General features: G+C 40.2%; 2 protein-coding genes and 3 pseudogenes across 6 annotated transcripts in view; 2 read left to right on the top strand and 3 right to left on the bottom strand.

Moving 5' to 3' along the window:
* Positions 1 to 48,839: 48,839 nt before the first annotated feature.
* Positions 48,840 to 49,607, bottom strand: LOC307048816 (small ribosomal subunit protein eS4-like; annotated as a pseudogene). The gene has a single exon. The product of its transcript is annotated as a small ribosomal subunit protein eS4-like (transcript).
* Positions 49,608 to 114,425: 64,818 nt separating this feature from the next.
* On the bottom strand, positions 114,426 to 115,313 carry LOC307049234 (small ribosomal subunit protein uS2-like; annotated as a pseudogene). Its single transcript has one exon. The product of its transcript is annotated as a small ribosomal subunit protein uS2-like (transcript).
* Positions 115,314 to 202,096: 86,783 nt separating this feature from the next.
* Positions 202,097 to 202,458, top strand: LOC307048181 (small ribosomal subunit protein eS21-like; annotated as a pseudogene). The gene has a single exon. The product of its transcript is annotated as a small ribosomal subunit protein eS21-like (transcript).
* A 43,521-nt stretch (positions 202,459 to 245,979) lies between these two features.
* Positions 245,980 to 539,156, top strand: PAPPA2 (pappalysin 2; the record flags this gene model as incomplete). The annotated part of the gene is made up of 22 exons (XM_079728440.1): positions 245,980 to 246,895; positions 286,642 to 287,713; positions 346,394 to 346,539; positions 369,447 to 369,740; positions 371,399 to 371,591; positions 375,221 to 375,342; positions 378,344 to 378,833; positions 381,877 to 382,005; positions 384,451 to 384,542; positions 392,412 to 392,605; positions 394,518 to 394,664; positions 438,161 to 438,296; positions 438,498 to 438,714; positions 460,319 to 460,490; positions 464,011 to 464,188; positions 465,373 to 465,586; positions 485,571 to 485,739; positions 487,143 to 487,278; positions 489,384 to 489,493; positions 501,236 to 501,307; positions 536,815 to 536,913; positions 539,082 to 539,156. The coding sequence occupies 22 exons, from the start codon at positions 245,980 to 245,982 to the stop codon at positions 539,154 to 539,156; spliced, it is 5,373 nt and encodes a 1,790-aa protein (XP_079584566.1).
* Positions 539,157 to 561,635: 22,479 nt separating this feature from the next.
* The window catches only part of ASTN1 (astrotactin 1), a gene marked incomplete at both ends in the record, with an annotated part of 333,141 nt that continues 325,188 nt past the window's right edge, over positions 561,636 to 569,588 (bottom strand). For both annotated transcript variants that reach the window (XM_079698361.1, XM_079698362.1), the window contains 2 exons: positions 561,636 to 561,873; positions 566,184 to 566,367. In XM_079698361.1, coding sequence (XP_079554487.1) covers positions 561,636 to 561,873; positions 566,184 to 566,367 — 422 coding nt within the window. The remainder of the gene's footprint in view (positions 561,874 to 566,183; positions 566,368 to 569,588) is intronic.

Raw genomic sequence — 569,588 nt, 5'->3', positions numbered from 1 at the left:
AATAAAATAAAATAAAGTAAGGTAAAATAAATTAAAGTTATTAAAATAAAAAAATTATTATTAAGAAGATAATTTTTTTTACAGTAAAAAAAAAAAAAAGGACGGATAGAACCCTAGGACAAATGGTGAAAGCAAAGCTATACAGACAAAATCTCACACAGAAGCATACACATACACACTCACAAAAAGTGGAAAAGGGGAAAAAATCATAAATCTGCTCTCAAAGTCCACCTCCTCAACTTGGGATGATTCATTGTCTATTCAGGTATTCCACAGATGCAGGGTACATCAAGTTGATTGTGGAGATTTAATCTGCTGCTCCTGAGGCTGCGTGGGAGAGATTTCCCGTTCTCTTCTTTGTTCACACAGCTGCGGGGGTTCAGCTTTGGATTTGGCCCCGCCTGTGCGTGTAGGTCGATGGAGGGCGAATGTTCTTCGCTCAGGCAGCACGGGGGTTAAAGGAGCCGCTGCTTCGGTGGCTCTGGCTCACTCAGGCCGTGGGGAGGGGAGGGAGGGGTCAGAGGCGGGGCGGGCCTGCGGCGTCAGAGGCCGGCGTGACGTCGCACCAGCCCGAGGCACGCAGTGCGCTCTCCCGGGGAAGCCGTCCCTATATCCCGGGGCCCCGGCAGTGGCAGGCTGCACAGGCTCCCCGGAAGCGGGGCGTGGACAGTGACCTGCGCTCTCACACAGGCCTCTTGGCGGCGGCAGCAGCGGCCCCAGCGTCCCACGCCCGTCTCTGGGGTCCGCGCTTTCACCCACGGCTCTCGCCCGTCTCTGGAGCTCCTTTAAGCAGCCCTCTTAATCCCCTCTCCTCGCGCACCAGGAAACAAAGAGGTAAGAAAAAGTCTCTTGCCTCTTCGGCAGGTCCAGACTTTTCCCCGGACTCCCTCCCGGCTAGCCGTGGCGCACTAATCCCTTCAGGCTGTGTTCACGCCGCCATTCCTCTCCCTGCGCTCCAACCGAAGCCCGAGCCTCAGCTCCCAGCCCCGCCAGCCCCGGCGGGTGAGCAGACAAGCCTCTCGGGCTGGTGAGTGCTGGTCGGCACCGAGCCTCTGTGCGGAAATCTCTCCGCTTTGCCCTCCACACCCCTGTTGCTCTGCTCTCCTCCGCGGCCTCGAAGCTCCCCCCCTCCGCCACCTGCAGTCTCCGCTCGCGAAGGGGCTTCCTACTGTGTGGAAACCTTTCCTCCTTCACGGCTCCCTCCTACTGGTGCAGGTCCCGTCCCTATTCTTTTGTCCCTGTTTCTTCTTTTTTCTTTTGCCCTACCCAGGTACGTGGGGAGTTTCTTGCCTTTTGGGAGGTCTGAGGTCTTCTGTCAGCGTTCAGTAGGTGTTCTGTAGGAGTTGTTCCACGTGTAGATGTATTTCTGATGTATCTGTGGGGAGGAAGGTGATCGCGTCTTACTTTTCCACCATCTTCCCCCCTCGCTTGTGAACTTTTTAATCATGGCCATTCTGACTGGTGTGAGATAGTACCTCATTGTAGTTTTGATTTGCGTTTCTCTGATAATTAGTGATGTTGAGCATCTTTTCATGTGCCTGTTGGCCATCTGTATGTCTTCTATGGAGAAATGTCTATTTAGGTCTTCTGCCCACTTTTTGATTCGGTTGTTTGATTTTTTTGTTATAGAGTTGTATGAGCTGTTTGTATATTTTGGAAATTAAGCCCTTGTCAGTTGCACCATTTGCAAATATTTTATCCCAGTGTGTAGGTTGTCTTTGCATTTTGTTTATGGTTTCCTTTGCTGTGCAAAAGCTTGTAAGTTTGATTAGGTCTCATTTGTATATTTTTGCTTTTATTTCTTTTGCCTTGGGAGACTGATCTAAAAAAATATTGCTACGATTTATGTCAGAATGTTTTGCCTATGATCTCTTCAGGGGGTTTTATGATGTCATGTCTTATATTAGGTCTTTAAACCATTTTGAGTTTATTTTTGTATATGGTGTGAGGAAGTGCTCTAATTCATTGATTTATATGTAGCTGTCCAGCTTTCCCAAAACCACTTGATGAAGAGATAACATACTCTCTTGACCGTTGTAGCTGTATACTAAGTTTTGAAACCAAGTCCTCCAACTTTGTTCCTCAGTATTATGTTGGCTATTCTAGGTATTTTGTCTTTCTTTGTATATTTTAAAATCATTTTGTCAGTAGCTACAAAATAGCTTACAGGGATTTTGATTGGGATTGTATTGAATCTATAAATCATGTTGGGGAGAACTGACATCTTAACAATATTGAGCCTTGTAATATATAAACATGGAATATCTCTTTTTATTTAGAGCCTCTTTGATTTTTTCATCAGAATTTTGCTGTTTCTACATATAGATTTTGAACATATTTTGTTAGATGTATAGCCAAGGATTTTATTTCAGGGTGGCTGTTATATGTGGTTTAAAAATTTTTTTTAATTCCAGTTGTTCATTGCTGGTGTGTAAGAAAGCGATTGACTTTTAGATATTAACCTGTATCGCGCAAGCTTGCTATGATTTCTTCTTAATTCCAGAAATTTTTTGTCATTTTTTTTTGGATTTTCTATGTAGGCAATCATGTCATTTGCAAGCAAAAACCATTTTATTTCTTCCTTTCCAATTTATGCCTTTTGTTCCTTTTCTGGTCTTATTGTAGTAGCTAGAACCTCCAGTATAATATTGCGATGGACTGAATATTTGTGCTTCTCCCAAATTTATATATTGAGACCCTAATCCTCAATGTGACGGTGTTTGGAGGTAAGGGCTTTGGGAAATAATAAGGGTTATATTAGGTTATGAGGGTGGGACCCACGTGATAGGATTAATGCTCTTATGCAGAGGAAAAGACACAAGATCTCTCTTTCTACTTGCATGCACCAGGAAATTCAAATAAATCAAATTAATATTGAACTCAGGTGTTGGGAAAATAATTAACTAAACCTAACAAAAACAGAAAGAACAAGTAAGAATAAAAGTACTAATTAATGAATTAGAAACAATAGAGTAAATATATAATCTAAGAGCTATTTTCTTGAAAACAAACTTTATTAGATAGAAAACTCACTAGTTTAACCTATCAAGATATGAGGGTGAAAATGCAAACACATAAAACTCAGGATGAAAATGGAGAAATGATAGCTATGGAAAAAAAAGAAAGAAATGATAGGCAAATTTTTTATAACTCAATAAATTTGAAAAATGTGGAATGGTATTGAAATTTATATACTGTGCTTCAAGTTTTATAAACCTTGAAAACTGTAGTTTCTTTATTTTCTACAAGTGATCTGAGTATTTTCATAAATTCATATACCAGTGAATCATGGAAAAGTAAATGTATATTTGTATTTAGAAATATCTTATTATCTTCAAGATAAGAGTCTCTTTTCTTTAAAACTGGCCCTTTTGGATAAATGCTCAGTCTTTCTGAGTTTCTTACCTCTCTTCTTCCCAAAGGTAGCAGCTGCATATAGTTGACTGGAAAACTGTGCTTTTTGGTGATGGGGAAGGGGAAGACTTTGTCCTGGCTCTTCAGGGGACTCTGCTGTTGAGCTCTGCTGGTGAAACTCCTGGTCTCCTCTCTCAGTGTGGGGATTATCTGTGGGGAGTTTGGCCAACTTCCACGTGAGGAGGCCTTTCTTCAGCCTTTACTGGTGCCTCTGGCCCTCTGAGAATCTGGCTAAGACTTTCATGTGATTCCTCTTGGAACCTGCCCACAGGTTCTCAATCACATTTCTTGCTTGTCTCTTCTGTAGCAATCCCTCGGCAACTTCACTATCATCTACATTTTACAACTTTCCACAGGGCACATAGGAATCTCTGGATTCTTTAGGATATTAGCACTATTTCTGGCTTTCTATCCATTTGGCAAATTCATTCTGCAGATTTCACTCTGGAGTGACTGTCCCATTTTGATGTGGAAACATCTGGAACCATTCCCTATTCCCTACTCCACTGCTTGAGGGCATTTAAGCTTTCCACTAAATACAGAGCTTATGTTTTGGGAGAAGGAGCAGGAAAAGGTAAATGACGTATTTAAGCTGAAAGAAAAAATTTTAAGGGAGTTCCCTGGTGGCCTAGTGGTTAGGACTCCAGGCTTTCACTGTCGTGGCCCGGATTCAATCCCTGTTAGGGGAACTGAGATCCCACAAGCTGCGCCATGCAGCCAAAAAAAAAAAAAAAAAGATTAAAAGAGAATGAGCTACTTTAAACTGGCTAGTTTATCTTCTCTCTGCCTTCCTACACCACTCACCAGGATGGGTATACAAGAGGAACACTGGATTAGTTATGGAAAATAAAAGAAACCTGCATGTTTTGCACATCTCAGTGCTAATTATTCCATTTTTGAGCTTACTACATTTGAGGTATTTTTAGGTATAATCTCATTGATTGTAAACCTTGTTGCCCAGAAACTGTTCCTATTCAGAAACAGGGCGGATTCCATCTAAAACAGAGTCAGTCAGCTTGAAGGTTCATAGCTGATTTTTTTGGAGTCTCTGGCAAAACACTAATCTGATGGTGAGAGTTAAGTGTCTAAAGAGATTTCTAAACAAACAAGAAAACACTTCTCTTTATCAAAAGCAAGACTTGGAGCACTGGATAGGAAGTCTATCATAAGTGTAAGATGGAAAAAAACAGGATTAAGGCTAGAAACATCCAATAGTCAGGAAAAGGAAGAACGTTTCCACCTAAGAGATCTGGAGAGAAAAAAAGGCTAAGTGAAGTGAGAAGTTAGCATCATCATATACCCTTTCGGGTCAAATCTTGGGAATCAGAAGACATGGCGGTACACCTGGATGGGCATAGGGAAATCAGAAGACATCAGAGCTAGTGACTAGCTTTTCTAGGCATACGCAGTAGATGAGGGAAAACTTTCCAATCTGACCCACATTCAGACAGGGCCACACCTAAAACGATTCAGGAGCAAGAGAGCAGCATTGGAAAAGATAGGGGCTTCATGACTTGTGTGTAGTACAGAAGATTTAGAAATCCCAGTGTGCTTCATGTAGAAAACATAAAAGATAGACAAGTAGAGAACAGGTACCCTTGCAATGGGACCACCTTGGCAAGGAATAGGGTGATTCTACAGTGGACACTCCTGGTTTCATGGTCTTATCTGAGGGCAAGATGGAGGATGTGGCTGAGGCTCAGAGGATCTGCAGCCCCAGAAAGAGCTAAGGTGGGACCATCAGACCCTGATTGTGTCTAGAAAACACACCAACTGATTCATTACCCAGGAACTTAAGTAAGTTTCAGAGTCTAACCTAAAGTCATACATGTGGACTCAAGGCACCTCCCTCATTTCTTTAAGGATTTATAATTTTCCAAATACACCTGATTACATCTTGGGTAGAGGGGGTGAGGAGAAATCCTAAAGCACTCAATATTTACCCTCAAAGACAAATTTTTCTAAAAGAGAGTGAATTTACTGTTTTAAAGCCAAAGAGGGCTTCCCTGGTGGCGCAGTGGTTGAGAGTCCGCCTGCCGATGCAGGGCACACGGGTTCGTGCCCCGGTCCGGGAAGATCCCACATGCTGTGGAGCGGCTAGGCCCGTGAGCCATGGCTGCTGAGCCTGCGCGTCTGGAGCCTGTGCTCCGCAACGGGAGAGGCCACAACAGTGAGAGGCCCGCGTACCACCAAAAAAAAAAAAAAAAGCCAAAGAGACTAAGATGCCTTTAGCTAGAAAGTTTAAATTACTTCCCCTCACTACCTAGAGGATGGAGGCTCAAAATCAAGATGAGTTTAATTACAGACAAGAAAGGCCAGTAATACCAGACTAGAGAATTTGGACAAACCCTCCCACTGAAGACAACTAAAAATAAATAGAATATACACATACATAAATAAAAGCATCATCTAAAAATATAAAACTAACAACTATGAAGAGTGACATTTTGCAACTTCTCCATGAAATATCTAGATGTGTATTTCTTTATTATCTAGCATGGGTTCATTGAACTTCTGTGTATTGATGTACTTCATAAGTTCTAGAAAATCTCAGCCATTATCTTTTCAAATATTTGCATCAAACAAATCAAATAGAAAATCTTTTAAGGCAGCTAGAGAAAGGAGATATTACCTAAAGGCATAACAGAGTTATAGCTAACTTCTCAAAAGCAAAAATAGAGACCAGAAAACAATGCAGTGATATCTTCAAGGTGATGAAAAATATGGCACCCTACCTAGAAGACTCTATAGAGTGAAAGAATCCTTTGGATATGAGGAAAAAATGTAGAAAATTTTGAATAAACAGAAACTGAGATAATCATACAAAAAGGAGAGCCTAATGGGTATTCTTCAGATTTAAGGAAAATAACCATGGACGGAAGGTCAGAGGTTTAGAAAGAAATGAAGAGCAATGAAGTATTCATTAAATGAACATTGCATAAAATAATAATGAAACTGTCTTGTGTTTAGGATTTAGCTAGCTAGCTAGAGAAATAGATACATGCAGAAATAAACTTATAAATTGGAATGAAGATAAATGTAAAGTGTTGTCAGGCCTTTGCTTTGTACTGGAAGAGGTTAAAATGATTGACTATAGTGAATTAAGGAGGGATGTGGTAATCTCTAGCGTAACTATTAAATATTAAAAAGTACAAAAGCAATATATACTTTCCAAATTAATTGGGAGTATGGAATGATAAAAAATAGTGAATACATTCAAAAGGCTACACCCTTCTGAAGTTTGCATTATCCTTATATACTACCTTTTATCATTAACACATACCAACACATACCAACATTCCTTGATTACACCAAGAGAAAGATGTATTACTTGAGGGCAAAGGAAAAGGTCTTCAAATGACATTGAGGAGTAAGGAGAACACAATTTCTACACATGATTTAGGGGTTAGTGGGGTATAAGAAGCGCCCATTTAAGAAGGATTCAAGAGAAGAAATGTTCATGAGGAACATTCACTGTTGATAATGTAAAAAAGATTGTCTTCCATGGTCTGGAGATTTCAGAGGGCACCGTCGAAAGGTTTGGGAGAAAGGGTAGCAATAGGCATTGGATCAGTGGGGAGGAGGCTAACAGCAGTGTAGTAGGAAGGCATAGATGACCAGAGCAGCTTCATGAAAGAACAAGCATAACGGTAGAAAGCACGCTGAATTTAGCTGACTGAAAGATTTTCTAGTTAACTAGTCTCATGAATCCCCTGGCAAGTCTATGGCCTAGTGAGGTGGATGGACCTAGAGTCTGTCATACAGAGTGAAGTAAGTCAGAAAGAGAAAAACAAATGCCGTATGCTAACACATATATATGGAATCTAAAAAACAAAATAACAACAAAAAAACAATGGTTCTGATGAACCTAGGGACAGGGCAGGAATAAAGACACAGACGTAGAGAATGGACTTGAGGACACGGGGAGGGGGAAGGGTAAGCTGGGATGAAGTGAGAGAGTAGCATTGACATATATACACTACCAAATGTAAGATAGATAGCTAGTGGGAAGCAGCATTGCACGGGGAGATCAGCTCAGTGCTTTGTGACCACCTAAAGGGGTGAGATAGGGAGGGTGGGAGGGAGATGCAAGAGGGAGGGGATATGGGGATATATGTATACGTATAGCTGATTCACTTTGTTATACAACAGAAACTAACACAACACTGTAAAGCAATTATACTCCAATAAAGATGTTAAAAAAAAAATGTATGGCCTGCCAGAAGCATCAGCCAAGGGTAGGGTGATTGAGTTTCTGAAAGATCTCTGGTCTTGAAAAAATGACCTTCAAACAGTCTAGTTGGTTCCCATGACTCAGCTGAGGAAATGACATTAACTGTTTGGCTTTCAGGTGACTTCGATAATATCTGCCTTGAAAGTTTGCAAAATTGTCATTATTTTCTAAAAATATGTCTGTTAACAAATTGAATATACCCTTCCTCAAAAGCTAGGTATTTTTTGGTCATGTAAATTCAAGAACTCGAGGTCATCTTTTCAAAAAGAACAGAAGAGTTCAATAAACAGCCATCTGAATTTTGTGGCTCTGGACATCTATATACATCAATAAATCTGTGTCTTCTAGGTATGCATAGTAGTAAGTATCTCATCATTTCTTCCTTCCTCTTTAAATTCTGGTTTCTGCTCTGTGTTCAGTAATGCTGGACTTACCCTGATTTCCCACAAGTCATCTAATAACTCAATGTTTTAATAAATTCATCAATAAGGCTCATTTTAGAACTTACATATTCAGTTCAATATATGTTCTATATTCTACCAACGGCAAAAAGCAGACCATGAACTTCATTCCTTTTAAGTTCGACTCTCTATTGGAATAAATGGTAAGACTCTTAAGTAGTAAGGGAAACAAAATCTTACTCCTGTGGTCATTGAATGAACTGGATATGGCAGGAGTGTTGCCTTGGGAGGAGTGGTTCTTACTTCAGTGATCAGTCATTATCACCAGCTCTGCAGTGGAAACTCCTGACAAATTTTAATGGTTTTAAATCCTTATTCTATAATAAAAAATCAATTTGAATTCTAGAATCATAAACTGCTTGAGAAATACCTGATAAAATATTAAGGGTCTGGTTTATCCTTCCATATTACATATTCTAAGTGGAACTGGAGCCAAGAGGTGGTGCATGGAAAGATCATTGATCACACCATTCCTTGAAGAGCTATTTTTTTTCCCAATGCATTTTTAATTTTCTACCTTTTTTGAATCTTAAAATAGGGGCTTCCTAAAGGCAAAAACATGGGTTAGTGTAAGGATTTATCTCAAATTAGGGAAAAAGTTATGCATGCATAAAAGAAACTTATTCTGTGTGTGTGTATCTGTATATCTGTATCTATGTTATCTATCTACCTTTCGATCTGTAATTTTTGGAATGGCTCAGTAAATTAATTCAGTTCCATTGTCTGAACCAATGGAAGAGCAAGTAAACAGGCAGGCAGCTGTCAGTCCGTAAACTGGAGCCTGGTGAGGAGATGCTACCATTTGAAGGCAGGTATTTAATACCTCTCAGGTAACTTGTTTCACTCCTTGAGCTGCTTCTATGGCTCTGTTGGTCTAACTTGAGCTTGAATTATTTCCTCTTCCTCTTTTAATATTAAAAAATTATTTTGGGGGGTATTAAAAATAATGATACTTATGGGGTAGAAAATTATAAAAGTACACAAAAATATAAAATGCATTGGAATGGGGAAATTATACCCAGTTATAGCTTTCTTAACATTTTAGTGTTCTTACATGTTAAACACACACACACACACACACACACACACACACACATCCATACACAGAGTATACTGATAATTCTCAATCCTGGATGTGCATTAAAAATCATTATTAATGTCACTATATATGTAACAATAATGAAAGTTAAAAAAAAATCAGTATCAGTTTGCTCTATGTAAGAAAGAAGAATTGAAACTGCAGTCATTTGAACAATGCTTAAAGAATGATCCTCACTCCTACCTCAAAAGATTGATTAATAATATACATTTATTTTTAAGTTTTAAAGGTATATATATGTGAATATATATGTATAAAATTGTTTATCAAATATGTATATAGTCTCTAATTTTGATTTTTTTCACCTAGTATTTTAAGTATTTCCATGTCATCAAAATTCTTAGTAGTCATCATCCTTAATGGCCACAAAAATTCCATCTTGAGAAAACACCAGAAATTATTTAATATTTTTTATTTATTCTACAATAATTAAACATCAAGTTTATTTACATAAAATACACAATGATGAACAACATGAACTAAACCTTTATATATGTATCTGATTATTTCCTTAGGATAGACCCCCCTACATGTGGATTCACTAGATTGAAAAAAGGAAAGTGGCAACATTTGGATTAAGAAAACAAGCTTTCCTAGGAATCCCCCAACAGATTTCCTCTTACATCTCATTGGCTAGAACAGTGTCAAGTGGCCACTCCCAACTAGAAGGTAGGAAGGGAGAAAAAGTTGGCCAAGCCAACAAATGGAGTCCATCCCTATGGCTATACAATTTTTCTACACATGTTTTATCCTTTTTCATGGAACATAGTTATCTCTTCTCCAAGTTCAACAACCCGAAAATCTCATGCAATTACTGCTTCCAGCCTGAAAACCTTAATCTCCAGGTGATAAACAATTCTTTCTATCTGAAATATGGTTTCCAGGGGTTCAGCAACTTATAAACTAAAGCAATGATTATTAATCTTTCACATTCATCTGAATCAGCTAAGAGCTTGTTAAAACAGATTGCTGGGCTCCACCCCAGTGTTTCTGATTCAGTAGGTCTAGAGTTGAGACCAAAAGTTTGTGTTTCTAACAAGTTCCTGGTAATGCTGCTAGTCCAGGGGTCACATGTATTACATATGTATTACACAGGTACAATATGATATCATAATCAGGAAACTACATTAATCTATTGATCATACTATTTATTTATTATTTATTTATTAATAAATTTATTTATTTATTTGTTTTTATTTTTGGCTGTGTTGGGTCGTCGTTGCTGGGCGCGGGCTTTCTCTAGTTGCGGTGAGCGGGGGCTACTCTTCCTTGTGTGCGGGCTTCTCATTGCGGTGGCTTCTCGTTGAAGAGCACAGGCTCTAGGCACGCAGGCTTCAGTAGTTGTGGCACATGGACTCAGTAGTTGTGGCTTGCGGGCTCTAGAGTGCAGGCTCAGTAGTTGTGGCATATGGGCTTAGCTGCTCCGTGGCATATGGGCTCTTCCTGGGCCAGGGCTCGAACCCGTGTCCCTTGCATTGGCAGGCAGATTCTTAACTACTGCGCCACCAGGGAAGCCTGATCATATTTAGTTTTCACCAATTCAGCATGCACTGATTTGTGTGTGTGTGTGTGTGTGTAATTAGTTATGCAGTTTTATTACATGTGTAGATTTGTGTGATTACTACCTGTAGTCAAGATACAAAATAGTTCCATCCATGAATCCCTTATGTTATCCTTTTATAGTCACCAACACCTCTCTCCTTCACCTGATCATTCAAAATCTGCCAACTACTAATCTGTTCTCCATCTCTATAATTTTGTCATTTCAAAATGCTTTGTAAATAGAATCGTAACCTTTTGAGATTGGCTTCTTTCACTCAGCAAAATTCCCTTGAGATCCATCCAAATCATTGTGTATATATCAATAGCTTGCTTCTGTTTATTACTCAGTAATATTCCTTGGTATAGATATACCACAATTTGTCTAAAAATTTAGCTGTTGTAGAACATTTGCGTTTTTTCCAGCTTTGGGCTATTACACATAAAAGTGTTATAAACATCCATGTACACTTTGTGCATGTGCGTGTGTGTGTGTGAATATAATTTTACATTTCCTTAGGATACATGCCTAAGAGTGAAATTGCTGGGTTGTATGATAATCACATATTTAGTTTTATAAGAAATTGACAAACTTTTCTAGAGTGGCTTTACCATTTTACAGCCTCACCAGCAATGTATGAGTGACCCAGGTTTTTCATATCCTTACCATCATTTGGTGTTGTCACTCTTTAATATTTTAACTTTTTTGATAGACAATGTAGGATATCTTATTGTGCCTTTAATTTTCATTTCCTTAACGGCTAAGGTCTTGAACATCTTTTCATGTGCTTATTTGACATTTATACATCTTCATTGGAGAAATATCTATTCAAGTCCTTTGCCATTTTAAAAATTGAATTGTTTGTCTTTTTGTTGTTGAGTTGTAAGAGTTCTTTATATATTTTGAATACTAGACCTTTATCAGATACATGATTTACAAATATTTTCTCCCATTCTGTGGATTCTTTTCACTCTCTTGATAGTGTCCTTTAATGCACATAAGTTTTAAATTCTGACAAAGTTAATTTATCTATTTTTTCTTTTGTTGCTTATACTTCTTATGTCATATCTAAGAAGCCATTGCCCATTGCCCATTTCAAGGTCATGAAGATTTATCCCCATGGTTTCTTCTAAGAGTTTTATAGTTTTAGCTTTTATGTCTAAGTTTTTAATCTATCATTTGGTATCTTTGCTATATTGAACCATGTGTTTGTATGTTTTACAATTTTTTCATTGTTGTAAAATACAGATAACATAAAATTTCCCATCTTAATCTTTTTAAAGTATACAGTTCAATAATGTTAAGTATATTTGCATTGATGTGAAACCAATTCCTGGAATTCTTTTCATCTTGTAAAATCAACATTTATATGCTTATTAAACAACTCTCTATCTCCCCTTTCTTCCAGCCCCTGGCACCTACCATTCTAATTCCTGTTTCTATGAATTCAACTACTCTAGATACTTCATATAAATGGCATCATATAGTATTTGCCTTTTTGTGACTGGTTTAGTTCTCTTAGCATAATGTCCTCCAGGTTCATCCACATTATATGTCAGAATTTCTTTCTTTTTTAAAGTGGAATAATATTCCATTGTATTATATACCACATTTTATTTGTCCATCCATACGTCAATGGACAGTTCGGTTGCTTCCACCTCTTGGCTATTGTGAATAATGCTGCTGTGAACATTGGTGTACAAATATCTCTTTGACACCCTGTTTTCAATGCTTTTGGGCATATATGCAGAAGTGGAATTGCTGGACCATATGATAATTCTACTTTTAATTTTTTGAGGATACATAATAGTGGCTATACCATTACATTCCCACTAACTGTGAACAGGGTTCTAGTTTCTCCACATCCTCACTGACACTTGATAGTTTCTGTTTTTTGTTGTTGTTGTTTTGTTTTTTGATAGTAGCCATCCTAGTGGGTGTGAGGTGGCATCTCACTGTAGTTTTGATTTACATTTTCCTAATGATTAGTGATGTTGAACGTACTTGTTGTTCATAGGCTTGTTAGCTATTCGTATACCTTCTTTGGAAAAGTGTTTATTCAAGTCCTTTGGCAATTTTAAAATCAGATTGTTTGGGGGGTTTTTGTTGTTGTTGAGTTGTAAGAGTTCTTTATATATTCTGGATCTGAATCCTTTATTAGATGTATGATTTGCAAATATTTTCTCCCATTTTGTAGGTTGCCTTTTTACTCTATTGATTTTATCTTCTGCTGCACAGAAATTTTTAATTTTGATGTGATCCAATTTATTTTTATTTATTTATTTATTTAATAAATTAATTTTACTTACTTATTTTTGGCTGCATTGGGTCTTCGTTGCTGCACGTGGGCTTTCTGTAGTTGCAGCAAGCAGGGGCTACTCTTCATTGACATGCGCGGGCTTCTCATTGCGGTGGCTTCTCGTTGCGGAGCACGGGCTCTAGGCACAATGGCTCGGTAGTTGTGGCACGCGGGCTCAGTAGTTGTGGCTCGCGGGCTCTAGAGCACAGGCTCAGTAGCTGTGGCGCACGGGCTTAGTTGCTCCGCAGCATGTGGGATCTTCCCGGACCAGGGCTCGAATCTGTGTCCCCTGCATTGGCAGGCAGACTCTTAACCACTGCACCACCAGGGAAGCTCTATTTTTATTTTTGTTGCCTGTGTTTTTGGTATCCTATCCAAGAAATCATTGCCAAATTCAACGTCATGAAGCTTTTCCCCCTATGATTTATTCTAGGAGTTTTATTGTTTTTGCTCTTGTATTTAGGTTCTTTGATCCATCATATGGTATCTTTGATATGTTGAACCCTGTGAATTATCACCTCTAAAAAATTCAAACAAGAAAACTAATAAATAAACAACATTGAGGCTTTTATTGGGTTGTAATTAAACTCATACAGTTATTTGGGAAGAATTGACAACTTAGTAATATTCAAACTTCACATATAGGAAATTATGCAAAGTCATTTATTTGAAGGATTTTTAATGTCTGACTTAATATTTGAAAATTTCCTTAATAGGCTTTGTATATTTCATCTATTATTCCTAGGTACATTATATTTTAATGCTACTCTAAATACCATATGTTCCTATTATATTTTTTTACTGTTTACTACTGCCTGCGAAGAAAACTAGTTTAAAAAATAATTGTATTGTATATTTCACTTTTTTTTAATGGCATGCGGCCTTTCAGTAAGAAAGGGGGAAAATAAGAGTACATATTTTTATTTGCTTAAGAAAATAATGGAAGATATGTGTATTTCATTTTAATAAATTATCTTTTAGTTATAATACTTCTAACACATTTTCCAGTTGTTTCTCTAGAATTGTCTGTGTGGGAGAAAATGAATGCACTCATCTCTACTTCTAGATGATATGTTTGTCTACCAGTATAATCCTAGAACATGAGCTTAATTTATTTTTTTAATTTTTAAAATATTTTGGCTGTGTTGGGTCTTCACTGCTGCACGTAGGCTTTCTCTAGTTGCGGCGAGCGGGGGTTGCTCTTTGTTGCAGTGCATGGGCTTCTCATTGCAGTGGCTTCTCTTGTTGTGGAGCACAGGCTCTAGGCAGGTGGGCTTCAGTAGTTGCAGCACATGGGCTCAGCAGTTGTGGCTCATGGGCTCTAGAGCTCAGGCTCTGTAGTTGTGGTGCATGGGCTTATTTGCTCCAAAGCATGTGGGAATCTTCCCAGACCAGGGATCAAATCCATGTACCCTGCATTAGCAGGTGGATTCTAAACTACTACACCACCAGGGAAGTCCCAGAACATCAGCTTAAAATTATTGGAGAGACAAGTAAAGTGGTTATCTCTAAAATAAATTTAATATACATAGTTTTCCTTTATATCTAGAAAATATATTAGAAAAATCCCCTTCAAGTTACAGAAAAAATGTGTAATAACCAAAAATAAAATATTCTCCTTTTAATGGAGGAATATAATGCAGGAAAGATTAATGATTTTATATCACTTATCTTACCTGCATTACAAAGTATAGTTATTAAGAAAACAGATTTTAACACAGACCTTACATTTACTAACTATGCAACTTTGGGTAATTAACAACCACTGTAAGCTTCAGTTCCTATATCTGAAGAGTGGTATTAAAGTCCCTACTGCATGAGCTTGTTGTAATAATAATCCAGGTGAAATGCTTGAAACAATTCAGGTGAAATGCTTAGTGTACTACGTGATACATAATAAGTGTCAAATATACTGTCATTGTTACTTTATGGGCAAGACATCTAGAACAGAGTTATATAGTAAGGTTGTAGCAGGCATTCCTTTATTCTCTATGGCACTAAAGAGGATGTTATTAGTGCTTCAGAATTAAACATGATGCTTACCAGAGGTACATTTACCTTGAATGAAGCCTCAAATTCAGAGATTCCCACTTACACATGTCCCTTTCAAGACCCTGGACAGTGTGTTCACATGATCACGTATTTTTGTAAAATGTGCAAAAGTAAGATATTTAAACACAGTTTGCTAAGATCACTATCATTTCTTTCCAGGCTGGCTTCCCCTTCATCATAGTTCTATTACTGTCAGTTGGTGTTGGAGTTACTGTGGTATATCAGTTATTTATTGCTATTAAAAAAAAAACAAAAAACAAAAAAACCTCCTCCCAAATTAAAAAAAAATCATTTATTAGTTTAAAATTCTTTGGGTGAGTAATTTTGGCTGGCCTCTGCTGGATGGTTCTGCTGGTCTTTCCTGGACTCACTCATGTGACTGCAGTCAGATGGTGGGATCGCTGGGGTGTATAAAGAGTTTCAGATAATTTCTGTCATATGTCTGGGATGGTGAGAGAACTGAACTTCATGTCTCTAGCATCTATTGGGTTATCATGGCCACTATATTCTTTTTGTCAATTCCACATTGTCATGATTTGCTATAACTTTGAGTCCTCCAAATTTGCTCTTCTTTTCAGAATTGTCTTGGAAATTCTAGTTGTTTTGCTTTTCTACATAAATTTTAGAATAAGCTTATTAATATCTCAAAAAAAAAGAACCTTGCTGGGATATCTGCTAGGATTGCATTATACCTATAGATCAAATTGGGCAGAATTAATATCTTAATAATATTGAGTCTTCCGGTTCATCAGTGTGATCCCTCTCTCTATTGATTTAGATCTTCTTTTATTGATGATTTGTAGTTTTAAACATACAGAACTTATTCATATTTTGTTAGATTTATTCCTAAGTATTTATTTTTTTGTGATATGGTCATTAGTATTTTTATTAATTTGAAATTCCAACTGTTTATTGCTGATATATAGAAATATGATTGACTTTTGTATATTCACTTTGAACTCTACAACCTTGCTAAATTTACTTTTTAGCTCTAAGAGATATTTTGTAGATTCTTTGGGATTTTCTACATAATCTTGTCATGTGCGAAAAGAGAAAGTTTATTTCTTTTTTTTCTATCTGTATTATTTTTCTTGTCTTATTGCACTGGCCCGGATTTCCAGTATGATGTTACATAGGAATGGTGAGAGAACACATCTTACCTTTTGCCTGATCTTCAGAGAAAACATTCAGTCTTTAACCATTCACATGTTGTTGAATAGGAGTGATGACAGAGTGGCAGGCGTTTTGGTAGATGCCTTTATTAAGTTAAGGAGGTTTTCCTCTATTCTTAATTTGCTGAGAGTCTATATCATGAATGGATATTGAGTTTTGTTCAGTGCTTTTTCTATATCTAATGAGGTAATCATATGATTTTTTAATTTAGTCTGTTAATATAACTATATTGATTGTTATTTGAATACTGGAATAACCTTGGATTCCTAGTATGAACCCCAATTGTTTGGGAAGTGTTATCATTTTTGTTATTGATGGATTAAATTTGCTGATTCAAGTTCCTGTAATACTTATTCTCAGCTTCCCTGGTGGCGCAGTCGTTAAGAATCCGCCTGCCAATGCAGGGGACACGGGTTTGAGCCCTGGTCTGGGAAGATCCCACATGCCACGGAGCAACTAAGCCCGTGTGCCACAACTACTGAGCCTGGGCTCTAGAGCCCACGAGCCACAACTACTAAGCCACGTGCCACAACTACTGAAGCCCGCGTGCCTAGAGCCCGTGCTCTGCAACAAGAGAAGCCACTGTAATGAGAAGCCTGGGCACTGCAATGAAGAGTAGCCCCTGCTCGCCACAACTAGAGAAAGCCCGTGCACAGCAACAAAGACCCAATGCAGCCAAAAATAAATAAATAGATTTATATAAAAAAAAACTTATTCTTTTCTTTGCCATCTTAAATGTGGATCTTAATTTGGCATTGTATTTCGCATTTCCTTCTGTAATTCTTATTTCACTTATCTTCTTTTTACCTCCTCTTTTATTTCAATTTATTTTCCCTTTCTGGCTTCATCTCCAAAATTTCTGGCAAATCTTGTTTTATCAAGATTTGGTGCTTTTTCAAAAATAAACTCAAAATGGATTAGAGACCTAAATGTAAGGCCAGACACTGTAAAACTCTTAGAGGAAAACATAGGCAGAACACTCAGTGACATAAATCACAGCAAGATCCTTTTTGACCCACCTCCTAGAGAAATGGAATTAAAAACAAAAATAAACAAATGGGACCTAATGAAACTTAAAAGCTTTTGCACAGCAAAGGAAACCATAAACAAGACGAAAAGACAGCCCTCAGAATGGGAGAAAATATTTGCAAATGAAGCAACTGACAAAGGATTAATCTCCAAAATTCACAAGCAGCTCATGCAGCTCAATATCAAAAAAAACAAAAACCCAATCCAAAAATGGGTGGAAGACCTAAACAGACATTTCTCCAAAGAAGATATACAGATTGCCAACAAACACATGAAAGAATGCTCAGCATCATTAATCATTAGAGAAATGCAAATCAAAACTACAATGAGATACCATCTCACACCAGTCAGAGTGGCCATCATCAAAAAATCTACAAACAATAACTGCTGGAGAGGGTGTGGAGAAAAGGGAACCCTCCTGCACTGTTGGTGGGAATGTAAATTGATAGAGCCACTATGGAGAACAGTATGGAGATTCCTTAAGAAACTAAAAATAGAGCTACCATATGACCCAGCAATCCCACTACTGGGCATATACCCTGAGCAAACCATAATTCCCAAAGAATCATGTACCACAGTGTTCATTACAGCTCTATTTACAATAGTCAGGACATGGAAGCAACCTAAGTGTTCATCGACAGATGAATGGATAAAGAAGATGTGGCACATAGATACAATGGAATATTACTCAGCCATAAAAAGAAACAAAATTGAGTTGTTGGTAGTGAGGTGGATGGACCTAGAGTCTGTCCTACAGAGTGAAGTAAGTCAGAAAAAGAAAAACAAATACCGTATGCTAACACATATATATGGAATCTAAAAAAAAAAATGTCATGAAAAACCTAGAGGCAGGACGGGAATAAAGACTCAGACCTGCTAGAGAACGGACTTGAGGACACGGGGAGGGGGAAGGGTAAGCTGTGACAAAGTGAGAGAGTGGCATGGGCATATATACACCACCAAATGTAAAATCGATAGCTAGTGGGAAACAGCAGTGTAGCACAGGCAGATCAGCTCGGTGCTTTGTGCCCACCTAGAGGATTGGGATAGGGAGGGAGATACAAGAGGGAAGAGATATAGGGATATATGTATATGTATAGCTGATTCACTTTGTTATAAAGCAGAAACTAACACACCATTGTAAAGCAATTATACTCCAATAAAGATGTTAAAAAAAAAGATTTGGTTTTTTTAAACATTAAATAGGTTGGTGTGTACAATGACTAGCAGACATTTACCTTATGGGGGCCTACTGAACTGTCATTAGATCTTTGCTTGGTTTAACAATTGGGTTCTCTGATTTACTAAAGCATAAGATACGTTTTTTTTCTCTGGAATAGTGTGATATGAAAAGTTATATTATCAGTAATGTTTTCACCTAAATATACTTAGACAACTAAGAATGATTAGATGACTGTATCTCCAAATATCCTGTCTGCTTTTACCTAATTAAGCACTAAAGATTGTAGTTTTTGAATAGATATACAAAGAGAGGAAATAATAAAGTAGAAAAATCAAATCAAAGAACATGGCTATTTGTGATTCTGGCTTTGGCTGATATCATTGATGGACAGTCATTTGTTTTGCTGCTTATTATATTCACTGTGTCTTAGAGTTGGAGACATGTAGTGAGGGAGAGGTGAAGACCTTTCCTCTCTTTTTGGGGGGGATTTTCTATGGTATTTTATTTTGGTTATAGAAATGTGATTTATAGTCCAAAAATGTTTCTTAATCCATTTTGATTGACAATGCAGGTAATGGAAATTCCCCTTGGAGTTGTCCTTTGTCCTTCTTATATGACAAAGTTGTAGCTAGTTTTTATCATTTTGTGTATTTTAGATTTTTTTTAAAGGTGATTTGTGGGACTTCCCTGGTGGTGCAGTGGTTAAGACTCCGAGCTCCCAATGCAGGGGGCCCGGGTTCGATCCCTGGTCAGGGAACTAGATGCCACATGCATGCCGGAAATAAGAGTTCTCATGCCACAACTAAGAAGTCCTGCGCCGCAACTAAGGAGCCCACGAGATGCAGGTAAAGGAGCCCACGTGCTGCAACTAAGACCCGGTGCAACCAAACAAATAAATATTAAAAAAAAAATAGAGAAGATGATTGGCTCTTTTTTAAAAAATCTATTTTTATTTATTTTTGGCTGTGTTGGGTCTTCATTGCTATGCATGGGCTTTCTCTAGTTGCGGAAAGTGAGGGCTACTTTTCATTGCAGTTCGTGGGCTTCTCATTGCGGTGTCTTCTCTTGTCGTGGAGCAGGGGCTCTAGGTGAGTAGGCTTTAGTAGTTGTGGCACGCGGGCTCAATAGCTGTGGCACATGGGCTTAGTTGTTCCGTGGCATATGGGGTCTTCCCGGACCAGGGATCAAAACTGTGTTCCCTGCATCGGCAGGCGGATTCTTGCTGCACCACGAGGGAAGTCCCTGTCGTAGATTTTTAATGGTGAGCTGGGTGTGAGTTGAATTGTATCAGGCAATGCTGTTACATTGCTATACAGCGAAGCATACCGAGAATTGTGGAGTAACTCGTATAAAGTCATAGGGCCTGTAAATATGAACATTTGTATTTAAATTTAGTTTTGTTTACTTTAATGTCCAAGGTTCAAGAGTCACAATGAAGTTTAAGAAAGGGTTCAGTACAAGTGAGGCAATGAAAGTCATATAGAGGAAACCAGGTTTTATGAATTTGGAGGTGGAGCAACATTGTATAATAAAATCCAAAGTGTGCCTGTGTCATCTTGTAACTGAAGTGAAGTGTTAGTTAATGTCATTGGAACTGAAGAATTCTGTGGCCAGGGCAGTAGGTGTTAAGTCAATAAGAATGGGAATGGGATTGGGTAGGGGATTGGATGAATAGAAAGATTAGCTCATTGATCAAAGTCATCAGGAATGGGGGTATGACCTGTAAGTGATGGTAATAAGAGTGGTGAAAAGCTGTCATAAGTTGATAGAGTGGGTTGGAGCAAGAAACATTCAGAACTGAATCTCCTCTCGCCCAGTTAACGAGAGGGAGTTCCATTGGTCAAAAGAATTCATGAGGTAGCTGTATTATCACAGCAAAGCTATGTTTCAGTTGAGGCAACAACTGTGGAAAATTCTGAGACTATATAAACTAGTCTTTCTCACAATTTGAGTAATTCCCTTGAGGTGTCTTGGATCCATGTAGGAATGTACCCCTTTGGCTTCAGATTAAAAGTGTCTCAGAGTCAGTGGAATCTAGCACTCATTTCCTGTTCTCACATGGTTCTATCAACACAGATTAAATTTCTTTCCATTTCCTTGCTATGAAAAAGCTTACTCAGATCCCAAGAATTCCTCTATTTTTGTTCAGTCTGTTTTGGTTTTCCCCAGTTAGCTTTCTTTTTCTGAATTACCTTGACACACTCTCATTTTCTCTTGGGAGCAACATTCCCTAGCCTTTGATTCTTTTTAGATTAATGTTTCATAAAATAAATCCATCTGCAAAGCCATTTACAGATGGATATTACAGACTTTGAATACTGTGAAGTCAAATACATTTTTTCCCCTTGCAGCATGAATGACACCCTCCCAATTTACAAAAATTTGGTGTTTTTTTTTTTTATTCTTGTATATTTAATTAAGACTTAACCATACCTCTTGTCCTCTCTCCAGGAAAGAAAAGGGGAGAGTAAAACTCCATCTGTTCTGCCTTCTAATAAATTGAGAATTCATATAGTGATATACTTTGAAAATAGTTTCCCAGCTTTATTTATGAGTATGTCCTTTAACAACAGGATTAAAGACTTTTTTTATCCCCTTTCTGTCAAAATGCCTGGCAGTCTGTCATGGAATGATATTACAAAGGTCTGCCTGATTTTTCCTTCCCAAAGTCCTGCTTATTCTTCACTGGCATCTTGTGATCTTTTAGCATTTTATAAATGAAATGATTGATGAGTTTGGTCTATTCAGGTATCAAAGTTAAGGTGACCAGGCTTTAATTTTTAGGGTTATTACTTTATTTTCTTCTTTAGAAGTAGGCCCTACCCATGTTCTTTACTGTTTTTAGGCTTCATAGCTGTCTACCATGTGTTCAGAAAGATTGTTTCTATGATAAATTCAGGACATGTCTTAAATATTCCTGGATCTACCTACCAGGGCATGCTGATCTGAAAACATACAGTGTATTTAATCTCTGACTCATTTATCTCCTATTGTGGATGAACTTTGTATCCTATTGCAAATGTGGTAGAAACTTTGTTTATTTGACCACAGTTGAACCTTTTTACAGTCTTCCTACTCAAATTCAGCTTTAGAAAAAAAGAAAAACAATTACCCACACAGGAGCTCTGTAGTTCAGAGGTCACAATCTCCCTATCCTGAGATAAGATGATAGAAAAAATTAGTGGTATTTGGAAAAACTCAGGAAGATGCCCAACAGTGGAGTACATGCTATTATTTTCCTATGAATCTCTAATCTTCTATTGCCATAGGGTGTTTGGAAATTGGTCAAGGAGGCTTTGTTTAGCTTCACTTTTCATATCAAAAGACTTCACAGTTATGTCACCCTGTTCTCCCAGTAAATCTAGCTCAGAAATTTTCCTAACTGGGATTTCTTCCTACTATGACAAGCTAAACTTATTTAATTGGTTTATTAAACGAGCTGCATTCAGTAGAATGAAGCAGAAAGCACCATTATTTTTTTCCCCTGTTCTTTGGATTAGTTACATATTTCCAGTCCCTGGAATAAAATCTCAGCCAGGTCCCAAGTTTCTTCTGTCTCACTAAATAATTAACAGCACCTATAGTCAACTATCAGAAGTCCAAAATCTCATTCAGTTTAAGATCTCTTCTTTGCCAGTTTAGGTGTACCTCAGCCTTAGAGGATTGAAGGGTTTGGAAAGGGAGGGGCTTTGATCTTTTTCCTTTTCTTGCTTCACTGCATTCTACACTTAATAGTTGCTGTTTTGGGGCCTTTTAATGTTAGAATAGGGGAAAGAGTAGTAAGGGGCAGAAAAGTCCTTCTGGACTGGTGAAGTTATAATGTGGTAATGATGCCATGTGAGCATGATGGAATCCAAGGCTTACCCTTTTTTTTTTTTTTTTTCCTGAGGTGCTTCTTTTAGTTTAGCAATGCTCTCCTTGGAGACCTTCATCTGCAATTCCTGGCAGGAGTGGTGCTGCTTCCTTGTGGCCAGTTTCATCCCTCCACTCCACTTCGGCATGGCATCCATGGGACATCTTTATCCTCTCATTGTTGTGGCTGCCTCACTCTTGGCAGGGGATTTTGGTGGGATTCCTGGCCAGCTAATCAACTTGACTATCAGTCACTCCACTCTGCAGGGTTTGTATCTGATCAGAGGAAGACAGACCCCCTGCCCTGCTGTCAGTAGATGTGTAGCTTAATATTGATACTAACTTTTTCTTCTTTAGGCAGCTCTAGGTATACTTACCTTTGCTTTTTGGGTCAGTCATGGATCAGGTAATTTGTTCCTGTGTCCCTTTAAATTCCAGAGAATGCATATTAGCTTTTCAAATGGTTCTTTTGATATTTCAGTGGGCTTAAAGTGAGGAGGGAGCATCCCTTTGTGAGGAGGGAGGAAACTTACAACACTCTTCATCTGTGTTGTAACATCTAACAACAGTCTTCCAAAAAGAAAAAACAAAAAAAAACAACTCCTCGTTAGCAGCCTCTTCACCCTCCCAATGGATTCTTAGTCATCTCTCAATCAAGAGGTGAGTGACTGAAGAGCTAGTTTCACAGTGTCTTCGATGTCCACTGGAATCTAAGCAGTAATAAAGCAGGCTCTTTTGTCTGTTCTGTTTATTGCAGTATCACTGGGTTTTAGAAGAATACCTGATACATAGTAGGCACTCCATAGATGTATGCTGAACACATGAGTGAATGAAGAAACAGCCAAGCACCTTGTTTGTGCAATATATATATATATATATATATATGGCATCTGTTATATTCTCAGCCTTTGGAACTTCTGTTGAAGCAAGATAGAGAGAGAAAGAGAGAGAGAGAGAGAGGGAATGAATTTAAAAATTATCTTTACAAATAGAATAAATACAAAGTTTGTGGATCATCTTTCAATGGTGATGTTAAAAAATACATGTATTTTTCAGGGACCAAAGGCTATAAATCCAAAACTAGAAGTTTGCTAATCTTAGGCATTACAGAACAAATGGGAAATTTGGTTTATTTTAGTAATTTGTCCCATCCATTTGCAGATCATACATTCCAGCTAAAACTTTTTGAGTCTGTGAAGACTGTGCAAAAGTAGAACTTAACTAGACTCTGACTCACAGAGGAAGACACTTCAGGGTCACATCTGGGAATACTCCTCTCTCAAATTTCTCTGATATGTGTCTGTGCCATTAAGTCAGAAGTTTTAAAACCTGTTCTGACTGTGGGTCATGTTGGCAATCTAAACTATGAATCAAGTGGGACTTTTATGAGTCCAAACATCGGCCAAGATTATCCCCCAGTAACGTCACTGGAAAAAGCTCCCTATGGTTAACTGGACAAACGGCACTGTTTGAAGTTAAAAAGGAGGAATTTCACAATTAAATGTTTTATTTATGCAAATATCACAAATGTAGACACAGAAAGGCAAATGATTTTCTTGTCATGTGCCAACTTTGATCAATTGGTAGTGGTGCTTGGAAAGCTAGGCTGAGAAGGGTTTTAAGACTAAATCCAATCCCAGTGCTATATGACTGATCAGAGGGAACACACTGCATCAGGGAGATAGCATGCTTGCATTTCTGTTGTGCTTAAATATGGTTTGAATGTCTGAAGTGTGGGCGATGGTTCAAATTGCTAATCATGCAAGAATTGTGGTTAAAAGATGGTAAAGGTAATTCTACCTCATTTTCATCTCTGAAATAATTAAAAGCAACACAAAGGTTAAAGAGTAGGAAACATCTTCACTGATGGAAATAACAGTCACTTGACACTAATGGTAAAGGATAATTGACAAATTAGTAAAATCAGATGAAAGGAAAAATGTGAAAGAGATACTTTAGCTCTGTATTTTTGAACAGTGTTCAGGATTCCCCAAAATAGATGGCTCAGACTTGAAGAGGGCAAACAACAATCTTTCAATTGGTATAAAAATCACCTTACTTATGTGGCCTGAGGCACAGTGAGAGCACAGAGGTAGAGTACTGAGTACTGGGGAGCACTCAGCGTGGTGGGAAGATACCTGAGCAAAACATGTCGTTATTGAACGTGCCTGTTGTGCCAACTCAACACAACTCCCTGGCTTTTTCTTCTGCAAAGAATAGGCCTGGAGAGAATGGATTAGAAAGCACAGGGCTTAAACCGAAGCACAGTGAGTATAAAGGACAAGAACCAAATGCACAAAGGTAGCAGATAAATGTGTAGCAGCAGAATATGTGTTAAGCGGTAGTCAAACATTTCAAGTAAACACTTTTCAGTGGTGTCAAGGAAATTTTTTAAATGATGTTTTTGAAACAAGAACATAGGAAGAATTACCAGCATTAAAGAAATAATTCCTAAGACAACATAAAGAGACGAAACATGATCTGAAAGCATGCAGGAAAGAAATGGAAGGGTGAAAAAAAACCATATTCCAGGAATAAAAGTAGTTTTAAAAACAAATAAACAATTTGTAGGGAAATCAGATCTGAGAAATCTGTATGGAAGACAGATTCAAGAAAATTTTGCAAAAAACATATACAAAAAGTAATTAAAAGAATAAAGAATTAAAAATGTTCAAGAGGGACTTCCCTGGTGGTGCAGTGGTTGAGAATCCACGTGCCAGTGCAGGGGACACGGGTTCGAGCCCTGCTCCAGGAAGATCCCACGTGCCCCAGAGCAACTAAGCCCATGTGCCACAACTACTGAGCCTGCACTCTAGAGCCCATGCGCCACAACTACTGAGCCTGCGCTCTAGAGCCCGCGAGCCACAACTACTGAGCCCGTGAGCCACAACTACTGAGCCCGCATGCTGCAACTACTAAAGCCTGCACGCCTAGAGCTGGTGCTCCACAACAAGAGAAGCCATTGCTGTGAGAAGCCTGAGCACCGCAACGAAGAATAAGCCCTGCTTGCCGCAACTAGAGAAAGCCTGTGCGCAGCAATGAAGACCCAACACAGCCAGAAATAAATAAATAAATAAATAAATAAATAAATAAATAAATAAATAAATAAATAAAATGTTCAAGAAAACAATATGTATGAGAGACAGGGTCCAATCATGCAGCAGAAACTAGACAGTAATTGGAGCTAGGAAAGCATAATATAACAAATCATTAAGTATGACAAGAGGTTGGAGTAATGAGGGATTGGCTAGTATATTCATTCACTAGGGCTGCCACATAACAAATACTGTAGACTGGATGGCTTACACAACAGAAATTAATTTTCTTACAATTCTGGAGGCTAGAAGTCAGGGATCAAGGTGTCACCAGGGTTTATTTTTTTCAGAGACCATTCACCTTGGCTTATAGATGGCTATCTTCTCCCTTTGTCTTTTGTGTCTGTGTCCACATTTCCTCTTATTACAAGGATACTGATCATATTTTATTTGGGCCCACTTTAATGACCTGATTTTAACTTAATTACCTTTCTAAGGATCCTGTCTTCAAATATAGTCACAATCTGAGGTACTGGCAGTTAAAGACTTCAAAGTATGAATTTTGTGAGAACACAATTCAGCCCATAATAGCTAAGAAGGAGTAAAAAGAACTCTAAATACATAAATAGAAGATACAGGTGGCAGTTACTACCCTTTGGAATGAGGTATATTAGTGGAGGAAGATAGGTTACCCAAGCTCTAGAAGACCTCTTTTCCCTCCCTTCAGGTCTGAGATCCAGATCTTGTGGAGAGGGTGTGCTGTGTCTCACTGCAAGGCAAATTCACGGAGGCTGTGAAGTTGTCCACCACGAGGTGCTGGACAGGCAGAGTGTTCTAGGGGAACTTTCCCTTGGGGAGGAGCCGTGTGCTTCTTGTTGCTGAGAGCTGTTGGAACCTGCTCCTGGAGGAACCATGTGTGCTGCTGGATCAGGGCACTGCAGAAGCTGCATGTGCTGCAGGGGCCTGCCTGGAAAAGCACAGTGGAACCAGGAAGAGAAACCTCTTTCTCCTCTAGTGTCCCCCCAGTGCCCTCTACTAACGTTGTGCCCACTGACAAAGGAGAAATATTTATACGTCCATCTTAATTATCGTAGAACAGGCAGTGAAGGAGAGGAAACGCAATGAATTAATAACTGGCACGACAGGCACAGGAGTTTCAATGTCTTTACCATCGGTGTCACTGAAGAAGAAATGGGACAGAAAATATAGTAAGAGGGGATGTCCAGACTGTGAATCCTACAAGGACAGGCACACAAGGTCATCAACAAGTTGTATGAGTATAATATTTATATAAGTATTCTGTTGAGTTGAATTTTTCATGTAAAAAAGAATTCTATGAAATTGAGCATGGTATTTAAGAAAAGTGCTAGTTAGGGACTTCCCTGGCAGTCCAGTGGTTGAGGCATTGCGCTTCCACTGCGGGGGCATTGGTTCCATCTCTGGTTGGGGAACTAGAATCCCACATGCCGTGAGGTACGGCAAAAAAAAAAAAAAAAAAAAAAAAAGAAAGAAAGAAAAATGCTATTTGTACTTTACATGCCAGGAAGGTATTTGAGGAAGTCAGTAGGTAGATACTTAGATTTTACAAGTCTTGTCTTGGGCAAGTTGCTGTCATTGGGGACTGCCAGATAGTGTGTCTTTGTGGTATGAAGGGCCATGAGGGTGTTAGCACCAAACTAAATCCAGTCAGCAGACATCTTTTTTTTGCCCTATTTTAAAATGGTTTGAATTTGAATATCTCTCAGTAAACTGATATATATGAATCTGATTATTGGAATGCTATGGGCAAAGTTCCCATTACATTTGGATATTTAAACCGTATTCTCCACTTTATTACTATTGCCTACAACACTATTGGGCAGATACTCATTAAAAATTTTGTTGACTAATATAATTATTAAATCTTGAAAGATAAAAGGAAAATGCTAGAGTTTCACTAGGTTTACTCCATTCAGTTATAATGTTAAGGTTTGTAACCTCAATAGATTTGTTGGAGGGGTTAGATTCTAAAGTTAGCTTATAAATTATATGAATGGGTGTGCAACTTCACTGTATACCAAGGTGAAAAATATCACCATGGACACAGAAGAAATTAAAAGAACTATCATAGATTTCATTGATCAACTATTTGAAAAGCTGGTCAAAATAGATGGCTTTCTAGGAAAATTTAAATCACCAAAATTGATGAGAGAGAAGATACAAAATGTAAACAGACTGATTTTCTTAGAAGAATAGAGGAAGTTGTCAGAATTACCTACTGAGAAATACTAAGCACCGAGTTCTTCACATATGGTATGTCTCAAACCTCCTAAGAATAAATAATCTTAATGCTGTTTTAACTGTTCCAATGCATAGAGACAGCTTTCAAATATTCTCTATGGTGCCAGAAAGCAATTATTCCAAAACTTGATAAAGGTGGTACAGGAGAAAAAGAAAATCATTGACAAATGTAACTTCTGAATATCAAAACTCTAAAAAAAAATTAGCTAATAGCATCTATTAGTAATTTAAAAGAATAATACATACTAAGCAAAGTTCCTGCCAGGAATGACCATTTGGTTCAATGTTAAGAAACCGGTTGATTTAATTCATATGTTGATAGGTTAAAGGGTTAAAACACATAGGCCTATCTTTTTTTTTTTCTTTTGGCCGTACGCGGGCCTCTCACTGTTGTGGCCTCTCCCGTTGCAGAGCACAGGCTCCGGATGCACAGGCTCAGCGGCCATGGCTCATGGGCCCAGCCGCTCCGCGGCATGTGGGATCTTCCCAGACCAGGGCACGAACCCGTGTCCCCTGCATCGGCAGGCGGACTCCCAACCACTGCACCACCAGGGAAGCCCAGGCCTATCTTCATGGATGCTGAATGGGCATTTGATAAAATTTAACATCCATTCCTAAGAAAACAAAAACAAATAAGCAATAATAATAGCAAATTGCTTTAATTACCTTTCAAACAAGGTAAATTAATAATTCACACAACCAGTAAGGATGGAGCCTGGATTTGAACCTAGATAGCCTGGATTTGAACCTAGGATAGCCTTTAAATATGTTTTAATATATAATATATATTATTATAAATAATAAAAATAAATTATTTATTAACTTGGTATTGAAACAACTGACTTTCCATTTGGGGAAAAATATAGCTGAATCTCTATCAACTCCTAAGTTGTCAAAAATAAGTAAAACAAACAAAGTATTTAAGAAAAATATGTACATTTAAAAAATTAATAATTTGGGGTAAGGAAGAATTTTCTAATGAAGATACAAAAACAAAGATAGAAAGAAAAATACTGATAAATGCCTATATATCAAAGAAAAAGAAGCTTTCTGTATAGCAACAAATATTCAAAACAAATTCAAAAGACAGTTGGAAAATTGCAAATTTCCAATATACCTAACATTTCAGGCAAAATACTAATTTTCTTAGTACACAAGTATTCTTTTTTTTACGTTATTGAAATATGTTCTGTTTTAATTTTATTTATTTATTTTTTGGCTGCATTGGGTCTTTGTTGCTATGTGTGGGCTTTCTCTAGTTGCGGCGAGTGGGGGCTACTCTTTTTGTGGTGCATGGGCTTCTCATTGTGGTGGCTTCTCTTGTTGCAGAGCTTGGGCCCTAGAGCACGTGGGCTTCAGTAGTTGCGGCACGTGGGCTCGGTAGTTGTGGCTCGAGGGCTCTAGATCGCAGGCTCAGTAGTTGTGGCACACAGGCTTAGTTGCTCTGCGGCATGTGGGATCTTCCCAGAGCAGGGCTCGAACCTGTGTCCCCTGCATTAGCAAGCAGATTCTTAACCACTGCACCACCAGGGACATCCCCACAAGTATTCTTATAACAAGAATTAACAAGAAAAATACAAGCTTATAAAAAAGAAAAATAATTATCAAATAATATAGGTATTTTACAGAAAAATAAATGCAGGTAGATTATAAACACATCAATAAAGGTCCACCTCGTTCATAAATTTAAAAATGCATATTGAGGGAATTCCCTGGCAGTCCAGTGGTTAGGACTCAGCACTTTCACTGCTGTGGCCTGGGTTCAATCCCTAGTCAGGGAACTAAGATCCTGCAAGTCGTGCGGAGTGGCCAAAAAAAACCCAAAGCATGTTGGAACAAACAAAGGAAAGAACACAAAGGAGATATCATTTTCTACCTATCAGATTATTGAAAAGGATTTAAATTGGATAATAAGATACATACAAATTGGTACAAATTACTCTGGAGGACAATTTAGCAATATCCATTAAAATTCAATATGCACAAAGTTTCTCATCCAGGTATTCCACTTTTAGGAATTTATCCAATTTCATACAGGTCTGAAAAGATGCATATGCAAGTTGTTGCAGCATAATTGGTAATGAGAAAAAAATTGGGGGACAACCTAAATATACAGCAATAGGGAAATATTACACAGTTCTTAAAAAGGGATAGCTGTATTAAAAAATACAAATAAATCATATTCCTCTATTTGTATAAAACAATAAAATTAGATAGGTTGTTGTTAAAGCACATATACATATATATGCATGGAAACTCTGGAAAGATAAGAAACTTCAGTTGGAGGGAATTTTGAGATGCAGAACTGGCCAAGGGCCTGGAGTAGGAAGGAACTCCCTAAGTTATTTCCCCCTGCATGTGTGCTATTTTATTTTTTTAAAAAAAGGAATAAACAAATTCTCTTAACAGTACTGTTCATCTTAGGAAATCTGGTGTCCTGTGGAGAAAAGCCATCTCGCTGAGATTTTCCAGAATGGCCTCTCTCCAAATAAAGCATATCATAAAATATCTCAGTGACTCACTTACACCTTTGTAGTTGTAACCAAGTTTTTATGATTCACATTCTATTTGACCTAAGATGCATTTGGGATGGCCAGAAATCGACTTCGGAGTGTAAGATCAGACTTTTCACTCCAATCCTATTTCCCCTTAGACTTGTAGAATAAGCCACTTTTGGTGTGGCTCTTCAGAGGAGAAAATTCTCCAGATAAGATGATTGGAAAGTGGGGTGAGAGTGGTAGTAAGGATAGAAGGAAAGAGGTAAAGGAAGTCTACATTTTCAGTGTCTTTATCTGATCCTTTGCTCTCAGCCTATTGGAGGTCATTTCCAGGACTGAAGTAGGGATTAGCCATTGGACTGTGAACATTGGTCCATTGTTAGATAGACCTGAAATTAAATTTGAAATAGTGATGATGGAGGGGAGAAATGTTTATACTTTTAAGGGTATGTGTAGTACATGGCAACATAGCCATCTATTTCAGTGTGAGAAATATGGACTCAGAAGGGAGGGGAAAAATTGGCATTTGACTGAATTCAGTTTCTCAAAGATGGAATATATTTTTAAGCCAGTTTTTTGTAGGTAAGGCCTTTTGCCATTGATACCTATTTTACGCAGGCATGTGAAACAAAGAGCCAGTCATTCAGTCAGAATAGTTAGCTATTTAGTTAATGTCTTCTTGCTTTTTTCTGCTCCTTCCTCTCCCTCAAAGTGCAAGCAGTGCAGGTATACCCTAATGAATGTCTTTCTGGTTAAATTTTCTTCTGGTAGAACTCTTTCTTTTTTATAGCAAAGGATTAGTTTATTCATTATCCCATTTCCTAAGCAGAACCATCTGTTTATTGTTTATTTATCCTTCTCTAGAACCACTTACACAGAGGAGGTTATTTGAAGTGGGGTTATAGCCTAGAATTTGGAGTCGAAAATCCGAGGCACCCTCTCCATTCTTTTTGTGGGTTAGGTGGTGCAGGAACCAGCTAGAACTGGTATCTCCTTGAGGCCTAAAGGTGGCCACACTTAGGAGGGTATGGTTGATCCACAAACGGGAAGCCAAATTATCTCTATCAAGGCACTTTTATCTCAGTAGGGGGCTGGAAGTGCGCAGGGAGCGTTGCTGGAGCTGGGCGGAGTTTACTTTTTTATTTATTTTTTAACTTTTTATTTTATATTGGAGTACAGTTGATTAACAATGTTGTGTTAGTTTCAGGTGTACAGCAAGGTGATTCAGTTATACATATACATGTATCTCTTCTTTTTCAAATTCTCTGGGCGGAGTTATTGCCAACGGAGGAGTTATTTGCAGGTTTCAGAGAAATGAGGGGCATTAGCCTACTCACCACCTGCAGAGGCAGTAGAGGCTACTGTATGTCTTTGCTGTCCCAAAGGAAAGATGGAGTAGCCATTCGCAGCCAAAGAGGCTTTGGTGATTAGGCATCCAGGTGACGATTTTGGACAGGTTTCCTTTTTTAACCAGGGCAATAATGGAAATGATCAGGTAGAGGTTCACGGCTATGAGGATTCAAAAGGCGGCACTCCAGGGCTGGTTGATGAGCTGCATCTTAGAAAGCAGCAAGAACCTCCTCAACCACGGACAGGGAGAAGTATCCTGGGTACTGTGCAAGGCACTGAAGCAGATGGGAACTGAAAGGCGCAATATAATCTCAGCAAAATGGAGAGTTCCTTTTCAGGTGTGCAAGACCTTGGTGCAGAGAGGCTCTCTGCATTCACCTTAGGGCTGGGAGTGCTGAGCATCTGCTGGCTTGTTCAAGGTTCTAAGACTTGCCAGTCCAACAGCATTGCCCACCATCTGGCCAGGATGTCTCTGTCTCTATCTCTGTCTGTCTCTGTGTCTCTATGTCTCTCATCATCTATCTATCTATCCATCTATCCATCCTACCTATCTATCTATGTATCTATCAATCATCTATCAATGTATCATAATTTGGTCCATTGTTCATGCACACATAACAAACTATCATATTAGGATGTAAAATGCTGAAAACATCTTCCCAATTACCAAATAACTAATGTTGTTGTTGAAAAACAATTGCTTTGAATGCAGTAACATTTAAAGTTTACATGCTGTACCATAAACTACAGTCACAACAAATACCACACAGCAGTAAATTGGTTATAAAATGTAGATATAGTAAAAATAAAAAACAAGGCAGTTTTTGATAATGAACTGTTACTTTTCAAGTAGATATTTGAAACTTGTAAAAAAGTGAGAAGGTGAAATGGAAGAAGAGTTGAAATATTCATTGTTTGTCCCTGGTCACAGAAGGTGATGACGTGAATGTGCTTGATTACAAAGGGGCAATTATAGGTAAATTACACTGATGCAGTAAAGTCAGTCTATTCTTGGAGGAGTTATTTTTATTTCCTCCTGCTAGATAAACATAAAGGATCATATGTGCTTCCAAAATGATCCAATCCCATCTCACCTCATTGAAAATTGTTTTAGTGGAATAGCTTCCTTAATCTATAATTTTGTGGATAAGATGGATGAGTTGACAGATTCAAGATCGTATAACATTAAAATAACAGGGGAAAGAGCACATTAATGCAAAACCCACAACTCCTTTTTTAAAATGTAACGAAGACATTTCATTGCTCTGTCTAGGACTTCTAATACAGTGTTGAATAGAAGTAATGAGAGCAGATGTCTTTGCCTTATTCCTGATCTTATGAGGAAAGCATTTAATATACCCCTATTGGATTTTAGCTATTGTCCTTTTTCAGACTGAGACAATTATTTTTGATTCCTAGTTTCTGTGCTTTTTATCAGGAATGAGTACTGAATTTTGTCAAATGCTCTTCTGCTTTTTATTGAGATGATTATGCTTTTTTCCTTTCTTATTCTGTAAATGTGGTAAATTACATTGATTGATTTTCTCATGTTGACCCAATTTTGCATTCCTAAGACAAAAACCCCACTTCGTCATGGTTATATTATCCTTGTTCTATGTTGTTGTATTCCACTGGCCAATACTTTGTGAGGATTTTTGAATCTGTATTCATGAAAAATATTGGCCTGTAATTTTCTTTTTTTTTTAAAGTGTGCTTTCAGGTTTTGGTATCAGAGTTATGCTAGCTCATAAAAAAAAACTGGTAAGTTTTTCTCCCTCCCATAAAAAGTTTATGTAAGATTGTTATTCCTTCCTCCTTGAATATTTGGTAGAATTCAGGACGGTGAAGCCATCTGAATCTGGAGGGTTTTTTGTTTTTTGGCTTTTGTTTGTGGGACAGTTTTAAATTACATATTTAATCTCTTTAAGAGAGTTCTGCCTCCACTTCTTACTCTCTGTTCTACATACATCTTATTTGTTTACCCAGCATTTATCTTTTTTTGGGGGAAACATCCTTTCTTATTCTATGGGATCATATAAGAACTGTTAATCAGTGTATTTTATACCCCAGCTTCCTTGGAGGGTGTCAGTATGTTAGTCAAACTGACATAGAAAATTGGGACTTTTCTAGAAAAAGTGGGAGAGACTGTCTCTTTCCGGGGACTTCCCTGGTGGTCCAGTGGGTAAGAATCCGCACTCCCAATGCAGGGGGCCCGGGTTTGATCCCTGGTTGGGGAACTAGCACGCATGCCACAACTAAGAGTCTGGATGCCACAACTAAGAGTCTGGATGCCGCAACTAAGAAGACTGTATGCTTCAACGAAGACCCAGAGCAGCCTAAAAAAAAAAAAAAAAAAGATACAAGAAGTGAGCTGGAAAGTTAGGTTATTAAAAAAAAAAAAGACTGTCTCTTTCCTTTATTGTAATGGTGCTAGGATACTGTGAGTTTAGGGTTGCCAGTGGCCATTTTCTCCAGTCACAGGGAGGAAGAGTGTCTGTGGTTAGAAGAGAAGACCAATTCGTGGAAGGAAGCAGAGTAAAAGATGGAAAGGAAAGAAGCCCGATGACATCATTCGGATCCCTAGGTCAAATCATGCCTAAATCTCGTTCTATTTTTCGACTTTTCAGATACATATGCCAATAGAGTCTTAAAAATTTTTATTTAAATGTAAGTTAATTTGAGTTGGGTGTCTGACATTTGTAATGAAAAGAAACTTGACTAGTACAGTCTCAAGACTCAGCACTCTTGGGCCTTCAACCATAACCTGTGGTTTGGTGTTAAGGGACTTCTTTCTCTCTTTGCTCATTTGGTAGGAGGTGAAGAAAGGAGGGGTAGGTGTACAGATGACTGAGAAATATTCCTTAAAATGAAATGCATTGAAAGTGTGACTCTGATCTTATTTTGGAGGTACAGTGGGGAAACATGTGACCTCAAAAGACTAAGTGATCACTAAGAATGTATTTTACCTTTAAAACATTATAGTATAGCAAATAGATTTACTAGAAACTTGGCTTGGTCTTGGCTTCAGGAATGTTATATATTTCCCAGATAGCAATTGTGGGCTGACCTGGCTTGTCCTAATATGGATCACATTCTCATGTAAAAGAGCATCTCAAGTTCTAAAATACTGACCTAGCTGTGCCTTTTTTTAAAAAAAGGCTACTGGAACGTCTGGGGATTTGTTTTACTTTTCTATCTTAGAGATTGTTTCCTACAATATAACGAAATGTGACATAATACGAGATGTCAAAGGTAGGCTTTGTTCTAAGAATAAATGAGCTGTTCACTTGTCTATCTTGGTAAATAAAGAAGTCAATAGCATCATACTTTATGAGTTTATGGAATATATTTCATACCTAAATCTCTAGCCATTGAATAATTGAAAAAAATCTACCAAGGCATTCTATTAACTTTCAAAAACTTCTGCTTGAAATCCCTTTATAACTTAAAGGTTATGGAAATAACCTTTAATACACATTCAGTGAACTTACGTTTTGAAATAGAGTAGGTTTTAAAAAAAATAATCAGGGAAATTGTTATACAGTTATTCTGAGTGGATAATTTTTATTTTACATTGTGTTGTAAATACATTGGTATTTCATTTTTAGGGAAGAAGATTTTATGTGAATCTGCTTTGGACCTTTGTGTTTGAAGTAACAAAAAGAAGTTCATGTGTAATAGACTCAGCATTAAGATGGCTCCATGACATGGATCCTGAAACAAATTGTAGCATTACTCATCCTTTTACATCAATAAAGATTCTACTTTCAGACATAATGACATTTACTGGTTTGGAAACTATTTTCACCTTAATATTAAATAATACTACTTTTATTAAAAATCTCTTGGAGATCTGATGACATTTGCTGATTGAATTTGAAAGTTAAGTACAATGAGATGTTCCCTCTCTGGCACTATAATATGGATTTTAAAGTTTGACAGACCTGGCTTCAAATCTAAGCTCTGCAATTAGCTAGTTGTTTGAGTTTGGGAAAGTTACTCAGCTACTTAGGGTCTAGCACACTAATCTTAAAGGGTAATGTGAGCAATAGTGATAATGTATCCTAAGCATTTATCATAGTGTCTGGCACATGGTATTTTCTCATTAAAAGGTAAACTTCCAAATAAGATGGTGGAAACTGTCAGGTCCACACGAACATCTGAAATAGAATGGTTTCTGAGAGAAACCTGTGTAACTGATAATAGCCCATAATCCCACCACATTTTGCTTTTTCTATAGAGTTAGAACTATGTTAACATGGCTAAAATATAGGAATGTACCTGTGAGAAAACCACATATAAGTAGGTGAAGAGAGCAGCCCTAAGAGAGACTGAAGGTGACTCTCTGAAGAGAAAAGTAAAAGGGTTTTTTTGTGGGTCGGTATGTGTGGGGGGGAGAGGCTGGAGGGTATGAAGCAAACAGATTATGGGAAGAAAAATCAAGTTTTCTTCCTCCTTAGAAAATCAGAGCATTTCGTATTTGGTCAGGATATTTGTTTTGTTTTGTTTTGTTTTTTTCTTCTTTAGTCAACAGACACTCAAACTGGGGATTTCCAGAGACTAGAAAGTAAAGCATCTAGAAAGCAGTCTCAGTGGCAAGAAAGCCATCCCAGTGGTCAGGAGAGGGATGAGGAAAGGTGAAAGGAGGGGAGATTTGCTTACGTCCTATACCAGCCAGGGCATTAACGTAGGTTTTACATTTTAAAAAATTAAGATTGTTAATGTAATTCTGTATTAGTAGGGTTTTCAGGGTATATGCCTGGAGAGAGATGTTGTGGCAGACACTGTTATTTCTCTGCCCAATATCCCTTCTTTCCATCTTCATTGCCTACAGAACTCTTACTTTGAATGGAGCTGTTCTGTGAAAATCACGTACTTTAAGCCTCCTGTGAAGCTAGGGGTGGCCATGTGACATAGTTCTGACCAATGAGATATAAGTGGGAGTCAGCCAGTGTGTCTTTGAAAGCTTTGCTTTCTTGGTAACAGGGGACAGAAGTGACTGTTACTGCCCTTTTGCTGTTGTTCCTGCTTTGATTGGATGTTTGGAGCTGCAACATTCATCTTGTAATTATCAGGTGTCAAACAGCAGGATCCATGGATCCAAGAGCCTGGATCCATGAAGGTGTTATAGCGCCAAGAGTCATTGCATACTTTTGGACTTCTTGCTCTGTGAGAAAATCAACTCCTTTTGGCTTCATTTGCTATCAGTTGAATGTTGACATTTGTAGTTGAACACATTTCTAACCAACACTATTGACAAACAGGTTTTGTGTACTGATTCTTTCTTTTCTTTTTTTTTAAAGCAATTGAGATTTAGTGAGATATGATTAACATACTATACAATTCATCCATTTAGAGGGTACAGTTCAATGTGTTTTAAAATGTATTCACAGGGCTGTGCAATCATCACCACAATCTAATTTTAGATGCTTTTTGTTTCCTCCCCACTAAACCCCTCATCCATCCACAGTCATTCCCTATCTCCTCCCTCACCCAATCACTCTGGAGCCCTAGGCAACCACTAATCTACCTGCTATTTCTATATATTTGCATATTCTGTACATTTCACATGAATGGAATCATATAATATGTGGCCTTTTGTGTCTGACTTCTTTTACTTAGCAAAGAAAAGTAATTAGAAATGAAAAAAATTTTCATGTTTTCAAGGTTCATACGTGTTGTAGCATATAAACCATTCTGTTTTTTGCCTGAATAATATTCTGCTACATGGATTTACCACATTTTATTTCCCTATTTATCAGTTGATAGACATTTGGGTTGCTTCCACTTTTTGACTATTATGAATAATGCTGCTGTGAACATTTGTGTACAAGTTTTTTTTTTTTTTTTTTTGCAGTATGCGGGCCTCTCACTGTTGTGGCCTCTCCCGTTATGGAGCACAGGCTCCGGGACACGCAGGCTCAGCGGCCATGGCTCACGGGCCTAGCCACTCCGCGGCATGTGGGATCTTCCCGGACCGGGGCACGAACCCGTGTCCCCTGCATTGGCAGGCGGACTCTCAACCACTGTGCCACCAGGGAAGCCCCGTGTGTACAAGTTTTTTGTGTAGACGTGTTTTCATCTCTCTTGTGTATATACCTAGAAGTGAAGTTGCTGGGTCATATGATGATATTTTGAGGAACTGCCAAACTGTTTTCCAAAGAAGTTGCACTGTTTAACATGTCCACCAGCAATATATGAGGGTTCCAATTTCTCCATATCCTCACCAACACTTGTTAGTGTTCTTTTTTTTTTTTTTTTTTTTTGATGATAGCCACCTTAGTGGGTATGAGGTAGGTATCTCTTTGTGGTTTTGATTTGCATTTCTCTAATAACTAATTATGTTGAACATATTTTTATGGACTTTTTAGCTATTGGTATATCTTCTTTGGGGAAATGTCTATTCAGATCTTATGCCTATTTTTAAAAAATATACATTGTCATTTATTTATTTATTTTTAAATATTTATTTGGCTGCATTGGGTCTTAGTTGCGGTATGCAGGATCTTCATTGTGACATGTGGAAGCTTCATTGCAGTGCATGGGCTCTTCGTTGCAGCACACAGGCTTCTCTCTAGCTGTGTCGCTCAGGCTCTAGACCGTATGGGCTCAGTAGTTGTGGCACACAGGCTCAGTAGTTGTGGTGTGCAGGCTTAGTTGCCCTGCAGCATGTGGGATCTTAGTTCCGCAACCAGGGATCGAACCCTCATCCCCTGCATTGGGAGGCAGATTCTTAACCACTGGACCACCAGGAAAGTCCCTTATGCCTATTTTTTAATTGGGTTGTCTTTTTATTATTATGTTGTAAGAGTGGTAACTATTTAAGTAGTTACTTAAATAGCAACTATTTCTAAAACATAATATACTTTAAACAAAATAGGTACAATTGTCATTTTGATGCTTTCGAGTCAGTCACAAGAAGCATAGACATTGCATTTTAATTAATATGAAGGCACAGTCATTAATGGTATTAGCATTTTATTATAAATATGTTTAGCCCTAAATCTCTTACTAAATCTTAACTGCTAATATACTCAGTTTAACCAACTGGACCTAGTAGAGTCAGGTTGGTTAGATTTTTTCTGGACTTGTATAGTGTCATTTGGCTATCAAGTCAGTGTCCCTGAATGGTAAATGCTTTTATTTTCTGCTTTAGCATTCATTGATAAAGCAATCTTGTCAAGCCTCCTGGTCTCTGACTCCCAAGAAAGGCCTTTTGGGGTACCTTCACCTTCCCTGAGCGTCAGAAAGCACTAGAGTAAAACATTAATTTACTCTAAATACCTGAAGTTTCTCATTAACTATTTCTTATAGCAGTGCTACAGGTTTAAGCATCTATTCTCTAGAGGTGATCCAGGACAGAGATGATTATTTTCCCCTGAACAAGGACAATGACAGTGGGAGTGAAGGGACATGGACAGATTTGAGAGACACATAGGAGGTAGCAGTGACAAGATTTGGTGACTGATCAGAGAACAGAAGGGCGAAGGTGAGAGTGGAGTAGAGGATGATCCAGGTTTATGAAGCAGGTGACAGAATGGGAACAAGAGAATATCACAGGGAACAAGAGAATTACCAGGTCGGTGTGAAGGAAGTGCCAAGTTCCGGCTTGAACACAATCCATCTGAAGTACCTCTGGGAAATTTACAAGATAGTATTGAGTAGATAACTGTATACCTGGATCTGGCCCTTTAGAGAGAGCTGTAAGTTAATGCATTGGAAGTCTGAGAATGAGAGAGGATGATAGCACTGAGAAAGAATGGAGAGTAAGGAGAAAAGAGGGCCTTATTCAGATCAGGGAGAAACATCAGTGTTTGAAAGACAAAGAAAGGAGGAGTCTGCAAAGGTGACTGATAAGGAGCAGCTAAAATGTATACAGAAAACAAAATTTCTGGAAAAAAAAAGGGTTGTCATCTTTATCAAATGATTCAGAGTGGTCCAATAACATAAGAACTGGAATGTGTCTATTAGATTAAATCAAAAAAAGGTTTTTGGTGCTTTTAATGAGAGTAGTTTAAGGGTACGCTCACATAGCTAGTTTGCTGCAGACCTGAGACTTGAAGGCAAGTCTGTCTAACTTTAAAACTGACATTCATAGTGCCTGAGAGGGAACATCTTGTTGTACTTGACTTTCTTTTTTAAAAAAATTTTTTAATTAAATTAAATTAATTTATTTATTATACAGCAGGTTCTTACTAGTTATCTGTTTTATACATATTAGTGTATATATACCAATCCCAATCTCCCAATTTGTACTTGACTTTCAAATTCAATCAGCAAATGTCATTGGACCTCCAAGAGATTTTTAATAAAAGTAATATTCTTTATTTTTTCATTTTTATTTTTATTTTTAAAGACAGCTAGTTGTCTAGTCATTTGGTTGTGCCAGGTCTCTTAGTTGCAACCAGCAGTCTCCTTAGTTGTGGCTCGCTGGCTGCTTAGTTGTGGTACGTGGGCTCCTTAGTTGTGGCATGTGAACTTTTAGTTGTGGCATGCATGTGGGATCTAGTTCCCTGAGCAGGAATCAAACCTGGGGCCCCCTGCATTGGGAGCATGGAGTCTTAACCAGTGCGCCACCAGGGAAGTCCCAATAAAAGTAATATTCTTTAATATTAAGGTGAAAATAGTTTTCAAAACAATAAATGTCATTGTCTGGAAATAGAATCTTTATTGATGTATAAGGTTGAGTAATGCTACAGTTTGTTTCAGGATCCATGTGATGGAGCCATCTTAATGCTGAATCTATTACACATGAATTTCTTTTTGTTATTTCAAGCACACTGGTCCAAGGCAGATTCAGATAATAGTCTATTGCAGCAGGGAAAAGGATGGAGAGTGATGGAGGAGGGTACTGCCAGAGGAGGTGATATTTGATCAAGGACCTGAGTGCAGTGAGTAACAAAGCCATGGACATAATCAGGGGAAGGAATATCTGGCAGAGGGAATGCAAGTGCAAAGGTCCCAAAGTGGAAAAGGATTTATCAAGTGGAAGGCAGAGCCTCAAGGCTTAATTCTACAGTGGAACTACTCAAAAGTCTCAAAGGATGCAATGTCTAGCCTGTCTTTTTATCCTTTTTCAATATGTAAAAAATCTATTTTGAAAAAGAAATCTCACAGAACAAATGTTCAAGTATAGCACAGTAATGTTTTTCTTTGAAATATTTGGGAGTAAGGAAGTTGTTGATGTAGCCCATTGCCCCAAATCTTTTACTGTGTGTTTTTTACAGAAAAAAAATTGGTCCCAGAGACAACATTTTTGGGAGAACTATATGGAATTTTTTCAAGGTTTCATCATTGAATTTATTAAATATATCTAAGAAGAACAATGTTTATCATACTTAGATTATGTGCATAAAAATATAATAAATTAATATATTAGTGTTCATCAAAAGTTGTAGTACAGCATGTTTTACTGTTTTATAGGTACTCAATAAATATTTGTTGAATGAATGAATGAATGAAATACATTATTTCCTCAGAAAGATTTTATAACATAACATTTTTAGTTCAGGCAGCTTAATCTGGCTGCACTGTCCCTCCCTCCTGTCCTAGCTGTAATATCATATAATTCAGCATTATTATTACTTTTAAATTATTTTTATAAAGAAATATATGTCAGAATAATGGTGTATTATCTTAATGGATTTTAATACTAATAAAATATTTGTTGTTTTTATAATTTTATTAGTTTATATAATCACTGGCATGAGCAAGTTAGTAAATGCTAAAACATTATGTTGCTGAACTTTTAAGTTTATGAATTTATTAAAAATAAGGAAAACATGTAATTAAAAGAATTTATTGAAGTATAGTTGATTTACAATGTTGTATTAATTTCTGATATGTAGCAAAGTGACTTAGTTATACATATATATATATATATATTCTTTTTCATATTCTTTTCCATTATGGTTTATCACAGGCTATTGAATATAGTTCCCTGTGCTACACAGTAGGACATGTTGCTTATCCATTATATATATAATAGTTTGCATCTGCTAATCCCAAACTCCCAGTCTTTCCCTCCCCCATCTCTCCTCCCCCTTGGCAACCACAAATCTGTTCTCTGTATCTGTGAGTCCGTTTCTGTTTTGTAGATAAGTTCATTTGTGTTGTATTTTAGATTCCACATATAAGTGATAGTATACGGTATTTGTTTTTCTCTTTCTGACTTAACTTCACTTAGTATGATAATCTCTAGGTCCACCCATGCTGCTGCAGATGGTATTATTTCATTCTTTTTTATGGCTGAGTAATATTCCATTGTATATATATACCACATCTTCTTTATCCATTCATCTGTCGATAGGCATTAAATGTAATATTTATTAGCAACTCATGGGCCATGGACAAAGGAGTTATTTGAAATTATGGTTAAATGTTCTGCATATCTCCAAGTATCTTAATATTGCTTCTAGATGATTAAATATGTTTATATCATTTATTTTTTCATTTGCAGGTTTACTTCAATTTTTACTTTTGTATTTTCCTTTTAAAAAATTAATCAATATTAATGATAAATTTGTAGTTCTTATGTGCCAAACAGGATTTTTAGTTAAGGCTATATACTTGTCCATGTGATCTGCTAAGAAATTGAATAGATTAGAAATGGTGCCTTTCCTGTGATCATTTCATTGAGCATAACATCAAACCTGTATCTCATAAGGCAAATGTTTCCTTTCACTCATTTTACTTGACTCGCGTACAAAAACGAAGAAAGCAATTAACCAGTAACGGAACTCTGACCTACATTATAGCTAAGTAGCTGATATAGCTATAGCTACGTAACTATAGCCATTACAGCTAAGTAGCTGATATAGCTATCGCTATGTAGCTATAGCCTCTCACATTTTCTGAAGGAGGTTTTGTGCTGGACTTGGAGGTAGTCCATTATTCTTCAGAGATGAATGACTTGAAGGAGTAATGAAGATTCTTCAGAACACCTCTAGTACCTTCATGATCATTGTGACATTTGTTCAATGATGCCTGATGGTGTTACTTGATATTTGTTCATTTTCTTTCTTGCATACCTGTTTGCAGGTATGACATGCTAAGAAGGGTATATCTAATTACCCCTTAAATATAGTTGGGGAAAATCCGTCATTATAGTATTTACCAAGTTTCTTGGTAATTTGATTTGTCCATAACAAATGCATGATTTTTTTCTGCATGGTTTTACATGGCTTCTTATTTTGGTAACTGTGGAATGTCTTCCTCTAGTGATGATGAAGGTATTGTACCCTTTTTGGTAACAGTCTATACTGATCTAAATTAGTCTGCTGCCTCTTTGAGGTTGTCTGCAGCAATGCAACCCCTGTGCATTGGGGCAAGTTGCTTATTCTCTTTGTGTCTGTCTCTTCATTTGTAAAACGTTGAAAACAATAAAAGTAGCTACCTTCTACTATCTCCTGGGAGGTTTAAAGGATTAATATGTTAAATGACTTTGAACAATTCCTGGCACATACTAAGTACTAAATAAATACTACGTAATAAGTTCTAAATATCATGAATAAGTACTAAATGTTATTTGTGTTGAGTGCACTGGTACTAAGCAAAATACTTTCCAGCTCTGTGTACGTGCAGTTGGGCCTGAGGCTGTGCAAATAACCTTTCCCTATCTCTTCTTGCTTCTAATTCATGTTCCAATTTGTATATGATGTTTTAAACCAGCGGTCCCCACCGTTTTTGGCACCAGGGCCAGTTTCGGGGAAGACAATTTTTCCACGAACAGTGGGATGTGAGGGGTAAGGTGAGCAATGGGGAGCGATGAGGAGCCACAGAAGAAACTTGTCGGCCGCTTGCCTCCTGCTGTGCGCCTGGTTCCTAACAGGCCGCGGAACCCCTGTTTTAAACCATTTAAAAAAAAATTTTTTTTAGAAGATGTTGGGGGTAGGAGTTTATTAATTTATTTTATTTATTTTGCTGTGTTGGGTCTTCGTTTCCGTGCGAGGGCTTTCTCTAGTTGTGGCGAGCGGGGGGCCACTCTTCATCGCGGTGCGCGGGCCTCTCACTATTGTGGCCTCTCTTGTTGCAGAGCACAGGCTCCAGACGCGCAGGCTCAGTAGTTGTGGCTCATGGGCCTAGTTGCTCCGCGGCATGTGGGATCCTTCCAGACCAGGGCTCGAACCCGTGTCCCCTGCATTAGCAGGCAGATTCTCAACCACTGCGCCACCAGGGAAGCCCATAAACCATTTTTACAGGCAGTCTTGTGAGTAGGCCATAGTCATGTCTCACTCTTAACCATCATCAGTAGAATGGATTAGTGTCACTGGATATGGATCTTTCTTCCTTGACTACAAGGTAACTCTTGGACTGTTCAATGTTTGCAAGGCAGCCTGAAGCCTGGAGGTAACGACGCAGATCCTAACAGTTGCCTCTGTAACCTTTCCACACATCAGCTTCTAATTCCAAGGGCTTAAAGAAGAGTGAATATTTTAAAATACAATGACTTTGAATGCAGCAAACACAAATTCATTTATTATCATCAGAAAACATCTAAACTCGGTGCTAAGTAACCGAACAATATTCATGAAATGGACTGGGTCTGTCTCTGGGAACAATAAACAGTTCCTAATCTGTTGGAAGATACAACAACTTTTGTTATGTTTTGTGTCAAGGAATGCTATTGTTCCATATTTATTTCAGAAATTTAAAGGTAAATCCAAATTAATTTAGTTTTAAGAGTTTTATGTTACCTTTTGTGGTATTACAACATAGGTATCACAAAATGAACCTTGGGAATCATTGGCCAGTTTGTAACTCGCCATTCACACTTGTCAAAAAAACAAAATAAATGCAGCAACCATGCTATCATCCGCAGATTACATTCACCTCTAGACCCAGCTGCAGATCTTACATAGCAACTTGAAATAAAAAGGACATGCTTTTGTGTTATAAGGCAAAGAATGAGCATAGAAGTAACACAGAGAAAAAGACAAGATTAAACATTGACCTTTTTATAGTCAGAGGACTCACTATCATTACAAGTCATGAGAATTCTTAGAGTGTAGTTGAAAGAACTTATTACTCAATAGGCTGTTAGACACTGAGTGCGTGGAGGGAGAGGGATGAGAAAAGAGAATTTGGTGGTTGGAAAAATAAGTGGGACTAGAATGACTGACCTGGTACTGAGATCCTTCAGTCCAAGAGATGAACAAATGCATTTCTCTTTCTGCCTTCATAAACCACGACTGACCCGTTCAAGGTGGATTCTCCAAGCAGGGCAAAACAGAGGTCACCCTGACATAAACCCATGGACAGGAGGCCCCTGAAGATTTATGTAGATTTGGGGAGATTCTATTTTTTCTTCTTTCCTTCTCTTTTTCCAAACACCCATGGAATGTCGTAGGGAGTCCTGGATATGTCCCAGGAACCTGGCAGGGGACAACTGAGCAAAAGTTTATTAACTAATGATCTGAATTTACATCAGAATTTTGCCACCCTTGCTGTTTCTGTGTGAACTGAACACACGTAATTGATACATTTCTCCTGCCATGCCACAGCACTAACCAAATGATGGGTCCACTATTCTTGTTATATTTCTAGCTTATATGAAATCACACTTAGAACTTGAATGGTACACTAGTCTCATTAATTAATGTAATAAATGCTTACTGAGTGATACCGTGCTAGTTTGTGTGTATGTATGTGTGTGCATGTGCACTTGTGTGTCTGTGTGTTTGAAAAGAACACATCACAGGCTGATCCCTTAAATATCCTCCACTCTTTGAAGGGAGCTGAAGCTTGCACATTGTTAATTCCCACACAGGCCTAGATGCTATAAAATTTTAATTGGACTGTGAAGATGTAGAGTGGAAGGAGAGTACAGGCATTCTAGATGGAGGAAAATTTATATGCCAAGACACAGAAGCAGTGAAGTTCAGATGTTTATGGGAAATAAAAATTTCATCCATTCATTCATTCATTCCATAAATATTTATAGAGTACCTACTATGTGACAAACACTGTCCTAGACCCTGGATATTAAGCACTAAACAAGGAAAAATCTTTGTTCTCATGAGACTTTCATTCTGAGAGACAAGGGACAGATGGTAAACAAATAAATCAGATACCTTCAGACAGTGATAAGTATTATGAAGAAAAGAGCAAGATAATATAGGGCATAAATTGGATAGAAGACATTAGATAGTGCTGTCAAGGAGGGGTTCAGTTTCTCTGGAGATTAGGTTCTGTGATAGGACTGTCGGGTAGAAAACTAAAAAGATCTGTATGGGAGAGTCAGTGGAACACTGTGAATGTCAGGCCTGGTAAGCTCTTCTGGGACATTTCTAGAAAACACTAAGTACTTTAATTCTTAAAGAAGTGATATCTGGTGCTCACTTTCCTGACCCAATGGTCTTTTCTAGTACCCTGTATAGAGGAACACTTGTATCCATGCTTGACAGCTAAGTGGAAATAATCATTCTCTATTTGGCACTATTACATCTTGAGTCATTTAACTTTATTCAGCTTCTAAATGCCAAGAGGCTAATCTTGACAAGCTTATCCAAGAGAGCTTTAAGAATTTTTTTTTTAGTTGCTCATAAAGTATTTTCAAATCACATTCAACTTCAGTTTATTACTTTTCCTGTGTTTCACGAAAATTACCTCACACTGAAGTCTATCCACACGGGAGTCAACGAAGTTCAACCACTTTTCAGTTGTTTTTGTAAAAATAACTGAATTTTGAAAAATTTAATATTATTTCTTTGCTTCTGCACCTAAGGAAAAAAATGTCTCAATGGATTTTTCTCAAATATTCCAGTAATACAATTTTTCATTCAATGCAAATACAGAACATTTTAACTTACAAGGAGAATTTTTTTAAAATTAATAATGCTAAATTGTTCTCAAGAAATGCTATGCTATGAGTGGTGTAGGAGAGTGGCCATCTTTTCTTTTTTTTTTTTTAAGGGAACTTTATTTTTATTTATTTATTTTTGGCGGCATTGGGTCTTCGTTGCTGCGCGGGCTTTTCTCTGGTTGTGGTGAGTGGGGGCTACTCTTTGTTGCGGTGTGTAGGCTTCTCATTGCGATGGCTTCTCGTTGTGGAGGATGGGCTCTAGGCGCATGGGCTTCAGTAGTTGTGGCACGTGGGCTCAGTAGTTGTGGCTCGCGGGCTCTAGAGCTCAGGCTCAGTAGTTGTGGTTCACGGGCTTAGTTGCTCCGCAGCATGTGGGATCTTCCCGGACCAGGGCTCGAACCTGTGTCCCCTGCATTGTTAGGTGGATTCTTAACTACTGCGCCACCAGGGAAGCCCCTACAAGGAGAATTTTTAAAGAAAGTTTTAAGCATTTGAGCTATAGTGGAAACTTATTATCTTAATGATTTTTGTTTTTCTTGACACAAAAACTATTAATCAAACACTGCTAGCCTTGTTGTAGCTCTAAACCTCTGTACTTCCTTTAGTTGAGCTTGTAGTTTATAATGCTTACAGTCTGGCTATCTGGAGTATGTCTTATGAGAAGAAAACAGTTTTCACAAGTTAAGCTGAATGATATCAAAGAAACAGGCAATACTGAGATCATTTGCTGACAGTGTGTTAGGAAGGAAAAGCCTGAGAATGGAGGGGTGGGGCTGGGTTGTGGATCACATTAAACATTAGAAAAAATGGAAAAACATGAAAAGAAAATGGGATAGGAGTAAGGTGGTTTCTGTGTTCAATAAGGACACACCATCCCATGAAATTAAGCCACAGTATCATGCTTGTTAATTTTGCCAGTTTTACAGAAACATCACTTATAAAACTGGACACTAAAGTATAATAAGAAAAAAGTCATCATTGCTTTTTATAAAATTATAGAGGTCACTCTTGGGAAAGCAGTAGACAAGGTTAATTTTAAGGTTGCAAGTATAGTTTGAGGGTAGACTCCAAATTATTGTGCTGAGTTACTATCTTTCTTAATTTCATTCAGTTAATGAAATATTTTTTCAAAGTTTTCATAACTGGTAGGTGGGTGACAGGAGATGCAGCCTAGCAGAGTTTATGGTGACCAGGGATGAGAGACTGGGTGCCAGGTAAGCAATAAAGAGTCAGATAAAAAGAAAAGACATGTATCGTATATGTAATAGTCAGCTTGGGCATAACTGTAGACTGGGTGGCTTAACCAACAGAAAATTTTCTCATAGTTCTGGAGGCTAGAAGTCCAAGATCAAGGTCCTAGCTCATTTGGTTTCTGGTGAGAGCTCTCTTCCTGGCTGCCTTCTTGCAGTGTCCTCGCATGTCCTTGGTGTGTATGCAGGGAGGGAGAGAGATGGAGAGTAGCCAGCTCTCTAGTGTCTCTTCTTGTAAAGATACTAATCCTGTAGGATCAGGGCCCCACCCTTATGATCTCATTTAACCTTAATTACTTCCTTAAAAGCCCTTATTTCCAAATTTAGCCACACTGGGGGATTAGGGCTTCAACATATGATTTTTTGAGGGTACATTAATCCACAAAGTATAGAAAAGGTGATGGGGCTTCTAACAGAAGCAGGAAATAGAAAAGTTTTACTACAACTGAATAATAAATTTGGCTCTGAGCCTCCTGGCAAATAAGGCAAAAAGGGAAACATAATAGGCAGTGTGAATTTAAATCAGTGAATAATCTCTTTGACATTTTAAGACTATTCCCTCATACCGTGTGTTTCTGTTTGTTAAAGTAGTTTCAGATATTGACTGGTAAGGGCAGGAGGTGGAGAGGGATGTATTTTGGGGGCTAGAAATTCTGTTGCATTTCATATCACACTGTAGATTTTTTTTTTTTACATAGAAAGCTGATTTCAAACACTGCTTTTATCCCTTGGAGACTGGGTGGAAGATGTCAGGTAGTACAAGTTCTGGACTGGAGTTGAGTTTATTGCCACTAGAATTAAAGACTGGGCTTTTGAACTGTCAATGCATATGCAGGAATGAAACAAAACAAATGGAAAAGTCACAAATCCTGCAAGCAGATTGTTTCAATTCTGAGGGGGATTTGTAAACCCTATTGCTGGTTCAAGTTAATAAAATATTTTTTACCAAAAATGCTAAAGAAGATCACTTATGTTAATTCTTTTATATTCAAGTGAACTTAAAATGATTTTATCCTGATAGTTGCCACTATCTATGGAATAACTAAAGGCAATTTGTTCATCACAAACTGAAGTTGACATTTTTATTTTAGATGCTCGGGGTCGGTCAATATAATGTACACAGTGCAAAGGGTCACAAAATCATTTGAATGATGATTGTATTAATAATTAATATTAAGTTCTTAAATGGTTTGTGCCATTCTTATTTTTGTTTTTTAATCATGTCATATAATTTTCAGTTAAGTACAAAGACCTTTTTCAATCACATAATCTAGAGATGATTTCACCCTATTTGGCTGCCAGTCTCTTATTTCTGTCTTCAGCAATGGTGAGGTGGATCCCTTTTCCTTGGGGAAGAGATAATCTGTGGTTTGTTACCTTTACCAATAACAAAAATGTTGGCGAGCCAGGAGGCAAAGCCTTTGGCATCTTTCACACGAACCATATCAAAAGAACCAGGAGGTCTCTTTCTGTTGGTGATCACACCAGTTCTTCCCAGGTTAGCACCTCTGGTCACCATATACAGGTTACCAGTGTTAAACTTGATGAAATGGGTAATCTTGTTAGTCTCCAAATCAATCTGAATGGTGTCATTCACCTTGATGAGGGGATCAGGGTAGCAGGTGGTATGAGCATCATGAGTTACCAGATGAGGGATTCCTTTTGTGCCCACAAAGATCTTTCTCACTTTGTACTTAGCTTCCTTAGGTGTACTACAACGAACAGCAAAGTGACCCTTGGTGTCATAGAGAGATGGAAATTCTCTCTGGTCTTGTTAAGGCTGATGAAATCTATTCAACCAGCAGGGTAGGTTATATCAGCTTGGACCTTGCCCTCAGTCTTAATGAACTGTTGCATGCAGATCTTCTTTGCTTCATTTCCTGTCAGAGCATACTTAGGTCTGTTCCTTAGAAAATGATGAGGGGGAGACATGTCTTCTCTCAGGCTTGTGGGGACTGGTAGATGGACGAGGAACGAACACATTGGTCAGTTTATCAGCATCCAATGCTTTGGAGTTGTTACGTGCTTCAGATGTTTCTTGGGATCATGAGTCATGGCTGTGCTAGCCATGAAAAGAGCATTCTTCAATCCTTTTTAGCTTGCCTGAACTTTCTTTGAAGTCAACTTGGTTCTTAAATTTACATTGTTTTCTCAAAGTGGTAAAAAGAGAAAAAATAATTTCTGATCATTGAGAGCCTTTCAAAATGGCAAATTCAAGACTATCGGTGTCCCAAAGTATAACCAGAAAAACAAGTATAATGTAAACCTCAACATTTTTTTCCTTCATTCATCCTTTTGTTCATTCACAATTTGATCAGTTTATATTGAGTACCATCTACATGCCAGGATATTTGTTAGGCTCTGGATAAAATGTGGTCTCTTGGAATTTCCATGCTATTAAAATGCAATGTGGTGTGATAGCTGCCATTCTGGAGATAAGCACAAGTGTTACAGGAACACTCGTGGGCGTTACCCTGGCTAAATGAGAAAATTTGGGTTGGTTTCTGGAGGAAGTAGCACGTGAGCTGTAAGATGAATAGGAGCAAGCCATGGATAGAGCAGGGAGTTCCAGAGGTGACATTATATGCTTGGGAGCAGCTGGTTCAAAGGCAGAGAGGCACAACTGAGTGAAAACTTAGAGACATGTGTACAGTGGACTATCGAGTGAGAGTAGTGTGAGGCAAGGGGGAAGGCTAGGATAGAGCTTTGCATGCCATGCTAATTTGGCACTCTCTCCTAAAAGCACTCCTGAAACCTCTGAAGGGTTTTAACCGTTGGATTGGGGGTGATCAGATCTGATTTTTGAATGACAGTGCCAATAGGAGTGTGGCAAATAGATTGAGGGTGGAGTGCGAGAACCGTGGTCTAGGATCAAGTTAGAAACTATGGCAGTAATCCTGGAAAGAAGTGACGAGGTCCTGAGTGAGACTGTTAACTATTTCCCAAAGACATAAAAACAAATTTCTTACACAATTCTGGGCCAGATGCTTTAAAGTTATTTAGAGGAAAGCAGATCATTTCTGTTTACAGACAAGACTAGTTCATTTTTTTCTTTCTCATTAAAAACAATATAACCCATCAATGCAATTTTGAAGCCATATGATATTTTAGAACTTCCTAAGAAAAAAACAATAGATAAGCCAATATTAAATCATCCATGCTTACAAATAGTCTACTCCCTTGTCAGGCAACTCTCTGTAGATTAATTAGAACCAATCCCATAAATTTTAATAGTAACATATGTTCTGCCAATCTATTCTCAAGTCTATACAGGTATGACTGTATGCCACGGTGAACAAATGAACTGGAAAGATCAAAGTTATTTGATCTGATTCTATGACTTATAATTTTCAAATCAATATGAAGAGAAAATAGCAGGCATCAGACATCCATCTATGTTTGTACCAGGTCATACACTGTAATTCTATCCAAGTACAAATTTCCATGGTAAACAGGGCAAGACTTGCCAACATTTCACAGGTTTCCAAAAAGAAGCTATGTCCCTCTTGGGAGAACTTTGTAACTGGAAAAGAAAATCCTCACAGATGAAATCTCCAGCAAAATAAAGTCACAGACTGTATTTCTGCAGCAGGCCTTTTGCCAAATGTCTCATCAACAAGTATGGTGCTGGCAGTGACCCGTCTATGGTAGATGGGTAAAATGCTACCACCAAACCTTGTTTTTATTTGCTCACAGCTTCCTAGAAAAAAAAAAATCTGACTTTGAGTTGAAATTTTCCACGTTTCATCCCAGTCCAAAGGTGACTTAAAAAAAAATTTTTTTTTTGGAAAGTTGAATTAAAGTCAAGTGAAATTTGTAAAGTTTAGTCATTTGGGGAGGTATGTGTACACAAAGATCTCAGTGGGTAACACACAAAAAAATATATTTTCCTTTTACTTGTGACTTTTGAGAGACTAAATCCTTTTGGCTCTTTCTTTTAAAAGGATTTAACCCTGTCTCAGTTACAGGGGCAGGAAACCAACCATTTTTTCCAAGTTATTCAAACAGTTTTTTGCCTAGGAAGAACTAATAAAATAAGACTTTACATATTAAATCCACTAGTAGTTTAAAAAATTTAGAATGTTCTCACATACATTTGACAGAAAAAAATACTCACAAATAATGAGTGTAATTCAATTAAATTCAACAAATCTACTAAGTACCAGGCACTAAGTCAGTGTTTAGTGTTCAAGGTATATAAAGCTGAATAAGGCAGGTCCTGTCCTCCAGAAATGTATTATTTGGTAGTGGAGATAAGAGTAATAAAAATGGCAATAATATAAGGCAGAATACAATAAATGTAGAGGTATAAGCAAAGTGATGTGGGACCACAGAAATGGAGAAATTAATGTTGATTGTAGGATGGGAATAGTTTATTCTGGGTTTTGAAAGATTGAGAATGGCAAAGATCATTGAGTTGGGAAGGACATTTCAGACTAGAGACCACTGTGGGTACACCAATTGAGGTTAGAGATGGGACTAGTCAAGGTGGCTGCAGAGTTGGATATGACAAAGGAAGGAGTAGAAAATAAAGTTGGGAAATTTGAAAAGTTAGTCTCAGAGTTTCTCAGTGGGCATGCTACTGGATTTTTGGGGTGGATGGGTCTTTGTCATCTTAGGGAGTGTGCATCTCTGGTCCCAGCCTTCTAAAGCCATCAGTGCTGCATGGCATTTTGACCACTGAAAAGAATCCCCAAAGATTTTCAAACACATCCTGGGGCAGGCAGTATCACCTCTGAAGAAAATGACTGAAGGTGGCTTGGATTCCAAATTTGGGAGCAGTCCTTAGTTCTGTAGGTGGTGAGCATCTACAAAAATGATTCTGACCAGAACAAGGGCACGAGCAGACTTGGGATTCAGGGCAATGATTTCTGGAGATTGAATCAGAGGAGGGAAAGAATGGGATAATCAATTCAGTCTATTACAATAGTCTGGAGAAGAGTCAATGTGGACTTAAACTAAATTTCATCACTTTCATGCCTAAAAACATTAATAGACATTATAATTATTATTTTAGCTATTCCTTTTACCTCTGATACTCCATAGAACTGCATTGTAGACCTCTTTGTGCTGTAGCAGCTTTCCTGTTTTTTTCTTTCCCCAAATTAATATCATATGGTAAAGTCAGTATTACAAAACAAGATTTTTAGAGGGTGATCATAACACCCTTTCTACAACACACTTTCTAATTATAGCATATACACGTGGGGCATGGAAAGCTCTATTTAAAAACAGGACAGAAAGAATGCCGTTTCTCTGTTTCATTTTAGATAGTGTTTGGATTCTTTCACTTCTTGAGTGGTTGTTTTTCTTTTTCTTTCTCTCTCTCTCTCTTTTTAAAGAAAGACTCTGTTGACAGTAGATTGAATAGTTTTGAATCCCAGATGCCAGTGCAGTGGAAACTCAAAGTGGATAGGCAGATGGAGTCTTTCAGAAGCACCACTAGTTTCCAAAACAGAAGACGGTGCCCAAGGAAGTAGGTAGAGTCACTACTTGGATGTGTGCAGGAAATCCTCCAGACTAGTGGTAAGCGTGCAGAGCACGGCTGCCCTCACAGAAGCACCAGTCTGCACATCTCAAAAGGGCGTCCTGACTCAACACAGCAGCTGTGATCACATCTTGTAATGTGTCCTTCTCTCCCAGCTGCTGGAGTATTGCTGCCTTCTGGTTTCCCCAGGGAACTTTGGAAGGGACTATACTGACAGAAGATCAACCACAGATATGTTATGCTTAAGTTTTTTTTTTTTTCTAAAAAACCCTCTTCAGGAAACATTCAGGTGGTTTTCCATTTGAAACAAAATGGGATTTCAAGCGCATTAAGCAACTGAAAACTCGTACCACGTCTATGCAGAAGCTCAAGGACTTGAGATTACAAATTTGAATCTGATCCTAGTCATTAGTGAGGCTCTCATTCTCCAAACCTCACCCGAACTTTCAGCGAGGCTCCTGTTAAGGGTCTCTCAAACTGGCTTGGGACCCCACTCAGTTTTTCTAGGGCTCTATTCCCTTCAGTTTCTCTTGTGAAAAATTGTTAACTTTGCTCTTCATTTAAGAACGTACTGAAAAAATAATGATTACAATGTTTTAAATTTTCTTGGTACTTTATATGTTATAAAGCATTTTCATATATATATTAATCTATTAAATACTCTGAAACACAGAGGATTAAGGGACTTAAGCAAGGTCACAGAATGAAAAAATCCAGAACTCAGGTCCAGATCTTTTGACTCCGAGCCCATGCTGTTCCCTCTACAGTTTGCTATTTAATTACCAGCACTTCGATCCCCTGAACTGATGGTGAGGAGGGCAAGCATTTCTGAGCGATAAGATCTCCAGTTCCGACCTAGGGTCTGCTGCTTTGAATAATAAGAATCAGTTCCATTGGCAGTTTCCAGAACTGTCTTTTAGAAATTTGTGGTTTATGGCCCTCAGTGATAGGAGAGGCCAGTAGCCCCAGCTCCTGGTGACCATTCCTCCCTATATTGTTGCACGCAGTAACCCCAGGCAGCATTTTCTGCTGGCTGTGGTAACTCCCAGTTGTTCCTGTCAGCAGCTTTTGAAAGGTCCTCTGGGCCATTCCAGAATTTCTAGCTTCCTGGAATAGCTCATTGGCCAGTAGACAGCACAGAGTCACAACCTCAGCACCACCGCTAAGGGCAGATCACAGTTTTAGTGCTCCACAGCTCTTCGTGGAACTTCAAATAAGCCCCCAAAGTGACTTAGGGGAAGCAAGACTCTGTAAGGGCCTGTAATTTCACACTGGGTTTTGCTGGACTCTAAGACAAATTTGGGTCTCCTGAGTTTCCACTGATTCAGAGTGAGTGCCTTGATATTCTTCTTTCAGAAGTCACACGTTTGCCCATAAAATTTCTCTCTGTGTGGCCAGTCCTTCCTTATCGTGTGTTTATGTGAAACGAGCCCCAGAAACTGCCCTACGTACCTCCAAACTCTCAAGCCCTCAGGATTTTCTAACACTGACCCTGGGTTATGTAGATACTCACAGTTAGTCTCAATAATCACTTAGCAATAACAGTAAGGTGAGGTTTATCTAGAGCTTGCCACATGCCAAGACCTTTTCTAAGTGCTTTCTATTAACTTTTAAAATCCTCATAACACATCCCTGAGGAAAGTCCTGTATAAGCCCCTTTTAAAAACAAGGAAAAGGAGACTTATGAAGTTAAAAAAAAATCTGCTCGGGAGGTAATGGATGGGAGATCTGCCTTCTGGTTGTTTCTGAATTCCAGAAGTTTCTAGTGGATAAGAAGGTATATCACGTTAAAAAATTTGATCACCTACTTTATCCTTGCAGAAAGCCACGTTTCCCCTGAGGGCAGACTTCTTTAAGCCTCCTGTGGTCTGGACACAGCTAAGATTTCTGGGGCAGACACTTCTTTTCTCACCTAACAGCCATTCCTGTTTCTTCCTTGCCAAAGTCCCTGGCTTTGTTCATATGGCAATGTGCTGTGGAGCCTCAAGGGACGGGATCCTTGTTGGCCTCATTCAACCAGAGATCCCATTCTTCTTTGCATGTTGCATATAGGGGCAGTTCTGGATGAGTTGGGGGATCTTTGGAGTGCTTCTAGACCTTCTAGACAAGATATTCCTCTTTGAGTGAATACAGAACCACATGAGGTGAAAGCCCCTTTGCTCTCATTCTTTTCTTCCTGCTTTGGATGATGTTGAGTGAGGAGGTGCTATCTGGGCCTCAGAGAGCTTTTGGCCATTAGATTACAAGCCTGAGGATAGAAACCAGTATCCTGTGGCTGGCAAAATGGGATAATAAAAAAAAGCCTGGGTCTTTTTTAATGACATGGAGCCTCCAAATTAACCCTGGGATCACTTCTGAATTTCTCATGAACTTGATAATAACTGTCCTTTTATTTATGCCAGTGCTTATCAAAATGTTATAAGTATGTGTCAGTACACAAACTGTTTCTTACTGCTCTGTAAAGAGATAAGAACAGAAATTGAGAATAAGGGTTTAGATACTTCCATAGTACATTGTCTGACATTGTTGTTAAACCAGCAACAGTAGACTTGTTGAACAAAGTATTGACCAGTCCAAGATGGATTGAAAATTAAAAGGACAACAACAATGCCATAGGTAATTTAGTTGATAATTCAGTGGACTTTTTTCTTACTGTCAGCTAAGAGTATTCCTAACCCTTAAGAAAAGAAGTTTGCGCCCACGTGACTGGTGTGCTCTCAAATTTAAACAGATTTATGTCACACGGTAGAGGCTTAGACACAGCTGGCCTTTCGCCTAGAGGCTATCTTAATAAATGTGTCATTCTGTTTGATCTGATTCTTCTGTGGTTGTCATGCTTTGAGGGAAAACCAAGCCATTTCAGGTAAAGCAGGGCGGCACAGACTGGTCACTTATTAAATATAGCAAAAGTATGAAGTTGGCAACATTCAGCTCAGAGCTCTGTCATGTGGTCGTTCAGGGGTCCCTGCCACCCAGCCAGTCTGTCATTCCTCTTCTTCTCTCCCCCATTCTTGTTTTTGCTCTCAGCCTGATGTGAATTCATCTTTAATAAGTTTATTTTTATTTTTATTTTTTATTGAAGTATAGTTGATTTACAATATTAGGTTCAGGTAATCACTGCAGCATAATGATTCAGTATTTTTACAGATTATACTCCATTAAAAGTTATTACAAGGTAATGGCTATAAGTCCCTGTGCTGTACAATATATCCTTATTGCTTATGTATTTTATACATAACAGTGTGTGTCTCTTAATCCCATACCCATAATTTGCTCCTCCCCCATCCTTCTCACCTTTGGTCACCACTAGTTTGTTTTCTTTGGGTGTGAGTGTCTCTGTTCAGCATATATGTTCATTTGTATTATTCTTATTTTTTAATTCTTATTTAAAATTTTTTATTTGTATAATTTAAACAAATTTTTATACAATTTTTAAAGGTTACTTTCCATTTAGTTGTTACAAAATATTGACTATATTCCCCGCATCGTACTATACATCCTTGAATCTATCTTACACCCAGTAGCTTATACCTCCCACTCCCTCACCCCGAGATTGCCCCTCCCCCCACAGCTGGTAACCACTAGTTCGTTCTCTGTATCTGTGAGTCTGCTTCTTTTTTGTTTTATTCACTAGTTTGTTGTATTTTTTAGATTCCACATATGTGATATCATCCAGCACTTGTCTTTCTCTGTCTGACTTATTTCACTAAGCATGATATTTTCTAGGTCCATCCACGTAGCTAAGAATGGCAGAAGTTCATTTTTTTATGGCTCAGTTATATTCCACTGTACATATACATCACATTCTTAATCCATTTGTCTGTTGATGGGCACTTCCATGTCTTGGCTATTACAAATAGTGCTGCTATGAACCTTGGGGTGCATGTATCTTTTCGAATTAGAGTTTAATAAGGCTTTAGCAAATAAATTCCCATAAAGCCACTTACAACTTTACAACTTTGTGACTTTAGGAAAATCACTAACCTCTCTGAATCTCAGTTTGTAAAACGAGGATAATATGACACCCCACTATATAAATAATAATAATAATACCTAGCATTTATTGTGTGCTTACTGTGTGCTTGGTACAATGTTAAGCCCTTTATAGGTATTACAACATTTAATTCTCTTAATGACTTTATGATGTATGTGCTACAGTTTTATCTCCATTATATGAACAAAAACTGATGAGGTTACAGAGCCATGGTTTGAACCCTGATGTGACCACTAGAGCTCTCCTGCTTAACCACGATGCTGTAGCTCCTTATTGTAAGTATAAGGAATTGTTAATATTATCTGATGAAAAAATTTGGATCAAAAATAGCTTATCTAGTGATTTTGCATGTGTGAACCACACATTCATGTAATTGCATATTAATATGACTAAATGTTTAGAAATGAGCCATTTCAGAGAATCAAAAAAGGAAAAAAGAAAAGAAAAGAATCAGCTGGAATATCTGGCTTCTGATTGGTTTCCTGTTCAGAAGTTTCCTAAAAGTAAACTTAATTATAGTGTTGATCTTGGTAGATTAGAACATGTGAATAGCTTGGAGTATTTTGCCAACTGGACCAACCCTTTTCAGGTTGATCCCTCAGCAGCCAGAGGCAGTGGAAAGATCTACTTCATTCCTTGGTAATCAGCCTGTTTGATGGAAGGCAGGGCTAAGTCCAGGAAACATACAAGACCAGGATCAGAGGAGTTGGCCTCTAAGTCTGGCTCTTTTACCACCTGGCTAAGTGACTTTACGCAAGTTACTTAACCCTTTCAAGTGTCAGCTTTCTGCAATTTGCAGTGAGGCTCAATTGAAATAATAGAGGTGTAAGTTGCTTGTCCACCATAAAGCCTTGTGAACATATTTTTATATTTTCTATTTATATCAGTGCCTAATCCCTGATATTGACACTGTGGTATATTTGGAAGCAGTAGCATGCTTCAGTGAAAATTCCACTCTCTCCAAGACAAGTGATTTGGATTCCAGTCTTACTCCATATCTAACCTGCTGCAGCAATGTTTTCTTACATGAAAAATGAGGGATGTTTATGGAGGGAGGGTTTCTAAGTGATCTCTGGGACCCTGGGCCATTTCATCATCAAAATTGCTGAGATACTTTCTTTAGGTATTTGTTAACAGAGGTTGCTAATGTTGCATTTCCAAGTAGCTGAAGCACATCTACAAAAGACACCAGAAACTACTCTTTTGACTCACAAAAGCAGACAGCACAGCTATGGATCAAAAGGGTATCACACAGACACAGCTCAGGTGCAGTCTGCCAAGGGAAGGAGCTTGCATGCGTGCTTGGAGAGCACCCCAAGTACCTCACTGGAGCGGACACTGCATGAGCACAGGGCTGTGAAGAGATTTTTTTTCTTTGTTTTGTGTGGTACGCGGGCCTCTCACTGCTGTGGCCTCCCCCGTTGTGAAGCACAGGCTCCGGACGCGCAGGCCCAGCGGCCATGGCTCACGGGCCCAGCTGCTCCGTGGCATGTGGGATCTTCCCGGACCGGGGCACGAACCCGCATCCCCTGCATCGGCAGGCGGACTCTCAACCACTGCGCCACCAGGGAAGCCCTGTGAAGAGATTTTTAAATCCCAGGATGCAACTAAGTTTGGCCAAATTAGAACATCAGAGCTACAAAGTTCAGTATGGACCAGGAGGAAACTGAGGTTCAAAAAGAACACATCAATTGCCTGAGGCTGCACAGAAGATGAGCAGTTAGCAGGCTGTAATCCATCTCACCTAATTCCCAGGCCAGGGATCTTTCTATTGTCCCATGCAGCCTTATTTACAAAGATGACATTATTAAAATTATCTTGAGGAATTGCTCAAAGAAGTCATCGCAAAACACCCAAAGAACACAAAACTTTTGAAACACTAGGATGATTTATATATTTTTCACTCATCTAAGATGTGGATATTTTAGCAACATCTTTTTTTAATCGACATATAACACGCATACATAATTCAGTAACATTCCCTGCATCATTGCTGAGAGTTATATGTAATTGCATAGAAAATACTGTGATATCAAGCTGATGAAACTTTATATTTGAAAGATTTCTTTTTTTTATTAATTATCATTGGAGTATGGTTGCTTTACAATGTTGTGTTAGTTTCTGCTGTACAGCAAGATTTCTCTTTTTGATGTTCTTATTCATAGGCATCTGAAGCAGTTCTCTGAAAGAAGTCTTTTATTTTGTGTGGAACATAATGTAAACACTTACCGCAGATCAACCAGAAGGAAATACATAGTGGTGAAAAAACGACTGAAGGGGAATGGCATGTTTAGACCCAGTAAGATGCGAGGGTCATGGTGGACTATTAGCCAAATATGAGTTGACAATAGTTTATTATAAAAGCAAGTATTATACTTGGACATTTCAAATGGAGTAAGCTGTGATATATCCAGAATTATAGTAATTTTCCTGTTATACTCAGTGTCTGTCAGTCCTTTAGCATTGAGTCTATTTTTGTACTTCTCTTAAAGTAAATTCAGTAAATGGCAAAGGAACAGTAGAAGAGAAGAAGCTCAGTGATTAGAGCATAAAGAATAAAACCTTTCAATCATGTGATAGATTACTATGGAAGATGTTATTATCTGCTAGAAGAGGAAGGACAGTCAGATGAGGTATCAGAAAGAATACTAATTACAAGATTTGTTGAGAATTAGATGGTAAATTAATAGCTAACATTTATTGGGTACTTATGTGTCGGGTACTGTGCTAAGTACTGTTCATGGACAATCCCATTTAATCCTCATAAAAACTTAGATGGTAGTATTGCCCAGAGGTACAATGGATTTAAATTATATAACTTATCTTTATGACCAGTCATAGAGGTAGGAGGATTAGAAACTTCAGGCCCTAATTTTGGCTATTCGGATAAAGTAAAAATCTGGTTTTATTTCAATTTACTAGAAGCTTGCCAATGGCATTGTATGCTTTAGGTATAATTTCTTCCTATACGAAGTGCCCAAACTGGGCTTCTTTACAGAGAACCTTTCAGCTGAAGGACTTTTATTCTTTATTGAAATGTTTTCAAAGCAAGGATAGCTACTCCTTACTTTTGAACACCAGGCACACAAAAACCTTATGAAAATGAATGGTTGGCTAGGAACTCCTAAACTGAGAGAAGAGTATATAAATGATTTAGGGCCTCACAGCTGGCAGAAGAAAATGCAAAACCTCTCTGGAGGAACACTTCTTCAACCTAGGGTATGCAAGATTTCCATAGATAAAGCCACAATGAAGATAAGCTCATACTCTGAAATTATCAAATACTAGAGAAACAATTCCTTATGAATGACAGTGCATCAATTAATAGAACTGTCAGGTGGAGACTATCAAATATATATGCTTAAAGTGACATAAAAGAAGTAATAATATCATAAAGCATAAGATTCTGAAAAAGAATAGGCATATTTAAAAATAAATAGAACTGTTAGAAGGTTTCCCTGGTGACACAGTGGTTAAGAATCTGCCTGCCAATGCAGGGGACACAGGTTCAAGCCCTGTGCCACATGCCACAGAGCCACTAAGCCTGTGCGCCACAACTACTGAGCCTGTGCTCTAGAGCCTGTGAGCCACAACTACTGAGCCTGCGTGCCTAGAGCCCATGCTCCACAACAAGGATAGCCACTGCAATGAGAAGTCCGTGCACTGCAAAGAAGAGTAGCCCCTGCTCACTGCAACTAGAGAAAGCCCGCATGCAGCAACGAAGACCCAACGCAGCCAAAAATAAAATAAATTAATAAAAAAAAATTCTTAGAGATGAAAATGTGTAGACACTGAAATTAGTAGACAGGTTAAAAATGCTGGCTAAAAAGATAATTAGTACACTAGAAGATAAATCTGATGAAATTATCAGGAAAGCACTGAAAAAAAAAAGAAAATGTTGGAAAAATGAGACATCAAGAGACCTTGAAGATACAAGATGAAACATACATCTACTAGGGGTTTCAATAAGAAAGAATAAAGAGAACGGTGGAGAGGTAATATTCAAAGATAGAGAAACTAAGAATTTTTTCATTGATTTTTTGTTGATTAAAAACATTAGCCCTGGGCTTCCCTGGTGGCGCAGTGGTTGAGGGTCCGCCTGCCGATGCAGGGGACGCGGGTTCGTGCCCCAGTCCGGGAGGATCCCGCATGCTGCGGAGCGGCTGGGCCCGTGAGCCATGGCTGCTGAGCCTGCGCGTCTGGAGCCTGTGCTCCGCAACGGGAGAGGCCACAACAGTGAGAGGCCCACGTACCACCAAAAAAAAAAACATTAGTCCTAAGCCTCAAGAAGCACAACAAGTTTCTTGGCAAAATAAGTAAAACAAATACACATCTAGATCCATCTTAATGAAACTACAGAATATCAAAGACAAAAAATATATAATAAAGGCAACTTTAGAAAAAAGACAAGTTAACAAAGGAATGATAGTTCAAGTAGCTGGAGATTTTTCAACAGACAATGATGGAGTCAAAGGACAGTGGAAAAATATCCTCAAATTGTTAAGAGAAAATAAATATTAACCTAAATTCTATAGCAAATTAAGCTTTAAGAATAAAATCTCCTCTCCCTCCAAAACAACATTTTCAGACAAAATAAAACTGAAAGAATTTAGCACAAAAGAACCTTTCTGAAGGAACTGTTGAAAGATGTAATTCAGAAGAAAATTGAACTAAGAAGAAAAGTGTAAGGAGTGGTGAGCAAATGAATCTGTGTTTCCTCTTACTGCTGCTGGATGTCCAGTGCCTTGCATAGGGTTAAGGGCAGGGCCTGAGTGTGGAGATAGGTAAGGAGACAGGTTGCTATTGCTGCATGTTTATTTTTGTGTATGTGTAGCACATTTTCCCATAGGTGTAGTACTGCAGATAATGGTGAGATTCCCATGCTGGCCCTTCAAAGCCTACTGAACTCAAGTGCTACTAACACATAAAACTATCTGATGAAAGAAATACTTGAGTCCATAAAGAATTAAGCAAAGAGATCAAGATTCCTAAATTTCCAAGTCTAAAGTCCTAGAGTGGTGGCAGTGTCAGTCATGGGGATAGAGGCAGTGAGTGCATGAACGTCAGGTTCCTAAAGGAAATTCTAGATTCTTCCTCTGAAGAAACATGCATTCTTCCCCTGGACTCTAATTACACCTTGTTTTTCTTTAGTGGTTACTGACAATAAAAATGGAGGAACAAGAACTTTGGGAAAAAATATTACCAAAGGGGATATGATTGCCAGCAAGCCTCTGGATTTCATATAAAGTGTCCTTTGAGGCAAATACTTCTTTAGCCTAAAGGCATAGCTGAGTTGCCTGAAACACACTTTAGTGTCCAATCATTTTTCTGGAAGTAAGCTCACCAGCAGACTGATGATTAGATGATTATGCAGATATGCAAACCTCAGAAACCTTCTGGATGGAAGGATTGCCTGAGCCCAGCAGAGGGTGGGCACTGAAGGTCTGGAGAAGGGCAAGGAAACAACAGGTGTTCTTGGTTGGCTCCAAGGGTCTGCTGCAGACAGTCTCATAACACATTCACAAGTTGGCCAGTGCTGGGGTAGAGCCCAGAGTCAGGGCAGGTGCAATGTAAAGGGAAATCCCAGGGCAGCTGAAAATACAGAGATTCTAGGAAACAGACAGCCAAGTAGGGAAAAATTAAAGTTATCCTGCACCCGCCTCCACACCTAGATAGAGATGAAACACGTGGGCTCAGATTTCTACAGGGTAAAATGGAAGTTTGAGAGCAAGTTGTTTTGTGTGAAAAAAACAGAAATTACCAAAAGGAACACAGAACCAAGAGCTATTATGTTGGTGTAGTTCTAACAGAAGCTTTTAACTGAAGGGCAGTTACTTGACTGCAGAAAAATTAAACTTGATCAGATTAAAGCTATTGTTTAACATGGTGTCATCGAATGGGATGAGAGATCAAGAAGTCATTAGAATATGCTTTTCCATAAAGGATTCTGATTTAATAACGCCTAGATTTCTAAAGAATAAAATAGTTAATATTCTAAAAAGGTGTTGACAAGCTTAATGAGCCTTTAACTGGGGAATAAGGATATTATAATTAAGGAACCTGGTAGAATGAAAGCTGAAACGCTGGCTTGAAGGGTTATGTTAACTTGAAAAGTAATGTATGTCACATGGTAATTTTACCTACTGAGTTCCTTATTTTATTTTATTTTTTATTTTTTTCTCGTTACGCGGACCTCTCACTGTTGTGGCCTCTCCCGTTGCGGAGCACAGGCTCCAGACGCGCAGGTTCAGCGGCCATGGCTCACGGGCCCAGCCGCTCCGCGGCACGTGGGATCTTCCCGGACCGGGGCACGAACCCATGTCCCCTGCATCGGCAGGCGGACTCTCAACCACTGCGCCACCAGGGAAGCCCCTGAGTTCCTTATTTTTTTGTTTCTTTTTGACTGAGAAAATATGGACAACAGACTACTTTCCCCTTTCCTTTTTCCTCCTTCCTATTATTATCGCTATTATGACATGAAGATAGTTTTACTGTTTTTCCCCTCTGAACCCTTCATTCCAGCATGAGTGTTTGCATGAACATCCAGGGAGCTTCATCAATTCAGTTTAACAAATATTTATTGAATGCCTGCTATGTCAGGTGAGGTACCAGGGACCGCAGCTGTAAAGATGGGATGATAGAAAGGTGAGTGAGGGAGACAGGCAGGTGAAGCATCAGGTCATTCTTACGAGCTGGTTGATAAAGGTGGCTGCAGGGAGTACTGTGTGTATTCTGGGATTTGTTATTAACAGGAGCCTAGAGCTTAGGACAGAGGTTTTCAATACTGGCTGCTTTCTCATAGTTCTAATGTTAGAACCACCTGAGGAGATTAAAAACATGCTCTTACCTCTTACCACCTAGATTCTGGGTTAATTATCTGGGTGAGGCTCAGGCCCAGTCCTTTTCAAAGGTTTCTCAGCTTAACAGCCATTGGTTTAGCAATGGGCAGTCTTATTCCCAAAGCCTGGTTTCAAACTCAACCAGCCAAGGCCTCAATTTTCTCATTGCCAAATAGGGATAATGTTGGTATTTACCTGTAGTGGACATTTGCCGGGCAGCTTGCTTTCCACTAGGAACGGCTCTCCCTGACTCATATGGTGCCAGGGGGTCTGTCAATCCCATTACCTGCCCATCTCTGGTGGAAAGGGACTCAAGGCCCTTGGAGCCTTTGGTCTGAGTGTTATGCACATGACTCAGCAGGGCCATCCAAAGCCTTCCATGATGGAGAGAAGGAGAGGCCAAGGACAGGAAGAGCAAGAGGGAGGGAGTGAACAAGAGACGAAGGTCTGCTTCTTTTGACCTCTAAGAATAAGCATGGAGGCAGTCAGTCTCCCCAGGTATACCAAGAGTGACTAGCTGCAAATGAAGCCACAGTCAGAGTAAAATAGATCTGAGAAACGAAAACAGTGACAGAATCCTGATAACATTATCTGGTCCCCTGGATTCAGCTATTTCTGAAGCCAAGAATATCTACCCCTGGGCTTTCCAGTTATGCCAGACAATTAATTCCCTTAAATGCTAAGCTATTTTGAGTCAGTTTTACATTACTTGTTACCAAAAAAAGCCCTGAAGCTTCTGTGAGGATAAAGTGAACTAATGTAGGGAAAACACAAATCCTGAGATATTATAAACACTCAGTAAATTCTAAGTGTCATCATCATCATCATCATCATCCTCATCCTCATCACCATCACAACATTGTCCTCGTTGCTACCATCACCCATTTTTCTTCTTAAGTGGACTGTAGAATGGGATGCAGTTACAATATTTTCTCCCTTCTGTACTGTTTATTAGAAAGAACTCAGAAATTATTGACATGCTGTGTAGCTTGTTTGTTGTTTATATTGTCCCAGCCATTGCTCACAGTTCCATGAGGGAATGAGGATGCTTCAAGCTTTGGGGACTTTGAATATACCCAGCCTTCAGAGTTTCATGCTGTAGCTGGTAGAGGAATAGGAACTACTTAGAAGACATCTGTTCTTTATATTTTCACCATTAGTTGAAAAATAAGCCTCAGTGTCCACTCCGTGGTTTACTTAATGTTCCCCACGTGCCCACTGCATGTTCCACCTCTGCACATTTGCTCCGATTTGATTCAAAGTCCTTCCTCGCCTTTTGTTTGTCCATCTCAGTCCAGATGCCCTACAAGACCCAGATCAAGTCCCTTGGAGCTTTTCTGAACACTCTCTGAATTCACTCCCCTTTCCTTAAACTTTTAATGTTGTGTTTTGTTTCGTTTTATTTATTTATTTTTATTTTTCTTAATTTATTTTAATTTTTTTTGGCTGTGTTGGGTCTTCGCTTCTGTGTGAGGGCTTTCTCCAGTTGTGGCGAGCGGGGGCCACTCTTCATCGCGGTGCGCGGGCCTCTCACTGTCGCGGCCTCGGGAGCACAGGCTCCAGACGCGCAGGCTCAGTAGCTGTGGCTCACGGGCCCAGTTGCTCTGTGGCATGTGGGATCCTCCAGACGAGGGCTTGAACCCGTGTCCCCTGCATTGGCAGGCAGATTCTCAACCACTGTGCCACCAGGGAAGCCCTTTTGTTTAGTTTTAAATGTGTGATTGCTTTATCTCCTCAACATGATGGTATTTTCATTGAAGGCAAGGGAAATCTCTGTATTTTGCTGAATCCCCCTGCACATACCAGATTCCCTTTGTGAATCCCCCTGCACATACCAGATTCCCTATGACCACTGGTTCAAAGAGTATCATTCAAATTAGGCAGTTCTCTCAGAGGCAGATGAGGAATTGCATTGGTTGGTTGTAATGCTGCATAGTAGACCTAGCTCCAGAAAAAATCACAGCAGTCTTTGTAAGCCATAGCTCCAACTGCAGGGAATTCTAGGTACCAGTTCTTAACTGCCTTTAAAGTTTGAGGTCAAGTCACAGAATTATTTTTTCTATTGTCTTATCTTCTACTTCTGTCACAACTATGCCCTTGGAGGTTGCATGGAAATTTAAGCTCCATTGAGTTAAACATGAAATCTCATTATTTATATCATAATCTGGTCATATTCTAGGAGTCTATGTCAATTTCCAAAAATCGTTTTCTCCTGGCCTTTTTCTTTGTTGTTATGCTGATCAACTACATGCACTATCCAGTGAGGTCTCCCTTCTTATGTGTGATGAGATGAAGATTCCTGCTGCTTTAGACTAATTTAGATGATGATTATTTAATAAATAAATGAACATATTTGGCTGCTCTCCCCATATATAATTGTACCTGCTTTGTTAAAGCCAAGGCTGAAATGAATAACCTGTTTCATTCTTTCTTGCAATTTTGAATTCTTACTATTTGTTTTTGTGTTCTTTTGGCAGCTTTTCTGCTAACATGCTGGAACATGCAAGACAAGGATGCTGCACCTTAGATTCAAGATTATACATTGGTAAGGGTCCACCAGAAGACGCCGTGCATTTAAAAGCCCTTTGAAAACTGTAAAACCCTGTTAAAGTGAGGGCTAATGTTATAATTAGAAGGTTCACGATTCTGGTAGCTGCAGAAGAGGTGTGTTTTACTTTAGTTCATAGGCTTAGCTTCTTCAGGAATTTAGTAACAACATCCCAGCATGCCAATGTGAAAATGGTTTCCTGCACATTCATATCTGGCTTCTTTGCTGATTACATAAAAGAACAAGAGAAAACCCAACACAAGCACACACACACGCACACACACACCCCTATGTGTACAATTCAAGGAGAATACTGAATATATGAAGAAAAATTTCTAAAAAGGAAATTTACCAGGAAACTAACTACATATTACCACATTACAGCAAAAACCACTAAATAAGCCATTATTATTCAATAATCTTAGTAAACTTCATGACTTACAAAGGAAGGGCTATTTACTTAAAGGCCATTAAAATGAGCACAAATGGGTATGTTTTTAGTTATATACATTGAATCAAACTTTGGGAACTAGGGATCAGAGTACTTGGTCATTAACATATTATAGCATTAACATATTATAAAATACGTGGTATTTGAGGAGTGGACCCACCAGCCTTTCAAGAGCAGTTTTATCAACTAGACAGTAAAGCCCACTCTGTCTATCATTTCATACATGGGTACCAATTATGAAATCAGAAAAGGAGCTGTATCTTTAAAATTTTCTGTTTAAAAACAAACAGAAAGCAAGCTTAAACATCACTCCTGTTATACACTAATAATTTTGAAGTACACCATTTGTACCAAAGGATCAAGAACAAAAATATGTTTATACACAAGAGTAGGCTGGTGGTGAATGGAGTTGGCTTGTACCTGCTCCAGAGAGCCCACTCCTCCTTCAGTGAAATTTATCATGGTGGGAGTATTTATGCCTTGGAAATTGGCAAATGCTACAAATCAACACCCCCCCCCCACCCCGCCAACAAAGAGCAGGTTGTTAAACATTTTCCTGCGTACCACTGAGATCCAAACATAAATGAGTGTGGACAGATCACAACTTGCTGATGATACCTCATACTTGCTGGCACTATTCAGAGTTGTAGAAATCGCTGCCAGGTATTTGAAAATTGTGCAGATAGTTTAATATTAAATCAAAGCTCTTCTCATCCAGAGATTACATCCAGAGAGACACAGGCCAGTGTTGCTTGGATGAACACAAATAATCTCAGTAGATGTGGTGTTCCATAAACCTAGACCATATCAGAATAATCTTCAAGGATTCCAGAATACTATGGTCTCAAAGTTGTAGAGTGCTGAGTGTCCAATATTATACTGCATGTGCATTTATGTATGTCATAATTTCATTAACAACATATTCCTTATTGTATATATTTCCTTGAGAGTTCTTATAATCTGCATAATCCTCAACATGATTCCACATTCCTTCTGGTAAACTGAGGAAAGCAGCTTTGTCTGGTAACCAAGTTACTGTCATCAGTAAGTCGTGGGTTTGGTTATTCAGGAAATTTTAACTTTACCTCTGTTTATGTTTTTTTTTTTTTTTTTTTTTTGCGGTACGCGGGCCTCTCACTGTTGTGGCCTCTCCCGTTGCGGAGCACAGGCTCCGGACGCGCAGGCTCAGCGGCCACAGCTCACGGGCCCAGCCGCTCTGCGGCATGTGGGATCTTCCCGGACCAGGGCACGAACCCGTGTCCCCTGCATTGGCAGGGGGACTCTCAACCACTGCGCCACCAGGGAAACCCTGTTTATGTTCTTTTGGTTTCAGTGATGGTGCCCATTTGGGCCCTTGTCTTCCCAGGTGGCTGTGAGGTCTCACTGGCTTGGCCATCAGCTCCATCTTCAGGAGCTTTCTGTTTGTTTTTTTTTTAATTTTTACTCTAACTTTTTTTCAGAGGGGAAGTCCCCTCTCATCATCCTCTCTGCATATTGTTCTTGACTGGCTTTAGAAGTTCTCTCGCTTTCTGAAGATTGCTGGCCATGTTCTGGAACACACATTTCATCCTTTTTATTTTAACTATACTAATGTATAAAGATTTTCACTTGCTTTCATACATGATTGTCTTTCCGTAAAGAAGAGCCCACGAGAGCATAGCACCTGCTCACTTTCCTGGAATTTAGACTTCAGGACCTGCTTTAGGACTACTTATCAACAATTTGCCACCTCCTCCTTCTTCTACCACCCATGATCCCCCAAGTTACTTTTTATTTCAGGATCCTGCATATACAGCATGCATGCAGGAGTTCATTCATTCACTCAATAAATATTTACAGGGGACACACCATACACCAAGCATTGTGTGAGTATACCTTTATGCTCTAGTAAGGGTAGACTGAAAATAAGCACTTTTCAGAGAATTAAAATATGGTGATGTATGTGAGGATAGCACAAAATGGGGCTGGCAGGTAGGCACAAGTGGGGGTCAGGGTCCTGGCTAGAGGGGAGCAGCAGCTTGGCAGGATCAGGAGATTAGCTACAAAATGAGAGTTTGAGAAAATGCATTTCTCATTGTCAGAGAAGGAAGAAGTAAATATGGAAAGGGCACAGCTAGAATGAAATGGACCATGCGGTATTGGGTTAGAATTGAAGGTACTGGTGTGAACTTATGGCTGTATGTAAAATAAGTGTAAAGTGAGTGTGTTTATATATGTGTGTGCATATATGCATGTACATATACATACAGGTATATGTTTGCATAGGTATATATATGTATATATTCATGTGCATAATTTTCTAGTTCTGTTCACTGAAAGGGACCAGGAACAGAAATTCCTCAGAACCAGTAAGCACATCTAGAGTCCAGGTCTTGGTTTCCAAACACCACTCTCTTCTTGAAGAAATGGTGGCTTCTAGGGCTGGGGAAAAGTGTAAGATGAACCTAGAATATCTTCTTGTGTTAGAAAAAAATGCTCAAAGAATGATGAGGCCATGGCAGGGATGCAGAAACTAGCCTCAGGAGCGCCCAGGGGCCAAATCTAGAACAAGTTAAACATCAAAATGACAATGAGAGTTATGGATTATGACCTACTGAATGAAACAGTAACTCATGAGTCTGCATTGATATACACAAATGAATTAATAAAGGAGAGAAGAGAAAGCTCTTCCTTATAGTAGAAAGTCAACTAATGTAGAAGGCATGATGGTATTAGATAATCACCACTGGCAACCATCAGAGGAATAATTAATTTAAATAAGAAACATCAGTGAATGCTAAAACTAGTGGGGTGAGAAGTGAGATTTTACAATGTCTCAACTTATTTTCTTACATGTCAAAGCTAAGAAGTACAATAAGTTTAAACTTGGAAGGCACCGTCTTTAACAGGTGATCAAAATAAGCACCACCATGTGTCTGAGTTTTGACTTGAACATCTGGGTGGATGCTGGGGCCATGTACTGAAATTGGAAAGTTCGAGACAAGAGTAAGCTGGGAATGGGAGATTGGAAATTGAGAGTTCTGTTTAGACCAGCGGTCCCCAGCCTTTTTGGCACCAGGGACCGGTTTCATGGAAGACAGTTTTTCCAAGGACGGGGGTGGGGGTGGGGGCATGGTGCAGGGGGTAATGCGAGTGATGGGAAGCGGCGGATGAAGCTTCGCTCGCTCGCGTGCTGCCCACCTCCTACTGTGCGGCCCGGTTCCTAACAGACCAGGGGTTGGGCACCCCTGGTTTAGACAACATTGTCTTTAAGATCTATATGTAATAAGAATTTCTCAAAGCTATCTAATAGGCATTTGGATATATGAGCATAGAGTTGCTGGGAAAGGTAAGAGCTGGAGACACACAGGCTAGTGGTCATCAACATATTGGTGGCATTAAAATTTGTGAGATAAAAGAGGTCGCCTAGGGAGAGCATGAATCCAGAGAAGAATGGGAGCTCAAGGCAAAGCCCTGGACACTCCAACATATGGGATTCCAGTGGAGGAGCCTGAGCTGGGAGAAAACCAGGAGGATTTGGTGTCATGAGGTCAAGGGAAGAAAGTGGAGTAGTCAGCAAATGCTGTTGAGAGATCGAATAAGATTGGAACAAAAAAGCAGGCTTTGAGTTCAGTAACACAGAAGGCATCATCTATCCACCAAATTATACTGAGTGCCTATTGAATACCAAGCATTATGCTTGACCATAGGGGAAGAGAGACAAGTAAAAGACAATTAGTATATGGTATGATGAGTACTGTGATAGTAGCAACCTCAGGGACCCATAGGGGAGATATACCTAATCCAGCCTTGGACGTAAGGAGTGAATGGAGGCCTCCAGGAGGAATACGTTGAAAGGTGGGCAAGGATTAACTAGAAGTGTTATGAATTTGCTTTAGGCAAAGGAAACCCACATACAAAGTTATGGAGGCAATCTACTTGTTTGGAGAACTACAAGTAGGTTGATTTGGGTGGACTGCAATATATATACATATACATATGTATGTATATGTATATATATATGAAGGAACGAAGTCAGATGAGGTAGCCAGGGACCAGATGATGAAAGCCCTGTATCCATTACCAGGAACTACCTGGTAGTCTGAAGGAAAAAAGGATAGGATGCATCCTGTCACATCAGGGATGCCAGGGAGGAACATCAGGCTGACTCTGGTCATGTTGTGGAAGGTCTGTTTGTTTGTGCCACTTCTGGCTCCTGCAGATCTCTGCTCAAGGCCATGGGAGGTTATCCTTGGTCGCAAAATTGGGAAGTGACTCAATGAACATAGCTGTTAGGATTAACAGGGGAGCAGTTGGCAAGGATAAGAATGTAATATGAAGAACTTTCTATTGTAATCTGTGTATATCTGGTCAACCATAATGGCATCTCTCTCTCTTTTTTTTTTAATGTACATTGTACTTTACTGAGTAGTAAGCATTTTCATTTGATCCTCATGTTGTCATTGTTTTCCTGCTTTTAATAGTGGAAGTGAGGCTGAGAAAGGTGACTAAGCCAAAGTCACACGCTAGGATTAATAGAGCAAGGCCATAGACCAAGACCTTATAACTTCAATTTCAGTGGATTGTTATGCTACCAAGAGAGATCTTGGAATACATTCCGTCTCGAGGGATTTATGGTTGAGCCCAGCATATGTCCGGATGGAGATGCTAGGCCACAATACAGATATTTACCACCAGAGGGTGCTCTTACCCAAGAGAAAATTGGCAGTTCTTCCCACAGTTTAAGAACTTTTGCTAATGTGTTTCTTTTCTGAGGTTCTTTCTTTAGAAACTGCAGTGTGAAGAACCTGAGGGCAGTAGCCCAAGAACTGCAAAGTGTAGAGCAATGACTTGTAGCCTTCCACACCTTGTGTCAGAGAGATGCGATTGGTAGGGAGATGCTTAATTCTCTCTGAAAGAAATCCAGATTATGCCTGTGTGGACGGGAGGAGCAAGACAGTTCAGAAATAAAGCTGTTACGGTGATTAAAGATGGAAGGAGTATTTTCTGCTATTCTAATGCAGGATTTATTTCCACGAACTCTAGGGTTCTTTCCAGGGATGATTCTTAGTTGATTTGTAGGTCCTCATTGTAAGTACTTTCAAGGGATCATGTTTAAGAATTTTGATTTCGCCTCACTAGAACAACTTCTTTGCAAAGTTATGAAGGCAGTAGTCTTAGCCTTCCCTTTCTCTTCTGTGAACAGCTTCCTTCATGATCACGCTCTTTCTCTCTCACTCCTTTCCTGCCTTTCTCTACTTCCTTTCTGGCTTCCCTCGCTCATCAAAGTTACTCCAGTAAAGAATAGGAACTCATTCACCTTAAGGTTAAGGTAGCTGATAGTGACTTAAAATGTTACCTTCCTAGGAGATCATGTACTGTAACAGAAATTAAGGTCTTAAATCAAGGAATTGAAGTTTTAAAGATACTTGGAGCCAGTGGGGAAAATTTTGTTTTGTTTTGTCTTTTTGTACAGAGAGGTGGGCTATGGGTGGGCAGTAGTTTCTCCCTGGAGTTTTAAAAAGTCATTTTCTTTCGTACCTTGTAATTATCTCTGGGAATCTCCTAGTTGTGTCATTTGTTGTCTATTCAGGAGGAAAGTAAAAACTGTGTAATAATCTGGCCTGGATAATTTGAAAACATATTCTTTCCTCTCTATTTTGGCCCACCCCGCCACCCTTTACAATAGCTATCCTCTCTCAACCCCGAGGAGGGTATCAGGAGTAATCCAAGGCCTGAATAATTGAGATGATCCTCTTTTCCTCCACTTGCTTCTACTAGGCATGGCCTTGGAGCTTGGGTGAAACAAAAGTGGACTCCATACAGTCAAAGCTCACTTTCTTGATGCTCTGTTAAGACTCAGTCTGGGTGGGCAGGTGCAGGTGGGGAACACCAGATTCATTACGTGTGTCCTTTTCAATGGTTCTCTCGAAATTCTTCTAGCTTTACCCTTGAGGGGAATTTGGCCTAAAATAAAGACATTTAAGTTCATACCTGCAGGAGAAAAAGACATTGCTGTCCATAAGAACCTAGAGGCCTATGACAATCTCCCAAGTGGACAATAGGTCTTATTCCTGTTTGGTAAGTGTTGAAAGACATAGTTTAGCCTGTTTTCTTCACTGGGTCCTTCTGCCTTTTTCTTGTAACAGCTGTTTTCCTTTTGAGCTTGGGAACATAGTGTCAATGTCCTGGAATGAGCCACTTACCCAATCTGTGGGTTTTGGGCAAGTTCTGGCTTATGATTTTATTCTGATGATTTGAGTTGGGAGTAGGGTAGTGCACATATTGGAGAGACTTGACCAGATTCCATCTTTTGCAGTTAATCCTGTCCTGTATCTTTCTAATAGTGGTTTCAATGGCAAAACCCAAGGAAGAGGTGATGTATGGGACCACTCAGCTGGGCACACCTACCAGATAGTTTTATCTATAGCTTATCATTCCACCTTTGTAGTTTCATCTCTTTAATCCTCTAAAGTTTCTCAGTCTTCAGGAATCATCTATTAAAATGCAGCAATTCCAGGGAAAACTCATAGCTTAGTCCTTAGTAAGGTATTATCTTACTTCTTAACTAGTAGTTTAGCAGGTATTAGTCATGCAATATCTGAAGATCCCTTAGAGGATCTTCAGATATTGCTCACTTTACTGAGGCTAGACAGAGAGAAGAGAATCAGCTAAGGTTACATATCTTGAAAAAAGCAGAACAAGGGCTACAATTCATTTTTTTCAATTTCTAGAGTGGTACCTTTGTTCCCTCTCTTATTCTGTGAATGAGACTATGCTGGGGGTGAAGATGAGAGGGAGAAAGGGATGCCACGAGAGAGGAAATGAGCACTTGTGAAAGAGGTGGTTAGTTACCCAACATTCATGCAAAAAATATGTTTTGGACACTACCATTCTGGGCATTGAGGTAGGTATTGCAGACTGTAAAGACAAATAAGACATAATCATTCTTCTCTTGAGCTAGGCAAACAAATCGACAATTATAATGAGTGTGATGATAGAAATGAGAGGCATGGGTGGGCTTTGGAAGGACAGTCTATTGTCAAGATTCTTTTGGTTGCAAATGACAGAAAACCTAGCTGGAAACAACTTGAATAAAAAAGAGAATTTACTGATTAACATAATTAGGAGGTTCAGGAGGTATTTCTGGTTTCAAACACAGCTATATTCAGGGTCTCAAAAACTGTATTAGGACAATTGTCTCTTAGCTTTTCTTTTTTGTGTGTGTTGACATCATTCTCAGGCAAATTCTCTGCAAATAGTGCCAAGGATGGATTAGGCAGCTGTGGTCTTGCTTATCTGCTTAACAACCCTAATGGAAAGAGGGTGTTTTTCTGTCAAACTGATCTCCTTGAGCTGACTTGGATCACATGCCTATTCTGAAGCAACCAGGGAAAATGGAATACTCTTATTGGCCAGGTCTGGGTCAAATGCTTATTCTGGAGCTGAAGAAATGGGATTAGTCCCACTCAGACAACATGGATTGATTGCGGAGGTGATTTCTTGTGGACATGTAAAAGCAACACAGATTCTAACACCAGCTGGAGAAGAGGTGGAGAGGAGGACTAGAAGGTTATCCTGTTTCAAAACCCAACTGGGTGTACTACAATACAATTCTGACACTAACCACTTGGGGTTAGACTCAGACTCTACAAATTAAATGGTCAGTCCTCTATAAGACTGCCTTTACTTCACGTGCAAGCTGCATTTTGAGGGGTCCCAGGTCACCTGCTCTTCTGGCTGACTGTAAATTCAAGGGTCTCCATAATCTCCTCAGGTGTGAAAATTTGCAAGAACAACTCACAGAACTCATGAAAGTACTATAATTATTATAGTTTTATTATAAAGAATACACATAGGATAGGTTCTGGTAGGGAGTACAGAGCTTCTACACCCTGTCCTGGTGGAGTCAGAGTATATCACCTTCTCAGCACATTAGTGTGTTCACCAACCAGGGAGCTCCATGAGCTTGATATCCAGAGTTGTTATTGGGGTTTCATTATGTAGGCATGATTAATCAAGTCATTGGCCACATGACTGAACTCAATCTCCAGTCCTACTTCACTCCCTGAAGGTCTGGGGACTGAAAGTCACAACCTTCTTCTGGTGACCTGCTTCCATCCTGGAGCTATCTAGGGACCTACCAAGAGTCACACATTAGCATAACAAAGACACTTCTGTCACTCAGGAAATTCCAAGAGTTTTTGACGCCCTATGCCAGAGAACAGAGATCAAATTCTTCACCTACAGAGGTGAAGAAAGGCTTCCAAGGGAGGTGATATTTGAGTTGAATTTTTACATTGGCAAAGAACACATCTGCGTGAAATCACCAAGGAGTAAAAAAGAAGTGTAGTTTTAAGGGACTATATACAATGAGTGAGGCAAGAGAGGGCTATAAAGATGGATGGTGTCCATGTTTGGCAGTGCTTTGTAGGTCTGTTTCTATCATGTGCAAACTGTGGAGAGCCACGGAAGGATTTGGATTTTAGTATTATGTCTGTAGCATAGATATGGAGGGTGGAGGGAAGGTGAGCAAGGTGGAATGAGGTGAGTACAATAAATCAGGCAAGAATTTCAGTTCCCAGAGATACCTGCTTCACTATTTTGCCAAGGACAGACCCTTGACTTCTGTATTAGTGTCTTAGGTTTGCCATAAAAAACTGCCACAAACTGTGTGGCTTAATACAACAGAAATTTATTCTCTCACAGTTTGGAGGTCAAAATTCCAAAATCAAGGTGTTGGAAAGGTTCTGTCTCAGGGAGAGTCTGTTCCATGCCTTTCTCTTAGCTTCTGGAGGTTGCCAGTAATTCTTGGCATTCCTTGGCTTGCAGATGCCTCACTCTAATCTCTGTTTTTGTCATCACATGTTGTTCTTCTGTGTCTCTGTGTCCAAATTTCCTCTTCTTATAAGGACACCAGCCGTTAGGTTAGGGCCCGTTCTAATTCAGTAAGACCTCATCTTTACTTGATTACATCTGAAGAGAACTTATTTCCAAATAAGGTCACATTCACAGGTACCAGGAGTTTGGACATCAACATATCTTTTTTTTTTGTTTTGTTTTGTTTTTGTTTTTTTTTTTGCGGTACGCGGGCTTCTCACTGCTGCGGCCTCTCCCGTTGCGGAGCACAGGCTCCGGACGCGCAGGCTCAGCGGCCATGGCTCACGGGCCCAGCCGCTCCGCGGCACGTGGGATCCTCCCAGACCGGGGCACGAACCCGCGCCCCCTGCATCAGCAGGCGGACCCGCAACCACTGCGCCACCAGGGAAGCCCTCAACATATCTTTTTGCGGGGCACAATTCAACCCATAACATGCACCAAGCCTTCCTGGGCACAGAAAGGGAAGTGATGGATCATCTGTGTAGCCTCATAGTGTCATAGCTGTCTCCTCAGCCTCATTCACACAGAGCCCATAAGCTCTGACAATGCTTTGGGTAGAGTATCTTTTTATTTATTGGCTGAGCTGAGCCAAGGTGGATGGATAGTGTTGCCTTTGCTACTATCCTGGAGGAGAAGACACTGTTCCTACCTTCTCCCAACTATGTTCTAAATTGGAAGAGGGAGAGGCTTTTAGTGCACTCCTCCCCTGCACCAACATTTAATTCTCATAGCACTCCTATCTCTTTGGAGAAAATGAATAATAGATGATTCTAAGCTCAGTGACTGCTCTGCTCTCACTAGAAGAGGGATGGTGATGTGAAATCAACACAGGATGACTTGTCTCTTTCCCTTACCCTCTCTCACCCACTTAACCAATACACTTAACCAATGTATCTTAACCAATACATTAAATGGAACACCTCAATCTGGTATCCTCTTTGCTGTATTTAAAGATGTAACCCCTCAAAAATCAAAATACTTTACTGGTCATATCTCATTCATCCTAAACATGCAGCTGTGTGTTGGGAGTTTTAAGATTGGTTGTTCAATATTGGTTGAACCAGGTTCTTCCAGTGTATAAGCTACATCCTGGGAATCACTAGATACCTTCAGGGAGTCAATCTGTTAAATGGTACTCCATTGCTTCAAAGAGACCAGGGGTACCACAGGGAGAAACTAAGCTTTTGAGATCATGGACGTTGTGATGTCCCAATTTCCTGTCTCTCTGGAGCCAATGCTCTAGGATCAGACATGGCTGGCATCTCTGTACTCTTTCTTTTAAAGATTTCATGCATTTTTTTTCTCCTGTTGGATATGGGTTACTGTGAATTAAAGCAAAGAAGTTAAAATTTTAAATTCATTTTTAGAGTTGGGAGGTATGAGTTCTATGTAGATGAAGTGAATTTCCCAGACTAACTTCATAGAGTGGCTAACTCATCCTGGTTTGCCCTGGATTCTCCTGGTTATAAAAACCAAAGTCCTAAACTAAAAGTCCTAAACTAAACCTAAACCCTTTCAGTCATCCTACCCCTTAAACAAGACCACAAACTCCTCAACGGCAGAGATTGGTTTACCTGTCTTAGATATCCACCATCTTTTCCCTTCTTTTCCCTCATCACAATATCCAGTATAAACTTTAGCATGTATCTGCAGTCCAAAGGAATGTCACCTAAGATGCCAGAGCTAAAAGCAGGAAAGAAGATCACCCAGTTTCCAGTATTTGACTTTATTCCATTAATGTCCTGAATAGTGAAGGGACTGAGAGGGCCAGGAGAGGAAAAGTAATGAAGATGGAGGATGCAAACTCAGAATGCTATTTATGGTCTAGGAAGAATCTTTGGTTGAGTTACTGGCTTTTCTCCAACAGTCAAACAGCTCCAAATTTCCAGAGGAAACCCCTGGAAAGGAACTTTTCTAGGAGAAATCATTATGTAAGTTTCCTCAATGAGATCAAAGCAAGTGTCCATCCGGTGATGTCCTGTTCCATCTCCTTTCACCCTTGGAGATCATCCCTATGATGAAATTTATGGACTGTGATCAACCAAATACTTGTCACAATTTCATAGCTAAAGTACATTCACAGGCTAGTTGTTATAGTAACCATCAATAATATTAATAAAACCATGTCTGGTTGAACCAGATGAATGGGACATGTAAACACAGACAAGAATAGCCTTATCAGATGTCAACACAGAACAACATAAGCATAACAATCTGCATGCTGCTAATCATCTTCTATCCCACCCCAGCAGCTACATCTGTCTTGCTTGTGCTTGAAACACCCATTGACTTCTGTGTAAGGGCTATATATAAATGGATACACAGAAGAAAGGAGTCTTCTTTGACTTCTAAAATAAGACAAAGAGAAATAGTTTACTATGAGTTAGTATTCCATGAAACTAGGGGTTCCCTGTATGATATTTGTACATTGTTCACCAATTATTGTCATCATAAAACACATTGTCTACAAAGCTTGTTCTTATTTTTTTTAAGTATCATTATAACTTTATTTTTGGCTGTGTTGGGTCTTTATGGCTGCGCTTGGGCTTTCTCTAGTTGTGGCAAGCGGTGCCACTCTTTGTTGTGGTGCACAGGCTTCTCATTGCGGTGGTATCTCTTGTTGCGGAGGCTTCAGTAGTTGTGGTGTGTGGGCTCTAGAGCACAGGCTCAGTAGTTGTGGTGCGTGGGCTCTAGAGCACAGGCTCAGTAGTTGTGGTGCATGGGCTTAGTTGCTCCATGGCATGTGGGATCTTCCCAGACCAGGGATCGAACCTGTGTCCCCTGCATTGACAGGCAAATTCTTTTTTTTTTTAATTTAATTTATTTTTTTTATACAGCAGGTTCTTATTAGTCATCAATTTTATACACACCAGTGTATACATGTCAATCCCAATTGCCCAATTCATCACACACTCACACACCCTCCACCACAGCTTTCCCCCCTTGGTGTCCATACGTTTGTTCTCTACATCTGAGTCTCAACTTCTGCCCTGCAAACTGGTTCACCTGTACCATTTTTCTAGGTTCCACATATATGCCTTAATATAGGATATTTGTTTTTCTCTTTCTGACTTACTTCACTCTGTGTGACAGTCTCTAGATCCATCCACGTCTCAACAGATGACCCAATTTGGTTCCTTTTGATGGCTGAGTAATATTCCATTGTATATACGTACCACATCTTCTTTATCCATTCATCTGTCGATGGGCATTTAGGTTGCCTCCATGACCTGGCTATTGTAAATAGTGCTGCAATGAACATTGGGGTACATGTGTCTTTTTGAATTATGGTTTTCTCTGGGTATATGCCCAGTAGTGGGATTGCTGGATCATATGGTAATTCTATTTTTAGATTTTTTAAGTAACCTCCATACTGTTCTCCATAGTGTCTGTATCAATTTACATTCCCGCCAACAGTGCAAGAGGGTTCCCTTTTCTCCACACTCTGTCCAGCATTTGTTGTTTGTAGATTTTCTGATGATGCCCATTCTAACTGGTGTGAGGGGATACCTCACTGTAGTTTTGATTTCCATTTTTCTAATAATTAGTGATGTTGAGCAGCTTTTCATATGCTTCTTGGCCATCTGTATGTCTTCTTTGGCGAAATGTCTATTTAGGTCTTCTGCTCATTTTTGGATTGGGTTATTTGTTTTTTTAATATTGAGCTGCAAGAGCTGTTTATATATTTTGGAGATTAATCCTTTGTCGATTCATTTGCATATATTTTCTCCCATTCTGAGGGTTGTCATTTCGTCTTTTTTATGGGTTCCTTTGCTGTGCAAAAGCTTTGAAGTTTCATTAGGTCCCATTTGTTTATTTTTGGTTTTATTTCCATTACTCTAGGAGGTGTATCAAAAAATATCTTGCTGTGATTTATGTCGAAGAGTGTTCTTCCTATGTTTTCCTCTAGGAGCTTTATAGTGTCTGGTCTTACATTTAGGTCTCTAATCCATTTTGAGTTTATTTTTGTGTATGGTGTTAGGGAGTGTTCTAATTTCATTCTTTTACATGTAGCTGTCCAGTTTTCCCAGCGCCACTTATTGAGGAGACTGTCTTTTCTCTATTGTATATCCTTGCCTCCTTTGTCATAGATTAGTTGACCATAGGTGCATGGGTTTACCTCTGGGCTTTCTATCTTGTTCCATTGATCTTTGTTTCTGTTTTTGTGCCAGTACCATATTGTCTTGATTACTGTAGCTTTGTAGTATAGTCTGAAGTCAGGGAGTCTGATTCCTCCCACTCCATTATTTTCCCTCAAGACTGCTTTGGATATTCGGGGTCTTTTGTGTCTCCACACAAATTTTAAGATTTTTTGTTCTAGTTCCATAAAAATTGCCATTGGTAATTTGATAGGGATTGCAATGAATCTGTAGAATGCTTTGGGTAGTATAGTCATTTTCACAGTATTGATTCTTCCAATCCAAGAACATGGTATATCTCTCCATCTGTTGGTATCATCTTTAATTTCTTTCATCAGTGTCATATAGTTTTCTGCATACAAGTCTTTTGTCTCCCTAGGTAGGTTTATTCCTAGGTATTTTATTCTTTTTTTTGCAAGGGTAAATGGGAGTGTTTCCTTAATTTCTCTTTCAGATTTTTCATCATTAATATATAGGAATGCATGAGATTTCTGTGCATTAATTTTGTAGCCTGCAACTTTACCAAATTCATTGATTAGCTCTAGTAGTTTTCTGGTGGCATCTTTAGGATTCTCTATGTATAGTATCATATCATGTGCAAACAGTGCCAGTTTTACTTCTTCTTTTCCAATTTGTATTCATTTTATTTCTTTTTCTTCTCTGATTTCCGTAGCTAGGACTTCCAAAGCTATGTTGAATAATAGTGGTGGGAGTGGACATCCTTGTCTTGTTCCTGATCTTAGAGGAAATGATTTCAGTTTTTCACCATTGAGAATGATGTTTGTTGTGGGTTTGTCATGTATGGCCTATATTATGTTGAGGTAGCTTCCCTCTATGCCCTCTTACTGGAGAGTTTTTATCATTAATGGGTGTTGGATTTTGTCAAAACCTTTTTCTGCATCTATTGAGATGATAATATGGTTTTTCTTCTGCAATTTTTTAATATGGTATATCACATTGATTGATTTGCGTATATTGAAGAATCCATGCATCCCTGGGATAAATCCCACTTGATCATGGTGTATGATCCTTTTAATGTGTTGTTGGATTCTGTTTGCTAGTATTTTGTTGAGGATTTTTACATCTATATTTATCAGTAATATTGGTCTGTAATTTTCATTTTTTGTAGTATCTTTATCTGGTTTTGGTATCAGGGTGATGGTGGCCTCATAGAATGAGTTTGGGAGTGTTCCTTACTCTGCAATTTTTTGGAAGAGTTTGAGAAGGATGGGTGTTAGCTCTTCTCTAAATGTTTGATAGAATTCACCTCTGAAGCCATCTGGTCCTGGACTTTTGTTTGTTGGAAGATTTTTAATCACAGTTTCAATTTAATTACTTGTGATTTGTCTGTTCATATTTTCTGTTTCTTCCTGGTTCAGTCTTGGAAAGTTATACGTCTCTAAGAATTTGTCCATTTCTTCCAGGTTGTCCATTTTATTGGCATAGAGTTGCTTGTAGTAGTCTCTTAGGATGCTTTATATTTGTGCCGTGTCTGTTGTAACTTCTCCTTTTTCATATCTTATTTTATGGATTTGAGTCCTCTCCGTCTTTTTCTTGATGAGTCTGGCTAATGGTTTATCAATTTTGTTTATCTTCTCAAAGAACCAGCTGTTAGTTTTATTGATCTTTGCTATCGTTTCCTTCATTTCTTTTTCATTTATTTCGGATCTGATCTTTATGATTTCTTTCCTTCTGCTAACTTTGGGGTTTTTTTGTTCTTCTTTTTCTAATTGCTTTAGGTGTAAGGTTAGGTTGTTTATTTGAGATTTTTCTTGTTTCTTGAGGTAGGCTTCTATAGCTGTAAACTTCCATCTTAGAACTGCTTTTGCTGCATCCCATAGGTTTTGCATTGTCGTGTTTTCATTGTCATTTGTCTCTAGGTATTTTTTGATTTCCTCTTTGATTTTTTCAGTGATCTCTTGGTTATTTAGTAACGTATTGTTTAGCCTCCGTGTGTTTGTGTTTTTAATGTTTTTTTCCCTGTAATTCATTTCTAATCCCGTAGCGTTGTGGTCAGAAAACATTTTTGCTATGATTTCAATTTTCTTAAATTTACTGAGCCTTCATTTGTGACCCAAATGTGGTCTCTCCTGGAGAATGTTCCATGTGCACTTGAGAAGAAAGTGTAATCTGCTGTTTTTGGATGGAATGTCCTATAAATATCAATTAAATCTATGTGGTCTATTGTGTCATTTAAAACTTGTTTCCTTTTTTATTTTTATTTTGGCTGATCTGTCCATTGGTGTAAGTGAAGTGTTAAAGTCCCCCACAATTAATGTGTTACTGTCGATTTCCTCTTTTATAGCTCTTAGCAGTTGCCTTATGTATTGAGGTGCTCCTATGTTGGGTGCATATATATATATATATATAATTGTTATATCTTCTTCTTGGATTGATCCCTTGATCATTATGTAGTGTCCTTCCTTGTCTCTTGTAACATTCTTTATTTTAAAGTCTATTTTTTCTGATATGTGTATTGCTACTCCAGCTTTCTTTTGATTTCCATTTGCATGGAATATCTTTTTGTATCCCCTCACTTTCAGTCTGTATGTGTCCCTAGGTCTGAAGTGGGTCTCTTGTACACAGCATTTATATGGGTCTTGTTTTTGTATCCATTCAACAAGCCTGTGTCTTTTCGTTGGAGCATTTAATCCATTCATGTTTAAGGTAATTATTGATATGTATGTTCCTATGACCATTTTCTTAATTGTTTTGGGTTTGTTTTTGTAGGTCCTTTTCTTCTCTTGTGTTTCCCACTTAGAGAAGTTCCTTTAGCATGTGTTGTAGAGCTGGTTTGGTGGTGCTGAATTCTCTTAGCTTTTGCTTGTCTGTAAAGCTTTTGATTTCTCCATCGAATCTGAATGATATTCTTGCCGGGTAGAGTAATATTGGTTGTAGTTTCTTCCCTTTCATCACTTTAAGTATATCATGCCACTCCCTTCTGGCTTGTAGAGTTTCTGCTGAGAAATCAGCTGTTAACCTTATGGGAGTTCTCTTATATGCTATTTGTCATTTTTCCCTTGCTGCTTTCAATAATTGTTCTTTGTCTTTAATTTTTTCCAATTTGATTACTTTGTGTCTCAGTGTGTTTTTCCTTGGGTTCATCTTGTATGGGACTCGCTGCGCTTCCTGGACTTGGGTGGCTATTTCTTTTCCTATGTTAGGGAAGTTTTCAACTATATTCTCTTCAAATATATTCTCAGGTCCTTTCTCTGTCTCTTCTCCTTCTGGGACCCCTATAATGCGAATGTTGTTGCGTTTAATGTTGTCCCAGAGGTCTCTTATGCTATCTTCATTTCTTTTCATTCTTTTTTCTTTATTCTGTTCTGCGGCAGTGAATTCCACCATTCTCTCTTTGAGGACAGTTATCCGTTCTTCTGCCTCAGTTATTCTGCTATTGATTCCTTGTAGCATAGTTTTCATTTCAGTTATTGTATTGTTTCTCTCTGTTTTTTTGTTCTTTAATTCTTCTAGGTCTTTGTTAAACATTTCTTGTATCTTCTTGATCGGTGCCTCCATTCTTTTTCCAAGGTCCTGGATCACCTTCACTATCATTATTCTGAATTCTTTTTCAGGAAGGTTGCCTATCTCCACTTCATTTAGCTGTTTTTCTGGGGTTTTATCTTGTTCTTTCATCTGGTACATAGCCCTCTGCCTTTTCATCTTTTCTACCTGTCTGTGAATGTGGTTTTTGTTCCACAGGCTGCAGGATTGTAGTTCTTCTTGCTTCTGCTCGACAGGCAGATTCTTAACCACTGCGCCACCAGGGAAGTCCCAAAGCTGGTTCTTACTAAGTCGTCACTTTGCACATGTAAGTTACTTAAGTAGTGGTTCATTTTAGCTGGAGGGTCAATAGACAATAGTCTGGTGACCAGTGCATTTACTTAGATTTTTGTTTTGTAAAATGGTATAATCAAACCTTATAGGCAGTTGTGATAACCTAATGAGATAATGTAAGCTAAGCTTTTAGCACAGTGATAGCATATAAGTGCTTAGCAAATGAAATATCATGGGAGGCTGTCTAACATAGCGGTCATGGACTTTGAAGTTAGTTCAAATTCCAGCTTTTTTACTTTCCAGCTGTGCATCTTTGCACAAGTTTTGTAAATCTCCCTCAACCTTAGATGAGTTTCTTCATCTACTGAATGGAGAACGTAATAGTACCCACATTATAGGTTGTTATGAGAATTAAGTGATGTTATGTACCAAAGGTGTTTACTTCATTGCTTAAGACTTGACCAGGACACAATAAATAGTAACTGTTGCTGATATTACTAGTAATAGTGGTATTAGAACTGTGAGTTGCTCAGTGATGTGACAGAACAGGGTTGTAACAAAGACTTGGAGAAAACAACTTTTGGTAGTGGTGGGGGTGATGGGGTGTGATTGTGCAACTAATGATTGTAGCTTTTCTCTGTCCCAGTTTACCTTAGTGACAGATTGGAAGCACTACTCTTTGAACGTCTATCTCTAACTTTTAAATTTCACTTTTAAAATTCTAGGTATAAATTAGTGCTATAAATAATCAGATTATATTCTCTATTGCTTCTAGACTTAAAGCCCATTTCTGGCCTATTTCTGGTTTTTTTTTTCTCCCACCTCTTTGTACTGTCAGTCCTCACCTTTGCTAGTTCACTTCTTGTTTTTGTAATCTATGAGACCAGCATTTTGGTAATATATAGTCTTTATCAGTCGGAAAACTTTAATATCAGGCATAGGAATAAGAAGCTTGTTTCCTGACATCATCCAACCATGATGTTTCTGATCTCAGAGAGATGTTTAGCCCTTAATAATCCTCTTTCCAACATATTTTTTGTTCAATCATAACAGGATACCAATTTTTAAGAGGATTTATTGGAGCAGTCATGCCATGTAGAGCACTAACATTTTAGAGATTTTCCTTCAATCAAAAGGAGCCTTTGTTTGCTAGTATGACACCTGCTTTCCTCCTTTTCTTTTTATGTCAACAAATGGATTCAGTCAATTGATTGTTTTCTCAGCACTCTGTTCAACATCTAGCTTAATGGATTAAAAAAAAACCCTAGGAAACAAAGTAATTCTAGTAACAGAACTTCCTGGTTGTTTCAGAGTCACAGTAGGTACAGCCCTAGACTGTGTTTGAGGTGATAGGGACATGGGGCCTGTAGTTAATCTTTTATTGCCCTCAGAAGTCTTTGTTTACTTCAAGTGTTTCATCTTCCCAACTAGAGGTAGATTTCCTTTTCAAAGAAACTTTTTACTGGCTTACTTCCTTTTCTCTAAGAACTGATCTCTACTCACAGGACCGAAGCCCTGTGGCTATAACTGTACCAAACAAGTTTGTTGTCTCCACAGCCATAGCTGTTTGTACCAATGGTAGGCACCCAAGGCAGTTTGGGCCAATCAGAATCTTTCTCTTGGGAATTTGGGAATCAGATACTGGGACCTATTAGTTGGTGGTGCCAGAGCAATAGGTACAGGGCTGCAGGGCTGGGCCATTGTAATAGTTATTTATTGCTGTATAACAAATCACCCAAAAGTTAACATTTTTAAACAAGAAATGTTGATTATCTAGGTGTATATCTGAGGAATGGCTTAGATATGCACCTCTACCTTATTACCTCTCACAAGGCTGCAAGCCAAGTTCTATATACTTTGATTGGACAGGACTGTGGTATTATCTGAAGGGTTGGCTGAGGTAGGATCTGTTTCTCTTCTCACTCCCATGGTTTTTGGTAGGAGTCAGTTCCTCATGGGCTGTTGGACAGGCGGTCTCAGTTCCTTGCCGGTTGTTGGTTAGGAGCGTCCCTAAGTTCCTTGCTTTATGGGGCTCTCCACAGGGAAGCTGGCTTTGATCAGAGAACAAGAGCATGAAAGAGGGAGAATGCCCAAAATAGAAGCTACAGTCTCTTTGTAACCTAATCTTGGAAGTGGTATTTCATAACTTTTGCCATATTCTGTCCATTAAAAGGAAGTGACTAGGTCCGTTCCACACCAAAGGGTAGATGATTACACGAGGATGTAATATCAGGAAGCAGGTATTGCAGGTCATCTTAGAGGATGCCTACCACAGTCTACCCTCTGACCCCCAATGATTCTTGTCTCTCCTACCTGCAAAATACAGTCACCCATTCCCAGAAGTATGGCATTACGGCATCAGTTCAAAGTCTAGAACCTCATTATCTAAATCAGTTCCAGGTTTGGATGAGGCACCTTAGTTTCTTAAGTACAGCTCCTTGAGTATGGTTCCTCTCAATCTGTAGACATGTAAGACTAAAGAGATAAATTATCTGCCCTTGTTACACATAATACACAATTATGGGACAGGCATAGATTAACCAGTCCATTCCTGTTCAAAAAGACATGGGGAAATAGAAGCCACAAAGGAGTCACTAGTTTATAACAATTCTGAAATCTGGACAAGCAAATGTTGGAATTCCTTGACTATGTCTCAAGGCCTGAGTATAGTACTCCATGGTTCTGTTTTCTGGGTATCTTGGATGCAACCTGTGGATCATCCTTCTTTTTATATAAAAGGTAACATTTTTCAGCTGAGTAGCTTTCTCAGCCTGCTTCCTACTAGTTAAATTTGGGGGGGTTGTACTCCCTCTTTTCTTTTTGTACTGCCTCTGTCCCTTTTAGTCTAAGATGGCAGTCTGCTGATACAATTCTCTCAGAAATATTGTGGGCTTCCTATGAATGTCATTGGAGTTAGAACTGCCATTAGTTAAAGTCCATACTCATAAATATCTTTGGGAAAAGCCTTTCTTCACATTGAGCCTCTGCTGAAATGAATGAGGGACAATATATGTAAACTCCTTAGAAGAACTTTTGTTTGAGAAACTCTTTACAAAAGTCTTTGTAAAGGCACTTTTGTGTGATTGAATAATACTATTAGGCATCGCCTATTTTCTTCTGAGGTCTGAACAAAAAGTTTTACAGTCATACTCTGAACTTCATCTTTCAACCATGTTCTCCTAGCAGTGCTCTTTATTTGCTCCTTACTTGGAAACCATTTTTTAAAATTTTAGAATTGTTTGCCATTTGAAGTGGCTTCAAATTTAAAAAATTATTAATTCCTGGTCTCTTTTTGTTTAATAGTCCTTCTATTTATTTCTTTTCTCTCACATCTGTAAGAGGAAACCAGGTGGTGCTTTCAGCATTCTACTTAGAAATCTACTTAACCAGATCATACAATTTATTAGGAACATTTTCTGCTTTCCACATAACTACAGATGACAGTGTTGCTAAGCTTTTGGCCCTTACGTAATAAAGAGATCCTTCTTTCAGTTTTCAATAACATGCCCCTAAATTTTTTTGAGCCCTCACTGGCAGCATCCCCAAAGTCTAGATTTTGACTAAAAATGTGCTCAAGGCAATTTAGGCTTTCTCTAAACATGCTCCTTATAACCCTTTTGGCCTCCATCCACCTCCTGGTCCTAAAGCCACTCCCATATTTTTTGGCATTTGTTATGGTACCAAAATCTGTATTATGTATCTATACATAAACATTTTCCCCCCAATTTAATGGCTTTTAACAATAAACATTTATTAACTCAGTTTTTTGGGGTCAGGAATCTCCATGCAAGTTGTTTAGATGCCTCTGCCTCAAAATCTCTCACAGGGTTTCCATCAGGGTTTTGGCTGGGGCTGCAGTCTCATCTGAAAGCTTACCTGAGTTTGAATCCATTTCCAACCACTGTCACTCATGTGGTTGTTGACAGGATTCCATTCCTCATGAGCTGTTGGACAGAGGGTCTCATTTTCTTATTGGCTGTTATTTGGAGGACTCCCTCAGTTCCTTTCTGTGTGGGACTCTTCATGGATCAGATTATAAAATAGCAGCTGGTTTCACTCAGAATGAATGAAGAGTGAAAGTGTGCAGGATATCTCTTTAACCTAATCTTGGAAGTGACATATCATTATTTCTTTTGTATTCTATACTAGGAGTTACAGGGTCCAGTCCACACTCAGGTCTAAGGGATTACATGAGGGTGTCAGTATGAAGATGTGGAGATCACTGAGGTCATTTTGGAGGCCACCTTTCACAGGCAGCCATATGCTATAAGCAGGGAGAGAGAAGAAACAAAATGTACAAGAAATGTAGAGATAAGGACCACATTCTGCCTTGACTCTAATACCTTTCCAGTTCCTAACTATAGTCTTCAAAATGAGGACCAACTGCATTACTTGCTCTTGGCTTCCATAATATACCCCTATGATCTATGCAATAAATTCTCATTTTTTTCCTTAAGATAGCTTGAGTGACTTCTGTTACTTGCCACTGAAAAAGCCTTGACTAAGGCAGGATTGTACTTCATCAGCACAGTTCTAGACCCATATTAGATTTTCAAACCACACTTGCACTAATTAAACAAAATGTCGATCTTTTCTAGAATGTTCCCTGTGGGACTCTGGGGTCATCTTAAACACAAACCATCACCAGCAAGAATATCTCCTATTTCAGTGTTTGGTGTCAACCATAATTTCTAAGGGATAGGATTTCACACAGACTGAGGGGTTAGACCAGGGCTTGGTGGTGTGAGTTGTTTATCATATCTGTTTTTATTCAGTTTTACAATATTTGTGTGAGGAGCAGATTCACTGCCATAGGCCCTTGAATTCCATGCGTAGATAATAGTGCTGAGGGGAGATGCTAAGACTGTAATAACTGGGAACGGGGAATTGAAAGTTGCCCACAATACATTCCTTGCTCCAAATAGTCTGAGGCAGGGGCCTTTATCATTAGTCTTAGCATGGTCCAATGTGTTTTAGAGTTTCATTCTTTCAGCTTTTCACCACTAACCCCTTGCAAAGGGCTTGGCTCTGTGGTAATGTGGACTGACTGTGAAGTGTTCAAAATGTCATGTTTTGGCAAAATATGGAAATTCCTTTGAGGACGACTGTGGCTCATTGTCAGAGATAATCCTTTTAGGAATTCCATGTCTGGCAAATGTGGCCTTCAATTTGTGGACTCTTGTGGTAAATTGGTATTGTTCAGGCTTTCCAATCCTGAGATTTTTATTGTAGTTATCCTCTCTAATGATATATTCTCTATTACTTTTTCTTCCAGATAAACATGTTGGTGCCAATGTTCTGTTGTGGTCTGGTTGTTGAAGCTTGGGATATCATTAATGTTTTAAAAATATATCTACGTGTATACTATACACCTTTCAAGTGAGATTGGACATTTGCTGATGAGTCAGCTTATTTACTAATGAAACTACAGGACTGAAAGAGTAGGCTGCTGATGGCATTTCATATGCTTACTGGGACCATAACAGATTTTGAAAACGTCAAGAGACCATAGAGATTGTCCAGTTCACAACCCTCAGTTCAGAGTCAGCCTTAACTGATCCAGGGCTTGAAACCAGGATTCTTGACTCTTTCCTTTTACCATGCTATTTTTAACTCAATCAAGTCTCATTATTAAACAGCTTTATACAGCCAAGAGAAATGGAGCTTAACATGCCAATGAACATCTTGTGTCATTATCTCTTTATTTCTACTATTAGTCTACTTTAGAAAACTTCCAAAGATAGTAAACTCACATTTACCTAGAAGCCAAATGTAACTTAACATTCCTAAATTTTCTAGACTCTGTAATCTTTGGATTTCTTTGACATTGAATGGCAATAATTGGAGACCCTGAGTTATGTGGCTGTAGGAAGTCCAATTCTCTCTCTAAGTATTCTGAGAATGCTTGGTTTGCAACAGGAATGATAGAATATCATATAGTTACCCATTTGCTTTATCCCACAATACACACACACAACAGTCTCAGAATAATAATACCAGCCCTTTCACCAACAATATGATTTGGAGTCTATTTTTAAAGTTCCTTTGGTCTTTCTCTCTATGCAGTTATGTGACCAGCTGGATACACATTTAGGTTCTTTAGTTTCATTTTATTTTAACTTTCTTTGGAATGAATTTTTAAATTTAATGTTTTACAGTCATGTAAAATTTGTATATGTGTCCAAAGTTAAATTTATAAAACACCAGGGAAGTCCTGAATTTCTCTGTCCACTCCACAATATTCTTTACTTATAGGTAATTATTTTTTTTAATTATGACTTATCTTTTCATTTTATGTTTGCTATACAAATCTTTTATATAAATAATATATCACTATGTGCTCTTTTATTTTTAATCTCTTTCTTATAGTATACATATATATTTGGTATTTAGAAATGTTTGCACTTTATTGTAATTGGGAACAAGTGCATTTCATATTTTCCTTTCCAATATAGATATTTTTTTTCTTGTCTAATTGTAGTGGCCAGAACTTTCAGTACAATGTTGAATACAAGTGAGAATGTACATTATTTTCTTGTTCCAAATCTTTTTTAAAATTTTTATTTATTTATTTTTGGCTGTGTTGGATCTTTGTTGCTGTGTGCAGCAACAAAGGTTGTGACAAGGGGGGTCTACTCTTCATTGCAGGGCACGGGCTTCTCATGGCAGTGGCTTCTCTTGTTGCAGATCACGGGCTCTAGGAGCTCGAGCTTCAGTAGTTGTGGCTCACGGGCTCAGTAGTTGTGGCTCGTGGGCTCTAGAGAGCAGGCTAGGTAGTTGTGGTACATGGGCTTAGGTTGCTCTGAGGCATGTGGGATCTTCCCACACCAGGGATAGAATGCGTGTCCCCTGCATTGGCAGGCAGATTCTAAACCACTGTGCCACCAGGGAAGCCCTGTCTACATCTTCTTTAGTGAACTTTGAGTTTGTGTCTTTCACAAAATTAGCCCATTTCATCTAACTTGTCAAACTTATTTGCATAAAGTTGTTTGTAATATTTCCTTATTATTCTTTTAATGTCTGTCGATTTTGGAGTGATGTTACTGCTCTCATTCCTGATATTAACAATTTTCTCCTTCTCTCTCTTTCTCTTTTAAATCAGTTTGGCTAGAAGGTTGTCAATTTTATTTGTTTTCTCTAAGAAACTACTTTTCATTTAATTGATCTTCTGTGTTGTTTTTCTACTATCTATTTCACTGGTTTTCACTCTAATCTCTATTATTTATCTTCCTTTTTGTACAGTGGGTTTAATTTATTCCTCTTTTTTTTCAGTTCCTTAAGGTGGGAGCTGTAATTTTATTGAAACCTTTATTACTTTCTAGTAAAGGCATTTATTACTATACATTTCCCTCTAATCCCTGTTTGGCTGCAACTCACAAATTTTGAGGTATTTTTTCATTGTCATACAATTAAAATACTTCTTAACTTCTCTTTTGATTTCTTCTTTTACCCGTAGGTTATTTAGATAGTTTCTGTTATATAGTTTCTGTGTTTTATTTTTAATATAGCTCCACTGTTGTTTGAGAAAATACTTTGAGTACTTTTAAATTTATTGAGACTAGTTTAATAGCTCAGAATATGATTTATACAATCTGGTTTTTGTTCCCTTTTCCTGCCATCTTTTGGACTGATTATTTTTTATAATTCTATTTAATCTTTTTGTTGATTTCTCACCCATAATTCTTTGTTTTCTTTTCTTTCTTTTTATTTTGGAGATTGATTTAGAGTTTGTAGTATGCATCTTTAAATTACAACTGTTTACCTTAAAGTGACTTTAAACATTTAAAGTATACTATAAGAAACTTACATAGATCTCTATTTCTTTAGAGTCAGTCATTGGAGTTTCATTAGTTTCCTTTGGTGGTGTCATGTTTCCTGGATTTTTCTTGATCCTTATCATCTTGCATTTGTGTCTGTGCATTTGAAGAAGCAGGTACCTCCTACAGGCTTTACAGACTAGCTTTGGCAGGCAATGTCCTTCACCAGTCAGCCCCTCCAGAGATTCTGGGTAGGCTGTCTGGTGGTGTCTGTGGGTGGCTGGAGTCCATGGGTGGGCAGGTCTAGTGCTTGGGTCAGCAGGTGAGCCGGCCTGGTGCTTGGGTCCATGGGGACCAGCCTGGTACCTAGTTCCTCAGGGGCAGGCCTGAAACCTGGGTTCCCTAAAATGGGCCTGGTGCTTGAGTCTGAGGGAATGGGTCTGGGACCTGGGTCTTTGTGAGTGCAGCTGGATCCTGGGTTCACAGGGGTCAGTCAGGTACTCGGGACCACTTGGTTGGGCCCCAGGGTCTTGGTCTGTGACAGTTGGTCTGGTACTAGCACAGGCTAGGAACCTGGTTTCACTGGAGTTGACCTGAAAGCTGGTGCCATGGGGGCTGGCCAGGCACTAGGACAAGCCTGGAGCTTAGGGTTGTTGGAGTCAGCCTGTAACCTGGGGTTTGGCCTGGAGGCTGAGGCTGCGGGGCTGGCCTGCTATTGTGGGTTGGGGATCAGGGTCTGTGGGACCCTGTCTGGAGTCAGGGTCTAGCCTGGCACTGGAGTGGGCTGGGGACTGGTGTTCATGGGAGCCATCTAGGGCTGCAGGAGTGGGCCTGGTGCTGGGACAGGCTGGCTCTGGCATCCATCGTGAAGTTGGGTGTTTACTTCACTCTCTTTCTCCCATGGGGATGGTGCCTCTCTGCTGCACTGGGCTGCCTGGGAAAGGGATGATGGGGGTAATGTGAATCCATCTTTCCTACTCTCCTCAATGCATCTTTTCTTATTTCTGTGCTTCATCCAGGTGCTGTAATCCTGGAATCCTTAGCTCTTGTGAAGGTATTTTCACATGTGGATAGTTGTTCAAACTGGTATTTTCTTTTGGGAAGGAGAGCTAGAAATTCCTATGCCACCATTTTACTGATGTCACTCCCAAAGTCTCTCAACTCTTCTTTCAAAAGATATTTTTACTCATTATAGAATTCTAGGTTGAAAGGTTTCTTCTCTCAGTTATATTGCTCCATTGTTATGATGTGCATTGTTTCTGACAAGACTCTCTTCCTCTGTATATAATGTGCCAATTTTCTTTGACCACTTTTAATATTTCATCTTTATCACTAGTTTAAGCAGTTGATCATGGTGTCCCTTGCTGTAGTTTTCTTAATGTTTTATGTTCTTGGGGGTTCTTTGAGGTTCTCTGACCTGTGAGTTTCAGTTTATATCAAATGTGGACAATCTTTTGGCCACAATTTCTTAAAAAAAATATTTCTTCCCTTTATGCCACTTTGGGACTTGAATTACACATATATTCCATACACATATAGGTCACTTGAAATTGTCCTAGAGCTCACTGATGATGTATTTATTTGTTTATTAATAAAAAAATATTTTTCTCTATGCATTCTATTTTGGATTGTTTCTATTGCTTTGTTTTCCAGATCACTAATCTTTTCTTCTTCAAAGTCTAAACTACTCTTATATTTATCCAGTATTCTATCTATCTATCTATCTATCTATCTATCTATCATCTATCTATCTTTATATCTTCTGTGTCTTCTGTGTCTCTACTTAATATGTTCCATATTTCTTCTAGCTTCTTGAACATAGGGAATACAGTTATAATTTATGTTGTGCTGGAAAATATTTGGCTTTTTGGCCAAAAAAAATAACACAGCCTTGATTTGTCACATCTGAAAATTTCTATGCTTTATATTATCCCACTCTGGCTAATTTCAAGCTACCAACATGTCATCACTGAATGTAGAGTTGAGAACAGATGCACAATAGGAGCACACTATTTCGTAGTATCTGTTCATAACATACAAATACAATAACCTTAACCTCAGAAGCATAGATCATACTAAAATGTAGTAAAATAATTAGCAAGTGATGAGTTTTTGTATTTGTTACCTTTGCTTTAAATATAAATTATTTAATTGTTATGTCTATATAATTTTAAATGATGGTAGTTCCCAATAATTGAGAATAATTGAAAAATTGGCTCTCCTGAGCCACTATGACCTGACTTCAGTACACCACTGGATAATAATGCTCTTAATATCTTTATTTACTAATTCTATTTGTGTCATTGCTGGGTCAATTTGCTTGAATTTTTCTCTCACTGTGGGTCAGACCTTCTTCTTTCTTTTGATGGCTGGTAATTTTGATTGGATGGCACGCATTGTAAATTTTACCTTGTTGGGTACTGGATATTTTTGAACTATTATAAATACTATTGCCTCTTATTCAGTGACACCATTTAACTTCTTGGAAACAGTTTCATCCTTTATGCCTGATTTTAAGTTTTTTTGTTTATTTGCTTTTGTTTTTGGTGGGACAGAGCAGCATTTAGCATAGGGTTAGTTTTTCCCTGATACTGTGGCAAAACTCTTTTGAGTACTCCACACAATGCCCTGTGTTAAATTCTGCACTCTGACTGGTGGGAAGAGAAACTCCAAGAGCCCCAAGAACTGTTTCGTCTAGTGCTTTTAGGTGTCTCTTTCCCTGCCTGCGTAGTTTTCTTATATGAATGGATTGATTAATATTCATATGAAAACTCAAGGAGTACCCTTTACAGATCTCTCTCTCTCTATCTCTCTCTCTCTCCCCCCTCTCCTGTCTAGTATTCCACCCTGTGAACTCCGGCTGCCTTGACCTCCCTAGATTTCCACCTCTATCCAACTCCATGAGGACTCTGAGATCTTCCTGAGTATTCCCCACATGCCCTGTGGCCTGGATACTGTCTTTGGGCAGTACACTGGGACAATAGTAGGGCTACTATTTGTTCCCTCTTTTTCAGAGATTGGTGCCCTTCACTGCCAGATGTCTGATGTCTTGATAACCATTGTTTTATATATTTTGCCTTTTTTTTTTTACTTGTTCATATGAGATGGTAAATTTGGCCTCTTATTCCATCTAGGCTGGTATTGAAGATTCTAAACTCTTCATATTTTAGTTTAAAAATTTCATTCTTTTAATTTTCTGTTTATCTTAATGCATTATCTATTTATCTATTCATTTGTCCCTTCTAATTTAGTCATAATTACTGAGATTATATATTATTTTATTTATATTCTTTTCAGAGTTCTGTATTCTCTTTTCTAAGGATTCTCGTTATGATGTATGTGTTCTTTCAACACTTCCTTCATTTTCTTAATTGATTTTTAGCTCATTTTGAAATATTAGGTTATAGTTTTTATCTGTTTTGTACACATAACGTTTTGGAGTGCTTTTGTTGTCTAAAAGGATGTTATTCTCCTCTTTATTTCTTTTTAAAAATGGGTTTTGATCATGATCCTTGTTTGGGTCTCATTTTAAGCAAAATGAATTTTTCTGTGTTTCCTGAAGATGGTGGAATGGGCCAAGATAACTTTTCAAATTTCACGATTCAAGAGCTTCATCTTCTGTTGTTTTCACAAAGTGATTGATAAATAGACTTATACTTTCTGAGATTGTTTTCCCCTACCCCCGTTCCCCTTTTGCTACTGTTTCTCTGTCATGCTGTATTTGAATAGACTTAGGAATTTCTCCTTGCCATTGGGATTTGTCCTGGATAAGTATTTAGTCTGTTAATTTCAAGATTTCACATAGCTTAGACTGATCTACGTTCTTCATACTTTACCGTGTACTCCTTTACTCACCCTGAACATTGAACCTCTCCCAGTTCAGCTACTGACCTTGGGGATTTTGGAGTTCTCATATTCTCAGGAGCTCAAGACACCCTGCTATTTTCCTCTGTGTAGATACTGATGCCATGCAGGCTTTGTAGTTGTTGCCGATTCTCTCTCTTTCTCTTATTTTTTATTTTGTGGTAATTCCTGTCATCTAGTTTTGTGGTGAATTTATCCATGGGCACATTTTTAGCTACGTGCATTAGGCAGAATAATATTCACCTCCCCTCAAGGTATCTCCATCCTAATCCCTGGAACCTGTGAATCTGTTACCTTACTTGGTAAAAGGTGCTTTACAGATGTAATGAAGTTAAGGATCCTGAGATAGGGAGGTTGGTTATACTTTATTATCTGGGTGGGCCCAGTGTAATCATAAAGGTAGTTATAAGTGAAAGAAGGAGGTAGAAGAGCCAAAGAAGAAAATGTTGCTGGAAGCAAAGTTTTAGAGCTATGTGACATAAGAAAGACTTGACTGCTGGCTTTGAAGATGGAGAGAGGGGATTGTCCCGGGTAGAAAGGAAAGGAAGACTTGAGTCCTTGAAACTTGCCTAATCCAAATTATTCTACTAAACTGGTATATTATCATCATGTGGCTACTGCAAAAAATTATCACAAACTTAGTGGTTTAAAAAAATAGAAATTTATTCTCTTACATTTATGCAGGCTAGATGTCTGAAATCCAGATGTTGAGAGGGTTGTGCCCCTTCTGAAGCTCTAGGGAAGAATCATTCCTTGCCTCTTCCAGTTTCTGATGACTCCAGACGTTCCTTGGCTTGTGGCTGCATAACTCCAATTTCTGCCTCTCTCTTGGCCTTTTCCTCTGTGTCTGTGTCTTCTCCTCTTCTGTCTCTTATAAGGACACCTGTCATTGGATTTAGGGCCCATCTGGATAATCTAGGATGATCTCTGCTTGAGATCATTAACTTAATTATATTTGCAAAGATCCTTTTCCCAAATAAATTTACATTCACAAGTTCCATAGTTTAGAATGTGGAAATTAAAAAACATATATATATATATAATTTTATTTATTTACTTATTTTTAAAATAGACTTTATTTTTTAGGGTAGTTTTGAGTTCACAGCAAAATTGAACAGATACAGACATTTCCCACATACGCCCTGTCCCCACATACACATAGCCTCCCCTTTTATCAACATCCCCCACCAGAGTGACACATTTGTTACAACTGATGAACCTATGTGGACACATCTTTATCACCTAAAGTCCATGGTTTACATTAGAGTTCATCCTTGGTGTTATACATTATATGAATTTGGACTAATTTATAATGATGCAGCCACCATTACAGTGATAGAGAATAGTTTCATTGCCTTAAAAATCCTTTGTGCTCCACCTATTCATCCCTTTCTTCCCCCTAATGCCTGGCAACCACTGATCTTTTTATGGTCTCCATAGTTGCACCTTTTCCAGAATGTCATAAAGTTAGAGTCCTATAGTATGTAGCCCTTTCAGGTTGACTTCTCTCAGTAATATACATTTCTATTTCTTTCATGTCTTTTCATGGCTTGATAGTCCATTTCTTTTTCAGTACTAAATAACATCTCATTGTGTGGATGTACCACAGTTTATTTATCCATTCACCTACCAAAGGACATCTTGATTGCTTCCAAGTTTTGGCAGTTATGAATAAAGTGCTATAAACATCTGTGTACAGGTTTTTTTTTGTGGACATGAGTTTTCAATTCTTTTGGATAAATATCAAGGAGTGTGATTGCTGGATTGTATGATAAGAGATTTTTAGTTTTATAAAAAAACAACCAGATGACCAAGCTGTCTTCCACAGTGGCTGTACCATTTAGCATTCCTCCCAGCAATGAATGAGAGTTCTTGTTGCTCTACATTCTCCTCGTCATTTAGTGCAATCTGGTTATGATAATTTATTAGTTCCAGGAGGGTTTTTTTTTTTTTTTTGCTGATTCTTTTGGATTTTTTACATAGATGTTTATATCATCTGTGAACAAAGATAGTTTTCTTTCTTCTTCCCTTATGTGTTCCTTTTATTTTTTTTCTTCATCTTATTGCATTAGCCAGGGCTCCAGTATGATGTTGAAAGGCACTGGTGAAAGGGGACATCCTTGCTTTGTTCCTGATCTTAGTGGGAAAACTTCAAGTTTCTCACCATTAAGTATGATGTTAGCTGTAAGTTTTTTGCAGGTATTCTTTATCAAGTTGAGGAAGTTCCCTTCTATTCCTAGGTTAGTGACACATCTTTTGGGGGGTCACAAAAACTGAACACAATTGTCTAAAATAGTTGTCTGGAAGAAGGAAATCCCTCTTGTCAGACAGTAATTCTTCTACTCTGTAAGAACATCAGTTATTTGAAGTCCAGGTTTTTTATGGTTATTACTAAAGATGATGAACTTGGGCCTTTATTTGTATAATTGCTTTTATAGGTTACTTGTATAACACATGTGTTTTGATTAATTAATTAACAAAGTCCTTCATCCCACCTTGGTATCAGTGTAAGAAAAATCAGTATAAACTAACTATACTGTTCCTCTTGAGTTGAGGGGAAAGATTTGAAATCTAGAGGTCTTTGAATAAAATATTATAACTCTCTACTTTCTGTACAACTATGTGGTCCCTAAAAATAATTTGGAGTCACTTTAAAAGTAAAAAAATCTGGTATCAGGCTGAAACTCTCTAATCTCTGGCATCCGGGATCAGAATAGGAAAATATACCACCTAGAATTTCCCTTAGATGACTGCAATTATGCTGCTTCAAGAGGAAGAAGAGAGTAAGAAAAAACAATGAAAATCTTTCTAAGTTTTGGTGTCTTCTTATAGTTTCATTGCTAGCTAATCTTTTGGTTACCAAATCCAAATTTTATGCTATACATAGTTAACATCTTTGTGACAGTTCATTACTAAAATAACTTTAAAAGGGGTTAGACTAACTCTTTAGAAAATGAACTTCTCTTGGAAATTATGCTGTTTTGTGCACAGTTACAATAGATTATTAATGGAGCTTGTTGAAAGTAGACTAGACTCTGTGTAGACCTTCTTTAGATATGAGTAATACAGAGTCAGGGATATAACACTAGATTGTACCATCCTGTGGTTTTTATTTTATGTTGATAACTTTGTTAAATAAACAACACATAATTTGATTTTATTTGTCCTTATAAATTAAAAAAAAATCTCAGAGCAAAGATTAAATGAAACATGAATCTGGCTGTTTTTCAGAAGAAAGGACTAAATTGCTTTTAAAATGCCTATTATTCTGTGAGAACAAATGGATTTAATTTCTGATAGCCACATTTCTTTATTGGTCTGCCATCTGAGGCTCAGAGCCTCTGTGTGGTTTAGTCTCCTGGGTGCTTCTCTGAGCACTCGGAAATGTCCTTCTCAAACAGCTGCTTGGTCTTAATGCTCTAACGTAGAGTCCTCCTTTCTGCCTAATGGCTCCTCTGCTTTTCGGCTTGGAGTCTACAAAGGTCCAGTCTTTTTCTCATGCACATTTTCAAGTCACCAAACGAAAGATCATCATATCCCAAAGGACTAAAAAAAAAAAAAAAAAAAGGGTAAAATGAAGATTGAAAAAAATGGAATTTGGGAGCAAGAAATATATTAAAAGATTGTTCCATTATTTAAAAGTAGGCGAGGCAGTGTTAACATTTGTTGAGGATAATACAGACCTGCCTAACTCTTACTTTCCTCATTCTTCTCTTTTAAAGAAAACAATTAACAAATTGAAAGATAGAATAAACAAAGACTGAGTTGAATGAGTGAAAGCAAAAGGGCATCTGACTGCTTTAAATATATTCAAATCTTTAGACCAAGAGGAAGTAAATCATGAACCTGGAAAAGTATGCATATAATAACTGCTACTAATGATCTTTGAGAAAAAAAAAGGCAAAGCAGAGCATTGCCAATCACTTCAAGGAGGCAAACATTTTAACTTCTATAATGGAAAAGGTAAACATCAGAAAGTACAAATGGGAGACTTTGAAGTTGACTCACACAGTTTTCTATGCTGGTTATGTCCATGCCCATGTTCAAGACTTGGCAGGTAAGTGGTGCCCTAACCTCATGCCAGCTCCCAGAATTCTTGAACCTCAGTCCAATATCAGAGTCTCTTGGCTTCCATTTGCCATTGAGAGGAGATAGGACTGCAAACCAATAGCTTTAGGAACTTAGAAAAGTATGCTATTTTCACTGGGAACCAGTAGAAATGCACTAGCAGCAAGTCATACCAAAGCAACTTCTTTTACTTTCTGAGGGTTTACTTGTGTTGAAAGAATCGTATTTCACCAAGATACCAGGAATTGTGGAATTGGAGAGCTGGTAGGGATCTCAGAGATCACTTAGTGTAAATTACTCATTTGTAAGTGAAAAAGGAAGACCAGAAAGAATGACTGTATTGCCTAATGTCACACAGTAAGTTTATGGCAGCTAGAGCTTGGAATAAACTCAAGTTTCCTAGTCTGAGTTCTTTGTAGAACATCAGGTTCTTCTCATGATATCTTTGTTGACAAGAAGTAAGGACTGAATGAAGCATAGTTAGGTGGATTTATAGTTGGTACAGTAGCCACACTCCAAAAATGTTTCATAGATTTGTGTCATTTGAAGAGAAATCTATAATGGTATACTTCAGGTTTCTGGCTCTGTCACTGTCACTTTTAATATTTTAATAATTGAATTGGAGATGAAGGCACAGAAAACCTCTTACTAAATTTTCAGATGACAAAGCTGGGAGGAATAGCTAATACACTGGATGATAGAATCAAGATTCAAAAGGCTTTTGACAGGCTGGAACAATGAGCTGAAAGTAATAAGATGAACTTTAGTAGGAGAAAAGTACTACAATTAATTTTAAAAAATCAACTGCTTCTATTCAAGATGGGGTGGTTTGTAGTTTTAGCTGAATGTAACTGCAGTGTAGGCCAACAGTGTCATTTGGCTGCCAAAAGAATGTACTGCAATCTCACGCACTCTTAGAAGCATTCTTGTGTTCTGATCAAGGGAGGTGGTTGTTCCCTGCACGGACCACATGTGGAAGACGAACTGAACTTCAGCACCACATTTTATTTTATTTTATTTTATTTTATTTTATTTTATTTTATTTTATTTTATTTTATTTAACATCTTTATTGGAGTATAATTGCTTTACAATGGTGTGGTAGTTTCTGCTGTATCATAAAGTGAATCAGCTATACATATACATATATCTCCATATCCCCTCCCTTTTAAACCTCCCTCCCAAACTCCCTATCCCACCCCTCTAGGTGGACAAAAAGCACTTAGCTGATCTCCCTGTGCTATGCAGCTGCTTCCCACTAGCTATGTTTTACGTTTGGTAGTGTATATATGTCCATACCACTCTCTCACTTCGTCCCAGCTTACCCTTCCCCCTCCCTGTGTCCTCAAGTCCATTCTCTGCATCTGCATCTGCATCTTTATTCCTGTCCTGCTCCTAGGTTCTTCAGAACCATTTTTTTTCTTTTTTTTTTTTAAGATTCTGTATATATGGGCTTCCCTGGTGGTGCAGTGGTTGAGAGTCCGCCTACCGATGCAGGGGACATGGGTTCGTGCCCCGTTCCAGGAAGATCCCACATGCCGCGGAGCAGCTGGGCCCATGAGCCATGGCCGCTGAGCCTGCGCGTCCAGAGCCTGTGCTCCACAACGGGAGAGGCCACAACAGTGAGAGGCCCGTGTACCACACACACACACAAAATATATATCTATATATATAAATTCTATATATATGTTTTAGCATACGGTACTTGTTTTTCTCTTTCTGACTTACTTCACTCTGTATGACACACTCTAGGTCCATCCACCTCACTACAGGTAACTCAATTTCCTTTCTTTTTATGGCTGAGTAATACTCCATTGTATACATGTGCCACATCTTCTTTATCCATTCATCTGTCGATGGACACTTAGGTTGCTTCCATGCCCTGGCTATTGTAAATAGTGCTGCAATGAACATTGGGATACATGACTCTTTTTGAATTATGGTTTTCTCAGGGTATATATCCAGTAGTGGATTGCTGGGTCATATGGTAGTTCTATTTTTAGTTTTTTAAGAAACCTCCATACTATTCTGTATAGTGGCTATATCAATTTACATTCCCACCAACAGTAGCACCACATTTTAACAAAAATATTGACAACTGTAGTGCTTTAGAGGAGAGTGACAGGTTTATGAAGAGTCTGTTGTGAAGAAAACTAGATATATTTATTCTGAAAAGGAAAAGACTTACAGATAATTTGTTAATGATAGCTATCTTTAAAATTGTTCATTTTTTTAATGTTCAATTTATCATTCATTCAATAAAGTTTTATTCAGAACCCTCTACTAAGTGCCAGGGATACAGAGGTAAACATGATAAGATCTCTGCTCTTAAGAACCGAATAGTCTAACGCTGTGTTTCTAAAAGCAGGATCGTTGGACAACCTGGGTATCTGTCAAACAGTGTAGCATACTAGGCTTCACATCAGATCTACTGAATCAGCCTATGGGGTGAGGTCTGGAAAGCTACATTTTTTAGGATCACACATATTAGCAACATAATTGGATAAACATTGTTGTGGAGTTTTGTCTAATGTGCTTAGGAAGCATATGGGAAGGAGAATCAGAGTCTGTTTGATAGTCTGCCATGTATCAATAGTATAGGGAACACAGATAGTTCTGGATGTTGTAGAGGGCAGAATTAGCACAAGTGAGGAGTAGAAATTAAATGGGATCAGTTTTCAACTCAGAACAGTGAAGAACTTTCTAACAATAAGGGGTTTCAGTAACAGAATAGGTTTCCTGTTGAACAGCGCACCTCTTATCTTGGAGATGATCAAAAAGAGTCTTGACAAGCAACTGTCCTGGGATTTGGGGAAGATTGTTCAGGCCTCCCATTCTACGACCCATGTTAGCACAAAGAGGGACATTTCTGCCAATGCTTCTATCCCCTTTCTCTCAACTTGCTCACTTCACCTCATGGGAGAGACTAGTCTGTTTTGTTAGAGTCTGGGGTATTTTTGAGGCCATGCTTTGCTAGGGGCAGGTCATCATATAAAGCTTTTTTAAAGAGGCTGGTGATTACTGTATGAGTCAGACATGCAGGCTTTTTATCCAGATGGGTGTGGGTCTCCAGCGTCTGCTCTGTGGGACCCCATGGCACAGATGGGTAGGCACCAAGGTATATACTGAAGACGGAAAATAGGGGCCCCATTTAGCATCTGGTATAAACTGTGTTCTCCAGCACAGTTTTTAGGACACCTGCTTTGAGGATCACTGAATGCTTTCCAGGCCACTAAGAAGCTGATATTTGGATCTGTGTTTGGTTAAAAGTTCCATTATCAGACAGAGTTCTGAGGTGGAGAGCAGGCCCATGTTCTGAGTGGTAGCCCATGAATCCATACATATTTGTTTTTCATTGAGTGATGTAAGGAAACTAGCAGTTGGACTCTCTTGGTACTCAGACATCTAGACTCTAGAGGTGGAAGGTTGGACTAAATGACTCCGTTAACCTTTCAGAGTCTTAATGGAGCCTGGATGCTTTAAGTCCCCATTCGTTTACAGAATCTGGCTGATATTATTTGAACAATTTGTCCTTAAATCTGGTGACCAATATTACCCATCTGTCACATGGTTGGATCTCCTATTTCCTATGGCTTTAGGAATCCTCAGAAGGATGGTGTGGTCTCTCATATAATTTAGGCTGTGCCCTTCATTTATGTAAACAAATTGTGGTGCATGTGTGGTGTGCAGCCCAGCTCCTTCCTGAGGACTGAAACACTCATTCCTCAAGTTGCTGAGAGTTGGAAACTTATGGCTTGTAGTGGAGTCCCTCACCAGAGACTGTCCTCTGATGAATGTCTCCTCACCCAAGGTGATGCTTCCTTCCTGGAGGCAACCCACATGGTCGATACAGAGGTATAAAGGCCCACCCTTTGCCCCAATTTGAGATCACTCTGTAGAGCCATCCCAGTTCCAAATCTCCCCATGGGATCAGCTGAGGATTTTTTTAAAGCCTATTTATGTATGTATGTATGTATGTCACGCTATGCTGGCATGTGGGATCTTAGTTCCCCGACCAGGGTTTGCAGCTGTGCCCCCTACATTGGGAGCACGGAGTCTTAACCACTGGACCACCAGGGAAGTCCCAGGATCAGCTGAGGATTTTGTTACGACTTACCACAAACCAATTTTTCTATCTGTTCAATGTTGCTTTCATCTGTTTCCATAGGTACAGTCCCAAGAGGACTCCACAGCAAAGGTCCTGCATATGACTTGCTGTCTCAGAAGTCTTCTTCATCCTAGAGAACCCAAACTGCAACATGAATACTTGCTGTCTTAATTTAGGTATCAAGCAAGTGCTAAGTGTACAGAATATGGCAGTGAGAAAAGAGCCTACAGTTCAGTAGTTTATCTATTCCAGTTACTGTGCTTCCCTGATCTAGGCTATGACTTGGTTAAAATATATTGCTGCTTGGGGCTTCCCTGGTGGTGCAGTGGTTGGAAGTCCGCCTGCCGATGCAGGGGACGCGGGTTCGTGCCCCGGTCCGGGAAGATCCCACATGCCGCGGAGCGGCTGGGCCCGTGAGCCATGGCTGCTTAGCCTGTGCGTCCGGAGCCTGTGCTCCGCAATGGGAGAGGCCACAACAGTGAGAGGCCCACATATCGCCAAAAACAAAAACAAAAACAAAACAAACAAACAAACAAAAATATATTGCTGCCTTCACAGGTCAACCTTGCTGCTGATATTCACAGGGTCCTGCTGCTGTACCTCTCTTAACCCCTGTACTTTTGGGCATGTCTCATCACTGCCTATGGCTGTGCCACTAGTCACCTTGATGCTACTGGTTTGTCTCTGCCATGCTAGCTATGCTAGACCCTGTTGATAACCTGTTCTCAACCTCCACTTCTCTCGATATGTCTGTTCTTTTCACTGCTGTCTGATTGAAGCTTATCTCCATCTTTGCCCATATTTGTTATCTGAATCTTTTGCTTGTGAGGAAACCTGTTCCCCTTCTTGTGTCTTTCTCCTTTATGGGGGTCTTTCACTAGTGGTAAAAGCTTTTATTTTCATCATCCAGCCCTCTGTGGAGGTCATTTTCTTGTCAGAAATGCAGACGCCTTTGAGTGATTGATTTCTTTTGTATATTTGTTTTCATGTACTTCTCTTCTGCCTTGGATATATAGACACCCCAGGGGGCTGGTTAGGGTTAGAAGGAGAGTGTTTTAAGGATAACCTCATATTGTACCCAGAATAACAGTTCCCTTTTCTACACTCAGGCCCTGATACTAAGTCTCTCCCTCCCGAGACTCCTCCCTACTTATGGTAACTTTTCCTTCAGTGGCCTGCTTGTTGCCGTTTGGAGCATAGCTTCCCTTGGGACCTCCCCAATCTATCAGAAATGTCTGTATTTGTCTAGACCTCAATTATGAACACAGTTCAAGTTCTTTCCCATGGGGGTCCTAGGCCCATACCAGTAAAAGGATGCAGCTAGATTCTTATCTAAGTGTCCACAAACATTCCGTGACAGTTACCCTTAATAGCCTGGTGCACATAGATGACCTCTGGACAGGAGGGCGCCTAGTTCCACATGCTAGCATATCTGAATCTCAGCCAGAATGCATTGCTATATACAACTTTGGGATCCCATGAAGTGATAATGTGTGATAGGAAGAGAACTGAACCTGGAGTCAGGAGATCTGGAATCTTGTTAGTGCCACAAACTCATTGCTTTTTAGCTCTTTGAGTCTCAGTTTCCACAATCAAAAATGAAGGAGTTAGACTAGATCATGTCTAATAACTCTTTCAGTTCTATCACTTTATGATTTTTTTCTGGCCACTTGTGTCATCTTTCCACTCTTTATTACCATGACTTTAATTGGCTCTGGCATGAACTCTCTGAGGGATGACATTTTCAAAACAGTTTGCTGCTGGAATGCAGATGATACTTTTCCAGGGTTGACACATATGCATTTCTTTGTGTGACCTCTGAAACCCAGCACAGAATTTTCCATCACAGTCTGCCTGGGATTGATCACATGCTTCAGGAGAGGCCCATCCAGGATAGCTCCTTTGTAACAGATTTTTGGATAGAAATCATTAGGTTCACCTTGTGCCCAGATAATATTGAAGGCTGGAAGGAAATCAGCTGGTGGGAGATTTTTTTAAATGTATTTACTCCCCTAATATGAAATCCTTGAATTCACCATACAACAAAAAGCAAAGAGTAATAATGAGTGCATTATACACGCATATAACAAGAAATTCAACAATTAGAATGTCTGTAAACCAGTTCTACAGGATCAAATGCTGTCAGTACATAATGTGAATGTTTTAACATAGGGTGTAAAGCCCAAAGACAGAATCACAAGGCTAAAAAGAACTGTATGAAGATATCTACATTTCCTTTTCTGAAGTGTAGATGAGCCTCAATTAAGCCATCTTCAGTGAAAAGTTATCAGTGTTACACCTAATCAAAAACCAACTGAGAATCTACAACCCTCAGGAAGAAGCACTTTCTCTTTCTCTTCATAGTAATTCAGTGTCTAGAAAGCCTTCCTGTCACCACTGTCTCCATTCAGGGGAGGTATTAGGCAGGTAACTAGTACAGAGACACTTACAAAGTCAGCCTTCTTCTCCAGTCTCTGTCATCCATGGTCTTATCAATTCTTTCTTTAAAATGCCACCCTAATGTTCTCTATCTTTGTCACACCTAACCTGCTTTGGTTTAGGCCCTCGTCATTTCTAATCGGGATTACTGTAATTGTCTCTTCATTCAGTAAACTCCAGTTCCATGACAAAAGTAGAAACATGGGACCCAATGCAAGATTGATATTCCCAGCCACTATAAAATTTCACATTCTCTTGTAAGCATGGGAGGTAAGATTGACCAGCAATGGTCTGGCAGGCATGTATAAGGGAATTGGAGAGGGATGGAAATATTTATACAATGTTGGGCACATCTGTACCAAAGACTTGAAGAAAGATACCTTGGTACCATGAATGATATAGTTTCTGTATTCCTGGGCACTTGTATGGACTTAAGGGAAGGTGTGAAGTTAACTGGGTTCTGATCAGAGGTTATGACTCATCCTGTTTTTTCCTACACTAGCCACGTGGTACTGCTTCCTTTTCCTGTCTATATTTCAGGATTTTGTTTTGGCCCTGGGAATGAGCTCACACAGTCCTGCCATACTTTTCTACATTAGATGCATTAGCTTAGTTTTTCTACCACTTCAGTCTCATACTCCTTTAGTCCATCCTTTACATTACTGCTAAAGTCATTTTTTTCTAAAATGCAAATATTTTCACGTATTCTCCCACTCAGCATCCTTCATTGGTTCCCCACTGTCTTCAAGGTCCCATCCAATCTTCTTGTTGGAACAAACATGGCCTTTTATTATCTAGCTCTTGCTGACCACTCCTGCTTTTCCTTCATTATGCCTTCCTGCCCTTGTGCATGCTCTCATCTCAGTCTTGTATACCTGTTCACCTCCTGGGACTTGGCTGATTCCAGCTCATCCCAAGAGTCTCCGGTACTGGAAAGTCATTTCTAATTTCCCTTCATACTCTTAATTATGCTGATCTCAGTGAGGTTCCATTCTTTACTCCTGTGAGTTCCCACAGAATCCTGAACTTGTTTCTATCATAATATTCATCACACAGTATTACAATTATTTGTTTCTTGTTTATCCCTGGCCTGGTTGGAAGCTTCTTGAAGCCTAGACCTTTGTTTCATTTTTATATCTCCTGCTGTAGCAGGAGATTGGCCCACAGTGGATGATCAGTAAGTGTGGGTTGGATAAATGAGGTTGAAGACCTTCCTAAGAGGGTTATCTACAGGAGGTTTTTTTTTTTTTTTTTTTTTTTTTTTTAACAAGTACAAGGTTTAACTAGACAACCTCTAAAGTTCTTTCTAGCTCTTAGATACATGATTTTATGCTATATAGGGAACCTTGAGATAAAATTCTCAGGAAGTAGCTGCTGCTACATAACACACGTTTTTCTTGTTAGGGTATTTAATTAGGTGATTTTGATCTTTTACGTGGTTCAGTTCACAGCATGAATCCTCTTTTCAAAAGGTTCTTCTAATTCAGTCATTCAACTGACAGAAATAATTTTCATTATCTTTGTTCAAACAATTTGATTAGATGTATTACTCAGTGATTTTATTCTGTATCTCTAAGATCCTATCAATGTACCTGCAGTGTCAAAGAGTTTGATAGGGAACAGGAATTAGGTGTGGGTTGAAAAGACATAGGCAGACATAGTCCTAAGAGTAAACCAGATCTAAGGATCAAGGTTCAAGAGCCAGAATTCAGATGAGCAGTCTGACAGTGTCACAGACATGTTGTCACAACCTGGCAGTGGAATAAACCTGGGCAGAGGAACAGAAATCAAGAGAGCACAGAACCCTCAATATAGAGCAAGACAGGACCAATAGCCTAAAGTCTTAGCAGGTAGAGATAGAGGAAGAGAGATAGAGGAAGAGCTGGGAAAGGGTCAGGGACAAGAAGGAAGACCAAAGCAAGAGTGAAAACAGATTCAAAGAACAAAACCTTGACTCTGAGGTAGAATCTGACCCTGTCAGAAGATTCTTGATGCTCTTAGTATAGCAGAAATTAACATCAGCTTTGCTGGAAGTAATCTGAGGTTAGCAAACAGGAGCAGAAATTGACTATTAGAGTCCTGTGGCATTTCTTATGGTACTTTTACTTGTTTTGTAGTCTCTTATAAGCATATCTACTGTCTCTTGTTACACAGTGAACTCCTTGAGAACGAGGACCATGGTTTTCTCTCTATTACACTGAGTGTAGTTCTTTGCATATACCTGGTGCTCAGTAGTATGTAATGAATTAAGTTACAGGAGTTAGGAATTACATTATTAATGCTCCCTGGAGAATAGTGAGTGGCTCTAGTGATTCCCAGAATGTTCATTTAAGCCATCTGTAGATTCAGTTGTTTTTAATGCCAGTCACTGCTTTTTTTTTTTTCTGGGTAATTGAATATTTAAGATCTGTGTGACCCTGGAAAATAAGTAATGCTCTTAGGAGATGTATTGAGATCTCTAATGAGTCAAAAAAAAAAAAGAGTACGTTTTCTTGGGACAAGATCCCTGTCAGAGTGCCTCCCTATTGAGTGAGAATATCAGATTGTTTGCTCATAAAAGGATCAACAGCTGACACCAGTGGAATAAGTTTAAGATTCAAATTTATCTCAGTGTCTCATAATTAAAAAAGAATCGTGTTGAAAACTCTGTAAAATTTAGAAATTCAATATGGTGAATTGGTTTCTGCTTTCTTGATGAAGTATCCTTTTGCTTTTAGGACTGTACACCTCTGCAGCCAGAACGATATTCTAGAAGGATCAGCCATTTAGAAACACTGAGCTTTCAGAATCTTATGTAATACACACTTATGATACAATATCAAATTTAACCCTGACAAATGAGTACTGGAGCCTCATAAGGAATGGCTCACATCTTCTGATTTTTTTCTGAATCTATTTCTATACCAACTAGAGTCAAAACATCCTTCTACTTGCTTGGCCTTCCTAATTGTTTTCAGCTTTTTTTTCCTCCTTGCTAAATGATGAAAATAATCCTACTTTATAGTTTTACAAGGTCAATATGGTGGCCCTATATAGAGAGTGAATTGAGATTAAGAATTCAGTTTTAATTCTGGGAGCTTGACACAAAATTGGTTTAATTTAATCTATTTGATTTTAGTTCTTTAATTTCCTCATAAAGGAAATTTAATTTTCACCTGCTGGATTTTGCTGATTACCCTTTGCCCTGTCTTGTGCTAGGCAAAATTCCAAGTAGATTTGGAGTCCAAAGTGTTAGATTGGAGTCTCAGTTTCACCATTCATTAGCTATGTGAGTGTGGGTAATCACCAGAGGCTTAGTATTCTCACTTGTAAAATAAGAATAAAAACCTCTTGCCCTGGGTGGATTAGATGAAAGACTGTATGTCAAGATATTTTGACAGCACCATGATCATTACCTAAATTTTTGCTTTATTTATTTATGAATGGAAACTCTCAGAAAGTTAGTTCCTCTACTGTCTTAACTTTTAACCTGGAATCCTTAAGGCAAAACTCAATCAATGTTAACCAAAGACAAATAGAAAATAAAAATCATCATCACCATCACCACCCTTAACATCACAGTACAAGATATACAGGGATAAACAACCATATCAGGCTAAGAGAAAGGCCCTCTACTGCTTGGAAGAACAAATAAGCCAGCAGTGCTTTTTGCTATGCAGAATCAATTCAGTAGAAAACTACCTACTTTGGTATGATTTGAGGGGTAGTAAAAGCATTTCTGTCCTAAAATAGAATCCTGCTAATGACCTACAGTAGAAAGTGAAAAAAACATGGGAAACTGGGCTAGTTTCACAGACTCTGTGAGACTTCCAATTGTCTTAGGGATCTGTGGGGTCTGGGGACAATGTCAGAGGTGAGACATAGGGTTTCAATGATCAGCAGCATTTTAAAAATGGGGTTTCAAATTTATATTCTCTGGGTTTTGTTTTTGTCTTTTTGTTTTTTTTTGCATCTACATGGAGGAGGTGAAAGATGTAGGGGAACGCTACAAGAAGATAACAGAACTTTAGGAACTATGACCCCAAAACTTTCTTCTCTACATGTTCCATTGATTAGTGATTGATTGTGGGTGGGTAATATGATATGATGGACAGTAACCTGGCCTGGGGTCAAGAGATCTGGGTTCCAGGCTTGTCTTTACTATTAAAAAATTTTGTTTTGCCTTTTAGTCCTTCATAACTCTGAGGCTCAGTTTCCATTCTTTTGAAGTAAAAGCGTTGAATAAATATCCTCTTAGTTTCTTCCTTTGGAAAACATTATTGAGCTCTTTAAAAAAATTAATTTATTTATTTTTGGCTGAGTTGGGTCTTCATTGCTGCACGCGAACTTTCTCTAGTTGCTGCGAGCAGGGGCTACTCTTCACTGCGGTGCGCGGGCTTCTCATTGCAGTGGCTTCTCTTGTTGCAGAGCACGGGCTCTAGGCACGTGGGCTTCAGTAGTTGTGGCATGCAGGCCCAGTAGTTGTGGCACTCGGGCTCTAGAGTGAAGGCTCAGTAGTTGTGGCACATGGGCTTAGTTGCTTCATGGCATGTGGAATCTCTCGGGACCAGGGATTGAACCCGTGTCCCCTGCATTGGCAGGCGGATTCTCAACCACTGTGCCACCAGGGAAGCCCCCGTTATTGAGCTCTTGTTTCTTGTTTAGTACTATGACACAAAATAAATAAAAGACACAGGCCCTACCCTCAAAGAGCTTACAGACTAATAGGGCAGATAGAAGGGTAGACAAATATGTGTAGTAAAGGAATACTAATATTAAGCTAGATGTCTGTCTAGGTCTCTTCTAATTCTAATGTTTTATTATTTTTAAACTGTCTTATAAAATACCAAGGGTTAATTATTAGCAATTACCAGCACAACTTTACTTTCGTGTAATTTTGTCAGGGATTCTGTTGTCCAGTGACCTTCCTGTTCACTGAAAATCATTTTTGACAATACGTCACTGCCTGTTTCAGATATTTTTATGTAATGCAATGAACTTCCTAACTTAAAAAGGGATGGGGCTTCCCTGGTGGCGCAGTGGTTGAGAGTCCGCTTGCCGATGCAGGGGACACGGGTTCGTGCCCCGGTCCGGGAAGATCCCACATGCCGTGGAGCGGCTAGGCCCATGAGCCATGGCTGCTGAGTCTACGCGTCCTGAGCCTGTGCTCCGCAATGGGAGAGGCCACAACAGTGAGAGGCCCGCATACCGCAAAAAAAAAAAAAAAAGGGATTATTTTAATGTACTTGACCCATATTATTCATACCATTATATGTCACCCCAGATTCACCAGGATACAACAATAAAAATAACAATAACAATTACTGCTAATGCCACTATTAATTATTCATGTTAGTGTCATCCACTAAAGTCATTCCAGAATTTCCCGGGTAGATTTAGGCAGTTTCTCTTCCATACTACCATCTCCTTACCTATCTTCCTCTTCCTTCTTTCCTTCCTTCCTTCTATGCTCACAGTGTTACTACAATTCTTTATTATCTTATCTCCTCCACTAAAATATAAACTCCTCCAGGGTTTAGGCCTCTTACCTATGTGAATACCCTGGCACATAGCACAGTCTCTGGGCACAGTGTAGATATTCAATGCATGTTAGTTAAATGAAAGAATGAATTTGATTATCTTAACTATCGCTCTTTAGACAATGCAGTGTTTTAAATCATAATTTCTTATTGGATATCCAGCCACATTCTGCCTTTAGGTACTTAGGCATTATTCCATTTGAGGACATATGGACATTATACATCTGTTTATGTTTAAAGAAAGGGACTTCAGTTGAATGTCATTTTGCAGACTTTCAGACTGGCTTCTTCTTTCTTTGTTTAAAGCGTTTCTTTCTCTTTTTCAAAGAACACGCTGTCTCCATAACCTGGACCATCCACCCCCAATTCTCCTCTCCCCCACCCTCATGCCTACTTTTGCTGGCACACGTATGATGCAGCACCATTTTGGGGCAGAATTTTATAAAGAGGAGGGACACTGGATCCATTCAGGTGGTGGAGAGGTGAAAGAACAGCTCATGTGTTTCTTTGTTTTCTGTCATTTGTTCCTCTCCTCATTAAGGCCTGTAAAGACAGCCTGTGTGAAAGAATCTGAAGGCTCAATATGACACCATGGGATACCCAAGTGGTAGTGGAGTGGGGGGAGGGGTTGGATGTGAAGATGTGAGGAAAGAATTTGGATCCTGAACCAGCTTCAGCTCAGTTGCCAACTGATCAAATGTCCCTTTGGTTCCCTGAACTTATCCATGAAATTTGTATCTTGGAAAAACTGCATTTGAACTTGGCAGGACACAAGTTTTATGTTTATCAGAGTCGAGCTTTAAGTGTTTTGTGTTCTCTTTCCCCAAGTGCTCCATGTGTTCTGAATAATCCTACCTTCTCCCCAATCCACAGTAGCGAAGAAATGCTGCTCAGGGTATGGAAAGATCAAAAATGTTAGCTTCAGAACTTGTCTAAGTTTCTTTCCATTGGCCAGGAGCAATGCCAGATTCCCCATCCATTTTGGCCATGGACAAGCCAGTAACATCCACATTAATCTAGATTATGTTGACTTCATCCTGTTCTGACAACATATAATATTATGTGTCTTGTTTAATCACACAACAGAAGGACACTTCTCACTGAGTCATTCACTCAACATATTCCAACTGTGGAACATTTGATCATGCTTTTAATATTTATGTGGTGCCATGAATGTACATGACAGGGAAATCACACTTGGAGGAAAAAAAAAAGGTTGTGCTCTCAGGAGAGTAGCATGGAGGAATGTACTCTTTCAAGCAAGCAGAAAAGTTTGAGATCAACTCAGAAGAGTGAGCAGGCATATTTAAAATTCACCTTAGTGCAAGGTGTCATTGAGATTCATTTAATCATGCAAAAAATATTTATTAACTATCTACCTTTCTGGGCACTGTGCTAGGAGTTGGGGCATAAACTCTATGCCCTTACAGAGCTTAAGAAAAATATTGAACAAGTGACTATGAGTGTGAAGAGGGTCATAAAATAGATTATATAGAGACAGCATATGCGATATACAGAAGTATAAAACAAGAAGAGCTAACCTTCATCATGAGGTTGACACCTTTTCGGAAGTGATATTTATTTAAAAAATTCTAAGTGTTTATTGCCATGAATTTTCTCAAAGTGAACAGATGGGTGTAACTACCCAGATGAAGAAGTAAAGCATCACTAGAACTCAAGAATCCCCCGTAATGTCCTCTCCCAGCCACAACCTCCAGTACCCAAAGGGAACCGGAATCCTATCACCAAATATTATTTTTCCTAATTTTTGGAGTTTTTATAAATGAATTTCTACAACATGTACTCTTTTGTGGTAGCTTCTTTCACTCAATGACAGTCATTCATAGCTGTTGCATGTGGCTGTAGTTCCCTGATTATCACTGTCATATGGTATTACATTGTATAAATACATAAGAATTTATCCATTCTACTTTTTTTTTTAATTTTAATTTTTTTGGCCATGCCATACAGCATGTGGGATCTTAGTTGCCCAACCAGGGATCGAACCCGTGCCCCTTGCATTGGAAATGCAGAGTCTTAACCACTGGACTGCCAGGGAAGTCCCTATCCATTCTACTTTTGATGGACATTTGGATCTTTCCCAGTTTTTGGTCACCATTGCTGCTGAGAACATTCTTTTATGTTTGGTGTGCATCTAGTTGCATTTCTTTTTTCTTTTCTTTTTTACTGAAGTACAGTTGTTTATAATGTTGTGTTAATTACTACTGTACAGAAAAGTGGTTCAGTTATATATATATATACATTCTTTTCTTAAAATACTCTTTTCCATTATGGTTTATCATAGGATATTGAATATAGTTCCCTGTGCTATACAGTAGGTCCTTGTTGTTTATCCATTCTATATATAAAAGCTTAATCTGCTAACCCCAACCTCCCACTTCATCCCTATCCCAACCCCCTCCCCCTTGGCAACCACCAGTCTGTTCTCTATGTCCGTGAGTCTGTTTCTGTTTTGTAGATAGGTTCACTTGTTTGTTCATATTTCAGATTCCACTTATAAATGATATCATATGGTATTTATCTTTCCCTTTCTGACTTATTTCACTTTGTATGATAATCTCTAGTTGCATGCATGTTGCTGCGAATGGCATTTTTTCGTTCATTTTTATGGTTGAGTAGTATTCCATTGTATATATGTACCACATCTTCTTTATCCATTCATCTGTTGATGGACATTTAGGTTGTTTCCATGTCTTGTCTATTGTGAATAGTGCTGCTATGAAATAGTGGTGCATGTATCTTTTTGAATTATAGTTTTGTCTGGATATTTGCCCAGGAGTGGGATTGCTTGATCATATTGGTAATTCTATTTTTAGTTTTCTGAGGAACCTCCATACTGTTTTCCACAGTGGCTGCACCAACTTACATTCCTACCAACAGTGTAGGAGGGTTCCCTTTTCTCTGCATCCTCTCCAGCATTTGTTATTTGTAGACTTTTTTTTTTTTTAAGAAACTGTTTATTTTCCGTCAACCTATTTCCATTTTAAGAGTGTGGAAGAATAGCTTAAGATGACTCACTGGTTGCTCCTACCCGTTCAGTGGCCTGAGCAGTGGGAGCTGCAGACCAGTCTTCAGTGGCAGGCTGAGCACTCCAGTCTTCAGTGGGGAACGGCTGAATAGGCACAGAGGGCACCTGCACGCATTCAGACCAGTCTGCCACCTCAGGTTGAGAAGCAGTGAACTCAGGATCTGGAAGAGACCATTCACTCTGAAATTCCTCCTTGGTCACAGCTTCCTTGGCTGTCACCTGCTCTTCCTTTTCAATCTCTTCAGGATCTCTGTAGAAGTAGAGATCAGCCATGACCTCCCATGGTTGTTCACGGGAGATGGTGCCACACATGCACAGAACATCCTTGGTGAGCATTCACCAAATCAGACCCACTGACTGGGCTCCCTTCTTGTTGCACGGGATGGCAATGTCTACATAATACAGAGGAGAGTCTGTGTTACACAAAGCAGTAGTAGGCAGGTTAACGTAAGAGGCCTCTGTGAGAGGCTGGTGGTCAGCTCTGGGATCAGTAACCACCAGAAGTCTTGGCTCCCTGAAGGCTGCCTGGATCTGCTCAGTGAAGGTTCCAGGAGTGAAGTGGCTCGGAATAGAAGTGGCTCCGGTGGCAGCAGCAAACTTCAGCACAGCTTGCTGGCCAGTATTCCTGGAGGATATGACACTGACATCAGCTGAGTTTTCAATGGCAATAATGGGACAAGCTGCCAACAGAAGCTTCTCCCAGGTTCTCTTCAGGTTTAGGATGTAGATGCCCTCACTTTTCCTTTTGTAGATGTACTATTCCATTTGGAAGTCAAGGTTGCTGCCACCTAAGTGGGTTCCTGCTGCAAGGAATCTGAAGACATCATCCTCCTTCATTTGCAGGACATCAAGGGCTCCAGACATTGTGGCAGTTTCCCTTTAAATTACGATGGGAGGGCTAGAGCTTCAAGATGGCAGAAGAGTAAGATGTGGAGATCAACTTCCTTTGCAGAAATACATCAGAAATACATCTCTATGTGGAACAACCCCTACAGAACATCTACTGAACGCTGGCAGAAGACCTCAGACCTCCCAAAAGGCAAGAAACTCCCCCACGTACCTGGGTAGGGCAAAAGAAAAAAGAAAAAACAGAGACAAAAGAATGGGGACGGGACCTGCACCAGTGGGAGGGAGCTGTGAAGGAAGAAGTTTCCACACACTAGGAAGCCCCTTCTCAGGCGGAGACTGTGGGTGGCAGAGGGGGGAAGCTTCAGAGCCACGGAGGGAAGCACAGCAACAGGGGTGCAGAGGGCAAAGCAGAGAGAGTCCAGGGAGGATTGGTGCCTGCAAGCTCTCACCAGCCTGAGAGGCTTGTCTGCTCAAATGCCGGGACGGGTGGGAGATGGGAGCTGAGGCTCCGGCTTTGGAGGTCAGATCCCAGGGAGAGGACTGGGGTTGGCTGCGTGAACACAGCCTGATGGGGGAGTGTGTCCAGGAAAAGGTCTGGAGCTGCCGAAGAGGCGAGAGACTTTTTCTTGCCTCTTTGTTTTGGGGTGTGCGAGGAGAGGGAATTAAGAGCACCGCTTAAAGGAGCTCCAGAGACGGATGCGAGCTGCGGCTATCAGCGTGGACACTAGAGACGGGCATGAGATGCTAAGGCTGCTGCTGCCGCCACCAAGAAGCCTGTGTGCGAGCACAGGTCACTATCCACACCTCCCCTCCCGGAACCTGTGCAGCCGCCACTGCCAGGGTCCCGTGATCCAGGGACAACTTCCCTGGAAGAGCACACGGCGAGCCTCAGGCTGGTGCAACGTCACGCCGGCCTCTGCTGCCACAGGCTTGCCCCGCATTCCGAACCCCTCCCTCCCCCACAGTCTGAGTGAACCAGAGCCCCGAATCAGCTGCTCCTTTAACCGCATGCTGTCTGAGTGGTAACAGATGCCCTCAGGTGACCTACACACAGAGGCGGGGCCAAATCCAAAGCTGAACCGTGGGAGCTGTGCGAACAAAGAAGAGAAAGGGAAATCTCTCTGTGCAGCCGCAGGAGCAACGGATTAAATCTCCACAATCAACTTGATGTACCCTGCATCTGTGGATTACCTGAATAGACAACGAATCATCCCAAATTGAGGCAGTGGACTTTGGGAACAACCATATATATTTTTCTGTTTTTCCGTGTGGATGATAGGGTCTTGGCGCTCTGGCTGGGCATCAGGCCTGTGCCTCTGAGGTAGGAGAGCCGAGTTCAAAACACTGGTCCACCAGAGACCTCCCAGCTCCACGTAATATCAAATGGCGAAAATCTTCCAAAGATCTCCGTATCAACGCCAAGACCCAACTCCACTCAGTGACCAGCAAGATCCAGTGCTGGACACTCCAAGACAAATAAATAGCAAGACAGGAATACAACCCCACCCATTAGCAGAGAGGCTGCCTAAAATCATAATAAGTTCACAGACATCCCAAAACACACCACCAGACGTGGTCCTGCCCACCAGAAAGACAAGATCCAGCCTCATCCACCAGAACACAGGCACCAGTTCCCTCTACAAGGAAGCCTGCACAACCCACTGAACCAACCTTAGCCATTGGGGGCAGACACCAAAAACAACAGGAATTATGAACCTGCAGCCTGTGGAAAGGAGACCCCAAACACAGTAAGTTAAGCAAAATGAGAAGACAGAAATACACAGCAGATAAAGGAGCAAGGTAAAAACTTACCAAACCAAACAACTGAAGAGGAAATAGGCAGTCTACCTGAAAAAGAGTTCAGAGTAATGATAGTAAAGATGATCCAAAATCTGGGAAATAGAATGGAGAAAATACAAGAAATGTTTAACAAGGACCCAGAAGAACTAAAGAGCAAACAAACAATGAAGAACAACACAATAAATGAAATTAAAAATTCTCTAGAAGGAATCATTGGCAGAATAACTGAGGAAGAAGAATGGATAAGTGACCTTGAAGATAAAATAGTGGAAATGACTACTGCAGAGCAGAATAAAGAAAAAAGAATGAAAAGAAGTGAGGACAGTCTCAGAGACCTCTGGGACAACATTAAACGCACCAACATTTGAATTATAGGGGTCCCAGAAGAAGAAGAGAAAAAGAAAGGGACTGAAACAATATTTGAAGAGATTATAGTTGAAAACTTCCCTAATATGGGAAAGGAAATAGTTAATCAAGTCCAGAAGCACAGAGAGTCCCATACAGGATAAATCCAAGGAGAAATATGCCAAGACACATATTAACCAATCCATAAAAGTTAAATACAAAGAAAAATATTAAAAGCAGCAAGGGAAAAACAACAAATAGCATACAAGGGAATCCTCATAAGGTTAACAGCTGATCTTTCAGTAGAAACACTGCAAGCCAGAAGGGAATGGCAGGACATTTTAAAGTGCTGAAAGGGAAAAACCTACAACCAAGATTACTCTACCCAGCAAGGACCTCATTCAGATTTGACGGAGAAATTAAAACCTTTAGAGACAAGCAAAACCTAGGAGAATTCAGCACCACCAAACCAGCTTTACAACATATGCTAAAGGAACTTCTCTAGTCAGGAAACACAAGAGAAGGAAAAGACCTACAATAACAAACTGAAAACAATTAAGAAAATGGTAATAGAAAGATACATATTGATAATTACCTTAAATGTAAATAGATTAAATGTTTCAACCAAAAGACGTAGACTGGCTGAATGGATACAAAAACAATACCCGTATATATGCTGTCTACAAGAGACCCACTTCAGACCTAGGGACACATACAGGCTGAAAGTGAGGGGATGGAAAAAGATATTCCATGCAAATGGAAATCAAAAGAAAGCTGGAGTAGCAATTCTCATATTAGACAAAATAGACTTTAAAACAGAGACTATTACAAGAGCCAAAGAAGGACACTACATAATGATCAAGGGATCAGTCCAAGAAGAAGATATAACAATTGTAAATATTTATGCACCCAACATAGGAGCACCTCAATACATAAGGCAAATACTAGCAGCCATAAAAGGGGAAACCGACAGTAACACAATCATAGTAGGGGACTTTAACACCCCACTTTCACCAATGGAGAGATCATCCAAAATGAAAATAAACAAGGAAACACAAGCTTTAAATGCTACATTAAACAAGATGGACTTTATTGACATTTATAGGACATTCCATCTAAAAACAACAGAATACACTTTCTTCTCAAGTGCTCATGGAACATTCTCCAGGATAGATCATATCTTAGGTCACATATCTAGCCTTGGTAAATTTACGATAATTGAAGTCATATCCAGTATCTTTTCCAACCACAATGCTATGAGAATAGATATCAATTACAGGAAAAAATCTGTAAAAAATACAAGCACGTGGAGGCTAAACAATACACTACTTAATAACCAAGAGATCACTGAAGAAATCAAAGAGGGAATAAAAAAATACCTGTAAAGAAATGACAATGAAAACACGATGACCCCAAAGCTATGGGATGCAGCAAAAGCAGTTCTAAGAGGGAAGTTTATAGCAATACAATCCTTCCTTAAGAAACAAGAAACATCTCAAATAAACAACCTAACCTTACACCTAAAGCAATTAGAGAAAGAAGAACCAAAAAACCTCAAAGTTAGCAGAAGGAAAGAAATCATAAAGATCAGATCAGAAATAAATGAAAAAGAAATGAAGGAAACAATAGCAAAGATCAGTAATACTAAAAGCTGTTTTTTTGGGAAGATAAACAAACTTGATAAACCATTAGGCAGACTCGTCAAGAAAAAGAGGGAGAGGAACCAAATCAATAAAATTAGAAATGAAAAAGGAGAAGTTACAACAGACACCGCAGAAATACAAAGCATCCTAAGAGACTACTACAAGCAACTCTATGCCTATAAAATGGACCACCTGGAAGAAATGGAAAAATTCTTAGAAAAACACAATCTTCTGAGACTGAACCAGGAAGAAATAGAAAATATAAACAGACCAACGACAAGCACTGAAATTGAAACTGTGATTAAAAGTCTTCCAACAAACAAAAGCCCAGGACCAGATGGCTTCACGGGTGAACTCTATCAAACATTTAGAGAAGAGCTAACACCTATCCTTCTCAAACTCTTCCAAAATATGGCAGAGGGAGGAACACTCCCAAACTCATTCTACGAGGCTACCATCACCCTGACACCAAAACCAGACAAAGATGTCACAAAGAAAGAAAACTACAGGCCAATATCACTGGTGATCGTAGATGCAAAAATCCTCAACAAAATACTTGCAGACAGAATCCAACAGCACATTAAAAGGATCATACACCATGATGGGCTTTATCCCAGGAATGCAAGGATTCTTCAGTATACACAAATCAATCAATGTGATAAACCATATTAACAAATTGAAGAATAAAAACCATATGATCATCTCAATAGATGCAGTAAAAGCTTTCGACAGAATTCAACATCGATTTATGATAATAACCCTCCAGAAAGTAGGCATAGATGGAACTTACCTCAACATAATAAAGGCCATATATGACAAACCCACAGCCAACATCGTCCTCAGTGGTGAAAAACTGAAATCATTTCATCTAAGATCAGGAAAAGACAAGGTTGCCCACTCTCACCACTATTATTTAACATTGTTTTTGGAAGTTTTAGCCACAGCAATCACAGAAGAAAAAGAAATAATAGGAATCCAAATTGGAAAAGAAGAAGTGAAGCTGTCACTGTTTGCAGATGACATGATACTTTACATAGAGAATCCTATAAGATGCTACCAGAAAACTACTAGAGCTCATCAATGAATTTGGTAAAGTAGCAGGATACAAAATTAATGCACAGAAATCTCTTGCATACACTAATGATGAAAAATCTGAAAGTGAAATTAAGGAAACACTCCCATTTACCATTGCAACAAAAAGAGTAAAATACCTCAGAATAAACCTACCTAAGGAGACAAAAGACCTCTATGCAGAAAACTATAAGACACTGATGAAAGAAATTAAACATGGTACAAACAGATGGAAAGATATACCATGTTCTTGGATTGGAAGAATAAACATTGTGAAAATGACTATACTACCCAAAGAAATCTACAGATTCAATGCAACCCCTATCAAACTACCACTGGCATTTTTCACAGAACTAGAACAAAAAATTTCAAAATATATATGGAAACACAAAAGACCCTGAATAGCCAAAGCAATCTTGAGAGAGAAAAATGGAGCTGGAGGAATCAGGCTCCCTGACTTCAGACTACACTACAAAGCTACAGTAATCAAGACAGTATGGTATTGGCAGAAAAACAGAAATATAGATCATTGGAACAGGATAGAAAACCCAGAGATAAACCCATGCACCTATGGTCACCTTATTTTTGATAAAGGAGGCAAGAATATACAATCTAGGAAAGACAGCCTCTTCAATAAGTGGTGCTAGGAAAACTGGACAGCTATATGTAAAAGAATGAAATTAGAACACTCCCTAACACCATACACAAAAATAAACTCAAAATGGATTAAAGACCTAAATGTAAGGCCAGACACTATCAAACTCTTAGGGGAAAATATAGGCAGAACACTCTATGACATAAATCACAGCAAGATCCTTTTTGACCCACCTCCTAGAGAAATGGAAATAAAAACAAAAACAAATGGGACCTAATGAAACTTAAATGTTTTTGCTCAGCAATGGAAACCATAAACAAAACAAAAATTCAACACTAAGAATGGGAGAAAACATTTGCAAATGAAGCAACTGACAAAGGATTAATCTCCAAAATTTACAAGCAGCTCATGTAGCTCAATATCAAAAAAACAAACAACCCAATCCAAAAATGGGCAGAAGACCTAAATAGACATTTCTACAGAGAAGATATACAGATTGCTAACAAACACATGAAAGAATGCTCAACATCATTAATCATTAGAGAAATGCAAATCAAAACTACAGTGAGATATCATCTCACACCAGTCAGAATGGCCATCATCAAAAAATTTACAAACAATAAATGCTGGAGAGGGTGTGGAGAAAAGGGAATCCTCTTGCACTGTTGGTGGGAATATAAATTGATACAGCCACTATGGAGAACACTATGGAGTTTCTTTAAAAAACTAAAAGTAGGACTACCGTAGGACCCAGCAATCCCACTACTGGGCATATACCCTGAGAAAACCATATTTCAAAAAGAGTCATGTACCACGATGTTCATTGCAGCTCTATTTACAGTGGCCAGGACATGGAAACAACCTAAGTGTCCACTGACAGTAGAATGGATAAAGAAGTTGTGGCACATATATACAATGGAATATTACTCAGCCATAAAAAGAAATGAAATAGAGTTATTTGTAGTGAGGTGGATGGACCTAGAGTCTGTCATACGGAGTGAAGTAAGTCAGAAAGAGAAAAACAAATACCGTATGCTAACACATATATATGGAATCTAAAAAAAAAAATGTTCATGAAGAACCTAGGGGTAGGATGGGAATAAAGACACAGACCTACTAGAGAATGGACTTGAGGACACGGGGAGGGGTAGGGTAAGCTGGGACAATGTGTGAGAGTGGCATGGACCTATATACACTACCAAATGTAAAATAGATAGCTAGTGGGAAGCAGCTGCATAGCACAGGGAGATCAGCTCAGTGCTTTGTGACCACGTAGAGGGGTGGGATATGGAGGGTGGGAGGGAGGGAGATGCAAGAGGGAAGAGATATGGGGATATATGTATAACTGATTCACTTTGTTATAAAGCAGAAACTAACACGCCATTGTAAAGCAATTATACTCCAATAAAGATGTTAAAAAAAATTTTACAATGGGAATCAAGAACAACTCCGGATGGACCCCTGTCTGTGTAGCACGGAAAGCTACTTGTAGACTTTTAATGATGGCCATTCTGACAGGTGTGAGGTGATACCTCATTGTAGTTTTGATTTGCATTTCTCTAATAATTATCGATGCTGAACATCTTTTCATGTACCTTTTGGCCATCTGTATTTCTTATCATGATAGTTAAACTGACACCTGAAGGACGAATAGGGCTTTGCCAAGGTTGCAGGGCATTGTGCATGCGTGTGTATGTGTGCTTGCACACATGCCTGTGTGTTAATACAGGGGAGTGGTTCTGTCTTATACCTGAGAGCAAGGTCAAGGGAGTAATGAATTGGGTGGGCAGGAGAAGGGCTGTTGGCCCTGGAAATGGAAGCATATGGCTGGAAGATTTCAGTGAGCATTTTCATTGTTTTAAGGGGTCAGGACAAGGTTTTGAGAAGCCTTGAAGAAGTACTCTAGGAAGTATGTGATTGGAGTATTTCCCACATTCATGAAACTAGAAAATAAAGCTCCCTGAGGGAAGAACGAGGTCCTTCCATTCACTCGTGAAGTCCCTAAGGTTACTGAATACCCAGCTCATAGTTGACGTTTTTTAAAAAATATTTATTTATTTATTTTGGTTGTGCCAGGTCTTAGTTGCGGCATGCATATGGAATCTAGTTCCATGACCAGGGATCGAACCCGGGTCCCCTGCCTTAGGAGCGTGGAGTCTTATCCATTTCACCACTAGGGAAGTCCCTCATAGTTGACTTTTAATAAATATTTGTTAAAGGTACAAATGAATAAATGAATAAGTAAGAGGATGAATGATTATCTCGAAAATTATCTTGGTTGTGCCTTCAGCCAGATTTGCTTTGCCATTTTCCCAGAGTTACTTGGAGACCCTTGGAAGCTCTGTAAGTAGCCCTGCTCTGCTCAGCTTGGTTCTAGAACTTATCTCATAAAGCAGCTTTGAACTTCCCAGGTCTGTTTCCATTCTGACCTAAGTCTTTGGAACACACTGTGAGTGCAGATATCTAATCATGGAATAGTGAAATGCTCTGTGGTTTAGGGACTTAACATGATAGCAAAAAAGAGGTTTGCCATCATGATTGGTCCCTTATAAATTCTCTAAATATTATTTCCAAGGTTGGTCTTTTAAAATCCCATAGATCATCTTAGATTATAAATACTCAGTCTTTCAAGGAGATCATGACAGTTTAACTTACTATGGTGGTGGGAACCAACATTTTTGTAGTAACTTTCAGTTTGCAGAGTGTACTAGGGTACAGTCTCAGTACTTTATTTCATTTTGGTGTTGTTACTATCTCTCTTTAACTCATGGGAAAACTGTTGTTCAAAGGTAATTTGTCCAAGATCACAAAATAGCAAGTCATGAAGACAGGACACACACCGTATTTTTCAAGGACTTTTTCTTTTTTTTTTTTCACTATTGTTTCAACAAACTTCTAGTTTTGGGACTTATATCTCAATCTTTAGTTTCCTTGTTTGCAGCTATCAAAGATAACAGCTATGCTAGAACTATTTCTCATGATTACGGCTTTATGTTTTATATCTGGGGACATAATACTTAAATTTAAAGAAATGAATGATTCCACAATAGCATAATTTTAGGTGTCATGGTAGGCTTATTAAAGAAATGTCCTTGAGTAAAAGGGCCTTTTCATGATCCTCAAATTTTATGAGAGCACAATATAGTGGAAAAAGCACTAAGTAGGAGCTAGAAACCCAGGACAACCCACTGAACTTTCTGTCTGAGTCTCTTCCTTCATAAAATAAACCTACTATTGTTCCATTTCATCGCAGGGTGGTTGTGAGGATCAAGTGCTGAAGTTTTTCTGAAAGAACTTTGTACACTGTATATTACAACGCATGCTATCATACCTTATGGTTGTCTAAGTATAGAAATGCATTAAAATGTGTCAACTTACCTTAGTAAATATTTGTTTGAGAATAAAAAGTTCAATTCAGAAGTATTGACATGATTTCTAATTTCCCTGTTGGCTAACCGGTCATGTTATTTAAACTGTTCATCTGTCTGCCCACATACATGGTGAACAATAAATGATCCCTATAACTTTCATGTACAATGTGCTGACAGATGGGGAAACAAGCTGGAAAAGGCTTTGAGGAAGGCTGTGCTATGGGATTACAACTGGTCTTTCCAGGTTCCTTTTGGTGAGCACAACATATGTTTCTGCAACACTTAAGGAAACCTTTCCATCTTCTCTCCATGATGAGGGGCAATGAATCTAGTCCCTTTTCTTCTAGGGATCAGAAAGGCAGATAGGATATTCTGGAAGATGAAATTCATGAGGAGGGACAGAAAATACATGGATATAGGGAGGTGGCATTTAGGGAACAGACAATTGGATCTTCCTACAGACCAGGATGGTAGAAGAAAAACAATAAAGCAGAAGGGAGAATTACATAGGAGAGGAAGTTGGGTCAAGAAAGGAAACGCAGCCAGAACCTGAGTGTTGCAGTGCCTTAACAGGGAAGGCAAGTAGTTTAAATTGTTTCTGGAAAACACAGAGGAGCCAGGGAAGGGGCTTATTCAATTAGCATAATCTAATAAGAGTATAATACGCATAATAGAATGTCCCCGTGGTAAAGGGTGGGGAGCAGCAAGTGTTAAGTGCAACATAGTCTTATAAAGCTTCCCTTTGGTGTCATCAGTTCATAAAGAACTTATTTCTCTTCTTTTCTCTTTCTTTGAATAAACCTCCTTGAAGAACAAAACTCACAAATACACCAACAGGATGGAATTTAGAAAAACTGGAAATACGGGACCAGATTTGAAGAACCGTAGTAGGTAAGTTTTTTTTTTTTTAATCAGATTAATGTCAAAGGAAATGATATCTTTATAACTGCAACTTGGATTAGTCAAAGAGTGTTTTCTCAATGCCATTCTCCCAACGTACATAGGAAAACCAACCAAAGCTAAAGCAGAGGATGGGAGGGGCTTGATGTAAAGGTCCGGTTCCTGTGGCACCGGAACTCCACGTGTTGAGGAACTCTTTTTTCTTTTTAATTAATTAAAAATATTTTATTATAAAAGCATTTCACGCATATAGGAAAAATAAAGAGAATAATGTGTATCCACCATCTCAACCACATGTTGAGGAACTCTTGTCTAGATTCCTGCAGAAGCCTTCCCTGTTAAGTCCTGTGTGTGAATGCTGGCCTCCACCTTAGCGCCCTGCTTTTCCTTCCTGGGAAGGAGATCCGGGCAGGCGGCACCTTTCTGAGTGCGTGAGCGAGCCGCTCCCCACCACCCCACCCCTCCCTCCTGCAGTGTTAAGCCCTTTAGAAGAATGCTGAGGTTTGGGGCCTCCACCCCAAGGTACCCAACAGTAACTTCAAGGACTAATGAGTAAAGTACAGTAACAAGAGCAAATCCCAATGAGCTTATTAAAAAACTGAACTGCATCTTTGGCAAGGGCAGAAACTATTGTCTGGGACTTGTTTGTCGATTTTGCCTTCATATATTCCCTACCCACCCTTTCAGAACAGAGAGATTAGCAACAAAAGTTAGATCTTCAAAGCTCCACATATCTGTGATTTATGCTCCACCTTGGAGACCTTAGGAAGGCTTCTCATTGGGACTGTACAGGGTTCCAACCAATCTCTGTTCCAGCGGACCTCCTGGGACTTTTGCTGTGGTGTATGTGGAAGGCGGAAGCAGTCTGATCCAACTCCCATTTCTTTTGCAAAAGCTCCTCTGTAGTCGCTTTGGACTTTATGAAACTCTCCCCGCACCAAAAGTAAAGAAACGGTTTCAAGTGCAGTAACTCTTCTCTCATGGGAATATGTATCACGAACAGCATGGGATTACCTCCAAATTGCCTTTTTCCCTCCCTGGGGGAAGATCGTGTTTTCAGAGCTCTTACAGAGGTTAAAGTAACTTTTGAGAATGCCAGGGAATTCCTGCTCTTCAGGGACTTGCATCCTCCGGAGGGGTAGTTGCACAGTTCCTAATAGGTGAGTTCTAGTCAAGTTCTGTGTTAATGAGGCCAGTGTTGGAGGGTGAAAATCACAGGTGAAAAATACATAGGAGAAAATCACGGGTGAAATACCCTCTTGGAGAAATGTTTGGTGGTATCTCCTGAAGCTGAATTCATGCCCAGAAGCTGCACTTTCAGGTGTGTACCCAACAGAAAAGCACCGAAATTGAGAATGTTCATAGCAGCATTATTCATAATACCTACATCCTGGAAACTACACAAATGCCCACTGACAGTTGAAAGGATAAATAAATTATGGCATTTTTACACAATGGAATAATATACAGCAATTAGAATAAATGATCTACAACTAAATGCAATGACATGGATGAATCTCAACAAATAATGTTGAGTACAAGAAGCCGAGCACAAAAGAATACGCACTGTAGGATTCCAGTTATATAAAGTACAAAACAAGCTAAACTAATCAAGGGTGTTAGAAGTCAGGAGAGTTTATATACTCTTGGAGGGGTGTACAGCGACCAGAAGAAAACATAAGGGGGGCTTCTGGGGTGGTGATTAAACATGTTCAGTTTGTGAAAGTTCATTGTGCTATACACTTAATGATACATACTTTTTTCTGCATATTTATTATAATTTGATAGAAGGTAAAAGAAATCATGGGGGTGGTTAGTTTCATTCTATTATGTGATCAATTGGTTAAACTCCAACCTTAAAAGTCGCCTAGGAAAGATAGTGATGTTGACTGCAAGAGAGAATGGAATTGGGCACTAGCTCACTACCACCCTATCAGCACAGTTCAAGATGAGCAAACAAATAAACCAAAAACTAAAACTGAAGGTTTTAAAGTCCCTATTGATTGGTATCCACCTCACCTTACCCATCTGGTCTCTAGACTTTTTGCCTGTGTGTAATCAGAGGGCTCCAGGTGTGCTCCAGTGACCTGGTGACCCATAAGAAAGATCAGTTGTGTTTGCTCAACATGGCATCACAGGTGCATCAGTGAAACCAGATGAGGGCATCTGTGCTTTGCAGCCAGAGGCTTTTTTGGCTGAATTTGGCGATCTCCATATATCACCTCCGTCATCACCTCTGGTAAAACCAATTCTCATCTTCTCTTGAAACCCAAAATATATACTTTCCCTGGCACTGTCTGCAAACTCACTGAGTTCTCCTGAAAGGAGAAGTAAGACAAAAAGCTTTTGGTTTGGGTTTCTCCACACCTATATTGAACAATAAGTAGATCTTCCAACATGGCAAGCATCTTATTGGACTACTCCAGAGTAGACATAAAGTCTATTTTATTGCTATCTTCTCAACATCTTGGGATGGGACTTAGATTGTTTGCACCCAATCTATAAATATCTGAGGACTGCTGTATGGAAAAGTCCTCTGTATTATAGTTACTTCTTCACTTATTAAATGGATATTTACTGAGTATCTACAGTGCTAGAGGCACTAAGGGGGTGAGTACACTTGGGCAACCAGTCCCCTTTCTATCAATGGATATCTATTTAGCCTTTGGGCAACCAATCTTCTATCAATGGATATCTATTTAGCCTTGTCTCTTCTCCATCATGCTCGTGAAATTAAAAGAATAAATACATTTTTAATTATAGAATAACAATCAGAAGCATGGACTCTGAGAAAGATAAATCGGAGTTTGAATCCTGGTTCAGATAGGAATAATAATTGCAACCATCTCATAGGTTTTGTGGCAAGGATTAAATGTGATCAGATGACAATTTCATCTTGTCCTAAGTTAGAGGCATGTCTGGATTTGAAGGAGCCAGAGGCTTGTTTCTTAACTGTACCTACAGTGAATATAGACAGCATTCCTTCCAGATCTCAGGTCCTTCCTACTGGTTCTTTGTGGCCTGTGTGCTTTGCATCTAATGACTCACACCTCCACCTACTCCAGAGGACTGTCCTTAGCTTTCTAGAGCTTCTTGGTTTATATACCAGTTAGCCAATGGCTGATTTTGTGGAGTATGAAAGGCCAGATTTCTGGTCTTGAGAAGGGACAAACTCTGAGGCTGTAATTTATACTGCTGATCTCCCTGTGGGTTTAGATTGAGGCTGGGACTTTTCCTGGTCACACTCTTGCTTAACTACTACTGATTCTCTGTTCTTACAAGTTATTTATTCTACTTCCTTATCAGTTTCTCCTGGAAACACTTCCCTAATAAATTAGTTGCATATGAATCTTCATTTTAGGGTCTGTGAGCCTGACCTAAGATGGTCCTTATTGTCATACACAAACTAAAGTAAGTTTCCCTGGGCAGTAGTTGGATTTGGGATGAGAACAGATATAGCCATTAAGTGGAGCAGTATATATATTTGGGAGTGGCTGCCTGTTTTTCTATAAAGCCATTCCCAAATGAGCTCAAGATTTACCAAAAAAATATTCTGATAGTGCCACAAATTGTTCCATTCAACAAATGATTGTTAAGCTCCTATCATATGCCAGACACTATACAAACTAAGCTGTGCCTGGGTACCTGACCCACAGAAACTGTGAAATAATAAATGTACATATATACATACTACATTTGGGGATAATTTATTACACAGCAACAGGTACCTAATACAAAAAGCAAGGAGGTCCATTTGTTTGAAGTGAAGTGATCCAGGGGAAGAGCAGTAGGAAAGGAAGTCAGAGAAGTAACAGTGTTGGGTGGGGGGAATCAGACCTCATCTGTCAAGACTCTGATTTGGTAGGTTTGATTCAGTAGGGTTGGAGTTTGGGCATCTCAGTGACTTTAAAACCTCTGCAGGTGATGGTGCAGTCATGGTTGAAGAGCAGTGAGAAGAGGAATGGTACTCGTGTTGTGATGACAACACCAGGATTGAGGTTCACTATATAGCAGTCCAGGACTGTTGGTGATCGGAGTCATCCATATCATATTTATCAGCAAAAAGGACTCAAAATTGAAATGATTTTAGATGATGAGTTTGTGAAAACATCACTGAATGCAAAAAGCCCATTTATTTAATTTTTTATGCTTCAGTTGTTCCTCCAGGTGAACAAACAAAATGAAAAGAGATACTCCTTTTATTCCTATTTCTTTCTCCTACCTTGCCACCTTCCTCTTTATAGGAATGTCCTCCTTTGGTTGAAAGGTCCCCTGAAGTTGACTGTGCCAGTTTCCTCATCACATTCTGCAAGGTCATACCCTATTCCTAGATCTCTTCATTATTTTTCCAATTTCCTTTGATCCACATCAGTTATTTCTTCCAAATGCTCTCCAGATCTAGAATGCAGCCTTCTTTGACTATGTCAGGTCCTTGATGAATCCTCTAAGAGCAAATAAAGCACACTGAAGGTTTGGAAATCAAGAAATATATGTCTATGTGAATACCAAGAAAGATTTTCTTGAGAGGAAAGAGGGTTACCCTATAGGGCATAATAGGAGTTAATAGATACTAATACTATGTCATTATAATTGTGATAGTTACACAAATATTAACTAATCCTTTTTGAGAACCATTAAGAATTTCTTTTCTTTAAGAATTTGCCATGGCCTCTCTTAATTATCTTCCTGGAATAGTCTCCTCTCTAAATATTCTCACCCTTAATTTTGTTAATTCTTACCCATCTTTCCAGTTTCATCAAAAATATCACAACCTCTGGGAAGCCTTCCCTAGCTATCATGATTGGATTAAGTATTCCAGTTTGTACCTCCCCAGCACCCTGTAATTCCCCAGCATGACCCTTACCATACTTTAGCTTTTCAATTTCTCTCTCCTCCCTCCAAGACTCTGAGCAATTTGAGAAGACAGACCATGCTTAGTTTGCTTAGTTTGATTCCTTAGAGTCAAGGACCTTGCCTGACACCTAGTAGATACTTGAAAAATCTGTTGCAGCTGTGTTGGAGGAGGTCATTGAGAGGAGGTAAACTCTGCTTGGCCTGTGAGCTGGACCTGAACAATCAGAGGCTCCTCACCCCCTCCCCTGTCCTTGGAATGCATGTCCCACCTGCTGTTCCCACACTAGCAGTCATTTCAGGGACAGCCTTGAGAGGGTAAGATGTTGTTGAGACCATCTGAACAGAATATATAACTGACCTTAGTTAAGATTCTGGCAAGTGGGGACCAAGATCTCATTTTGCAGCCACCCAAGATAAGCCTCATATGTATGTTCTCTTGCTTATTAAAACTGCCACATACCAATCTGGAGTGTTGTTATACCTCTTTGGTCTCTCCTTGCCCTCAGAGTATGGAGACCAGTTTTGAATCTTTCCCAGGGAACTCCCGTAGTTGCACACCAAAAGGCAAAGACTTTCTTATAGCTCAGTGCCAGACTCTTTACATAACTCTTTACATAGTTATCTTTTAAAGTATTATAACAACTCTCCTACATATTACATGTTAGTCCCCACTGTGCAGAAAAAGAAATGGTGACCCCAAATGGTTAAATGAGTCAATTTTTTTTATAAAACTTGGCAGAGTTAGGTTGGGAGTCAGGACTGTCAGACTCTAAAACTTTGAACCACTACCTTCGACTTCCTCTTACAGGAGACTTCCTGTAAGTCATTGGGAAAGTCAGTGGAATTAACTGTTAGGTTTTATATCTGTGTGACAGCGGAGCCATGACCCCACTTCTGAGGTTGAGATCTTGGCTCGCTAAATGCCAGTTTAAAGGGTGGTCTGATGCAGTTACTGTTGTTGCCCCTTCTCTCTGCTTAAGATGCAACCTAGCCCTGACTGCTACTCCTGGCATTCATTCATTCACTTACTTTCTTAAATTCAATAGATGCTTGTTGAATGCCCACTATATAAAGGCATTTGACTAGGTACTGGGGCCCCTAAGATGAAGAGCCACAAGGCCTGCCCTCAAGGAGCTTATATTTTGGTAGGAGGAGTCAGGTAGAAATACATAAGTGCAATGGATTGCCACAGTGGATGGTTAACCTTTGTAGGTTTTGCCTGCCCTGGAAGTAGCATTTCAGTTTTTCTTTATGGAAATACTCCTTCTCTATTAGTCCATGTGTGTGGACTGAACCAGTGGTTTGCAGGCAAAAGACACAGGCCTGGCCAAGGAGAGCCTTTGAAAGTCTGGTCACATCAGTTGTTTGAGGATGGGGCATGAGAGCCCCATTCAGAACTCTGATGAAACTCTCAGGGAGGAAGCATCTTCTTTCTGCTTGGGTTGCTAGAAAAGTAAGATGCAGCTGGGGACCTACTCCTAGAGAAATTTTGTCTGTGACAGAAGCCAACTCAGAGGAAAGTAGAGTCAAGAGGTAGAAGAAAAGACAGAGTCCTGATGATGTTGTTTGAGCACTTGCTGCATTATTATTATTGACTTAAATTGCTTTTAGTTGGGTTTTTATTAACTGCAATATAAAGAGGCATGACATAAAGGGCTAGGGTGGAGAAGAATAAAAGATCATGTGGTCTTTCAAGATAACAGAAATTACCTTGAGCTTATTCTACAATTTGTATAGGTTAACAAATGTCCATGGATGCTAAGTCAAATTTGAAAAGAAGAGCAAAGAAGAAGATTCATTCTATCAGATATGAAACACAGTAAGCCATAGTAATAAAAAAAATAAGTAGTGAGAGCAAGTTAAAGCAAAAAGTAGTGTGAGGAAAAGAATAGGAAAATAAATCCATGTAATGGAACAAAGAATTAAAAGTAGACCCATGTTTATTTGGAAACCTGGCATATGATAGATGTGGCACCACAAATGTATATGTCATTGGATTGTTTAATATATGGTATTAAGGAAATAAGACCACTATATGGAAGAAATTAAGACAGATTCCTGGGACTTTCCTGGTGGCACAGTGGATAAGACTCCACGCTCCCAATACAGGGGGCCCGGGTTCGATCCCTGGTCAGGGAACTAGATCCCACATGCATGCTGCAACTAAGGAGCCAGCGAGCTGTAACTAAGGAGCCCATCTGCCTCAACTGAGACCCAGCACAACCAAATAAATGAATAAATAGATATATTTTTAAAAAAGACAGATTCCTATATGACACTAAAAGTTAATCTTCTAGAAGGATCAAATACCTAAATGTGAATGGCATTGTAAAGCTAGTGGAAAAGAATGTCTTGAGTTTGGAGTGAGGGAGGTCTTTTAAAATAAGACCACCAAAGCACAATTCAAAAGGCAAATAGTTGATGTATTTGACTACAACAAATTAGAAGAGTTATCTTCAATGAATGCACCATAGATCAAGTTAATAGACTGGTAATGACTGGGAGAAGATATTTTCATTAACCAATATAGCAATAAGGGATAGATATCTAGATTAGAACAGGAATTCTTATAATGCATTAAGACAGATCGGGGAACTCAATGGAAAATGTTCAAAAACAGGAATAGGTAATTCACACAAGGGGGGATCTGAATAGTTAACAAGTGTATGAAAATTTGCTCAAATTCAAAAATCAGAGATATGCAAATTACAATAACAATAAAATACTATTTTATACTCAATGGAATAGCAAAAATTAGAAATATTGGTGAGGACTTGGAGACACTAGAACTCATGCTCTGCTGGTGAAATATACATTGGTACAGTCATTCTGGAGAATAACCTGGAAGCCCCTAGCTAAAGTGATGTTTGTGGGTATACCTTATGACCCAGGAACCCTAAGCCTGAGCATATACCCCAGAGAAATGTTCACGCATTACCGGAAGGGGGAATGTACAAGGATAGTCATAAGAGCTTTGTTTACGGAGGCAGAGAGCTACAGGCCTGAAAGAGGAGAATGAAAGAAAGTAAGAAACACAATGAAATTTCCAGCATAATACCACCTAAGTCTATTTAAAACACATACACACACCTCACACTGTATATTTTTCAAAGATAACCCTCCTCATATGCATACATACAGAACATAGATATACACATAAATCCATGTACATATATACATGTATCTCTATCTATCTGCCTATCCATATCAAACACATTAATGTGGATGCCTTTAGGGTGGAAGAGGGGCTAAAAAGAAAGAGAAAGAGAGGGAAATGTGACTAGAATCAGGTATAAAAGGAGAATAATAAAATAAAATGTGAGAGAAGCCCTGCACATACTGATAGTGCTAGTGTGCTGTGAACTGGAGGGTATAATCAACTCAACTCTCTAAGTACATCAGGTTCAAAATAAAATTACAATTAAAATTTAAAATTAGAAATGCCTTACGTGAGGAGAGGGTCAAGAATATTTCACATGAGCTCTAGTCTCATCCTACCTGGGAGTAGCATGTGACCTTAACTTAAAGCGACATGGAGTAGATATTGTATTCTTCCAATTACCTCTCTGTGCAGCAAGAGTGAAATTAGATCTAAGCTGTAAACCATTTTCCATGCTTTATAAAGTAACACAATACGAACTTGGGGTTTTTGCTACTAGGATTAGATAGAAAGCAATTTCTGTTTTTTTAAAAAGCAAACAATGTGTTGAAAATCAGTATGTTTACTGTCTAAAATCTTTGGCCTTAAATCAATGCTTCTGATTTCGTAGGAACCTGCAGTTTGGGGTTTCCTAAAATATTCAGTGGTATGCAAGTTTTGGCTGTCCTCATTTGCATATGTAAATTGTACTGTTTTCCTCCAGGTTCGAGATAAAACAGTCACACATCATGAAGAAAACTCTTGGGTTCGAAATTATATCTAACATTCCTTTCTGGTTTTTGTACCCTGAGCCTAAATCAGACATATTCTCATAGGATACATATACCTTTTCTTTACATGAGACAAATCCAAACACACCATCCCTTTTCAGCCATGAAATAAACTTTACAAACACACAAGCAACATGAGGCTCAAGGACCTAGCAAACTGTATCGAAGTGTTGTTCTGGGAACTCAAGGAGTTTATTTTTCTTGTCCTTTGCTGTATCCCTATGCTCATCATAACACCTGGAACATAGTAGGTACTCAACAAATATTTGTGGGATGAGTGAATATGCAAATGAACTCACACACAGACACCCCCCCCCTGCACACACACACATCCCCAAGCACACACCTATTTGTCTTTGGTCTGCAACCGTTACGATTCATTTTTTCTTTTGTTTCTCCCTTTGGAAAAATTAGCCAGTCAACAAGCTCTTTACTAAAACATCTTAATGTACTGACATCTGTGAGAGTTGAGCGGGAGAATAAAAAGGAATTACAGAATATAGTTCTCATGGCTGAGAAACTTATGATCTAATAGGGCAAATACATATGAGAAACACATGAGAATAAGAACAGGAAGTGTTTTAGCACTACAGAACACTGCTTGGAAATTTATGAGAAGGAGACAGAGCGGGTGGAGGTCTAGGAAACGGGGGGACAGCCTCCCAGCTGGCCTGTACAAAGCATGGGCCTCCCAGCACAGTCTGAGGCTTTGGGAGGGTGGAGGAGTTTTTTGGGAGAGCTGGCCTGGGGCAGGATCTTCACAAAGGTTTTCTTGGGGAACCAGAGTTTGAGCAAGTCACTGGTGGAGGCCTCACTGTTCTAACCAGATACTAATGAGAAACTGGCTCTTTGATGCCAGAAGAGGCTGCTGAGGAAGCACAAGTACTTAATGGGTTTCAACTGAGCTTCTGCAGACACATCCTCTAAGGAGTGGAAAACTCCGTTCCAGACCCAAGAAGGCCAAAAGGGTGCCCATATACGTGAACAGGCAAATTGTGGCCAAAAAAGCCAAAAACACAAGGATGGAAACCCTCAGCTTTGCGTCCAGGGAAAGCTTGGTTTAGCAATCACTGCGAGTGAGTGGAACCGGCTCAATCAACGTCAGCAATCTGAAGACATCTGGTCTTTATTTTTGGACTTTTGTACACTGAGGAGGATTATGGTTATACGATGTAGAGGCCATTTAGCTTTGTCAATCTACAGAATTTCTTATAATAGGAATCGCTCACACTTAGAATAGAAACTTGTTCTCCAAAATCACCTTGAGAGTTTCAAATATTAACTCTTTATCCTCCAGAGTGACAGTCTGAGGGACATTACTTTCAAGAGACGTTTTTAATAGGGAAATTGAGTCTGGAGTAGATATGTATTTTGCCAAAGGGTAACCTATTAGTTGGTGGAGCCCCAGGAACTTCAGCATCCCATGACTGCCAAAAGTAATGCTTCTGTTCCATTGGCCTTCATTTCTTCTCTCTCTGCTTTGCCTTCTCTTCTGACTTTTGTTTATCTTCAGTCATCCCCTAGCTGTGTCTAATCTAGAAAAAGTTATTAGTCTGGAAGTCATTGGTAGCCCAGTATTCACTTTCCACCCATTGCCCTTCATATCTTTTGGCCAAGGACCTGATGCCTCCCCCAAGCCCACTTAGGTCTCTCATCTTCCTCTACTTCTTCCACCCTCCTGCCCCCATGATTCCTGACCTTCCTTACTTCTGCTGTTAATACCTGTGTTGAGTTCCATTGCCCAGGGCTCTAATAGGTGACTGGCTATTTTAGATAATTTATTTGTAGCAAAGCTGTTAATGGCCTAAAAATGGCTCAGAGGCTTCCTCCACCAGATAACATTTACATTTTCATTGGGAATTTCAATGCCAGAGAAGTCAATGCAGCATTCCTGCACCTTGGCAGTCTTCACTCTTGATTTTCTTCCGTCTGGCTGCCCACCGAACTCACCTGCAGCGCTGGCACCTGTTCTCAGACCGTGGCTCCTGCAAGCTGGTTGGGCTTCTCTTTTTCTCATTCCACTGTTTTCAGTTTATGTGGTGTTTTTCAATATTCTAGGAGCAAAGGACACAAGAAAAGCCAGGTAGCAGGAAGAGGGAGAAGGCACATCGCACATTGAATAAAGGGCCAGGGCCCCAGGCTGAGGTATTCACGCTGTGGAGAGGCCCACTGGGTACCAATGATATTGTCGTCCATTCAAAAAAATCCATAGGCTTTTTAAAAATGCATCTTCAACTTAATACAGCAGGAGCAGCCACTCTGCCGTGCAATTCCTGAGCATTTATCGCTGGTTGGGGTTAATGGTTTGAGGTGTTATTTCTTTCTGTGCTTCATTAATCCCCAGGAAGTGCCTGTGCTGAGGTGGCTGTTTGGCTTGGGCTGGCCACAGAGACACCCCCGCGCCTACTCCAGCTCCACGGTGGTGGCCAGCTCTCAGCCCCTGCTCAGCTTTTTGTCTGTACCACTGTGTCCCTTCCAGCCTGGGCTAGTGACCCTCACAATGGCTTGGGTTCTAGGTAGGTAAGTTTCAGGACAGATGGCAGACATCCTTCTTAGATACTGGCTTCCATGGTATGACTCAGTCCTGGCCTCACCACCCTCCTACATCTCAGAAAGTTTGAAAAAGACAAAATTGTCCCTGGTCTGAAAAAAAGGAGGGTGAGTGCAACTCTCCTCATGTCGTGGGTGACAGAGGAGACTGGTTGATGGAGGGGGCAGGACTGGAAATGGGGGGCAGAGACTCTCAGCAGCACACCACGCTTTCTGATGATCAGAACTTACTACACTTGGGGGGAAATACCATAGCTTTTGAGAGGCCACAGTGTTTATGAAGTATTCTGTATCCTGTCCCAGCTCTTTCTCTTCCACCAACATTAATTGAGCACTTCCTTCTGAGGTGCTAATGTAAATTTTGGGGACACACCAGGAACAAGAATGACAGGGTTCCTGTCTTCAGGTTTTCTACACTTTAGTGTGTCTTTGGAACAGGTGTGAGAGGGCCTGACAGTACGCAAACATTTGGTCTTTTTACAGCCCTGTGACTCAGGCAGGACAGGTGTGCCTATACCCATTTCATAAATGGGAGAGCTGAACCTTCGAAGAGGTCGTGTGACCTGTTTCAGGTGAACTGGCTTATGCATTCATTTGCTCATCTCTCAGATTTATTGAGGGCCTGCTGTGTTCCAGATCATCTCCTGGGCTTTTGAGACGTAAAGATGTCTAGGGAATGAGCCTTGCCTTCCAGGGCTCACAGTGTAATAGGGAAAGAGCCACAGAAACACCTTTGGATCTAGTAACTGCTCTGATGAAGCCTGCACTTGCAAAGTGGGGCCTTGCATGAAGAAGCCCCAGGTCTGCCTGAGGAAGTTAGTGGAGCAGGAGACAGAGCTGGGCTCAGACACAAGGCGAGGGCCCCCTCCTGGTGGCAGAGTGAAGAGAACGTGCTCGACAACATTTGTTGCATTGAATTGAGGCAGTCCTTCAAGGTCTGGCTTCACTCTTTTTTTTTAAGAAACTATTTTATTATTTATTTATTTATTTTTATTTTTAAAATTTTATTTATCTTTGACTGTGTTGGATCTTCATTGCTGTGTGCAGGCTTTCTCTAGTTGCGGCGAGCGGGGGCTGCTCTTCATTGCGGTGCACGGGCTTCTCCTTGCGGTGGCTTCTCTTGCTGCGGAACACAGGCTCTAGGCGTGCGGGCTTCAGTAGTTGTGGCACGCGGGCTCAGTAGTTGCGGCTCACAGGCTTAGTTGCTCCATGGCATGTGGGATCTCCCCAGGCCGGGGATCGAACCCGTGTCCCCTGCATCGGCAGGCGGATTCTTAACCACTGCGCCACCAGGGAAGTCCCACTCTCTTGTTTAAAAAGGGTCCCAGGCCATCGGAAATCCTATATTTTCATTCAGCAAAAAACCCTCTTCTCATTCTAAACTGAAATAAAAATTGCTCATTCTAGTTTTGGTCAGGCTTCCTGCTTATGTGATTAATTAGCAGCTGAGTAGCTGCTAAACAGCAAGAGAAATGGCAAATTATTTGTATCTTATTTATTAAGGCAAAATGTCCAGAAATTCCTGCAAGGGTCTGCTGCCTCCCCGCTCATCTTTCTTGCATCCGTCCCCTGCCTCTGTTAGACTGCTACCCAACCCCCACCATAGCAGTGTCGAAGGAGCCAGAGAGCAAACCCAGGAAACCTGGGTTTGTGTCCTGGGCCCACCACTAGCTAAAGTTCTGACCTTGGGTAGATCCCTTCATCTCTTGGTGTCTCGGTTTCCTAAGCTATAAACGGGAATATAATACCTGTCCTACTGTATACAATGAGTCCTTCTGAGGATTAAATGGGCTCCAATACATGGCACAGGTTAAGAAGGAGCAAAACTTTTAGGACATGTTAGGGGACATCAGTACTATTACTACAGCACGTCTGCTGACTGAGGAGGATTCTAGACATTTGCTAACTTGGCTTGGTTTCTGATGTGAGCAAGGGAGTGTTAGACATCTCATATTTCTTTAGTATTCGAGGGCTGGGATGTGGCCCTGGCAACTGAGAGCAAGCATCCTTTTTAGCATTCTCCCTGTCCAAGGGTCAGGTTCCCACTTAGAGGCTCAGTTTCCCCAGTCTAATAAATTGTAACAAATTGTCTCATTTTTCCCTGATAAGTGATGACCCCTGGCTGCCTTGTCTCCTTTTGGGCTGCAACGGCTTCCACGAGCTGGCAACTCCAGTTCTCCTGGGCTTGGGCCAGGCCTGGGTGGGAAGACCGTGAAGGAGATTAGGATGAGGGTTATCCACATCCTCTGCAGACACCCTCTCATGTTCAGTGTCTGCTTGGCGGCATTAAAGGCAGAGGGAGCGCTGAGGATGGGTCTGTAGGGGGTGCAGGAAGGAAAAGATGGGTAGGGAGAGTTCTGTTGCCAAGCTTCCAGTGTTATAAGAGGAAAAGCAGAGAGGGAGGATATAATAGTCAGAGCCAAATATCTTATTTGAACAGATGAAAGAGAGAATATTCATTACTTTTGTAGATAGAGTGATCATGTTATCCAGATCAAAAACCATGACTGTGGACTATGATCAAAAAGGTATATTTAGGGCTTCCCTGGTGGCGCAGTGGTTGAGAGTCCGCCTGCCGATGCAGGGGACACGGGTTCGTGCCCCGGTCTGGGAAGATCCCACATGCCGCGGAGCGGCTGGGCCCGTGAGCCATGGCCACTGAGCCTGTGCTCCGGAGCCTGTGCTCCGCAAGGGGAGAGGCCACAACAGTGAGAGGCCCGCCTACCGCAAAAAAAAAAAAAAAAAAAAAAAAAAAAAAAAAAAAAGGTATATTTACGACAGCAAGAGGAAGTATAGTTCAAATATAGGCTGTCTGGGAAAATTCTGGAAGAGTGCTTCCTTCTGTCTGTGACCTCATATCCTCTTATAACTTCAAAACCTTGCTGAGTGCAGTTTTGCTGTGAGGCGCAATTGGGAGGTTTGTGTTTGGGATCCTCCTATCTCTCCCTCCTTTCTTTACTTTCAACAAATATTTATTGAGCACCTATAGTGTGAGGGGTAGGGCCAGCTTCATGGGTTTGAGATCTATTTAGCTGCCTAGGGCCTCCACTTAGGAAGGCTCTGTGCTTGGTTTAGCGTACTACTGCTGTTGTCTTGAAATTTGTAATATTTCTTGAACAAGTGGTCCCGAATTTTCATTTTGCACTGTCCCCATAGTGTACCATATTAGGTACTGGAGATATAAAGATGAAAAGATACAGGCTTTTCCCAAAATTTCTCCCTGGCTGTCACCAGCCTGCTGCCTAGGCAACACCCCAGGTGCTGGACACAGCTTTCCACACGGTCATCTGCGAAACACTATCCTAGCTAACTGGGCCTTTGAAAAGTTCCTTCTTAATTAATTCACTATAAAATATTACAAATTACATAAACATGTTTCTTGTTATAACAGTGGTTGAAATCACTGTACAATATTGAACTATGCAGAAAAATATAAGGAAGAAAACATAATCTATGAGCCTATCACTCATATGCAATGATCATCTCTGGGTGTTGGGATATTAGATATTTTCAATTTTAATTATTCCTATTTATATTTTTAACTAAAATTAGGATCCTACTGTGCTTGCAATTTTGTAATCCTGCATTTTCACTTAAAATTCCATTTCTTGCCATTTCCCATGTCATTAAATAATTTCCAAAGATATGGTGTTTTATGTTGGTAGCCTTCTATCACATGGACATGTCATGATATATTTTCTTCCTTTTTGGGGACACCTAGGTTGTTTCCAGTTTTTTGCCGAGGTGAATGTCACTTGGATGAACATCCTTGTGTATAAATCTTTGTCTGCTTCTTTGGTTATTTTCACTGGATAAATTTCAAAAAATAGAATTACTGGTTAAAGGGTATGCAGAGTCACATATGCAAATTACTGGCAATTTTTACTCTCACCAGTAAGTGACTGAGAGGACTTATTTCACAAATCTTCCAATACTGCCTAATTTTATTTTCTAAAATTGTTGTCCAGGTTTACAGGTAACAGCATTTCTTTGATTACTTATTAGATTGAATATATTTTTCATATAATTTTTGGACACATATATGCCTCTTTTATAAATTATCTAATCACATCTTTACTCATTATCTTATCAGAGTGCTCCTTTTTTTTTTTTTTTTTTGTATCTGTAAGTTAGTTACCTATTAACTACCTTAGTTTTTTTTTTTAATGTATTAGGGAACATGCAGAATTAGATATGAGTGGCTGATAACAAATGCATATTTAACATGTTATTCCTGCTAAAGATTACTTTTAATAATTCTTTGAACTTAAACAATTATTTTCTCTCTAAAACTTTAGCGATGTTCATTATGAAAATGAGTTACTGTGAAGGAAGTGAAATTCTTATAATTGTAAGAATTTCTGCAAAGGCTGAATGAACATCCACCAAGAGTGATGTGGAGGGGATTCTTGCACTAGGTGAGAGGTTGGACTGAATGGGTGATGTCCAATCATTTTTGATTCTTTTTCTCCAATTTTAAGGGTAAAATTTCAAGTATCAATGCCTGTCTGGCTAGGGCCCTTCCAGTTCTAATCTATGAGTAGTTACCTCCAGGTACGTTCAGGCCGTCCTGGGTCAAACAGGTTATCCCATTAAATAACAGTATACTATCTAAGATATAATGAGATTAAGTTCCCAGTGGTATGATCAAGGGGACCACACTTCAGTATTATGGGGTGTCAAAAAGAAGGACTCTTAGGAGGGCTGTAGAAATCAGGGAAGTCCTCATGGAGTGGGGGAGCCTTGAATGAATCGATCTGTGCAGTAGAGAGGGGTGTGAAGGCTTTCCAGGTGCAGAAGACAACAATGTGACTTGAGGGCTATGAACCTGGCCTAGATGGGGCCCTGTATGTTTGTCACCAGTCAAGTCAGGGCAAAAGGGGATTGGTCGACCACCTTGGGAAGTCAAAAATTCCTTGCTACATGAAGTACGAAGATTGTTTCCAGAACTAAGGGCAACTCCAGTTGGGGATTCCACAGTACAATCCTGGTTGTTAGGCTTATCTGTTTTGCTTAGAAATTCTAGATTAAGTCTTGTAGTTCTGAGACCTTGGAAGTCTAGTCATTTTTGAATCAATCTAAGAGAGCTGAGGGGTTTTCTCTTCCTTTCCTTTCCCAGTTGTTTCCTCCTGATCTTCTATCCACATTGTTAAATGCGTTGGCGGGTCCGGTTAGTTGCAAACAGAGAGAGCAGTTGCTTTTCAGGAAGTGAACTTCAACTTATCCATCTGAACTTTGAGAATCTGCTTTCACAGTTGGAAAACTATCTTTGTTACAAAGGTGGGTCCTATTGCAAAGGAGGGGGCCTTGGCACCTGGGCTGCCTGGTGAATCAGTGGCAGCTTGTACCTTGTTCACTCAGTTAACAGAGTGAGGTGCTGGGTTCAGTTCTTACTCAAGCCAGTTGACTTCAGTTCTCACTCAAGCCAGTTGACTTACACTCCCTAATCTGATCTGTCAGTTTACAAAGTCATTAGTTTGGGGGGAGAGGTGTAGGTGCTTCAGCACACACTACTTTCTCAATTGTGCTTTGGGTGGTTGGTGTGCCATGAATCCATCCAATAAGTTTTTATAGAGTCACTACAATGTGTTCCAGGAACTGTGCAAGGTGCTGAAAATGCAAATTTGATTAAGGCGCTCTCTGTCCAGTGGATCTGACAAATATGTGAAAGATAGCATTATACAAGAGGGGCTGGCTGGGGAGGCTAAGTGGCAGCAAGGGGCGTGAGATCAGCGCTAGTCATTACAAAGTGGACAAAAGGCAATAGACAGGGATAATATAAAAGGTCGCACTACCCCCAAACTCCGTTTATCTCAAGATTTGTGGATTCAGGTAGCTTCCAAATTAGTTTTGATTACTTCACTTTTGGAATCTCTGAATAAGCACCAGAAAGGAAGGTGATGTTTAACACAAGCTTCTGAGATTCTCTCACCCCGAATGTCACTAAGCCATCACATTCCTCCCTTAAAATACCCTTTCTGGAGAGCTTCAGGCTGAGTTTTTCCATTGTGCTCAGGGGTTTGTTTTTTTTTCCTGTATTAAATGCCTTTTATTTTTATTTTTTTTTAATTTAAGTATACGTGATGTATAATGTTGTGTTAGTTTCTGGTGTACAACAAAGTGATTCAGTTATATATGTATATATATTCTTTTTCATATTCTTTTCCATTATAGTTTATTACAAGATATTGAATATAGTTCCCTATGCTATACAGTAGGTCCTTGTTGTTTATTTTATGTATAGTAGTTTGTACCTGCTAATCCCAAACTTCTAATTTATCCCTCCCCCCTTCCTCTTTGGTAACTATAAGTTTGTTTTCTATGTCTGTGAGTCTGTTTCTGTTTTGTAAATAAGTTCATTTGTATTATGTTTTAGATTCCACATGTAAGTGTATATGTATACTTTAAATTTAAAACATTTTTATTTATTAAACTATAGTTGATTTACAATATTATGGTAGTTTCAGGTGTACAGCTTCAGACTTTTTTCCATTATATGTTATTACGGGGTATTGAATATAGTCCCATGTGCTAAACAGTAAATCCTTGTTGTTTATCTACTTTATATATACTGGTGTGTTTCTATCAATCCCATACTCCTAATTTATCCCTCCCCTCCCCTTTGCCCTTTAGTAACCATAAGTTTATTTTCTATATCTGTCAGTCTGTTTCTGTTTTGTAAATAAGTTGATTTGGATTACTTCTTTAGATTCCGCATATAAGTGATATCATATGATATTTGTCTTTCTCTGTCTTACTTACTTCACTTAGTATGATAATCTCCAGGTCCATCCATGTTGCTGCAAATGGAATTATTTCATTCTTTTATATGGCTGAGTAGTATTCCATTGTGTGTGTGTGTGTGTGTGTGTGTGTGTGTATTACATCTTCTTTATCCACCCATCTGTCGGTGGACATTTAGCTTGTTTCCATGTCTTGGCTATTGTAAATTGCTGTGAACATAGGGGTGCATGTGTCTTTTCAAATTAGAGCTTTCTCCAGATATATGGCCAGGAGTGGGATTGCTGGATCATATGGTGACTCTATTTTAAGTTTTTTGAGGAACCTCCATCCTGTTTTCCATAGTGGCTGCTCCAATTTACATTCCTCAGGGGCTTTGTTGATGCACGAAGAACGTTTGGGTATTTCACCAGCACCAGAAAAAGCAAATCTGCTTATTAGTCCCTGTGGCTTTTAGGTCTGTCCACAGCTAGTGAGGGGTCAGTTTGGAAGGCAGACAGTTTAACCAGCTCAGCAAATTCTCACTGCATCTTGTTGTGGACACCCTTCCAGGTGTATGAGCCCATCTCTTCTTTCTTCGTACTGGCTAAGCACTGGGGGGTGTAGTCATGGAGTTTCACTCACTTAGTCCAGCTCCAGCCCTCTTGCAGGTAAAGTGGGCTTAGAAAGAATTAGGAGTTCCAGCAGCAATATCTTCTGCATGGGGTCCTTTCTGTGTTCTCTTATTCCTTCCCATCCTTCATCTCTCACATAAAAAGGCAAACTGATCTCCTGCTTCCAGCTATGACCCGGAAGGAAACATTTCCCTGATGGTGGGATATATGAAGAATGTGGATCCCCAGCTAATGCTTCTCCTATCCCTCATGGGGACACATATCCTTTAAAAACTTTACCTTAATAAATAATAATAATAATGCTATATTTATAGAACATAAGCCACCCGTTAGGTACTCTGCTTGGTAATTTAAGCACATCATCTCATTAAACATACCAGTCCCACAAGGTAGGAACAATTATTATCCCCTATTAGGGGTAAGTAAAGTGAAGTCTAGAGAAATTAATAACTTACAGTAGCTGGTAGGTGGAACAATCCAGATTCGAGTCCAAGTTTTTGACTCCAAACTCTGTTTCTAACCACTATACGATCCCACCTCCAAATACTTCCAAAGATTATATATACTCAGCAGCTTGCTGGGCAGCGCACCCTGGAAGGAACAGTGTTGGTCTCAAAGGCAAATGTTTCCTTCTGTTTTAATTTCCTTGATAAGTCCAGATCTTTCTGACCAAAAAACACGTCTCTTTCCTCAACTCATTGTGGCTTTTTAAAAGCCTAACTATTGAAAAAGTTCTTTTCTATCACAAGAGAAGCAGTTTGTGACTTCCCTCTGGCATCCATTGAATGCACTAGTCCCTCCTCTTCTCCCTCTCTCTTCTTTTCTCTTTTATTTCTCTGGGTGTGAGTGTTAAGTCCCTGTGGCATGCAAGCACACGCTATAATCCCTCTAGCACCCCTATGAACACATCTGTGATGATAAGTGGAAGATGGATGGTCCAACATTAATTGCCTAGTGGGGAGAAGTGGGTACAGCAGCTTTTCCGCTGGGCTCTTACTGTGGGTGGCACCTTGGGGAGGGCTGTCTTTAAGGATTACGTTAGCAGTTGCATACTTCCCGCCCAGGCCAGGAGAACAGCTCCCACTAGAAAAGGAAAAGAAAAGCTGACTATGGTATTTCTTGGGAACTGGCCCGAGTGTGACTGCTTGTGAGAACATCCATTGGGCCAAAGGTCCTGGACTGTTTTACCCCTCACCTCCCAAGCGCGAGAGGGCCCCCGAGACACTTCACGCATCCTCCAGATGTCCCCCAGCACCTGTAATCCCGGGATGCATCAGAGGCCTCGTCGAAGCCCGCAGTATACATTCCACCGCTGCAAATACGCGCTCCTGGCGCGCTCCCCGCTGTTCTCTGAAGTTAGTCCTGGTTCCTGTCAATACTCTTTACACACCTTTACAGGGGCAGCTGCCAACTACTTGATAGATTTTTATGTGCTGGACGAAGGGACTTTGCCCTCCAAAATGCCTTCCAGATAACATGATGCAATTTCTCTAACGAGAAGCACAACTTTCAGTTTAGTTAAATTCCCAAATGCAAATGCTAACTGAAATTCACACTAACATGTCATTGAGAACCACCCCACTCCAGCACCACGCAGGAAGGTCCCGGACTTCAGAGGTGGAGGTGAGGAAGGATGCTGGGTGGGGCTCACTCACCCACCACAGCATTCAGGGAGAGACCCAGGACACCGAGAATTAACTTGAGCTAACTTCTCATCTTGCCCCATGTGGACATCTGTTTCCATCTATTTCCTCTGCTTACCAGTGGCCCCAATGAATAAGGGGTAAGAATTCTCACTCCTGTCCTCCCTTCAGTGGACAGCTGTATAGAACAGTCCCCTTTCTTTAGTTTCCTAATGAAGATGTCTCAACATCCATGCTTTTCACCTGCCCCTTCTAGACCTGAAAGCAGGAGAGACAAACCAGAGCAACATGTTCTAGATCCAGGGGAGAGGAGAATGATCAGCATGGAGAGAGTCAAGAGAAATGAGGCTGGCTCTAGGCTACATGGAACACTCGGAGAGAAGGAAAATAGAACTGAATTGAGGAAAGAATGCTTTCATGAAGGAAGACTTAATGTTCCTGATGGCAACAAAACAGAAAATCCAGAGAAATATTCAACCCCTAATGAAAATGGCTCAGAAGCAACAAAAAATGTGAAATGAAAACACAACCATTTTTAAAACAGCACAACAATTCCAAGAATACTTTGTGCTTATCAGCTTTGCGCCAGCCTTCCTCATGTGGTGTCTCCTCTAATCTTGGCTGGATCTGATTTCTAATCTGGAGACCACTGTTTTGGGTCAGTGAATTAAAAAAAAATTAAAATTCTTTTTTTTTTTTTTAGTTTTGGGCTGAAAGCGAGGAAGAGCTGGTCCCTTGGTTTTGCTCCAAGTCCCCAGTGGCTTTTTCGGTCAAAAAGCACACCCTCAGAATGTGAGGGAGCTATTGATTATGGATCCTGACTTTGTCTTCTCTAACTTTTACAGATAGTTGGTGATACCTGGTGACTGTGCCTCTTTGGATGGGGTTTATGCCTAAGCCAAGAAGGACATAGGAAGGGAGGTGTTTGTTACTTGGCACAAGAAGAAGCTGTGTGGGGCAGTGAAGAATGGGCAAAGCTTAGGAGAGGAGGATTATGCATGGTTCTGACCTTGCTTTGTTTGGGTTTGAGGGATTTGAGGTGCTTCCCCCAAAGGGATGAGGAGCTCAAGCAAGGTTCTGGGAGACTTATTTCCCTCTAAGCCAATTAGATTTTCATTCCTAACTTTCATTTGCCCTGTCTTTTAAGACCCAGTTCAAGATAGCCTACCTCTGGAAAGCCTTCTCCAGAAACCTCAGCTCATGTGTGTATGTGTGTGTGTGTGTGTGTTTTAATTTAAAGCCTTTTAAAAATTATAACATAAAACACAAATACAGAAAACCAAAAAATCAAACTCAGGGCTTAGTGGATTGTTAAGGCAAGCACCTACTTTAATTGTTAAGGCAAGCACCCAGATAAAGAGAGCACCTTGTCAGCCATGTCAGAAGCCCTCCAAGGGCCCTGTACCGGACCTCCCTGCCCTGAAAGTAACCATTATGCCGACTTCTATAGAAATCACTTTCTTCTATTTTTTTTAAGGTGGGGTGCTGGTTACTACCAAAGTGGCATCTCTAAACACTATAGTTGAGTTTTGTCCATTTTTAAAACTTTCATATGTCTTTTAAATCTCTTTAAACCTACAGTTCTCCCTTCCAAACTTTTCTCTTCCCTACAAGTGATCTGTTGAAGAACCCAGGTCATTTGACCTGTAGAGTTTCCTGCGGTCTGTTTGTTTTAATTGCATGCTCCTGATGCAGTTCAGCAGGTTCTTCTGTCCTCTGTATTTCCTGCAAAATGGCAGCTGGATTTAGAGGCTTGAAACTCAAGGTCAATCAGTTAGGCAAGATGATGGGTGAGCCATTAGGAAGCACATAATGACTAGTTGTCTCTCTGTGTTACTTAAGCGTATATGGATGTTCAGTGTCTAGATCTATCAATTTATTGTGAACTGCAGAATATTATAATTTCATTATTTTATTTATTAGAATATTTCTATAAAAATACACTTTTCCTCATCTATTATTTGTTTAATCAGTGGTATAGTTTAGATAGGAAAGGCAAAGTAAATGCTCCGTTCTTTTCTTTACCAGTTGTCAAAATAATGAATGTTTCCTATCATCCTACAAAGATGTCTTTTTATTTTAATTATCATGGACTTGTGTATCCATGTATTCATACGTGTATTCAACATATTGGATAGGTTTCAAGCAATTATAATAATTATCTTTATTTTCAATTCATCCCATCTTTGGCCAGTGAGAGCCTCTTTCATTGGCACTAGAATCCTTTGATATGACCCTAGTAGTCTTTGATGGCTTCCTTACTATTTGATATAACAAGATATTCTAGACTCATCTCGTGCATTTTCTGCCCCAGACCTGGAATCTGCCATTTCTTCAAGAATCCCTTGTTTCTTTCAGTAGGCAATGGTATTTCAAAGCCACAACCCAGGTACAAAGTATGTTCATTACTACTGTGTTGATTATTGTTTCTAGGCCTTTTCAGTGGATGGAATGAGGAAATATCCATATATTTTTAAAGATAAAACACCTCATGAGTTCATTTTGATACTTTCAGTTCAAATTTGGTACTATAGGTTGTTTTACAAGCACAACAGTCTCAGAACAACAATACTAGTACTAATGCCACCAATATGATTACTGAGTTACATGTTTTAATTTGTTCTCTGCATGTGCTTCCATTTTTATATGTGAGTGTTTTATTTTTTAATTTTTTAAATAGATTTTATTTTCTAGAGCAGTTTTAAGTTCACAGCAAAATTGAGCAGAAGGTACAGGGATTTCCCATTAACCTCCTGCCCCCACGTACACACAGACTTTCCCACTACTTATATTCTCTACCAGAGTGGTACAGTTGTTACAATTGGTGAATGTACATTGACATATCATTATCACTCAAAATTCATAGTCTACATTAGAGTGTATTCTTGGTTATGTATATTGTATGGATGTGGACAAATGCATAATGACATGGATTCCCCATTATAATATCATACTGAGTAGTTTCATTGTGCTAAAAATCCTCTGTGGTCTGCCTATTCATCCCTCTTCCCCCTCCCCCTGATCTTTTTTTTTTTTTTTTTTTTTGTGGTACGTGGGCCTCTCGCTGTTGTGGCCTCTCCAGTTGGGGAGCACAGGCTCTGGATGCACAGGCTCAGCGGCCATGGCTCACGGGCCCAGCTGCTCCATGGCATGTGGGATTTTCCCGGACCGGGGCACGAACCCGTGTCCCCTGCATCGGCAGGCAGACTCTCAACCACTGCGCCACCAGGGAAGCCCCTCCCCCTGATCTTTTTACTGCCTTCAAAGTTTTGTCTTTTCCAGAATTTATATGGTTGCAATCATATATTATGTAGCCTTTTTGGATTGGCTTCTTTAACTTAGCAATGTGCATTTGTTTCCTCCATGTCTTTTCATGGCTTGGTGGCTCATTTCTTTTTAGCTCTGAATAATATTCCATTGTCTAGATGTACCACAGTTTATTTATCCATTCTCTTACTGAAGGACATCTTAACTACTTCCAAGTTTTGTCAGTTATGAATAAAGCTGCTATAAACATCTGTATGTAGGTTGTTTTATGTGGACATAAGTTTTCACCTCCTTTTGGTAAATACCAAGAATCATGATTGCTGGATCATATGGTAAGAGTATGGTTAGTTTTGTAAGGAACTGCTAACCTGTCTTCCAAAATGGCTATATCATTTTACATTCCTATCAGCAGTGAATGAGAGTTCCTGTTGCTCCACATCCTTATCAGCATTTGATGTTGTAAGTGTTTTGGATTTTGGCCATTCTAGTAGGTGTATAGTGGTATCTTATTGTTGTTTTAATTTCCAGTTTCCTAATGACATACCATGTTGAGCAAATTTTCATATGCTTATTTGCCATTTGTATATCTTCCTTCGGTTAGATGTCTGTTCAGGTCTTTCGCCCATTTTGTAACCTCATTGTATTTTACCTACTTTTGAGTGTGCCATACTTAGAATTAGGGTGACAGGCAGGTGGGTCATTCAGCATGAGCCTCAGATGTGTCCACTATGGATTTCTGATGTTTGATGAATTGGTAGAACAGATACATAGAAGGCTATTTGCATGAAATGTTTCCTGGAGGTGAATCCATCAGGGGCAGTTACGAAGACAGTCAAATGTATATTACTCCTATGTCTGATTACTAGATGTGGTTGGCTATAGATAAAAACTAAAAGAATGATTTCACTGAAAACTATGTCCAGTAGTAAGAATAGGCTAGGTAATGATGCATGTTGCAGAAACAATCAAGTGTGGAATCCCAGTGGCTTGATAGCACAATAGTTTACTTATTTCTCATTCCACCTGTTCAGTGCAAGTTGGTGGGGGCTTCATTACTTCAGTCATTGGGAACCCAGATCGATAGAGGCTCTATCATTTTAAGTTTGTACTGTCAAGACACATGACCTTCTTTGTTAGAGGGACAGACTCATGGAGGGTTCCACGTTGGCTTTGCTACATTCAGGCCTGGAAATGACACACATCCTTTCTATTCATAGTCCATTGACTAGCACTAGTCACATGGCTGCCTAACTGCAAGAGGGCTGGAAAATATGGGAAATCAGCTGGAATGCTTGGTGAATTCCACTATTTCTGCCATACTCTGTTAGCCATTGTGGACTCAATGGGGGTGATGGAAACGCCCACTTGAGACTTGGAGACAGAGTCCAGCAGGAAATGGTAGTACCCAGTGGGATTAGAAGGGATGCTCAGCAGGAGACTTCAGGGAATAGAGGGAAACGAGGACATCTAGTTCCTATCCAAGGCTCACACACGTATTACAAGCTCCATAATTGTTTTATTGCTTCACATAAAAGCTGCAATTACCAATTCTTTTAATTTGCATAGTGCAAAAATGAGAGGAAGCTGCTACCAGAAAATGTGATAGTTTTCAAACCTGAGCTGTGAAATAAGCCATAGGAATAGGAACAACTTGGTAACTCACCATGATCCTTAAAGTACTTGCACTTTCAAACCCCAGGAATTTATTTTTTCCATTTTTAAAATTGTGCTAAAATACACATAATATAAAATTTATTATCATAACTATTTTTAGGTATATAGTTAAGTGGTATTAAATACTTTCATAATGTTGTGCAACCATAACCACCATGTAACTCCATAAGTCTTTCATCTTGTAAAACTGAAACTCCATACCCATTAAACAATACCTCCCCATACCTCTCTCACCCCAAGTCCCTGGCAACCACCATTCTACTTCCTGATCTCTCTGATTTTGACTACACTATGCTAAGTACCTCATATAAATGGAATCATAAAGTATTTGTCTTTTTTTGTTACTGGCTTATTTCACTTAGCATAATGTCCTCAAGCTTCATCCATGTAGGATATGTAGATTTTTCTTTCCTTTAAAGGTTGAACAATATTCCATTGTACATTTATACCACATTTTGCTTTGCTTACCCATTCATCTGTTAATGGATACTTGGGTTGCTTCCATGTTTTAGCTATTGTGAATAATGCTGCTATGAACATGAGTATACATATATCACTTTGAGACCCTGCTTTCAATACTTTGGGGCATATACTCCAAAGAGGAATTGCTGGATCATATGGAAATTCCATTTTTAAATTTTTGAGGAAATGCCATACTGTTTTCCACAGAGACTGCGTCATTTTATATTACCAATAGTGTGCAAGAGTTCTAATTTCCCCACATTCTCACCAACACCTATTTTCTGTTTTTATTTTATTTTTTAATAGTAGCCATCCTAATGGGTGTGAGGTGGCATCTCATTTTAGTTTTGATTTGAACTTCCCTAAATATTAGTGACGTTGAACATCTTTTTGTGTGCTTATTGTCCATTTATTTATTTTCTCTAGAGAAATATCTACTTAAGTCTTTGCTCATTTTTAAATCAGGTTGTTTATTTTCATGTTGCTGAATTTAGGAGCTTTCTATATATTCTGAATATTAATCCCTTATCAGATAAGTGATTTATAAATATTTTCTTCCATTCTGTGGGTTACCTTTTTACTCTTGATATCATCTAGTGATGCACAAAGAGTTAAAAACTTTACAAAGTCTGATTTGTCTATTTTTTCCTTGGCTGCTTGTGCCTTTCAAGTCATATTCAAGAAATCATTGTCAAATCCAATGTCATGAAGTTTTTGTCCTATTTTTTTCCTAAGGATTTTATAGTTTTAGCACTTATAATATGTCTTTGATCCACTTTGGGTTAATTTTTGTATATGGTCTTAGCTAAGGATCTAATTTCATTTTTTTGCATGTAGATATCTAATTTTCCCAAGATCATTTGTTGAAAAGACTGTCCTTTCCTCATTGAATGTTGTTGGTTACCCTGTCAAAAATCATTTGGCCATATATGCAAGGTTTTATTTCTGGGCTCCCTTCTATCCATTGTTGTATATGTCTGTTTTTATGCCAGTACCACATCGTTTTGATTACTGTAGCTTGGTAGTAAGTTTTAAAATTAGGAAGTGTGGGTCCTTCAGTTTCGTTATTCCTTTTCAAGATTGTTCTTGTATTCTTGGTCCCCTAAGATTCCAAATGAATTTTAGGATGAGTTTTTCTCTTTTTGCAAAAGAATATCTTTGGGATTTTGATAGGGATTACATTGAATCTGTATCTTGCTTCGGGTCATATTGACATTTGAACAATATAAAGTCTTTCAAAGTATGAACATGGGATATGTTTCCATTTATTTATGTCTTTTAAAATTTCTTTCAGCAATGTTTTGTCATTGTACAACCCTTTTACCTCCTTGGTTTAGGCAATTCCTAAGTATTTTGTCCTTTTTGATGCTACTGTGAATAGAATTGTTTTTGTAATTTCTTTTTCAGATTGTTTATCCTTCATGTATAGAAATGCAACTGATTTTTATGAGTTGACTTTGCTCCTGCTACTTTATTGAATTAAGTTATTAGTTCTAACAGGGTTTTTTTTTTGTGGTGTGTGAAAGCTTTAGAGCTTTCTACATGTAAGATCACGTTATCTGCAAATGGAGATAATTTTACTTCTTCCTTTCTGGTTTGGATGCCTTTTATTTCTTTTTCTTCCTAATTGTTCTGGCTAGAACTTTCAGTACTATGTTGAATAAAAGTGGTGAAAGCAGGCATCTTTGCCTTGTTCTTGATTTTAGAGGAAATGCTTTCAGTGTTTTACCATTGAGTATGATGTTTACTGTGGATTTTTCATATGTGGCTTTTATTGTGATGAGGTAGTTTTCATGTATTCCTATGTTTTGAGTGTTTTTTATCATGAAAGGGGGCTGAATTTTGTCAGATGCTTTGGCTGCATCAGTTGAGATGCTCATGTGATTTCCCCCCCCCTGCATTCTGTTGATGTGGTGTATTACATTAATCAGTTTATGTATGTTGAATCATCCTTGTATTCCAGGAACAAATCCCATTTGGTCATGGTGTATAATCCTTTAACATGCTGATGAATTCGGTTGCTGGTATTTTGTGGAGGATTTTTGCATCATTGTTGGTAAGAGATATTGGTGTGTAGTTTTCTTTTCTTGTAGTGTCTTTGTCTGGCTTTGGTATCAGGGTAATGCTGGCTTCATAGAATGAGTTAAAAAGTGTCCACTTGTCTTAAAGTTTTTGGAAAAGTTTGAGAGAGATTGATGTTAGTTCTTTAAACATTTGGCAGAATTCATCAGTGAAGACATCAGGTCCAGGGCTTTTCTTTTCTGGGAGAATTTTGATTACTAATTTAAAATCCTTATTAGGAATAGGTCTATTAAGGTTTTCTGTTTCTTCATGATTTAGTCTTCATAGGTTTTATGTTTCTAGGAGTTCATCCATTTCATCTAGGTTATCCCATTTGTTGGTGTATAATTGATCATAGTATTCTTGTACAATCTTTTTTATTTCTGTAGAGTTGGTAGTAATCTTCCCACTTTCATTTCTGATTTTAGCAGTTTGAATATCTCCTCTTTTTTTTCCTTAGTCCATTTGGTAAAGTTTTGTCAATTGTGTTGATCTTTTCAAAGAACCAGTTTTGGTTTCATTGTTTTTCTCTATTATTTTTCTGTTCTCTGTTTTGTTGATCTCTGCTCTAGTCTCTATTATTTCCTTCCTTCTGCTAGCTTTGGGTTTAGTTTGTTCTTTTATTAGTTCTTTAAGTTGTAAATTGCAGTTGTTGATTTGAGATCTCTTTTGTTTTTTAATGTAAGCATTTATAACTATAAATTTCCCCTTAGTATTGCTTTTGCTGTGTCACATAAATTTTGGTATGTTGTGTTTTCATTTTCATTCATCTCTAAGATTTTCTAAGTTCCTTGTGATTTTTTCTTTGATTCACTTGTTATTTAAGAGTGTGCTATTTGGTTTCCAAAGATTTACAAATTTTCTAGTTTTACTTCTGTTATTGATTTCAAACTTCATCTTGTTGTGGTCAGAGAAGATACTTTGTTTGACATCTATCTTTTAAAATCTATTAAGGCTTAATTTGTGGCCTAATATATGGTCTATCCTGGCAAATGCCCCATGTACACTTGAGAAGAATGTGTATGCTATTGTTTTGAGTAGAATGTTCTGTATATATCTATTACATTTAGTTGGTTAACTGTGTTGTTTAAGTCCTCTGTTTCCTTACTTACCTTCTGTCTGGTTGTTCTTTTCATCATTGAGAATGGGATATTGAAATATACAACTGTTATTATAAAACTATGTATTTCTCCCTTCAGTTCTGTCAGTTTTGCTTCCTATATTTTTATGGTCATTAGGTGCATACCTGTTTACAATTATTATATCTTCTTGCTTTGTTGAACCTTTTATTAATATATAATGCACTATTTTGTCTCTTGTAACTTTAAAAACAATTTAAAGTCTATTTTGTCTGATATTAGTATAGCCACCTCTGTTCTCTTTTGGTTACTATTTGCATGAAGCATCTTTTTCCATCTGTTCACTTTCAATCTCTTTGTGGCTTTGGATCTAACATGAGTCTCTTGTAGGCAGCATATAGTTGGATCGTATTTTTAAATCCATTCTGCCAACCTCTGTCTTTTTGTTAGAGAGTTTGATCTATCTACATTTAAGTAATTACTGATAAGGATGTACTTACTTCTGTCATTTTAGTATTTATTCTAAATATGCCTTATAGCTTTTTTGTCCCTCATTTCCTGCATTACTGTCTTTTGTGTTTAGTTGACTTTTTATAGTGAGACTATTTTATTTAATACAAATGAATTTATTTACAAAATAGAAACAGACTCACAGACATAGAAAACAAACTTATGGTTACCAAAGGGGAAGGAGGAAGGGGAGGATAAATTAGTAGTATGGGATTAACACATACACACTACTATATATAAAACAGATAAACAACAAGGATTTACTGTATAACACAGGGAACCATATTCAATATCTTGAAATAACCTATAATGGAAAAGACTGAAAAAAATATAACTGAATCACTGGGCTGTACACCTGAAACCAACACAATATTGTAAATCAACTACACCTCAAAAAATAGTTTGGGTTCCAATTCTTGTTTCATTCTTTGCTAAATGTATGTGATTATCATTTAAACTTTCTAAGCTGCAGTTTTAAAAAAAATCTGTGAAGTGAGGATGAAACACCACTAATTTCAAAAAATAGTTTTGATGGGGACTTCTCTGGTGGTCCAGTGGTTAAGACTCCACACTTCCAATGCAGGGGGTGTGGGTTTGATCCCTGGTTGGGGAACTAAGATCCCATATACCATGCAGTATGGCCAAAGAATTTTTAAAAATACATAAAAAATAGCTTTGATGATTTAAGAAAATTATATAGGTAAGGTGATAACTTCTGACACAATATAATTAATAACCTTAGTAAAGGTATAATCATTATTATTTGATCAATACTATTATGATAGAAGTATAATCCCAGTGAAGAACAAATGGCTTAAAAAATATCCCTAGATAGATTTTTACATTCTTATATGGATCCACAGTATATAGTGAGATATTTAAGTGTCTTCCTCATTTGCTTTTGTGTATATTCTATAGGTATTTTCTTTGTGATTATCCTGGGAATAACATTTAACATCCTAAAATTATAACAATATAATTTGAATTTATACTGGCTTAACTTCAGTAACATGCAAAATCTCGACTCCTTTAACATCTCTGTCTCCATCCCTTTCAGTTGTTGATATCACAAAATCACATTGTTATACATTGCCCCAAAATATAAACCAATAATTATTTTAAGTGTATTAGTTTCTTAAATTATCTAAAAAACAAAGTGTGTAGTTACAAACTAATATTTACAATTATACTAGCTTTTGGACTAATTGTTTTTTAAAAAATGTAATACTCTTGTAAGTCATATTTAGAAAAGTGGGGCTATAAATGATTGTTACAATAATATTAACTTTTATAATTGTCCATCTGTTTACCTTTATTAACATATTTATTTCTTTATATGGCTAGTGTCCTTTCATTTAACCTTGCAATATTCCCTTGAGCATTTCTTTCAGGGCAAGTCTAGTAGTCACAACGTCCCTCAGCTTTGTTTATCTGGTGATGTCTTAGTTTCTCCTTTACTTTTAAACGACGGTTTTCTGGATATAGGATTTTTTTTTTCGTTATGCGGGCCTCTCACTGTTGTGGCCTCTCCCATTGCGGAGCACAGGCTCCAGACGCGCAGGCTCTGGACGCACAGGCTCAGTGGCCATGGCTCACGGGCCCAGCCGCTCCGCGGCATGTGGGATCTTCCCGAACCGAGGCATGAACCCGTGTCCCCTGCACCGGCAGGCGGACTCCCAACCACTGCGCCACCAGGGAAGCCCTGGATATAGGATTTTTAATTGACAGGTTTTTGTTTTTTTTTTTCTTTTTTGGAGCTCTCTGGCCTTCAAACTTTCTGAGAGAAATCTGGTGATAATCTTATTGAGGCTGTCTTGCATAGGAAGTGTCACTTCTCTCGCTGATTTCAAGAGTCTTTCTTTGTCTTTGTCTTTTAAAAGTTTTATTCTAAAGTGTCTCTGTGTGGGTCTCTTAGAGTTCACCTTCCTTGTAGTTTGTTGAGTTTTTTTGATGTTTATATTAATGTCTCTCATCAAATTTAGGAAGTTTTCAGCCATTATTTCTTCAAATATTCTCTCTGACCCCTGCTGTCTCTCTTCACCTTCTGGGCTTCTCACAATGCATATGTTTGTTCACTTGATGGTGTCCCACAAGCTTCTTAGGCTCTGTTAATTTTTAAAAATCTTTTTTCTTTCTGTTCCTCAGACTTAATCATTTCCATTGTCCAGTCTTTAAGTTCATTGATTCTTTCTCCCACATGCTCAAATATGTTTTTGAGTCCCTCTAGTGAATTTTTAATTTCAGTTACTGTACTTTTTAGGTCCAGAATTACTTTTTGGTTTCTTTTTTATGTTTTCTATATCTTTATTGATATTTCTATTTTGTTGATACACCACTTCTTGACTTCCTCTACATATTCTTTTAGGTCTCTGATTTTTCTTTAAGCAGTTGTTTTAAAGTCTTTGTTAGTAGATCAGGTCTTTTTCAGGGACTGTTTCTGTTGATTTATTAAATTTCCCTTTGAATGGACCATACTTTCCCATTTTTTGTATACCTTGTGATTTTTTTTTGTGTGTGTTGAAAACTAAACATTTAAATCTAATAATGTGGTTACTCTGGAGATCAGATTCTCCTTCCCTAGAGTTTGCTTTTCTGCTGTAGTTTTTGTTTATTGTTTTTGATTTTTAAATTGTTGTACACTGTCTTTGTGCCAAGGATAATCCTGAGGTGTAAACTTAGGGTCTTCTCAGGTTTTTTCTGAGCCTGCACATTTCCCTGGGTGTGCATGGTCCTTTTCTAATTTTTCTATATATGCAGTTGCTTTTGAATATCCTAGTCTTTAATGTCTGGCTCCCAAAAGGGAAAAAAGAAAAAAATGAAGAGAAGAAATAAAAGAGCACTAGCCCTTTAAATCTGCTGGAAGTCACTTCAGCCAGTGGGGAGGGACTAGTCACAAAGAGGGGAAGTACAAAAATTGCTGCCCATTTCTTTGTCTACATCTCAATGATTATAAACAGCTATCAGAGATCAGAGCACAGATCCCTGATATTTCAAGGAGAGGGTTCTTATTGCCCACCCTGACTTGTGCAAACTGTGTGCAGAGAAACACATGCACAGTTGCCTGACACGGGGCTAAGGGTGCAGGATGGATAGTTGCGACTGTTTGAAAAGCTGAAATTGACCAAAATTAACCACAATTTACCATCCAAACCTTCCCCTGGAAGTTGCAATCCTCAATAGACTCCAAAGTTCAAAAATGGTTATATCAGACAGATTCTGTCAGTGCAATTATTGTCTAGGTCAGGAGACAGGTTCCTGGTGCTTCCTACTCCACCACCTTCTTAGAATCCTTTTCCAAGCCTCAAGATTTTGCACTTGGAAAAAATCATGTTTTATCAATAAGAGGGTAAAACAAGCAAGATAGAAAATTACATTTGCAGTACAAACACATGTATGTTAAACAACTGCAATAGAAGCTCAATACAGAAAAAAAATGGAAAGAAAATAAACCAAATGTAAGTGCAGTAGTCATCTTTGGTTGGTGGTCTTAAGAGAAATTTCTTTTTATTCTACTTTTCTGTATTTCCATATTTTCTATGTTGAAAATGAAGATAGAATGAATTTACTTGGTAAATAAAGTACATAAATTCTATGCTGTAAAACTGTTCCTGGGGTATGTGGCTCATTTAAAGCATGTGCAATAGGCTTCCTGTGCTGAGAAAGTCACACTGTCATTAACTCTGGGCTGGCACAGAGTAGGTGCTCAATAAATATTTGTTGACTGAATGATTTGTGTGTGTGTGTGTGTATGTGTGTGTGTGTGTGTGTGTGTGTGTATGACTTGGCTCACAAATAATGAAACGCCTAGTACAGGTGAAGAGTTTTTAATGGAGTGTTACCGAAAATGAAAAGCCCGGATTCTCCACTCTTGGCCCAGCATCAGTTGTTACTGGCCTCAGTGCATCCTTACAGAAGGAAAGTATACACTGGGGAGAGATGGTTGCCTCTTTTAGTAAGCAGCAAGAACCCTGTGTGCTGCCACTTTGTCCTCCTGATACCCAGGAATAGCCCTGGCTAGAGAAGTTCCTGTCATTATGGACTTTCCAGGATGGGAACTGGGAAAAAAATTGCCAGACAAATTTACCATCTAAAAATCTCACCAGACAAGTTAAATGATTGAAAAAGGTAATCTGGCAATGTCTTGGCTGGGCCAAGAAAATAACTCAACATCTTATATTCCTTTTAATAGAGATTAGCAATTTTGGTGTGTTCTTTTACTTTGTTTTTTGGAGGATGGGAGTGGGAAGTGTTTTTAGGAGGAAGGAAAGAGTCATGGCCATTTGTTCACTTAATTTGGAAAGTCTGAAAAATTGCGATGGTAAAATGTTAAAAGAGAAATAGCTGAATTATCTATCTTGAGACAGCTAACTGGTACCTATAATGGAAATGGGAAACAGAAACCAAGCGTAATTGCTGGGCTTGCAGAGGGTGCAATTTTCCAATATTAGTAAGGTATTGGATTTTTTGAGTTACTGTACTTATTTGGTGCTGTGACTTTAAAAGGCTTTAGTAAGTTTCAGAGCAAAGACTGTTTCATAAAGTTTTAATCATTTCTCATCTACCCTAACATCTTTTCTGATGACCAGGCCAGTATCCTTTTAAAAGAGTTAGAGAAGGGAAAATACTGAAAACACATTCTCAAGAAGGCCTCATCTCAGTGTTGCCAACATCTGAGTCCCTTCATGATGTGAAATGTGGTTCAAAAAATATCAGCAAACACGTGTGTCTCATGTCTATAACGTATGTTCCTTGAGAGCAAGCAACTTGCCCGTCTTATTCCCTGCGTCCCAACACCTAGAACGGTGCCAGCACACAGGGGATTCCCAGTGCTTGTTTATTGACTGAATATCATTTGTTCTCTGCCATACTCATGGTTCTGAGAATCTAAGAGCTGAAGCCCAAGTCCCCACCATAATAAGGAAAGCAGATGGTGACTGTCATTGTTTCCTAAAACCAGCAATCTGGCCTCCAGGTGACATGCTTTATTGTGATGGGATGTGACAAAGATGGAGTCTGAGTGGGCCAGGTCAGTAGCAAGAGAGTATGGAGGCCATTGGCTTTGTCTGAGGAGATCCCCAAAGTGGCATTTGGGATGGGTATCAGGGTGTTAATGAAGTAGTCTCTTACAGCTGTGGCAGGGAAGTATCAGAGATTCTCATTCCACTGGCAACAACAAGTTAGAAACCAGAGCAGCCAGTTAGATATGGAAGACAAGAACTGGAAATCAGAAATTTGGTGGTTCAGATGAATTTCAGTGACTGTTTTTAATGGAATAGTCCTGTGCATTCTGGATGCCAGTGTGGGGAAAATTTACTGGCACCACGTGGCTTCTGTGCCCATGCTAGCCAGAATGAGCATCTGTGTTACTCTTCAGGATGGAATAGTCCTCCTGTCCTTTCCATTTGCAGACTTTCCAGGCATATAGAACTTAATGCATGGGGAAAAGAAATACTTCTCTACCTTGGGGAGAATAGACTTCCAGTAGGAAATTCTATTCCTCATCCACACCTGAGATTCAGACCTTTCAGAATTATCTGAACACTAGCCTTTGGAAGGAGTTCACTCTACTCTTGCCTTTGGTAACAAGGACCTTTAGAGATCTTGTTTACAGGAAAGATAAGGAAGTGTTCCCCTGCCCTAAAGCCTTAATCCTTGTCCAAGTCCTTGTGCTGACTTCTTCCAGTAACTCTTGTTGGACAAAATATGGTGCCTGGCAAAGAACTCCTGGAAACCAAAGCATCCTTAAAGTTTGCCAAAACTAATGTGTGAGATTCAGGGACCCTGGAGTGGTTCAAAACAGATAGATGGGGCCTCCCTGGTGGCGCAGTGGTTGAGAGTCCGCCTGCCGATGCAGGGGATACGGGTTCGTGCCCCGGTCTGGGAGGATCCCATATGCCGCGGAGCGGCTGGGCCCGTGAGCCATGGCTGCTGAGCCTGCGCATCCGGAGCCTGTGCTCCGCAACGGGAGAGGCCACAACAGTGAGAGGCCCGCATACCACAAAAAAAAAAAAAAAAAAAAAAAAAAAAACAGATAGATGCCTGGTACCTTGGGTCCCTTCAGACCACATGGAAGCAGAGCCATAAGCAGAGTGCTGTCTTAGGCACCCAGAGCCAGTGAGCTAGTGCTCCTACATGCATGGCCGTAAGTGGGGCTCTAGGCATGTGTCCTCCCATATGAAGATTTACCTGTCCCACTCTTGTGCTTAGACTCAAGAGCTCCCTCCTACCACTATGGTTGCTCAAGATTTGTTCTTGTGGGTATACTGCAAAGCCAGCAAGGCCCTTAACTCTCACTTCAAGGGCACTTTTTATTTCAGTTGATCTGTTGGCCCAATTGTCAGTTTGGGAACCATGGCTGGGCTGACTGTACCAGCATCATCTGGGAAGATTTTAACAATTACATATTCCTGGATTCTTCCTCAGAGGTTATAATTCTGTATGTATAAGGCGGAAGCCCTGGAATGAGTATTTTTAGAAAAGACTGATGTGAAACCAGTTTGGAACCAAGTGGTCTATTGCCCCTCCTTTGGCTCATGGGTATTTGCCTGGGGAAAGTTAGAGTCAGGTGCTTTCAGCTCTGTTACCTTGTTAGTGAGGCACTGGGAACCTCAAAATGCTACTATCAAAATTTGATAAGAACTTTAAGTGGGCCAAAGTCATCCTTAGGCAATCTCAATTTATCCTACCCGCCAACTCTGCCCCGACACTATCTCCTCTTCCTGTTCAGCTTTTCAAGAGAAGCTCCAAGGAGATGCCCTCTCAATCCCATCTAACTGTTCTCAAGAAGAGAGATCAGTTTTGTTGAGAAAGACAGTTTTTGATTCCTTTATTCCTCCCATCAAAATCTCCCCTTCCTGCCCTATCCTTCTTCTCAGGATCTTGGCCCCGTTTTACTTCCTTCTTGTGACTTTGGTCCATGCCAGTATTCCCTTTGACAGGCAAAGTGTTGGGGAATGTGAGTCTAAAATTTTAAAACCATGGCTTTCACAATAAGAAATGGATTTTATATTGTGATTCATTACAAACATACATACCTAAAAAAAAAGTCACACGCAGCATTGTGAACTCTTACTACATGTGATACACTCCATTCTCTAATCTATACTATTCTGTTTAATTTTAAAAAGTAGACTGCTTAGATCTACAGAATTATTTTTATGGTCCACTAAGGGGGCTCAACCCATTTTTGAAAAACACTGCTATAAGGATTCTCAGACTGACCTATATCTTAAATGTGGGTGTGGAGAGAATGAACAACAGAGAATTCAAGCTATTAACAGATTGTCAGCCTAGTTATTTGCTCTTAAAGACATGGGTCAATTGTGTGGATTCCATATGTAGTAGTTATAGCTTATAAGTAATACCTGATGCAACATATCTGGCATGCTAGCCTTGGCTAGGATCTATGGCTGAATATTCTGAGTGGGATCTGTTATTGAAAAGACTGTAAAGGAAAAAGCATATGCCAGCCTGTGGGGCACGAGCCATCAAAGCACTTAATTTTCAACAACAAGAGACTGAAGAATCTTTGTTAAGAATCTATATTGATTTCAAAAGGCATTCCAGTGGACTATATTCTTATATGGCAGATTCCTTTTAAAAACAGTTTGAATGTAACTAACAATAAAGGCTAATGTTTAAGATCACAGACTCAGGAGTCAGATAAACCCTGATTCGGTTCCCAGCTCTGCAACTTAGTAGCTGTGTGCCCTTGGATAAGTTACTTAACCTCTCTGAGTTGCAGTAAAATGGGGAGAAAAGTAGAATTTACCTACCAATAGGGATATTATGAGGATCAAATGAAGAAGCATAAAGTGTTAGGGAGGGTGTATTACACAGCAACAATCATAGCCTGACAGTAATTACTTGCATCATGTCAAATGCCAGATGTAGGTTCAGACAGTGGATTTGTTTTTACCTCAGTTAGAATGTGTGGACCTCAGCTTGAGAATGTGCAGACAGGGATTTTATCTAAGCTGTCAGTATTGTGCCACAGTATTCACGGGCTACTGGTTAGACAGAACAAAGAATGGCCAGCAAGACGGGTCAGGTTTCTCCGTGCTCAGTCTGTCAATCCTGGGCTCAAAGACATGGTGCAGTCTTGCTAAGTTTCTGGTGAAGCCACTCCAGCCAGGTCCTCAACTAAGACCTATTTATATTACAGCCACCTATTTATATCATAGGAGTTAAACTCTGCTCTCCCTTTGGTGGAGCTGAATCAAGCTGTATTGAGGTGAGATCTAAGTTATACAAAGTCTTGAGGGCAGACTGGCTGCTTCAGTGTCTCCACATTAATTAATGAATGAGGACATTTCCTCCATGGGAACTTGAGCAGAATTCTACTCAACAAACATTTTGAGGGCACCAATAATAATTATTATAGTAATCATATTAGCTAACACATCTACAGCGTTTAGTATGTGTTCTAGAAATCTTTACATATATTATTTATTTATCATAGCAACCCACAGGGTAGGTACTATTATTATCTCCATTTTGAAGATGAGGAAACCAAGACACAGAGAAGTAAAGTAATTTTCCCAAGGTCACACAGCAAGTAAACTAAAGCACAGAGCCAGATTCTGTGAGAGCATAAAGCAGTGGCATGTGGACCCATGCTTTTCACTTTTTCTTGTGAAGCTTGTGGTGGGTGGGTGGTGGGGAGTAGCATCTCTGAAATACTCATCAGAGTCATAAAAAATAGGAAGTGGTGATTCTTTGGCCTTTGCAATTGCAGGATAATCGTACAACAGACTCTGAGCACACCACACTAGCAAGCAAGTGTCCCGAAGAAATAGCACCCCTTGACTTAGATATGTCCGGAGAAGGAGAAGTGTTAGACAGGAGGTGATGTGGTTCAAGGTTAGTGGGCTATGAGGACCCTTGGGGATTCTTGTAGGTGTTTGCTGAGTAATTGTAGAGTGGGCTGACTCAGAGAAACATCATGAACATGGGAGTGCCTCTTACGGCCTCTTCATTCCTTGCACTTTTCTCTTTATTGTTGGTCAACCTGTTATTTAGTACCTAGTAGGGTTCAAGCTTCTCTAGAGAAAATCCAAATACCTTGCTTTGACTCTAGGAGTTTTCCTTTTCCAAGCTCTGCGTCAAGAAGCCTCAGCATGTGAGATGAAATACAGTGAGTTGATCTGTAAAATTGACTTCATCGCTTAATTCCCCAAATTTATAGCACATCAGCCTTAAAGCACAGAAAGTTTAAAAAAAATTTTTTTTCTGAAGCCTGGATTTGAAGATTTAGCCTTTGGAAGAGAAATACACAGGGAAGTGCCCATGGCCAGGGGCCCCTCTCCACCTCCTCCTGGCCACAGGGTAGGGTTTCCAGCTGACTGACAACCTTTGAGGCCTCGCACTGAACACTGCTGCTCACTAACTCTTGTTGGAGAGAAGCCAGCTAGGGGAAGAGGGGGTGTGTGTGGAGAGAAGCCTTCTCCCCGCCCAGTCCTGCTGTCTACACCTCCCTCCCTCGACCATGCCTGTAACTGGGCTTCCTCAGTTCCCAGCTTGGCTTGGCAGTACTGCTCTGAGCACCAGTCTCCAAGAAGTCTCACTGCTCCCCCCCAGCTCCTGGGGCACCCGAGAGGGCAGTGCTGGGTAACTCTCAGGTACACAGACCAGCCCTGGGGAGAAGGCCGCTCCATGGTTTCTGGGCGGGCAGACCTGAAATGAGTTGGCAGGCCTTAATCCAGTCCTGAGGGACAGGTACCCACATCAGGAAACCACCATCCGAACTGGCCCCTTTTTTGGCAGCCTGAACTGAGAGGCTGAGAAGGGAAAAGGAGAATGTAGAATTCCACCCTACCTTAAGGCAGGCATGTGGTTGGTGGGGAGTGGAGGTCGGCAGGCCTGAAGGACCAGGTGGGGACGGGGACAGGCAGGGGTCACTGTGTAGCACACGAGCTGTCTGCTGGGCAAGCTCTGTCTTTGTAGACGCTCATGCTGTACCTCTTTCTACCCTCATGAGGGGCGCCCAAATGTGACAGAGAATGGATGAAGGAAAATATTTTCTTTCTCCAGCAGTAATTGCCTTCCATGACACTGGTTAGGACCTCCTTCTCTCCCTCTCTCCACCTCTCCCTCTGGCTCTTGCCAGGAAGGAAAATCCTGCGTGCACACCTGGAACCATAGACCAGACGAAAACACTGAAGTCAGTCACCCGACTGTGCACACGTTCTCCAGCTTCCCGGGGTGTCCACACTAAACATCTCTCCTGGACGTACCTACGACTGCGTGTGGGAGAGCGGCCCTTCCTCATCCCCAGCCCCCTCCACACCCCGCAGGGCCTTCTTCTCATCTTCTTGCTTTGCCCTTGGTTCCCCCACCCCGTCACCACCCATCCTATTAATGCAGCAGGATTGTGAAAGGGTGGAGGGTTTCTGAAAATAAGTCTGAATCCAAAATGACGAAGGGGGAAGAGAAGCTTTCTGAATATTGGATTAAGACTGGCTCCAAGAATATTGATATTCCCATAAGAAGGCCGTTAGCTTGCCCACTACTTTAGATCCCCATGAATATTTCATTGGTTGATTTAAGCTCTGAGATTTTTAAAACACACAGACACAGACACAGACAAAGCACCTTTTCAGCACCAGGGCCATCATACCCTCCTCCTGTGCCTGGGGCTCAGACACAGCGCTGGGGTGATGCCATGCGGCAGCTTTGAGACAGAGTTGTCCATCCACCTCACAGGGATCTAAATTTGTATCTAACTAGGGACATCTCTTAGTGTGGCCAGGGAAAGGTGTCCAGAAGACAAACAGTGGTTTAACACACATTTGTGACTCACTGAGGAAGCCGATTTCCCTAGCTACCCATTGCTGAGGGGGACCAGTTGTCAGATTAGTTTATTGTCTGCAACTGAGTTAATAAAGGGGGCAAATCAGTTTTAATTATAACATTTGGGTTTAAAGGAAAAATTGAGGCTATGCTTTATATTGCTCTGACCCTGAACAAGAATGGATATTCTTAAAAGGATAGATCTCTACATATTTCCAATTAGTTTCAAAATAAAGAGTTTTTACTAGTTCCCTTGGTCACATTGCCTCACCACATTGATGCTCTGACATTCTCTTTTCTTCACTATAACACATTACCATGCCATAGGGGGAAAAGAGAACAGCCATTCAACACAATCTAGGAAAATCTTTCAGTCATACTGAAACCTATTAGTCTGAATCCTTTTCTCCACTAAACTGATTAATGGCAGTCGTAACAAATGCTGCTGCTTTCCTTAGCAGAGTCTGGTATAGGGGAAAGAACTGTTAGAGTTAGAATACCTGGTGTATATAGAGTCATCTTGGCCACAGAGACTTTGGGCAAGTCACTTTTCTCATCAACTGTTTTCGATTCTACAGTCACTAATTAAACATCAATATTGTGCTCATGACTTTTTCGGCTGTAAGTGAAGAAAACTAAAATCCAATGGTCATGAACAAAAAAAAAGGAGTTTATCATCTCATGTAACTGAAAAGGCCAGGGGTGGCTTCAGGCTAACTAGATCCAAGGGCTCCCACGAATGTCATTGGAATTTGGTTTTTCTTGGCTCTGCTTTCTCTGTGTTGGCTTCATTTTTCAGTCAGGCTCTACACTTTGGGTGGCAAGATGACTACCAGCATCTTTGATCTTACATCCTGTCTTCTCAGCTTCATGTCCAGTGGGAAAAGGATTCCTATTTCTTGGATACTCTAGTCTTGGTATGTCTTGGGTGTCAATCTCATTGAAGCAGTTTGGGTTATGTGCTCATCTCTGAACCAATCATAGTAACGAATAGATGCAGCACTCTGGCCAGGCTTAGATCACATGCCCAGCTCTGGGGTCAAGCCTACTCAAACCATATGTAATGAGAGAAGACGATGAATGGCTTCCCAACAAAAATCAGGGCACTGATACCATGAATTGGGGAGTGGGGGAGGGGTGCTGGGCAGGTAACACTGGTCTATGCTGTTTTCAAGGTTACCAAATGTCCTCCACATTCCTGAATCCCGAAGTTAATTCTCCATCCTTCTCTTACATGAAATCAGAACTATTTGACACACTGGATTACTCCTGCCTTCTTGAAATGTTTTCTTACCTTGGATTCCAGGCCGCACCCACCTCCACCTGTCTGTGTTCTCCACTGACTGCTCCTTTGCTGGGTCTTTTCCTCTCCCTGACTGTATCAGTCAGGACCCAATCAGAAATTACACCAGTGATTTGAACAGAAAAAATATAATACAAAGAATTGTTTTATACTAGTGTATTGTTTGATACACTGGAAAAATTGGCTAAGAGAGGGGTAAAAGAGGACTCTTGAGGGATAGAGAAAGAGCAGATTCAGAAATCCACCGCCAACTGAGATTCAGAGCTCTTTCAGCCTGGTGTGGCCACTCCAGAGAACACAAAGCCTGGCAGTGGTAAAGAAATGGGCCAGACACCATGGGCAGAAGCTGTAGGGTGTGAGCTGCAGCTGGTCCATGAGGACTGCTGAGGGGAGGGCTTCCAGACCTCCGAACCCAGTCTTCATTCAGTAAATGGCACAAAATCCAAACCTACCTCTCAGCAAATGGCAACTCTGCCTTGTAGTTGCTCAGACTAAGACACTGGAGTCAACTTCTCTTTCTCTCACACTCCGTATTTAATTTCTCAGCAAATCCTGTTGGGCCTACATACAGAATGTATCCAGAATTAGACCACCTCCACTGCTACCTGTTCCACATCAAGGTTATCTCTCACCTGGATAATTACAGTACCTCCTAATTGGATCCCTTGCTTTAGCCCTCTCTCTGCCACCACAGTTTCAGTCCAACAGAGCAGCTAGAGTAACTGTCAAAAATTAAGATATATTACACCAGTCTTCTGTTCAAAACCCTTCAATGGTTTCCATCACACTCAGAATAAAAGCCCAAAGTCCTTGTAAGGGCTTACAAGGCTCTAAATGATGTGTCTCCCCATTACCTCTCGGATCTCATATCTTTCCTTCTGTCTCACTGCACTCCAGCCATGCTGACCTCCTTGCTATTCCTCAGACTCTCCAGACATATATTTTTCAGACCTTTGCACTTGCTTGTCCTTGTGTCTAGAAGCCACATGCTTCACTCTCCTACCTCCTTCAGTTCTTTGCCTATATGTCACCTTCTCAGGGAAGTATTTTCTTATAATTCTATTTGGACTATTTTTAAACAATTTTTAACAACCATAGCACTTACTATGCTGACATCTAAATATGTATATTGTCTATTGTCTATCTCTCCCCACTGTAATACATAAATACAGGCTCCATGAGAGCAGAGATTTTTGTCTCATTTGCTCATTGATATAATCGCAATGCCTAGCATACAGTAGGTGTTCAAGAAATGCTTTTTTAAAATGAGAGAATGCATGTGTACTCTGGTAATATGTGTGAGAGTCTGTGCTGGGGCCTGGTATGTCACAGAGATATAATTAACATATAGTCCTTGCCCTCAAGGAACATACAATCTAGTAGGAATACTCTGACAGGTACAGACATATCTACAGTGCAAGGTAGAATATCAATATATACTACAAGAGAAGTTCTTATATCAAGTGCTATTGGGATTTAGAACTTAGAGAGATCATACTGAATTTAGGGAATCAGGAAAGACTTCATGAAGAAGGTGGCGTTTGAGCAGTGTCATAATTCTCCTAGATGGAGACTTTCAAATGGAGGGATGATCACAAGCAAAACCCTGGGAGTGAGAAAGCACAGAGTATGTTTTGAAACCAGTGAACAATCCATTGGGGGTATTTCTATAGGTAGGGACGGCAGCAGTGGGAGATCAGAGTGGAAAGACACATTGGGACTAGATTATAGTTGGCCTTGCATGTCAGATAAGGAAAATGCACTCAGAGTTTAGGAGGCCTTTGAGAGCCTTTGAGGGTTTTTGAAGAAAGAGGCTCTGGACAGCTTGATCATGATTATGGGTAGAAAGAAAGGGACTTATATGCCATATAGAGGGGGAGGGTAGATTGAAGAAAGAAGAAATACTTGAAGTGGAACCAAGTCCACAGAAGGTGAAAGGAGGTGAGATCAAAGAACAGGAGGAAATGGCCTAAAGGGCTTACCCAGATCCTAGGGGGGGAGCGATCTGACAAATACCACCCTCCCCTGCTTCCCCCAAGGTAATCTGGTGTCAACTATTTAAAAACATGCCTGGGAAAATATGGATGTAGGTTATCACTAAGAATCAGCAAAATGAGCAGTTCTGAAAACACTCAGTGTTAACAGAGGCTGCGTTTCTGGTCAAGGCCATCTTGACCAAAGTTCCCCCTGTAGCCATTATCTAACCTGCATCCCTTTGAAGACATGCTCCAATGCCAGCAGTATTCAGAAAGCCTGCAACTGCCAAATCTCCATATCTGCCCCTGGGGCTACCGCATTAATGTGGAGTCTTCACTCCTGGAGTTGTTGATGACCAGCTACCATTCTCTGCTGCTGTTTATATCCACCTTGGCTACCGTGGCCAGGTAGTCACAATCTAACTGGGAAGCAAGTTGGTGAAGTTCCAAAGAAAAAGTTCTAAAGCATGACTGTAGTTTAGTTATGAGAAACTAAATACCCTGGAAGCTTTTATTGTTATTTTAAATTTTCAGTACTTTTCCAGTTCCTGTGACTTCAGTTTCTGGCAAAAACAGACTAGACATAAGGGAATGGGCAAGCCAAGTGGGTGGCCAGGGCTGGAGTGAGTATTCCCAGAAGAAACATGACCAGTTCCACACACTGACCGTCAGGCTGGTTAGGCTGGGGTGGTTCCTGGTAGTGACTCTAGCAAGAACTTACTGAGTGTGAGTATGTGCCAAGGCCTGTGCTGGGACCTGGTGTAGTTCCTGCTCCCAGAGGGGTTCTGAGTCAAGTAGGGGTCAGTTATATGTGTACATAATACCAGAGAGACAATAAAGGGGACAGGAAGGGGTTAAAAAAAAGGTAGTGGGGTCAAGAATGGTAATATCCAGACTCCAGATTCCAAACCAAAATTCTGTTATTGAGGCCTCTTCTTACAGTCAATTCAAACAATGAGGTTGATGCGGGAATCCTATGTGGAATTTTAGGCAGGTGAACAGGAAAAATGGAGAGGGCTGCTTTTAAATCCTGTTTTAAGCGTAAGCAGCAAAAGTATATTTGGAGATATTAAAACCTCATGCTACTATTCTTTCCTTTCTGTGTGGTACTGTTCTTTCTCCAGATGTCCTATGTGGATAGAAAATAGGCCCAGGTCATCCTCATTTCCTAGAGTAACTAAACTTTTATAGGCATCTTATTTGTTATTTAAAATAAGAGAATGAATGGAAGAGTGGGTTGGGTCATAGGTTACTACTTCTTAAGGATGCTTTAGCTTTATCTTCTAATATATGAATCAAAATGTGGAGTATAATGAGGGTTGGAGATTTTATATCTATATATATGTGGATAAGATATAGAGATACATGTGTGGGTATAGATACATAGATATAAATATACATGCAGAAATATATATTTGTTTATATAATATATAAAATTGGAAATAAATGTAGAGGAAAAAAGTGGTTAAGACATGGGAAATAGGGTTAAAATATTTGGAAACAGGGTTATGGTGTAGAGGGTTTAAAGGAATGACTTTGAAATTAGATTTGAGTTATCAGTCTTGGCTCTGCACTAAGTAGCTGTGTGGCCTTGGGCCAGTACCTAATTCTCTGATGTTCAGTTTTCTCACCTGAATAATTGGGATGATAATACTATATACTTGATACATGATTGAGATGTAAAGTACTTAGCATGGTGCAAGGCCCATAGTAACTTGGTAAATATTACCAATTCTTTCTACTCTTTTGAGGATGGAACATGGTTGCTCAAACAGGGTGTGACAGAAGCCCAGTGCAGCTTGTGTCTAGTTGGTAAATGGAGATAAAAAGTTCAGCTCTTCCATCCTCATCCTCCCTCCCTGTCCTTCCCTCACCTTCTACCACATCTGCTCTCCCTATCAAGATCCTGTGTACAGGGAGACCTCCAAGATGGTGGAGGGGTAAGGCGTGGAGATCACCTTCCTCCCCACAAATACATCAAAAATACATCTACATGTGGAAAAACTCCTACAGAACACCTACGGAACACTGGCAGAAGACCTCAGACTTCCCAAAAGGCAAGAAACCCCCCACGTACCAGGGTAGGGCAGAAGAAAAAAGAAAAAACACAGACAAAAGAATAGGGACGAGACCTGCACCAGTGGGAGGGAGCCGTGAAGGAGGAAAAGTTTCGACACACTAGGAAGCCTCTTCACTGGCATGAAACGCTAAGGCTGCTGCTGCAGCCACCAAGAAGCCTGTGTGCAAGCACAGGTCATTATCCACACCTCCCTTCCCGGGAGCCTGTGTAACCCGCCACTGCCAGGGTCCCGTGATCCAGGTACAACTTCCCCAAGAGAACACACGGCATGTCTCAGGCTGATGCAATGTCACGCCGGTCTCTGCCGCTACAGGCTCACCCCACATTCCGTACCCCTTCCTCAACCTTGCCTGAGTGAGCCAGAGCCCCCTAATCAGCTGCTCCTTTAACCCCCTCCTGTCTGGGCAAAGAACAGATGCCAGAAGGCGACCTACTCGCAGGGGCAGGGCCAAATCCAAAGCTGAACCCCAGGAGCTGTGCGAACAAAGAGAAATGGAAATTTCTCTGGGAAGCCTCAGGAGCAGCGGATTAAATCTCCACAATCATCTTGATGTACGCTGCGTCTGTGGAATACCTGAATAGAAAATGAATCATCCTAAAATTGAGGTGGTGGACTTTGGGAGCAACTGTAGACTTGGGGTTTGGTTTCTACATCTAATTTGTTTCTGGTTTTATGTTTATCTTTGTTTAGTATTTAGAGCTTTTATTAATGGTAGATTTGTTTATTGATTTGGATGCTCTCTTCCTTTTTATATATATATATATATTTTTTTTCCTTTTTCTCTTTTTGTGAGTGTGTAGGTGTATGCTTCTTTGTGTGATTTTGTCTGTATAGGTTGCTTTTATCATTTGTCCTAGGGTTCTGTCTGTCTGTTCTATTTTTAAATTTTTTTTTAGTATAGTTTTTAGCACGTGTTATCATTGGTGGATTTGCTTTTTTTTTTTTTTTTTTTTTTTTTGTGGTACACGGGCCTCTCACCGTTGTGGCCTCTCCCGTTGTGGAGCACAGGCTCCAGACACGCAGGCTCAGCGGCCATGGCTCACGGGCCCAGCCGCTCCGTGACATGTGGGATCTTCCCGGACCGGGGCACAAACCCGTGTCCCCTGCATCGGCAAGCGGACTCTCAACCACTGCGCCACCAGGGAAGCCCGGATTTGCTTATTGGTTTGGTTGCTCTCTTATTCTTTTTTCTTTTTACTTAAAATTTTTTTTATTATAATAATATTTTTTTATTTTAATAATTTTATTTTATTTATTTATTTATTTTTCTTTCTTTCTTTTTTCTTCTCACTTTTCTTCTGAGCCATGTAGCTGAAAGGGTCTTGGTTCTCAGGCCGGGTGTCAGGCCTGAACCTCTGAGGTGGGAGAGTTGAGTTCAGGACAGTGGTCCACGGGAGACCTCCTGGCCCCACATAATATCAATCAGCGAGAGCTCTCCCAGAGATCTTTCACTCAACGCTAAGATCCAGCTCCACTCAACGACCAGCAAGATGACACCCCAAGCCAAATAAATAGCAAGACAGGAACACAACCCCACCCATTAGCAGAGAGGCTGCCTAAAATCATAATAAGTTCACAGAAATCCCAAAACACACCACCGGACGTGGTCCTGCCCACCAAAAAGAAAAGATCCAGCCTCATTCACCAGAACACAGGCACCAGTTCCCTCTACCAGAAAGCCTACACAACCCACTGAACCAACCTTAGCCATTGGGGGCAGACACCAAAACCAACAGGAATTACGAACCTGCAGCCTGTGGAAAGGAGACCCCGAACACAGTAAGTTAAGCAAAATGAGAAGACAAAGAAATACACAGCAGATGAAAGAGCAAGGTAAAAACCCACTAAACCAAACAAATGAAGAGGAAATAGGCAGTCTACCTGAAAAAGAGTTCAGAGTAATGATAGTAGAGATGATCCAAAATCTGCGAAAAAGAATGGAGAAAATACAAGAAACATTTAACAAGGACCCAGAAGAACTAAAGAGCAAACAAACAATGATGAACAACACAATAAATGAAATTAAAAATTCTCTAGAAGGAATCAATAGCAGAATAACTGAGGCAGAAGAATGGATAAGTGACCTGGAAGATAAAATAATGGAAATAACTACCACAGAGGAGAATAAAGAGAAAAGAATGAAAAGAATTGAGGACAGTCTCAGAGACCTCTGGGACAACATTAAATGCACCACCATTCGAATTATAGGGGTCCCAAAAGAAGAAGAGAAAAAGAAAGGGACTGAGAAAATATTTGAAGAGATTATAGTTGAAAACTTCCTTAATATGGGAAAGGAAATAGTGAAGTCCAGGAAGCACAGAGAGTCCCATACAGGATAAATTCAAGGATAAACATGCCAAGACAAATATTAATCAAATGATGAAAAATTAAATGCAAAGAAAAAATATTAAAAGCAGCAAGGGAAAAAAAATAACATACAAGGAAATCCCCATAAGGTTAACAGCTTATCTTTCAGCAGAAACTGTGCAAGCCAGAAGGGAGTTGCAGGACATATGTAAAGTGATGAAGGGGAAAATCCTACAACCAAAATTAGTCTACCAAGCAAGGATCTCATTCTGATTTGGTGGAGAAATTAAAACATTTACAGACAAGCAAAAGCTAAGAGAATTCAGCACCACCAAACCAGCTTTACAACAAATGCTAAAGGATCTACTCTAGGCAAGAAACACAAGAGAAGGAAAAGACCTACAATAACAAACCCAAAACAATTAAGAAAATGGTAATAGGAACATACATATCAATAATTACCTTAAATGTAAATGGACTAAATGCTCCCACCAAAAGAATAGACTGACTGAATGGATACAAAAAAAGACCTGTAGAAATGCTGTCTACAAGAGACTCACTTCAGACCTAGGGACACATACAGGCTGAAAGTGAGGGGATGGAAAAAGATATTCCATGCAAATGGAAATAAAAGAAAGCTGGAGTAGCAGTTCTCATATCAGACAAAATAGACTTTAAAATAAAGACTATTACAAGAGACAAAGAAGGACACTACATAATAATCAAGGGATCAATCAAAGAAGAAAATATAACAATTGTAAATATTTATGCACCCAACATAGGAACACCTCAATACATAAGGCAAATACTAACAGCCATTAAAGGGGAAATCGACATGAACACAATCATAGTAGGTGACTTTAACACCCCACTATCACAAATGGACAGATCATCCAAAATGAAAATAAACAAAGAAACACTACCTTTAAATGATATATTAAACAAGATGGACTTAATTGATATTTATAGGACATTCCATCCAAAAACAGAAGATTACAGTTTCTTCTCAAGTGCTTATGGAACATTCTCCAGGATAGATCATATCTTGGGTCACAAATCAAACCTTGGTAAATTTAGGAAAATTGGAATCATATCAAGTATCTTTTCCGACCACAACGCTATGAGGCTAGATATCAATTACAGCAAAAAATGTGTAAAAAATACAAACACTTGGAGGCTAAACAATACACTACTTAATAACCAAGAGATCACTGAAGAAATCAAAGAGGAAATCAAAAAATACCTAGAAGAAAATGACAATGAAACCACAACGACCGAAAACCTACGGGATGCAGCAAAAGCAGTTCTAAGAGGTAAGTTGATAGCAATTACAATCCTACCTTTAGAAATAAGAAACATCTCAAATAAACAACCTAACCTTACACCTAAAGCAATTAGAGAAAGAAGAACAAAAAAAACCCCGCCAAAATTAGCAGAAGGAAAGAAATCATAAAGATCAGATCAGAAATAAATGAAGGCAACTATAGCAAAGATCAATAAAACTAAAATCTGGTTCTTTGAGAAGTTAAACAAAATTGATAAACCATTAGCCAGACTCATCAAGAAAAAAAGGGAGAAGACTCAAATCAATCGGATCGGAAATGAAAAAGCAGAAGTAACAACTGACACTGCAGAAATACAAAAGATCATGAGAGATTACTACAAGCAACTATATTCCAATAAAATGGACAACCTGGAAGAAACGGAGAAATTCTTAGAAAGGTATAAGCTTCTGAGACTGAAAGAGGAAGAAATAGAAAATATGTACAGACCAATCACAAGCACTGAAATTGAAACTATGATTAAAAATCTTCCAACAAACAAAAGCCCAAGACAAGATGGCATCACAGGCAAATTCTATCAAACATTTAAAGAAGAGCTAATACTTATCCTTCTCAAACTCTTCCAAAATATAGCAGAGAGAGGAACACTCCCAAATTCATTCTACGAGGCCACCATCAACCTGATACCAAAACCAGACAAAGATGTCACAAACAAAGAAAACTACAGGCCAATATCACTGATGTATATAGATGCAGAAGTCCTCAACAAAATACTAGCAAACAGAATCCAACAGCACATTAAAAGGATCATACACCATGATCAAGTGGGGTTTATCCCAGGGATGCAAGGATTCTTCAATACATGCAAATCAATCAATGTGATACACCATATCAACAAGTTGAAGGAGAAAAAACATATTCTCATGTCAATAGATGCAGAGAAAGCTTTTGAGAAACTCAACACCCATATATGATAAAAACCCTCCATAAAGTAGGCATAGAGGGAACTTACCTCAACATAATAAAGGCCATATATGACAAACCCACAGCAAACATTGTCCTCAATGGTGAAAAACTGAACCCATTTCCACTAAGATCAGGAACACGGCACGGTTGCCCACTCTCACCACTATTATTCAACATAGTTTTGGAAGTTTTAGCCAGAGCAATCAGAGAAGAAGAAATAAAAGGAATATAAATCGGAAAAGGGGAAGTAAAGCTGTCAGTGTTTGCAGATAACATGATACTATACATAGAGAATCCTAAAGATGCTACCAGAAAACTACTTGAGCTAATCAATGAATTTGGTAAAGTAGCAGGATACAAAATTAATGCACAGAAATCTCTAGCATTCCTATACAGTGATGATGAAAAATCTGAAAGTGAAATTAAGAAAACGCTCCCATGAGCCAGGGCCGCTGAGCCTTCACATCTGGAGCCTGTGCTCCGCCACAGGAGGGACCACAGCAGTGAGGGGCCTGTGTACCACAAAAAAAAAAAGCTCCCCCACAACGGGAGGGACAACAGCAGTGAGGGGCCTGCGTACTACAAAAAAAAAAAAAAAAAAAAAAGCTCCCATTTACCACTGCAACAAAAAGAATAAAATATCTAGGAATAAACCTACCTAAGGAGAGAAAAGACCTGTATGCAGAAAATTATAAGACACTGATGAAAGAAATTAAACATGATACAGACAGATGGAGAGATATACCATGTTCTTGGATTGGAAGAATCAACATTGTGAAAATGACTATACTACCAAAAGCAATCTACAGATTCAATGCAATCCCTATCAAATTACCACTGGCATTTTTCACAGAACTAGAACAAAAAATTTCACAATTTGTATGGGAACAAAAAGACCCCTAAGAGCCTAGCAATCTTGAAAAAGAAATACGGAGCTGGAGGAATCAGGTTCCCTGACTTCAGACTATACTACAAAGCTACAGTAATCAAGACAGTATGGTACTGGCACAAAAACAGAAATATAGATCAATGGAACAGGATAGAAATCCCAGAGATAAACTGTCGCACATATGGTCACCTTATGTTTGATAAAGGAGGCCAGAATATACAGTGGAGAAAAGGCAGTCTCTTCAATAAGTGGTGCTGGGAAAACTGGACAGCTACATGTAAAGGAATGAAATTAGAACACTCCCTAACACCATACACAAAAATAAACTCATAATGGATTAAAGACCTAAATGTTAAGGCCAGACACTATCAAACTCTTAGAGGAAAACATAGGCAGAACACTGTATGACATAAATCACAGCAAGATCCTTTTTGAACCACCTCCTAGAGAAATGAAAATAAAAACAAAAATTAAAAAATGGGACCTAATGAAACTTAAAAGCTTTTGCATAGCAAAGGAAAACATAAAGAAGATGAAAAGACAACCTTCAGAATGGGAGAAAATATTTGCAAACGAAGCAACTGACAAAGATTAATCTCCAAATATACAAGCAGCTCATGCAGCTCAATTATCAAAAAATAGCAATCCAATCCAAAAATGGGTAGCAGACCTAGACATTTCTGCAGAGAAGATATACAGATTGCCAACAAACACATGAAAGGAGGCTCAACATTACTAAGCATTAGAGAAATGCAGATGAAAACTACCAAGAGCTATCACCTCACACCAGTCAGAATGGCCATCATCAAAAACTCTACAAGCAATAAATGCTGGAGAGAGTGTGGAGAAAAGGGAACCCTCTCACACTGTTTCTGGGAATGTAAATTGATGCAGCCACTATGGAGAACAGTATGGATGTTCCTTAAAAAACTGAAAAATAGAACTACCATAGGACCCAACAATCCCACTACTGGGCATATACCTTGAGGAAACCATAATTCAAAAAGAGTCATGTACCACAATGTTCATTGTAGCTCTGTTTACAATGGCCAGGACATGGAAGCAACCTAAGTGTCCACTGACAGATGAATGGATAAAGAAGGTGTGGCACATATATAGAATGGAATATTACTCAGCTATAAAAAGAAATGAAACGGAGTTATTTGTAGTGAGGTGGATGGACCTAGAGACTGTCATACAGAGTGAAGTAAGTCAGAAAGAGAAAAACAAATTCCGTATGCTAACAGGTATGGAATATAACATATGCTAACATATGGAATAAAAAAAACCCAGAATGGTTCTGATGAACCTAGGGTCAGGACAGGAATAAAGACACATGTAGAGAATGGACTTGAGGACCCAGGGAGGGGGAAGGGTAATCTGAGACGAAGTGAGCGAGTGGCATTGACATATACACTACCAAATTTAGAATAGATAGCTACTGGGAAACAGCCACATAGCACACGGAGGTCAGCTTGGTGCTTTGTGACCAACTAGAGGGGTGGAATAGGGAGTGTTGGAGGGAGACGCAAGAGGGAGGGGATATGGGGATATACGTATGCATATAGCTGATTTACTTTGTTATACAGAAGAAACTAACACAATATTGTAAAGCAGTTATACTCCAATAAAGATGTTAAACAAAGAAAAAATATCCTGTGTACATTGTAATAGGGTGTGGGGAAGCACTGACGTGTTAGTCAGGACTCTGGGCAAGCATTTTATTTATTTATTTATTTTTAAGATTGTTTTTTTGAGGTAGACCATTTTTTTTAAAGTCTTTATTGAATTTGTTACAATGTTGCCTCTGTTTCTTATATTTTGGGGTTTTGGGGGGTTTTTTTGCTGTGAGTCATGTGGGATCTTAGCTCGCTGACCAGGGATTGAACCTGCACCCCTTGCATTGGGAGTTGAAGTCTTAACTACTGGATTGCTAGGGAAGTCCTCTGGGCAAGTATTTTAACTTCTCTGGATCTCAGCACCCTCATCTTTACATTGAGGTTGGGCTACAGTTGTCTAAGGCAGGGTTTCTCAAAGTATGAATCACCACTCACATTTTACATAGTGACCTAGTATGTATCCATGTGTGCACACACACAAACACAAACTTCCACAATCATGGATGTAACCGAAACATAACTTTTATAAAACAAAAATTCTGTTCTGTTCTATATCATTACAAAAACTGCATGTCATGGCCAACTGCATGTCATGGAATGACATGCTTGGTGACACATCATTACTGGCAGGTAAATGCCTGTAACCCATGGTGGTTGTACATCTTTTGGGAGCCCTTGGCAGCCACTGCAGATTTGGAGTAATCTCTCTGAATTCATAATCCTTTGTGTTGACTCTCCCTACCGAAGGCCAGGATCATGCCAGGCTTATTTGCTTTGTAGTGTTGGTAGGGTCTCCTTGCAATGATTTTTTTTTTAGTGCCAAGAAATGAAAAGTTTGAAAAATTGGCCAAGCCTCAGGTTCAATGGTGCCTCCCCCACCCTGTAATTTGAACTTTATACTGATCATATCCTCTATGGCACTAAATGATATTTATTAGTTAATATATTTGTCTTCCCACTAAACTATGAATTCCTTAAAAGTGGGGACTGATTTTTATTCAGTTATTTTTCTCCATATCTTATCAAAGTGCTTAGCATATAGTAGATCTTCAATAAGTATTTGACCAATTGGCTTAATTGAATTTGTTAAACAATTTCAGACAGGAGTGCCTTCTTCTTGACCTTGTTCTATGTCAGACTGCAGGAAAAGAGGGTCCCCGTTATCTGAACAAGTACAGCTTGGACTGTATTACATTAGAGTAAGTCCCGTGGCAGTTGGGCAAATCTTCTTTAGGTATCCTGTCTTTTCTCTCTGGTTATCTTCTACTAATGATACGCTTTTCTTCTACTGAGGTACCAGGATCCCTCTGGTCCATTTTCTCTATCTCAAAGGATTTAACAAACTGTTATGGTGAAGGTATTATCCCTTGCAGGGGCATTTAATAAAAGTAAGAAGTGTCCACTCAAAGGAATTTAGACTTTTAATGACCTTCAGTTAACAGATAGCCTGATAAAGGAGGTATTTGGAGATAGGGCTGGGGGGAGTGGGAAGGGTCTACCCATTGTGCTGAAACTCCATTACAAAAGTGGTTATCTTCTCTACTAGCCTGTAAAACCTTCCCAGATTGTATTTGTGTATTTCAGATGTAGAATCATAAACCAGGAGACTTATAGTCTGTTTGGCATACTTTGGTCTCTGGTTATATATTGCTACATATTTTCTTCCAAATACTTCATATGTGTTCATCTTCTCCACCCAGGGATGCAGAAAGACTCCATCAATCCATATAGATTGCTCTGGGTTCACGTCTGTCTGAAGTGACCAGAGCTCAAAGTAGCCAGTACAGGCATCAGGAATCAGCCGCTCCGTCGTGGTTCAGTACTCCTTAGCGATGGCCATGCACTATGATGGAGGGTGGGAAGGTTTAAAGGACCCAGGCCACTTGACTGTCCCTCTTTATAGTCATTCTATGGCTGTGGTAGGAGCCCTGTAGCCTACCTGGACCCCAAGATTCTCAACATCCTCTAAATAGGGATTTTTTCTGATAACCATACATGTTAGTCCAAACTACAGACTATCCTACTTACTGCAAAATGTCTGGTGACTATATGCTGGTCTACCCATCCTGAAAATTGATTTACACAATGATCACAAGTACTGGCTCTGCCAGTGGCTCGCAAAGAGGGCTGGGCCCCTAACTGGCTTTGCTGCCTGAAGGAGAAGAATGAGAATCTCTTTCATAACCTTGTCCCTGCCCTCAAGGCACTGATGGTCTAGCAGGGAAAAATACAACTGTGATGATATGCTGTGGTATGTCCTACATTATCTATGTGGGTTACGTACTATGGGAATCCAGAAGTAGGAAAAATTAGTCTTGCTTGGGAGCTGCCTTTGCAGATAAGGTGACATTTGGGCTGGGCTTGAATTCAAGTGTGGAATTAGGGGAGGGAGGAAGACTATCGCATGAACAAAAACATGGGGCTATGAACATGGCAGACATGTTTGGGAAATGCCAAGGCTGAGTGTGGGCGCAGCATGGGGTGAGCGGAGTCAGGGGAGCAATGGAAAATGCAGTAAAAACTGTAAGTAGAACCAGATTGTAACAGGTAATGAATGTCAAAGGAAGATATTTGAATTAATAAGAAGTATACTTGAGAAAAATCAAGGTTGTTGCTTTTTGTATAAATAGTAAAGATCTACTTAAAAAAAGAACAGTATTTATTACTATTTTTATTTACTTAAAAGCATTTCTGAAATATATGAATGGTGTTTGTTTTGCTCCCATTAACATCGTTCTGTTTGGGGAAATGCAAATATTCCCAAATTTTTACTCATTGCATTTTTTTTTATATCTTTACTGGAGTGTAATTGCTTTACAATGGTGTGTTAGTTTCTGCTGTATAACAAAGTGAATCAGCTCTACATATACATATATCCCCTCCCTTTTGTGTCTCCCTCGCACCCTCCCTATCCCACTCCTCTAGGTGGACACAAAGCACAGAGCTGATCTCCCTGTGCTATGCAGCTGCTTCCCACTAGCTATCTGTTTTACATTTGGTAGTGTATATATGTCAATGTTACTCTCTCACTTCGTCCCAGCTTCCCCTTCCCCACTGTGTCCTCAAGTCCACTCTCTATGTCTGTGTCTTTATTCCTGCCCTGCCAGTAGGTTTGTCAGTACTGTTTTTTAGATCCCATATATGTGTTAGCATACGGTATTTGTTCTTCTCTTTCTGACTTACTTCACTCTGCATGACAGACTCTAGGTCCATCAATCTCATTACAAATAACTCAGTTTTGTTCTTTTTATGGCTGAGTAGTATTCCATTGTGTATATGTGCCACATCTTCTTTATCCATTCCTCTGTCAATGGACATTTAGGTTGCTTTCATGTCCTGACTATTGTAAATAGTGCTGCAATGAACCTTGTACTCACTGGATTTTGACTCTTGATTTTCTGCTTGGTTTCATCTGATCTTGTTGGAGGAAGAAAGTAAGATCAGAGAGATGAAATGATTTAGCAAATTTCAGATGAGAAAGTGGCAGAACTGGAATATGAGCCGAGGTTTCCCATCCCTAAGACCTGCACTTGTCCAACGTAGCTGACCCCAGGCTCTTCTATTCTGGGCTAGTGTGTGGTTGGGTGCACAGAGGATGCTCTGGAACACTGAGCATGGAACCCTGAGTCAAAATGCCAGGGGGTCAACTGTATGAGACTGGAAATAGCAGGATATGAGACTTGGGAATGAGAAATGTCTCTAAAACTAGAGGGTAGAGTCAGTGGTGCTCACAGAGCCTGGGTGATAAAGAGCCCAGTGCTGCAGGTGTCACGAGGCACCTTGCACAGGTCATGGGAAATGGCTGCAGAGACTTCTCTCCTCCTTCCCCTGCTCTCCCTTAGCTCAGGCAGCATCTGTTTCATCAGTGGCACTGCAGCTTCTCCAATGAAAGTGAGATACTTTTTTCTCCATGTTTCCAGAATATAAAACAAAAATAGTTGATTTGATGATGGTGATGATAATAATGGTGATTTCCTGAGACTCAAGGAAGTTAAATAATTTAGCTCAAGTTGTATAGTTAGTCAGTGGCAGAGCTATATTTGGATGCCAGTCTGTATAACTCCACGGTCTGCCATAGCCATTATTCTGCCCTGCAGCCTAAGGGTGCTACCAGATCAGCCTGACTGATCTGAGGTGCTGGCCCACACCCTACATAGTGTTGATAGCTTCTTAGAGGAGTGTGGGTGTGGGGTTGGGCTGGTACTATGGCTGCCTTCATGTTGAAGAGAGGTACAAAATTGAAGGTCAGACATTTTTCCCATCATCATCATCATTATCAACATCATCAAGAAATCAAAACAGGGCTTCCCTGGTGGCGCAGTGGTTGAGAGCCCGCCTGCCGATGCAGGGGACACGGGTTCGTGCCCCGGTCCGGGAAGGTCCCACATGCCACGGAGCGGCTGGGCCCGTGAGCCATGGCCGCTGGGCCTGCGCGTCCGGAGCCTGTGCTCCGCAACGGGAGAGGCCACAACAGTCAAGAGGCCTGCGTACCGCAAAAAAAAAAAAAAAAAAAAAAAAAAAAGAAATCAAAACAATATTTTAAATATGGTTTGAGCTTTTTCGTATGCACACTCTCATTTAGAACCACTTGGCTTAGTAGATAAAGTGGGTACACAGTTAAGGAAATTAGTTGAGGGTTAAGTAGGAAGTTGGAAAAACTGAATAGACTCTAAACATTTTTTTATCATAATCCACAATAAAAATGTGTATTTTATACCATGATCCAGATTATAATGCTCTCTGATCTATTCTATTTATTTCATTTCATTTCAGAGTGTTGGTCACAAGCCAATAAATTGATTTCATGACATGCTAACCAATTGTGACTCTCAATTTGAAAAACATTGGAGATCTATTAAACTTTCTCCACTCTGATGTGTTATAGTCCCATAATATAGTAAATGTTAATTTATGAATTGTTATCAAGTGTCAAAACAAGACTGAACCTTAAAGGAGAGTGAGGACAGCAGCTTCTTGCCCTAATCCACATTGCTCCTCCCTTCCCAATCTGACTATCAAGGGCATCCACTTTCAAGATGTTTTTTCTCCTTTATATTCACTTCCCTATTTCTAAGTAGTGCTCTTTTTAAAAAAAATTTTTTTTAATTTAATTTAATTTATACAGCAGGTTCTTATTAGTCATCAATTTTATACACATCAATGTATACATGTCAATCCCAATTTCCCAACTCATCACACAACAACCCCCTCCCCGCTTGCTGCTTTCCCTCCTTGGTGTCCATACGTTTGTTCTGTACATCTGTGTCTCAATTTCTGCTCTGCAAACCAGTTCATCTGTACAATTTTCTAGGTTCCACATATATGCGTTAATATACGATATTTGTTTTCCTCCCTCTGACTTACTTCACTCTGTATGACAGTCTCTAGATGCATCCACACCTCTACAAATGACCCAATTTTGTTCCTTTTTATGGCTGAGTACTGTTGCATTGTATATATGTACCATGTCTTCTTTATCCATTCGTCTGTCAATGGGCATTTAGGTTGCTTCCATGACCTGGCTATTGTAAACTGTGCTGCAATGAACACTGGGGTGCTGTGTCTTTTTGAATTATGGTTTTCTCAGGGTATATGCCCAGTAGTGGGATTGCTGGGTCATATGGTAATTTTATTTGTAATTCTTTAAGGCACCTCCATACTGTTCTCCATAGTGGCTGTATCAGTTTACATTCCTACCAACAGTGCGAGAGGGTTCCCTTTTCTCCACACCCTCTCCAGCATTTGTTGTTTGTAAATTTTCTGATGATGCCCATTCTAACCGGTGTGAGGTGATACCTCATTGTAGTTTTGATTTACATTTCTCTAATATTTAGTGATGTTGAGCAGCTTTTCATGTGCTTTTTGGCCATCTGTATGTCTTCTATGGAGAAATGTCTATTTAGGTCTCCTGCCCATTTGGGGATTGGGTTGTTTGTTTTTTTTAATATTGAGCTGCATGAGCTGTTTATATATTTTGGAGATTAATCCTTTGTCTGATGATTCATTTGCAAATATTTTCTCCCATTCTGAGGGTTGTCTTTTCATCTTGTTTATGGTTACCTTTGCTGTGCAAAAGCTTTTAAGTTTCATTAGGTCCCCTTTGTATATTTTTATTTCCATTACTCTAGGAGGTGGATCAAAAAATATCTTGCTGTGATTTATGTCAAAGAGTGTTCTTCCTATGTTTTCCTCTAAGAGTCTTATAGTGCCCAGTATTACGTTTAGGTCTCTAATACATTTTGAGTTTATTTTTGTGTATGGTGTTACGGAGTGTTCTAATTTCATTCTTATACATGTAGCTGTCCAGTTTTCCCAACACCACTTATTGAAGAGGCTGTCTTTTTTCCATTGTATATTCTTGCTTCCTTTGTCAAAAATAAGGTGACCATATGTGCGTGGGTTTATCTCTGGTCTTTCTATCCTGTTCCATAGATCTATATTTCTGTTTTTGTGCCAGTACCATATTGTCTTGATTACTGTAGCTTTGTAGTATAGGCTGAAGTCAGAGAGTCTGATTCCTCCAGCTCCGTTTTTTTCCCTCAATACTGCTTTGGCTATTCAGGGTCTTTTGTGTCTCCACACAAATTTTTAAGATTTTTTGTTTTAGTTCTGTAAAAAATGCCATTGGGAATTTGATAAGGATTGCATTCATCTGTAGATTGCTTTGGGTAGTATAGTCATTTTCACAATATTGATTCTTCCAATCCAAGAACATGGCATATCTCTCCATCTGTTGGTATCATCTTTAATTTCCTTCATCAGTGTCTTACAGTTTTCTGCATATACGTCTTTTGTTTCCCTTGGTAGGTTTATTCCTAGGTATTTTATTCTTTTTGTTGCAGTGGTAAATGGGAGTGTTTCCTTAATTTCTCTTTCAGAGTTTTCATCATTAGTGTATAGGAATGCAAGAGATTTCTGTGCATTAATTTTGTATCCTGCAACTTTACCAAATTCATTGATTAGCTCTAGTAGTTTTCTGGTGGCATTTTTATGATTATCTATGTATAGTATCATGTTATCTGCAAACAGTGACAGTTTTACTTCTTCTTTTCCAATTTGTATTCCTTTTATTCCTTTTTCTTCTCTGATTGCCGTGGCTAGGACTTCCAAAACTATGTTGAATAATAGTGGTGAGAGTGGACATCCTTGTCTTGTTCCTGATCTTAGAGGAAATCCTTTCAGTTTTTCACCCTTGAGAATGATGTTTGCTGTGCGTTTGTCATATTTGGCCTTTATTATATTGAGTGAGGTTCCCTCTGTGCCCACTTTCTGGAGAGTTTGTATCATAAATGGGTGTTGGATTTTGTCAAAAGCTTTCTCTGCATCTATTGAGATGATCATATGGTTTTTCTTCTTCAGTTTGTTAATATGGTGTATCACATTGATTGATTTGCATATATTGATGAATCATTGCATCCCTGGGATAAATCCCACTTGATCATGGTGTATGATCCTTGTAATGTGTAGTTGGATTCTGTTTGCTAGTATTTTGTTGAGGATTTTTGCATCTATATTCATCTGTGATATTGGTCTGTAATTTTCTTTTTTGTAGTATCTTTGTCAGGCTTTGGTATCAGAGTGATGGTGGCCTCATAGAATGAGTTTGGAAGTGTTCCTTCCTCTGCAACTTTTTGGAAGAGTTTGAGAAGGATGGGTGTTTGCTCTCATCTAAATATTTGATAGAATTCACCTGTGAAGCCATTGGTCCTGGACTTTTGTTTGTTGGAAGATTTTTAATCACAGTTTCAATTTCATTACTTGTGATTGGACTGTTCATATTTTCTATTTTTTCTTCGTTCAGTCTTGGAAGGTTATACCTTTCTAAGAATTTGTCCATTTCTTCCAGGTTGTCCATTTTATTGGCATAGAGTTGCTTGTAGTAGTCTCTTAGGATGCTTAGTATGTCTGCGGTGTCTGTTGTAACTTCTCCCTTTTCATTTTTAATTTTATGGATTTGTGTCCTCTCCGTCTTTTTCTTGATGAGTCTGGCTAATGGTTTATCAATTTTGTTTATCTTCTCAAAGAACCAGCTTTTAGTTTTATTGATCTTTGCTATTGTTTTCTTTGTTTCTGTTTCATTTTTTTCTGATCTGATGTTTATGATTTCTTTCATTCTGCTAACTTTGGGTTTTGTTTTTTCTTCTTTCTCTAGTTCCTTTAGGTGTAAGGTTAGATTGTTTATTTCAGACATTTCTTGCTTCTTGAGGTAGACTTCTGTAGCTATAAACTTCCCTCTTAGAACTGCTTTTGCTTCCTCCCATAGGTTTTGTTTGTTTGTTTGTTTGTTTTTTGCGGTACACGGGCCTCTCACTGTTGTGGCCTCTCCCGCTGTGGAGCACAGGCTCCGGACGCGCAGGCCCAGTGGCCATGGCTCACGGGACCAGCCGCTCCGCGGCATGTGGGATCTTCCCGGACCAGGGCACGAACCCATGTCCCCTGCATCGGCAGGCAGACTCTCAACCACTGCACCACCAGGGAAGCCCCCTCCCATAGGTTTTGGATTGTCGTGTTTTCATTGTCATGTGTCTCTAGGTATTTTTTGATTTCCTCTTTTATTTCTTCAGTGATCTCTTGGTTATTTAGTAATGTATTGTTTAGCTTCCATGTGTTTGTGTTTTTTACATTTTTTTCCTTGTAATTCATTTCTAATCTCATAGCATTGTGGTCAGAATAGATGCTTGATATGATTTCAGTTTTCTTAAATGTACTGAGGCTTGATTTGTGACCCAAGATGTGATCTATCCTGGAGAATGTTCCATGCACACTTGAGAAGAAATTGTAATCTGCTGTTTTTGGATGGAATGTCCTATAAATATCAATTAAATGTATCTGTTCTGTTGTGTCATTTAAAACTTCTGTTTCCTTATTTATTTTCATTTTGGCTGATCTGTCCATTGGTGTAAGTGCAGTGTTAAAGTCCCCCACTATTATTGTGTTACTGTCGATTTCCTCTTTTATACCTCTTAGCAGTTGCCTTATGTATTGAGGTGCTCCTATGTTGGGTGCATATATAGTTTTAATTGTTATATCTTCTTGATTTGATCCCTTGATCATTATGTAGTGTCCTTCCTTGTCTCTTGTAACATTCTTTTTTTTAAAGTCTATTTTATGTGATGTGAGTATTGCTACTCCAGCTTTCTTTTGATTTCCATTTGCATGGGATATCTTTTTCCATCCCCTTACTTTCAGTCTGTATGTGTCCCTAGGTCTGAAGTGGGTCTCTTGTAGATAGCATATATATGGGTCTTGTTTTTGTATCCATTCAGCAAGCCTGTGTCTTTTCGTTGGAGCATTTAATCCATTCATGTTTAAGGTAATTATCAATATGTATGTTCCTATTGCCATTTTCTTAATTGTTTTGGGTTTGTTTTTGTAGGTTCTTTCCTTCTCTTGTGTTTCCCACTTAAAGAAGTTCCTTTAGCATTTGTTGTAGTGCTGGTTTGGTGGTGCTGAATTCTCTTAGCTTTTGCTTGTCTGTAAAGCTTTTGATTTCTACATCAACTCTGAATGAGATCCTTGCCAGGTAGAGTAATCTTGGTTGTAGGTTCTTCCCTTTCATCACTTTAAGTATATCATGCCACTCCCTCTGGCTTGTAGAATTTCTGCTGAGATATCAGCTGTTAACCTTATGGGAGTTCCCTTGTATGTTATTTGTCATTTTTCCCTTGCTGCTTTCAATAATTTTTCTTTGTCTTTAATTTTCGCCAGTTTGATTACTATGTGTCTTGGCATGTTTCTCCTTGGGTTTATCCTCTATGGGACTCTCTGTGCTTCCTGGACTTGGGTGGCTATTTTCTTTCCCATGTTCCGGAAGTTTTTGACTATAATGTCTTCAAATATATTCTCAGGTCCTTTCTCTGTCTCTTCTCCTTCTGGGACCCCTATAATGTGAATGTTGATGTGTTTAATGTTGTCCCAGAGGTCTCTTAGGCTGTCCTCATTTCTTTTCATTCTTTTTTCTTTATTCTGTTCTGCAGCAGTGAATTCCTCCATTCTGTCTTCTAGGTCACTTATCGATTCTTCTGCCTCAGTTATTCTGCTATTGATTCCTTCTAGTGTAGTTTTCATTTCGGTTATTGTATTGTTCGTCTCTGTTTGTTTGTTCTTTAATTCTTCTAGGTCTTTGTTAAACATTTCTTGCATCTTCTCGATCTTTGCCTCCATTCTTTTTCTGAGGTCCTACATCACCTTCACTATCATTATGCTGAATTCTTTTTCTGGAAGGTTGCCTATCTCCACTTCATTTGGTTGTTTTTCTGGGGTTTTATCTTATTCCTTCATCTGGTATGTAGCCTTCTGCCTTTTCATCTTGTCTATCTTTCTGTGAATGTGTTTTTTTTTCCACAGGCTGCAGGATTGTAGTTTTTGCTTCTGCTGTCTGCCCTCTGGTGGATGAGGCTTTCTAAGAGGCTTGTGTAAGTTTCCTGATGGGAGAGACTGCTGATGGGTAGAGCTGACTGTTGCTCTGGTGGGCAGAACTCAGTAAAACTTTAATCCACTTGACTGTTGATGGGTGGGGCTGGGTTCCCTCCCTGTTGGTTGTTTGGCCTGAGGCAACCCAGCAGTGGAGCCTACCTGGGCTCTTTGGTGGGGCTAATGACAGACTCTAGGATGGCTCACACCAAGGAGTACTTCCCAGAACTTCTGCTGCCAGTGTCCTTGTCCCCATGGTGAGCCACAGCCACCCCCCGCCTCTGCAGGAGACCCTCCACCAGTAGCAGGTTGGTCTGGTTCAGTCTCCCCTGTGGTCACTGCTCCTTCCCCTGTGTCCTGATGTGCACACTACTTTGTGTGTGCCCTCCAAGAGTGGAGTCTCTGTTTTCCCCAGTCCTGTCAAAGTTAGGCAGTCAAATCCCACTAGGCTTCAAAATCTGATTCTAGGAATTCATCCTCCCGTTGCCGGACCCCCAGGTCAGGAAGCCTGATGTGGGGCTCAGAACCTTCACTCCAGTGGGTGGACTTCTGTGGTATAAGTGTTCTCCAGTCTGTGAATCCCCCACCCAGCAGTTATAGGATTTGATTTTACTGTGATTGTGCCCCTCCTACCATCTCATTGTGGCTTCTCCTTTGTCTTTGGATGTGGGGTATCTTTTTCGGTCAGTTCCAGTGTCTTTCTATCAATGATTGTCCAGCAGCTAGTTGTGATTCTTGTGTTCTCACAAGAGGGAGTGAGATCACGTCCTTCTACTCCACCGTCTTGGTTCCTCTGGGCAGGAACTCTGCTAGTGTTGGAGGGTCCCCTGCAGAAGCAGGGGGCAGCCGTGGTTCACTGCAGGGACAAAGACCTCTAAGTAGTGTTCTTAAGTCTATTAGTTTTTAGTTGATTACTTTTAGTCATTAGCTAATAAGTTCTTACAACTTGTCTACCACCCCTCTTCAGTAAAATGTCAAGCTGACAGATATCATGATGGCGGCTCTATTGCTCCTGAAGCTGTTGGAGAATGTGGTTGACATATGATGGGTTTGTGAATACCACTCACTTGAATATAAGAGACTTCATTCTCAGTCACAGGCAATGTTGCCACCCTTCTCAGGGGCAAAATCTGTAGCATGGGAGCAGAGTGGAATACTTGCTCTCTTCAGGCAGGAAGATCCCAAAGAAGGAGCTTAGATACATTCTGTTCTTGCTCCCAATTTTACCATTCATATAATCTACTTCTCCCTTGAAGAGAAGGGAGTGAGAAGTGACAAGTGGCCAAGAAGGCTTTGCTAGGTCATGTCACCCATAAGGAAACTCACAGCACAAGACACACACTGAGGCATCCATCCAAGTTCTAAATAACAGTTCAAGAGAAAGCCTGCTTCTCTGGATCCAAAGCAGGAAACAGACTTTGAATAGCTGGATAAAGGAATCAGAAATATCTCCACTCTTAGTTAAGGGATTTTTTTTTTTTTTTTTTGGTCCATTGACCTGGCTTCATATTTCTGTTGAATCGTGTTTTACCACTCAGAAACTTACTACCAGATGCTCAGGTCCGGGAGATCCGATTGTTAACATGATTGCATAAAATTAAATTAAATTTTTACAAAACCTCACAAATATTAAGACAAAGCTATGGATATTTCTGAACATAAATTAGACTGCAACTTAGTCTGAAAACTCCGAGAATGCTGAGCCCTTAAATTTCGTTACATAATTCCCCAATCATCTAAGGTGGGGAGTGGCAACTGTTCAGCACCACCATCTGATTTCAGCATTGTTGTTAAAACCCAGACCAGAAATGGAATCCTGCAACCGACAATGAATTAGGGCTGTGTTTTAGAGTCTTATCTGAAGCTGCAGGCAAAATCTTGGAATCACAGTTAAAGGTCTTACTGCAACAGGGGGCTACACACAACTCATCTGCACAAGAGAATCAGGAGCTTCCAAGTCAGGCTTGAGAAATTCGGGACTCGCTTAATTACATGGCCTGTTCAAAAGAGGAGATTGCCAATAGAGCAAAGTTCTGTTGCATTTTCCTGACCCTTTGGGGTTTAAATTTGCAACCTGCATCAGCAAAATTTTGGCATTTGATTCTGCTAGAATCAAAGAGCCAAACTTCTGCCTCCTGTTACGTGAACACCGTTCTTGCTGACGTCAATGAAAGCTGTGCATGCATAACTGAGGGCAGATTTTGGCCTGGGTTGTAGACATATGAGAACTGGCACAACATGCTCACATCCAAACTCTGTCCCACCCGACCTTCTGATAACGAGAACTTCTCCTTTGTAACTCTCTCTGCACACGCTGGGAGCTGGGCCTTAACCCAAAACACAAATTAGAAGCATCATCTCATACCGAAATCTAAGCCAGATGCAAATTTAATGTAGATGTGGCAAAAGTCACCTGAGTGGGTAACTGTCGAACTGCAAATTTCACAAACAGATTATGGGTGACCTCCCCTTGAAGCATACTCAGTGTAGTTTCTAAAGTATGCATTTAATTAGTTAGGAGAAGGAGGCTTGCACCTACTTCCACCTTACTGTTTAATTTTTGTACTTGAGAATGCACTGCCTACACCACTCAGACTCCTGCTGCTGGTTTAGGAAATGCTACAGATATTCCTGGGCCCGGTGCGGTGCCTGGAATAGAGGACACAGCCTAGTGAATACCTATGGGACATATGGATTCTATAAAGCAAGAGATAGTAATAATAGCTTACAGTCACACAGTGCTTTGTGTCAGGCACTGTCTTGCATATATTATTTAATCCTCACCACACCCTATCATGTAAGTTTAGTATTTTATAAATGAGCAAACTACAGAAGTTAAGAAACTTAATGGTTAGTAAGTGGTAGACCTGGGATTTCAATCCAGGCAGTCTGGCTTCAGAGGTCAGGTTATTATTCACTCTGCTAAACTGCCTCTCAGTTAAAATGCAGGAATTGTTTATTGTTAATTAGTTATCAGTCAAATAATATTTATTGATACCTGGGTAATTCTACTGAGAAAGACAGAAACATATTACTAGCAAGAGTTTGTTAAGAACTATTTGTGTGATCTTAATTGTCTGTTTCTTTTTTTTTTTTTTCAACCAGACAGTTTTTCTAAATCCTAGGAGCAATAGCATAACCTCCCAGACTAACTAAACATTGTAGTCTCATGGCATCTTTGACATTTTTCAGCAGAAAGGGAAATGAATTTTGCAGTGAATTTTGAAGACAAATTTTGTGTGTATCATATTTAAACAAATTTTAAGTTTACATTGGTTATTAGCTCCTTCAACTAATTTTTCTGCAGTCACTTAAAAAAAATTAAATATATCCAGGCTGTGCATTGGCAATGTTAGGATTCTCATAACTGCTTTTTAATATGGGTCATCTTTTTCCTTATGAGAGCATATCTGAAGTTATAGTTGAGTTTGATATGTATGATTTGACATATACATATTTACTTTACATGGAGGTTTGAGGGACACAGCTGCAACCAGAAGGTGGAAAATTCTCCCTTGCCCCAAATTCTACTGGCAAAAATGGGAAGAGAATGCCCTTGTCTAAGAACTTATCAGGCCTCTGTAGAGGTAATTTTTGAGCTTTGGTTTGGTTTTTGTATTGCCCAGGATATACTTTCACAAAGCCTGTGGCTTAGCAATAGACCTACTCTCTTATTCTGAGCACCTCATCGTCTTTGGTTTCAAGTGGAAATTCCTTACATTGTCCTCCTACACCAGAAACCCTAATTTCCTTCCATGAGCTTATTGCTCATGGTATCATCTTAGAGATCTTCTTTCATGACAGTGGGCAAAATATATGCCACTGGAGTCTAGGAAGAGTCAAATTTTGCTGCTTTCCTTGACATGAGGAAGTCAAGAAAGGGACATGTTCTTCTCATGAGAAGAAAGAACAATGGGGGGGGGTGCTGTTTTGACAATCTTGAATTTGAAACGATGCTATATCGTTAAGTTGTTTGGAAAGTGAGGAATGTGACTTGTTCATGGTCACATGACTCATGAATAACAGACCAAGGAAAAGAATCCAGAACACTTAACCCCCAAAACCACACTCCCCTCATTCCAAGCATGCTAAAACATAGGGCAAGGAAGCCTTTTTTTTTGTAACTATACAGAAAAAGATTTGGATTTATGTCCATTAAAATCGTATCCCGTTGCCAGGACATATGAGATATATATCTTCAGTGTGGTCTTTCCTGCACTTAGAAACATTGTGCCATGTTGGCTTTCTCCATTGTCTCTTTCAGTAATGGGTTTAACTTCAAATGGATTATAGAGTTCTCAAATATCGTTTTCTACTTCTTCAGAATCTCTCTGGGAGAACATTTTCCGATATCATTTCAAAAATTTCAAAATCAATCTGTAGACCTTTATTAGGGCCAGTTAGACCACCTAATGCAAGATTCATTTCCATAATATTCCATAATAAATATCATCAGCTTCTACTTACCTACATCCAGGGACAGTGCACTTACTAATTCACAAAACATCTACCGTATTATGATTGAAGAGTTCTAGTTATTAAACTATGTATAAATTATAAAGATCAAAACCCTGACTCTTAAGAACTTTGAATGACAAGTTCTAGTTTTACTTTCTCAAGCAGATATTTCAAACTGGGACCCCATGAGGGACCCCTTTCAAATAGCATTTTGTTTGGCCTGCTTGGTGTTTTTTAAAAATAATAAGCCAACATTGAAGAAATTGAGAGATTTTACAAAAAATAAGGTTTTCTGGCTTTTCTTAAAAAAAGAAGGATCTTGTAATATTGCAGCCACTTTCTTACAGGGCAACAGTTATCTGGACCTGAGTGGGGACTGCCTCTTTTAGATGGGGCATAAGTTCTCCAGGTCTCCAGAGACCTCCACTTCCTGTAGATTTCTACATCCTGTGGCTGAGTGTCACTTGCCATTAATTATCATGCATGTACTATTGTTTTTCTAACATCTGGCTAGCTCTATTCCCTTATATTACCTTTCTGAGTCCTGTAGGCACATTTGTGACCCCTTGAATTAGGCAGTACAGAGCAAATATGCTCCTTCATGTACATGAAAAAGTTGTCTTTTTTTGCTCTACATGTCTTTAGTCCTCCTTAGGTTTCAGTTCTTTTAACCATACCTTGTTTAGTATAGCTTCTAATGCCATCCCTCCTCTGGATATTTCTTCAATTTGTCTCAGCCTCTTTTAAAACATGGCAGCCAGAACTTAACACAGTGGTGGAAACCTGGAACCATGGACTCTTATTATCCTTTCCATTTCTTAAGTTATAGGTGTCATGAGAATCTCGTAAGTGTTACAGGTTGAGTGGGTTCTGTTCTGTTTGCACAGCACCTTCATTCTTTCTGGACACAACCCTCTTCTCTTCTTTGGGACCTCTTCCTCCTTGCCATGCTCTACTCTGTGAGTTGCTAACTACTAATGAGACCTCGGCCACAGAGATTCATCCCAGGGTGGGCACCTGTCACAAACCAAGACAATGAGGAACGTTTCCTGAATTTTTTTCTAACCAGAGCTTGAAATTTTGGTTTCTGAGATCATAAAGATAAAAATCTGAAGCTACAGGTTACCAGCCTCCATGCCTGTTGGAAACGCTGGTCAGAAAGAAATCACCACACAGAATCACAAGAAAAAAATACCAGGTATCATCACTGAAGTCCCTGGTACCAGTCATCCCTAAGGCTGTCCTTTGCAAATTTTGTTTTTGTAAGCCATTGTATTCTTTTTCCTTCTTACTATCCTCCCCTTCTGCCTCTCTTCCCCTCCTTCCATCTTTCCTTCATTCCTTCTTTAGAAAAATTATTTATTTATTAAAAACAAAAACAAAAAAATAGCCACAAGACGTTATTATTCCCGTTACGAAGGGCAGGTTCTTGCAGGACTGGGGAGTGATTTTTGAGGGAGCGGAGGAGGCCCCTCCTTGACAGAGATGAGTGGGTTCCGCAGGACCATGATGACTGAGCCCCCGCACAGGAACACCCTGGAGATGTAGCAGTGCTTGGACTGCTTACCTTGCCACTCTTGAGGACATTGGTCCACATCTCCTTCCCATTCTCCAGCACCACATTTTAGTGCCTGTCAAAGGCCTTTGCACGGCCCAGGAATTTCTTGTTGTGACAGTCGGTGAGCACTTGGGTGGTGTGGTTGACCGACTCTGCGAGCAGGAAGAGTGGACCCGTGTTGAACTCCTCTGCTTCTGCAGCTCCTCCGGCCTGGGGCCGTCTCAGGAGGGGGCTTGCTGAGGAGGCTCACGGTGGTAGTGGCTGCGCTCTCAGGTCTCGCCTATGCCCATCTCTTGTGTTGCTTCTGCCTCTGTAAAGAGTCTTATGTTAATTTAAATTTCCTCTGTCTAGCTGACAAGCAAGTAAGAAAATCTCCCCTAAGAAAATGGGTAACTCACAGGTGATGTGACTGTGTGAAAGAACAAGTGACTCCCTGGCCAGGTGAGAAACTGTTTTCGCACTAGGATGGACTATGAATTGCCTATGATTTCTAGTCCACAGCCATCATTTCGGGACCACATATTTGGGGGGAATAATTATTTACTAAATTGACTTCAGTGATGTCTTATTAATCCTTGTATCTAAGGAATAGTAAATTAATAATAAATAATGATTCGATTTAATTGATTAGAATTTCAGAATATGTGGCTAGTCCTGCCATGGTCCCAGAATAGATAATAACTTAATCTTTACGTATTTAGGATTCTGCCTCATACTTATTCTAAATACTACTAAACTCTGCAGGGCAGTTCATCATACCCATTTTGAGCTAGTGGTTTTGAATTTATCCTTGGGCAGGAAATGTGCAAATTAGAACAGATCTTACTGTAGAAAAAAAGGACAGGGTTGTTTCAGTTGCTCTGATTTCTGCTTCTGTGGAGCATTTGTGATCCCCCAAATTTGACTTCTAACGCAGATCTGACTTCCAGCTGGGGAGGGGAGACAACGGTGGACAGCTCCCTCCATCAGCTCTCTTCCACACTACTCCCCTGTCCAGTTCACAGAAAGGGGTTCTGAGGCTGAAAAGACCCACTGCATGAAGGAGAACTTGCCTAACATTGGCCTTATCACAATCCATCCTTTATGGACCAACTCATGCTTTAATTTATTTTGTTGATAATAACCTTCTGAGTCTGTGAGTAGGTTACTGTCTCTCTCCTAGCTCATGGTAACTGAACAAATACTTGTAACATCTCCCTGGGTCTCTCTGTGTGTATGTATGGATGAATTTGGAGATCACCATGTTCTTTCAATAATAAATGAGAACACCCTGCTCTAAGCTTGAAATGTTTATACCCCTTTGCAATATAATTAGAAACAAGAATCCTACGATAAATAAGTGTGCTTAGATGCACATGGATAATAAATGCACTCAAGTCAAAAGAAGGGTGACACTTTTGAAAATTTTCATTTAGAAATATGTATATGTGTGGAGAAAGTTGTGAGATTTTAACTTAGTAAAAATAAAATAATTTCCCAGTTATTTTTGTTCTTCCTCCACTGCCCCTCCCCATGTCCCAAATTGGAAAAATTTCCTATGTTTTTTTTTTTCTTTTCCAGGTATTTATATTTCAAAGATAAGAAAAACAATAATTTTAAGGACAAACCAAATTAAACATAGTGTATTTATATATTCCTAAACATAAGAAAAAAGCAACCTGAGATCTGAAAGGACACTAAAAGAAAAAAAATTCAATTTTGTGATATATTTCCAAAAATTTTTTGTCCTAAGTTAATTTTTAAAGAAAATTTACCTCTAAATATGTGTCCATATATGCATAATCAATTGACTTATTTCACACCTGATTTATGAGTTTTATACAGTCTTAGAATAATAATTGCAATTTATGCCTATTTATTTCAAATCTCTTTGACCAGCAACATGAATTTGGAAATGTACCTCATGTAGAGGTACCTTCTGTAGTCATTCAATAAATCAAATATAACCAGTTCTTACTGGAATTAACCTTTGAGAATGACTCAATACCAATTTCCCCTAACCTATGTATGCAATAGCATAAATCTAAACCATGGTTATTGTTGATGTCAGCAATTTTAATTGGATAATGCCTAACATATCCTTGAAAAATCATCCTGGGGCAGTTCATTTTAAATATCGACTAATATGTGCTTTACTTTGCTAACAGTCTAAAGAAATTGGTTTTCGTTTATAGTATATTAGTACTTGGAAGCCTAGGTTAGCATTAGCCGGCTGTCGTCAGCCTTACTCATTTCCAAATGTTAACCATAAAATGTTATATTTTATAATATATATGTGTAGCCATATTATATGTTATAAAAAATATGAGAAAGAAACAGACACCCACTTATAAGACTGAATCCTAAAGTTAAAAGCATAGAAATTGTAGCAGCAAAGCAAATTCCCACAGTTGATGGAAAAGTCTTTTCTTACAGTTTTATTATCCCTTAAAAGTTAGTGTTCAGGGCTTCCCTGGTGGCGCAGTGGTTGAGAGTCTGCCTGCTGATGCAGGGGACACGGGTTTGTGCCCCGGTCCGGGAAGATCCCACATGCCGCGGAGCGGCTGGGCCTGTGAGCCATGGCCGCTGAGCCTGCGTGTCTGGAGCCTGTGCTCCGCAACGGGAGAGGCCACAACAGTGAGAGGCCCGCATACCGCAAAGAAAAAAAAAAAAAGTTAGTTTTCATGTGGCTTCTAATAAATACCTTTCTGTTTTTTTTAGTTATCCTCCTTAACAATCTGTTTCTATTATTTTGAGTTGTAATTACAAACAAACAAGGAACGACAGGTTTTTGTAAGAGAACCTAATATTAATGCAAAATTCTTCTATGTGAAGCTACCCTGTCTCCCTTTATCCCCATCTTATCCCTTGGGCCATTCTTCTCCAAACCCCCAAACAACATCCCAATCTCTGTTCAAACAGATGAAACACAAAACTACAGAAACTTAAAATGGTACAAATGGGACAAATGAGCTAATAATGAACTACTATACCCCCTGGCATTTGTAAAACCTTTTCTCTCTTGCTAATGTAATTTTCCAGTCAGAGATGGGGAAGGCTTTCTCAAGGTTATGTCTGTACAAATGGCTGAGGAAGAGCCCAGGGACTCCGTTTCATTCTTTGTAATAGTCACAGAAGAGTGATTGCTTCCTTGACTTTGTGGCCCTGATCATTCCTTAAGTGGTTGAGTAAAAAACAACATGTCCCTGGAGGAGAGCTTTCTGATGGTTTTTCTCTGGTCGATTACTCCTGGGATGCTCACCATCACAGTAGGTCACCATGGTGATGCCACATTCTCTAGCCTCCCTCTGATCCTTTTGTGATAGTGATGCCAACATCTCATTTATAAAATTAATGCACTGTGGCCCAGCTTCACAGTCACTAATAACAATCTTTTGTGGAATAAATGAGTGAAAAAGTGATGAACATAGACTGGCATAAAGAATAACTTCTGCTGTAAATACTCTGTTATGTCTGGACGTAGCTGTTTTAAAAAGTAAGCAGGACTAACACTTATTGTTGAATATATTGTTGACCTATTAAGCAATAAAAAAAACTGTAAGTTTTATTATACATTTTTCTCCAAACATCTGATTTAAGCCATGCTAGCTGTCTGCACTATCCTTTCAGAAATCTAACCATTTGTTTGAGAACACTAGAACAAAGTGGTGATGTCCAAAGTTCTGACCCATTTTTCTTTCAATTTAAATGATACTAGTGAAAATCCATGTCTGACACATGATGTTGTACAAGCAACTATCCCGTAGCTATGAGGTTAGAGATGGATTTCACTGTATTGTTAGCCATTCTTATGTACTTACTATTTCTCTGAAATGGTTAATACAATCTATATGATAAAATATTGATCAGTTTTTTTCTTGGAAAACATTTTGTTGTTGAGTTATGCTAATAAGTAAGCTTGTATATATTATTCTTTTTAAAATTTTTTAATATTATTCTTAATAGGCTCCTATTAAGGAGGTTGGGTTTTTCTCACATCACTCCAGCACTGACACTTCCTTTGCTTCCCACTTCCACTTTTGAGAACTCTTTTTTGATTACATTGGGACATTGGGCTTTCCTGGATAATTCAAAATAATCTGCCTATTTTAAGGTCAGCTGATCAGCAACCTTAATTCCATTTGCAGCCTTAATATAATTTAACATAATTTGTTTCCAGTTTGTAAGGCAAACTTGGATGTATTTATACATCCAAGGACTAGGACATAGGCATCTTTGGGTGGTCATTCTTGCACATGAATATAGAAAGAAGAATTTCAAGAGAGGCTTAGTATCTAAACTACTTAGTATCTAAACATTAAAATTTTCAAAACATGGCCACAGAGATAACTATGAAATTTACACTCACAATAAGAACAAGAGTTTCTTAGTCAATATGTTCATTATTCCAGCATGAAATTGACTTTGTTCTTGAGTAAAGGGGCCACTACCCCAATATTGTGAAGTAAGGGGTTTGGGGGAAAGTGGTGTCTGTTCATTGTAAGGTTTAGGCAGAAGCATTCTAGAAAGCTATCTTCATGTTCTCATGCTCAGGAGGCAGATGCTGTAGAATGCCTCTTCAGATTAGGAGCTGGAGTGGCTCATCAATGGCAGATCTGAGGGAGAAAAATATGGCAGGAAAGCATTGAAGTCTGTTTGATCTCAGGGATCAGCGTATCATGAACTAAATATTTCATCAGTATGAGAGGAAAACCGCAGGATCCTCTGACATTTTTTCATAGTTTTATTTTTTCGTTAAGTTGATCTCCAGAATTTGTGAAGGGCTTTCTGAAGTGGGTCTGAGAGTGCATTGTCAACTGATTCTATGATTTCTGTTATGATCATTCAGCAGTGTGCTATAATAACTTTACTTTTTATGATACTCTGGAACATTGTTGGGGGAATTGGTTGACTGATATCAAACTCTTCAGAATATACTAACAAGGAAATTTTAAGTCATTAAGAAAATGATAAATACCCTTAACTATATTCAATATCCTGTGATAAACCATAATGGAAAATAATATAAAAAAGAATATATATATATATTATTAAATCACTTTGCTGTACAGCAGAAATTACATAACCTTGTAACTCAACTACACTTCAAGAAAAAAAGAAAATAATAAATACCCTTGAAAAAATTTAAATAATACAAAAGGGCATACAATAAGAACATCTCTCTCAGTCTAGACCCTTACGTTCTGCTCCAAGGAAATGTTTCCTGGATACTACTTTAGAAGCATCTATTTCTTGTGCATCCTTTTAGAATATTTCTATGCATACACGTGCAGGTGTATAAATACATTCTTCTCTTTACACAAATTAAAGTATTATAAACACTAGTCTGTATCTTACTTTTGTTCACTTAACAATATATTTTGGTAGTCTCCACATATCAGCAGATGTAGAATCCCTTTTTCCTTTTGATGGCTCATAGTAATCATTTAAGCACAGACTATGTGCAGTTTCAGGATGGAAGCCACGTTCAAATACCTAGCTACGTTTCTTGATACTGTTTAGCTTTATGTTAGGAACTAATCCAAGACAGAAGAGATGACAGGTATAGAAGTACAGTAGGTTGTATTAGTATTTACAAAATAATTATTTTTCCCTGTGGAAGGATTTTATGTCCTTGGCTTGTTGGAGTAATGCATAGCCATGTGACTTCCTTTGGCCAATGCGATGTTGAAAATGTGTCATCTTCAAGGCAGAAGTTATAAGAGCCATATATCTTTTCCCTCTGCCATAAAAACCGTTTAAGTCCCAGACAGATACCACTCCTTCTGCTGCGTTACGGAATGAAGTTGACATGGAACATAGCTGTAACCTGTAACCCACCCATAATGGATGGGTAGCATGAGAGAGAAATAAAACTTCATTATCTTAAGTAACTGCTTTCAGGAAATTATTTGGAACACAGAATGATCTAGCTTATCCTGCTGATACAGGGAGCAACCTAAGGAACTATCAGAGTGTGAAAAATTTTAATAAAATAGTTCTTCCTGTTGTGAAATGGTTTCCAGTGACCCTGTTTTTCCTGATTCCTTCCTCCTCAATTCCTCCTCAATTAAATCAAGTGACAAAAACCCCATTAATAAATAATGCAACACAATATATATTGACGCATGTGACATTTTCATTCTATTTATGCATTTTATTCTATTTTAATTCTATTTCAACACTTCCCAGGCTATTTTGTCCACAGGTCAAAGTAAGTGATATTTTTGTGTTTTAAAACAAACAATTTTGGGGACAAATGTCTGCTTCTGGTCATGATGGAGTAACTGGGTCCAGAACTTCCCTTCCCACCGTAAACAACTAGAAAACTGGACAAACTACATGAGGAAACCGTTTTGGATGTTGGAAAACAAGCAGCACAGGACTGTGATTCCTGAAAACAGAGAAACAAGTTAGGGAAGCCTAAGATAGCCCAACTTTATGCCTGGAGGCACTTGCCTCACCCTGGTTCAAAGAGGGGGATCCCAAGCAGAGCACTGCAGAACTTCTGAGTTGCTGAATCAATACTGGAGGTCGGGATGGCTGAGGTGATTGGAATTATCAGGACAGAGTATTGGGGAGAAGGGAATTTGGCAGGAAAAAAGGTTCAGAAATTTCATAGGGATTCCCTTGAGTCTGTTGTTGAATACTTAACTGCGCATATATAGGGAGAAACACCCCAAGGCTGGGCAAATAATGACGAAGAAGCTGTATTTCACACAGGGCTAGAAGATATTCAAGTTCTGAGCAGCCAGGGTCCTTGTTGAAAACTTGGGGCATTTGGTAGAGACCTCAGGGTGGTTGTGCCTTAATAGTGAGGCTAAACTAGCCATAGAGTAAAGGCCACTCAAGATCCACTTTCTAAAGCTTAAAAACAATCTTGAAAATGATCAAGCTGATCTTTAAGTAATGTAACTCTCTGTCAAAACAAAGTGCAACACTCTTTAAAGGAAGACCACAAAATCCAGCATTCAACAATATAAAATTAGCCAGGTTTAGCATTAAATAAAAAGGTACTAATCTTGTGAAAATAGGAAAACATGATCCATATTCAATAGAAAAATAAGTCAAAAGAAACCTGTAAGAAGTGACAGATGATGGAATTAACAAATAAGAATTTTTAAACAGCTAATATAAATATGTGTAAGTATTTAAAGAAAAATGTGAACATAAAGAGGAGAAAAATGAAATAATATATAGAGCAAAACAGAAACTCTAGTTTTGAAAAGTAGAATATCCAAAATGAAAAAGCACTGGGTGGAATTCGTAGCAGATTAGACATTGCAGAAGAAAAAACAAATCAGTGAACTTGAAAGCATAACAATGAAAAACCATCCAAAATAAAACATGTAGAGAAAAATACTGAAACAAATAAATGAACAGAGTCTCAGGAACTTTGGGAAAAATTTCCAACAGTCTAACATATATGTTGTTCCAGAAGGATGGGGGAGGACAGAAAAATATTTAAAGAAATAATGGCTTAAATGTTCTAAATTTGATGAAAACTGTAAGCCCACAGATCTGAAAATTTCAAGGAATTTCAAGCATGATAAACACAAAGAAAACCACATTAAGACACATCATAAACAAATTGGTAAAAACCAGTGATAAAGAGAAAATCTTAAAAAGCAGCCAGAGGGGGGAAAAATCACGTTATGGATGGAAGAATGAAGATAATTACCATAGTCTTCTCATTTGAAGCAATGCAAACCAGAAGACAGTGGAACAGCATCTTTAAAGTGCTGAAACTAAAAACAAAACCAAAACCAAAAACAGAACAAGAAAAGCAAACAAACAACAGTACCCTATCAAACTAGAATTCTATATTAAGTGAATATTTCTTTCAAAAAAATTGAGCTGAAATAATGACTTTTCAGACTAACAAAAGCTGAAAGAAGTTGTATCCAGAAGCTCTAAGCTATAAGGAATGCTAAAAGACATTCTTGAGGCAGAAATTTAGAGCTATATAAAGAAATAAAAAGCTCTACAAATTGCAAATATATGGGTAAGTTTAAAATAATTTTTTTCATTTTAAAATTTCTTCAAAAGATAGTCAATGCTTCCTTTCTGCACTCGCGCTCGTTGTGGTGCCACCAGACACTCCCTCAACATGCAGAACGACGCCGGCGAGTTCGTGGACCTGTACGTGCTGCGGAAATGCTCTGCCAGCAACCGCATCATAGGCGCCAAGGACCACGCGTCCATCCAGATGAACGTGGCCGAGGTTGACAAGGTGACAGGTTCAACGGCCAGTTTAAAACCTATGGCATCTGCGGGGCCATTCGCAGGATGGGCGAGTCAGATGACCCCATTCTCCAACTGGCCAAGGCTGACGGCATTGTCTCAAAGAACTTCTGACTAGAGAGGATCCTGGATGTGGAACCTGTGTTATAAATAAAGAGTGAAAACCTGTCAAAAAAAAAAAAAGATAGTCAACCGTTTGAAGCAAAATTAAGAATACATTTTGAGGTTTCTAATATTTGAAGAAATAAGATATATAACTACACAAAAGTTGGGAAGGAGGAAATGGAAGCACACTAATGTAAGTGGTATAATAACATTTTAAGGTAGATTTTGATACGTTAAAAATGTGTATTTTAAACCCTAGAGCAAACACACACATATGCACAAACCAAAAACTAAAAATGTAGAGACAGAGGTAATAAGCCAATAGTAGAGATAAAATGCAATCGTAAAAGATCTTTAATTTAATCCAAAAGAAGACAGAACAAGACAGGAAAAAAGAAAGAGTCTATGGGACAAATAGAAAAGACTATCAAGATAGTCAGTTCAAGCCTAACTATATCAATAATATTAAATATAAACTCTAAACAATTCAACTAAAGGACTGACATTGTCAGAATGGATAAAAAAGTAAGAACCAATTGTTCTTGTTATTATTACATGTTGTCTAAAAAAAGTTTACATTAAATACAAAGACACAAATGGTGTAAACGTAAAAGAATGCAAAAAGATATGCCATATAAATACTAATCAAATGAAAGCTGGAATTGTTATATTAATATCAGAAAAAGTGGATTCTAGAACAAGGTATGTTACCAGGAATTACAATACAGAAAAAGCAATTGAAAAAATGCAACCCCCATTCATAATCAAAACTAGGGATAGAAGTAAATTGAGAATGGAAGTAAACTAGGAATAGAAGTAAATTTTCTTAACCTGACTTACAGGGCATCTATAAAAAACTACACTGAACGTCATATTTAATGGGGAACAATTGAATACTTTTCCACCTAAGATTGTGAATACGTCAAGGATGTTTGTTCTCATCACTTCTATTCAACAGTTGACTGGTGGTTCTAGCTGGTACAATAGGGCAGGAAAACTAAATAAAAGGCATATAGTTAGAGAAGAAGAAAATGTTTTTATTTGTGGACAACCTGATGATGGTTATGGGCTGAATTGTGTTCCTCCAAATTCATATGATCAAGCTCTCAACCCCAATACCTCAGAATGTGACTATACTTGGAGATAGACCTTTAAGGGGTAATTAATTTAAAATTTGGCCATTAAGATAGCCCCTAATCCAATCTGACTGGTGTAGTTATAAGAAAAGGAAATTTGGACACACAGACACCAGGAACATGCACAGGGGAAAGACCATGTGAAGACAGAGCAAAAAGGTGCCATCTGCAAGCTAATGAAAGAGTCCTCAGAAGAAACCAAGTCTGCTGACACCTTGATCTTGGACTTCCAGGCCCCAGAACTGTGAGAAATAAATTTCTGTTAAGTCGCCCATTCTTTGGTATTTTGTTATGACAGCCCTAGCAAATTAATATGATGGTATAATAGAAAGCCCTAAGTAATCTTAAAAAAAAAAAAAGGGTATTAGAACTAACAAGTAAATTTAGCAAGATCACAGGATACAAGATCAATGTACAGGAATCCACTGTGTTTCTACATACAGTTACAAACAATTGGAAAAGTGAAATCAAAATGCACTACCACTAGCACAGCAACAAAAAACATGAAATTATAAAATACTTAGGGGTCATTTAGCAAAATATTTTCAATACTTGTACAATAAAAACTACAAAACATTAAGTGGAGAAATTAAATAAATGCTCATGCGAATCAAAGGACTCAGTATTGTAAGTCAAATGTTCCTTAAGTTCATCTACAGATTCAATGCAATACCAGTCATAATTCCAGAGGCTCTTCTGTATAAATTGATATATTTATTCTAAGATTTATATGGAAATGTAAAAGGCCTAGAATAGCCAAAACAGTTTTGATAAAATAAAGTATGAAGATTTACAATATGTGATTTCAAGCATTTCCACAGAGCTACAGTATTCAAGATAATGTGGTATTCATGTAAGGACAGTTCATGAAACAAAATAGAGTCTACATATAGACCCCTACATACATGGCCAATTGATTTGGACAAAGGAAACAAGGAAATTCAATGGGAAACTATAGTCTTTTATACAAATGGTGCTGGAACGAATGAATATTCATATGGGAAATAAATCAGCATTTACCATTACTTTATTTCATAAACATTAATTTACTTGAAATGGGTCATAGAACTTAACATAAAGACTAAAACTATATAACTTCTAGAGAAAAATATGGGAGAAAGATCTCTGCAACCTTGAGACAAAGATTTTTTTGACATATAAGGCATAAAGCATAAAAAAGAAATTATGAATTACACATTATCAAAATTAAAATTTTCAGAAAATTAAAATTCAAGCCACAGATTGGGAGACGATACCTACAATATCTATGTCAAACAAAGGACAGGTATCAAGCATATATAAAGAACATTTACAACTTGATAATAAGAATAAAAAGTATCAAAATATTTTATTATCACTGCACAAAAGAAAATATTAAATGGCCAATAAGCACTTAAAATATGTTCAGTATTATTACTCATCAAGAAAAGTAATTAAGACCACAGTGATTTACCACTACATCTCTTCTAGGATAACATTTCTAAAAAATGACCACATTAAATGTTGGTGAGAATGTGGAGCAACTGGAGATTTCATACACTGTTGGTGGGAATGTGAAAATCATACAACCAACTTTGAATACAGTTTGGAAGTTTGTTATAAAGTTTAACATACACTTGTCATAGGACTCAATAATCCAATTTCAAGACACACGAAAACTTGTCCACTTGAGGACTGCTACATGAATATGTTCTAGTTCATAGCAACTTAAATCATAACAGTCCTGAACTGGGAATAACCCAAATAGCCATCATTGTGTGGCAAATCGTGATATGTCCATACACCGGAACGTCACTCAGCAATAAAAACGAAAGAACTACCACTAATATATGCAACAACATGGATGAATCTCAAAAGAATTATGCTAAGTGAAAGAAGCCAGACACAGAAGGGTACCTATGCTGTCATTCCATTTGTGAGAAGTTCAATAACAGATAACACTAATCTAAAGGAATAGAAAGTTGGTCATGGGTTGTTTGGAACAAGGGATGGAGGAATTGACTACAAGGGAACATGGTGGAGCTTTTTAGGGTGATGGAAATATTCCATATTTTTATTATAGTACTGATTACACTAATTGACATATATATAAATATATGTGTCAGAACTCATTGACCTAAGTACTTAAAATGGGCATTTTAGTTTACATAATTATTCTTCAATAAACTTGATCAAAAAATTTTTAAAAACGTTAATAAAGTAATGGACTTTTGACATTTCAGCCTCTGTTCAAATAAACAAAAGCAACATAAAAAATGTAGCACTGGTTCATAAGAACCATGCTTCTGAGTATCAGTTTGAGCACCAATCTCACCAGATGTTTTGCAGGATGCTGATGAATTGTGACAATTTCAAAATTTAGGGATGAACTGGTTTTTCTAAAAACTGTGAGTGATTATGGCCTATTCATTTTTCTCACCTATATTCTATAGCTTGTTGGATAAACTCTTGTTATTTGCTTATATTTTTAAAAATTTTCCTATGAAAATTTTCATTTCTTTTTCATTTACTTTCTTCCTTTCTTCCTTCCTTTCTCTCTTTCTTTCTTTCTCTCCCCACTTTCTCTCTCTCTCTTTTTAACTACCAGCGACAATACACTTTCTTTGTTGTTCAGCTGTTTTAAAGGGAAGATCTACCTCTTCTCTCTTGCTTCCACTGGTTCTCCCTCTCCACTTCTCACTTAACAAAACAGTTATCAAAATCGGAAATACAACTTTAAGTTCTGAGAAGAGAAATCACAGCGTGATATCAATAGAAGTTGGAAGATCTGGGTTCCCATCTCAGCTCCCTGTGAACCAGTCATGTTATCTTAGTCCAGTTGGCCATTCCCTCATTCCACAGTCTCTCTGGCTTTGGCCTCAACTTCCTCATCTGTAAAATGAGAGAGCTAAATTCTATGATCTCTTCTGCCTCTCACAGTTCTTCCCTGAAAGAATTATAGAAGCCTCACAATTACTCCGTGCTCATTTGGAAACTGCATCCTCTGTTATACAGCAGTTCCCATTGTCTTGCTGGCAGCTGAGGAGGAGGAGGAGAATGCATTTCAAGCATCTTCCTAGAGCTTGGTTTAAAGATAACTCACCATGGCGAAAGCATGACCATGCAACTTTTTCCAAAGATCACCACACCCTCACACTAAGGGCTCTCACACTCGTGCTCTCAACATGAGTGGGTGGGCAATGCTTATCACCACAGGTTTATGGATGACTCTGTTAGAGAGACTGCAGGATATGCCTCAGTTGCCCAGACCTTAACCCAGGTCAGCCTCTGGAGTCTTTCCCTTTACCATATGGGTTTGGCATAACAAATCAAAACCCCATAGAGAAATCCCTTCAGCTTCCAGTCATTTGGACTCAACCCCTGCTTCACTGCAACCTATGCTTATCACCAACAATAACATTTTGACAAAACATAAAACTTAAAAAAAGAGAGGTGTAAATTTGTTTCTCCACAGCCTTCTTCATGAGTTGAATCCATTTCAAGGAAATTTTGGGCTTTGTATGACTAGGACCAAAACGAAGGCTCAGTGGAAATATGGTGACAAGGATGGTGGGCTGTGGAGAGCCTCTCCCTCTGATGCATATCTGCAGTTGGGTTTGCCTATTCCAGACTGGCCCCACTGGTCAGGTCTATGCCTCCAACCATCCAATGATCCTTATTCAGTGTACAAATCATTCTTGAGCTCTCAGTGTGTACTAAGCCTTGTTGAAGAGACAATATTGAATCAGAAGGCAGGGGCACTCTGGAGTTCAACTGCCTTTGTCCTAATCTTGTTTTACCAGCCGTGTGGCAAGCAAGATACTCATGATATTCACTAAACTTTAGTTTCATCATCAACAAAATGGGGAGAATAAAAATCTATACCTCCTAGGATTAACTGAGCTAGTGTCCATAAAACATTGAGCACAGTACTTGGTACTTAGAAAGACTTCAATAACTGTTAACAAATATCACCATCATTGTCATTGAGGGAGAGACTTGTTAATAGAGCAGAAATATTCTTTGGGGATCCAAAGTAAGGAATGATTAGTTCTGGCCAGGTTAATGGGGCTGACTTCCCAGAGGAAGGGACACTTCTGCTGCCCCGAAGTGAGAGTGGGAGTTTAATAGCTGGAAACTGTAAAAGGGCATTCCAGTTGGATGGATCAGCAATACATCCCTACATGATCTCATCCAGGAGGATGTGATTGCTCATACTTTTAAGAAATAAAGAGCCCCAAGCTCACAATGGGAGCAGACACGGTGGAAGGACAATTAAGCTGCAGCCTGTTCATGGACTTCCTGCTGAACCTAAACAGATTTCTCAGACCAGTGACTCATCAACAGGGCAGACTACGTGTACCTGTTGTGTCACCCCAGTGCTTCTGGTTTATTTTTATCTTGTTTCTGTAACCCCTCTTTGTTCCATTATTAATACCCAGTGCACTGGGCGAGACAGGCTCAAAGATGTGATCAACTCCTTTTGGGCTTTTTTGTACTTGTTCTGTATTTTGTAGCCAAGGCCTCTCCACCCTTTCTTTCTTCTTTCTGGAAAAATGGTCTTCTCTATGACATGGAGTAGCTATGACTTCTACACTTTGTTCCATAGTCTGCTTGCTGTGGCTATTCAACTGGAATTAGTATTCACTGTCCATTGTGCTAGGCGCTTTGAAGGCTTTTTCTCATTTAGTTCTCACAACAATTGTGTGATGGAGGTATTTCCCATTTTGTGGATGGGACTCAAAGTGGTGAAGTAACCTGGCCAATGTCAGCTAACCTGAATGTGAGGTGCTCTTCTTGTCAACTCTCTTTTATGGCTTTTGCTCTCATCACTGGACAACATGTTTTCGAGACACTGAGGATTGGAAGAGCAACTGTGTGGGGAAGGCAGAGACTATTTCTTCCTTTTCTTACTTTAGAGCTCCCTCAAGCTCAGGTCTGTGGCTGTTGGGTGTCTCATCACAAATGCTGCCAAGATTTCCATTTTTATCTTTTCAAGTCAAGTAGAGAGAAAGCTTAATTTGCTCCATTGTGACAAGCTTTCACTTATCTGAGGATAGTTTAATTACAAATACCCTTATCCTCATCACTTACCAGGGTGTTTCTTGTTTTTGTTTTTTTCAGGCAAAGCAGTGCCCATTTGTAAGCCTTGGTGTTAAAGGATGGCAGAGACAAAGAAAAGTAAGTGACCACACTTTCATTTGTGGATGGTTTTCTCAGCTACTGAATAGTGAGAAATACCTGTTGCTGCCATTTTTACTTTTATATTATTTTTTAAAATTTAAAAAATATATTACCTGCTTCTCCAATTTCCTGTTCTGTGATTTCTGGCATGAACGAAACTTGTGAAGACTCTTAAAGATTAATAAATTGAACTCACTTCAGTGTGAGGAATTAATCCACAGTCCCTGGTCAACAGTTCCACTCCTACCAATTCCCATAGCCACAGAGATCCTTCCACAACTATCCTTATAAACCGGGAGAAGATTTCCATTATTTAAAAAGCTCTTTTCTCATTAGGAAGCCAACACTGCAATGGCATTTCCCCCTTTCTTCACCGCCTGTCTTGCTTTGACTGGTGGTGGGATTAATTGGGACATGATCAATCTCCTAAAAGATGGCAAATTGGGAATGGTGGGTGGAAGGAGGAAAGCATGAATATTAATTAGCTAAGATTCCAAACAGAAGCCTTTTAATTATATTAAAATGCACAGGCCTGCAGGCAGTGAGATGGTTCTTGCTGTAAATCTGTCGACAGGCCATTACCTCAGCCATGTCAATGCCTTTTAATGAATGAATATATACATTTCAAGTGGGGGAGAGAAAAATACTTTCCTGTTTATAAATATTAAAAGGAAAACTATCAACGTGAGGTGATATCTATGACAGCTCCTTTCAGGCTGGAGCTGTTTGGGGAAGGCAGGGAAGGCGGTCTCCCTAAACGGCTCATCCCAGGCTGTGAAACTGAAGCCTGTGGCTGATATGGGGACTGATGCAATTAAAAACAGATGACTGCAGCCAGGGTGAGCCAGCGGCTCAACTTCTCTGTAGGTCAATGAGTGAGACATTTGAGAAAGTTACATTAACTTTACAGGTCACTTCAGAACCATTCGCTACAGGAAACAAGGAAGTCAGGGGCTTTTCTTTGCTTCTTGTTAACATGAAGAAAGCATTTAAATATTGAAGAGTGTCCGGCCACCATGGGGGAAGGGCCATGAACTGAGAAGTGTTAGAATTCCAGGGCAATAAAGAACTTAAATGTAAGAAAGCAGGTCTTAGTAGATCTAGAGTCACCTTGAGAAGATCCATGGAAGAGGATGGTAGGGAATATGGAAACACACCAGCAGTGAGAATGGGAAAGTGGGATGAAGGAAAGCTGGTCACAGATGACTTCATAGACTCAAAAGACTTGAACAGAGCTTGGTGACCAAGTAGTCCAACCGCCTTAATTTTAGAGAACTAGAAACTGAGGCCCAGAGGGGAGGGATGACTTTCCCAATCTCAGAGTGCTAGTTAGTAGAGAAATCCTGTTTATTTACTTCCCTACCAACTTACCTACTTAAGTACCCGCCTCCTTACCTATCTCCCTACTTCCGTATTTACCTATTCATGTACCACTTCCTTCTATAAAACATTTGAGGCCTCTCCTGACTACCAGTCTGCAGGTTTTCTAAGACTTGTTGCTGCCTTCCTAACTTTAAATAAGAACACATTTGAGGAAACTAAGAGTACCACATAGTATGCACACTTTATACAATCTGAGAATATCCATCTACAGGGCCATAATAGTTCAACCCAAATGCAGAGGGTCTGTATGATCTATCCCAGTCTACTGGAATGCCAACAGAAGAGTGCAGTGCCTTTGTGGAGTTACACTTGATTTTGAAAAGCTTGACAGGCAAAAAAAAAAAAAAAAGAAACTCATCAGAAGATACCTGAGAACATTGAGAACATTCAGGTCTTGCAGTTCGGCATTGGTGACTTTGAAAGGAAGGTAAGCAGAAAATAATTCTTTTGAGCACAATTTTTAAAAATACTATGTATTTGAAATCCAATCAAGAGTACTTAATATTTTGGGGTTTTTTGGCTGTGCTGCATGGCATGTGGGATCTTAGTTCCCCGACCAGCAATAAACCCATCCCCCCTGCAGTGGAAGCTTGAAGACCAAACCACTGGACAGCCAGGGAATTCCCAAGAGTCCTTATGATTCTGAAAAGCTTTATGTGGGCTTTTCAAGGATAAATTCAGAAACCATCTGCAAATGGGCACACTCCTGTACATGTATCTACGTGTGTGGGAGTCTGTATGTACAGGGTTGGTGAGGGAGAGTCATAAGTTTGTCCTATCAGTCAGTGGGACAGCATTCCCAGAATGGACATACAACTCACAAACATCTGGCTTTAGCACAATAGGAACTCAGGAGAGAATGTGAATGGCTTAGCAAAGGATATGTCTTATTGGAAAAGCAACTCAAATAGTAAGTCAAGAAAGTAATAGGAAAGTATTTCTGCTATATGTTCACATACATTATTCTAGAGAGCAGGGATCAGGAAGTCTCAAAACTTCTTTGAGATTCATTTAATTTAGCCTCAAGACTATGAAACATAATAATATAACTTATTTGGTAACATTGAGGAGAAGGTAGAGGATACTAAAAGTCACACAGCAGTCTGATAGATGTTCATTCAGCTCAGCTCACGTGGATTCAATCCTTTTTTTTTTAAACATATATTTTATTATATTTTATTTATTTATTTTAGTTGCTCCGGGTCTTAGTTGTGGCTGGTGGGCTCCTTAGCTGTGGCTCGCTGGACTCCCCTGCATTGGAAGGCGGATTCTTAACCACCGTGCCACCAGGGAAATCCCGGATTCAATCCTTTTGATGTGCAAGAGAGAGGATTAGGACCTAATGATGCAAAACAGAATAAGACATAATGCTGCTCTTTTTCAGCCTACTCTTCTGGAGAGACACGTGACCAAGTAACTTTAACACATTGGGGTAAGTGCAGTAGTGGGGGTGTGCACAGGGAACAAAGGGGTGCAGAAGAACAGTGCTGGCCTCACTTGTGGGGTCAGAGTGGCTCTTGGAGAAGGTAGAGTCTGAGAATGAGTTGGATGGACAAAGAGAAGGGTGGAGGGAGAGAGGGGGACAGGGAGGGAAAAGGACATGACCTTCAGACCTAATAGCAGCCGCAAAGGTGCACAGTATGCAACACTGTGTGCTTCTTCCCACTATTTTTCTCATTAGAGAAAAACTTAGTTTGCTGTTCCTGCTTTCAGATGAAGATCCAGTTTCATCTGAATTAGAAATTTTCTTCTCCATGAGCTGTTGATAGGAAAAACTAATGAAACAGAGCATTCAGCAACCCACCATTCACTGTCCTGAGTTGTTCCTGCTTTTCCATCTCGCTGTTTAGAAGGTTTGGCTACTGATCATCTTCAGGAAGTGGAAACAACATGAATGCCCATGACCTGTCTGGATAATGAATTGCAATTAATCAATATAAGTCAAGACAGTAATTTATCACAAACTCCCTGCACTTGCTGATGGCACCTTTTCCTTTCTAATATTCATAACAAGACAGTGAAGCCGAAAGTCAGTAGTTGGCTAGAAGCTACAATGGGAAGAAACTCATTGTCCCTTTGGCTGTTATCAAGGGCTCTTCTTCTTGACTGCATTTCCTGTGTAAGGTGAGGGTGGAGCACAGCAGTTTGAATCCAGAAGTGTGGACAGGGGGAAGACGGTACCTTATTTCTGGCTTAATTTGCTTAATTGGTCACTGTCCTTGGGGCAAGGTTTTAGCAGTTGGTCAGGTCAGAATCTCAGTTGCCTGAAGAGGAGGCAGGAGGAAAGTCATTCTTCTGCAGTGTTCGCAGCTTTAGACTTCTTCTAGGCTGGTGACAAGATGGGAATTAGAAATGTTATGCTCCTCCTCTTCTTCCTTGTCCAATTCTCTCTTCTACATTTTTCCCCCCTACGATTTTTTCTTGCCTTGGATCCAGACACAAGGCTGATCAGAGACTGTACCATAGTGGAGATTTGTTTGGGGAGTGGGATATAGCTTCCTGGAGGAGGTAGGCTTTTATATGGTATTATCTTCTTTGCAATGAATAATGAGACTATTCACCATGGAGTAAGCAAGTTATCTCCAGTAAAGTGTGATTAAGAGAGCAGAAGTATGGTCTCTTCTTATAGAGCTGCATAGGCTCTTAATAAAATGTTACAGGCTTCAAATTTCAGGCTTCCCAGAAGCACCAAAAAATTCTGGAACTGCACCAATTCAGTTAAGTTCGGGAACTTGACTCACTGGGAGTCTTTTTAAAGTAGTTCAGGTTCAGGCGTTTCACGCACGCTTTCAGAGAGCTGAATTGCTGTGCTGAGTTAGATTTGGGGAACTTTCAGTGATATATGACTATCATGAACACTTTGAAGATCCTGTCATCTCTGTGCCAATACTGGATAAGTAGCAGAGATACTTCATAGTTAGCCCCTTATTGAAGATGGCACATGCATATGTCTGATTAAGGTGAACTCATGCTTTTTTGAGTAAGCCAATGAAATAAAAACTTCAAAAGGATACACAATCCCTGTGATAAATGGCCTGGTCAAAAGAGGAAGTGTGGTTGACTGAAAAGCAAGGCAGTTTAGGCAGAAGGAGACTGCTTGGCAGGGAAGGATCGATTCAGTAGATTGGTCCTGCTACCAGGCTCTCCTGTTCTGGTGTCTAAGGCTTAGGCTGCTGGCAATAGAAATAGATGAGTATTTCTCATATAGACTGTCTGCAAGAGGTTGGAAGTAGAGGTATGCTCTGAGATTCAACGTAAGGAAGTACTGTACAGCAGTAGTGTGTGTGTGTGTGTATGTGTATGTTTGTGTATGGCAGAGTAGCGTGGTATAGTAGATTAAAGATGACTGCAATTTTTTGTTATTTCTTTTCTTTTTCCCTCACTATTCTTCCCATCAAGCAGTGGAATGTATTTCTCCTCCCTTTAGATTTTACCAATAGAATGTTGCAGGAGTGAGGTTATATACATTTTGAGATCAGGCCTTAAGAGATCTACAGCTTTACCTTTCACTTTTCTTGGAACTCACCCACCATGTTGTGAGGAAGCCCAAGAAACTACAGGGTAAGACCCGCTGGAGGGAAATCAAATCCTCCAGCCTTCAGCCCTAACCGAGCTCCCAGCCTACACAGCCAGCACTAACTGCCAGCCATTGTGAATGAGGCCATTTTTGATCTTCCAGCACCCTAGTGCTCCACCTGCCACCACATGAAGCAGAAAAGATGCTCAGTCAATCCACAGGATCATGAGAAATAATAAGTCGTTGTTTTAAGCCACTAAGTTTTGGGGTGGTTTGTTACACAGTCATAGATAACTAAAACATGTGAAATCTCCACACTTTAGAAAGAATGACTTAACTGGAAAGCACCTTTGGTCAAGAGAGAAGGGGACAGCCTCTGGAAGCAACACCAGTGCTTCCAGGTAGTGCGGGCAGCAGGAAGGCACTCCCATGAGGCAAGCAGGGAAGGAGGAAAAGTGAAGATCACCAAGTGGTGGCAGATAGCCTTATTCTGGCATACATGGGCAATGTATCTGAGGAACATCTAGAAAGATTTGGGGAGACTTTGTTGGGAGTGAAAGTGAGATCTATAGATTCTGCAAAGGCATGAACCACAGAATGCCATTATACAGTGATTTTTGTTATCAGCCTGTAGCCTTGATGTTAGCTGGGCCCTTCTTTTTCCTTGAGATCTGCATAAGATTGGATTGAAGTTCCAATTCCACATCTGTGAAAGACCAAAATGCTCCACAGAATTACTATGAATTTCTAAGGAAATTATTGTCTCCTCATTAGCCCTGGCTGTAAACTCTTGTTTCTTTTATGGGTCATCTCATTGTCCCTTTTATGCTGTTTATGCTGTTTCACATATATCAACCTAAACACGAAATTCAAGTCACAAAATATCAACCTAAACATTAAATCTTCTCTTAATTATCACAATTTCTACACATAAAAGCAATTTTTTTTGTGATTAGTAGATTTTAATAAGGAATTTGGGGATATAAGAGGAGAATTTTAAAGTATAGCAATATAAACTTCAAATGGAACCTGAGACTGTCCTCATTCTTAAAAATGTCTTTGCCCCACCACTGGCAATATTGCTTTCACAAGCAATATCACTCCAAGTACTGTCTGAACCTCATTCTATGTCATGGTTCCTCTCTCCCTTCCATCTTTCAGTAGCAAAACAAATTTCTCTCATCTTCTCATATAGAATATCTATCAATCTATTTAATATGGTCAGTGACTCACCCTCCAACCTAAGCCGCTTATCAAGGTATTTACTCAGTAGAGACGGTTGTCCTCTGAGGAGCAATTATGATGTCAGTTGTTATAGTAATAACATTTCACTCTTCCACTTTCTACCCTACTAAAATCACTGCAGTTTCCTGCAAAGGTACTCAGTGTTGGTCTCTCTCTCTCTCTCGAGTGTTGAGTGAAAAGAAAATCAAATGTAATAATCCTGGGCTATACCCAACTCATTGCCTTGCCTCTCCTTCCTTCCTTCCTTTTAGAGGGTGGAGATAATGCCCCATTAGGCTCCCTTTAAGGTGTTGCTTTCTTTGTATAAACTCTTCTATGTTGCCTAGGTGAGAAGGGAAGAATTTCTGAATCTACTCTCTGGGTGGGTACCATATTCAGTTTTGGGGAGACTTTGATGGGAGTGAAAGTGAGGTCTAGAGATTCCACAATAATGAATAGGCATAAACCAGAGAACCCCAACTTATGTGGGGATTTTTGTTACAGCCTATTAGAGACCCTATTACTCATGACAGTGACATGTCAGAGATGGTGAGTGGTCTGTTTCATTTAGAAATCCATTCATTCATTTAAAAAAAAATTTGGCATGACTCTATAGTAGACTCCTAAGGAGGTCAAATATAACTGAGTCATGGAATCTCTTATTGAAAGAGCTTATGATTCGGTAGAAGAAATAAAAGAACCATACCTACCTAGTTTGGCAGTGTTGATGTCCTCTTGGAAAAGGGAGCTCTAACTGAATCAGAGCCATAGGAGTTATTTATGGCACAGTCCCTGTGGAATTACATTCCCTCTTTTGTACATTGACAAAAGGCTCTCTCTCCCCTCCAAATTCTTTGAAGTTGTGACCTGCTGTGTTCCTTCGGCCCCATTCATACAATCATCTGGCAGTCCCCTGAGGTGACAGTGATGGTTTAGGCCCCTAGGTACGTCTAAGGACTCCCATCAGTCTCTTGCCTGCTGACTTTTACCCTCCCTTTTCTCATCCATGACCATTTTCCTGAAGAATTTTCAAGCTCTTACAAAACTACCTTTTAACGTCCATCATGTTACTCTTCATGTTTTTCTTTCTAGTATTATCATTTGCAGACATTTTCTCAGTTATCATGGGTCAAAACTGTTGGTCTATAAACATAAAACAAACGGGGGAATTCCCTGGCAGTCTAGCAGTTATGACTTGGCACTTTCACAGCCATGGCCCGGGTTACATCCCTGGTTGGGGAACTAAGATCCCACAAGCCAAGTGGCAAAACAAAAACAAAAACACCCCATAAAACAAATGGCAGAGATAGAGGATATGATGGATAAGCCACACCCTCTGCAGAACACACTCAGCTCAAGGTAGCATTGGTAGCACCCTTTCTGGTGGGGAGTGTTTGCAGTATGGTGCAATAACACTCAGTGGCCAAGAGTGCAGGCATCAGGCTGTCATGCTAGCTCTCGTGAGCTGGTACTCAGGTCATGGGAAAGAGAGCTCAAAGGCTGGCACACTTGAATGGATTTTTCTTCTTGAAAATATTTCAAAGAAAATGGCATTATAACAAGTTGACACTATAAAGGATGGGAGATAATATTAAAGTAAATACACAAGGATAGGGTAGCGACCTGAAATACATACAACACATATTATAGAAAACTATTATTTTTAGGAATAGCTTCCTGGAGGAGGTAGGCTTTTATATGGTATTATCTTCTTTGCAATGAATAATGAGACTATTCACCATGGAGTAAACAAGTTACCTCCAGTGAAGTGTGATTAAGAGAGCAGAAGTATGGTCTCTTCTTATAGAGCTGCATAGGCTCTTAATAAAATGTTACAGGCTTCAAATTTCAGAAATGTTGTGGTGGGTACTTTCAAGAAGCAAGCTTAGTTGTAGCTTTTCTTTCCCCATCTTCTGGAAATATAGGAACAATTTCTTATTTATTTTTATATTCTTAGAGCCTAGAACAGTACCTGGCAAATGGCTCAATAATAATTTGTCAAGTGATAGGTTGAATGAGTGAATGAATCAATCACTCAATCTAGTAAAACTCTTTTGCTTTCTGGCCCACCCCATGTCTTCATTCAAGCATTTGTCTGTGAAGTTTAAAGTGTCTGTACTCACATTATGGTGCATTTGCTCGTGTTGTTCAACACTCTGAAAGGTATACTACTTTAGAGTGGCATTCTGCTTTATTTAACAAGTTATAAGGTAGATAAATGGGTGTATCAAAAGATGTTTAGGATTTCTTTTAATAAATTAGAGTAGTGGTTCTTAATGTGGTTAATGGAACAGTACTAATCTGGCTACTTCAGAATTATCTGGGAAACTTGAAATAGTTCAAATTTCTGAGCCTTACTTCTGTATTTTTGAATACTTCCTCAGGTGATTCTGATACTCAACCAGATTTGAGAACCACTGCCTTATTCTTTAAAATAAGATCAAAACTTCTACAATCCTAGCTATTGGCAATTACCCAGAAATAGATCAAGTAGTAGAGGCCCATTGAGAGCCTACCCAGGTAGCTTTTGGGAGGGAACTACTGGTCTCTCTGAAAGTTATACTTCTTAGTGCAGGCATTCACCTAGTGCTTCTCTAGTCTTCCACCAACAATGTGTTTATTGCGTGTTCACTACCTCTTTCTCTGAATGCAAATTGGTACCCCTTTATGTTGGGATTTTGAGGCAGTTCTTATTTTAAATAAACTTCCCTCTTATTCTCACAAGTATAGATTAGCTACAAGGATCCATACTTTAGAGATGGAGTTTCATGCTCACAGAGATTATAAACGTGCCCAGTGACCTAAAGCTGGTAAGGGGAACTCAGGGTCATGTTTGTCTCATTATACCCTCTGCTTCTCCTCCATGACTGTTGACTAAGGGTTTATACTGGCTCTGGAGCTCTGTATGCATTCTTCTAATCCTTGCACCATCTCTGCAAAGAAAACAGTCTCTGGAGTCCTCCATTTTGTGGATGGAGTGTTTCAAGAGTTGATCATCCCCAGAACATTGCTGCTATTCAAATGCTGTTGCCCACTCTAGCAAAGACTGCTCTGTGTTCACTAAACCCCATTGCCTTTTCCTCATGGATGCACCTCCTACACTACATTTCCCAGCATCCCTTGTAGTTAGATGTGACCATGTGACTGAGTTCTGGCCAATAGAATATGGGCAAAACTGATTACCCCACTTCCAAGCTTAGCCCATCAAGAATCCCCAGTATTATCCTTTGGGCCTTTTCTCTTTTCCCATTGGCAGGCTGAATGCAGCAGATGAAAAAAGCCCTAGAAGATTCAGAAAAAAGCCTTGAATAATTGGGTGGATCCTTGTCAGACAGTCCTGTGGGGAGAAATAACTCTTACTGTGTTAAGACAGTAAGGTTTTCAGATGATTTTTTATAGCCGTGAGCCTCCCCTGACCAATATAGCTAGCTGCCCTGCCTTTGACCCACAGCCTCTGTAGCTGTAACACCAATCTCTGACCTGAGAGCCCCAGAGCAGTGGGCAAAAGAAAGAGGTCTCTCAAAGGAGCTGCCAGGAGGGCAGTGTGACATAAGGAAAAGCACAGGCTTGGAGCTGGAATAAATGGGTTCAACTTCTCACTCTTGGTCTAATTGTGTAACCTAAACTAATTGCTTTTTAAGCCAGAGAGTCTTCCCCTGTGAAATGGGAATAACATGAGATGACATATGTAAATGAATCTGGTAATGGAGCCCAGTAAATCTAAAGACTCTTCAGAAATGTAGCAAGAGTTTGGCAGAAACTGAAGGAAGTGTCAAAGAGGAACAGTTTGTAGCTTCAAGTAGCAAGTCCAGAAAGTCGAAGGTACCCCCATGGCTGTATTGGGCAGCGTCCTGTGTGGCGGCTCTGTAGTGAGGGTTCTATGAGCATTATTACATTTGACCCTATGATGGCTCCAGGAGGCTCTTCTAGGTCACTTGCAGCTGAATAATTTTTTGAGACACTTTTTCCTGCTTCTTTCTTGCTTCAGGATAGTGATAGAATGTAAGTTTGATGAGGAGAGGGCTGCCATCTTTTCCCCACTGTACACGGAGCACCTACCACAGTGCCTGGTGCATTGTATGTGCTGTGTTTCTACAGGACACATTGTATTTGGCTTAATGACTGACTCATCTCAGGGGATTAAAAGGGTAATTTGTTCCTTTGCTTTTGTCCTCATGCCTTCCTCCTCTTACCTGCAGGTAGAATGGTCAAGCCTGTATGTTCAGACTTCTGGACAACTTTGCCTCTGGAGTTGTTTGATGGCTTTTTGGTTCAGCGTCGGAAAAAAAAAAAAAAAAAAAGAGGAAGTTGCGAGTTATTCAGAAGAAATCCCTTACCCAGGTTAGTACTTTGATTTAAAGAAGTAGAACTGGCTTTGAGACATAGATGGGAAGGTAGTAGCAAGTTCTTTCAGGGCTGGCGGCCCTATCCTGATCCCTGATAGAGCTCTGGGTAGACCAGAGCCTCTGATGGGGGTAGGGTGGGGAAAGAACAAGTGAAGAATGCCTTTGGTTTGGATATAGAGTGCCAGGCAGGGTGACCAATTCATCCTAATTTGCCCTGGACTTTCCTGGTTTTAAAACTGAAAACCTTGCATCCTGGAGACCCCTTCAGTCCTGGGTAAACCAGGACAGTTGGTCACTACCGCCATGCTTGAGGATCTATAGGGGGAGATCATCCTGTCAAGCATGGTGTGGGGGAAATGGAGCCTTCCACATTCAAATGGACACTGAAGGCTCAGATGTTAAGAATTCAGTTTGCTGAGATGGACTAAAGAATAGAGGCCCTTCCCCCTGTTCTCTGGATGCACCAGTCTTCTGAGATTCATGAACATTCCTACGAGGGGCAGCTCATCCCCTGACCTTCCTCCACTCCCAACATGACAGAGAATACATTTCTTGGTTGCTAGTGAAGATCCAGAGACAGATTTGCTTTGACTTTGAAAAAGAGGGCAATGTGATGTTTCTTATATCTTAGGAGGTGAGGGAATTCATATCAGTTACACAAGGCTTGCCCAAAGGCCCAGAGCTAAATAATGGTAGAATTACTGCTTGAATAGAGCTCTGTCTGGCCCACATGTTGGTTTTCTTTCCATTCTACAGTACCTTAGGAGGCACAGTGGCCCTAAACACTGAATGAAAAGGAAAACAGCAATTTGTTCATTCAAGTAGACTTGTGGACATGCTCTCATTCACAACTATCTTTTTCTTTGTTTCACTGGATTGATTTTATTTAGCCTACAGCATCTACATCCCTTCCTTCCAGTCCAAATTTCTCAGTCTTACTTTCAAGACTGCTGGCTTTAGCTCTAACCTACCTTTTCAGGAGTACAGCCCATGATGTCTTCCATGTACCCCATGCTTCAGCCAAGCAGGGCTCTCCATGCTTTCCCATCTCTACGTGTCTTTTGCTGTGCCTACTCCATGGAATGCTCTTTTCTCCAACCTCCCTTATCAAGATCCTGCCACACTTCAAATTCCCATGAAGACTTCCTTGATCCTTCCTTTCTGATATCCTGATTTAAATATGCCCTGCATTGATTTCATGCCATAATCACTCATTCTGCTTACTAGAGGATTCCTTGAGGGCAGGACACAGGCTATGCTGTTTTTTTTTGTTTTTGTTTTAAAATAATCTCTGAGATAACCTACCACAGCAATCTACACATAGTAGGCACTCTGTAAATACTTGATGAAATGCAGTGCAGAGGATTAAAGGAGAAGGGAAATCTTTAGATTTTCCCTAGAGTGTGACTTGGAATTGGGACAAAAGCTAATTTGATGGAATATGTTTGAGGAAAATCAGGTGGGAAAAAACAGATAATAGACACTGAAGTGAAAGAGTAAGGCCAGCAGCCCATTTCATTCTAAGAGTGTCCCTGAAAGTCTCAGAAGGAGCCAGAGACGGATCTTTCTGACCTTCATCCAAGTGTCAGGACACAGCTCCCTGTGGGTGGAAGCCCACTCCAAGGCTCTGCTTCCAGCCTGCAGTTAACCAGGGAAAGCAGTCAATCAGAGAATGTGCTGGATCTGATCTCCTGGCTGCTGAATTCATCGAGGTCCGTACTTCAAAGTGCTGGGGATGTCAGTTACATAAAGTTGTACGGCATTTTCTTCTATCCTGGGGTGAGGGGAGGGTAATGGCGGGGAGGAAGAGGGAAGGGGCACAGCTGTCAGCCCAAGAGAACTGCTGCAAGAGCTAGTGCTCTGCCTTCCCTCACCACACGCATCTCCTCCAAATGTGCCCCTGATGTTGCATTCTCCAACCCAAACAAAAACCTGGAGAAAAAATGATTTTGTGGCTAGCTCTGTTTTCAATACCGTGGAACATTTGCCGGCCTGGTGATCCATCACCAGACTTTTTTTTAACCCTGCAAGATGGCCACTTGCCTTTTTTATCGGCATGTTTGCATCCATGTTGCTACTTACTTTCTCTTGAGGCCAAGTTTTCTTTCTTTTTTTTTTCCCCTGATTTTTGCCATCTGTGCCATATTTCTTTAGAGTTTTTCTTCTCTAATCCCCTCTTTAGTGCCAGGAGAAGTAATACCAATGGGCTGGAGAGATTCCAATGCTTGATGCACAGAACTGGCTAAAAATCTCAACAATATCACTTCACACACATTCTGGAAACTTCGCTCTTTCATGTTTGCAAGTGGGCTTGTAGCATGGGTTGCATGAAGAAGATAAGGCTCACAATTCAGCCCTGCTCAGAGGCCGGTGAGCTCCCTGCTCTTAGAATGTGGACCAGTAGTCCCTGCTACTGCCCAAAGACCTGGGAGACAAGAAGCCCCCAGTGATGTGAGGCGGCCTAGGAATGACAATTCTAATTAAGAGAAATAAAAACCTCACTCTTTTCTCAGGTGCTGAACTCTGTCTAAAGTCAGGAGTTATGAAATCTGTGAAGCTTAGGACTCATCTACATCTTAAGAGAGCTGTGGAGACTCTCCCTTTTCCCATTAAATTGTCATGTGGCAGGTAGAAAGAGGCTGAGACTCAGACTTTCACCAAATAGCTTAGTGGTCTTGGGCAAGTCTCTGGTTCTTAATTTCTTTATTCATAAACTATAAGAGTTAGGGAAGTGCATGATTCTATATTAGGGGTCTATATTTCATGGTGTCCTCTCACATACTGGGATTGGATTGGTATGAAAAACAGGGTCTAACAACTGGAATCCAAAATTTTATAGGGCTAAGGGAGTTTGTTCTTTTTTTTTTCCTTTTCTTCTTCTCTCCACTTTCATGCATGTCTACTTCTTGCTTCCAACTGGGAGAGTCAATTCTATGACCACATGAAAGTCTCCTTAGGACCAATATCTTAGGCTACTTTGGTAGTTCATAAAAGACAATCAAAGTTTTAGCTCTGTCTACCTGAGGCTCCCAGGCCAAACTAGAACTGAATGTTCTAATTTGTATTGAATTATTTGCCAAGCAAATATGAAGCTCTTTCGATGTAAACAGGAGTATTCACACCAACATGGTTCCTAGCAGCAGGCAGGCAGACCAGATCCAACTAGGATCCTGCCTGCTTCCAGTAGCTCTGCATTACTGTTGATGTCAGTTAGTCCAACTTGACCCCGTGGGATGTTCAAGGTTCACCATCATTGGTTTTCAGTGTGTTGTGTCAAAGGCCAGGGCTGCCAGATGCCTGACTTTCTGAAAAAGGATGAAATCTGAAAAAGGCTCTGTCTGGGTGTTAGGATGTTTAGAATTTGTAAGCATGGTATAAAGACAGATGTGATTATAATCAGAGAGTCAATCAATATTTATTGAGAACCTATTTTAGGTGCTGGGGATATAGCAGTGGTACTGTTTCTTGAAGTGTTATTTGCCCTTTTCAAGTTTTCCCAAGGAATCTAGATTTTCAATTAATTGTCTCAAGCACAGTGGTTACTGTTCTACCATCATAAGGGAGAGTAACTGAGCAGCTTTCCTTTCTAGAATTTCCGGGAGCTTCTTACAAGGATTAGTTGTTTAACAAACAACTAATATCTGACTGTGATTAAGGGTTCTAGGTGTCAGTGTTTCTCTGTACATTAATTCTCAGGACCTTCTTTCCAACTGAAGCGTGGAAAGTACACAAGCCAGTTAAAAAAATCTTCAAATATAAAATCAAGTAAGTAGTCTTTGGTATCTTATGGGATGCATAATGAACACGAGCTGCCCCTTTGGTGCATTTGGGCATGGATTGAAGTTGATGCTAATGGTAGCACATCTATATCTTGGGAACTGGGCCCCCTAGAGACCTCCTGCGTAAGGACTGCCTGGGCTCAGGACTGGCCCTGACATTTTGGCAGAAGTGCTACAGAGAAGCTGTCTTTCACTCTGAGGTTTTTCAATCCATAAAGCAGCAGCAATTTAGTTGTGGAAGACCCCGGCAGAAACAACATAAGAAAACTGAAAACACATAAGCACATTTGCCGAGTTTAATAGCCCCGCTCTGGCTCTCCACCTCCGGTACCTTAGGCATAAATTGCTGACCTCTATTTGATTTTCTGAACTGCAAGAATTATGGGCCCAAAGTTCAGTGAATTGGAAGAGGTAAGCTTTTATGCCTCTGAGTCAGCTTCCCCATAAACATTAAGTCTACAAATAAAAGCAACATTTCTATTTATACTTCCTGGGGTTTGTGTATCAGACAAGCCAAGCACGTCCCTGCAGCTCGGGGAAGGTGACTGCATGATCAGATCTCTGTCCAGGTAACGCGACGGAGCCTTCCAGTTTGGGTCAGAGGAAATAACCAGAGCAGATGGACAAGAGATATTAAAAATAACACACGCAATTTCATTCGGAAAAGGGCACCTGCTCAAACAGTGACTGATTTACTCTCGGTGGTGTTTGTTTGATTCTCCTCCTGGCCACTGGTGACAAATGTGTGCTAGGGGAAGTCTTACGTTCAGACCCTTCCTGGGCACTCACGTTTAATGATGGCCAAGGGCCTGAAGGGCAACCCAGCTTCCTGTGCCCACCTGGCCGTGGGTCAACACAGCATCACCCTCATACTCCAGACGCAGCAGGAGCGTAATTCTGGCTGCTGCCACGCATGCAGGTGATCCAGACATCCACGTCATGTTTTCTTTGTGGCCTTGCCTGACTCTTTCTGCTCCACGCTCCCTGTATCCCCCTCGGCCTCTGATTTTGTCTCCATCTCTGGTGCCCAGCATCATCATAATCATTTGATTCCACACACGTGTATTGAACACCACCCCCTGTGGGGGGGAGGCTACACCTGACAGACTAGAAGCTTCCCTGCTCACCCCAGTGTCCTCTGAACTAGTGGGATTAACACAGATTTGTTTACGGCAATAATATAGGTGATTCACAATGAGGCAAACTCAGATTTGTGAGATTTGTATTTGATTCCTCACTACTGCTTTTTTTTTTTATTAAGTATTTTTATTTATTTATTTATTTATTTTGGCTGCACCGTGCAGCATGTGGGATCTAAGTTCCCCGAGCGGGGATCGAACACATGCCTCCTGCATTGGGAGCGCGGAGTCTTAACCACTTTACTGCCAGAGAAGTCCCTCCCCGTTACTGCTTCTTTACATGCCCTTCGTCCTCCCTTGGGGTCATTCATTACTTGCTTCACGCCTCAAACCTTTTCTTACTCCTGTCAAAGCATTGCCTTTCTGCTCCTTCCCTCCTGCATGTGTGCTACAAATTCTCAATCTGGTGTAAGTAAACCTATATGGGGCATCCCTTTCTAGGGATGTTATGTTGCCTAGGGCTTTCTGAAAATAACATCTCAACCCTAAGGCGTAAGTCAAATGCTAAAGATTTTAGCCACCTTGGCAGGCTTCTAGGGAGTTATGTTGGGGCAGGTGGTGATTCTGCTTGAAATATTCTATCCATAGGTTCTGCGTTGGCAAGGAGCTAGGTCACAGTCACCATCATCTTAAGCCATTTTACTAAGGCTGAGTCCAGGGTACCGGACCACTAAGAGGCCTTCAGCTGCTGAAGAGATAATGAGGTCAGTCTTTTGTTTCTTTAAACCACTCAATTTGGAACTATTTGTCATTCAACTGTAGTGATAGTTTATTTTTCTCTGAGCAACCTGCCAGAGGAGTAAGGACATTTTGCACACCCTCCCTGCCACTTCTGTAGCGATGCTAAACATTTGTTACGAAACATTTTCTTCCAAAGGACTTCTGCTTTTGTCTGTGGCAGCATTTCTCAAACTCGAATGTGCCTGTCACCTGAAGATCTGGTTAAAATGCAGGTTCTGAGTCAGTGGAACTGCCTGAGATTCAGCAGTTCTCACAAACTCCCAAGTGATGCTGATGGTCCTGGTTCCTGGACCCGGCTCTGAGCAGAGTAGGTCTAGACCTGCGCTGTCCAACACAGCAGTCACTGGCCATGTGTGGCTATTGAGCTTTTGAATGTGGTCCAGAGACTTGCCATAAGTGTAAAATACATACCATATTTTGAAGATTTAGTATATTAAAAAAAAAGTAAAAAGTCTCACAGATCATTTTTTTAAATAATTAATTTAAATTTTGAAATGACAATATTTTGAATAATTTTGATTACATAAAACATATTATTATAATTTATCTCACCTTTTTCTTTTTACTTTATAAAAAGAAATGTGGCTTCAAGAAAATTTTAAATTACACCTAGGGTTTGTGTTACATTTCTATGGGACAGCATTGGCTTAGAGACCCGAGCAGCAGAGGAGAGATGAATTGCCAATTTGAGCTCTGGCACCTCCTTGCCTTTCCGCCCTGCTGCCCCAGCATATTTAATTGCCATTAGGTCCCTGCCTATTTTGCCTGGCTTCTAACATTAGGGTCTAGGTTGATTTCTTATTTCTGGGTGTTCTCTGGACCCAGCCTAATCACTCACTTCTCTTACAATCCTGGCTTCCCTCTCAATCTCCATGATTCATAGCTTCCCAAAGCCTCAGCAAGATGGTGGCTCAACCCTGCCCAGATTGGAAGAACCATTCTGGCTGCTGAGAACGGCATAAGAACCTGCTGTAAGTATCAGGTTGCCTTTAGATAAGAGAAAAATAATAAAATAAGGAACACTTTTGAAGATATTTGATGACTTCATCAGATAGAATGGATTAACAATTAGAAGGAGGTTACTTTACTTAGGATTGTTAACTGAGGAAAGCCTATTTCAACATATGCTGTGGCTTAACTGAACCTGAGTTTATAGCAGGTGTGTGCCGGAGAGAAGCAGCCGTCACACTAGAGCTAATCTCTGGGAGCAGCAAGTGCTCTCAGACTCAGAGCTGCTTTCTTATGGGTAGCCATCCAAGACTGAGACTCCTGAAGCTTTGTTGCACGTGATTCAACTGCGCACATGAAAAAATGTGGCTTTAGGGTGATTTAGAAAGAAGAATGAAAGAGAAGAGGGAGGGTTAACAAACAGTTGGAATGGAAATGATTTACTTTGGGAGTCCTGCTAGAAAGTACAATGAAATCCTTTGCAAATTGCTAAATGTCTTGCTTGTTGGGGTGCCAAAGCATCCAAAATTGCTCTTTACCATATTCCTCATAACTCCTGTTGCCATTCTCAAGCTCAGAGGGAGATTGTAGAAGGTTGTGATAAAAAGTGGAGAGTGGAGTGGAATGGACCAGCTTGCCACAGGGTGGAGAAAAACAGGGAGAATGAAGCGATAAAGAGGTTAAAGGTCAAAGAATAAAATATGAGAAAAAATGTTGGAAGAAAGGAGCATGCCCTCTTCCCCTTTCCTCCACACTGCTGGCTGGAATGTAGATGTAATCCCTGGAACTCAAGTAGCCATGTTGGACTATGAGGCAGCAGAACATGTTGATATCGTGGATCGACAGGAGAGAAGGAACTCAATTCTTGATGACTGGGGAGCCCATACTATGCTAGTTTGCTGACCTCCAGATTTCATTTTCATAAGAGCTAAATTAAAAATCTTCCATCTAGCTTAATCTACTATTCTTCAGGAATTGCTCTTCCTCACAGTTAAGCTAATTCTGCTGAGAACTGAGGAATAACATGTACATAACTTGGGGAAAGGAGCACGGTGGCCTAAAGGCACACGAGAGAGCCAGGGGCTACTGTTGGGGTTTCTTCTGAGGGCATGTTAAGGGGAGACGGAGAGTGGAGAAGAGTACCAGGCCAGAGGGAGAGGGTGTAATTAGGGCCAGAGAAACAGCGTCCATAGCAGTCACGGGAATGGGATCAGACAGGCCTGGAGTTCAGCCCCAGCTATGTTACTTACTAGCCCTGTGACCTCAAAAACATGGATGTTACTTCTCTGAGCCTCAGTTTTCTCATATATACTTTGGGGATAAAATCGTTCTTGCTTTTTGGATTTTTATGAGGAATCAATGAGAAAATGCACATATAAAGTGCCTGCATAGTGCCTGGCACAGAGTAAGTGCTGCCTGTTATTATTTGAAAGAGAAGGCAGGAAGCCCCAAGGATTCATTTCATCTAGTGCTTTTGATTTTGAAGGTCTCCTGACAAGCGCTTTCCTAGGACCTAGGACCGTTAAGTCCCTGTGGGAACATATAAGGTTAGAATCTAAGTTGATGGAAGAAGGGCTCGTCACTAATTAAACTAATTAACAATTCATCATAGCAGCCTGTGGGGTTATACTGTCATGGGTATCTCCACTCACAAGAAAAATAATAGCATCATTAGCAACAACCTGTCAGGAAAACAAGGCAAAAAGTTCTGAAGCAGCAGCCACCTGCTCATTTTGTCTAATACTTTCTTTTCTTTCTCTGAAAAGAATAGCAGGTTGTGAGAAAGATGTTTTGCTTGTGACAGCTATGTAGGGCATGCGTGGACCTTTTTGTGTTCCTCTGAAAAGCTATGATAATAACAACAGTAACATTAATAATAATAGTGGATTGGTTATCTATTGCCACAATGATGCTACATAACAAACAATATCGTAACAAACAAAACCTCAATGGCACACAATGACAGAGATTTATGTAGCTCAGGAGTTTGTGGGGTTTAGTGGATTTGACTTGGTTGATCTCTGCTAGACTAGTTCGTGCTTCTGAGGTTAGCTGCAGGTTGACCGAGTGCCCTGCTCATCTGGGTTAGATTTGCTTACCTGTGTGGGGTTGGCTAGTACTGGCTGATCTAGAATGGCCTCAGCCAGGATGACTGGGATCACTCACTCCACTTCATAGTTCTTTTTTTTTTTTTTCTTTTTTGCGGTATGTGGGCCTCTCACTGTTGTGGCCTCTCCCGTTGTGGAGCACAGGCTCTGGGTGTGCAGGCTCATCGGCCATGGCTCATGGGCCTAGCTGCTCCGCGGCACGTGGGATCTTCCCGGACCGGGGCACGAACCCGTGTCCCCTGCATCGGCAGGCGGACTCTCAACCACTGCGCCACCAGGGAAGCCCCACTTCATAGTTCTTGTCCCCCAGCAGGTCAGCGCCTGCCTGTTCTCAAGGCCATAGCAGAGCAGCAAGAGCAAATACATCCAAACACGCAAATCATCCTCTGCTTGGTCACATTCACTAACGACCCACCAGCCAAGCCTGGAGCCAGTGTGTGAGGGTACTGCAAAGTCAAAAACAGGAAAGAGTAAGAACCTGGGGGCAATGAACAATTGCAACAGTTGTTATTAATACTATCAGATGTTGCATATGTACAGTCTACATTAACACTGATAAACTCTGTTCATATATTATCTCATTTAATCTGCCTCTAACCCTATGAAGGAGGTACAATTACCATCCTGATTTTGTAGATGAGCAACAAGAGGCATAGGGAAGGCACAGATTTAGTATTTAGTAGAGCTAGGCTCAGACCTCACTTATGTAACTCCAGAGCCCATTCATTTAACTTCTATACCACACTGCTTCCATTCATGCCCATGTTATTTTCCTGGAGATTTTTTTAAAGGGATCTTTCTTTATAGATTCCTCTAGATCTGGTTGAAAACGAGGGGAAAACATGTTGTAGAAATAATGTTTATAGTCTGATAGCTCCTTTGCTTTGAGTACACTTGGTACAGATTCAGTTCTGTTCCTCAGTGGTGACTCAGTGGGTGCCCACTGTCCCCTCCCTCCAAGGCAGTGGGCAAGACTCAGGTGTTAGAAAGTGAAGAGATCCGAATGTTGTCATCCATGCTGTACCATCTTACATCTCTGGGTCCACCTCTTGTAATTATTCTCTTGGGACTTGAGTTATTCTCATGCCATTTCATCTAGCCTATACTTTAAGTGGTTCTCTAAATACAGGAGGTTCTCAATTAATTCTATACTCTGACTTATTTTAAATTTTTGCATATCTGCCTAGTGCATCAGATATTGACATAAAAAACTAGAAAACACCTTGCACCTTGTCCATGCACCAAGTTCTGTGTCCTCTTATTCTTCTTCGCTCAGTACTTAAGGAGCCATATCTTTTGTTTTTTGTGTGTGGGCTTTTTTTTTTTACTGAAAAAAGAGAGAAGATGGTCATTTAAAGGCAGAGGAGGTATGTTGTGTGTGAGTGTGTGTGTGTTTGTGTGTGTGTGTGCGTATGATGCATGTAGCTTCTTCCCTTGACATAGTTAATCAATGAATAAAATTATGATTTAGGAAATATTTAAGTATGGCACTTTCGCAAGTGTGGGAGGAACAACCCTTCAATTTCCCTGGAAAATACCTCCTGGGAAGCCTTGATTAGGGGTGCTCTTTGGTTTTTGTCCACGTTATGCATCTGAAAGCCTGGTCAACACAAGCAGAATAAGCAGCCTTGTCCTAGGACCAGCCATCTTCGGTTGTTAATGCTGTGACCTCTGGGACCCTGGCCCTGCTATTTAGACCTATAGTGTGACCTTGATCTTAATGCCTTTTCACCTCTTGGCTACCTGGACGTCTGCTGATTCTCTCACCTCTACCCATCCTCATGTTTCATGGATTCCTTCTTCCTACTTGTGTCCCGTGTCCTGAGTCCAACCATTCAGCCCAGCCCTCTGTACTTCTTTCTTTTCTCTGAGGAAGGCTCTTGCATCAGCTCTGCTTATTCTTCAACTCAACACAGTGACTCAAAGTGCTATGGCCTTGTTTTGATCTCATTATTGCTCACCCTTACATCCTAACCTTTTACTCTACTCACACACACTCCCAGGGGACAGGATTCCTCTTCCAAATCTTTCCTTCCTCCTTTCCCACTCACTCCCCATAGATCCAGGACAAACCCTAGGGCAATCAGTCTTCCCTTGTCGGGAACATGTGTTAGATATCAGAGTGAACCAAGCACTTTGCAGTCATCCTTTTATTTAATCCACACAACAACCTATGCAGCAAGTACTATTATTTTTTCCACTTTATAAAAGTGGAAATCAAGACACGGAGGTGAGGACATTTATCTAAGGTCACACTGGTAGTGAATGATGACACCAGGCTTCAGAACCACATCTGATTAATTCCAGAGCCTGTGCCTTGATCCACTATGTTCTCTTCCAGATTTCTTCCTGAAGCCAAACCAAGCTGTTCTCCACTCCTTTTTGGATCAGTCTTGCTTTCCTTCAGTCCCTTCCCTTATTCCCCCCCTCCCCCCAGCCCATGCTGGTCCAAGTTCCTTAAGCAGAATTCACACTCACGCAGTCTCTTTTCAAAATCTCTTTACCTTATCATTAGACAGTATTTCACAAATTCAAGCCACTTATATATCCTGCTGCCAGCTCTTCATTCATGGGTCTTTGAAAGGCAGACTGATAAAAGAGGCCAGCCAAGATTCTGGTTCTGAAACTCTTACAGTCTGTTTTTGCTTGGCCTCACAGGTTTCAAAAGTTTTGGTTAAAGTTATGGCTGTTTACATAGCCTTTACAGATTATCCCTCAGATTCTTTTTTTTTTTAAAACTGGAAAAATATTTATTTTTTAATTTTTTTATTCTTTTAACATGTTTATTGGAGTATAATTGCTTTACAATAGTGTGTTAGTTTCTGCTGTATAACAAAGTGAATCAGCTATATGTATACATATATCCCCATATCCCCTCCCTCTTGCATCTCCCTCCCACCCTCCCTATCCCACCCCTCCAGGCGGTCACAAAGCACTGAGCTGATCTCCCTGTGCTATGTGGCTGCTTCCCACTAGCTATCTATTTTACGTTTGGTAGTGTATATATGTCCATGCTACTCTCTCACTTCGTTCCAGCTTACCGTTCCCCCTCCCCATATCCTCAAGTCCATTCTCTACGTCTGCATCTTTATTCCTGTCCTGCCCCTAGGTTCATCAGAACCTTTTTTTTTTTTTTTTTTTTTTTAGATTCTATATATATGTGTTAGCATACAGTATTTGTTTTTCTCTTTCTGACTTACTTCACTCTGTATGACAGACTCTAGGTCCATCCCTCAGATTCTTGAAGAGACTTCAGTCATCTCTGAATCCTTTTTCTTTCACCTAAATCCTAATGGCTTGCCGGGTCTTGAGGATCACATGGTAATGAATGAAATTGGGATTTGAGTTTAATAGGTGTTAAATAAAGGCCTTTCATTTCCCTGCTGGATAAGCCCCTCACCCAACCCTTTCAGTTCAAATGCCTGTGTGCTGGTCTGACCAGACAGACAAGAGCCATTCTGATGGCAGAGCTAGAGGGCTCAAGAGTTTTGCCAGTTTTCTTATCTGGCTGCCTGGGTTGGTACAGAGTGCAGGGCATGAGCTGGGCTTGGCCGGACTGCACTGGGCACAGCCAAGGAGGAGGTGGCCAGAGGCAGGTGGAAGGCAATCAGAGGAAAGTACAGGCTCAGGTCATGGTGGCCTCACTGCAGGAGCCACAGATGCTGCCACCCTCAGCAAGGCGGATCCCTCGCACACGGCCTCTAGTTCTGCTCAGCTCTGCAAACACTTACCCTGGCTCCTAGTTTGCTGTCCAGGCCCTGTCCTAGGTTGTAGGGACACAGGGCTGAATAAGAAAAGGTCCATGAACTTAAGTAGCTCATAGTGTGGGGCAGAGGGAAGTCATAGCAAGAGAGAGGACTGTCTGGGGTGCTGCTTCTGATTCTAGCTGAGTACTGTGTGGGTTTTTCCTCACAAGTTGTATGGCTTGTGTTGAGCAGGTGCATAGGAGACTTGTGCTCTGGGAAGTGAGAGCTGCTGTTCCAGTCAAAAGCTCTTTCCTGTGGGCCAATGGAGATTTCTTTAGACACCTGATCTCCTACCCTTCATTCCACTGTGACTCCATGTAGGTCCTGCTCCATTCTCAGGAGAACTCATGTCAGGCAGGAAGTCAGAGAACATTCTGGTTTTGGCCATGCTTTAAATAATTTTTCCAGCTTTACTGAAGTACAATTGACAAATAAAGATTGTATACACTTAGGGTGTACAGTGTGATAATTTAGGATACACATACATTGCAAAATGATTTAAAAATCAGGTTAACACATCTATCACCTCACATGTACCATTTTTTTTAGGGAGAAGGGGATGAGAATGCTTACCATCTACTCTCTGAGTAACTTCAAGTCTGTAATACAGTATTATTAATTATAGCCAACAAGCTGCACATTAGATCCCTAGAAATTATTCATCTTTTTTTGTATCCTTTGACCAAGATCCTCCTGTTTCCCCCACCCCCAACCCCTGGCAACCACTGTTCTACTCTCTGGTTCTATGAATTAAACTTTTTTAGATTCCATATATAAGTTGAGATCATACAGTATTTATCTTTCTCTGTCTGACTTCTTTTACTTAGCGTAATGTCTTCCAGCTTCATCCATCCATGTTGTTGTGAATGGGAGGGTTTTCTTCTTCCTCATGGCTGAATTTACATATATATATATATATGTACATATATATATATATATATATATACACATTTTCTTTCTTTCTCTTTCTTTCTTTCTTTCTTTCTTTCTTCCTTTCTTTCTTCCTTCCTTCCTTTCCTTCTTTCTTTCCTCCTTCCTTCCTTCCTTCCTTTCTTTCTTTCTTTCTTCTTTCTTTCTTCCTTTCTTCTTTCTTCCTTCCTTCTTTCCTTCCTTCCTTCGTTTCTTTTGTTTTTTCTTTCTCATATTTTCTTTTGTCCATTCATCCATCAGTGGACACTTAGGTTGTTTCCATATCTTGGCTATTGTGGATAATGCTGCAATGAACATGGGAGTGCAGGTACCTCTTTGAGATACTCATTTCATTTCATTTGGATATATACCCAGAAGTGGGATTGCCGGATCATATGATCAGTCTATTTTTAATTTTTTGAGGAACTTCCATACTATTCTTCATAATTGCAGTACCAATTTATATTCCTACTAACAGTGTACAAAGTTCTCTTTTCTCCACATCCTCACCAACACTTGTTATCTCTTGTCTTTTTGATAAAAGCCATCCTGACAGGTATGAGGTATATCTTATTGTGCTTTTGATTTGCATTTGCCAGATAATTAGTGATGTTGAGCACCTTTTCATATGCCTGTTGGTCACTTTATATCTTCTTTGGAAAAATGTCTATTCAGGCCTTTTACTAAATTTTTGAGTGTTTTTATTTTTGTGCAATTATTGAGTTGTGTGTGTTCCTTGTACATTTTGGATATTAACCCCTTATCAAATATATAGTTTGCAAATATTTTCTCTCATTCTGTAGGTTGTCTTCATTTTGTTGATTGTTTCCTTCCTTCTATGTGGCCATGAGGGAAGGACTGGACTTCTTTCAGACCTTTGTTTCAGGTCTGGACTTGGCTGAGCCTAATGCTGGGAGGAGAGTAAGGAACAGGTAGCCTTTTGCTATTCAAATAACATTATTTTTTCATTGTACCTTTGAGAGCTGTGGGTACTGTTTCAACCTCTGTATGTCCTTTCTGGTCTTAGTCTGCTGGGAAGGGCTCTAGGCTCTTCAACAGGAAGATGAGGAAAGGGAGGGACCAGTTGTTTCTTTCTAAGAATTTCTTCTCCCTACCAATCAAAATTTCTCATAGTTCCTCAGTCGAGCTTGTCTTTTTTTGTTTTTGTTTTTTTTCCCCCAGACATCTGGGGCACCATCCTAGATTGCCTTCCAGGGTCACTGGGAAGAGAGACATAAACATGCATAAACTATAGGACTTAGCAATACATGCTATCTTGGAGGCTTGAATAAAGTGCTACTGGGGCATCTTGTACATGCCATTCTCTCTTGAAATGCTCTCCACCTGGAAAACTCCTAGTCTTCATTTAAGACCCTGTTCAAAAATTGCCCCTTCTGTGAAATTCCCTGGATTAGTGCTTGAAGAGTTAGTTGTTTTATCCTTGGGGCCTGGTAGCACTTCATTCAGACTTCCGAGATAGCACTTACAGCCATGTCTTACAATGTATTCATGTTCTGGACTTTTCCTCTAACAAGTCTGTGAAGTAATCTAGGGCAGTGCTTGTATGTTACTGTCAGTGTATCCCCAGAATCTAATACAATGGATGGCACCTAGAAGGTGCTCAACTTATGTTTCCTGCAAGATTAGGTAAGGCCATCATGACTTAACTGCTTTTTCACTGGACCTAGTTCAGAGGGCAAGGTAAGGCCAAAATATTGAGTTAAAATGAGGCTCTTAACCATATAGCCAGGTAAATAGACCTACTCAATTCAGGCCAAGGAAAGTGAGAACTCAGACCCTCCCCCAGTAGAGTGTATGTGTAGCATTATGTGGAAAACACTTTTCCAGTGATAACCAGCATCTCTACTAGGGCTTCTGAGATCTTACAGCTTTAGTCGAAGAGCTGCTCAGAGCCGTGATGGCCATGGCCTCTGTAACAAACATTTTCCAGTGATAATTTGAGGCATATTATATGACATTGGTAGCCAAGGACCAGAATCTATGATTTGAGTTTTGAGATTCATAATCCCAGACATTGTTTTCTATTAATTTGTTATTTATATATTTATCCTGTTTCTGATTATTTATTTAAACACTAACATTCTAATTCAATTGGGTGATGTCCTTCAATAATACTTTTTAATTTATTTTTCTTTCTATTTCAAAACTGAGGTAACATTGATTTATAGCGTTATGTAAGTCTCATGTTTACAACATTATATTTCTACTTCTCTATACCCTACAATGTCCTTACCAAAGTGTATTTTCCATCCATCACCATACAGTTGATTCCCTTTACTCATTTCACCCTCCTCCCTGCCCCTTCCCCTCTGGTAACCACTACTCTGTTCTCTGTACCTATGTGCTTATTTTTCTTTGGTTTGTTTGTTTGTTTATTAGTTTTTTATATTCCACATGTGAAATATATGTGAGTGAAATCATATGGTGTCTTTATCTGTCTGACTTATTTCACTTAGCATAATACCCTCAGGGTCTCTATTTATTTATTTTCAAGTAGAGCGAGCTTAATGGAACTGAGTAAACTGCTACTTGAGCACGGAGAATCTCACTGGATGATATTTAGAAAGATAATCATTTGATAGAATGTGTGCTATACATCTTTGTGTGTATATACGATACACACAGTTCAAACCACTATTGAGGAGTATATACTTCAGCTTTATCACCAAATACCATAAAAATTGTAGTTAGAAAGCTCCACATGACTTCCTACCCTGTGGATCTTGGCAGTATGTCAAGCGCAAATACATATACAAGGTTCAATTAGATTTGTCTGCATAATATTTTGGCCTTGGTTTAGATGACTGGTTCTCAATGAGGGAAGTGCTGCCCCCTAGGGACATTTTGGAAAACAGTGAGAGTGGTTTTGGTGTCACAATGATTGGAGGTTATTTGTGGCATTCAGTGGGTGGGTGCCAGAGATTTTAGACATCCCTGTAGTACATGGATAGTCCCATTAGATGAATCCTCTTGCATCCTGCTTGACTCTTGAATGCCTGGCCAAACATTCATGTAGCTGAAAAACCCATTTATAATGATCCAAGTCTAGGAGCTGATTCTATTTTAAATATAAATGCTGAACCACAAAAGTATTTTTTGTATACTTCAAATATGCTCCCTAAGAATGCAACTTCTATGTTTTTGAAGGAAGATTGTCTTTTGATTTGTTTTCAAATTGTACCAAGAGTTGCTTCCCATTTTGGAAAGTCATGCCATTGATAGCAATGCTGCTTACAGTATTTGAGTCACCCATACACACACCTCTACTGGTCTGCGTTTGGAGCTATTGTAGTCATGCCAACTCTACGAATATATACTACTTTACTTTGATAGCACTGAATTCAAAATGTCAGTATAAAGGAAATACCTGTAATATTTGTTGAATATTTTCTTATTTCTCTTAAATCCAAACTTATTTATGAGAAGTAGGTTCAAGCATTTGACTGTTTCATTTTACTTGATCTTTTTTTTTTTTTTTTTTTTGCTGTACATGGGCCTCTCACTGTTGTGGCCTCTCCCATTATGGAGCACAGGCTCTGGACGCGCAGGCTCAGCGGCCATGGCTCACGGGCCTAGCCGCTCCATGGCATGTGGGATCTTCCCGGACTGGGGCACGAACCCGTGTTCCCTGCATTGGCAGGCAGACTTTCAACCACTGCGCCACCAGGGAAGCCCTACTTCATTCTTTTAATGTAGTTGTGTCAGAAATATTTATACGTTAAAATTCATTTTATTCAGTGTAAGTTATTTCCTTTTTTAATATTATAGACAGGACATTAACTTTTTTGAAATTATGTAAGGTAGGTCATACTATATTTGAATTTTCAGTACAAAATATTTGCTATCAAAATGGGACTTATGGGACCGACAGGATTGAGAATGACAGATTTAGATAAACAAAAGAGCAATTGGGACACAGGAAAGGCTTACCTTTTGAGTACAGTGAGAAGTGGCATCAGAATGGATCATTGGGAGTGATGGAAAGTTTAAAATAAGAAACGTGTAGGGTAGAACAGTTGAAGGAGTCGGCTTCTTCAATAGTACTCATGTTTATCTAGTACTTACTCTGTGTCAGATACATTGTTGAGAAATGTTCCTTATTACGGCCTCTCACTGATGTCACAGGCGTGCTCTTATCCTCAATGGTGACCCTGAATCTTGCCCCAGACCACATAGGCCATGGGGGCAGAGCCCAGATTAGAATTCGTTTGTCATCCACAGAGCCTACCCTCTTAACTATACCACGTTAGTAGAAAAGAAACTTGAACGCTTCTGCAGAAAAGAAACTTGAGCTTTTCTTGCCACCTACTGGAAAGGGTCTCTGTTGAATAAGTTGAAGGGCATCTGACAAGCTCACAGGCTCAGACAGCTTTGGTTTGTGTTCCTGCCTCCAGCTGTGGCTGTGATCTACGGAAAAGCTGTGCTGGGCTGGGGTTTAAGAAGCGTACATTTCCTTTCCCATACACAGGCCTGCTCCCTTTCCTGAACACATCTTGGGGGGCATGTCCATTTTGAAATATTTACACATGTACCACATTTCAGCAATTAAATGACATGAATACTACTCAGTATTTAGAATCTAGGATAAAACTTCGAGTTCTATATCAGAGCTGACCTTAACACAGGAAGTATATATTTTACGATGGTTAATAGACCATCAACTAATAGCTCTTATTAGTATTAAATGTTTGTATTAGTTATAATAAATAGACAACCCAACATTTATCCATCTTGCATGATACTTCCCAGATGGAGTTAATGAATTGGGGAAGTGACTGGTTTTTCACTTATGGCTGGTTGGTTAAAAGTCCCTTAGATTTCAGTGGGGACGTAATGAATCCCGGAGGCAAGAGCAGTGAGAAGAGAAGTCTTGGGGATGTGTGAAAGGTACCTTAGCATTGGCAGAGGTGCAGCCTGTATCTGGGTGCTGCTATCAGCAGGGCCACATTTCTTGGAGGCTTTGGACCTTCAACCTGGAGAGACTTAAGGAAGAGACCTAAAAAACCCTTTCCTGTACTCCAGAGAAACCACTGGGGTGTCCTGATCAGGAAAAGTCTGGTTTTGGTGTGCTGGGAGTCCAGTCATCCTCAGTATGTATTTATGTCCTCCATGAAGAGGCAGTGTAGTAAGGAGATTAAGAACAAGGGCTCTGGAGATAGGTAGTTCTTTTCAAGGTGGGTAAGCTCAAATAAGTTGCTTGAGCTTTCTATGCCTTAGTTTTCTCACCTAAAAAATGGGGATCACAGTGGAGCTATCTCATAGGTTAGTTGTTGGATTAAATGAGGTGATTTATGTACATTGCTTCATAGATTTACATGGACTAGTACTGTTACATTGAGCACGTAGTAGGTACTCAATAGATGTTAGCCGCTACTATTCTTCATTCAAAAATAGGGTTAATAGAAGTACCCACTCACAGAACTGTTGTGAAGGTTGCATCAACTAATCTATCTAAAGTGACCAGAACAGTGCCTGCCATATTGTAAGTAATAAATATTAGTTATTATTATTATTAATATTGTTATTGTTACCACTGTGGGAGGATAGCAAACTTGAAGAGTCTAGCATAGTATCAAATTTATTTTAAAATAGTCACATGACCTAAATGGGAAGGAAATCTAAAAAGAGTGGGTATATGTATACATATAACTGATTCACTTTACAGTACAGCAGAAACTAACACAACATTGTAAAGCAACTATACTCCAATAAAAATTTTTTTTAAATTAAAAAAATAGAGTCACAAATGTTGAGAAAAAATTTATGGTTACCAAGGGGGGAAGGGGAGATGGGATGAATTGGGAGATTGGGATTGACATGTATACACTGCTATATATAAAATAGATAACTAATGAGAACCTACTATATAGCACAGGGAACTCTACTCAGTGCTTTGTGGTGACCTAAATGGGAAGGAAATCTAAAAAAGAGTGAATACATGCATACGTATAACTGATTCACTTTGCTGCACAGCAGAAACTAACACAACATTGTAAAGCAACTATACTCCAATAAGAATTAATTAAAAAAAAGAAAAATAATCATTCCCATTTAAGTATTTTCATACTAATACCATGTGTTCTGGTATTTGATTTTCTAAATACATGGCAATGGCTCATATGTATAAACATCTATATGTATTAGAGCTTAAAAACTCCCCACATGCTACCCCTGTTTTTGCCTATCATTGTTACAGTGGAGTTACATTTGAATACATGGCTTTCTTTAAGGACTAAAATAAATGTCCTGTGTGTCCATTGCTAATATACACTTGAGTCTCTGGGGTATTTATGGGAAGTGGGCAATGGCTTTTTTTTTTTTTTTAATAACTGAGCAAACAAAATCTCAGAATAAGTGTGGGGATGAAAAATTAGAGAATGTTAAGTGTGACCTGGAAGGGAACTTAGAGTCTGCTCTTCCAAGCTCTCATTTTACAGATGGCTCAGAGAAGTTCAACAACTTGTCCAAGGTCAGATGGCTATTGAATTGCAGATCAGGGGCCTAATCGTTCACCAGTGCTCACCCGGGGATTACTTATTTGATTTGTTAGGATGCTCTGCGTTGATGGAGCTGGGACCAGAACCCGGTTCTGCTCCATTCAGTCTGGTTCTATAGGGTCAGCTGAGGGGGTAGGCAAGAAGGTCAGTGGAGAGTTTAGGCACAGAGTGGCCCCAGCCTATGACCAAGTTGTGTCATGCTCTCCTTTGGTCTTTGGATACCTGCAGGATGTAGACAGAAGAGTCCTGTATTCGGAATCAAAAGACCCTGGCCCTACCCTTGGCTCTGTTTTTCTGCCCCAGGTTCACTGAGGTATAATTTACATAACAGTAACCTTTTTCAGTTCACAGTTCTTTGAATTTTGAAAAATGCATACAGTCATGCATTGTCACAACAATCAAGATAGAGAACCCATCACCCCAAAATCGCTTTGTGCTTTTTGTATTCAACTTTCCCCTCCCCCCGACGCCCAGCTTCTGGCAACTACTGATCTATTCTGTCTCTATAGTTTTGCCTTTTCTAGAATGTCATATAAATGTAATCATACCAGATGTAGCCTTTCGATTCTGGCTTCTTCCATTTAGCACAATGCATTTGAGATGTGTCCTGGCTGCATTCTTAGTGTCTGCAGGTCCTTCAGTAAGTTGCTTAACTTTTAGCCTCAGTGTCCTCATCTGTAAAATGGGCATAACACTTGCCTTGCATTTGTGTCGTTGTGGTTAGGAAGAAAGAATGCACACCAATGTGCATTGGGTCAAAGGAAAAGTAAGTATACAAGTGTAATTGTTATTCTTGTTATGAGGTTGCCTTTTGAAGAGGCTCCAGGTGCAAAGGCAATCCTAACTGAAGCAAAACCCCTGCAGAGCCTTTGTTCCTCTGATGAGCAGGGCAGGGTCTAGCATCACTGTTAACCCTTCCCCAGCCAAGAGGTTCCACAAGCTGGTTCCAAGGATCGAAATATTGTGGAAAACATCCAGACAGGGACTATCACCAGGTGAAATAGCTCTCTGGCTTGTTGCCTCCAACAGGCAATTCTGGAGGGGTTGGGAAGGTTAACCTGTAGATGAACTACTCTGATCTGTTTGGATGAAGGAGCTTTGCAAAACACTACCACTGACATTGATAATAATTTATAATAGTAATAACGTTGTGGAAAAAAATATGATTATCTAACATAAGGAGCACCAAACAGTTTGACAAAAAGATAGGGCCTCTCTTGGCTTAAAATGCACGGGGGGCAAGGGGAGGACTTCCCTGGTGGTCCAGTGGTTAAGACTTTGCCTTCCAGTGCAGGGGGTGCAGGTTCGATCCCTGGTCAGGGAGCTAAGATCACACATGCCTCATGGCCAAAAAACCAAAACATAAAACAGAAGCAATATTGTAACAAATTCAATAAATACTTTTTAAAAAATGGTCCACATACCCCCCAAAAAAATCTTTAAAAAAAAATGCACAGTTGAGGAGCATGGAATCCAGATTTGCATTTCCTTCTGTGTGTGATTCTGAGTTACAGAACACATATGACCAATATACATTCCCTGGGCATTTTTGCCTGAATGTGGAACGGAAAGGCCAGTCTTCGATACTGCCCTCCCATCCAATTGGCACGTGGGTGGCACACAGCAAGACAGGTGCATACCAGAGGAGAGAAAAGCTGACTGGGATTCAGGAGCCCTGGGTGCCCTATCTGGCCGTGCCATTAATAGTGACTTCACGCTTGTTCCTCATCCATGGAAAAAGGGGCTGTGATAAGTCACCCCAAAGGGATCTCAAGTGACCCCCATGAATGATAGAGCAGCTGACCCCCAGCTCTGTGTACCAAAGCAGGGGGGGGGGGCAGAAAGCAACAACCCCGAGCCTTTGAGTGAAATCCTTCAGAGCTCACTCTTTCCAGCACTAGCTGAATAAGATTCCAATAAACATATTGCTGAAATGTTTGTTTCCGGGTGTCATTTTAGACTTCAAGTAGCTAAAACAGATCCGGCTCCTATATATAGATACTGCATTTGGTTGTGTTCTGGAAGGCTTTTATTACTACGCTCCCTGGCCGGCTCCCAGCTGAGCTTTTCTCTCAAGGGATCAGGTTTTGGAATCAGAAAGTCAGAAAGGATCAGTGACCATATTAAGGGGTCTCTCTCCCTCCCTCCCTCCCCACTGTAGCTCTCTACTGCAGGTGGACGCCAGCGTGGACTGGCTTCTCCCTTTGCTCAAAGACTCTTAATAATAATGATGACAAGGCTGATGGAAACTGACCAGCCCCACTATGGCAGCAAATACAAGCAAAACAGCCCTGAGGTCCTGGGCTTAAAGGAAACATAGTATAATTTGGGTTGAAATGAAGTGCATATTGTCACAAACAGCTCAGTCTTTAGATAAGAGGACGCAGGACTCTCTGAGGATAGAAGCAAAGAAAGGGGCTATTAAGGGTGGGGTTTTATTTGGAGGGTGGGTAGGTGGGTTCTGAATTTTACTCCTGAATTCTCCAGGGGAAGATAATGCTGGGAACAAAAAGGTGCATGAAGGAAGGTGGAGGTGGGGATTGGAGGAAGAGATGTGGGCAGGGAAGGAGGAAGGGATAGGGGTTTACTTAAAGAAACAAGGTTGCACCCTGGCAATCTAATGTTTTTCAGTGTGTCCGATCACTAAGAGTGAATCCCTTCACTGTGTGCCCTTTGTTTTCTGTGTGTAAAACCAAACCTCTACCCCATTTTATGGTGTGTCCCTTCACCTGCCTCTCTGACTCCTTTATGTTTAACCATCATGGATCTAACTGCCTTCCTGGTCTCCATATTTTATGTGCCTCACCACCCCTTTCTCTTTTTCTCTTCCTCTCTGTCTCATTCTTCCCTCCTCTCTTCCCTGCTTTTCTTTTTCAGTCCTTTCTCCTCCCAGACTCTTGTCTTTTCCCTTCGTCCCCCTCCCCTCCCCCTTCCATTTCTCCCCTTTCCTCTTCCATCCCTCCCCTCCCCCTCCCTCCTTTCCCCCTCTCCTTCTTTCCTCCCTCCTCCCTCTTCCCCTCCTCCTCTTTTCCCCTCGCCCCCTTCTGTCCTTCTCCCCTTCTCTCCTCTCTCCACGTCCCCATCTCCCCATCCCCTCTCCCTCTCCCCTCTCTTCCCTCCTTCCCCTTTCCCTCCCTCTCCCTCTCGGTCCTTGTTTATCTGTAAGCTCCAATTTCTTGCCTTATAGATTTACCTGCAGAACAAGACACCGCTCCTCTTGCAAAAACTGTTTAAGAAATCCATATCCTCTCCCTTCATTCCTTGGGCATTTCAGAAATGATATTCCTCCCCCAACTACCCCCGTCAAAATAAAATAAATTCAGCCAGCTCCTGCTGTGTGTCCTTAAATCCATTCCCTCTAGCTTCGCTGGTTTGAAAGCCTGTACCCTAGAAGGGGCCTCCTGCATTTGCTGGCAACCCTGCTCGAGTCTGATCGCCACAGATAGTGCTTTGGAGTGAAAAAAAGGGGGAAAAACCCTCTCGTTGGAGATTTCAAAACAGATTCTACCAGTTTTCCAATCTGTGCACTTGTGGAGTGGCAGGGTTTGGGGAAGAGGCGTAGGAGACTTGGGGTGTGGGTGTTTGTCATAAACAAATAAGCCACAGAATTTATACATATATATAAATGTGCGTTTCCTTTGGCATGTTTGGTGTCTTTCTCCCTGGCATCCAGGGTGGGTGGTGTGCAAGTCTGACTTCTCTCACACTTTGGCTGGGGTCTGCTGTGTGACCGTGTGCGATGGAATTGAGGAGGGGGTTGCTGGGTTTTTGATGATTCACTTGACAGATTATTTGAATCCAGCCCACCTTTCCGCACATGTCAAACAGATGGGATCATTGTTAAAGCCTTGGGAGAGCCGTGGCTGAGCGGTGGGTAAGGCAGGGAGGGGAAGAGAGGAGGGGGACCGAGGGGAGAGGGGGCACCTTCCAGTAGCTTTGTGTTTTCACAGGTTGGAACTGACAGGAGCCCTTCTTCCCCGTGGGGGGTATTTTGGGGGCATGGGGCTGATGAGGGGTGGGATGGAAAGGAGAGAGAGAGGTGGGGTGTTGGTGGGCAGGGTTATGATGTCACAGCAAAAGTTACAACAGGAGGAAAACACAGAAATGGTTCAACATTTTTTTTTAAACTTTGGACTGCCAAGAGCTGAAGGAGAGTGGTGAGCAAAGGAATGAAGGGGAGAAGAGAGAAACTAAACTGGAAGCTTGAGTTTTGTGTAGCTTCTTGAAACCTTATGAATGGATTACTAGCAGCTGAGAGCCAGGAGAGACCTATAGGGGATGCAAGATCATTCACATACTAAAAGGGGGAGAAAAGCACGGCGGAACTCTTCTTCCTTGCTGTGTTATCCCTCCTTCCTGAAATGAATGGTATGAAACCTTTTTCTGAGGGTCCTGGGGGTGGCATGAGGGAGGGGGGAGTTTACTTCTCCTTTTCTTACCTGGGTATCTTCCCTTCATTTAAACGAAGGTTCCTCTCCTTCCTTCCCTCCTTTCTCTCCTGGTTTCTCTCTCTCTGTCTCTATCTCCTCTGCTTTTCTGTCTTTCTCTGTAATCTCTCCCTACCCCCTACCCAAGCCCCAATTTCTGTTGAGCTGCTTGGGGTGAGGGGGAGGGAAAAGGGCTGAGTCAGAAAAGTGAAGGGAGACAGGGAGGTGATAAGAGGGAGAAGGACAGTCTAGGATTGAGGGATCTCTGTGTAGTGGTATCCACGTGCCTGAATTGATATCTTCTTTGGGGACTTGCTTTGAGGCTTCAGTGGATGCTGCTTAGGGAAACAGGGCATGCCAGGGATGGGGTGCTTAGGATACAGCATTCTTAAAGCACGTAAGTCAGTTATTAGCTAGAGGAGAGGAGTTTAGAAGACGATGAGGAGACCCAAGGCAAAAGAGGCAGTGTGATCATACTCCAAAGTATGTGGGCTGCATGTTTTATATGTGGGCAACACAAGCAGTGATTTTAGAACTGTAAGTGATTTTTCTTACTATTGAATGAAGGACCCAATCAATGTATTTCTCTACCTGTATTGTACTCACCTGTGGTCAAACATCCTCACCTGTGTTGAGAATTCAGAATCATGCTGTGTGTGTGTTTGTGTGTGTGTGTGTGTGTGTATACACGCACTTGTGTTTAGGCAGTAGGACTCTGAGATAGCTTACATCTAGGCAAACATTATTATGGAGGTTAAAATCCCATTATTTACTTTCACATTTGATCCATTCATTTCAAATCAATTTAAAAAATAGCTGCTTGGGTCTAGCTGTTTATTTTTGTAATTTACTTATTTTGAGCATCTCTTTTGTTTATTTGCTCACTCAGCATATGGTGACTTTTAGTAACTTCAGAGTGAGAAACTTGAGTGAGAATAAGAAGACCTGTATCGTACAAATCCATGGCATTTCCATTGAATGCTTCTTGCAGCAGGATAATTGATTTCTCCTTTCTCCCAATGTCTCCTATAAAGTGATTTTGGGGTATTGTTCTTTTAAATCCCAAATGATTGAAATAAGAAAAAATACAGGAGGTGTGTGGCAAAACAAAAGAAAGATGCAAGTGGTCCCTAAAAGCCTAGTGTGGATTTATCAGGCAGTAAGCAAGTCTGTTCACAACACATGTGTGAGTGTGTATGTGTGTGGAGAGAGAGAGAGAGAGAATACACACAGAAAAGAGTGCTCCAAAACAGTATTGATTGTTGGCTATTGATTGTGTAGGCTGCAGCTGCTGGAAGAGAAAGCAAGAAATGTTTACTGGGGAAACCAAGAGTGGCGTCTGTCCCCTGTGCCTCAGTGAGGTGGGGAGGTTTTCAGGAGGGAGGAGGGGACAGGGAGTAGGTGGAGAGATGCACCGAACTTATTAGCTTTGACATCATCATTGTCTTTAAGTGAAACAAACAAGAAGATAATTACAGGCAGAGAGAAAGGGAGAGAAGGGGAGCAGGAAGGACCGGAGAGAACAGGTCCCCTGAAGGCTATGCTCTTCTTCTCGCTCTCTTTTCCATCTTCCCAGGGACCCACAAGACTCACAGAAGGTGAAGTCAAGGGCTCTCAGACTCATAAGGTTACTAGGACACCAGACTGGCACCCCAAAGGAGAACTTTACGGAGACTTACAGCACAGCAACAAGTTAGAAGGGGATAAAACAAACAAACAAACAAACAAAAAACCTTTAACACTTACCAACCCCAAGCACGGAGCTGAGGGAAACATTCTGACCTGCACAGGCAGACTGGAGGCTGGATGGAGAGCTGGCTGAGGAGGACATCTGGAGAGTGAAGGTTAAGTACCAGCTGGGATTTTTGTGCCCCCAGATTCTTTTTGGCTTTTTAGATAATAAGCATCAAATTCTGTGTGTCTGTAGACCAGTTTTTCTAGCAGTTTATTGGAAGGTGGATGTATTTGAGGTTAAAGACTACAAAGAGAAGGTAACTCCTAGGGAAGGAGGAAGGAGAGAGAAAAGAAAATTAGAAGCTCAGATTCTTTGTAATGACTTCAGGTAGTGAGCGGTATGTGTTTGTGAGTGAGTGTGTATTTGACAGGCTTTGGCTCATGCCCAGGTGTCCCTCATCTAGTATCAGCGAGGGGAGGGGCTATTGAAGAAAGAAAAAGAGAGAAACCTGAGCTCTCTGGAAGAAATTCACAGGAACCCAGAGAAACGAACTTCATTCTGCAAGGACTAAACTAGAGCAAGGAGAGAGAGGTCAAGGGAGAAGGGTGAGGGAAACACATACGGTGGGTGAGGTACAGAGGCCACGCTGGCCCAGCACCCAGCGCAGGTAGCCAGAAGAGGTTCTCTTTTGGGGCTGCTTGAAAAAGTTTGGTCCCTGAACAAAACAGTTTGCCCGCTGACTGTGAATCCACTGCTAGCTGTCTCTTTCTCTTCTCTCCATCACCCTGGTGTGGTACCCAGAAGTTGACTTCTGGTTCTGTATAAAGAGCCAGCGGAGGTATGATGTGCTTAAAGATTCTGAGAATAAGCCTGGTGATTCTGGCTGGGTGGGAGCTCAGTACTGTTAGCTCTGAGCTGGGCTGGACACGCAAGAGATCCCTGGCTCAAAGAGGACACCTGAATCAGGTGCTGTTGGAAGGAGAACGCTGTTGGCTGGGGGCCAAGGTTAGAAGACCCAGAGCTGCCCCTCAGCATCACCTCTTTGGGGTCTACCCCAGCAGACCTGGGAACTACCTGAGACCCTACCCTGCGGGGGATCAAGGAACGTACCATGCAGGGCGCAGTAAGCCAGATGCCGAGGGAATGGCCGTGAGCTCTGTTCCCCCAGACCTGACTGGAAGTGCAGGAGTGGCAAGTGAGGCTGAGCGGCCAGCTGCCCTGTGGGTAGGGGATGGTCCTATTGGGCAGTCGGAGCTACTGGGAGATGATGACACTTATCCTGGCGATCAAGGATCCAAGGAGCCTCTAGGTGAGGCTGGGACTCAAGAACATGGAGCCTTGGCTGCCACCAAGATCACCACCCTCCCACGCCAGAAGGAACCCGGACCAGAGACCCAAAGGAAGGGCCGGACCAAGACGAGGCGTCGTCGCCAGGTGGCGAAGGGGCAGGCAGGAGGTGTGCAGGGAGACCCCAGTGTTGCTCCCCGGCCCTTCCAACCTTGGTCTAAGCATCCCCTTATGCATGGGGTCAGAACCAGCTCTTCGGAGGGCGGCATCCAGAATGGTGGAGGGGACCCCGACTGGGAAGCAGAGACCTTTAGCCCCCAAGGAGGATTGCCTGTTTTGTACTTCTCTGGGAGGCGGGAGCAGCTGTTGCTGCGTCCAGAAGTGCTGGCTGACATTCCCCGGGAGGCGTTCACAGTGGAAGCCTGGGTGAAACCGGAGGGAGGACAGAACAGCCCAGCCATCATTGCAGGTAATAACCCACTCCTGGGCTTTCCGTAGTCCGTGGGGGTAGGGTTGGCTTCCTTTTTTGATGAGGTTAGTCTTTGGGGGCAAGGAGGGGAAAGGGACAGAGCAGGAGGGCCAGGGAGGGCTGGCTGAGCTCAGAGGGGGAAGGGCCTTTATTCATCTGCGCAGCAGGATTCCAGACATCATCTACCTTAATGACTCTGTAACCACAAGAGCATTTGTCCCTTGTATTGATCTCATGTGGTTCTATACATTGTGCTGGCACTTAGGAGACCTCCAGCTCACTCTCTTATCCCTCTTTAAAGGGGAAGATCTCTGGTTCTTTGTCAGTGGGGAAGAGGTGTCACACTCCATTTCTCATAGCCCAGTATGAGATACCCAGGCAACTTTGAAACTACATGAAAGGGTAAAGACCTGGGCAGTGAGTCAAGCCTGGGCTGGGCTAGGCAGCGAGAGAACAAGGCTGCCAGGTACACAGCCAATGGGTCCTGGTTGGTTTCCTTTTCTCTGAGCAGCCCTGGAATGTAGCAGAAAGCTACTACCTTGTCCAGGTCCTTGAGTCCCCTTTGCTTTGTCCTAAAAATCATGACTGAGTCCAGCCTAGGAAGAGCAAGGTCTACTGAAAAAGGTGGGCACTCACAAGCCAGGACCCTGGCTTCTTGCCCTGGCCGTTGTAAAAGGGACCTAAAATGCACCTATAGTTTTAATCAGGGGCAGTGTTTGGGAACACTACCCACCTTTATTTTACTCTATACCCAGATCTTGGCTTTCATGGGAAGTCATCCAGAAATACAAAGAAAAGAGTGGGGTTAGGAATGTCTACTTTGCCTTACTTCGGTGGTGGGGGGATTGGTTTCAGGCAAGGGGTGGTTGGGGGTTAGATGTGATACTTCATCATTCAGTTTCTCATCATCCCTCTGGAGCCCCCCGTGACAGAACCTCACACAAGGCTAGGCACCTAGTAGAACCATTTAAATCTTATTAATCTGGATTGTCCACAACACCGTTTGATGTTTGCCAGTCCTAGGACATCGAGGGGGTAACAGAAGGAATGAGAGGTATGCCAGAGGCAGACTGGGAGTGGAACTCCAGAACCCCTCAAAGGCTTGACAGCTCCCCATATTAAAAACTTCTCAGGTTACTGGATGCCTGCAAATAAGTTTCAGACTGGAGAAAGAAATCTGGAAGGAGGGAGCCTCTTGCAATGGGGTGTTGCTGGAACATCCCTTCCGGACACGCTGTCTCCCCCTCTTTGGCTGTGATTTCTCTTTTGGAAGCTGGGATTCCCAGACACTGAGCACTCTAGAGTCTTGTGGTTTTGCGTGATTTTATTTTGGGGTGGGAGAGGGTGAAGGGAGGGGATAGAGAAGGGGCTGGGCTGTGAGATAGGTGGGGGCAGAGAAAGAGTAGAAGGAAATCCTTATTCTGGGGCCAAATGGAAGAAATAATGAGATGATTATCTGATCAGAATTGGCAGCTTCACAGTTTTTCCCAGATGACATCTTGTTGCTGCCTAATCTCACTTCCTAGTACCCATCTGCCAGGGAAACTGTGTGCTTGCAGTCTAGACCGGGGCCTACCACTCTGCTTACCCCTCCTCTGGCAGTAGCGGCATAGGGACCTGGGATCAGTTCCCTGGCTCTGAAGAATCAGAGAAGGATCCAGCAGGAATATAGGAGGGAGGCTCTAAGAGACCAGTGCTTTGAGTTGTTAAAACCCAAGGCTGAGGGAACAGATTCTGGACAGTGGGTCTTCCCATCCCTTTCATGTCCTTCTGTCTCCTGCTCTGCAGCGGGGAGAACAGGGTCAGGATTTGATTCCAATTACGGCCTTCCTTGATGCACCTCCTCCCTCACCCCACCCCCCCCCCCGCAAGCCTGTACATCTCCCTCCTGTGCCCACCTCCACCCTGCCACAGCACACACTCAGATCCTTCTCCAAAGTGCCCACCTGAATCCTCATAACCTCCCTAAGCATGTAAAATTAGGCAGGAACTCTTTCGCAGACAGTCTAGCTCGGAGGTTTCTTTCTCTTCAAATCAAAGCGTTCCTGCAGGTGAGCTGGTATTTCCCCTATAGGTCCGCACCAGGAAGGTGGAGCGCAGGGAATACGCAGGTCTATCTCCTCTCCACCTCCCACCCTGTATCTCTGTTCAGATTTGTGCACATCAGAAAATATTCAGGAAAGATTTAGGGTAAAAGTCTGGGAGAGATGGGGGCTGGGAACAAGGCTTTCATTCTTTAGGATTCTAGCAACCGGGTTCCCAAGGACATAGGCATCCTTGTCTACTCATTGTGCTCGGCTCCGCACACTTCCCCTGGGGGCCCCAGGGCTGAGAACCATGAAGGGCCAAGGCTAGTCCCACCCCCACCCCGCCCTCCTCCCAGAATAAAGGTCTCCGATTCGCTAATTTACTCACTCCTACCAACAGATCAGCCCAAATTCCCTCTCCGACCCTAGCACTGGTCCTTTTATTTGGTCACTGCCTGCTCCTGGGCTGGTTGGCCTTCAGCTGTGCAGAATGACCACAACTGAACTGTGTTCCTGAGAGCTAAGTACAATTCAACCATGGAAGTTCTGCTGCTCCACTGAGGATAACCCAAGATGTTGCAGAACTTGGCTCCCATACTCTTTTCCAACAGCTCTCAAACCTCAGATTCTACCTACTTAACATAGACCCAGTTTCCCGGTTCTCCATCTACCAAACCTGGGGCATTTCCTCCTTGGCAGATATATTAAGTGATTCAGCTGCACCAGCCCTTGTAGAGGAACCCCCCTGAGATGGGAGACCTCAGGGAATACTTCCCACACAGGGCACTAGGTGGCAGCGTTGCTTCGTGCACAGGAGAGTAGGCGGTGCTTGGAAGCCACGCAGTGGGGAATGTGTCTGGTTTCTCGGAGGGCTGTCCTTTCCCCAGGCCTCTGGGAGGTATTTAATCATCCCCTCCCAGAGCATTGTTGGTAGGCATCCCTTAGGGTCCGCTTCATACAAGTCTTTCTGCAGGGCCTATGTGAAAGGGCTAAAGTGGCATTCTTTGGGTTGTGACTAACTGGCACTTGTAGAATCTGGTAAAGAAAACAAGATCAACTAGAGTTACCTCCCTCCCCCCACCCCTAACTCCCACGTGCTTCCAAAATAGGAAGTTGGATTCTGGATGGATTGTTGGAATACTTTCATTTAGAGCCAAGGACAGTGCAGGCCTCACAGGCTTTCACTGGTAAGATTCTGGTCCCTGGAGGGGGAGTGATGGTGCTGGGCCCCCTGAAAGTTAGACCTTCTGAAGTTGCCAATCTCCTGTAGTTCTGACGTGGGGCAAGAGGGCCTAGGAAAAGACTGTGTGTGGCTGCTCCAGTGTAGGGGCCTCCATAAAAGTAACTACTCAGGGGCGTGGCAATTCAGGGATTTGTGGCCACCAAGGAGTAGCCTGAGGTCAGGATCCCATTTGGATAGGCTGTTGGAACTCAGCAGTGGACTTAAGCCAAATTCTGTTCCATCCTCCTGTGAAATCTTTAAGCTCCAGCACCCAACCCTGAAACCATCCTGTTTCTCTCCTTCTCAACTTCCTTTCCTCTCCTTCAACCCCAGCATACACAGAAGAGGACCTCTTAATAGGTTCCTCCTCACCCATAATTGATTTCAAATGTTCCCTGAAGTTGCCCAGCTGAGTAACCACCTGCAGCTCCAAGAGGCAGGAGACTGAGTCAGTAAGTCCATGGCAGAACTGGAGCCCGAGCCCACGTTTCTTCACTCAACAAATATTTATTGAGTGCCTTGCCATGCAGAGCAGGGCAAGGCTCTGTGGGGAATACAAAGATGTCTAAGAAACTGCCCCTGACTTGAAGATGAGTTTTTCTTTTCTGAGGATCCAAGTTTCAGAGGAGATTCCAGGGCAGAGTTTGGGAGTCAGACAGACCTGGAATCAGACCCCATCTGACACTTAATCAGTGCTGCGACCTGCGGCAATCCATTAAACTTTTCTGAGCTTTGGTGTCCTCAGATTGAGAAATGAGATAATGTCTTGCAGAGTTGTTACAATGTTGAATTGAATCATGTATGTAAAGTGCCCAACACAGGCTTGACCGTGGAATTTATTTACGAAGTGGTATTAACAGCGGGAGGTGATCATTGCTAAGAGCAGTGTGTTAACCAATGCATCTTTGGTGTTAACCCACCAACCTGCAATCCTTCCTCAGTTAGGATATTAATTTCTTAGGAATTTAGTTTGCTAATCTGTAAAATAGGAATGACGGTAAATAGGGTTTTTTGCAAGATGGTCTCAAGATGATTGAGAACACTGTAGAATCAGTGGCTTGAAAAGACTCTGTTTTTTTTTTTTAAAAAAAATCATTATTTTTAGCGTGGGCAATACTATTTAATACATTGGACAATGGTCCAAGGCTTTTTCTGGGGTCATACACTCTTCTGAGAATATGATGGAAGCTATGCTCACTTTCCAGAAAAATGTCCGTGTCATGTAGTTCACATAACTTTCAGAGCTCTCTGGATTTCCTGGTAGCTAGCGTCTGCTGACCTTGGTTAAGGCATATTGATAGCTTTTTGTTTTGAATGACACGTGAGAAATGAGATTTCACAGGACGATGTAACAACCTCTTCTCCCAGTAAGGGAGTGGCGTCCTCAGGGTGAGGAGTTTTGTTGGTGTGGGGTGTGGAGCTTCACAGATTCACACACAAAAGTATCCACATAGATATAAAGAGAATTTAAAAGGAAGGCCATGTGTGCTATCTCGCCCTTTATCCAGAAGGATTCAGTAACAGATGAAGAGCCACGTCTATACCTTTCCCAGGGCTCCTTGGAAGATGAGGTTTCTACAGCCCTCAGTTGCCTCTTCCTACATTGCAGTGATGGTCAAGGTCAGAGTGTTTGCCTTCATGGGACCCTGAGGAGTTGCCCATTTTATTCCACAGTTAGCTCTGCTCCTTGATCTCGACCCAGATATGTAGTGAGGTCATACAACCCCGCCCTTGGCATGGAAGAACCATGGATGTGAAGTCGTTGGTCTCTGGGGGTGGGTTTGCCCACTCTGATGGGCAAGCCATATGTCCTGATGGTTGTAAGTTAACATCTGTGTATAGAAGAGTTTTTATGCTGTGACGATACGGCCCTCCAGAAGAGAGGCCAGGTCTGGTTTGAGAAGTACAACAGATTGTCACTCTGCCCCTCCTTTCACAGCTCACTGCCCCTCGTCCGCGGAGTCTTCACGATTCCCTGTGTGAAGGTGGTGTCCTCCATTTCCCTGCTTGCACAGCCCTTTACCTGTGGTTTCCTGGGGTGCACATTGCTTCCTGCCTCAGAGGTTCTGTACATGTCTCATTTTTATTTACTGAAAGTTGCCCAGGAAACAAGGGCATGTCTGGTTCACTTTTGTCATCCCAAAATATCTAGCACAGTGTTAGACCCTCAGCTATGTTTGTAGAACAGATAAAGTAGAAATTTAGGTTGCTCATGCCCACTAGGAATGAGAAAAGGGGGAAAGAAGTTACTTTCTGTAACTGGAGGCTCTTTGTGGGGAACCAGGGCAGTGGCTTTCAAATTCTACTTCTGCTGCCTGCAGAGGCGTCTCAGGAGGTTTGAGGGGAACTGTTGGGCACAGGGCTGTCTGCCCACCATCAAGAGGAGCAGCCCCTGTCTTACCTGTTTCATATGAAAAAAAGAGTTTAGTTGCTTCTAAAAAGTTTAAACCCCATAACTCTAGAGCAGATGTTGGTGTACTCTGGCCTCTGGGCCACATCAGGTCCAAAGCTGAAGCCTATTTTTGTAAATAAAGTTTTATTAGAACCCAGCCACCCCCATTTGATTGTGTGTTCTCTGTGGCTGCTCCCACTTTGAATGGCAGAGTTGAGTAGTTATAACAGAGAATGTATGGCCTGCAAAGCCTAAAATATTTACTATGAGGCCCTTTGTAGAGTTTGCCAAATCCTGCTCTAGAGCATTACTTCTCAAACTTAAATATGCGTAGAGATCACCTGGTATTTTTCTCAAAATGTCCTTGCTGCTATGGGAATACACCTTGCAGCGGAGGCAATGAGAATGCCAACTCTGGGGCATTTCCTTGCCCAAGGACAGAGGTGCTGTGCTCTGAATTTGTCACTGCATTTGCACTGAGGCCACATGCCTTGGTGTGGCAGGGATAAGGAAAACCAGTTCCTGAGAGATTCAGATCTCCTCTGATAGTTGTCTCTGCCTTGAGGACTCGTGATGGCCTTGCAGATCATTCTTTTTTTTAAATTTATTTTTATTTTTTTTTGCTTTATAACAAATTTAATCAGTTATACATATGTTCCCATATCCCCTCCCTTTTGCGTCTCCCTCCCACCCTCCCTATCCCACCCCTCCAGGCGGTCACAAAGCACCGTGCAAATCATTCTTTAGACTGTGTAGCAGTTTACAATGCTTCCACTTCATCTTCTCTCTTTCCTTCTTTCAGGTCAGACCTGTACCATGAACTGATGGCTCTCCCAGTCTTTTCAGGCCCCCTCCCTGTTTTCTCTCCTAGTTGTCTCTCCTAACAAAATCCTTGTATGTTGAACCCCATCTTGGCATCTGCTTCTTGCACTAACACAACTAACTAACGCAAATGCAGATTCTGTTTCAGTAGGTCTGGGGGAGCATTTCTAATAGGCTCCTAGGTGCTGCTGCTGCTGCTAGCATGTGGACCTTGATTTAAGCAGCAAGACTTAAGTAGACTCATGAATCTAGAGCAGGGTAGGCAGGCTTTTTCTGTAAAGGCACAGTAGTAAAAAATTTAAGCTTTGCAGGCCACATAGTCTCTGTTACAACTATTCTGTCGTTAGAGCATGCAAGCAGCCATAGACAATATGTAAATGAATGAGCATGGCTGTGTTTTAGTAAAACTTTATTTTCAAAGACAGGTGGCAGTCCCAATCTTGCCTGTGGGCCATAGTTTGCCAGCACCTGGTATTCAGGACTCTTCCCTGCATGCCATGCTTCTTCCATAGGCCTCTTTTTCTTTGCTTCCTAGTCCTACCCTATCCAGGATAATACCTACAGAGAGACTGACAGTATCAGTGGTAGGGAAACACCTTTTATTCAAGTGAAAACAAAACTTCCCAGAAATTTCCTGCAAAAAACAAGTCCTGATGGTTTTTGTATGAGCATTCCAGATGGAGTTTCTATTTATTTACAGTTGACCATTGAACAACATGAGTTTGAACTGTGCAGGTCTACTTGTATGTGGAATTTTTTCCAATAGTAAATACTACAGTACTGGTCCGTGGTTGGTTGAGTCTGAGGATGTGGAACCTGGATATGGAGGAACTGGGAATACAGAGGACTTATTATAAGTTATACATGAATTTTTGACTGCATGGAGGGTTGGTGCCCCAACCCTTGTGTTGTTCAAGGGTCAACTATATTTTCTTTTTTTATAAATGGCATATCGAGATAAAACTTTTATACCATAAAGTTCACCTGTTTAAACTGTACAATTAATGTTTTTTAGAATATTTACAGAGTTGTGCAACTGTTACCACAATCTAATTTTAGAACATTTTCATTCTACCCAAAAGAAACACCTTACTCATTAGTAGTCACTCCCCATTTCCCTCTCCTCCTTCTCATATCCACAATAACCAGAGACAACCACTAATCTATTTTCTGTCTCTATAGATTTGACTACTCTGGACATTTCATATAATATGTGGTCTTTTGAATCTGGTTTCCTTCACTTGAGGTTCATCACGTTTTAGTATGCGTCAGAGCTTCATTCCTTTTCATTGCTGAGTAGTATTCCTTAGATATGTCACTTTTTAAAAAAATCTATTCTCCAGTTGATGGACATTTTGGTGGCTTCCACTTTTTGGCTATATGAATAGTGCTGCTATGAATACCGTACACAAGGGGGTTTATGTTTTTATTTCTGCTGAGTAGGCATCTAGGAGTGGAATTGCATATGGTAACTATGTTGAACATTTTGAGGCACTGCCAGACCATTCTCCAGAGTAGCTGCACCATTTTGCAATTCCCAGGAATGCATGAGGGTTTGGTTTTGTATTTTGACCCACTAAAATTAAAAAGACTTCTGTGGCCTCATTGAAGACTAGGGCTTGGCCATTGCTTGCATCTGATAGCACCTGGGTAGTCTTTGAGAAATGTGATGTTGTCTTGTACAATGAGTAGACACATGGACCTCTGTGCTGAGGCCTCTACAATCAGAGGGAGGCCTTACTGGTTGAGATGCGAGCTATCATCAAGCTCCATCCTCCAGCTACTCAAGGGCATCCTAAGATGGCCCATTCTTCCCTGAGCCTGGCTCTGTATGGCGGGAGTTCTCCTTTGGCCTGAACTGCATTACTTTCTATGACTTTCCACCTTGCATGAGCCCCAAGTGACATGCACATGGGGAACACTCAGGCCCTCAAAAGTCACAGTGCATCGGATTCTGATGCATCAGCTCCTTCAGGAAGAAAAGAAGAGGAGAAACAGAGGGGAGAAGGGAAAATAAAGGCCATATAGCACCCCTATAATGTCCTGAACTTTTGCCTGGATTCCAGCTCTGGGTGCTTAAGCACTGCCATCTCCCACTCTGGCCCACTCTGTTCAGGACCTGGTGCCTGACTCGCAAGGATGAGATCTGGGATTCTGGAGTCATCCAGGTGTCTTGGGGTTTAGGTTGGGGAAGGAGACTCACTTAAAGCTGGCAGCACAGAAGTGTTTCCTCCGAGCGTGACTGTGTGATCATCCTCCTTATCACGTTGCAGCTTCAGTGCCTGACACCGGTTATTGCTCTTCCTGTCCTCATCCCCACCTTCAGTTACCGTCTCCCTTCTTTGTGTCCGCAACCTCAGGGAGACAGTGCAGTGGGGAGGGGTCCCGGCTGATCCACATGCCACCATTGGCCGCTCTCTCCTCATTCTCTGTCGGCTGTGTGTTCTCTCAGTCCTCAGGGATGATGGAAAGCTACGGGCACTCTCGGTGTAGTTCTTGGGTGGAGCACAGGTTGTCAGATTGGACATATTTAAGAGTAATAGGGGTGAAGCTGGAAAGTAGGAATCACCTTTGGCAGCCCAAATACATTCACCCATTTGCCCATCACTGGCAATGCTTTGTCTTTCCTCGCCTCCTGCTCCCTCCTTTGTGCTCTACTTTATTGTTCCTCTGGGGCTGGCGGCCCATCTGAGTCATTCAGGACGTGTGTTCCAGTAGGTCTGCTCCTTGTTCCCATCGTAGTCCATGCCTTGAGGAGGCAAAATAAACAGGAGAGGAAGGCAGCACGTTAGCTTGGATTTTGAGCCTGAATACCCCGAACATCCCTTAGCTTCAGTGTCTGCTGCCATAAACAAGTGCATAAATTCCATGCTTCCGTGCTCCAGTACATGGGATTAGGTTACCCTGGGGGCTCATCAAATCCCTTCCTGCTCACATCATACACCCCATGACCCTAGCACCTTCTAGAAAGCATAGCTCTATGTTAAGTTTGTGCCCCAAAAATAATAGCATCCCCTCCTTCTCATTTTCATTACCTGCCTTAAAATAATCCTACTCTTTGGATTTTTTTTTTAAAAAGAGAACATCCAGGAAATAAAGCCCAGTGGGCAAACAAAAGCATCCCAATTCTCTTTATGAGTCAGAAGTGAGTCGTAAAGAAAAGTTGTTCTGCCCAGATATACAATACAGTCACTGAAAGCCAAAATTTCAGAGCATTTTGAAGTTGAAGCATTGCCATGGCAACCAATTGGGATATCAAGACCAGTCATTGCGGCTCAATTCTGGATTAGAAGTCCAGTTGCTGATCAGAGTGGGAAGTCACAGAGCTTAAAACTTAATCAGTTAGTGAATCATCATTCAAGCAGTGACTCAGCATTTGCTAACTTTGATACAAGTAATTGCGGTACATGTTGGGCAGGTTAGAAAAGAAACATACCTTTTTGGGTTTCTATTTGTTAATTTATCCATTTATTCATTCATCCAACATTTATTGAGTTCCTATTAGGTGAAGTATCAGGCATTATGTCACGTGTTGGGGAATCAAGAATGAGTAAGGCAGGGGCTGTACCTGGAAGGTGCTCACTGTCCAGTGGGAGCTGACCTGTAACTATACCATTACAGCTCGGCCTCTAGGAGGGCCAGTCCTGTCTCGGTGAGCCTGAGAATTCCTCGAGGCTAGAGAAGGAGAGCCAGAAAGGAGAGAGACTGAAGGAGGCCTGGGAGGCAGCAGAACTGGGGAAAAGAGAGAAGGATGGAGATAAAGTGTCAGATGGCATAGGAGCACCCACTAAGCCATCAGGCCTGAAGTGGGCTCATTGGATGAAGCAGTTAGAAAGTCATCAGAGACTTTAGAGAGAGCAGTTTCACTCTGGAGTTGGGGGCTGGGAGAGGACTCCACATTACAGCAAATGGAGGTATGAATGAGATGTGAGGCCGTGAAGACCTGGAGCAGAGTCTAGCAGAGTCTAGCACTCTCCTCAGTCTGCTCTATTAACTAGAATAGTATTAACCACCTTTTGGATTCTCAGTTGGCTGCTGGGCTGGCTCCCCTTAGCCATTTTTGGGTCTGGATTAAGGCCTGGGAGAGTCTGGGGAAGTTGGGATGAGGCAGGGTTGTCCTGGGAGATGTGCATGAGGACCCAAAATACATTGGCCACTCTCTGAAAGGCACACTAGAACTCCAGCTTGGCTATCCAGGTAGCTTTTTTTCTAGCCCTTGTGGATTACTTTTTTAGCAAGAAAATAGCTAACCACCCAGGCAGTAGGTAATGAATGCTTAAAGCAATGTTACATTTTGCTGTGGTGATAAAGGAAACTTCCTTAGGAAGGAGGCTCCTGCTGCCCCAGATTGATTTCAGGTCAGTGGCAGTGCTGGGCCTGTTTCTTTGAAGTTCTGGGTGTCACGGTGGCCCAAGCCCTTTGCTTTCTAGGCTTTTCCAAACAGTGCAAAATTCCTTTAAATAACCTCCAGGCCATATAGGAATGGAAACAGTCAACTTACTATTTACTAGGTAACTTATTTTTGTCCTTACATTACCATTATTACTTAAAATTTTCTAGCATCATCATTACAATTTTCTAACAAACAAATCTGAGTAGGTTACCTTCTGCCATGTCTTATCTTTTGCTACTTAAAACCCTCAGTGGCTCTTGATTTGTCATCCAGAGTGTAAGTCAAAACTGGTTAACTCTTATTTAATGTCCCTTATGATCTATTCCAACCAAAATATCTGATTTTAATTTTACCAGTGTCCTACATGAAGTGTATAATTCTTAATTAATCAGTTTGTTCAACAAATATTTATTGAGTGTCTAATGTGTGTCAGGCTCCATTGTAGATACTGGAGATTCATCAGAAAACAAGATAAAAATAACCATAATTAATAACAGCTTACATTTTTGAGTGTTTACTGTAATTAGGCTTTACCTATATTAATGCATTTGATCATCAAATGAAGGAGGCATTATCATTAGTTCCATTTTACAGATAAGTAAATGGACTCAGAGAGGTTGTTTATTGTAGAAAATGTGTTAAATATAAAATTAAGAAACCTTTTTCCTGTGAATCTGCATTTATGAAAATAAGCACATATTTGTTATTTTATAAAATTTAGATCAAAGTATATATATTGTTTTAGAATTTACATAGTTTTTAAAATAAACAAGCTGTAAACACCTTCCTATTTTCCTAAATATTCATCTAAAATGTGATTTTTATTTAATTTTAAATTTTTATTTTTTTAATTCCATTTTTTAAACTAAAACACAAACAATCCAAAAGCAGTTTACCCATTTCTCTCACCCTTCCAGTCCCCACCTCTGGCAATCACCAATCTGTTCTCTGTATCTATGAGCTTTTTGGGTTTTTTGTTTGTTTTTCTTCTTTTCCTATATATATTTACAGATTTCACATATAAGAGAGCTCATGATATTTTTTCTTTCTCTGTCTGACTTATTTCACCTAGCATATTAGCTATCCAGGTCTATCCATGTGGTTGCAAATGGCAAGATTTCATTCTTTTTCATTGCTGGGTAGTATTCCATTGTATATACCAAAACTTCTTAATCCATTCATCTATTGATGGACACATATTGTTTACATATCTTGGCTATTATAAGTAATACTGCAATAAACGTGCTTTTTTATTGATATAGTCCCACTTGTTTATTTTTGTTCTTGTTGCTTTTGCTTTTGGTGTCAGATTAAAAACATCTTTGCCAAGACCTATGTTAAGGAGCTTACAGCCTATGTTTTCTTCTAGGAGTTTTATGGTTTCAGGCCTTACATTCAGAGCTTTAGTCCATTTTGAGTTAATTTTTGTGTGTGATATAAGATAGTTGTCTAGTTTCATTCTTTTGCAAGTGGCTATCCAGTTTTCCCAACAGCATTTTTTGAAGCCAGTCTTGTCCCCATTGTGTATTCTTGGCTACTTTGTCATAAATGAATTAATTGTATATGTGTGGATTTATTTTGGGCTCTCTATTCTTTTCTACTGATCTTTGTTTCTGTTTTAATGCCAATACCATACTCTTTTGATTACTATAGCTTTGTAATATTGTTTGAAATCAGGGAGCATTTTGCCCCCAGTTTTGTTGTTTTTCTCAAGATTGCTTTTGCTGTTTGGGGTCCTTTATGCTTCCATACAAATTTTAGGATCGTTTGTTCTATTTCTATGAAAAGTGCCATTGGAATTTTGATAGGGATTGTATTGATTCTGTAGATTGGTTGGGCAAATATGCACATCTTAACAATATTAATTCTTCTAACCAATGAGCATAGAATATCTTTCCATTTATATGTGTCCTCTTCATTTTGTTTCATCAATGTGTCATAATTTTCCATATATAGGGCTTTCACCTCCTTGGTTAAATTCGTTCCTGGGTATTTTATTCTTTCTGATACAATTGTAAATGGGATTGTTTTCTTAATTTCTCTTTCTGATAGTTTATTATTAGTACATAGAAACACAACATATTTCTGTGTATTGATTTTGTATCCTGCAGTTTTACTGTATTCATGTGTTAGTATTAACAATTTTTTAGTGAAATCCTTAGAGTTTTCTATATATAAAATCATGTCAGCTACAAATAGGTACAAGTATACTACTTTCTCTCCAATTTAGATCCTTTTATTTTTTTCTTGCCTAATTGCTCTGGCTAGAACTTCCAATACCAAATTGAATACAAGTGGTGAGAGTGGGAACTCTTGTCTTGTTCCTGATGTTAGAGAAAAAGATTTCCACTTTTCACCTTTGAGTACAATGTTAGTTGTGGGATTATTATATATAGGTTTTGTTACGTTGAGTTACATTCCTTCTACCCAATTTGTTTGAGAGTTTTTATCATAAATGGAAATTGAATTTTTTCAGATGCTTTTTCGGTATCTATTGAGGTGATCATATGAGTTTTGTCCTTCATTTTGTTAACGTGGTGTATCACATTTGTTGATTTATGGATGTTAAACCATTCTCACATCCCTGGAATGAATCCCACTTGACATGGTGTATGATCCTTCTAATGTATTGTTGAATTCAGTTTGCTAATATTTTGTTGAGGATTTTTGCATCTATGTTCATCAGGGATATTGGCCTGTAATTTTCTTTTCTTGTTGTATCCTTGTCTGGTTTTGATATCAGGGTAATGCTGGCCTTGTATAATGAATTAGAAGTATTCTCTTCTATTTTTGGAAGAGTTTGAGAGGAACTGGCATTAATTTTTCTTTGACTGTTTGGTAGAATTACTAGTGAAGCTGTCTGATCTTGGACTTTTGTTTGTTTGAAGGTTTTTGATTACTGACTCAATCTCCTTACTAGTAATTGCTCTGTCAAATTTTATATTTCTCCATGATTCAACCTTGGAAGGTTGTATGTTTCTAGGAATTTATCCATTTTTTTTAAAGTTGTCCAATTTGTTGGTATATGATTGTTTATATTAATCTCTTAAAATCCTTTGTATTTCTGTGGTATCAGTTATAACATCTCTCATTTCTGACTATTTATTCGAGTCCTCTCTCTTTTTTTCTTGAGGAGTCTAGCTCAAGGTTTATCAATTTTATTGATCTTTTCAAAGAACTAACTCTTGATTTTGCCGATCTTTTCTATTATCTTTTTAGTCTCTATGTTATTATTTCTGCTCTGATCTTTGATATTTCACAACTTCTGCTAACTTTTGGCTTTGCTTGTTCTTTTTTTCCTAGTTCCTTTAGGTCTAAATTTAGATTGTCTAGTTGAGATTTTTGTTTGTTTCTTGAGGCATGCTATAAACTTCCCTCTTAGAACTGCTTTAGCTCTATCCAATAAGTTTTGGCATCATATTTCCATTTTTGTTTGTCTCAAGGTATATTTGGTTTCTCTTTTAATTCTTCATTTTTCCATTGGTGTTTAGTGGCATGTTATTTAGTCTCCACATATCTGTAAAGTTTCCAGATTTATTCTTGTAATTGATTTATTGTTTTATACCATTGTGTCTAGAAAAGATGCTTGACATGATTTCAATTCTTAAATTTTTAAAGACATTTTAAGACTTGTTTTGTAGTCTAACATATAATCTATCCTGGAGAATGTCCCATGTGCACTTGAGAAGAATGTGTATTCTGTTGCTTTTGAATGGAATGTTCTGTATGTAAATGTTAAGTCAATCTAGTCTTAATGTGTCATTTAAAGCCAACGTTTCCATATTGATTTTCTGTCTAGATGATCTATCCATTGATGCAAGTGGGGTATTAAAGCCCTTACTATAATTGTATTGCTGTCTATGTCTCCCTTTAGGTCTGCTATTATTTGCTTTTATATACTTAGGTGCTCCTATGTTGAGTGCATAAATATTTACAAATGTTATATCTTCTTATTGGATTGACCCCTTGATCATGATGTAACAGCTTTCTTTGTATCTTATTGCAGTCTTTGTTTCAAAGTCTATTTTGTCTGATATAGTATAGACACCCCAGCTTTCTTTTGGTTTCCATTTGAGTAGAATATCTTTTTCCATCCCTTCACTTTCAGCATATGTGTGTCCTTACATCTAAAGTAAGTCTTTTGTAGGCAGCATATAGATGGATCTTCTTTTTTTTCATCCATTCAACCACTCTAAATCTTTTGATTAGGAATTTAGTTCATTTGCATATAAAGTAATTATTGATAGATATGTGCTTATTGTCATTGTATTAATTATTTTCTGGCTGTTTTTGTAGCCTCTTTCTTTTGCTGTCTTTTTAAAAAATTTATTTATGTATTTATTTTTTAATTAAATAATTAATTATTTATTTCATTTTTTGGCTGTGTTAGGTCTTCATTGCTGTGCATGGTCTTTCTCTAGTTGGGGCGAGTTGGGGCTACACTTCATTGCAATGTGTGGGATTCTCATTTGTGGTGGCTTCTCTTGTTGCAGAGCATAGGCTCTAGGCACACAGGCTTCAGTAGTTGCAGTACGCGGGCTCAGTAGTTGTGGCACTCGGGCCCTAGATTGCACAGGCTTCAGTAGTTGTGGCACGTGGGCTCAGTAGTCGTGGAGAACGGGCTCTAGAGCGTGGGTTCAGTAGTTGTGGAGAACGGGCTTAGTTGATCCACGGCATGTGAGATCTTCCCAGACCAGGGATTGAACCCATGTCCCCTGCCTTGGCAGGTGGATTCTTAACCACTGCACAACCAGGAAAGTCCCTTTTTGCTGTCTTCTTTTGTGATTTGATGACTTTCTCTAGTGGTATTCATATGTTCCTTTTTATTATCTTTTGTGTAGTTACTATAGGTTTTTGCTTTGTGGTTACCATGAGGCTTACATATGACAAATTATATCTAAAACAGTCTATTTTAAGTTGATAACAACTAAGTTCCATCTCATTGTAAAGTTTTACATTATTACTCTCCCCACCATATTTCATCTTTTTGATGTCACATTTTACATTTTTTATCTTGCTTATCCCTTAACTAATTACTGTAATCATAGTTATGTTTATTACTTCTGGATTTATCCTTCATACTAGCTTTGTAAGTGATTCATCCACTACCTTTACTATATATTTACCTTCCCAGTGAGATTTATTCTTTCATATGTGTTCTTGTTATTAATTAGCACCCTTTCTTTTCATCTTAAAGAGGTCTTTTTAACACTTCTTTTAAGGCTGGTTTAGCGGCGATGAACTCTTTTATCATTTACTTATCTGGAAAGCTCTTAATTTCTTCTTCACTTCTTACTATTAATTTTGCTGCTAATATTAACTTTGGATGTTCTCCATACACACACTAAAATCTGAGCAGCTCTGGTCTAGAGCTGGCCTTTCAGGAGGTCTGCGTGCACTTTCAATCTGGTCTGGCAGGCACTACCTATTAAAGGTAGAAGGTGGTGGTGCTTTTCATTTAACTCCCGATGTCCACTCTGTTCCTCATCAGTAACAATAATAACCTTAAGAGCAGCTAACATTTATTGACACTTTGTGTCAGGAACCTTGCTAACTACTTTCCATGGTTGCTATGTATGAGCCACCTCTTCTGAGATTGCGCATGCCTTTGGATTCTTGTCTCCCATCTCACCATTCTGTGTTTCCCTGCTCTCTCAGGCAATGACAAAGCAAGCCCTCTCCTCTCCCTGCCAATCTGCCTTATCAACTCTCACCCTATGCATGGGTGGCCTATGGAAAGCCTGGGAAATTCTCACTCTGGTTTCTGTCATTTTTGTGCATGACTAAAATGAAGAGTGGACTGTAAAGAGAGATTTAAAATTTTTCTGGGAAGATGCTAGTGAAATATTCTCAGAAGGTTTTTTTTCCACTCTGTAAAAGCTTGGGCTCATAGTTAAAAAGCTGAGCCTAATCCTGTCTTGAAGGAAAGTCTTCTAGAACAGCTGAAAAAAAACCTCCCTGGGCTTCTTTTTTCACTTTCTCCCACTGTTCCTGCTGACACAGCCCTGCTCTCTGCCAGGTTGCATGGCCTTTGATGGATGGCCTATCTCCTCCTCCTCCTTGGCCCTTTTTGTTCCCCTTATGCTCTCCCTGGGGGGTGGGGTGTTGGGTAAGTAGTTCTGCAGAAGGCAGCAGATAGATGTGCAGGGAGGCCATAGGCATAACATCCTGAGAAAGAACCTTGCCTTGTATCAGGTTGATTTATGATCATGACCTAACCTGGCCCTATTTTTTGCTCATTTTCCTCCTAAAAACAAACTTGCACCACACAGCATGTTTTTTCAGTTACCAGAGCTGATGACATTGTGCGTGACTTCTCTCTTTTATTGAGCCTCACCTTTCTGGAAGCCAATGGGCCTTCCTGGAGAAGCAGAACTCTCACTCCCGATTTTAACCCTCCCTGAAGTACAGAGAAGAACTCTGCTCTGGGGCTTTCCTGGAATTGAGGTTCCATGGCCATTTCTGTGCCAAGGACAGCATTTATCTGGACTTTATCTTCTTCTACCTTGGCCTGTAGTTAAATGATCTCCTCTATAAGACTCTCTCATGGATAAATGTTCCCTCCAGGATCGGGCTTTGCCCAAGAAAATCTCTCCACAGGTCTTACCACATGTGCTGTAATCCAACCTTGTAGGACTCAGAAGGAAGCAGCTTATTATGTGATGGCTGGGGAAAGCATCATGGGAAAGTCTGAGCACCTGTAGATGCACAGTGGAAGGAACACTTGGTCCCCCTTGCATCATACCTCTAGGTCAGATGCAGTTGCAGGATCAGTGGGCACCCCTGCCCTCCACCCACCCACCTCCGAGACTGGTGGGATATCTTCCTTCTCTGAGTCAAGATTCTCATGACTCAATTTGACCTTCAGGGCAGAGCAGGTGCAATGTAGGAACGAAAACTTGGTCTTCCCTTCACCCTGTGGGAAATTCACAGGTGTCTAAGATAGGCTCTTGCCCTCAAGGAACTTTCAGATTGCTTGGTTGAATAGGGAAAGTAGCAGCAGTACCATGAGGGTCAGCAAGCTGCAGCAGAAAACTCCTTTGACTAAAGTGGTCAAGAAAGGCTTCATGGACAAAGTGAAGCTTAGGTTAATTTTGAAGGGCACACCCATAGGTGGGAGGCACTTCAGGCACAGGGAGCTCTATAGCATTATTTATGGGGTTGAGACTGTATTTGGAATGGTGGTGTTTGTTAGGAAAGTGACATGTTGACCGTAGATTAGGATTTTAATTGGGAAGTGTATGAGAATGAAGTCTCAGTGCATCTTTCTCAGCATTGGGCTTACATAGGCTCTCAGACAGGGACATATTTTGGCTTTTCCATTTATTTCAACACTCTGAAATCAAAGTTTGCATAATGTTCTTGAAACACAGACACTTTTCTGCTTTGAGAAGGAAAAGTGTATGAATTGCTCCTTTTCCCCATTTGTCATTACCATAAAATAGGAACGCCAAGGACAGGTTGATTCCTGACAGTTCTCAGAAGATTCCTTTTGCTTTCACTTCATATTGACTTTTATAACTCCTGGGATGGATACTCTCCTCATTAGGATGCCAAGAACACTGTTGAAGTGTAACTCCCTCTATCTGGTCTTGTGTTCAGGGGACCCTATTCTGTCAAAACCAACTGGCAGAAGATTCCACTAGGGGAGCAGAGGGGATTTCTGGTGGAGAAGGAGGTGAGCAGTCAGAACAGTCGGACTGGATTGTTTGAGAGCAGCTCCTACCTGGACCATCTCATTCCCCTTCTCTGTTACACTCTCTTCTAATACAGAGTCCTCCTCCACCAGTTACATACCTAGTGGGGAAACCAAGAAAAAGGAAGAAATGGAGATGGAAGCCACTGGCTTGGAGCAGAGTTTTCAGCTGAGTGTTCTTCACATTATCTCCCCTCCCACCTTCTCCAGCCTTTAGTCACTGTCCTGGTTTTGGGATACGAAGCTCCCACTTTGTTTCAGGGTCCTCTAGAATTGATTACTGAGTGTCATGTGTCACAGAAAACACTTCGGGGCCACCCAGACATTTTACTAAACGTCAGTAAGACAGCCTGTCAACTTAGGTATTGGCCAGCCTGGAGATATTAACTGCTATGCTAACCAGTCTGTTCTCTCCTCCAAACTATTTCCAGGTGTGGATATCAGCCTTCATAAATTTTTTTGAGAATCAGATCCCAGTCACCTTCAAGAACTAGTCTGAAAATTTGTTAATGCCACACTCACCAGCTTTTTTGCTCTTCTTGCTCCAAAAGAACAATTAACCATTAATTTTTAGAATTTGAAATGCTTTAGTGCAGTGGAAAGACCATGGGCTTTTTGGTCAACAAGATCTGGTTTTGATCCGTCAATGGTCCTTCCTAGATGTAAGACTGTGGAAAACTTGCTTAACTTCTGTGATCCTCAGTTTTTTGGTTTTTAAGTGAATACAATAAAATTCAGTTCATACATTTGTGGTAGGGTTTAGAAGGGCTGGCACATGTCCAGTGTCTGGAGCATCATAGATATTCAATAAAAGATAGTTTAAGTCTCTTTATTTCATTTTGGCATGAGCAGATATCCTGAGTGCAAAGAAAGAACCCCAAAATGGAAGGAATCAGGATTACTCCTCTACAGGGGCCACATTTAAAAATTTCTACATTAAACAGTTATTTATAACTCTCTGGCTTTGATGTTCACTACTATTTGAATTTTTTTCACCCAGGGACACTAGTTGATTCTATTAATTCTAAATTCTGGCAATTAATCATAGTAGAGAACTGGATGCAAATGATTTTTCTGGAGGACCCACATGAGTATATAGCTCTGTTAAGGCACCCACGGTCTCTAAAGACAAGTTTTGGAGTTGAAGGCAGGAATAAAATGAAAAAGATATGCTCTCTCAATTTACTTTCCTTTCTCTCAAAACTTAAACACAAGGTAAAGTGTTTGAACAATTTTAAATTTAGTAAACACTGATGCATAATGGAAGCCAGTTCCAAGCAAGAGCTGAAAGAAAAATCTTTTTTTTTTTTACATCTTTATTGGAGTATAATTGCTTTACAATGGTGTGTTAGTTTCTGCTTTATAACAAAGTGAATCAGTTATACATATATATATATGTTCCCATATCTCTTCCCTCTTGCGTCTTCCTCCCTCCCACCCTCCCTATCCCACCCCTCTAGGTGGTCACAAAGCACTGAGCTGATCTCCCTGTGCTATGCGGCTGCTTCCCACGAGCTATCTGTTTTACATTTGGTAGTGTATATATGTCCATGCCACTCTCTCACTTTGTCACAGCTTTCCCTTCCCCCTCCCCATATCCTCAAGTCCATTCTCTAGTAGGTCTGTGTCTTTATTCCTGTCTTACCCCTAGGTTCTTCATGACATTTTTTTTTTCTTAAAGTCCATATATATGTGTTAGCATACGGTATTTGTCTTTCTCTTTCTGACTTACTTCACTCTGTATGACAGACTCTGGGTCCATCCACCTCATTACAAATAGCTCAAGTTCGTTTCTTTTTAAGGCTGAGTAATATTCCATTGTATATATGTGCCACATCTTCTTTATCCATTCATCCGATGATGGACACTTGGGTTGTTTCCATCTCCTGGCTATTGTAAATAGAGCTGCAATGAACGTTTTGGTACATAACTCTTTTTGAATTATGGTTTTCTCAGGGTATATGCCCAGTAGTGGGATTGCTGGGTCATATGGTAGTTCTACTTGTAGTGTTTTAAGGAACCTCCATACTGTTCTCCATAGTGGCTGTACCAATTCACATTCCCACCAGCAGTGCAAGAGTGTTCCCTTTTCTCCACACCCTCTCCAGCATTTATTGTTTCTAGATTTTTTGATGATGGCCATTCTGACTGGTGTGAGATGATATCTCATTGTAGTTTTGATTTGCATTTCCCTAATGATTAATGATGTTGAGCATTCTTTCATGTGTTTGTTGGCAGTCTGTATATCTTCTTTGGAGAAATGTCTATTTAGGTCTTCTGCCCATTTTTGGATTGGGTTGTTTGTTTTTTTGATATTGAGCTGCATGAGCTGCTTGTAAATTTTGGAGATTAATCCTTCGTCAGTCGCTTCATTTGCAAATATTTTCTCCCATTCTGAGGGTTGTCTTTTGGTCTTGTTTATGGTTTCCTTTGCTGTGCAAAAGCTTTGAAGTTTCATTAGGTCCCATTTGTTTATTTTTGTTTTTATTTCCATTTCTCTAGGAGGTGGGTCCAAAAGGATCTTGCTGTGATTTATGTCATAGAGTGTTCTGCCTATGTTTTCCTCTAAGAGTTTGATAGTGTCTGGCCTTACATTTAGGTCTTTAATCCATTTTGAGCTTATTTTTGTGTATGGTGTTAGGGAGTGATCTAATCTCATACTTTTACATGTCCCTGTCCAGTTTTCCCAGCACCACTTATTGAAGAGGCTGTCCTTTCTCCACTGTACATTCCTGCCTCCTTTATTAAAGATAAGGTGACCATATGTGCATGGGTTTATCTCTGGGCTTTCTATCCTGTTCCATCGATCTATATTTCTGTTTTTGTGTCAGTACCATACTGTCTTGATCACTGTAGCTTTGTAGTATAGTCTGAAGTCAGCGAGCCTGATTCCTCAAGCTCCGTTTTTCGTTCTCAAGATTGCTTTGGCTATTTGGGGTCTTTTGTGTTTCCATCAAATTGTGAAATTTTTTGTTCTAGTTCTGTGAAAAATGCCAGTGGTAGTTTGATAGGGATTGCATTGAATCTGTAGATTGCTTTGGGTAGTAGAGTTATTTTCATAATATTGATTCTTCCAATCCAAGAACATGGTTTATCTCTCTATCTATTTGGATCATCTTTAATTTCTTTCATCAGTGTCTTATAATTTTCTGCATAGAGGTCTTTTGTCTCCTTAGGTGGGTTTATTCCTAGATATTTTATTCTTTTTGTTGCAGTGGTAAATGGGAGTGTTTCCTTGATTTCACTTTCAGATTTTTCATCATTAGTGTATAAGAATGCCAGAGATTTCTGTGCATTAATTTTGTCTCCTGCTACTTTACCAAATTCATTGGTTAGTTCTAGTAGTTTTCTGGTAGCATCTTTAGGATTCTATATGTATAGTATCATGTCATCTGCAAACAGTGACAGCTTTACTTCTTCTTTTCCGATTTGGATTCCTTTTATTTCTTTTTCTTCTCTGATTGTTGTGGCTAAAACTTCCAAAACTATGTTGAATAAGAGTGGTGAGAGTGGGCAGCCTTGTCTTGTTCCTGATCTTAGTGGAAATGCTTTCAGTTTTTCACCATTGAGGACGATGTTGGCTGTGGGTTTGTCATATATGGCCTTTATTATGTTGAGGTAAGTTCCCTCTATGCCTACTTTCTGCAGGGTTTTTATCATAAATGGGTGTTGAATTTTTTCGGAACCTTTCTCTGCATCTATTGAGATGACCGTATGGTTTTTCTCCTTCAATTTGTTAATATGGTGTATCACATTGATTGATTTGTGTATATTGAAGAATCCTTGCATTCCTGGAATAAAGCCCACTTGATCATGGTGTGTGATCCTTTTAATGTGCTGTTGGATTCTGTTTGCTAGTATTTTGTTGAGGATTTTTGCATCTATGTTCATCAGTGATATTGGCCTGTAGTTTTCTTTCTTTGTGACATCCTTGTCTGGTTTTGGTATCAGGGTGATGGTGGCCTCATAGAATGAGTTTCGGAGTGTTCCTGCCTCTGATATATTTTGGAAGAGCTTGAGAAGGATAGGTGTTAGCTCTTCTCTAAATGTTTGATAGAATTCACCTGTGAAGCCATCTGGTCCTGGGCTTTTGTTTGTTGGAAGATTTTTAATCACAGTTTCTATTTCAGTGCTTGTGATTTGTCTGTTCATATTTTCTATTTCTTCCTGATTCAGTCTTGGCAGGTTGTGCATTTCTAAGAGTTTGTCTGTTTCTTCCAGGTTGTCCATTTTATTGGCATAGAGTTGCTTGTAGTAGTCTGTCATGATCTTTTGTATTTCTGCAGTGTCAGTTGTTACTTCTGCTTTTTCATTTCTAATTCTATTGATTTGAGTCTTCTCCCTTTTTTTCTTGATGAGTCTGGCTAATGGTTTATCAATTTTGTTTATCTTGTCAAAGAACCAGGTTTTAGTTTTATTGATCTTTGCTATCATTTCCTTCATTTCTTTTTCATGTATTTCTGATCTGATCTTTATGATTTCTTTCCTTCTGCTAACTTTGGGGTTTTTTTTTGTTGTTGTTGTTCTTGTTTCTCTAATTGCTTTAGGTACAAGGTTAGGTTGTTTATTCGAGATGTTTCCTCTTTCTTAAGGTAGGATTGTATTGCTATAAGCTTCCCTCTTAGAACTGCTTTTGCTGCATCCCATAGGTTTTGGGTCATCGTGTCTCCATTGTCATTTATTTCTAGGTATTTTTTAATTTCCTCTTTGATTTCTTCAGTGATCACTTCATTATTAAGTAGTTTATTGTTTAGCCTCCATGTGTTTGTATTTTTTACAGATCTTTTCCTGTAATTGATATCTAGTCTCATAGCATTGTGGTCGGAAAGGATACTTGATACAATTTCAATGTTCTTAAATTTACGAAGGCTTGATTTGTGACCCAAGATATGATCTATCCTGGAGAATGTTCCATGAGCACTTGAGAAAAATGTGTACTCTATTGTTTTTGGATGGAATGTTCTATAGATATCCATTATGTCCATCTTGTTTAATGTATCATTTAAAGCTTGTGTTTCCTTATTTATTTTAATTTTGGAGGATCTGAAAGTGGGGTGTTAAAGTCCCCTACTATGAATTACTGTCGATTTCCCCTTTTATGGCTGTTAGTATTTGCCTTATGTGTTGAGGTGCTCCTATGTTGGGTGCATAAACATTTACAATTGTTATATCTTCTTCTTGGATCGATCCCTTGATCATTATGTAGTGTCCTTCTTTGTCTCTTCTAGTAGTCTTTATTTTAAAGTCTATTTTGTCTGATATGAGAATTGCTACTCCAGCTTTCTTTTGGTTTCCATTTGCATGGAATATCTTTTTCCATCCCCTCACTTTCAGTCTGTATGTGTCTCTAGGTCTGAAGTGGGTCTCTTGTAGACAGCATATATATGGGTGTTGTTTTTGTATCCATTCAGCCAGTCTGTGTCTTTTGGTGGGAGCATTTAATCCATTTACATTTAAGGTAATTATCAATATGTATGTTCCTCTTCCCATTTTCTTAATTGTTTTGGGTTTGTTATTGTAGGTCTTTTCCTTCTCTTGTGTTTCTTGCCTAGAGTAGATCCTTTAGCATTTGTTGTAAATCTGGTTTGGTAGTGCTGAACTCTCTCAGCTTTTGCCTGTCTGTAAAGGTTTTAATTTCTCCATCAAATCTGAATGAGATCCTTGCTGGTTAGAGTAATCTTGGTTGTAGGTTTTCTCCTTCATCACTTTAAATATGTCATGCCAGTCCCATTTGGCTTGCAGAGTTTCTGCTGAAAGATCAGCTGTTAACCTTATGGGGATTCCCTTGTGTGTTATTTGTTGTTTTTCCCTTGCTGCTTTTAATATGTTTTCTTTGTATTTAAGTTTTGACAGTTTGATTAATATGTGTCTTGGCGTGTTTCTCCTTGGATTTATCCTGTATCGGACTTTCTGTGCTTCCTGGACTTGATTAACTATTTCCTTTCCCATATTAGGGAAGTTTTCAACTATAATCTCTTCAAATATTTTCTCAGTCCCTTTCTTTTTCTCTTCTTCTTCTGGAACCCCTGTAATTCGAACGTTGGTGTGTTTAATGTTGTCCCAGAGGTCTCTGAGACTGTCCTCAGTTCTTTTCATTCTTTTTTCTTTATTCTGCTCTGCAGTAGTTATTTCCACTATTTTATCTTCCAGGTCACTTATCAGTTCTTCTGCCTCAGTTATTCTGCTATTGATTCCTTCTAGTGTATTGTTAATTTCAGTTACTGTGTTGTTCATCGTTGCTTGTTTCCTCTTTTAGTTCTTCTAGGTCCTTCTTAAATGTTTCTTGCATTTTCTCTATTCTCTATTCTATTTCCAAGATTTTGGATCATCTTTACTATCATTATTCTCAATTCTTTTTCAGGTAGACTGCCTATTTCCTCTTCATTTGTTAGGTCTGGTTGGTTTTTATCTTGCTCCTTCATCTGCTGTGTGTTTTTCTGTCTTCTCATTTTGCTTATCTTACTGTGTCTGGGGTCTCCTTTTTGCAGGCTGCAGGTTCGTAGTTCCCATTGTTTTTGGTGTCTGTCCCCAGTGGCTAAAGTTGGTTCAGTGGGTTGTGTAGGCTTCCTGGTGGAGGAGACTAGTGCCTGTGTTCTGGTGGATGAGGCTGGATCTTTTCTTTTTGGTGGGCAGGTCCACGTCTGGTGGTGTGTTTTGGGGTGTCTGTGGACTTATTATGATTTTAGGCAGCCTCTCTGCTAATGGGTGGGGTTGTGTTCCTGCCTTGCTAGTTGTTTGGCATAGGGTGTCCAGCACTGTAGCTTGCTGGTCGTTGAGTGAAGTGGGGGTTGGTGTTGAGATGAAATCTCTGGGAGATTTTCGGCATTTGATATTACGTGGAGCTGGGAGGTGTCTTGTGGACCAGTGTCCTGAAGTTGGCTCTCCCACCTCAGAGGCACAGCACTGACTCCTGGGTGCAGCACCAAGAGCCTTTCATCCACACGGCTCAGAATAAAAGGAAGAAAAAGTAGAAAGAAGGAAAGAGGATAAAAGAAAATAAAGTAAGGTAAAATAAAATAAAGTTTTTAAAATAAAAAAATAATTATTAAGAAAAAAAATTTTTTAGTAAAAAAAAAAACAAAACGCACGGATAGAACCCTAGGACAAATGGTGAAAGCAAAGCTATACAGACAAAATCTCACACAGAAGCATATACATACACACTCACAAAAAGAGGAAAAGGGGAAAAAATAGTAAGTCTTGCTCTCAAAGTCCACCTCCTCAATTTGGGATGATTCATTGTGTATTCAGGTATTCCACAGGTGCAGGGTACATCAAGTTGATTGTGGAGATTTAATCCGCGGCTCCTGAGGCTGCTGGGAGAGATTTCGCTTTCTCTTCTTCGCACAGCTCCCGGGGTTCAGCTTTGGATTTGGCCCCGCCTCTGCGTGTAGGTCGCAGGAGGGCGTCTGTTCTTCACCCAGACAGGACGGGGTTAGAGGAGCCGCTGATTCGGGGGTTCTGGCTCACTCAGGCCGGTGGGAGGGTGGGGCACGGAGTGAGGGGCGGGCCTGCGGCGACAGAGGCCGGCGTGACGTTGCACCAGCCCGAGGCGCACCGTGCGTTGTTCCGGGGAAGTTGTCTCTGGATCACCGAGACCCTGGCAGTGGCGGGCTGCACAGGCTCCCCGGAAGAGAGGTGTGGAGAGTGACCTGTGCTCGCACACAGGCTTCTTGGTGGCGGCAGCAGCAGCCTTAGTGTCTCATGCCCGTCTCTGGGGTCCGTGTTGTTAGCCGCGGCTCTCACCCGTCTCTGGAGCTCTTTAAGTAGTGCTCTTAATTATGTCTCCTTGCGCACCAGGAAACAAAGAGGTAAGAAAAAGTCTCTTGCCTCTTCGGCAGGCGCGGACTTTTCCCCGGACTCCCTCCCGGCTAGCTGTGGTGCACTAATCCCTTCAGGCTGTGTTCACGCCGCCATTCCTCTCCCTGCGCTCCGACGGAAGCCCGAGCCTCAGCTCCCAGCCCCGCCCGCCCCGGCGGGTGAGCAGACAAGCCTCTCGGGCTGGTGAGTGCTGGTCGGCACTGAGCCTCTGTGCGGAAATCTCTCCGCTTTGTCCTCCGCACCCCTGTTGCTGCGCTCTCCTCCGCGGCTCCGAAGCTTCCCCCTCTGCCACCCGCAGTCTCCGCCCGCGAAGGGGCTTCCTAGTGTGTGGAAACCGTTCCTCCTTCACAGCTCTGCCCCACTGGTGCAGGTCCCGTCCCTATTCTTTTGTCTCCGTTTCTTCTTTTTTCTTTTGCCCTACCCAGGTACGTGGGGAGTTTCTTGCCTTTCGGGAGGTCTGAGGTCTTCTGCCAGCATTCAGTAGGTGTTCTGTAGGAGTTGTTCCACGTGTAGATGTATTTCTGATGTATCTGTGGGGAGGAAGGTGATCTCCGTGTCTTACTCTTCCGCCATCTTCCTCTGGCAGCCACTCACATCTTTTAATTCAGAAAAATCTTTTTAATTGAGGTATAATTGATATAACATTAGTTTCAGGTATGCAACATAATGATTCGATCTTTGAATGTACTGCAAAACGATCACCTCTATGTCTAGTTACCATCGTCACCATACATAGTTACATATGGTTTTTGTGTGTGTGATGAGAACTTTTAAGATTTACTCTCTTGGCGGCTTTTGAGTATTCACTACAATATTATTGACTATAATCACCATCCTGTACATTATATACCCATGAGTTACTTATTTTATAACTGGAAGTTTGTACTTCTTGAACCCCTTCACCCATTACCCCTACCCCCCATTCTCCTACCCTTCGGGTTACCACCATTCTGTTCTCTGTATCTATGAGTTTTGTTTTTTAGATTCCACATAGAAGTGGTAAGTGAAATTATACAGTATTTGTTTTTCTCTGTCTTTAAAAAAATATTTTATGGAAGTGTAGTTGATTTACAATCTTGTGTCAGTTTCTGGTGTACAGCAAAGTGATTCAGATATATATATATATATATCTTTTTCATTATGGTTTATTACAGTATTGACTTATTTTACTTAGCATAGTACCCTCAAGATCCATCCATGTTGTCACAAATGGCCAGATTTCATTCTTTTTTATGCATGAGGAGTATTTTATTGAGTATATTTACCACATCTTTCTATCCATTCATCCATCAATGAACACTTAGGTTGTTTACATATCTTGGCTATCGTATATAATGCTGCAGTGAACACAGAGGTGCACAAATCTTTTCAGATTATTTCCTTTTCTTCAGGTAAATACCAAAGGCAGAATTGCTGGATCATATGGTAGTTCTAGTTTTAATTTTTGAGGAAACTCCATACTGTTTTCCATAGTGGCTGCACCAATTTACATTCCCACCAACAGCATACAAGGGTTTCCTTTTCTCCACCTCCTCACCAACACTTGTTATTTCTTGTCTTTTTGATAATAGCCATTCTGACAGGTGGGAGGTGATAATCTCACTGTCATTTTGATTTGCATTTCCCTGATGAATAATGATGTAGAGCCTTTTTTAAAATACCTGTTGGCTATCTGTATGCCTTCATTGGAAATATGTGTATTCAGATCTTCTACCCTTTTTAAAACCAGATGTTTTGGGGTTTTGTTTCGCTATTGAATTGTTTGAGTTCTTTATATATTTTGGATATTAGACCCTTATCGGATATAAGATTTGCAGATATTTTCACCATTTGGTAGGTTGCCTTTTCATTTTGTTGATGGTTTCCTTTGCTGTGCAGAAGTTTTTGCTGTTGTTTGTTTGATATAGTCCAACTTGTTTATTTTTGCTTCTATTTCCTTTGCTTTTAGAGTCGGATCCAAAAACTTATTTCCAAGACTGATGTTGAGTCACTTATATTCTATTTTTCTTTTAGGAGTTTTATGGTTTTAGGTCTTACATTCTAGTCTTTAATCCATTTTGAATTAATTTTTGTGTATGATATTATGATATAAGATAGTGGTCCAATTTCATTCTTTTGCAAGTGACAATCCAGTTTTCCCAACAGCGTTTTTTGAAGAGGAAGTCCTTTTTTCATTGTATTCTTGGCTCCTTTGTCATAAATGAATTGATCATATACATGTGGGTTTATTTCTGGGCTCTCTATTCTGTTCCACTAATCTGAGTGTCTATTTTTATGCCAATTCTATGCTCTTTTGATTACTATAGCTTTGTAGAATAGTTTGAAATCAGGGAGCATGAAGCCTCCAGTTTTGTTTTTTCTCAAGATTGCTTTGGCTATTTGGAGTCTTCTGTGGTTCCATACAAATTTTAGGATTGTTTGTTCTATTTATGTGAAAAATGCCACTGGAATTTTGATAGGGATTATATTGAATCTGTAGATTGCTTTAGCTAATACACACATTTTAACAATATTAATTTTTCCAACCCATAAGCATGAAATATATTTCTATTTATATGTGTCCTCTTCAATTTCTTTCATCAATGAGTCTTTCGCCTCCTTGGCTAAATTTATTCCTAGGTATTTTATTTTTCTTGATGCAATTATAAATGGATTGTTGTCTTAATTTCTCTCTCTGATAGTTTGTTGTTAGTGTGTATAAACACAAGAGATTTGTTTATATTGATATTGTATCCTGCAACTTTACTGAATTTGTTTATTAGTTCTAACAATTTTTTAATGGAATCCTTAGGATTTTCTATATATAAAATCATGTCATTCTCAAATAGTGACAGCTTTACTTTTTCCTTTCCAGTTTGGATGCCTCTTATTTCATTTTCCTGCCTAACTGCTCTGGCCAGTACCTCCAATACTATGTTAATTAAAAGTGCAAGAGTGGGCAACCTTGTTTTGTTTCTGAAGTTAGAGGAAAAGTTGTTAGCCTTTCACCCTTGAGTTTTATGGGTGAACGTATGGACTTGTCATACATGGCCTTTATTGTGTTGAAGTATTTTCCCTCTATGCTGACTTTGTTGAATGTCTTTATCATAAACTGAGGTTGAATTTTGTCATATGTTTTTTCTGCATCTATTGAGATGATCACATGATATGTATCCTCCATTTTGTTAATGTGATGTATCACGATTGATTTGCAGATGTTGAACCTTTCTTGCATCTCTGGAATAAATCCCACTTGATCATGGTGTATGATTTTTCTTAAATGTATTGTTAAATTTGGTTTGCCGATATTTTGTTGAGAATTTTTGCATCTCTGTAATCAGGGATATTGTCCTGTAATATTCTTATTTGTGGTGTTCTTATCTGTTTTTGGTATCAGGGTAATGCTGGCCTTATTAAGTTTGGAAGCGTTTCCTCCTCTTCAGTTTTGTGGAAGAGTTTGAGAAAATAGGTAATAGATCTTTTTTGAATATGTGGTAGAATTTACCAGTGAAGCTGTCTGGTCCTGGGCTTTTGTTTGTTGGGAGGTTTTTGTTTATGGATTCATATCCTTACTAGTAATTGGTCTGTTCAAAATTTCTATTTCTTCATAACATTTCTTCTATTTGGAAGATCATATATTTCTGGGAGCTTATCCATTTCTTCTAGATTGTCCAATTTGTTGGTGCATAATTGTTCATAATAGTCTCCTCTGACCCTTTGTATTTCTGTGGTGTTGTAACTTCTCATTTTGCATTTCTGATTTTGTTTAATTGAAACCTCTCTCTTTTTTCCTGGCTGAGTGTAGATAAAATTTGTCATATTTGTTTATCGTTTCAAAGAACCAGCTCTTATTTTCATTGATACTTTCTATTGTCTTTTTAGTCTCTATTTCATTTACTTCCACTCTGATCTGTGTTATTTCCTTCCTTCTACTAACTTTGAGCTTCTTTTATTCTTTTTTTAAATTCCTTTTGGTATAAGGTTAGGTTGTTTATTTGAGAGTTTTCCTGTTTCCTGAGGTTGACATTTATTGCTGTAAACATCACTCTTAGTACTGTTTTTGCTTCATGTTTCAGATTTTGGTGTGTTGTATTGCTATTTCCATTTTCATTTGTCTCAAGGTATTTTTTGATTTCTGCTTTGATTTCTTTGCTTACCTATTGATTATTCAGTAGCATGTTGTTCAATCTCCACATATTTGTGATTTTTAAAACCTTTTTCTTCTTGTAATTGATATCTGGTTTTATATCATTGTGGTCAGAAAAGATGCTTGATATGATTTCAGTCTTCTTAAATTTATTGAGACTTGTTCGGTGGCCTAACATATGACTCATCCTGAAGAATGCTTCATATGCACTTAAGAATGTGTATTCTGCTGCTTTTGAATGGAATGTTTTATATATAACTATTAAGTCTGTCTGGCCTAATGTGTCATTTAAAGCTAATGTTTCCGTATTGATTTTCTGTCTGGGTGATCTATCCGTTGATGTAAGTGGGGTATTAAGTTTTCTGCTATTATTGTATTACTGTCTATTTCTCCCCTTAGGTCTGTTGTTATTTGCTTTATATATTTATGTGCTCATATGTTGAGTGCATAAATATTTACAAATGTTATATCCTCTTGTTGGATTGACCCCTTTATTATTATCTAACACCCTTCTTTGTCTTTTATTACAGTGTTTGTTTTTCTTTGTCTTTTATTACAGTGTTTGTTTTAAAGTCTCTTTTGTTTGATAAAAGTATATCTACCCCAGCTTTCTTTTGGTTTCCATTTGCATGGAATATCTTTTTTCATCCCTTCACTTTTAGGCTGTGTGTGTCCTTACATCTCTTTTGTAGGCAGCATATAGATGGGTCTTCTTCTTTTTTTTTTAAATCCATTCAGCCATTCTATGAAAGAATGATTCTTAAAGTTTTAAGACGACTTGACCCAAATGTTTGGCTTCAGTACCACCATCATTTTTCGAGTTACATCACTTGATCTGATTTTTCTAACCCATGGGCTTTCATAGTTCAGTTTGGTGTTGAGTGATTTCATAAATCATGTTGATGATCTGGTCCCTCTGTTCCTCCCAAGAATGTGGTTTTGATGAACAAACAACAGTTATAACGTGTTTGCTTCTATCACATGTACATCCAAAGTTATAAAATCTCAATGTTGCACAAGCTCAGAATTTCACCACGTATATTGTGTTGGCTTAGACTGTGTTGGCTTTGTCAGCCTTTACTCTGCTAGACTGAGAAATCTTCTAAATGTGGAGATTGGTAATTTTTCTTTTTTTATCAAAGTCCAGCTTTCTTCTGCTTGGTGGAGTTAAGGAAGCAGGGCTGGGCATCACTCCTGAGGGCACGTGGATGAGCCGTGCAGGTCTTTCTGTGATCCCAGTTTGTGACTGAAGGATTTGAAGAGCAGACCTGGTATGGACAGATTTTATTTTACAGGAGCAGTCAGTCACTGAGTACTTTGGTAATTTTAAGGCTCAAAACCCAGAGTGGGAGAAACATATACCGCACCCCCCGCCCCTTTAAAAATACTTACTTTTTTTTTTTTAAAGAGCAGTTCTAGGTATACAAAAAAATGGAAAGGAAGATACAGCGATTTCCCATCTATCCCTTGCCCATACACATGCATAGCCTCCTCCATTATCAACATCACTCACCAGAATGATCTTTTACTTTTTTATTATTTTTGTAAATGTTTTATTCTTAAGGATGACTCTTCACTGACACATCATAATCACCCAAAGACCATAGTTTACTTTAGGCTTTAATCTTGGTGCTGTACATTTTATGGGTTTGGACAGAAGTATACTGAGGTGTATCTACCTGTTATTTTCCCTGAGCTAAAGGTCCTCTGTGCTCTGCCTATTCATGTCCCTCCCCTCACCCCTGGCAACCACTGACCTTTTAACTATCTTTATAGTTTTGCCTTTTCCAGAATGCCATAGAGTTGGAATCATACAGTATTTAGCTTTTTCAGATTGGCTCTTTTCCCCGAGTTACATGCATTTACATTTTCTTCATGTCTTTTCATGGCTTGGTAGCTAATTTCTTTTTAGCACTGAATAATATTGTATTGTTGGGATGGACCACAGTTAATATATCCATTCAACTACCAAAGGATGTCGTGGTTGCTTTCAAGATTTGGCAGTTATGAATAAAGCTGCTATAAATATCCATGTGCAGGTTTTTGTATGGACAGAGCTTCAACTTTCTGGGGTAAATAGAAAGGATCACGATTGTTGGATGATATGGTAAGAGTATGTTTAGTTTCTTAAGAAACCACCAAACCGTTTTCCAAAGTGGCTATATCATTTTGCATTCCCACCAGCCATGTATGAGAGTTCCTGTTGCTTCACGTTTTCAAAAGTATTTGATGTTGTCAGTATTCTTGATTTTGACCATTCTAATAGGTGTGTAGTGGTATCTCGTTGTTTTAATTTGGATTTCTGTGATGGCATATGATGTGGAACATTTTTTCATATGCCTTTTTGCCATCTGTATATCTTCTTTGGTAAGGTATCCATTATGGTCTTGGGCTTGTTTTAAAATTGGGTTGCTTATTTTCTTATTGTTAAGTTTTAAGGGTTCTTTGTATATGTTGGATAACAATCCTTTGTCATATGTGTCTTTTGCAAGTGTTTTTTCCCAGTGTGTGGTTTGTCTCCTAGTTCTCTTGATATTGTCTTTAGAAGAAAATTAGTTTTTAATTTTAATGAAGTACAGCTTATGAATTATATCTTTCATGGATCATGTCTTGGTGTTATATCTAAAAAGGCATCATCATACTGAAGGTCATGTATGTCTTCTTTCCTATGTTATCTTCTACAAGTTTTGTAGTTTTGCATTTTACAGTTAGGTTAGTGATCCATTTTGAGTTAATTTTGGTGAAGAATATAAGATCTGTGTCTATATTTTTTTTTGTTTTGTTTTACATGGGGATATCTGGTTGTTCCAGCACCATTTGTTGAAGAGACTGTCTTTGCTCCATTATGCTTCTTTTGCTCCTGGCCAAAGATAAATTGATTATATTTATGGGCTCTCTATTCTCTTCCATTGATCTATTTGTCTACTCTTTCACCAATACCACAATATCTTGATTACTGTAGCTTTATAGGAAGTCTCAAAGTCACACTTACTCCTTTTTAATTATAAAAAATCAGATGACCAGCAAAGCAGCCACATCTACCTTAATAGTCAGGGGGTGAAGAAGACATGCGGTGGCTTGTATCTGCTTTCCTTTTGAGTCTTTCTAGTGGTGGAGCTGGCTCAGACTAGCTCACCAGAGCCAATTGTACACTTCTCTTCCCAACTCTATGTTCAGGGACATCAGTAAATTAAAATTGGCCATTGTCGGAATATTTACACCACAGAAATTAGCAAATGCCAGCAATCAGTGTTTGTTTGTTTGGTTTTATCCCTTCAGAGAACCAGTTGTTAAACATTCATCTACATAACACTGATTTTGTATCTAATTTGTTCTTCCCTTTGATAGTTCATCATCAAATTCCTTCTAGTCATCACAGGTAATGCTTATTAATCACTTTGTATGAGTTAGGCACTGTGCTAAGATCTTTCACATGTGTTCTTTAATTTAATTCTCACAACACTGTGATGAAGTAGGTCTGTGATCTCAGCTTGTGGTTGAGGGATGCTGAAGAGAAGACCAATGGTGGACAGATTTTTATTTTACAGGTACAGTTTGCAAGTGAGTAAACTGAGATTCAGCAAGATGATGTAATTTTTCTGAGGTCACACAGCATGTTAGGTGGTAGACTGGAGGCTGTAGCTTCTGGCTGACTCATGCTTGTAACCACCATGCATTATGTTCTTCCCCACCATAGAAAACTGTTCTGGGCTCAGAATCATGACACGTTGGCTCTAGTGTACTCTATGCACCCAGACTGACACCTGCCCTCTCAGAACCTCAGTGTCCTCATCTATATAATAAGGCTGGTGATGATACTAATCTGCCTAGCTCACAGGATGGCTTTACCGTTTAAATGATAGTTACACCAGATTGCTTTGGAAAGCTTAAGTACTGTATAAATGGGAGATATCATTACATGATAAGAAGTGAAGAAAAAAATATTAACCAAAAGAATACTACATCACAGTTTAGAAGATTCAGCTAAAGTGGATATTTTATATAAATGCAGGTTCTATGAAATATTACAGTAAATGTTTCTGGGTGAAATGGCAGGACCTTTGATCTGGGAATGCCTGAACTTACCTCTTGGAATTCTTTGGCTTTGGGTCTCCCTAACCTTCCCAGGCACTCTGATTAGTAATCAAGGTGACCTTAGTTTCATGGGCAGATTGGATTGGAACTAAGTTATTAAGAAGGTAGTCTAGTGCTGGAAAGTTGACATTTAGTAACTTCAGGGAGAATTTTTGCCTTATTATGTCCATGTTTTAATAAAGATTTTTTGTTTTTTTGGGTTTTTTAGCTGTTCACATAGCTAGTTATACTTCCAACTGTCAGCATATTTCATTGTAGTTGTTTATTTAAGGTTTATCTTCTTGACTATACTGAACTCTTGATGATGTCAAATAACTGTATGATTATTACAGAAATCTCAAGCACCAAGTACTGAGATCGGCGACTAATATTGCTGCATAAATTTCTATCCAACAAGTGCATGGGTGAACTAACTACATGGAACTCTTGTGGTGTTCATGTATATCTTATGCCACAGTTGTCCATCTGTAAGCTTTGAAAAATTTCTTAATTGCAGTTGGAGCTAGTGTGCAAGGCAAGGTCAACCACGTGGTGTTTCATGCTAGAGTTCATCTGTGTGCTATTAGGATATCAGAGGCATTTGGCAGCAGTAGGAAAGCCTCTAGGTATTCCCTAACTTACACAGTCCAAGCCCCTTACTGTGTTATACAAGACCTACCTTGACATGTTTCACCTCTGGTGCTCTCCATCCTGCCACTGTGTGGAATGATCTGTAATTCTTTAGCCTGGCCAATTCTTACATGCTCTTCAAGAGTAGGTTTGGGTCTCATCCCCTCAGGAAATCATCTCTGAACTATGGGCTGTGATTAGGTTTTGTTTTCACTCACCTATGTATTTCTTGATCTTAGTTCTGATATTATATTAAAATTATTTCCTATGTTGCCTATTCTCCCATGAGACTGTAACTCCTCAAGTGCAGAGACTACCTTTTCTTCCAAAGCTGAGAAGAGTATGTACATCTGGCATGAATGAGATGTTTAGCAAATATTTGAGGAACTGAAATGACTAATTCCAAGTAGAATTTCTTTTTCTAGGAAGAGCAAGGCAGTGAGATGAAATGTGAACCCTTCAAGGCTTAGTGGGGTGACAGCACTTCAAGTGGCCAAGCATGATCCTCTTCCCACCAGCTAGGGGTGAAGCAGAGAGCTTCCAGGTTATGGGTTCAATGTTGGGGCTAAGTCTGTGTTTGTCTGAGAACAGACTGCAATTCTAGTTTAACTGCAGTCTGGTTTATTCAGTCTCAAGGGAGAAGAGAATCAGATAATTTTCCATTCAATACCCTACAGATTGGAGGAACAGATTTTAACCAGTACAGACTATAAGAATATAGAAGATGCAGGGGGTAGAAACATTTATTTACTCTGTCCTTGTAAATTTTGGAAATCCCCACAAGGACACACTCATGATCTCATGAAAGAGGTTGGGGCGGCTGGCAGTGATTCTCAGGGAGATGTAAGCATACTATGCTTCAATGCCACAATTTCCTCTCTTGGAATAATAGATCTTTTAGTGGGAGCAGGGGACATTTATTTCCATTTCAGTAGTCTTAAATGTGAGTTGTATTATAGATAATAAAAAGCCCCAATTAATTATGAATCCAATCCATTAACCATATTCTCTAACAGCATCATATCTGTGCACTTATTCATAACAGGCTCCTGTTTCTTTTAACTGCCTTTCATTCCACTAGTTTTCTGAATTAATGAGCAAGAACGTATGGTTACATAGAGACCTCAGACAAACCTAATATGCTCTATCGGATGTGATCCTTAAACAAATGGTTTAAAACAAATGGTTTAAAAGAATTTCAGATGCGATTTCCACTTTCATGTCTGACAACTTATTGATAACAATTTTTCTAATTCCTTTCCACTGGTTGGAAAAATTAAGATTCCCAACTTCTGTCTTCTGCATTTCCATCCATTGAACAGCAGTCAGAAGCTTGATTTGTTTTGTTTGTTTTTTAAAATTTATTTATTTTATTTTTGGCTGCGTTGGGTCTTCATTGCTGCACGCAGGCTTTCTCTAGTTGTGGAGAGCAGGGGCTACTCTTCGTTGCCGTGCGTGGGCTTCTCATTGAGGTGGTTTCTCATACTGTGGAGCATGGGCTCTAGGCACGTGGGCTTCAGTAGATGTGGCGTGCGGGCTCCATAGTTGTGGCTCGTGAACTCTAGAGCGCACGCTCAGTAGTTGTGGTGCATGGGCTTAGTTGCTCCGCAGCATGTGGGATCTTCCCAGACCAGGGCTTGAACCCGGTTCCCCTGCATTGGCAGGCGGATTCTTAACCACTGCGCCACCAGGAAAGCCCTTTATTTGTTTTTAAAATATAGAATAACAGCAGCTCTCAACATGGTTTCACAAGAATCTGTATTTGTGAAAGTTCCACTTGTGATTCTGATCCATGGCTAGTGTTGATGACATTGGTTTCTTAGTTCGTTTGGTTTGCTATAACACATATACAACAGGCTGGGTGTCTTAAATAGAAGAAATTTATTTCTCACTGTTCTGGAGGCTAGGAAAGATAAAGGCACCAGCAGATCTGGTGTCCGGAGAGAACCCTTTTCTTGGTTGGCAGATGGCTGTCTGTCTTCTTGTATCCTCACATGGTGGGGAGCAGAGAGAGAAGCTAGTTTGCTTCTTAAAAGGACACTAATCTCCCATCATGAGGGCACCACCTGCATGACCTAATCACCTCTTAAAGGCCCTATCTCCAAATATCTTCACATTAGAGAGCAGGGTTCCTACAAATGAATTTTGGGAAGACATAAATGTTCAGTCCACAGTAATTGGGTTGGAAAATTCTATTTGTTAAATATGTTTTTTTTTCCTTCTCTGGAATGAGTGCCGGGCAGTGCTTCAACAATTATTTCCTCTCTTCCTATAGATGAAGTATGAGCAGTGGTAATACAGCAAATAGAATGCAGTTATCTAGGTACCTAGTGAGGTTTCACATATGCTGCTGTGACATCTTATTAAATTAGAGAGTAAAGAATCATTACTTTCATCATCATTCAAAAAGTAATACTTCTATATGCTTTCTACAACTCCCAACTAAAATTGACTATTTTAATGCTCTTGGCCAATGAATCCTTTCTAATATAATTACTAAAATTTAGATTAATCAGAACTAGACTAGTATGATAAGAAAATTCCATGTTCTGTGTAGTGTCTCAAGAAGTTAGAAATAACATTTTAGACACACTATAATTTTAATAGCTTCCTATGAGCTAAATAAGTAGAAACAATTATTTTGTTGCTACTAGAAGTTCTAAGGACAATAAGTTAATGTGTTCAAAATTGCAGTTAGATGCTGGCAGGTAACAAGCTAATTATCTAGTAATTTATATGTCAAGCCTAATAATTTATACCACAACTCATATACACCTGTATATGCAACAAATATGAAATAGCCTCCTCCTCAACTCTTCCTCTTAAAAACCAGCTGATATTTACTAGTTGAGAGGTTAGTAACTCCATGGTTCTGATATTAAATATTGCAGCACATTTGTTCATAGGTTAGTGGATGGACATAATTAAGGCTAAATGTACTTATGAAAATAAGTGAACCAAGGAGAAACCATGAAGCAGGAAACTTATTACTGATCTCACTAGGTTTGTCTGCTTTTTTGAAAATCTACCCAGTACAAGAATTTGTAAAGCAGTAATTGTTACATTCCTTTACCATACAGACCTCAATGTAAAAATAAACAAAAAACCCCAAACAATACTAGAACATCACCACTGTATTATACCTAGTCATCACCAGTACTTGGAAGTCTAATTGTTAGAATTGCTAGATTGGGGATGAGTTGCTTTTGTTAAAAAGAACATTTTATTTTTTAAATCACAAGTTATTGATTTATGTTAGAGACAGAAGAGAAGATAATCTATCATTTATGAAAAACATAGCTACTTTTAAGACACTTGCCTGCAATTACAATGGGAGGACTCATGGCTTTAAAATCCAAACTGTCCATAGAGTGGTACTGTTTGAGTGGATTATATAGGAGCTCAGGTAAATAAGTAAAACTATTGACTGGGGGAGGCTGGGGAAGAATAACTCTTGGTATTAGCCTCAGGTATCTATCTGAAGGCCAGCCGACTTTTCTAACATGCATTCATTAGTTAAAGCAGTATTTACTAAGCATTTCCTGTGTGAATGTACTGCCTCTATGTAAATTACAATTGAAGTCTGCTCTTGAGACCCTGCCTATATAATATAAGAGGGACCTGGAGGATGGTGGGTTCATAACTGCAGATGGGTTGCTGGGAACATTCAAGGCCTCCAAATTGCCTTCAGTCTTCCTATTTCACCTGTGGTCCTGTTACCTCTGATCACTTCTTCCTGCTGCCAACTTGTTAGTGACATAGTGATCTACAGGAATTCCTTCCTTTGTTTATGGGACTTAATAGTCCTGGGCCTCCTATGAGCAAGGTGGTAAGTAAGGTAGCATGTGGTAGGAGCTTCGTTTACTTGGGGAAGTTCCACTTCTGTACTCTGGTGGGCGTTATTGGCTATAAAACAATCATTCTTATAATTTGACTAGGTTTTTTTACTCTAGGACCGTGGGGCAATGTCATTTTGCTTACTCTGGGGAACAACTGTTCACTATGGATGGGTATCCTTGCCCTTGGGCACTAGAGGGAATAACATGTCTGGGATGTTACAGTCTTCTCCTTATTTTCCCCACAAGAATCATCATTTCAATATTCAGTAGAGAAAAATGACCTTTGAAGGGGTAGGAGATTACTAATTTTTGTAAAAACCATGAAGGCCCTCATGACTTCTGAGGAAGTGGAAAGACTGGGAAGTCATGGACTCAGAGTCACCCTGAGGAACGTTTGTGCCAGAGTGGTGAGGATGGCTTTCAGTTGCATTAGACATCCCCTTACACCTTCCATTTTAGTTATTTAAAAACACCAGAATGCTTTAAATTGGGTGGAATCTCAAATTAAGTTCCTTTTGGGGAAAGATGTTGCCAGAACAGCCTGATATGGGGTACTGGACAGGCATCTTAGGTGGAGAATCTGTATCACTTATTTTTTTCCCATTAAAAACCTACATTCTTGCTATTTATATGGGTTTTCTTCTCCCTTTCTCCATCCCCTTTGTATCTGGTATTTCTCCCCTCGACTCTTCCTTCTTTCCCAGGTGTGTTTGATAACTGCTCCCACACTATCAGTGACAAGGGCTGGGCCCTGGGGATCCGCTCAGGGAAGGATGTGGGAAGGCGAGATGCTCGCTTCTTCTTCTCTCTTCGCACCGACCGCATGAAGAAAGCCACCATTATGATGGGTCATGGTCGCTATCAACCAGGCAAGTGGACGCACGTGGCAGCCACTTATGATGGACAGCGCATGGCCCTGTATATCGATGGCACTCAGGTGGCTAGTAGTCCGGATCAGTCTGGTCCCCTGAACAGTCCCTTCATGGCATCTTGTCGTTCTTTGTTCCTGGGTGGGGATAGCTCCGAGGATGGGCACTATTTCCGTGGACACCTGGGCACACTGGTCTTCTGGTCGACGGCCCTCCCACAAAGCCACCTCCAGCACAGTCCTCAGCAGCCAAGCGAGGTGGAGGATTTGACCACCCTGCTACTGACAGCCAGTTTTGAGCCCCTGGAAGAACAGTGGGCCCCCTTTAGAGACGGGAAGTACCCACGGCTTGAGGTTCTCCAGGGCTTTGAGCCAGAGCCTGAGATTCTGTCACCTTTGCAGCCCCCGCTCTGTGGGCAAACAGCTTGTGACAATGTGGAACTGATTTCCCAGTACAGCTGGCACTGGCCCCTTCGGGGAGAGAAGGTGATCCGCTACCAGGTAGTAAACATCTGTGACGATGCGGGCCTGAACCCCACTGTGAGTGAGCAGCAGATCAGTCGGCAGCACGAAGTGCTCAATGAAGCCTTTAGCCGCTACAACATCAGCTGGCAGCTGAACATCCACCAGGTCCGCAACTCCACGCTGCGCCTCCGTGTTGTGCTCGTGAACTGTGAGCCCAGCAAGATTGGCAATGACCACTGTGACCCTGAGTGTGAGCACCCACTCACAGGCTACGACGGGGGCGACTGCCGTCTGCAGGGCCGGTGCTACTCCTGGAATCGCAGGGATGGGATCTGCCATGTGGAGTGCAACAATATGCTGAACGACTTTGATGATGGTGACTGCTGTGACCCGGAGGGGGCTGACGTGCACAAGACCTGCTTCGACCCTGACTCACCTAGGAGGTAAGGGACTGGGGCTTGGGGTATCCGGCTTGTAGGGTACATTCCTAACATCGTTTTATCCTTTTGGCTTCCGGAGACAAAAGAGTGTTCACACAGCCCCCAAATAAAACATTCATCTACTCCACCAGGTATTATTGAGCTTTCATGAAGTACCAGGTGTTGTGTTGGGTGACTAGGAACACAGAGATGATTCAGACGAGAGACAGCCCTCACAACTCACTTTCTGTGGAGCAGACAACTGTGTACGTGGTGTGAAATGCTCATGCACCAGGTGCTTAAGACACAGGAAAGCTGAACAACTTCATCTCTCAGAGGAAGCCAGGGCATCTTCACAGAGAGCAAAACAAGGTATATGTCAATAGAAACCAATCAGCACCAGTTATACGTGAGCATTCCTTTTATAGTCTTAGGTTTCCAGCAAAGTAACACGAATTCATGAAGAGGCCCATGTGTGAAGCAGTTTGAGCAGTTCAGCAGCTTTATGAACATAAGACATTCTACATCTAACCACAAGTCTCCTTTAGATGACTGGAGGCTTCCTCTTTTGCCCCATTAAATTCCATTCTCCACACAGCATCTGGAAAGATCCTGTGTAAAAGGTAAATTAGATCCTGTCACTCCCCTTCTTAGTTTTTTTCCCACTGTTCTTAGAATAAAATCCAAGCTCCCCTCCTGTCTCCTGCATCACAACCTGACCCCGGCCCTCCTCTCCAGCTTCCTCCCCTGCTCTCCCCACCCACACTGCACAGCCTCACCGACTGTTCTGTTCCACTGAACAGATCAAACTTGTTCCTGCCCCAGGGCTTTGCACTAGCTGTTTCATCTTCTTGGAATCCTCTTTTCCTTGGTCTTCCCTTGGTGAGTTTTCTCTTGTCATTCCAAAATCTACTTAAATGTCACCTCCTGGAGAGGCCTTTCCTGATCTCCCAAGTTGACTAATCAATCGCTATTATGTCAACTAATTTAAATTCTCTCTATAACACATCACTTCTGATGTTTTTCTTGTGTATTTGTTTATTTGTCTTTCCCTGGCTTGGAATATCAGCTCTATGTGACCAGGACCCTTGTTACATTCCCAGTGCCTAGAGCAGCAGCTGGGACATAGTTGTTTATTTCATGTTTATTTTAATGAATAAATGGATCTGATGTGTCATCTGTTGTGAGACAGAAGCCAATAGGAGGATTTCCATTTGATGGTTGATGCAGGAGTTCGGGAATTTTAGAGGGAGGTAAGAAAGGAGAGAGGTGGGTGGTAAACTTAGTGATTTGTGTATGTGGGAAAGGGTTCCCCATTTATAACTGGTACCTTTGTACGAATTATAAAAAGGCCCACACCTGAGGTAGGATGTAGTGTTGGTGGGAGGCGGGAGGACTAGATGTCAGCTTCCACCCAATACCTGAATGGCTGCCTTTGCGGTTTTGGGCCATGATTTGTGTGGTAATTCATGGTCTTGTGTGTGGGCAGTCCTCTTGGTGCCCCTGTGCATGGGCAGTTAGCACCAATGAATAGGTTCACCTGTAGCTCAGATGTCTGACATCAAGGATCGAGTGTAAGATTTGCAACCAGGGGACAGAATTGAGTTGCAGAATCCTTGCTACTTAACCAGCTATGTAAGTTGCACAAGTCACTTTTGTAAACCCAGATGTCTTGTCTGTAAAATGAGGGTGATTGCAGTAATACTTTGCATTACCTATATCTTTGGGTTATTTTTGTGAAGCAAATGAAATAAGGTACAGGAAAGTGCTTGGTAACTCTAAAGTTTTCAAAGTACGGAAACAGTTCTAAACTAACGTTAGTTATTATCATTATTAGAACTGACAGATGGGAAGCCTTTGTTTACATAATAATACCCAAGGAACTGATCACATTACCAGAAATATTTGCATAAGAAAGATTCTGTTTGGGTTTGGTTTTTAGATTTTGATAACCTTAAGCAGAAGCTAAACCTCACTAACAACAATGTTTGCCAACTCTTAGGATCTCCAGAGAACTCTCCAGGGAAATCTGGCTTGTTCTCATTTGTCTACTAGCTCATTACAACAACCCACTGCCTTGACTGAGAGAGCTGTCTTTCAAGGTACCCAGGCATCACTCTTCTTAGAGTGGCCCCTTGTGTCTCTAAATACTTACTGCCACTGCCCTCATCCGGGTGTTTATAACTTATTCCCCTTACCACTTCAGAGTTGCCATGGTAACTTATCCTTTTCTATCTGTAGACCCAGACACGTTTCAAACTTTCTTACGCCTACATGCAAAACTCACTTTGTGGAATAAAAGGAACTAGTCATACTTTTTTGATAGTTAAAAACATTTAAATAAAAAATAAACGCACCTGGTTAAAATATCAAATTGTACCAAAAGACAATTTTACCAAATTGTACCAAAAGGAAGAATGACAATCCCCTGCCTAACTCTTCCTCATCCTTCTCCACTCTCTAGCCTTTCTCCCATATTTAATTATTTTACTTGCCTCTTTTGGTAATAACCTCCATATACATATATCCAAATATTATATTTATATCACTTGATTCATCAATTTTATTTTATTTTTTTAAATTATTATTATTTGGGGGGTGCCGTGCCGTTTGGCTTGCAGGATCTTAGTTCCCTGACCAGGGATCAAACCTGCATCCTCAGCAGTGAAAGTGGAGTCCTAACCACTGAACCACCAGTGGTTAGGACTGATTCATCAATTTTAAACATTATGCATAACTTGCTCTTATTACAAAGATAAGACTTTTACTTTGTCTCCTCCGTCTCCTCTGCATTTTTCTAATATAGTAATTTTACTATTTTTGGTTGAGTCAGATATATATATTTACAACATTACGACTGTAGAATATTTTTCTTTTGGTTGCAGAACAAAGTGTTATTCTTTTACTATATTTCCTTTCTGGTATAGCTCCCCCACTCTCCCATACACACACACCCTCCCCCTTGAGTCTCTATTTCCTCCCTCCCTCCCTTCTTTTATCTTCCTTCCTTCCTTCCTTTTTTGATATCTTCAATCATTTTCAAATGCTTTATCATATTAGCTAATCTATAGAATGTGTCTTTTTTTTTTTTTTTTTAACACTCTTCTGGAGCTCTCCCTTCAAGTTTATTCCATTTTTTCTCTCCTCTTCTGACTTGACCAGTTATCTTTAGTTCTGCTTCAAAGTTGTCATCTTGGAACTTCTCTTCACTGCTTTTTTTGAGAGGGAATTGGAGTCACTATGTCCTGAATTTTATGAATATCTGTTAATTTACAACCTCATTTTACTGGAAAACATCCTTAAGTAACTTTCTAAGAAAGGATGTTTTAGGTAACTTTTTCAGAAAAGCATTTCTCAAAATGTTTTTTATTTTGCCTTTACCCCAAACTGATAGTTTGTCCTGGTGTAAAATTTTGGGTTGGAAAACATTTTCTCTTAAATTTTTGAAGAGATTCATTAGTTGCCTCTAGCTTCTATTCTTATAACTATGTGTTTTAGAGGTGAATTTTTTTCCTATTAAAAATTGTTTTGAATTTTAACTTTGTAACTTTAGGGATTTTATGATAATTTCTTTTTAAGTGTTGGCCTTTTATTCTTCTTTTGTTGATATTCAGTGGTCCTTTCCATTTGGACACATGCCCCTTACCTCTGGCAAATTTTCTGAAATTATTACTTTGATATTTCTTAATTCTCTGATCTATTTTTCCTCTCTGAAATGCCTGAGGATTTATTTCCTGAATTTATTCTCTTTTTTCTCACTTATATTCTATCTCTTTGTTATTTTCTATATTTTGGAGATTTCCTTGAGTTTATCTTCCAACTCTTCTATTGAATTCTTTTAAATTTTAGCAATCATATATTTAAGACTTTACTCTGATTTTCTCTAGTAGTCTATTTTTATTTTAAGGATGCACCCTTTTTTGAGGCTAAAAATAAGATGAATTCTGAATTTTTTCCCTGTGCATTATATCTGATTCATCTATAGCCAACTTTTATTTTTCCTTTTTTTTTTTTCTCTTAATTCCTATCTGTCTTTCATGCTGGTGGATTTTCTCAGATGTCTAGTGCTTATTCACAATAGGAAACACACTTTCATATCTCTACTCTTATGATTTAAAAAAGGATATTTATCTATGAATTTCCTCTTTTAGAGGGAGAAATCTGAAGGCAGACTGTAGTGGAAAGGATAGGTTTTCTTTTTCCCAATTCCCTGACACTTATTTCATGTACAGACCTTTTATTCATACTCCATCTTCTCTGCCTTGTATTTCTTGTGCTGAATTTTTATTATTAAAAACATTGACTGTTTTTCATAACTCTTATTGGCAAGAACCATATTTTGAAAAACAATTATTTATCAAGTTCCTGTGATGTGCCAGACACAGTAAGCTAAGCAAAGGGACAAATATAAAGAATACATAGAGTAACTGTTAATATCTTAGTGGAGGGATTTAGTAATTTTATCTAAATATCTGGGTTGAAATTCAGTCTGAGGCACTTAAAGCAGAACATAGAATATAGACTGCTTTTCTGTGCCATGGCTTAGACTGTTTGAAAGGACTTTGGATTCATAGAGGTGTAGATCTCTGGATTTCTATGAGGGCCTGTGACTTGGTAGAGTCGGTGGTTGTGTCTGAACTAAATTACCCATATCTAGCAGCCCTATTATTACAATTAAATCACAGTGCTCAAGTTCACAATTCCTTTATTTTGTGACTCTAAAGACACCCAACTTCAACAAATTTTTCCAGACATTTTTTGAGGAGCCGAGCGTGCCAGGCAGAGAGTCCCTCTACTCAGGAGCTCACCATTTAGTAGGGGGTGGTTGGGAAGTGGGGGACACACCTACAGATTGATTACTAACATGCAAGTACAGTGATTGCTTTATGAACAATCCTTCCTGTTTCTCAAATCCTGCTCAATGTTCCCTCTTCCCCCACCCCCCAGCAAGAAACCAGAAATGTAGCCCAAAGGAGTTCCTCTCCCAAAAGCTCTGACAGGAGGAGAGAGCCTGAGGAATCCAGCACCAAACATCTGTAACCCAGATGGGCCTATCAAAGGGAGAGTATTTATCAGACTTGGGGCTGGTCAGAAGGAGATATGAATTATAGATACATTACCCAGCCAGTTGAACAGAATTATCAAGATAGAGAAACTTGGCTTGTGGAAAGGGAAGGCTACATACACCAGATGTATGTTTCTACATAGTAGCTGCCCTAAGAGAGGGTCTACAATTGCTGTGGGAAAGAAGGGCTTGAAAGTCCACTTTAGTAAAATCACAAATGTCATTGGCTCCTCCCTATGATGCATCCTAGGAAGCCAAGCCAAGGGAATCTCTATGCCCCAAGGGAAACTCAGCTTCCCTAACCTTTTAGGCTTCAGCTTCTTTTTGGTCATGACTTGTTTCTGTTGTTTTTCTCTCTAAAATTATGTCTCAGAGATGAAGGGTTCTTTGCTGCTGAATCTACTTTCCATCCCTTACTCTTTCTCTCCTTTTCACATCAGAGTTGAGCTTAGTAGCCAACCAAATCTAGAGCACTGTGTTTACCTCTTTGCTTTGGTTTCTACGTGTCAGATTTCATCACTCTGTTATCATGTGGAGAAAAATCACCAAATAAAAACAAATGGCTGAGGGGAGTTCCCTGGTGGTCCAGTGGTTAGGACTCTGAGCTCTCACTGCCAAAGGCCGGGGTTCAATCCCTGGTCTGGGAGCTAAGATCCCACATGCTGCTCGGTGAGCCCCCTCTCCCCTGCCCCCCAAAACAACAACAACAACAACAAACAAATGGCTGAGAACAGTTTAAGTGAGAGTCATTAACCACCTAGTGTCACCATGCTGTGAAGCAGAAAATGGGATCAAGGCAATGCCATGCATTTGTTTTCTGATGCCTGTGGTGGGCTGAAGTCTCTGTGTCTTGGTGCCTCACTGTCTCTTCTCTGCCTCATTTCCTGAGTTTTGATGGTGGGGAGTTTGAGGGCAGAAGAACTGCTGTATATAGCAATGCTAATGCATGGTCTACTTCCCTCTAAAAGGGACCTCAAGAGGGTGGGCTGGGAGGTGCCCTGCAGTAACATGGCACAGAGTGGTGTCTGCAGTTGTACACTATAGGGTATGTATCTATGGGACAGGAGGACAGTTGCATGTGACATTCAAGGGAACAGGTGGAGAAATTGGTGCTGCACGGACCTGGATGCTCTGGATTAGCTGTGCTTTGCTCACCCACGCTCTGTGGCTGTTGAGCCAAAGGAATGGTTGGGCTGGGCCCCTGCAGTGGCAGATCTGTTAAACATCAGCCAGGCTTCATTATAGGTTTCTTTTGAAGTTGGGATTCAAAGTTCCCTGCAGCCAAAAAAAACATGCATGGGGAAAATAAGTGTAAGGGGTAGAAGAAGGCAGAGAAAAAAGAAATGGAGAAGAAACTTTAAAACTGAACAGCAAGAAAACACCTAAATCCCTCCACTAAAATGCACAGGCTGTGCAAACTCTGAAGAGACAAGTCTCACCTTCTCATTCTCATTTTATCTGGCAAAGGGAATAGGAGAGAAGATATAAGAATACCTTCTGGTAAGCTCAGAAAGTTTACTAACAAATAGAAATGTCTCTTGGTTGTTTTTCTACAGGCCAATTTCTCTGTAGTTTCAATAGATACAATTCTATAGAGTAAGTGAAACCCACAATTTTTCTGTTCACCTGGCTGGCTCAGTGAACTTTTCTCCCCAGGTAAGTGGGGAGAGGTTGTTTTTCTCCTTTTCATGGCTATTTTCTAGGCAAATAGGCAGACTTGTGAGAGAGCCCTGTGGTATGTCTGGGTTAAAAATATTTCCTCTTAGAAAATTTTTAGCAGAGACCCTGGTCTCCAAACACATTCAGTTGTTCAAGATACTTGGGTATTTTCCTAGGAGCTGGTGTGCTGGCTTTGGTACCCTGGCCAGATGCCAGTCTGTCTTGGAGGATTTCACTTAGGGATCTTTTCCTAGAATTTAAGCCTAGGAATCTGAAAGACAGCTGCACACTTACACATGTTTTCCTTTTTTTTCCTCTAGGAACACTGTTTGCATATTACTTTAGTGACAGAATGAAAGTCACAGAGAAGTAGGTTGGGGAATGTATGGAACATGTAGTTAGTCTGGGCATCACGGGTTATTCTGAAGATTTGTTTCATCAGAGCGTCATTCCCTGGAGGAAGATGTTGACCCATTAATTTTCTGAACCCCAGTGCATCTCTCACGTCTCACCAGGAGCTCTGTCTGTGGCTGTGGACCTGATTTTCCTAGCTTGATGCTTGGCTGATTCCTACTTATCCTTCAAGTTCAGTTAGAATGTCACTTCCTCTTTCCTGGTAACATTCCTTGGTCCTCAAATAGGGATTATCTGTCTCATTTGTATCACTTCTTATCTCCCTACTGCCATCACTCTGCTCTGATCCCATTGTCTCTCACCTCACCTCTGTTATTACAATAGCCTCCTAACGGGTCTCCCCACTTTTGCTCTTGCACCACCCTGCAGTCTGTTTTTAACAGAGCAGCCAGAGTAACCCTATTAGAGAATACTTCAGATCAAGTCATTCCTCTGCCTGGAATTCTCCAGCAGCTTCCCCGCTTATTCAGAGTCAAAGCCAATAGTATTGCTATAACCAACAGGGCCCTACCTAATCTGGCATCAATTATTTCTGTGGCCTCATCTCCCACCATGCTCTCCCTTGTTTACTCCATTCCAGCCACCCTGGCCTTCTCATTGTCCCTTGGCTTGGCAGACGTATTCCTGCTGCATAAATGTTTCAGTGGCTTTTCATTCTGCTGGAATGTTCATCCTCCAGACTCCTGCATGGCTAGCGCTCCCTCTTCCTTCCAGTCTTTTTTCAGAGTCACCTTCTAGTGAAGGCTTCTCTGGTGACCTCACCTAAAATCCCAACTCCTCTGACTCTTCATGGTTTCTTCTCCGTTTTACTTCTCTTTTTGGAATTTGTCACCAACATGCTATGTATTTAAAATTTTTGCTTAACGTCCATTTTCTCCACTAGGATGTAAGTTCCGTTAGAGAGGGGGTTTTTGTATGTTTGAGTTACTATGGCCTGTGGACCAAATTTACCTCACCACTTGTTTTTGTAAATTAAATTTTATTAGAATGCAGTCACATGCATTTACTTACATATTGTCTATGGCTGCTTTCATGTGGTAGAGTTGCATAGTTATAATAGAAACTGTGTGGCCCACAAAACCTAAAATATTTACTATTTGGCCCTTTACAGAAAAAGTTTGCCAACTCCTTCTTGAGTACAGATTTACCATACAATATTGTAATTACCCGTTGTTATCTGTCTCTTGTACAAGACTTTAGGCTCTTCATTCATAGTTCTTATAACATAGGAAGTGCTCAATTGATATTTAAAAAATGAATTAACATATATATATGAATGGGAAATAAATGACATGGGGGAAATGACAGTGTTGGGCAAGGGTTTGGGAAGGGTAGAATGTGCTACTCTGTATTGAAGAAAGAAGGATGTTCAGAATCTACACTCTAGTAATCCTTCCTACTGGCCCCCTTACTGTTGTAGGATTGCCATATTCAGAACTAAGTAAAGATACCCATGAAAGTGTGAATATGTTAGCTGAGGAGGGAAAGGCTGTAAACCGTTTTACTCATTATCTCATTATTTGAGTGGCTGAGCTCCCAGATGGCTCTGAAACTATGAAACACAGAGCAAATTTTGATAATCAGAGAAATAGTCAACTATAGTAGCCGGGAAGTAAGATGAATCCTCATTAGCTGGGGAGACAGTGATTGAGAGAAAGAGCAGACCCCGCAAAGTGGGTACAGGGCCCTTCAGTGAGAAGGGCCTCTTTGAGGTGATGTCACAGATTAGCCAGTATTCTTACCAAACATTTTAGTTAGGCTTTTGTGGTTGTAGAGAACAGAAACTCACTCAAGTTAACGAAAAAAAAAAATTATTGTACAATTACATATGGGCTGGAAGTGGAGCTAGAAGGCTGCTAGGGACTAAGGCAGGTTTCACACATAGTTTCTCTCAAAGGCTGCAGGGTTCTCTACATCTTAGTGCACCTGCACCATTCATATCTTGTTCCCAGTTTGCTAGATTACTCATAGTTCCCCTTCTCTTATAGCTTTAGTTTAAAACTGGACTCAGCTTTCTGTGGCTCCTGCTTTATCTCATTGAATCTTCTCTTAAGATTCACATCCAATTGCTAATTGCCTCAGTCTCTTGCAGAATCTTGGTTCATATTCTGGAGACAATTAATGTGAATTGGCCCAACTCATCTTTACACGTCAGGCTAGAAATCATAGGTTTCTGGCCAGCCTTGAATTTAATCAACTGTGGCCAAGAGAACAGGATGGCAGGGAGGGCTCCTCAGGGTTCCAAAGCAACATCTCTCAGCTGGTGCCAACACTCTGGGTAGAGCAAACTGGCTTTTCATCTTTACTTCTTGGAGACTCCTGACATACATAATTTCTTAGACCTTAGACCTTGGTACTGCTAGTAATGTAATTCTCACAGAATTTTAATGCCAATTTTATTCCTAGGATTTTATGATTTAGAATTCAAATCTCAATCAAATATGTCATGATAATCCAGGTAAATTACATAGTTCATAGTAAGGTTATGTATATATATATATATATATACCATATAACATATATTATATATATACATGGTACTGTGATGTCTCTATATGTATCTGTCTACCATGTATCTATTTTACCAATAAAACACAATAAAATAGTTTATTTAATGCACACTATAGTTCTAAGAAGAAGATGGTTTGCTTATCTCCATTTTATGTACGAGAAAACTGAGACTGAGATAGTTAATTAGCATCATGCAGTGTCAGGACAGTGATTAAACTTCGACTACAGATCCTGTGTTACCAACTACCATTCTATATTGTCTGTCTGGTATAATAAGTCTTACATGCCTAGCAAAGTACTTAGCTCATATTGGGTACATGATAAATATTTGTTTATTTTAATTATATAATGATTGTTTCAGAGGATATATATCTCAAGGGATGAGGGAAAGACAATGGCAATCACTATGAGCTTAGTACTTAGGAAAGACGTTATATAAAATGTGGATTCCTTAAAATATGAATAGTAAAGAGCAGGAAAGAGTTTATTAGGCAAGGACAAAGATATGACCCAAATACAAATGTCATGTGCAAACATATTCAGGCCTCCATAAGAACAACAATATGAAAGGAAGGGAAATTTCCTAGAGAAAAGTAAGAAAGGGAGAAAATTGGAGAAGTTATATTGGAAAGGCCTTAGCTATTGGGCTAAGGGATTCGAACAGTAAACAGTTGGGAGCCGTGGGCTGTGTATAGAGATATCTATGTATTGATTGATTGATCAGTCAATCCATAGACGTCTTTTTAAATATATATCTGTTTTAATGTCTACCATCTCTCTTGAATTTTAGATCTTCCTTATGGGATCATTTGGCTTATCCCTGAAAGACATTTTTTAGAATTTCCTTTATTAAATGTTTGCTAGTCATATGCTTTCTTAATTTTAATTTCTATGAAAATGTCTTTATATTTTACCAAACTTCTTTTTTGTTTTTGTTTTTTAAATTTTTATTGGAGTATAGTTGATTTACAATGTTGTGTTACTTTCTGCTGTACAGAAAAGTGAATCTGTTATACATATACATATATCTATCCACTCTTTTTTAGATTCTTTTCCCATATAGGTCATTACAGAGTATTGAGTAGAGTTCCCTGTGCTATACAGTAGGTCCTTATTAGTTATCTATTTTATATATAGTAGTGTGTATATGTCAACCCCAATCTCCCAATTTGTCCCTCCCTCCTTTCCCCCGTGGTAACCAATCTTCTTAAAAAGTAACTTCTAGGTAGACAATTTTAGATTGGCTCTTTGTTTCTCTTATCAAGATATTATACCACAGTCTCCTGGTTTCCATTAATACTACTGAAAAATTACCTATCTAATTGTCATTTGTTTGTATTTATTCTGTCATATCTGTTCAAATATATCTTTTTTCTAATTTTTCTGTTATTTCCTTCTGAATTTCCTATTAAATATATATTACACTTCCCACTCTGTACTTCATGTCTCTTAATATTTCTTCAATTTTTTAATCTTTGCCTCTCTGTGTTGCACTTTGAGTAACTATTTTTGGATTTATTGCCCAGTTGACTCTTTATTCAGGTTTGGCTAACTTGCTCTTAGAACCCACCAATAAATTTTTAATTTTTATTAGTATACTTTTCATCTCCATAAGTTCTATTTAGTTCTTTTTTTGTATCTGCCTAGTCATTTAAAAAATCAATTTCTGTTACTTATTCATACTTTGGATATTTTTTATTTTAAAAACAATTTAAGGTGATGGCTACATGAATTTACACGTGATAAAATTGCATGGAACTAAAACCATACAAATTATTATGAGTAAAATGGGAAATTTGAACAAGGTTGGTGGATTGTATCAATGTCAGTATCCTAGTTGTGATACTGTATTATACTTTTGCAAGAAGTTATCATTGAGGGAAACCATGTAAAGGATATTCATTATTACTCTGTAATAGTTCTTATATGTGAATCAGCAATTATCTCAAAATAAAAAGTTTAATTAAAAACATATTAGGCTAGATAACTAATAAGAACCTACTATATAGCATAGGGAACTCTACTGTAATGACCTATATGGGAAAAGAATCTAAAAAAGAGTGGATATATGTATATGTATAACTGATTCACTTTGCTGTACAGTAGAAACTAACACAACATTGAAATCAACTATACTCCAATAAAAATTAATTAAAAAACATATTAAGCATACCTCTTTTATATTTTATATCAGCTAGTCTGATTCTGTTATTTGTTAAGAGAATAATCCTTCTGGTTCTTGCTCATGGTGCCTTGTTTCCTCATGTGTGCTTTATGATGTTTGATTGGGAGCCCATGATCCTTGAAATTTTACCTATCCAGTGTCTTTCAGGCCTGGATTGAAGATATACTCTTTTACTTATGCCAATTTTCTGGGACACTAGGAACATGAAACCACTTTAAATATATATAATTGGCATAAGGTTTTTTAAAACATAGGGTATTACGAATTTGGAGTGAAAACTTGTGAGAGATGACTTGTGGATATTTCCCAAAGGAGATATTCACCTTATTTATTGGGTCAAGATTGCAGAATGTGTTTCCTTGCTGTTCCCCTTGATGAAGAGCTTTAAATTTTTTTTTTTTTTTTTTTTTGGTGTTCTGTTTTATTTATGGAGTAGATCTTCAGGGTCCTGGCTTTATGTGGAGCTCTTCCATAAAACTCCCTATCTTGGCTAAGATATTTTGTTTCCTATCTAAGATTCTCACAAGGCCATCAAACTGAAGGTCAAGGGCACCAGGAATAAGCAGAGCCTTCAGGGAAGCCAGCTGCTTCAGAGAATGTTTACTTTTCTGGATTCCTATTTTTATTTTGGATGTGGGCTCTGGAGGTAACCTTTAATTTCCTTTCAGCTTCATAACTATTTAAAGTTTATTTTTGTATTGTATCAAGAAGTTATAGTAGTTTCCAGTAGAGGGATGATCAGGGCTTCTAAACTCTTTATACCAGAAATGGAAATAATTCTCCAGAAAACTAATCTGGAGGCAGCATGCAGAATCAGCGTTAGGAACCAGGGAGCTTGGAGGCAGGAAGATGACTTCTTAAGCTCTTATAGAAGTCTAGGCAGGAAAAGGCAACAGGTTGAAAATGATTAGGGAAATTATTGTGTCATGGTGAAAAGAACTAGGAAACTAAAAATGAGAAAAACTGGACTCTAGTCCTAGCTCCAGCCTAGTCACATAATTTAATCATATGTTCATTCATATTCATATTCATAGATATTCAACAAATATTATTTGAGCACCTATTCTTGGCCAGGCACTCTTTTAGACACTGCAGGTGGTAAAGAAAAAAACTTCCTTCCCTCATGGAGCTTATAGTCTAGTGTGAGGAGACAGGCAATCAACAAATAACAAGTGAATACATGATATGCCAGATGGTGATAAGTGCTGTGGAAAGAAATTCAGAAAAATGAGGGAGAACAGGGAGTAGTGCTGGCTGTGGAAGCAAGATAAAGGGTATCCATGGAAGGTCTTCCTGAAAAGATGGCATTTGAGCAGATATTGAAGGAAGTATGAGAGTGAGCCACGTGGAATCCACAGCAGAGGAAGAGCAAGGAGTTGGAGCAGAATGAGCTAAACAGAGATTAGTTGGTGAGTACAGGTCACATGGCCTATCAGGCCATTGTGTGGATTTTGGCTTTGAGTTTCAATGAGGTGGGAAGCTGCAGTAGAGCTTGAGTAGTAGAGTGACTTAAGCAGTGGAATGATATTAGGGAAGAACATGCAGAGAAGTGCCTAACTGCTCTGACTACCTCAAAGGAATATGATGATGTTCAACTGAGATAATACTTGTTGAAAATGCTTTGTAAGCTGAAAATACTTCATAACTAAAAGTGTTTGGTGAGACATGGCATTGCGTTCAGCAGTGAATTTGAAGAGATGGTGGACATCCTGAAGGAGATGTTGAGCATATGATTGAAAAAGAGATGTGAAGGAGGTATTCGTCTCAGTGTGGAATTTACAGGGGCAAGATCGTGCCTTATATAGTAATAAGGAGTCACTGTGAAATGGAAAGCATGAGACGTTATTCACCCTGACCCACAGGGAATCTGTGCTCTATCTCCCCTCCTAAGCATCTTTCATGTGGGAGTATAAGAATGCAAAGCTGAGTACAATGAGCATCTCCTTGCTAGTATGCTTTCAAAAAGATTTAGTGTTTAGGAAGGCCTAGATCTACCATCTGTGCTCAGTATGCAGTAGGTACTCATAATTGCCTGCTGAATGAGTGCTGCAAGATTGGGAGAGGGGTGTCATAGCACTTAGGACTATGACAGAGTTAGGGATTCAAAATTATTTCAAGTAAAATTTTAAAAGATTGAATGCTGGTCTCATCACAACACGGTGAAGATTTACAGGGATGAACTTAGACTTTAGGATATAAAAACTGTATAAACCAAACTGATGTATAGTTGTGTTTACAGCAATCAATGTGAAAATAATCGTAAGCATAAGCTTCATATTACAGAAAAGTGTGATGTGGCCATTAAAATTATACCAACAATTTTGGGCTCTGTTAAAAAGGGATAAAGTGTTTAGATCTCTGGAAGAGATGCTCTCTCTAGACACAGTCCTGATCAGGCTCTGTCTGGAGCCTAGGCTTAGTTCTGGGCAGGAGGTTTTATGAGGAACACCAGCAACCTGGAGGACATCCAAAGTTTGGTGAGGAGAGTGGTGATGAGCAAGATGGTAAAATGGCCCTTTTCCCCTTCAAGTATGGATTTTTAACTTCTCTCTGCTTGGTTGAAGAATGCGCATAAAGGGTATTTTTTAAAAGTCACAATGGCCTCTTTTACATCTTATTCATTCTGTTTGTTCATCCACTCATTCATTAATTCATTGTTTCCAACAAACATTTATTGAATGACTACTATTGATGTTTTAGATGCAGTACCAGGCTCTAGGGATATAATTCTTGTATTCAAAGAGTTCAGGTGGGAGAAAGAGACATACATGAATATAATTGAAATACTGAGTAGAATATAGCCAAGTACTATCATCTCTAATCATCTTTGTCCCCCCTAAATCTGAATTTCTATAGTAACTAACCAACTTGTCTTTCTACTTTTAGTCTTCCTCCACCTTAACGTGAAAATTAACTCTGTACATTGTATCAGAGTAATCATTCTAAGAATCATTTATATGTTTAGCTCTTCCCAATTGGAAGTACTCAATTGGGCAGTAGAGACCACAAGGGGGATATATTAAGCAGGAGCTCAAAGTCAACAGAGAATTGGCAACTATCATATAGTATAAGAAGATTTAGGGTAGTAACTGTAATAATAGTTGCCATTTATTCAATGACTTAACCATTAACTATGAAAATGGGACGTCATCTTGGGACATTCACAGTCCAATATTAGAAGGACAGTTATTCAAACTGACTCCATGTGGAGCATAATACTTTCAGTTAAATACATTTTGTAATTTTATCTAACTCTTTTGTTCAATAGTTTGGTCTACATCTTTTCCATAGATTTTAATATAATGGAAAAAGTCAGCATCCTGAATTCTGTCATTCTGGGACCTTCCTGCATTATCATAGATCCTTGGTCAGCAAATAGATACAAGCACATTTTTCCTTTTCTTAGTAGCCTAGTCCATCTCAGGTAGTTTTGGAAAGGACTCATAGTGAAAATGGCCTATGCAGTAGTGGTCTGTCCTGTTTTTAGAGTTCTTGGGGAGCTGCCATAGCATCTTTATGCAGTTAATTTGAGTGGATCACCTTATTTCAAGAATTTATTTTGGCCAATACTAAAATTCAAATATAAGCCTTTTCTAAGGCTTATTATTCAATGTTTTTCTTTATTTATTAATATATTTAGACTCAATTTTTACAGAAAGAGAAATCATTGTACATTTTGCATATATATTTCTAAATAAGAGGTCTCTGGAAGAAATGTTTTTCATTTGTTTAGGGGTTAGTTTTACCCTGCCTTACTGCAGACAGGACTTAAGGTGTAACTTGTATTTTAATATGATACAGCAACTTAAAGTAAGAAATGTATGGATAAGAAAGGGGGAAAAGGGGAAAATAAGAACAGGTAAGAAAAGATTGTCAGTGGTGAATTCAGTATGCAGAATGAATGCATGCCTATTAGAGTGTTAGACTACAGATTTAGCTATGAACTTCCCAGAGTCAATACAAAGAGGGAGATGAGCTAAGCTCCATGACTTACTCTATTTATGCGAAGAAAACAAACAACTTCTCAAGAGAACAACAAGCATAGGTAATCATACTGGACCACAATTTCTCCTAGGGGACCACATATAGAGAAAACTGCATAGTGCAATGAACAGTGTTCTCGACAACACTCATGCAAAAATCTAATATTCTCCCAAATAATCAGTCTTGGGTCTGCTCCTAAGCACAAGCAAAAGGTAATTTTATGACCTCAATTTCCACCTTTTAGAGAATGGTTGGAATAATTTTATACTGAAACACTTTTAAAGAAGAAGTATAATCAAGAGACTAGCCCTTCTGTGGAGGTAGGAAAGGAAGGGATTCAGAACCCAGGCAACAGTTGCAGACATGAAATGAAGAAAGGACACATCTTTCTCTGAGACTGGAGGGAAGGCAGCGAGGGTGAATATACGAGTTGTTGGCATGCAGGCTGGGATTTGAGAAAGATTTTTCCTGGTAGCCTAGATCTTCATGATCAAGAAAGAGGCAGTTGTCTCTTGAGGAGAAGACAAGGTAGGAGGTAAGAGAAAGGTAGGGGGAAGGTGGAGATTGTCCATAGTAACCTTTTTTTGTCCATCTTCATGTGCTGAAACACAAAGGAAACTTACGAATCTACCCCCATTTCCTTCTTTCAAAAACTTTTGTGAAAGAAGGTGATTCTGCAAACTGCTGCTGCTAATCCCTAAGGAGGTGGAACCAAGGTAAATTCCAAAAGACATGTAAACCTACTCAGATTCAGAGTCATGGAATGTCATAGCTGGATCTTGGAGATTATTAAGTTCAACCATTTTATTTTATTTTGCTTTATTTTATTTTTTGGATGAGGAAGCTTGTCTCAAGTTGCAAAGCCAGGTGATTGTCTGCTTGGATAACCCAAGGGGAGGTCATCTGCTTCTTAGTTATTTTCCCAACTGCACCTAACTACTCAAGCTACCAGGTAGCAAATGGAGGATGAGTCTCTGTCTCAGTGCCTTCATTTCATTCCATACTCTACTTCACTCCATAGTTTCAAAACTATTTGGGGGCTCAGAGGTAGAGGTTTGAAGTCACAGATTCCTTATTAGACTACCTTATCTATGTGGCCATGGTCTACTAGTTTCACATTATACAATCATTGATAGAGTAGATGATAATAGGGAAGGAGAAAAGTAAGGAGGTTGAGCAAAAGAAGACGTGAAGTTCAGAATAAGAATAAAGCCCAGAACTGCCTGTGATTATGGGTAATATGACTCCCAGGAAATTAGAATGGGCTGATTCTGTGGTGTCCATGGCTGGAAGCCCTGGCAGGCTGCTGGCTTGGTGACCAAACAGCTTCTCTCTTTGCAGTTGGCATGGAGAGCAGCGTGCAAATCCCAATTTAAAAAGAACAAAGAGCCGAGTGCCCATGCTTCATGGCAGTTGCCACAGGAGAGGTTGGGAAATGAGGAAAAATTCCCATGATGAGTGGGCTGAGAAAGCCATATTTTTCCAGAGCAGGCAGTATTCTTCTGCCTTGGAGAATCAGTAAATCATTAACCCAAACCAGGGTGGGGTGTAGAGAGGGAGGGCAAGGGAGATAAAGAGGGTTGGATGGTACAGGGAAAGAGGCGTTTGAGTGGAGGAAGGAAAGAACTGGAGTATAGAGAAAAATTGTGTTTTGTTTTTTCTTTAATTGTGAACTTGCTTCTTAATTTTTTAAAAGGTTATACTCTATAAATATTAAATATTGGCTATATTTGCTGTGCTGTACAATATATCCTTGACTTAATTACTAAGCTTTAATAAGAGCTAAATGAAGACTAGCTAGCGCATTCATTGCCAGATGAAGGGTCTACCTTAGCCATTTCCCTAGAGATATGGAAGTTCCATTAACTGGGCCATGTACTGTACTGTAGCAGGATCTGGTGTTAGGTTAAGCTTACCTGAAGCCTGTTGAGTAACTCTTGTTATTACATATGAAAACTTGAAAGTTTGGCCAGAAACAAATCCACTGAGATTATATTTCTTTCTTAATTTACTTCCTGTCAAGTTCATGCAAAGGCCTCCTCAGGCATCTGGAACCTTCACATTGTGAAGCAGGGTTTTAAGGCAATGATTAGTTCCACTTGTGAGTAAACTGTGGTGTGTGGAGAAGCCCCCTAGTCAAAGTAAACTCCACGGGAGATTGAAGAGGATCTCCTTCTTCGGGAATCAGGACATCTTACTGGTTATAATGACTTGCCTGAAAATCTGAGCTGACCGAAAAGGTGCTCTCACAATTCTTCCTTTTATAGAAGGTTAGGACCTATAAGTCATGGCTTTGGGGCTGTGAGAGTGATACTTGGATCACAAGCTAGAATTTAAGAAATGTAGTTAATTTGTGTCATGAGAGACAATCCCCAGCATGTTTCTGACCCCAGTAAGTACTGATTTATGTGGTCTCTTAGCTTTAGTTCCTCCGTTTGGAAATTTGAGATATTTTAATATCAAACTAAACCTTGAACTCCGTGGCCACTGTAGAGTCAATTTGGCGGTCTCTGTTCATGGTTCAAATTCTGTGACCCATCTTGTCAAAATAACTTTTTCAAATGGGTCCCTTGGACCTTCAGAGGTTCTTGGATCCATGCCCTATCTTCAGAAATGCACCAATATTTATTACTAGCCATACCAAAATACCTAGACAAGGAGATTTTTACCATATTTCCATCAACTACTCAGATGCACCAGGAAATAAAAAAGAAATCTACCCTGTGGCAACATGCTGCTTTTTTATTGGTACATGTTAATTAACATCGCAATTAATGAATGTTTGTCAGTATGCTCTTCCATAGGGTTGTGAAAAGCATAATGAGAAAGGTTGAATAATGAGGTCAAGAAACTTTACTATGAGAATTCATTCGTTTATTTATTTACACAAGCAACACTTGTAAGGCATGTCCAGATATATTGTACAGCACAGGGAATCTAGCCAATATTTTATAATTATACATAGAGTATAACCTTTTAAAAAATTAAGAAGCAGTTCACAATTAAAGAAAAAAAAACACAAAAAAATCATACGTCCGAAGTACTATTTCTCTCTGAACTTTTTACTATAAAGGATAGTTTTAGCTATTAGAACTCTTATGATCTCAAGCATTCGTTAATTCAACAAATGCCTTCTTTGTGTCTAGTCTGTGTGAGACACCAGGGATTAAAGATTAATTGGAATTTTATTTACTGCATGTCTCTTTTAGTACCCATGTATAGTGAAAAACAACTGCCCTCAAAGAATTCACAATCTAGACTGGTGAGTGGATTGTGGAAGCATAAATTATAACTAAACATAATTATTATATAAGTTAAATAATTTGTCATATGCAAGCTATTAATTACTATAGGGGTGTTAGAGAAAGGAGAGAGGCCTCTTCCAAAATGGGTCATCAGTAAATGACCATATAGTTTCTCATACAGATTGGGACACTATTGAAAAAGAAAAGAGGTATGGTTAATAATTATGGTAGCATAAGAGGAACAAACTGGGACTGCCTAGGTAAACCAGAACATAGGGCCACACATCAAGGAAAGGTTCGTGGACAAAGTTGCATTTAAACTGGATCCTAACATAATTTTAAATCACAATCACAAATCCTTTCTCAAATACATTGTACCATTCGCTCTAACCTTCACATGTGTAAGGCATACACGTTTTGTGTGCTATTTTGGAGTTAAACAGATGGAAGTTGGTTCTTTCAGTAGCCAATCAATCTTAAAAAGAGGTCTGAGACTAATTTGTACCAGTGGTCTTTGCATAGAGACTACAGTGCTATTATCAGTCAGAGAATGTGCATGAGTTTCAACCCAGGTGCCAGCTTCTACTGAACAATGGTAGGTTCTTGAATCATGGTATGGAGAAAGATTCTGAGACCACATGACAGTCCAGGCGGAAAGAATGCTGTATTTGATTAGCAGCGTCTGCTATGGACACAGAAAGTCACATCGGTGGTGCTCATTTGCTTTCTCTCATAAAAGGACTTATACATAAATGAAGCAGGTAATTTTTGAAAATAAGTATACATCATTCAGCTTACCACTTTTAATCACACAATCCTTCAGCAAGAATAAAAATAATGAAGTTCACCCAAATAACTATTCTCAGTGCTAAGTGACCTTTCTGTAATCTGTCTTTCTATAATCTGTCATTTTCCTTTTTCATATACATTTGAATTATCTTAAATATATCAAGTAATAAGGTCATCTGCTAATACTTTGAAACACATTATAAATACTACTATGCCGATAAAGGATATTATGCAAAGAGACTTGTAGTGACTTAGTTAAGGTAATACAAGAAACTCATGATAAAGCTTTTTTTTGGTGGCTAATCTTGGGGGTGGGGTAGTACGGTATATTGAAGAGACCACTGGATTGGGAGTGAGGAAACTTGGATTTCTTGTCTGGCTTTGCTATTAGCTATATGATGCTAGACAAGCCACCTACCTCTTAAAGCAATAGTTATTTAATTTTCAGAAAGAAAAAACTGGATCACTACTTGGGTATCCACTTCTGAATCAGTGTTATTTGGTTGTTTCAAATCAAATTTTTCTATAAGTCTAGGTGTTAGCGAACTTTTTCTATAAAGGGCAGATAATAAGTAGTTTAGGCTTTGTGGATCCTACAGTCTCTGTCTCAGTTACTCCATATTATAGTGTGGGTGCAGTCCTAGAAAATATATAAATGAGCATTCCAATAAAAATTCATTCACAAAAGTAGGCACTGGCCCATGGGCTCTAGTTTACCCAATCCTGTACAAATCTACCCTTCCAGATAATACCTATTGCTGAATAACATGTTATTCCAAAACATAGTAGTTTGAAATGATAAACCTTTGTTGTCTCACAGTTTCTGAGAACCAGGAATCAGGGAGTGGCATAGCTGGGTGGTTCTGCCTCTTGCCTCTCAGGAGGCTGCAATCAACGTATCAGACTGGGTTGTAATCATCTGATGCTTGACTGAGTCAGTTTCTAAGCTCACTCATGTGTCTGTTGTCAAGCTGTTAGTTCTTCATCACATGGGCCTCTCCATAAGTCTGCTCCACTACGAGGCTTTCGTCAGAGCGTGTGAGCAAAAAAACAAAACAAAAAACCAAGATAGAATCTGCAGTCTTTTTATATGCTAATCTTGGAAGTACACCCCATCCCTTCTGCCTTTATTCTGTTGTTCAGAAGTGAGCCATGAAACCCAGTGCACACTCAAGGAGCAGGGATTGTACAAGGATGTGAATGCCAGGAGGCAAGGATCACTGGGGACCATCATTGTGATGTCTATCACACTACAGTATGGTGATTCTCATTAGGCAGCTTTTTAGAACTTTATGAGTAATGAATTAATCATAAGGGCTATTTGAGTTTAGCTCTATCACGTGTCCTGGTGACCTCAAGTAATGAGGATTAGTGTAAGTGTATAACTATTGTTCCACTGGTACTAGAGGTGGCTCCAGAAATTCTGTTTCATGCTTTGCTTTATCCTCCTTCCCATACCTTCACCTTCCCCAAGCAGAGAGGATCTGATTGGGTCAATGAATCATAATCCAATATATTGATAGAACATTATTATTCGGTAGCTCTCAATTCACATTCAGTCTAAGCAGATGACTTTGCAATGCATAAAAAATAATGGTGTGCTTTCTCAGAAAAGAGAGATAAAACTAGTGGACAATTAAGACTTCATTACCATTCCCAGAATGGGGCCATGTATATACAGCAATGTGTACAGAAGCCCAGTTCACTCAGTGAAAATGCTTCCTGACAGCCATTGCAAAGGCACATGCTAAACATATGTTCTGGAAGACGTTTATTGCCCTGTTTCTGTTAATACATCTTTTGGTAAAGAAGTGGCTCTTGGGAACATATTTACCCAATTAATTTTCTAGATGACAGGTTCTGCCTGACACAGTCAAATTTCTTTAGATAATGGAAGAAAAGGGGGAAACATTACAGGTGAGACTCAATTTATAGAAATTTATTCTAGAAGCAAATACTCTCAGAAGGGATTGTGTACAAAAAATAAATTAAGCTTCAGTTTGCATTTAAAATTCATGTACATTGTCTCAAGATAGTCATTACTTAATTTCTCTTTTTCCATATTTTCCTAATAAAAGCGTAATAATATCCTTATGCATGCTACACTAAAGGCACACTCTGCCTTCAATTATAGAGATACAAGCAAAGAGGCAAAGGATTCCACTTGGGAGATCGAGAGGGAGGAAAGAGGATGGGGCAATGAAGTGGCTCCTAAGTGAGGGAAAACAATAATAACAGAAAACGTCAGGCCAGAAGGAATTGTTGAAAAACTAGAAGAAGGCATCATTAGTATATTTATAAGAGGGGAAAATGTTGCTTCATGAATATGCTAATAACTCAATCTTTTCTTTGGAAGTTGAGGACATCAGGTAAGTCATTGATCTGAAAGCTACTTGGGGTCTTCTGGGATGTCCCCAGATTGGTTTTTTTTTTTGGTCGCGTTGGATCTTGGTTGCTGTGTGTGAGCATTCTCTAGTTGTGGCGAGTGGGGGCTACTCTTCGTTGCAGTGCATGGACTTCTCATTTCGGTGGCTTCTCTTGTTACAGAGCATGGATTCTAGGCACATGGGCTTCAGTAGTTGCAGCACGCGGACTCAGTAGTTGTGGCTTGCGGGCTTAGTTGCTCCACGGCATGCGGGATCTTCCCGGACCAGGGATCGAACCCGTGTCCCCTGCACTGGCAGGCAGATTCTTAAGCACTGTGCCACCAGGGAAGTCCCTGTTTTGTTTTTTAAACTCAACAAGTATTCGTTGCAATGAAAGATGACAAGCCTAATACTAGGAAGAATATAATGGGTTTACCTAGATACACAAATGAGGGCTTTGGGTGCAGTAACGGACAAAATGGGGGCATCCTACCTGGTGGTCAAAGTTGCTCTTCTCACAGTCATCACCCTGGCACCCTGGCTCCCTGACCTAATGTCTGGAATGACCAACAGACACCATTATTCATTTTTATCCAGATTTCCCAATTAGACTTCTCTTTTCTAAGTAATTTAACACGAGATTTTATGTTAAAAAACAACACAAAAAATTTTAAAAGAGAAAGAAAAAGCAATGGAAGTTGATTTTGACAAAGCCAACTTCTTAGGAGTAAAGGTTAAAATTCCACTCAAAACATCAGGAAGGACAAGTTGATGGGAGTGATTTTTCTCTGGCACAAGCGACTCCCGCAAGACGTCTGCTCTATCAGTGAGGACTCAGTATTGGGATCAATGGCTTGTTGTTGTATGGCTGTTGTCAATGTTGTCATTGTTGTCAGTGGCTGTTGTAGTAACTGCCTCCTCTAGTGGATATAATACTGCCTCATGCCAGGAAACATTGCTCTCTCTGCCTTTCTCTCTTTCTCTGTTTTAAAAATAGTACTTATGGGGACTTCCCTGGTGGCACAGTGGTTAAGAATCCGCCCGCCAATGCAGAGGACATGGGTTCGATCCCTAGTCCAGGAAGATCCCGCATGCCACTGAGCAACTAAGCCCATGTGCCACAACTACTGAGCCTGTGCTCTAGAGCCTGCGAGCCACAACTACTGAGCCCATGTGCCACAACTACTGAAGCCTGTGCGCCTAGGGCCTGTGATCTGCAACAAGAGAAGCCACTGCAATGAGAAGCCCATGCAGCACAACCAAGAGTAGCCCCCGCTCTCTGCAACTAGAGAAAGCCCGCGTGCAGCAATGAAGACCCAATGCAGCCAAAAAAATAAATAAAATTAAAAATAGTAGTTATGTACACTTTCAACAAGTTACGAAGTGTCTTGGGCCAGAGCTATTATTCATGTCCATTGCCACTTGACAGCACTCTGGTGGTGTCCTCATTAATCAATTATACTTAAATTTTAACATATTCCACAGTTTTCTTTTAATTTAACACCTAAAGGTGGTGTAGAGTTAGGATCTAGAATGCATGTAGGAGGAAGCTCCATGGGTTCTCAGCCCAGAAGGCTGAGCATTATGTTTGAACCAGCATGGCTGCTCACAGGGCCCATGAAGGATCAGGTAGTACTTCCAGGATGCGAGGTTGATTTCAGGCATGATCTATACTGTGAGTTCCTTGAGGGAAGAGAAGTATACCCATTTATCTTTGTACTGCCACAATTGAAAGAAATGACTATTCAGTCTTGATTTTGTGTCAGGCACTGAACTATTTTATATTTATTTCATCGTTTAATTACCATTTTGAGAGATGAGTATTATCCACATTTGATAGATGAAACAATCAGAATCTCTCACAGTTTGCCTTGTATAATCTTTCACAGAGAATATGATCAGTTCTTAACAAATTTGTGCTAAATAAATTTGTTAAAGGTATAAATATACTAACTATGATCTCACAGTCATCACCCTGGCACCCTGGCCAATCTCTAAAGGGCAATCTCTAAAGATCTAATGGGCCCTAGAATGATAACCTTAGGCCAGGGACTATCCCCAGAGGTCACTTATCAATGAGTTTTCCTTTTGTTTGAGATCAAGCTGTCAAAGTACTTACTACTAACAAACTTGATGATGGTAAACTGTAAGAATGCAGTGTTCCTTCTGAGGGCGGGGTTTTGACTTTGGGCACAGTTGAGGTACAGAGAGCTGGTAAACCATGATGCTGGGCTCTGTCTGATATAATGGAACTTCCAAAATCATCTCTCATCCACTCCAGTTATGCCCACCTAAATCCGAGAGAAATAAAAATGGGGTAAGACAATAGGGAAAGTCATTGACCAAATTAATGGCTTGAGATATTTTGTTGCTTTTATTCTTTTTTTATATAAATTTATTTGTTTTAATTATTTATTTTTGGCTGCATTGGGTCTTTGTTGCTGCACGTGGGCTTTCTCTAGTTGCAGCGAGCGGGGGCTACTCTTCATTGCAGTACGCGGGCTTCTCCTTGTGGTGGCTTCTCTTGTTGCAGAGCACGGGCTCTAGGCGCGTGGGCTTCAGTAGTTGTGGCAGGTGGGCTCAGTAGTGTGGAGCACGGGCTCTAGAGCGCAGGCTCAGTAGCTGTGGTGCATGGGTTTAGTTGCTCCATGGCATGTGGGATCTTCCCGGACCAGGGCTCGAACCCGTGTCCCCTGCATTGGCAGGTAGATTCTTAACCACTGCGCCACCAGGGAAGCTCTCCTTTTATTTTTATTATAACCATTTTACGTCTTCTCAAGAACTTCCATTTTGATTCCCAGTCTCTGGCCTAATATTTTTTCCCTTTCTCATCCTGTTCTGAACAAAGTCCTTTTGGCTGGTTGAGTCACTGTGTCTCTGATTCAGAGAGGTGAACAGGTCTGTGTGTGTCTCTGATGATTCACTATTGGCAGTGTAAATCACTGGGCAGTGAGAGGTTTTGGCAGCCTGAAATGAATAGTGTAAACTCCAGCAGTGCCAAGAGGAGTTGGAGCCAACTTTCATTATTGTTGGGCCCAGAAAACAGCCAGTCCTTATTTCACCTGGGACTGTCCCTGTTGAAGTCCCCTCTCCCTGAACAGCTACCTTTTCTACAGGGGACAGGAGACAGAACTGTCCTGGCCCTCAAAGTAGAATTGAGTATATGGAACTCCGGGGAGATTTCCCAAAGGATCAGGGTTTTTTTAATTCAATTTACATGTATTCACCAGTAGTTTGCTGAGCGCCTCCTGTGTTCCTTCCTTCACTGTGTGACCTTAAATAAGTCCATTAAAATCACTGTGCCTCTGAGCTGGTCCTGTACCTGCTACTGTCACCTACCCAAGGAAATGGTGTGGATGACTGCAGTTGTACTAAAAGGGCTGAGTTCCTTGGATGCTAAGCCTTATAAATTATGAGCATGAGTAAGCCCACACTAATCTCCAAGTAACAGAATACATTACTTTGGTTCAGGTCAGGTTACTTCATCATTACTGTGACAAGAATATATTAAACGCATGCCAAATAGGGCACATTTCTTATTAGCAAGGCATTTAAGATCTTTCTTCATTTTTTCTCTTATCTACTGTTCTATTCTCATATCTCAACATTCCTTGAATGCACAAAATTTCTCATCATTTTCCAAACATGTCAGACTTCTTCCCATGTTTATACCTTTGAAGAAGTTGTTCCTTTTTGCTGGAATACTCCTTTGCTCCTTCATTTGATACATTTCTTCTTATGACTCAGCTCAGTTGTTTCCTCCACTCCTACCCCCATCCCCAGTCCTTCCTCTGTGCTTTTGTATCACTCTGTAGGCACCTCTATTGTTATATTTATCACATCATCATCATAATTTTAGGGGGTTGGGAGCAACACCCTAAAATATTATATTTACATAATATTTATATTATTACATGTATAATATTACATTTATGTTTATTACATTGTCATCATAATGTTATATTTATTACATTGTCATCATAATTTTAGGGGGTTGGGAGCAATGCCTACTGGGACTGCTCAGGCAGAGAGAGTGAGAACTTGGCAAGTCTAGGACTGGGAGACTTAACTGGGTTGCATGATGGACCCCCACGAGGGTAAGCAGGAGGGTGCTTGGTGGACACAAGAGGGTGGGTATCAGCAGCCCAGTCAGTGAAGAACACTGCATCTGAGGACACTGAGTCTTTCAGGATATGACACAAGGGTGGTATCTGGAGTCCACATGCTGATAGATCACTCAAACCAAAGTAGGGATGTGGTCAGTGGGCAACCCAACTGGCAGGAGGAGTTCAGGGCCTGTGCTAGAAAGAGACACTAGACAGTAGACTTGATCAGTATCACAGAAGGAAGGAGCCCGGGACTTACTCTGCCCTGATGGACACTAAGTCTGACAACGTGATCAACTCCACACTTCACCAAGTGATGGGTCGTGAGGCTGCCAGTGGAACTCTTGTCCAGGTAGTTGGCTTGGAAATTAGAGAGTAAGACAACAGAAGAGCATCAAAACCTCCAGCTAGGAAGAGTGGGGGAGTCAGAGAAGGACTGTCATTTTTGAAAATTGGAAAGATGCTAGTCTTCTAGAACTAGCTCATACACTCTTGAGAACAGAGCTCACATCTTGTTCATTTTGTCTCTCTACTGCCTAACACTGTGCCTGACATGTGGTAGGTGTTCAGTAGACGTTGATTAAAGCAGTGAATTAATGGATAAATGAATAGTCCCCAGCTCCTATAAAATGCACACACATACACACAATCTACTATCAGTTGTATGAGAATACTAAACCAATACATAGTGATATAATCCATAATTGTTTGAGTATGAGTGCCCTTCCTATGTTTCCATCCCACTGTTTTCCCAAACTAAAAAGTACAAGAAGTCAAATTTACTTCAAAAACAGTGTTGTTGTTGTTAATTTATTATAAAAATGTTACACATAAATAAGGGCATACTAAGACATACATATATGATTTTTAAAATAATTACAAAGTTAGCATCCACTGCTCTTGCTGATACAGAGATCACTAGTGTCTTAGAAAAGTCCTGTGTTCACCCTTTTGTCTCTGATTCCACCCCTCCAATCCATGTTATCCTAATGTTTGTGATAATAATTTATTTACTTTTATTTATAGTTTTATCATCTATGCATGTATTCCTAAAATATATATTTAGTTTTCCTAGTTTTGAACTTTATTTAAATAGAATCTTCCTACATACATTTGTGTCTCGCTTCTTCTGCTAAACATTATTATTCATTAAATTATGTTAATTTATTTTGAGATTTTATTTTATTTTATTTTATTTTATTTTATTTTTTTATTTTTTTTTTTGCGGTACGCGGGCCTCTCACTGTTGTGGCCTCTCCCCTTGCGGAGCACAGGCTCCGGACGCGCAGGCTCAGCGGCCATGGCTCACGGGCCCAGCCGCTCCACGGCATGTGGGATCTTCCCAGACCAGGGCACGAACCCGTGTCCCCTGCATCGGCAGGCGGACTCTCAACCACTGCGCCACCAGGGAAGCCCTGAGATTTTATTTTTAACATTTCTTTTGCTGAGATGACTGGAGAATATGCTTGCCTTCTACCCTTTGGGTGGAAATGTCTTAATGAGCTATAATGTGCACCCATGACCCTCTTTCAGAAAAGCCAAACTGACAAATACTCAGGGTAGTTGTTTTTTTTTTTTTTTCCAAAAGGATTTACCATAGCAGCCATTTAAAATATGATTGGATTAAAATGAAAACTTAGATAGTGTTTTAGAAATTCCTATTAATGGAGTTATACCTGAATTTATTTCACATGGAGAACAAAAGTGAATGCATTTGAGGGATGGAGAAAAGAAGAGAATGTGTAATTACAATAAGGATTAGTGAGGATGCTAGAAGCTTCATGACCAGACAATAGAGTGTGATGAGAAATCTCACTACGTTTCTGGGCCAGGTATGTGCGTTATTCTTCCTTCGAGAAGGAAATGCTGTATTTTTTTGCAATAAGATTGGATGTGTGGGTAGCCTTCAGATCACACCTGTTTTTCCTCTTTTATCTGAGGAGCTTCCTTTATTTCTTGCTCTTTCTTTAATGACTCAGGCCTGTACATCCAGACCTATGCTATTGGGCACCAGGAGAAAGGTTAGCACTGTTTTCTGAGGGATTCAGACACAAGGAAGGTGTATTTTCCTGTTAATTTCTCAACTAACTTCAACTGTATGGATTTGATATAAGACTATGTCTATATGTATGCACTGGTTTGGGCATCAAACCCAAATTGGTATCAAATAACCACTTGTTCTGATTACAATTATTTGGGTTAAATCAACAACTTGTTACCCATAAATTGTTTTCAAACAAGCTGGTTTTCTGAAAGAATGCAAGTGCTAGATGAGAATCTGAGAGTTGGATGGGACTGCAAAGATCTTTAATCTTTTGAGACTGAGAGAAGTTTAATGAATTGCCCAAAGGACAGGGACTAGACCCAGGCTTCTTGGTTCCTGGTCCAAAGCTCTTTCTGCAACCTCCAGGTTTTGATTTATTTTGGTTAGTGTGCGTAAACTGACTTTTACTTTGATGTTATTCTTTTAAACAGAATCTAGACGCAGGTGTCATCTTCATTACTTTAAATATTGGGTTGGCCAAAAATTTTGTTTGGGTTTTTCTGCAACATCTTATGGAAAAACCTGAAGGAACTTTTTGCCCAACCCAATATCCATTTTTATCCTTCCTTATAGGGAAAACTTATGAGGAGGATACTCTTGGAAGCTGGAGCATGTCATTTTAAAATTTAATCTGTCTTGGGGAAAATTTCTGAGAGGCATCCTAGAGAAGGTGAGAGGGAATAGAATCTAGGGCACAATAGGAGGATTGGTTTTAGGTCAGAGCCTGCCCCGTTCACTCACTTAACAGTAGGAGAAGCAGAGCATAGGGTGCAGTGGGATAGGTGGGTTGGATGGCAGGAGCTTGTCTGAATGTTCTTCTCCATTCTATTTCCCTATGAAGGAGGCATTAAGGTAATCAGTTGAGAGTGAAGATTTGAAGAGGAAGGTGTTGAAGGTTTGAAGAGAGAAAATAAGTTGTGAAATAATTACTAGGTGAATAGGAGAGTGAATGGACCAGGGAAATATAGTAGGATCTGGACAGCATAAGGTCTCAGGTGAGGTTAAAGGCCATGCATTCAAACTGAACCCAGAAGCATATTTGTGTGTTTTTCTTTGGTGACCTTAAGCGACGTGGATGCAAACGGCACCTTCAGAAAGGTTGATTTCACTAGGTTTGAGGTTTTGCCAAGGGAGTACAGTGAAATAAGAGAAAGCCAATGCAAAGGAGTTGAGAAGGTATGCAAGGGAGCAGTCTAATGATGAAAAAGTATGATGTCTATGTCAAAGAAACCTTTGTTTCCTATGGAAACATTTACCAAATTCAGAACTATCTTCAGACTGGGACATAGAAGGCACTTGGTGCATATTTCCTGAATGTATGACTTTCAGTTAATGAAATCATTATTAATCATATGTTTGTACTACCATGCTAAGTGCTCTGGGGACTACGTAGAGAAATATGCCATGATTTCTGCCCTAAAGGGATTTATAACCTAATCGAAAAATAGAACATAAGGCAAAAAATATAATAAAACATGGAACAAGAACGTTTTATGGGTGTTTATATGTTTTATAATGTTATTACTTGATTACTATTGGATTATTTCCTTTGAATGAATACTATCTCTTGAATGTATTCAAGCACAGACTGATCTCTGGTTGATAATGTAAACAATGTAGAAGTAGATACAATGAGTCTGTGCAGGCTGGTGTTTAAAATTTCTTTTAAAAACATAATCTTGTATTTGACTTTTCATTTGGTTTATCATCTAAAATTGAAACTCTTTCTCAGTGTTGAATAAGGATTTACAGTCTCCTGTTTTTAAAGAACTTACTTACAGATAAAATTCAATTTTTCTTTCTGGTTCTGCTCTTCACAAGATGTATTACATTTGACAAGTCTTTTATGTTAAGAGCTGAATACGGAATTCTAGGCTGCAGTTGTGATTTATGCTACCCATAAAACTTAAGACCTTCACCAGCAATGGAAAAGCAATCAAGAAATGGTGTAAACAGACCAACCTGACCCCCATCTGTTGTGGTTTATAGTATATTCCCAGCGAGAGACATTTATTCCAATAACTCCCTCTGTTATTAACAGAAGGTTATGCACAATATCAGAGCCAGCCTCCTTTTGAGTAGGTGAATATAGGTGGACACACAAGTGGTATGAATTCAGAGTTCCTAGGAGGACCTTGGACATTAGAAAGTGGTTCCTCCCACCAGCTGATAATGCCCAAAATTCCATAAATAGAACATTATTTTAATGATTTCAACCAGATAAGAATTTGTCCCCTGTTAAAAGGAAATGTAACCTTATTTGTCACTTAATGACAGATCAGTATGTTAAATAATGGAGTATCCAATTGGGTGATCACAGGGATGATGGATGAAATATATATCTCCTTGGAAGTTCAGACATGCAGGTAGACAGGTGGGCAACTGATACCAAATGAGACTGTTAGAACTTCAAATATCAAGATAGAATCTAGAATTTCAGACCCTGAGAGGGGTCTGTGTATGAATTAGGCTAGGAGCCAATTCTATGTGAGCTTAGGGTACCCAGCAAGTTAATAAGGAAGTGAATCCAGGGACAGTGACACTGTGCGAGTGTGAGTTCAATGATTAGAAATGGCAGAAACTGGGTCCTGTGATGAAGACTTTCATTCATGTATTCATTTTCATTCATATATTCTTTATTTAAGCAAGTGTTTATTGAACATCTACTATGTTCCAGGCACTGGTGAGGACACTGGAGTATGTAAATGTAGTAATTATCATGCAGTATGATAGGTATTATGACAGAGTGTGTCAATTAGAAGTCCTTCTAGAAGTACTTGGGTGGATCATGAAAAAAAGACAGGAGAAAAAGAAAGCTTCACAGAAAATGTAAGATGTAAGATACTTAAAACATTACTGAAGGTCATACATAGGCCAACCAATATACTAAGCACTCAAAGCACACACAGTTAAATGGGAGGTAGGTCCTGTCTTCAAAAGCTTACAGTATAATATGATCAATAGTTAATCAGCACCAGTGAGAGTATCTGCATCAGATAGGAAGGTCTCTTATAGAAAGCTTCCCTAAGTGGTAAACATTGAGTGATAAGAAAGAGTTATTTAGGTAAAGGTTGTTAATACATGTATTAATATATGCATTTCTACTTTTACCTAACTATATTTTATATTTTTATAAAATAAATGTTTATTTTTGTAAATACATATATTCTAGGTAAAATAAGAAGTTTGTCAAAAGCACACAGATGTGAAATTGCATTCAAGGAGTGTGAAGCTGGAGCAAAAAATGTATGGGGAAAAAGCTCTTGATGCCAGAGAATTAGGCAAGGAGCAGATAATGAAGAACCTTGTGTGCTAAGCTTTGGGGAGCCATTGAAGATTATTTAAATAGATTATGTGCCAAGATTAGCATTTCGTACAAATATGGAGAATGGGTTGGAGGCAGACATTGTAGAGGTTATTTTGGTAATTCTCAGAAGAAATGACATGCTTAAACTAAAGAAGGCAGTGACAGTAAAAGCTGAGAGAAGATGTTGCATGTATGAGGACCATTAAGGTCTATACGGGCCTTGGAAACTGATAGAAAATGAAGAGAGAGAGGATAACTCATGTATTTATGGCAGAGACAAATAAGTGGTGGGCACTTTTCACCGTAATAAAGAATTGATGAGCAATAGCTGATCTGGGATTAAGAAGTGGAGGTAAGAGACAAATTCAACTTGGACTAACTGAATTTGAAACACTCAGAAGTATATCTAGGTAAAAATGTCCAGCAGAAATTTGGCTATGTAGTTTGAAACTTAGAGAATAGCATGTGGATCCTGGGTATTGTTTTGGCAGTCATCAGCAAATTGGTGACAGTTGATGCCATAGATTTTGATGAATTCACCCAGAGAGAGTCTGTAGAATGTAAACACCAGACAGTTAAGTGATGAGAATTTGGAAGAAAAACCCTTTGATGAAACTGGGGAAAAAAACAGAGGTAGAGGAAATCCAGGAGGGTGTGTTGTCACAGAAATTTAGGAGGAGATAATTTCTTAAAGGAGTACAAGGTTGATAAATAAAATATGGTATGTCCATACAGTGGAATATTATTGTCATGAAAAGGAGTGAAGTATTGGTATATGCCACAACATGGATAAAACTTGAAACATTGTATTAAGTGAAAGAAGCCAGTCACAAGAGATCACATACCGTATGATTCCATCTATATGAAAGGTCCAGAATAGTCCAGTCTATAGAGACAGAAAGCAGATTAGTGGTTGCTTAGAGCTGGAGAAGATGGGGGCATAGGGATATAATAGCTAAGTAATACTGAGTTTCTCTTTGTCATAATGAAAATATTCTAAAATTGCACATATCTGTGAATATACTAAAAACATTGACTTGTCCCTTCAAATGGATGAATTGTATATTGTATGAATTTTATCTCAATAAATCTATTTAAAAGAAAAAAGTATGGAGTAAAATCATCAAGTGCAGTATAGAAGTCTAATAAAATAAGAACAGAAAAATCTCAATTGAATTTGAGACTATCGAGAGATCACTGGCAAATTTAATGATATGGGGGAGTAACATGCAGATGACAGTGGTTGAAGAGTGAATAGGAGGTGAAAGTGATGAACTCTGAAGAACCTTCCTGAGAGGGGAAAAAGAGAGCTGAATGCTAAGAGTAAAGATACTATATCTCTAAAAATGAAGGAGAGCTAGGAGAACATGAAAGTTTTAACATACAGGAGTGAGAAGGGGTGAATGACAAAAGGAATTATGAATAGGTAGAAAGTGATAGGATCCATTGCCCAGGTAGAGGAGAAGAGGGGGAGCACCAGTGCAAGGGGAGAGGATAGATGATGATGGAGCTGTTTGTAGCTGGGAAGGAGTAAATTCAATCAAGTGTTGCCATGTAGCTCCTATCTTTCCCTTAAGCTGGGAAGCAAATCTTTTAAGGTTGAGTGGCATTTAGCTTGCTAGAGGTTTAAGGTGGGAGTAAGGATTTTCAATAGTGAAAGAAATGGAGGAAGGAGCTTACTAGAGATGTGTTGGACTGCTAGGCAGCAGTGAGCATTCAACTGAGGTTGAAGACCAGAATTTAGGAGTGTGTGTGTTTTATTTTATTTTCATCAGCTCTCAGGAACCTGGACAGAAGAACAAATGCTGGGATTGATTCAACTTTGAAATTTTGTAGGACACTGCATGTAAAGAGAAGCAGAGAATCAGATGAATGACTGATTAACATGATGGGTGGGATGGGGAGAAAGAAAGTGAAGTCAGTGGTTACTGATAGTGGTCTAGTGGTCTGGGAGAGGGTTGCTCAAGCCTTATTTTAGCAATGGAGCTATTCTGCTTAGTGAAATCAGTTTAATAAACAGTCCCGCAAAGAACAGACCAAGCTTCCCTGTTAGTAACCTGGAGGCACATCTCTCAGCCTACTCTTCCCTTCTTTAGCAGTCCCTGAGTAGCCTCGTGGGTTCCTAGGACTTTTAGAAAAGAGTTTGGAAACCACTGGTCTATGGAGGACTTAATGAAGTGGATTAGTGAAAACAAGATATAGGAGATTAATAATATTAACAATAACAACAATAACCACCAACAAGATGAAGATGGAAGAGGAGAAGAGAGAGCAGAAAGAGAAGAAGAAGGAGAAAGAAGAGAAAAAGAAGAGAAAGAGGAAAAAGAAAAAATACTTATTGAGCACCTACTTTTCACCAGGCACTGGTCTAAGTGCTTTATATCTAATCTTCACAATAACTAAATGAGTGAAGAAAACCTATTATCTCTATTTTTATAGATGAGGACATTGAAGCATAGGGAGGTAGTTCACTTGCTGAGGGGTACTTGGCTAGTATGGAGAGCAGCAGCTGGAGCACTTTATGTAAGTGACTTAATGCTCATCTCTGAGATGAATGATTTGCTGGTAAATTCTCCTGCCTTGGCCCATAGATGGGACTCAGTCTGAGAATCAATGGCACTAGGTCGGGAAAGGATGAGGGATGCAGAGGTTTGGAAACAAATTAGACCTGATGGGATCAATAGGACTCAGTAAGTGTGATGAGAGGTGAAGGGAGAGAGAGGAGGCAACAATTATTCCAATAATTCAAGTCCTGGAGAAATGTTGCATTTTATAAAAATTTGAAAACCTGATGAGGAATTTGGTTTGAGGGGGTAGGGAAATATTAGGTGTTATGAAACACTTAATGTATCCAAAGAGCCATTATACTTAATATACATTATTGTTTTTAATATAAGAAAATACTATTATCAGTATTTAGCAGATGAAGAAATTGAAGCTTTCAGAGATTAGATAATTTGCCCAAAGTGACACAGTCAGTAGATGATGGTATCAGGACTTGAACCCAGATGATTTTACTTTTGGATACATTGATTTGGGGATTGATAATGAGGCAATACCCAGTAGGTAGCTGAGGCTAGATGTTTGCAGTCTGGAAAGAGATGTATTTGAGAGACAAGTTTCATATAGATTCTCTTAGAATTGATAGGTGTAGTTAAACTTTCCATGGGGTAGCATATACATAGACAGCAGAGCAAAGAACTGAGGACTAAACTTTGGGGGACAGCTCATGTGTCAGAAGAGAGGAAGCAAAAGAGGAGCTCTCTAGGAAGACAGAAAATAATTCAAGAAGTAGAACAATCAACTCCCACAGCAGAATCTTTCATTTTTTTTACCCTGACTCTCAGTTAGAAAAACATTTTGCATGGCAACCCAGTATGTGTATATGTATATATTTACGTATATGTGTAAACCCAAAGTTTCTAAACGCAATACCTACTGTTAACAGTGCTGATGTTTCCTCTTCTATCCTTCTTCTTTTTTTAAAAAAAAAAACTTGTTGGTTAGGAACCCACTAAATTTGTTTCATAACTTAATAATGGTCCACAATCCAGTGTTTGAAAACATTGCCCTATAACTACCCTCAAACATTCAGGGTACCACGATGACATGCTTACACTGTGAGTTCTCAAGTTTGGCTAGTTGTCTTGGAATAATAGCAAATATTAATGACTTTCAATGACTGCTGTCTATAATTTATCATGGAGAGTTGTGACAATTGCCCCATCTCTAAGGCCCACTCTCTTTCTGTTTCCCTATCCCAGTATTTGTTTTCCCCTCCCTTAATTTCCTGTTTTCCACTCAACTTTCCTTTGTTCCTTTGGTTTGGAAATTAATTCTTCCTGGGTTTGTTCTTGTTTTTATTGTTTGTTTTTTTTTATAAATGAATTAAAATAATTTTAAGGCTGACTTTTCCATGTCATTTCCAATCTTCCCTTGTGGCTGTTTTATGCTTAAGTATACTATACCACAGTAGGAGAATGAACATTTTATTGTGTGGTACATAGTTTTCATTATATAATAATTTAATTATATGACAAATGAGGTTGCAAAGCTGATGTTACTCACAGCACCTCATACAGTGCTGCCAAATGCCCTGAGTTAACCTGACATTACCAGGAATGAACCTTGGAGACCCAAAATCCACAGATCCAGGAATGCCAAGTGAAGTTTGTCATCAGTTCTGAAACCAGGGAATCAGAGTAAATAACATGAAACAGCTTTGCCTCAATGTTCTTTCCTTCCTCTGTGGTACCCATATAAAATGGTTTCTTGTTGATGCACTCTGCTATTGAGAATATGAAAGGGACTCTGACAGCAAACGCAATTGTAAAGTGACAGTCATATAAATTAGTGGAGAATTTCTTTTGGAGCTATGGCATTCTGCAGAGATAATTATAGAAGTTTTAAGAGGTATTGATTTTGCCTGTTTCTTTGTTTCCATATTTTGGTCAGGGAAACCGATGCTTGGGGCCCTAAGCGGCTTAAACTAAGAATGCCCAGCTATAAATTTAGACAACCAAGATTAGAATTCAATATTGGAAACTGGGTAAGCTCTAAATTTAAATAGCTAGCTCTCCGAACACGTGCTTTCTCAGAAAGGCTGGCTCTACCTGCTAGTCACTTAGAGTCACCAGTTAGATGCATGGTCAGAGGGGGAATATTGGGCAAACAATTTGATTTTGTTCACATGGGTTGCAGATGGGAAAGTTGGTAGAATCAGTGGGCTGATTTCAACTTCTAACTTGAACTTCAATATTTGGGACCACTAACTCAAAACTCTTTTCATCATTAAAATTTTGTAGATTATGGCCTCATAAGTTTTGTTGTACCTCAGAATGATCAGCTTTTTAAAAATTCTCATGCCTAGACTCTAACCAAGTATGTTTTAACAAATCTCAGAGGTGATTGTAATGCATAGAAAAGTTTGAAAATTCTCAGTGACTCATTTTGGGCACTTAAGGACCTAGGTTCATTCATTTGTAAAATAAGTCATTACTGAGTGTATTCAGTGAGAACCTCAGTTCTTCACGGGAGACAAAAAGAAGTAAGACACATAGTGAAATCACAATGTGATATGGGGGTAAATACAAATATAAACAAGAAGCAAAGTAAAATATGGTTACAGGTTAAAATAAGGTATGGGGTTTCATTATAGATATAGCACAACAAGAGTGAAAAGGTAGGAATTAGGTCATACTTCTAAAGGAGATAAAAATTCATCTGGGTATTGATGGATTGATAAGACTGGGTAGGTGAAGGTTTGGGATTTCAGGCAATGGGAATAGCATGAGTGAAATTTTGGAGATAATTTCTAGGTGTATTCAGGGAATACAGAGCAATGTCATTCAACTGGACCAGGGTACTTACGGAAAGATAGGGAAAGGAAAGGCCAATAAGCAAGAGCATAAAAGATCTTCAACAAAAAACTGAGGATTTTGAACCTAATTATTGGACAATGAAGACCCATGGTTGGTTTTCTGAGCAGAGACTGATATGATATGAGCAGCAGGGTGTAGGATGGCTTGGTAGGGGGACAACCTGGCTCTAAACAGATGGGTTACAAGACTCATTACATTGCTTCAGGCCAAAGCTTCCTCATTGCTTGCTCAAAATCTCTCCTCTGTAACAACGTACATAACAGCATTTTTCACATGCTCCTTCCCTGCTTTTTGAATCGCTAAATCTATGACAGATTCCTCCAGGTCTAGTGCTTGTGGTCAAGGTGGAACTGAACCAGTGGAAAGTGGTACCGTAGTTTGTTTATATGTCACATAATTTATAATAAAATACGGGACTCTTGGGGTTTTAACAGGAACTGTATTGGATAAGAAAACCGGAAGACACATTCCAAATCGTAGTGACAGCATTACATTCTTTTGAAAGAATTTCATGACTTTCTCTTGACACTTTGAAGGTGAGAGAGCATGAGATCTAATTCCAACTGTCTGGTTTTAATTGCTTTTATTATACAAGGGTAGGCAAGAATAGTCCTGATGTACAACAGTGGCTCTTGATTAATGGTTGGTGGCCTTGTCCTATTATGAACATCTTTATTTTCTCTTGTCTCTGACTACTCTTTTGCTTCTTTTCTTATTTCCCCAACTTCTTTTATTCTTTCTCATTTTCCTTTCTTTTCTCCTGACTGCCACTCTTTTCTTTTGGTCTGCCCCAAAGGGTCATCATGACCCTTTTCCTTGGGAAAAGAGGGGGTGGAGGTTACTTGTTAATCATTGTCTGGGGTGGAGATCTTTTCTTTTTAGTTAAATTATCTCAGTGTCATCTGAAGTGCCTTGCACAGTGCTAGGAAATGTTAAGTTCTCAAAAACGATTTTTGAAAGAAAATGCAACATACAACCTCCAAAGCATTTATGTCCTTAATAATGAAGGTTGACTCTACTTGGGTTTTTCAGGACAGCTGTGATTTCAACTATTCTATTCTATTGTTTTATGAAGTATCCTTATACTATAAAACCACATCTTGATTTTGGTTTGAAAATATGCTCACCCTACCCATGAAAAGTAAACATTAATCTGTACCCCAAACATAATACATACTGAAAAGAGAACATTCTTTGGGTATTTTACATGCTCCTCTTGGAAAAGGCCAAAATGAAAAAAATAAAAGAAAGAAAGAAAAAAAATTGAGTGGCAGGAAGGAGGAGGTGGTGGGTAGAGATTTGGCGGGTTTTGTATAGCTCTGGTAGAAGGCTCTCTGGAACAATTTAGCCAGCGTTTTCATTGGCAGGCCTTAGCAGAGCCATTAGAGCTATTAAATGAATATATTGTTTTGAGTTTTCTTTGGCCCAAACTCCCCTATTATTTAGGGAAACGGAATTGCACATTTGCAGGGAAGAGAGGAGACTGAATGCCAGCTAACTCGAACCTTCCTTCATGGTGTGCTGTGGATGAACAGGCTGTAGAGCTGGGGATTGCTGAGAATTCCTAGCTCCTACAGATTCCCATGTGCCAAGTGCAATACTGAATCTGATCAGGATTCTTGGATATTTTTTTCACTTTCTGGTTAAAAAGTAATCAGAGCTTTGTGTAATTTCCTCTAATAAATTATACAGCGGCCTTTTTATATCTGGCAAGGAAGCCTTTTTAGAATGTCTGTTCAGGAGCAGAGGGCCCTGATCTGGAACACCCAATCTCTCTGGACTAAAAATAAACTCGGGTTTTGAGAAATTGTGTGTGTGTGTGTGTGTGTGTGCGCGCGCGCGCACTTGCGCCCGTGTGTGTGTGTGTGTGTGCGTGTGTATGTAGGGGAGATAAATGGAGAACATTGAATGTAGAAAATACTTTGTTAATAGATGTTGGAGTTGGAAATGCTGACTTTTTTCTTTTTAAATAAAGGATGAGGCTCAACAGATGACCCATCCATCCTTCTTTTCAGCTTGTCAAGAGTGTCTTCGAGATGTATGCCAAGTGAAAAAAACTAATTGGTCCTTTCCCTCTTATGTATCTATTTTCTCTGTTAGTTATTGTTGGTTGACCCCTTTTTTTGGTTCCAAATACTGGAGTAGAATTAGAATAATAGAGACTAGGTAGCCCAAACTCTGCCTAGGAAAGCTCTTATATAGGGAAGTGTTGCCCCACTTGATCTTCATTTGCAGGGCTTGATGCACTAGCTGATCTGTGCTGGCCTTTTAATTGTGAAGCTGCTTTTGTTCTAGCATATAAAAAGATGGTATAGTATAGGGTGAATCTTCTAACCAAGGTCTAATTTGCCCTGTTTATTCTTTAAAAATTGAGTTTCTCCTCTAGAATAACACATTCTTCTTGTAAATTTCCAAACAGTAAAGAAATAGTTATAAGTTCTGTCTTTGTTCTATTTTCCCTATTTCTTTCCATCTTTCCTCAACTGTTGAAAACAAGCCTGATTCTGAGTTTAGATCAGTTTGTGAAAGTATGTTCCACTTGTTCTTAAATAAGCATTATTTGAAAAACAATAAAAAGTGTGTCATTTTTAAACATAATTGAGGAATGCTGAGTTAAATAACAATTGTTTTTCTACATCCTCTATGTTTTTCCATGTGCTTTACATACATTGTTTCATTTAACCTGCATAGCAATTTTAGGAGGCAGTCTTGTTTTTATCCTCAGGCTATTATTCTTCTCACTTTTTAGGTTATTTTTATGTTCATTTTTTAAATGATCACAATCATTTTTCAAATTATGAAACCAAGCCTTAGTGAGAGTATATAATGTTCCAAATCATTCCATAAGAAAAATGGCAAAGCCCAAATTAACCAGGTCATCTTAATTCAGAGCTACAATCTTTATTTACTTATGCCATCTCCTAGGAATTTAAACAGATTTTAGTTTTATTCAGTACAGGAGGTCTCAGAACCCTGAATAATTTACATTTAGAATAAAGAGGGAAGTGAACTCCTTTCCTTTTTTTTTTTTTTCTTTCTGACTGTGGAATTCCTTTTGTGAAAAGCGTTTAAAGAGCCATTGTTTCTCATAGAACAGAATCTAGCCTGAGTCAGCCTCATCATCACATTGGTCTTAAGAGCTTCTTGGTGTTGGTGATGTTACTGAGACTCACGCCAGTGTTTTCATGAACACTGAGATCAGTCAAGGAGGTCTAAGTTAGTGTGTACAATCTTACAGTAAAGTCAGCTCAAATATCCACATCACTCTGAGGATTGCCACTTGACTCTAACCAAATTGCAACTTGTTTCTATAACTAAACTTATTGTGAGGAAGAAAGATTTGATGCTCCCAGAATTTCCTTTTCATTCCATGCCCCCATGAAAGATAATTGTTCCCCTTTTCTGGGCAGTGCCCAAAGAATGCTTACGTTTACAGAAATGCCTCTGAATGAGGTGAGAAAATCTTTTGCCCGGAAGAGTAAATGGCTGAGAAAATCACGATTGTAAATTTTCTATGGTTTATTACAGTTAAAATGACAATAGTTGCAAAGGATACCTGATTGCATATTTAGTTGAACAAAATAATTGTGTGTGGGTCAAAAAAATAATAGTGAAATACCAAGAGCTTAAGATTCAAAGAGTATGTATGCTCCCATTCTGTAAATTACTGTATGTGCATATGCATAAAAATAGAAACAAATTAATAGTAATTATCTCTGAGGGATTAGAATTTGGATACTATATAATTTTCCTTTAATTCTTTTTGTGTTCTAAATTATCAATAACACCCATGTAGTACTTTTATTATCAAAAAAGAAGGGGTTAGGTAGAAGGTATAACAAAAGGGAAAGGACAGAGACACTAAACAGCATAGTTGGGTGTAGGTGGGGAGCTGTAAGTAGTTTGATGTTGTTGGAAGTAAAGCGTGAGCTGGGTAGTGACAAGAGATGAGGAAGGAAGGAAGGTCACAGGTTGGTGAGGTTGGTGGCATAGGTGGATAACTCCAGCAGCTATGTGGGTAACAGTTTGAGGAAGGTAGGCAAGAAGATAGAAGACCACCGTTTGGACAAGAGGTTATGAGGACCCATGACGGTGACATTAGAGTGAAGGGGCTGGTTGAAAATAATTAATAGGTAAATTAGGTAAGCTTCAGTGATTGAGTGGATGTTAAGGTTGAGAATAAATATGGAGGAGAAAGGATTACTCTCAGGTTTCTGCCTTGGGTGAAAAGGTACAGAAAGCATAGCCCTGAGATCTTCTTCTCCCATCCAGACATTTTGGAACCATATATGGAAGCATTTGTCTTATTCACCTCTAATCTTTATAGAACCATAGCTATGACATTCCTTCTTTTTGACAGTGAAGAGATCCAGTCACAGGACGGTTAAGAGATTTGGTTCACCTATCACCTTTCTTGTGTGTCACCTTTTCCTATGTGAGCATACAAGTTGTATTAGACAACCCCCCTATCAAAAAATAACAATAACAAAAGTAGCTACTATTTATTCTGCTCTTCTTATGAGTAAAACTCTATGATAAATACTTTATATAGCATGCCATTTTTGCCTTCACATCTGTCATTGGAGTTAATTCTTATTTTATGTTACAGATGAGAAAATTGAGGTTGAGAAGGGTTAAGTAATGTGTCCAGGATCACATAGCTAGTAAGTGACAGAGCTTGACTATAAATTCAGGTCTGTCTGATTCAGACTCATGCTTTAGAACCATACTTTAGTATAGAATAGGAGTTGGCAAACTTTTTTTGTAAATGGCCTGATAGTAAATACTTTTTAGCTCTCAGGTCACATATGGTCTCTCTTGCATCCTCTTCTTCTGTTTTTTTAAAAATGACTTTTAAATATATAAATAATTCTTAGTTCACAGGCCATACAAAAACTAGCCACAGCCTGGATTTGGCCTGTAGTTCATAGTTGCAGACCGCTGGTCTAGAGTACACACACATGCACACACATATACACCTTTTAGAGGACATCGGTGATGAAAGGGTAATATGAAGTGTACTGGGGTAGAAGGAGAAAAATGGAGAAATCGCTTAGCTCTAGGTTTCCTGGGGAAAGGGAAATCCAGCTGGAATAGAATATCCATGGTAAACACAGGGAGACCACAAGAGTGTGAGTCATCACTAGGCCATAGTCTGAACGTGATCACTCAGCCAACAAATGGTCCTCAGATGGCTTCAAAGCATTAATGTCAGGGGTGGGAGAGGGAGAGAGATTGAGGAAAGGAAATGTATTCCTTAGATAGAATGCTGGCCCTGGCCTTCTGGAAAAGGAAGCACAACAGAGTGGCTGAAAGGGCATGCCTTTCTGGGCCCCAACTCTCAGAGGAGAGGAGAGGGTGAGAGATAAGCCAGGAGGTAAGAATGAAGAAGGGAAGGCGAGGAGGTTGCCTTCCTGTATGTATACAAACTTCTCTTTCCTCAGCCACAACAGCACTTACAATTTTCAGATGGACAGAAATGGTCTAGCATCTTTCTGTAATCCAAGTCTACAAATGGTAATGCAAAAGGCAAACAAAAACTCTTCCATCAAAAGAGGGCACACATGTACTGAAGGCTTATGAGAATTTATTACGTGAAAGGATGGAATTAGGAGCCTCTGTCCCTTGAGACATGATGACAAGCGAGCCTCGTCTGCAGGTTCCTGTGACTTCAGGAGAAGTTGTGAGCACCATCAGAAGGGCCCAGAAAGTTTTGGTGGATTTGGATCTTCCTATGTTGTGTGTCCTTATAACCAGTCAGACTTGTCCTCGAGCATATGAGTGATAGGATATTTTTTAAACACCCATTTTATTATTTAGCTGTCCTTTGCACTTCATTGTTTCATCAAAAGGAGTCAAATATGGACACAGAAATGTTTTCTGCATTCCAATGTATATGTCCCACAGTGAAATTTATTTTAATTCCTTTCAGGGACTCAATATTGAGAAATATTTAGTCCATCACTAGAGACAATACTGTACCATAGTTAGAGAAAGGGTTGTAGAATCAGAAGCATCTCAGTTCAAGTTTCAGCTTTCCACCAGTCACCAGCATAATGCAATAAGTGCTGTGCTGGAGGGATACAGACTGTGCTAAGGTAGTACCTAGGCTAGAAACTAAGTCTGGACTCAGCAGTTGGGACGGATGTCAGGAAATTTTCCTGGAAGAGGTGACACCTCTACCGTTTTTGATAATGGGTAGTTATTAGCAGAAAAGAACAAAGGAAAAGAACATTCTAGGCTGAAGAAATATTTGTGAAATTTCATGGACCCAAGAGAGAGAACATAACAGAGGTACAGAGCTGTAAGTACTTTGGGGATTTAGAAAAACAATGTAAGAGAAATAATGGCCGGAGACAAAGTTTGACAGGTAACAAGGGGCTGGAGAGTGTGTATACTGAGAGAGTATGTGAAGGAGTGTCCTTAAAGATAGTAGGTAAACTAAGAACGTGATGACATACTGAAGCCAAGTGAAGAGCAAGTTTCAAGAAGAAAGTGATCAACAATGTCAAATGCCCCAGAAAGGTCAAGAAGGTGAGGACAGAAGGTGTCCACTGGGCAGAAAAACTGGGAGATTATTGGTGAATTTGAAGAGCCCAATTTTACTGAGAATGTTGAAGATGAAAGCAGAACATTTTTGAGTTCAATTCATAATTAACGATTTTTCATTGCATAATATTTATAAATTCAAAATCTAGGAAAAAATCATATACTTTGAAATCATTAGTAACAACAGAAGTTCCTCTTTTTCCTACTCCTTAGTTTCTTCTAAGTAGGAGTTATAACTAACTGGATTTGGGAGAAGGTGGCGTCAAAATATTTGCTCATGAACCCCAACTAACTAATCTACCTCTCCCTAATAAGTGGTTGGTTTCCTATTCTATCTCCTCTCACAGTGAGTATTTCACACCTTCTAAGTCTTCTCAAGTTTCTGTACCCATCTCTTCATCCCCACTGTTAGGGAAGCCCCTCACCTTCTCCTTCATTAGGAAAGCAGCATAAATTAGAGGAGCATTCCCTTAATGAAATGCCTGCCATCAGCCCTCAAAACTATTTGCATTCTTTTCTCCCTTCCCTCCTCCCTTTCTAATGCATGAGAATCTTCCTCTTGATATTCAAGGAGATTCCCAGGAAGTGGTGCCTGAGACAAGAATTTTTGCAATTTACTGAGGGTTTCTTTTTAGCAGAAAGGGATGAGGAAAACAGAATAAGTCAGGGCAAGGGTCTAAGCAAGCATGTGGTCTCACAGTTCAATCCCACAGGGAGCTCTGGAGCATGAATTGCGCCAAGGATTTGGTCCTATCTTGGGGCAAAGGGCTGGCTTTTTGTACCCTCCTGTCAATCAGTCATTGTCTGCCAGCTGCCCTGGGAGGAGACAAGCATAATGTCCCGTGAGGCAGCTCCTATTTGGCGAAAGGCCTCCTTTTCCAAAGGGCCAGCAGTGAACTGCTAGCAGCCAATATTCACAGCAGCCAGGGGTTGGTGGTACTTGCTTAGGTAGAGCAGCAACAGTATCCACCACACTCCTGTGTACGGTGTATCTCTCCTGATGTGTTCTGCATTTAATTACCTTAATTATATCTTTCTTTCCTTTTTATATTATCTGCCCTTACTGGTGTCTTCCTATTAAACTAATTTAGTAATGCTTAAATCTCCTGTCATAAACATTTTCCATCCTCCTCTATCTTCACTGTCAAGATTCTTGTCTATGCTCATTATCTTCTCTTCTTAAGAGCCACTCATTCTCCAGGCCATTGCAGTCTGGTTTCTGCCTCTACTATTTTTCTGAAATTGCTGTTGTCGAAGTTACTGACCTTGTTTCTAGTTCTGGTGGAGAATTTTCTGTTCTTCTCTTACTTCAATCGCCAGGAACATTTGGATTGATATTCTCTCTCAGCTTTGGAGACGCCAACTCTCCTGGATTCCTTTCCTACCTCTTCATCACGGCTTCTCAGGCCTCTCTGCCAATTTCTTTTCTTCCGCCTATTCCTTAAAGTTACTGTTCCTCAGTGTTTGATTCAATGTCTTCTCTTCTCACTCTATATACCTTTTCCTCGGCCAGACTGAGGCTTTTGAGATCATCAGAAAAGATCACCCCTTCACTGTCCCATGATATGTAATTCAAAAGTAAACACGTATTTTCGGGGACTTCTCTGGTGGCGCAGTGGTTGGGAATCCGCCTGTCAATGCAGGGGACACGGGTTCGATCCCTGATCCAGGAAGATCCCACATGCCGCAGAGGAGCTAAGCCCGTGCACCACAACTACTGAAGCCTGTGTGCCTATAGCCCGTGCTCTGCAACAAGAGATGCCACCGCGATGAGAAGCCCACGCACCGCAGCGAAGAGTAACCCCCGCTCGCCTCAACTAGAGAAAACCTGCATGCAGCAACGAAGAACCAATGCAGCCAAAAAAAAAAAAAAAAAGTAAACGAACTAACTAATGCGTGCTCTCTTTCTCTCTCTCTCCCCCCCTCTGCTGGTTCCCTAAGGACACATTGTGTTGAGTATACCCCTTAGGAAGTCAGTAATGCACTACCTCGTTCATTCTACAGTTTTCATTATCATCAGTTTCTGAATTTATATACTGCTCAGGTCTAAAGAACCATATATACACCTGTCTAATAAACATCTGTAATTTGATTATCAGAGATGACTTCAAACCTTCATCCAGATCTGTTCCTCTTCCTATTTCTCACTTCAGTGAATTGTGCTAACCAGTTACTCAATTTAAAAACCTAGGAATCATTTTGGGCTCTTCCTCTTCCTCACCCCAACCTCCTCCAATTAATCACCAATTGCTATTGGTTCTTTTCCTAAATATCTCTCAAAGCCAGCCACAGCCTTCTAATAGGCTTCTCTGCCTCCAGTTTTGCAAGCCTCAAATCCATTCTCCACATTTTCTTAAGACCAGTCTTTCCAAAAAGCAAATCTAATCACGTTTCTTCCTTGCTTTAAAGAACTCTAAACTTCTTACCATGGTTTGTAAGACCTTTCAAGATCCAGCTGCTGTTACCCTCTTCAGCGTCAGTCTTTCTACTTCTCTCCAGCTCTCATGAACTACTTCCCTTCTCTTATCCATTGGGCCTTTCTACCAATGGCTGCCTCTTCTTCCCATGCCATCTCCTCTCCAGGATAACTCCTTTTCATCTGCCAGGTTTTGGTATGGATGCCAATTCTGAGAAGACTTCTCTTAATCTTAGTCTCTGGTCCACAGTTTCTCACCACACCTTTTACTCTCCCTGCCAGAGTACCTGCTGAGTCCCAGTGTGACTGCCCATTTCCTTGTCATCTCCCCATAAGGCCATCAACTCCATGAGGGTAGGAGTGCTACCTGGGCTTATCCATTGTATACTGGTTTTTCAGCACAGAGCCTGAGATTTAGTAGGTGCTTAGTAAATACTTTCTGAATTAATGAGTGTGTTATCCCACCTCCTGAAATCAAAGTTAAAAGGACTTTCAATCATCAGTGGTTTTATAGGATTCATTCACCTTCCCCATGGCAATAGAATATAAAGTTGAGAGTTCAGTTTGGTGCGTGTGTACTGCCAGAAAGAACTGACTTCTGTGGTGTATGTGTGTGTGTGTGTGTGTGTGCACGTGTATGACATATTACAGAAAGAATGTTTTGCTTGAAAACAGGATTTGAAGAAAACCTTTAAAAATGTTCTAAAGCAGTGGAAGAAAAAGCTATAGAAGAGAAAAGAAACACAAAAAATGACTAAAATACGGGATGACTTCAACTTTTACCATTAGTTGAAACACATCCTGTCGGCTCCAGTTACCCACAAGGACTACTTCTTCCGGGAAAAGCTTCCTATTTTTAAACCCAGTGTAATGTCTGTGGAATTACATTGCCCATTCCCACCCAGGCCCTGAGAGTTTATCATTATACAGTGTTTTTGCCAAGAATCTGCTCCGTCTTTAGTCATCAATAAAGAGTTGTCAAAGAGCGTGTATTTGGGGCTTTGGGCTTCAGCTTGGGGCATATTTTTGTCTCTTGCTCTCTACCAGAGACAGCAGATCCTATGTGCGACTCTTTGAAGTTTGACTCTTGTAGATGTAAGCGGGCCCTGTGGTTTAAGTGGATTCTGCAGCAGGGCAGTACTGGTGAACTTGGGAGGGGTAAGAATGGGGTATTGTCTGCCTAACCTTCCAGTTAAAGCCCATCTGCACCATTGATATTTTCAACTAATATTAAATGAGCACTTAATAATATGCAAGATGGTGTACTAAGTTGTTCTCACTCTGAGAAAGACATGGTACTTGACTTCTGGGAGCATTGTCCAGCTAATGAAATAATGAAGCTCTATAATATTGAAATAAAGAATGCTCTATTATATATATATATATATATATATACACACACACACATATATGTATACACACATACATACACACATGCATATATGTATCTATGTAAAGACCTATATATACATATATCTGTATATATATACATAATACATATAAACGTTATACATATGCATACATGTAAATGTATATATATGTAAAGACCAACACAGAAGAATACAAATAAGAAAATTAATTCAAATCCCATGACCTGTTTCATCCCCTTCTAGATACCTAGATTGACATATGTATTTGGTTTTAAATAAATAGAGTTATATTATACTTACTGTTGTACCGTCAGCTTTTTCACTCAATAATATGTTGGGGGCATTTTTCCATTTTAATAAATATAAATCTAGATTATTTTTAATGACTTCATGACGTAAATATTATATACTTTTAATTTAACTTGCCAGATCTGTGTTAATGGGAATTTACATTATATTTTGCTATTATACTCTTGTTTGCTATTATGCTATTCTATTAGCAGAATATACTATGCTATTATACTGCCCTGTTATTATACTATATATTTTTGCTATTATTCCATTGCTGTTGGTGCATATTTGAAACTCATACAAATATCTTCTTAGGTTAATATATAGAGGTAGGATTTCTACTGTTGGCAAATATTGCCAAAGTAGGCTTACATATTGTAATTACATATTACAATCTTTTGTGTTATAGACTAGACTGAATGACTTAGAAACTCGGATTTTGGGGCTCATTTCAGGCTGGGGTGATTGGTGTGGGCTTCACGGAAAAAGTGAGATAGAAAATGGGCCTTGAATGTTAGATACATTTTTGATAACTATATATGTAAAGGAAGAACAGTATAAGCAAAGCAGGGAGGGGAAAAAAACAAAAACAAACAAAATGACCCAAAACAAAAAAATCAGGGGCATATTTGACATCAATGAGTAAATCAATTTACCTCGATCAATGGCATAGTGGTGCTGGGGCGATCCTGGAGGGTAGGCTGGTCATCAGATTAAGGGCAACTTTGAGTGGCAACTTAAAAGGAAACCTAAAGGACTATTGTGTAGGGCACAGGGAACCAAGAGTGAACAGGAGAACACCAGTTTTGATGTCATATGGTGTAGACTGGAGTGCACATAACATTAGAGGGAGAAAAATAAGGAGACATTTTAGTACATGACAAATAAAGTAAAAAATGATCTATTCCCGACAGTGACAGTGGGAAGGGAAAAATAGGGATGTATTTTAGAGACTTTGTGAAAGAAGACTCTACAGAAGTTGGGACTAAACATCCAATTAGTCACCAACTTCTATAGAATCTTCTTTCACAAAGTCTCTAAACCACGGCTGCTATCACCGAGTCATGCTATGCCAGTTAGATCCACACCAGCAATGAGGGTTTGCCCCCATAGCCTTCCACAAACCCTCACTGCCAGTGGCTGGGCACTGGAACACTATCGCCCAGCCCTGCTTGCAGGCAGAGAAAGAAGAAGCAGTCAGAAGTAAGGTCTTCATGTTACTGTCACCTTCTAACTAGAGCACAGCTGATTGGTAGACTAAATCACATCTAGATCCCTAGGTGCAAGGGAGCTCGACAAATGTATATTCCAACTTTTCTGCCCTCCAGAAAAGGAAGACACAGGAGAGGGAGGGTAGAATTGATGTACACAAACCAATTGACAATATCCACCAAAAACGTCTACAACACCTTATTAATGTCTGCTTCTCTAAGCTGGTTTTTCATTCTGTCCCCCATTCTTGCATATAGTTCCATGCACATTATAATAGTGCCCTTCACCTTGCATTATAATCATATTTTTCCATGGTTATCTTCTTCACTAGACTGAGCTTCTTGAAAAAGTTATGTCTTCTGTATCTTTTCATTGCCAAGGCCCAACACAGTGACTCACAGATCCTAGTGAAACCAATTGAAGAACAGAGGAAAAAATGTGTGCTTCAGAGATAGAGGAACTTGGGTTTAATACTTGCCTCCAAAACTTACAAGCTGTGTGGTTTGGGGCAAGTGACTTTATCTCTGTAAGCTTTAGTTTCTTATCTGTAAAATGAAATAATTACGCTAACTTCATAGACTTGTGAGCTTACATGAGAAAATATATATGAAGCATCTACCATATATTTGGGATTTAGTTAATTGTGATCACTATTATTATTAGGGGCAAATAAATTATTGCCAGGTTAATGACTTATTCAGTGGGTTTCTTAATGATTATTTATCTTGGCAGCAAGGCAGACTTTGAGGAGTTCAGGTTTTTTTTCCTTTCTGTATTATTATACTCTATTTTGCTTACTATTCTGAAAAACATAAATTTTAAAATTTATCATTCTTTGCATTTTTTATGTTTATGCTGGTTCTGGGCTTTATCTTTTTTGGGGGGCTGTGTTGACTCTTCATTGCTGTGTGCGGGCTTTCTCTAGTTGTGGCGTGCGGGGGCTACTCTTCATTGCAGTGCACGGGCTTCTCATTGCGGTGGCTTCTCTTGTTGCAGAGCAAGGATCTAGGCATGCAGGCTTCAGTATTTACAGCATGTGGGCTTGGCAGTTGCGGCTCGCAGGCTCTAGAGCGCAGGCTCAGTAGTTTTGGCCCACGGGCTTAGTTGCTCCACAGCATGTGGGATCTTCCCGGACCAGGGATCGAAACCGTGTCCCCTGCATTGCCAGGCGGATTCTTAACCACTGTGCCACCAGGGAAGTCCCTGGGCTTTATCTTTTTTGACCCTATTTTTTTTTTTAATAGTTTTGTGCTATTCCTCTTTCCAAAATCTACGTATGTTGTCTTAAAATTTTAGCTCAGCAGGGAGTTCCCTTACATAACCTGTTCTTTTTGATGTTTATCTCCTTTCTGCTTTATTGGGACAATCTAGAATTACATTGATTTTCAAGGTTTATGCCCTTCTACTTCCAAAGGGCCATTTTCCCCTTGAGAGTCCTAGGCCTTGGAATCATTACTCCCTTTTGGAAATCTGTTTTACTCAAGCTCTAGTCCTTGATGTTACCAGACTCGGCTATTGAAAAATTTAAATAGAGTTTCTGTCATTAAAGGAACTCTTGCATTCCATGTCACCATCTAGTTCTTTCTTATTAATAAGAATTAAAATAAATTATCATGACTCTTTGTTGTTTCCTGACCTTTTTGAGAGATATTATCAGAAGTCAGAAAAAGTATTTATCAGAAGTGCTGCTATTGCTATTAGCAGCACCAGCCTTCTGGCAGAGACATTCTCATCTGAAGTTCTGGCTCATCACTATATTTTTATTTTGTGTCAATCTTGGAAACTGCTTTTGGGATGTATCAAAACTATCCCTTGCCTGACCATGCCAACAGTACTTTATGCCTAGAAAATTTTCATTGCTATTTTATTTTCACTAAATGTTTTCCATTGTGGGTTTACTTCAGGTGTCAGATTTCAGTTGTGTTTGCTTCCTTTTGCACTGTGGTATTACTTCTGTTTCATTTAACTTTATTTCTTTCAAGCAATGTATACCAGTCCTCAGACATAGTCTATGATTAGCTCCCCATCAAGTCTTTAAGATGATACTTGCTTTCCTATATTATGATTTTTGAACTTTGTTGCTGGCTATGTAGACATCTGAGACCATAGGTATTTTTATTAATAATATAAGGTTTATTGACAACTGTTTCTGTGTGATTTTAGATGTTATCTCATTTTTCTTCCCAATAAGTGTATGCAGATTATACTTTCATTATTGTCATTTTACCGATAAGGACACTGAGGTGTAATGATGGTAGGCACCTTGCCAATGCCACATGGCCAGTGAGTGTTAGAGGTGGGACATGAGACCAAGTCATTCTGGCTTAAACACCTGTTCTCAGGATGCTGACACGTGCTACCTATGACTTTTGGTTTGGTTATTTTTTCTTAAGTTCAACTGGGTATCACTTCCACCATGCTTTTCTTTTTCCTTATCCAGACCCAATAAGTTATCTGGGTATTTTTATGCTCCCCTTCCAAATAAATTTCAGGGTATGACCCCCTTGATAAGGTAGGTAAACTACTACCAAGAACTGGAAACGTGGGATTTACTATTTTCTGCCTCAGAAGGCAATCACAAGTTCTTTTAAAACAAATTTTTTCAACACCATCTTTTGAAGCCAGATGTTTATTCTCTGTATGCTCTTTTCTTTTCCAAAGATACTATATGTTTAAATGAAAGAAGATATATTCATTTTCTATTCCTGCTGCAACAAGTGACCACAAGCTTATTGGCTGAAAACAACACATATTTATTAACTTATTGTCCTATAGGTCAGAAGTATGACATGGTTCTCACTGAGCTAACATCAAGGTGTTGTTAGGGTTGCATATCTTTCTGGAGGTTCTACAGGAGAAACCACTTCTTTGCCTTTTCCAGCTTCTAAAGGCTGCCCACATTCTTTGGCTTGCTGCCTCCTTCCTTCCCTCAGCTTCAAAGCCAGAAATGTAGCATTTCTCTGAGTCTGCTTCTATTGCTACCTCTCTTTCTCTGACAACAGGTAGGAAAGGTTCTCTGCATATAAAAACTCATGTAATTAGATTGGGCCCACTCAGATAATCCAAAATAGTCTCCCCATCTCAAAGTCTGTACTCTTAATCACCTCTACAAAATCCATTTTGCCATGTAAAGTAATATAGTCCCAGGTTCCAGGGACTAGGACATGGACATCTTTGGGAGCATTATTCTGCCTACCATAGAAGATATTATGACATTAGACTTCCAGTCCTTTAAATCTCCAGTTAGCTCTTTTATTTCAACATCAAGTTCTTACAACAGATAAAACTTTCTAGAGAATAATTCCATTTTACTTCTAGTAGTAATACTCTTTCCCACATGCATTTGCAAAAGTGAGTTTTTTGGGTGTAGTAATTCTTGTCAGTTTCTCCATATTTGAATTTCAAGAAAAAAATGTGTTCCCAGTTGATTATGTCTGAGTGATGATAATATCTAGCCTCTTTTGTGACATTCAGAAGAGAAACAATAATCATCATGATGTCTTTTCTTCCTGGGGTCATTAGTAGGTGGTTGATTATAATGAGGGGAGTGAAGTGAAGGGGGGGAGTATTGAAGGAAGAATCCTGGCTTTTCTTCTTGTGTCATGGAGAAGGTGATAGAGGTGGCATCAATTCAGAGAGAGACAATGGAGGAGAAGTGGGTGTGGGGAAGAAGACTATGAGTTCAGTCAGAGACGAACTGAATATCCTCCAGTTCACATACCCCCTGGGGATGAATGATGTCATACAACCATTAATAATCAAATTACATGAGCTCAGTGTATAGCTATAAAATCTTATGCTCACACATTGTCCTCTTTCCCTAGTATTTCTGGGAGTCTTCGGAAGGGTGTGCCTTAAAAATTCATGCCCACTGGCTTCTGTGGTTCTACTGCTGTTTGCTGTTGAATACTGGCAATGGTATTTACCTTGTCTGCTGACACTCAGCATTTCCAGCTGATGCTCTGCCCTCACTGTTTCTCTAGGGAAAAGCTGGCCTTATTAGAGAACTGGCTTCTAATGCAACCCAAGGCTGTAAAACTCTCAAGTGTTAGAATGGTGCTGACATCCCTTAATTCTTTCCAGAAATGGAGAGAGTGTCCCTCTTCTTCAATTGGTACTTCATTTTGTTATTAGGCCATAAAGAATGGCTTATGTATCCTGGGTTGCACCAATTTTCTTACAAAAAGGGTTCTTTTTGTTTCTTCCTGAGGAACTTGAAATCCAGTCTATAAAATTAGGTAATGGACAAAATGCCATTGTGGTTCTTCCCTGTTCTTGCCTTTTTATCTTTCTGTGGACACTGTCACATACTGCCTCTGTGTTTAGCCAAAAATCAGACACTTCTTGCAAATATATCCATGGAAAAAATGTCCACAGATTCAGTAGTTGGACCACTATTTGAGATGCATTAAAACTCACTGTGTCCGAATTTTGTTTGTGCTCAGGTAGAACCACCCATAACATTGACGTGTAGACTTCAAGATGTCTGTGGGTGATCCAGGTAGAGAGAGATATATATATCTACCTGAGAGTTTTCCAAATACTGATGGTGCTTCAGAGTTCGAGAGTGGAAAAGTTCCCAACGGTGAACAATGAGAGTGACAAAAGAATGGGCTACAAACAGGACCCCAGGGAATAACTTTTAAGGACTAGAAGGGGAAAGAGAAACCCACAAAGGAGACTGAGAATCAGTGGTCACAAAAGCAAGAAGAGAATCAGGAAAGAGCATTGCAATAAAGGCAGAGAAGCAGAGAACTTTAAGAAGCAGGAAGTAACTAACAATATAAAAATGAACCAAAGGATTCCAATAAGAAGGTGAATGAATTTTTTCCATTTTTGTGGGGAGGCACAACTAGGAGGTTACTAACAACTTCAACAAAAGCATTTTTGATAAAGTGGTTCTCATGAAAGCCAGGTTACAGTGGGATTAGTGGATACATGAAAAAAAGGGAAACAAATGGGAGATGAAGAAATTATCCTTTCAAGAAGTTTGAATTGGAAAGGAAGAGGGTACTAGCTATGGTTTTCTCAGAAACCTCATCTTGTAGGACAAGAGGAGAGGGAATAAAAATAGGTAAGGAAGTAAATGTTTTGAGTGTATGTGTGTGTGTGTGTGTGTGTGCATGTGTGTATGTATGGGGGGGGAGTGATAGAGTTCATGATAAATGGCTTCAATTTTATCATCAAAGAAGGAGGCACGATTATCTAAGAGTCAGAGGAGATTGAGGTTGCTGGGGGAGAAGGGGCAAGAAAAGGTAAAGAAGGGTAAAGATTTCAAATAATTCCTGAAGAGGAGATGACCATAATCAAATAAAAGTTTAGACAAGTAGAACTAAAGATCCACATGAGATCAGAAAATCCACCTGAGTAAAGATGACAATGAGAATGGTGTGCAAGTGTCATTGGCAGTAAGGAAGTAAAACATAAGACTGTTTTCAGTGGATGTTTCACATAAATGTTGAAATTTCCTCAGGTGACTAGGATCTAAGGTAAAGGGGAAGACTGTGAGTCAGACTGTGAAGCCCTTGATGTGTACAGAGCAACCAAGAGATGGGACAGTGAAAGAAAGTAGAAAGTATATGGTGACATAGTAGAGTGATGTGCCCAATAGCAGGAGGACTTTGACAGAGAATAAAAAACTAAGTTTTCAAAGTGGCACTAGGCAGCTGGGAGAAAGCTAGTTGGTACTCTGGGGACCTGTAAGCCCCATGGTGTGAGCACCGTCCAAGGACTGGGGGAGTAGGTCAAAGGGGATATTCACCCAGAGGAGGAAGCATAGTTGGCAAAGTGGATAGCAGACGGGGGTGGCAGAGGGAACCCTTCTGTGTATTTTGGGTCAAGAACCATGGTGTACAGTAATGACAAGAAGGTTTAGATTTAACCAAACCCAAATATCCCAGATTTGGCACTGGTCATTTCTGTGATGGGAATTGGCTGAGGGTCCTTGGGAGCATCTGGTTTTGTTCTAATGGAGGCTGCCTTACCCCTGTGGAGTACAGTCAGGATCTTCCCCTGGAGGGAGCTTGGTCTGACTGTGTGAAGCAGGATCCTGGGTCCCTCTCTCAGGGCATACATGCATGCATCTTGTATGTCTTGTTTTTTAACATGCGAATTTTTGATGCTGACTCAACTTCTTCAGACAGCTCAGGATCTTTTTCTTCTTTCTGGCCTGAATCATTTCTATCAGTCTATAAAGGAGTTATTCAACTGACTATTAAACTAGAGCACAGAGGCGTTATTTTTATATCCTTTCACGTTTACTCAGTCAGAAACTAAGCAAGAATTGGGGCTTGCCTGGACACTTAGATACTAGAGTGTGGCTAGGGGCCAGTGGTCAAGGGATCCCAACAGAAATCATCTGGGGGACAAAGGAATGTGGTGGGCTGGACACCAGGCAATGTTTAATCCCAAACCAGTAGGTCACAGTGATAAAATAGTTAGGCAGCTGCGCATTCTTCCAGGAGGCATGTCAGAAATAATAGACTCAAGCAATGGGCAGAACAACTTGATATGATATGTCAGCTTTCTCAAAAAGCTTGTTTTTGAGAATTTTTTTTATAAAGATCAAGGTGCAGCTTCACTTTGGTCTGTCTGAGTCCTCAGGGAGAAGTTCATGGTGAGTATCTCAATCTAGAGTGTGGAGAGGATGAGTAAAGGGAGATCTTGGCAGAAATTAAGTAGATCAATGCAGTTCACCTCTCTTCATACATAGTTCTGGTCAGTTCGCGGTCCCATGCTTTTCATGAAATTTATGTATGTCGTTTCACCCTTCTTTGAATATTAAGTTCTTTTGGATGGATGACAAGTTTCTCTCTTAATAAATCATTTCTGAAGCAAGATGTTAAGCTCTGAATTTTAGAATAATGGCCATTTTCTCCACCCTAGGTCTGAGCCAGGCTCTGGTCACATTAGTGGACAAGCTAAGACGTTTATCTTATTAACTCTGATTAAATTCTGAAATGGTGTACATGTGTTATAATAGGCAAGGCAGTCTACATGCAAACTGGACACCCTGGTATCTACACTTTGCCCTTTTTTGGTTTATGGAATAATCTGGGCAAAAATCTGTCCTCAACAAAATAAAACTTTCAAGTATCAATTCAATTAGTGACTGTTTCCAATTGTCTCTAGCTTTTAAAAATGTATTTTATCCCTTATACTTGCCAACTTCTATCTATATCTCTATGGAGTGCAGGAATTAGAGTGACTGTACCCAGTTTTCCCCAAGTATGACGTAAACACTCTCATCTGGAAGGGTAATTTATGGCTGGAGAGTGGAATGGGCAAGGAAGAAATGGGAGATAAGTAGAATCAGCTAATGAGTTGGTAATGGAGGAGGAGGCCTCTTGGAGGGTGGCTCAAGGGAAATTAGTGGAACTGCTGGGTTGAGGGAGGGTAGAAGGATGATGGCCAAGACTGGTAAGTGGCAGACAGAGAAGCCAGGAACACACAGATAGCCCAAGTAAACCATGCCAGGAACAGGGAGATTTGGGGAAAGTGAGGAGGGAGAAAAGAGAGAAAACTGTCAAGTTACCAATTCCTAATTTTTTTTTTTTTTTGCGGTACGCGGGCCTCTCACTGCTGTGGCCTCTCCCGTTGTGGAGCACAGGCTCCGGACGCGCAGGCTCAGCGGCCATGGCTCACAGGCCCAGCCGCTCCGCGGCATATGGGATCCTCCCGGACCGGGGCACGAACCTGTATCCCCTGCATCGGCAGGTGGACTCTCAACCACTGCGCCACCAGGGAGGCCCAACCAATTCCTAATTTGAATGGGAACTCTGGAATAGGAGCAGAGGGTGCAGATTTCCTTTCTTGGTACCCTGAGCTGTACATAGGCTATCACTGATCCTCTCTGCCCTTATTTCTTTCTTTTATTTTCTATTTGTTTCTTTTTTCCCTTTTCTTTCTTCTCTCTCTCTCCTCCCATCCACCCTCCCTCTTCTCCTTCTATCTGACCAATTAGACCACCTCCATGTTGAAGAGTTACTTGATGTCATCATAACTCCAAACCATCAATTTATCAATACAGGAAATTGTAATTATTTTTAGTAAAGGAGAAAAGGAATGGGAATGTGACTAATGTCCAGGCTACAGTTCAAAAAACACTCCAGGAAAGTATCAGAAGGAATATCCCTCTGATCACATCTGACACCACTTCATGAAATTTGGATGATTTATTGGGGATGAGAATTACTTTTCCAAGATATTATAAGTCAATAAGAAAGAATATTTTAAAATCCCCATTCTCGCAAGCATTTTTGGTTCTAAAGCAAAATCTTTTTGTGTTTCTTTACTTTTATTCCCCTTTTTGGTTCTGTGCCAAAGAACATAAACACAGTCTCCTTTGGGATCTCTATTTCTTGAGTACTCCTTGCCAGTATACCCTACATGTGGATTAAATAGATGGCATCAACAGTGTAGTTGGGAGGCAGAGTGAACAGAAGAAGAAGGGTCATGCTCTTCTAGCCTGAGCTTCTGGGTTGAGAGATTTCAGTGTCTGCAGCTTGTCTACCAGAATAGCAAGAATAAAGCGTGAATCTATAAAGGAAATTTCAACTGTGTTGAGAGAGCTGTCTGCACAGTTGAAGCTGTGATAGGATCATTCCTATCTTTGGAGTGGCATTCCCATGACCACTATAGGAAGCATCCAGTGAATCCAAGGGTCCACTGGGTTCTGGTTTAGTTGTTCTTTCTTAAAATAGCTCTTCATTGAGTATGATGAGGCTCTGTTTGCCCATAGTAGAGTTTTAAGTTTCACTGATGCCAGGAAGATGAAGGTCTTTGACTATATATGAGCTTAAAAAAAGATCAAATGCTTGTTTCCCTTTTTTATGGGCCATGGGGCATGTTTTTTTTGGTTTTTTTTTTTGGCAGTCTGCGAGCCTCTAACTGCTGTGGCCTCTCCCGTTGCGGAGCACAGGCTCCGGACACAGGCTCAGCGGCCATGGCTCACAGGCCCAGCCGCTCCATGGCACGTGGGATCTTCCCAGACCGGAGCACGAACCCGCGTCCCCTGCATCGGCAGGCGGACTCTCAACCACTGCGCCACCAGGGAAGCCCAGGGCATGTGTCTTTAATAGACCTTTAAGTCTGTGAATAAGTTCAAACATAATATTACCTAGTGCTTTGAAGGCCACCAATAGAGATACTTGGTGAGTATCATAAGGTAGTCAGAGTAGGGTTAGAGAGTCTATAGATTAAGATACTAGAAAGAGAAATATATATAAAATTAGCATTCTTTGCAGTAGCTTATGATATCTTCTCCTACCTATAACTCATCTTTTTTTTTCCTGTTTTACTTTATATTTTCTGGCCACTATTTACCTTTAAAAATATGCCTGAAGCAAGCATATGCTGAAATAGAGATTCAGTCGGTCTTCTTATCATAATAATGATCATGCAGTGTGATGGAAAGAACCAGGGACTGAGAGTTGAAAGGCCTTCTTCACTGTGGGCTGGGGTGGGAGTGGAGATAATACTCAGGGCATAGAGTTAAGGGTATTATTGGATTTATCTTGAAGAAATAATCTGGGTGTAGAGTGGAGAACTGAGTATGATGTCAAATACTGACTATCCATATAAATATTGCAGTGCTAAAAAGGTAGGATATTATTTATCTTGGAATAAATATCCTAAATGTGTATTAGTGCATTTTTGAGAGCTTCATAACACCTGGTCTTACCCTCTCTGCTCCTTTCCTCTAAAAGGCAATGCTGGTTGGGAGAGTCAGAGTCTGATTAGGTCTGGTTCTACTGTTCTCTATGGACTGATCCTTTGGTGTGACATTTCCTCCTCTTACATGCTCTCCAGGGCGTACATGAGTGTGAAGGAGCTGAAAGAGGCACTGCAGCTCAACAGCACTCACTTCCTCAACGTCTACTTTGCCAGCTCAGTGCGGGAAGACCTTGCAGGTGCTGCCACCTGGCCTTGGGACAAGGAAGCCATCAGCCACCTGGGTAAGTAAAGTGAAGACCAACTATAGTAGGAAAAATGAGATTGGAAGGGAGTCCATGAAAGTGCATTTGGGGAAAAAACAGAGAAAAATAAATTTACTTAATGAATTAGCTGCTTTGGGCTGAGAATAGCTTTTGGGAGAATCTCTCAAAATGTTTCAGCGCAGACAGGTAAGATGTATTAGAGCAAACAGTGGCAAAAACTCAGAATGTCCTAGACCGAATCTATAATCTAGACGTTAATAAATTGCTGACATGGAATAAGATCCATTTTATGTCTTGGAGAGCCTCAAAGGGGAAACTAGCGAGAAGGTGGCTAGACTGAAACCTGGTTTGCAGTAAACAGCCAGAAGATTGCTGGGCTTCTTGCATGGATTGGAATCCTGAGGAGATTCTGGGAAATTAAAACAGGTGGGGAGCTTGTCTGCTTACCTAGGAAAAAGGTGACACCTTAATACTGAGTGGACCTACTGCATGCTTAAGAAAGATAATTCCTTTTATTACAATATCTTATCATTATTATAAAGGAAATATTACCGACCAATCAATAGAATCATTAAATCAGTTTATGTGGATGAAGAGTAATTATTCAATATAATTTGTATATACTTTCAAAGAGTCTTGAGTAGGATTCTACCAAAACTTACTTTAAAACTGAATTACCATAATTGAGAGGAATTTTTCACATTGGAAAGAGAATGCTTGAAAGAGACCAGAAACCATTTTATGAGTGACTTGAAAGAGATTATGCAAAATTAATCTTCTTAGTAGTCAAATACAAAGCAGAGAGAAACTGAATAAACATCACATAATACTGTATATGTCAAACCTATGTATGATGGGGTCATTATGAAGTGGAGTCCAGAATATTGAAATGATAATCAAATAAAATATGAGCAAGTGTCCAAAGGATTGAGGAAGGAAAATGGTGAGCAGTAGGTTAGCAATAGGTGAAAAAATGTTGTGGCTGTTCAAGAGGAAACCAGAACATAAAAATCCTTGTAGTGAATCAGGTCAACATCCAGAAGAGGTATATATCTCAAGCAAAGGAGGAGACAATGAAAAGTTAAACCTGTGGTGATTCAAACTGAATGCTTTGTTAGTATGCTGGATTTCATTGGCTCTATAGTATCTGATACAGTTTTAAGGCTCTGCAGTCCTTTTATCACTAAATCTTGTATTTTCAGTTCTCAGTATATTAGAAGTCAGAAATTTGTGAGATGAGTGGAGCTTTCCAGATGAAAGCTAATGTGAGTCATTCTAGTCTTCAAAGTATCAACAAGTGGGCTAGAAGGTTATATTCCAATAATTCATTTAGCAGTGAGTTTGAGTATCTTGAATTATCCTCATGAAAAACAATACTAGCAGAGGAGCACGTAACACTGTAAGAAATTACCTCCAAGTTGGTTCATACCTGATTCACCAAAGGTTAACTTTTCGGTATATATGACAGCTAGGTTTACCCAGCAATTGTTTCTATGAATCCTAGGTCTATCATTGGGTACTGAATCTACTTGTTCAAAAAACCTAAAAAAAATGCTCTTCCTGGCCATTATGGAGACAAATCTTGGCCTCTTGATAAGAATTATTGGACTGGGAGCAGAGCCCTGACTATTTTTCTAACTTTGTTGGCACTAGGCCATTGACAAGATTCATTTAACTATAAAAGTGGATAAAATACCCCCACCCAAAAAATTAACTATTTGAAGACATCTGACATCAGCCAAGACAACGAGGATTTGAGGGACCCAATCCCAGTGAGGAGAAAAATGCATTGAAGTGAGCTCTACATATAGCTCAGATTTTTTCTCCTTTAGGGAAATTACCAAAATCTCAGTGAAAGTAATAGAGGCAGAGCAGAGAGAAGCAGCCTAAAGCTTGCTTCTCACTACTGAGGAGACAAAAATTAAAGGTCAGGCCTTCTAAGGCATCCAGACTTGAGGGACCAAGCTCCCAGAGAGATAGAAATCATGAAAAAAATGAGACTGATAGTCTGCTCATAATTTGAAGATTTTTCTAATTACTAAACTATGCATGCTCGGGGCCAGTGGCCATAAAACAAGTATAAAATAACTGCTAACAGATTAAAAAGCTGTACAGTGATTTCAGGAATCTCATAGTGGAGGGAACAAAAAAATGAAGTTGAGGTCCTATCGAGGAGGGGCTTTGAGATACCCTATGTGTGAGGGAAAATATGAATAGCCTAGCTTACACAAAGCCTAAAATTCAGCCTGAAACACTCTTAAATCCCTGTTTGGAGGAAGGTCATCTGCCTATATTTAACTGCCTAACAAAAGAAAATTAAATATGCTCTGGAGGAAGACAATATCATCAAAAGCTTCTACAAGTTTTCATGCACAGTGGCCAGAAATCAGTAAAAAAAAAAAAAAAATTACCAGTTATGCCAGAGATAAGACCAAATGATGATAAACTAAACTAAAGAAACAAATAATCACTAAATAAATGCAGACCCACAGATTATCCATATATTGGAGTTATTGAATATTGGCTTAAGATAATTGTGATTAATATGCTCAAAAATAGATAAAAAGGTGAAGAGTGTCTTTAGAAAACTAGAATCTATATTAATGAATCAAATGGAAATTTTAGGACAAAAATACAGTAACTGAAATTAAGAAATTAATAGATTGGTTTATGAGCAGGAGAAAGGTTTAGTGAACTAGACAACTGTAGAAAACATACATATTGAAGCTCAGAAAAAATGATGGAAAAATATAGAAAACAACTTGGGACATTTGAGATCTGATGAAAAATTCCTAACATAAATTGGAATTCTAGAAGAAGAGGAGAAGGATTTTGGGGCAGAAATAATATCAAAGAGATAGCTGCTGAGAATTTTTCAGGGTGACAAAAAATATTAAACCACAGATTCAAAATGTTTCACAAACCCCAAGGAGGATAAATAGAAAGAAAATCACAACTAGATTCATTATAACAAAAGTGCTGAAAAACCTCAAAAGTAGCCAGAGAAAAAAGTTACGTTACTTTAAAAGGAGCAATAATAAGATTGACAGGCTGACCTTTCAACAGAAACTATGGAAGTCAGAAGACAGTAGATTGATATTGTTTTAAAAATGCTAAAAGAGAATTATTGCCAATTTATAATACTATTTTCAACAAAAATCTTTTAAAATGAAGAAAAATTAAACATATTTTCAGACAAAAACTGAGATAATTTAAAACCAGCAGTAAAATAAATACTGAAGAAAGTTATCCAAACAGAAAGAAAATGACTCCAAAAGGAAACAGAGGCATGCAAAAAGAAATGAATCACACTAGAAAGGATAAAAATATTAAAAGTAATAACAATGTCTTTTTGGCTTAAAATATATTTGAGTTAAAATATGATGACAATGGCACGAAAGACAAGAAGTAAATAAAATTATATAATTTAAGGCCCCTTCTACACCGGTATCTGGAAAAAATACTAATTTATTAATTTTAGATAGCTTATACACACCTTATATTATACAAGAATTAACTCAAAATAGATCATAGACTTAAGTATAAAAAGTAAAACTATATAAAAAGAAAACATAAGAGAAGATCTTCAGGGCAAGACTAGGCGAAGAGTGCTTATATATGACACCCAAAGCATAGTCCATAAAAATGAAAACTGATAAATTGGACTTAGTCAAAATTAAAACTTTTTCTCTGAGAAACACTCTGTTAAGATGAACAAGGAAATGGCAGTCTTAGAGAAAGTATTTGCAAACCACACATCTCACAAAGGATTTATATCTAGAATATATTAAGAACTTTCAAAACAATAGTAAAACAAACAAACAAATATTCCAGTTAGAAAACAGACAAAAACACAGACATTTTACCAAAGAGAGTATATAGATGGAAAATAAGCACATGAAAAGATATTCAATATCATTAACCATTAGGGAAAAGCAAATTAAAGCCACAATGAGGTATCACTATACTTATTAGTAGAGCTAAAAAAGTTAGTAACAATACAAAATGCTGATGAGGATGCGGAGAAACTGGATATTGCATATATTGCTGATGGGAAAGTAAAATGGCACAGCCACTCTGGAGAACACTTTATCAGTTTCTTATAAAATTAAACATACACTTACCATATGACCCAGCAGTTGGACTGTTGGACATTTATCCCAGAGAAATGAAAACATGTCTACTCGAAACCCAGCTTTATTTGTAATAGCTCCAAACTGGAAATGATAAAGTGTTCTTTGGTGCTAACTGCTTAAGCAAACTGTGACACATCTGCACAATAGAATATTACACAGCAATAAAAAGAAACAAAGTATTAATACATGCAACAACTTAGGTGGATGTCAAGGGTATTATACGGAGTGAAAAAAATCTCACAAGTTGCACGCTTATGATTTAGTGTAGTAGTCTCAAAATTTTATGTGGTATTCTCAAAATTAAAAGAAAAAACCCAACAGATAGAGAACAAATTAGTGGTTTCTAGGAGTTAGGAACGGGGTGAGGGGTGGTGGGGAGAGGGGTATGTGTGTGGAGTGACTTAAAGGATAATAGAGGAGAAATCTTAATGGTAGTTACACAAAGGTATACATACATGTGATAAAATTGCATAGAACTACACACAAACACACACTTGCACGTGCACACATACACACATATTCACAAGCCTGCATGCAAAAACTGGTGAAATCTAAATAAGGTCTGTGGCCTCTTTGCATGAACAGAACACTTCACATATAGCAGGTGCTCCTTGAATGCTCACTGATTGAAGGGATGACTGAATAAATGAGTGAAGGTATTAAATTTAAATAGCTTCAAGAAATATTTAAATTATCTCATGAGTCGCTGACTCATAATGAATTGCAAAAGAAGCTAGGGATATTTATATTTTATTCTTAAACCTTTTGGGAATAATTAGTTCCCCTACCACATGTTTCTTAATGTGCATTTAAGGAGTAGAAGACTAGCTGAAAATCTGACTCAATATGAAACTTCTCATGTTATTATTTATTTTTTCTTGTTCAGTCATAACTGTGATTGAACAAAGGAATCATACTGACCTAAATCGGGTGTAGAGTAGTACAGACAGCTGGCATAACATGATAGAGGAAGACATTTAGAATTATCTAAACAGAGTCTTTTCAAGACTCAAGATTATCTGTGTCAACATTCAAGACCTTGTATTTTGAGGGTCAGCTGAGTGACCTGGCAGATAAGTACGCTAGTTTTAAGACTGAATCCAATTTCTGACTACAAATGGCTTAAGTCACTATGAGGAAAGACCAAGGTAATCTGTGGTCCATCAACACCATTTCTGACCTTTAGCATGATTTTGTACTTTTAATGTTGTGGTAATGCAGGGCAGAATTTTTTATAAGTAAAGTAAATGAATAAATGAGATCCCCTTGAGCTCAGTTGTTTGAATATCTTTAACCTTAATATACAGCACTTAAACTGAAAACATATCTTCAAAGGCAGAAGACGTAAATTAGTGGTAAACCAGACCTTTTATAAACCATTAATATCATACTCATAATTATTTATTCATTCATTCAAAGAAAAACTGTTGAATCTATTTCATGGCAATATTAGAGATAGAATAATTAAAAGGAGTCCACCATAAAGGTTTGCACAGCACAACTGGGATACAGACATGCAAATACACACTTATAATACTACACGATGCTGCCACACAGGAGGTCAAGTAGGAACATGATGAGAAAGTGCCTGATTGTGCTGAAAACATCAGGGAAGAAGGGAAGAGTTCCCAGAGATGCTGAAGCTTGAGGGGAGAGTTGAAAGATGAGCAGGAGTTTGCTTGGCAGACAATGAGAGGGCATGCCATAGTGAAAGAAATGGTAAATGCCAAGGTTTAGACTGTTAAAAACCTAGACTTGCTTAGAAGTGGAGTGTCCTTGGAATGGCTAGAGCAGAGCTCTTCAAACTTATTCTTGCTCTCTTGTACCTCCTAAAAGACTTTTGAAAAACTCTGTACCCCTTAATCAATTTTAAAAGTAACACCCCAAAATTTAACCATACGTTTAAATTATAGCAAAGAATATAATTTCTGGCATATTATTTTAAATTATTGACATTTAAAAATACATTTTAAATCTACTCTTCTAAATGTATCTTTGGTAACATAATAATTTGATAATCACCATCATTCATTAAAAAAATTCATGGTCATGCACTTTTTTAACATTGAGAAATTATTCATTGCTCCTTTTTTCTCTCTGAATTTGTGTTTCCATTTCATTGCTCCTATAGAACTTTATACTAATGTAACATATAAATATACTTTTTTCATAGTCTTTAGTCACCTATTTCTCTGCTAAAAACATATTTTGAATAAAAACATAAACATTTTGTGATATTTTTAATTTAAGTTTTTATTTTTTTTTTTTATTTTTTTTTTTTAATTTTTTTTGTGGTATGTGGGCCTCTCACTGTTGTGGCCTTTCCCGTTGCGGAGCACAGGCTCCGGACGCGCAGGCTCAGCGGCCATAGCTCACGGGCCCAGCCGCTCCGCGGCACGTGGGATCCTCCCAGACCGGGGCACGAACCCGCGTCCCCTGCATCGGCAGGCGGACTCTCAACCTCTGCGCCACCAGGGAAGCCCTAAGTTTTTATTTTGAGATCATTGAATATTCACATATAGTTGTAAGAAATAGTACAAAGAGATTCCACATACCCTTTACCCATTTTCCTCTGGTGGTAGTACCTTGCAAACCTGTAATACAATATCACAAGCAGTATATTAACATTGATATTGATCATAAGTTATAACATGTTAAAAATTTGTTCTCAATTGAGTTAGCTTTTGAAATGATTCCTTGTCCAAATTTGATCAAAACAATATTTTAAAATGTTGATTAATGACTAGTAAACAAAGTGGAAAATACATATTTAATGAGCCAAGAGTAGCTTTTCTCTCCCAGGTTAGTTCTTGTGTCAGTGGATGAAGAGTAATTATTTCTATAATAAGACAGGATTTAGCATCATTTATATTGCTTTTTTTTCCTTTTATAGCTCTAAGTACTGAGAAACTTTGTTCACATAAATAAGTAGATGGGGAAAAAAAGAGTTCTGTTTGACTGAGTGGATGATGGTGCCAAGGTAGAAAATATAGAAAAAGCAGGAGCAAAGGGGGAGGCAGTTTGGTTTTGGAGGTGTTGAATTTGGGATCTCTACAAATTTGACCATGAAAGGCACTTCCAAAAAAGCAGAAGGAGGAGCAGGATTCAGGCGTGTACCAGACAACAAAGGAGAGAGGGGTTTGAGAAAGTCCCTTGTGGCCCACAAATATGACTGCTTCAGAGTGATGAAATACATACAAGGGCATCTTGGCCAGGTTAGAGAGGACAGTCGGTCACTCTCTGGCACAGAAGTTAGGCACTTCAGAGTGTTCTGGACCAGCCATCTTCCTTAATTGTTCTGGGGAATGTCTGTACTGCCGAGGAACATTCAGAGATCCTTATCAGATCATAAGCACCATGCCTCAATGCATGGGACCCAAGAACTTTGTGGGAGGGAACTTGAACCTGGCTCACAATGGGGCTTTAGACATATGGGATCTTCCAAGGAGTCCAGATAATGTGACCCTCGGAGGAAAAAAAATATCTTAGAGTGATAGAGTGGGCTATGGCTTCCGAAAGATAGGAAGAAATGTATCTTGAGCAAGTCACCTCATATAGAAAATGGGAATAACAAGCATGAGGAAGACTACCTGGCACATAGTAAGGCTTCAATAAATATTAGCTCCATTAGTAGTAGTAGCAGCAGCAGCAATAGAAGTTCCAAATACCATGGCTGCTATTGCTGGTTGGGCCCTTAGCTTCCCACCTACTTCATCTCCATCCTAGAGATTTTCAGTGCCCTAGAAAGATGTTGGCTTTCTAGGGGGAAAAAAAAAAATGTGTTTTTAGGTGTCCAATTGCCTGCAATGGTAAAGCAGCTTATAAGAAACAAAGGGAGGCTCCTTATAAGTCACAGAAGGAAAGAATAAGTGATTGTTGGCAGTTTGGGGGAGACGGGTAGTGCCTGATGCGGGTCTGTGGGTGTCATAGGGCCAGATGGACTGGAGAACAGCTACCACAGGGGTGATGCAGATGTGGCAGGCATCTGGCAGAAAGGAAAGCAATAGCTGCATGAGGCGGGAAGGGGAAGACAAAAGCAGCAGACATGAGCTCTGAGGGGAGATATCCTTCCCTCACCTAGAACTTTTATAGGGGATCCCCCCACCCGAACAAAGCTTGACTTCCTCCTAACCAAACAGTTGACATTGAGATTAGGGTGTTACATCAATTGTGACACATTCATGCACAATGCGGGTGAGAAATAGACATTGATTTGGCAAGTGGGAAGTCTCTGTTAATCTCAGCCCAATTGTTTCTGTGGAGTATGGGTGTAGGAGCCAGCATGGGAGAGGTAGAAGAATCCACAGCAGGTAAAGGGAAGCACACTCTGGTGCAACAAATCACTGAATAGTTGGGCTAGAGCAAAGCAGTTTTGTTCCTCTCCACTCTGTCCCCTCTTCACTATGCTAGAGTGGAGTGATTCTTCCCCAAGACAAGGAATAAACAGGACACGTAAACTGGAGCACACCATGTCCATATGAGGACTTAGAGCATCATTAATGAGACAGGCTACAGGACGTGAACAGGATGAGGACTGTTCCTTGGAATTACCCACTGGTTGCTACTGTAGATTATTTGTCAGATGATAATATTCAGCAAATGGGGTAATTTTAGGTGCCTTGGGGTTTCAAACATAATGAACACTCCTGGATATTGAGACTTTGGAAAAAATTATCCTAGGATATGACCTAAATGCCCTGAAATTGGGATGTCCCAAAGATAGGTTTATACGTTTATAAGTAGGTGGAATAAATAATCACCTTTGTGTGTGATGCATTGAAAGATCTCCTTTCTTAAAATATGTCCTAGTAAGCATTGAATCTTTAGTGCCCAGAACAGTACCTGACACTGAATAGATGCTCAATAAATGCTGAATTGATAAATCAATTGTAGAAAATATCTTTCCCATTTATACTCTGTAGTGTGAGGTTGTGGGTGTTTGAAGCACCACCATCATCCAGAAACAAGGAAAGGAGTACATCATAAGTCTCCAAGGCCTCAGTGATAACATTTTCAGTTTTCGTTAATCAAATGACTTTTCTCCCATGGTATGGGAGGCGTTAGAAAGCCCGGAGTGAGGGAGGCATCCATGTGGTACTGGGAGTATCTAATGAGGAGGAAGTGCCACGTGGCCTTGGCTTCAGAGTGGTCCAGCCTGAATGCCAGTTCTTCTTCTCCACATTGCAGGTTCTTCTTCCATAGCTCGAGCAGGGCTAGTGGTGTTCACCTGTCCCCAATGCCAGGCCCAGGGCGGGGCTCCACCCCCGCCCTGCCCCCAACCCTGTGGGAGGCTGGGCCACATGCAGTTCCAAGTCCCCAGGGGCCACAGCTTAGGAGAGTGAGGTGGCTGAGCCCTGGATAGCTGAGGAGACATTGAAAGAACAATGGCAGTAGAAAATCAATACAACATGAAAACAGGAATCTGCGTCCTGAGTGGATTGGAAAATCAGGGACTAGTAGAAGGCTAGCAGACCACACAAAAACACTCCTCCATTCTTTGTTGCTGTGTGGCTGACAGGGTCTTGGTGCTCCAGCCGGGTTTCAGGCCTGAGCCTCTGAGGTGGGAGTGCTGAGTTCAGGACATTGAACCACTAGAGACCTCCCAGCCCCATATTTCCCGGAGATCTCTGTCTCAAGGCTAAAACCCAGCTCCACTCAACAACCAACAAGCTCCAGTGCTGGACACTGCATGCCAAATAACTAGCAAGACAGGACTACAACCCCACCCATTAGCAGAGAGGCTGCCTAAAATCATACTAAGTTCACAGACGCCCCAAAACACACCACTAGATGTAGTTCTGTGCCAGAAAGACAAGGTCCAGCCTCATCCACCAGAGCACAGGCACGAGTCCCCCCCACCAGGAAGCTTACACAACCCACTGAACCAACCTTACCCACTGAGGGCAGACACGAAAAACAACGGGAATTACAAACATGCAGCCTAAGAAAAGGAGACCCCAAATGCAGTAAGTTAAGCAAAATGAGAAAATAGAGAAATACACAGCAGATGAAGGATCAAAGTAAAAACCCACCAGACCAAACAAATGAAGAGGAAATAGGCAGTCTATCTGAAAAAGAATTCAGAGTAATGATACTAAAGATGATCCAAAATCTTGGAAATGGAATGGAGAAAATACAAGAAACATTTAAGAAGGACCTGGAAGAACTAAAGAGCAAACAAACAATGATGAACAACGCAATAAATGAAATTAAAAATTCACTAGAAGGAATCAATAGCTAATAACTGAGGCAGAAGAACGGATAAGTGACCTGAAATATAAAATAGTGGAAATTACCACAGAGCAGAATAAAGAGAAAAAGAATGAAAAGAATTGAGGACAGTCTCAGAGACTTCTGGGACAACATTAAACAAACCAACATTCGAATTATAGGGGTCCCAGAAGAAGAGAAAAAGAAAGGGACTGAGGAAATATTTGAAGAGATTATAGTTGAAAACTTCCTTAATATGGGAAAGGAAATAGTCAATCAAGTCCAGAAAGCACAGAGAGTCCCATACAGGATTAATTCAAGGAGAAACACTCCAAGACACATATTAATCAAACTATCAAAAATAAAATACAAAGAAAAAATATTAAAAGCAGCAAGAGAAAGCAACAAATAGCATACAAGGGAATCCCCATAGGTTAACAGCTGATCTTTCAGCAGAAAATCTGCAAGCCAGACAGGAATGGTAGGACATATTTAAAGTGATGAAAGGGAAAAAACCTACAACAAAGATTACTCTACTCAGCAAGGAACTCATTCAGATTCGACAGAGAAACTAAAACCTTTCCAGACAAGCAAAAGCTAAGAGAATTCAGTACCACCAAACCAGCTTTACAACAAATGCTAAAGGAACTTCTCTATGCAGGAAACAGAAGAGAAGGAAAAGACCTATAATAACAAACCCAAAACAGTTAAGAAAATGGTAATAGGAACATACATAATCGATAACTACCTTAAATGTAAATGGATTAAATACTCCAACCAAAAGACATAGACTGGCTGAATGGATACAAAAGCACGACCTGTATATATGCTGTCTACAAGAGACCCACTTCAGACCTACAGACACATAAGACTGAAAGTGAGGGGATGGAAAAAGATATTCCATGCAAATGGAAATCAAAGGAAGATGGAGTGCCAATTCTAATATCAAAAAATAGACATTAAAATAAAGACTATTGCAAGAGACAAAGAAGGACACTACATAATGATCAATCTTGGATTGATCAAGGGATCAATCCAAGAAGAAGATATAACGATTATAAATATTTATGCACCCAATATAGGAGCACCTCAATACATAAGGCAAATGCTAACAGCCATAAAAGGGGAAATAGACAGTAAAACAATCATCATGGGGGACTTTAACACTCCACTTTCACCAATGGACAGATCATCCAAAATGAAAATAAACAAGGAAACACGAGCTTTAAATGACACATTAAACAAGATGGACTTAATTGATATTTATAGGACATTCCATCCAAAAACAACAGAATACACTTTCTTCTCAGGTGCTCATGGAACATTCTCCAGGATAGATCATATCTTGGGTCACAAATATCTTGGTAAATTTAAGAAAATTGAAATCGTATCAAGTATCTTTTTCTACCACAATCTATGAGACTAGATAGCAATTACAGAAAAAAATCTGTAAAAAAAAAAAAAAAAAAATACATGGAGGCTAAACAACAAACTACTAAGTAGCAAAGAGATCACTGAAGAAATCAAAGAGGAAATCAAAAAAATATCTAGAAACAAATGACAGTGAAAAACGACAACCCAAAACCTATGCGATGCAGCAAAAGCATTTCTAAGAGGGGAGTTTAGAGCAATACAATCCTACCTCAAGAAACAAGAAAAATATCAGATAAACAACCTAACCTTACACCTAAAGCAATTAGAAAAAGAAGAACAAACAGAACCACAAATTTTGCAGAAGAAAAGAAATCATAAAGATCAGATCAGAAATAAATGAAAAAGAAATGAAGGAAACGATAGCAAAGATCAATAAAACTAAAAGCTGGCTCTTTGAGAAGATAAACAAAATTGATAAACCATTAGCCAGACTCATCAAAAAAAAAAAAAAAGGGAGAAGACTCAAATCAATAGAATTAGAAAAGAAAAAGGAGAAGTAACAGCTGACCCTGCAGAAATACAAAGAATCATGAGGGATTACTACAAGCAATTATATGCCAATAATATGGACAACCTAGAAGAAATAGGCAAATTCTTAGAAAAGCACAACCTTCCGAGACTGAAGCAGGAAGAAACAGAAAATATAAACAGACCAATCACAAGCACTGAAATTGAGACAGTGATTAAAAATCTTGCAACAAACAAAAGCCCAGGACCAGATGTATTCACAGGTGAATTCTATCAAACATTTAGAGAAGAGCTAACACCTACCCTTCTCACACTCTTCCAAATATAGCAGAGGGAGGAACACTTGCAAACTCATTCTACAAGACCACCATCAACCTGATACCAAAACCAGACAAAGCTGTCACAAAGAAAGAAAACTACAGGCCAATATCACTGATGAACATAGACACAAAAATCCTCAACAAAATACTAGCAAACAGAATCCAGCAACACATTAAAAGGATCATACACCATGATCAAATGGGGTTTATCCCAGGAATGCAAGGACTCTTCAATATATGCAAATCAATCAATGTGATACACCATATTAACAAATTGAAGGAGAAAACCATATGATCACCTCAATAGATGCAGAAAAAGCTTTTGACAAAATTCAACATCCATTGATGGTAAAATGCCTCCAGAAAGTAGGCATAGAGGGAACGTACCTCAACATAATAAAGGCCATTTATGACAAACCCACAGCCAACATCATTCTCAGTGGTGAAAAACAAACCATTTCCACTAAGATTAGGAACAAGGCAAGGTTGCCCTCTCTCACCACTATTATTCAACACAGTATTGGAAGCTTTAGCCACAGCAATCAGAGAAGAAAAAGAAATAACAGGAATCCAAATCGGAAAAGAAGAAATACAACTGTCACTGTTTGCAGATGACACAATACTATACATAGAGAATCCTAAAGATGCTACCAGAAAAGTAGTAGAGCGAATCAGTGAATTGGGGAAAGTAGCAGAATACAAAATTAATGCGCAGAAATCTCTTGCATTCCTATACACTAATGATGAAAAATCTGAAAGAGAAATTAAGGAAACACTCCCATTTACCATTGCAACAAAAAGAATAAAATACCTAGGAATAAACATAACTAAGGAGACAAAACACCTGTATGCAGAAAACTATAAGACACTGATGCAAGAAAGTAAAGATGATACAAACGGATAGATATACCATGTTCTTGGATTAGAGGAATCAATATTGTGAAAATGACTATAATATCCAAAGCAATCTACAGATTCAGTGCAATCCCTATCAATCTACCAATGGCATTTTTCATAGAACAAGAACAAAAAATTTTACAATTTGTATGGAAACACATAAGACCCCAAATAGCCAAAGCTATCTTGAGAAAGGAAAAGAGAGCTGGAGGAATCAGGATCTCTGACTTCAGACTATACTACAAAGCTACAGTAATCAAGACAGTATGGTACTGGCACAAAAACAAATATAGATCAATGGAACAGGATAGAAAGCCCAGAGATAAACCCAAGCACATATGGTCACCTTATCTTTGATAAAGGAGGCAAGAATATACAATGGAGAAAAGACAGCCTCTTCAATAAGTGGTGTTGGGAAAACTAGACAGCTACATGTAAAAGAATGAAATTAGAACACTCCCTAAAACCATACACAAAAACAAACTCAAATTGGATTAAAGACCTAAATATAAGGCCAGAGACTAGAAAACTCTTAGAGGACAATATATGCAGAACACTCTGATTTAAATCACAGCAAGATCCTTTTAGGCCCACCTCCTAGAGAAATGGAAATGAAAACAAAAATAAACAAATGGGACCTAATGAAACTTAAAAGCTATTGCACAGCAAAGGAAACCATAAACAAGATGAAAAGACAACCCTCAGAATGGGATAAAATATTTGCAAATGAAAGAATTGACCAAGGATTAATCTCCAAAATATAGAAGCAGCTCATGCAGCTCAATATCAAGAAATCAAACAACCCAATCCAAGAATGGGCAGAAGACCTAAATAGACATTTCTCCAAAGAAGATATGCAGATTGCCAACAAACACATGAAAGAATGCTCAACATCATTAATCATTAGAGAAATGCAGATCAAAACTACAATGAGGTATCACCTCACACCAGTCAGAATGACCATCATCCAAAAATCTACAAACTATAAATTCTGGAGAGGGTGTGGAGAAAAGGGAACCCTCTTGCACTGTTGGTGGGAATGTAAATTGATACAGCCACTATGGAGAACAGTATGGAGGTTCCTTAAAAAGCTAAATGTAGAACTACCATATGACCCAGCAATCCCACTACTGGGCATATACCCTGAGAAAACCATAATTCAAAAACAGTCATGTTCCACAGTGTTCATTGCAGCTCTATTTACAATAGCTAGAACATGGAAGCAACCTAAGTGTCCACTGACAGATGAATGGATAAAGAAGATGTGGCACATATGTACAATGGAATATTACTCAGCCATAAAAAGAAACGAAATTGAGTTATTTGTGGTGAGGTGGATGGACCTTGAGTCTGTCATACAGAGTGAAGTAAGTCAGAAAGAGAAAAACAAATACCATATGCTAACACATATATATGGAATCTAAAAAAAAAAAATGTTTCTGAAGAACCTAGGGGCAGGACAGGAATAAAGACGCAGATGCAGAGAATGGACTTGAGGACACGGGGAGGGGGAAGGGTAAGCTGGGAGAAAGTGAGAGAGTGGCATGGACATATATACACTACCAAATGTGAAATAGATAGCTTGTGGGAAGCAGCCGCATAGCACAGGGAGATCAGCTCCGTGTTTTGTGACCACCTAGAGGGGTGGGATAGGGAGGGTGGGAGGGAGACACAAGAGGGAGGAGATATGGGGATATATGTATACGTATAGCTGATTCACTTTGTTATACAGCAGACACTAGCACAGCAATGTAAAGCAATTATACTCCAGTAAAGATGTTAAAAAAAAAAAAAAAAAACAAGCCTGGAGAGCTTGGCAGTTGTGGGTAGGAGTGGCTGAAAGAGGTTAAAAGGAGATAAAACATGATATCAGACTTTGCAAAATCTTTACCCTCTACACATTCTTCTCTTTGTTCAGTCTTGTCCAGAACTAGGACTTCTTTCTAATGAGACCACAGGCTGTAAAACTTAGAAGCCAATATAAGATTTGGAGATGAATGGTTCCTGGGCTGGTTCTGTTAAAAATTTGCTTCATTTTCTAAGTACTTGTGATTTTTTTTTAACCTTTTCCATTTCTTTCTTTCCCTTTGTCTGTCAGCCCACCTCTGCCACTTTCTTCCCTTGCCCTGCTCCAAAGTGCTCCTTCCTTGGACCCCCACACATTTTGATAGCTTTGTTGCTTCCTTGCAGAGTGTGATTGGGGGAGTGTGTCTCAGCCAGTAACTGGAAGTAATTATGGAGACACCTGCAGACCAGCTCTGAACCTCCTTGTTTTATGGGCATATAACATTCAGCCCTAAAAGTTTTACAGAACTCTTTTAAAGCCATTTCAACGCATGTCCTTTCCTCAAGCTGCCTGAGTTTCCTTTTTGTTTTGTTTTGTTTTGTTTTTAATAGAAGTGACTTTGGGAATCATTCTCTTTGCCACGTGCTACTCTGGCGGTCTTGTGCTTAAGCTGGGAAAAGCCAGTTGGAACTTGGATACAGCATCACTTTGGGAGCTTGGCTGTCTGCTACTGAGATTTAATCTTTTAATCAGCAACTTCTCTCTTTTCTTCCCCTGCACCATCCTCTGGACCACACAACAACCCTGTCTTAGTGTTTTAGTTCGTCTCTTATAATCAAGGCTGAAAGGTCTCCTAAGAAGGCATTTGTGCTCCCCGCCAGTCCATGAAGCAACAGCTGCGCCACACATGGCCACCAGTTGCTAAATCCAGAAAGCCCCATTCATATTATGTTCTATGTACAAGTAAGTGGTACTGGCATGTAGTGAGTTGACGTTCCAGTAGAACATTCAGGTATGCAAGAAATGTAATTTTTATTTATTCTTCTATAATGAGCTTTATACTTATTTTGAGCCCCGCTGTTGCTGGGTAGTAGAGATTTATTCTTAGTCAATTGAGTTTCTTTTGCCTGGGTCTGTATCTAACTGCAGAGCTGACTTATAAATGCCAAGGCCATAGATGGAAGGATCCATTTTGTCCTTAGTTATCAGGTGATGCTGGTAACCTAAGATGACCCTTGTTCCTATCACAGGGTCCTTCACCTTCAGGGATTCTCTGGAAGGCTCTCTATCACCCTGCCCTCTTAGCCTCACTGGTCAGCATTATTCTTTAGAACTAGGCTCCTTACTCAGGAATCCATCACTGGAATGAGGAAAAACCCCCCTGTTGTCAGATCACATGCACCTATTTTGAATCTTTATCCCTTTACTGGGGTCTCAAAAGAATGGATTACAGTCCATTTTATCTGGGCCCACCACCGTCTATACATTACCATTATTTCCTTTTTATCTCTTTTCCTCCAGCTTAGGAGAATCTTTTCTAGGCTAAAATGTGGTGGTAGTGTTGGTATGTCAGGCAAGGATTACTTTCCTCCATTTATCCATCATGCTGGCTAAACCATGGAGTCCTCTCGGGGAATGGTATAGGTTTTGGAAATCTCACATCCAGAAAAGGACTTCTTTCCTTGCTTTTCACTCTGTAATGTAAGGTAATGAATGAATGCAGGTAATGAATGTATGCAAAAGAGTCTGGCAGTAGCGTAAGGGGGAGGGAGGCAAGGAACCACTTGGGTGAAATGTTAGTATTTCCAAAATGTTGCCCCTCAATTCACACTATTACTTCAAAATTTCCCCTGAGTAGGTGCTCTTGGTCTGGTGGTCAGTCCCTAGGAAGCCTTGTAGGACAGGCATTGGGGAGGTGAATGAGAGTAGAGAGAGTCTAATAGTGTCTCAGAGTGAAGACTGAAGGGCCAAGGTATGGTTGAAACATATATTGACCTGTCTTTCTACTTCCTGTTTCAAAATGGCAGGTGAGAGCAGAGAACACAAAGGAAGGAATTCTATTGTAGGAAAGGGAATCCCGTCCCTCCCATCCTATCACCACATTTATCCCTCAATTATGTTTTAATTTTATCCTTCCAGATGAGAAAAGACAAAAATGGGCAGTGGTTTTGAGTGTAGGGAATGATAATTATAGTCTCTAAAACTAGAGAAGTAGGAAGGAAAAGGTCATTGACACTACATAAAAAGGGGTCTTGAACCTACCAGCAAGGTCTATGAAGAATTAAGCCTACTGTTCCAATCCCTTAAGATTTCCTTTCCTCCCACAGTCACTAATTTCAGACTACTGCAGTATGCTGTCTGTGAAGAGAATGGGCACTTGTCTATTTGCAACTCTATCCAATTCATTTCTGTCTTCTGGGTGTCCCTGGGTCTTAAGATCAGAATAACATGGAAACAAAGTGTGAGCAGCTTAGAGGCAAATCAGAGCTCCTTATGTGAGGGTATTTGTCTACCTTGCCTGATGATGTCTGGTATCACTCTGTGAGGTCTGCCCAGTTTGTGATCAGACCCTAGCTTTCATTTTCTTGGTGAATGAAGATGGTGAGGTGGGAGCCAGTGAGGGGTGGGAGCAAATGAGTGTGTGTGACCAGGCTGCATTAGGTAATTATAATAATATTGACAAATAGTCTAATACACATTTTGAATTACGTTGTTCTGGAAAATAAGCTAAATGCTTATTTATCTGCATCACTGTCAATACTTCAATTTTTATAACAACCCTTTGAGGTAGGAACTCTTGTTATTTCCATTGAACAGATCGGGAAATAGCCTTAGCACTTTTAAAGAATGTCCCCCTAAATAAATATCAATACATTTCCAGTGAGAGTCGACAGCCAAAGAAGGAGCCCTGGTCACTTCAAAGGCCACTTAGTGTGAGAGAGGCTTCTGTGCAACGGTGTAAGGACCCACTTGTAACCTCTCGGAGTGTGACCCATGTTGTTGGTAGCGAAAATGGAGGAAAGTGTGGGGCATAAGTACCCACTTCAGAAGATGATGCTGGTTTGCTTGAATATTAAAAATAGTCCTGGAAGGTAGCATTTTGTACTACCTTTTCCTGATTTCTATTAAGTTCCTCCTGGAAAAGAATTGCTCATTCCCCTGTGAGGGTAGGTTGAACCCAAGTGACAGAGAGGACAGGAAGGAGTTGCCACTCTTGGGACTTGTTTTTTACTTATTATATATCATGTCTTCTTCCTTCTTCTTTTTAAATTGAAATATGATTTACAATATTGTGTTAGTTTCAGGTGTACAGCAAAGTGATATATATATATGTATATGCTTTTTCAGATTCTTTTCCATTGTAGGTTATTACAAGATACTGAATATAGTCCCCTGTGCTATACAGTAGGTCCCTATTGTTCACCTATTTTATATATAGTAGTGTGTATACGTTAAGCCCATACTCCTAATTTATCCCTCCCCCACCTGTACCCTTTGGTAACCATAAGTTTGTTTTCTATATCTGTGAGTCTATTTCTGTTTTGTAAATAAGTTCATTTGTATAATTTTTTAAAATTCCACATATAAGTGATATCATATGATACTTGTCTTTCTCTGTCTGACTTACTTCACTTAGTATGATAATCTCTAGGTTCATCCATGTTGCTGTAGATGGTATTATGTCATTCTTTTTATGGCTGAGTAATATTCCATTGTGCATATGTACCACATCTTTATCCATTCATCTGTTGGTGGACATTTAGGTTGCTTCCATTTTTTGGCTATTGTAAAGAGTGCTACTATGAACATTGGAGTGCATATATCTTTTCGAATTAGAGTTTTTATCTTTTTCTGGATACATGCCCAGGAGAGAGATTGCAGGATCATATGGTAGCTCTATTTTTAGCTTCTTAAGGAACCTCCATACTGTTCTCTATAGTGGCTGTACCAATTTACATTCCCACCAACAGTGTAGGATGGTTCTCTTTTCTCCATACCCTCTTCTTTTTCCTTCTTAATGAAAAGTTTTCACCTTCCTCTTTTTATTTTTTGACCAACATTCCTCTTTAGATTTTGAGTCTTATGCCTCACTCAGACTTTGGCATGAGCGTGTGGGGTGTGTGTGTGTAATTTTCATCAAAATGTGAAAGAACTTTTATAAAGTAAACCATGAAATAAGTTAATGTCTTTCTTCCCCATGTGGGTGTATCAGTGTGTGTGTCTCTGAGTGATTAAAACCCACTCCCCTAATAACTTAACCAGTCTGTTTTAGCTGGAATAAAGAGGGATTGAGAACAGTGTGGGACGCCCATGCTCAGGAGAGAGGAAGGAGAGTACACACTTGTGGGAAGGGTGTGAGGATGAACAGGCAGTGAGTGGATCACTTGACCATCTGTAGCAGATAGAGAGTAGATGTCTGCGGCTGCTCATTCCCAGCTTTTCCCCTTCTCCTCAGGCTACTGAGAGATGGGAGTCTGGGAACGCAGCTCACCAAGCCGAGGTGGTGACGGTCCATAACACAAATTTCTCCACGTGGTTTTTATGATTGTCTCACTCAGTCCTGCATGCTAGCTCTCAGAGGCACAGGAAGAGAATAGGAAGGACTCTTAGCCATAAGCCTGTGTAGCCCCCTCACTTTGCAGAAGAGACCTTGGGAAAGGTTAAAGAGCAGGGCCAGTGTCACACAGCTAGTCAGGGTCAGGACCACATTTCAAAGTCCTTAAGTTCTAGTCTATAACCTTGGGGTCTACTGGACAGAATTACTGTAAGAGGTCTAGGGTCTTGGCCTTTTTCCTTAACCTAGTTTGGTGTACACAGCACTTACTCCTGAATGAGAGTATGCACTGTTCTAATTATATAGTAACTAAGCTCATTACTAGGTGTTCCATACAGATGATTTGGGGCTAGAAGTATCATCTCTCTGGAATCAAAAATATAACTGTCAGTAAATGTGTTCAAAGGCTTATGCTTTTTGTTAAAATTTAAGTGCCGTATGGTTAAATCTATATTCTCCTGCTTTGAGGATGTGTGTTAAGGGTGCTGTGGTTGAGAACTCTGGCCAGTTGTCCTTGGTATGGAGGAAATTTGCTGGCAGGGCTGAGGATTTGCATGTTTATGCTTTTTCCTCCTCTTATAAATAACCAGGTTTATTGAAAGGAGACTGTGAATATTTTTAGATTTGGAAAAATCTCATTTGGATTTGAGGCAGAGACTTCTAGAGGTTGATAAGAAACCTACTATTATCATGACCACGCTCATAGCCACTTTGAGTGCCCCAAGGCCACACTCCCAGCCTATGTCTTTGACACATGCTACTTTTGCTAGCCCTTCTTCCTGGAATCTTATTTCTGTTCAGCTCTAGTTCCTTTCTCTGCTGCTAGAGGAGATCCCAAGAGAACTTGTCTTGGACTTAACCATAGGATGAGGAGGTATTTGACATTTGCTCAGGGGCAAGAATATGGATAGAAAATAACTATTGATTGGGAAGCTTTTTGGTATTTGGTAGTATTTCATGCATTGCGCTCTGAGTAATTCAGTATTCCAGATGTCAAAAGGTATTCTACCCCAAACAGGTTCTGTGTTCAAATAAATTTGGGGCACAAAAGATTAAACAAAATTGCTGCAGGACTTTTCAGAACCTTTAACAAAACAGTTCTCAGGTACAATGTGAATCTTCCAGAGGACGTATGGCATACTACCTTTCTTTCTTCAAGCATATTTAACCACTGATACTACTTTTTTTTTGCAAAGTATCACCCAGGACCAGAGTTTATGGACACAATTTGGGAAAAACTACTCAACGTAGATACTCAAAACTTATAGGCAAGTTGTAGCCTTTCAAAGTTTGATTCTGGCAAATTGGTATAAACAATTTGGAGAGAACAAAAACGTGTTCTGTTAGAATCCTCATTGATGTGAAGGTCGATATTGCTGTTGGAGAACTGAGAGCATAATGGTGTATAACTTTGATGATAATTATTACTGAAACTGGATATGTAAACATGAAGCGGAAGGCATCTTGAAAGATGGAAATTCATTTTACCAGGTTTATTCAAATACTGGACACCCTGGAGGTTTTTGAAATCTGTTTTCAAACTAATTTTTACATATAGGTTGACATAATAATGATGCACAAATGTATAAAATTATACAGGATATATTTTTATAAAAGGAAAAAATAATGTTGAATGTTTACTGGAAGTAATAGAAATGATAAACAAGGAAGATGAAGTCTAGCTTTGTTTTAGATGTGAAAGTAGACAGTATATCTCAGGACAAGTCTAAGCATGGCTTGGTTAATGTCAGCATGTCTGGGTAGACTAGAAGAAACTAGAACTTGGATTTAGAAACTGCCCTTTGCAATAAGGTAGTCCCTAAAAAGGCAGATTGAGCTGCCCATTACAGAAACCAATGGGTGTGGCACCAGATACCCTGGTGACTGTATCCTGCCCATAAAACCATGTATGTAGTTGTCTATAGGGTATTGTATAGAGTTCAGGAATGGGACATATTGAATATGATCTGGCAAAAGAAAGGCAGGGCTGTTCTTCTGGGGGGCCCACTATACTCAGCAGACTATTGATACAGGGAGGACTTAGGTAGGAGGAATGAAGCAAGTCTGGGGAACTGGGATTGGATCTGGGACACAAGGGCAGGATCAGCCTGGAAATATAGCTAGGGTGACTCTGGACACCAGAGGGTTGGTCCAGAGCTGTTGACATTCCCTGTTCCAGGTACTGGAGATGAAGATGGGTCTGATCCTGACAATGTTTAGGGGTGAAGAAGGAAAGTCTTCCATGGCGAGAGGAGAGAAGCAGGGATTGGGAGCTAGACAGATAGAAGTTGGGACACTCAGAGATCCTTAGCCTTTTCTTTTGTAATATACAGTGATACCACTAGGTCTTTCATCTAAGCCCAGATTGGATGCAATGGATGGAACTCTTCTCTGAAACACCTCCCTTGGTGTTCTCAGGGATATTTGGGAGGAATGAGAGTGGAGCAAATTCCTGTAGTGCCCATGACATTCGGAATTTCATGGTAGTTCAGTTGGACTTGTCCTTTGTCTCAATGGTTGTTAGCTCCTTGAGATTAGGGGTCATAAAATCAGAAGCAGCATGTACAACTGTCATTTACTAAACTCCTTCAATGTGCCAAATGCTTTAAAAAAGGAGTGCTCTCATCTCCACTTTACAGACAACAAAACTGAGCTTCTAGAAGGTCAGATAGCTGTTCAAGTCCTCAGAGAATCGCATGTGCTTTCACTTAGACCAATGGCTCTCAACCTGGGAAGTTTTAAAAATACTGAGGCATGTACCCTATCCTCAACTATTTGGATTCATTTCACTGGGGCTGGCATTTGGACATCTGTATTTTTCAACAGGTGATTTTAATGCACAGCCAGGGCTGAGAATCCTGGCCCTCTATAATGTCACCTTGTCTGTATTGTTATCCCTGGCATTTAATACAGCACTCACCCAAGACAGAGGTTAAAGACATGTTTATTGATTGGTTCAGAAGGTATCTGTGGCCAGAGGGAAGACCAGGGACTGAATGCCACTAGAAGTTATAAAGCATCCCCTTAGAGGCTGGAATTGAACATTCAATGTTTATCGGAAGACAGAGGGTGGCTATTCATTACATGCTTAGAGATGTTTTGCAAACCTTCCATTACAGGTGGTGTTGTCCTCAACCCAGCCTATTATGGCATGCCTGGCCACACCAACATCATGATCCATGAGGTGGGGCATGTCCTGGGACTCTACCATGTCTTCAAAGGGGTCAGTGAAAGAGAATCCTGTGACGACCCCTGCAGGGAGACGGTGCCATCTATGGATACAGGAGACCTCTGTGCCGACACTGCCCCCACTCCCAAGAGTAAGCTGTGCCAGGACCCAGAGCCTATCAATGACACCTGTGGCTTCACCCACTTCCCAGGGGCTCCATTCAGCAACTACATGAGTTATACAGGTATCACAACAGTCCTGATGTCTTTGTTTTTATTAAGATTACATGGGAGCCTTTTGGGGCCGGGAGGGTGGAGGTATGAGAATTAGAGAGGATTATCAAGCAGTCATGCATGCCAGAGAGTTGAAGTGTATTTGTCATGGCATATTCTTTTTTTTTTTTTCATGTCTTTGAAGAACTTAAAGAAATATTGAAATATTAAGGGGTCTCATTGACTAGATTCTCCTCCACTAAAAATAAAAAAATAAGCATATTTGTATCTCAATTAAAAAGAGGGAGAAAGCCAAAAGCTCTCTTGAGAGCCCTTTCACTTCTAGAACTTGGTTATTTTGCTTCTTTCCCATATTCGTAGGGATTTACTCTGAAGGAGAGTCCAAAGGTGATGGAGAAAGAGGTTTCTGGTTCAAAGTGGTTCTTTGTACTATTTTTGAAGTTGGTCAAGGAGATGGCCCTGGTTAATTTTAAGCTCAGAGTTCCTTTTTCTGTTATGTCATTTTTTTTAAAGTATCAGATTCTCTCTTCTTCCAGCACTAGACAAGGGCTGATTCTTAGCTTGCCTACAGAAAATGGTGCTGTTTCATTTAAAAAATGGTACTTTCTTGGTCCTGGTTTTGTTGTCTTGGATTATGCTTCTTCTTTGTCCTTTCACACACCTTCCTTGTTTCTGTCAAAAAGTAATACTACTCATCATCTCCTGATAATGGACTTAAATTTATCCCTAAAATCAAGGACTGATGTGATTTGATGACTTATTCCAGTGGTGAAGGAAGGAAGCAATTTTTCTATAACATCCAGGGGCTTCTTGGTGATAAGTTCTAGATAACTATCCAAAAAAAAAAAAAAAAAAAAAGAAAGGAAGAAAAGATAACTGACAGATGCTGACCATGCCTTTGCAGGGAAGAAAAAGTGCTGAGCTGGTCCTGTCGGTGACCCATCAATATATTCCTATCTAAGTCTCATCTTGGTGCATGATTCAGGTACATCAAATTCATAAGGACCAGCATCCTTGCCTCTCCCAACAAGCACACAGTGGCCCTTGCCAGGGCAGAGAGACCAGGCAATGGGGTGCGGAGGGCAGAGCTATTTAGGCACCGCCTTTGAAATGGACAGAGGAAACATCTAAGAAGCAGAGGGGAGTGCTTCACTGGTGGGCCTTCATGGAAGAAGGCCTGGAAGCTAAGATAACTCCTTTTCTAACCCTATGAAAAGTGTACCTAATAGGAAATTTTACCAGCTCTAAAAGGAAGTTGAGGATCACCATTCCCAGTCCTGCTGCCTGCTTGACTTTTTGGCTTTCTCTCCTCTTGAGCATCTCCATGAATACTCACTAACCTGGGCCAAAGTCATTGGGCATAAAGCAGGTGTCTGCAACTCCACACATGTTCACGAATTAAAAGGCCATATGCTGAAACACTGCCATCTTGTGGTTTCCTGAATAAGCAATGTCAGCTCAGAGCAGCCCTGAACCCCAGGGCATGAGTCTCACTCTGGCCAACATCAAGGTAAACATCAAGCCCAACTTTAGAGATAAGCCAGTGCTCTTCTCTGTCTTCTCTTTCCCACTTCCAGCCTAGATATTTCCTGGCAAAATCTATCCCTACCTTGGTGGACATTACAGGTTAAAACCTCCATCTCTCTTGTTCCCTTTTTTGTCTCTGCAGATGACGACTGCACTGACAGCTTCACCCCTAACCAAGTGGCCCGAATGCACTGCTATTTGGACCTTGTATATCAGCAATGGAGTCAAAGCCGAAAGCCCACCCCCATTCCCATCCCACCCATGGTCATCGGGCAGACCCCCCTGTCCCTCACTATCCACTGGCTGCCTCCAATTAGTGGAGTTGTGTATGACAGGTGAGAGAGGCACTGGTATCTTTCTCTGTGGCATTTCTTGTGAACAAGGGGAAGGACGTGAAGTTGGGGGAACCCCAGTTTGGAACTCTAAATATGCACTGCTACTCAGGGCTGCCTCCGCCACCCTGCTCAGTACTCATCTCCTGAGCAGAGCTCATGGGGCTCTCACGTCAGCCAGTGGTGCATCGTATGTGCCCACTCCTTGAGGAGGGGCATCCGGATGTTTCCAGAAATCACATCTCGTGGGCTTCTAGGAGCTGCGAAGGGGTTGACAAATGTGATAAAAAATGACCTGACGAAACTGAGATGACATTGGCCCCCTGTCCAGGTCAGCTGTTCCTCCTTGGTGTAAGGGTAGAGCAGGGCTTGCTACTTGCACAGTGGTGTCTGGAAGAATGGAAGTAAGGTATGTTCCTCCAGGCAGTTCTGGGGATGAGTGGGTGGCCGGCGACTCAAGCTGTGCATCAGGGGCTTAACTGGCTCGTGTGGGCATTTCTAGTGCCTCCTCTGTGTCCTGTTGTACCCCGTGCCTACCCCACGCCTACCCCACTTATGGCTACTATCTTGCGGAATTGTCATTTTCTGTTCATTTTCCTATCTGCTCCACTACTCAACTGGCAATTCCTTGGGGTCAGGACTATTTTTTGTATCTTTGTCTCTTGGCCTGCCAATAAACAACTAATTCATGTTTATTGAAGAGAATCATTACACCTTAACTTGGTTTTTGTTCACCCTTTGCATATTGGTATAATGAATACCAGGAAAATTTTTGTGGAAAAGAGAGAAGGTAGGAAAAGGATGACATCTGACAATTGGTGGGAGGATGGGGGAATGCGGTTTAACTGAAAAGGGCCAGAACCCCATCCACGACCTGCTCTCCGTTTTCAAAACCTACCACTGTGGGCTATTCGGTCCTTGTATGTGTGAGGCACTGTGCGAGGTATTTTACCTGCAATTGTCTTATTTAGTCCTTGCAGCGAGCCCGATCTCTGTTATATAAGTGAGGAATCCGAGGCTTAGAGAAGCACACGGTGGCTAGCCCGGGACACCACAGCTGGATAGAGCTGAATTGGGTGTATCCCCTGGAATTGCAGAAATGGAGGACATGGCATAGATTGTTTCTTTGAATTTAGAGCTTTCCCCTTTAGCAGGTGGAGTGTCCCTCATCTGTGTGTCACGCTTCCCTTCTGGGTGTCAGATCCCAACTAGGGAGCTGAATGTCCCTGAAGCATGTTCCTGTGTACTCCAGCTTTGCTGAAAGCCTGGGAGAGAGGAAAGGGAGAGACAGGGATGGGAGGAAGCAGGTGAACCATTTTTCAAAGTGGCTTTCCCGGGCTTCTGGGATCTTGGAACCTGTCCTGGACACCTGGTGGACACTTAATGCGTGACATTACTTAGACCCCGCAATCCTATAAAGCAGTTTTGATTGTCATCGGCACCCGAGCTCTCATGGGTTCTCTCTGTGAGTCACCATATATCTCTGTGCTGTGTGTAAGAATCCTCTTCCTGCACGTGTGACCTCGTGCAGCTTGGGTTACTCTGGCTGAACAATAGGTCCTCTGTGGGCATGTGCAGACCCGTGTTTTACATCAGTTTATGTAACACGTGTAAACAATTTAATCTTTCAATTCTCTCTCTGGTACAAACGTTACGATAAAGCAGACATCAGTGCTGGCTTGCTGCGAGGCTGTTGGCAGAAAAGGCTGCAGTTGGCTTCCTTTTCTCAATGAGGTGGGCTACAGCGCTGAGGCCTCCTGACACGTGCGTCGGGGAAACTCACGTCACGTACCCCGCGATTTGTGTCACACTCGGAGTTATGTTTACTCCTCCCCAGTAGGTATTTGGAATCCTTATGTCAGAGAGGAGCCCAACCACGCACTAAGCAGCGGCCCCGGAAGAGCCAAGTGCATCAGGGAAATGTGGTTTGGAGTTGCGTCCGCAACAGAAGTGAGCGCTGACTGCAGTCGGGGTTTGGAGTTAACGACACCTTTTGGTTGCCAAAGTACTGGACACTTGATGGTGTTTGGGAACTTGCTCAGAGGAATTAAGAAACTTGTTGTGACTTTAGGCAATTTACTTCATCCCTCTGAGCCTGAGTGTCCTCGTTTGTAAACAGGGTTCTTACAGGGATTAGAAATAATTTATGAAAAGCACCTAGTGGAACAATGCCAGGTATATATGGTGCTTGATAAATGGGAGCTGGTAGCATACTTATTACCCTTATTTAACAAGACTGTTTTTCCATTATATTGCAAGATTTTACTTTTCTCCCTCTACTTGTTGAGAGACCTTGATTTGATGCCTCCGTTTGCAGATGGATCGTTCAAATTGGGCTTCCACAACCTATTAAGTGTAAAATAAGCTACCAGGATATATTGTACATCACAGGGAATATAGCCAATATCTCATAATAGCTGTAAATGGAGTATAACCTTTAAAAATGAATTGCTGTATTGTATACATATAACTTTTATAATATTGTACAGCAACTATCCTTCAATAAATTAAAAAAAGATTCTAAGTATCAGAGACAGGCCTCATCAAGTGATTTCCACTTGTTATTCAGCTATTGTTGTCATTACCTCTTCAAGATACGGTGCTTGAAGAGCTCTTCATAGGTGTATTAATAGTCTCAAAGATACGCATAGAACAAGCTCTCACAGAGGGACTGCTGAGGCCAGTCGGTGTCCTAACTGCTGGGCATAGAAAAATCGAGCTTGGTCTGGATCTGCTCACAGGCAAAGGAGGAGGAATGGGAATGGGGATTCTCAACACCACAGATCAGTGCCCTACAATGGGAGCCGGAATGTACACTGGGTGCCCAGAAGAGAGAGTACTGGCCATCCAGAGGAGTCAGGCTAAGTGCCACTGCAAAGGTTACATTTGCATGGGTTTTGAAGGATGAGTAGGAGCTTGCTAAACAGAGAAGCTTAGAAAGCCTCTTTAGCCAGAGAGAGAACAGCAGGTTTCACAGTTATGTGAAGGGTATGATGTATTTGTGAAATGGTGATTAGTTATTGTGATGGGAACGTAAATGAAATTCATGAAGGGACTGAAGTAGGTAAGGCTGGAGCTATCCTCTGAAGGACGCTGAATCATGGTAAGCAGTTTAGATGTATCCCTATAGGCAATGGAGAGCCAAGGAGTGTTACATTTCCTATGACTTTTATTGTATGTGTGTGATTAAATGTAAAGAGTTAAAACATAAGACCACATATAACTAATATGTTTACTGTGAAAATAGTTGTCTGTTTCAGTTGGGGGAATGCAAGGAGGCTTTGGATGACTTATTGAGAGTCAGAGTATAAGTCGTTTTATGTTGAAAGATTCAGATTGTAATTATTTTGTGTTGACTGGATAGAAGGCCTCTTTCATCTCCACAGGCCTCCTTTATGACTTAGTTAAATTCTTCTGCTTCATAACCTTGAGATTTTCATGTCACTATGAATTTTGCAAAGATGAGGTCTACACAAGAAGGAAATGAGTTGAGAAATAGTTGTGTTCTCAGTTACCCACTAAGGCCTCACTCCCTATTGCCACTCCCATGCCCCAAAGGTCTTGTGAATTTCGTTATCCCAATTCCTCTGATCTATTCTCCCCATCTCTACCCCTGCCCATTGTTTTCCCAGGGTCCCGGGCAGCGTGTGTGGTGCCTGCACTGAAGATGGGACATTCCGTCAGTACGTGCACACAGCTTCCTCCCGGCGCGTGTGTGACTCCTCGGGTTACTGGACCCCAGAGGAGGCTGTGGGTAAAGGACCATGACTTTTTCATTTACACCTTGGTGGCCAAGGTGGACATGGGGGGTGGAGGTAAAGGTGGAGCGGTGGCATGGTGAGAAAAAGGTAGTGTGCCTGTGCGCGCGCACGCGTGTGTGTGTGTGATGTGCTGGAAATCTCCAGGGGTCTGGGAATGACTCTGCCTCATACCTTTGTGTGGATATCCTATGTGTGCTTAACGTGCCAGTGGCTGTGGTGAAGCAGAGGGAAGCATAGAGGACAGAGGGTTGGAGAACTCAGGGGGCGACTTCAGGAGGAGCTATAGCTCAGGCATGTCGTGTTACATGTGCCTGTCAGCCCATGGAGCAGCTTTGCCACATGACTACATAAGCTGATCTCATCCTCCCCTCTGTCAGGAGGCTAATAGAGAACACGTTGCAGGGAACACTCATACACACTGACTGAGCCAGTTTGGGTGCGGTGGGGTGGACTAGGTGTTCCAAACTGATCATTCTCATCTATGCTGTTTTATGAGTCTATTAATCACTGGTACTGGTTGTGCTTTGGATGTCATCTAAGCTAGGCTCTAGGAGGGGGAAAACGTTTTTAGCTGTCCCCTTTCCTGTCCCACCCCCAACTTCTCAGTTACATATTCACTCACCTACGTATAACAGTGCCTCTATGACAAAATAGAGCATGAATGCTACCCCAATTCAAGTCCAAAACATGCTACTGACATGAGTTTTAGCACCTTCTGATGAATGGCTTGACTTCCTCTATCGTCACCATCTTCAATGTTTACCTAGTCATCACCTTTCTCTTTTTCTTATATTTATTAAGAGCCTAAAAATGACTCAGTAAGACGTTTTGGACAGGGTCCTATTTGAATTAGTTTGTAGCCTCTGATAAGAAAAAAAAAGGAGAACATTTGTCTAAGAGTCTATAGCATCCCCTTGGGCTCCCAGTTACTCAAATGACAGGAGCCTTGAGGAGGAACCTGGGGGGAGACAATTGACTTCATTGATCATATAGAACTTTTTTCAAATGATTTTTCAGGGAAGAATGGAAGGTGACTATAAAATTTACATTGGCACTGAGTAAGACTCATTTAGAGATTGGCATTTCATAAAAGGCCATTTTTGTGGCAAACAGTTCGTCCTGTGCTAGTGTTTTAATGCCCATTTGACTCTCTGGCCCTGTACTTTTTTTCTTTTTAATGCTTGGAAAAATTTAAAGTTATCTGGTAGAGGTGAAAGGAATTAGAAGTTCTGGGTTCTGACTCTTGTACTGTGTCTCCAGGCATACCAAATCAACTTTTAGGGCCTCCACTTCATCTCTTTACATGAGATCATAATAAAAACTTTCTGACAGACAGTGCTGCTATTGAGTTGGCTTCCAAGGGCCTTTACTGTGCTAGTATTGGGGGATGCCTATTGGAAAATACTGCGAGGAAATACTGGTATTCCTTTGCTTTGAACAGGTGAAGAATCAAGTCATATTTTAAATGTATAAAATGAAAGGAATTGATTCCCCAGCAGAGCACACACAAACACATATATTTGCAGATATGATCAAAATGTATTTAATGACACTTAATGGACACTTATTGACCACCAACTACATTCTGAATGCTATGAGGAATAGAAAACTGAACCAGACATATTCCCTGCTTAATATCATCTTGGAGAGAACTTCCCTGTCTCCCTGATCTAAAATAGCCCCCAGCCTCACACCATTATTCTCTAGTCCTTTATCCTCCTTTATTTTTCTTCAGAGATGACATTATTATACTGATGCCTCTTTATTTATTGTTGTACCTATCACCCTATGGTAAGATATATGTGGTCAAGACTTTTGTCTCTCTTGTTCACTACTGTATCTCTGATACCTAGATTTGTGCTAGGTGCGAAAGAGGTACACAGTCAATTTTTATTGAATTAATGAATGAATGGATTCACAATACAGGGAAGAAACAATAGGGATCATAAGATGTAACACACACACACATTTGAACTTATTTCCTTTGGGCTTTGGAACATTATTTTCCAAATCCTGAAGGGCTAAGTCATTCTATTTTTGCAAATGTAGTTTGCAGATATTTCTAAGGAACACTGTATAGATCTTCTACACTGATCTAGTGAGGCAGAGGTTAAATAGTGCTTATTTTATAAATGAGGAAATTGAGGCTTAGATAAACTGGCCACAGTCACACAGCTAATGCACAGCACCAATTACAGCCTAACTACTGCTTCCTAATTTAGAAGTTTTCTTTCAATTCCCCTCATAGGAGAAACCACCTTGTATAGATTATTTCCACAGAGCTGACTTTATGTTTGTGATATTTGATTTTTCACCATTATATTTTTACTTGGCTACTGAATCTCCATTTTTTTCCACTCAAGAATAGTGTTTCTTTTTCCTGCCTGCAATTTCCTCTGTGTAGTGCTCTACTGGCTTACATATATTTGAACTAAAAGGGAAGTTTCAATGTATGGTTTTAAAGTTTGGCTAACAGTCCATTGGAAGGATTGCTAAGGTATGATCTTAGGGTATCAAAGAAGTTTTGTGAAAAGCCTAAGTAAACATTGTAGCAACAGCCTGAAACAAACATTGGCCTGATTAGTAAGTAAAACAGGGCTTTAGAAGCATTAATTTATCATAAATTATTAGTAAACTAAGTACAAATAATTCTCTTCTGCTCAAGGATTCTTTAAGGACACGATTTACCTTACCTGTATCGGCCTCATGTTTCCACCTAGGCTCTGGGTCACTCCATTCTGAATGCCATGCTGGATTTCTCTTGTTAAAAGGCACCAGGAAGTGGTGATTTGGAGCATAGTACTTTTGAATTGTTACACCTCTGTCTTCAGTAATACTTAAGGTCTAACCTACTAAGCTGACCAGCTTCTCTAAGAATTTGCTCAAAGTTCTCTTCTGCTTCATTCTTTCTTCTGGCCCTTGATAGGGGCGACTCATTTTCAGATTTTTAATGGTGATTCCTGATGCGTCTGTCTTTCTGCTCATCTCCCTCAGGGCCTCCAGACGTGGATCAACCTTGTGAGCCAAGCTTGCAGGCCTGGAGTCCTGAGCTCCACCTGTACCACATGAACATGACGGTCCCCTGCCCTGCAGAAGGCTGTAGCCTGGAGCTGCTCTTCCAGCACCCAGTCCAAGCTGACACTCTCACCCTATGGGTCACCTACCTCTCCATGGACTCCTCCCAGGCGCTTTTTGACACAGAGATCTTGCTGGAACACCAGGAGTCCGTGCACCTAGGCCCCTTAGACACTTTCTGTGACACCCCACTCACTATCAAACTGCACGTTGATGGGAAAGTCTTGGGGGTGAAAGTCTACACCTTTGATGAGCGGATGGAGATTGATGCAGCTCTCCTGACTTCTCAGCCCCACAGTCCCTTGTGTTCTGGCTGCAGGCCCGTGAGGTACCAGGTCCTCCGTGAACCCCCATTTGCCAGTGGCTTGCCCATGGTGGTGACACATCCTCACAGGAAATTCACAGACGTGTGAGTTGGGCAGTAGGGCTTTCTAAACCACGGGGCTTCCTGAGGCTTTGGGAGTGGGTTTGGCTTCCTTTTTCTCCATTTTTTAATATTATGACATGCCCTTATTTGGAGAAATGTTCAGACTCTCAGAAGGGGTTTTATCCTAAAGTGGCGTCTCTGAGATGAACAAAAGTATTTCCCAGAAGGGGCAAGCAGGTGTTCTGACTGATGATGCCATCTTTATGATTATGGAAAAAAGAGGTTAGTATTTGATATGTTTCAGTTGGACTGAAAGTATTAATTGCCATAAATAAGTTGATCAGAGTCAGATACTCCTATCTGGTAACACAATTTGATTTTAGATCCTTGCTTTTAAATAACTTTTTAATAATCTGCCACAGCTCCTGTACCATTCAAAGGTTACAGTCACCTCTTCTACAGCTAAGCAGAGAAGCCAAGGGTCCTGCAGACACTATACTCTACTTTCATGACTCATTCATTTTTCTTTCCTCCCTCCCTCCCTCTCTCTTTCCTTCTTTTCCAACCCTCCTCTTTCTCTTTCTTCTGTTCTTTCTACATTTAGTGAGTTCTTAAGTGCTCCTGGCACTGTGTGCTCAGTGGTGGGGACACAGACTAAGATAAGATCATTGGCTTAAAGAGTTCAATGTCTATAGAGCAGGAGGCTGGTATCTCTAAAGGCAAATTTTCCTCACCTCATAATTTTCCTCAGAGACTGCCCTGAGGGCAGAACTCAGGGTAAAACAAAAGTTTTATCAAAGGTTCTATATTGGTTAGTTTTCACTGCATTAGAAATCATCACAAAACATAGTGGGTTAAAACAACAAACACTATTTCTCATGGTTCTATGGGTTGGCTATGTGTACTCACCTGGACCCGCTTGGCCAGGACTAGGTGGCCCCAGGTGACCTCATGCACGCATTGGAGGCTCAGCTAAGACATTGGCATGGCTGGGAGGATGAAGTTCTCTTTCCCCATTGTCTCTCCTTCACTAGGAGGCTTTGCCTGGGCTTGTTCTCATGCTGGTGGAAGGCTTTCCAGAAGCAGGGATGGCAAGTCCCCAAACACTCACATTTTTCAAGCCTCTGCTTATATTACTCATGACATCATTCCACTAGCCAAAGCAGGTCACAGTCAATTCCAGATTCTGCGGGTGGCAAAATCAATTCTATTTCTTGATGAGAGAAACAGTAAAGTCACATCACAGAAGGGCATGCATCTGGGATGGGAAGAATTTGTGGCCATTTTTCAGTCTGTCACAGCTACAAAAGAGTAGAGAAAAATGTTCACCTTGAATCTTACTACATTTTCCCTCTCATATTAGCTCTATGAATTAGAACTAGAAGACAGTGAAATGGTCAAAAAGCTCATGCAAAATAGGAGGATAGATCATGGGATGGATTTGAAAAGAAAAAAATATATTTTTGGGGGGTTTCTTTAGTAAGGCAGTTAAAATGATACTTGCTATCTAACTTGATACACACACATGCATGCGTGCACACAGACACACACGTACACACAACCTTTAAGGTCAGTAATATCCCATTTTATAGATGAGAGAACTAAGTCTTAACTTTAATTTGGTTGAACAGAGCTCGTAAGTGGCAAGCTCAAGATTAAAATCCAATTTTCTGACTGAGTCTCATTTTAGTTCCCTTTCCTTAGTAACACATTACCTTTTACAAACTCAGCTCATTGAAGGTCGGGGCTACCTGCTGCTGAGTTTTCTCCCCAAGAAGCGTAAACATATCCTGACGCTTCCTTCCAATCCTTTCCCAGCCACAGAGCACTATGAGACTTTTATGCATGGCTGGATGAGAAGTCAGACAAAAACCACCCTGCGAAAGGGAAGCCATCAGAATTGATTAGGATATAAAACTGGTTTTGCTTTTGAAATATCTGGTGTTCTGATGAGGAGTGCTTCCCTACAGAAATTTGGAAATTGATGTCTTTCATATTTATGTGTCTTTCCTACTAAAATAACTAAGAGCCAGTACAGAGGTGTTTAAAGGTGTTTTTGAAACCCCACGACATTTCCTGTTTGCTGGTTGCAGTATCAAGCGAAAGAGTAGAGGCTTTGTGGTTGAGTCGAAGAGTGTTAAAGAAGAGAGGGTCTTGGCAGGAGATCTGTGGGCACCACTTACGGCAGTCCCAACAGCCCTTTGAGATCCTGTTCTCCTGAGTCACTCCCATCCTAGCTTGACTTTAGTCGTACTTTTCCAATTAGGGCAGGCAGTGGACAGAAATTAAGTTGAGGGCAGAATTTGTCTTTGGAACCAGCAACCTCCCTCTTGAGTCCCTTCCCCCTTGCAAATGTTCAGTCTCTCACGTTCTCCACTTGATCAGTGCACTTGGGCTCTAGATAGAATCAGATAAACTCCTTCCACCTCTGGTGGTCAACTGATAAAACTCCATTCCTGGTTTATATGTATTTTGGAGGTTTGGAGGTGGGGAGTCATTTAATGCATTTCCAGTTGTGGAATTTCTTGCATCCACACGATGATGGAAGGTGTTCTCACCTCCTTCTAGGACAGAGTGGCTTTTCCTCGTAAGCATTCTGCCTCCTCAAGACAAGAATTCTCTTGAGAGACAAGAAAACTCTGATTCACAGACCGAAGAAGGGCCTTGCTGAGACCAAACTCTGAAACTTTCATCTTCAGTTTCTATGACTACTTGAATGATACAGAAGACTAGGTTTTCAATAGTTGGTGGTTTTCTGTGTGTGTATATGTAACATGGTAAAGATACACTCGAAATACCGTCCTCTTAGATTGCGTAGGACTGTGAGTTCAGTTTTAATTCAGCAAGCATTGGTTGTACATTCACTATGTGGAATGTACTGGGAATACAGAACTGAATATGGTTCCAAACATTCTGCTGTTCTGTAAGACTATATGCCCTGATCTTTGTTTCAAACAATGTGGCATATGTTTAACATTTATATTCCCTGTAATATTTATTTTAAACTCCTGCAAACCATCTGTAAGGGACCCAGGGGGTGCCCCACTTCCTGGATATGGTAGTTACAGCCCATTGGTTTCCACAGGGAGGTCACACCTGGGCAGATGTATCGGTACCAAGTTCAAGCTGCAGCTGGAGCAGAACTGGGAGAAGCTTCGCCTCCTCTGAGCCACATCCATGGAGCTCCTTACTGTGGAGATGGGAAGGTTGCAAGGTGAGGACATACTGTATGCCTGGTATTGTGTGAGGGAGGATGCCCTGCCCTGCTTGGACAAGGAGGGTTAGCCTCAAGTTTCAGCTTGAGTGGTTTGGGAAATGTAAGGGGCAGGGCACTATGTGATTCAAGTATTAAACAAAATCTAGGACCTAGTAGATATCTTGAGTGGTCAATCACATCTCTACCTAGTTAAGGATGGGCCCACTTTTATTTAGAGCTCACCCCAGTCATAGATATTGGGGTTGATTCTGTGGGGACCCTCTTCAGGTTTCAGAGAACAACTGCTGGACAGTGATTCAGGGCAGGAATTCATGGTGGAGAAGGTTACTTGCCAAACGATGCTGAAGGAGGATGTGAGGATAGCTTTTGGATCAGTTGCCTGTCTTGTACTACTAATGAGCTGTGTGACCTGAGGAAAATCAGTATAGCTTTCTGAGCTTCACTTGCTCATTTGATCCCTGGAAGATCTGACTGTAATGTAATTTCCAGCTATTCCATAAATGGAACCACTTCTTTGATTTCTTAACATGCCATATTCGTTTTTCCCTTACCCTTTAGTGACATCAATCTAGAGGACTAATTCATTCTGGTTTGCCTGGGACTTGCCGGAATTTAGCACTGAATACTTCCATGTCCCAGTGATCACCCTATATTAACCTGTTCTGAATGCTTATCTAACCTAATATGTTACTTATATAAAGCTGCTGGGAGTAAGAGATTAGAAGACTAGCCACTGTGATTTGTCTTAGATCCTGCATCCTAATAAGATGACTTTTTTTTTTTTTTTTTTTTGTGGTACGCGGGCCTCTCACTGTTGTGGCCTCTCCCGTTGCGGAGCACAGGCTCCGGACGCGCAGGCTCAGCGGCCATGGGTCACAGGCCCAGCCGCTCCGCAGCATGTGGGATCTTCCTGGACCGGGGCACGAACCCGCGTCCCCTGAATTGGCAGGTGGACTCTCAACCACTGAGCCACCAGGGAAGCCCAAGATGACTTATTTTTAATGTCCCAGATCAAGGAAAAGTACCTTACACCTTTTTTTTTTTTGGCCACACTGCACGGCTCGTGGGATCTTAGTTCCCCAACCAGGGATTGAACTAGGGCCCATGGCAATGAAAGCACCGAGTCTTAACCATTGGACCGACAGGGAGTTTCCAGTATCTTATATCTTGAAGACCTAATAGAAAGCAACCTATAGCCTTTCTTGGGGTTTCATCCCATTGTTTAGTAATTACTAAATATTGTTTATCTTCAATCTTCTAAGATTTCTAAGCTTTACTGTAAGTCTACTCCTTTTCATAGAAACATAAACACCAAATGTTCACAGACCTCAGAACTGTATCAAGTGACTGAGGTCCCTTTAATACCCAAACCTTGCTCGTTTGCTGCCACCTTCTGCCTTACTCAGTCTCAGCTTGCCTCTTTTCCTCCTCCATCTCCATTAAATATCTCCCTCGGGATGCCTCACATATGTACAGAGCAAATCTGGCTGTTGTTGATGTTCTCCCTGGCTGCCGCATTTTAAGTCTGCTCCCCACTAGTTAAGGTGTCTGCAGGACTAGATTGCCATTACTACCCAGACAGAGTCCTCCTTGAGCAAACTACTTGGCTTTATGTCGTAGTGTCTCCTACAGCAGCCCTCCGATGGAGTTTCTCATGCCCCATTGTGCCACATCTGCCTGCGGAGCTCGGGCAGAAAGAGGCAAGGGCCCTCTTCCTAATCTGATATTACACATTCTAGCCTGGGCTTTGAAACAGCTTCACCTGTAGCAACACCTGCTTGGCTACTGGGCCTCACAAGGCTCTTTATCAAAATGTTCCTTTAAACTCTGCCTGTATTCCCTCTCTGTAAACAGTCATACTTAGTTCTGCCATCCAATGAGAAGATATCTCTGAATTGCAGCTTTGTCTCAGCTAGAGGCACTCCATTACACATAAAGCAGGAAGGAGCTGTACAAATCATTTAATCCACTGTTTAAAACGCAGAAACGTGTAGATTCATTCTGGTGGAATCACAGATCCCCAAGAAGTCATCCTCAGATTCTAGTTTAATAAATTTTTACTAGAAGCTAAAAGTTGTCACTTTGGATATCACTTGTCAGTAAGAAAATGGATAGAAAACAAAGCCACACGTAGATGGGCAGGTTTCCTCCTCACTAGATCAGCTAACTACTTTTAGGATTCCCCTCATTATGAGGTTGATAGGTCTTTTCTAGTGTAAGATCATCTTCCGGAAACACTGGCAGGACCCCTGGTGGATCTCCTAATGTGTCTGAACTATGAGCTACTTTTCCTGTAAAAGCATTCTCTTAGCTCCTACTTCTCTCCAGCTTGCATTTTTAAATACATATAAGGAGTTTTAAGAACTTGAAGTGATGGTAACCAAACAAAAAGAATCATTTTATGTATGTATGTATATAAGAATGTACACTTTTACCTTTTAGGAGCCTGGGCGAAGAGTGTGATGATGGAGACCTTTTGAGTGGAGATGGCTGCTCAAGGGCATGTGAACTAGAGGAAGGTTTCAACTGTGTAGGTGAGTTTAGAAACACCTACCTAGGCTTATGTCCTATTTTTGGAGGGGTCTCTGTGTCTTATTTTTGTGAGCTCTTACTGATAATAACAATAACATTTGATGTGTCTATTGTGTGCCTGGCACTAATTGTTTCACATATATTTTCCCATTTAATCCCTACAATAAATATGAGGAGGGCTTCCCTGGTGGGGCAGTGGTTGAGAGTCCGCCTGCCGATGCAGGGGACACGGGTTCGTGCCCCGGTCCAGGAAGATCCCACATGCCGCGGAGCGGCTGGGCCTGTGACCCATGGCCTCTGAGCCTGCGCGTCCGGAGCCTGTGCTCTGCAATGGGAGAGGCCACAACAGTGAGAGGCCCGCGTACCGCAAAAAAAAAAAAAATGAAGAGACTAAGCGGAGGCACAGAGAGCTTAAATAACTTGCTTTCTCTTATACAGCTAGAAGTGATGACATCAGGATTTGAACTAAGGAAGCAAAGCTCTAGAGTCTACATGTTAAACCACTAGGTCACCCTGCCTCTTAGATTAATGTTACCAAGGATTGCTCTTGGGTCCTCATGTCTTATGTCAGACTGTCAGCCAAGTAGCACAATCCCACAGATTCTACATAAAAATTAGGGTAGGGTATGTTTTAAGCCAAAGGGAGTACAAGATATCTCTTGGTGTCTGTGTTTAATAGATAAGATCATGAAGAATGGCAGAGGGTCATAACATTTCTTAATCCTGGTGAATCACTGGAAATAAATTATTACTAGGTGGCTTTGACTCTAGTCTCTTGATACACAGGAAGGCCCTCTAGAACACTTCTCCCAATTCTGATTAAAACCATCAACAGGCTTCTTTGTAGATTATTTTTCCATTCCCTTATGCACACATTGCAGTGATTCTGTGCAATATACTCATCAAATTACTTTAAAAAGCAGTGCATTTAAAAATATTTTAATGTTTCTAAATCTCAAGATAAAGTCAGGTATGATTATAATTAGGTAGAATTTATTAAGGTATTAAATACTAGACAGAACACGCAAATGCCCCTGCTCTCCAGAGCAGAATAAAAAATTATAAAACCTTAGTAGTTTTACATCCATCCGTCTAACAAAACATGTTCAGTGCCCACCATATACCACAAGTCTAATAGAGACCCTTATCCTTTCCTGTGTCCAGCTTCCTTCCCGTATAGAAATCTATCAGTTCTTGAGAGATGGTTCTCTAGCTTTTGCTTACATGCATTTAGCAGTAAACTATGCACCTTGAAAGAGACCATTCTGTTTAAAAGTAGCATTATCTGTTATAAAATTCTTTTCCCCTTTTCTGGTTTGGAAACTGCGACTCAGAGCATTTTAGTGACTCATCCACAGGCATACAATGAGGTCTCTGCAGAGCCAGCACTGGAACTCAGCTTTCCTAATTCTTAATCAAGTGCTTTTTCCTTGCTATGAAACTATAGAGGATAAATTTTTTTCCAGTTTTATTTGACTACCATTCAGATATTTGAAATGCCTCCCCATTATTCTCCTTTCCAATCCAAACATCCCCTCATGTGATTAGGTTTCCAGACCCTTTCCTATTTACCCTAACCTGGCATGCTTCATGTGGTCCATGCCCAGAAAGGAATTCAATACTCCAGTTGTGGTCTGGCTGTGCAGAATACACTGAACTGATTACCTCCCCTCTTCTGTACACAAGTATTTGTTAATGCCACCTCTGTTTGCATCATTTCTTTCTGGTAGCACATAGTGGGCTCATCTCACACACACACACACACACACACACACACACACTGCCTTCATCAGTGCAGCTCAAGTCTCATTTAACTTAAAAGCAAACCTTACTTTGTTTCTATCACATTTGATTCCATTAAATTTGGCTCATATTTCTTTACCCTCCAACTCCTGGAAGACTATAGCTAAATTATTTTAACTTTACAGGGCAAAGTTAAAATGATCTATTCCACAGTTAGACATTTGTTTCAGTGAGTAATATGCTCATAGTATGCTAAGGATGTAGTTCTATTCCATTATTTCTCAAAAGATTAATTTTGAAGGAACCATTGTGAAATGTGTTGTAAAAGTGGTCTGCTATTTTTTATGGATTTGAAGAAACAGAGGCAAAAATTTTCATAGAAGAAGAACAAAAAACACCCAAGGTTAGCAGAAGGAAAGAAATCATAAAAATCAGATCAGAAATAAATGAAAAAAAAATGAAGGAAACGATAGCAAAGATCAATAAAATGAAAAGCTTGTTCTTGGAGAAGATAAACAAAATTGATAAACCATTAGCCAGACTCATCAAGAAAAAAAGGGAGAAGACCCAAATCAATAGAATTAGAAATGAAAAAGCAGAAGTAACAACTGACACTGCAGAAATACAAAAGATCATGAGAGATTACTACAGGCAACTCTATGCCAATAAAATGGACAACCTGGAAGAAATGGACAAATTCTTAGAAATGCACAACCTGCCAAGACTGAATCAGGAAGAAATAGAAAATATGAACAGACCAATCACAAGCACTGAAATTGAAACTGTGATTAAAAATCTTCCAACAAACAAAAGCCCAGGACCAGATGGCTTCACAGGCGAATTCTATCAAACATTTAGAGAAGAGCTAACACCTATCCTTCTCAAAGTCTTCCAAAATATAGCAGAGGGAGGAACACTCCCAAACTCATTCTACGAGGCCACCATCACCTTGATACCAAAACCAGACAGGGATGTCACAAAGAAAGAAAACTACAGGCCAATATCACTGATGAACATAGATGCAAAAATCCTCAACAAAATACTAGCAAACAGAATCCAACAGCACACTAAAAGGATCATACACCATGATCAAGTGGGGTTTATTCCAGGAATGCAAGGATTCTTCAATATATGCAAATCAATCAACGTGATACACCATATTAACAAATTGCAGGAGAAAAACCATATGGTCATCTCAATAGAATCAGAGAAAGCTTTCGACAAAATTCAACACCCATTTATGATAAAAACCCTCCAGAAAGTAGGCATAGAGGGAACTTTCCTCAACATAATAAAGGCTATATATGACAAACCCACAGCCAACATCGTCCTCAATGGTGAAAAACTGAAACCATTTCCATTAAGATCAGGAACAAGACAAGGCTGCCCACTCTCACCACTATTATTCAACATAGTTTTGGAAGTTTTAGCCACAGCAATCAGGGAAGAAAAGGAAATCAAAGGAATCCAAATTGGAAAAGAAGAAGTAAAGCTGTCACTGTTTGCAGATGACATGATACTATACATATAGAATCCTAAAGATGCTACCAGAAAACTACTAGAGCTAATCAATGAATTTGGTAAAGTAGCAGGATACAAAATTAATGCACAGAAATCTCTGGCATTCCTGTACACTAATGATGAAATATCTGAAAGTGAAATCAAGAAAACACTCCCATTTACCATTGCAACAAAAAGAATAAAATATCTAGGAATAAACCTACCTAAGGAGACAAAAGACCTCTATGCAGAAAACTATAAGACACTGATGAAAGAAATTAAAAATAATACAAATAGATGGAGAGATATACCATGTTCCTGGATTGGAAGAATCAGTATTGTGAAAATGACTCTACTACCCAAAGCAATCTACAGATTCAGTGCAATCCCTATCAAACTACCACTGGCATTTTTCACAGAACTAGAACAAAAAAATTCAAAATTTGTATGGAAAAACAAAACACCCCGAATAGCCAAAGCAATCTTGAGAATGAAAAACGGAGCTGGAGGAATCAGGCTCCCTGACTTCGGACTATACTACAAAGCTACAGTAATCAAGACAGTGTGGTACTGGCACAAAAACAGAAAGATAGATCAATGGAACAGGATAGAAAGCCCAGATATAAACCCACGCACATATGGTCAACTTATCTTTGATAAAGGAGGCAGGAATGTACAGTGGAGAAAGGACAGCCTCTTCAATAAGTGGTGCTGGGAAAACTGGACAGGGACATGTAAAAGTATGAGATTAGATCATTCCCTAACACCATACACAAAAATAAGCTCAAAATGGATTAAAGACCTAAATGTAAGGCCAGACACTATCAAACTCTTAGAGGAAAACATAGGCAGAACACTCTGTGAAATAAATAACAGCAAGATCCTTTTTGACCCACCTCCTAGAGAAATGGAAATAAAAACAAAAATAAACAAATGGGACCTAATGAAACTTCAAAACTTTTGCACGGCAAAGGAAACCATAAACAAGACCAAAAGACAACCCTCAGAATGGGAGAAAATATTTGCAAATGAAGCAACTGACAAAGGATTAATCTCCAAAATTTATAAGCAGCTCATGCAGCTCAATAGCAAAAAAACAACCCAATCCAAAAATGGGCAGAAGACCTAAATAGACATTTCTCCAAAGAAGATATACAGACTGCCAACAAACACATGAAAGAATGCTCAACATCATTAATCATTAGAGAAATGCAAATCAAAACTACAGTGAGGGCTTCCCTGGTGGCGCAGAGGTTGAGTCCGCCTGCCGATGCAGGGGACACGGGTTCGTGCCCCAGTCCGGGAAGATCCCACATGCCGCGGAGCGGCTGGGCCCGTGAGCCATGGCCGCTGAGCCTGTGCGTCCGGAGCCTGTGCTCCGCAACGGGAGAGGCCACGACAGTGAGAGGCCCGCGTACCACAAAAAAAAAAAAAAAAAAAAAAAAAACTACAGTGAGATATCATCTCACACCAGTCAGAATGGCCATCATCAAAAAGCTATAAACAATAAATGCTGGAGAGGGTGTGGAGAAAAGGGAACACTCTTGCACTGCTGGTGGGAATGTGAATTGGTACAGCCACTATGGAGAACAGTATGGAGGTTCCTTAAAAAACTAAAAATAGAACTACCATATGACCCAGCAATCCCACTACTAGGCATATACCCTGAGAAAACCATAATTCAAAAAGAGACATGTACCAAAATGTTCATTGCAGCTCTATTCACAATAGCCCGGAGCTGGAAACAACCTAAGTGTCCATCATCGGATGAATGGATAAAGAAGATGTGGCACATATATACAATGGAATATTACTCAGCCATAAAAAGAAACGAAACTGAGCTATTTGTAATGAGGTGGATAGACCTAGAGTCTGTCATACAGAGTGAAGTAAGTCAGAAAGAGAAAGACAAATACCGTATGCTAACACATATATATGGAATTTAAAAAAAAAAAAATGTCATGAAGAACCTAGGGGTAAAACGGGAATAAAGACACAGACCTACTTGAGAATGGACTTGAGGATATGGGGAAGGGGAAGGGTAAGCTGTGACAAAGGGAAAGAGAGGCATGGACATATATACACTACCAAACGTAAGGTAGATAGATAGTGGGAAGCAGCCGCAGAGCACAGGGAGATCAGCTCGGTGCTTTGTGACCGCCTGGAGGGGTGGGATGGGGAGGGTGGGAGGGAGGGAGATGCATGAGGGAGGGGATGTGGGAACAGATGTATATGTATGACTGATTCACTTTGTTATAAAGCAGAAACTAATAAAAAAAAAATAAAAATAAGAAAAAAGAAAAAAAAAAAAAAAAAAAGAGACATGTACCAAAATGTTCATTGCAACTCTATTTACAATAGCCCGGAGATGGAAACAACCTAAGTGTCCATCATCGGATGAATGGATAAAGAAGATGTGGCACATATATACAATGGAATATTACTCAGCCATAAAAAGAAATGAAATTGAGCTATTTGTAATGAGGTGGATAGACCTAGAGTCTGTCTTACAGAGTGAAATAAGTCAGAAAGAGAAAGACAAATACCGTATGCTAACGCATATATATGGAATTTAAGAAAAAGAATGTCATGAAGAACCTAGGGGTAAGACTGGAATAAAGACACAGACCTACTTGAGAATGGAGTTGAGGATATGGGGAGGGGGAAGGGTAAGCTGTGACAAAGCGAAAGAGAGGCATGGACATATATACACTACCAAACGTAAAGTAGATAGATAGTGGGAAGCAGCCGCATAGCACAGGGAGATCAGCTCCGTGCTTTGTGAACACCTGGAGGGGTGGGATAGGGAGGGTGGGAGGGAGGGAGACGCAAGAGGGAAGGGATATGGGAACAGATGTATATGTATAACTGATTCACTTTGTTACAAAGCAGAAACTAATAAAAAAAAATTTTTTTTCATAGTAAAAAAAGAAGAAGCAAGGAGAAACGGTCACTGGATTATATAGAAAAACAAAACGTGTATACATATGTATGTTATAAAAGTACATGATAAATATATATTATAAAAATAAACATATATTCATATATACATTTATGTGTATATAAAATATGTACATACATATAAACTATACATACACTTATATGTATATGTGTGTATATAAACTACACATACATATAAACATACATATAAAATATACATATACATATATATACATATATATATATACACACACATGTGTGTGTATATATATATTTAGAATCCTCATGGAGAAGTCATTCCAAATACACATATATTGGTTTTAGGGGAGTGACTTAGAAAGACCATGGCTTTAATGGAATGCAGGAGTTTAAAACCCAAAATAGGCTTAGAACCAAGTCCTAGGAATAGTGGCTTATTCCTGGCAAGTAGAGGTAGATTTACCACAGAAGGGTCTTAGACTTGAAATTATTAAGGATAATAATTAGTAACTACATATTGATGAGCAGCTGAAAAATTACTGGAACAGTCTTGTGGTATTTCTGTGAAGAATTTAAAATAAAAAGAATGGTATAATAATAGTTAATTTTAGTGATGATGTTACTGAGTGTGTACCTCCGTGTTGATATATTTTAAATCTTGATCTTATTTGCATGTCCTATTATTTTAAGTAGAAATGAGGAATTAGTATTATGTTACTAATATGGGTAGAAAATGCAATAGTACTTAATAAATGGCTTTATAACTGCATCTCAGCTTTTTACATTTGAAGAAAGCTATTTTACATATCTATGGTTAGTACAGACTATTCACTTAGTAGGAGTTATCCTATGAGCAAGTATGGACTTGTCCAGGGGATACAGCTTGCTTTACAAGCCCAACGGTTCTTCTCACATATTCATTACTCACACGTTTGCTCTTGAAGACAGTCCTTCTGCCTTGGCTTGAGGCAGTGTGGAGTAAGATAGAGCCCCTGAACCTGCCTTGTGTAAGCCTGGCTCAGAGCCTAGCGATATTGCTTCTTCATCAAGGGAACTTTGGCGAGTCACAATCACGGAGACTCAGTTTGTCTATTGATGAAACAAACAAAAAATACATACCTCACATGGTTGTTTTAAGACTAAAAGAAATAATACACGTGTAATCCTTATAAACCTGGAGCCCATTTGTCCATTTCAGAGCAAGTTGCATGGTTAGTTGAAGAAACACAGCAGCAAAAATGTAATTTGAAACAAATCCCTCAAATGTTTTATTTAATATTTCAAAAACTGTGAAGAGGATTCAAGTACATAATACATCCTACCATCTATTTAAATTTCCTTTATTCTTTTACTTACTTCTCTTGTATCCCCAGCTTCCCCTAAGTACCTTGCTCAATGGTTCCTTAAAATTTCTCTATCCAGCCCACAGCTGCTTTTTTTCTCTCTGTTCCTTCTCCCCCAACCCCAACCCCTTTGTATACTTTTTATTATATAAATGGATTTTACCACTCTCCCCATGAAAAAGTGTCCTTCTTTTTAGGGGTGTGTGTGTGTGTGTGTGCGTGTGTTGTCTATATATTTGGGGTGGGCATTAGATGAGTTGGTAATTACAGTCTTCTCTTTAGCAGGCTGGAGAAAAAAAGGTAATTATTTTTACATGACATGTATAAAAACACTTTTTCAAATGTCATACAAATTTTTCTTGGCAGGGGAGCCAAGCCTGTGCTATATATATGAGGGAGATGGGATATGTGAACCTTTTGAGAAGGAAACCAGCATCACAGACTGTGGCCTCTATACTCCCAAAGGATACCTGGATCAGTGGGCTACCCAAGCTTATTCTTCTCACGAAGATAAGAAGAAGTGCCCTGTTTCCTTGGTAACTGGAGAACCTCCTTCCATGGTAAGTTAAGCCAGAAGAATAGAGTTAAGGCTAAACAAAATTGTGAAGTGATTCCCCCAGACACTTAATGTGAGCTTACATTTTTTTCTCCTCACTTTGGCACCAAATTTAGTGCTTAATGCACTCAGAATAGGATAATGTTAAATGAAAAGCTTCTAGACTAGCAATTAAATCTCATCCCTCACCCTCACCCCACTTACATTCACTAGTTTTCATCTAGGAACCTTTGACTAAGCAATAGCTGACTTCAAGTTACACAACAGCATCTCAAAATTAGTCTTAGAATACACAAATCAGAAATTACACTTGGGCTTTGTGTTTTGGAAAATTTATTTTAAAAGAAGAAAAAGAAGCAGTAAAGAGTCAGAATACCTGGATAACACTATTAGATCTACCAGTATTATTATGATTATTACTAAGTGAGATTGGACGTGTCACTTAACCTCTCTGGGCCCCAATTTTCTCATATGTAAAATGGGTATAATAATACCTTTTGCATTTAACGCAATGGTTTTATTACAAGGATCAAATGAAATTTAAAATATGTATTAAAGATCAAAGTATAATTTGATTTAAAGAATTCTTATGATTAAAGAAATTTGAGAGTCAGTACTAAAAACAAATCTGTAGGTATACAATTTTCCATGAATATCTACCTAAATAAATAGAAGATCCTCTGAGGACTCTGAGGACTGACTTCTATGAATCATAATTAAATACAGAAAAGAAGATTAAGGGCTTTAGTTTTTGGATACTATTCTAGGTGTTTCCATTGCCAAATAAACTCATTCATTATAACAATAAGCAATATAGTCATTTCAACAGAAGTAAGATTTAGCTCTCTAGGTATATTAGGCCAGGATAGAATTACTGGAGTTTAACCTTGAGGAGATACCCCCTGATGATTGAGGAACCAGCCAAGGTTGGTGCTGTGGTTCAAGGAACTCATCAAGGACCCAGGGGTCTTTGAGATTTCATTTCTTTCTATCCTTGGCTTGCAGCTTTCTTCCTCAAGCTCATGAGATGACTGCTGTTCCTCCAGGCACGAAGTCATTATTTCAAGTGGGAAGAAGGGGAAAGGTCAAAGGGAAATATTGATACGTGCTAGCTGAGTCTCTTTTTATTGGGAAAATGGGAGTTCTTCGGGAACTTCGACACTATAGGCTTCCACCAACATCTCATTGGTCAGATCCAGGTCACTTCATCATCCTTAGTTGTAAGGGACCCTGAGGAGATGAGCATTTATAACTTTATACATTGTCACCTTGAACAAAACTGGAGTTTGTTAATAAAGAAAGGGGAATGGATATGGATAGGCAAGTAGCTATGCCTGCCACACTCCTTCAGCTAATTCTGGCATCTTTCTCAAGAGTTCTGGTGCCCAATGACAGGAAGCCCAGAAAACTGGGAGATTCTGAGTTAGTGACAGCTCTCTAAGGTGGCTTTTAGCCTAGCCTGTCTGTCTTCCCCCAGTGAAGTGGGAGAAATTTCCTGGATTTTCTCTTTCCTGGTTCCTTTTCCCAGCTTAGTGGTTCCCTGACTCAGTAGCCTCACTCCTGGGGCCAGTGGATCCTGCCTGATAAGGATCTAATCATCATCCTGGACAGACTTCCCTAACTAATCCTAGGAGCAGTTGCCTGAAATGTGCTAGGACAATTCGTTGAGCAAGATCCTTGGGTCATCAGCTGCCTGTGAGTTGTCATGTGTATTCTTCTACCCTGGTAAAGTTATATCTTGAGGCTAACAGAGAGCACTGAGACATTCTTCTACATTGAGAAAAGTTTTCTGCCGATAACGTGATCATTAGGCATTCAGAAAGAGAGGAAAACTTTGGTTTCAAGCTGGAGAGTTTCATTGTCTTTACTTACCTCTCACCCTCCACATTTAATTGTTGGTTGAAATTGCATTTCAGATTTGCACATCATACCGTCCAGATTTGCCAGAGCACCGTCCACTTACTGGCTGGTTTCCCTGTGTCACCAGTGGAAATAGACCTCAGGATGAAGGGAGTAAGCAGCTAAAAGGTAGCCTGGAGAGAGAGGATGAGGTTTGGCTCAAAGTAAGTGGCCCAAATGGATTTTTGTGAAGGCTGTGTATAGATTGTGCATGTGTGTGTGTATAAATGATGCATTGGAATGGCTTGTCAGATTTCCTTTTATCATCTCAAAGTTTTTACATTTTGAATATTTTCATCTCTCTTTGAATGTTGGACTTTTCTGTATAAGCAATCATTTTATCAAAGTATAATATACACATAGAAAAGTACAAAAATCAGAAATGCACAGATCAATAAATTTTTACAAAGTAAACATCCTCTCTAACCAGCACACAGATCAAGAAACAGAAAATTAACATCACCCCCCAAAAGGCTCTCTCATTCCCCCTCTCATTTATTATATGACAGAGGTATCTACTATTTGTTACTTCTGCCACCATAGATTAGTTTTGCCTATTTGCATTTTATGTAAAAAACTTTACAGTATGTACTATTTGTGTCTGATTCTTTCTTACTCAGTTTTCTGTTTGTGGGATTCATCGTGCTGCTTTACTTAGCAGAAAAGTTCATTTCCATTACTGTGTAGAATTCCAGTGCATGAATATGTCATACTTTATTTAACCATATTGATGGACATATAGTTTATTTCTAGTTTTTCTGTACTGTGCATTACAAATAGTTCTGCTATAAACACTTCTGTACATTTCTTTTGGTGAATGTATATAAACAATTGGGTATATTTGGAACTGCTAGATCATAGTTAGGCAGATGACCAGCTTTAGTAGATAATCCCGAATGATTTTCCACTTGGTTGTACTAGTTTATACTCCCACCAGAGGCCTATGAGTATTCCAGTTGCTTTACATTTTCACCATTACTTGATATTTAAAATATTTAAAAGTCTTCATTTTGGCCATTCTGTTGGGTATGTAAATGTACCTCCTTGAGGTTTCAATTTGTATTCACATGTTGGCTAATGAGATTAGGAGACTTTTACATGTATATTGGTCATTTGTAGATACTTCTTTTTTTTTTTCTTTTTATCTGAAGGGCATATTAAAGTCTTTTGCTCAATTTTCTATTGGACTGTCTGTCCTTCTTAATTTATATGATTTCTTTACAATTTTCTGAATGTAAATCCTGTTCCAGTTATATGTTATTTAATATTTTCCAACACTCTGTGGCTTACTTATTTTTACTCTTAATGGTATATTTAGATGAACAGAGTTCTAAATTTTACTAAAATTCAAATTATCTTCCTTTTTGTTTATGGTTAGTGCTTGTCGTGTGCTGTATTTAATAGTCTTTGCCTACCACAAAGATATACTTTCCTATGTTATCTTCTAGAAATGTTATTGTTTTACATTTTATATGTAGGTGTACAATCCATTGGAATTTTTGTGTATTGTGTGAGGTAGGGATCAAGATTTTTTCTCCCTAGACCTAGAACTACCATTACTCAAACTAAAATTTTCTTTTCCCCTCTTTGCTGCACTGTGTCACCTTTGTCGCAAATAAACTGGCCATATATATGTGGAGATCTGTTTATTGTGGAGATTCTACATCTTGTTCTGTGTATCTGTATACAGACTGATCTGTATATCATTGCATCAGTGTTATACTCTTAATTACTGTACATCTTTTATGAGTCTTAAAATCAAATAATGTAAGTCCTAAAACTTGTTCCTTTTTTTCCTGATTGTATTGGCTATTCTTGGTCCTCTGAATTTTCATATAAATTTTGGAATCAGCTTCAATTTTCACACCTAGGAAAAAAAAACCTGATGCAATTTTGATTGGGATTTTATTGAATCTCTGAGTCAATTTGGGGAGAGTTTTCCCTTTAAAATACTGTCTTCTAACATTTTCTTTGAGTTACTTAAGTCTTTAATTTCTCTTAATGTTTTATAGTTTTCTGAGAAAAGGGGAGTTGAATTTTATCAAATGCTTTTTCTGCATCCACTGAGATGACCATATTATTTTCCCCTTTGTTCTGTCACTGTCTTGATATACACTGATAAATGTTTAAATGTTAAATCAACATTAGATACCTGAGGAAAAAAATAACTTGGAGGCTATGTATAATCCGTTGCCAATAGTTTTGGATCCTATTTGTGAATATTTTAAGTGTTTTTTTCATTTATATTCATTAGAGATTGGTTCCTACTTTTTTTTTTTTTAATTTTACTATCTTGTCAGGTTTTATGATGAAGGCTAGGTTTGACTCCCAGAGTAAGTTTCCTTTTTTCCCCAGTTTTCTGGAATATTTTGTGAAAGGTTGATGTTAATTTTGGAGGAATTCATCAGTAAAGCTATCTGGGTCTGTGTTTTCTTTAAGGAAAATATTTAAATATGTGTTAAAATTTTAAACCAGATATTGAAAAATTTGGGTTTTTTATTTCTTCTTAGGTCAACTTTGGTAAGTTGAGTTTTCCATCAAGTAATTAGTCCATTTTTTCTAAAATTTTGAATTTATTGGCATTAAGTTTTTCGTAATGTTCTCTTATTTTATTTGTAATATTTCCAAGCTCCCCAGGACTTTTTTTCATTTATGCTATTGTTAATTTTTGGCTTCTCTCTTTTATTTTTTTGCTCAGTCTTGCTCAAGATTTATCAGTTTTATTAATCTTTTATTAATGTTTTTATAGAACCAAAGAATATATATGTGTGTATATATGTATTCTTATATATATAAATATACATATATAAACATAAACAGAAGGAAATAATGAAAATAGCATTATTTCCTTCCTTTTATGTTTACATTTAACTTGCTCTACTTTTTCTAGTAACTTGAGATGATGCTTAGATAATTAATTTTTAGCTTCTTTCTTTTTAAAATATGTGCATTAAGGCCACAAGTTTCCTTCTAATTTGACTTTAGCGACATACTACAAGTTTCACATCTTATTTCTGTTATCATCCAGTTCAAACATATTTTCTAATTTTTATTTGATTACTTTTTTGATCCCTGAGTTATTTATAAGTATGCTGATGAACTTCTAAACATTTGTGAATTTTCTGGTTACCTTTTTATTTTTGACTTATAGCTAGAGTCTTCTGTGGTCAAAGATTATATTTGGTATGGTTTCAAGCCTTTTTAATTTGTTGACCCTTGAATTATGGAATAGCATCTGGTTAATATTGATAAATATTACACCTACTTTGAAAGAAATATGTAATCTGAAATTATTGGATATAACATTCTATATATTTAACATAGATCAAGTTCATCCATCATGTCATTAAAATTTCCTATATCATATATATAATATAATATATATACATATTTTCCCTGATATTTTGTATACTGTTTCCATCAGTTACTGAGAGATATGGGTCAGACTTTCTTACCATAGTCTTGAATTTGTCTGTTTCTCTTATTTTTGTCAGTTTTTGATTTATATATTTTGAAACTATATTATTAAATATGCAGGCAGTTCTCACTTTGTAGTGTGGGACCACAAAATGACCATGTATCCTAAAACTATACAAAACAAACTCAGTAATCGATGGGAAAAATTATAATTGTTACATGACCTTTTTGACACGATATTAAAAACTCTCTTATTTTCAGAAATATATGTGAAAGGAAGTGAAAAAATAGTAAATTTTAGATCATTATAATTAAAAAAATTACAAACAGAGAATTAAAGTGTTTCATTTCTTTGTTTAAAAAAAAAGAAAACTACCAAGTGTAGTTTGAACAGTGCTTGCCTTTTTTTTTTTTGCTTCATATGATTTACATTACAAAGCAAGCAGTTTTTCTGTGCCTTTGTGAATTGTCATATTCCTTCCTAAGTTTGAGCAGCTTCCAACATTTTATAGTACTTTGCACTTTCAATGTTATGAAACATCTCTGAGAGTTCTTTTAATGTGAATTTTTTTCTTGGCATCATTTCCTCTGGGACATCTTCATCCTTTTTGTCACAACCACTTTTCTCATTTTTGCTGATCATTTCACTTTCACTAAGTTCCTCTGGCTGCAAATCCAGTCTCCCAAATGGCAGCAGCATCAACATTCCCACACTCAGCTCTTTCGTCTGTAACTCTATTTACCTTTAATTCAAATTTCACCTCCAGCATTATAATTTTTTGTTTCTTTGCTGCACTTTCACCCTTGCTGGCTGATCCCCTTTTTTGATTATCCATGTTTGTGAAATGTCATGTTTGTGAAATGTCATGTTGGTAAAATGTCACTGGTAGATGAGGCAACACAAATGCACACTTTTCTGCCTCTGTGTGAACTGAATAACAGATACACAGTAAACGATCAATGACAGTTTGAAAGAAGTGATGTAATTGGTCACTGATCATGATTCTCAGTTGTTATTTACATGGTGATTTGTGGATGGAAAGACTGTTAATGGAGTTTGTACTTTCTACAGTTACAGTTATTTTTTGGTAACTGAAATTTGAATCATATCGTTGGGACTCTGGTATTATATAACTAAATGGTGATAACTGATATTTTTGTATATGGAAACTGTGTAAAGTGAAACTAGTGTGAGTAGATAATTTTAGAATTTTTATATCTTCCTGGTGGATTATCTCTTCTAACACTAAGAAATGTCTCTCTTTATCTCTAAGAATATTTTTTAATAGATCTTTATTGGAGTGTAACTGCTTCATAATACTGTTAGTTTCTGTTGCACAACAAAGCGAATCAGCCATATGCATACACGTGTCCCCATATCCCCTCCCTCTTGAGCCTCCCTCCCATCCTCCCTCTCCCTCCCCTCTAGGTCATCGCATAGCACCAACCTTATCTCCCTGTGCTATGCTGCTTTTTCCACTAGCTATTTTACATTAGGTAGTGTATATAGGTCGATGCTACTCTAACTTCGCCCCAGCTTCCCCCTGACCCCGTGTCATCAAGTCCATTCTCTATGTCTACATCTTTCTTACTGCCCTGCAAATAGCATCAGTACCATTTTAAAAAATTTAGAGTCCATATATATGCGTTAGCATACAGTATTTGTTTTTCTCTTTCTGACTTACTTCACTCTGTATGACAGACTCCAGGTCCATCCACCTCATTACAAATAACTCAATTTCGTTTCTTTTTGTGATGAGAAATGTTCCATTGAATATATGTGCCACACCTTCTTTATCCATTCATCTGTTGATGGACATTTAGGTTGGTTCCATGTCCTGGTTATTGTAAATACTGCTGCAATGAACATTGTGGTACATGCCTCTTTTTGAATTATGGTTTTCTCAGGGTATATGCCCAGTAGTGGGATTGCTGGGTCATATGGTAGTTCTATTTTTAGTTTTTTAAGGAACCTCCATACTGTTTTCCATAGTGGTTGTATCAATTTACATTTACACCAACACTGCAGGAGGGTTCCCTTTTCACCACACGCTTTCCAGCATTTATTGTTTCTAGATTTTTTGATAATGGCCATTCTGACCGGCCTGTGGTGATACCTCACTATAGTTTTTTTTTTTTTTTTTTTGCGGTACGCGGGCCTCTCATTGTTGTGGCCTCTCCTGTTGTGGAGCACAGACTCCGGACTCGCAGGCTCAGCGGCCATGGCTCACGGGCCCAGCCGCTCCACGGCATGTGGGATCCTCCCAGACCGGGGCACGAACCCGTGTCCCCTGCATCGGCAGGCAGACTCTTAACCACTGCGCCACCAGGGAAGCCCCTCACTATAGTTTTGATTTACATTTCTCTAATAATTAGTGATGTTGAGCAGCTTTTCATGTGCCTCTTGGCCATCTGTATGTCTTCCTTGGTGAGATGTCTATTTAGGTCTTCCAACCATTTTTTAATTGGATTGTTTTTTTTGATAATGAGTTCCATGAGCTGTTTGTACATTTTGGAGAGTAATCCTTTGTCTGTTGTTTCATGTGCAAATATTTTCTCCCATTCTGAGCGTTGTCTTTTTGTCTTGTTTATGGTTTCCTTTGCTGTGCAAAAGCTTTTAAGTTTAATTAAGTCCCATTTGTTTATTTTTGTTTTTATTTACATTTCTCTAGGAGGTGGGTCAAAAAATATCTTGCTGTGGATTATGTCAAAGAGTGTTTTTCCTATGTTTTCCTCTAAGTGTTTTATAGTGTCTGGTCTTACATTTAGGTCTTTAATCCATTTGGAGTTTATTTTTGTATATGGTGTTAGGTAGTGTTCTAATTTCATTCTTTTACATGTAGCTGTCCAGTTTTTCCAGCACCACTTATTGAAGAGACTGTCTTTTCTCCATTGTATATTCTTGCCTCCTTTGTCGTAAATTAGGTGACCATATGTGTGTGGGTTTACCTCTGAGCATTCTATCCTGTACCATTGATCTATATTTCTGTTTTTGTGCCAGTACCATACTCTCTTGATATACTGTATAGTTTGAAGTCAGGGAGACTGATTCCTCCAACTCCGTTTTTCTTTCTCAAGTTCACTTTGGCTATTTGGGGTCTTTTGTGTTTCTATACAAGTTGTAAAATTTTTTGTTCTAATTCTGTGAAGAATGCCAGTTGGTAGTTTGATAGAGATTGCATTGAATCTGTAGATTGCTTTGGGTAGTATAGTCATTTTCACAATATTGATTCTTCCAATCCAAGAACATGTTATATTTCTCCATCGGCTTATGTCATCTTCGATTTCTTTCATCTGTGTTTTATAGTTTTCTGAGTAAGTCTTTCACCTCCTTAGGCAGGTTTATTACTAGGTATTTTATTCATTTTGTTGTGATGGTAAATGGGATTGTTTCCTAAATTTCTCTTTCTAATTTTTCGTTGTTGGTGTATAGGAATGCCAGAGATTTCTGCACATTAATTTTGTATCCTGTAACCTTACCAAATTCATTGATTAGTTCTAGTAGTTTTCTGGTGGCATATTTAGGATTTTCTATGTATAGTATCATGCCATCTGCAAACAGTGACAGTTTTACTTCTTCTTTTCCAATTTGTATTCCTTTTATTTCTTTTTCTTCTCTGATTGTCATGGCTAGGACTTCCAAAACTATGTTGAATAAGAATGACAAGAGCGGACATCCTTATCCTGTTCCTGATCTTAGTGGAAATGCTTTCAGTTTTTCACCATTGCATATGATGCTTGCTGTGGGTTTGTCATATATGGCCTTTATTATGTTGAGGTAGATTCACTCTATGCCCATTTTCTTGAGAGTTTTTTTTATCATAAATCGGTGTTGAATTTTGTCAAAAGCTTTTTCTGCATCTATTGAGATGATTGTATGGTTTTTATTCCTTAATTTGTTAATGTGGTGTATCACACTGATTGATTTGTGTATATTGAAGAATCATTGCATCACTGGGATAAATCTCACTTGATCATGGTGTATGATCCTTTTAATGTGTTGTTGGATTCTGTTTGCTTGTATTTTGTTTAGGATTTTTGCATCTATGTTCATCATTGTTATTGGTCTATAATTTTCTTTTTTTGTGATATCTTTTTCTGCTTTTGGTATCAGGGTGATGGTGGCCTTGTAGAATGAATTTAGGAGTGTTTCTCCCTCTGCAGTTTTTTGGAAGAGTTTGAGAATGATGGGTGTTAACTCTTCTCTTAATGTTTGATAGAATTTGCCTGTGGAGCCCTCTGGTCCTGGACTTTTGTTTGTTGGAAGATTTTAAATTACGGTTTTAATTTCATTACTTGTGATACATCTGTTTATATTTTCTAATTCTTCCTAGTTCAGTCTTGGAAAATTGTACCTTTCCAAGAATTTGTCTGTTTCTTCATGGTTGTCCATTTTATTGGCATATAGTTGTTTGTAGTAGTCTCTTAAAATCCTCTGTATTTCTGTGGTGTCAGTTGTGATTTCTCCTTTTTCATTTCTAATTTTATTGATATGTATCCTCTTCCTTTTTTTCTTGATGAATCTGGCTAAGAGTTTATCAATTTTATCTTCTCCAGAATCAGTTGTTAGTTTTATTGATCTTTGCTATTGTTTTCTTCATTTCTATTTCATTTATTTCTGCTCTGATCTTTATGAGTTCTTTCCTTCTGCTTGACTTTGGGTTTTCTTTGTTCTTCTTTTTCTAGTTGTTTTAAGTGTAGGGTGAGATTGTTTATTTGAGATTTTTCTTGTTTCTTGAGGTGAGATTGAATTGCTATAAACTTCCCTCTTAGAACTGCTTTTGCTGCATCCCATAGCTTTTGGGTCATCATGTTTTTGTTGTCATTTGTTTCTATCTATTTTTTAAATTTCTTCTTTGATTTCTTCAGTGATCTCTTGGTTATTTAGTAGCACACTGTTTAGCCTCCATATATTTGTGGGGGGTTTTCCTTTTTTTTTTTTTCCATGTAACTGATTTCTAATCTCATAGCATCTGGTTGGAAAAGATGCTTGATATGATTTCAGTTTTCTTAAATTTTCCAGGGCTTGCTTGATTTGTGACCCAAGATGTGATCTATTCTGGAGAATGTTCCGTGTGCATTTGAGAAGAAAGTGTATTCTGCCACTTTCAGGTGGAATGTCCTATAAATATCAATTAAGTCTGTCTGGTTTATTGTGTCATTTAAAGCTTGTGTTTCCTTATTTATTTTCTGTCTGGATGATCTGTCCATTGGTGTAAGTGGGGTGTTAAACTCCCCCACTATTATTGTGTTACTGTCTATTTCCCCTTTTATGGCTGTTAGCATTTGCCTTATGTATTGAGGTACTCCTATGTTGGGTGCATAAACATTTATAATTGTTATATCTTCTTCTTGATTGATCTTTGATCATTATGTATTGTCCCTCCTTATCTCTTGTAACAGTCTTTATTTTAAAGTCTATTTTGTCTGATATGAGAACTGCTACTCCAGCTTTCTTTTGATTTCCATTTGCATGGTATATCTTTTCCATCCCTTCACTTTCAATGTGTATGTGTCTGTAGGTCTGAAGTGGGTCTCTTGTAGACAGCATGTATATGGGTCTTGTTTTTGTATCCATTCGGCCAGTCTGTGTCTTTTGGTTGGGACATTTAATCTATTTACATTCAAGGTTATTATTGATATGTATGTTCCTATTACCATTTTCTTAATTGTTTTGGGTTTCTTCTTGTGGGTCTTTTTCTTCTCATGTGTTTCCCGCCTAGAGAATTTTCTTTAGCATTTGTTATAGAGCTGATTTGGTGGTGCTGAATTCTCTTAGCTTTTGCTTGTTTGTAAAGCTTTGGATTTCTCTGTCAAATCTAAATGAGATCCTTGCTGGGTAGAGTAATCTTGGTTGTAATTTTTTCTCTTTCACTATTTTAAGTATTTCCTGCCACTCCCTTCTGGACTGCAGTTTCCACTGAAAAATCAGCTGATTACCTTATGGGGATTCCTTTGTATGTTATTTTTTGTTTTTCCCTCGCTGCTTTTAATTTTTTTTCTTTGACTTTAATTTTTGTTAGTTTGATTAATAAGGGTCTTGGTGTGTTTTTCCTAGGGTTTATCCTATTTGGCACTCTCTGTGCTTCCTGCACTTGGGTGACTATTTCCTTTCCCATGTTAGGGAAGTTTTTGACTATAATCTCTTGAAATGTTTTCTCAGACCCTTTCTTTTTCTCTTCTTCTTCTGGAACCCCTATAATTTGAATGTTGGTGCATTTAGTGTTGTCCCAGAGGTCTCTGAGATTGTCGTCAGTTCTTTTCATTCTTTTTTCTTTATTCTACTCCTCGGCAGTTATTTCCACCATTTTGTCTTCCAGCTCACTTATTCGTTCTTCTGCCTCAGTTATTCTGTTATTGATTCCTTCTAGTGTATTTTTTCATTTCATTTATTGTGTTATTCATCTCTGTTTGTTTGTTCTTTAGTTCTTCTAGATCTTTGTTAAACATTTCTTGTATTTTCTCAGTCCATGCATCCATTCTGTTTCCGAGATTCTGGATCATCTTTACTATCATTACTCTGAATTCTTTTTCAGTTAGATTGCCTATTTCATCTTTGTTTATTTGGTTTTGTAGGCTTTTACCCTGCTCCTTCAGCTGTGACATATATTTTGCCATCTCTCTTTTTTTTTTAATGGGTGGGATTTTGTTCCTGTTTTACTGGTTGTTTGGCCTGAGGTTTCCAACACTGGAGTTTGTAGGCTGTTGGGTAGAGCTGGGTCCAGGTGCTGAGATGAGGACCTCTATGAGACCTCACTCTGATGAATATTCCCTGGGGTCTGAGGTTCTCTGTCAGTGCAGTGGTTCAGACTCAGAGATCCCACCACAGAGCTTCGGCCTGACACCCGGCTCGTGAATCAAGATCCCACAAGCCGCATGGGGTGGCAGAAAAAAAAAAAAAGGGAGAACAATAACAAAGTAAAAAATAAAATTAGACTAGGAAACTAACTGATATGTTGGAAAGAATATAAAAATAAAAATATAAATGAATCAACAACTGGAAGGTACAACTGTACCACGATAGTAGAAAAGAGAAGGAGGGGAAAAACAAAGCAAAAGCAAAAGGGGGAAAGGCCTTTGCTGTGGGTGGTGGGACTTAAGCAAGGGCGAGGTTTGGGCAGTGGGAAAGGCCTATGCTTAGGACCCACAGGCCTGGAAAAGGCCCTGGGAGCTGTAGGGGGAAGGGACCCAGGTGTGTCCCCCACTTCTGGTCTCAGAGGGCGGAGGACCTCACCTGTGAGCTCAGCAGGCTTCCTTGACTCAGGTGGGTAGGACAAATGCCCTCCTCTCCTCTCTTGCTCCTCTGGTCCTGGAGGGCCCCTCCCGCCTGCCTCTCCTGATCTCCCCAGGCTCTCTCATATGCCCCCAGGACTCATGCAGCCTGGAGGGGGTGGGTACCAGCCTGGGAGCTCAGCAGGCTCCCCAAGCCCAAGTGGGAGGGGCAATCGCCCTCCACTCCTCTCCTATTTCCCCCAGAGGGCCCCTCCCACCTGCCTCTCCTGATCTCCCAGGACTCAGGGGCACTGGTCCTGTCTGGCCTCCACTTCTCCTCCACCCTCAGTCCCTCCATGTCCTACTGGTTCACTTGGGTGTTCCTCCCATCTCCTTGGGTGTCACGGTCCCTCACCAGCAGCTGGCAGGCACCATAGTTCTGGGGAGACGTTAACTCATCTTCTTTCCACACTGCCATCTTGACTCCACCTATCTCTAAGAATATTTTTTGCTGTACTGTAAACTTTGTCTGATATTAGTATAGCTATACCTTTTTGTTTATTTGCATATTGTTTCCTCTTCCATCCTATTACTTTTAATCTTTCTGTGCAACTATATTTAATATGCTTTGTTTGAAGTCAACATATCTTTACATATGTGAATAATATAAATAAATCCAAATCTAACAAATCTCTATATAAATAAATCTAAAATTCTCTATTTTCCAATTACAGCAGTATTTGGTCCAGTTATATTTAATGTAATTAATGATGCTTAGTTTTAAATCTACCAACAAACCATTTGTTATTCACTTGTTCCACATGCTCTCTGTTTTTTCTATTTCTTGCCCTTTTTAGATTAAATAAGTTGTTTTATTATTTTATGTCCCATTCTATCAGTTTATTAGTTATACTTTTATTTTATTCTCTATCTTTTTCACCCTCGAGATTTCAATGTGGGTCCTTAACCAGTTAGAGTCTGCTGTGAATTAGCTGTCTCACAGTTTCATAATCAATGAGTAACTTAGAATGCTTTGTCTCTATTTTCTGTTTCCTGGCTTTTTTAAGTTAAAATGATTTTAAATTACCTAATATTTACCTTTCCAGTGCTCTTTGGTCCTTTCTACATTTCTGTGCTTTCCTCATTTTTATTTAGCTTGAAGAAATCCATTTATTATTATTTTTTAACATGAATCTGCTGGCAGTGAGTTCTTCCAGTTTTTGTGTAGCTGAAAATATCTTTATTCGACATTTATTTTTAAAGAGTATCTTTGCCTGGTATAGAATTCTAGGTGGCCAGTTGTTGTTTTCAAGAATTTGAAGATGTTATTTCATTGCCTTTTTACCTATATACTTTCTTTGGAGAGTTAGCTGTACCATCTGATGTACATTACTTTGAAGGCAATGCCTTCTATTCTCTGGTGCTTTTAACATAATCTCTTTGTCTTTTGTCTTCAACAGTTTTAGTATGATGTTCCTAAGCCTGTTTTTCTTTGCATATATCTGGCTAACTGTTTGTCAATCTTCTTGAATCTGTAGCTTAATGTCTTTACTTGCCCTTCCTTTTTTGGACACCAAATTACATACATCAGAGCTTTTTGCTGTTTGTATTTTGTTCCTTTTCTCTTTGTTCTATTTTTCATTCTTTTTTTTTCTCCATGCTGCAGTCTGATTATCTTATGCTGACGTATCTTCTGTTTCACTAATCCCAAATTTTACACCATATAATTGGCTGTTAAACTGTTTATTATATTATTAGTATCAGTCATTTTATTTTTAATTCTAGAATACATATTTAACTATTCCTATAGGTTCTCATTTTCTTTAAAATTCTCCATCCTGTAGTCTATTTTAAAAATATATTAATCACAATCATTTTAACGTCTGTGTCTGATAATACTAATAACTTGGTGACCTGAGGTCTGTTCATGTTGACTTTTATTTCTTAACTCTCATTCATTTAGGCATATCTCCTGTCATACTGAAGAGTGTCTTAACTGAATATCAGACACTGAAAAATTGTGTAGGCTCTGGCTAATGATATCTTCCTTTTAAGATGATTTACTTTAAAAAATGTATAATAAAATTTGGGAAAGAGCACCTTAACTTAATCAGTACTTAAGTTGACTCAAGCTTGTGCTTCTGTATTAATGAGCCCTGAAATATTTCATAGTTCCTTTTCTCCTAAGGCCTAGTCACTTCAGGGGTCTCAACTAATTGGGTCTTCTACCTTGATAGTCTCTGAAGCACAATTTCTATTTCCTCAGCAATACGTGTCTGCTAAAAGTTCTGCTTAGCTTTTTGGTCTTTAATCTACCCATTTCTGCTTAGCTTCTTATACTCTTATTCTTCATAGTTTAGAATTTGAAAACACCTCAGTGGCAATAGTGGCACAGAATGTTAGGTTATCTTCAATGTGGTTTCTTTGTTTTTGAGTCTTTTCAGTCCTGACTGCCTTAGTTGCTCTCAAATGCTTTCAAACTTTTTTTTTTTACTTTATTCATTTTTTATAATCGTTCTTTTCAGGAGTATATGTTCTACTATAAGTTACTTCTTTATACCTGGAAGCAAAAATCTCCAACTGGAATTTTTAAAATGTATGTCAATTAGCTACCATATATATTTTAGGTTTGCACTCTGTTCTTCTTACAAGAGATATAGGAGTAATAGTACTTGTGTAAGAAAAAAATCATGAATATCATTGAATGTTAACATATAAAAACTTAAGAAAATTTAGTTTTCACAAATCCACATGATACTAAATAAATTAGGAAGTGATTTTAAAAAATAAGCTGATTAAGTTTTTTTCAAAGTTTTCTGAGGACTGAAGGATTTCTGACTCTTTATTATTCCTTTTATATTACTTTAATCTTGATTTGATATACAAATATGATTCGTATGCAATGGATCACAGACAAATTTATTACAGTGAGAAACAGCTGTACTGGAAAACATTAGCCTTGAAAATATCTTTCCAAAATCTTTCCTTTACTTGCTTGCCCAACAAAATTTCTATCATTTTAGTCCACATTTACTAAGGTAACTTGTCTCTCTTATCTTTCCTTATTATTATTATTTTTTAAAATCTGGGATCAATAGACCAAAATATGAGAACTTCTCTTACATAGAATAAAATGTAGATTCTTTTTATTATTTACAATAATAAGCACATTTTAAAGCCCTTTATAGTTTACAATGTGCATTCTCAACACTTTTTTATTTGAACCCCATAATAGTCCTGTGAGTTTGGCAAAGTAGGTGTTTTCATATTTTACAGATTGGGAAAATAGGAATCAAAGACCCAAGGTGCTCTACATCACCCAAGAATAAAAGGGTAAACCTGAAGTTCAAACTCATGCCTATTGCTCTAATCCCATGTTTATTTCTCTACACGATGTTGCCTCATTCAGTCAGCATTCATTATGCACCTGCAATATGCCAAACCCAGAAATAAGCACTGGGGATAAACAGGGAAATATGACACGAGCAAGAAAACAAATTAAAACATATGTGGAATGGAAGAAAAGGTTTCCTGTCTTTTGTTGGATTTCTTCTAAATTCTTCAAAGATGATATATCTGTGGATCTAGTTCATAGGATTTATTAAGTGCATAGTGTAAACTCCAGGTACCATTAAGGAACAGAGAAAGAAACAGAAGGCATGATCCTTCCCAGAAAGTGCTTTGGGTCTGAGCAATATAGACAACAAATGAAACAATCTGAGAAGCAGACGTTCAACAAAGTACTTGTTGTTTGGTTTCACAAGGAGCCCATCAGCATATGCAAAATCATATGTTCATGTTTATTTTCATGGCTGTTCTAAAATGTCTCCAATTAAGAATGGTCTCACTCAAGCTGGACTGGTTAGCAGTCCTAACTGAAACCACCACATGGTCATCATATTTTAAATACCAGGGTCCTCCATATTAGTTATAAATTATGGACCACTGTCTGGAAACCCTCGCTACATAAAACCTAAAGCCTGTTAACTATAATTTCCTCTTTTTTTTTGTTTGAGTTTAACTAGCCAAACACTGAATATGAATCTTCAACAGAAAATGCAGTGTATATTTAATTGATTGGATTTCAAAGATGAGAATCCCTAAAACCAGGCACTAAAGAGGAGAGGATAGAGAGAAACACATTTATTGAGATTTAATATGTTCCAGATATCTTATTATAAATTCTTATATGAATTTTTAATCAGAGATATGATTTTTCTGATTCCAAAAATGATTATCTGAAAACTCAGAGATGCTAAGCATTTTAGATAACATAGGTAGTAGAGGTATAGATAGGATTCAAATTCAAATCCAACTTATTCCAAAACCAATGTTTTTTCCTCTATACCAAGGGTTGGGAAATATTTTCTGTAAAGATCCAGATAACAAATATTTTAGGGTTTGTGGGCTATATGGTCTCTGTCACAGCTACTTAACACTGCTGTTGTAGAATAAAAGCAGCCATAGACAATACATAAATGAATGAGCATGGCTGTGCTCTAATAAAATTATACTTATGAACACCAAAATTTCAGTTTCATATAATTTTCACATTATTCACACTATTTTTCTTTGAATTTTTTCAACAATTTGAAAATGCAAAAACCATTCTTAGCTCACAGACCATAAACAAACAGGCAGTGGGTCACATTTGGCTCATGGGCTGTAGTGTGCTGACCTCTGCTCTATATCTAGTTTCCAGTTAATGCTAAAGGTAAGTATGGACATTTGCCTTAATTCCACACCATAACAACATTCACCTTTAATTCTACTCAATAAACACTGCCTAAAAATAAACAAAATATTGTATTGCAGAGGGTTTCAATGATGAATTAATCACTATCTTCACCCTTAAGGTACATACTCCGCAGTGGGCATGTTTATGCAACTATTGTAGAAGACAAAATGCTATGCTACAAACATAATGAAGTGTAAAATAGACTCAAAAGGACCTGGTGACTGATTGGACATAGGGAGATAGAGATAAGTCTTATCTTAGCATGAATTCCCCCATTTATCTCATCTTCCACACCCCTCTATATACCACACACACACACACACACACACACTCTAGGATTTAGAAATTTTAGTCATAACAGATTGCTTTCAGTGCTGGAAAACACCAAGGTTTTTACATATCTGTAACCTTTCAGGTAAAGAATTCATGTTTTTCCTTCTTGGTAAGTGCTTTCTCCACTTTGACTTTCAAAAAAACACATACTCATCTTCTAAGATTTAGCTCAAGGATTACTTCTTTTATAAGACCTAGACTTTCCTGAACTTCTCTCCCAAGCCATACTTAGTATGTATAATTAATCTCTTCCTCCTATGTGCCTCCTCAATAGACACTTCTGTCATAGTTCCTATACACTTCACTGTTCTTGTTTGTCTGTCTCTCCATCACATAAACTGTAACGATCTTGTGGGCAGAGACCATGTATAGTCATGGTTGTATGTCAAGCATTGAGCACAGACCCTGGTTGTTGTGATGTTTGAAATGTTTTGTGATTGCATGAATAAATGATGGGATGTTAGGTCTTAGCCTTGGCAGTTGGGAGCATATTGATACTACTACTTATGACCCAGAACAGAAGTGAGTAAGTAGGACTGTGGGCTTAGCTAGACTGAAAAGGGGAGGTGACAAAGGCCAGAAATAGGGGCAAACCACCTCTTCCTGCAAAACTTTTTAAAAGATGAACTGAAGTTTGAGTGGAAACCATATCGAAAAGAATTTTTTAAAGATGGGGAGAATTGGTCATTTTCCTTGGCTGTGGCAGGTGGAATTCTCTAGGAAGCAGATTCTGAGATGGAACTAAATATGAAGGATGTTTGATAAGCAGTAGCCTAGCTATCAGCATCTGTGGAAAAGAAGGAAAGAAAGCATAAGTAGGTGAAAAAAGTTGAGCAACCTCACTGAAGGCTTGGGTGACGCCTCCTATAAAGAAATAATATATATTATCACAAAGGACAAGTAGTAAGTGGAATAATAGTGCTGTAAGGTCTTTAATCTATTCAGGATATGGTGATTTTATTTGAATGTGGATTGTAATAAATTAGGCATACATATAATAATCCCTAGAGCAATCACAAAAAAATATACATTTACACACAAATAGCTATAGGTAAAAAGTCAAAAGAGAAGATTAATGGAATAATAAAATAGCTTGATTCATCCAAAAGAAGGCAAGAAAAGAGGAACTAAGAAACAAATAATAAAGAGAAAACAAATACCAAGATGGTAGACCTAAATCCATCTGTATTATTAATTCCATTAAATGCAAATTGTCCAAAAATGCCACATAACAGCATAGATTATTAGTTTACATAAGACAGAAAGAAGCAATTACATATTATTTATTTAAAAACACACTTTGAAATAATGATCTACAGATTGAAAGTAAAAGAGTAGAGAATTATGTACCATGTAAACACTAAGCATAAAAAATCGATATACTATGTTAATATCTGACAAAATAGACTTCAAAATAAAGTATTACCTGAGATAAAGAGGGACATTTCATAATGATAATTGAGTCAATTTATCACAAATACAGAACAATCTTAATCTTATAAAATTGAAGCACCTAAAAACAGTCTCAAAAGAAATTAATTAAAAATTGACAGAACTAACAGACAACCTAATCAATAATCATAATTGAGGATTTTATTATCTCTCTTTAAGTAATTGATGTAACAAGTGGACAAAAACATTAGAACAAGTGTATAAGATTTGAAAATCATTATCAAATATCGTGACCTAATTGACATTTGTGGAAACACCACAGTCAACTACTGCAGAATGCATATGGTATATTCACCAAGAGAGACCATATACTCGACCACCTAACAAGTCTCAACAAATGGGTAATGATCGAAATCGTAAAGAATATGTTCTTTGACCTCAACAATACTAAACTGAAATAAATAACAAGCTATCTAAGAAAGTTCCAATTATTTTTGGTAATCCAGCAATACATTTGTAAATAACCCATAGGTCAAAGAAGATTTTATAGGGAAATTAGAAAATATTTTGAGCTGAATGAGAATAAAATAATATGTCAAACTTTATGGGATGCAAACATAACAATATTTACAGGGAAAATTTTAACTTTAAATGTCTGTATTTAGGGGAAAAGCGTTATAAAATCAGTAATCAGTTTTCAAATTAAATAATTAGAAAAAGATAAAATTAAAACCAAGGTAAAAATAAAAAGGAAATAACAGAGAAAAGCAGAAGTCAGTCAAGTAGAAAATAATCCCATATCATCACTGTTATTTTACTTTCTCTGGAAATAGCAGCCAGTGCAGTTAGACTTTTAATTTTATACTTGATGAGATATAAAATAAATGAAACATGAAACATGAAAAGATGTAAAATTTGAAACATTTTCTCATAAACCGAATTAACATTGAAAAGAGAAAAACAACCTGAAAATTATTTCACTTAGTTATCATTTTTAAAATAATTTTGCCTTTTAAAGATTAGTTTTTAACATATTTAAATTTTGTTTTCATATGTAGAATAAGGTAGTATCCCACTTTTTTGTCTAAATACGATAAGCCAATTTTTCTAACCCTATCCATTAAAACATTAATCCTTGCCCTGATAATTTGTGATGCTACATTAACTATATACTAGTTTCTGATATATACAAGAGCCTGTTTTTTAAACATTCTGTTGTATTCCATTGATCTATTTTCCTGCTCTGTACGCCAGCAATACACTGTTTTTATTACTATAATTTTTACCATGTAAAAGATTTCCGGTAGAGTGTATCCCCCAACTTCCATTTTTTTGCACATCTTTTTCAAAATTAAATTAGCTATTCATTATTCTCAAATACTGACTTTCCATATAAACTTTAGAATAAGCCTTAGATAATTTCTTCCACTTCTTTTTTTTTTTTTTTTTTGCGGTACGCGGGCCTCTCACTGCCGTGGCCCCTCCCGTTGCGGAGCACAGGCTCCGGACGCGCAGGCTCAGCGGCCACGGCTCACGGGCCCAGCCGCTCCGCGGCACGCGGGATCCTCCCGGACCGGGGCACGAACCCGCGTCCCCTGCATCGGCAGGCGGACTCTCAACCACTGCGCCACCAGGGAAGCCCTCTTCCACTTCTTGAAAACCATACTGGTATATATGAGCTGAACTTAATCAAACACTTGATTTTCATCAGTTGATATGATTGTGTGATTTTTCTTCTTTGGTCCATCATTATGTTGAATCACATTGATTTTTTAAATTTTTATATATTTATTTGTTCGTTGGTTTATTTATTTATTTTATTGGAGTATAATTGCTTTACAATGCTGTGTTAGTTTCTGCTGTACAACAAAGTGAATCAGCTATATGTATACATATATCATCTCCCTCTTGGACTTCCCTGCTACCCACCGCCATCCCACCCTGCTATACAGCATATTCCCACTAGCTATTTTGCACATGGTAGTGTATATATGTCAATCCTAATCTCCCAATACATCCCACCCTCTCCTTCCGCCTCTGTGTACATCCATCCATTTTCTATGTCTGCGTCTCTATTCCTGGCCTGCAAATAGGCTCATCTGTACCATTTTTCTGGATTCCACATATACATGTTAATATACGATATTTGTTTTTCTCTTTCTGACTTACTTCACTCTGCATGACAGACTCTAGGTCTATACACATCTCTACAAATGACCCAGTTTTGTTCCTTTTTATGGCTAATATTCCATTGTATCTATGTACCACATCTTTATCCATTCATCTGTTGATGGGGATTTAGGTTGCTTTCATATCCTGGCTATTGTAAATACTGCTGCAATGAACATTGGGGTGCATGTGTTTTTTTGTTTTGGGGTTTTTTTTTTGTGGTACGCGGGCCTCTCACTGTTGTGGCCTCTCCCGTTGCGGAGCACAGGCTCTGGACGTGCAGGCTCAGCGGCCATGGCTCACAGGCCTAGCCGCTCCGCGGCATGTGGGATCTTCCCAGACCGGGGCATGAACCCGTGTCCCCTGCATCGGCAGGCAGACTCTCAACCACTGCGCCACCAGAGAAGCCCCATGTGTCTTTTTGAATTATGGTTTTCTCAGGTTATATGCCCAGTAGTGGGATTGCTGGGTCATATGATAGTTCTATTTTTAGTTTTTTAAGGAACCTTCATACTGTTTTCCATAGTGGCTGTATCAATTTACATTCCCACCAACAGTGCAAGAGGGTTCCTTTTTCTCTACACCCTCTCCAGCATTTATTGTTTGTAGATTTTTTTTTTTTTTTTTTTTTTTTTTGCGGTACGCGGGCCTCTCACTGTTGTGGTCTCTCCCGTTGCGGAGCACAGGCTCCGGATGCGCAGGCTCAGCGGCCATGGCTCACGGGCCCAGCCGCTCCCGCGGCATATGGGATCCTCCCAGACCGGGGCACGAACCCGTATCCCCTGCATCGGCAGGCGGGCTCTCAACCACTGCGCCACCAGGGAGGCCCTGTTTGTAGATTTTTTGATGATGGCCATTCTGACCTGTGTGAGGTGACACCTCATTGTAGTTTTGATTTGCATTTCTCTAATAATTAGTGATGTTAAACAGCTTTTCATGTGCCTCTTGGCCATCTCTATGTCTTCTTTGGAGAAATGTCTATTTAGGCCTTCTGCCCATTTTTGGATTGGATTGTTTGTTTTTTTGATATTGAGCTGCCTGAGCTGTTTGTATACTTTGGAGATTATTCCTTTGTCAGTTGCTTCATTTGAAAATATTTTCTCCCATTCTGAGGGTTGTCTTTTCATCTTGTTTATGGTTTCCTTTGCTATGAAAAAGCTTTTAAGTTTAGTTAGATCCCAGTTGTTTATTTTTGTTTTTATTTTCATTACTCTGGGAGGTGGGTCAGAGAGTGTTTTTCCTATGTTTTCCTCCAAGACTTTTATAGTGTCTGGCCTTACATTTAAGTCTTTAATTCATTTTGAGTTTGTTTTTGTGTATGGTGTTAGGGAGTGTTTAATTTCATTCGTTTACATGTAGCTGTCCAGTTTTCCCAGCACCACTAATTGAAGACACTTTTTCTCCATTGTATGTTTTTGCCTCCTTTGTCATATTTTAGGTGACCATAGGTGCATGGGTTTATCTCTGGGCTTTCACTCTTGTACCATATATCTATATTTCTGTTTTTGTGCCAGTGCTATACTGTCTTGATTACTGTAGCTTTTTAGTATAATCTGAAGTCAGGGAGCCTGATTCCTCCAATTTCGTTTTTCTCTCTCAGGATTGCTTTGGCTATTTTGGGTCTTTGTGTTTCCACACAAACTGTAAACTTTTTTGTTCTAATTGTGTGAAAAGTGCCATTGGTAATTTGACTGGGATTGCATTGAATTTGTAGATTGTTTTGGGTAGTATACTCATTTTCACAGTATTGATTGATCTAATCCAAGAACATGGTATATCTCTCCATCAGTTTGTGCCATCTTTTATTCCTTTCATCAGTGTTTTATCGTTTTCTGAGTACAGGTCTTTTGCCTCCTTAGGTAGTTTTCTTCCTAGGTATTTTATTCTTTTTGTTGCAATGGCAAATGGGAGTGTTTCCTTAATTTCTCTTTCTCATCTTTCGTTGTAAGTGTATAAGAACGCAAGAGATTTCTGTGCATTAATTTTGTATCCTGCAACATTACCAAATTCATTGATTACCTCTAGTAGTTTTCTGGTGGCATCTTTAGGATTTTCTATGTATAGTATCATGTAATCTGCAAACAGTGACAGTTTTACTTCTTCTTTTCCGATTTGTATTCCTTTTATTTCGTTTTCTTCTCTGATTGCCCTGGGTAGGACTTCCAAAACTGTTTTGGATAAGAGTGGTGAGAGTGGACATCCTTCCTTGTTCCTGATCTTAGAGGAAATGCTTTCAGTTTTTCACCATTGAGAATGATGTTTGCAGTTGGTTTGTCATACGTGGTCTTTTTATGTTGAGGTAGTTTCCCTCTATGCCCACTTTCTGTAGAATTTTTATCTTAAATGAGTGCTGAATTTTGTCAAAAGATTTTCTGCATCTATTGAGATGATCATATGGTTTTTATTCTTTAATTTGTTAATATGGTGTATCACATTGATTCATTTGCGTATATTGAAGAATCCTTGCATCCCTGGGATAAATCTCACTTGATCATGGTGTATGATCCTCTTAATGTGTTGTTGAATTCTCTTTGCTAGTATTTTATTGAGAATTTTTGCATCTATGGTCATCAGTGATATTGATCTGGTTTTTTTTGTGTGTGTGACATCTTTGTCTGGTTTTGGTATCAGGGTGATGGTGGCCTCATAAAATGCATTTGGGGGTGTTCCTTCCTCTGCAATTTTTTGGAAGAGTTTGAGAAGCGTGGGTGTTAGCTCTTCTCTTAATGTTTGAGAGAATTCACCTGTGAAGCCATCTGGTCCTGGACTTTTGTTTGTTGGAAGATTTTTAATTACAGTTTCAATTTCATTACTTGTGATTTGTCTGTTTATATTTCCTGTTTCTTCCTGCTTCAGTCTTGGAATGTTGTACCTTTCTAAGAATTTGTCCATTTCTTCCAGGTTGTCCATTTTATTGGCATATAGTTGATTGTAGTAGTCTCTTATGATCCTTTGTATTTCTGAGGCATCAGTTGTAATTTCTCCTTTTTCGTTTCTAATTTTATTGATTTGAATCCGCTCCCTTTTTTTCTGATGAGTCTGGCTAAAGGTTTATCCATTTTTTTGTCTTCCCAAAGAACCAGCTTTTAGATTTTTTGATCTTTGCTATTGTTTTCTTTGTTTCTATTTCATTTATTTCTGGTCTGATCTTTATGATATCTTTCCTTCTACTAACTTTGCGCTTTTGTTGTTGTTCTTATTCTTCTTCTTTCTCTAGTTGCCTTAGGAGTAGGGTGAGATTGTTTATTTGAGATTTTTCTTGTTTCTTGAGGTGAGATTGAATTGCTTTAAACTTCCCTCTTAGAACTGCTTTTGCTATGTCCCATAGCTTTTATGTCATTGTGGGGTTTTTTTTGTTTGTTTGTTTGTTTGTTTTGCGGTACGTGGGCCTCTCACTGTTGTGGCCTCTCCCTTTGCGGAGCACAGGCTCAGTGGCCATGGCTCACGGGCCCAGCCGCTCCACGGCATGTAGGATCTTCCCGAACCAGGGCACGAACCCATGTCCCCTGCATCAGCAGGCAGACTCTCAACCACTGTGCCACCAGGGAAGCCCCATTGTGTTTTCATTGTCATTTTTTCTATGTATTTTTGACTTCCTCTTTGATTTCTTCAGTGATCCCTTTGTTATTTACTAGTGCACTGTTTAACCTCCATGTGTTTGTGTTTTTTACATTTTTTTTTCTGTCATTAATTTCTAATCTCATAGCATGTGGTCAGAAAGGATGCTTCATATGATTTCAGTTTTCTTAAATTTTCCAAGGCTTGATTTGTGACCCAAGATGTGATCTATCCTGGAGAATGTTCCATGTACACTTGAGAAGAAAGTGTATTCTGCCACTTTCAGGTGGAATGTCTTATAAATATCCATTAAGTCTATCTGGTTTATTTTGTCATTTAAAGCTTGTGTTTCCTTATTTATTTTCTGTCTGGATGATCTGTCCATTGGTGTAAGTGGGGTGTTAAACTCCCCCACTATTATTGTGTTACTGTTGATTTCCCCTTTTATGGCTGTTAACATTTGCCTTTCTATTGAGGTGCTCCTATGTTGGGTGTGTAAATATTTATAATTGTTATATCTTCTTCTTGGATTGTGACTTTGATCATTATATAGTAATTTTCCTTGTCTCTTGTAATAGTCTTTATTTTAAAACCTATTTTATCTGATACAAGTATTGCTAGTCCAGCTTCTTTTGATTTCCATTTGCAAGGAGTATCTTTTTTCATCCCCTCACTTTCAGTCTGTATGTGTCCCTAGGTCTGAAGTGGATCTCTTATAGACAACATATATATGGGACTTGTTTTTGTTTCCATTCAGCCAGTCTGTATCTTTTGGTTGGAGCATTTAATCCATTTACATTTGCAGTTATTATCGATATGTACTTTCCTATTACCATTTTCTTAATTGTTTGTGTTTGTTTTTGTGGGTCTTTTTCTTCTCATGTGTTTCCCATCTAGAGAAGTAAGTTTCTTTAGCTTGTTGTAGAGCTGGTTTGGTGGTGCTGAATTCTCTTAGCTTTTGCTTGTTTGTAAAGCTTTCGATTTCTCTGTCGAATCTGAATGAGATCCTTGCTGAGTAGAGTAATCTTGGTTGTAAATTTTTCCCTTTCATCACTTTAAATATATCCTGCCTCTCCCTTCTGGCCTGCAGAGTTTCTGCTGAAAAATCAGCTGATAACCTTATGGAGATTTCCTTTTATGTTATTTGTTGCTTTTCACTTGCTGCTTTTAATATTTTTTCTTTGTGTTTAATTTTTGATAGTTTGATTCATATGTGTCTCATCCTGTTTCTCCTTGGGTTTATTCTATATAGGACTCCCTGCACTTCCTGGACTTGATTGACTATTTCCTTTCCCATGTTAGGGAAGTTTTTGTCTATAATCTCTTCAAATATTTCCTCAGACCCTTTCTCTTTCTCTTCTTCTGAGACCTCCATAAATTGAATGTTAGTATGTTTAATGTTGTCCCAGAGGTCTCTGAGACTGTCCTAATTTCTTTTCATTCTTTTTTCTTTATTCTGTTCCTCAGCAGTTATTTCCACCATTCTATCTTCCAGCTCAGTTATTTGTTCTTTTGCTTCAGTTATTGTGCTGTTGATTCCTTCTAGTGTATTTTTCATTTCATTTACTGTATTGTTCATCACTGTTTGTTCTTTAGTTCTTCTAGGTCCTTGTTAAATATTTCTTGTATTTTCACGATCCATGCCTCCATTCTATTTCTGATATTCTGGATCATCTTTACTAACATTACTCTGAATTCTTTTTTAGGTATGTTGCCTATTTCCTCTTCACTTATTTGATCTTGTAGCATTTCATCTTGCTCCTTCATCTGTAACATATTTTTTTTTCATCTCATTTTTTTTGATGGGTGGGGCTGTGTTCCTTTCTTGCTGGTTGTTTGGCCTGAGCTATCCAGCACAGGAATTTGTACACAGTTAGGCAGAGCCAGCTTGGTGCCAAAATTAGGACTTCTGGGAGAGCTCACAATGATTAATATTCCCTGCGGTCTGAGATTCTTTGTTAGTCCAGCAGTTTTGACTTGGTGCTCCCACCACAGGAGCTCAGGCCCAACCCCTGACCTGGGAACCAAGACCCCACAAGTTGCAAGGTTTGGCAAAAAGAAAAAAGAAAAAAGGCAACAGTATAAAGGAGCAGAACAATAACAAAGAATAAAAAATTAAATTAAATTAAAAAAATAAAAAATGCTTTAGAAAAATAAAAATAATATTGAAACAACAACAACAAAGCAAACAGAACCACACACACACAAAAAGTCAGAAAAGGCCTGGGCAGTGGGGGGGTGGGGTGGGGGTGGGGAACAAGGCTTTGGTTCAGGACCTGCACAACCAGAGGGGGCCCTGGAGGGCAGAGGTGCAGGCCCAGGACCCCAACAGTCATTCTGGGGCCTGAGCATGTTGGGGAGATGCTGACCACATTCCCCTCCAATGTCCTGATCCCTTGAAGTTCTCTCCCCTTCCCCACTGATCCCCTCACTGTGAGTGGGCCCCTCCAAGCATGGAAACCCCTCCCTTCCCCCAGCCGCCCCTCAGGATTGCTGGTTCTATCCCATCTGTACTTTTCCTACCCGCTCCCTCCCTCCCATGCCCCCAGGACCCATGTGGCTGGAGGGGGCCCTGGAGGGTGAAGGTTCAGGCCTCAGACCCCAGCAGGCTCACTGGGGACCAAGCAGGCAGTGGTGATGCTGGCCGCATTCCCCTCCAATCCCCTGATCCCCCAAAGGTCTCTCCCCATCCCTGCTGATTCCCTTGCCATGAGTGGGCCCCTCCTATCATGGGAACATCTCCCTCCCCCAGCTGCCCCTCAGGGACACCAGTGTCATCCTGCCTCCACTTTTCCTTCCCCCCTCCTTCCCTCCCATGTCCTACCCAGTCACACAGGGCTTCCTCCCATCCCGTTAGGTGTCCAAGGTCCCCTGCCAGTGCCTGTTAGGTGCCCTAGTTGTGAGGAGACACAAACTCCACATCCTCCTACTCGACCATCTTGACCTGATTTTTTTTTTTTAGCTGTCAAATAATGTTTGCCTTTGTAGAGTGAACCTACTTTTTTATTATATATTACATATTAAGTATAGTCTTGAATTTTATTAGCTGATTTTTAATCTTGGATTTTTGCTTTTGTATTTATATGTGAAATTAGTTTATATATTTCTTTCTTGAATATTTAGATTATACAAGTCTCATAAAATTATTTGAACAGTTTTCCTTCTTTTTTATTGTTTGAAACCACTTGTATAAAATAAGGATTATCTGTTCCTTCAAAATATTTCAGAACCCACTTGTAATACCAATTGGGCCTGGGGCTTTTACAAGGAAATATTTATGATTGTTATTTAAATTTATTTGATTTTTATTAATATATTCAATTCCTCTTTTCTAATTTTGAACTACTAGGTATTTCTAGAAATTTATTAAGTTCTTCCACATATTCAAATTTAGTACTGATAGTTTTTCATAATGTGTTTTTATTATGACACCTCTATTTTAGGTATAGTCATCACTCCCTATATATTGTAATTTTTGAAATTTCTTTTTCTCTTTTTTTCTTAATTACTCCTGCCTACGACTTCTTCAAAGAACAAATTTTAGTTTTGTTAATTTCTGTTTTTATTCTAGTTGCTATTCTCAAATTCACTGATTTCTATCCTTTTCTTTATTATTTCTTCCCTTCTTTTTTCTCTGGATTTACTGTGATGTTATTTTTTAGCTTCTTGTGTTGGACACTTGGATAATTTGTTTTCACTGTTCCATAAATTTTCCCTCTAGGTGCTACTTTTATTGTAGTCCACAGATGTTGATATATAGTCCTTTTATTGTCAATCAGCCCTACAAATTTTGTAATAACTCACAATTTCTTTTTAAAATAATGTAATTTTAATAACATTTTGTTTGTTTCTAGCACTGATTTTTCAGAGCATAACAACTTTTTTATTGTGCCAATTAGGTCAGTATTAGATTTTTTTTTCCTCCTCCGCTTGGCCCTAGAAGCACTTAAATAGTAATCCTTTATTCATTCAGAAATTAAGGACCAGTGTGTACTAGGAATGTGTATTTTCCATTAACTGGTCAAAAAGTGTCTCCACTCTTACCATTTTTCTCTATTTTTGTTTATATACACAAATATCTACAAAATCCTTTCTCCATTTCTTTTATTTTAAAAATTTGTGTTCTTTGCTCTTCTTTCTTTTGTTCTTTATTTGAAAATTATTTACTTATTTATTTTATTGAGGTATAATTGACACACAAGATTAGTTTTAGGTGTATAACATAATGATTCAATATTTGTATATATTGGGAAATGATCACCACAGTGAGTCTAGTTAACATCCATCACCATACTTAGTTACAATTTTTTTTTCTTGTGATGAGAGCTTTTAAGATTGACTCTTTTAGCAAATTTCAAATATGCAATACAGTATTAACTATAGTCTCCATGCTGTACAGTACATGCCCTTGACTTTATAACTGAAAGTTTGTACCTTTTGACTCTCTTCACCTGTTTTGCCTACTCCCTAGCCCCCACCTCTGGCAAACACTAATCTGTTCTCTGTATCTATGAGCTTGCTTTTTCTGTTTTTTTATTTTTATTTTTATTTTTAATTTTTATTTTTTTTGTGCAGTACGCGGGCCTGTCACTGTTGTGGCCTCTCCCGTTGCGGAGCACAGGCTCCGGATGCGCAGGCTCAGCGGCCATGGCTCACAGGCCCAGCCGCTCCGTGGCACGTGGGATTTTCCCGGATCGGGGCATGAACCCATGTCCCCTGCATCGGCAGGCGGACTCTCAACCACTGCGCCACCAGGGAAGCCCTGTTTTTTTTAAAAAATTCCATATATAAGTGAGATCATGTGGTATTGGTCTTTTTCTATCTGACTTATTTGACTTAGCATAATCCATCCATGTTGTCAAAAATGGCAAGACCTCATTTTTTATGGCTGAATAATATTCCATTGTATATACATGTGTCACATTTTCTTTATATATTCATCCATTGATGGACACTTAGGTTGTTTCCACATGTAGGCTATTGTAAATTATGCTGCAGTGAACATATGAGTGCATTTATCTTTTTGAGTTAGTCTTTTCATTTTCTTTGGCTAAAAACCCAGAAATGAAATTGCTGGATCATATGGTGGTTCTGTTTTTAAAAAAATTTTGAGGAACCTCCATACTATTTTCCTTAGTTACTGCACCAATATACATTCCCAGCAACCGTGCACAGCATTGCCCTTTCTCCACATCTTTCCCAATACTTGTTATTTCTTACCTTTTTGAAAGTAGTCATTCTAACAGTTTTCAGAGTACAGGTCTTTCACCACCTTGATTAAATTTATTTCTAGGTATTTTATTCTTTTTATGCAATTGTAAATGGGACTGTTTTCTTAATTTTTCTTTCTTTTGTTATTAGCATTTAGAAATGCAACCAATTCTATATATTGATTTTGTATCCTGCAACTTCACTGAAATCACTTATTAGCTCTAATAGTTTTTTGGTGGAGTCTTTAGGGTTTTCTATATATGAAATCATGTCATTTGCAAATAGTGACAGTTTTTCTTCTCCCTTTCTGAGTAGAATGCCCGTTATTTCTTTTTCTTGCCTAATCCTCTGGCTAGAACATCCAATACTATGTTGAATAAAAGTGGCAGAAGTGGGCATCCTTGTCTTTTTCCTGATCTTGGAGGAAACGTTTTCAACTTTTCACCACTGATACGATGTTAGCTGTGGACTTGTCACATATGGCCTTTATTATGTTGAGGTGTGTTTCCTGTATACCCACTTTGTTGAGATTTTTTATCATAAATGGATGTTGAATTTTGTCACATGCTTTTTCTGCATCTATTAAGATGATCATATGATTTTTATCCTTCATTTTCTTAACGTGGTGTATCTTGTTGATTGATTTGCAAATGTTGAACCATCCTTTCATCTCTGGAATAAATTCCACTTGATCATGGTATATGATCTTTTTAATGTAATGTTGAATTTGGTTTGCTAGTACTTTGATAAGGATTTTTTTCATCTATGTTCATCAGGAATATTAACCTGTAATTTTCTTTCTTTTTTTTTTTTTTTTTTTTTTTGCGGTATGTGGGCCTCTCACTGCCGTGGCCTCTCCCGTTGTGGAGTACAGGCTCCGGACGCGCAGGCCCAGCGGCCATGGCTCACTCCGCGGCATGCGGGATCCTCCCAGACAGGGGCACGAACCCGTGTCCCCTGCATCGGCAGGCGGACTCTCAACCACTGCGCCACCAGGGAGGCCCTGTAATTTTCTTTTATTGTGGTATCCCTGTCTGGTTTTGGTACCAGGCTAATGCTGGCCTCATAAAATGAGTTTGGAAATGTTCCCTCCTCTGCTATGTTTTGAAGAGTTCAGGAATTGGCTTCAATTCTTTGAATGTTTGGTAGAATTCACCAGTATAGATGTCTCATCCTGGACTTGTTTGTACAGAGTTTTTAAATTAATGATGCAGTCTCCTTACTAGTAATTGGTCTGTCCAGATTTTCTATTTCTTCATTATTTGCTCTTGGAAGCTTGTATGTTTCTAGTAACTCACCCATTTCTTTTAGCTTGTTCAATTTGTTGGTGTATAATTGTATGTAGTAATCTCTTATGATTCTTTTTATTTCTGTGGTGCCTGTTGTAACATCTCCCCTTTCATTTCTGATTTTATTTATTTGAACCCTATCTCTCTTTTTTTTCTTGGTGAATCTGGCTAAAGGTGTTTCAATTTTGTTGATCTTTTCAAAGAATCAGGTCTTAGTTTCATTGATATTTTCTATTGTCTTTCTATTCTCTATATTATTTATTTTTGCTCTATTTGTTATTTCCTTCCTTCTTTGGGCTTTGTGTGTTCTTTTTCTAGTTCCTTTAGTTGTAAAGTTAGGTTGTTTATTTGAGATTTTTCTTATTTCTTGAGGTAGCCATTTATTTCTATGAACTTCCCTATTAAAACTGGTTTAGCTGCATCCCATTAGTATTGGTATATTGTATTTCCACTTTCATTTGTCTCAAGGTATTTTATGGTTTCTCTTTTGATTTCTTCATTGACACATTGGTGTTCAGTAGCATGTTGTTTAGTCTTCATATGTTTGTGGATTTTGCAGTTTTCTTCTTGTAACTGGTTTCTAGTTCATACAATTGTGGTCAGAAAAGATGCTTAATATGATTTCAATCTTCTTAAATTGGTTAAGATTTGTTTTGTGGCCTAACATATGATCTATCTTGAGAACGTTTTATGTGCACTTTGAAGAATGTGTATTCTGTTGTTTTTGGATTGAATGTTCCGTATATATCTACGTTCATCTGGTCTATTTTGTTGTTTAAAGCCTATGTTTCTGCATTGACTTTCTGTCTCGATAATCTATCCATTGATGTAAGTGGAGTATTAACGTCCCCTACTATTATCGATTGTTGCCAATGTCTCCCCCTTATGTCTGTTAACATTTGCTTTATATATTTCGGTGCTCCTATGTTGAGTTTATAAATATTTACAGTAGTTTTATCTCTTTGTTGGGTTGATACCTTTATCGATATATAATGTCCTCCTTGTCTTTATTACAGTCTTTGTTTTAAAGTCTATTTTGTCTGATATAAGAATAGCTACCTCAAGTTTCTTTTGGTTTCCATTTGCATGGAACATCTTTTTCTATCCTTTCACTTTCAATCTGTGTATGTCTTTATGTCTGAAATGAGATTCTATAAGTGTTATTAGCTGGGTTTTGTATATTTTTTGTTCAGTCAGCAACTTTATGTCTTTTGATTGGAGAATTGAGCCTATTTACATTTAAAGTAATTATTGATAAGTATGCACTTATTGACATTTTGTTAATTGTTTTCTGGCTGTTTTGTAGTTTCTCTTTTTACTAGTCTTTCTCTTGATCTCTTCCTTTGTGGTTTGATGACTTTTTTAGTGATATGCTTAGTTTCCTTTTTCATTATCTATTACAGGTTTTGTGTATCTATTATAGTCCTATGCTATATTCAAGGCATACTTATACTAAAAAATTTTTTTTCTTTGACATTTAAATTTATGTGGTGTGCTGTTTGTTTTTGCTAAATCTAGCAACTCTTCTGATTTTTTTATTTAATAAATTAGAAGGTAATCCTCTATTCAGAGATCCATCCAGAACACCACAACCATACAGAAAACTGTCCAGATTTCATAATTTAGCAAAAAAGAAAAATCTCATGTGTAGAAGGCACCTAGTCCAGTCACAACTTTGGGTTCTTTGACTTCATTCATAGAAAAGTTGACAAGGCCCTTTGTCAGAATCTATTCACTTTATACAGATTTCTAAAAATATTAGTCATCTGAATTTCAATCTTTTACAGGAAAGGTGCTAACAATTTAGTCAGGGAGTTAGAAACTGACTAAAAATATATGCTTAGAGGGACACTGTAAGGTCTCTTTTTACCATTTATCAGTTATGACCTTATATAAATCATATATCCTTCTTGGGCACCATTTTTCTTAGAGTTAAAATGAGGTTCTTGGACCAGATGATTCCTTCCAGCTCTGCATTTTATTTCAAGTTTGATGGTGAATTTTAAAAAGAATGATATAATAAACAAATATGATTAATATAATAATTGTAGTCTTAGGCTATCAGATGCTAAGGACAAAGTTAATTATATCTATTGACACTTTTAGAGCTCTCCTACTCAAAATATGGTTGGCTTCCAAAAGCATCAATGTCACATGAGATCTAGGTAGAAATACAGAATCTCAGATCTACTAAATCAGAATATGCATTTAAACATGATTCTCAGGTGATTTGTGTGCACATTAAAGTTTGAGAAACACTACTTTAGAGGATTGTTATCTCATCATTCAGTAAAATAATTGATGTTCAAAATGATGCCTCCAATTATCAAGTGAAAATTCACTGAAGTACAGAATCCTCTTTTTAAGAGGGAAGAAAAATTTCTAATATATATTGTGATTATTTCTGTACACATGATTTAAATTTCTGAAAAGGTCTTGCTTTCCAAAATAAAATTTTCTCTTTGGAAAATTAACCTACATGGATTTCTGCAGTCTCTGGGAATCCTAAAAAAGCAAAGATGACTATGCATATATGATTTTTATTTCCATCAAAAACTAGCCTAGTGCACTGAAAGAGGAACTGCATCTCCCTGTGGCTAAACAGTTTATCCCAAGAGGTAAAAGACTCATTTTCCATTTTCCTATCTGATTGCTACTAATCTAACTTTGATTTAACATGAAAGCTTTTGCAGGCCCTAGATATGACAACTTAGCAGACTCTAAGTTTCATAAATAATTGGAATAGCAATTTCTTTTTAACCAGAAGGGAAGATTTCTTGGCTCTCCATTGAATCCCTCATCCCCTCACTTATGCATTCTCGTTCCCAAGAGAACCTTCATTATCTGTATTTCATAATACCTTTTCTCATTCTCAGACTTTGTCTTAAGTGGAGTTTCCCCTGGATTCAGACTCTGAGATAAAGACTTGAAGAAAAGTTTATCAAGAACTTTCCTTGGAATCAACACCTATGGGGGAATGAAAGAACTAGGAGTTAGCAGAGAGAGGAGTAGAACTATGAAACAGCCACACAAAAGTGTCAGCATCCTACAGGGAGCTAGGATGGCCCTTCAGAGTTGTCCCACCTTGTATACCACTCAATCCTATCAAAAGGCCATTGGACATGGGTTTCTTGTCTCCACCTACTCCAGGGAAGTGGCATAACCTTGTGGAGGCTTTCTTTCTCTGAGGGCAGTTTCTGGAAAGAGACTTGATGTGAGCTGAGTGCTCAGTCATGAAGAAGGGGATTTCAGTGGTACACCACAGTATTCATTACAGATTTCGTTTTGCCTTTCTGATCCCCCTCTGAGTCTCTCAAATTCTTCTAACACAGATTCTCTGCAGACTTAGCCCTGGTGTTTGAAATCACAACTGAGGAGATGCTCTTAGAATTGAATTGAGCCAATAAGCTGATTTTGATCTGAGCCCTTCCACTGACTTGCCAAATCATACATTGTCAAATGCCTCCTCCTGGATGGTGGGGGTCATAAGGGAGGTTTCTTCTTCATTTCATAAAATGACAAGTTAACCTCACTCTTCTGAAAAAAGAACTACATAAGCTCATGGTGTTTATAACCTCACTTGTACTGTGAAGGAATAACACTAGAAATCAACTGGGTTTTGACCAATATTAAGAGAGACAGGAGCTTGGACATGGGAAGGAAGTCAAACCAGGTTCAAAACCCCCTCCACATTTTGTCTCACATCCTCAAGTACAGAGGCCACCAAGAGGCTTCAAGCTCAGAGACAAGAGGCTAGTTGCCTCACACCTTCCCTTCATCTGTTAGATTTGTACTTCAGGTAACATAACATACCTTGAAACTTTGAGAGTTAATCTCTCCCTTGTCAAATTTCTTAAGTCTACATAGACAGCAATATCATTAGGGTGAACCATATAAAATTGCCAATATTTGATAGTTTTTCACTGCCAAAAAAAGCATGTGGGTCAACCAATTGTGTAAGCATTCTTAATCTAATTTCTGTTGACCCTAATTGAACTATGAATGGCTTTCAAAGGGTTCTCTTAGCTCCCTGAAATAGTATAACTTTTTTATATCTAAGTATTTATGTGACTTCATTTTTTTGTGGGAAGAGAGGGCACACATGTCAACAAATTTTCTAACAAATTTGTGATTTTCTGCTAACCCAAATTAGGAATCCCTGGGCAGTCAGAAGAATACAGAAAACCCAAATTCCTAACTGTCTAGCATTCAGCTAGAGGAAGTCACTTAAGCTCTCAGAATCCTACGTTTCACTTGTATAATATAACCTTTGTATCCTGGAGATATTATAATAAAAAGGTCTCAAAAAGGAACAAAAACCCAGTGAGCTTATTGGAGGCTCCAGCAAGGCATGTAATCATGTTTGGCAAACTGTAAAGTGCTATGCAAAATGAAAATAATATGTGCTCACTTTCTCCTGTTCAAGGGCCTTCCCTTTCTCTCTGGAATCAGGAAGTGCCATAGATGAATGAAAATGGAAAAGCACACACAAAAAATAACATCTCAGTAATAACCAAAAGCATTTTAAAACCTCAGAGAAGATTCTTTTCAAGTTTGTGGTATAGTTTTATGTTCTGCTGTCCAGGGACCTCCACAAAGGATGACCTGGATGTCGAAATGCTTGGTCTGGGAGTCTGTTAAGTGTGTTTGTACCCAGCAGGCAGATGGAAGAGGGATTTCTTAAGCCCAAACAGTTCTGCACCAGGAAAACATTCGTTCAGTCTTACCCCTCACAAGTGGCCAGAAGTTAGATCCAGCAATTAATGTGAAGGCTTTGGATGGAAAGCAATTGAGTGTGCAGGACTGGTTTTCCACTCTATCAGTAAGTCTCAACCTATCTGCCTATCATCTATCTATCTATCTATCTATTTATCTGTCTATCTATCTACCTATTATCTATCTATATCTATCTAATCCATATTTTCTCTGTTTCAAAGTATTTTGCTGGAGATTCACTGAGCTAATTTCACTGGCAAACATTTTATTTTTAGACTGTTCCTCAGTCCTGAGAATCAATTGCTTTTCTAAAAGATCTTGCCTCCTTTCTGATATCTAACTATACTTTGTCTTCTTCATAAAAGGCACATTCAAATTAATTTTATATTGCCCTGTAATACATAAATGCAATCTCCTTGTTAAAACAAATAATAAAACTTTACAAATAAAGCTTACAAGTCCCTTGACCTCTTAGCATCTTGGACTTTTCTCTTGGGCCATGCCTGGTCCTCATTTCAGATCTGAGTAGTCCCAGAGGAGGTGCATCTGGTGTGCTTTGTCCGGAAAGGGGCTGCTCGTCATATTGTACATTTGATGTGGTGATTAGAGGAGTGTCATACTTGTAGTGGCAAAGGTGACATGGGGTAGAATAAGCAGAGATTTGTGTTGACAAATTTTCTGCTCCGGCCAATACCTGTTTTCACATTTAGGAACATAAAATCCATTATTTATTTCATAAAAAATAAAAATAGCCTAGACCATTATATATATTAAAATAGCTCTCCTTGGCTGTGGAAAGACCAGCTTATTATTTTCTTTATAAAAAAATTTTTTTGGCTGCGTTGGGTCTTCGTTGCTGCACATGGGCTTTCTCTAGTTGTGGCGAGCAAGGGCTACTCCTCGTTGCAGTGTGCAGCCTTCTCATTGTGGTGGTGGAGTCTCTTGTTCCAGAGCACGGGCACTAGACACACAGGCTTCAGTAGTAGTGGCTCATGGGCTCTAGAGCGCAAGCTAACTAGTTGTGGCGCATGGACTTAGTTGCTCCGCAAAATGTTGGATCTTCCCCGACCAGGCGCTGAACCCGTGTCCCCTGCATTGGCAGGCGGATTCTTTTTTTTTTTTTCTTTTTTTTTAAACATCTTTATTGGAGAATAATTGTTTTGCAATGGTGTGTTAGTTTCTGCTGTATAACAAAGTGAATCAGCTATATGTATATATATATGCCCATATCTCCTCCTCCTTGCATCTCCCTCCCACCCTCCCTATCCCACCCCTCTAGGTGGACACAAAGCACCTAGCAGATCTCCCTGTGCTATGTGGCTGCTTCCCACTAGCTATCTATTTTATATTTGGTAGTGTATATATAAGTGCATGCCACTCACTCACTTTGTCCCAGCATACAATTCCCCCTCCCCATGTCCTCAAGTCCATTCTCTACATCTGCGTCTTTATTCCTGTCCTGCCCCTAGGTTCTTCAAAAACTTTTTTTCTTTTTTTAGATTCCATATATATGTGTTAGAATATGGTATTTGGTTTTCTATTTCTGACTTACTTCACTCTGTATGACAGTCTCTAGGTCAATCCACCTCACTACAAATAACTCAGTTTCGCTTCCTTTTATGGCTGAGAAATATTCCATTGTATATATGTGCCACATCTTTATCCATTCATCTGTTGATGGACACTTAGGTTGCTTCCATGTCCTGGCTATTGTAAATAGAGCTGCAATGAATACTGTGGTACATGACTCTTTTTGAATTATGGTTTTCACAGGGTATATGCCCAGTAGTGGGATTGCTGGGTCAGATGGTAGTTCTATTTTTAGTTTTTTAAGGAACCTCCATACTGTTCTGCATAGTGGCTGTATTAATTTACATTCTGACCAATAGTGCAAGAGGGTTCCCTTTTCTCCACACCCTCTCCAGCATTTATTATTTGTAGATTTTTTGATGATGGCCATTCTGACCAGTGCGAGGTGATACCTCATTGTAGTTTTGATCTGCATTTCTCTAATGATTAGTAACGTTGAGCATCTTTTCATGTGTTTGTTGGCAATCTGTATATCTTCTGTGGAGAAATGTCTATTTAGGTCTTCTGCCCATTTCTGGATTGGGTTGTTTGTTTTTTTGATACTGAGCTACATGAGCTGCTTGTATATTTTGGAGGTTAATCCTTTGTCAGTTGCTTCGTTTGCAAGTATTTTCTCCCATTCTGAAGTTGTCTTTTCATCTTGGTTATGGTTTCCTTTGCTGTGCAAAAGCTTTTAAGTTTCATTAGGTCCCATTTGTTTATTTTTGTTTTTATTTCCATTTCTCTAGGAGGTAGCCAAAAAGGATCTAGCTGTGATTTATGTCATAGTGTGTTCTGATATGTATTCCTCTAAGAGTTTTATAGTGTCTGGCCTTACATTTAGGTCTTTAATCCATTTTGAGTTTATTTTTATGTATGGTTTTAGAGAGTGTTCTAATTTCATTCCTTTACATGTAGCTGTCCAGTTTTCCCAGCACAACTTATTGAAGCGGCTGTCTTTCCTCCATCGTATATTCTTGCCTCCTTTATCAAGATAAGGTGACCATATGTTCTTGGGTTTCTCTGGGCTTTCTTTTCTGTTCCATTGATCTATATTTCTGTTTTTGTGCCAGTACCTACCGCCGTGATTACTGTAGCTTTGTAGTATAGTCTGAAGTCAGAGTGCCTGATTCCTCCAGCTCTGTTTTTCTTTCTCAAGATTGCTTTGGCTATTCAGGGTCTTTTGTGTTTCCATATAGATTGTGAAATTTTTGTTCTAGTTCTGTGAAAAATGCCAGTGGTAGTTTGATAGGGATTGCATTGAATCTGTAGATTGCTTTGGGTAGTATAGTCATTTTCACAATATTGATTCTTCCAATCCAAGAACATGGTATATCTCTCTGTCTGTTTGTATCATCTTTAATTTCTTCCATCACTGTCTTACAGTCTTCTGCATATGGGTCTTTTGTCTCCTTAGGTAGGTTTAGTCCTAGATATTTTATTCTTTTTGTTGCAATGGTAAATGGGAGTGTTTCCTTAATTTCTCTTTCAGATTTTTCATCATTAGTGTATAGGAATGCAAGAGATTTCTGTGCATTAATTTTGTATTCTGCTACTTTACCAGATTCATTGATTAGCTCTAGTAGTTTTCTGGTAGCGTCTTTAGGATTCTCTCTGTAGAGTATCATGTCATCTGCAGACAGTGACAGTTTTACTTCTTCTTTCCCAATTTGGATTCATTTTATTTGTTTTTCTTCTAAGATTGCTGTTGCTAAAACTTCCAAAACTATGTTGAATAATAGCGGTGAGGTGGGCAGCCTTGCCTTGTTCCTGATCTTAGTGGAAATGGTTTCAGTATTTCACCCTTGAGGACGATGTTGGCTGTGGTGTGGGTTTGTCATATATGACCTTTATTATGTTGAGGTAAGTTCCCTCTATGCCTACTTTCTGGAGGCTTTTTATCATAAATGAGTGTTGAATTTTGTCCAAAGCTTCTTCTGCATCTATTGAGATGATCATATAGTTTTTCTCCTTCAATTTGTTAATATGGTGTATCACATTGATTGATTTGCGTATATTTAAGAATCCTTGCATTCCTTGGATAAGCCCCACTTGATCATGGTGTATGATTCTTTTAATGTGCTGTTGGATTCTGTTTGCTAGTATTTTGTTGAGCATTTTTGCATCTATGTTAATCAGTAATATTGGCCTGTAGTTTTCTTTTTTTGTGACATCTTTGGTTTTGGTATCAGGGTGCTGGTGGCCTCGTAGAATGAGTTTGGGAGTGTTCCTCCCTCTTCTATATTTTGAAAGAGTTTGAGAAGGATAGGAGTTATCTCTTCTCTGAATGTTTGATAGAATTCATCTGTGAAGCCATCTGGTCCTGCGCTTTTGTTTTTGGAAGATTTTTAATCACAGTTTCAATTTCAGTGGTTGTGATTGATCTGTTTATATTTTCTTTTTCTTCCTGGTTTAGTCTTGGAAGGTTGTGATTTTCTAAGAATTTGCCCATTTCTTCCAGGTTGTCCATTTTATTGGCATATAGTTGATTGTAGTAATCTCTCATGATCCTTTGTATTTCTTCAGTGCCAGTTGTTACTTCTCCTTTTTCATTCCTAATTCTATTGATTTGAGTCTTCTCTCTTTTTTTCTTGATTAGTCTGGCTAATGGCTTATCAATTTTGTTTATCTTCTCAAAGAAGCAGCTTTTAGTTTTGTTGATCTTTTCTATCATTTCTTTCATTTCTTTTTCATTTTTTTCTGATCTGATCTTTATGATTTCTTTCCTTCTGCTAACTTTGGGGTTTGTTTTTCTTTCTCTGATTGCTTTAGGTGTAAGGCTAGGTTGTTTATTTGAGATGTTTCTTGTTTCTTCAGGTAAGATTTTATTGCTATAAACTTCCCTCTTAGAACTGCTTTTGCTGCATCCCATAGGTTTTGGATCTTCATGTTTACCTTGTCATTTGTTTCTAGGTATTTTTTTATTTCCTCTTTGATTTCTTCAGTGATCTCTTTCTTATTTAGTAGTGTATTGCTTAGCCTCCATGTGTTTGTATTTTTTTCAGATTTTTTTTCCTGTAATTGATATCTAGTCTCATAGTGTTGTGGTCAGAAAAGACACTTGATACGATTTCAATTTTCTTAAATTTGCCAAGGCTTGATTTGTGACCCAAGATATGATCTATCCTAGAGAATGTTTCCATGAGAACTTTAAAAAACGTGTATTCTGTTGTTTTGGGCTGGAATGTCCTATAAATATCAATTAAGTCCATCTTGTTTAATGTATCATTTAAAGCTGTGTTTCCTTATTTATTTTCATTTTGGATGATCTGTCCATTGGTGAAAATGGGTTGTTAAAGTCCCCCACTATTATTGTGTTACTGTCTATTTCCCCTTTTCTGGCTGTTAGCCTTTGCCTTATGTATTGAGGTGCTCCTATGTTGGGTACATAAATATTTACAATTGTTATATCTTCTTCTTGGATTGATTCTTTGATCATTATGTAGTGTCCTTCTTTGTCTCTTGTAATAGTTGTTTGGTTTTTTGGGGTTTTTTTTGTTTTGTTTTGTTTTTTGCGGTACGAGGGCCTCTCACTGTTGCGGCCTCTCCCGTTTGCGGAGCACAGGCTCCAGACGCGCAGGCCCAGCGGCCATGGCTCACGGGCCTAGCTGCTCCGCGGCATGTGGGATCCTCCCGGACCGGGGCACAAACCCGCGTCCCCTGCATCAGCAGGCAGACTCTCAACCACTGTGCCACCAGGGAAGCCCTCTTATAATAGTTTTTATTTTAAAGTCTATTTTGTCTGATATGAGAATTGCTACTCCAGCTTTCACTTGATTTCCATTTGCATGGAATATCTTTTTCCATGCCGTCACTTTCAGTCTGTATGCGTCTCTAGGTCTGAAGTGGGTCTCTTGTAGACAGCATTTTACAGGTCTTTTTTTGTATCCATTTAGCCAGTCTTTTTCTTTTGGTTGTAGCATTTAATCCATTTACATTTAGGTAATTATTGATATATATCTTCCTATTACCAGTTTCTAATTGTTTTGGGTTTGTTATTGTAAGTCTTTTCCTTCTCTTGTGTTTCCTGCCTAGAGAAGTTCCTGTAGCATTTGTTGTAAAGCTGGTTTGGTAGTGCTGAGTTCTTGTAACCTTTGCTTGTCTGTAAGGTTTTTTATTTTTCCTTCGAATCTGAATGAGATCCTTGCTGGGTAGAGTCATCTTGGTTGTAGCTTTTTCCCTTTCACAACTTCAAATATGTCCTGCCATTCCCTTCTGGCTTGCACATTTTCTGCTGAGAAATCATCTGTTAACCTTATGGGAATTCCCTTGTATACTATTTGTTGCTTTTCCCTTGCTGCTTTTATTATTTTTCCTTTGTATTTATTTTTTGATCGTTTGATTAATATGTGTCTTGGCATGTTTCTCCTTGGATTTATCCTCTATGGGACTCTCTGTGCTTCCTGTTCTTGATTGCCTATTTCCTTTCCCATATTAGGGAAGTTTTCAGCTATAATATCTTCAAATATTTTCTCAGTCCCTTTCTTTTTCTCTTGTTCTTTTGGAACCCTATAATTTGAATGTTGGTGTGTTTAATGTTGTCCCAGAGGTCTCTGAGACTGTCCTCAGTTCTTTTCATTCTTTTTTCTTTATTTGCTATGCAGTAGTTATTTCCACTATTTTATCTTCCAGGTCACGTGTCTGTTCTGCCTCAGTTTTTCTGCTATTGATTCCTTCTAGAGAATTTTAAATTTCATTTGTTGTGTTGTTTCTCATTGTTTGTTTGCTCTTTGGTTCTTCTAGGTCCTTGTTAAGCATTTCTTATATTTTCTCCATTCTATTTCCAAGATTTTGGATCAACTTTATTATCATTACTCTTTATTCTTTCTCAGGTAGGCAGCCTATTTCCTCTTCATTTGTTTAGTCTGGTGGGTTTTTACTTTGCTCCTTCATTTGCTATGTATTTCTCTGTCTTCTCATTTTGGTAACTTACTGCATTTGGGGTCTCCTTTTCGCAGGTTACAGGTTCATATTTCCCATTGTTTTTTGTGTTTGCCCCCAGTGGGTAAGGTTGGTTCAGTGGGTTATGTAGGCTTCCCAGTGGAGGGGACTGGTGCCTGTGTTCCAGCGGATGAGGCTGGATTTTGTCTTCCTGGGGGCAGGGCCTGGCATGCAGATTCTTAACCACTGCGCCACCTGGGAAGTCCAAGAGCAGCTTTTAAAAATATCTTCTTTGTTCACATAAAGTATACACTTTTAGTATTCTAATTATACAGCCAATTCTAGAAATTTCTTTGTCTATATATACGTAAAAATAGGTTTTTAATAAATGCATATTGAACTGAATTTTTTAAACTCTATTAAAATAGTTATATATACAAAGTATATTTTTCATATATCCCATTTATAAAGTAGAGATACATTCTATACCAAGAGCTTCAAGTATTACCAATTTCTACAGAAGCAGAACCTGGAGTATCAATTCACATGTACAAGTGCCATTTTAAAAAAGCAGATATGAAATTTTTTAGCCCATAAATTTCAGAAAAGCATAATTCTCTATATACCAAAATATATGGTTGTATGTTTAATTTTAAAACTTTCTTCTTTATCGTTGTCTTCCTGAAGTATAAACAGGATAAAAAATAATTTCTTTTTGGAAATAAGAATTACTGAGTTCTTACTAGATGGTAGGCACTCTCCTATGTGCTTTTACGTGATTTCATTTCATCCTCTTAGTGACTGCCTGAGATAGGTAGTATATCTGTTTCTCAGATGTGGAAGAGGCACCCTATGCTCAGAGAGGAGAGATGGATAGTTCAGATCAACCCAGCTAGTAAAGACGGATTAAACCCAGGGTTCTGCCTGGCCAACGCTCCCTCCAGAATGGTGAACGCACTTGATTCCCTTTACCGTGGCTCAGATTCATTATGAACATATGTGCAGGCTCAAACTTGTCTCTGCTTTTGGGGTTCCAATAGTTGTATTAGAGAGTTATACTTCTTTGTGTCTAGTCGATACTGTGAATCGTATCAGGTATTCAGATGAGAATGCAGTTTGGCTACCTCTCTGTGTCACTGTGAGAGGAAATGCCCAAAACTTGGCATCCAGTACCATGATCAAACCCTTGTCTCTCGTTGCTTTGTGTATCCCAACATTTATCTGCCGATGTCTCACCTGTAGTTTTCCTACTTAAGCCACGGACTGGAAATCCTGGCTTAGCTGCTTCCCACAAATCAAGGCACAGAGACACTGCCACCAAGAGCAGGCTTTAAGGTTCAAAGTGATTTGGGATTCAAAGACCCTTAGAGCAAGGAGATGCAAAATGAGATGGAGGTTTTGGGCATGGACCCTCAAGATGGAGAAATCCACACCATAAGGCCTACAAATTAGTTTCAGGTGGGTGGTGACTATTTTGGGACCCAACAGACAGTGGGAAAACTAAGCTCTCCTGTTGCTCATTGAAGCCATTCCATTCTTGGAGTCTGAGGCCTACTGAGGTAAAGCCACCAGGTACTTGTTTGGACTCTGTTTGTTCCTGGCTCAGGAAACAACCCAGAGCTTTCTTCCAATACTCCGGTCTCTTTTGTGGTGTATGAAAAGGAAGAGGTTGTGGGAGTTCCCAGGGGACTTTGATGTCATTTGGGGCTGGGGTTGAGGGCTTTGCATTAGGCTCCTGGTTACCTTATGGTGTGTTTCATGTCTAGCCCTCATCCAGCCAGGAACAAAGGACCTCGTATTGCAAGCCATAACCTATGGGTCTGGAAGTTTCTTAAGTTATAAAGAAATATTTATTAGTTCAAAGAGGGGAAATGAAAAGGGGGAAAAAAGACACTGTAAAAAAAGAGTGTGGCTGGTCTTTCCCTCAAAGGAGGAAAGGAAGAAGGGAGAGTTGTGCTACACTGACCACTGAAAATCATAAAATCACCCTAATTGAGCCAGCAGTGCAAATGGACACTCTATAAACACACCACGAAGGCTCAGGAAAAATCAGTGTGCGGACAAGAGTGAATTCTTATTAAGATGGAAAACATGTTTTACTCTTCTGCTCCCCATTTTAAGAAAAGGCCTCTGCCCTTAGATGTTGTACCCTGCTCTGACACTGAGGACAGTTTTTCTGGAGCTTTATCCCCTTCAGAACCTGATAAAAAGCTAGAGAAATACACACAGAAGGTTGTACAGTCCAGCACCAGATTCTAATAATGCAACAACCATCCAACCCCGGGAAAGACTGGAGATAATTCTCAATAGAAATTAAGAGTAATGTTGAGCTATAGGAAATAAAAGTAGAATTACTACATCAAATAATTTCAATACGGAAAATAAGTTCTCCAGGTCATTCCCCAATCTCTGAGGTGTTTTCTTTTATATTAAAGGATTTCCAGGGACAAAACATCCATAGTTTACTGTGAAAGACTGTTTCTTTGTTAATTAGTCTAGCCATCTAGGTATATTTCTTATAGATAACTGAATTTTCCTGTGAATTTTCATTGTTGGCTTATTCTTCAGCCATGGATAGGGTATATGTGCTTGAGGCACCAGAAGAATAAGAATAAACAGTTTGGCAGCTTCTAATCTCAGAAGCAACAGAATCTTCAATAGCTTCTCTCCCATGGCATAGTTCAAAAGCTAAGTGAGCGGTTCTGATAAAAACTTTAAGGGAGAGACAAGGAGGTAGGGAAGGATAATTAGCTATGCCAGTTTAGAACAAAGTGTTAGCAAGGTGACACTCTTGTCCACGTCTCTCAGTTTGGAGATAGGGAGGTATTGTCTGCCTATGCTGTGGTTTACTGTCTCCAGCGATGGTCTATTTGAGTGATCTTTTTGAGAAATTTAAAGAAAGATTCAAGTGACAAGCAATTGGTTGACATAAAAAGTCTCATAAAAAGATGGGAAGCTCAGTAGCTGAAAGTTATCTTCTTTCCAGCTAATTTTGACTTTTAATGTGACTGTGGCTATCTTTCTGTGCCTACTCCATGTTTTTTCCCATTGTAAAGGAGAAGGGAGCTCTTACTTTATGAGTGGTGAGCTATTTGAGAAGTATAAAAATAGTGTGACACGTGCCTTGATAGCCCACTGGAAATAATGGCTCGTACATGTATGTGCTTATGCCTAGGTTTGTTTCAATAGACCAGGAGTGGCCACAGCAATTTTCATTTTCTTGACATCTGATGGCCTGGTACCTGGGGAACATCAGCGGCCAACAGTGACCCTCTACCTGACCGATATCAGTGGAAACAACCACTCTCTTGGTGAGTCTGACAGTTATCCCTTTAGGACCACTAGAGGACTATCCAGTAGACCCAGGAATCAGCTTGATGTCTGTCTCTGATATTGTTTGAGACCTTGCTTACGTCATACAGATATTGAGAAGATAAAATGAATACTAGATATGGAAACTTGGTACTACATGCAAGACTTAAAGTATTATTCATCTCCTTGTTTCTCTTCAGGAAGCTATGAACTGTCATGCCAGCATAACCCACTGGTTATCAATGTAGCCCATCACTCGAACGTCCTCTTCCACCATACCACCTCAGTGCTGCTGAATTTCTCATCCCCACTGGTGGGCATCTCAGCAGTGGCTCTAAGGACATCCTCCATCACAAGTCCTTCAGCTTCCAACAACTGCATCCCAGAGCACGAGGGGCAAAATCATCAGGGACAGAGGTACAAAGTCCCCTTTCTTCCTTTTTTCTTTCTTTTTGTTGTGATGTGTTGCTATCATTTTCATACGTGCTATTGTATATATAGTGGGTGCTTGTTCCCTAACTAAAAATGGGTCTAAGAACTTCTAAAAAGACTTAAGAACCAAGCAAAGAACAATTCACAGAAGGCACACTTGTGTTTTATATTTTCCTCTTCTTTCCTTAGCTGAGAATAATGTTTATGTAAATATTTATCATCTTTAAGGTCTTAAAATCTTTTTTACATATAAAACCACTGCCTTCACATCAACATTGCTATGTAAACTGCCAAAAATTCTCTGCCAAAAACTCAATGTTCCCTAAGCGATGTATATTTTTTCACTTGTTCCCACCTGGACAGTGTATATAGCAAGTTTAACAATTAGTTTCTAAGGCATGTCATATAATCAATTAGATTTACATATGGAAATCAGGACTACATTAGCTATATGTGCCCTTCTGTGGACATCTGTCATTACCATCTAGATAGATTTCCTGGACTCTCAGCTCCTGCTAGTAAGGAACTGTTCTTCATAGCATTGGTATGCCCAAGGTTGGCCCTGATGGGGCAAGGAGCAAGCCAAACACAGTAATCTGTGCTGCACTTGGGCTGGACTCATTCTATGAATGATCTAATCAGTTGAGTGGCACTGTAGGTAACAGGGTTTGTTCCCTCAAGGAGTGAAGTGTCAGGCAATTGGGATCCTAGTCACAAAAGCTGGAGTTGCAGGCAGCACTCCATCACCAAGGAGGGACTCTGATACCACCTTGCCCAACCTAGGTATCCCACAAACCCAACCTTGATTAGGGAATAAGTGTAGACAGTACTAATATAGTATATTAGTTATCTTTTGCTGTGTAGCAAATTATAGCAAAATTTAGTGGCTTATCACGGTTTCTGTCAGTGAGGAATCTGGGTGCAATCAGCTAGGTGCCTCTGGCTTAGAGTCTCTTATGAGGTTGCCATCAGCTGTGGGCTAAGCATGCAGTAACCTCAAGGCTCAAGTGGAGCTGGAGAATTCACTTCCAAGTTCACTCCTGTGGCTGTGGCAAGCCTCGGGAGATCTGCATCCAAACTCACTCACATAGGTGCTGGCAGTGGGCACGCTCACATAGGCATGGCTCAGTTCCTTGCCATGTGGGCGTCTCCATAACGTGCCTGAGTGTCCTTATGACATGGCGGCTAATAATCCAAAAAATAAAGAGAACCGGAGAGGGTGAGTACATGAGAGTCTGCCCAGAAAGGAAGCCAGTCTTTTTATAACATAATGTTGGAATTGACAACCCATTACTTCTGGTATATTCTATTCATTAGAAATGAGTCAGTTAGTCCAGCCCATACTCAAGAGGAGGGATGTGCATCAAGGCATGAGTCATTAGGTGCCATTTATCACATGCAGTAATAGTAGTTTATGTTAATCAAGCACTAACTACGTGTCAGACATTGTTGTAAGTGCCAGGAAGGGATAGGGTCTAGGTAACGGACATTGCAACACTAGCTAGTTCATCTGCAACTTTTAAGTCTCCTTAGTGAGCAAAAGTCTTCAAATATTAATGTAGAATGTAGACTTTTTTTTTTTTTTTTTTTTTGTGGTACGCGGGCCTCTCACTGTTGTGGCCTCTCCTGTTGCGGAGCACAGGCTCAGCGGCCATGGCTCACGGGCCCAGCCGCTCCGCGGCATGTGGGATCTTCCCAGACCGGGGCACGAACCCGCGTCCCCTGCATCGGCAGGCGGACTCTCAACCACTGCGCCACCAGGGAAACCCTAGACTATTAAAATAGCAATTTTTACTAGAATTATTGCCTCTGTCCCGTGTGTTTTCCAATTATTTTTTCTATTGGTTCTACCTCTGGCCTCAAGCCATACAGAATTTCTTTCAGGTCCCTGAAACATGTGTTCTTGATGAGCTCCATGTCTTTGCACACAATGTTCCTACTTTCTTGAATGCTGTCCAGTACTTCTTCACTTCAACTCACACTTGACCATCATGATTCACCTTCATCTATGAATTTTTGGCAAACTCCCTCCCTGTTTCTGTAGGACATTGTACACAACCCATGCTTTACAAAAGCAGCTATCACATAAATATACCTATTTATTTACTTGTTGTTCTTTCCCACTCTGAGCTCCCTGCAGTAGGAATCCTGCTCAGTATCTCTCAGTACCTACTAAAGGCCCTGGCGCATAAGAGGTGTCAGAAACTGTGCATTGAATGACAGTTACAGATTTTATCTCTAAATCTTCCACGGGACAGAACTGAACAAGCAAAGCAAAACAGAAGTCACAACCTCTGTAGACCCCAAGGGACAAGAATTCCCCTCACAACAACAGCTGTGAAGTTTTGACAAAGAAGTTGATTAATTATGATCACTGCTGCTAGTTCTTCACTTATTTTCATTTGGCACTGTGGGATAAACAAGTTTTATACGCATGCATGCAAACCAGTAGAAATAAGATATGATTCTCCAGTTTACACAGAGTGTATCTGGAATGCACGAGAATTTCCAAACCACATGTGACTGACAGGAGCCATGCAAATTGGCTTTTCCTTCTCGGCCAGAAAATCAGTGCAATATAGTAAATTTTGATACACAGGGAACCTAATAGATCCCACATAGTTTCTTTGTGGACAGATCTAAAATCTAAATCCCTATGTATTCTCAAAGAGTAGAAGTCTTTTAGCATCTTTGTATCAATCACAGTTGTAAATGTAGATAGACCATAATATGAAACCCTCAAATTCTGGGCATAGTGAGAGGGATTCCTGGCTACCTCCTTCTTACCCCTTATGACCTGAATTCCATTAATACTAAAATGGGCAAGGGAGAGCTGACAGACGCCTGGCGGTAGAAGATGTGTTATCCATTTTGTATTTAACCATTAATGACCAATGGTCGGTCCTCCTACAACACTTTATCCTTAAGTCAGCCTGACTGACCCACAGAATCTCAGCTAAAGGCCAGTAAACCTAAGTCTGGCTCTCCAGTGACATTCATGATCCTTACCTTGGACTATTTGGCTTTGATCTTTCTCTTCATCTTGTTTCCCATTCTGCTCTGATGGCTACCCAGTTTATGACCCTTTGGACTTAGTCTACTGATAATGAACGCCTTAGTCCTGAAAACCAACTTTAGTGTTCTTGGTTTTGGTCACCAGTGCCCAGTAAGAGCTGAATTCATTCTTACTCTCTGGCTATTTCCTGCTCTAGCCACCTTGGGGAAAGGTCCTGCATAACCTTCCACAGGATCCCAGGAGTTGGAGTGTCAGGCAGATCCCCAACCATTCCAGGATTGTGTTGATGGCTTTGGGAAGTGGGAACCATCTTTTTGATTAATACAGTGGGATTTTGAATGTGTCCAAGAAACAATCTTGGCACTAATAAGTTAATTTTCCTAAATGAGTGGATTCGCTTGCAGATAATCAGGGCTCATGTTATCTACTTTGGAAATTCACAAGGTCAAGTCTAGAAGAATTTACTAATAGGCAAGAATTGCTGATGGGCATGTGTTTCTCCTACAACAGGATTCTGTTTTTTCAGTCACATGAATACAATGAAAACATTAGTTGCAGCTTCTCTGACCCTACCTGATGGTATATCCATCAGATACCCCAGTGTTGAATCTTCTGAAGATGAAGAATATTATCGCCTTTTTCAGGACATAGGCTGATAGCAATGGTTGAAACTTCTGATTACTCATTTCTTTTCAGCATTTGTACTTTTCTTTTATTGATTTTTCTATCTACCTGCTCTATAAAGGGTTGGGAATACAGTATAACCTTCCAGACAATTGTGCTTCTTTCAGTTTTTCCTTGTATTTCAAATACTTCTGGCTTTTTATAATTTCATTTTACATAATTAGGTGTATAAATGCTTGTGACTGTTTTATTTTTATTAGGATCAAAGCTCTTGCCAACCTTTTTGCCCCTTTAAAAGGTTAAGGCTTGGGGGCTTCCCTGGTGGCGCAGTGGTTGAGAGTCCACCTGCCGATGCAGGGGATAGGGTTCGTGCCCCGGTCTGGGAGAATCCCACATGCCGCAGAGCGCCTGGGCCCGTGAGCCGTGGCCGCTGGGCCTGCGCGTCCGGAGCCTGTGCCCCGCAACGGGAGAGGCCACAACAGTGAGAGGCCCGCATACCGCAAAAAAAAAAAAAAAAAAAAAAAGGTTAAGGCTTTGTATTATGCTTTGTCTGGAATTAAAATTTCCATCCCTGCTTTCCTTTTGTTTTTTTTGTTTGTTTGTTTTGTTTTGTTTGCGGTACGTGGACCTCTCACTGTTGTGGCCTCTCCCGTTGCGGAGCACAGGCTCCGGACGCGCAGGCTCAGCGGCCATGGCTCACGGGCCCAGCTGCTCTGCGGCATGTGGGATCTTCCCGGACCGGGGCACGAACCTGTGTCCCCTGCATCAGCAGGCAGACTCTCAACCACTGTGCCACCAGGGAAGCCCTGTTTGTATTTGTTGGATAAATGCTTGCCTTTGTTTTATTTTTAACCTTTCTCTATCTTCACTGCCAGTGAGGCCAGGGCACATTGCTTTACTGCATTGTTTACAAAGACAGTAGGATTTCACTGTGTAAAACTACTCCAAGCTTTTATTCTGAAAATTTATCTCATGGTCCTCAAGCCTGTAGCATTCTTTAGGACTCTGTAGCATTTTTACCTTTGGGACAGTTATCTCCCAGGATTCAATGGCCTTTGCCAATGGTTCTCCCTTCTCCCCACTTACTTCTACCTCACCCCACCAAGACCCTTATACTTCCTGACCGGAAATCTTGAAATGAGTAAAGAAAGGGTACTGATGAGGACTGATGGATAGAGAACAGAACTGTGACCCCTGAAAAGCAGTGCCCAGCTTTCTGGTCTTTACAGGGGCCAGGGAATGAAGAGTGACCTGTTTCCCTCTTTTCTTTTAGTATGGCTCTATTCTTTATTTGCTTTGCTTTTTTCAGAAAACAAAACAAGAAATGCATGTTTTGGCTTCCAGTGATATTTCTTAATTTAACTCCAGTACATTTTGAAATCAGGAGAAAAATCCTCAGAGTCCAGCTATCCACCTTGGTTTATGGTATTGATAAGAGTTTTCATATCTTTCTGTATTGTTGGTATTTAAGTGGGAAACAGGGAGAAATTACCTCAGAGTATTCTTGTGAGATTACCTGAGAATGATCCATGTGGAATTTGTAGCACATTCAAACACCAGGTGGGAGGACAGCTCAGGCAGTTTCCACACCATTTCCCATCTTTATCATTTTTACCATCCTCCTTTTACAAGTTGTGACAGTTATCAATCAACTTATTGCTTCTCACCTCTAAATCCACCCTTATCACCCTAACTCGTAGTACTAGAGCAGGATTTTATTGATATTTATCCTTTGCTGACTGGCACAGCGTTAACTTTTGTCAACAGAGGGTTCTGGAAACACACTGTAGGAGAAAGGGTCTTCTCTTCCTGGTTTTGATGTACTTTCTTCTCTCTGGCTGCTGTGATGGGCTCAGCAGTGGTGTGCAGGACACCTGTGGTCAAGTACAGCAGGAGTTTGGGTTCCCAGTTGGCTCTTCACAACAGTAGCCAAAGATGATAGCTTGGCAATTGGTAATTGTGATCCCACTGCGTGTCATTGATTATTAGCATCCCATTTCCCATTGACAAGTAGCTCAGCACTGTACTCAAGCCCAAAGGCACAACCAAACAGATTCCCAAACTCTATCTTTGTGACTCTATCCCCTACTACCATTTCCAGTTCCATTGTTTCAGTCAGTCAGTCAAGACACAGTAATTAGAATAGAGGAAGATTAATATAAATAACTAGTAACTAGTAACAGAGGATTAACTACTAAATGGTAAAGAGAACCCTAACATAGAAGAATGATAGATAAAGGGAGCAATCATTACTTTTAGGGATGAGGGAAGAGTATCCAAGGAAGAGTACCTGACCCCCTCCAAGGCTGTGATTTTGATCTCATTGGAGAGGGTGGAGCAGTGGCACACTGGGCGACAGAGAAGTTTGCTGAGGTTTCATAGGCTGAGACTGGCAATCAAGAAACCACCCACTGGGGTGCTGATCAAAGCTCATTAAGAAGCTGTCTGTTGAGGTGCTATTGGGACTTTATGGAAAGCTGTCATTGGGGTGCTGCTAAAACTTTCTGGGAGGTCACCTGCTCGACACTGATGAAACTTGTTGGGAGGCCACCCATTGGGGTGCTGCTGAAACTTTGTGGGAAGTCATTCACTGGGGTACCTTTGCTGGGAAGCCAGCTGCAGTGCTGGTAGAACTGCTGGGACATGCAGGGACATCAAAGAGCTGCAGAATCAAGAAGAAAAAGCACGTAGGAATCAAGAAGAAGCACCCCTTCCTCCTGCAGTGTCTCTCCAGTTACGTCTACTGGGAAAACATGACATCGTGCTAAATGGCAAAAGAGCAATATTTGCATGGTCCATCTCTAGTATCGCAAAGCAGGGCAATGAAGGTGGAGATTTGGAACTGAGAGGGAATAAGCTGATAACTGGCAGAAGATATCTTGTCAAATAACCATGAAGAAACCCCTTCTCTCTGCCTTGTATGTTCCAGATTAAGATTTTCTTTAAGTTCCTGGCTTTAATACTAAGACCAATTTTCAATATAACTTTTAAGTAGACTGACCTAACTGGAAATGCATATTTTCTTTTTTTTAATGCTTTGAACTTAAGTCCAAGGCAAACATAAATTATAAATATCTCTTTAGCTTATTCAGTATAAATACACATTCTGACTGAGATGGAAAACAAGTAATAGATACTCATAAATATAAAACTATCGTGGGTTCTGAGGTTTACCTTAAACTATAGGTTATCAAAGCCAAGTATTCTAATATACAATTGAATAGGACATTAATCTTTTAAAATGAATATTCATGTGGAAACCTGAGTTATTTCTTCTCTCTCTCTCTTGTTCTCACATTCTTTCTCACTCACTGTATATAGTCATGCTTTGATCCTTCTTATCTTTGTGGATAATTGAGAGTTGAGTTGTGTAAAAATTTATGTCTAAAACAGTGAATATGTCTGTGTGTATACACATTGTATATACATTGCCGTATTTTATTTCACATAGAAGAAAGGCTTCTGAAAAATTTAATGTAGACTGATTTGTAAAACTAATTATTCTATATGGGGGGTGTGTGTGTGTGTGTGTGTGTGTGTGTGTGTGTGTGGAAAGAGGCAGACTATTCATCATTCAAAAAATATTTATTAAGTGCCTACAATATGCCAGGAATCATTTTTCAGTTGAGGAAACTGAGACTCAGTGTGTACAAATTCACCTTATTTAAAACTAGCAAAACTAAGAGTAGTATCAAAGTAATTTGTTTTTAGTAAAGAAAGCTTTCATTATATGAACTAAAAGCTGTATTAGAAACATACTCATGTGACACAGAGGTAGAGAACAAACGTGTGGACACCAAGGAGGGAAAGCGGGGGGTGGTGGTGGGATGAATTGGGAGATTGGGATTGACATGTATACACTAATATGTGTAAAATGGATAACTAATGAGAACCTGCTGTATAGCACAGGGAACTCCACTTTGCTGTACAGTAGAAACTAACACAACATTGTAAAACAACTATACCTCAACAACAGCAACAAAATTGATTAATTAATTAATTATTTTTAAAAAGAAATATACTCATGTCTATTACTCTCCAAGAAATCCTTCCACCCTCCCTCAAACTGTATTTGGATTGCGGTAAGAAGATTTTAACTGGCCCTGGAATAATTAAAGAACACCTGTGTTTTAGATATGTTTATGCAAATGCAATATTTATTTTGAGGAATCCATGAAACCAAGAAATGTAGATGTGGGCTACAAGTAATGCAGGTGATCTGGTGATATTTGATGGAGTAGGTAATAAATGGTGGAATTGTAAGGATATTTTGGAATTTTGGAAAAGTTCAGGAAATGAATTATCTAGTGGGGCAATTTTATGGGCAGAATCCAGGGGATTTGGGGTCATTAGAAAAAGAGAAATTTTGCCCCAGCTCCTATGTGGTCCTAACCCAGACAAAAAGAATCTTATTCCTCGAGGAGAGAAAATCAGAAAAGAAATATTCCATTCTCTTGGAGATTAGAAGTACAGGTAAGCCAGAAGGAAGACTACAATTTAAAGCCTGGTTTGTGTATGTATTAGTTTTCTGCAGCTTAAACCAATACACATTTATACTCTCACAGTTTCTGAAATTCAAGATTTTAGGTCAGGCTTAACTGGGTCCTCTGTAGGCATTTGGTCCCAAAAGGCTGCCAGACTGAGGGCCTGTTTCCTGCTGGATGTTGCACAGATGCTGTCCTCAGTTCCTTACCCCATAGCCATCTCCATGGGGCAGCTCACACTTGGCAATTTGTTTCTTCAAAGCCACAAAGAGAGAGTCTCTCAGCAAGAGTACCTTTCAGTCTTAGATTGTGTACTCAGAAGTGACATTGTCACCTTTGCCATATTCATTTGGTTAGAAGTAAGTCACTGGTCCCACCTGCACTCAAGCTGAGAGAATTACACAAGGTTGTGGATTCTAAGAGGCTGGAATAATGTCCACCAAAATACGTCAGGCTGGACTAGTTGACTGTGTGCCTAGACCTTGGAGTTACAAGGATCTCACTACATGTGTCTCATGGCCTGATAGAGCCACACACTGTACTGATGTAGTTTCAACTTACTAGGCAGCTTGTGTCACAAGGGACATGGTGAGGAATTTGCATGCAGGAAAAAAGCATGAGGGAAGAACAATGATTCCCAAAGTAAGGTCTTTTCTTACAGGGATTCCCCAGTTCTTGGTAGGTGGATTATCTAAACAGCCTTTTACCAGAGAATGTCCTCTCAATACTACATTATCTAGGCCCACCACGTCCATTTTATGACTGATCCATTTCTACATTTTATTCCCAAGTTCATTTTCCCTTTTTCCTAAGCCTGAGCCACCTTCTCAATAGCTCAACCAGAATTGTTACAGTGTTCATTAAAGTGAAAAACAATCAGTAATATCAATTGGGTTTCCTAGAAAATCATAAAATTATTTTTAAAATCTAAAAATAAAAAAGTGGTTATTATTTAAATGATCTGCATTCTGACTCTTTTCATAATGTAGGACAATTGAGGGTTAATTTATTTAGCAATTTTGGTCTAGTGAAATGTGGTTATGTATGTGTAAGTGTGTGTGTGTATGTTATTTTACACAAGGCAGTCTTTTGGAGAAGATTAATATGCATTGAATTATGTAACTAAATTTTTTAATGATTTAACTTTTTAAATGATTGTGCCATTCAGAAAGGCATTATTTTTTAAGTAAAATATAAATATTTTTGTAAACAGCAGTGTCATCCCCAGATTTTCTCTTCTCTTTCTTTCCTTTTATCTTTTCTGCATAAATCTGGATTTTCCTCTTTAGTTAAAGCAAACTGAGCATGAGCACATAAAGTCTGAGTCAAGAGGAAATAATGAACACATACATTGTGGTCTCATATGATTGTATATTCAAGCCAACAGCTCTTAAGCAGAATTTATCTTTTGCATTAGAAACATTTACTATTAGGCTGTTACTGTGGACATCAGTGAGAGTTCAGCCTCCATCTCTTTTATACTTGACATAATGCCTGACATAATTAACATACCTGCTATGTTTTGTTAATCATGCTTGTGTAAAGAAAAGAATCAGGTAATTAGAAATGAATAGGAAAAAAAAAAAAAAAAAAGAAATGAATAGGGACTTCCCAGGTGGCACAGTGGTTAAGAATCCGCCTGCCAATGAAGAGGACACGGATTCAGTCCCTGGTCAGGGAAGATCCCACATGCCTCAGAGCAACTAAGCCCGTGCGCCACAACTACCGAGCCTGTGCTCCACAACTACTGAAGCCCGAGCGCCCAGAGCCCATGCTCCACAACAAGAGAAGCCACCACAATGAGAAGCCCACGCACCACAACAAAGAGTAGCCCCCCCTCGCCACAACTAGAGAAAGCCCACGCGCAGCAACCAAGACCCAACACAGCCAAAAATAAATAAATAAATAAATTTATTTTAAAAAATGAGTAATCAAATAGTGTATAGCTGATTTGGTTTGAAGTGCCTCAGGATGCACAGAGACCTGCAAATTTGTGTACATGTATATTAGTTTAGTCACTTTTGTTTTCTCTGTGGAGCCTCTGTTCTTCAGATTCTGTTTCCTGAAGCAGGGACTGTAAAAAATAAATAAAATAAATAATTCAGGGAGAAAAGCCAACAGTCAGCTACCACCAAATAATTCATATCTTTCCATTTGCGATTTACAAACTTCGGTAACATGCAGGGTTAATGCTATCTCAGGCTGGCTCCCCTCAGCTGCCTTGCCTCTTCAGATCCCACCTTTGAATGACATTGCTGTGCTGTGACACAGAAGATATCTTTAGCCTTAGAAAGCTAATCTTGAAAAGGTGGATCTGCTGACCAAGAAGATAGCACCTTCATCAGTAAGTCAAGTATAGAGGATTTCTGGGTCACCCTCCATTGTCCGTGGAGAATTCACTGTAGACATGGGATTTTGGTTGGGGAGTGGAGGGATGTGGTAGAAAGGAAAGCACCTCTTCCATAGAATTCACTTCTATGACTTTTATAACCCCCAGAGAATTTCTGGGAGCAAGTGGCTGTGTTTTCCATTTGGAAGATGTTGGGACTCCTCAGGTGTAAAAATGTTTCTTCTTGGTTGCACCATAGATTACTGGTAGAGCTGGGGCTAGATTATAAGGCCTCTGAGCCTGAGTCCAGGGGCATGCAGCCAGAGCACAGCTCAGTGCCTTGGCATTCCATCCCTGCTGTAATCAGTTTGTGAGCCTGGTCTTGGTAATAGGATCATTCCATCTCTATTATCCGTCATTCTGCTTCATGCTTCATTATTCCCTGGAACCCTCATTGCTGCTGCTTTACCAATTCCTATCGCGCTTCAATTATTTGGAGCTCAGATTTAAAATGCCAACACTTTCCCTTCCTTCTCTTCCTGGATTGGGCCCCTATACCTTGACAGGCTTCTCTGTTCCCTACTCAGTCCTATGTAAAACATTTCAATCACCACCCTTTTGATAGCCTCACAAAGTAAAGGGCTTCTTCCTTTCTTGTGCTAGGGGCTACAGCTTAAAGCATCTATTTATCCTTTGGCTCTTCATCTTTTATATTTAGCATAGGGTTTCCTTTTAATGTTCCAGGATGATGGGAAGTGTTCTCTCTTGCTGCTGGGAAAGGCCCTATAGAAATGAAATATGTATTGCATTTCTATTCATTTGATTATCTTCTTCCCCAAAGCAGTTTAGCAAATTAACATTGAATCTGTTTTTGCTTCTTAAGCAAGAAAAGAATTATAGCTGCTCAGTTGTTCCCTAGGTTTCTTGCTCAACTTCCTTTTCCCAGAATGATTTGTCCATAAAATAAGAGGGAAGGAGGAGAATCCACTGGCGAGGATTCTGGTTCTCCTGGCCGATGATGGATGGCCTGGTGAAAGACAGATCTGCTTTGGGAGACACAGTGAGCTGTTTGAGTCTTTTCAACTGTTTACTCTCATGGGGTTATAGAGGAAAAATGGAAAGGTCATGTACATGGTCTCACTTAGGGGTTTATTGGGGCACGGCTAGACTACTCTAGAAATAGCCTTTATTAAAATATTACGTTGTCTGAGATGGTTCCTTTATTAAAATATTACATTGTCTGAGATGGTGGGATACATTCTTAGAACCAGTTGGGTGGCAGCTTTCAGGTTTCAGATTTCAAGGCTACAGGCACAGACATCTTAGGAAGACTTGGGGTTGGAGTCTACCGCTAAGGCTGGTTTCAAAACAGTGACTTCACAACACTAATTCCCAATGCCTTATCACAGTGTCTGAAAGTCCACAATTAGGAATTATTTTGTCCAAGTCCTGATAATCTCCAGCAGTCTCTTTAAAATAGTCAATAACCACTTAATAGAAATAGAAATGTCTTAAGTCGTTATCAACTGTTTATGCCAGAAGTATTCTCTTATGGACCTTGCCAATTCAAAAGTATACCAGAGCCCTGCTGAAATGCAACCTAGTGTAGGTAATTGGAAGTTTGGGGGAGTATGAGAAGTGGGAAAAGTGGTGCTGAAAAGAGAAATGAGTTTAAAATATCACCTGCTTCCCAATTTTTCTCAGGGCTGGCCCTGTGGTTATGGTCTGTATTAATGGCAGCTGGTGGAGAAAGCACAGAAAATAAAAACAAGCCAGTATTTCCAGGGTTCTGTTGTCTTGCCAGCCTGCCAAATAGACAGACACTGTTGACGGATTTGACCCTAAGTTCTGGTTGCAAGGACTCTCAGGCCATGGTTCGGTGTAGCCATAACTGTGGAGACGGAAGCCTGGCGATTAGAATGGCAGCAAGCCCAATGTCCAGACCCCTGCCTCTCACATTTGGCCGCATCATCTAGTCTCACCACACGATTTTAGGACAGTCCCTTCCCTTCTTTGGGCCTTCATTTCTCCATAAGCAAATGAGCCATTGATGTTGCAAGGCTTGGGAATGCTAGGAAGAACAAAAGGACAGAAGAGAGTAATATTCCAAATCTGATGTCAACCAAGGACTGATAAATTCCTGAATTACGAGATGATGGGAACAATGTGAAGCTTCTGTTGGGGAGTCCAGAAACTTTATGGGGAAAGGAAGCCAAGGGGGAGAGAGAGTCCCAGAGGGGCCCAACATGTGTTTTATATTCTACTTCTATATGTGAATTTGGGGCTCATTCAAGGTGCTGGCTTGCGACTCCTCAAGACCTCAGTTAACGCGTAGCTTGTATATAGCCACACAGAAGCCATGCTACCCTTTCTTCCTCCCTTGTAAGTACTGTTCTAGGAATGCCACAGATGGAAGCTCATGCCCATTAAACTGGTTTTTTTTTTACAAGCATATTTTTTTATTATCTATTTTATACATATTAGTGTATACATGTCAATCCCAATATCCCAGTTCATCCCACCACCACCCCCACCTCCCCATGCCCATTAAACTTTATTCTCAGGATTATGTTGTTCCCTCACTTAACTCCACCTGTTTCACAATTCCCCAGCCTTGGCCTATGAATATGGCTGGGGAAGTGTCACTCCTGAATTAATAGTTTAATTGGTGCCCCGGGAAGAATAGAGGGGTGGGTAGGGGGAGTCAGCAGTGCAGTCATTCGGGGGCTCCAGTGATCACTCCTCATTAGGAAATGCCTCACGTGGAAATGGTTACTGACTTCGCAAACTGGAAAAAAAGTTTATTATATATATTCTGTGTAGACATAATATTTGTTTTTATTGTTGTTGTTTCTGATGAGTGATTATGTTTCCTTGGTGCTGTGCTAGGGCGCACATTCTCTGCCGGTGAGCCAGAAATTGTTTTGACTCTTTCTTTGGTGTTCCACATATTTTATAATCTACATTAAAATCGTCAGTTCTGAAACTTGGTGAGACAGGGATTTTGAAAGGGAGTGCTTTTGGCTGTGTGATGTAAATCTGTTTTTCTTTAGAGGAAGAGGGGGCATTTGGATGGGACTTCTAGTGTTACAATCAGGCATGGTAAAAACCATGCCCAGAAATAGAAATGAGTGAAGGAAATTACTAGTCCTGGGGCCACCAGAGTCCAGTCCTGAACTTATGAATAGGTCACATTCGAGGAAGAGATGGGCATCTCCTAACAGAGATGTTTTCAGGGGCCAACTTAGGGGCAAAGACTTCAACAGAGGGGCAGAGAAAACCTCCACTTTCCCAGGATACAGGAAGGAAGGAGAAGTCTGCTTAGTGCAGTAATTCATTTCTTTGTCATGTGATGGAAAAATCAGAATTATTACTGAGATTCCTCTGTTTCTATCAGATGAGACTCTTCAGAGGAGAAGAATTTGAATTAATTTTCCCTTCTTGGTCAGTATGACCTTTCAGTAAAACCCCTCAAAGTACCAGCTTCGTTCTGCCCAAGAAGGCTGATGGAAATGTACTTGACATTTAGTCTGGTTCTTGTCCTATAAAGCAAAGATGGAGCCAGTAGTGAGGAGGAAGTAGAATGGGGAGCCAGAATGGAGGCCATATGTTTTTGTATTTGTTTGGAGAAACAGCAAAGCTCTCTAAGGATGGATATTATTATTATTATTTGGTTTTGCTGTTGGTGATGGGAAGATTAACAAGGACTCCATCTCTTCCAGTCCACTCTACTTTCTGTACATATTATTTCCGTCTGCTGTCAAATCTAGAGCATACATTTCTTCTTAGCCCATACCCTCTTATTTCAATAAGAATTGGTAAAACAAAGTGGAGGAATGGAGAGAAATCTGATCCTCTTTTACTATGTAACCTTCAAAGAGTTGTTTCTACAGAAACCACTGGGATTGCTATGTGGTCAATGGTGGCACTTCTTGGATAAATGAATTGCAATATTTTGTTTAACTAAACAACTTAAATGTTGGGACATTAAGCAAAAACTTACACTAGGAAAGAAAGATTGTGAGCAACTCTTTTTTTGGGTTCTCTACCACATCCTGCCCATTCATGGGTTTTCTGTACTCCCACCCTAGTAGCACCATCATCTCATCTAGAAAGTTAAATACCATGTTAAAGCTGGAAGGGACCCTTGAGAGAACCTAGTTTAACCCCATCATTTTACAGATTTGCAGACAAAAGGCCCAATGTCATAGAGCTAAGCAGGGACAAGCCAAGACCTGAACCCAAGTCACATTGGTCACATTGGCCTTGATCTACTACTTTCTCCATCACACCATGCTATTTCTCAAAAAGTATGATACAGATGCCAGAAAGTTTCTCCTAAACTAATGTAGATTCCAGATATCAAGTTGGATGCCTGAGGGAGGGTGGGATGTTGACTTTAGAAAAGTTCATGAGCTGATGTCAACCTGATTTTGAGTTTAATCTAAAACTTAATTAAGTGTTTCTTTGTTATTATATTGTAGTCTGAGTGTGGTAGGAAGTTGTGGAATATCCCATAATTTCTTTTGGGCTCAATTTCCTCATCTCTAAAATGAGGAATTAGGGTTGAATTATCTTTAAGGTCCATTTTAGTTTTAACAAACTGTGGTTCCTCTAAGATCATTTTTAAAGGTCTTCCCCACCCTCCATCTGTCACATGCAAGAAATGGGGTCTTTAGTGCATAACTTCCATCAGCTCTTACATGGGAGAAATAAGGTTTCACTATTGATTCTGAATAGTGGAATAGTGTCATAGCCTTCTGAAATTTCTCCAGGGTGGCACAGACCCTCAGGGGAACCTTACACGAAAGCTGTGAGGAAGCTGTGGACAGAACAGCCAGGACTTCACCCATTCCTTAGGAACTACCCAGCTTCCCAAATGTGGACCTCGGCTGGAAATGAAGCCAGCTTCACTGTAGTGGCCTCAAGCAATGGAAAATTTTAAAATGTGCCTGATTTGGCATGCCCTGGGGCACAGCTCATGGTAGGTTTGTTAGTGAGTCTGTCTGCTGTCTCTGCTGAGAACGATATCTGCTTTCTGGTGTTAGCCTTACTCTGTTCCTCACCAATCACTGAAAGGTAGGGGAAGATTTGGGGGACTTGCCTCTAAGTCTATCATCAGATATCGATGTTGACTCTTTTCCGTATAGGTTCTTTAAATTTGTTAGTCAGAATTTAAGATTTAAGAGCCCCGCCCCTACTGAATTTTCTTTAGTTCTCAGTGGCAGGGAGAGGAAATGGTGATTTTGTCTAGGTTTTTAGAGTGCTACTTTGTTCTGTGTTCTGTCTGGAAAGCATTGGAGGTATCTTTCTGGCATATCTCTTTTGCCTTTCCAAATCCTATTAATTTATTGAGGTCAAATCATATCCAGTGATAAAACTTTCTCTGGAACAGCCATGGATTTATAATCGGTACCACATGATTTAATTATTTTCTCTCTTCAGCCGTATTGAAAGATTCTTCAGAATGGGGGAAATGTTTTATACTTTTGATCTGTCTTATGACTCCCACGTGATAATTTGTGCTGAAAACATTAAAGCATAATGATGAAACAGTGGAACAAGTTTCTCCTTCTGGAATCAGCATTTGTTATTTTATAGTCTTGGCCTATGGAATTTGTTGACATATCTTTCAGGTTACACATACCCAGATCTTTACGGTGCTGGGTTTCACTCCTGGTGAGCATCAAAAACTTTGGAACTTAAAATAAAATCACAGCTGTGAGGATACCACCACAAGCCTACAGAATCAAAATTTCCAGGGGACAGAGCCTGGGTATCTATATTTTTTAAATGCTGCCTCTAAGTGAGTCAAATGTACAACTGTGGTTGACAAAGTCTGCCTTGTGGCAGATGAGGGCCATTCTTTTATGGAACTCTGCCAACAGAGGTTTCCCAAGGAATCACGCAGAGGCCCAAACGAAAAGGAAGCACACACATCATTTTGGTAGGACGGAACTACGAGTGTGCCTGGGTGTCCACGAGCAGGTTATATGCAAAAAGATAGCCCAGGGATAACATACATTTTGAAAAGGGATTTCTCTACTGAAAGCATTTTTTAAAACCCTCAAACATAATGGCTTCCAGAAGTGAGGACAAGAAGGGAGAGAGTAGAGGCTTATTGGGGAAGTGGAGAGACAGAGCAAAGCTAGAATGATGGGTAAGGTGACCATCTACATAATGTGACCTCTAAGGGCCTATTGACTTAAAATTCTATCATGAAAAACTCATTCCTTTGCCTTCAAACTTTGTCTCCCGTTAAAATGGAAATACCTGTGAATCACATCTGACTGGCTGCATCATATCCTTACCTGAGAACACATTGTGATGGGGTGTGGGGAGAGGTCTGGAAAACGATGGGTGGAAGGGTGAGAAGTGGTTGCCAAAGTAAGAAACACACTTAGCAGGGCATCATGCAGACAATGGCAGCTGGACAAAAATTGCCAATTTGATTTTCTCTCATTTAAAAGAAAACTGCTCAAAACTGAGACCAACCATTTAATATTCTACCCTTTCTCCCCTGACTACCCTGCTGAGGAGCTTCTTGGCTCATCCTGGCCAATGATGCTAGCTCCTGAATGGAGAAGAAAGCAGCAGGAGATCCACCTCATCGCCAGGGAGACGGCCTGGTGGTCTAGGCTGGCCCCGAGAGTGAGGGCTCTGAGATCCAGCCTGAGGATTTTCCTCTGACTCGCTGTGCAGCCTCCAGCCAGTCTTCAAACAGCTTTAGTTTCCTTGTATGTCAAACCAAGATAAATACCTAACTGCCCATCTCTCTGGGGCATTATAAGGCTTCACTGCTGCCACTTTCATTAACATTTGTCCAAAGACCATAAGAAGAAAGCTTTTGAAAAGTTTTAAGACTAATTATGATTACTATCAGCATTATCATTATGATATTGGGGCTTAATGTAACAGTAGCCAGAAAGAAAAATGTATCAGGAGCATGGGAAAACGGAGAACACAGAAACTTCACTCAGGGAAGCAGTATTTGTAGTGGAAGAGAAACACAAAAAGGGGTTTGGGGATGGGGTGCAAAGGAGAGAAGTCTGCAATTGGTACCAGATGCCATCAGAAGCTAACGACCTGACAAACACCACTCTCATAAAACAAATTCCTTAAAAAGGAAGCAAATGGAAATATAAGCTAGTGAAAGAATTTGCAGCAGCTGCCCTAAAACCATTTCTCACTTCATAAACAGGTCTGGGTTTGATGCTTTTTTTTTTTTTTTTTTGCCTTGGCTTTATTTCATGCCACTTTCCCTCTTTTCTATCATCCCCTGTCTCATTCTTCCTCCCTTGCTGCCAAGGCTGGATGGACTTTTCATACTGGTAGTCATAGCAACAGTAGTTAATGGAACACCATCTTGATGGAAGGAGGCTCATTCAGAGTATTTGTTTTGTGTCTTATCTCAGCACGTATTTATCCTCAGTGATGACATGGATGAATTGGATGGAGTCACTGGAAAATAGCACGTGCTATTTTTTCACATTAATTTCTTGGCAGTGAGCTGACATGAACCAGAACTGTTAATGACTCTGTTTTCCAGTCTTCTCTGCTTAACATGCTGAAGAAATATTACATTTTGTGTACATCAAGGGCATGTAGTATCTATGGAACTTGAAGTTCTTTAGCATCACTAATGAGGTGTTCTGATCTCATTCCATGAAGGACCATCAGGTTTCAGATTACTTATCCAGCTAGGCTGAATAAAGACTCGGAGTCAAAGGTTTATTTCCTGTATTGCATACCTAATTAGCAGCATTGGATTTGGAGAATCCATGCTGACAATTAACAATCATCCCCCCGCAATTCATATATTCCTCCCTTCATCAGGCTCCCTGGAGTGATTCTGAGGGAATACTACACCTTCGCAGAGAATAATCAGAGCTTAAAGGAGTAAAAAAGTTTCCTTCATGCCACTCAACTCCAATTCCTCCATCCTATACCTAATAAGCATAGGTAAAAGAAATGAGAATGTCACTGACATATAACTTAAATCCATGACGTGTAACTTAAACCCCATGGGTACAAGATCAGGGGCAGCCACTTTAGCATATTTGAATCAAATCCATACTTTTTGGACTAGTGCTTTTTAAAGCAATTCTCAATTATTTCAAGGCAGTATGTTCAATTCAATGACATGCGGTACACGGGCCTCTCACTGTTGTGGCCTCTCCCGTTGCGGAGCACAGGCTCCGGACGTGCAGGCTCAGCAGCCATGGCTCACGGGCCCAGCCGCTCCGCGGCATGTGGGATCTTCCCAGACTGGGGCATGAACCTGTGTCCCCTGCATCGGCAGGCGGACTCTCAACTACTGCGCGACCAGGGAAGCCCCCACTTTCTTTTTTATTTATTTATTTACTTACTTATTTTTGGCTGCGCTGGGTCTTCGTTGCTGCGCGCGGGCTTTCTCTATTTGCTGCAAGCGGGGGCTACTCTTCGCTGTGGTGCGCAGGCTTCTCGTTGCAGTGGCTTCTTTTGTTGCAGAGCACAGGCTCTAGGCGCGCGGGCTTCAGTAGTTGTGGCTCCCAGGCTCTAGAGCGCAGGCTCAGTAGTTGTGGCACATGCGGCTTAGTTGCTCTTTGGCATGTGGGATCTTCCCGGACCAGGGATCAAACCCGTGTCCCCTGCATTGGAAGGCGGATTCTTAACCACTGCGCCACCAGGGAAGCCCCTATTTTCCACTTTCTTATATTGTTGCCCAGCTCCCTGATAAGGTCGTTGGCTGCTAACACAATTCAAGGGCAAATAGAACAAATTAATGATAACGAGACTCCCAGAAGTCATTTTAACTAATATTTAGTACCACTGGCAAAAACATCATGAGCAAGAAAATATAAGAAAATATCTTGTTGTTTTACACCACTAGACTATGAGTTCTTTAAGGGCCTATTTATTTTATCCCCAGTACTGAGACCATTGCCTTGCCAATCTAAGTGCTCAGTAAATGTTTGTGAATGAATGAATGAGTAGGGCAAGATGGTTGGATCATTTTTTTCTTTTTTAACGTCTTTATTGGAGTATAATTGCTTCACAGTGGTGTGTTAGTTTCTGCTGTATAACAAAGTGAATCAGCTATACATATACATATATCTCCATATCTCCTCCCTCTTGCATCTCCCTCCCATCCTCCATCATTGTTTGATAATGATTTTTTGTATTTCATATCCCCACCTGTCACTATAAAATTTAACAAATTTGCCATTTTGATAGCCATTGACTTACTTTGATGTCTATGATATGAACAAATTTAATTCAGCAGACACTTATTGTAACTCCTACAATGAGGTGTATGGTGAATACAAAAGTGGGTAGGAGTCAGTGTTTGTCTTCAAGAATATCATAATCTAGTTGGGAGATTCAACAGCATTTAGGAGACAGATACTAATTGCCTTGTGGATCAAAGGATGGATAAATTAATTAACTGAAGAACAATCAAATGCATACATGACTATACTACAAGATAGAGTAAAAGAAGTGATAGAAGAGTTATTTTTTAAATTTCCCTGGGAGGTTCGAGGGAGGAAGATATCTGGAGGGGCTTCTTGGAGAAGGAAAGCCTTTTAGAAAATACAACAAATTGAGCAAAAGTACAGAAATGGGAAAACTAAACCATGTGGCTGGTTCATAAAAAACAGGCCACTGAAGGTGGGACTTGGGCCATTTGCAGTGGAGCAGTAGAGAGAATTAACCCAGGAACAATAACAACCCTGGGGATATGCACCATTATTATCCCCATCTCATGGCGGAAGGAGCTGAAATACTGGGGAATAAATAACCAAATCATACAGGTAGTAGTAAATGGTGAATCCAGGATTCAAATTCACACAGCCTGGGGGCAGTTGCTCTAAATTTTAATCTCTGTTGTTCTGCCTTGATAAGAGGGTAACCCTCTTTTGGCTCTGTTGCATGCCCCCCCTCTTTTTTTTGTATAGTTGATTTACAATGTTGTGTGGGTTTCAGGTGTACTGCAAGGTGAATCAGTTATACATATATATATATCCACTCTTTTTTAGATTCTTTTCCCATATAGTCCATTATAGAGCACTGAGTTGAGTTCCCTTTGCTATACAGTAGGTCCTTGCTAGTTATCTATTTTATATATAGTAGTGTGTATATGTCAATCCCAATCTCCCAATTTATCCCTCCCCCACCTTACCCACTGGTAACCATTAATTTGTTTTCTGCATCTGTAACTTTATTTCTGTTTTGTAGATAAGTTCATCTGTACTCTTTTTTTAGATTCCACATATAAGCGATATCATATGATATTTGTCTTTCTCTGTCTGACTTACATCACTTACATCACTCAGTATGACAATCTCTAGGTCCATCTCTGTTGCATCCTTGCTGCTCTTATGGTCCCAGCAGAGTCTTCCCAAACCCTGGGGAGTTAACTGTCCCTCCTGTTCCCAGTTGACTAGCCCTTGAGATCTGGACAGCAGTTCTCCTCTGCTGAGATAATGTCCTGGAAGCATCTAGAACAACGTCAGGCATGTGGCAGGAATCTGATATGTGTGAGTTTCTTCTTTTTGCCATGGGCTCAATGTCTGATTAGCCGGTGCTGATATTCAGTGGTGTATGCCAGTTGTCAAAAATACTTCCATGCCAATCAGTAAATAAATGTTGCTTTTTCTGCCATCTCAAGCAACCAGGCCCTTCCTACAGGGCCCCCTGCGACAAACCTGTGATCGAACAACAGAAAGTTTAATGCCTGACACAACCAGGGGCCTCCAGGATTCGCTCCTGACCTTTGTCCTATGTCTGTTCTGATTGTTTGGGGCCCAGAGTACTGGTTATGAAATATTTCAAGGCTTATCTTCTGATCTGTTCATTTCTGTTGCCATCCAGAGCTCTTGAGACACGCTCCCCACCTGTTCCACCATCATTTTGTCCTCCTGGAAGAGCCATAGAAAGCCAGTTCATAATCGCTTCATAGACGATATTGTTCTTATTCATTTTATGTTGCATGGTTCCAGGTCACATAGAAGGAAGTAATGAATTGAATGTAAGTTTTGGAGAAACAATGTTCTCTTTGGTTTAGAGGCACTTCCCAGAGGGAGATGCAAAGCCTTTGCTGCTGCCTACCAGTTCTGAGTCAGTTTAAGATACTTCTGTCTCTGTTCTCTCCAGCTGTGTCCATCGGCCCTGTGGGGAGCAGGGCAGCTGTGTGCCGTTGCTGCTGGATCACGCGGATGTGGTGAACTGTACCTCCAGTGGCCCAGGTCACATGAAGTGCTCTATCACCTGTCAAAGGGGGTTTGACCTTCAGGCCAGCAATGGGCAGTACCTCAGGCCCATGCAGGTGAGTTGGAAACCCGTGGTCATCAGGACCAAGCCCCTGGGGAGGGACAGTAGGCATGTTCCTCCCCCTGGCTGGATGGGGGAAAGGCACGTGTTCTTAAATCATCTGAAAGGAAAAATGAGGAATCTAACAAGCAAGGAGAAGCATGGCTTTATAGAAATGCAAGGTATATATAAGAACAGGTGCAGTTTCCATTAACTAGGGTGTCAGTTTCTCTCCAGGTGGGCAGTAGATAGGAACACTTATTCCATCCTTCTCCCTTGCTTTTTCTTCTTCCTATCAGAAATTATGACCCCCACTTTTGGCTTCAAAATGAGAATGCTGCAGTTTAGACCTGCCCACAATTTGCAGGCAAGATAGTTTGCAATCAGCTTGTTTGTGGTTCGTTGTCTGACTGCCCCGCACCAGCCCCCTTCCCCGCCCTCACCAGCCCTCCTTACAAGAAGACTGGAAGAAAGCGTCTGATTTTCTTCCTTCTGTTACTGAGGTGGGGATTATGTCATGATTCTAGCTTTAACTGAATTTTCCAAATTTCTACAAGCTACCATGCACCACTTGAAGATTTCAAGGTGATCTGAAGGTAGTAGAATATATTAATGAAGAGTGTGGTTTGAGAGACAGACCTGGAATGAAATTTTGACTCCACTGTTTAGTAGGTGTGTAATTTAGGTAAAGACAAACACACAAAAGAAACTAAGCACTTTAAGTTTGTTTCCACATTTATAAAATAATTAAATCAGAAGGATTTATGTCACTGGGTTATTTTGATGACTGACTAGACATAATTTATCAGCTTCTAGCAAAATGGTGGGCACCTAGCTCTCTGCAAAGCTGCCATTATGATGAGCGTGATAATGTATTCTCAACTAAGAATTTTATTTTCCATTTTTCCTTTAGAGAGCTTTCAGTACTCTACAGAGGAACTTGAAAATTGAAATCAACCATTAGAAAACATGAGCACAATATGAGATAGAGACAGGATGCATTAGGCAAAAGGTAATGATGCTTGAGAAGAAGATGAGAAAGATGAGGTATGATGAGGGAAGAGTGGAATCACGATTGGTTAGTCAGGTATCAGTGGTTTGGAAGATTGGAATTGTTTTCATCTTGTACCAGTTGACTGCTTAGCAGGTTGTGGATCTGTGGAAGGATTTCACTTGCTTAGACATGGTCAGAATTTAAAGACACCATCTTTGGTTTCAGGTGGTTTAGGTTCTGCATAGAGAGAGACAGGTTTAACATACCTTGAAGCACCTCGTTGGTCTATGATGCTTTGGTGAGAAAGGCAGAACTCTTATCACCTGCCCTTAACTCAGCTTAACTCACACTAGAAAAGAGATGCAAAGAAGGAAAAAGAAAAAAACAATGTAGGAACTAAATACATTTTTGTGGTATAGGTAAAGAAGGGGAGAGAAGAAAAGATGGTGTTTGCAGTTCATTAAAATTAGGAACAAATTCAAGACAAAATGGTTAATACCTAATGAAGCCAGGAGAAAAACCAGGCAATATATGCAGAGTTTGAGAGACATTCTTTAAGTGATCATTGTGGTTTGAGCCAGTCTTCCAGTCTGTGATCAGTGTGTCAGGGACAGAGTTGGGAGAAGGAAGGTGGGAGCTCACCTTTTGCCAACCAAATGGTGGAGTCAGCAAGCACAGCTTTCCAGCTGACCACTCCTGTCACCCAAGGCTGGCCCCACTAAACAGATTGTACGATCCCAGCTCGTGATCACAAGACAGTGGGGATATTTGCTTTTTGTTGACACAAGAACTTAAACTAAACAGAAAAAATGTGTCTGGCTTTGGATTGGGCTCTTCTGGCAGGCAACAGGGAAACACTGGAAAGCAGGGAGGAGCAGCCAGCCAAGAGTGGGTGTCAGGGGTGACAGGTGCTTTCACCAGTCATTTTACCTTTGGCTTCGGTGCCACTGTGGTCTCCTGGTGGGATGGCTGGCTGAGCCGCAGAATCTCCCCACTTTCCCTTTGACTTTTGGTAATCCATTGGCTAGAATGACGGCTGTGCTTTTTCCCAAACAAGCCATGAGCATCCAGGTCTCTGAGTGCCTGCTCATCCTGTTCCCCTCACTCTGAATACTTTCTTCTCCCTGCTTCCCCTCTGCTGCTGGGAAGTCTCGCTCATCTTTCAAAGGCCAGTTCCTGAGTTACCTACCCTGTGCACCTCCCCCCAAACCCTCTCCCTCCTACCCAAGTATGGGCAATCCCTCCTCCAGCCCCTGTAGTGCTATCTCACCACCACAAAACAAGCATGCCTATATTATATCGCTGTATTTTTTTTTAACAGCAATTTATATTTTCTTTCTCCTTGGTCCATGTTTTCTACTTCTTTCATTTTATCAGTTGCAGTCTTTGTATTATATTCTCTCAAATCATGACAGAAGGAAGTAGGATATAACAAAAATATATCTCCTGCATTTTCCTTTTTTACTTTCTTTCCTCCCTTCCTCTCTCTCTTTCTCCTTCTTTCCCTTTTTCCCCCTTCAATTGTTTTCTGATACACTGCTCCAACCTATGATTTGCTCTGCTGGTAAATTATTAGCTCCTTGAGGGTCTTGTTTATCCAAACCTAGTAAAGAATCTGGCCCTTCTAGGTGTTCAAAAAATGTCTCCTCGTTTATTTCATGGTGATGAATTCTAGGGCTCCCCTACAGAAACTGCAGGCCCAGGGAAACAGCTGGAATCTCTCAAATTTAACTACAAAGTTTGGAAGATGCCTCATATGCATTGTCTCAGCGGTTCTTAAAGCCTAGGCACCATTCTCAGAGGAGACGATTATGTTTAGTAGCATTATCTGTTGGCTTATCAGTAAAGGTCCCAGCAGGAAACAGATGACACACTCAGAGGTGGGCAATTTGAGGGACTTCAGTAAAGGGACCACTTCTAAAGGTGGGGGCAGGATATAGGAAATTACAAGGAGATGGTGCAGAATCCCAGGGTGAAGGGGTGATATCCCCTGTAGGCCTGAAGAGTTGACTATAGAGAACAGTTAGCAGAACCCCTGGGAAGAGAGTTCAGGAGATGTGTGGAGATCGCTGCCAAAGGGTGCAGCCAACCTACAGCAAGCCCTAGGGAGGGAGTAGCAAGGATCAGCACCCTGACCTCCCTTGCCTCTCTCCCTCTCCAGTCTGCTGCCACTGTTGCCCTGGGTCCTAAACCAAACACAAGTCAGAGGCATGAAATCTACAGGAGCCAGCATCCCAGGGCAAGGTGGAGAAGGGTAGAGAGTGATCTGGAGGGGCACGTGGAGGATAGCCAAGAGTTGGCCTGGAGGAGTGTCTTCATTTAAAGATTCCCTTACACTAACATTTGCCTTTCATTAGCAACATACCTGGGTAGTGTGAGATAGTACACTAAGACAATAAGGCGTAAAGAGGGAGAAAGACAAACTAATTTTGCCTGTTGTGAACGTTTGCACAAATAATCATCAGGACTCTTTCAAAGCCTGGAAACTGTTTTGATAAGCCTTTTTATGTCACCTTGACAGCAGAACATTTTCTGTTTCTAGAAAGAAATTCTGCTCACATGTTCCTCTGGGCACTGGGACCGGGCTGTGAGCTGCATGCCCCTTGACTGTGGTGTCCCCGACCAGTCTTTGGTGAACTATGCAAACTTCTCCTGCTCAGAGGGAACAAACTTTCTGAAACGCTGCTCCATCTCCTGTATCCCACCAGCCAAGCTTCAAGGTATTGTCTGGCCAACCGGGAGCTGTATGCAAGTTCTCTTCAGGTTCTCTCTCTTCGGGGGTACCTTGGGGATCTTTCCTTCACCCCAGTGCCCTTCCCATTTGGCTCTGCTGTATCACCCTCTTCTGATAACACAAGCAAAGTCCCAAAGGGCAATACCATTCCTTGTCCCAGAATGCCCTGACTCAAGATCTCATTAATGAAAGAAACTCAGACTTTCCTATTTTTATTTGACTTTTATGTCCTCTGGAGTCAAGCCAACTAACAGTTTTCTAATAATATTAATAATCCAGATACCCTTTATCGTTCACATTTTTAAATTTAATATTTACAACCATCCTATGAGTTAGGTGCTTTTAGTTCTGTTTTAGGAATGAGAGTGTAGTTACATGAGCTGTACTGCTAGGAAGAGATGAAGACCCCACATCTTGCTCTTTACCTCCTGGACTTAGGTGTGCCTAACAATGTTTGAGCAGGCTTGTTACAAATGCAACTTCCTGAGCCTCATGCTGACAGATTCTGATTTAGTAGGTCTCAGGTGGGTTGGTGATGCTACTGTGGGGTGTCCATGGATTGCACTTGGAGAAACCATGAATGATGTTGAGGCATATGGTAGGCTGTTGAAGTGCAGAACTTTGCATCCAAACTGCCTGAGTACAAACCCTGCCTCTGTTCTTACTAGCTTGGGCAAGTTACCTAAACTCAATTTCCTCAGCTGCAAAATAGGGGATAATGATGGTATCTATTTCATAGGGTTGTTTGAGGTTTGAAGTTTACACAAGTGAATACATGTAAAATGCTTAGAGCGGTGCCTAGCATATAAGGAGCACTATAAAAGTGTCATCTAGTATTACTATAATGCTTTCCACAATACTGTCACTACTCTATTTTTATTATTTGTAGTGAGGAAGTGAGGTAATGATTTGGTTGGTAGCCCTCCTTTCATTCAGGTCACGAAAGAGCTTTCTGACCTCTGTGCTGTATACGAGAGCACAGTAGATGCTCTGTGGGCACAAAGGTATAGGATAAACATTTGACCTGAGGTTTTAGAAAAGCTGCTCCACAAAGAATAATGTGACTTTCTAAGAGTGACGGTATGTTGACAGGTCTTTGCTCTCTCTGCTAGTATTTTATTTCTGGGCTCTCTGTTCTGAGCATCTTGTGCTTCTCTTTCTTGGAGTCAGGACTGAGCCCGTGGCTGACCTGTCTTGAAGATGGGCTCTGGTCTCTCCCTGAAGCCTACTGCAAGTTGGAGTGTGATGTTCCCCCTGTTATCCCGAACGCCAACTTGCTCCTGCCTCACTGCCTCCAGGGCAACCATGATGTGGGCTCCATCTGCAGATACAAATGCAAACCGGGCTACTACGTGATGGGAAGTGCGGAGAATAAAGTCAGGAAGTAAGTTGGATTGTTCCTGGTCTTTGCAGTTCTCTCTACCCTTGTACCTTGTTCCTGTTCCTTCATTTGCAAATCCTAGACCACTGTTTTGGAAATAATATTAAGACCTTCTGGGTTGTCCACTGTTTGTTGTGTTTGTTTTTCTATATAATCTCTCTTCACCTGCACAGGTGTATTCCCCAGTCATGACAGGCAGGCTGGCCAAGTATGCTTTCTGTAAAGATATCCTTTCTCATAGGAGATTCCACAGTCTCCTCTAGGTGTTTTTAAAAGAATCTCTGCCCAAATTATTATTTTCCTTGAAAGTAAGTGTTATGAGCTTTTTAAGCAGTACACACATCACCCAAATCCAACTCTGTCCTAGAACATCCTCATCAGGACAGGTAGAGGCTTATGGTTGTGGCTATGGGAGAAACTGTCTGGGATGGTCCCCAGCTCAGGTATTTATTGGTTATGTGATGCTGGGAAGTCTTCTTTCTCTGTCTCATTCTTCCTCATCTGTAAAATGAGGATAATAATAATAATAATAATTTAGGAACTAAATAGTATGTATAAAACATGAGTCAGTGAATTTATTTTTAAAGCATAAAACTCAATACATATTAGCTATTAATATTGTAATTATAGTCTCTATGCTTTCTTTCTCCTGGACTTTGTGTGTATACACTCCTAGACCCGGAAACCAAGAGAGCCTTTCTTCTGAACGCATGGTGGATCAGAAAGAACAAAAGCTTACCACACAATGTAAGAGGAAGGGTTTTAAAGAAAGTCATGCTGGGGTTCAAATCCCAGTTGTTCCCCATTTTATTAGCTGAGTAACCTCAGGCAAGTTACTTAACTCTCTGGGTCTCATCTTTGTAAGCTGGGGATAATGCCCTCAGCAGAGTGCTCAGTTGAGGATTAAACAAGATAATACATATTCAGCCCAGTGCCTGGTTTGTGCTAAATGCTCAATAAATGGTTTCAGAGAAAGAAGCATTTTCTGAACAAACAAAACAAGCAAAAAGCTTTCAGAAGAAAAAGCTTGTACTCAGTAAATAGTAACTATTATTTTCCTACCATAAATTATGTCAGTAAAGGAGAAAATCAGATTTATTTATTACCCAGGATTTAGTTCAAAATCTGATCATAGTAGGTATTTTTTTTAAGACTTTTTTTTTGAACTGACCTAATCCCAGCATGGCATTACCAGTGATTCCAGGAGATACCAACTTTGATTGTAAGCTAGAATTCTCTAAGGGAGCAAAAGAAAAACAGGAAGCTTACTCTCTGGCTCCAATTTGCCCTTCTCTAGTCAACATCCAGCCATCTCAGTATGGGATGGATCGAGTCCGGCTTTGCCTGGAGCCTTTCACTCCCAAGAAAGCCCAAGATCATATTTGGGAGGGAGAGAGGGAAGTCCCCTCCTCAAGATCTCAGCCCGAGGCAAGAGCCTGGATAATTAGAACATGAATAAATACTGATGAAAAATTCATAGGAAGCAGCATTCTGGTTCAGTGACTCTAGCAGGTATAGTCAACAGTTTTTGACAGCTGAAAACACATTTGCATGTGATGGTCATAGGGTCTAGATCAATTTGCGTCACCATGCAGTGACGGGTAGTGAGTACCCAGATGATCTTCCAGTGAGAATGGCATTACAACCAGCCTGAAGGCTGCTGTTTTCTTGCTTTTTTTCTTCTCTTCTTGCCTCACTTTTCACACACCTGAGCCAACTCAGGTGTCTGCAGAACAATGCAATGAAGACTAGAGGGAGAGAGAAAAGTCTCTCGGGACCAGGAGGAATTCAAGGTGGAGTCATTATTCCTAGCTCCCCTGGGCCCATGGCTGATCTTTGCCTTGGGAACAGTGAGGCTTCCTGCATGACGATGGGCTTTCTGCTGCATCTGCATATCTGACTCCACCGGCTTCCCTGCCCCAGCAGGGGCCCACAAGGGCCATTTGCTGGCACAGCTTTCTTTTCTGGTTGAGAAACTGGAAGCTTGCATCACAGCATCAGCATCGGTTTGGGCTTAAACATTTACATTCACAAGCACCATGCTGAGGAGAGATTAAATTATTTACTGCACTGCATAAACTGGTTTTAATCTTAGTTTACACCTGTTTACAAAGCCAGCAGTGGACTGGTAATCAGAAGTTTGCAAGTCAGGAGTAAATCACTGTCACTTGCTTCTTGTGTTTACCCAATGAACTATGTCAGCCTTGTTCCTTGCTTGGAGCCCAGAGTTGTACAGATGGAGCCCTAAAATTCTTTCTAGGACATGCAGGCAGGGGGAGAAGAAGTTGAGAGAAGTTAACAGGGAGATTAACCCAGACAGAGTGGGCACATGCTAGTCTTCTCCCATTGTCTGAGTAGTGGAAAAAACCTCCTAGATGGTCAAATTTGCCACTTGTTCTTTGCATGACCCTGAACAATGTAGTTCACATCCACGTGTCTCGGTTTTTGCCTCCTTGATGTGAGGAGTAGTAATGATTTTTACCCAAGAGTATTGTTTTGAGGCCCAAAGCAGGTAATGTACTGAAAGCATTTTATAAACTATGAAGTTCAATACATATGCTAGAAATTACTTTTTGTTCATTTATTTTTAAAAGAAGGAAACAACTACCAAAATATCAGCCAAGTACATTGCCTTCCTGCTTCTTCTCAAGTCTGTTGAATATTGTTTCAAGAGAAAAAGATAAATGCTGCATCTGACTTTCTCTTCTATCCAACCTGTTTAAGCTTTGTCCCATTGCACTTGCGGATGCAGGGAGGGCACAGCTGCAGTTGGCACTTCTTTACGTGGGTGCTCTATGCCAGCTTCGGGGTTAGGAGTGAAGATATCAGTAAGACCTAGGCTCTGACCTCAGGAACACACAGCCTCCATGTTCCCTCTTTCATGGACATTATTTCTCCTGACCCCTGGATCCCTTGCCCCTTCTTCCCAGGATTTGGTGACACTGCTCACACTGACTCTAGTTCCTGAAGACAAGGAAATGCAGTGGCTTTGGCCTGGGTCAAGGACCTGGCCTTGAAGTCATGGGTAGAGTCAGTATCACCCAAACTGTATGGATTCTCCAGAGGGAAAAATTGAGAAGGAGAGTAACAAAAAATTCAATAAAACAAAATGAATGCCCATTATAGAGTACAACCATACAATTATACGGGCATATCTTGAAATATCCTGTCACCATTAAAGATGTTTAGAAGAATATTAAAGACATGAGAGAACATTCACAATACAATAAGTGGATAAAAGCAGAACATAATTATTATAAATGACACAATCCTTATTTTCCATATTAAGGGTATGTTTTTATCATTCTTCAGAAGCTAGAAGTGATTAGAATATTAATAGTCGTAATCTCTAGGTAGTAGGTTTATAGGGAATATAACTTTTCTTTTTCTGCTCGTTTATATTTGCTAAGTTTTCTAGACTTTATAATGAGATAAATGAATAAACAGTTAAAAAAAATAATGAAGTGAGCTAGAAAGAGGAGATCATAGCCAATTTGTGGAGGCAGAGAGTGATAAAAGAAAACTAGACAGATCTTTCGAAATAGGCAAACCAAGTGGAGACCAGCACTCCAAGGTGGCAGTAAGACAGGGACGTGAGCCTTCCATCCTGTGTCCAGACCCTTCTGTGTTTTGAAGACAAACACTGTCTCTGTTCTTGAAGGCCATTTCAGACCTCCTCTCCTCCAGAAACACCTCTTCCCTAACTTCCAGCAGATCACCTCACTCCCTAAAGTGCAAAGGTCTGCCCACAGGTGTGCAAGCTAATTGACACCTCCAAACATGTTCTCCCCCTTCTCACTGTCTAAAATGAATTATGACCAACAAGGACCTACTGTACAGCACAGGGAACTGCACTCAATATTTCATAATAACCTATAAGGGAAAAGAATCTGAAAAAGAATATATATATATATATATATATATATATTCTTTATGTATTATATGTATATGTATAACTGAATCACTGTGCTATACACCTGAAACTAACCCAACATTGTAAATCAACTATACTTCAGTTAAAAAAAAAAAAACACTTATATATATATTTTTTAACTAGAAAAAAAACACCGAAGTGTCAATACCCTGGGCAAGTGGTGTGACTCAGGGAGATTTTTTTGTCTTCTATTTTGGGATTATTTTAATAAGTAATCATATTTTATAATAAATTTAAATTTTTTTAAAAAATAAAATGAATTATGAACTCCTCCACCTTTGCTCTGGATCCTGTACCCCTTCTAGAGAATTTCTCTCAATCACTTTACCTTCCTCTTTCCTACATCTGAAGCCTCTTCCTTCCTCTCGCCTAGTTACTTCTCTTTAATTGTGCTCAGGTCTCTCCTATGTTAAAATTCAAACAAGCAGAGCCTTTTATTGACCCCATGTCCCCCTCCAGCTACCATAGCTTCCCCCCTCCCTTTTACAGTGAAACTTGGTGAAAGAGTTGTTTGTATTCACTGTGTCCATCTTGCCATCTTCTCCCTCCTTCACACTTTGACACTCAGGTTTTATTCCCATCTCTCCACTAAGGCTGAGCCTGCCATGGACCCCACTGCTGTCAAATGCAGGGACTCTTTTTAGACCTTATGTTATGTGCGAATAGTTGGCTTATGTCACGGTCACCCTGTGAGATAGGATGGACCCTCCCACCCAAGTCTGGTTTGGATGTTGAAAGTAATGATGCCACACATGGACCAAGAGAGTATGAAAGGTTTATTACTCACATAATGAGGCTTTCAGGGGAGAGAAGGGGAAAATTCCAAGTTGGTCTTCAAATGGCTTGAGCAATCAGGGAAGGGAGACTGGTCTGGAGTTGTATGGTGGTTAGGGGGTGAGGCTTGGGGGATGGTTTGTGCATGTGAACAGAACCTGGCGTGGTTTGAACTTTCTGCTGAAGCCAAAAGAGGAAGCACCCAGGCTTTCTTACAGGCTTGCTCAGATGTGTGATATGATGGGGTTTGAAAGCCATCAGAGTCAAACATCAAAGGTGGAGTCTGGCTCTTCATTACAACATGGTTGGCTAGACCCTCCTTGAGACTTTTTCCTTGATTCTGCTCTATCTCACTCCCTTGATTTTCCTGCTTCTTCTCTGTCTCTTCTCAATTTCCTCTTCTGGCTTTTTCTCCTCTGCCCATTTCTTCAATATTGGTATCTCTGTGCTCATTCTTCTCTCTTGCTCGGCACACTTGTCTGGGCTGAAGATCATTTACCCCATAGCCTCGACTACCTTTCACATGCTGATGATTCCTAAAACCACACCTGCTATCTAGTCTCTTCCTGTAAGGACCATAAGACCCATTAGGACAACAGCCTACAGATATAGCCACTTGGGAAATCCGATCTGCCTTTCACACTCTTACTATATAATACAGAGCCTATTATAATCTCTTTCAAATCTGCACATCCTTCTGTGTTCCATGTGATTGGGCAGGTCAGGGACCTGCACATAACCTGAGACTTTCGAATGTCCTTCACCCTCAGTCATCAACTTCCATTGAGTGTCATCATCTTACTGATGCCTAGATATGGCCATTTCTCCTCATCCCTGCTGCCATTTCTCTGTGACAGATCACTATCATTTTTCACGTCTGAACTGATCTAACTCCAGTCTTTCCCCCTTCAATATATTCACTACTTCGCAGCAACAATGATCTTCAAAACACTCAAATCCAGTTATAGTATTCCCCTGCATAAAACTAAATGACAAGCCTTTCTGCTATTTCATCTAAGAAAATAAAAAAGCTAAAACTTAAAATATTGTCAAGGTCTTGCATGATCTAGCTGGGCCTGGCTTACCTAACTTCGTCGCTGACTATCTTCCCTGAGAGATCACTTCCCTCCAACTGTAACACACAACACCTTCTGTACTGTAGGCTCTAATGCTCTTGACTTCTTTTACTTCTTTATATACACCATGGCTAGCATGCCTCTGGGCCTTCAAACATGCTATTCCTTCTGGCCAGAACTCTCCCCAACAGTGGCCTTTTGCTTGGCTAACTCCTACTCCCCTATTTTTTAGCATAAGTGTGATTTTTGTCTAGGAAGCCTCCCAGATCTCCCCAGTCTGTAGGAAGTGTCCCTCCCATGGTTTCCCACTGCACAGAAAACTTCCCTGAGAACATCATTTATCTCACTGAGCATAAGTGGTTCGATTACCTGTCCAATAGACCATGGATGTTTGTTTAGCATCATGTGCCCAGTGGCTTCTACATTTATTGGTAGGTACTCAATAAATAGTTTCTAACTGGATGAAAAGACTGAATTATTAGAAAATTCATGATAGGATTTTAATGTTAAATTTGATGCTAAAAATGGTGCAGGAAAGAGGATTTTTTTTTTCTTATGAGGGTATGGAAATTTCTATTTCAAGTGCTTTAGAGTGGAAGGAACCCTTAAAAATATTATGTCTATTTTTCTTCTAACAATTGTCTCAGCAACATAGAAGGAATGGTCATTCTCCAGAGACAGTTTTAATCATTTATTCAACTGACATTTAAGCTTGATTGGCAAACTGTACAAGTTGGTGGTAACAGAAAAAGGATTAGACCTCTCCCTCTCAACAAGCTCACCAGAACAGTGGTTCTCATACCGGGCTGTACATTAGCATCACCTGGGGAGAGTTCAGATCTCTTAATGCCCAGCTCAAACCCCAAACCACTTACATCAGAATCTCTGGAAGTGGCACCCAGGCATTAGTCTCTTGCAAAGCTCCCCAGGTCACTCCAATGTGCAGTCAAAATCAAGAAGCACAATCTAGAAGCACAAACCTTTCTTTGTGTAAGAACAATATCAGTCATGGGATATTGACTTTCTGAAAACTATCCAGAGTAACGTTTTCTTTTCTCAGAATTACTATAGCTGGGCTTCCCTGGTGGCACAGTGGTTGAGGGTCCGCCTGCCGAGGCAGGGGACATGGGTTCGTGCCCCGGTCCGGAAGGATCCCACATGCCGCGGAGCAGCTGGGCCCGTGAGTCATGGCCACTGGGCCTGCGCATCCGGAGCCTGTGCTCCACGGCGGGAGAGGCCACAGCAGTGAGAGGCCCGCGTACCTAAAAAAAAAAAAAAAAAAAAAAAAAAATTACTATAGCAGCACTTTTGCATGCCAGATTTCATGTGTCTCTTTGAGGTTTATTTATTTTTGGAGTTAATAGAGAAAATACAAACACTGGTAACTTCAAAGAAATTGCCATGTTTAGATAGTTTCGGGAGTTCTTTCTTATTCATATTTTATAATACACACACACCTTTCTTTTCCTTCCATGCAATTTACTTCCACACATACGTCATCATTAATCACATTAATCAGGTTAATGTTTCATTAACCTGACTTCCCAGGGAGCTAAACTAAGTGTGTATGACTTATATTTTATCAAAAAGACCGTGTTATATTCTCCCTTGTCTTTCACTCCTGTGGTTACCTTTTTCTCATTAGGTTTTATCTTTATGTGTGAAGGTTAAGCTAACCTCGTTAGGACTCATAATTAATTTAAATTATAAATTATCCCAACCTTCTAACTTTACTTAGACAGCCTCTCCCTCTAAGTTAGTCATTCATCAAGATGCCATCTGAAAGGTACTGTAGTAGTAATACCTTTTTAAGAGTAATTGTAAATAGCCATCCTTCTGAGGGTCACTTTTCCAAAGAACATAAATCTACTTAAGTTCTAGAAACACAAATGTTGGTTCAGACTGCAATATTGTAAATAGGCCTCACATTGTGCCTATTTATTGTTTGACAAATGTTTGGTTGGTAAAACCCTTCAGTGAGGTTTGTCTGATCTGATCTGGGAGGAGGTTGCGAGAGGGCTTTGTAGCTAGATGTGTGTACTTGACCCATCTCTGTACACATAGGAAGACTGTTTAGTGTGGCAGAGAGTTAAAACACATAAGGTCTCAACTCTGTTCTATTGGGTTGATGATGATGATGATAATGATGATTCATCACTATGTGCTGTGTGTGTGAAAAACTTTACATACATTACCCCATTTATTTCTTATGACACTGATAAATTTTATTATATGATAAAATAATAGTATAATGTAGAATAATATGAGATGGTAATATATAATGATATAATAATAATACATTTAAGTACTTTATTATCCCCTCTTCCAGATAAGGAAACTGAGACTCAGAGTATTGTTAAGTAGTCATCCCATGATCACTCAGCCAACATATGGTGCTAAAACCATTCTAACTCCAAAGCCCATGCTCTTGGCTAATAAGGCTTTTGATCGTGGGTAAATTACTACATTTCTCTGAGCCTCTTTTTCCACCTCTGAAAAATAATGGAAAATCTTGAGTGACTTCCAGCTCTAAAAGTCTATATTTTATTTTCTATCTCAACAGAATCAATGAGGAGATTTAACACTTTGGTATAACACCATTGAGAGAAGTGATACATGAAATTTATTGCCACCAGGAAAAAAAAAAGCAGCAATATATTATAAACACAAATACTACACAGACAAGATCTTAGTAGGCAATACTTAGTAGGTAATACTTGGAGAGCTTCTGATCCAAATGAATAGCCAAGGTTTTATTTCTTCCTCTTGATGGGTTTTGGTGAATTGTTCTCCACTCACCCCCAAGAGGATTAGATCTAGATCTTTCTTGAAGACAGAATATTGGGTACATTTTTAAGGATTTCTAGAATTGAGTTTAAAGATTAAGCACTTCTCTAAAATGTCTGAAGAAGAAAATTTAGTCAGCTTTCTAGGAAGTCTTCCCTTTGTCCAAGATTTATCTCTTTGCTTAGTAGTTAATTACGCAGGTTCTGGCGTTAGTGAGATATAAATTTACATCCCAACTCTGCTGTTTATTAGCTCTTTGACCTTTCAAGTCACTGATCTCTATTGAACATGACTATCTTTATTTACCAGATGGATAATAGGAAAGAGGGATACTTACAGATTTTTTTAAGGATTAAATGAGACAATAGATATAAAGAACTGAGCACAGTTCTTAGATCAAACTTCAAGTCAGAAGTAGCTGCTGTTTATCATCATCACCATCATCGTCATTTCCAGCAGGTTAATACTCCTTGTAAAATGTTGCTTTTGGTGTGTTTAACAACTAATCTTCTTCTTTAGCAAGGAATGTACTCAGCTACAATTTTATCAGGGGCTGTTGTTTCCCGTCCTGTGGTTGGTTCCTTTGCCCCAGAAAAACACCATAGAGACCAGAAAGACTGAAGGTGGCATTCCAAGTGGGAAGTATAGGTCTTCAGTTACCAGGGTGGTAGGGGAGTGCATTTCCCCTGTCTATAAAGAAAACACACATCAAAAGAGAAAGTTCATTAAATTAAAAAAAAAAAATACATGTACTTCCCTCCACCAATCAGAACCCCCTCTGAATGTTTCATCTCATCCCAGTGTGAGTTATCCAAATACTACAGTGGCTTCAAGTGGACCGTGAAAAGGAAAAAGGGGGATGTGGAGAAAAAGAAATGGAAATTAAATCGTCAGCAAGATAGAGCTGGACATACTTCAAAAATTAGGGTGGGCAAATACAGTCAGGCTGGTCTTGGAGGAGAAGGGAAGGGCATGTCCTGGAGACATTACCTAAATTTTTAGTCTCTTTTGATCTTTTTGAACCATAGCTTGATTCTCTGAGGTTCAACTGATTTTATCCTACCATAAAAAGGAAAGAAAGACTTGGCTAATGAAATGAAATATGCAGTTGAGGCAAATGCTAAAACTCCTTAAGTACCCTGGATTTGTAATTTTAAAAATTCAGTAAAATAATATACCTAATTTTTAAGTTCTGTGTCATAACACTGTGCATATACATACATGACTAGATGCTAACCCTATGTATATAGAGACACACAGGTTAGCTCTGATTTGGCAATTAAGGGACACACTGTAGTCTTTATGTACACTCATGCATCTGTGAGAAATAGAAATTTGTTTTCTTTCCATTAAGACATTGTCTGGCTTTATAATTAGTGTTTATAGTAAATACATTCGAAGTTTATCCTTGGAATCCTCAATTCTCTTGCCATTGTAGGATAATGTGAGATTTAGGCTAATTTATTACAGCCTCTTTTGGCATGAAAGTGACAACCTCTGCTCCAAGCCTTGGACACTCACACACACACCTGGGCACAGGCCAGCTCGCTGCTGCAGGCTTCACAGGCTCTGGTGATTGGCATGCAGCCTTCACTTTGAACAGAGCATTTGATGAACTTATAGATTTCCCTGTGACCTTCAATCCAAGCTAGGGAGTGTCTTGTTGTAAAACTGTCCTTTCTCTTCTGCTATTATATTGACCACTGATTTCTTTATTAATCAGGAAAAATAACTTAAAAAATCTAGCATGAGTAAGTGCTGGGTTGTTATATATAAGCCATTAGGTTCTTCAACTCACAATTTCTCTCCGTGATGCCCTTTCTACACTTCCTTTTTCCTACCGCATCCTGTCGCAGGCTCCCTCTAAGCCCTTCTTCAGCATACTGGGTGAACATTTTGATTGTGAGCTTGCCTTTTTTCTTTAGTAATAAGGTCAGGTCAGGCCCAGCTAATTTATGAACTGTCTCCTGAAAGATTCTGGGTGGGACAAAAATCTGAAGAATTAAGTAGGGTAGAAAGACTGAGTAGAATGCTAATGTTCCACACTCGTATCTCTCATACATGCACGTGCATACACACACACACACACACACACAGGGAACACGGAGAGAGAGAGTGATTTTGGTCATCAGAGCTAATAACTTCCACAGCTTATTGAACATTGTATGTACCAGTCATTGTACTACATGCTTTATATGCACTAACTTATAAAATCTTTCAAGGACCCTGTAAGGAAGCTATTATTATCCCCATTTTTCAGACAGGAAAACTGAGAGAAGAAAGATGAGGTGACTTAATAAAAGTCAGAGACATATGAAGAGCCACAGCTGGAGTTTGAGCATTAGTCTCCTGATTGCAAGTCATCTGCTCTTAACCACTTTGCACACCATCTTCCTGATGGGAATTACCCAGTGAAGCCACTAACAACTTGCTGAAGGTCACTGTGACCTCTGACTCTTCCTCTTCATTCAGGGAAAACTGGCAAAGAGAATGTTAATCAGCCTTTCCATTCCAGCCCACATTAGAGGGATGAGGCAAACGCAGGGTTCACCTGTGTAAATTCTGAAGTCATTACGTAGGTCACAACTTGCCAGAAGTTCTGGTAACTCTTTAGTGGATTCAGGTCTTATCACTGCTATGACTTCTGGACAAGGAGCCATGTAAAGAGCTTTGTTTTCTGGAAGAGCAAGAATGATGGGCAGTGATGGATTCGTGGATTCCCAGGTGAGGGTGTGAATGTGTGGACATCCTATGAGCACTTTTCATGAGACCTGTGAGTTGGACTGACCAGGAACAGGAATATAACAATATCTAGAAGAATTCTTCAACTAGAAACTTTATGAAGATAGCCAAAGGATTCCTTACAAATGAGAGGTCCGACCCTCTGAAATGGAATTCATACAATTTGTGGCCCTTTTCTGCCAGACTTTTGTCCCACCCAGGCTTTTTTCCCCCACAGGGGCCACATATAGGCCTTTTTTTTTTTCCATTTAAACTTTAGACTAAGGCTTCAAGCACACACTGCCTTTCACACCACTGGTTCTTGCATGCACTGCTCCTTCTGCCTGGCAGGTCCTTCTCCTTCTCTAACAAACCCATCTTTAAGTGTTCCTTTCCTGATAGCCTTCCTTATGTCCCTCTTTGGGTTCCCACAGGTTAGTCTTCTGGCCTTATTATTGTGTTAATATTTGTTTCTACAACAGCAGGACCTAATGTAATGTATGGGCACATACTAGGTGCTTAATGAATATCTGTTGACTGAACATATGAATGGACAAATACAGCCATACCTCATTTTATTGCTCTTTGCTTTATTATGCTTTGCAGATACTGCATTTTTTGCAAATTTAAGGTTTGTGGTAACCCTGCATCGAGCAAGTTTATCAGTGCTGTTTTTCCAACAGCATTTGTTCATTTCGTGTCTCTGCATCACATTTCGGTAATTCTTGCAATATTTCAAATCCTCCACCAGCAAAAGATTATGGCTCACTGAAGTCTCAGATGATGATGGTTAGCATTGTTTTTAGCAATAAAGTATTTTTAAATTAATACATGTACACTTTTTAGACATAAAAGCTATTGCATACTTAATAGACCACAGTATAGTGTAAACATAACATTTACATGCACTGGGACACCAAAAAATGCCTATGACTTGTTTTATTGTGATATTCACTTTATTGCGGTGGTCTGGAACTAAACCCACAACATCTCCGAGGTATGCAGCAACTGAATGATGAAAGATAATGAAAGCAAGAAATTCCTATTTAAGGTTTCCATGTTTTAGACATGAAATGCAGTTCACCCCTGCATTTCAGTGTAATCACCAGCTCCTCAAACACACCCTGAAGGGAATAGATGTAGAATTATGCAGAATAATGTTAAGGTTTAAATTGCAGGCATTGGAGAAACCTCAGGATGTTTTTCGGCCTGGAGGTAACCTGAGCAGATTTAGTAGGAAGATAGCTCTGTCAGCTGTGTGAAGAATGCATGAGAGGGGCCAAGAGACTGGTAGAAAAGAGGTTAAATGGGGGCTGTTGAAGTGAGAGAGGCTGAGGGTTGTACAGTTTAGGCAATGAGAGATGAAGCAGTGGCCCCAAACTTGAGGTAGGGGTTCAGACTTAGGGCCAGGGCATTATCGCACCTGCCAATTTGGAGACCGAAGAGTTAGCAGCAGGAAGATCAAAGATAGAAGTGAGGGGTGGAGCTTTGAAGTAGAATTGACCACATGCTTTTAGGGGTTAGCAGGTTGCTCACTCTGACAGAGAGGCTCTCTTTTACATGGAAGAGGAGCTTTGTAAGTTATAAGCATTTTTATGAGTCAGGGGAAAATGAAAGGTCAAAGCCCATATGTCCGGTGGGCTGATCCTGCTGATTACTATTTCTTGTCCAGTCAAGTGGACTGGGAATGGGCCTCCGGAGGCCTGGTGTGAGCGAGGGTAGAACAACTATGATCGGCTGTGGACTAGCTATGCCTGGAGTCTGCTGCTCTCCATTTAGGATGTTGGCTTGAGAAACCAGGTCTGCAGTTTGTTAAGAGGAAAGCTGGCCTGGAGTTTGGAAGCACGGATGGTTCTGTCTGGGGTGGAGTGGAGGACCGTCCTTTTAAAATGGTCTAGAAAACTCCTTCCTAAACTTTAATGTGCATAAGAATCACTTGGGGGTCTTGTTAAAATGCAGGTTCTGATTGAGTCCGTCTGGGTGGGAACCTGAGATTCTGCATTTCTAAGCTCCCAGGTGGTTTCTGCTCTGGGAACCACACTGTAAGCAGTAAGGGCCTAGAATGTTCTGAGTGAAGAAGCTTTCTAATTTCACTTCAGAAACTGACCACGTGCCCTGCAAAACGCTTAGCCAATTAATGCTTTCGTTTCCTAACCTATGTAATGGAAATAGTAATACGGTCACTCCTGGTCCTTACCTTTCCTCTTTAGGGATATTCTGTGTGGTGAGACTTTGAGATACTCTGTACAAAGGCACAAAGTAAAGGGAAGTAATTTATCTGCAGCTCCATTTCTAGGAACACTAGTGCTTCCAGATTATGACTTAGGGATTGGCATCAGACAGATCACGGTACGGGCATACCTCAGAAATACTGGGGATTTGGTTCCAGACCACGGCAATAAAGCGAATATCACGATAAAGCAAGTCACACGAATCTTTTTTGGTTTCCCAGTGTGCATAAAAGTTATGTTTACACTATACTGTAGTCTATTAAGTGTACGATAGTATTATGTCTTTAAAAACAGTGTACATAATTTAAAAATATTTTATTGCTAACCATCATCTGACAACACAGGGTTGCTACAAACCTTCAATTTGTAAAAGGTGTAATACCTGTGAAGTGCAGTAAAGCAAAGCACAATGAAACAGGTATGCCTGTACTGATCCCTGCTCTGCCATTAGGTAACCTCAGACAAGTTATTTTACTTTTCGAAACCTACTTAGTTCATCTATAAAATAAACATCTATACATTCATTGAACCAACGTTTATTGGCACCTGTTCTGTACCAGACATTATGCTGAGCACTGGGGATATAATAGAAAATAAGGTCTTGCCCTCACCAAGCCTGCATCCCAGTGGGCGAGGCAGGCAACACACAAAATAATTACAGAGTATGCATTCTATACAAAAATACACAGGTGCTTTAATTAAAAACCAAAAACATTAGAGGTATAAAATAAGGATGCTCTTGGGTGGCAAAAATTATCCTTAGATAAGAATAAGAGCCAGCCAGGAAAAGAACAAAAAGAAAAGCATCACAAGCAGAGAGAATGGTACCAACTTCCTTTGGCAGGAAAGAGCTTGAGTTGTGCTCGGGATTCTAGGTCCGGTGTGGACAAAGCACGCTAAGTAAGATGAATGGGACGTAGGATGAGGTCAGAGAAAGTGTGGCCAACTCATGCGGGACCTCGTGAGTGAGAAAGTTTGGATTTTATTTTTCATGCAACAGGAAGCAATTGAAATGTCCTCAGCAGGAAAATGACATGTTCTGATTTATTTATTTGTTTTTACAAAATATCGCTCTGACTGATGTTTGCAGACTAGGTAGGAAAGGGCCCAGAAGAGAAGTGAAGTCTCCGGTAAGGAGTTGAGAGATGGGAACGTGAGCTAGTGCTCACGGCAGTGGAGATGCAAGAGATATGGGAACAGATGCTGGAGATGTTTGGGAGGTAAAACTAAGAGGACCTACTGATGGATTGAATAAGATCATACTCACTTGGGGAAAAGGTAAGACTGAGACAAAGAGTAGAATCCAGGATGTCTCCTAAGTTTCAAATTTGGGCAACAGTGTAGATGGTGGTATCATTTGCTGAGCTGGGGATGTTACAGAAGAGCATGTGTGGAGAGAAGGGAATCAAGAACTCCCGTAATCACACAGGATGGTTTTGAGGGTAAAATGATATAGATATATATCCTTCTGTACAATGCGTAGCATTTCAGTGCTCAATATTTTATTGTTGTTCTGTTATTATTATTATTACTCATGAGGGACGACTCATTGGAGACACCAGATGCCCTTGATCAGTAAAGACATGATAATTCCCTTGGACTCAACAATCATACTTTTATTTTCTCCAATGGAAAATAAATATTACTTTTGAAAACCCTGCAGTGGTGATAGAAGGATGGGGTAGACTCATGTGTGCCTCCAGCAACATCAATCAAACTTTCAGCCAAGTTTTGATTACAAGATCTTTATTTCTGGCAATGATGTAAGAAGTAGAAAGAGCACAGCTGGATTTTCGGCACTAGGTGGATACCACAAGTTCTGGAAATTGGAAAAAGCATCTTCTAACTTGGAAATTGTGGTGATTGCTCTGGAGTAGTTAGAGGGAAAATAAATACAAACCTTCCCCTACCCCCAGACCCTCATGGTACCACTTACAGAGTAAGTTGTCTGGCTGTGACTGTCATGTTTGGTCTTTGCTAAGCATCCAGCCTTTTGGCTGGTGCTGTTAGGTGGGTGATTTTGCTCTCTGATCTCTACACCTATGGTTTATTTTTACTAGCATAGGAAAGTAGCATAGATTTTAGTCGTTTGCCAACCTGGCCACATGTTAAGACTGCTGGCAAATTTAAAAATATAGAATGTGAGGGCAGTTCCAGGAGATTTAGGCAATCTCGCTTTTTATACAGTTCCTACATGATTTTGATGGGGCTGGTCTACAAATGTCATTTGGAAACCATTGTTGGTGTTTCCAACACCATGTTGGGGTGTTATGTTATGATTTCAAAACTCTGTGTTCTGTTCTTGCTTCTGCCTTTGACTTGCTAGCTCTGTGACACTGAGCAAGTCACCTCATAGTTATTAATGTGCAGTTTCCTGCCTGTAAAATGAGATATTTTAGCCTCTCTTACTCCCCTGGGATAAAGAAAATACAGGGAGCTGATAGTCCATAAATAGAATATTTCAAGTGAAAGGCACTTGCACTGGACTATCAGAAAAGTCTTGGAATCTCTGTCCTGGTGAGGGCCTGCCTGTGTGCTTGTCTAATATCCAATGCCATGATTCTTTGAAATGCAAACCTGTTCACTTCATGACTTAAAAAGTGTCTCTTAGCTTTTGACTCATACACTTTATGCGAAGGAGTTGGACCATTCTGAATAAACCAATGTTTTCATTAATGATTTTTTAAGGGTGAGAGGTTACTCCTCAAGATCACCAAACTAGAAGAAGCGCAGAAGCAGTTTTGGTACCACTGGGGCTTGAAGTTCTGCCATTGCTATAGGCTTCAGTCCCCTTCAAGGGCCCGACGTGGAAGCCAAATTTCCTGGAGCTGGGAGGAATGCAGGACACCTTGAATTCCTACCACAGTCTCAGTCCCTTTTTGAACAAAGGCCAGAACCAGCCCATGGCACTCAAGTGCCAAGCTCCATACCATGGGATCTCAAGAGTCATTTCCTAAGTGGGTATAGACAGGCATTGACACGGAGCCAGTGACACTGACCAATCAAATGGTTTGCGAGAAATCTGAGGGTTGGGCCTGAACTGTGTCACCTGATTGATTGACATGCGGAAGACAGCCCCTGTATAAGGGAGATGAAACTGTAAGGAGAATCTGTGAGGTTGAGGGGGCATAGGAACCCCTGCAGGAAGGAAACAGGATTTCCTAGGGAATCAGCCCTCTCTCCCAGCCTCTCCCCACTCCTTCCTGGAGGGCCTCCTCTGGGGTCCAGGGGCACCCATGTGCACTGTGTTGCTTCCCTTGCCTCCTTACAGCCTCCTCCCTCCCTTATCACCGATATGACTGGTGATTTGCAGTGCAGGGCCTGTCACATTACCTGGGTACCACCCGCAACAGCCAACTCACTCTTCCCCAGCCAAGTTTGATCTCTCTACCCTCATCCCTGAGGTTATTAAACTGGCAAGGAAATATATGAAATCGGCATTCTTGAATGGCTCTCCACTCTGGGCAAGAAAAGGGAGGACTGTTTCCATGGCTGAAGTGTTCCAACCAATTCAGAGAAAAATACCACATGAAGTCAAAATATTGTTGTCCTGGCCAAGCAAGGGTTTTCCTTTATGACCATGCTGACATGCAAGGTTTACAGCCTTGCCTCTCCCCTGGTGTCAGTGGTACTGCCCGCTCTCTCCAGCTGGGGAATGACAGTTCAGCTGAGGTAGGGGAAGGATTTCATCTGTGGGAGGTGATAGAAAGGAGAGAGTCCCTGGGAGAATATAAACTCTGTAGTGTGAAAAAAGAGTAGGCTATCCAGCCTAGGAGAGGGACAAAAATGAGCTTCGTTATAGTAAAAAGAACTGCATACGCTGCCTTGAAAATCGATCAGAGAAGACATTTTTAAATGTCATCTTCCAGGAATAAAGGCGCAGACGCAGAGAATGGACTTGAGGACACGGGGAGGGGGAAGGGTAAGCTGGGACGAAGTGAGAGAGTGGCATGGACATATATACACTACCAAACGTAAAATAGATAGCTAGTGGGAAGCAGCTGCATCGCACAGGGAGATCAGCTCGGTGCTTTGTGTCCACCTAGAGATTTGGGTTAGGGAGGGTGGGAGGGAGACGCAAGAGGGAGGGGGATATGGGGATATATGTATACGTATAGCTGATTCACTTTGTTATACAGCAGAAACTAACACAACATTGTAAAGCAATTATACTCCAATAAAGATGTTAAATAAATAAATAAATAAAATGTCATCTTCCTTTAGGGAAAGGAGCCTTATACTAAAGAGTACACAGTGTGTGATTTCATTTATATAAAGTTTAAGAACAGGCAAAATGAATCTAAGCTGATGAAAGTCAGAAGAGTGTGGGTTGCAGGGATGTGGGAAGGTTCAACTGGGAAGAGGGATTTCTAAGGGGGCTGGAAATTCTCTGTACCTTGATCTGAGTGGTGACCACCCAGGTGTATTCACATGTAAAAATTTCTTGAGCTATATATTGAGTTGTGCAATTTTCTATACATAATTTAGTACTCGATGCAAAAATTTCAAATGAATCTTCTTTTTTTGGTCACACTTATAAATGTGGCATCTAGATAAAGGGCTGTTCAGTAGGATAGAGACATTACTGATATTCAAAGTGGATTGTATAGCATAAGAGGTGCAGCTGAACCTGACCCAGGAAGGACCACAGGCTTCGGCAGCAGGATGACCTGGGTCCAAGTCCTCTCTGCAGCTTTTACTGTGGATCTTTGAGCTAGCTTTAAATCTCTCAGGCTCAGTTTCCTTCTCTGATAATAATATTTACCTTTAAATGCTGTTTGGGGGATTCAGTGAAATAATGTATGTAGGTGTCTTTCCAAACACCTGAAATACAGCTCAAAAATAGTATTTATTATTAACAGATAGTAGATATATGTCCACGTAAACAATGATGCTAAAGAATTCCAGTCATAAAATCAGATTTCTATCCTAAAATATTACTGGGAATAAAGGTATGAATCTAAATAACTATTTAATAATAAGTTAAACACTCCTTCACGAATATCTAAGTGGATATTGTTAAAATATGTTAAACTATTAAAATGTATTTAAATTTTTTGAAATCAACTGCATTCTGTGCTGTAGGATCTTGGTCAAATTATTTAACATCTCTGAGTATGTTTATCTATAAAATGGGAATGATAATACTACTTCATTAGGGATATTCTGATGGTTCACTTTGTTAAAATATATAATGTGCTATGCAGTGTGCCTAACACACTGTGAATTTTGGTTAAATAATTCAATTTGGCAAATATTTGATTAATGCCTAATATAAGACAGATTTTTTTTTTAGTTCTTGGGAATTAAAAGCAAGAATAAAACACAATCCTTGCCTTCAGGCAGCTTCCAACCTAGTGGGAAAGGCAGACATGTACACATGTATAAAATAATGTGATAAATGTTGTACTAGTGTAATATTAGAATACTGGAGAAGCATGCAGGGGTCATTGCATAAAAGTATGATAGTCCATTAAACGTGTATAGATGGTGGGCATATTTAAATTTAAAAAGAACATCGTGATACTGGAAAATAAAAATTTAAGGCCACCATGTGGTTGAATCAGGGGTCAGAGGATTATTTCTGTTTTAGCATCACAAGCTTATCTTATGTTCTGAATCAGAAGTGGATGCATTAAAACAGCAAAATGGACAGCACCTCCAGTTTGGCAGTGAGTTAGAAGGGGAATGGGATTGAGTCTGCAGCAGCAGTACCTAATTCTGTTGACTACTGTCCACCACAAATGCAGTCTCTTTGGTTGGAGGCCACACCTGTGCATGCGAAGGAAGGGCAGTTCTTCCAGGACACTGTTGAGTTGTGCCTACTCAGAGAATCCCACAAAAGCTATGAATGCTTTCCAGGAAAAAAAATGGCCTTGTAAGCAAACAAAATGGCCACAGTAATTTCCAGTGAGGCTCTTGCCTTTCTGAAGTTCAGGGTAAGAGCCTCTGTTTTAAGAAGACCCCTACTGCTGTATCTTCTCGCCTCTTTGGAGAACCAATAAATATTGGCAGCTTCATTGATTACATTACCATATTAACACTGATGATCCTCAGATGACTTCTGGATAGTCCCCTGAGTGTGTGATAATCATTTCTGTACTCCATCCTATCAGGTATTTCCAAGTGCCCTTGGGTGTGAGACTGCTCCAAGATGAAGAGCTTAATGAAAACCCAACTGAAAAAGTCTAGATGCTGCTCTGACGGTTATAAAAACTCTCTGGAGAGTAATATTACAAAATATTACTATATAACAGCTAATGTGATCACTGCTATTACGTGCACATTACTATTTTTACTTCCATGACTTAGAAATTAGACTAGAGAGGTATGACATTTGGCTAAGGAGACCCAACTGCCCCTGGCTATTTGCTAATCCTTAGCCCATGTTACTGAGGGTCCAGTCTTCTCCTATAACCTCCTTGAGGGATTTTGATGGGCTATTTTGCTTTATGTCTTATCAGCAAGTTCCTGAAGATCCAGTGCCTGGAAGATGGAATCTGGGAGCAAGGCAGCTGCGTCCCAGTGGTGTGCGAGCCCCCCTCTCCTGTCTTTGAAGGCATGTATGAATGCACCAACGGCTTTGAGCTCGACAGCCAGTGTGTGCTCAACTGTAACGAGGAAACTAAAAGGGTAAGGATGACTTGAACTTTATTTTGGCTCAGGCTGTGCTCTAGTCTTGGTGACCAATCCAAGAATGTTCTGTAGAAATGATCTAAATGAATTGCAGTAGGCAGGGCCTTACCAAGCTGGGATTCTAACCAGGGGTGTTGATATTAGTTGATAGGGAATTCAGAAGAGACCACGTTTTTGGAATATTCTCTGCTGATTTCAGAACTTCCTCTTGGATAAGAAGAACAACCTGATGGGTTGGGTACCTGGGTAAATTGCAAAAATGCTGGGATTCTGATTTGGCAGTGTGATTTCCTCTGATCTAACTTGGCTAGAAATGCCGGTATTACACTTTTTAAAAGAACAGAGTCCTGAACAGAAACACGAATTCCTCAGCAAAGGCAAAGCCGAAGGCGCTGTTTGACTATTATTCTCCCTAGGATTTTGGCGTCAGAGGTCTCAAGCAGCAACCACAGTCTTATCACTGTTATGTGACTAAAATTAATTTTATTTTAGAATCTTTTCAAGTACCACACACATACACGAGACAGGAAGTTAAGCAGACTTCCTAGGCAAAGATCAATGACCTTGACTGCTCTGCTAGAGCATGCCTTTATCTCAGTGTCGAGTACTCCAAGGTAAATACTGCAGGACAGATTTGAGAAGAATACTCTATGAAATGAGACCCCTTAGAACTCAACACATCTGTTTGCACTGATTGTTTAAGGAGTCAAGGAGTTGGCCAGATGAAGGGAGAGTTATTGTAATTCTAAAATCTTACTGTCTTGGGGTTTGTGAGTTAGTGCTACTCTCTGTGTTCTGCCTATAGTATACTTTGGGATTGCTGGGGATGTGAAGCCAAGAGTTACACAAACCAGCATACATGTGGAGAAAGGGACTAGAACTTTTGGTGAGATCAAAAGCATCTATGATGTCTCCATTCAAGCAGAAAGGCAAAAAGCACCTCCAGAAAAATTATGAATTAGTTTTACGGGCTCAAACTCATATTGAAAAAAATCTGACATTTGCCACAAGCAGCATCTGTGGGATAGTATGAATGGATCAATGCAAAACAACACCATCGGGGAAAAAAATTCCAAAAACTATCTCAGAATGCATGGGCTACTGTTGATAGCTCACCGTATCCTTACATCCAAAGGAAAACACACTGTTAATGAATTTTATTAATGACAAAATTGTTCATGATTCCTTCACATCAAAACAGCAAAAACTTGTCTTGACTTTTTCTTTGGCGGGGGGGAGGTGGTGGTCAGAAACAACATGGTTTATTATCTCAATATTGTCTTTTAGTCCAGGTTCTAGAAGTTGGAGAACACTACCATTTAATCAGACCACCTTTTCCCCCACTCTAAAAGAAGTTAGCAAAACAATAAGGTACATGTGTTTGACTTTTGATATTCTAGCTTCCCATCCTCTGCACGAAGGAGGGACTGTGGACCGAGGAGTTCAAGTTGTGTGAGAACCTGCAAGGGGAATGCCCACCACCCACCTCGGAGCTGAATTTCGTGGAGTACAAGTGTGAACAGGGATACAGGATTGGTATGTTTGGGAAGGGATGCTGACTTCTGCTCCCAAGTAATCCTTAACTAGGACTGGCTGGATCTTGAATCAGATTCATTGTTCTCTCTGGGGAGTGGATAGAAATTCAAGTTGACTCTTAGCTGCTTCAGTAAAAATGAAATTTATGACAAATTTATGTTTTTTTTAATTCCTCCACTCATGTGTAATGTTGTTGCCGCTGCTGAGCCATTTGCATAGTGTCTGGTCACGTTACCCACTTCGCAGCAGGCTGAAAAGTGGATTGATTTGTGGCAGGAGTAGTAGTTCTAAGAGGAAAGGTGGAAATGTGTAGACGCACACCACGCATGTGCTGGGCGCCTCCTCCATTCTCTCTGCTGTTGTTACTGGAGCAGAGAGTTCCTGAAAGGAACAATTTGAAATTGCCTTTGCTTGCCTGGCTCAGCAGCCATTCCTTCTGTGCAGGGGATTAGGATCCAGAACCTAGGGGTAACTTCTTAATGTAGTCATTGAAATTAAAAGTCTCTGTGGCCAGGGCCGATTGAAAGTCAAGTTGACTTAAATTTGCTCTGGCTGGACTTAAGCATCACAGAAAAGAGATGCTGTTTGTGGAAAACTTAGTGAGATTAACCTGAAGTTTTGAATTGTACAAGCAAGGAGTAATTTTCCAAGTCCTTCTAACATTTGTAATGCCAGTGGTATAATTTGAGTTAATGAGAAAGCTTGTTAGTTTCTGAGAATGTTCTTTACCATCTTCAAGTTGCTCTTTGCACTGAGAAATCTTAAGGTCAGGCAAGGAGTAGCGGAATGCTGAGACCATGCCTCTTGCATGGTGTCTCATGAGAAAATTCTTATCTCCCCACCCGCTAATTTTTACATTAATATGTCACACACACATGTATATAGAGTCCTTAAGAGTCATGTAACTCTTTTAGTTATTATACAAGTCAGCAAAAAACATTAATAGAGGTAAGTGTGAGCTGAAAAGAAACTTGGAGATAGATCATCAAAATCTTTAGATGAGGAAATAGAGAACCCTAAGAGTCTACCTTCTTTGAAAAGAATTTTAGAAGATACTTAAGACACCACATACAAAGAAATAAAGCAAGATTTGTCTTTAAAAGGCCAACACATGACCAAAATCTCTGCTTCTGATTTCCCCTTGTTTCCTCTTTTAATCACATAGATTTCTTGGCTGCCTGTGTAATGATCTTCAGTCTAGCGGGCATTATAAATCCACCTTCATGATTTCTGGGCCATTTTTTCCCCAGCTAGTAAAGTTCTTAGGTAGTAGATGTTGCAATCATAAGCTTCCAGGAAATCATATGAGCAGAAATGGTATTAAAAGTACTTAAAAGGCATCAACAAATCCGGGTAGACTTTGGCTGGCCAGAGTCCTGGAGTGGGGTATTGGAGGTCTATGAGACCAGGAATTAAATCTTTTATTGCTAAGTCATACAGAGATTCAGGGATTCCAGAGGAGGGGGTATATTGGACTAGAAGGAGAAAGGGCACTTGGGCCAAGGGAGTTAACTTGGGGAAGTGGCTCTTTACTAGTTAGTGTAGGAATATCCCTACAGGTACACAGTAGATGAGTATCGACCCTGCCTATGACCATGTTAATGAGGTGACCTACAACGTAGAAAACAATTGTTTTTGTACTTCCCTGGTGGCACAGTGGTTAAGAATCCTCCTGCCAATGCAGGGGACATGGGTTCAAGCCCTGGTCCGGGAAGATCCCACATGCTGCGGAGCAACAAAACCCGTGTGCCACAACTACTGAGCCTGCGCTCTAGAGCCCGCGAGCCACAACTGCTGAAGCCCACGCGCCTAGAGCCTGTGCTCCACAGCAAGAGAAATCACCGCAATGAGAAGCCTGAGCACCGCAATGAAGAGTAGCCCCCGCTCGCCGCAACTAGAGAAAGCCCGTGTGGAGCAACGAAGACCCAGCGCAGCCAAAAATATAAATTAATTAATTAATTTGTTTATTTATTTAAAAAAGAAGTGAGCAGAAAAGAAAAAAACCATTAAAAAAAAAAAAGAAAAATCAAAGCTAATGATACCAAGATGTAAAAGACTGAGATGTGGGAAGTTCAAGTCTCTTTTATAAATTTCTGTTCCTTCAGGTGCAGTGTGTTCCCCATCGTGTATAATCCCCCCTAGCGATCCCGTAATCCTTCCTGAGAACGTCACTGCTGACACTCTGGAGCACTGGATGGAACCTGTCAAAGTCCAGGTGAGGAAAAGATCATTTTTATGTGCCAAGGATGTAAGACTGCTGAACAATTCTCAACCGGCAGCATATTCCCTGGAGTAATTTCAGAGGCTTTCAAAGCATCCTTAGAGCAAACAACCGCATGGATCATTCCTAGAGAGAAGGATTGAAAATCAAGAAGAAAAAAGAGAAAAGCTTGAGAAAAAAAGATGACCAATATCCAAAGGAAAGTTTAAAAGATAATATAGAAGGAAGACTCAGAGACATAAAGAATGATAATACAGGAAGGCAATTGAAAGAGAAAATTATCATTAATAGAAAAATAGGAAGATAAATTAGAAAAGATGAAAATAAAACTGAAAACAGGGAGAGAATGACTAGAGGAAGTAAGGAAAGTTACCTTTCCTGCCTCCATTTCCTACTCTCTCTAAACCCCAAAATCCTCTCTGGACCCTCTGATATTCAAAGTCAGTCATGAGCAAGATCCATTACATCTCTGAGCTTTCCATTCGTTTTCATCCTCATTTGAAACCCTGAGGATTCTGCCTCCCTGCAGGGCCCACTGGTTCCTACTTTCTCTTTCACACCCCTCCTGTCTCTGGGCCTGGGACAGGAGCAGATGTCCTCCTGTCTCCTCAATGCCACTTCCAAACTCTTCTCCCTGCCTCCTCCCTGAAATCACCCACGTTTGAATCTAATGCCAACAGAATAAAGCACTCACCACCCTCAGTGCAGCTGTCATCTTCTGACCCTCAGTTCACTCCCTTCCCTGATTTTTTAACCACTTTAGCTCCTGGCTCACAGTCACTTTACCTAATATTCCTGGCATAACTCTTACTGATTTCAACATCCACACACTGGGTCCTTCCCACACCTGGGTTCTCAGTTCCATGGCCTCCTTTGACCTTTACCTTCCTGACTTTCCCATATGCTTTCCTTGGCTCACTCTAATCTTGCCACAGTGGCTCTTGGCTAATTCTTGAACACGCCAGGCACACTCCCACCTCAGGACTTTTGCCCCGTGGCTCCCTCTGCCTAGAATGCCCTTCTCCTGGGTATCTTCATGTCTTGCTCCTTTGCTTCCTTCAGAGTTTTACTCAAATGTCAGGAAAGCCTCCTTTGACTACTCTATCTAAAATTTTAACTCCCCTAAAACTTTGTTTCCCTTCCCTCTTTTATGTTTTTCTCCTTAGGACTTATCATGACCACGCATATTATATATTTTACTCATTTATCTTATGTATTAATAAGTCTCTTTCCACCACTAGAATAAAAAGGTCAGTGAGGGATTATTGTTCGCTACTATATCCCCAGATCCTAGAACACTAACTGGTATGTAGTAAGTGTTCAATAAATATTTGTGAAATGAGTAAATGAAAAAGAGAAAGAAAAGGCTATACAAGATATGAATGGAGGTGACCTTGTAGTCAGGAAGTTATTTCTTCTTAGAATGGGAGGGTGGGGATATCAGAAAGCCTGAGAGCTTTGTTGCTGTATTAGACTGTCTAATAAACAAAAACCTTGGAAGGCTATTCCCACAGAGTCACCAAGAGATGGACGCTAGAGATATAGTACATTTCATTCAGAAACCATTCTCAGATTGCTCCTTTTCCCTCACAGGCTAATTGTGCTGTCTTATTGGCAGGGATGTGTGTTAAAACAGGAGGATCAGGAACAAATACTCTAAGTATGCTTTGGGGTGGGGGATGGGAGTAGCATGACCCTATTAATTCAGTCAGTCACTCACTCAGCAAACACTTATTGGGGCTTACTGTGTGCCCTGGAACTGTGCTAAATGCTGGGAATATGAAAAGGAAAAAAATGAGAGTCCTTCTGTTTACAAGACTTATAATATGCCCACGAAAACAAACATTTATAATAATGCAACATGGGAAATGGCTTGCTCGTGGTAGAAGAGCTGTGGGAACACCCAAGAGGAAGCATCTAATTCTTCTGCTCAGGAGCTTTGGGGAGTTGGGGAGGATCAACAGACCAGGAAGCTTTCCCTCTGGGTCTTAAACTATGATCGAGGAGAAAATTCTAGAGGATAAGGAATGGTAAGAAGTTCTGTGTGTCTGAAACCAGGGTATTGCGGTGGTGAGGGGAGGGGAGCTGGGAGCTAGAAGGATGAGACAGGGCAGCGGCAGGTGGACGAGATCCTGTAGGGCATGGCGACCCCTCTTAGGATGTTGAACCCAATGAGAACACGACGCAAGAGGGGGCCCACCACGAGTGGGAGGGCGCTGGGAAGACCGTATGGAGCAGGAAGGAGAAAGCCAGAAAGACACCTTGTCTGGTTCTCCCATCCCAGCCTTTCTAGACTTCCTGTCCCATTTCCCACAGTCTGTTGTGAAGGTTTAGCTGGAATTACAGTACCTGGAGAAAGAACTTCTGCCTCATGTTCACGGAGTGCCAGATGGTCTAGACCCTTTCTGTCAGTCCCTTGAACTCAACTTCTTATGATGAAAGACTTCTCTTTCTCTATAAGCAGCTAAAGGGGGAAAGGCTTGGGATGTTTACAATCCATTTGTCCCACTTGAGAAATGAACTGCTTCAGGAACCCTTCTACAATCACTTCAGCATCTACCCAACAAGACACCCGATGGGCACAATCGGTGCATGTAGGCTTTGTCAGGCCAGAGTGCAGGCCTTCCGGTGATGGGGGGTCTCCCACCTCTGCTTTCCAAATGGGACATTCAGAGAAGAGCAGTTCACTTTTCTTCTTGAAGACAGCAGGGATACCAATAACAGAGACTTGACTATTTCCAAAATGAAAAACAATATCTTCTATTTTATTAAAACCTCCCCTTTCTCAACCATCCTTCGGGGGAGTCATTATTATTTAGTTACCTCTGTTCCATAGCATTTTGTTCATGTTTACATTCCTAGTTCCTTTTTCAGTGCTGGGCAAATTGTACGTGTCTTATGAATGTTGGTCGAATAAGCAAAGAAATTGCTATAACATCATTTTCTACTTTGAAAGTAAATATATATTTTCTTCTCAAACTGGGAGCACTTGCTGCAGTTTCTTACTGCTATGTATAATTATATCCTTGTCAATTTCAAGTTGCCCGCCCCAGAAAGAAAATGTAGAATTTATTTTCTTCTTAAACCAAACACCAAATGTTATCATTTGTATCACTGCATTTATCATGACTGTGGTCTAGTCAAGAAAAAGAAGTCAGTGGAAGCAAAGGAAATAATGATGAGGTTATTGCCCTTATGTACCCAGGTCCTCAGAGATGAGATTATGCCCTAACCTTAGATGGTCCTATTTTGTGGCACTCAGTGGCTCTTGAGGGGTGGGAAATCTAAGCTTGTCCTCACAAAGACGGAGAAATGCCGTATACACCAAAGCAGTTGTATTAAATGAAAGTCTTCTTCGAGTAAAAACCTTGTAACTTACATTGATTTATCTTGAAGGATGTTCCATATTGTACTCAATCTTAAGTTTTGGTGTCCTTCAGAATCACTTGGGCAGTTTGTAAAGGGAGCAGACCTGGGTTCCCCCCTTTAGAGAGACTGCCAATGCCTTGGGGTGTGCATTTTTTAACAAGCACCCCAGGTAATTCCACTGTAATGCTTTGCGAAACACTGCTATTACAAAATAGAATACTGGCAACGTAAATATTTTAAGTACAAGTACACCTATTTGGAGCCTGGCTCATTTGTTTAGTAAATGATGATCTCCTATTTCATGTAAACCCTTGCTATCTCCCATACTTCAAATACCTGGTATCTGGCAAGACTACAGAGCAATGGTTTAAACTGCATCATTTTCTCTAGTCTGCTTCCAATGACTTCATTCTTTGTAATAAAAATGATATCTTACATTTGGATAACACTTTATTGCTTTCAAAGTTGTGTATATATACATAATATATATATTTTGGAAATCTATAATTTCATTTGAATCTTCTCACAAACCAATAAACTAAGAAAGGAAGATTTTATTATCCTTATTTTACTGACAAATTAGATGTTGTCGGATTATCTGTTCAAGGTTGCACAGCTTTCAAGAAATGGAGAGAGCAGTGCAGCCAACTTTTCTGACTCCAAGTTCAGTGATTTCCCCTGAATCACCCTGTTGGCTGTAGTCTTTTTTCCCCCTGGTGTATGTTTAGGTTAGTTGCCTATCAAATAGAAAAGAAGTCACTTGCCCCAACTATGAGAACCTCCTCATTCCCACATGTCCCTTCCCTCCCCGTGAAGTCTAACAAAGATAATTTAGAGAGATATTTCCCTATAATACTGCTTTTCCTTGTTGTGAAAGAGTTTGTTTTTAAAGGACAATGAAGCATACGTTTTAGGTTCCTATAACATTTATGTGCCTGTCTCTGGGGGTTCTACTGGTTTTTATTCCTGAACATGATACCTGACTCCTAGAATAATATACTTTTCATTAAAGGAAGAATTTCTGAGGATTTAGGTAGTCTGGGGTTTTGATGAAAAACAACTCAAAGTGGCAGTTGTCAGAAGAAGAGTGAGGTCCTCCTGGATTCAAATACTCTATGACTTACCCCTTGGAGCCTCTGTCTGCTCATCAGCAAGAATGAGGATGGTATTATCTATCTTGAAGTGTTGTTATAAAAATTCAAAATAACACTTTTGCAATGTCTTGCACAGTTTCTAGCACATAGTTCTGAATTATGTAAAAATGGAATTTAAGTTCACTTAGTACAAATCTTATCTTTGGAAATTTCCAGCCCCTCTGAAAAGATATCACCTGCTATCTATAAGAAAGAAAAATATTGTTCTATAAGTTCTATGCTTTGCTTGTTAGTGTGTGTAGATAGAGGTGTGTAGGTCATTTGAGTCATTTGTTTTTTCTGTGCCTTTTACCAGTGGGGCTGGGAAGACAATTAATGGCCATTCAGTGCTTCCTATTGGACACCTCTGACTGAAGAAGCAATTTCTAATGGCTCTGGTTATGAGACTGAGAAGAGAGTAAGGATGAATATATACTATTATTTCTAAATGTTTCAAGGGCGTGCTGGCTGTAGGAAACATGAAATAAGAGTTTCAAATTCCCAAATGGACTTTCTGGGCCTTTGTTGTTGTAATGGCATTTTCCTCCTTAGTGCACCCAGGGATTTAGACCTTTCTATGGTGATGGCATCAGCAGAGACATATCCCTACAAAAGAGAGGATGCCAAACAAAAGGGCTTCTTGGCTGTCAAATAAATCCCTGCTAGTCAGGGTGACTGAGCAGTGGAAACTGGCAGCTGGGACAGACAGGAGACAACCAACTGCCCAATCAGTACCATTGGTCATATCTAGGGGGTCTGAGCTGAGGGTGTAGGAAGAGCTCCCCATGCACTTCCGCTGAGAGCATTTAGTGTTTTTCTCATCCCTGCTTTTCCTCTTCTTCATTTTCTGCTTTTTTCCCCTTTTTCTGTCATTCTAACACCAAACTGTAAGAGTCTTGGGTGTAGGAATTATGTCTTCCTCAGTGCATGATTCATTTCACCCGTGGCTCAGAGCGAGGTTGCTGTGTGAAACCAAAGAGCTCGAAGAAGACAATGCCTCCCACCTCCACAGAGCCATTTCTCATGGCAAACCTTTGGATTTTTCCAGAAAGCCTATGTAAGACTGATTTTTTATTATTGTCCTTAACCACTGTGTCTAGAGAATGTTTTATTATATCTTGCGACTTTCCTGTTTAAAATAGGAAAATGGACATTTTGACTTACATTATAAAGCAGTGGTCTTTTGAGAACCAGATTTCATGGAGAGATTTTTTTTTTTGCACATAATAAGGCAATTGTTTGCATGTAAATGAGTTTTTCTAAACTGTATTTGAAAATGTTTCTTTCTGAAATACAGAAGTATCCATCATAACATCTCATTTCCCCTATTAGTCTGCTTCATAAATTCAGTTTTCCCAGATTGCATAATCCTTTTTTTCTTTTTTTTTTTTAGTATATCCTAATTAGGAATTAGTGAGGTCCAAATTAATGAGATTTTCCTGTGGCTACACACGTTAGGTTTGCAAAGTTCTCAACACTGCATGGAGTCCCTCTCTCAACTCCCCAGCTCTTCAACAGAATTGCTCAGTCAAAACAAACCTTATAATTTCTGACTTTGTTTTCCCAAGTTGGTCCCCAATGGATTAATAATTCCTTAAATAAAACCAAAATGTTTTAAGAGGAAGAGAAAAGCAGGAGGAAAAAAGGAAGATAATAGCCTCCAGAAGTCACAGTTTCCCACTATCTGGTCTCACCCTCCAGTCTGTCCCCTCATCTCCTAATCCTCCCCTCCCCCCACCCCGAGTGTCCTCTTGATGGGTGCAATTGTGTGTAACAGCTCCAATGACACTTGCCACACATCACGGGAGAACAAATCCCTCAGACATGAGTCATGAAAAAATCTTCTTTTTCATCTGTTTAAAACGTGGCATTGTTCTCTCTCTGCTTGAGTAAGTCTCAGGCATCAATTCCCTCTTCTCTAGAGAAGAGTAGACAAGAGTGTCTTGGAGGATGGGGGAAGAATAACCACAAAGTATATTGCAGGGTAATGTGCTATGGTCCAAATAAATATGCAAAATAGTGCTGTATTTTATTTAGGGCTGCATACATATATGGTAATAAGGAGATCATCACAAACCTGGGCAAGGAGCAAAACTTTGTGATCTGATGTGATGAGTAGCCCATTCTGTCAAGTAACTATTCCTGATAAAAAACAATTGAGCAATTTTGTATTAGACCTTAATGTTGGCTAACCATCAGTCTTGTGACCTTTAACAACACATTTAACCAGGCAACAGCCTTCATACAGCCCTATGACCATCCTAATAACCCGTAACTGGTTTTCTTTCCCTCTTTCCTCCCTCCCTTCTCTCTCTCTCTCTCTCCCCTCCTTTCTCCCCCACCCCATCTTCTCCTTTCCCATCTCTGCTCTCCCTTTGTTCTTCCTTTCTTCTCTTTTTTCCCTTGCTTTTTAAAAAAATTTAAAATAGTCCAACCAAGAGGAAATCTTTAAACTGGTTTTCTCATGAACTTTTTCTTTTTGAAAAGTTTAAAATAAATCCTTGGCCCTTAGTTTTCACAATTGATCCATCTGAGAAGTGGCTTGCTAATGGTATAACAACTATAGTTATAATTATATACAAATGTATAGAAATAATTTTAAAATTCAGAATAGTTGTTACTAATAGGGAGGATGGAAGGAGAATGATGTTGGAGGGACATATATAGGGACATTAATTGAATCTCTAGTGACAAACTCTGGAAGCAGATAAAACAAAGTGTTATGATTTGATAAAGCTGAGCAGAGGATATAAGGTTGTTTTTTCAATTATTCTCTATAGCTTTTCAAATGTAATATATAGGATTATAATTTGTCAAAAACATTCCAGAAAATAAGAAAATCATATTGAACTGTTAAATGATAAACTGAGGCATATTAAATATTTTAAGAGTTTATCTGAGCAAAAATCAATTCAAATCGGGTAGTGCCAAACTGGGTTTAGGAGTGCTCCACCAACAGCAGCTGGGGAGAGACCTGATTATAGAGAAAAAGCAGAAGCAAAGTAAGGAAATTATTGATTGGTTATAGCTTAAAGCCAAGTTGGTTGTTCCTGATTGATTGCCCTTTGGTTTCAATTTCATAACCTTGAGACATTGACAGGCTTAGATTCTGGTTTGCTTCCACAGGCCGCCGTGGCATTAGAGCCACCTCAGTGTAATGGCCTCCTTGTTTAATTAATTTAACACACCTCGCCAGGAGCTAGCCCTTCTATGCCAACTTCTCACTAGTTTTCCTCCCATGTCACTTTCCTCTTTCACCTCACTACCACAAATGTGCCCATAAAATGTAGGATCTGAGAAACATTTGAAATTTTCCTCCAATTTTGATCAGTAAGTAGTTATTCAGTTAATTCTATATGCAGATCTTTTCATATGAGATGAGTGACTTTCATAGGCCAGAAGATAAAGAAGAAACCTAAAGGTACAACAACCTATTTAACGGTTGACAAGTACTTGTTGAACATTGTCTCTCTCTAAGTCACTGAAATAAGATGTGTGAGTGGGAGACAGTCCCTATTCTCAAGGATTTTGCAGTCTAGGAAGGTATATGACACAGGTACCAGAAACTTTTGTAATCTGTACAGAGATCAAGGAGGTTGCCAGTCTGAATTAGTCTTAAGACTGAATTATAGAATATTAAAAAATTTATTGAGATGGGTATTGTCAATTCCACTATCATGAGTTTATTGAACAGATGTAGTTGCACATATATGAAATGATTTATACATAAGCTTTGTTTGTTAGAGCAAAAGACTGAAAATGACTTGAATATCCATTAATATGGGTCTGATTAAGTAAATTAAGGTACATCCATGAAATGGAATAATATGCAATCAATAGAATGCAGCAACCCTTATACCATAAAATGAACAGAACACCAAGAAATGTTATGAAGTGAAATAAAGTTAGACAATCAAACAACAATAAACTAAAGCACTAAATAAAATTATAGTATTTCATACTTTATGTGAGGAAATAAATAATTTTATATACGTATGTATATTCATAGACCATCTGTAATGACATAAAAAAGAACTAACAATAGTATGCAGGAAATTGAGTAGTTGGGGAGATTGTGTATCCTTTTATGCTTTTTAGATTTTATACTGTGAACATGTATCACATAATAAGAAAATTAAATTACAAAAAAATACAAAGATGTAGGGGAGCTCCCTGGTGGCCTAGTGGTTAGGATTCCGGGCTTGTGGCCCAGGTTCAATCCCTGGTTAGGGAACTGAGATCCCGCAAGCCATGTGATGTGGCCACAAAAGACAAAAACAAAAACAAAGGTGTAAAAAATAAATTGGAAATAATAAGAGAAAAGAGCACTGGAGAATGTATATGTATAGCTGATTCGCTTTGTTATAAAGCAGAAACTAACACACCATTGTAAAGCAATTGTACTCCAATAAAGATGTTAAAAATATATATATATATAAAATAAAATGAAGGCCCACTACTGATGCAGAGTAGAGATGTAGAGGCTAGTACTACAAATGGAACAGTGATGAAAAAAAGACTGGAAAGACAGATATCACAAATTTCACAATAAATGGTAATTGCCGTTTGCTTCAGCAGAGCAAAATGAAGAAGCTGTTATGTGAAAAAAAAGGCACATGTATTGTTTCCATCATATAACTATTGAGTAGCATTTCCTAAAGTGAGTTCCACAGAACATTAATCTGGAGAGAGGTTCACAAAAGAAAACCAAAAGGGTCTGTGGTTAAAAAAAAAAAAAAAAAAAAAGCACTGGAGAAAAAGAATTAAAAGTAAATACAGACAGATTCTTTTCCTTTCTTTTAGGTTTTTTTTTCTTTTGTTTGTTTTTTTCTTTTGCAATGTATTTTTAGAATTTATCAAGTATTAGAAGATCAACACTCCTGCATGTATAAAGGTGGTAGATGGAGTAGAAGGTATGAAGAGCATAAGAGAAACTGATCCAGTCAGTTCAGAGTGTTCTGGCAAGTTCTGACTATGGTCGTCATGTGAGGGCGCTGAGGCTAAGCTCCCCTTCATGTGGAGGAATTGATGTACTTCCAGCTACCTCCCCCCCATAGACTGAGTTCTTTGAGGGCAGTGACAGGATTGGTGGATCTTCAGATCCCTCTTGCTCCCTGAGGAAACTGGGTCATAGTGAGTGCTACATTTAGTCTGAATTGAATGACTGACTGACTAGGGTGGGGACTGGGGGTCCTTAGTGGATTCAGTGCATGAGAAGGAATAAAGTTGCCATGTATTTGCATTTCAAGGGTTCAAATTACTGCATTTTGCCATTACCATTATCTGGTAACAAAACATTCAGAAAAAAAAAAAAAAATCCAGAAAGTTCCAAAAAGCAAAAGTTGAATTTGCTGCTTTCAGGCAACTATTTCCATAGCATTTACATTGTATTTACAGCGATCTCCATAGCTTTTACATTGTATTAGGTATTGTAAGTAATCTAGAGATGATTTAAAGTATAAATAGGATGTTATATGCAAATAGTATGTTATTTTATATAAGGGATTGAGGAGCCTTGGATTTGGGCATCTGCGGGGGTCCTGGAACCAACCCCCTGTGGATATCAAGGAATGACTGTATATATTTGATAATTCTTCTTTTTTTTTTAGTGCTATGAAAATTATTTTTATTTATGTTTTAACATCTTTATTGGAGTATAATTGCTTTACAGTAGTGTGTTAGTTTCTGCTTTATAACAAAGTGAATCAGTTATACATATACATATGTTCCCATATCTCTTCTCTCTTGCATCTCCCTCCCTCCCACCCTCCCTATCCCACCACTCTAGGTGGTCACAAAGCACCGAGCTGATCTCCCTGTGCTATGCGGCTGCTTCCCACTAGCTATCTATTTTACGTTTGGTAGTGTATATATGTCCATGCCACCCTCTCACTTTGTCACAGCTTACCCTTCCCCCTCCCCATATCCTCAAGTCCATTCTCTAGTAGGTCTGTGTCTTTGCAATGATAATTTAAGCAAAGTCGCCTTCTACATTATTACAGTATAGAGTTTTGAATATCAAAAATTTTAGTTTATAGTAATATAACTCCAGAAAAATACTGCAGATGTGCATTTTCATAACTGACTCTGAGGTATATACTCATATACCTACAGCTTAATATATGCAAATGTCTCCAATCTGATTATTGTACAGTCTTAGCATTCTAGAATGTATAATTTTCAATTACTGGAGTGCTGTTTTATGTAAAACTCATATCTCACATTGCATCATTTTTCTTCTGGTTTCCCTGAATTTCTATTGTACTAAATTTAAAATGTGAGTGTGAAAGTCCACAAATGGGTGGATTGGTAGCAGGTTATAAAGAGAACTTCTTTTTCTCTTTGAAACGTCTTTTGGGACTTTCTCTTTTCCTGAAGTGTATCTTTTGAAATCTTTAAATACAAAAATTAAAAGGAAAAAAAAACTCCATGAAAATGAGTTATTATTATTCATAAAGCGTAGATGACTACTTGCTTAAAGGCACATCAGGAAATGGTCACTGGGCCCTGGTCAGTGGCCAGAGAAGGTCACCAGTGTTTTAACACAGACACATTTTCACACTCTCACCATCTTAATGTTGATGCCATTTTGAGTCCTGGTGGTTTCACATTAAGCCTATTTGTCCCGTGCATAGACCCTCTTTTATTTCCCACAAGGAGGGCATAAATGGTGCAAACAGGAGTTGCCGAGAGTGCAGTTTGGCCCCCACTCCTTGCTTGGGCACTCACATCTTGTGATCTAGGATTCCTGAGATCCATTTTTAGTTCAAGACTCTTCTTATGAAGCTCTGTTTCTCAGGCTTTAAAACTCCATGGTCCTTCCTGATGAACACAAGCCATCTCACAATTTCTTGTAACTTTATTTAAAATTTCAAAACAAATGGAACCAATATTATGCCTAGAGCCAACTTAAAAAGTCATTTTAGTATTGAGGATGCTATTTTTAACGACACCTACACCATTCTGGAAATTTTGATAGCTCAGGGAGGGTGAAGATGATGAAGAGAATGAAAGATTCCCTCCATTAAGAGATTCTCCCTTGGCTCCACCTGGCAGAATTAGCAGTTCCGCGGGAAAGACCAGACTATGGCCTTGGACCTCTTCATGCAGCACAGCTGGGGCTTGCTCCTCAGGGAAGGAGTGGGGCTAGTGGGGTAAGCTCAGGATTTGCCCCTTCTCTCACTGACCAGGTGTCTTTACTTTTGTTTTCTGTTCTTTCCGTCTTCCCCTTCAGAGCATCGTGTGCACTGGGAGGCGTCAGTGGCACCCAGACCCTCTCCTGATCCACTGCATCCAGTCGTGTGAGGTAAGCCACCTCCCCTCCCCCAGACGCAGACCAGAGCTCTCTGTTCTGCTCAACTTATGGAGACTTGCGTCCTTCTGCTTCAGTATTTGCCGTTTCCCAGATCCTATGTCCTTCGTGTAATCTCTTAAATTTAGCTCCACAATCCCCAAATTACAGATATTAGGATTTCTGATTTTGCCTTTTTTAAAATTTTAACAAAATCTCCAGGGTTCCATTTTAAATGACTTAATAAAAGTTAAAAGCAAGTCAGAATTATTTATGGTTTTGGGATTCTCTAACCGGGCCTCACTGGAGTTTAGTTAGATCAGAGTTTTGCAGATCAGTGGCCCACAGACAGGGGTTTGGCCAGCTCAGTGTCTAAAAACAATTTTGTTTCGGTTGCTAATGCTTGAAAATTGGGATTTTCACATAAAATTCATATGTGTATATGTAACTTTACACACACACACACACACAAAGACACACACACACCCCAAGTAAAAATAAATATAAAACTCTTTGTGCAAAGATTTTTCTCTTGAAAAACAAGAATATCTGACAACCGTGGCAACAATTAACTGGACCTGAGTGGCAGCTACAACACCAGAGGGGCAGCTGCCCTCCAGTTCAGCATGGTCCTCACCAGACTCTGTGGCTTCTCACCTACCGGGCTTCTCTCATTGACATCAGCTGCCTGGGTCACGCAGGCATCTCTGTTTCCTACCTCTGAGGAGGTCCTGTAGTCCACTGTTGATTAACCCAAACTAGGCCTTTACTACCTCAAGGAATCCTGTTTACTTCTCACACAAGGCATTCCCCTAGCAGTGGGGGACTCAGGGGGATGTGAATTCCTTTACTAGATTAAGAGGAGTTCTTGCAAGGAAGAGTCAAGAATGAGGCAGAGCCTTGCTGAAGGAGATTGACCCAGGAATCCTGACATGGGAGATATTTTACACACACACACACACACACACACCACACACACATACACCACACACATACACACACACCATTTAAGCCCTCCTGACATGGGAGATATTACACACACACACACACCACACATACACACACACACCACACATACACACACACACACCATTTAAGCCCTCCTGACATGGGAGATATTACACACACACACACACACACACACATACACACATTTAAGCCCTCTCACCCTGGGAATAGCCAGTAGCAGATAGAAATACTGTAGTCTCAGGCTAGAGTTAGGCTTTGTCATCAAAGTCTTTCACTGGAAGTAATTAAGCCACTTAGCAGCAATGCTCAATAATTCTGGCTGTGCCTAGTGTGCTAGAGAGAGCTGTTTAACTTGCCCTTGACTTCCAGCACCCTCCCCCCACATACACACCCAACCCACATGCCTGTTAGTCCCTGGATTCTCCTGTATCCCTGTTTCTCTTGATCTAATTCTGGGAAACTGGGATCTACATGAGACCAAAGAGGGGAAAATTGTGGGGTTTCAGACAAAGGGAAAACTGGGTGGGGAAATGATACCAATAAAATAGCATCCTGAGAGTGCATCAGGAAAAATGCTAGCATGGAGTATGCTTTGTTATGGTGTGGGCCAACAAAACAGCTCATCTTCTGCCATCATTAGAAAAACAGATGGCAGTGGGGTGGGGAGGGGAGGGGAGTGAGTGACTCATCCACTGGGCAGGGGGTAGCAAGGGGGACGAGGAGGCCAGGGAAGGAAGGAGATAAACAGACAGAGGATTCGAGAACTTTGTCGAGATCAAAGGGATCCTGAGAATTCCCTTCTGTGGCTTCCAGGCATGATCGCAAGAGGGAGGGTGGATGACAGGGCTTGGAGCTGGCTTCGGTGTTTCCCAGGAGGTTACAACACAGAGCTTTCCCCATTTGTCCTCCCTCCGTGCTGCACCCCAGCACATGCTCTGGTTCCCTTATCCAGAGCTTCCCAGGCTTCTTTCAGCCCCTTTGTTGGTGTGACAAGGAACAAACCTTCATTCCCTCTTATGACCCCTCTGCCCAACTGCTATCACGCACAGCTGAGGCTTGACCACCACACACCTGTTGGTACCCACACTCCAGGGCTTCTCAAAGCATGGCCCCTGGACCAGAACAAGTGGCATCACCTGGTAACCTGTTAAAAATGTACATTCTCAGGCCCCATCCCAGACTTACTGAATCAGAGACTCTGGGGGTGGGGATCAGCAATCTGTGTTTTAACAAGGGCTCCAGGAGATTCTGAAGACCGCTTAAGTTTGCAAACCACCGCTCTGGTCACTATGGGAGCAGACAAGAAGGTTCCTAGACTATGGATCCCTAATTTGAAGCTTATTTGTCTAGGAATAATTTTAGCCTACATTATTCATTCACATTTGATTATTCTACAGTATTTCCCGAGACTCTCTGGGTAGGACAAGATTTGACAGGACATGATTTTGCTTCTGGTTTCCCAGCAAAGGCTAGGAAGAGAAAAAATACACTTAGAGGGGTGGACGGAAGGAACAAAGAAGAAGAATCAATACCTGTAGAAAGGGAAAAGGAATTGTGCAGAGCGGGGCGCATGGGGAGAAGTAGAAACAATTCTGAAGGAATAAGTAGTAAGAAATGCAGAGAGGAAGGGCGAGGATGGAAAAGAAAGGACAAGAGCGGCTGAAACTGGCCTGTTGTAGGGGCAACTTGGCAGACAGTTCTTTACTGGAAAAAAGTCAGCTAAATATATTAGGGAGAACCAAAGAGTGTCAGAGACGGACAGAGAGAAAACAGACCTGGATGCAAGATGAACCGAAGAGGGTTAGGTGGGTGAGAGCAAGTTTTAAAACGTGTGGCACAGAAATCTGATACTTTGTACCCCAGTGTCTAAAAAGGGTTTTCTTTTTTGGCTTTCCAATAGCGAATTGAATTCTAAGATGTCCCCTTAAGACATTCAACCTCATAAGAGTGAAATACATCATTCTTTATTGGTCTCAGTACGCCGAGGCATTAAACCAATCCCCTCACTGTCCCACTCCACGCCTGCGTTGTGTCACTTCTGCACCTCTGTTTGTGTCCTATCCCCTTGGCCACAGAGTTTTAGCCTTCAATTCTCCACTATCTATGCCTCTCACTTTTCTTTAAGAGACAGCACTGAAGGTTCCCTCTGAAACATCTTATGTAAATAATGCCATCTTCTCGTGGTCACTTAACGCTCCCATTTTCTCAAGAGCACGTGTGTACCACGTATCTGGAGTCCAAACCCGTTCATGCCTTAAATTCTATTTTTCTAGTTGGTTCTTGTGTTTCACCTTCTTGCCCCAGACACTCCTTGTATTTTCTATTTCTTTTGTAAGTTGCAAACGGGCAGGGAGTGGTACTTTGGTTGGTGGAGAAGTTTTGAAGTTAAACAAATATAGGTTCAAATCCTGGGTCAGCTGAGTGGTGTTAAGCCTTTGTGTCTTAATCTGTATTGGGAAGTGGGGGCAACACAGCCATTTTAAGGAGTTGTGATGAGGGATTAATGTGATAATAGACATAAATGTTTAAGCATCATGCCATTCCGGGTCCATAGTAGATGCTTATAGGGTGGTTATGCACTATTAACCACTCTGACTTAAAAAAAAAAAAAAAGCAGAAGCCAGGGCAGAGCTGCTGGGTGGCCTCAACGTGGTTAGATGCAAACTCTGAAGATGGGAAAAGGGAAAGAACAAAGGAAAAAAGGGGAACAGACCATTCCTTGGAGACAATTTGCAAATTGCAAATCACCCACAATTTGCAAATCACTTGGAGACAGCTGCTGAATCTAATCGGTTATGAGGAGCTCTACTCATCCCTACTGTTGCCCTCATTGGGGCCTCAACATCTCTCACCTGGGCTATTGCATTTGTTTCCTAATTGTTAACCCTAATCCCAGACCTGTGCCCATTAAAATTATAGACAAGCACACAAATAGTCAATGATAACTGTGTAGAAAACAAAGACTTATTCTGCCAATGCTTGGCCAATTGAGTGCACTCTTTTCCCAGTATGGGGGGTGGGGGTGGCAGGGAGGGTTGTCCTCATTTTGTGGGGTGATAATCAAAGTGAGTGTTCACTCCGTCAATGAACACATTACACCGTCAGATCATATGTGTTATCTTCTCTTTTTCCTTCCTTCTTCCCTTCCTCCCCTCCCTCCCTCCTCCCTTCCCTCCCTCCTCCCTCCCTTCCTTCCTTCCTTCCTTCCTTCCAAAAAGTCATATTTATTAATTCTAACAAAGTCTACAGTCCTAGGTTCCATTAAACTAAGAACATCTTGTTCTCTAGGGAATGCACTGGAACTAAAGACCACACTTCCAGCCTCCTTTTGCATAGAAATGACTAATTTCCTTCCTGTAGGATGATTAAAATTGAGTGCCCATTGACCGACATTTTGGTTCTGTTTTTTCTGTGAGCACGTATTTCTTACAAGTTTGTTGTGCTTGTCAGCAGCCCCCCATTTTGGATTACAATTTCTGATATTCTCTCTTTAACATTTTGCAGGTTCTTGTAGAGTTGTGCTTTTTCCAAAAAAAACACAAAAAAACAAAACGGGGGCAGCTGTGGAGGAGGACGGAGGTGGAATGATGTCAGAAGAATTAGGTTCAAATTCTGAGTCTACCCTTTTAGCTACGTGTTGTATCTGTCTGGCTTTCTCTCAAAACACCTGTGAGAGTCAAGTGAAATAACTGATGTTAAGGTGCTATGTAAATTGCCAAATAATATAACATATTTGTAGTGGTATTGCCTAAGGAACGATATACATCACTATGTAAGGATGGGCTCTTATTGAAACAATATATACATATTAAGAGTCAAGAAAGAGTCCACTCACACCCAGTTTATATCTTTATGAGTATTATATACTGCAGGTGGCCATGGTTAATTGATGTTCTTGAGGCTTCCAATAAAATTTAGAAAACTTTTAAAGATTTTTTGGGGTATTTCAAGTAAGTCTCTCTGAACATGCTACTATTTCTCCTATAAATCCTTATACATACCCTTGTAAATGCCTATCATCTCACTTATCAGATTATTTCAAGATTATATGACAGGTCTGTCCTTCCTACAGTCTGTGAGCTTCTGAGTTGTAGGATGTGTTTTATTCCTTTGAAAAACACAGGCCTAATTCTTCAATGACACCTGCATCTACCCCTCTAAAGGCAGGGAGAGAGAGTTGAAGGTAGACCTTTGACTTTGAAAGTCTCGAATTGAGAACGATTATATTAGTTTTCTGAGGAGTAGCACAGTGGAAGGAAAGGCAGGAAAGGAGTAGAAGGTGAAGGAGAGAACTACAACCCTGTCATGCATAGAATCAGAAAGCTTTGCAACAGGGGCAACCCAGGGGAGCCAAAGGAAGGCTGTCAGGGGTCCGGAGGCAGGCTTGAACCTCAGTTCCATCCCTTAGTACATGTTTCCTTGGGCAAGTCCGTTAACATCTCTGAATTTAAGTTCCTCAGCTTTAAAATCAGGTGGATACAATTTATCTTTTAAACCTGTTCATCAGATACCTGATTCAGAAAACTATGGACGACACCCAGGGGGGTGTCGTTTGGGAGCCTTTGAAGAGGTCATACCTCAGGAGAATGTGAGTCATGCTGATTTTTCAGGAATAGCTGGAAATATCCCTTGTTTCTGGGGATTTTTGCCTTCTGCATAGATTTTGATCTTTCTGTTCATATTTGTGGCCTCAATGGTTAGCTTTGATTTCTTACTCACTGGATGGGTTGCATTTTGGAAATCTCTTGGCACCGTCCTTCCTTGGCTTCAAGTCCAAGGTCAGTTCTGCTTTTGGTTTTTCTTCCATCCTCCTGGTTCTAGCTGGCGAGAGAGAACCCAGACTAAGAAAGGGTAGATATGAGAGTCAGAACATGATGAAGGATGAGCAAGCGCCTATTGTATGAATGTTCAGTAAACATTAATTGAATCTCATTTATCAGTCATACTGAGTGACTTCTGTTACTCACCGAAAAATTAAGGCTTCTTCCCACTATCTATTATTCTGAGACAGTGGCAGGAGATACGTATGTAGGTGCATATACATTAAGAGAGTGAGAGGCCAAGCTGATCTGGAGGAAGATGAGGTAAAGAATTGCTTAGTAAGACTCTTTGGAGTCCCCATCCAATCATTTTGATGTGCTCAAAGGAATGAGGAGCTTACAGAAGACTGAAAGTAAAGCTATGTAGCATGTACCATTTTAAAAGAAAAGGGGGTTGAACAATAAAGCCTGTGGGCCTGCAAGCTTGGTTTTTCTACTAGGAAGACTTCTAGGACAAACTTCTCTAAGTCCTGTATTTATAAGGGATATACTCTCCTTTTCAGTGTGATGTTTTGTGACAGAATGATTGGTCAAAGAGATAAAGGAGAAATCACTTTAAATTTAGCAGGTGTGTCATTCTAGTCCAAACGATATACCCCTAATTTAAGAAGACACCTAAGGAGTTGACCACATGTTGGATCACTACTGTAGATTGTGCTGAACTGGGATGGTCCATCCAGTGGAAAACTCAAGACTTATTCTGGCCACACCTTGTCTTTACTCATTTCACATGGGCAGTGGACTCTGCTGATAGTTTTTTGTTTTTGTTTTTAAAGTGTGCTTAAGAATTACTTGGAGTGCTTATTTTTAGAATGTAGATTCTTAGGTTCTACCCCTCCCTCCCAATCTTTACATATCAAGTCTTGTGTGGAATCCAAGAATTTGCTTTTTTCAGAAATACCCCAGGTCCTTCTAATGCAGGTGGTCCTCAACTGCACTTTGAGAGGCACTGGGCAGGAATGAATTAATACACTCAAAGATAATTGTATGCAATAGCATCCACATCACATCTTGGAGAAAAAGGTTCCATCTACCAATAGTTAACCATTTATCTAGTGGGTTCTTTTTTTTAAAATTAATTTTCATTGGAGTATGGTTGCTCTACAATGTTCTGTTAGCCTCCACTGCACAGCAAAATGTATCAGCCATACACATACAGATATCCCCTCCCTTTTGGACTTCCCTCCCATTTATGTTACCACAGTGCACTAGGTTAGCTCCCTGTGCTATACAGCATGTTCCCATCAGTTATACATAGCGGCAATAATGTATATGTGTCAGTCCCAGTCTCCCAATTCCTCCCACCCCACCCCTTTCCCCCTTGGTGTCCATACATTTGTTCTCTACGTCTCTGTCTCTATTTCTGCTTTGCAACTAAGATCATCTATACCATTTTTCTAGATTCCACATATATGTGTTATTATACGATATTTGCTTTTCTCTTTCTGACTTACTTCACTCTGTATGACAGACTCTAGGTCCATCCACGTCTCTACAAATGACCCAATTTCATTCCTTTTAATGGCTGAGTAATATTCCATTGTATATATGTACCACATCTTCTTTATCCATTCCTCTGTTGATGGACATTTAGGTTGCTTCCATGCCCTGACTGTTGTAAATAGTGTTGCTATGAACATTGGGGTGCATGTGTTTTTTTTTTGAATTATAGTTTTCTCTGGGTATATGCCCAGTAGTGGGATTGCTGGGTCATATGGTAGTTCTATTTAGTTTTTTAAGGAACTTCCATACTGTTCTGCATAGTGGCTGTACCAATTTACATTCCCACCAACAGTGTATGAGGGTTCCCTTTCCTCCACACCCTCTCCAGCATTTATTGTTTGTAGATTTTTTGATGACAACCATTCTGACTGGTGTGAGGTGATACCTCACTGTAGTTTTGATTTGCATTTCTCTAATAATTAGTGATGTTGAGAATCTTTTCATGTGTTTCTTGGCCATCTGTATGTCTTCTTTGGAGAAATGTCTATTTAGGTCTTCCAATAGTTCTTGAATAAATGAAGAAATCACCTGAAATAGAATAACATTAGAAAGATCAAGGATAGAGGTAAAAATATCTGGCAGACAGTGGTAAAACTGAAATTCTTATAAGCCAGAAAAGACTTAATTGTTTTAAAATTACAGTTAAATTTTTTAAATGATGGTTCATTGTGGGTAAACAGTAGCCTGACTATGTTCTTAAAACAACAAGCTACCTGCCAATAAGTGTAAGTGAGACCAACCAAAAACCCGAGTATTTCATTGCCTATCATTATTCTCACCATTGATCTGATCCTGTTTTCTCTCTGGGTCCAACTTCTGTAGCCATTAGAAAACACAGAACGTGTTGAAGGTCACAAAGATAATATCAAAAGCTTGATAATAATACCTTTGGTGAAAAATAAAAAGAATTGGGATTTTTAAGCCTAAAAGAGAAGGATAAAGATTAATGTAGTAAGTATTTTCATGTAGTAAACATTTTATATTGAGAAGAGTTAACAGTCAGCATCCCCCAGTAACAACAGGACAGAATATAATGGGCTTAAAAAGCTGAATGAACTATTTAAAGTAAATCTGTGTGAGAATATCCTGGAACTGTTAAACTTCATAGAAGTTTATAAAGAACTGTTTAAAGGCATATTAGTCTTTGGAGCATTTTAAAGGGATGTGTATTGTCTTCTCTCTGATATGGTTAAACATTTTCTGATGTCTCAGACACAGGTGATGGTTCGGTATTCTCTCTTCTTGTAAATCTATCACTCCATGGATTTAAATGTTAATATATTTGTGTTTTCTGAAGGCAACCAGTAGAGATATTTTTAAGTGTCATGACTATAACATGTACTACCTTGATAGGAATTTGTACAGGAGGGAATTGGGAGTGGAAAGACAGGGGTGAGGAGGCGTTGGGGACAAATTTAGCTTCAGTGAAGTGGCTGCATTTACTTAAATGTAGGTGGGCAGTTGTATTGTTTTTACACATTTAGTAGCTGATATCAACAATGCTTCCATCACTAATTCATTCCATCTGCTCCATCATTCCTTAGATTCTTTCTTCTGTGTTGTCTTGGACCTCTCTCTGCCTCCCTTTTATTATTTGTATTCCAGATGGTAGCCCTGTTAGCTGTGTCTGGGACATGTGCTTCTCGATCACTCATGGGCACTGCCTGGGTTTACTGCTCTACCTCTAGGATGTGAGGGCCGATATATAATTCAGGAGGTGGAAATGATGGCATGAAGATCGAGTTTTTATTGCACCTTTTTTTCTTTCCCAGACTTTGAGCCCAGAAGGAGTAGAGAGGAGCTAGAATCAGACTAAAATGCCCCATTTTAGGAGACGCGCTTTATACTTGGGTGCAGAATGCCTGCATACAGATCTGAATGTGATGATCAGAGATGGGGGTGGGAGAGGGTCACGGGTTAGCCTGCATGTGATAAATACGCGAGAAATGAGTGATTTCTATGGGCCTCCGCATGATGTGCGGCCCTTTCGGAGGAAGGCTTTTATTTCTGTTAGGGTTTTGTCCTCTTGTTTTTTAGGACAAGGTGTCATATATAAATATATATAATTTCACTCAGCCTCACAGTGAAACCTGTTCAGCCATTCTTTTCTCAAACTTTTATCCTTTTTGTTCGTAAGGTTTATCTCTATTACTGTGCTTTAGTAATGCCTTTTTCATCACTAGATAGTCAAAAATTTCTTTTAATAAGTGCCCAAAACTTGATCTTTGAAGTGTGACCAGATGGAATTTCTACTGATCTTTTCAAAAAACCCTCTCACCTGAGTATGTCTTTATAAATTCCTTATTAAAAAGAGAAAAATGCATCTTTTTTTATGATACCTGTATATAGAAAACCAAATGTTCCAGCCCAACTTTATCACTTTGGGCACTGAGATTGCGAAGTTGTTTAACTTCTCTTATTTCCTTTTCATTTACATTTTGTCATTTAAAAGATAGCCAACAATTAAACTTCTCTTTCCACATTTTAGCTGTTTACAAATCAGATATTATAATCATTCTTTGCCATGCTTCTCAGAGGACAGATCGTATGGGCTTACTTTCCTTTGACATTCTTGCCAAGTTCTTTAGTATCTATGGGTGACAAGAAGTTAATTAGGGTGGAAATAATAATGGCTTAGCAGCTAGTAATGAGAACAGCTACTGCACTTCTGGTAGGGATAGTGTGGGTCCTCACAAATCTGAATCTACATATGTGTTAGACGTGCTAAAATCCAGAGAAAAAAATGAAAATTAACTCACGTGGGAACTGTCTTCCAGGCTCACTGGCTGCCAAGTTCCAATCCCCCCGAGATTTGTTTGTGAATTTCACCGCCAGTTTTGTGCAGTCTCTGCACCGGCCTGGAAATCTGGGCATGTCTTTAGGCTTGTCCAGAATCCCGTTCGGTTCAGGGCTCTACTTTAGATCCTCCAGTTGGAATCTCTGAAAATCGGACTCCAAATGTTAATTAGGACTAGTTTTTTCATACTGAAAGCTAAAACCATTGTGTTTTTTTTTCCCCTGCTTTTTTAAAAAGTAAAACATTAAAAGCACAACCATGCAAATTGTAAAACCTCCTCTAGATTAACAACATTCATGAGAATTTAGGCTTAAGACTCCCTGGGAACCACACTGTGGCATCCCGGTGGGCTTTCTACCAGGCTGCATTTTGCTTCTTTTGTCTTCTCCGGCCTCCTGGGTGGGCCACCTTCTCACTCTGTTAATTCTCTTTATGACGTGGGTTTTTCCCTTTTTCTCTTCCAACCACACCCTTTTTCTGATTTACTCTGTGCTTTTCCTTATTGTTCTGTTCTTTTGATTCTTCATTTCTAGCCCAGCTTTGCAGACAATTGAAATATTACTCACCTGTAAAAATAGCATTATGGAAATGCTACCTTCTGTTCTTCAACTTGGCTTCCTAATGATTATGCTGAGATTATAAGAATTAGCAGTAAGCAAATATAATCAGATTATATCTGTAAGTAACTCTACCCCTTTCCTCTTCTCCTAAGGCCTTTCTCCACTAAGATTTCTAACTGTGCTCCTAAAATATGTTTTAAATACGGTCTAAGTGTGACTCAAATATGTTCACTGAGACTGTTCTTAAAGTCCATAAAGCATTGATTAGTTTACCATTTACCTTCATGGTCATTTGCATATGCCTTTATTAAATAGTCATATTGACAAGCCCTTTCAGAAAGTTCATATAATTTGAGTCATTTCTGATTTATCCTACTAAAATAGCTATTCCTTTAAGTGAAATTATTTTATTAAATACTTGTTGATTGTGACTGAGGGATAGCAAAGTACTCTACTAAGTCTCTTACACTTACTTTTTAAAAGTATATGAAGTATAGGGCTTCCCTGGTGGCACAGTGGCTGCGAGTCCGCCTGTCGATGCGGGGGATGCAGGTTCGTGCCCTGGTCCGGGAGGATCCCACATGCCGCGGAGCGGCTGGGCCCGTGAGCCATGGCCGCTGAGCCTGCGCGTCCGGAGCCTGTGCTCTGCAATGGGAGAGGCCACACCAGTGAGAGGCCCGCGTAACGCAAAAAAAAAAAAAAAGAGTATATGAAGTATATATGTATACCTATATACATATGTGCATATGTGGGTGTGTATGTTCTGACTAACCCTATAATGAAATGGTGACAAAAAAGGGTGACTGTCCCAAACTGATAGCAGTTATTTGCAAATTGCCGCAAATAGCAGGCACAGCAGAAAGGATACACATTTCAACCCCTGACTAATGGGTTTAAATCTCAGGTCTGCCCTCATTAGCCATATTTTCATGTAATATTTTTTAAACTTAACTTTAATTCTATAAAAGTACTACTGTACATGTACCTAGTTTAAAAAACCAGTTAGCACCTCTGGGTTTATTTGAAGGACTGGCAGGGCCTGCCGCTCTCTGGCTAACCTCAGCTGCTCTTGGCAGACACAACTCTTTCGTATCTTTTCTGCTTCTCCTCGTCACTTCTTTTATTTCATCTGGAAATTGCATCTATAAATATATATCTATAACTACATGTATCTATACACCTATCATCTGTTTAATAATGCTTCCAGTGCCAATCTTGATTTTTTTTTTCATTTATGGAATTATTTACTGACTTCCTAATATAGAAGGGGGGGTTTGAGCTCTCTGACGCAATCACTCTCTCTCTCTCCCTCTCTCTCTCCCCCTCTCTCTCTCTCCCTCCCTCTCTCTCTCTCTCTCTCCCTCCCTATCTCTCACACACGGGGTCCCTGACACTCCTAATTCTTGAGTTTTTCTGGTATTCTGTACATTTCAGGCATTTAGGTTTCTGTTTTCTCAGACCTGCTCTGTCAGCTACTATTCATCCATGCATTTTCCACTTTCCTAAATGTTGTTGAATTCTCCATTGGCTGTTGTTGTCACTCCTGTTCTCTTTTCACTTGTGATTTCGTACCTTGCTTATCTTTTTTATTCCCGTTTCAGTGGGGCTTCTAGAGGGAGCACATATAAAAACAAATTCAATTCACATGTCTTACCAGTGCTAAGCCTGGAATGTAGGAGATGTGCAGTGGTCATTATACTGTTACTACTCACCACTCCCCTCGACAGAATTTATGCCTATATGGAAGAAAACAGACGCACCTGACAGAGACGACGGTCCTTATTTTGGTATTTTTTCCCTCTACTGTCTCTTCTAACTTCTTATTTTGACCTAAAGTCAAGCAAAAATCTCTTTAAGGTGCTTAACTCAGGAAAGTGCAGGTTTTAGATAAGGATGCACTTATTCACAGAATATACATTTATTGTCCATGTATAGTCTACGACTCTAGGGATATGAAGGGAAAGAAGACAAAGCTCCTGTCTCCTGGGAATCCACTCTTAACTTGCGGGGAGGAGCAAGTTCAAAGTGCTGTGGAAACAGAGGAAAGAAAGTGATTGTGTTTGCTTACTGAACAGGCAGGAGGTGGATGGGGGACTTACAATTTGGGGAAGAATTCAGAGCAAAGAGGCACTCATATAGGATTTAATGGTTCCACTAGTTGGCGTTAAAGTAGAAAGCCCTGTGGGCAGAGGAGATGTTATGAGCACAAGGCGCAGGGATCTGAAACACAGGGAATGTCTGGAGAACCATGTGGAGACTACAGTTGAGGCTAGAGGGACTCAGGCTAGATGAGGGAGTGCCTTGAATGTTGCCATACTTGGACTATCAAACTTATTCCGATGGCATTGGGGAGCATCACTAGGAAGCTACAAGATGAGATACATTGGTGAAGATGAAGCCCTTAGAGAAGAGAATGGTTAGGAAACAGTGCCTGTATCTCAAGAGAGAGATGGTGAGAGCCCAGACACGGTCCCACCAGGTAGGGATGGAAAGAAGCCACTGCTGAGGCCTTTCCTTTTAAGATATAAAATCGATTCTAAAATCCCATCCAATGGGGAGGATGAAGATCTAAATCTAATTCCCTGGTGTTTGGATGGATAGTGAATGCCATTCATCTCTGTAAAGAAAAAGAAGCAGGCTTGTAGGAGACAAAAATGAGCTTGGCTTTAGACTGAGTTTAGTCGAGTTGGAAATAAAAGGTCTAGCGTTCAGGAGCACAGTCTCAGTTCGTGACTTATGTTGAGAAGTGAGGAAAATATGGATGATAATTAAAGATAGGTGAGGGGATGTGATCATGCCAGGAATGTGAATGGAGAGAGGTGAGGATAAAAGACCTGGGAGGAGGGAAGTAATACAAGGGAAGGACAGAGGCAGTGAAGCTAGTCAAGGAGACAGAGAATGAGGAGCAAAGTAGAAAGAAATACAGGAGAGAATGGCTGTAGGAAAACCATGGAAGAGGAGAGAGAGATGGTAAATAGTGTTCAATGCTACAGAGTGGACAAAGGAGTTGAGTATTGACAAGAGACAATTAGGCTTATAATTTCAGCACTCACTGTAATCCCAGACACAGTGGTAACAGTGGAACAGGGGAGAGGGCAGTAGGTTGAGAAATAGATAAGAAAGCGGATGCAGCAAATAAAAATATTGTTTCCAAAAGTTGGCCAGTACAAGGAGTGAGATGAACAGTAACTTAAGTGGAAAACAGTGTTTATGGAAAGACTTTTGATATGAATAAAACTTTAATATATTTATTATCTGTGGGTAATAATCTGATTAAGAGTCTGGACACTCAAGGTAAAGAGGGGATAGAAAAGATTTCAAATACCGTTGGCTCTGAGTCAGGTAGGAAGGAAGTAACAATGACTAGAGACAAAGTTTGTAGAGTAGCAAACAGAATTCAAGAATTCAAGGAGTTCACGTGCAGCGGTTTCTCATTTCTCTGTGCAGACTTTCCCATCTCAGTTGATGACAAGTTCATCCTTCCCGTTGCTCAGGACAAAATCCTTGATGTCACCTTAATCCCCCTCTTTCTCTCATCCTCCACAGCCAATTCATCAGGTAATCCTACTAGCTCTACCTTGAAAATCCATCCACAGTCCAGTCACTTTTCACCATCTCAGCTGCTGCCAGCCTGGTTTGAGCTATCATCCTCTGCTACCTGGATTCCTGCAATAGCCTCCCAACTGGTCTCACTCCTACCCCTGCCTCACCACTGTTTATTCTCAACACATCAGCCAAAGGGGCCTGTCAAAATGTAAGCTAAATCCAAGCACTCTTCTGCTGAAACCCTCCAAGAATTCGTCAGTTCACTTGGAGTAAAAATCAAAGTCCTTGCAATGGCTTTCACAGCTCTCCAAATGTGCCTTCTCTGACCATTTGATTGGAAATTGCAACTGTCCTTCCTCTCTCATTCTCTGCCCATCCTCCAACTTACAGCATTCCCTTACACTGCCCTATTTTCTATAGGACTGTTACTTTTTAATTCACTAAATAATTATTTGTTATATTTAATATCTATTTTCCCCACTGGGATACAAGCTCTACAGGGCAGGGCTTTTTGTTTATTTTATTCACTGATAAACCTCAAGTCCTTAGTACAGTGGTACAGTGACTGGCACAGGGTAAATGTTCAATAAATATGTCTTGAGTGAATGAATGAGGTAGGAAGTTAAGGGCTGCCACAGACTGGGGAGGAGATTCGCAGCTAGGTAAGGATCTTAAGTAGCAGCTTGATTACTATGGAGAAAAGGAAAATTTTGCTAACTTGTAAAGGGTAAAAAGATTGCCAAGAGACCCTGAGCTTTATGACTCCTTTAAGAGTCTTTTTCTTACTGGATGCTCTTTTTTGTTGAGTAAAGCCTGCAGTAAGCATGGCCCTGTTTTGGGACTTTGGGGTTGAGTGGTGAAATTTAGATTCCCTTGAGCTCTTTGAAGGCTGTTTGTGCATTGGGTAGAGAAAGCTTGGTTCCACATATTGCCTTTCTTCTCCTTAGTTATGTGACCTCAATCAAAGTCATTTAACTCCTATGGAAAAACAATGTCTCCTTTGGTTGACTTTGAATGTTCTTTTGACTCTCAAATGACATGATGTTTACGAAAGCATTGATTGACACTAAAATACTACACATGTACAGGACTATCATCATTATTATCATGCCTGTGTGAGAAGTCTTCCAAAGCAAGGCCAGGCTGAGACATGGCAACAGTGCCGGTGACAGGGGACACATCCTACATGCTGCTCACTGGAGGTCCCAGCTGAGGAAGTCAAATGTCTACTAGGAGGTGTGCACATAAAGCTACGGCAAGAATCAATAAGGAGAAGCAGAGCCTCTGCTTACCTCCTTTCAACTCAGTGTGATTTTTTTCAGGCCTGCAGCTTTGAGCTAGTTTTTGTGTCTCTTTGGATCTACCTTTCCAGGTGTAGGCACCCAAACTGGGCAGCAGAACCTTGTTTAAGGGGCTAACACAGCTCAGATCTGCATCTGGCGGGCAGCATCTCAGCTCCAGCCCATCAGCTTGGGGCAAACTTCCTTCAGATGCTCCCCTTAAGAGGGTGCCCGTCATCCATTCAGGATACAAAGCCTCCATCTTATTTTCCCTCTGTTTCATTGAACAGAGTAACAAGAATAAGAGAGAAAATGAGCCTTTAAATGCTTAGCCAAACAACAACAACAACAAAAAGAGAAACAGAAAATCCCCAAACCATATGTACCTATTTTGAAAACAGACTCATTGTCTCTTCCTTGTCTCAACACCCCTAGCCCAGTGATCCTAAGCAAGCTTTCTTTTCCCCAGTAGATTCTCCATAGCCTCTTCAGCCTTATACATTGTTTTCCTTCCTATTTAAGATCAATAATGAGGACTTGGCAGGAGAAAGATTCAAATGGGTCAGGAGGCCCCTGTGGCTTTTCTCCGGCTTGTTTTCCACAGCCCATTCTAGCCTGCAACATACTTCGCAAGAATAAGTTGGCTGCAGGTCTAACTCACGGTGAGAGGCCGCCACTGAGGGCAGCATTTCAGACTAGTGAGCCTGGAGCCACGAGCAGGCTTCCTGAAGCCCAGAGCCTGGGTGTTTCCTTACACACGCACATGAACACACACGTGCACACACAGCAGCACACACCGGGGGTCCTTATCGAGAACAGATGTTGCTGCCCACTGTGCCAGCCACGTGTTGTGCGTGGCATTTTCTTCTGTTAAGCTCCTGGCAGCTGTGTTTTTCCTTTCTTCTCCCCTCCCTCCACCTCCCACCCCCTACACCCGTTGCATGTACAAATTGTCTCCTGATTCATAGTGGGCCAGCCTCATATTTTTGTTGTTGTTATTGTTTTTGCAAACATTAGTTGCTTCCAAAGCTGGAATAAAATAAAAAGGAAAGAAAAGAGAAAAAGAAAGAAACCACAACAACCCCCCAAAGAAAACATGTTCTAACCCAGGAATGTACAATACTTCATGCATGGGAAGCATCTTCCCACCTCTCCAAGCTTAGCTACAGAATCTAGGGCTCCAAATTCCAACACATGAAAAAACAAATTCATCCAGCTTTTTTTTTTTTTTTTTTTTTTGTATGAGCCTCATACCATTTCTCAATCTAAAAGCTTGCTGCTCCCCCCAATGGCAAGGATCTGCAGAAACGGAATAGCCTCTTTTCCCAACTCACACCATGGTTACTAAACTATGATCACTCCTTCAGGTTCCTTTATTTATTTCTTCACTTAAAATAATATTTTCTGTGTGCCAACTATGAGTCAAGTTTACAAAAATGAATAAGGAATTTCCAACACAGTGTGTGCAACAGAGGTAAAAAATCAAATTTCTACCCAATGATTAATAATACAAAGATATGAACTAACTCACTTGGGGACACAGAGAATAAAGCAAATAACTTGTCCCAATCACGTTGAGAAGATCTTACAGAGGGGTAACCACTTGAGGTGAATTTTGAAGGATAAATAGAAACATATGGAAAGGCAAAAGATGTGAAAGGAAATGGTGTGATGCAGCCATGCAGTTTTTTCTGTGATAATGCTGCATGACAAATAATCCCCAAATATCAATGTCTTATAATAATAAAATTTATTTCTCACTCAGGCATCTGCAGTTGACTAAAGTGGTTCTGCCTTAGGTTTGGGGTTGGGTTATGGTATACTCCACCTGACTCTCACTCAAGGACCCAGGCTTCAAGGTTTCAGGGTCAGTAGCTACCCAGCGTATGTTCTTCTCATGGTGGATAACATGGGTACAAAGAAGCCAGAAAAGGCATGCCAGAACATTCAAAATCTCTGGTCAAATGTAGCATATGTTACTCACACTCACATTCCATTGGTCAAGGCAAATCACATGGCTCCATTTAAAATTAGTAGGAATGGGAAATATACTCTGCTGATAGTGAACTCCTGGCAAAGGAAGAGAAAGTAAAAGGAACTGTGGACATGTAATAATATCTGCCAGTCAGTCTTTTTGGTTACAAACGTTTGTTATATTTCAAATTTATTCCACCTTACCCCAAGACATTGTAAATGTCTTATCCAGTTATAGCAACAGGCTTAAAAATCTAGAACATCATGATTTACATCAGGTTACAAGGTAGCTTCTCTTAGTCTGGACTCTGGTGTACTAAAAATCACAAGTTCTCTGCCTTCCACACACCTGATGGGCAAAGTAGAGTAAAAACAAGACAACTACAATAAACATCCCCTTTAAAGGAGAATAATGAAAGGAACATAACTGGCACTGGTCCACAATTCTGAAATCCCTCTGAGAAAAGTGGCAAAAATTATACTGTAAGAATAAGGAGTGCTGCTTGTTTAAGAGCTTTTGATTACTCCCTAGATATAGGTCCCAAGTCAGTTTTTCTTCATGGCTCTTGGCTCTGCTTTCTTGGATGTCCTTCTTTTTCTATTATCCTCTTGGGTCACAAGAAGAGGGCACTGGAGAACATCCTCCTATTGGAAACTAAGTAACGTTATCAGCCTGCTTTCTCCTCTTAGAATATAGGGGATCCAAAAATATCCAAATTCGCTAACAGTAAGTCTCTTTTAACACAATCTGATGCTACTTTTGGAAATTGAACTCACTTTTTGGTTTTGCATATATTTAATTTCAGTCAAATCCATATTGCAAGAGCTATGTCACAGTCTTTTCAAGACATGCCTCTCTGAATCAGTTTGATTATAGGTATTCTGAGCTTATGAGACTTCTCTGGGATAAAGTCCTTAGTCTCTTTTCTATGAGTCACTTTGTTCAACTACAAGGATCTTCTAGGTGCCACTTTAATCCAGTTAAAAGTCCTAACAAATGATGTAATGGTCCACCCCTTGATTTGGTCTTTGTCTGAGATTAGGCCTTAACTTCAGTCTTCGAAGGCCTGTCTAATACAAAGCATTACTCAGTTTTATCTTTTGCTTGTTGGAGATGAGAAATAGCTTTGTTTTTCACTGCAAGTCCTAGAATTTTTAGCGCTCTATATTACCTGTCAATTCTGCTGGCAAAGCAGCAACCTTTTCTGAGCTCATCTTTTCTTTCAGCATCTTATCAGATGAACATAGCAACCAATAACTAACCCTAGTAATATTATTCTTTAAATTCTCTTTACCCAAAGCCAGTAGGCTATTGAGTAAATTTTCTGACCTATAAGTTATAATAGTTAACATTATAACTTTCCTCACAACTACAGGAAACATTTAATAATTTTTTTTTCCCCACTACATGGTGAGTTACTTCATTTTTCCAGCTTCCTAAAACAGTTCCTTTGCTTTCTGATGCCCCATTCTAGAACCAATGCCACACATTTTAGATTTTTGTTATGGCAGCACCCCACTTCTAATACCAATCTTTGTATTATTTAAATGTTTCTACAATCATGTCACATAACAAACAACCCCAAAATACCAGTGGCGTATCACAGAAAATATTATTAGTCTGCTCAGTGAAGCTGATCATGGGGAACATGAAGGAATGTGGAATGACTGGAGGTTAAAGAGCTAAGCTAGGGCTAGATCACTCAGGCTTTCATGTGCCAAGCTAATGAGTTTGGACTTTATCCTGGAGTCAGTGTTGATCCATTGAAGATTTATAAGTAGAATATGAAATAATCAGGATAGGCTGTGGTCACAAAGTAACCCGGAAATCTCAGTGATTTAACATGACAAAGGACTTGTCTCTCACTTACATGAAGTCTGGTGTAGCTCTCTGGAGCACCCATTCATTTCTTGTATCTTACGCCTCTGTGCTCTCAAAATGTCGTCTCCATGGTTTCCTCCAAAAGGGCAGAGAAGAAATACAGAGAGAGGCCAATAATTCTTGAGTCCCTTAGATGAGAAGTAATATGTCACTTCTGCTTGCCTTCCCATTTACTAGAACTTGGTCACATGGCCTCAAGCCCACGACAAGTAAGTCAGGGAAACACAGGGAAACACACAGATATTAAACATCTCAGTGAGCATTAAACATCTCAGTCACAGAAAAAAGATTATACGATTTATATTTTAGGAAGAAAAGCATGGTGGCAAAGTTGGACCACGGAAGTCAGGACCTTATCCTCTCTCACCTAAACTAATGTAACAGCCACCTACCTCACTGAACTGAGGAAGCAGAAAGAAAAGAGAGAAGAGAGTCTGCATACAAAACTGTTTCTTCAGTAGAAGGGTGAACATTTGGATGTTGGGTGTGATGGATGATGAGAAAGAGGTTGAAGATGAAATTAACTGGATTGGAAGGAGGGGAGGTGTATGATGATGCTATGAGCTTACCTCTCACACTAATAATATCTCAGTTTGATCTGAAATAAGCTCAGCCAACAGTTTGTCAACACATAATGCTTGAACATCTACTTCAGGGAACAAAGAAAAGACCTGATTCCTGCCTATGTGTTTGGACTTGTGTGCTATTTGTGTTGGTGCTGGTTACCTATTGTGAATGTTCAGTTGGACCAGTTAGACCAGGTTCTAGAGGACAGGAGGCATGTTTCATTCTTCTGTGTTTATACCCACTCCCCACAATGTAGTCTAATATTAAACATTCCATAAATAGTCAATACATATTCACATTTGTCTGAGTGATGTGCATTTTATTAACTTCTTTGGCTGCTCCTGGCAGAGAATACTTGGTAAATTCCTTATGCCTTGAAAATGGAATATGGGGGTTCAGAACTAGAATGAGTCTTTTATTTTTTAATTAGAGAAACCAGGTAGTAAATTGAGTATGCATTATCCAGATGTGAAAGATCCTGAACAAATGATGGTGATGAAATCAGCTCCCCACTGTCCTCTCCCTTGTGTGCTAGTTTGGAAGTTTTAAATACCTAAGTTTAATTTTCACCTCTATTGCTCATTCCCTAAGTGACCTTGAGGCATGGCCCTTTGTCTCATTTTCCCCATCAGTGGAATACAGATAATCATATTAATCTGCCTCACCAGGTAATGTGAGGACTAATTAAAAATGAGATTAGATTCAGTTGAAGTCTTTCTAATGTGAGAAATATTAAACTTGGTGGTGCATGTCTGCAATGCTGTTAGATTTCCAGTAATGGTCTCTGGCCTTGGAACCACTTAAGACCCTGATGACACTGTAGCTGGGTTGGAGTGTCTGAAGCCTGCCCAGCTTATTGGCTGTGCTCACCTGTTCTAGTTTCATGCCCTGTGTACCCAGCCCGAGGGCCAGACCCATCCAGAATTGCCTAGTTACTGAACAGGAGAAGCCAGTGATCTTTTTACTTCTTTGGGCTTCCTCTGAGAGCTGCTTCCTGCCTGTCTGTCTTCTTCTTACCTCCTTTTCCTGCTCCTTTTTTTCAGACAAAATCTTTGGGAATTCTTTAGGTTGACAAATCAGTAAAAATAGCTAAACTAATAAATTCACTAAATAAGTCTTGAGCGTTAGTCTGCTTGGGCTGCTATTTACAAAATACATAGGCTGGATGGCTTAAACAACAGACATTAATTTCTCACAGTTCTGGAGGCTGGGAAATTCCAGATCAAGGTATTGGCTGATTCAATTTCCTGGTGAGGTCTCTCCTCCTGGTGTGCAGATGGCCACCTTCTCACTGTGTCTTCACATGGCAGAGAGAGAGAGAAAGCTCTGCTATCTCTTCTTATAAGGGTAATAATCCCATTATGAGGGTCCCACCCTCATGATATCCTCTAAACCTAATTACCCCTCAAAGGCCCCACCTCCAGATACCATCATTTTGTGAGCTGGGGCTTCAATATATGCTTTTTGAGGGAACAAAATTCAGTCCATAACAGCAGGTGTTTTTCTCATGCTTGCTTCAGTCCGGTAGAAAATGTCCCGATACTTAGAAATGGGTTTCCCAATTTTGCTTAACAGGTGACTACCTCTACTACATAATTTTGGGGGTACTACGTATGCTCCTGTTTCACCCACAAATTCTTGTGTTCGCCAAGTGGCTCACAAAGCTCCAATCTTTCCACAATTAAAGTCATTTTTTGCCTTAATATATTATCTTTTATTTAGTTGCAGATACATATTTGTCACTGAGCCCTTAGTATGTCTGCTGCTTCCCAGAGGGATAGAAGAATGTGCAGATACTCTGGTAGGGATGGATACACTAGTTATGGGAGTTGTCAGAGGGAGCGCCGTCAAGCATGGAGATGAGGATGACAGAAAATAAGGAGACCAGGGGACCAAAGACAAATTCTGACACAGCATTGCTGCTATCCCTCAGCTGTCAACATTGGAACCTAAGAGAGATGACTAGGATTTCAGATAACTTGGCTTATGCATTTGCCTGCCTTAAGTCACTCTGTCCCTATAGTTGTGCGAGGTTAATGGTAAGATCCCTGGTATTTCTGGTCATAGTTAAGAGAGAAGAATGACCAGGTGATCTGGTAGCCACCTCTGGGAGAACTGCTCTGTGCCTTCACAGATAGGGAAACATTGATACCCAGGGTATGCAGGCTCACTGCACTCAGGAAACAGAAAAATAACTCCTGGTTCCATGGTATATTTAATAGCATTATTGGATGTTTATTGTATGCCAGGTGCATACTGTGAGGAATTATTACCATTGTTATCATTCTTGTTTTAGTGTTGAGCAAATTGAGGGGCTGAGGATTCAATTACATTTCCAAAGCCCCAGAGTTAGCAAATGAGACTGTCAATGAACCCAGGCAGCTGATTCCGGAGTCCCTGTCCTGTTCTTAAGTTGGTAGGAAGATTAAAAATGAATAAACAAATAGAGAACACACAAACTAGAAATGCAGGACTTTAGGGAAGTCAGTTGAGAGATGAACGTGGGGTGCTGGTCACCTGTTAGGACTTCTCCCTGGGCTTTGCAAGCTTTCGTCCAGAGGAAGAGGAGGCGGACCCAGGAACACTGCTTAGCAAGGACCAGAGACCAAGGAAGTGAGACTGGAGAACATGTTGTGAAACAGATGCAGCTGATCAGTGGTTGAGTGAATAAGATACACAGACCAGCATCCCGTAGATAAAGGGAATGTAAACAAGACACTTGCACAGAGAATAGGTTCCATATGGGTGAAAGTGAGACTGGATGGATGGACCAATTAATGGGGAATAGAACAGTCGGGCTGACAACCCAGGATGGCGTGACAGGTTAAGGATGAGAACCACGGTAATCAGCCAGCCACACAAACTGAGCTGCTTGTAGACACAGGAACTAAAAATTAGACCAGAGCTAAAAGAAACAAGACTATTGGCAAGAAAATATTCTAGAATAAACATGCCACCTCCCTCCTGCCATTCCGCAACTCAGCTGGACCTGGATGTTACTGGGGGTGATAAAATAGTCATGTTTAAGTTGTGGGGAAAGTCTAGCAGAAATCGGGCAGGAGAGACCCTCTAGGGCTTTGTTTAGATGGAAAAAGAAAATGTGTGGAGCCTCTCACTGTGAGGTAGAATAGGGTTTGCTGTTGGATCAGGTTCTATGTCCTGTGACTCAGTCCTTATATTTAGTGAGAAGTCTTTCTAGCTATGTTCTCAACGAGCTAATTTTTTGAGAAAAGCTTAGCATGATTTGAGTAAAATGTCACAGATAAACCTTCATCTCCATTGGTCTTCTACCTAAATATGGCCATTTGCCAAGTCCCGACAAGTCCTTCACAAGATCCCTCCCTTCTGCTTTTTCCTATTCCATATTAGGACACAAAATTCTGTTCTTCTCACTTGCTATCTGCTTGAGGTCAACTTCTACCTACTCTGGAGCCCTCCAGTGGTCTCCCGAAATTCCCCACACTGTCCCCAGATCCAACCTTTGAAGCACAACTTTTACCATGTTCTGCTTCTGCCCAAAAAATAGATAAATAAACACACACAAAAAAAACTCCCAAATTTCCACTGCTCCCTATTGGCTTCAGGGATGAGGACTAGATTCCTCTAGATGGAGATTTTGACCTAATTCCAAACTTAGGCCATTAATACTCAAGGCAGAAAACCACAGATATATCTTTTCTTTTTCCATTTGAAATCTTGGTTTATATTTGCCCTCCTCCTGGGATTTTTCTCCCTACTTCTCTGCCCAAATCCTATCCATCCTCAAAGATTAAGTCTAATCCCATTTACTCCATTAAGCCTTTCTGAAATGCCCCAGCCCCTTTCCTGTTCTGGACTTCTGTAGCTCTTACTGGTGCCATAAATTACTTTGGCAATCAATCCTCCATTGGCCTGTGATTTTCTTTTCTTATTGTCTCAGATGCTGTTCACATTCTGCCTTATTTAAGGCTGACGCCACCAAACCTTCTTTAAGGCAAATGTTTTGTCATGCCTTGTTCATAGGAGACACACTAAGTATGTATGAAACAGATATCCTAGGATTCCAGCAATTAGCCCCATGCCCGGCTCATAGTATATGTTTTGAAGTTAAATATCCTAGATGGTACATTTCTCATGGACTTCTGTGACACTGACCTTCCATCCAGAAAGTGGCTACTTCATGCCCATAGTTATGGTAGAGATTGGACCAGGTGTGCAGTTCTGAAAAGTGAAGTGAGTCATATCATTATTATATGGTGAATAATGCTAGAGGCAGTGTGAGCATGTCAGGATGGTTATAGCACAGGCCTGGGTGTCAGACGGTGGCTCCACATCTTTTCTAGAGACAGATTCCTTAATAGCTCTGATCCTTGGGTTTTTTCGTCTGTAAAATGGGTTGTTGTGAGGATTCAATAAGATCATGAGTACAAACCTTGTAGCACAGTGCCTGATACACAGAAAATGCCATATATAAAATAGAAATAGTATCCTGTTTCTATACGATGGTTTCTAGTTTGTAAAGTTATCTTTACCTTTAGAGGCACTGCTTATTCCTGGAGCTTCTAGAGAAATTTTATATGGATGTACGTGTCTGTTTCTGTGTATAAAATATAAACACATATTTTAATGTTATATATCAGTATTATAAATATTATATATTAGTGATTATTATATACATGTTTATCTTATATACGAACAGTATATATATATCATTTATGCATCATATTTATGCGTATACATGTATATACGTATATATACACACCTATTACATATATATGAAAGAAGGAGAGAATGAGAGAGAAAACAAGTGCTGTGAGTTATATCCCATGAAGACTTACAAAAATTCAAAGCAATGTATTAATAGGTTTAGATTTACCCCAAAGTGAAACACCCCAGTGAAGAGCTGGGTGTGGTATCAGAATGGCAAAAGCCTTTGTCAACTACGTTGATTGATTTCCTTAAACAGGTCTTCCCACCCTAGGAGTTTCTGCCTTCTCCTTGAAGTTTCTCTCAGTGTGCTTGATTACTGAGGGAGAGAGAGAGAGAGAGAGAGAGAGAGAGAGGAGAAAGAGGTGGAGGGAAGGACGCAGAGAGGGAGGAGGGAAGGAGTGAGAGAGAATGGGAAGGAAAAAGCAAAAGACGCTCAGCAAACACCAGGAGGGCCAAGAAAAATATTTAATCCAAACAATGAATATTGTCATTTCCTCCCACAGTCTGCATTCCCCGTCCTCTTCCACGGGCGGGCTCGGGGAGCAAGCAATGCTGACCTGCCTGGCATGCGAGTGCGTGTGCTGGGGGCACCCGGGGGCCAGCACGCGTGTCGGGGGCTGCCGTGGAACATTCCCACCATTGGCTCAGGCCTGCTTCAACCTCCCGTGAACTGCAGACTGGCCGAGGAGCCCGGAGAGGGGACGGCAGAGGGGAACGCTCGAAGTCAGAGCAGGACCCCAACCGCCCGGGGCCTTCTCCCAGGACTCCTGTGATGTTTTAGAGAGAGTCATTGATAGTGAGAACGGCTATATGGGGAGGCTATAGGGGAGCCAGACAGAGGAAAGGTACCTTATCTTGGAGGAAAGGCCAGAGGAGTAGAAAGCAAAAACTATTCTGCCTTCTTGCTTACGAAGTCGATTCGGCACGTGTCTCACTCACCAGCTCTTCACGAAGCAGCTAGTGTGGTGTGTTAGGTGTTGTGCTGACGTAGGGGCCTTATGGCTGATGGAAGGAAACAGGAGTAGAAAAGGAGACAAAGCGGAAGTGTCTCTGACCCGTAGTCCTTGCACAGTTCAGACCTCTTGTGTTCAGCGTTTCTACCTCTGACCTTGAACCACAGTAGGCTGGCTCCAATTATCTGGAGCCAAGGCAGGAAATTCCCCCAAACACACAGTTGTTAATTTTTTCCTCTTTTAAAGAAGAAAGCCAAATGCCATGTAGCAAGACCATCGGGAGAGTTTGCAGGCCACCTGTAACGCCCCTCCCACCGTGAAAACAAGACAAACAAAATCATGAGAATTAACGGGTCCGCCAGCCTTGGGATGGAGACACAAATGGGTTCTGAGGGTGTGTCATCATCAGCTCCCACTGGGAGCCCCAGCACAGCCATTAGGTCACGTGGAGGACTGCTGTGTGGTTCAAGAAGGAGGAGGGTGGAGCTGCCATGAAATCCCAATTTAACAGCAAAGGACTGGAAATCACTGGCATCCAATCTGGACTAGCTGACTGTGCAGGATCCGCTGCTCCAGAGAAAAGGGAAAGGCAGGAGTGAGACCGATGGAGGAGGAGAGAAAAGGTTTGGAGGCATTTTGTTTAGGACATGGAGCTGGGGGTTGATGGCGAGGGGCAGGCAGTGACCTTGTGAGTGATTATGGGGATTTGAGGAAGGAGTTAAGGTGGTGGCAGAGAGTGGATTGGAGCACAGGGTGCTCTCACAGCCTCAGACAGTTTTGGTAAAAGGTGGAGGGAGAAAAGGGCCCACAGCACAGGACACTGTCCCATCAGCAGCAGTGGTTCTATACAGTAACGTTTCTCAACCAAGGGACAGATCACAATTCTGCAGGAGGGCTTTGTCGTTTTGTTAAGCCCCCTGAGAGAGTGTGCCAAGAACCGTGGGGAGATGTTCTCTTCTCATGTCTCTCGTGAGAAGCAGAGCTCTGACTTGGAGCCCGTGTTTTTCTGGCACAGATAAGTGCAGACTCTACCTGAATACCCTGCTGCCCCAAATTCACCATCGGGGCCCTAACATCCCCCCTGGGGGTGGATGAGAAGAAGCACCAGGGCCGTTTGGGGCCAAGAGGAGGGGCCACGTGGGGAAGCTGGTCGTGTGTGTTTGTAAGTGAGGTGGGGAGCCTGCGCCGCCGGGTCTTTTTTTGCAGCTAAATGGAAGGAGCTGCTAGGAGGTGATTTTTGGCTGAAAAGTAAGTTACAGAGAGTCTTCTCACCTTCCTGTTTTCCTGTGGTGCCCATCAGGGAAGAGGTGTCTGTGACGGTTTGGGGTTTTTCAGAGGCTAAGACACCTGAGTCACCACTATGGTTTGGAGGAGAGCCCTGGTTTCCAGAAGCCAGACAGGCCTTTCCCACTCTATTTTTATAAGTCCCAGACCCATTTCCCTTGTCACCCAACTCTCCTCCATGACTCAGATGGGTGCATTTACGGTGAGAGTGAAGGGAACAGGAGGCTCTCAGGGATGAGAGCGTCCACGCTTTGACTCTAAAGTACGGGTGGCAGAATCTTGACATCTTTTTGACCAGAGTCTCTCTGGAGGGAATTCAGACACCCACCCACACTGGCACAAAGCAATGGTACATTCCTGCCGCCTTCATAAAACTAGGATTCACTGAGTACTTACTGTACTGGGCTAAGTATTTCACCTCCATTCACTCATTTTTTTCTTGACAGCAACACTCTGAATAGGTGTTATTCCTGTTTTACGAATGAGGATACCGCAGCCTAAAGCAAAGTAACTCGCTCAGGCTCTAATAGTTGGTAAGGAGCAAAGCTGGGTCCTGGGCGTAGGTTTATCTCACACCATACGTCATACTCTGAATCACCATACTGTACAGCCTTGAGCATTTTCCTGGGCAGGAGCTGCTAAGCTTTGGGTACCTTGCTGCAGATAAAATTATTAGAGGTGAAAGAAGTCATTTGACCTTATTTTGCTTGCTTTTCTTTTTCCGTTCTCAATGCATTCTGTTTCTCTCAGAAGAGATTTGTTTTTGCGCTACTTGGCTATTACTATTCTAAGACTACACTTTGGTTTTGGTATCAGATAGAGATAAGCTGGTGATAATCAGGCTTCTCTTTCCAACCCTGTAAAGGTCCCCATTTGCTGTTCCTTTTTTGAGGGTAAGAAGAGCAGCCCAGCTTCTCTCTCAGAGTTAGGTATTCACTTTAGGTATAATTCTACAAAGCTTGACCCATGGGTGGGTGTGGGTGTGGGTGTGGGTGTGTGTGTGTGTGTGTGTGTGTGTGTGTGTGTGTGTGTGTGTTGAAGGAGGCTCATTTAGTAAAGGGGTAAATAGCCCAATGCAAAGAGCCTCTTATAAGTAAAAAGGAAAAATATTCATGTTAATGACTTTGTATTCTATAAGTTATTAAAAGGCAGGGAAAGAGGAATTTTTTTTTTTTTTAGATGTTGGGGGTAGGAGTTTATTAATTAATTAATTAATTTTGGCTGCGTTGGGTCTTCGTTTCTGTGCGAGGGCTTTCTCTAGTTGTGGCAAGCGGGGGCCACTCTTCATCGCGGTGCGCGGGCCTCACTATCGTGGCCTCTCTTGTTGCGGAGCACGGGCTCCAGACGTGCAGGCTCAGTAGTTGTGGCTCACGGGCCTAGCCGCTCCGCGGCATGTGGGATCCTCCCAGACCAGGGCTCGAACCCGTGTCCCCTGCGTTGGCAGGCAGATTCTCAACCACTGTGCCACCAGGGAAGCCCAAGGGAAACAGGAATTTTATAAAGGTTTTTTCTTCTGTGAATATTGTTCAGAAGCTACATGATCTCACATGGACCAGTAAAGCACAATAGACCACAAGAGTAGACCTGAGTACTGACCCCTCTCTAGGGGCCACCAAACGGGGCTGTTTCCCTCTGCCTATGCAACAGAATGTGTATCTTCATTGCTTTCCTTTCAGTTATGTCTTGCTTATCTATTGTTTGAAGAGTAGACTCTTGGCCTTCAAGGAGGTACTCTTCGCAGTTTCAGCTGTTAGCTGGTAACCCAGCATGTCTTTAATATCTTAGTGACTAGTGACTTTGCCAAGGCCTGGATTGAACCATGGAGACTTCAGGGCTGGTAGGCAGGAGAAAATCTCTTAGTTCCAAGTGAGCCAAGCTACCTGTGCAGCATCACCATTCCATATGTCATTCCATATCAGTCCTCACATTTTATCTTATTAAAATTCTAACAGAGTCACTTAAAAGATCTCCATCCTGCAAAGCCCCAAGACCTGGGCCCCAATTCCCAATCAGCTGTTAAAACCCAACAACTTGATTACAGATAGTGTTTGAAAACATTCCTAGGACAGCCACAGTTTCACTGTCTTCTTTCTGCTCTGGTTTTCAGCTTCTTTTTGCTGTTGGCCCCTGGCAATTTCCATTCTTTTCTTATTATACCACCTGTAGAACTGAGATGATATTGATAAATTTATTCAACATTTTTAGCTTGTTAATAGGAGAACTTTAGGGCTTCCCTGGTGGCGCAGTGGTTGAGAGTCCGCCTGCCGATGCAGGGGACACGGGTTCGTGCCCCGGTCTGGGAAGATCCCACATGCCGCGGAGCGGCTGGGCCCGTGAGCCATGGCCACTGAGCCTGTGCTCCGGAGCCTGTGCTCCGCAAGGGGAGAGGCCACAACAGTGAGAGGCCCGCCTACCGCAAAAAAAAAAAAAAAAAAAAAAAAAAAAATAGGAGAACTTTAGATGGTGTATTCTACTATTTCTTCCCACTCAGAAATAAATGTATACCAATACTCTGCACCTAGTAGGAGAGGACTAATGAAAAGGAGGGAACTGGTTATAAAGTATGCTAAAAAAAATATATTTAGCCACCATCCTAGTTACTTATTTCTTGAGAACCTACTGTGCATCAGGCACTGAACTAGTAGCTGGGGCTGAAGGGGATTAGACTCTGAGCCCTTGATAATACATTCTGAATGTTAAGTCCTATAATGCACATATGGATAAAACATACTGTAGTACACAGGCAAGGAGAACTCTCTGGGTCTAGGAAGCCAGATGAGATTTTCCAGAGGAGCTTGTATCTAAGAAATTCTTCCTGCACAACCCATCTCAGGGTATCTGTCGATTTTAATTTTACATTTTCCAAGAAGATTGTTGCAAACCCACATATGTGAGATCACTGGCACCCTCCCACCCCAGCGGGTGAACACGGGAGGAGTGGAACAACTCCATTTCCTCTTTTCCTCAGATGACTGCAATGAGCAGAACATGCCTGGCTTTAGCATTCTAGGGCCCAGAAATAAACGTTTCTGGGTTGCAGGCATCTGCTGATGGGATGGGAGCACAGTGCTGCTTCCTCCTGGAAAAATCAGCCTCTAGGAAAATATGGGCCAACCAAGCCCCGAGACCAGAAGGAGCTATAGTACCAAGTAGCTTATTTGGGTAAACTTTTAACCTGCAACTGAGAAAAACAGAAGTGAAGTGGTGGGGGGTCTAGGGGAATTGAGATTATATATATGACCCTTTCTCTGTTTCTACACTGGATCGCTGGGTTTATTTCATTATTAATGTTCTTGCACCTAAGCCCTTTTTATAGAGGTGCCAAAGGAATTTGTTACTCTGCATTTCTAATAAATTAAAAGGTTAATGAAATAATCAGATAGTGGTAGCATGGTTTAGCAGAAAGAACATCAAGAATCAAGAAATTTGGGCTATGTTCCCAGGATTGTTACAACTAGCCTTGCAAACAAGACATTTCACTGTTTTAAGGGGCCATTTCATCATTTGTAAAATGAGAGTTTTGTACTAAATAGTATTCAAGAATCCATCCAGCCTTTGAATTTTATGTATCTATGGTCCTTAAAAAAAAAAAAAAGAAAGCAACTAATGTTCTGGTCATCAAGAGTCCCTGAGGGGCCTCCAAGACCTCTGAATTTTGCCCCTGAGATTCGCAGGTGAAGCAATGGACACATGGGCAGATCCAAGGGCTGAAAGAGCCAGGTTGGAGGCCACCATTCATTGGAGAGCCAGAGAACTTCCATCTGCTGCACGGACTTCACTGGGTGTGGCACCACAGCTGCCTTGGAAGATGGCTTCTTTTGGCCTGATGTAGCCTAATCAATATGAAGAAATGGGTGTGGGTCTGATTTGTCATTCACATAACGAGAAGGTTTTGATGGGAAATGATGTAGGAGAAAGAAAATAGTGTTAGGCATTATACAAAAATGTGATTAGCGTCTTCTCCTGTTTTAACACACTCCTCAAGATTACTTATCGGGCTCCTGTCCCATGCTTTACCTATAGGGATATAATCACTTTGGGCTGATATCTCAATCTTTATGTTAGTAGAGCAGAAGGTCTGAAGCCCAAACTAACCTTTCTAGAACATCAGTGTGCTCATGGGTTCTGTTGCAAGCTGTAAAAGAAAAATGGTCTTAATCTAATTCACATAATAGAGGTACTATCAGCCAATCAGTCAAAGTTTATGGAACTCTTCCTGACAGTGGGCTCTGCGATGAGCAGTCTGGGCCAGCCTGCCTATCTATTTTTACCCTCCTCTTCCACTTGCACAGTTTACTCAGGCCCCTCTACCCCTCTGAATCATCCAGTGCTAAACTCTTCTCCATGTGGGCTAGATGTAGCAAAGCCAGCCCCTGAAAGCTCATGTCGTCCTTTCCGCGTCCCCACCCGCCCCAAATCTGGACTAGGTACTTCTATCTGCATCTCTATGCTAGCACTCGTCATCATAAGCTATACTTGCAAGTGGGGGGTTCTCTTGAGGACTGAAGCCATGTTTTATTTCTCTCTGTACCCTCATAACAATGCCTGGTACAAATAGGTGAGGAATAAATGTTGAGTGATTGAATAAATGACTACATCCATAGGCAACAGACAGAGCTACCATTCCTATACCCAACTCCCCAGAACAATTTAAACAGAAAATATCACCAGGTAATATAACATAAAGGAGAAATTATCTTACTTCTGAGAAGTAAAGTCATACGGATAGGACAGACTGACAGCCTTTCCTCTTTGTATTTCATCACTTACGCACTTCCATTCATATGGCCACCTCAACTGCCTGGAACATAGCCAGTTGGCAAGAAAAGCCTTCCTATAACAACTAAACTAGGTATCATCATGCTCATACATCATAAGAAGAGCAACCCAGCCTCTCTCTCAGATTTAAGTATTCACTTTAGGTATAATTCTACAAAGCTTGACGAGAGAGAGAGAGAGAGAGAGAGAGTGTGTCTGTGTGTGTGTGTCTGTGTCTGTGTCTGTGTGTTGAAGGAGGCTCATTTAGTAAAGGGGTAAATAGCCCAATGCAAAGAGCCTCCTTGTAAGTAAAAAGGAAAAATATTCATGTTAATGACTTTGTATTCTATAAGTTATTAAAAGGCAGGGAAACAGGAATTTTTTTTTTAACATCTTTATTGGAGTATAATTGCTTTACAATGGTGTGTTAGTTTCTGCTTTGTAATAAAGTGAATCAGTTATACATATACATCTGTTCCCATATCTCTTCCCTCTTGCGTCTCCCTCCCTCCCACCCTCCCTATCCCACCCCTCTAGGTGGTCACAAACCACCTAGCTGATCTCCCTGTGCTAAAGTGAGAGAGTGGCATGGACATATATACACTACCAAACGTAAAATAGATAGCTAGTGGGAAGCAGCTGCATAGCACAGGAAACAGGAATTTTATACAGGTTTTTTTCTTTTGTGAAAACAATTAAAATGAAAAAAAGTGGCTCTTAAAGAAATAAGCTTTAGGTACTTGAAAAATTCTCTTATTTGGAACACTTCGTTTTCTGATGTTACAGGAAAATGAGGTGCATGTATGGGTAGTGAAAAATTCACCTATGGACACATTGGTGTCCATTGAGACACATTGGTCACCATTCCTTGGGTGGTTTCCTGTGGGGCGGAGTGATGTCCCAAGTCAGACACCTTTCAATTATTGAGATTTGCGTCCCCCAACCTAGTCCAGTCTTCAGATACTTTAAAAACTTTGGATTGATTAGTCATTTTTCCCTTCCTATTTTTTTCCATTGTAACTTTGGACTCAAGCTGTCAAGCTTCCAGGCACATGTTGCCATAGGAGACTCTGTTTGTTTAGGGTGGAGTAGTTATTTTTGGCAGGTTAGGGGAGGAGCAATTAATTCTAATAGGTATATAGTAAATTAAATACTTGTGTCTTTCCAACCTTTTCTCTGTATTTATGCTCCTTTTTATAAATTCCCTTCTCTTCCCAGATGACCCTTTAAGAACATTCTAGAAATCATGTCCAGGCTATAGCCATCAAAGTCTAGTGAGCTCTAGAGAAGGTCACCTAGACAATTTCTAATCTTTTCAACATACCTTCCCTAATACTCCTGAGATGAGAAGCCATCCTTGGGGAAGAGGTTGGAAAGAAAGATTCCCAGGATCTTTTATTAATCCATTCAAATGTCTAATTTGTTCTTATGAAAAGGAAGATCTTCTTTAGATCTCCCCTTAATCCTCCATATTGAAGACCATACTTTTATATGTAGGAGAAGTATTTTGGGTGCTCTTTGGATTTTTATAGATGATTACATGAAAAAGAAAGAAGAAACAGATTAAGTTTTGCCAATGAGTCAGTCAGGGTTGGAGGAAAAGTAACAGATGCAGTGTTAGATGAGGAAAATATACTCCAAACACTGGAAAAAGAAAATTCTAGGGGAATCTCAATGGACGTATCTGGTCCTCCCAGGAGAACCCAAGGGCATCTATAGGTGTTAAGGATGCAGCTAGTTGTATTTTGACTCCTATTTGGCTGCAATTGTAGATTCAAGTTATGATTATATAGTTATTCCAAGTTCTCCAGAGCCCGAGTAACTGGCTCCAGGGTTAAAGACAAATGCTCATCTCAAACTCTATGTCTTTTATCCCAGTGAGGCGTGTGTTGAGAACAGAATTCATTTTCACTTCCTGCTCTCAACTGACATTGCTGTGCAGCTGTGTGACAGCTGTTGAGTTCCACCCCACAAGTAGCAGCTTCTCAGAGGTTCTCAAACTGGTATACATCTGGAATGATGTTCAAGTGACCTCAGGACCCCATAGAATAAATCAAAACATTGAAGAAATAACTTGGATGAGCTCATTCTGATGTAACTCAATTGCTGAAAATTACTTAATGGCCATTTTTTAAAATTGTATTTATTTATTTATTTTTGGCTGCATTGGGTCTTCGTTGCTGTGCGCGGGCTTTCTCTAGTTGCGGCGAGTGGGGGCTACTCTTCGTTGTGGTGCACGGGCTTCTCATTGCGGTGGTTTCTTTTGTTGCGGAGCATGGGCTCTAGGCGCGCGGGCTTCAGTAGTTATGGCACATGGGCTCGGTAGTTGTGGCTCGTGGGCTCTAGAGCGCAGGCTCAGTAGTTGTGGCGCACAGGCTTAGTTGCTCCGTGGCATGTGGGATCTTCCCGGACCAGGGCTCGAACCCATGTCCCCTGCATTGGCAGGCGGATCCTTAACCACTGCACCACCAGGGAAGTCCCTTAATGGCCAGTTTTTACTTTAGTGATCTATCTCATCAAAGCAGAGTGGAATAGGGAACAGTCCTTCTATTTGACATTTAAGGAGGGTGGGGGAAGAGAAAGTGATTTGAATATGTGAACTGGAAGGTGGCCTCAGGCCTCAAGAGTCTACTGACTGTCCTGTGGCCCAAAGAGCTTGACTACGAGATGCTTCCTGAGGCTTCGCAATTGGGTATCCACTCAGGATGGGGAGCAGCTAATGTGATTGAGTAGGTGGGCTGCCTGGGCTGGTGCACCCTCCAGGATGCCGTGGGACACTGTTTCCCTCTGAGAGTGGTTCTAGAGGAACAATGCGTTGGGCTGCTAAGCTATTTTTTTAACTGTTCGTTGCTGTTCTTATCATACATTCCCTTTTGGGGTGAAACACTCCACTAACTCTGGTTTCGCCTGGGCCCCTTTCCCGTTTTGGTTCCTGTTAACTTGCAGCAGTAACAGGAGTAGACGGAAACCATTTGGCTTCCTCTGCTCTAACCCTGTGTCTACCTGCTGTGCATGAAGTAGCTGTACACGTGGGATGATTTGTGTTCCAGCACTGGTGTCCCAAACCCTAGGACCACTGCATTCTGGACAAACACCATTTGAGTCTATAGCAACCCAGGACTATTAGGGTCTCTAAGTACAAGTACCAGAAGAGATGGAGGTTATGGTCCTTAATCTGTGAGAAGCAGCAAAATATCAAGATACATGACTTCTAATCCTAAACTCTGCTTGACCTAGCTGTGTGACCTTGAGTAATTTTTGTCATGTCTGTTTATCCCCATTTCCTCACTGATAAAATGGGACTCTTTTTTTTTTTTTTTTTGCGTTACGCGGGCCTCTCACTGTTGTGGCCTCTCCCGTTGCGGAGCACAGGCTCCGGACGCGCAGTCTCCGGACGCGCAGGCTCAGCGGCCATGGTTCACGGGCCCAGCCGCTCCACGGCATGTGGAATCTTCCCAGACCGGGGCACGAACCTGCGTCCCCTGCATCGGCAGGCGGACTCTCAACCACTGCGTCACCAGGGAAGCCCCCTAAAATGGAACTTTTAAAGCCAAACCTGCCTGATGCACAGGTTTTCCTGATGATCAACAGAGTTAACATGTGTGAAAATATTTTGTAACCTACCTAATGACGTAAAGACCTACTATTACGAGAAGGTGAAAAAGTTGATCAAGGAATTAAATGAACCATTCTGGTCCCTAGAGTAGGCCAGGAGCAGACACTGGTTGTGAAATTTGACAATTCCTTTGATCCAATGGTCTTATCTTGAGACTTTTCAACTTCTTGAGAATGTTGGGTCAGTTTTTACCCTGCCCCTTTGGTGCTCTCTCATAATAATGTCTCGAGTTCCATGGATTATGTTGGGGGTGGGATGAGTGGGAGAATAGGGTGAAGCAGAGTGAAGTTGTACTTCGACCCTGACATGCTACCCCCTTACCAGCCTTTCCAAGCAGATGGTTGGTGTGATACCATCAACAACCGGGCCTACTGCCACTATGATGGGGGAGACTGCTGCTCTTCCACGCTCTCCTCCAAGAAGGTGAGTGAGGGCACCTGGGAGTGGGAGGGAGAGGGTAGTAGCTCCAGGAATAGAGGCAGGACCTTTGGCTAGCTCTCCTTCATGGTGCATCATAATTTGTTTTTCTTCAACAGTCAAGAAGAGGGAATGATAATGAACAAACATTGGAGCTTCTACAGTGACAGGATTAAGGATAGTAATTTTAGGATAGGTTGTTAGAAAACACTAGTCTCTCATTGTCAGTTCTGTAACTGCTAGAGAAAAGCCATGCTTCTGCTGCTCAAAGACTCCCACCTGCTTATCATTGTCCAGGAAAAGTTTCTGTAGGTAGGGAAAAATGGCTTCCACTCCTTGGAGAGGCAGGATTATCCATGAAGTGGTATCCACTTATTATTAAACTTCACAGCTAAATGAATAATCCTATAAAGTGAAATACAAGCACATTGCAGGTGTATGTTGAGCAGCCACCACAAGCTACCTGGAGCAATCCCCCGCTGTATCCTGAGCAGTAGCCCTTTTCTTGATGATGCCTTTTATCCTGTTGCTCTGGACTCTATTAAAATAGAAGATATGCTTAAGCTAAGCCTATAAAATTGAATAGGCTGAAAATTTGGAATAATATGGATGAAAACCCAAGAGCTCCAAAGATAACTGACGCTAGTTGGCCGATCTGATGAATCAGAAATACACAAGAATGTTTCCTTCCTTGTACGTGTCTCCACAATAAAGTCACGTCTGCATGATTACCTCTACACAGACCTGAATACTCCTCCTAATGGGTAATATTTACTGATGGCTCACTCTGTGTCAGGCATTGTTCTTACCACTGACATGAATTAACTTATTTAGTGCAGAGAGCTCAGGGACTTTTGTATCACTGTTCAATTTGGCCCTCTTTTGCTCTAAAAACCAGCAAATCCCAAACCATGAGAAACAGATCAAGAGCTTGGATTGCAGGTCAGACATCGTGCCAACTAGTTCCTGGTCTCACTTGAAGAAAGTAACTGGTCAAGGATCCCATTTCTACTCAGGAAGGCATAACCACTTCGGAAGAAAGCAATCAATTCTCTCCCCATCTCACACTCAGCAGATGTAGGGTTTTTCTTTAATGGATTTTGGTGCCTGTGGCCAGTATACACATGAATCAGGATTGAAAAAGCATTTCACCCCTGTTGACTCCTAAATTACATTTAATTCATATGTGAAAATATGCTGGGAAATTTCCTCAAACCCCTCCACCCGTTCTCCAGCCCACTTGCCCAGTCACCCAGCCTATCTCTTCAGTGTACTTGGACTATTAAATAATATGCTGATCTATTGTTGTTTCATTTGACTATCCATGCCCAAAGAGCAGAATCTTTACCACTTTTACATCATGTCTCCTGAATGCCCAATTCTCTTTGAAGCTAATTATGGACACTCAAAAAGTATGATTATCTGTTGGTAGCAGTGCAAGCAGGAAGAGAGCAACTTTTGCTGGACCATCTCTGACCTGGAGGAGGGATAATTACATAGCAGGAAGGCAATCCAGCCACAAACAATGGATAGAGAGATGCATTGTTTCACCAAGCCAAAGTACATCCTGGGTTCAAGAAGGGCAAAACCTCAAGCTTATGAAGATAGAAGAGATGATTCTATGGCCCCAAGAACATCAAAAAAGTAGAAGACATAGAGCTAGGTAATAGAGCCTTGGTTTTCCAGGTAGTGTCATGACCTTGAGTTAAGTCACCCTACCTCTCTTGACCTTCCCTGTAAGAAGAAAATACTAACATTCATCTTACCTACTTTACAAAGATTTTGTGAAGATTGATAATAACAACAAAAACATTAACAGCAGTAGTTTTGAACATTAGTGGTAATATTAGAAGTAGTAGTAACAGATCTTAGAGGTGCCTGGAAATGTGTGTTTCATATCCATCATCTTATTTAAACTACACTAACACCCTCTTGGGTAGTTGCTGTTGTCCTCCCACTTTATATATAAAGAAAGTGAAGCAAGGAAGGTTTACCTTGCCTAAGGAGACATGGTGTGTAAGTGAAAGAACTGAGTGTTAATTTCAATTCTGTGATACTAACACGCAATCCCACACTTCCCCTGGGACCAAGTGAGAAAAAAAGCAAAAGCTGGTTGACAGTGCGGTGCTTGGTGCAAACATGAGTGATTTCAACTTCTTTTTGATTTCTCCTAGGTCATTCCATTTGCTGCTGACTGTGATCTGGATGAATGCACCTGCCGAGACCCCAAGGCGGAAGAAAACCTGTGACTGTGGGATCAAGCCCCTCCTTCCACTGCCCTGGAGGCAGTAAGAATCAGAGGCCTCCACAAAAGGAAACAAAAGATGAATGAAGAAGAAAGGTCATGAAATGAAGGAAGGAAGAAGAACACGAAGGATCCTATAAGAAATGCAAGAGGACGTTTATAGGTGCCCACTATTGCATCAAGTAGCCCAAGTAAGGAAGAATCATAGGCAAACGTTTCTTCAAAGAGGAAGTTGATTTAAAGTGGAAAGAGAAGTATGATATATATACAAGGACCCTCCTTCCCCATTTATATGCTATCAAAACCCATCCTCAACTCTTGCCCTGTTCCCCACTCTACACCCTGCCAACTATTCAGCCCCACCCAACTTGTAAACCAATACCAAAATACTAGAAGAGAAGTTGCCAGGGACACTCTGCTAATACCCATTTTGAATGGATGGCCATCTTTCAGGGCTCGTCTAATCTAAACTGGCTCTCTCCCTTTCTTTGTGTAGTCTCCCTTAGTAATAATGAGGTTAGTTATTAATTCTTTATAAGTATTTAAACATAATGATATAAATATATTATATATATTATATTTTTTGCTGTCTACTAAGCTAAAAATTATCCATTGTTCCACACATGCTGCTGTGAAGTTCACATCCAAAATGAATGCTGAGGGTTTGAGGACCAAAAGACAAGTTCTTCTGCCATCTTTCTATTCCTAGGGATTGGCAGGCTGAGAGGGAACTGGGGAAGGAAAGAGAGAGATTAGATGGAGTTTTTGATGATCACGTGTCAGCTAATCATCTTTTTCTGAACTGGGAGCCGAGCCCAGTTAGAGGAGATGGGGGCTTGGAATGATACTACTAAAGGGCATGGAAAGGTGGGTGGGGCTGTCCATTGGTGATGGGTCCAGGAAAACTAGACTATGGTTCTTGAGTATCCATCCAAAACGAATACATTCTCTTCAGTTCTTGGAACTCTGCGTTGCAGTTGGTGAGGCCCAGGATTTTCTGCACTTCTACAGGTGCCTGTTCCAAGTGTGGCTCTCAGCCAGTCACTCAGTCAACAAGTCTGTATGTAGGCTCCCTCTCCCATCACCAGGATTACAGGAACTCACGCGTTCCTCACACTTGGCCTGTGGTCTCCCTTTTTCTAAGTCTCCAAGCCTGGCCATCATTCACAGCCACATGACCTGTTGTTGACTTTCTGGGGGAAAAATGTCATGGAAATGACATCGGGGAAAGGTGGAGGAAACTGAAGAACAGGCAGGTTTGGAGGAGCTGCGGGAGGCTGTAGACAGGGGAGAAGTCAGGGTAAATCAGAGCCCAGGGCTGGAGGATGAATTGAGTCAAGGAGACTCAGCCTTGTGCGGAGTCTCCACAGCAGACCAAAGGGGATCTTTTGAACAATGCAGACTCGGAGGTAAATTCTCTTCAAGTGTGACGTGTCAAATCTGTGTCCCAGAGAGAGCACTTTGAGCAAGCTCTGAAAATAACATGGAGCAAGGGTGACACTCTGTGGGGAGAGAGAAGAATTTCAACTGCTTAGGGTCCATTTTGTCGTTGTTACCCTTTCTTGCTCGATAGATGGACTGTATGTGAAATGACCACGTTAACCTGCCTCTGTTTATGTCCTGGGCTGACTCATTTTGCATGTGGTCTACTGCAGTTGTTTTTTAGTGACGATTTATGGATTAGGCCTTGGAGAAAGAAAGTAAGGAGCTAGTTTCTTGTTCAACACCCCAGTTTATCATCTCAGGAAGGGAAGAACAGGCAAAAGTTCAAGGGCAGCCTTAGTCTCCCTGGATCGCCTTCTCTTTGGCTCCGACCACAGTTTTCTATTCTTCCCATCAATGCTGAAAGCAATGGCTGTGCAAATATCAATAGAAAGAAGGAATACTTCCCCCACTATCTTGAGCCAGACTTCACGTAGGAAAGAACAACATTCTGGAGTGGAATAAAAAGGAGAAGGGGATTACACATATTTATCTGTGGGGATCTGAAATGAGGGTGGCAAGGTCACTGGGGAAGGGAAAGACCAGAGTCTGCCCATCCAAAATACTCTTGTTCTCTGTATTTCCAGCCGTAATGGAAACAATAGCCTAGATACCTACTCTTCCTTATCCGGGTTCACATTTAGTGCCCCCAAGAAGAGAATATTTATTTCTGGGATTCTGGTAGGCTTCAATTTGGAAAGGACAGTAGAAAAGTTTAGATTCTTCATTTTAAAACAGTGGTAAGATGGTTATCCAAATTTCTTGAAGCATGTCAAACTCCATGCAGGGGACTCCTGCCATGTCTGAGCTTGAGAGTTATCCTGGGCCTCGCCCAGCTCAGGAAGGCTACATCCACCCCCCCACCCCCTCCCACCCCAAGCCCCAGGAATACGGAGCCTGCGGTTCATGCCAGCATGGATCTGGGCTCAGTCTTCCCAAAGGAGTTACAGTGAGAACATTTCTCTTTCGTACTTCGTTTTAAAATATTTCATTCTCTGTTGGCAACATCTGCACTCCATCGCTGCCCTGGGAAGGTGAGAGGAGGGTTCTGGGGGTGTGTGGAAAGCCTTTCAGGCTACAGGCTGCCCAGCCCAAGTCAGTCCTGGCCATTCATAGATGGCAGGTTCTTCCAGCCTTTGTCCCTGGAGCCTAGTGCTTCGAGCTCCTCAGGTCACTAGTAAAGTTGAAGCTCTAAGACACCACGGCCACAAATCCCCAGTGGATATTAACTCACACTCACTCCATGTGGTGGTCTGCATTCTGCTGCTCTTCCCCATACATGGGGCCACAGAGGGCCTCTCCCAGAGGCTCTTCCATTTGTTTCCTTGTTCCAAAATCACTTCTCTGCTTCTTTTTCCCAGTAACTAGGAGCTCTGGGGTCCAGGTTGCCTAGGGCTGGATGACTCTGATGATCAGTGTGACAGTTTCCAACCAGAGAGATGAGAGGGCAGAGTGAGGAGAATGGTCAGCTGGCAAACTTGTACATGAAAGTAAAGAGCTATTCTTGATCCTCTCTTTTCCTTCCCCCCATTACAAGGCATTGGATTTGGCATGTCCTCTCCTCTGTGAGATCACTATTGAGTGTGTCAGTTGGCATCCCAAGGGGCTGGCTTGATTGGGAACACAGTGAAGGGAGCTATCTACTGTATTGTAACGTAAAACAGCTACAGCCAGTTATTTTGTAAGATTATAAAATGTTCATTAAAAAATCAGCACACAAAATGGGGAGTGTCTTTGGTGTCTTATTCTTCGTTTAAATCATTCCATCACTTCCACATTGCTCGAGCACTTCATTCGCTCGTTTCAGGTCTGGACATCCATCATTGATTGACTGATGATTCTTTTCAGTCACTTGAAAACTGTTTATTAAGTAAATGGTATGCATAAGGAAGATAAACATGAAAGTTCACAAGAAGAGATGACATATACAAAAGCAGAGTACACAGTAGTCATGTCAAGTGCCTCATGAGTTGTAAGAATAAAATGCAAGAATCATTTACAGTCCAGAGGCAGTAGCGTCACCTCTGGATGCCAAAGGCAGGGAGTATTTGAAAGATAGTCCATGAAGGATGCATATGAGCTTGACAGGCAGAAATGGGAAACGGGGAGAGAAGAGTCCAGGCAAAGTGAAGAACAGGGTTGACCCTATGGAAGCAGGAAGGGGAAAAGGCTGGGTGATAGCAGACGTCCCTGGGGCATCCAACTTAGCTAGAAGGTAGAACTCAGCTCACATATGCCCTGCATTTGGCAAACGCAGTCTGATTTAATCCTCACAAACAGAGCTGCAACTTCCACTATTTCATTTCACAGATGTGGACACCAAGTGTCAGTGTGTAAAGAAAGTTCTTTAAGGTCATATGCCTGGCACTAGAGTCAAGCCTGGTTCTGTGAGACACCAAGATAGATATAAGAAGGAAAAGAAAAATGATGGTTGATAGGATGGGAAAAGGCAAAGGAGAAGTGGAGAGAGATGTCAAAGACAATGACTCTGTGTTATCTTTTTTTTTTTTTTACATCTTTATTGGAGTATAATTGCTTAACAATGGTGTGTTAGTTTCTGCTTTATAACAAAGTGAATCAGTTATACATATGTTCCCATATCCCCTCCCTCTTGCGTCTCCCTCCCACCCTCCCTATCCCACCCCTCCCGGCGGTCACAAAGCACAGAGCTGATCTCCCTGTGCTATGCGGCTGCTTCCCACTAGCTAGCTACCTTACGTTTGGTAGTGTATATATGTCCATGCCTCTCTCTCGCTTTGTCACAGCTTACCCTTCCCCCTCCCCATATCCTCAAGTCCATTCTCTAGTAGGTCTGTGTCTTTATTCGTGTCTTACCCCTAGGTTCTTCACGACATTTTTTTTCTTCTTAAATTCCATATATATATGTGTTAGCATACGGTATTTGTCTTTCTCTTTCTGACTTACTTCACTCTGTATGACAGACTCTAGGTCTATCCACCTCATTACAAATAGCTCAATTTCTTATGGCTGAGTAATATTCCATTGTATATATGTGCCACATCTTCTTTATCCATTCATCCGATGATGGACACTTGGGTTGTTTCCATCTCCGGGCTATTGTAAATAGGGCTGCAGTGAACATTTTGCTACATGACTCTTTTTGAATTATGGTTTTCTCAGGGCATATGCCCAGTAGTGGGATTGCTGGGTCATATGGTAGTTCTATTTGTAGTTTTTTAAGGAACCTCCATACTGTTCTCCATAGTGGCTGTACCAATTCACATTCCCACCAGCAGTGCAAGTGTTCCCTTTTTTCCACACCCTCTCCAGCATTTATTGTTTCTAGATTTTTTGATGATGGCCATTCTGACTGGTGTGAGATGATATCTCATTGTAGTTTTGATTTGCATTTCTCTAATGGTTAAAAATGTTGAGCATTCTTTCATGTGTTTGTTGGCAGTCTTTATACCCATAAAGGTTATCATCACTGACAGAAAAGGGAAGCCAGGAGGAGTAAGCTTCTGAAGAAAGAGCGTGTCTTTGCTTTTTGATAAAATCAGTTTAAAAGCCAGATAGAGGGCTTCCCTGGTGGCTCAGTGGTTGAGAGTCCGCCTGCCAATGCAGGGGACACAGGTTCGCACCCCCGGTCCAGGAAGATCCCACATGCCGCGGAGCGGCTAGGCCCGTGAGCCATGGCCGCTGAGCCTGCGCGTCTGGAGTCTGTGCTCCGCAACGGGAGTGGCCACAACAGTGAGAGGCCCGCGTACCGCAAAAAAAAAAAAAAAAGCCAGATAGATAATTCGTTGGAAATTTCATCTAAAGCAGTATTTAGCAAGCTGGAGGAGGCTTCTGCAGCTGGGGGCAGTTTGCCAGTGTGTTTGGCCCTGCTGGGCACCACCTGGCTGCCAGAAGGGCCAGGTGGTTATCTCAGTACATGTATGAGCCATTGGGGAAGGCCTGAGGAATAGATAGTTAGAAATGTGAGCCTGGAACTTGAGAGGGGGTGTGTGACTAGAAATAAACTTCTGAGAGTAAAAATAATGTTACCTGACATTTTCTTTATGGCTTTTTGCAAAGTACCTTCATATGCTTTATTGCTACCCGTGGGTTAAGCAGAAGTTTTTGTTTCTTGTTTTTTGTTTTTTTTTTCCATTTTACAGATGCGGAAACTGTGTATTAGAGAGGCCATTGAAAAATTTAAGTTCATATTACTAAGTGCAGGCTGGGATGGGAATCCGACTTTTCTGTCTCCAAATGTGATGTGCTTTCCACTACATGAAGTCCAGCCCACTAGACCCAGAATGAACTCAGATTTTCCCAGCTGAAATGGGAAAGTTAAATGTCTTTTTACTTGTTTATATTTCAAGGTGCTCATTGGTTTACCGGTGGCTTTCTTAGTAGCTTATGGTAGGAAAACTGACAGCAAACCTAGAGAATCGTTCCAGGGCCCTCTGCTCATGCCAGGCCCTGAGTATAAGCAGGTGCCCTGCACATGCCCGTTAGGCCAGCTGGACTGAGACATCTGGCAAGGCTGCCTTCTCCCTAATAGTTTCCCCAGGGAGAGTCCTGGAGAGAGACTTTGGACCTCTGGTTTCCATTGACTGACAAACTTAAATGACATGATGAGTCACCCGTCAGCTGGGAGACTCACTACTCTAAGATTCCGGCCAATCAGATGTTGAGGGGCTCAGGATGGCAGGAGGGTAATATGGCTTTTCACTTATAAATAACTCCAGGGCATCTCTGGATCTGGCTTTGGGTCATCTCTTTTTATGTCACCCCAAGAAGACCACTGGTTCCGGACCGATAACGTTTCCGTTTGCTCAACGGTTGGCTCAGAAAAAGGGATGGTGATAAGAATCTTGTATCTTGTAATATATGTCCACACCCATAAAACCTACGCATGCACTGGGTATTTGGAACAAAGTTAAGACTCATTCAAAAATAATGATTGTTTTCAAGTGTGCGTGATTTGCTGATGATCCCTTTTTTTGTTTGTTTTCCCCTTGATCCTGCCACTAGATCCTCGGGTTACATTGCCAAGTGTTAGTAAGTACTGGTGTGACAATGGCAGAGTCCATTCTTAAAAGGATCTACAGCGCTTCCCTGGTGGCGCAGTGGTTGAGAGTCCGCCTGCCGATGCAGGGGACACGGGTTTGTGCCCCGGTCCGCGAAGATCCCACATGCTGCGGAGCGGCTGGGCCCGTGAGCCATGGCCACTGAGCCTGCGCGTCCGGAGCCTGTGCTCTGCAGCGGGAGAGGCCACAACAGTGAGAGGCCCACGTACCGCAAAAAAAAAAAAAAAAAAAAAGGATCTACAAGTCAAATCTGGTTAACATTCCAAATCAGTATAATAAAAACATTCCCAAGCCCTGAAAGATAGTACAGACCAACTACAATTTGCTAGTGTTCTTCAAATCAAATTTTCTTCTCAGGATAATTTAATATAGACAAGCTTCCTTTGTCTTGTCTTTGTCCACACAAAAGTCACTTATTCAAATGCAGAAAATAAATAAATCAAAGGAGAGTATTGACTTTTTAATGACTGCCAATCATGTTGTATCAATTTGCCTTTCCTCTCCATGAGATAACTGCTATCTGAAGGCAGCTGCTTTGTAAAAAATATTTGTACTCTGAGAAGTCACTTATTTAAATCTCACAAAAGGCTCTCAGAGCTCAAGAAAGTTCCCATATCACAACTCGACATGTGCGGTTCGGAGTGCTTTCTGAATAGTAAAGCCAAGTTGTGTTAGGACACAAATAATTTCCAAGGAATGATTTTGTTGGTAGTGAATCAATAGCCTTTAGAATGATCTGTAAGAGTTCCTACAGTTTCTGCAAATGTCCTAGGAAATAGTGCTCGTGAACTCAACACTGCTCTTGACTTCTCTACTTTGCCAGGTAACCTGCTAAAGGGGCCTTAACTTTGAGAAGTCAGACCGTGACTGAGGAGCAGTGAAACACTTAAAGATGAGACATAAGTATTCAGAGAGGTACAGAAATGCCCAAGGTGGCACAGCTAATAAGTGGCAGAGCCCTGATTTAGACCCTTAGGGTCTGGTTCTAGGGTCTATGTATTAACCCTCTATGCTCTAAAGAACACTCCCTCTCTGGGGAAACCACACACATAAAGCACAGTACTTAGATTTATAGGTTCTCAGGCTTGAAAGGGTCTCCAAGAGACTGAATTATTCACATAACGTTTCCTACCACGGGTTGTCCTGCCTAATTGTGAATCAGTCTAGTATTAAGGAAATCACTGTCTCCCAGGGCTACACATTTTATATCTGGACTGTTCTGACTTGAGTGAAGCAAAAAAATACCCAAATAGCTGGTGAGATCAATAAATATTTATTGAGCACCTATTCTGTGCCAGGTGCTAGGGATACGGCAGTGAACAAAACAAAGCTCCTTATTTGGAAAGACATTGGTGGAGACAGACTATATATGAAGAGTGTTACAAAGAAAACTAAGGTGCAGTAAGTGGGGTAAAGAGGGTCCGGGGTGGGGAGGTGCTAGTTTCTATAGGGAAGGTCTGTGAATGCTTCTCAACAGCAGGAAGTCAGCTGCCCCGTGAATACCTGGGGGGAGAGTCAGCCAGAACAGGGAGCAGCAGAAGTGAGGTGGGAGAGAGCTTAGTGTGTCTGCAGAAGAGCAGAACGAGGGAAGCAGGTGAGGGCAGAGAGGGCTGGGGGATGGGGAGGGTCACAGAAGGTCTCCTTAGCTGCGGTAAGGACTCTGGCTTTTACTTGGAGGGAAGTTGTTTCCCACACCAGTTTCTCTGTACCTGCACATAATCCATCGCCTCTGCTTCCTCACTCTCACATCCATCCTCCTCCTTTCGGTTTGCCTTCCTCTCACCCCGGCTTGGGCTGCCATCACCTCCTCAACTGCCATGGTAACGTCACCCAGCCAGGTCCCTTCTCCTGTCTCTTCCCCCGCAGTCCGTTGGCACGAGGCTTCCACATCATTCCTCCTGTAGCACACCTCTCGTCCGGTCACCCGGGACTCAGGGAAAGGAGCTCACAGTGTCTGTGCCTGTCCTGAAGGATCAAACCACTCTCAGCACAGCCAACCTGTTACACTGGCTTCCTGCTGCTTCCGAACTAGTGGTCCTCCCCAGCCCCACACCACCCCCTGCCCCCGCCTTCCAGTCAGAGAGGATGTGCCCACAGCCCCTGAGGCTCCTGCTTCCGGACCTGGACGCCCTCCCTCCATCTCCACATGCCCCAAAGCTGCTCATTTCCCAGTCCCCTCTCGTGTCCTCCAGTTCCGTGAGGCTGTGCTTCCTCCCCCATCTGATGAGATTTACTGTGTCCATGGCTCCGTACTGTCCTCTCCCAGGATCATCAATCTGGTGGACTGATGTTTTGTTAGCTGTGTTCTTGTCTTTCCCTCCTATTCAATGCCAGGTGAACTCAGGGCTCCACTAGACCATTCGATACCTTTTCTGAGAAATAAAGAAAAGCACCCCTTCATCTGAGTGAAAGCAAACCAATGTCAGAGAGCATGGCTTGAAAAGTATAGCACGGGCTGGATTTCTGGCCATATTCACCCCCTGGACCAGGCAGCCTCGGGCAAGACCCAACTTTACATCTCTACATTGTGGCCCTAGAAACACCATCTTACTTGATTTTCGATCTCTGACACTGCCTTGCACAGTGCCTTGCCTGAATAAAACCTTAAAATTTGCTGAACTGAATCCCAATCCTGATTTTGGGAATGTGAGGATCAAAAGAAAAGAAGATGTTGTGTTTGGGGTTGGAGATGGGTGGGTGGGTCTGTGGACACTCGAGTTTTATGCTTTGACTGGTTCTTTAACAATAGTCTGAGCAAGGATAACACAGGGCCAACACAGAAGACTGTGGGTTGTGAGTGCATAGTTTCAGAATGACTCATTTTGAAGCTGACCATTGAATTCAGGGTTTGTCGGTCAGTTTTATGTTGAGGTGTGCTTTAGCTCAGCTAAGATGTGCACATTTTGGTTTTAGATGTGTAGTCCACGTGGATTAGGAAGAAGTAGCAACTGTTGATTAGTCAAGATTGAGAATCTAAGAGACAACCTGACCTGAGACAAAGTGAAGTGACCTTGAGCAAGTTATTTAATGGCTTAAGACTCAACTTTCCCATCTGTAAAATGGAATGATAATTCCTAACTTAGAGAATTTTCATGCAGATTCACTGCAATAATCATGAAGTGCCTTCCATGGAGGCACTTTTTTCTTTCTCTTTTTTATAAATTTATTTAGTTTTGGTTGCGTTGGGTCTTCGTTGATGCACATGGGCTTTCTCTAGTTGCGGCGAGCGGGGGCTACCCTTCGTTGCGGTATGCGGGCTTCTCATTGCGGTGGCTTCTCTTGTTGTGGAGCATGGGCTCTAGGCATGTGGGCTTCAGTAGTTGCGGCATGCGGGCTCTAGAGCACAGGCTCAGTAGTTGTGGCACACGGGCTTAGTTGCTCCGTGGCATATGGGGTCATCCTGGACCAGGGCTCGAACCCGTGTCCCCTGCATTGGCAGGCGGATTCTTAACCACTGTGCCATCAGGGAAGTCCCCATGGAGGCACTTTTAAAATGGTGATTATAAGTATTATTACCTGAGATCAACAGAAGTATCCCTGGTACAGAAGGAACAAAGTAGTGGGGATGGTGACTGGCTGGCTTTTGAGTTTCCACATACTTTCTGGCCTAGGATGTGAATTATTCTAATGGGTATTCCTCCCTCTCTCTCTCTCTCTCTCTCCCTCTCTCTCTCTCTCTCTCACACACACACACACACACACACACACACACACACACCCATATACACACACTCACATGCTCACATGCAATTAAGTGTTCTATGAACCTTTGGCTATGTTTTAAATATAATTTCAGTTAAAGCCATGCTATGTGCCAGTTTGAGGCCCCAGATTAAATAGTTAGAATGTGACCCTGATTCCAAGCATTAAGGGGAAGAAAAAATTGTTTAAACTATGTCATCAAGAAATGTAATTTATTCACAATTTTAGAGGGTCATGTTGATGCCAGAGCATGTCCTGGGGCTCTGCCTGGGCAGTATACTCACGAATAAGCAAACTGGATCCACCCATACTACTTGTAGTTTTAGACAATTTACCTTCACAACTTAAAGAGGGCCCCAGGCAAGGATCGTGGCTTGGGGAGAGTAACAAGGTTTCCTCTAGATGTAAATGACATTCCTGGAGGTACCAAGGCATCAAGACTTGACTGTCTCAAAGTAAACTTTGGTAGAAATTGTAGGCATTTATGTATTCATCTTGCTCATTCGGAGAGTACGGACCTCAGACTGAAGACCTAGTGTGGACTCCCAGTTCAAAGAGATGTTGGGCAGATGAGTCTTTTAGGGCCCATTTATAAAGTGGGGATGAGTTTATGTTTGCAGGGCTATTATGAGCACTCGATAGGGTAACCTTAGTAACCCTTGAAAGCACTGGGTATACAAAGTGTTCCATGTGAGTGTCTTTCCCATAGCACGGCTGGTGTTCAATAAATACTTATTAATAATAAATACTTATTAGTGAAAGAATTTCCTTCCTTCTTTTCCATTGAAGTGGCCAGTACCTTCCTATTACCATTTCAGGTGTACTTAAAATCTCACCGCTCGTTTCCAGTTTCCATTCATGCTATAGCCCAGACAAGAGTTTCCTCTAAGCTAGTTAAGGCTTTGGGGAAGAGGAAATCGGACAGGAAAGAGTTGAGTCTGGAGAAGGGTTGAATCTGGCAGGACCTGGAGGTGAAGGCAAAATCAGATTCTGGCAATATCTTTTCCAGGCTCTAGAAGGGAGTTCCAGGCCTCCTTCCTCATAAACAACTTGGCCGGCAGTTGTCCACACTACCTCATTATTATCAGGATTTTATGAATCTCCTGGCTAGTGAAGCCTCATCTAAGCACTGGGCTTCTGACACAGACCCCGCCTTGACCTCAGGCTCTTGTGTGCTCCCCAACTCCAGCTCTTCAAGTCATGCCAGTCCCACCCCTTCACTGTCCTTGTGGTCTTACCTCTCCTGGCGCCAGCGTCTTTCCAGACTTGCCTCTTCAACCCACTGCTGCCCATTCCCATTGCTAACACACACCACAGATCTGTCTTGTTTGATCCAACTGTGAGGGTTTTGAGATCCCAGGTCCATGCCCACAGTGAGAATACCACGCTGGAGAAGGGCAGGCAGCAAAGGAAAAGACAGAAGTGAACTTTTGCAGGGAAGAACTTTCAAAGTGGCTGCTCATACCCTGAAGAATGTCCAGCTCAGAATTTTTTGGGGAAAAAAAATAATTTGTATATCAAGTCTCTCTTGGCTCTTTGTGGAGTTTTCCAAATTTCTTCTGGGAGGTCCCCATTCTGTGCCCGGGGGAGAGGAAAACCCACACCTGGGAGCTCAGCTCGTCTTTTCCGTGCCTGTCTTCGTCCTGAGGAGTCCTGAGAGGTAGGGCACTCCTTGCTCATGGCCTCAGCCCAGGCTCTGTGGGGAGGAATGAAGCTCCACTCAGACATTCCAGCGGCTGCTCAAACCCAGTGGCACTTTGTTAAGTTCTGGGCTACACCCTCTCCTTTGAGTGTTTGCTGGTATTGCTGTGGCAGCCAAATGCCCTTTTTTTTTTTTTTTTTTTTTTTTTCAGTATGCGGGCCTCTCACTGCTGTGGCCTCTCCCGTTGTGGAGCACAGGCTCTGGACATGCAGGCTCAGCGGCCATGGCTCACGGGCCCAGCCGCTCCGCGGCATGTGGGATCTTCCCAGACCGGGGCACGAACCCGTGTAACCTGCATCGGCAGGCGGACTCTCAACCACTGCGCCACCAGGGAAGCCCCAAATGCCCTTTCTTTATGTTGCCCTCTTCTTGCCCCACACCAGTCAGCTCCATCACCAACACCTCTACTGTGGGTCTCTTCAGATTCCTTCCTAGTTGCCAAGGGACATGGAGGCTACAGGGTGAGGATCAAAACATCTTCCCCTGTCTGATACCCAAGAGTGAGGAAGGTCCAGAGATCTGAAGTGCTTTAGACTGACCTTAGTCAGGGGTTACCGTGGTGCAGACACAGTAGATCCATGGGTGTGGTTGAACGCTTCCGTTCTAGAACTGTAGAGACATCTGCGTAGCTGGAATGGTCTGCCTGAGAATACGACCAGGCTGGAGGATGGGAATGACTTTTACGCCAGTAGAGATACAAAAGTCAGTGAGATCAGACATGGGAGGAATTCCATTTCCATGCATGCCAATAAACTCACGTCACAAGAATCCTTGAAAGTGCATAGGCCCAGCTCCCTAGCCACGCCTTCTCCACAGCAGGGACTGACGCTGTGCTGATGGCCAGGATGAAGCAGCAAGACGTGGACGTGTAAAGATCGCTGAGTCTCGTTTGTCGGTTCTGCTGCATACAAGGAAACCTCGATCCCCCCCATCAGCAAAACAAAACAAAGAGAAACAACAGACCAAAAAAAACATGTTCAGTCAAGTTTTGCTGTTGGTTTACTTGAATCACCCTGTTGATGTCACATAGGTTCCAAATCCCGGGGTGATTTAGGTGGGACACATGGCAGCATCGGAGAGCAGTAAAAAGGGTACACTCTGGCTCCCATACTTACCTGCCTTATGGCCTTGGGAGAGTTACTTAAGATTTCCAACTTTCGGGCTTCCCTGGTGGCGCAGTGGTTGAGAGTCCGCCTGCCGATGCAGGGGACACGGGTTCGTGCCCCAGTCTGGGAGGATCCCACATGCCGCAGAGCGGCTGGGCCCGTGAACCATGGCCGCGGAGCCTGCGCATCCAGAGCCTGTGCTCCGCAACGGGAGAGGCCGCAGCAGTGAGAGGCCCGCGTACCGCAAAAAAAAAAACCAAAAAACAACAACGTCTTCAGTGACAAATCTCACATAAAATGGTAAAACCTCTTAGAGAAAGTTCAGTTTCAAAGATAGCACGTTGTAGTATATACAGAAGTTGAAATATAATGTTGTACACATGAAACGTGTAATGTTATAAACCAGTGTTACCTAAAAAAAAACCATAGGGGAAAGAGAATGCATAGTATAAACTTGAAACATGTTTTCTTGCTACCCTATAATGTTGTCAAGAAAAAGCTACTGGGAAAGGAAAATGGCTGTGGCACATGTGGCTCCATTTCAGTGTCTAAGAACAGTAAAGACAGCCAGGGAGCACCAATACTGTGGAGCATTTACTAGGTGTGTTCCAGGCATTGTGCTAAGTGCCTCCAAAGCATTATCTCATTTAATCTTCAGGCCACTTGTGCCAGTTATTAAGCTACTGTCTCTCAGTTCAAACCCACCCTCTTGTCCTCTGCTTTGTGAGGCTGCTGTTGAAACACTGCAAACTTCAGTTCTTTTTTGTCAGTTTCATGTTAGGTTTCATCAGTAGGGGCCACTAGGGGGAGATTGGAAGGAAGAAGGAGAATGGACTGGTTGGTTCCTTTGGGTTTACTTGCGGTTCAAGCAGCAGCATCCTTCTAATGGCTCTTTACCGTGGCAGCAGCAGTTGGTTCTAGTCTCTGTCATCTTTGTGCCCTTGAAGGACCAGCTCTATTATGTTCTCACAAAGAAACCCCATCACCAAGCAAGTGGCCTCTCCTTGAGGAAACCTACTTTCTGTTTCCTCCCTTTGTTCTCTGAGTCCAAGAGGGGTGGCTGCTTCCTGCAATTATTCATACCTCTGTGTTATCTCAGTATTTCAAATAGTTTTGCTCTTTTGCTCCTCCAGTATCTTTTAACCAATTCCCTACATTAAATTCTCTCTGTGGAAATCTTGCCTGGATCTTAACTGACACACTGTTCAAGAGGCAGAAACAGATGGAGACTTTGAAATCCTTTGTTTCCTGCCTCCTAAGATACCAAATTAACACCATTAACACTATCTTAAAATACAGGTTTAGAAATGAAAAAAGACAGTTCAGAAAACATAAATAAAATGCTGTGAAAGTGATCACATAGTAATGGGGCCGGAGGTCTCAGAAATGTGTTTTTTGTTCTCACTCTATTTCCATTATCAATGCACAATGAACCTATATTCACTTTTGTATATGTCATAAGTTATATGACATTATTATATTATATTATGGTGCATACATATATGATTTTCCTGTATAGTCCTGATTTTAGGTATTCTGTGTCTACTCTTTTTCTATAAGTTAGGGAAGACAAATGCATGGCACACATTTTGCCTTTCAGCATTTCCATATCCATGTTAGGCATTCATCACTCATCTCACCACTCTTTCTGGCCAGATACAGATCCAGTCTCAGAATCCTTTTCAAATCACAGGCAGTGGGACTTCCCTCGTGGTGTAGTGGTTGGGAATCCGCCTGCCAATGCAGGGGATATGGGTTCCATCCCTGGTCTGGGAGGATCCCACATGCCGCGGAGCAACTAAGCCTGTGTGCCACAACTACTGAGCTCGCGTGCCCTAGAGCCCACGCACCACAACTACTGAGTCCATGTGCCACAACTACTAGGGCCCATGCGCTGCAACTACTGAGCCGGAGCTCTAGAGCCCAAGAGCCACAACTACTGAGCCCGTGCACCACAACTACTGAAGCCCACGTGCTTTAGGGCCCTTGTGCTGCAACTACTGAGCCTGCGTGCTGCAACTAGTGAAGCCCATAAGCCTAGAGCCCGTGCTCCACAAGAGAAGCCACTGCAATGAGAAGCCCGCGCACCGCAACGAAGAGTAGCCCCCGCTTGCTGCAACTACAGAAAGCCTGTGCGCAGCAACAAAGACCCAACGCAGCCAAAAAAAAAAAAAGAAAAAAAAATCACAGGCAGCCACTACACTTGATCAAATTTAGCACTCAGGTGAAAACCCATTCGCCATCCTTGCGGTCTGTCTTCAAGTTTATGGAAATTTCTTTACTTTTGTCATCAGAATTTATGTTCCAGATTGTCATTCAGACCCTAAAGAGTTATAAAATTTTTATGCCATATAATATGTAATCATTTTTAGTTCAAAGTACGTATTAGTTAAGACCCAGTTAGGAAAGCAGAACACATTTTAGATAATTCAATAGAGAAAATTCAAAATGGAAAACTAATTAGAAAGGCTTTGGAATAACAGAAAGGGCATGTGAAAAATCGTGGGCCAACCCAAAGATTGGCAACCGCAGGAAGCTCCTGCTTTGAGGAGATAAGACCGTGTTCCTAAAACTCAGGACTTGGAGCCACCTAAAGGGAGCTGAAAGCATGGCAGGAGTTTGCTGGAGGAGTTCTGAGGACAGAGAGGCAGCTGGAATCACAAAGAAGATGCTAACGACACCATCCAGTCAGAGACAGGAAGAAATACACTGGTTTCCTCCCTCTCCCTGTCCTGCAGTCTTCCACAAGTGCCTGCCATTGTCCCATGGGCTGGAAGCCTGTTGGCAAGGCTGTGTGGAAAATGTAGCTTGCAAGAGCCAGCTCTCTGTGACACAGAGCAGAGCAGCAGAAGGCTGGGGAATGGATCTGAGGGCAAAGAGGCCGTTGGCTTTTGAGTAGTATGGGCATTACCAAGTTATACTCAACAGTCACTGGGGCAAAATGGCAGTGAAGGCATGTCCAACCTTGTCTTATCGACAGGCTCTTAGGTCCCGGGACATCACAAGGACATGGCAGGAGATGGTTTCATCTCTAAGCCAGTAGGTCACAGAACACTGTCTGACTCATTGGACAGCAAAGGCCTCAGGGTCACCTGACATTTGAATTTTTCTGAACAAAGGAAGTTGCTCCTAATTATTAAGCAGAGAATATGGCTGAGGTTTTCTTCCTGGAAGAGGTAGTAAGAAATCAATTACACTAATGTGTAGCGCTGTGTGAACAGACATAGTCATAAACTCTAAGAAAAGGCAGTTTTGGTGAAGAAACAAGATATCAAAACCTGTGCATTCCTATAGGAATCAATTCAATTACAGCACACACTGCAAAGCCCTGGCACAAAGAGGGTTTTTTTCCCCCCCACTTTGGAATAGTGCAGACATGAGCCAAAGCCTGGAGTCCCACATGTATCAAGAGAAATTGTCAGTTGTTCTATATAATGCTGAGGTTTCATTTGACACTAAGCTGCTCATTCACTGGTTCACTTGAAATGACAATGAAAAAGGAGGTGGTGATGGAAACAGGGCTGGGAGCCAGTAGGTTATCAAAATCAGGCTGGGTCCTGGATCAACATGTCAAGCTATGCTGTCCTGAAGGGCAGGAGGCTTTTGTTTCCCAAGATCTCACTCAAGTATCGGGCGTTACCAAGGATGCATGCAGAGCACAGAGAACAGGGCAAAAGAACCATTAAAAGCCAACACAAGGGTACGTTCAACAGATAGAGCTTGAGTCATGGTTCTTCTTGACTCTGCATTATCCTCATGAGACAGACAAAAAACAAGCCAAACAAATCCCAAACCAAGCCAAACAGACAAGCAAACAAGCTTGGAAACAAGCTATGCACCCTGAGTTGTTTTCCTAATCGTGGTAGGTTTGTATTGATCCAGCCACATTCTCTTTTATGGTCTGACATAGTGTAACCAGCCAGTGATTTGTAAAAATCTCAGTGGGAGTTTTTCCCTTTCTAGGAAACTCAATAAGAAGCCAACTCATGAATGGCGGAGGCAGGATGATGTAATGGTTAGAGTCAGACAGCCCTTGGTTGAGAGGCCTTACTTCTACTTCACTGTGAACTGGGGCAAGTTATATAAAATCTCTGAGATTCTGCTTCCTCTTTCCTGAGAGTATCCAGTTCACAGAATTGCATGAAGATTGAGGACGAGCCTGCAGTTAAAGTGTTTAGCACGGTGCCTGGCACACTTTAAGTGTGGGATGTACACATTCCCATCCAGGAAGTTCCAAATGCAAAGGGGCAGAAAAGCAAAATAATTAGAAGAAACCCTTCCCTTCTAATATTCCTATTTTGTCCCCAGTTGTCTTCTCCTTTCTCTCTCTCTTTTTTTTTTTGCTGGCCCTGGAACAACTGTCCCCCCTTCCCAGGGCTTCCACTAAGTTCCTGAGGTTCGCCCTCTGAGAGGTATTTGGAGTGAAGCATCCAGCCTTCTCTGTTGCAGCAGAGATTCACTGCTGCAAGGTGGTGAGAGGGACGTTCTGCTTACATAGCCCAGCCTGGGTAAAATCACCTCTTCTTTTCATGGTGAATTCACACCCAGGACAGAAACTTAGATGCTCCGTCACTGGCTGGGTGGAATAGACACCGTTGAGCTCTCATCCAATCCCCTTTATTTAGCAGACCAATCTCCATAGTGGCTTAAAGCAATAACCATTTTATTGTGTTGCATAATTTTCAGGGCCAGGAATTCAGGCGGGGCTTGGCAGGTGATTCTTCTCTTCCATGTGACATTGATAGAGGTCGCTGGGTGGTGTGCAGCTGGCAGAGGGATGGGTCTCGAGGGGCCAAGAGAGCTTCATTCATGTGTCTGGTGCCTTAGCTGGAATGTCTGGAAGGCTGGGCTCAGCTGGGACAGTGGCCCAGAGTGCTTACATGTGACCTCTCCAGCATGGTGGCCCCAGCACGGTGGCCTCAGATTTCTTCTCCAAGAGTCAGAGTTCCAGAGAAAAAGGCAGAAGCCCCAAGGCCTTTTATGACTCAGACTTGGAAGTCAGAGAGTTTCACTTCCATTCTCATCTATTGGTCAGAACAGTCAGTCATCAACCTGCCCAGATTCAAGGGCAGAGGCAGTAGAACACCATTCTAGTTGGGAAGCGTGTTGAAGAATTTATGGGGCCATCTTTTAAAACTGCCAGTCTTTGTCTTCTTTTAATAATTCCCACTTGCGCGCACAGACCAGAACTCTCACAGTTACTTTTCAGGAGGGCCAACTAGTGCCTAGGCACTTAATAGCCGGCTACTGAAGAATTTAAAGGGAATCACATGCGTTGGTGGCAGCACAGATAACATCTATTTAAAGTTACATTGTAGAGAGGGGGCAAAAAAGATTGAGGTTCTGAGCTACAGTTCATAATAGCCAGCCTCTCCCAAATGCCTCTACAGAATGCAAGATAAGAATGTGTCAGGCAGGGCCTTTTGCAACATCATTCTTAGATGCCCAATATACAAATTTCAGCAACTCCCATAGAGTCCTGTATGTCTCTGTCATAGTTCTTGTCACCCTTGTAATGATGGGTTCAATGCCTAACTTTCCCTATAAAATGCCATTCTCGGTGATGGAGAACAAGCTTGTCCTACCACCCAGTGTATCTCCCGCACCATGCACAGTGTCTGAAATGCAGCAGACGTGCAATAAATACATTTCATTGGCTAATTATTTGGAGATGGTAGAAAGAAGATGAGAATAGCTAGTACCTAACAATAAGCTTATAATTTGCTGTGAAGGATTTAACTTCTTTTCTACTTAAGATGATGGGCTATAGGACCTATGTATGTATCAATAGAATCTAAAGTATAACATTTAAAGCTTTAATAATTCCCCAGTTGGTCTAACCAGATCACTCCGATTATTAAAAGACCCAGGTAACATCCACACACCCGACACTTACTGACAGCTTTGTTTATTATTTAGTTCATCATTCCATTTGTACAATCGTACAATGATTCTCTTTTAAACAATACTGCTATACCTGAAGTTGGTCACACTGTACTCTCCCTTCCTTCTGTAGTAGTAAAGTGGTTTTTTTTCACACTGTTTTTTAATAGAACATTTTCGAATATCAAGAAGTGCGATTAACTGAAAGTAATGAACGGACCAAACTCCACGGAAAACAACTGCACACTCCGTTAAAGGTCTAGCGCTATTACAGTGGGCCATGTCCATTCAGGAGGAAACACCAGTGGCCTCGTGGGATCCCAGGGCTGGCAGAGTGTTGGTGGGTATAAGCAACTCCCTTAACACCTGTTTGGCAGCTTGGAAAGTTGAGGTTTAATAGTGGCCCCGTCCATCACCCTTCTAGTCAGAATGGGTTCCTCCAGTCAAACTGTGGGCAGTGTCGTCGGGTGTGAGCAAGCTTGCCTTCCTTGGGCAAAATCCTCGAGAGAAATCCTCAGGGGGCCCGAGCACTGTCTCCTACTCCATTCATGTTGGCCTTATTTTTAACTTGAAAGTAGGTGGCACCCAGGCATAGAGGTTGTGTGTACAGTGTGTATGTGTGTGTATAGAGTGTGTGTGTATAGTTTGTGTATGTAATGTGTGTGTCTCTAGTGTGTGTGTGTATATTCTGTGTAGTGTGTATAGTGTGTTGTGTGTACACTATGTAGTGTGCGTGTACACACTGTGGGTGTAGAGTATGTGGAGTGTGTACATCTGTGGCTGCGTGTAGTATGTAGTGTGTGTGCCTATGTGTAGTGTGTATAGTATATGTATAGGGTGTGTGCATACAGTCTGTATGTGTAGTGTGTTAGTTTGTATTTGTGTAGTGTGTAAATAATGTGTATAGTCTATAGTGTGTGTGTGTGGCATGTACATATGTACAGTGTGTATACTGTGCGTGTAGTATGTGTATATACTGTGTGTAGAGTGTGTGTTGTGTGTGTAGTATGTGTATACACTGTGCAGTTTGTAGAGCATGTGTGTAGTGTGTGCACATGTAGTGTGTGTTGGATGTGTAGTGTGTGCATGTGTCTGGTGTGTGTAATATGTGTATATACTCTGTCGAGTGTGTACAGTGTGGGTAGTGTGTTTTGTGCAGTGTGTATATACTATGTAGAGTGTGTTGTGTGTGCGTGTGTGCACATACTGTGTGTACGTGTGGAGGGCACAGGGGACACTGAAGGAGGGAGAGGGTCACGGAGGGAGGAGGACGGGGCTGAGGAGGAAGGGTGTCAGGCAGCAGAAGCAGACAAAGATGAGGGACCTGGGGGGAGACAGGAGGAGGGAGGGAAGCGTGAGCGTGCTTTATTTTAATAACACAGGAGGGACAAGGAACGGTGTCCCTGATGCCACTCCCCGGCCCCCCTCTCTGGCCCAAGGTCCTGGTCCTCTGCTGTGCAGACCCATCTTGCTGTGCAGACTTGAATAACGGAGTAGCAGCGGCAAAACCAGCTCTCACCAAGGCCCCGCCCCATTGGCTGGGGTCCCACTGCTGCCTCCCGTATCCCTTCCTCTCCAGTCAAGGTAAGACACTGGCTTCTGAGGCATTTCACCCACCACCCGGCATTGACCCCAGGCGGGTCTCAGTTTTCTGCCAGCCTTTGCTCTGGAACTGAGGGGGGTGCATTTCAGAGTAGATACACTGTCTTTCCATCTTTCTGCAGAAAGATGCAGAGGGGCGTGAGGCCACCTGTGCTTGCAGCCCTGCCACAGGCTCACTCTCAGGCACTGGCGGGGAGAAGGCTTGTGCTGCAGATCCGTGGTCCCAAAGGGCGCCCCGGCTGCAGGGTTGGGATGCACTGTGCCCTCCTCCCACTGCAACGCACTGCAGGCATATCTGTGCCACGGAGGCAGGCGCCAGGGAGCGCTGCGCGTCCCGGCAACACGGAAAGCAGAGCTGAGAAGGGTGAGGGGTTAAAATCCTGTGCTCTGGAGTCCGACAGCCTGAATTCAAATGGTGGTTCAGGTAGGGAAGAAATGAGCTGTTGCTAGAATTCAGCGATATGTAAAGTGCTTAGAGCAGCGTCTGGCACCCAGTAAGCACGCAACAAACAAGCTCTGTCATTCTAACCACTTAGAAAAAATTCAGTAGGGCTCAGTGACAGGCCTTATAGATTCTGCATCTCCTTCCTGACCTTTCTCTTGTGTTTCCAAATGAGGAGCCCTGGTCAAAGGCAGGGTGGCTGAAAGTGTGTGTTCAGGCCTCTGAGGTGTGTGAGGACAATTAAGGCCATTGCTGGTCCACAGGGCCCTGCAGAGCTCTTTCTGAGAGGCTGGACTTCCCGTTGGCCAGGCCCCCACTTGTGCCAGTGCCAGTGCTCAGGGAGCAGGGGTGGCAGAAGCAGTGGCCTGGCCCTTACCTGTGGTCAGGGGAGCTCACCTACACAGAACCTCTGCTGCCCCTGGCAACTAGATGGGGGTGAAAACGGTGGAATCCTCACCTAGAGAAATGATTTGCAAAACTAGCAACATAACTAAGCAAATTTGGCAACGGGGAGAATGGACGGAAGTGTTTTGTGATGGGTAATAACTTGAGTTCACTAAAACACTGACATGGAGGTCTTGACCCGTGCTGACCAGAGCGGACATCAGCCAGGATGGATCTGTGCAAGGTAAGCGGCACGGACACCACAGAGAATCGGGGCGTGCGATGTGCACTACTGGTCTGCAGAAGTTCACCCTGGAGGTACAGGAGTTTTTTAAAAGAAGAAACTACATTCTTTTTTCTAGAACATGGACTGCTAACCAGACTCCCAGGTAGACTGCTCTGCAGGCGCATTAGACAGGTAGCATTTTATTGCCTCTTAAAGATATATTGTTCAGAGGAGAAGGCAGAGTTCTTCCAGAAGGAGATTTAATTCCCTTAAAATGGGGGAGGACCTAAAAATCCAGGAGGCCGACCGGGGCCCGTAATGGAGGTGAAGTTCACCTTTGCAGTGTGAAGATAGCAATCGGAAGGCTGGGGGAGGAAACCATGAGACCTACACAGGGGCCACCTTCCCAGTTTTCTTGCTGCTGTTCTCTGTGAGCAGAGCTTAGGCTCTTAGTGTGAGAGCTTCCCTAGGACATCTGAGGCTGGGGTCTGAGGCCACTCTACAACTATCTGGCCTCATCTCTGTCCCCAGGTGCAAGGGACATAGGAACTCAGTGAGCACAGGGTGCGCCAACCTGATGGCCCTTTCATGAGAAGCATGGCAGAACCCGAGTATTTTGATGAACCTCTTGGACAAAACATGAACAAAACAAATGAACCGCAAAACAAGCCCCAAAGTAATTCCCTAAGAAGAAATTTAGGAAGCCCTGGCTAGCAGGCTTACTGACCACACAGATGGAGAACATGATACCCGAGAAGTTCTGCAGGAAGCAAGGATCACCTTCTCCCTGGCTTAGATGTTGCCTGTGGAGGTTTGAACATTCCCTTAAAAACATGAAAAATCCACACACCAACCCAGACATTTCCCCTCCTTTCTCCTGCTTCCTTTTGGCAGCTGCTCTCTGGCGTCATGGCACTAGATGTCTTTGCTGTCCCCATAATCGTTGTAAGGGATGCTCAGGGTCTGCTGCTCACACGTCTTGCTAAGGTCCCGGCTAAGCTCTGACCAGTCAAGTCCGTAGGGCTTGATCTCGCTGTAGCGGCAGCCCAGGTACTTGAGGGAGCTGCGTCGCAAGCTTATCTTGGGTTCCTGAAGGAGTCCATTGCACCAATTGCTGAGATCCCCAAGCTGAGAAAGGATGAGGCCAGCTTTCCTACGGATCAAGCATGGAGGATGCTTAGGTTAGAAAGAAGAGAAGGCAGGAAAGGTAAACAGTGTGAGACTTTAAACTTCAAGAGGGAAGAGCCCCGTTTATTTTGCTTACTGTTCCATGGTTGGTACTTAGAAGAGGGGGAACCTCCATAAGTACATGTTAAGAAAATGAAGGAATGAACAGAAGAATGAATGAATGAATGAATGAATGAATTAATAAGGATGGACGAGCAAAGTAGGGCACTGAAATGGAAACAAAGAAACAAAGTGCAATAAGGACAAATAAAGAAGAGAAAATGACATACTTTAGTGGGAATTTATGCTCTTTTAAAATCAGAGCTGACAAATCAAATCAATTTACTTTAAAGCCAGTAATTTATCACCATTAAATGACAAATAATGTGTTTGACTGGAGATTTCCCTTTTCAAGGGTATTTCTGAACTGAGTAGAAGCAGCCAATGTATTGCACTTTGGGGGATATCAAGTGTAACTAATTATGCCTGTGTGAAGGTAATTGTAGTGTAATAAGGGCACGAACAATAATGCCCTCAGTGCATATTGACATAGGGTCATCCTTTGGGAAAATGCAGACTCTCAGGGGCACGCATCACCTACTTAACCCCCAAGTGAGCTCCTGCTCTGTTCTGCAATCTCCCTCGGAAAGTCAGGAGGCTGGTGCCATTGAGACCCCTGAGACCCCATCCAAAGAGTGGGAAGAAGAGGAGGTGATGAGAGGGCACCTGAGCTGTTGCAGATCCCTGAGAATGGGAAGAGGAGGGCAAGGTCTCCCCAAGTTCACACACACTGTAAAGGAGTGATCCCACTGGGCCAAGAATAGAGTGTGAGACCCCCTGCGCATAGCTTGGGGAAGCGGGCTATCGCCAGGATCTAGCTCACCGGTGTACGGCTTCTTCTTGGCATCCACTTCTGGTGTTCGAGATGGGACTGCCTGATAGCCAGTTCTCAGCCCGCACTGGCTTTGACTCTGAACACTTAGGATAAGTGAAGGAACGGGGATTCCCTCACTTAGCTGTGTTCTTTCCCTTCTTCAAAAAACCATGGGTGACCAGAAACCCATGAAAGAATAGTCTCTTATTCCAACAAGCCCATGTGAGGCTCTAAAATCTGTTCTGGAAAGTTCAATGAACAGGACCCCTTGCAGTATTTATCAACTGCTAGGCTAACGTCACATGTGAGGAAGCATCTCTTTTCTAATTCAATCAGCAGTTCTTTCCAGAAACCGGAAGTTTCTTCACCAGGTTTAGGATGAGCTCTCAAGAACAAGAAGCACATTCATTTCATGCCGCTTCTTCTGTCCTGGCTACGAGCATCACAAGGGGTGAGCTCACCGCATTCCAAGGAGGGCAAGCGAGAGACGGGAGGGGATGACGGACGTTGGAAGCAAGGTGTTGAGCTGTGGCAGCAAAGTCAAGGGACCAAGAGAGTGTGAGGTCATCGGAGGCCAGTCAAGTTTTCTCCCACTGCAGTGGTGGGTCAGAGAAAATCAAACAAACACTCTGCCAACTAAGCCACATCTTATGCAGATTGCCTCTCCTCTGCCCATCAGCCTCTGCCGTCTGGCCAAGCAGGCTTTCCAAAAGTCGTCATCAACAGGGACTTTGGTGGCCTTCCTCTTAATCTATCCTGCTGCATGTCATTAGCTGTTGACACATTCTTGGGATGTGGACGAAGCGGGAGAGAAGAAAGAGTAAAGGGCAGCATCTGCCTCATCTTGAAGAAATGGATAAAGGAACACATCCTAGCCATCCTTTCAGACAAATGGATCTAATTAGCCCATGGAGTTTTTTGTGGCTATTTTCATTGCTCACTTTTTAAAAAAGGTAATAATTAATTTGGGTATGTCCTTGACCATCTCAGAGCCTTCTTCTTTCTTAAGAGCAATGCGACCAAGGTTGTCCTCAAAGTATTTCAACTCTCATGGAGGCTTCCATGAATTTTAATGGAATTGGATTTAACTGAAGCAAGGGAATACTTTCTGCTTGCTTGCAGGGCGTATGTACCCTCTGACCCTTTTCTATTTATTCTCACAACTAACTCCAAAGTGGTGAAGTATCTCAAGGCAGGAGATTTCTTGTTTCCTGTGGTTCTCCCCCAGATCCATGACACTGAAAAGCAAAACTTGATTTTCCACAAGCTAATGAAACTACAATTTCCCCCCCTAATATACAGCCTTAAAAAACCAGTATTACACGTGAAAGAGTCTCCTGGGAAGACTCTTGAGCGTCTTCTCTTTTTGAGAAGACAGTGTCAAGTCAGCAGCAGGCCTTACTTTACAATGAGATCTGCATTTTTTTCCCCTGCTCACTTTCTTCATTAACCAGTTTTCCTTCTGACTCTTGAGTTACAAGAGAGAAATTTTAAAAGCAGTCCAAATTCCCTTGGAAATCAAGATGATGTATGCAATGTTAGTGCTATTCAAATTGTGACATTTATGTTCCTTGACAAAGAACTGCATATATGTACTCAATAAATGTCAGAAGAAGGGAGAAGAGAGCAGGAAAGGGAAGGGGGAGGAGGGAGCATGAAGGGAATTGGGGAGAGAGCTGGAGAGAGGGGATGATATTAGGTACGAGTAATAATAAGGGCAGATGTGATGGTAAGGTATGGAGCAGGGAGGCTATTTCTTAATCTACCTTCTAACCCAGGGTTTGCTTTTTACCAAAATTGAGACAGAAGAAATTAAAGCCCCCTTATATATTTCCCTCTGTGTCCTGTCCATAGCCATGGCATCTGTTTGCCCAAGAATAACCAACCTTTATAAACTTAGGGAAATAATTTATGGAATGCAGAAGGATTCTTCCTCACCTTACACATAAAATCATTTTATTTTAGGAAGGTAATCCTATATTTTCTCCTTTCTTCAAAAGTAAGAAAATAGGCAGCGGGGCAGGGGATGTCCTGTACAATGGTCTTCTAGAAAAGTTTATAAATTCAGGTCATACGAGGCATCCTGAGACTAAGTCTCCTTTCCGATTGATCAGATGTCAGACAAATGGGATGACTTTTGGGTGATACTTTTATTGATCCCTTTTGGCAGGAGAGCAAGAATTCTGAGTGCCATAGGATCCTACTGTATTGATTTTCTTCATTTATTTTCTTCCTCTCTTTCTTTCTCTTCTTTCTTTCCTTTCCTTCCTCCCTCCCTCCCCTCCTTCCTTCCCCTATTTTTTTTTTCTTTATGAACTCCTAAATAGTTTGGGGACATTCCACGTGAAAAGCCTCTTCACTGTATTTATCTGAAAATCTTAGTATTTCCAGAGAAATCTTCTCTTCTCAGAGCAATACACAGCCATGTTGAATGGAACAAATGAAAGGTGTTATCTCTACGCATTCTTCCCATTCCTCTCTTTCCAAGAACTCTATCTGGGCTATATAACCTAAAAGCAGGAGTACTGAGTATTAGGAAGTTGTAACCTTGGGGCCAGGGCAAGTTGGCAAACACTACATTATCCTAACTTTGGCCAAGTTAGATGTCAAGATGGGTCACTGGCTACCCCCATTCTGCCTTTCAAGAGAATGTAGAATTTAGCTCGAAATACGTCTGTATAATGCATATAACATATGTAAAGTTCATATGCAGTAAATATTTTTGGATAACCTCTTCAATAAAATTCCTAATTTTCTTTCAAAAGACTAAGCTTTTGGCTCCTACAGTTTAGCCTTTGGAATGCTGTGTCAGCATAATAAAGAGGGGGTAAAACAGCTCAAGGGCGAAGGTTTTTTCAGAGTTCAGGAAATGCATTCATGGCTTGACTTAAATTCAGCATAAATACAGCTTATCCATAACTAATCAGTATGAACTGAGCTGTCTAAAAGCACAGGACTTACAGCAGCTAAGCTCACCCAGGATATCTGCAAATTCATGAATTCAGTATTATAGTGGAAGAGAAGAAGAGAAGAAGAAGAGAAAGAGAGAAAGAAAATAAATGAAGAAAATCAATACAGTAGGATCCTCTGGCACTCAGAATTCTTGCTCTCCTGCCAAAAGGGATCAATAGAAGTATCACCCAAAAGTCATCCCATTTGTCTGACATCTGATCAATCGGAAAGGAGACTTAGTCTCAGGATGCCTCGTATGACCTGAATTTATAAACTTTTCTAGAAGACCATTGTACAGGACATCCCCCGCCCCGCTGCCTATTTTCTTACTTTTGAAGAAAGGAGAAAATTTAGGATTACCTTCCTAAAATAAAATGATTTTATGTGTAAGGTCAGGAAGAATCTTTCTGCATTCCATAAAATTTCAAAAAGCTGAGGTCTTTAAAAGAGATAAGAAGTTTATTGATTACCTGGGGCCTAATTCATCCTCACACCGCCAGGTGAATTCTCCAAAACTCTCATAATGCTGGTTATAGTGGTAGAGGACTCGATGGAGGGTGGGGGAACCCAGATCCAGAAGGGTGTTGTAGGCGGTCTGCTGCTCCTTCCCACTGGTATAGCCATTGAAGAGATTGTAGATCTTGTCTGCTATTTCTGAGGATGGGAGAAAAGGCCAATAACTAAGATTATATATATATATATATATATATATATACACACACACACACACACACACACACACACATACACATATATATACACATATACATAAATGATTATAAATACAGGCACATAGGTGTGTATATGCATGTATATGTATGTGTATATATACACGCGTGTGTGTGTGTGTGTGTGTGTGTGTGTGTGTGATATTACTCAAAGAATACTGAACCTACTGCCCTATCAGGTTTCAGTTTTCTCTTCTATAAAATGAAAGGCTTCAAATAGAATCTCTCTAAGGTCTGTTTAGGTGATAATATTCTTTGTCTTCACCCATGTTTCCTAATAATACAGAGCCTGAGGCAAGAGCTCATTGATACTTTATTGGCAAATGCAATCCCAGAGAAGCAGGAGGGAAGATAGAGAGATGAGGTAAGAAAGGAGGCAGAGTGAATATAAGAAAGCTCTAAGGAGTTGATGGCTGTGTTTTGCAGGAGAGGATGTATGAAGCTATTGGATCCTCACTGGTCCATCTGGGGGAGAACAGAAGAATAATTTATATCCAGTTCCCATTCAGGATTGGTCCATGGGGACTTTTCACATTTGCCCCCATGAGGCATTAACTCCCCTGCACCTCTAGGCGGCATGCTTGGGTACAAAGTGAGTCCTGCAAAAGCAATGGGGAAGCCCTGGGCAGCGGGGAGCAGCCTTCAGCTCAGGGATGAAGTCAGGAACTGTCAGGTCATGCCTCCAGCAACGTGAAGAACCTGGAGTAGCCACAGTGCCAAAAGCAACCTGGCCTCGTGACTGCAGGAATGAAGGTCTTTTTGCTAGGGCCACCCAGACAGGTAGGAAGGCAAGCTTGCAGATCTGTGCTGACATGTACGTTGAATCCAGTGCATTCTGCAGTTCCAAACAAGTGATCTTTTGGCTTAATTTATACCTCTTATATTTCTGCCTCCAAGGTATACATTGCTAAGATTGAACTTGGTGATGTGGCAAAGTGGCAATGAATTTGTGTAGCCTTGGCGTTTTTTCCTGTGGAGCTCAAAGCACTTTATCATTAAATATTTTCTCATTAAACCTGTCAGAAAGGAGATTTGTTGACATCTTCTTCCTAAACAGCTAGGACCTGAGATCTGGAGAGCTTTGTCTCAGATCCAGTGTTAAATCTGGGGATGAAGAGACTAAGTCTACAGGCTTCTAAGCCAGACTTTGCCCACTTGACCCCGTTAGCCTAAAGGCCCTGATCCCTTGTCACGACTCCAAGTGAATTCAAGGCTGCTGGTGATGACTGAGTCATCATTTTAAGAGTTTCCTGGGTTGGAATGAATCAAATTTCTACCTCTACTCTGCCCAAGCATTGCAATAATTTCCCTTTTTGTCTATCTTGCCCATTGCCTACGAAAACAGGAGCCAGACCTTACTTCCCCAGTGTCCTGAGTGGCAAGAACAAGGCCAGGCAAAATAATAGATCAAAAAATGTTAGCTAAATGAATGAAATTTATGACCTTGGCGGTCATTTGAATCCACGTTGGTGGAGGGTTTCTGGTGATATATCTCCAGACCTGGGTTGTACCAACCCTTTAGCAATTAAACCCTTGTAACCAGCATCTTTAAGCTGCAATAAATTCAGCTGAGAAATCCATTCAGATTTTCAGGACTTTAAAATTCTCAGGTTGTTAAAATAAGATCAAGAGATAAAGTGGACAGTGATTTAGACTATAAAGATCTCTGGTAGTTATATAGAATATAAAGAATATAAATAAAAATTATATAGAATATAAAGAGCTCTGGTATTTATGTATTAACAGCCTATTGATTGCCAGGAACTTTACATGTGTGAATTCTAATCCTCATACCACCACTGCACAATGAATATGAATGTCTTTGTGCTACAAATGAGGCCAGGTTACCTGCCCAAGGTCATATAGCCAGTGTGGGCTGGAGTCAAGCTTTAAAACTCCGTCTATCTTCCATTGCTCTTTTGTACCTATGCTCAGGGGATGGTAGTGTTTAACCAATTTAAGATACAGGAGGCAGGGTCTTGGGGGACGCTTTCTGGTGTGACTATTTCTGGTAGAGGACATTGCCCTGGCTGGCCCATAAATTCCAAGTAAGAGAGACTCCTAGTAGATATGCAGGGAGTCTGTCATTTCTGGAGTAAATGGGAAGAAGCAGAAGGACTATTCTAAGGGCTGTGCTTGTTCACTGGGAAGCAGGGAGTACGTACTTAGAGAAGAATGACCAGCAGTGCAGAAACACAGGTGAACAGACCAGAGCCCAGACAGGGAGGTTCGGGGTTCCTTCTCTCTTCCTTTTACTGCTGTCAATCTGTTCTTATTTCCAGTGACGGGACATAGAATCACAGGCCTAAGGCCCTGGTTGTGACAGTCTGCTGAGCAACAGTGATGACTGAGAAGGTATTTTCTGGCATATTTACTATTCTCCTAACACAACAGTAATATCCAGCTAGAGTAGGCTAATGCTTCCCGTTAGCAGAAGCATTTGTGCCTGAGACCAGGTGGGATAGTCCCAGTTTCTACCATAAATCTCCTAAAACCAAGATAATCTAACGCCAGGGTGTGCTTAAAAGCCTTCATCGGTAAATGGGATATTATATTCAGAAAGATCTACACGCTAGGGTCCTAGAGACCGAGTATTTCTGGCCCTTCCTATCTCCAATGAGGGAATTTATGGATATTATTTCATTAGCCTTCATAGCATCTCAAGAATTCACTAACTCAAAGAAAGTCAAAGACTATAAGATATTTTTGGTTATCATTTAACCCAGCTTTCAGCTTCACAGAAGTCTTGAGTTTTCCAAAATAGGTATCTGTCTTCCCTCTCTTTGACATGCATGGTGTTCAAGAATAGTTAAAATGCAGGTGAAGAGATGGCAGAGTGTCTACATACACAGCTTCATCACAAAAAAAAAAAAAAAGAGAGAGAAGGGAGCCAAGATCTCTCGAGCATCAGAATAAATGAACAGGGCTGGGACTGAAGGCTTCAGACCCAAAAGTATGGTTAAGAATAGGCACCATGGGGAATGTGAATTGATACAGCCACTATGGGGAACAGTATGGAGGTTCCTTAAAAAACTACAAATAGAACTACCATACGACCCAGCAATCCCACTACTGGGCATATACCCTGAGAAAACCATAATTCAAAAAGACACATGCACCCCAATGTTCATTGCAGCTCTATTTACA

The sequence above is a fragment of the Hyperoodon ampullatus genome (genome assembly GCF_949752795.1).
Source record: "Hyperoodon ampullatus genome assembly, chromosome: 2".
Classification (NCBI taxonomy): Eukaryota; Metazoa; Chordata; class Mammalia; order Artiodactyla; family Ziphiidae; genus Hyperoodon; species Hyperoodon ampullatus.
This window is presented reverse-complemented; position numbering and strand designations above follow the sequence as displayed.